The sequence below is a fragment of the Ischnura elegans genome, chromosome 5, assembly GCF_921293095.1.
Source record: "Ischnura elegans chromosome 5, ioIscEleg1.1, whole genome shotgun sequence".
Taxonomy (NCBI): Eukaryota; Metazoa; Arthropoda; class Insecta; order Odonata; family Coenagrionidae; genus Ischnura; species Ischnura elegans.
In genome coordinates, this window is record NC_060250.1 from 117215142 (window position 1) to 117768494 (window position 553353).

A 553353-nucleotide genomic window follows, 5' to 3' on the forward strand; every position below is an offset into this window, starting at 1 on the left:
AACTTAGCCTATTCAAATAATGAACTATCCGTCAAATGAAATCATATTGAAAATAACAAATAATTTTAAAAATAAACAATTAAGTGTCTTACCCTATCAAAAACCGGCAGGCAAATTTTTGAATATTTTTAACACTTATGGACACAATGCTCGACAACACGTGACACAACAATGTTTCCACCCTCCTAATTACCCGCTTGAAGAATTCAAGCACCCAATCGACTCGTTAGCATATATAAAGTGGGAAACTAATTGATTGATTGTGTGATTGACACAAATTAGTAGCCCAAACTGTGATATTTGTGGGTATATGGAATATTGGACGTGAAAGTAAAAAAATATTCATCGGGAGGAAAAATCTGAAAAGTTGAAAAAGTCGATTAGTTTTCGAGATATATCGACTTGAATTAACATGGGAGCCTTATGGGACTACGACTTTATCGCTTTTATTTTGTACTTTTAAACGCCCGAGGAACATGATATTCAATGGACATGGACTAGATTTTTTGGTCGATTTTTTGGTGTGGTTGCCATAGCGACGAATTGATATTTAGTATTTTTTATTACTGTTTGAATGCTCTCAATGCTTTTCTTATGGGAAAACTTTAGGAATTTTTTTGACCAACTTCCAATAATCGTACGACAAATTCCTTTGCCAAAAAGTTAGATAATTCTTTGGTTAATTTTTTGGCTATCTTAAAATTTTCGTACGTCGAAACAATACCGAGGAATAAACGATTTCGATTTTACATTGTCGAGATGGGCGAATTTTCAATCTTGGATTTCGGCGTTGAGACATGTGCCATATGAAAATTTGGAATCTCCAAGAAAAACCGTTAGAGGGTTCTCCGAACCCTCACGTTTGAGCTTACTTTCGCCGTATCCCTCTTGGTTAATTAATAATTAAATTCCGAAAAATGTCCTGCAAGCGAAAAATCATTGTCGCCATTTTTTTGTGGAACATACAATCTTGAATATCATAGCAACCGTTCCAGCTACATGAATGAAATTTTTAGGGTAATACTTTTATCAAAATGGTCAACTTTTGCAATGATGACCATTTCGCTCGATCGATTCATGTGCGAGTTATATCGATACCAATCTCCTTGGTTACGCTTAAATCGCTAATAACTTTTTTCTAAATCAAGGCATGAATGTGAAAGTCATATATAATACTACTGTTAATGTCTTTTCTTCGACAAAAGTTAAATCAAGCGAATCGAGCGATTACAATCGAAGTTATGATCGATAAAAGGTTGCATTCGATTGAGCCATTTTTCAGACCTATTTACATAGTTACGGGGATAAAAATTATAAAAATATGTAAGGGAAGAAATGAATTATGCGTACACATAAATTATTTAGATGAGTATTGTTTCCTAACGAAGATATATCAATATGAATTTATATCTTTTTGTATTAGGTCCCCGTAAGAAATACACGCATCGCCCTATATACGTCACCAATATAAGAACATAGGCGAAATTTTGAAAGCGGGGATAGTAGAGAAGAGAGGGATAAGGGTATGGCCATCGAATGGAGGGGTTATCAATAGGATGCGAATTTTTCAATACAGGTGGCAGTATAGTCGAATGTACGATTCGATTTTTATAGCAAATACGGAAATTGGCATAAAATGATAAGTGTATACGTTGGACCAATGAAATTTAGTGAATTGGTACAACATGGTATTCCTCACAATGCGCAATGGAAACATGTTTTGTATATAGTCTCATGCTCGATATATATCGAATCTACTTTTTCTTAAAATATATCAAATTGCTATAGCATATAGGATTTTACATCTAAGGACATAGTAGACAAGGAAATACATAGTAGATACCCATATCCCAGAAATTAAACCAAAAACATTGCGAATTTCAAAGTACAGATGTCAGTATGATCGAAAAGTCGATTCGATTATTATAGCAAATACGTTAATTGGCATAACTTCAATTGTGTTTCCGTTGGACCAATGAAATTTGGTGAATGGGTACATCTTTGTATTCCTCACAATTCCCAATGGAAATTTGTTTTGTATGTGGTCTCACGCTCGATATATATCGAATATAATTTTTATTAAAATATATCGAATTGCTATAACACATAGGATTTTACATCCAAGGACATAGTTGACCAGGAATTATATAGTAGATACCCATAGACTGTAAGTTAAACCAAAAGCAATGCGGATTTTAAAGTACAGATATCAGTATGATCGAAGAATCGATTCGATTATTCTAGCAAATACGTTATTTGGCATAACTTCAATAGTGTTTCCGTTTGACCAATGAAATTTGGTGAATGGGTACATCTTGGTATTCCTCACATTGCCCAATGAAAATATGTTTTGCATGTAGTCTCACATTCGATACATATCGAATCTGCTTTTTCACAAATTATATCGAATAGCTATGACATTTAGGATTTTACACCCATGGGCATTCTTGACCAGGAATTATATAGTAGATGACCATAGACTGGATATAAAAAAAATGTCATTGCGGATTTTACATTACAGATGTCAGTATAATCGAAAGATCGAATCGATTATTGTAGCAAATACGCAAATTGGCATAACTGGATTAGTATATACGTTGTACCAATGAATATTGGTGAATGGGTACATCTTGGTATTCCTCACATTGCCCAATGGAAATATGTTTTGCATGTAGTCTCACATTCGATACATATCGAATCTGCTTTTTCACAAATTATATCGAATAGCTATAACATTTAGGATCTAACACCCACGGGCATTGTTGACCAGCAATTATATAGAAGATGACCATAGCGTGGAAATAAAATCAATATCGTTGCGGATTTTACAGTGCAGATGTCAGTATAATCGAAAGATCGATTCGATAGTTATAGCAAATGCTAAAATTAGCATATTTTGATTAGTATATACGTTGCACCAATGACATTTTGTGAATGGGTACATCTTGGGATTCCTCACAATGCCCAATTGAAATATTGTTTGCGTTTAGTCTCACGTTCGATATATATCGAATCTACTTTTTCTTAAAATATGTCGAATTGCTATAACATATAGGATTTTACATCCAAGGACATAGTTGACCAGGAAATATAGAGAAGATTTCTATTAACTGGAATTAAAATCTACGGCATTGCGGATATTACAGTGCAGATAGCAGTTTTATCGAAAGATCGATTCGATAATTGTAGCAAATACGCGAATTGGCATAACATGATTAGTATTTACGTTGGACCAATGAAATTTGGTGAATGGGTACATCTTGGTCTTCCTCACAATGCCCAATGGAAATATGCTTTGCGTGTAGTCTCACGATCTATATATATTGAATATGCTTTTTCTTTAAATATATCGAATCGTTATTACATACAGGATTTTCTATCCACGTACATAGTTGACCAGGAATTTTAGGGTTGATGATCGAAGACTGGAACAGGATTGCGAATTTTCAATACACGTGTCAGTGTACTTGATATTTCGATACGATAATGATAGCAAATATGCCAAAGCTATTTTTTTCAAATTGGAATATCTTGAGAATAACTATTTTTTAGTACCAAAGAAATTTGGGGAATCGTTACAATTTAGTATTTTACACACTGCATTATGGACATATGTTTTGCGAGTGGTACATCTTTATATATTTATCTAAGGAATCTGCGTTTCATTTTCAAGTTTCGCTTATCACAACGCTTTTGGACTTTAAGAGTTGAAAAATAACCACAAAATCATCACTGTCTTGAAATTTTAAAAACCTTATTCCAATTATGTCTCAGTGCTAAACTTAGCCTATTCAAATAATGAACTATCCGTCAAATGAAATCATATTGAAAATAACAAATAGTTTTAAAAGTAAACAATTAAGTTCCTTGCCCTTTCAAAAACCGGCAGGGAAATTTATGAATATTTTTAACACTTGTGGACACAATGCTCGACAACACGTGACACAACAATGTTCCCACCCTCCTAATTACCCGCTTGAAGAATTCAAGCACCCAATCGACTCGTTACATATTTAAAGTGGGAAAGTAATTCATTGATTGGGTGATTGACACAAATTAGTAGCCCAAACTGTGATAGGTGTGGGTATATGGAACATTGGACGTAAAAGTAAAAAAAAATTCATCGGGAGGAAAAATCTGAAAAGTTGAAAAAGTCGATTAGTTTTCGAGATATATCGACTTGAATTAACATGGGAGCCTTATGGGACTACAACTTTTTCGCTTTTATTTTGTACTTTTAAACTTCCGAGGAACATGATATTCAATGGACATGGACTAGATTTTTTGGTCGATTTTTTGGTGTGGTTGTCAAAGCGACGAATTGATATTTAGTATTTTTTATTACTGTTTGAATGCTCTCAATGCTTTTCTTATGGGAAAACTTTAGGAATTTTTTTGACCAACTTGCAATAATCGCACGACAAATTCCTTTGCCAAAAAGTTAGATAATTCTTTGGTTAATTTTTTGGCTATCTTAAAATTTTCGTACGTCGAAACAATTCCGAGGAATAAACGATTTCGATTTAACATTGTCGTGATGGGCGAATTTTCAAACTCGGATTTCAGCCTTGAGACATGTGCCATATGAAAATTTGGAATCTCCAAGAAAAACCGTTAGAGGGTTCTCCGAACCCTCACGTTTGAGCTCACTTTCGCCATAACCCTCTTGGTTAATTCATAATTAAATTCCGAAAAATGTCCTGCACGCGAAAAATCATTGTCGCCATTTTTTTGTGGAGCATGCAATCTTGAATATCTTAGCAACCGTTTAAGCTGGAGAAATGAAATTTTCAGAGTATCACTTTTATCACAATGGTCAACTTTTGCAATGATGACCATTTCGCTCAATCGATTCATGTGCGAGTTATATCGATACCAATCTCCTTGGTTACGCTTAAATCGCTAATAACTTTTTTCTAAATCCAGGCATGAATGTGAAAGTCATATATATAACTACTGCTAATGTCTTTTCTTCTACAAAAGTTAAATCAAGCGTATCGAGCGATTACAGTCGAAGTTATGATCGATTAAAGGTTGCATTCGATTGAGCCATTTTTCAGACCTATTTACATAGTTACGGGGATAAAAATTATAAAAATATGTAAGGGAAGAAATGAATTATGCGTACACATAAATTATTTAGATGAGGATTGTTTCCTAACGAAGATATATCAATATGAATTTATATCTTTTTGTATTAGGTCCCCGTAAGAAATACACGCATCGCCCTATATACGTCACCAATATAAGAACATAGGCGAAATTTTGAAAGCGGGGATAGTAGAGAAGAGAGGGATAAGGGTATGGCCATCGCATGGAGGGGTTATCAATAGGATGCGAATTTTTCAATACAGGTGGCAGTATAGTCGAATGTACGATTCGATTTTTATAGCAAATACGGAAATTGGCATAAAATGATAAGTGTATATGTTGGACCAATGAAATTTAGTGAATTGGTACATCATGGTATTCCTCACAATGCGCAATGGAAACATGTTTTGTATATAGTCTCACGCTCGATATATATCGAATGTACTTTTTATTAAAATATATCAAATTGCTATAGCATATAGGATTTTACATCTAAGGACATAGTAGACAAGGAAATACATAGTAGATACCCATATCCCCGAAATTAAACCAAAAACATTGCGAATTTCAAAGTACAGATGTCAGTATGATCGAAAAGTCGATTCGATTATTATAGCAAATACGTTAATTGGCATAACTTCAATTGTGTTTCCGTTGGACCAATGAAATTTGGTGAATGGGTACATCTTTGTATTCCTCACAATGCCCAATGGAAATTTGTTTATTATGTAGTCTCACGCTCGATATATATCGAATATAATTTTTATTAAAATATATCGAATTGCTATAACACATAGGATTTTACATCCAAGGACATATTTGACCAGGAATTATATAGTAGATACCCAAAGACTGTAAGTTAAACCAAAAGCAATGCGGATTTTAAAGTACAGATGTCAGTATGATCGAAGAATCGATTCGATTATTCTAGCAAATACGTTAATTGGCATAACTTCAATAGTGTTTCCGTTTGACCAATGAAATATGGTGAATGGGTACATCTTTTTATTCCTCACAATGTCCAATGAAAATATGTTTTGCATGTAGTCTCACATTCGATATATATCGAATCTGCTTTTTCACAATTTATATCGAATAGCTATAACATATAGGATTTTACACCCATGGGCATTCTTGACCGGGAATTATATAGTAGATGACCATAGACTGGATATTAAAAAAATGTCATTGCGGATTTTACATTACAGATGTCAGTATAATCGAAAGATCGAATCGATTATTGTAGCAAATACGCAAATTGGCATAACTGGATTAGTATATACGTTGGACCAATGAAAATTGGTAAATGGGTACATCTTGGTATTCCTCACATTGCCCTATGAAAATATGTTTTGCATGTAGTCTCACATTCGATATAGATCGAATCTGCTTTTTCACAATTTATATCGAATAGCTATAACATATAGGATTTTACACCCATGGGCATTCTTGACCAGGAATTATATAGTAGATGACCATAGACTGGATATAAAAAAAATGTCATTGCGGATTTTACATTACAGATGTCAGTATAATCGAAAGATCGAATCGATTATTTTAGCAAAAACGCAAATTTGCATAACTGGATTAGTATATACGTTGGACCAATGAAAATTGGTGAATGGGTACATCTTGGTATTCCTCACATTGCCCAATGGAAATATGTTTTGCATGTAGTCTCACATTCGATACATATCGAATCTTCCCTTTCACAAATTATATCGAATAGCTATAACATTTAGGATTTTACACCCACGGGCATTGTTGACCAGCAATTATATAGAAGATGACCATAGCGTGGAAATAAAATCAATATCGTTGCGGATTTTACAGTGCAGATGTCTGTATAATCGAAAGATCGATTCGATAGTTATAGCAAATGCTGAAATTAGCATATTTTGATTAGTATATACGTTGCACCAATGACATTTTGTGAATGGGTACATCTTGGGATTCCTCACAATGCCCAATTGAAATATTGTTTGCGTTTAGTCTCACGTTCGATATATATCGAATCTACTTTTTCTTAAAATATGTCGAATTTCTATAACATATAGGATTTTACATCCAAGGACATAGTTGACCAGGAAATATAGAGAAGATTTCTATTAACTGGAATTAAAATCTACGGCATTGCGGATATTACAGTGCAGATAGCAGTTTTATCGAAAGATCGATTCGATAATTGTAGCAAATACGCGAATTGGCATAACATGATTAGTATTTACGTTGGACCAATGACACTTGGTAAATGGGTACATCTTGGTATTCCTCACAATGCCCAATTGAAATGTTTTTTGTGCATAGTTTCTCATTCGATATATATCGAATCTGCTTTTTCTTAAAATATATGGAATTGTTATTACATACAGGATTTTCTATCCACGTACATAGTTGACCAGGAATTTTAGGTTTGATGATCGAAGACTGGAACAGGATTGCGAATTTTAAATACACGTGTCAGTATACTTGATAATTCGATACGATAAAGATAGCAAATATGCCAAAGCTATTTTTTTCAAATTGGAATATCTTGAGAATAACTATTTTTTAGTACCAAAGAAATTTGGGGAATCGTTACAATTTAGTATTTTACACACTGCATTATGGACATATGTTTTGCGAGCGGTACATCTTTATATATTTATCTAAGGAATCTGCGTTTCATTTTCAAGTTTCGCTTATCACAACGCTTTTGGACTTTAAGAGTTGAAAAATAACCACAAAATCATCACTGTCTTGAAATTTTAAAAACCTTATTCCAATTATGTCTCAGTGCTAAACTTAGCCTATTCAAATAATGAACTATCCGTCAAATGAAATCATATTGAAAATAACAAATAATTTTAAAAGTAAACAATTAAGTTCCTTACCCTTTCAAAAACCGGCAGGGAAATTTTTGAATATTTTTAACACTTATGGACACAATGCTCGACAACACGTGACACAACAATGTTCCCACCCTCCTAATTACCCGCTTGAAGAATTCAAGCACCCAATCGACTCGTTACTACTTACACTTCAACAATACTACTTACTTGCTCGATCTATTTTATCTTCATCATTCTTCGGTAGCACCACATTTCGAATGCTTCCACTTTTAACTTCTCTGTTGCTGTCAACGTCCAAGCCGCGCTTCCATAGAGAAATAAGCTCCATATATATGATCTGACTCACTTTGCTCGCTGGGGGGGCTCTGCCCCCCCTAGGCCCCCCCGAAAAAGGCCTGCGGCCTGTTATGCTCACTGTGGGAGGTCTTACACTTTTTGTTTGCTACTTGTTACTTAAGGATCGTTTACTTTTAAACTGGCTAGCTTAGGTATAAGCAATATTTCCACATTCACGTAAAACGAGCGCATGGTACGTACAATATGAATGTAAATATTTATAAAGAGAAACGTTTTTCTGAGGGGCTAAAAAAGTAAAATAAATTTCTACGAGTTTCTCTAACTTATTCAATTCAAATACAGAAAACGTTGAGAACACGTTCCACTGTAACACCCAATGCATACGTAATATCATAACATAACGACTTTACGAATTACAATGAAAAACACGTTTATTAATTATTTTCCACAAAACTCAGCCAAATTCTTGATATACGAATAAGATGTAACAGCTGTTCCCCTTCGTAAGCGAATTACGTAGGGACTGAATATCAATATCTAGAAACAAATGCGCCTTAGCATGAATTGGGGCTAATATGACGAATTTATTCAAATATTATTTATCATGATCGCAAATGATTTCACTTCAGAAATACCTCTATTTAAAATCTTAATGAATTGAGATACAAATATCTCAGCTTTAATATCCAACGCAATGCGCAATAAATCTGGTGAGTAACGGATCACAGCCTTTTGTGTACAAGACATTGTGAATGTCAAGATTTCGATAGTTTTCACAGTTAGTCACTCAAGGAAACGTGATTTTCGCAAGACCAATAATTGAATAAGAAATACCTTTATTTGCACTTATCTTCCATATTGTATTATTCACTGCCTATTCACTCATGCAGCTCACGGATAACATTGTGCATTAAAAAGGACATTAACGGAAAAAAGAACGTAAACAAAAATAAACAGTTATCACCATCACAAAACACGATAATAAAATCATTTTTACCAACCTATATTATGTAAGACTTGTTTGAAAGTCTTTCTACTACAATCGTGTATCGCCAACAAGATACGAACTATAGTCAACAGCACGAATTCAACGGAATGAATTTGAATTTCTAAATTGGCATTTAGTGCCCTTGTTAACTTTTAAATTAAGAACCACCACACTTTCGATGTAATATACAAAAACAACAACTAATTTCCTACCTTATACTTCTCCGCTTTTCATTTGCATGCGCTTTGGTTTAAACAGATGTTTGTTCTTGCGGAAAGAAGACGCAAAGAAATAGACACTTCAAATACTACTTTCTTAATTTCCTTCCTTATATTTGTCAGTTTTTCTTTTTAATTCCTTTATCTTCTTTCCCAATTTAGCTCCTCTTGTTTGCATAAACAAACATGTTGCTATGATTGTTCGTTTGTATGACTGCCGCGCCGCCATTGGAATTTGGTGGCCATTTTTTGAACTAATCCCCATACTCAATTTTATGTGAATAGACAGATAAATAATTGTATATTTCGTGTTTTCATAATTTTTCCTGGGGTTTCAGACAATTTTAGAGGGGGTCTTCATTAGACTTTTTGCCGTATCTCATCTCGTTCACCCCAAACATTTGTATGAGTGAGTGAATGAATGAATGAATGAATGAGTGGTCGTTAGGGGAGTTTATAGAATAAAGATGAATTGTTTCCTTACTTTTATGCTTGTATTCTCCGTCGTAAGAAGATTCTTCGTTTTTATGAAGGCCCTATTACCTGTGTAATACTACTGAAAATTTCTTTCTTGCTTCGTCCGTCGTTGGTAATTCGGCTTCCTAGGAAGAAAAACTCTTTCACCGCTTCAAGCTTTTGCTCTCCTTGCTTAATGTTTTCCCTTGCCTCCTCTATTTTGTTGTGCACTACATATTTAGATGAAAATACGGTTTATCTTTCGCTAAAATACTATGCTAATTTTGGAGAGCAACATGATTGAGAATAACTCCCAACAAAACATCATGTCAAATATCTACCTAATCCCCAGAATCATAGGCCATAAATTACTCTATGTAAAAAAATATAATAATTACTATGCGATTAAAATTATATATTTCTTTACAATTATCCTGTGCCCATGAACCCATTCAACGCAGCCCTATCATTTTCATTGAGTAAGATAATTTGGAGCTCGAGAGCAGTGTTCTATGCTGCACCAGAATAATTAGTGGGAGTTAATCTACTGAGGTCACATTTATTCCACTTTAAGGTTTAACAAAATTGGGATACATTAGAAATATCGATCAATCGCAAAAATTATGAATAAATACAAAAATAGAGTTACCTCCAACCTTAACTATGTAAACCAATTTCCTTATGGAGACTCAGAATGTGAGCGGTGACAATAACTCTTAGTAATATTGATAGAGCAACGCAGTTGGCAATTTTAGACGATCTTTAAAGGCTTTGAGAAATCACACATATTATTCCACGAATTGGGAACCATTTACAAGGAGTAATGTGCGGTTGTGAACTCGATTTGCTGGAAACCATGGCCGAGTTTCGAAGTATGGTCTGTGATCATGCTTGATCACGCCATTTCTAATGCGCCTCAGAAAACACAATGAGGTTGAACAGCGAAAAGGAAATGAGGCTACACCGGATCAAGGACGCCATTTGCAAAGTTGAGCTGATTGTTTCATCCCATATGTATATGAATCGTTTCAAATTCTCCAATAGGTTTCTCAAACTCAAAATCACTTATTGTTAGTGCTCACAGTATTCTCTCCGAAAGTGGGGAAGTTTTGGAGAAGTAACTTGCAGTTATCTTGAAATCCTTCGCTAAGTTATGACTAATATCGTCTCTCTAAAAAATTGTTTAAATTACTCTCTGATAATTCCTTTAGTCTCATACTCAACCGTTCTCAATGACTCAGTCCGTCTGAGTCGATCAATTCCTAAATTATTTAGACCAACGGTTATTGCACATGCTGCACACAATGCTAACTAATTACCACACATGCCAAAATGTACATTTTTATCACACAAAAAAAAACTAATCCAAAACATTTCCCTCATCATTATGGAAGCAGCTTGCAGGCAATGTATGTGGTGTCCTGAAAGTCACCATTTTGGAAGAAAGTGCAATTGGAGTGAATTGGCGTTTGACAGGCGGGGGCCTTTGCAAAAATAAATACATCAGACTTTAAATGGATGTTTGGAAGAATAATTTTCAACTCAAATCTAGAAGATACTGGAATAACGCCACCCAAGTGTTCCATTTAGCCTCTAAGCTATAGCTTCAATTACTAATCAGATTAATAAGAATATAAAACCGCCATAAAATCATAACACATTTAAATGCTGGTAATTCCTGATTCCTGAAAGTCATACGTATACTCATAGCTGATAGGAAAACGGAATAATTCTTTAGGTAGCAAGGGCAACAACCATAAAAATAATTGCAAAAATAAATACGATTACTTTCGCAGATGTGCTCATGTTTGTAAGACTTGAACCAAGTCTCTCACCCAGAGATTCAAACCTAAGGCTGGTTTGGAAAGGTGAGGATAGAGCTCACCTCGAGCTAAACCACGTGCGTGAGAATTAGACAAATTCAGTGCAGGATTGGGGGGGGGCAGTTGCTTTCCCTGGACCATCTCGCACTTCGTGGATATTTGTTTGTGGGCATCATCCATAATTTGAACAATAAATCTATCGATCAGCATCCTAGGGTTCTACCATAGAGAAAGTATATTACTTACTCTATGGTTCTACCCACTAGACTACCACGCTCCCCAAGCCAAGTCAGCGGACGACATTTTTATTCGAAAGAATCAGTAAATGGAAATTATAATAAAAGAGTTTTCAATGAAATACATGCATATTCTCCATTAATTTGCAAAGAAGGCTTTTCAGTAAAGATAATGAGCCGCGGGCAATTCTTTGTGACCCATATTTGAGCGGCCGAGTCGACCTGAAAGCAATAAATTAATCAGCCTACAATTTCAGATCAGCCAAATTAGGTAAAACTAAATACTGGGCAGGGGATAAAAAATTATAAATTTTAGGAAAAACTTTAACGAATCGGCAGAAAACGCAAGGGATAGCGAATAAACATTACATTCATTGGTATTTTAAAAAAGTACCTATAGTTTCACAATCATTTAGGCAAAGGATACATACTGTATACTAGCAACTTGGAAATAACTCGGAAAAAAGATGGGGATTTGCATCCGCTGTAAAAAAAAATGGCTTATGAGGTGTGAGGAAGTAGAGTTTCTACTAAGAAAGGTGGGTTAAAAAGTTTACAATAAAAGGTATAGGTATTGTATATTCTATGTATGTAATTATGCGTTTATATAAGAAAAATAAGAAAAATAAGAAAAATAGTTATCCTTGTGCAAATATTTGAAATACATTTTTTAATAATGAATGCAATCGGCAATAGAACAAATAACTGAATGCAAAGAAATTTTACTTCTCATGTGTGCTAGCACCAGACCTATGTAAAAAGTTTAAGATGGTAGCCCCATAACTATTCAAAGGGGTACCTACATATTCCATAATTATTTAAGCTTGTTCTAAAATGTAATATTTGATTGTAAATGGAATAAATTATATATTATTAGTATTACTTATTATTTTCTTCTCAAGATACCATCAAAATCCCATCTTCGATTCAAAATAATTTCAACATATCACTATGAAATCATAAAAGTATTTTTTCTGCCTCCACCTTATTCGAGAAGCATCCCGCCTCGATCACTGGTTTTTTACGCGATAAATTTGCGGAAATGACTAGTGCTCGTAAATTTTGCCGGCCTCGGTGGCGGCGGGGTACAGTCCTTACATTCGAAACTGAAGGTCACGGGTTCGAGTCCTGCCTGGGTAGGTTACTCTAACCAGGGCGTGGTTTTTTGTGGTTCTCAATTGTCATATTTTGTCGTCCCCCCATGTAAAGGCCAAATAGTGCTGTAATGGGGATGAGGAATATTATTATTACTTTTCCTCTTCTATTCTTGACCTTGTTAAATAACTTTTTATGATCTTTCTTGGAGTTTAGGTCAATATAAACCAAGTTATAGCCAACGCACAGTATAAGTCGCAGAATGAAGAACATTGTATTGTTTTTGCCGTTGCCAATATTAATGGGTAGTTTCCATGAAATAGGTGAACTTATTAATTAATTACTCGCGATGTATGATGCTTCTGTAATATGTCTTCTCTTTCATAGCCCTGAGGATGATTTTAAATAAATCGAAACGTTGCAACGCATTACGCAAGCGCATACGCTTCTGACTGAGAAATAGTGACTTTTAATCGCGATATCTTATTTTAAGATCGTTCCCCTCTCCTTGACGTTCTCTGCACAACATTGGCCCCTAAAACAAGGTCAATCAAGCATACGCCCTCCTCGATTCCTTCAATTCTTCATCTGTTCAACTTTAGGAACTTGACCTTCACCCATTTACGCTCCAAAACGACATTACGCCGAGCCTAACAAAACACTCACGATCTGATTCATTTACTTGATAATGAGACTGTTGCGTTGAAAACACGAAGTGAATGGTTGAGAACGAAATGCCCACAAGAATGCTGCCACTTGCCAAGCAGAACTTTGGAGTCATTTATACGGAGGTATCTCGATTTACATCCGCTTCGTGAATACTGACGATTACATTTTTTTTAAGTTGAACTCCAGGTTTTATAAATATACTTTAAATGAATTTAAATTTCTTACAAGTCTCTCCCTTTACTTTAAATTTCTGGAAAGTTTCCAGGAAAAAAGAACCTTGTTATCAGGGCCGGTTTAAGCGTTAAGCGAAGTACGCGGCTGCGAAGGGCGCCTAAGGGCTCAGTCCAGTACTAATCAAACAAAAAATTAAAGATTGAGGATTGGTTTACTCCACAAAATTATTGTAGAAGTAAATACATATCGTAAGGTGGATACCCACACCCCCACTAATAGGGCTATTGTCAGGGATACCGACTTACAAAAAATATTGGGAGGGCCTAAATCGGGGATCTTGCCTCGGAAAATTTTGTAAGTAGTGAGTTATAAGTTTTTTTAATCATTTTAGAAGAGTCACATGATCAACATTAGAACCCTGATAATTCGAATCTCGATATTTGGACACTCCGAGGAAAATCGACATGCCTGGCACATTTTTTCCTCACACCCATGACGAATTATTGAGGGGGCTCGGGCCCCCTCAGGCCCCATGGACTCGGCGCCACTGGTTATAGTTATTCCCAAATGGACTCGTCCATTCGTCAGTCGCTACGTCACCCACAGACGTATTCGTAGCAGTAATCTGAATTTTTATACATAAATGGTTTGTAAGCTGATATCACATTCAATATATAAGAGCAAGGTCGTCATAAGGTCACGCTGATATTTAAGTCTCGACTCTTATTGCCTAAATATTTGTATTTATTTTAAAATATATCCAGATAGAATCCATACTTACTCTTAGGTTATTTTTTAAGGGGGAGAGGAATGTCGTTCGCTTAAATCAAGAGTCACAAAACAAGAAAAATGTTTGGAACCGTCCCTGCTTACTATACGTGCAGCGAGGGGGGAGTTTGGGGGATAAACCCCCCCCAAAGCTCAGAGAACTTTTTAACTTCATTTATTTTACTTCATTGGATTAATATTACTTATAGAATAGTGTAATGATTAATAAAATATCCCTCAGAAGGCCGTAAAACTCACCATTTATCTGAAATTTTCTTCTGGCGGAGGGCCATAACAAAGCCCAGAACTCTGGCACCCCGGGTAGGAGTCATTAAAGCTACCACTACCCCATCTGACCCGTCGAAGAACCATGACCTCAAAAATCAATTAGAATTTGTACCAAAGGAATTATCACGAGGAAAGAGGTGGTCAAGACCAAAATGAGCAAAAGAAATCAAAATGTGGCATTGTAAAATCATGAGATCACAAAGCTGCTGAAGGAGTGTTTGCAATCAATGAGCCGGGCATAAACAGAAATCGTAAAGAAAATGGGATGATATCCGAATAAAAACAGCAACTGATACTTCGTATAGTGAAGTTTTAGAGCAATAAGATCTTCCCTACACGCCCATCCTCCCCGAGGTACAATCAAATACATCAAAGAAATTGATATTTTTGGAAAATTCTGAGTCTGTACTCAGCTCATACATAAAAATTAAAGGCATGGATTAAAATATCAACAGCTGTTATGCATTGATATTTTAACATATGCCTTTCTAGCAACGACACGACACTTAGATTAAAACCTAAAGCAAGAAAAAATCTTGAACGATAATTCAAGCAGAAATCATTTCATTATAAAAATACCACACTTTGCTCGCTCTTTCAGCATAGAGAACCTCATTGACTTCGTCTTATATATAAAAATCATTTCGTTCTTTTCCCAGTCAATTGCAATTTTATTCCTTTTATTATAAATTGCACGCCATATTAAACATAGGCTTTTCATTCTACATCTTATACGAATTTTTATTCTTAAAAAAATAGTCTTATCTATATCCTTATCCAAAAAGTCTGGTTTCAGAGCCAACTGCCACCACAAGCCAGACGTAAGCTTTAAATTTGAGATTGGAAGGTAAAGAAAATTAGATATACCAGATACAATAAGCTTCAGGCATGTTATAAGTAAGACAAAGTTACAGGTATGCGTGAAATGAATTATTTGTCGGTATAATAAATTCCCCATTTTTCATTCCAAGGATAAATAATACCGGTGTCTCATGCTTATATAGTATCATTCCATTATTGACGTCATAATTTTGCGGTAGGTCTGACAATGAGGCCTGAACGAGAAAGAGCAATTGACAACAATGGGCTCAATGTTCCCGAGATCTGGGATTTACTAGAAAGGAAAAGGAGAAGGAAGACAGAAATTCCGTCTCAGAATCTATAAAATCGTTGTATTGACGACAGCTTTCCCCGATTGATTCTTATCCTATACCTGACATACCGATGCGTAACCTTGGGCGTAATCAATTATCTGAACCAAACAGAAGCCGACGGATTTGAAATTTTAAAATTAACGATTTCTTTATAATTTTATTTTTTTCTCGTTTTTAAACTCACACAACTGATCGAGTTATTATAGTTTCAAACACCCTAGGAACCTCATCTATATAGAATAAATAAATGAACTATCGTTTCATACTCACCCACAGTCACGAAGCTCTTTTGTGGATACTAATGGATGGAATGGCACTCTAAAACAGTGCAGCATGAATAAAACGTGACTTGATCTTTAATTACGAACATATATGTTAAATCGGGGGCTCCTTCATCCTATTGTTGCGACCATAGACTTTTTAACTCTAACATCGCCCTCGATAGAAGCATCTATTAATGCCGAAAAGCCATTGTAAATGAAGTTAAATTCCTATAACGATTCCTCGAGTAGTTTTTTCAAAACGCTGATAATAATGGCTTTGACATTTAAAGGTAGTAGTGATATTACGGTATGATTCGTAATAATTTGAGCATTTATCCCAGCCATCGTGAAAATACATAGTTATGCTAACACAAACTAAAAGTCGAATATTTATTTATATTCCGAAGGCATGCACCGCTTTATAAAGTGGAGATAGTTGATAGCAATAGATGCATTTAATATGGATAGTATCTTATACGCTATTAAGACAATGCTGCAAAAAAATTTTAAAAAATTAAAGCAGTGTTACAGCGAAGGTCACCGTTGTTATGTAAATTTTGATAGGGTTTGGTCCGCAGTTTTCCTCCCCTCTTACATACGAACTATCAAGAGGAAATCTTGAGAGGGGCCAATTTGGTTTCTAAGTATTTCCAAGTCGCATGACTCTTAGGATGGAGCAGTGTTGGAAGTAGTTCGTGGCGGTGAGACTAAGATCAAACAAATGCTGCTTCAATGTTCTTGTTGGTACGCGAAACCGCAACGCAACGCGTAATTTTCTTATATGCTGATGGCCGGAGCTCCCAGCCAATGGGCTGTCTTCTCCGGGTTTCTGCGGTGGCGGTGGTTTCTATACTATACTTGTAGTTTGCTGTGAAGTTTCAATCCGGGCATTGCAAGGGTTAAGTGGGAAAAGGGATATGGGAAGGGATTAGGGCACATTTAGGGGCTGTGTGAGTAGAGGTATTAGGAATGCGCGAAACTAAATCTTCTCTCGTAAACTGTAGCAGTTGATGTGATGATTTATGAGACGTTCTTATATGTGCGATATAAAGGGTTATTATAAAATAATGATGCGGTTTTGTACACGGTAAATAAAAACGGAATTACATGCAATTATTTTTTTCAATCTTTCGAATTTGTCATCTCGAACACTTCTTTACATAATTGATAAATTTCTCATGTGTGAGCCTTTAGCAGCTCGACAAGAAAGAAACCCGGCATCGAGATTAGCCTACTCCTAACGAAATGCGCCAAGGGGACCGCGGCTTAACGTCCCATTCGACGGACGGCGTGCTGCACTTGGAAGTGCCCTCCTCAATTCACTCAAGCAGGTATCGGGCAGCCTCCGAAAAATCTTTGTCACCCTATCCCAACTATATTCTTATGAATCACTGAAACCGCTCCAATATTTTGTATCACCATCATAAATCAACAATCCTAAAATTGGTTCGACGCAGTTCTCTATTCTGCTCTCCTATCCGCTAACCTTTTCATAGCGACGTATTTCTTCTCTTTTACATCCTTTCTAACCTGTCCTAGGTAACACATTTGGGGCCGTCCATTAACCTTCCCAGCTCCCAACTGTCCATCTACGATTATCTAGCGATTTGATCGTTGGATTATTCTTCCTCATAGAATAATCCTCTAAAATCGCGGGCATAGCAACGGTTTTTCTTGGTTTCGCTAGTGGTAGGACCCGCCCGTCTTTGTGACGGTGCGGGATTCCTCGTCCCATCCCTTCCTTCCCTATCCCGCCCCAGGAGGCGTCGCGTCGTAGGGCTCCTATCGCGGCGGCGCCTCCTTCCTTTCTCCTTCCTTGTCCTCCCCCTTCTGCGGTACAGAGGTGAAAAGCTCGCGCTTATAGACCCTGCCCCAGGAGTGTATCCTTGCGAGCCCGCCCTGGAGTCTCGTTCCATTTGTCCATCTACGATTGACTTCATCAGGCCATAATGTGACCAACCAAGTTGCCCGGTCTTCTCATTAAGGCGTTTAGAAGGCATCTCTTCTCTCCCACTCTTCTTAGCATTTCTTTCATCCTTCTTCGGTAGCACCACATTTCGAATGCTTCCACTTTTACTTCTCTACTGTTGTCAACTTCCAAGCCTGACTCCATTTAAGAAGCACGCTCCATGAGTAGCATCTGATGATATGTTTCCTTACTTCAGAGCTGTAAGAAGATTCTTCTTTTTGTAGAAAGCACTCTTCGGCTGAACTATTCCATTGACTATTACTTTCTCGCTTCGTCACCGCTTTTTAATCGGCTTCCACGGTAAAAAAAAGTTTTTAATTTCTTCTAGATTTTGTTTTCCTTGTTTAATGTTTTATAATTTAATTCTTTCGTGATACTGCTATATTTCAACCCTCCTGCGTAAACGGCGGTGAAATTTATATGAACTGCCATAAGAACATTGCAGTTTTGCTATGCATGCGCTTCGATTCCCTTCGATGGGTTCAACTGCAAAGGCGGTCGAGAAATACAAACCAGCCGCTCCTGAGACGACTGCGGACAGGCAGAGAGCAATTGACATGCCTCCTTTAAGCGCCTCCAATTGCAAGATAATGGTCGGAACTCTAGTCGAGCGAAGGAGTCACAAGAGAGTGAAAACAGCGGCCATGCGTTGATATCTGTCGCTGCTCTGCGCAAGGGAAACAGTCGAGGAATCTTGGCCACCAGTGGCGCAGCCAGGTGATGAGTCCGGGTGTCCGGATCCTCGCCCCCCCCCCCCCCCCCCCCGAAATATAAACACATAATCATTTTTCTTCATAAAAGAAAACAAAATATTGAAAAATCATGACTTTACAAAATATTTCTTTAACAAATGAGGTTTTTCGATTATGAAAAGTGATAAAATTAGCTGCAAGCCCATTACTTAGCACCCTGTTTTTCACAAATTTACCCCCTGTTTTTGGGCCCTCCCCCCGGATAAAGTTCCTGGCTCCGCCACTGTTGGCCACAGAGAGTTCATAAATGTCGGTGATTATGAAATAACAATTAACACATCGACGCAGAATTTACCAGCTCGGTTCAAAGAGCCAAATTTATACGTGACTACTCGGATTCGTGAAAGAATCACGCCACAAATTTGTGCGTTCTATCATCTTCTCAAACATTCAAGGAATAGGAACTCAACTGCGGCGCAGCAACCCGTGCGTCAGTCGGATGGAACGTTTTGGGGTTTTGGCATGCTCCCCTTGGCGCCTTTTGTCAGGAGGTTCGATTCCGTAAATATGTTCGCGGTTACGAACAAAGTCATATTTTATATGTACTTCACTGTTTTAGGGTGCCATTTCATCGATTAATTTTCACATAAAAGCTTCGTGATTGTGGGTATGTGGGTATAGTTCACGAGAACCGTCGCTTATGCAGCATTCGAGATTCACGCGGGACGAAAACGCTGCAGAAGTAAAAATAAATTCCATTTTGAAAAAGCCTCGATCAAGACCTCGAAATTTTTTTTGTCAAAGGACCGAATTCAGTGAGGCACTGAAATTATTGAGCCACAAAAATCAAGTAAGTTTTACGTCATGTACTTAAATATGATATATTCCGACGTTAAGACTCCACTCTCATGGGCATATTGAGGCTGGACCAGGTTAAGTACCTAACAAATTGAGTCCAAGGTCTTTATTCTCAGTTGGAGGTTAAGGAAATACCCCGCTTGAGCCTTGAACCAACTTCCATTCGTAATTCAACACAAAAAATGAACTTGGTAATTATGATAGCCAGCATGTATGCAAAGCTTCAAAATAATCAGCGTTCTGGAAGTAAAATTGAGACCGGAAGATGAATAGATGAATATAGCGCTAATTATTAGCAGGAATTCGGTATCAGGCGACCGAAATTCCAGTTGTTTCCAGGCAGGCCTTTAATCGAAAGATGTCGGGCTCGAGATGACGTCCCTAACTGGAAAATTCCGGACAAGAAACAGTTTTAGACTAATCTCTTCAAAACAGGGATCCTGCAAAGCTTCACCACAAGCGAACCAAAACTCATACTAAAAAGATTTAGACCATATACAAAGATAGATGTGAAACGGCCCTTCTCCATTTAGATGATATGATATCTCCGATAGCTTCCTGTTTATCTAAATCGGCCGAAATAACAATTCCCCTATATGAAACTAGTAAAATTATAAGAAGGTTCATTCTGTCAAAAGTCACTTAGATTAAATCTAAGCTCCTAGATAAGTATTTGCTTGGGCAATGAATGGCCATCAAAGCTTTTCACCTCAAACGTTCACAGCATCTGAATTTTTAAATCTGTGTATGGCCCAAAGAGGTTTTTTACCGATTTTAATCGTCATCTAAATGTAATATTTGATTTGCACTTGCTTTATAGTTGCTGATTGAATTGATGTTCCTTAGGTTTTTGAGAGTAGTGTATTTCGTGGAGATTTTTAAAATTTGTTCTTACTATTTACAAGGTAAATTTCCAAAGGGTGCATTCTTGCTATTTACAAGGTAAGCTTTCAGTGGGATCAGCAGCAGCGTTTATCATTTATATGTAGTTGGAGCAAAAAATCAATGAATTGCATTATCACAGCATTAAATTGGCTTGTATATTTTTTCCCTTCCACTGCATTGTGAAATCTCTCTCGTCGCCTCCAGAAAAATCTACAAACTTTATGCACGCATGAATGGAAGAAGATAATATAAAAATATGATATTTCACGGAAATATCTAAATATTACCTAACTACTTAGGAACAGTAAAAAAATGGAGCCTTAATATCTATTATCACCCTCCCCTCTTAATAAAAGCATTAAATAAAAACGTGAATGGTTATTCAGCAATAAATCTTATCACTTTATTAAGGGTTGAACCCTTTCCAAATGAAAAATCTCATTAAACCTCCATGAAAGTTATGGAAAGCATGAGAGATTTCTCAAGCAATGTTAATCAAAAAAATATAAATATAGATGATAGATAAGCAGTATAGATGGTAGCCTTTCCTATGAGATATTGTTTTCACGAAGGGTATGTTATCCTTCACTCTGGCAGGAAGACAAAAATAAACTTGGAATAAAGCATACAAAGAGTAACAAGCTAAGTACATGGGCGCATAATGGGGGGTATTACTGAATGGGTCCAGGGATGCGTTTTTGTGGGTGTATTACCACGTAAATATAATCACGAGAGTGTTGAGAGAAGGCAATACACTGCAAAAGCAAGGAGAGGAACGAAAAATTGCAATTAACTCAAGCATAGCTTGGAGAGCATTGCCGGAGTCAGCATGAACGTCACGTTCTGATAAAATGTTCGAGAGGCGAGAAAAAAATGAAGCTCTTCAAAAGCATACAACGTGTACCCTCTACAAATGCCCCTCTTTATACAGTATATATGGCCAGTGGTATCTTCTGCACTGACTGCGATGGCGGACCAATAAAAAATTGGCATGCGATCTGGTAATACCTGGAAGAAGTTCTCCCATCATATCATATCACCCAGTCAACTTTGAGTAATCACGCAACGGGAGGGACGAAAAAATTACCTGCCGAGCGCCTTCCCTGCAGTTTTATTTGACCGCCACCATTAGACCATTTTAAGTCGACGGTTACATGAATTAAGGTAGTCTCTCCGTTACTCGATTATCGCCGCTAGCTGGCTGCTTTATTATTCGGCCGGTATAACGGGAGGTGGGCTAATGGAACCCAAATCTGCATATAAAGTGGACAATCAAGAAAGCATCGACTCTCGATCCCGTAGCATCGGAAAGTGCAGTCATCTCAGCCGGAAGAGTCCCACAAAAAGCGAATGAGGATGTTATACAGCTGTTTCCCATTTTATTGGAATAAAATTTCTTACTCATAAAATAACCCACATCTATTTTACTGTATTGCTATCAAAATTTGCATTACGTATTCAATGATGCATGCAAGAATTCACATAAATAGTTTCTTCTTCAACAACCCATATTTGCTCGGAAAGCTGTTTCTTCCTCAACATTGTGACGGACATCTGAGGAAGGATCACTGGTAAATTAACGAAAAATTGTCAAGAAACGAAGTTTAAATATGTATACTCTACATAATATTATTGCTCTCTCAAGAGAATACAGGAGACATCATCAGTGCTAATTTCGATTCCGATAGGTACATTCTAATCCTCTTGTGAAAATTTGACATTACTTTCTTAAAAATTACTAAAATTCTATAATTATAGCCTTCAAACACTTTTTTAATGAATAAAAATTATTTTTCATGTCATAAGCTCCAAAATATTTTTTTCTGTTAGAAGTTCACCTACGCCCGCTTGAAGACACCAGGAAAAGTAGCAGCTGTGAGGCGGTCAAGATTACCGTCATGGTAACAGCGACGTGGTAAAGCACCGAGTTATGTCCATGTTTCAAATAGTAAATTTCTTTCCATTACCAATGGTTAGGTTAAAATATAGGGTATTATAAAACATGATTCCTAATAAGCCCAAACCTATTCGCTACCAGCTGGTACTAGGTTCCTTTAACTAAGCTCGAACATTTTTAGCGCAAGGGCTTAACAGCGCCTTCACCATTGTATTCGAGAAAAATAAAAATTCCATGGCCACGCCGAAAAAGGCGCGTTTTATCTATGCAAATTCAGTTTCAAAAGCCGTAACTCACACAAAATATAGGACGGATAAAGTGTCAGGTATGTTGGTCAATCTCTCCCAGAAAGAAAAAAGGAAAGATAACTTCCTAGGATGGATGAAGTACGTCGCAAGTAGTCACTGCAGCGAGAAAAGCTTCGCCTTTACGGAGAAATAAACCAAATACCTCGGGATTGGAGGACCCAGGAGCAGATGACCACAGTGTAACACTTAACATTGTCTGAGAATGCGAGGAAAATTCATTCCATTCCGTTGAACCGTCAGTAGCCACGCCAATCATTGCCTTAATATGAGGTCGCACGTCAAATAAGATCCAAAAGTAGCGTAGTTGGGGCGAGATACTACGTCGTTGACAGATTCATAAGGGCCACGATTTTAAACATATTAATTAGAAGAACGCAGGGATCAATGTGTGAGGGAGTATTTACGGAAAATTCCGTGAAATATTCTATAGAATATTCTTTCGTATCTGTAGTAACAGCAGAGCATAGTTTCGCTAATGGTAGCCCACGTCGCGACGTCGCCTAAATGAAAGCGTAGGGAATTCTTCCATCCCACATCTTTTCATCCCTTTCTACCCTGGTGGCGTCGGATTATGCGATAAAGCGCACAGAGAACAAAGCGCAAATGTAGAGAAGTGCAGAGAAAGCGCACAAAGGACAATATGACCACTTAACGCTTTAGGGTAGGCGTTATATAACCAGGAAATCAATACTTGGAGCTGCTTGGAGGTGAGCCACTGACAAAGCTACACTTTTGCAGATTTTGAATAAGCGTAATTATAGTGATAAGACTGTAAATATATTTCAAAAGATAACTACGACGAAGCTATGATCATTCTCATTATAAACACACATTCTCTCACAAACAGAAGAGAGGAATGGGAATGAGAAGATGCTTCCATTCAACTCTGAATACTTATCCTAGTCACGAACTGATAGAATATGGAATACTTTTTAAGAACAGAAACATACTCGATGAATTGAATACCAGTGCGCAGAAGCCATGCATTCCCTATGGCGTTAACACTGGCGAAGAAAAGTCCTTGCTAACCCTTGAGCAATATGCTAGACCCTCGGTGGGACACAAAGAACCGAAAAAGCAGACAACTTCACAAACGAATGAAAAGGAATTCCTCGGTGATCGAGGTTCACACGCATTGAACAGCATGGCCATCAGAGTGCATCCTCGGTTGTGAAAAGAGGTTTGAATCTGGAAAAGCTTTTAGAGGCCCAGACTTAAAGGCTCCATGAGAGCTAATGCGTCAGTGTTGCCTGACAAAAGGTAACGGGACACATCTCAAACTGGAGAGCGCCTCGCCACACCCAATTACAGTACGGAAAGCGGTCCGAATTCCCAATCTCCTTCACTAGTGGCCAGGGATTCTGCCGAGGATGCGAATTGATTAACATTTCATTTCCACTAATATAATTATATTTCTAATTAATAAACACTAATATAATTATAATTAATTATCAGTTATTAAGATCAAGCTGATATGCCCAGGAAAAATTACTTACGACTTTTGTAGCTCAAATAATAGCAAAATAATTACTAATGAAACCCTGGCTTAATGCTTTGAAAGTATTCCCTAGGGATAATTTTGTTAAAATACTCTTTACTAACATTGCACAAACGATATGTAATGACATCTCCCACTTGCAGTCGCTATCATGCGCTAACCCTCAGCACTTCAAGGACAATTTAATCGCAAGTGCAAATATTGAAACAGTATGATTTTTACCATAGAATACTCTTGCAAAGGTGTCATCAGCGGCAGCTGTTATTTCTCATGGCGAAAGAGAAGATACTTAAGAAAAGACCGTTCTAGATTTAGATGATAAAGTAGCAGAAAAAGAGGATTTGCAGGTATTTTCTATGATTTTTAAGCTTTTTTAACACCTATGAGCCGCGGGGTATTTGGAGAGCCAACATGCCCTCGTTAATCAACCCGCAAGTGGATATCACCATCGTAAAAACGGCTACGCCTAACGGAACGATGCACCGGAACTCCGAAAGCGGGCGGGAAGGAAACAAAACAATCGCGACACGACCCGCTGCGAGATTGTTGTCGCCATGGCGCGAAATGTTTCCACACGACGACGTGTGTTACGTGTGCGTGCGTGTGTGTGACAAACTTGGAAGCACGCATGCGCAGACGGGCTTAAAGTGCGTGTGAGTCTTCCTTTTGTCTTCGAACCGAACCAGTCCGCTGACGGTGGGGCCAGCTCTTATAAAAGCAAAAAGGATGACAAATTGGAGAGGAGTCTTCTCTTCTCCTGGCCGGCAAAGCGGACGCTTTTAAAAAAGAAAAAAGAGGGCCTCAAGTTTCATTCATCAGTGTTTGGTACTTGGAAGGCGAGCCGTGTGGAACCCTCCTAAGGCACTGGAGGGGAGACAGATTGAGTTCTTCTCGCCGTTGCATTCATCGCCAATCGACGCTGGGCGGAGGAAGGGCATTGCCTTGCCGGGACTTTCCGACAGCTAGCCTGAGAGGCAAAAAGGTACGTGCTGTGCCCCGCCCCAAAAACGGAACTCCTAAGGACAGTGCGAGCATCTAATTTCTTGATTTCAGAAATAACTGAGGAATATCCGGCGGAAAAACCGTCACGGAGTCAAAAAAAATGGACATAGCCTCCTCAGTCCCGGGACATATTGCATATTTCTTGTTAATTAGATGTTAGCAAACCACATTAGCGATTTCTGTGAATCATATTTCTGTATGGTGCCGTCAATAGTCAGGAAGCTATTAACTAGTAGAAATAACGACATTTCACCTTACCAAGCATCCTCTGATCAGCATCTCAGCGCTCTATCAGGCCAACACTACCGTTGACAGATAAAATTAACCGTTGTAATTCAGGCAGTAAATTTATACAGGCATACCCTTTTTGAAAAATTCAAACGTCGATGTATTGATTACATTACGTCAGAACCGACGAGGAAAGTGCGCGAAAAATTCACGGATGAACCTTCATTCACCTTGACCCAGACTCGAACCACGATCTCGTGATAAAGTTCTCGACAGGATCAGGGGACCCTGGATCCATTCCAGGCCAAAGTGAACGATTTTTCTTCCTTAGAAATTTGGCCCTCTATCGGATTTTTTCCAGTATGATAACTGAACGGTATAGCAATAATTACCCGTAAGCCTATAAAAAACTGATTTCTCATTCTGTGTTTCAATTAAAAGAAAGGTTTAATGCGAGATGAGAATCGAGCCCACCCCTAATTAAGTCATTTTAATTCAATAGAGGTAAAAACATTGAGGTAGCATGGCCATTTTCAGTTCCACTGGGGATTTTCTTGTATTTTTCTCCGAAACTGCTAACACTAGGTGCATCTAAGATACGAGTTTTTCTGTCAAGATCCTCAGATCAGCATCTCAGCGCTCTATCTCGTATTAGGCCAACACCACCGTTGACAGATAAAATTAGCCACTGTAACGCAGGCAGTAAATTTATGCAGGCATTCCCTTTTTGTCGGCTCTAAAGTAAATAATTTTGAAACGAACTCAGGCCTAGAACATTGGCTCACCAATCACTCCGAGCTCTGAGGGTAACACCAGACTAAAGGGACGATAATTGAATCAGGGTCATAATGATTTCGCTGACACTCACCCTTCGGTCCCCTTTCTCAGATTTAACTGTTAACTCTTGCTGCAATACCCCGCCCACTGCTGTTCTTGGAGAGTGCAGCGCAGCCTTGTTGCAGCGGGGTAACGTCCTCGCAAGACAACCCTGAGGTCACGCTTTCTTATCCCGCATGATTGGAATTTTCAGCTCCAAGGGCATAGGTTTGTCCATGAGTGTGTTGCAAGACAGGATCGATTTACCCTAAACAGAGTAAGGTAATGTGTTTCAATGAAGACTAAAATACTATTCAGCATAGGCTTGATATAAGTTATTGCAATATTTTCACTTAATTTATTGCCGTGCTACGCGTTTCGCTGCTACACCAACATTTTCAAGTGCATCGTGTTCAGCCAAGTTCGAAGAACAGTAGTCTCATGGGCGGCGTACCCCGCGAGGGGCAGAAGGGGGCAGCCCCTAGAAGCAAAAATCGCAAATGCCTTTAAGGAAAATAACATTTTTTCAAGCAAATAATTTTAAAAACTAATAAAGAGCTGTTAAAGTTTCCTTAAAATACTGATTTCATTCACCTTTCCCATGCTTAAATCTTACCCACAACTTGAATAACCATGGCTTGCCCCCCTAGTTGTCATCCTGGGTACGCCCTTGAGTAGTTTCGTAGTACTATTTTCGTAACATAACAATTCGATGCAAGTAGCTAAGAAAATGTTGTTGTGACAACGAAACTCGTCGTGCAAAAATAAATTCGGTGGGAATTTTGTAATTCTTATCTAACTAATATCAATAGCTTCCACAACACCGTGCCTCGTGTTATACAAGACATATACTCCATGGTGTGAAGCATAACTTTGTGACACTCTACTTCAATGAGCTGAAAATATAAAAACTTAGTGCCGTGTGAAATATTTTAATGATACCATTTCACGTTCAAATTGCAATATAGCCAGTATCTGGTTCTCGATAATTTCTGCTGAGCAGATAAAACCAGCGTTGGTATGATTAAAACCTCTGAAATATCGCAAAGTTTATTATTCTCATTCCATCATTGTTATCCATTTTATTAATTTAAGTATTACATTCTAAGTGATGGCCGGTAGTTTTGCATTAACGAGTAATCAAAGTTCGGTGATTGGGAGTTGGTGAGGACAGGCCTTGGACTCTTTCAAAAGAAGGAAGCGTTTTTACCTTCCCAACGAATACTCCAATCCACGATAACGATGTAGGCTCTGCTCACAAAATGCCTTCTCATAATACTAGATAATGGGGCCAGGAACGAGAAGGAATACTTCTGACGATGTAAGAAAATAATCGAATGATGGTCATAAGCATGAGTAAACCTTCACCCTGTCATAATGGAAATTCCAAAATTACGAATGGTGATAGAAGATGAGCATTGCAATGCAAATTAACATCAATCGAGTTTTAACGAAAATAAAATGTGTTCAGGTCTATTACAAATCGATGTATGGAAAACTTTTACGGCCACACTTTGAAGAAGCGAATTATATAATTAGGTTGATTACACGAGTTTGCTTATTGGCAACGAGAATCAACCATTTAAAAAATGTAACAGCATCAGATAAAATTTGCTACGCACCTATGCTTGGTATAACCTTTGATATGCCTCCTCCATGGCATGCTTAATAATTTTATGTGTTTTTATATTTTGTATCCAAATCCTCACCATTTCAAAAATGGCTAATACCATTCCAATACTATGGCTAGTGGTGATACAAGGAGAGAATTGCAATGCATCTAATCATCAACAAAATTTTTCACGAGCCGTAAATCAAAATTCAAAATCCATTATTCTATACTTCTTGCCACCATCGGCTGAATGCATATTTGTGATCATTTTTAACGTGCCGCAAAATATGAGGCATTTTGAAAGCAAATAATTTGATTCACCAAAACGTTTCGGTGGCAAAAAAAAAAGTTCTCAATTCGTGCTCCATTATTAAGTAAAGTCGATAGTATTCAATACAATGAGAACAATAGGTTTCCACGAGTTAAAATACGATTATCTCTGTATACAATTATTTAGGCTTTTCGCAGTCAATCGATAGCAGATCGGAATCAATACCTCTTGTTGCTTATCAGGAACAAAGTGCGTGTGTTTACAACTTGGATACAACAAAAGAGATTTATTACCTGATTCAACGACAAGTCCACGACCTCATTCAATTTTTAAACCCTTCCGGATTAAGCTGAGGCGGATTAAGATAATTTTAAAAGATCAGATAAATTATACGTTGCTTTTATCACTTCTACTTATAGCCACGAACACTCTTGCTTCATTGAAGCAGAAATAACTGTTACCAAGTGGATCGCGATTTCAACGTGGTACTATACCATGATCACTGGCCAATGTACTATAAATTATTTCATATTACCGGTATTATTTACCTTTTTGAGGTAAATAAAACTTTCTGAATGTGTTATGAGTTCCGAACTATGAAAAATATTTAGTTTTGCCTCTTGGTGGAGACGTTACTACTTAAAGAGAAAGACATATCGCACATAAAAGCATTCGTCTTGGTTTTAAGAACGCAAAGTTACTTTTTCAGTAGAGCATTACGATTTGCTCCTTTGATTGTTTTAGAAATGGAATGAAAAATAAATTTCATTGAACATATCATTTTATTTCATATGCAGTGGCATAGATTTAAGATCGCTTGGCTTATTCGATGGAGAGAACTGTGTTCAAACCCAGGTTAAATCTACGGAAATTCCGCGCGGAAATTCAGTAAAATTCCTCCTCGCGGTACATTCATGCGACTCGCTAAACGTGTGAAATTCTCATTTTTATTTCTTTACTTGAGTGAGTTCAATCCCTGCTGATAATTGTAGCAGCACTAAAAATATCAGCTAAATTGGGAAGTCATTAATATAAGCTAGGGACGTCCATGAGGGTATGAAAGTTGCACAGCATGCTATTTAATGTTCTTTTTGTGACGGGTTTGCAAAACACTATTCGGTGGAATTAAAAAATAATAATATCATAGTGATTTTAAAAAAATATCAGCATAAATGAACGAGAAGCGCAACGAGAAATACGGATGAAATGAGTTTTTGGAGGAGGGTGTGTTTTTCATTTTGATGGTTTAAGTAGCAGAAGTTTACGGATAAGAAAGAGTAAATTCTTGTCTACCTCCATATCTTGCTCTTCTTCCCTTCGTAAGTCATGGATTGATCACAATGATGTTATCTTTATCCCTAATTTCGTGTATACAGCTCATCCATCATCATTACTTAAACTCATAAACTTTGAAATGAAAATCAGTAATCGATTCGATAAAGACCATCACTAAATCCATAGAGCTCAAAATTGATATATCGGTTTGAGTCCGACGATAATAATTTTATCTTTGCCTCTATACTTCCCCTTGCCAAGGTATTCCTATAGCTTTCCATTAGTTTTGAACTACGATTCTTCGGTTCATAATTGCCTCATTGAAGACTTGAATGTCCTATACAATTATTCTCGAGCAAAACTTTCATAAAAAAATCTTTCAGAAAATAGGAGACTTGGTCAGAGTTAGCGTAATTGCACATGTCACGAAACTTCATCTGCTACTAGTAAAGGATATCAGAAATTTTCTCATAGGCTTTCTCTTTTTTTATTAAAGAGATTTTTAGTTTCTCACTTAAGCCCTCTTAAAATCCTTATTTGTGAGCATGTAACAATTTACTTTTCTGACGATAACGATAGTAATTGACGATACCTAAGATTACATTTCCACTCATCTCCACATATTTTCCTTATTTCAATCCGCCGCCTGCTTCTCGAGATCTTTGCGGGAAAATATGACCCTTTCACAGACGTGCTTATGACGTCACGCGTCGCTGCCTATCGGGTCTATATTTCTTAGCGATACTGCGATAGTGACTCCTCATTCATTGCTATTTACTCTCTTGTTAGAGATTCCTACCCTAAACGAGCGGTTATCCCATCAAGTGTCAATGACCCGAAACTCTAATAACCTTCTCAGCTTATAAAAATTGGGCGGTATCTTTTGTGTTTTTTTTTTAATTAAGAGAGAATGGCTGAATAATGAAGATTTTGCTAACGTCGTAGCTTATCCTTGTATCTACCGCAATCTCACCGAAAAATAATTCCCAATAAGTCGATGTAGGCCTCTGCTGATGTGATCCGCCACACAATGGGCTGAAATCGAAAAAAGCTGGAAAAAACCCCAAAATCGATTTTGTTTGTGTGCGAAAATTGAAACTTTGCACAAATGTTGTCAATAAATTAGTGTTTTTTGACGCAAACCGTTTTTCATAGGTAAATATTTTTTAAACAAATTACTTGACCTCAAAGTTGAACAAATTTCGCAAAAATTGCCCTCATTGAATTTTCTTCGAAATTCAGCATGTTAAAACTAATGCCACACCTTCTGTATTAATTCAATAGGAACAAAAATATACAATATTATTATGCGGTTTATTATTGTTAATTACTGGCAACTTTCACGACTCAGTTGCATTATTTGTGGCCGATACGATACAAAATGGCGGACCCTGTTTTTCGTCGAAATTTCGTGCGCGCGCCGTTTCGTTTTGACCACCGATTCCAAAAAATCCACTCTTAGGAAAATAAGCAAAATAATTAACTAGTTAATATTAATATCTTTAAAGATTGAAAAGTTAAACCTCAAATCTTCTAAAAATTAAATATGGCATTAAAAGTAAGTAATGAAATGAATAATGATTTTATAAATAAATATTTTACTTTGATTACAATATATATAAAAAATTTATTAATAATTTTATTAATTATTTATATATTAATAATATATTTTGATTGCTAATTCTTAGTCTCTTTTGGTACTAAATGGCTTTATGTCGATCAGGCACGTCCGTGCTGATATAAGAGTGTACGTTTAAAGGCGGTGAATGAATCATGTGACAGCATACATACTGTTATTTCTTTTTCAAATTTCAGAGACGTACACGTTTCGGCCTAAGATGATTTCCAAATCGGAGAGAAGGCACGTCCTCTTGGCGGCGGCGTTCGTCTTGTTAGCGCTTCCGGCTATCCGCGGAGACGAGCCCCTTCCCGGCATGCTTTATCCGAAAGAGAGCGAGTTCCGCGAGGTCAAGTCACTGGACGGCATGTGGAGGTTCCGAACGGCGCCCGTCGGCGAGCTCACCAGAGGCTACGAGGGTCGCTGGCTAGACGGGAAAAGAGGCTTAGGCGACGTGGTAAGCCCTTATGGAAATGCACGCTGAGAGAGGGGACCTCCAAGGTGTCATGATTACCTGTCTAGAGCGCTGCCTCGTAAGAGGACGGATGATTCCCGCTAGACCGGTTGGATTTCTTTTTTTTTTCTTTTTTTAAATTTATTGGTTTTTATTGTTTTCCCAACAACATAATTACCGGAAAAACACAGAAATTCTTTTTTTTTCATGACGTAAAAAATAGGCTCTTCTTCACTCGGAGAACAATGTGGTGCTGATAAGATTTTTTAAGAATATTCTTACAGCCCAGAGTACAAGAATATAAGTAAGGAAACAATTCATGAGATGCTACAAATGGAGTATATTTCCCTATGGAAGCGAGTCTTGAACGTTGGTAGCAGCAGAGAAGTCAAGAGTAGAAGCATTTGAAATGTGGTGCTACTGAAGAATGATGAAGAAAAAATGGATTGATCGTGTGAGTAACGAGGAAGTGCTAAGAAGAGTGGGAGAAAAGAGAAGCCTCCTAAAAACCTTAAGCAGAAGACGGGAGAACTTAGTTTGACCACATTTTGAGGCACGATGGCCTGAGGAAAACTATCATTGAGGGATTAGTGGAAGGGAAGAAGGTCAAGGGACGGCCCCGAATGAGTTATATAGGACAGGTTATGAAGGATGTAAAAGAGAATAAATATGTCGCTATGAAGAGATTAGCGGATAGGAGAGAGAAATGGAGAGCTGCGTAGGATTATTGACTTATGAAGATGAAGATGATATGTTCAAATAAATACTAGTAATTTTCCATGATTATTAAATTCATTACGACCAAGGTTTCAAAGTCGCGACATCATCTTCAAAGTTCCATCCTGTTGAAATAAATAATTGTAATCTTACACGATTATAACATATAATGCGACCTAAGTTTCAACGTTATTACATAAATTAAATCGAAACTTGGGGCACGTTTAAAAATTTTTATAAATTTTATGATCGCGGAAAATTGCAAGTATATATTTCAATATGGATAAATTCAACTCCATCACGCTTGAAACTTCTAACTTTATTTATTAGAAATGAGTGTGGAGTGTAGACTTTAAGATTAAATAAATACAATTGATGAAAAGCTTATTATTTCATTTTTAGGGCACTTTATACTGTTTTTGAAAAGATGTGTTTTTTATATTTTTAATTCAATTTTTTTCAATACGTAGTATGCTCAGTTTACGATTGGAGTCAGCTTGAAATTTAAACTCGAGTTGATTACATGGGTTCTTATCGATGGGTTTACAATTGCGTGAAACCGTTCACCGCCAACTTCAACCGTAAACTTCAAAGGTAACCCAAGTTGAACGCAGACGTTGTCGGTTGACGATTTCACGCTTTGGACGGGAACATAGGTAAAAGAACGACTTGTATAAGAGATATTGATTGAGCGAATGAATACGAAAAGGAAATACCGTTAATTGAAAAGTAATAAAATACCAAGAAAACGTAAGCTGATCAGAAAATATAGTGGAAATCAGCTTTAAAACGATCTAGTGTTTGATGGGCTAATTTTGGTGACGATGAAGAAGCAATGACTACAAATGTACTATTGATGGAACAATTCTAAACCAAAAATATATTTCAATGATATACGTGACTGGATGAATTCGATTATTTGGGAAGCAAGATAACTAGTGACGGGAGAAGTAAGAAAGAAATTATCAGCAGAATAGCCCAGGCGAAGAGAGCATTCCACCAAAAGAGAGACCTGCTTACAGCGGGAAACTTAAATATGGAAGTAAAGAAACATTTTATAAGAACCTACATTTGGAGTATGCTCCTATACGGAAGTGAGGCATGGGCAATGACCGCAGCGGAGAAAGCAAGGATAGAGGCCTTCGAAATGTGGTGCTACAGAAGAATGATGAAAATCAAATGGATCGACCGAGTTAGTAACGAGGAAGTCTTAAGAAGGGTAGGAGAGAAGAGAAGCCTCATGAAAACCTTAACAAGAAGACGGAACAACCTTATAGGCCACATCTTGAGACATGATGGCCCGATGAAGACAATCGTCGAAGGACAAGTGGAGGGCAAGAACGGAAAAGGAAGACCTCGAACAAAATAGTATAACAAGTGAAGAAGGATGTGAAAGAGAAGAAATACGTAGGTGTGAAAAGATTAGCTGATAGGAGAATCGAGCGGATAGCTACGTCAAACCAATCCTAGGATTGTTGGCGAGTGATGATGATGACCTGACGAAGAGGGAATATCCTTGAAATCACATACCTCGAAGAAAATTCCACGAAAAAGTTTTCCTTTCCATGTGGTAAGAACGAGCTTATGTCATTGAACCTGCGCGTCACTTGTTTTTATCGTTTTTATTTGGAAAGTGATAAGACTCCGGTTACCGGCCGTCGACGGATGTTTAGAGGGAGGAATACCCCATGGGGTTGGGGATGAGCACGGAAACAACGCTTATCCCGGACGAACCTTATAAGTGGAAGCACGAGCAGAATAATAGACCATTATATGCGGAAAACTAAAGTAATCTATGTATGAAAGAGGAGGCAAAGTATTTCCTCTCAGGTACCTTTTTAAGTAGTCATGATGTTACTGATGAGTGGCCTAATGAATAGGTCCAATCCTTTAATTTTTCCTAAATAACAAAAAAAATCGGAATCATTCATTCATAGGATTAAGAAAAAATGGAGACGAAGGTAACCAACTACGGAAATAAAGTTATACAATCAAGTATGACATGTACGGCAATACCGTGGTTTGTATTTTAAGTATCATAAACTCATTGTGTCTTTTTTGAATTCTCTGCACGAAGTGTTGCTCGTTTCCATCGCTGCAACATCACGTTATATGCAGACCTGTGTCTTAAAAATAGGCAGTGAAACAACTTTGATCCCGGTTTTTATTTTTTTTAGAGAATCCATAATAGGTGGGATAGAACAATTTAATAAATTCTCACAGTTTTGGGATAAATGTTACGTATTTTTTCTAGTATGGTGACCTAAATTAAAAAGCATTCTCTAAGATGATTCGCGGTAAGATAAATATTTTCTATAAAACATATATTTACTCAGAGCTGGATTTCGCTCAAATTTAATGCACAAAATGCGCTTATGCTAGTCGAAGCTTAACAGTATGTGAAGTAACGATACCTTTGTGAGTTGTTATTGCTATGCTATCTTTCGTCATTTGCCACCACTTAGAACTGAAATAGATTAGCGAAAGATAGCAGGAAGTATGCATAAGTAAACTAAAAATATCAGAAATGAAGAGTGATGTAAGTACATACTATGTAATTAGACCAATGCAACTACATATTTTTAGCGGTATCTCTGCGATCAATCGGGAGGTATGAAAAATATTGGATATCGATATTTTATCTACACATTTATTACATATTTGAATTTTATTAATTTTGTTTCTGTTAGTAATCCCCGCATTCCAACTAAAAAGACATTCACTTTTAGGAAAGCCGGTTATCAGCTATGACAACATTACTGCCAGATTTACTAACAAGTAAAAATCTCAAAGGAGAAGCATTTACTCCCTCATATTCATAATTTTACTACTTCATAAATAGTTATTTACCCGATAACCTAAACGTGCAACACAAGTTAATAAAAGAATTTTGAAAATACTTTTTTTCCATTCCTGCGAGTTCCTTAATACTAGTTAGGCGACTATGGCTGAATTTTTTACAATTTGTTTAACTCCTTTCAAATTCTAGCGCATGTAAAATTAGCATCTTAGCAATTAATTAGCAGTTAATTGCAGGATATCAATTATCCTCCTATTTATAGGTCTTTTTGCTATAATTCCTGCGGAGATGACTATAAGAACTTAATCAACTCTCATATGAAATACATTCGTACTTATATTTCAGCCTGGAGTGGGTCCAATCATAGACATGCCAGTTCCCTCCAGCTTCAACGACATCACCACCAATGCCACGCTCAGAGACTACAACGGCTGGGCCTGGTACGACTTGGCATGGTTTTACGTCCCCGCATCATGGTCCAGAGACACCAGAGTAGTTCTGCGCTTTGGCAGTGCCCACTACTATGCGAAAGTGGTATGTTTTCAATTACAATATATCTTACTATTGCATATAATATTGGCCAAACAGGCTGTCATGAGAGACTAATAATAAAACGTCCGTGTTGAATATTTATTGAGGTTTCTACAGATTGAACAAATTACCTTTAATCATTTGATTAGTAGCATTTCGCTAATATATATACTCTAAAAACCTAAAATGCCTTCTTGAGCAATTTAAAGTGCTAAGAGAAGTACAGAATTTTGGCATTATTATATTTAAAATTTGAAATCTCAGAAGCCAGATGAAGTTTCTGCACGTATTTTCCAAGAAGATAGCGCATTGTGGCGCCAGAAACTGCACTATACACCAGCTTGATTTCTCAAAACCTGTGACTTAAATACCTCCTAATCTTATCTTCATCATATTTGATGGTATAATTGGCTTTATGTGGAATACGTTCCATGAAAATGGTATTTATACTTACACTTAAAATATTACAGCATCACATGTATTCCTCGTTCTTCCATGTAATTTTTTTCTCATAGTTTGCCCAGAGGACTTGTTTTTCACAGTAACGTCGAGAGAGACAATTTAAAATTGATCCATCTCCTAAGAATTTTCTTCGGTCACTGTGATATGTTACTTACCCTTGGAATCATTTTGCGTTGTCAGTGGGTGAATGGTATCGAAGCAATGAGCCATATCGGAGGACATCTCCCGTTTGAAGCGGACGTGACGTCATTGCTGAACTACGGACCGGGAGGGCGTAACGAACTGACCGTGGCCATCAATAATACTTTGACTCCTCACACGATACCACAAGGAACGGTCACATTTCCCAAAGACCCAGACAGGTAACTTAGCAGTTTAACTGATCGAATATTAAAATTAAGGGGTAAGAAATTTAATTCGTGAGCTCCAGATGATATTCTTACCACAGGGAAAATTATGTATGAAAAAATAATTTTTCCTAATAAATTCCGCGTTTCATGTTTTTTAATACTGGCGCTGTTTCACGTAAGATCAATCACTATTTTTCCTTAAAGTTCTCCGATTTTCGCGGAATTTGGTAGAATGAACGTAGCCAAAAAATGTAAGGATGCATGTCAATGTTCAGGTTTCAACAATTAAAATTGAACGAGATATTCGTATTACAAAATCCATCCTTTTGCAAAAAATGACGAACTCCAGTGCGTACTAATATCTTTAATTATAATTCCAATAAAGTAAAAAAATCAGAGCTAATGCGTAGCTCATACAATGACCTGCCGAACGATGTGCGGATTAGGTATTTACTTTTGAAGGAATAACGCTTCACAATTATTCCCTGTAACTTTTAATCTAAAATATTTCAGAACAACTCATCTCAAGTATTACTTTAAAATATATGTTTTTATGCTGCATTTATCCTTTATTTATCTGCAAAATGCTATCCTGGTCCCGTAATACCTAAGGAGTGCAATATTATTAAGGATGGAATCGATTCAATAATTACTGGTCAACTTAACGTTACGATTAAGGTTATTTTCATGCATCTTACGTGGAATAACTCACTGGTTTTATGCATATTTCACCACTAATTGACGATTATTTTCCACATGCTTCTTTGGTCATCCAGTTAGCTTCAAGTTTCTTCCGTCAAGTCAAATGTAGTAGAAAAGCATAATGACTCCCGAAAAATACAGTCGACATCCGGGCCTTTATGGTAGCTGGGTTGAGATCTCGAGTGGATACTACCTATATTTCTTGGCGAGAGCTAATCACTAATAATACGTGTAAAGATATAACATGTGGTGTAGAGCATGCTGAGTAAAAATAATCACCAAAAACATCAAAACATCATTATCATTAAAAATGATCGATAATACCATTGACCTCTGCGGAGGATCGCAGGGTATCATGTAAATGTGCCAATCTAAAGGTCACGGGGTTGAAACCCGACCGGATTAGTTCTATTATTCCATGAGAGGTGCATATTCGTCTGATGTCTTACCAGATAGTATTACTTTAATCCATTACCTCGCTCATTATGACTAATGAGCGTGGATGTGCGAAGGCATATTTTCTCTTAAAAACTGCTTTTTAATCAGTGAATTCTGCACTATCTCAAATAAAATGAACTACCTAAATGTGGCCAATTATTTCCTACTATTCAAGCAAAAGTATCTGATTTATGTACATTGTACATGCATTTGGCCAAGGGCAACATGAGTAGCGACGGTTTTAAAACTATATTTAAGGAATGTTCTCCCCTAAAGAGATCCAAGTCTAGACCTTGTCAAGCGAGGCCTAGTGGTAATAAAATTTTCTCAGAGATATGAGCTGTGATACTTTTATTGGTAAAGTAAAACTTTTGCATCGTCTAATGGTAAAGGAAATAGCTAATGTTCCATTTTTAATTTGAAGCATATGTCAGATTGCTGTGACTTCTTGATGCCATATAACAGCTAGATATAAGCCATTCATTAAACTGGCATCGAAGAAACCAAATGAGGAAATTAGAAAATGGTAATATCAATATTTTTTGCATCAATATGTTGCAAATTTTTGTAACGTGATTCAAAATTTGCATAGAAAAATTGTCAATCAAGTCACAAAAACGAGCGAAATCGTCTAAAATGGGCGAAAAAAGAGAAGCGGCGGTATTATAACGGCCTCTATAATTAATATAGGTCATTATGAGTTGTAATTTGAATTTTTAGATTCTATGAATGGGAACTTCCTCGCCATATTTATTTTTAGTCTTGCATGGTATTATAAGATAACCTATTGGGACAGACCTACAAGATGGAGGGCCTATTGTAAAATAACATAGCTTATTAAGATTGGAATAATGCATGGTAGTGATTCTGATCTTAGCCATAAAGTTAGAAATGGTAAGGTGGAGGACGATAGTCGTAAAGATATCTCATTAATTACAGGAAGAAGAAGAAAAGAAGAAGAAAGCCGTACCCTTGGACAAGGTAGTTACTGTTGTTGCAGAAGACTGTCTGACATGCCTCTAAGTTCCTAAATCGATTTTGAAAAAACATATAAATTCATTTCGATCCGTCCATGCCCCTATGCCTGTTTACTAGTAATGCAAATCCAAACCCATTTTCTTTTCCTAGCATTTAGCTGTAGGTTAATTCTTTTTTGGCCCACCCTCCACAATATACTTCCAATATATAAAAAGTGGTGAAGATAAACTCGGCATTGAAGCCATAACGTATTTATAATAAATTCAGAACCATAGCTAAACGGAAAAAGGTACATCGTATTTAATCCCACCCTTACTTGATAGTTTTATTGCAGAATGAAAGGGACGAGTGGCTAGTGATACAGGCATTTATTGTTGAAAGAACACATAGGATGTCGTGATTTTTCTAAACATTTTCTAATAATTCGTACTAATTTAGCTATTAAAGGCATATGAGAACCCAAATAGCGCTTACTAGTCAAAAATAAAATTCTATTGCTGTAATGACCACCTACAATTACATAAACAATATTCAGACGTCTAGGCAACCATGAAGTATAGTTTTAGCCTACAAACCTATGACGTTATTAAAGCCTGAATCACACGATCATTTTTTTCGTCGCGAAAGTGATCACTATCGCGATTACTGCGCAAAATGATCGTCGGCGGCAATTGTTTTTCGCGATCGCGATCACGATGAGGATTCCCATCGCTATTTTTCATCACTCGTCCGGTCGCTTTTTCCGTCGCTAAAACCGTCACTAAAACCCCATATCAGCCAATCGGAACGCATTCTCCTATGGAGCGATTGCAGCGCAACGTTTGACAATTGTGGGAATGACATAAATAAACAAACACGCTATATAATTTCGTGATGTGGGTCCTATGACAACGAGCTGTGATATTGGAAATGATGCGAAAAGCGACGGCGGGAGTGACCGTGTGATTCAGAAAAATGATAAGAGCAATTGCTTTTCGCGACGGGAAAAGTGATCTCGATAGTGATTACTTTCGCGACGAAAAAAAATGATCGTGTGATTCAGGCTTAAGCTGATTAGACAGCCGCTACCTTATATGGCAGTGCTTAAAATTCACCCACTTTAAAACACGAATAACTTACCAGGTTGATTCTTTTTATGGAGGAATTTGGCGCAGAATGAAGTAAAAATAAAAATAATGACATATTTTCTAATAAAACATGAATGATGCCTGGCCCATGCTTTTTTATGACATGAATCTGAGCAGCCATTCGTGACATTTTTTGCTATCTACGCTATAAAGTTATAACCCACTTCTAAACTTTTACCTTGCCAAACCTCTTTACAACCGTGGCTTTCATCAATAGTTTTTAATGCCCCTCTTTTTCTCTCTCAAGATATTTTCACGGTCCCACGACCTAATCTTCGGTAGAGAGAAAAAAAATTAATCCTTCCGCGGGGAACGAACTTTGAAGCAGAAAAGATCAGCCGCTGCGCTGTTTAACATGTCAAGGTCAACAGCTTTGGCCGCTATACTCAAGGCTTCTTCGGATAGGCTGCACTTTTTCTCCTCGAGCGGAGAGCTATACGATCTTTACCTGCGATGCACCTTTTACATAATCGCAGGAAGTATAAGAATTTCCAGGAGATTTCAATGAGATGTTTCTCGTAGGAATTTTTTCGCCCAAATTTGTTTAGTTATATAATTAGGTCGATTATGCAAGTGTATTCATAGGTATCGGTCACCCCGCATCTACTCAAGAGACATACAGACATATATTTACAATGGGTTTAGTGTACTATGATAGTTCGTATATTTTTGCTGACAAAAATCGATATAAAAGAACAGCACCATAAAAATTTAGTTACGCACTGATTTGCCACTTGGTTTTACCTTAGATATTCCTCCTCTACAACATCTTAAATATTTGCTGGCGTTTGTACGTCATGTGTTAATTACATTCAATATTCAGTTATGAAAAGATATAATCTGATAGTTGTTTCCTTTCCGCTCTGCATTGGTTTCATACGAATCACTGAAACTAACAACTTGTCGGGTCAGGTCTCGCCATCCACGAGAATAAAATCTACCTTTTTTACTCCTCGATAACAACGCATTACAGTTTTTAAACCAAAAATTTATTCGTAAAAGAAGGTATTCAGCCAACAATATCCGCGTACTATTTAACAGCGTATGTAGTATCATACCTGTAGGCGAATAAGTACATAGTATAAAACATAGGGAAATGAAGAAGTCTAGAATGGATACCGTAAGTCCAGATAGAACTCATACCAGCGTTGGCCTGGGTAATAGTATTGCAATGGGCTATCTGATGGACAGTGTATTACTTAAGGATTTTAACGATAATCCCGTGCCTTTGGTGGTGCTACATCTTGGTCGCTCTAAAATCTGTACTCTGACCACTGCTATCATCCTTTACCTGTATCAATGACTCCTAGGTTCCGCTATAAATTTAGGGTAATTTACGCCTGCAGTCCAAGGGAAATGTTAGGTGATTTGCAATCTAGTTTCCATGTATCTTAAAATGGGATTGGATATGAAGGAAAAGCAATCCTTCTGATATCCTCATTTTTGTAAGTAAAATCTCTACCTAGCATGTGTTCTAAGAAGTAGCTTCCAGAATCAATATCTTTCTCAATGAGTTAAATATTCATTTTAGTCGCTATTAGTATTCTAAATTATAAAATATCTTCTTTTTCAGGTACCCCCCGGGATATGTCTCATACTCGAATACCTTCGATTTCTTCAATTATGCAGGGATTCACAGGCCAGTCATGCTTTACACTACCCCTCTCTCATACATTGAAGATATAAATGTCAATACAATACTTCAAGATGGTACAGGTAAGTAGGGGCAGTTGTTATGCTGAAACATTAAACCAGATACAAAAATTATGTTCGCAGAAATAACACTAACAAAGTCAATAAAATACAACCCAAAAAAGCAAAATGACGCAATAAAGGATAGGGATCGGCTTTTTTCGTTCTTTGCCGTCATCGGGATGCAAAAGTATAAATTTTAGCCAGACGTCCTCGAAGAACTTTTATCTAAGTATTTGATCAGAAATAACGTTATGGTTTTTGAATATATTACTTTAAGTAGGTATAGTATTAACTACTATCTTCAGTAAAAGCTCAACTTTTCTGATGTTGCGGCCATTTTACATGTCCTTAATATTGTTTAGGGACAAAATACAACCGTGAACTTCAATATAACCAGCGCAGTGAATAAAGGCATTGTAACGTAGTGGAAACGGTAAAATTCAAAAAGTTCCATTGGGAAGTACCCATGCATCGCCATCAAGTAATGGCAATCATCTCAGGGTTACGCTTATATCGAAACTTTGGATTCTGACGAGAGTTGGCTATTTCACATGTAAGGTATGGTTTCTCAACCTTAATAAAATGATTAAAAACTTAGACTTGCAAATTCGCTTAAGTACTCTAGATGAAAATGAACCCATTGGCTGTGTTTTATAATGTTTCATTTCGACTTGGCCTCTAATAAGCACATTCTCCGTTTCCTTCTAACACATTCCTTGTGTTATGTCGCACTAGTTGCACAATGATCTAAATAAGGTATTAAAAGTATGCTCTCTCTAATAGAAATTTGCGCGATTGTGCAAAAAACCATTGAAGGAGATAAATTAATCGGTGAGAGTACTTATAGCTCGTGTAATGATATCAATTAGATTGGAAGTGATGGCACTGATGCATACTAATATGTAAGGCAAGAGTCTTCAACCCCGCGGCCCCCGGACCGAATGCAGCCCACCGCCTAATTTCTTGCGGTCCTTAGAGGCTAATTAAAATATTTACAACCACAAAATTAAAACCAAATATCGACACACTCTTCAAAAATGAACAATATCAATAATCGCATTGATTGATTGAACTTTTTAACCAATGGAGATTATTGCATTTTGAAATTACGTGCTCTTCTTTATTTCATTGATGTGGTGTTAAAGTGACGTAGACTATTGTGGCCTTTTCGGATGATGTGGAATCGACTTGTGGCCCTTGCATTAAAAAAGGTTGAAAACCCATAATATAAGGAATGATACCCTGGTATGAGGCTCAGTTACATAGGTGTATTTAGGGAGTGGCACGGGGGCACGTGTCTCCCCCCAGACGCTTAAAGTATAAACAAAATTTTTAATATGGTTATCATTACGTTCGTTTTGTTTTGTCTATTATTGAGCCTCCATAATTTAATTTAATTTTAATAACTATCATTTTAAAATAAAGAGAATATTTCGTAAATGTTGTTTTTTTTAAACTCTAATATGAGATCGTTTGCCTGTCGTGCCCTTATGCCCCCCAGAAAAAATCCTCGATCCGCCCTCGATCAGATTACACCGTTGCACGAGTATAATTAGATCTTTGCTCCATTTATGATCAAGCCATAGGTATGGTATTCCCTTGACGGAATGTTCACGCTCACCCATGTTCCGTTATCTCTTTAAGCGTCGACTGAGAGCGACCCATTACACGATTTGGACGCTATGGTGAAAACTCCACCGAGCCCAATCAAGTGTTTTCATTACATAGAGGTAGCCTAAAATCGAAGTATTGGGAGTTTTATACTGTATTTGTCAGGGAATTCACACTTCAGCAGAAAAAAATTGTTCATTTCCATTCCAACAAATTTTGCCACTTTCTTTCTCCATTTACGTCTATTTTATCCTCCCGGTAACAGCGAGACTGATCAAAACGAGATTTGCTATTCTGGGGCTTAAATTCCCAAATGACAATAGGATGTTTTCCTATTATTTTTTTATTGCCTAAATAGAAAGATTATTACTCCTGGAATACGTATTTCACGCTTTTAGATTTTTTAATGACGATATCTATTTTTCGCGATTAAATGAAAAGTGAACATTTTCAAGCGCGCGAACACGCGACGGCTAAGTATGAATGCTGGGAAAACCCCGTGTGACGGCATTCTGGTTTCCGCTTCCGCAAGTGAGATGACCTTGGGGCGAGGCTTTGAGTGCTGATACGACGCAGAATGCTAGCAGGTAGCTGAGTACCCTGCTAGCAGGTAGCGCTTGGCTTAAATAAGGATTATTAATACCTTATCAAACGAAGGAATCTTTCCGAACTTAGGTATTTTTAATGTGTGATTATTAAGACACGTTTCCCTGAGCTCTGTGCCTCATGCATGCATTGGTAATCTCAGACGATGTAAAACACCCATCTACTCCTGTAGAAACTAGGTCCCTGTGACGTCACGCGGAGTGGCATCGTATGGGCGCCAATCTGGCCTTTTTCAAATGAGGATAAAATTGACCATTGCCATTCGTCTAAACCGGTATTTCTAAAACCAAATAATTTGTATATTATGAATACACTAATGGTGGGTAACGAATCGCAATCAATGCCTTTCATTTTCTTTGATGAAGGAAACTACACTATTGCATGAAAACATTTCCATCATTTTATGTATACCAAGATGGATTAAATTTGCCACGACAAAAGCCGGTTACAACTGCCACATACCTTACGCATACCTGTCTGGCAATCTGGAGATTCGGCTTCGAATCCCTCTGAAGCCCAATTATTCTTTCGAGGATAATTTCATCCTTGGTGTACATAACTTTTTACATTGCGCGCGAGGAAGTTGCTGGTTTTATGCGGTAACTTGAGTTACTCTATGACCTATAAAATACCAAAGTTCCGATTTTTAAGATCCTTGTCGAACCCTGGTCAAGTTAAATGATTTAATTCACAAATAATAATCGTTTCATGGTGGATATTTTTACAGCTTTCGTTGAGTATGACGTGACAGCCAAGCCTGACAGTAACTCGGTATCGCCTGTTCTCGACTGCACTGTGGAGCTCCTCTACGGCAACTATTACGATGGCCGACAACCAGTTGGTGGGAAAGGATGCGCGGGAACACTTGAAGTTCCCGACCCCATCTTATGGTGGCCTCGCACGATGCACCCTCAACCAGGATACCTCTACACTTTCGAGGTAAGGTGACTGGACCACTGAAAGGTACCAGTAGATTATTTTGATTCGATAACGATCTTTTTGACCTCCTCTGGTTATTCAATTCGAAGACTGCTTAACAGCAGCTTCACACTTCACTTGCACTCTGTATACGGCAAAGCTTTAAGCCTTCCTTATCATTTCTTCGCTACTCCTTCAACCAACATCCTTCACGTTGTCAATAAGCTGGAGCAGCGATCTTCCTTCAGACCATTTTAAGTTGAATTATCCCGCTAAATAATAAATATTATCCCTCTATATGCAATTATATACCCTTATAGTTGGGCTTTTCTGGTATCGTATGGTACCTATTTGGAAGAGGCGACTGACATCCGAGGACTTGCATAAGCTCCTTTACTCCTTCACTTAGTTTAGTATTTCTTAATTTGACATTCTATCCGTCCACATCATTTTCGGCATTTGCTTCTGGCGCCTGGCACTACTACACTCAAATCAGCTTAGGTTCTTCTTATCCTCCTCCTCCAGGGTCCACGTTTCACATCCGAAATCCTGCATCTCGCCAATAAATTGAAACCGTGTTTTTCCTTTCCGTTGAATTATCCCTCTAAATCATCTATATTACCCGCATATAGGTAATTAAATACCCCTCTTGCGGGACTATTCTGGTATGGTATTTGAAGGAGGCCCCCGACAGACGCCTGAGATCATATACGCCATGAGAAACGGGTAGGAAGGGAGGGGTAGAGAGAAACCCGGCGTCGGCATTAACCTGCTCTTCACGAAAGGCGCCAAGGGGACCACGAGGTAATTTCCCTTTCAAGGAACGGAGTGATGCACTGTAAGAGTCCTCCATAAGTCAAGCTCACTCACACTCACTCAAGCAGATAATCGGGAAGCTAGAAAATCTCCGAAAATTTAAACGAACACATAGAAAAGGGAAGCCAACACTTGAACTCCTCTTGAACTCTTCCAATAGTGACCGAATGACATAAGCCTATTTACTCCTTCACTTCATTTAGTATTCCTTCATTTGAAATTCTTTCGTTCCACATCATTTTCAGCATTTGCCACGGCCATAATACCTCAAATGAGTTTAATTTCTTCTCCTCCTTCTGTCCAGTGGCGGATAGAGAGAGGAGCTAGGAGGGGCATAGGAGCAGCCGCCATATGGTATCCCATTTTCACTCTTTAAAATGGTATTTTTATTCAGTTATCGAATATAAAAACTTAATGCATTATAGAAACTTAGCATGAGGTGAAATTACTAAAATTGCAAACAAAAGTTTGTTTAAAGAATTAATTATTTGGAAAATGAATAATGAGACAACCAAAAAGTGCTGTCACAAGCATCGAAATTCTCAACATTTTCGCAACCTCCCGGACCCCCACTACTGCTGGGAGGTTACGAAAACCCAAGGTCCTCATCTAGGACCCCCGTTATTCCTATCCTGGATCAGCCATTGCTTCTATTTCGGTGCCAACGTATCACAGCCATACACATAGGCGGATCTAGGGGGGGGGCACGGGGGCACGTGCCTCCCCCCCAGACCCTTAAAAAATCAGCAGGTTTTTAATACAGTCCCATTATCATTGCGTTCGTTTTGTATTACGAGGTATCCTTGTGCCCCCCCGGAACAAAATCCTGAATACGGCCTTGCTTGTGCCCCCCCCCCCCCAAGAAAGAAATCCTGGATCCGTCCGTGGCCATACACTCGCAAAGCCACACACCATAAGAATACTTTCAGAAACCTTCTCCTAGTATAGACGCTATTACTTTTATGTGTTAAATATTAACTCTTTTCTTAGAAGGTCGCTTTTTCTCGAGCTATTCTGATATTGTGACAGAAAACGTGATGGCAATTTTTGATGATGATTCGGACGTTTTCCCTGTCATGGCTGCCATCTCTGAAAAAGATGACGTCCAAGAATCATCATATGAGCTGTCACTACCGCCTTGAACTTGTCCGTGGAAAATGATCCAGTGATTCAGGATTAAGGGCAAAATTTTAAGATATGAGGTGGGCGCTGCCAACACTGGAATTAGTCGTAGTATGCTGAAAAAAGTGGCGGATCCAGGATAGGGACAAGGGAGGGGCTAAGAGGGGGTTAAAAATTAACATTCTATCTAGTATTCATTGGATACCCAAGGGGGGGGGGCTATAGTCTCCTTAGCCCCCCCCCCCCCCCCCCCCCAATAGATCCGCCATTGGCTGAAAATAGATATTTGATCTTCCAGAATATGCTCAGTACTTGAATGCATACTAGATACATTTATTCTTTGCTTTTGAACTCCAACCAACCAAGACTTCGGTCAGGTATTCAAAGCTTGGGCTGTCTTGTGGTGGCAGAGTTTAGAAGCCCCTGTTCCTTGATGGTCACGATTATAGCCTACACATTTTATCTGCGTCATCGATATCTTTATTTATGAAAACAAGTGAAAATTTAAAGCTTCATTCCGAAATATAAATTTGAGTGTTACCCTTGAAAGTCAATAATGAATGAGTTAATATGCACATGCGTACACCAATGAATTGCTGCCTTTTTTCTAGGTTTTACATGACTTGTGATGTAGTGCAATACATATTAACTGTTATAAGTTTTGAGAGCGCAACAACAGAGTAAATGACTGCTTGAGCTATTGAAAAGCATAACGGAAATGATGAGTGGCCTGGTACATGAAAAATAATCGAGTAATTCCGGCTTTACACCAATATTCATGCCCTGAGGTCGGACGAAAATCTAAGGCCGCATTTGCCGGAAATATTAGAGATCTCATTGATTATGACTGATCCATGCCTCGAGACGCCGTGAAATGCCTCGAGCTTCTCCATGATTACGCACCATTCATCGGGCTGGATGTTGGCCTCTTATATAAACGCTAACTCTGACGGAAAATCGTTTCAAATATTTTCCAGCGCGAAAGTCATTGCGCAACAATTAGGCATGATTCTCTGACGACAATGAACCGAAACGCCACCGATAACGAAGGCCTAACATTGGAGTGACCGTGACTTTTTTTTGTTCCGTTTGCGGCGGAAATTGGACTGTGTGCATACCAATTCCTTGAATCGATCCGCTATTTGTAGTATCTTTCTTTTTTTCCCCAGATCGTGAAGCAATTTTGCAACATAATCTCTCATACTCCTCGCAAATCTAATAGAATCGATATCTACATAGTACCCCGCAAGTTGCCGCAATAGGCGGTTAACGGTGGGTGTTAGGACACCAGCAGTCTGCATATAAGAAGGAAATGCTCAAACAAAATTGCGACTAGCATTTATTAAATTCCTTTATGGCTCGGGGAAAAACGAATTCCCATTACTATACTTTCAGAAAAATATCTCTCTTAAATATCACTCCTGTCGGACCTAAAATTATAGTGGGGTTCTAAGATGATAGCATTCGTGTGCTCCCAAAGAAATCAATTCTCAATTGCTCAAGCAATCTTAGCCTAGCGCGCAGCCTCCGAGTCTCTAGCGGCTCCCTGCGTATTTCGCTTAGCATCTGTACAACGCATTCTGCACGCCCGTGGCTGTTTTTGTCAAATCGAGCAGTTTTCATTTATATTAATAATAAGTTTAACTATTAAGTCAAAGATTAAGTTAATAACCAGGATCAGCGAAAGTTAAAGATACCCTAATAACATTTCGAAAATTTGAAGCCGTTCTCCGTCCATTACTTTGCTTTCTGCAGATAAAAATCCGTTCAAGACGGGGCGCAACCCCTGCTCTCATATATGCACATACATTTTATTTCTTTCAATCAACATGCATCTGTGATAAATTCATTTGGCAATCGACGACGTGGGATCATCAATTGGCAATAGATATCCAAACGTCGACACAAACTATTTTTACACATAGGATTTTCAGGAACAATAGTCAATTTTAAGTTATAAATTGAACCATTAGCCAACTAAAAAAACTTCTATGATACAAATGGCTCTTCAGTTTTTTTTTATAATTCGCACATTTTTAATAGGAGTTTACTCTCACACAAATACCTTTAGTTTAAAGGAGGTTAGAGGTGGAAGTTTTTCGCCAAAATACGATCAAAAGCCATTTTTGAGTAGGAATTTAATCAAACAAATATTGAATTTACGGAATGCCATAATAAAAAAGAGTATCAAGAAATGTCGCTGCCAATGATTTTCCTAACTGTCGGTGATTGGAGCTTAAATAATCGAGTTTTTTTATAACATAAATTGATCCAAGTATGCAAAGTTAATACATTAAGACTGATTTCAATTCAACAAAACACGAAATAAAAGGAATCTTAGGATTAGGATTGTTTCATGTATTACTTAATGCATGCATATCTCTTGTTTTCAAACCTCGAATTTGACTATTAACGTAGCTAGAATTCTTATTTTCAATTGTTTTGTTTTGGCCAAAAACGATACGTTCATTAAATTCCAATGTTTATAACTTAGAATTTCCAAAGTATGCCAATTTGGATAAAATAATTAAAAATATGCAGTGACTTTAATACATTTGCGAAGGTTTCATGTCGATAGTTTTATATTCATCAATAAAATTAGGAAAACATTTGACTGTGCAATCACCTTTTGAGTTAAAGGAATCTTAGGTTAAGTGCATCGATCGCTGCAAAAGACTGTGCATACGTTTGAACACTCGAGTTTACTCACAATGCCCTAGGTAGACCAATTATGCGATCGAAGTTCAACCATATAAATCGCCCTCAACCGCATATTTTACTTTTTTCCTCGAGTCTCGCATGTATCTTTAATTGCCTTTGAATGACCCTGATACCGTTTCTTTTTCAAGGGGATTGTAATTAAACTGACAGGAAATGCCAAGGCCATATTTAACAAAGTTCAACTATCTTGCAAAGCTATTCTTAAATACTCCTTTTTTCCTTTGAAATCCAAAACAATATCTAAATTTTGTAAATACCAACAAAATTCCTATACAGCCATTGCTCTCCAGTTTTTCCAATAAGAATTTTATGCCAATCATATCAAGTTAGGATCAACTAGGTATTAATACTGAAATATTAAAGCCCTAGCATTCGAGGACTCTGCTATCAAAAAAGTGAATAAAAAATAGAGTCATAGAATAAAAAGTGATTGCTTCAGGTGTAACATGGGGGAAATATTGGATATTCATGATTGAATAAGTAAATTTTGTAATTCCCATGAGTTCAAGTCTGAAGTAAATCTGTATAAAATACATTATTCACTTATTCAATCATGTAAAAATGTCATATGATACAATGTGTATGGTCTCATAACATTCACATAAATACTAAAAACATTTGGTAAAAAACTGTACCATGTAATAAATATTATTTAACACAGCCTGCCATCGCTCAAAGTATTGAGCATACAGTAATTTGCACTGTAATCTATTTTTAGTCTGTGTCATACCCTAAAGCCCTGGTTACACGACACATTAACACGTACGGGTTAATTTCTAAATGTATGAACGCGAGAATGACCGGCAAAATGCACCGTGTAACCACCCAACCCGTGCGAATGCATGCACCGAAAATAGAACCTGTTCTAATTTGGTTCATGCATTCGTACATGTTCCGTTCCGGTCCACCAAAATCATTCACGTAAACGTACATTAACTTGTATGTAATTAATGTACCGTATAACCAGGCCTTGAGAGTTGAATGAGAAGAACTGAATTAAAAATAGGAAGTACTGTAGCAGCGGATAATAATATGATGAAATATTTGCCACTTTTGCATCACAAGGAAACGCGCCCATTAATGCAGTCACTTAAGACCTACACAAAACTCACAATAGGCCGGCCACTACTTTATTAGAATGTTTAAAATACTTATTTGAGAATTAATAGAGAAAGCTTTACCAGCTAGTTAGGGTTTGATAGGGTTTCAGCTACACCATCCTAGGTCCATGTTCAAGCTCACAAGTGGCAATTTTAATGTAATTTGCATGGTAGACTTAAATGAAATAGGGATATCTATTTTCTTCTTTTTCACAGATGTGAACGTAAAAAATAAAATGCGGATAATAAGTGCCATGAATTGAATAGGCAGAGATTAAAAATGAAAATTATAGAAATTGTCCACAAATACTGATTTTTTTAGCTCCCAAAATTTTTGATAGACAATAAGAATTTGTAGGGTAGACCGTTCACAAAATACAAACACATAAAGAAATTGCGTTGCATCTAATTCAAGATTTGGAACTACTTAACTTCGACCTTAGCTTTGTCGGTGCATATGAATCATCATGTATATGCACATGGATCTTTTGCTTAAATGTAATGCTGTGGCATTTACATTTTTACCGTAAAGAAAGGCCCTCAATATCTACAGGCCGTTTTAACCACCACTCTTAAATGTATATTGTGCAGTGCGCAGATTACCTAAAAATTATAACAGCGGCAATTTTTATGGAACCCATTCACGATTTTCAGTACAAAAGGTATAATTGCTGAAATTTTCACACAGAATGATGCAATTTTCAAAACTCTTCAGCACGTACTCCACCCTATGCGAACTACATACGATAAAATTCCATGGTTAACATTCATTAATAAATATGGGAACCTTCTCCGAGCAGAGCAGTGAAATGATGAAATAACTATTATAACAAAAGGTAAAAGAAAATTAAAAAATCTTCAGATAGCATTTGTGAAAGGTTTCTTTAATCACTAACTATTGATTTGACCTCACGCACGTGTGAACAGAACGACAGCATCACGTTACTATCCAGGAAGTTGTGTTGAATGCAAATTCGTTCCGTGTGATTGCGAAATTCGCGCATAAACGAGAGGCTCGTTTTTCAATTGTAATGCCAAGAACACTATAGAGCAGGAAGAGCTGCCTTTTGTGGCCACGCCCACACCACGATGGAACCAACTCCGAAGTATTTGCCTCGCCTTCTCCTTACACATCAAGTGATAGTGGAAAATGTGACGTGCTTTTGCACACAAAGAGTTAGAATGAATGCTTTTCACATAAATATGTAAAAAAAACGGCGCAACTGGGTTATTTACATCAAGGCTGAGATTCGCGGCGAAACAATCATTCTGCTTTGCTGGAATTCGAACCCGGTTTTGCCTACTGCCCGTAAGGTATGATCTACCGATTCGATCGATGGATTTTTCTTCCTCATAGGAAAAGCCACTAGGATTGGTAGAAAATTAATTGCATATGTATGCTTGGTTTCGCTAATAGTAGGGCCTCCTTCGCTTCTATAGCGTTGGGGTATTTTTCCCTTGTCCCGTCCCTTCCGTACCTATCCCTTCCCGGAGGCGTCGGCGGGCTCCCATCGCGGCGGCGCCTCTATCCTTTTTTCCTTCCTCTCCAGCACCTCCCCGGGTGATCGGGCGTATAAGCCACGGGCTTGGGTCCCGGCCCCGGTGTGTTGCATCCCTAAGAGGGTTCACCTAGAACCCTCATAGTCTCTGCCCGTAAGGTATGCCACCAGTCTCATCTATTTCTTCAACGCGAATTTCAAAGCTGGATTTCCGAACAAAATGTTTGCGTCTCAAATCCACATATGGGCAAAAGAGACGGTGGTCGTTATTACTAGCTACTATCACTGTCGAAGGTAAAAACTTTTCTTTGCCGCTATTGAAAGCCTTATATTGTCCGAAGCACCACCGCATTCAACTCGTAACTTGTTACGTAGTAACGCACAAAAGTATATAGATCTTTTCACCAAGTGTGTTTACATGCTCTTAATTAAGTGCATCCAAGGTAATAAAATATTTCTTATGTACCTACTTATTGAAATTCTGCGCTTCAAAATTTTATTCTTATAGTATAAAAGCAAAATCGATTTTGTTTCGCTGAATAAGTAAGGGAAACGACACGATGCATCTGAGTAGTCTTCTTAGAACCATCGAAAATTGCAAACTAAAAACTTTCTATGAATTTCTCAACTATTACTAGGGCTACGGACCGTGATTTATACGTTAAATTAGAAGCATCAATGTTTTAATTCGTCACTAACTTCCTTCCATTGCTTCCCGAAAGGACCGCAGAGGTCAAAGACTCCAGCTATCTAATTAAAATTTTGATTTTTCATTTGGGCTCCAGAGACGCCAACAAGATTTTCGGCTTTGGGTGTAAAATCGTTTGGGGAGGTCTCAAACTCGCGTCCCCTGGGAAAGAAAGAGTGGCCTTAACCCCATTTCCATCGAGCCCGCATGAATAAGGATACTTATACATGTTTATATAGAACTTATTTGATTCTGAACAAGACAGGAATAGAAATGGTGTTTTAATGGTTGATTTAATGATTTTATTCAGAGGAGTGAATAACTTGTGGAGGCGCTCTTCTAAACATGTACGCAAAACATGACATTAAACTGCTTATCTTGCAGAACAAGATTTCCATTACATAAGGCTCGGGTGGTGAAGGTTGACAGCATACCATTCAAGATAAGTCGATTAGCTATGTATATAAAAGTTAAAACTGGAGTAAATCACCGTCATCTATGACGACTAGTTCCACAACTCCCATTTGAGAAGAAAATTTAATTTGAGAATCATATATGGACTGAGTAGGTATTCTAAGTTCACGGTGCATTGTCTAAGGAAGATAAATAAGTTTTGGAGCTTAGCGTCAGGGATTAAGGTTATCTCGCTAATAACATCTTTTCAGTGGTGACATACGGGAATAACAGCCGTGTTTGCGTGACGGAACAAAATGAGAGATTTCATCATTAGAAGTGTAGCATAAGAGAATTAAAGTAATGATAAATGTATGGAAATACCTATGCAAATATGCGGCTCACATAAGGTGATATAGCCTATGAAATAAATAACATGTTCAGATACTGGTTGTTTTTATTGACGCTTCCGCAAACTCATTTCTATTCCTAAGAAAAAAAAGAACGTTTCAAAGGCACGTGGTATCAAATACGCGAAATATTAGCATACATACTTACAAATTACTGATGCACAAAGCGAAATGTGAATAAATATTTTAGCGCTTTTCTGATTCTTCGTAAAAATGTGAAAAAAAACCATTGAGCTCTGCTTCTTTTCGATAAGTCAAACTTTCCGGGAAAATAATAGTTACCAGTTAAGATAAAGTGCCGATCGCAAAGAACCAATTTAAATAAATTTTTGTACCTCATTGGAAAAATACATGATTGGAGCGATCTACCTGCGAAGCATATCGAATCCTTGCCAAAAAACGTAAATATATTTAAAAATATAAAGAGGAAGGGTGCTGTAACCATTTGATTGTAGAATATAGTTAACGAGGGAAAAAACGTATATCGATGGCTAAGTTCCAACAACACGTGTCTCAAAATTTGGCCGGCTTGACTCAGGTTTCTTAAACAAAGTGCAATAACTTAAAAAAATAAAATTCATGAAAAAAACAACTCTTTGTGGGCAAATGAATGCTTCTTTTTCAGTTTTATGAGTTTTTGGTTCTTAATTTTAGTGTACAATTAGAAACATAAATCGTTTCTTTTGCTCTCCTGAAAAGTTGCTATTTTTTAGATACGTGTTGTTAGAACTTAGCCATCGATATGTTATTTTGAGGCTATGTAGGCAAATTGCCCACTTGGAGCATTTTCAAATAATAATAATATTTTCCGAATAGTTTTTCAGAGCAGTGATTCAAAATGCTAAGACTATCGAGTACGGCCTTCTACTGAAAATATGCGGTGCAAGTGTTATTTAACTGTTAATAACCTCATTTACGAGCTCCAAGGCGTAGTTCATTTTTTTACCAGAACATGAATGCGTATAAGTAACCACCACACCTATCTATACTTCCCTGGTGCTAACCACTTCCTAGGTGTTTTACCAGTGTATGGAGGAGGCGACCGACGGCTAAGGTCATATGAGCCACTATTTACACCAACGCGTCTCGTACATAACGTTGATTTGCAACTTGAACCTTGCCTCCACGACTCGAAAATTCATCAATCATAAGCCGTAACGTACTTCGAGCTTCCTTTATAAACAGCGAATTACGTATTTATCACGAAAAGCTTGTTATCATACCCATTTTTCCTCCATTGACCATATTTCTGTCTTAGGCATGACGTGACGCATACATTATTTTCTCCTTTTTTATATCATGACGGTTGTTTCAACCATTAGTTTTTCTGGAAGTTGTTGCCAGAAAAAAAAAGTCTCTACAACATTCTTTTCAAATGCGTGTTAAAGCTGCTAATTTTTAATGCATCACGCAATACGTGAAATTATTTACCAGCCCAAAATGCAAAAACAGGTTTTATTTTGCATTTGCATCGATCGGCTTGAATATTAAATTGAATCGTCATTGAATATTAAATTTTTAGAGTTTATGCTGTGAGTCAGAAGTAGATCGAATCTGTTGATGCGATTATTTTTACAATTTCGACCTCATGGCTTTACCGCACTTGTTCTAGTAAATCGAAGTCATTTGAAATTGGAATTGGAATTGCCTGCTGAACCATTCAAATTTTGCGTGGACGTAGCGTGTGGTTATGCAAAGAAAAATGAGCTAAGTTGCATGAATTAAAGTAACTACTTGTTCATTTCAGGTACGTCTGTGGATGAATGGAACCTTGGTTGATATTTATCGACAACCAGTCGGACTCAGAATGATCACATGGAACGAAACCTCTTTCCTCATCAACGGTGAGCCTGTCTACTTGAGGGGATTCGGTAGGCACGAGGACTCAGACGTAAGAAAGACTTTTACTCTCTCACGTAGTTTTATGAAAATTTCAGCCGCCTTCTTGAGAAGGAAATGTAAAGATCATGTGGTGCCTCATATTACGAAAATCAGTAGCTCTCTTGCCTATGCTCCCTCGAACCAAGGCGAACTTTTGGAATGATTGTCTTGTTTTTTTTGTGCTATTCAAAATGTGCAAACCAAAGCAATTTGAAGCGCACAGGTAAAAAATTTATAAAATAGAATTTTCCCTTAATGTAAAAATTAAACATTGCGATTGTGACGAGAGGGTAATCAACTCCATTGTAAGCTGCCAATAATAAGTGCACTAAAACCATCACACATAACAGTTGTAATACTGTCTATAACGACAGATAAAATTAATTCCTTTAAACATTATATCTTCTTTCTACCATATAATGTTTCTTCAGCTTTTAATTATACATATTCAATCTTAATTGCAAAATTCATTTCGTATTCGCTAATTCAGTTTTATTACGCTTTGTAAAATTGCATAATTTTCCGCAGAATCTCACTTTTTTGTGGAATGATATAATTCTACCACTCGAGAGAAAAATCAAGAGCGATGTTGATTTAAGCACTTCCACCTTGTATCAAAATTACATTCCATTAAGAAAAATAATATTTGTGCACCTGCAATTCTATTGATAAAAAAATTATCTCGGACCCACATTTCTTCCGAAGAAAAGAGAAAAAAAACAAGATATCAAAATATGAAGTAAGTAATTATCTCCCGACGAATTGTTTGCGTGAAGTCTTCTCATAGAATTCGTCCAGTTTAATTTGTTGTACATCACCAACGTTTCAACATTCTCCTCTCCTGATTGGCCTGAGTAGTCTATGCAATTCGGATAAAAAGGGAGGATTTCTATATAATTTTTATTTTCTTTAAAATGGGATTCCACGTATGGATAAGTTTATATCCCATGTTTCGATTAAAATTGTTTTTACCTATCCTGACCTCAATGGCCTCCTTAGCGAAGAAGTTGTTGGAACGGCAGATTAATTTTGCGCTATCCCATTTTATCTTGTGGCCCTCAAAGATGATATGATGAAATTACATTTCAGCGTGTTTTGTTCAGTCAAACTTATTCATTCACTTTGATGGCGATGGGCGTGTCTTCCATTGAAATATTGATTATCTAAAACGAATTAAACCTGAGTGTATCCTGAAAAGATAGTATAAGATTATAATGTAGCATGCAATCATCAAGAGCAACTGTGGCAGCCTTTTGTCGAAACATTCTCGCCAGGGATAGCAATGGAAATTAAACGTAAGCAAAACCAATAAAATTTCAATAGTTTCCTTCCCGGTAGCGAAATGTAAAATGAAACGAAATCTAGGGAGCTAAACTGAGGGTCGAAACGAAATCGGAGACTAAACTACTTTGGGTTGAAATTAATCTAAAACTCTGGGACGAAACGAAACGCAGATAATATTTCGCATCGGAGGGACCACGTGCTTCACCTTCGAACGGTTTAGTTTCGACCCACACGCCGAGTACGAAGTATGGATGATTGAAGTAGAAGTTCGGCCTACCGCCATTGGATGCCTGAGACACTCGTATTTTTACCACTAACAGGAGAGCGGTGAACGCAAACCTGCCATTCGATTTTTCAGCTCAATTTTTTAACCTCTTTACACGTATGTCAAACGTAATGGGTAGAAATTATTCCCTCTTATCTCCCCCCCACTCAACTTCTGGGATCGAAACTTAACTATGAGTATTAGAGTTTCGATTAATTTAGTTTCGTTCCCGGTAGTAAAGCTTCGTTCCGGGTCGAAACTAAACTCCTTGGTGATTTTAATTTCGTGCAGGAACGAAACTAAACCTAGGCCTTGTATTTTCTCTACCCTCCGGGTCGAAACGAAACATTTTCGTTTCGTTTTCACTTGCCAACCCTGCTTCTCGCGCGAAGTGTTTTTCCTGACCTTGCTCACTCCGTTTAAAGATATCCGTCCTCACACAATGCCTCGCACGAGATGTAAGTACATATTTCTTCTGCATGCTCATGTTCCGCCCCGCCTTTCAGATACGAGGCAAAGGTCTAGACTTGCCCTTGGTCACCCGCGACCACAATCTTCTCAGCTGGGTGGGCGCCAACTCCTATCGCACATCGCACTACCCCTACGCAGAGGAGATCATGGACTTTGCGGACAGATTGGGATTCCTAATAGTCGACGAGTGCCCGGCGGTCAATTTGGAGTGAGATTTATTTTATACTGATACATCAAATTTCAACCACTATTTTAAGTAATCTACAAAGGATTAACACATAACATACCCCCTTCCCACTTTGTACTTTCCTTTTAAATTTATAATGAGTCCTATTCCTTTCATTTTTATCTCATTATGTTCCTCTTTCCTTACCTGCTTGACTAACATTGGGATCATTCAGCCGCACTGAGCGCCTACCGTTGCTCATTAGCAATGAGTAAGTGAGCCCTCTGACGTCATGGAACTGAATTCTCTAACTCATTTTTAAACTTGGTTTCTTTGTTAGTTAACTTTGATTTATACCGCTTATTTTTTACGTAAACCGACCCGGATTTCGATGAGTAATCATCATTACCAGGCGTAAATTATTATGCATATATCTTATTACTGTAACCTTTTTACCAAACAGAAAACAAAATAAAATCATCTCTTCCTCCGTTAGGTAACTACCAAGACATCATCCATGAAACTATATATGAGGTTCTTCTTTCTTGCCAGTCAAAACGTCTATAGTAAAAACTAGTGTTGGTATATATATATATGCTTAGATTGATGTCATAACTGATTTACCTGATTAACGAATGTGCTTAAACTCATAATATGTTATCATCAAAATATTTTGGATGACGTCAGCCCTAGCTAGTTTTCTATCAGCTGGAAATTCCCCTTACGAGACAAAATTTTGAAATTTCTCCTTTAAAGTACAAGCAAATGGCTTTTACTATTCTGAAAATATCAGCATTTCCCTGGTGTCGGTTATATTGGATGCAACTATGAACTTTGGATTTTCGAGCAAACATGTCAGTCGAAGGCTGAAAATATTTCACCAACGATCGCAAACTGAATAACGTAATTCTAAATTTTTCAGCAATTACGACGATGAACTCCTGGAGAGACACAAAGCCGTCATGTCGGAACTGGTAAGAAGAGACAAGAATAGACCGAGCGTAGTCATGTGGTCCATAGCCAACGAGCCGAGATCACAGAAAATAGCTGCTGGACCGTACTTCAGGTATATATTATCCATCGGTAATGACGCGTCATTGAATGGCAGTCTTGAGGTTTGAAGAAAATGTTTAAATCATTTTCAAATATTGACAAAACTAGCTAATTATTAATTGCCATTACAGAGGATTTTTTAAAATTAAATGTTTTCAGGGGCAGCTCCACACATCACACTAGATAAAATAGAGTCAAAATCGAGTACACCTACGCACACATTTGTCATTCATTTCGTTTTCGTGAATTAGCAAAGTCGGCATTGACCCATTTCCGCCCACCGTGATTATATGGCTACCTACATCCTACCATTCTGAGCATATTGAGATAACACGCACTCCATTTTGCTGTCGAATTGTCACAAATACATTGTTGAAGCTTGCAATAACTTAATTCATTTATTATTTTGTAGTTCAAGCTAGTCGATATAATACCCAGACGTTTAGCGAATTAGTCTGGGAGCTGCTAAAGACCCGGAGTCTGGGCGATTGGTTTAGATTGCTTGAACAATTTAAAGTAGATATCTATAAAAGCGACACGTAGAACGTCATATTAGACCTCTACTGTATTTCCAGGTCCGACAGAAGCGATAAATTAAGAGACATATGTTGCCGAAAGTATATATACCTATGCGAAGTCGTTTTTCTCTCGAACCATGAAGGACATTCATAAATGCAAGGCGTAAATTTGTTTGAGTATTTGTTTTAATTATGTTTACTTTTTACAACTGGTGTCCTAACACCTCCTGCCACACGCCTTTATAGGCGGCTTGCTGGGTTGTACGTAGATGTAGATACCACTGACGGAAAAAGACGGGTGCGGAACGGAATTTCAGAGTGGGAACCTGATGTCTGCAAATTGCGTGCAAGTAACATGAAAGAAAGCAGTAAATGGCATTGTGTAGATTATTTTAACTTTTTTCGCCCAAATTTAAGCTTACTCTCATCCTTTCTGTCAAGGCCACCCGCTAAAATTGAACAACATTAGATTCAGACCTCGTTCCGTCTCACAATCAGTGTGGTTATATGGCTACGGGTCATTCTGATGAAATAAGTTAATGTATGTATCACCATAATATTTAACTGGATTACAAATAACAACAATAGGAGAAGCATATTTAAATATATTCACAACGGCAAGCAGGGAGATGTCTGTGCGAAAATGGGTTAATCGAAATGTCATATTTATTTGCCTATTATAACAGCAATTGAGAGGCTATGACTTAAAAAACAATAGCTCTGAATACGCAAATAATCTCCAAGACCTTCACGGCATGGGTGTACCCAGCGCGGGGCAGGAGAAATAGAAATAGAAGTGAAAATAAATTTAGCTGAAGACGAAAGTTTCGAACAAATATTCTTTTAAAGAAAAATTATATAATTGTATAAGAAAGAGGACTAATATAAATATCATTAATTTTTAAGCAAATAAATATAAAAAACAAGTAAATTTCTGTCATAATTTTCTTAAAATTTTGGTTTCATTTACTCTTTCTTTGCTAAAATGTTACAACTTGAAGGACCACAGCTTCCCCCCCCCCTAGTGTTGATCCTGGGTACGCCCTTTCTCCACGGTCCTCCTCAAAACTCCCCTATCCTTCGCAAACTTCGAGAACTGCCGCTGAAAGTAATGGCGCTCAATTTTTTTGCAAGTCCAGCCCTCCTATAACTACTTTATTAAAATGGGAACACCTCAACTTTTCCTTCTTATATGAATTCATGTTGGAATACTTCAAAGTAGATTGATATTTCCGGATTTGGTACACGACAAATTCAACTAGATGGAAACATGCCGCCATAGAGAAATATCCATTTTTAGCGTATTTTTTTCTTGCGAATTCCACGGTTGGCATTTAATACCTGGGGTAAAAATTACAACCCTATTAAAGAGCTTTAAAATGTGGTCAAGGTTGGGGAAAATGAAACATCGTGGTAATCACAAGAGATTCCATCTTAATGCCGCTCAATCTCTTTTCCAACCAACCTACTTAAAAGGGAAGCGTAACTTTTATTTTTCAGCATACCATTACGACATCGACGGCATCCAACGACATTTACAGCATCCAATACGATATGAAAAATCCAATGTATATACAAAACATTCTTGTTCAAATGTGCGTCAACCACACGACAAAGAATGCAACAGTAATAAAACTTGTTGTCTACTTGAATGAGATATATTTGCTGGAGGAGAAATTCACGTTTAAAATTACTCAATGCCGATAAAAATGTTTCAATGTCGTTCGACCAATGATTTGCTGATCAGATGTAGCTATGAATATGGTTCAACGGTGACAGAGCAGGCATTTTTAATTGTTGGCTCACCCAATTACTCCATGGCATAATCATCATTTACTTGAAAGGAATGTGAATTCATTGAAAACCTTAAATTACCAAACCCTTCGCCTTAAATACGAACCAAACGGCTGAGAATACGAATGGAATAATTTATACTCTCAACTTAAACTACTTACTTTTTTATTTCAAATGAAATCTCTACTTCTGTCATTTTTTTAATGTCATGTCATATTCCTACGAATTGCATTTCCTGCAGCAAAATCGTCAACCACACCAGGTCATTGGACGACAGTCGGCCTATCACCATGGCGACGGCGCAGCAGTACTTCAGCGACAAGGCCGTATGTACTCACTACAGCAGCTGCTAACAGACTAACAAGCCCTCCCCTGAGTTACTTCGATTGAAACTCATTTGAAATCACTTTAATCACAAAAAAAAACCTGTAATATGCCCCCAAAGCAATCATATCAGTCATGGCAGGGACACATTCAACTTCGTACCAAGGCCAACAGTGATGGAAACCCCAGTCTTTCTTCCAACAAACGAGAAAATTTGCCATACCTTCGAAAAAAGAAACATTTGAACCCCGTAGTAAATTATTTCCTTCCCGCCTCAAGGTCAAATCGTCAATGATGTCAATCGTCATAAATCGCAATGTCACCGGAGATGCGTGGAATAGTGATGCCTATTATGGGGATAAAATCAGAACAATAGACACGAAGAAACCGGACAGTTGGATAATGGTCGAGTCGATTAACATTTTCGGTCTCCCGTAATGACGCTGTGCGCTTGTTTTCATATGTCCAGCTGCTTATGACGCAAGGTCACAATATAAGAAAAAAATATGCTTGCTCTACCTTTGCTTAAGAATCTCTCCACCTGTTTCCCTGCAGGTCGGTCGTTGAGTACGTCAAGACCCTGGACAACACCCGCCCGCTGACCGCAGCCATCAACCAAGGATACAAAGTCGATAATCTTGTACGTAGCGTACGCGGTATGATCCATAACTACCACCTTTCCGAACATATCCAAATTATATGGATTTATTCCTCAACAAGGGGACTTAATTTACCACCTTCTGAACAGGAAATAGAGAGGACGCTTAAATTTCTTCTCGGCCACACTTTTTTTCACGACGAATTACTTGTATAAACCTTACAAAATATTCGTGAACTTTTTTATCTTACCGTTGTCAGCATTTACTTGCATCTCAAATTTTAAAACTTCACCTCAATATTTTGTTGAGATATTAAATTATTATGCTGTACAGAAAAATGCTGACTAAGGCAGAGGAGATGCAGCGGAAAGAATATATATTGGTTGAAGAAAACAAGATAGCACTTTTTCCATAAGTTTTTCTTCGGTACTACGCGTTTGGTACTAGGAGTTACACCTGACATATCATACCAGACGGGCAATCGGGAGATTCGGATTTGAATCCCGGTTAAGCCAAAAGATTTTTTCATGTCGAGTTTAATCCATCGTGCAGGTGTGTATAACTTAACTGTGCGCGTCAACTCGTACAATGTTACTGCAACTTCATGCAATGCTTTGAGTTACAACATAACCTGTAAAATATATGAGGTCCGATTGGGAGAACTTGGTTCGAACCCCAGTGAAGTCAAATGATTATCATATGTTGACGTCGCCTTTTGATACGAACATAACAATTGAAATAAGTTTCAATAATTCACTAGGAGTCATCACGGAACAGTCCATTGAGCAACTGATATGCTGAGAGAGAAATGTATACATTGTCATTACTATAAAATTTTAATTGTTCTCATTGATTTAAATGCGCCTTAATATATGTTTTACGGAGGTTTTTTAGATGAACAACAATCCGGTTCATATTCAAGACTGAAGCCAAGAGTTTGGCCCGGAAATAGGATACATTTTCAGCTAAAAAAATTTCATTTTGTCTTAAATCTTTTTTATAAAATATTAGGTACAAACATGTGGATCCATTCAGGGATGGCTAGTTTTCTCCTGTATTTCAAAATGAAATGATAACTCCGATGATGCCAGTAATTTTCAAAGAAAAAAGCTGTAACAAATTAATCTCTTTCGTTTTATCACTTGTACATACATTCCAACACCGGCTCATAAATATCCTAGCTAGCATCACATATACCTTTTAAACAAACGTTAAAAGATCATTCTAAAAAAAGACAAAGGATGCACCTTTCATTTATGCAGTCAGTGCATCTACCATCGCGAACGGAAATGTGGTAGTTATGAAGGAATCACCGTGTATTTCTTTTAGTTGGCGTACTCCCAATAATACCAAGAACTGTAAATATTTTACGAATGACTAAGACATCTTGAGTCTATGAATGCTTAAGTAGTAGCATAGAGTAATATACTTACTCTATGGTAGTAGGCTCAACAACTATAAAGGATAAAAAAAAAAACATCACGAAGTTTCCGAAAGCTTTATGTGAAGTGGAATCACAGCCGTGTTATTACATGATAAAATTCACTCATTTCTAAAAACTTAATTTTCACCTATCAGAGCCTCACCATTTTAAGAATTCTTATGCGGCGTTACAGCATCAACAACGCCGTTACATTCTGAAGGCTCTGCTATCCAACGCGAAAATGTATTGCTAAACAAGCGCCTTCACGACAAAAAGAAGGTAAAACCTGAGTCAATTTTGACAAATTTGAATGGAAAGAGATGAAGTTATTTTTAAATATGAAGCTTATCATTTTTTCCGGGGTTGCTAGATACAATTCGCCATTTCGCAAATAATTTGCTGATCACTGGCAGTATTAACAATATTAATTACCATCAATAGTAATTTCAATCTAAATTTATAAAATAAACTGTTATTGGCATAATAAAATATATTCAGTAACAGTGTATCTCACAATTGAATTATTATGATTATCTAAAAAAATAAATTCACTTGAGTACCATTGCGTAATTTAAAATTTCGATATAAATAAAACATAAATCTTCGTTCTTAATTCAATTCCTTCGATCATAAGACGTAATTAAATTCAAATGAAAGACTTTCAAGATGTCTAGTCACGCATTAATCTTTAAATACTCGCAAGAATCAGTGAATGAATGCGTATTGAGTCTAATTCGCTATGCATGCTCGTACTACAAGAATTAATTCTAATCAACAGCATGATAATGTTTCAGTGACGAAATCCGAGGCTTTGGAATCATTCTAAAATTTAACATTGCTGGTGAATGGCATTTAAATTATTTTTTGCAACTGCTGAAAACAACAGTAGCCTTAACCACAATCACACTATACTTTGCCTCAAAACTTCACTGCGTGCTGAATGAGAAGGATCGAAGTCGATACATGGAGTTACTCTTCATTCTATTTTTGCCAAACTTTAATTGCAATGCATTATTTCGACTGCTAGATGACATTAATCATGTATCCGTGTCACTTTTATTTCAAGCCTGAATCCTCAAACTCACCGAGAATCGAAGGATAAAAAAACTTCAATAAGTCTTGTATGCATCTATTTTTTCTATACTGATAGTCCTTATTGTACACTCTCATAGACAGTGGCGTAGCTAGGAATTTCGTTGGGGGGGGGGGGACCAAAATTAGGTGGAATGTTTTTGAAAAACGGAGTACTAATTAAAGGGTTTGAAACTAATTTTAACACTTTGTAACCAATGTTAATAAAAAAAACTTAATTTATCAAAGAAATCTTTTGTAAATTCATGATTTTAAAATATTTTGCTTTCTCTTACGAATCAAAGTAATATTTTTTTTTTTTAGGAGGGGTTGGGATCCCCCGGACCTCCCCCCTAGTTACGCCACTGCTCATAGACAACATAAATTTGGTTATCTTCTTGAAACATCCACTTTTTGTAAATCTCAGACGAAGACCAACCTTACTTAAAATTTTTATTTTACGTAGTTCATCTGGCTATCCATAAAACCATCCACCATAAAAAGTCCACCATCTCCATAAAAATTCCACAATTAAATGCAAGAAGTTTTTCTTTAAAATGGATATATGATGCATCCAAGTTGAATTTCTAGAGACTTTTTCCATTTTTTTCCATTTCTTTTCCTTATTGTTCTTACTAACTCATCTTATTGTTTAGTTGAGCATGGGTTTTGAGCATTAAAATTTGCATAACTTTGTCAGCAGTATATTTAAAAAATCATAGTAAAATGAATAGCCAATTTCTCTTATTAATTTCAAAATCATTGTTTTTTTTCTTGAGCATTTTTACTTTCAAAGCCATTCTTCTTCCGCAATGGCAAAGCTTTCGCTTTAGAATGAGTGCATTTCTGCTTCCGAATGAACATGCTTAATCCAAGTAGCTTAATTATTTCGAATCCACTGATGTTATACATAATGGTCGTCATTTGTTGATTTTTTCCCAACAGGCACAGTATTTGGACATAATAGGCGTCAACCGTTACTACTCATGGTACTCCGACACTGGTCACCTCGAATTGGTGCAGCACCAAGTGGAATCGGAAATCACCAGATGGAACCAAAAATTCAACAAACCGGTGTTCATGACGGAATACGGAGCTGACGCTGTGTCTGGCCTTCATACGGTAAATTTTTAGGCAGAGTCCTATTCGTTGTGACCCGTATTTCCCCTAATGTAAAGCACGTATTATATTCCATGATTTCAATATGTACACCAAGCACTTTGACTTATTGATATGAAAGAGCCGAGTGATCCTGACACTTAGTGTTTCCGCAAAAATTTTATTTCAAATGATTCAGTCTTCTATGCTTCATCAAATCATCTGCACATGCACTTCACATGCCTAGCACGTAAAAATTCCTCTTAAGATCATTATATTCCTCTATGGCAGGAGACTCTTCTTAAATTTTATTAATGGCAAATACAAGTCATCGGACTTTCTTTGTCTTTTACCGCTTCGTGTTCTTTTCCGCACGACGAGGTCGAGTGACCTATTTCATTGTTTCAAACCCCGCATTTCTGTCTCTAAACGTTATTTTCTATTAAGACTTCCTTCTTCCATGAACTCCTATTCGGGGATCGGGTTGGTGTGGTGGCTAGAGTGTTGGCTTCCTTCACAGTAGGCTCGGGTTCAAATCCCGGCGGTGGCAGAGGATTTTCAGAGAGTGCCCGATCCCTGCTTGAATGCTGTGTGGAGGAAATTTCAAGCACATCACTCCGTCCGTCGGATGGGACGTTAAGCCGTGGTCCCCTTAACGCCTTTCGTTAAGAGCAGGCTAATGCCGACGCCGGGTTTCTCTCCACCCTTCTTTCCTTTATGGCGCAAATGACCTCAGCTGTCGGTCGCCTCCTCCAAATACCATACCATACGAACTCCTATTCAAAATGTGTTCCAAATTTTGACCCTTTTTTTCAACCCTCATCCATCTCGCACCATCTCCATCGTAATTTTACCCCTAAAGCTCGCACCACACTACAAAATCTACCAATCTTTGCACTTTATTTGATAATAATGTTGTATATTATTTTTCTCGCTGTAGTTTAAGTTTTTATTACTATTTGTTAATTGTTTTCTTTACTACTGTGAGTCCTCTGTAATTGGCCTTGTGCTGTTTTTGGACTGCATTAAAATAAATCACAACGAAATCGAAGTTGAGGGAAAGGGTCACACATATACGATTTCAATCCGCAATGCTTTCGCATGTCGCATGTTGTATTGTAAATAAAACTGCCTCCGCCTAAGCTAATTTCTCTTTCGCAGCTACCTGAATCAGTCTGGACGGAGGACTATCAAGTGGCGCTGATGAGAGAGTATTTCAAAGCATTCGACAATCTGCGTTCCAAAGGATTCTTCATCGGCGAGATGATTTGGAACTTCGCTGATTTCGCCACTGGCCAGGGTAAGTACAGAAAAATTGCGATGAGGTAACAAAATGCGTAAAATAAATCTATCATAATTTCTGCGCCTTTTTATTGTCCATTTTTCCATAATCCTAGTATATATCTGCATTATCCATGTCAACGGCTAATGCCTGTGTATTGGATATTATAAAACAAATAAAAACTAAAAACTACTTCAAATATGTTGTATTTGTATTCTAACAGATGCAAAGAGACGACACCTTTTTATGCTAATCAAATGCTTATTGAAACGAAAAAAATACAACATGGCATACAATGATCACAAAAACCTCCTTTTGATTTGCGAAAGAAATAAGATACCATACTCAGAAATAATGTACTCACAGACATTTATGACTTCTTCCTTAAATAACCATTAAGAAATATTTAAAGAAATACCTATTTAATAGCTTCCTCAACACATTGGATCCTGCATATCGTCTAAAAAATCAAAAATTGGCCTGGAGAAATCGATCAAAATGTTAAAACACGTGCATGGTAAAGTAAGTGATATAAAAATTAGCTTCCATAAATGAAAGGAGAACATCTATAGCCTAAATTTTTTTCAATAATTAATTATAATGATCGAATACTTTCAGCCGTAAAAAATATTAAACTATACCGGTTGAATACTTTCAGGCATCACTAGAGTTGTGGGTAACAAGAAAGGAGTATTCACCAGATCGAGACAGCCGAAGTCGTCCGCAAGATTTTTGAAGGAACGTTATTGGTGCCTGGCCAATCACAATTCCTCTACTTCCTGCTGTTTATATTGATTAAATAATTGTTACACTTTACCTTTAAGAGTATATTTATTTAAAAATAATAAAATAAAATAAATAAAAGTCTACAACTCCCTGAATTATTGAGGCAGCCTTTTCCCAATAAAGAGGAGAGTATCATAAGAAAAAAACACAGCATACAGTAAAAACCTTTAAAAAATATTCTGTGCTATACTTTTCTCGCTATGCAATGGAACTTAACTGACCTGCCACTTCGGGAATGTCGATCGTTGGAATCTATGGAATGTGGATTGATGGATACAATGTATAATCTCACATTTTAGAGAGAAAATGTTTATTTGATCACATGGGGAGCTAAAAAAATTTGACACATGAGTACGTCTAGCGTACAAACTTTCTCTAGATCATGCCAGACCATTGAGTTTTGGAGATGAATTGCTTATGCCTGAAAAAGTGTTTGAGTCCTAAGCTGAAATAAAACTAGACATACTCCAAGAACAGAACGTAAAAGACAGTGACTTGAAATCGAAAATAAATTACCAAAACCTCGAAAACTTTTTTTTTGAGCTAGGAAGTTGAAAATTCAACTGGAGAGTCCAAAATAATTTTTGCATCATGCGCTATTTTTATTTTTTTCCTGTTCACTCCTAAGTGAGGTCCTTTCCTAAGTGAACACTATATTTGGGGCTAAAGTATAAAATTTTCGTGAAACACGCCCACCTTCAAATTTTACCTTAAAATTACCGACTTAAGCCTAATTCTGCGCATTAATGATCTGTCTTATTCTATCCTGTTTCTTGAAAATAGTGTTATTACTCTTTCACTCGTTTTTTCCGTAGTGGTATGAGGCTAGGTGAGCAAAGGAATGATTTTGAAGAAATCTTACAAGGTCCAGAAAAGGAAAGAACCTACAAGCTCCAGTAAGTGATGAACATTTAGAAATATAAAAAAGTATAAATCAGCATAAATGCCAGTGCGTGAAATAAAAAATACATTGGATCCTATTATATTTTTATGTATCCTGATTTGAAATCGTGCATGTTATTTAATAAAAGGAGAGGTTACGTAACACTTTCAATCACATCAGGCTTCGATGCACTCAAATCGCTTGGACTCGTTTCCTCCCAACTCTGCCATATTTTTTGCTGTTTTCGTTGCACCATGAGATGAAGGGATGCCGCTACATACGAATAAATAAGTACGATACGCGTAATGACGGGGCAATTTTTTTTTCTTGAAATGAGATGCGAAAAGTGAAATTCATCATTGATGCACAGAAATATCGAAAAATCAGCGACTTTCGACTTTGCTCAATGACGGAGCATTGGAGGTGGGGCATTCGTTGCAAAGACACGGAGCGCTCTCTGATAACGAAGGCCAAATGCAACAGAATGACTACTGAGTTTTTCAGGATCAAATAAAATCAAGAAGCTTTTCAGGGCAATTTCTTCAATTCCGTGCGAATGGTGGTATGTCTCATTTTTTCCTCTCTTCCATCGCATTCCCAGCTGTTGCAGATCATTACGTAAACGATTGGTAGCAAATTTTCTCGCAGGTACGAATACAATTCAGATAGATTTTCACGATTGAAATCATTACAATCCGATGTGGAGCAAAAACTACCTGCATACGTAAATACCGACTGGTACGAAACTTGACACCGATTGTCACACCATACAATAGATTCCTCAGCGAAATAATTATTATAAAATCATCGTTACCTCTCTCTTCGTCGATTGTGAAATCGGAGTACTTTTTGCGACTCAATACCATTTACTATGACGGTAAAAACCGTAAGAACCGCCCTTTCAAGGGAAGGCTAATAGATTTCCAATTCTCTTATGCGTCAGCCAAGGATCATTCTAACACCTTCGAAATCTAGATACTATGTTACTACTACGGGATATGTGATACGTTCTTCGATTTATTCCCCGTTACTTGGGCGAGGAACAATAAATAAAAGTAGTTCCGCGTGAAATGGAATGAGTGAGATACTTCGGCATCAGTATCAACATCTAGGTTAATGTCACATTGGCGAATTTTTTGATTGGTGATTACTGCCAATGGCTATCAAAGCCCTTTTGTGTTCTATCAACAGAGAAATGCCTGTAACTTTTAAGCTGACAAAATACGGGATAGATTTTAAGAGATATTGATAGCCCCTGGATTTTTAATGTACATTCTTTAATCTCTCATACAATACGCTAATATTACATCAATGGAGTAAATGATTCGTTGTAAGAGATAAAGTAAGCCATGCACTAATGAAAAGCGTTTTAATGATTAATTAACTAAGCGCTATAAAAAAAACTCTGACGGAAATCATTAGATTAGTTCCTTCCTCTTCTGATGAGTAATATTGTAACGATGGAAATATTCGGCTTCATCGAAAGTATTTTAGTAAAAAAAATCTGTGTTGCTTCATATATTGATATATATATATAATTTTTATTTTTACTATTAATATTAATTAATCGCTGTACAATGCAAAATCTAATGGAATGCAATATATCTCTGGCATGCTCCCCATGCAGAAAATTTACTTCGCAGTGCTACGACTTAACTATATTCATCATAATTACTCAGCCTTAAGGTATTCTACTGGAAATATTCGCATTCATATATAAAAAACGACAAAATATAACTTTTACTTACAATCATATGAAATGATTAATCGAATACTCACGGAATCTATGGCGAACGGAGTCTGCATTCTGAGTTCAATCAGTAGTAAATACGATGAAAATAAAATGTAAGACGAGAGAATATGATATCTTCAGCCTTTCTCATATATCACATGCCGTGATCTCATCCTCGGTCATCAACTCCATTAGAGCCATTCCGCTGGATGATCCAATTACCCGGAATGATCGATCGTGACCCCGTAACAGGCTTCGATTAAAAAAAACTTGAAGAAATGTTAGGGCAAGGAAAAAAGTCTACGAGGACCTCAGAACTCGAGCATTGATAGATAACCCAAACGTCGAAAAGCTACAAGTTAGTCTACAAAATAGCATTCGTCGTTATAATATTTTTATATGGAAATAATGTCAAAAAATTAATCTCATTTATTGTTCCTCGACCAAGTAACCAGGAAGAAATCGAAGAATTGACAGTAGGTACCACTCATACCGTAGTAGTAACCTAGTATATAGATTTCGATAACGAAAACTTGATACACAACCAATGAGAATGCCTGCGCTCGTAATTAAAATAAAAAATAATAAAGCAAGCTTTTTTAATAACAATTTTTTAAGAGGAATGTAAAAATTGTACCTCTAAAAGACAACACGATGAATAGATTTATCAATTAAAATATATTAGCGATATATAATTAATTACATGTAAATAGCAAATAAAATTAATATCCCAAGCTGTTCAACTGTCTAATCGTAGGTGTTCGAGTTGAAAATGATGTTTTACATTTTTATCTTTAAAAAAAATTTCCGAAAAGGGATTCCAAAATAAGGCCATGACCAATTATTCCCATAGCCTGTTTTCCTTGAACGATTTGAGGCTGAAGAAGATGCCATATAACTTCTTGGCGTCATAATTCTGAGAAATGCACGAGCCAAACGATTACCACAACGATGAATTCAGTTACCGCTAAGCGATGAAAGGGGAGCCGAATGATTCTCATTATATTTATGCTAAGACCGAGAACAATTTATTTTCAATCTTACTGCCTTCAGGAGAAGTTATCGTCATATTTACGCGTACACGTATCTTATCACCTTTCCTGCTAGTAGCATTAAAGGAAGTCTTTCACCAACAATTATGCGCCTTGGTGAGGAAGTCGTTCAACTATTCAATTTGGTATTGAGTGAATTAAGCTTTATTTTATTATAAATCTGCCAATTTTATGTTCAGATGTCAAAAGTTTTTAGCGCATGAAGAATATGAAGTGCCATCAGAGTAATATCACGAACGGAAATGGTCCATTTATATCCACTTGACATACATATAATCTGTCACGTTACAAAAATAAATCAAGCATTTTGTAATACCTATTTCTTAAGAGGAACGTTTAATTTTGAATCTCTTAAAGGTCACACGATTAATTAAAATAACTAAGCGATATATGATACATGAGTGATACACAATGAACAAAGAGAAAATAGTAACCTAAGCTGTTCATCTGTCGAAGTGTAGGTGTTCGACTTGAAAATGATTTTTTTTATTTTTTCCTTCAAAAAATATTTCCTTACAAAATTTAAAAATATTCCAAAAGCTGCTCCTTCACACTCTAGATTAAGAAAAGATCTCACCAACCTCAGGCAATTTTTTTTAAAGGCAATAGTTTTATATCAGATCATAATGCTGAAGCTTAAAAGAAGAAAGGCCAACAGATTCAAAGCAATCGAATTTTTCGATATCCTGTGCACAATTGGTTATAATAGGCACGGGAAATATTCTCAATATCTTCATGCTAAATCAATTAAAAGCCGATTGATCTCGATGATATCTTCGTATTACATGTCACTGATTAGTGACTGCATATATTCCTTGATAAGATCCTTTCGTTGTTACACCAGTTTTAATTGTATTTATCGCAAATAAAATTGCAATTAGCATTTTATACGATTCAATTATTATACATTTTTACTGTAATATTCGATAGTTGCCAGGTGGTCACCACGGCGGACAATCTTACAAGATGTAATTGTAACTTTAATTTTACTGATTTCTCTTTAAAGTCGGTAATTTATACTCGTAATTGATTACTTTTTATACTAAGTAACTGTAGTTAAGCCCAGTTAATTTTATCGGTACTTTTATCAACACCGGGAGTAACACAACAGAAGTCATAATTTCTCATAAAATTGAGTTTGTATGTGCATACTAAGGACACTTGAACGCATAAAATTATGGAGAAAGTTTAGAATATAACTATAGCATGCATTGGAGGGATCACTAAAACGTGATAAAGATGAGGTTATATTTCTGACTGTAAATCGCTTGATTTAATTCTGTCTTGTACCGATATCAGATACGTACAGCTCGCAAAGACAGCTGAGCGGTGAAATTGCCAGTCTTATAACCTTATCAAGCAGATGCGACGATGCAACGTAATCAACGCCATGACCTTGCGGGAAAACATCCCTCGAAATGCAGCAGACAGCACTTGCATTGTCCGCCAGCGCTGCTGTGATGGATCGGTCGCGAACGACCGACATACGTGGTTGAGATATTTTGAGTGATCGATTCACGAACGGGATCTCTCCGACGAACGACACAACGGCCGTTCGCGATCGAATTACTTCGTTGGTCACTCTCAACCGATGCGAATATGTCGGTCTGAATGAATATTCTCGGCGTGAATGGTGAACGGTGTTAGATATTACTGAAACGACCAACTAGGTCCATCACTGTTGTTATGTCGCTTAATCATTGCCATCCATCGAGTTATGTCCTCCTAAGACTAGAGAACGCGTTTTTATGTGGCCGAACCGATCCAGCCAATCCAACAAAAAATACTTCCCCGATCAATATTCGAGATGACAGTGGTTACTCTATGCTTACAGCTGCTACTAATCGCTATTTACCAGGATCAAACGCGGATTGTATTCCTATTTCCTTACTGTATTTTAAATGCTAATTTCACCCATATTTTGTGAGTGCACAAATAAAAAAATGCTTTCCCGAAAAGATGTACAATGTTACTAATCACAATAATTTATTTCAAACGGAAGCTTTCCTTCTTATTTATGTACAACGAAGGGGTTTGAATCACTAGTGATTTGTAAGTTTCTCTAAATCACATTGTATTTGCATTCTGGTACTAACTCATATCTGCTAGTAGCAATAAATACTGCGCGAGAGCATACCGCTCCCCAGCCATACCCGACAATAATTAGTAACTAGTTCGAAATCGATATATAAAATTTAAATACTCATCTCAGTCAACTTATACTCATGCTGAGAATTGACGAAATCCGAGCCTAAGCCTTCATGAATTACTTCACAAGAAAGTAAATTTCTGCATCGGGCTGATTAAAAAAAAAGTCGCAGAAGTAATATCCTCATCGGCTGGAAAAAAACAGCCATGGTAGATACTATTGGTTAGAATGATTAAATATAAAACCTGATGAACGATAGAGGGGAATATCTACCTTAGAATGGCATAAATATGACCACTATTCGATTCAAACATAGACACATGCGTGCGCAGAAATTATCAAGTCAAGAAATAATAAAGTAATTATACAAAAAGTTTTGGATTCTAAGCAGAATTCAACCGATTATAATAACCATTGAGCGTTGGGGAATAATAAATAACTCATTAGGAATCGATATGGAAATACTCATATCAATCAACTTAATCACACAGAAAATTAACGAAAGCCAGCCTTATGAATCGTCAATCATTCATTTCAACTAAAGGGAAGTTAGTTGTTCACAAGATATTATTCACCTGTATCATTTCCGCAGCGACATGGTCTTCTATGACACACACCAAGCTGAGCTAAGTTTCCCTTCTACACTGCTACCTAAGGACTTTTGCGTTATTAGGAAGCTTTTGCACACGATATAATAAAGCAAATGATACTCAAGCATCCTGTTTGTACACCAGTTAACGTTTTCACAAAGTATTTCAAAACGATGGATGAAAAAAATGATATTCACGCCCTTCTACTCTCCTTCATTGCTTAGTTGCATTTCATCTCACATATTTCCAGCCCAAATAGCTCTTCAACTCAAAGTTGGTTAATCATCGATTCGGTCGATTAAACTCTACTGTAAGAAATATGTATAGGGAATCAATACGCAACACCCTAATAAAAAGAGAAAATAACTCCTAATTCCCGAAATTGCAAGAGTCCATAGAGAAGCTGAGTGAATGACTAGGGACTGTTTTTATTTATGGGAAACCTTTTGTTATTTTATCGATTAGCTTTCCGAAAAATGAGTACTCTGGCAAAGAATATGCGAACTCCTGAAAACGATGGAAACAGTTTTCGTCCCAATAAAATTTTCAGTTGCTATGGTATCGTAAAAGAGTCACCACTATGTACGAAAAGAATTGTTAATATTTTGATGCCATTCGGATACATCCTTAAACACATGTGGATAGTGGCGGATCCAGGATAGGGACAAGGGGGGGGCTAAGTGGGGGTCGGAAAAAATTACCATTCTATCTAGTGTAAATTGGATATCCAAGTGGGGGGCTATAGCCCCCATTAGCCCCCCCCCATAGATCCGCCACTCTATGTGGATTAATTGCCAATTACCAGAGCACATAAAACAGTAAGGATTCACTAGTCCAGTAACATCGATTTGGTAATATTTTTATTGAAAACTTAGAGAAGAACGCTCAAAAGATTCGATTTCGTTGAATTTGGTTTTCCACAAGATTTAATCATATCCCCCCGTGGAGGTTCAATCAAAAACCCATTAATATAGGTTGTGGTTTTATCAACGACAGCGCAAGGCGCATACAGGATGAGTGAAGGTTGTACCAATTTAACTGAAGGGCTTGCAGTTTTCTCCGGTCAAAAAAACTTGCAAGTAGTCGTCCCGTCAATGAGACTTAACCACGCTCTTTTTTTCCATCCCTAGCTGCTGAGCATTCCTCTTCCGCTATCGTACGCATTACGTAACCTACCATACGAGTCAGTTTCAATTATTCCGCCGCACTAAAGAACCACTCACATCAATAATATTCTGAGTACAGCATACTAACAGCATTCTGACCTCACCTATTCATGTTTGAACCCAGATGATCATAGCATTTATACTGCACAAAAGTACATTCCGATTGCATTTATTGAATATTTTTATTTGCATATTTCATACTTTCTCACGAGGTATGTGATGTGAGGTTATTCAGATGGATTGGTGAGTTAAAGGGCGAAGAATTTGTACGTAAACGATCAACGGTAAAGGGAAAGAATATCAGTTCATTGAAGGGTTGCTGCTGAATCTGAACGTGTGGTACAAACTATGTAGACACCATAATAACCAAGAAGTAAAAAACCTTCTGATTATAACTTAATGGCCTCCTGGGCGAGCCACTTTCCCCTATAAAAGACATGCATGATATCCCAGCGGAGGAAATTTGATTTCTTTTCATATTTACATACTCCAACCGTACACTAACCTTGTATATTTTCCCCTCCCTCTATCATTGCTCTAAATTGGGTAAAAAAATGTTTTTGAGAAATGACACGGTAAATTATGTTGTGGCAATATCGGCGCAAAAGAGATATCAAATATTTCGTGGCATTTTTTACAGAAAACCCCTGACTTTTCCGTCTATCCAATAATAATTTTGGTTTCCCTGTCTCGTAGGTTTTTCAGATCTGTGGCAATATTGTGAAAGGGTGAGGACGGGATGTAATATTCAATACGGGAAATTCCAATCTAATTAAGTACTAATTTCTTTAACTTTACTTGGCGGTGGATGGAATCTCTGGATAGCTTGATGTCTCATCTTATACAGCAGCTAACCATCACTTTCAGCCACCGCAAGGCTAATTTTAAAGCTGTATCATCTTATGGTTAGCGTTAACCAGACATTACAAAACCAGCCCTAAATAGAAAAGTTGCAGGTGTAAATACACACTAGCAAAAGTGTAGGTTAAAGTAGAGCACCAGCGCAGCGTAGTATGCTGTAGCATTTTGGTCAGCTTGATGGAAGATTAAACACGTAAGAGAAGTTCACACACATCACGACTTATAAAATGGAAGATAATAAAGATCGGGATATTGAGCATCACAGTTGTCTCGTAGCACGAAATTACATTATCACAGAAAATTGCCCAACGGTCAGGCAGCACATTGAATAAAGATTAGAACTGAATGAGAGCGGCCAAAGATACCACGTTTCCTAAATATCCACCATGGAAACTAAACATTAAGAGTAATTCACAATTAGAACCTAGCGTGCTGTGATAAGTGAAATGGATTGTCAGAGACACGTAGAGTGATGGTTTTTTCTAGCTTCAACACACTTCTGTGCTCACCAGTAGAAAAGTGACACAATAGTTAAAGGATTAATCTGCTGCTGGAATGAGATTCTTTCACAATCATTTTTACTTCACACCGTAATAAATTATATATCTTTTCCTCTAAGCGATACATTGGGATTACATCTAATAAATAAATTCAATAAAATAATAAAAACATATCGGCATAAAATATTGAAGAACGCTCAAATAAATGCTATCACGACATATATTGGTTTAATATACAGATATATACACAATGATAGCTGACATTCAAATTTGTACAAAATTTTCTACAAAATTTAATGGAAAACGCTAGGCAACATTTAGTAGTCAATGATGTAAAAATGACCGACACATCCGACATGCGACACTTATTTGATCGCATTCTGAGACACCTTGCGATTACACTATGCACACACATTTCACATTGAGGAGAAAATATTTACAATTATGTTACAACTGAAATCTCAGATCCGTGTGCTTCTCGTGCTCCCTCATCCAAGCATCCGCTTTGGCACTCATTTCTGGCGTAAATTCAGCTCTCCATGATCCAGTCTTTCCTGAAATAACATTGCATGGGTCAATCAGGGGTCAACATATAAGGTAAATTAGGGGTCAATTAGGGGTCAACACATAAGATTTTTGATTTTTCACAAGGGCTTGCACAAGCAATGAAATTGGACTTTCATCCGCCCCTCCGATGGGATGATCGTTTTGAATTATGAAGGATCTGGTACTTTCCCGGCGAATCTCGTTGATGAAGTCTTATCGGGAAATCAGCCGGGTCAAGATGGACATTGCTGCCCATCTTGCAGCAATGTCCATCTTGACACGGCTGATATCCCAAGAAGACTTCATCGTCTTGAATGTTCACCAGCCAGCGGACCAACTGGTTTCCCTGGAATGGGACTGATCGCGGGGCTAATATCATTAGTCCATATGACACAGGGGCGTTTACATGCCTATCCCACCCCCTCAAAAAGGGAAGTATTAGGGTGCAAGCTACTCCCGCTTACATAATTCCATGCCATTAAGGCCGCCATACACGGTGAATGATCATGCTGAATGGTCACGTGATCATTCATAGGATCATGCAAGCAAAATAGAACGTTTTCTAGTTTTCACTGAATGATCATGCGAATGAAGGTTCATTCACGAATTGTTCCGTTATACACGGTGAATGATCATGCGCATGATCATGCTGAATGATCATGCGAATGAAATCATTCGCCATGTATAGCGGCCTTTACTTTCTACCTTCAAGTGCTTCGCGCTTCCATAATTTTTTCAACTTCGCATTTGATTTAAATATAAAATAGCATGAGATGTCCTTATTTTAAACTACTAAAATAAAATTAGTTAATTAAAAAACCTTGCAATAACTCTTCCCCCTCACCAAAGATAAAATTTATATATGCTACAGTATGACATCATAATTTTAAGCAATTATTCAATCCAGTCATCTTAGCTTAGACATACCCTGCCTAATTTTACATTCCAGTCGAATTCACCAGGCCAATCCGAATCAAAGCCGAATGATTTAGTCACATAATCTATCAAGATATGTAGCTCAATTGTATGATGCACTCGACGAGAATTGGTGGGAATCTGATTCGAGTCCAACTTTAGGCGAATATTTTTTCCTTTCGATTTCACTTTATTTATTTATTTATTTATTTCATCACCAAAAACGGCACAAAGGCCTTTACATTGGCTGTTCCTAAAGAAATAATATATAAAAGATAACAAACAATAGCACAGTAAATGAAAAGTAACAGTAAACAAAATTTTTAAACGTGAGAAGGGGCACTATTGATTAGACAATGGTGAATTATTGAGATGGTATTTTAAGGTGGCTTTGTAACTAGTAGCAGAGGAAAATAGGTCCAGGGAAGGGATTTTCGAAGCGATGGAGTTAAACAAGGAGGGGATTCGGAAGAACAGAGAGCGTTGAGAGATGGAGAGACGGAATCGCGGAATGTGAAGCAGAGAGTTGTTTCGCAAGGGGCAATAACTGCACAATGAATCATGCAATCTCCCTTATACTTCGGGTTTTACCTCAATTTTTAAGTTGACGTTTATAGAAATAGATCCACACATTTTCTCGGTATTGTTTTTATTATACGTAGCTCTAATTCGATAACTTCTCCGGCGTCGTCACAAGAGCTAAATATTCGTATTAAATATAATAATTAAATATTCTAATTTAAATACTCATAACACGGTCAATGGTGATAGTAATACGATTTAATAGTTTTTGAGGTATGATAGGGTAAAACCTACGGTTAGAGTACCTACCAATCCACGATAAATAAAACTACGATATCAGGTATCTACCAATTGCCTCCATAATTAGATATTCAGAAATTTCTGGAGGCCTTGAGCCTCAAAGCTTCCATCTTAAAGATATCTTCCTCATCTTTACTTCTCAATTCTCAAAATATTCACTCTTGCAATTCCATTGCTGATATATTTTTAGGATTAGTCATAATGAAACCCAAACATTAAAATAATGCAATTGTGGATAGAATAATGGCCAGACAACGCGATTTCTCCAATAAATTTTCTCTCGAAAAAAATTCTTTAATTATATGCTCTTGATTAACAGTGTCATTTCGTCAAAATAAATTCCTTTACATGATAAAATTCATACACGAGAGAGAGGATATCTTATGCCATGACACTTCTTCCTTTCTCTATGATACAATTTATCAGTAATTATTAGAAACAAATCAACGGCACTAGAGAGAAAATCCAAAACCATTACAAAAAAACTACGCAAAGGAAAATGGAAATGCTGAGATCCTACACGTGAATAAACATTATAAAAAAGAAGGCCTTCATATTCACCGATGTCCTCCGTGATATAACGAGAAAAATCGAATTCATTGACTTTGAGGATTACATCCCATACCAATTCGAAAATGTGAGGTCAGATGTTTTTGCATTTTCCCTGCCTAGTACGGGGGACAGTGAGAATCCTTGACGGAGGAAAGCGTTTTTTTTTTTAGGATAGCCCATGCAGCAGAAGGTGCTAGATTACCAACCTTTTTACCACGGTCCAGCGCCTTCAAAAACCATTCGATCGCAACTAGAGACACTCAATCTCTCCTCTTTTTGCCCGTGAATAAAAACAGTTGAATCCCACAAGCGGATAACTCAAGCGATATCGATTTCTCTAACAAAAAAAGGCAGCGCGGCACATTGGCAAATCAGGGACGACAAATAAATATGGGTAGGTCACGATCTTAAGGCCGTTTTACACGGTCCACGGAATTGCGCAATCTGACGTACGTGCGAAGGCGCAATCAAAATTGCGTCGTGTAAAGCGGTGAATTGCTAGAACACATGCGAGAATGCGCGGATGCGAGACGGCAAAATAGCCCCTGTTCTAATTTCGTTCATGCATTCGCGCAATTCCTCGCCATTTTAGAAATTAATACAGCTCTAACCTGCGCAATTCCGTGCCCCGTGTATAACGGCCTTTATGGTTGGTGTATCAAACTTTTTGCCGTAGATTCCTTCGTCTGTCGCATGTATAACCTCAACGCTTGGTTATCACTCAAGTATGTACTTTAACACTTATCGTGCTGACTTTAGTACTATAGATTTGTACTCCAGTGGTGGCCATTCTCAATACTTTTGTGTCATTTCTCAACAACCAACCTATGATGTGATGAATAGCGTTTGGTATCATTTTAAAGTATGAATTTTGCTTTTGCGTTTTAATTAATTTATTTAGAGGTTCGTACCGCTTTTTCCAATATCAGGCTACTATTTTTCAAAAGACGGATGGCGTTATATTATGTTCGAAGCAAAAATCGAAAGATTTCACTTGGCGTAATATTACGCCAACAGCACGCAAAGTATTAATCATAAGGAGAGCCTTAACACCGAGGGAAAAAACGAGGCTGAAGATATTTCAGTATTATATAGAAATACAGGACCGGATATCTCTTAGTACGTTTCTGTGTAGCTCTTCAGCTAGTTCCATGTTTTAATTTCCATGATGGAATTCTTTGAGACACTTATAAAGTATAGGAGGTGCATATTTTTCCATTCCTCTTAGTTTACAGCAAATGTGACATAAAAGTAAGAGATCTCCGAGTTCTTGGTTAAAAACCGATAATGAAAAGTATCCGGTGGCTCCTCAATTTCTTTACTTAATTTTCATGATGAAACTCTTTAAGACACTTAAAAGGAATAGGAGAAGCATATTTTTACTTTACCCTACATTAGTGTAAATATTACACAAAATTAAGGGATCTTCGAGCCCTGGCTAAATCAGAAGAAAAGAATCATTCACCAGAATTCAGTACGGTGCAATGAAATCTTTCGATTTAAGACACAAAATTCAAATCGATCCAGTGGGTTTTCTATCGCAATTTTGAATTTTTATGATTTCGGCCAATTTCTATAGTTTAAAAATAACTTGATGTTAATAAATGCAATGAAAAATGGAAGAAATGGAAATTAAATATGTATTCCAAATTTTCAACAGCAATCTTCAAAGTAACCAAATATACGTAAGATATGGCCACTTAAAATTATAAAGTGTATGTTCCAAGAATCCCATCACCAATAATAACCAAATAAAGCAACAAAATTAAGTTACAATTAAATAATCATAAGAAACAAAAGACAACATACCTTGCCTGACAAATCCTGGTTCACCATCTCTCTCCATTCCCTTGATGACATCGGGGATCTGCTTCATCGCGGGGTTGTTTTTGAAGTTGTTTATGTCCAAGTGTGAGACCAGCTTGGCCACTTGATCATCTGTTAATGTCTTGTTCAAAAATGCCGCGACTTTTCTAATTGCTGCTGGAAGATCCTGAAATACAATGCCACTCATTAGCTGTGACTATAAATAGACATAGGAAGTATTAAAAGATTGACTTAAGTTCAGAATGTTTTCGCCATCGTGGTAGCGCTGACGCTAGACTAATCAGAAATTCTGCGTGAAGTGGAATGAATATAATGCTGTGAGATCAAATACTGCACCATGAATAAATATTTTAGTGATACTTTAAAGCTGGAAAAGAAAGAATATTACTTGCTAGAACAGTTCCGTTGAAAACAAAAATTCAAAATACATGGGTAACATGAAAACGGGAAAATTAGGTGTCATTCAGATTGATGACTACGTACCACAATTACCGAGATGGGGTTGATTTTATCAATCATTCGAGCTATCATTCAAAGAATAATTAAATTTTCACATTGAAAGAATTATTAATGACATAAAAGAGAGAATTGAACACAAAAATGTGAGCTCCATACTAACATTTGGAATAATATCCAACCTTATTATCTTTTAATAGACCTGTAATTTAAAGGGAAAATAATCAGATGCGGATGATTATTTAGCCATCGTGCAGCAGGAAAAACTTATTAAATAACAATTGTATTAATCCGAACAGTGAACGAAACACTTCACGAATATTTCCCAAAATTGCTTAAGCTAAGGCAACTGAATGTACTAGGTTTAGGTTCCAATCTTTCCTAGATAATTCACCACGCATGTCTTCCAATAGTCACAAACACAAGACCTATATTTATTTTATTGATCAGTGATCACAGTGATCAAAATTTAAGAAATAATCATTTCAATTAATGAAAAACACGATGCGGTTGGTGTAGGGTTCAGAGGATGAAAACATCCTGGGTATATCCTTTATAACCTGTCCTATGTAACTCATTCGGGGCCGTCCCTTACCCTTTTTCCCTTCCACTTGTCCTTCAACGATAGTCTTCTTCAGGCTATCGTGCCTCAAAATGTGGCCAACTAAGTTGTCCCGTCTTCTCCTTAAGGTTTTAGGAAGACTCTCTTTTCTCCCATTCTTCTCAGCACTTTCTCTTTACTTACTCGATCAATCCATTTTATCTTCATCATTCTTCATTAGCATCACATTTAAAATGCTTCCACTCTTGACTTCTCTGCAACAATTAACGTCCACGCCTCGCTCCCATTAGAGAAGCATGCTCCAGTAGCATCTGATGCTTAGAAGCATGAGTGTTTCCTCACTTTTATACTTGTATTGTCAGCTTGACTTAGATCTTAGAAAACGATATTTACAAAATACTAAACTTAAATTAGTTAATGATAGAGCTCACCCCGGACTAGGCCCAAGGAGTACCAATTTCAAACATTTAAGGGTAGGGAGACATTCCTTTCCAGCTCACCTCGCACTTCGAGGATTTGTCCAAGAAAAAGTGAAGGATACACTCAAACATGAGTCCGCAGCAGATTTTGATTCCCTGAATTTGAATTAGTAGCCACTTATCCAACCCGTTAGACCATCACTCTTCCTGAACTCCAGCATATTCTTTATTTTTATATGTTTATAGTTGCTATAAAAGAATTCGGTTATGCGGTTTCAGTAATTAATAGGAAGATTTTTCAGAGGCTGCCCTATCCCTACTTGAATGCCTTGAGGAGGGTTACGTCCGTCGGATGGGAAATCATTTTCCCCATTGGCGCCTTTCATTAGGAGTAGGCTTATGTCTATCTTGTCAAGCGACTAAAGGCGTACACATTGAAATTTAATTCAATTATGTAAAAGAAATGCTTGAGCGACAAATTCGAAATATAAAAAAATGAACTGTAAGTAATCCTGTTTTCTTACCACGTTTCTTCCTTCATTCTTTAATGATAACCTTGTATTTTACATGCCGTGTTCTTGGCATGACATACATACATACCACACTGTATTCAGTAATAAAGTCTTACCAAGTTCACAAAAAATACAATAAGAAATGAGTTCTGAAAAGTCTCCCAGAGGCACGAAGTCTCGATTCGAGAACCTTTGGCCTCGACTCGAAAATTCAGGCCCTGAGGATTTTTTTTCCGGCTGGCCTTGCTGCACGAGAGCTCGGAAAAAATCGCGCGCTTGGAGGATGACTTTTTTTGTGGATTTCAGGGCGCCGAGGCTTAAAAAAAAATAAGTTTGCGGGCCAGGGTGAATTCCACTTTCCTTCCGCGTGCATTTTTTGCTTCATGAACAATACGCCACCCCGTGAAGGGTCGACAGCATCACTCGAGTTGATCGCCCTTGACGATTGCTTCGAGATCCAAAAACTCTCGCCATAAATATAAGATTCAGCTAAAGCAATAAGTATCGGTTTTTCAATAGGTACAGCGAATAATTTACGACGTCAATCCAAATACACAACGTATTGTAAAGAATCGGAAAAAGATTTATACTCAATTCTTTTGAAAGTGAAAATGGGTAACACTTAGGCCAATAGGTTTGCGTCATACTACACGCGTAATCCTCAGTAATGAAAATTCCACGACCATGAATCACTATGCTGATCAAATCACGTCTGCTAATGACACATCCGTAACAAAAATCACGATTGAGGTGTTACGCAGCCAAGCGAGCGACAGGAAGATATATTACCCGTTTATTCATGATAGTTATATCCACGACAAATTTATTTTTCCTCAACGAGATTCAGATCCACAACTTGGGTCTCACGACACGTGCTTGGAGCCCGGTGAAATGAACTGATTGTTTCCTCATGAACTTTGCTCTGCATTGGCTAGATAAAACTACATCCTGATTGCGAACTGATGGATAGTTAGACATCAAAAGCACGCTACCAAGCAAGCTGCACAAACTCCCTAGCAAAGGAAGTAAATCTCTGAATAAAGAGAAGGGTGATAATGTTTTTAAATATTCTGAGCAATTAATCACAACTATCCACCTTTTTCATTCAACCACCCAGACGAATTTAAAGGAGTAATGGGAAATGAAATTCGGAAATTATACGGAACAAAGGGGATGATTTGGTCATGGGCATTGCGTTGTAAAAAATTTAAAAAAAAACACAAACGTTTCCCCTACTTGGGAAGCACTCTAACATCAGTAGAAAGTGAGCAATATGGGTTTTCTATTGATTTTTCTCTGTAAACTTAAGAACCAGTGACTCCCTCATTAATCACATTTAGCACCTCAAAGTTGGTAAAATACAGAGAAGGGTTTCCGATCAAGCACGACGTAGATTTCAGTCATTCAAAATGAATTATGTAGGGGAAATAATTATTCAAAATTACGGTAAAGGTGAATCGCGCGAGGATACGACAAAAACTTCTGAAAGAAATTATGCAATTTTCACCAGTACTGAAATCTTCAAACCAAAAGCCTAAAAAGTCGTTTCGAAAAGTCAATTTACAAATCATCAGCAATGAAAGCCATAGCGTATATTGTAAAAGTATTAAAAAAATCATTGCTTCTTTGGGATACAACAGTGGATGGACAATACGTTAGTAAGGGTGACTGAATTAACAGTGAAACCACATAATTTGGTAAATCAATGATTTACAGAATAATAGCTAAACAACTTAAAAAAACGAAATAAGGAACAAAATTTGAAAGCAACGAAGCAGAACGGAGAAAAAATGGAAAACTAGAGAAGAAGAATAGGCATTATGAATTTATAATTACATGTGATTGAACGTTTAATATTCTACAATTTTATTAATATTTTTATTTTTTCAAAAGAGGAGTTTTAATATGATGACAGGTGTACTGGTATCGATTTATTTAAACATGTTTAAACTGTATTTGAAGGATATAACAACAAAAACAATAACTTAATAATTTGAATAATATGTATGCACACTAACACTCGCTAAATGTATATATTTATTGCGAAAATGGGAAAAGTAAAAGGCAGAGAACCTTCAGTTGAGCCACATACGGCTCAGAAGTGCTCAAAATGTAAAGGAAATTATTATCTGCTTCGATAAATTGTTTGCTGCGCTCAATGTAAAAATCTTCGCAATATGGATGAATACAGGTGAAAATATTCTTTTATGATGATTAAAAAAAAATAAAACAGCCACTCTCGTATAGTAAGACTTGGCGAGAAAAGTCACGTGACTAAAGATTGAGAGGAGTGAACAGGGAGAGGAGGTAAACTTGGATGACATTGACAAACATAAGATAAGGGAGGGATTCCTATGTGAATCACGTGCTTATTTCGCTATCTGTTTACGTAAACAAACGTGGTTTATCTTTCCTTCCACTTCAATTGCGTATGACGAAATTCTAGTCAGGACTACTGGGGACACTTGAACGTGCAGAGGCATTTTCTGCATTGTGGGCCAAAATTAGAACTGGCCACTGGCTAGTGGATTTTATCTAATGAAGTTCGTGTTGGTGTGGCCACTGGATTGTTGACTTCCCATCCCGTGGGCCCGGGTTCAAATCCCAGAGGTGGCGGAAAATTTTCACAGATTTTTCGATCTCTACTCGAGGGCTTTGTGGAGAGCACTTCCATCACAACATTCTGTCCGTTAGATGGGACGTTGAGCCATGGCTACCTATACGTAGGACCTTTACCTAGCTTTACCTAGGCGCGTTTCCTTAAGAGCTGGCTACTTCCGACACCGGGTTTCTTTCCATACTTCTATCCCTACCCTTCCCTACGGCGCAAATGACCTCAGTTGTCAGTGTCCTCTTCCAAATATCATGCCATATTATCAAACGTAGATGTAAGTAATGAAAAAGTGCCGAGAAATTACTGAGAAGAGTAGGCAAAAATAGAAATTGTAAAAACCTTTTGGAGAAGACGAGAAAACTTAGTTGACCCTATTATGAGGAATGATGGCCCAATCGGAAGACATGGGAAGACAGGTAAGGGACGTACTCGTATGAGTTACATAGAACAGGTTATAAAGGACGTAAAAGAGAAGAAATACGTTACTATGAAAAGGCTAGTGGTTGGGAGAGAGGAATGGAGAGCGACATCAAACCAATCTTAGGATTGTTGACTTATGATTACTAAATGCGACGGAGAAAAGTTACGACCGATTTTTATGTTGCTTAACGCTTGGTCATATTGACGCATTATTTGAAGCTAAAATAATGATGCTAATTTGTTCATTTGATAAATATGAGTCGCTTAGTCTAAACTTTACGATCACGCTACCAATGCGACTGATTTTCAGGAAAATCAAACGACGACTACCGAAATGACATCAAACTTACTATCCTCTGTCATACTCGTAGTTTACAGGAGTGTAACAGTACTTTGATAATTCGAAACACCTTTCGTCCTAGTTCCATAATGCCTCGTTCACATTACGATAGTCCGAGCCGTCGTCCTAACTATAGTTGACCGAACTAGCCGTGTGAATGCAAGTCCTGACTATAGTTGACGTAGTTCCGAACGTTGCCACATTACTATGGTTAGGCGCTGGGAGACCGGAAACGGAAGCGACAAGAGAAGGACGAAAAGCTCGTGAAGCTCTATTATTTTCATGGATTTGTCCTAGGAAGGAAGAATATGAGCGGAAGAAAAATTATTCGGTAAATACACGTTGAAAACAGTAACATCTTGTCAATGCATTCCTCAACAGCTTTGCTAATCATCAATTTCCCGTTCACTTTAGATGTCAGCACTAGAGAGCAGCACAGGTTTCAACCATCGTCGTGTGAATGCACGATAGTTCCGACGACGGCTCGGACGATCGTAATGTGAACGAGGCATAACTACCTGAGTACCATCGTCATCATCATTAGTCAACAATGCTAAGATTGGTTTGACGCAGCTATCCATTTCTCTCTCCTATCCACTAACATTTTTATAGCGACGCATCTCTTCTCTTTTACATCCTTTATAACCTGCTGCATGTAACTCATTCAGGGACGTCCCTTGACCCATTTCCCTTTCACTTGTCATTCAACAATTGTCTTCATCACGCCATCGTGCCTCAAAATGTGGCCTACTAAGTCCCGTCTTCTGCTTAAGGATTTTAAGAGGCTTCTCTTTTCTCCCACTCTTCTTAGCACTTCCTCGTTACTCACACGGTCAATCCATTTCATCTCCATCATTCTTCCACATTTCGAATGCTTCCACTCTTGACCTATCTGCTGCTGTCAACGTCCAAGCACTCACTTCCATAGAGAAACATACTTCATATGTAGCATCTGATGAATTGTTTTCTTACTTCTATGCTTACATTCTCAGTTTTATTTTTGTAGAAAGCCCTCTTCGCCTGCGCTATTCTACTGACTATTTCTTTCTTGCTTCGTCCATCGTTGGTAATTCTGCGTCCCAGGTAAGAAAACTCTTTCACCTCTTCAAGCTAATTCTTTCCTAGGTTAATCTTTGTCTTAGCCTCCTCTCTTTTGCTGCAAACTAATATCTTGAGTACCACCACTATCAATCATCTTACCCTTGCTCAGAAAAGAATGACCTTTACCTGAATTTAAACATTTTAAGACTGAGGCTACAAATACTGGATTGATTTCTATTTTTTGTGCCGGTGAATCAAGTTCCTGCGGGCGCGTGGCGACAATTAAGTAATTTTCGAGCTCGTTCAGAACGGGAAAAAAACCATATGGGTGACAAACCTTTGACTTATCACGACTGTCATAACATACAAGTCAAAATCACGAAGACAGGAGGAATAACATTACAGACAACGGCAAGTAAGATAAAGTAAGATTTAAAAAAAAACTAAATTTTTCCAATGAAGGTTTCATCGAGGTATGAAATAAAAGTTCAGTTCCACGGAAACTCTTATTGGAATCCCTTCGAATGGCTTCCGTCAAATATTGCTTTTAAAATCGGGATTTCTACGTTACATTTTTCTGAAAAGGCATTCATAAATCCAAAAATCTCTGTATGGAGTTAGTCCTCATCGTCAGGGTCGACCAAATATAGTCAGGCCAGTTCCAACACGGTTGCATTGGCACCTTCTATATCTACATATACATATATACTACCTCACACCCACACCAAAACCTACCAAATATGCATATTTCATCAGAATATAAAGTCCTATAAACGCAAAAAATGCTATCAGGTACACTGTAATAACCAATCCTAGGTAAAAGTAAAATATATTCACAGCACCATACTATTTTCAGAACTATTGGCATATTAATGCTGCAAATGTGTTCAAAATACATCCAACAATATGAAAATGGAGCTATAGTCGACTATAGCAGCTGGAAAGAGCCCTGATTTAAACACACCCTTCGTGTACAAATCCGGTTGCTATGGTTCTTAATTTTGCGTTTTTACATCAAAGGATGTAAACTTTGAAAGCATTATTTTTTAAGTAAACAAAAGATTCAAGCAAAGCTGTGTGTATCGAGTTTTCGCGACGGCAAAACCTTGAGGAATAAATTGAGCTAACCAGACAAGAAATTAACTGCAAGGACGACACAAGAGCAGACACCAAAAGACGTAATTACTTTGGATGATTCAGCAGGAGAGAGACGCTCGACACGTTACGCTGTCTCATACATTTTTTTAGCACTTTGCACGCTCAAATTAACGTCTAAAGCCACCCTACACAAATTTGGGTGTCCAATATTGTTAAATTATTACACAATAATCGTAGAAAGAGAAGTAATTCAGAAGAGTACAATCATATGAAGTCCAGTTTGTAAACGAGGGCACCTCTGACCCCATAGCACACCGTGGTCCTGGTGTTATGTACCCAGTGCTTGAAATAAACAATGAAGATCTTAATAATGCGAGTTCCGCTGGAGAAAACGATAAAAAGAGACTCATACTCCAGTATACAGACAGCCAGAAGCTCCTCCTCATCTTCGAAAAGCTTCATCTCCGAAGATATTCCGTGAGTACTTAGAAGAGGACACTTGGAAACAGTACTCCATGCCCCCGCGAACTTTGAGTCGCTGTCGAAAGCAATGCGGTATTCGCTGCCGCCCATAACAAAGAAAAATATTCGCGCGCATAGCACCACAAGACGGAAATTAACGCCGAACTTTGAACCCTATGGCGTTCGCTTCTGCTGAGCTTTGGAAAATAACCGCGGACAAGCCAGCGGTAAATTTCTACTGAGACGAACCAAGTGGGAACAAATAAGAAAATTCCACAGAGGAAATCCTTCGCTTGAACCCCTAAAGCCAACTATCCTTGATAGCCCAATTATTGAGAAAAGTTTCACAATTCGCTGATGAAATACATGAACAGTTCCTGTCTCATATCCGAAAGGAACCAACCAATTGACTTCCTCTCATTGTCTGACCTAACTTAATACCCGCTCTAAGGTGCCAAGGCAAGCGGGTTGGAATTGGTCTGGCGATATTTGGTTGCCCCTGACGACAAAAAAGACAACTAAATTGGAAACATAACATATCGTAGAGAGTATGAAAATGACTCTTTTCATAGCAAATCCATTGGGAGGTAAGGGATATTCCTTAAATGTAAGAGAAAAATGTTTTTCTCGGACTACTAATTTAACAATTAGAGTGAAATCCAGTGTATCACCTATGCATGCTGTTTGTTTCAAAGAGAATAGACCTACCCTCTATAAGATTGGGAAAAGAGCCACTTCACAAAATGCAAAAATGTGGAACCAGAAGTTCCCACTTAGCACCCAATTCTAGGTAATCCTCTCTTCTTTTCCTTCACCTTCCTCTGCGTTACCCGGAATCGTATCCTCCCAAATGGACGCCTCATTAAGATCCACCTCTTTCTCACACCCGTTCTCCCAAATTGATTTTCTCCATCGCCAATCGGAAATCTTGACCGGGTCATCGGAAAAATTCCTTAAAAGCGTTCCTCTAGCAGAGCCGTTACGAGCGAAATGGCAGGCCCAATTAACAATTAGTGAGAGGAATATAAGGAAGTCTGAACCAAAGGAAGAGGCGTATCTCAAAGCCTCTCCTGGCATCATTAAACGCTCTCGCGTTAAGTTTTACTATTCCCAACAAAATAAGGAACTAACGCATGTACTTTATCCTTTACAGTACAAGATTATGCCCATTCCATTTTTCGCATGCATTACCTTTTTCTTGCTGGAGCAATTTAAAATAGATATCTTTCAGAGCAACACCTAGAAAATTATAAATACATAAGAACGCATGGACTTTATCCTTTACAGTACAAGATTATGCCAATTCCATTTTTTGCATGCATTACCTTTTTCATGCTGGAGCAACTTAAAATGGATATCTTTCAGATCAACAACTAGAAAATTATATTGGAACCTTACTATGTTTCACGTCCGACAGGTATGATAAATTATGAGAGATATTTTGCCGAAAAGAAAGTTTTGGGAATTTTGTTTTCCCACCGAACAATAAAGAGTTTAATTGAACGCTAGGCGGTAGACCATTTCATTTTTATTTTTCAACGGCTGGTGTCCTAACACCCTCCGCCAAACACATGTTGAAATGGCGACATCAAACAGAACATTCAGGGCTACAATTAACAAATAGTAAAGGGAATATTAGGATGCTTGAACGAAAGAAAAAAGCGTGGCTTGACGCCTTAGCCGCTTCCAAGTTTTACGGCTCCTCACATGAGTACTGCAAGTACTCTATCCTTTACAGCATAAGATTATGCCAATTATAATGTTCGCATGTATTACCTTTTTCATGTCTTCATAGAAGAGAAATAGCATGTTGGGGTGGTTTCTCAGTTCCCATCCTTCCTCGACGTGACTCCAGAAAGGTGCCCACAGAACTGCAAGAGCAAAACATTTAAATGGAACCCGATGCTATTTTCCAAACAGATAGGGCCGTTCTGAATGAAGGACAAAATTGAAAAAGCATCCGCTTACCAGAGTCTCGCTGGAAGAGATCCCAAAACTTGGCAAAGTCCGCTTCGAAGCCCATAAATTTTAAGAGCCGATTCTGATAATAATAAGATACGGCCACATCCCTTGGGTTTCTCGCAACGTATATGACCTTCGAAAAAATTAATTTGAATTCAATAATGCATACTCTATACAAAAAATCATTGGATATTAAAATCAATTACATTTAATGGTCGCACGTTGCATTAATTACTTACCTTGCAAGTGTCAACGAGATTCGGCGGTAACAGGCTGAGAGGGTAGTGCGATTTGATGTGCCTTGGAGATTCCATTTTCTTTACAGCTTCGTAGCCTGGCTCACACATTTTTTTAAGTGCTTCAATGCAGTCAGGGTCATTATTATTGTATTCAATTATGTCCTTTCGGAATCCTTCGTGTACAAGGACACTAATTCTGAAAAATAATTACATAAAATTAAATCTACATCTTCCAAAAAAATTCCCATGGAATCATTATGAACTTACTCGAGATATGGAAATCTTTCATTCAGTCTTTCTTTCAAAGCTCTATCATAATCGAGGTTATTATTAAGCAACCACACCAGCTCTTGCGTCCAAGTGGTTCCTATTGGAAAACAAAAATCATTAATTTCAGCCAACAACTTGATTGAGAAGATTTTCACTATATTCTTCAGATAAAATGTATTGCCCAGAGAAAATCGTTTGATTAAAAATATAAAAATATCCAGACGTGATAAGTTGGAAACATGCCAAGTTAATGGATAAAAAATCATATATAGGGCTTCTTCCACAGTCATAACTACTCAAATGGCTTCTAGATAGCATGCTATTCTGTAATGAAATATCCCATAACATCACGAATACAACAAGTAAAGCACAAATATAAAAACGGTATACTGATATCATTAATCTTTCTCTACATTTTGCTTACCAGATCTTGGATATGTGACGACCCATACATCGTCAGGTCTCACTTCCACGTTATAATATTGAGCCGCCTCTTTCGCGTAAGACGAATTCAGGAGATATTTCTTGGGTCCCACGTGGTAATAGCCCTGTCTTTCTCCGGAGAAAACGGATAGTATCTCCTTGTTCAACTCAGGATCAACACTTTTTATTTCATATGGGAAGGACATCTGGAAAAATGTAAAAAACATGTACGTGATCACAAAAATGACTACTTGTAACCTTTATAAAATAATATTTTGTTTTTGGAAGAGGAATTTCAAGAGAGGTGGAATTCTTCTGGGTTTTGGCATGAATTACGATGAATCAATAGATAATTATTTAAAATAAAAATAATCAACTTTAATAAAATCGAATAGATTAAAATTTTGAAGAACATAGCAACTTAGGATAAATAAATATTCTTATAAGAGATATGTTATTCAGCTGAAGAAAATCTAACTCGACACTACATCGAAAATTCGTCAGTTTTTATGAGGAAATTAACTACAGGAAATGACTTGGTGCAGTTTGAAATTTAGCTCCATAAAAGCAATCAAAGTGCACAAAAAGCTACTTAGGATGTTGTAATACAAAGTAGAAAAAGAAAATAATAATACAGTGCTCTTCCCTTCCACAATGTGCGAGTAGATATAATTATTTCTATTTTCGCTCAAAACAAGCAGTCAAACAGGACCTTAAACTCATCGGTAACGTTTTCAATTCAACCACACATTAGGCTGAAGCGGTCTCTGCTCGCTTTGGAGCAAAGCTAAGTAGACCCGCTCTCGCACATTCTCTATACTCTACTCCACAGACTCATTCCCAGACTGTCTTTAATCAATCATTTCCTCCTCTGCCGCTTCTTCCTCCCGCTTAATTTTATTTCCAGACATCATATTCATTGACACATTCTTCTTCCAACGTTTAACTTTGCACTCTCCTTGTCGCACTGACAATAATAAAAGAATTATAGCCGTCACATTTCCTAATGGCGCGGTTGGGGGATAAACCCCCTCCTCCCCCAGAGCTAAGAGAATTAAAAAAATATATTTTTGTGAAAATTTCTGAAATTAATATTAGGGGGACGGGTGACTCACAAAGAAAGCATATGAAACTATTCACACAGCCGTAAAACTCACCATTTTGAAACATTTATCGTTAAAAATTTCCAGGGAGGGCCCCTGCACCTCTTATTTACTTTGGTGGGTTTTCTGTACCCCCCAGACCCGCGAGTATTAGTTACGCCTAAAGCCCCCCCTAGCCTTAATTCCTTGTTGCGCCCCTGACTTTACCAACACTTAATTTTTTTACATTACTTGCCATCGAAACATGGGCCTTTGTCTTTCCAGACAACTGCACAAACCGCCACGCTATCTAGGTCCTTTAATTCCATTAAAATTATGTATATTTCAATGTCAAGTTTGTAATACATCGCTTCTTTAATACTTTATATATTTTCTACGTTCGAATGCAATATTCGTCGCTAAGTTTTTACGTACCGCTGCTTTAAATTGGTAACTAAAATGTTTGTGAACAATTTTATCACTAAAAAATTATAATTGAATATGACGTGAAGTTCTAACGAACCTTATCGATAACTTCTAAACTCTGCAACGTTTTTTTAATCAAATCGCGAATGCACACTAAACGCAAAAATTCCACAGAGGTAAATTCACTCGCCTCGACAGACACTGGAAGCAGGACCCCACACTCAGTGTCAGTGCAATGATCATAAGAAATTAGGCATCCATAGTAACGTCTATCCACTTGGATGTCTGCCTGGTTAATGTATTCGGCGCAAACTTAGGGTCTAATGATAGGAGTCCACGCGAATTACTCTTCTCCCATGGAATTGTTTTCCTCAGTGAGGATTCCCGGGTAGGTCGGTGAGGACGACGATCAGGATTGTATCACACGCATACGGTTCCATTCGTCACTGCATGTATTCCATTCGTTATCGGTGGGGTCCGATATGTGCAAACAGGTGTTTACGGCATATATTCCGTACCTGATGGACATCGTATATCACCTAACATCCCTCCACGACACCAATCGGTTTTATGAGATTTAAAATAGGCGCGGATTCGTGTCCAGGGCAACGTATGCACGGCAGGGTCGACATATGCAAGGTTCACTTTCGCTTGCTGCCTGATGTATAAACATTTCTACCTATTGGTTAAAAACATTTCTGCTTGATTCGTCACTGAACAATGAACAATAGAAAAGTCATTAAAACATTTTCCTGGGACATGATGCGCTTCACTGGGTAACATCTCCAAAAACATTGGCACAAAATAAATATTATGCCATAGTTTACCAGAATATTGTTGTCTTGAAACTGGGAGATAACAATAAAAAAGCGAATAAAATTTCAAATTAAGTTATTTATCCGATCATAGCCAATAAAAACCCGATATTTACAGCTTGCGTGTGAAGAGGTTAGTTCGTTTTCGGCTAACGAAAACGAATCGAAACCATACCGTGTCGAATGGAACCTTATATGTGTGAAACAAGCCTTATTACCGTTTGACCCGTAGTACTTTTGTCTTTTTCCTGACGTAAAACTTATCTAAAGCTTAGACTATAATCTTTAAATGTTCAAGGTATTCAGAATAGACCCTGATCAACATTAATTTGCATTTTAAAATGTTTCCTTGAAGACAATCCTGTGGTAAAATTTTCATATTTGACATTTCCGGGTCTACGCGGAAAGAAATTAGGTATAATCTTTCGCTCAACTCACAATTGCCAGTAATTCAACCGGGAGGTTGGTTTAGATAGGTGAGGGTAGAGCTCACTTCAAACTAAGTCACATGCGTGTGAATTTCACACATTCAGGGAAGGGGATCCAGTTCCAACCTCTGGGCCAACTAGCAACTTCGAGGATTGGGTTAATAGTCGAATGCTTCATCCGGGATTTGAACTTAGGACCCCTCGATCAGCAGCCAAGCGCTCTACCCGCTAGGCTATCACTCTCCCTTCAGGCCCAGACACTTTCAAAAATTATCTCTTAAGTTAAAAACTTAAATACAGAAATTACGTCCGGAAATAAAGGCCAGTCGAGTGGGAATAATGTGTCCGCTATAATTTCACCTTTCCGAGGCTATTTCACAAGCTTGACGTGATTTATTCTTATGCTACACTGGTATCAACACTCACAAGATAGTTCACGAGATAATGAAAATAGTCGCACATCTCTCGAGTAGAAATTAAATTATCCATGTCCTTCCTTCCAAATACCTCACAAAAACAACACAAACTGCTCAATAACTCAATCCCGAAACATTTTTTTCCCCGAAAGAAACATTCCAACACAATGACAAATAAACTTCTCGAGGCTCGTTTCAAAAAAACCCCTTACGTTTGGAATTCTCTTGGGTGCGGATGATGATGTAGGGATCTTGTCCACCAGCTGCAGTTTGGGGCGTCGTCGGATGGAACAATAATCACACAAACTCGCTTACGCCACCTCTTGCGAAGCGTCGCCTTAGGAGTCCGTAAGGGAAGTGGCGGCCGTTTGTTCCCGGCATTTGCTTAAATCGTCAATGGGGACGCGGCCTTGATGAGTATGGTGACGACGGCGGCGGTGGCTTCGGTTTCTTCGGCCGTGCTCTAGGTCGCCCGATGAGGAAGTTCGAAGATAGGGGGATGAGGGCGGACCCGCCCCGTTGTGGGAAGACAAGGAGAAACACTGCTACCGACTGCATTTTCGGCTGGGCCAGTTCCGAAACACGTCACGACGATTATCAAATCCAGTGGGCCAGTTCACCAGTTTATTTTTTTTTTTTTTTTTTTTTTACTTTTCGACTTTTATAGAGAACTAGCAAGCCACCCGGGGTTGCTGGGAAAGGATAGTAGGTGCCAAGGGGACTAAAAAGAGGACACCGAATTCCATCTCATAGAAGACTGATTTCTGTAGCCCCTTCGTCGCATTTTAATCAGCTTTCAAAAATGTCCGCGGCGCGGTGATGAGTGCAATGCGATCCAGTTTTTTTCCATTATTTTTCAGAATGGTCTGTGTAAATGCGATGAATAGCATTGAAGGGTTATGAATTTGATAAATCAAATCATCATAAATGTTAATTTCGGTTGACACCCCCAAATCAGCACAGAATTGAAACGAAAGTATTCAACAAATTTTCTTTAAACCCACGAAAAATTACATGTATTAGTATAAGATATGTAACTAAAATAAAACTATTTTTTAAAGGAAATAATCTCATAAACTAATAAAGCGCTGTTATAATTTTCTTAAAATGCTGGTTTCATTCACCTTTTCCATGCTAAAATGTCACAAATTGGCTTGCCCCCCACCCCTAGACGATGGCTTGCCCCCTGTCCCCCAGTTATGGTCCTGGGTACGCCCTTGGATGACAATGCATTTGGATGAAGACTTGAGGATCCTCTTTAGTATTATTCGTGGATAGTATCCAGAGAAGTGGGAAACGTGGGAATTCATGGTCACATGGTAAGAGTTTTAGGCAAAGGAATAAAGCAAGTATGATCAGGCCCGGAACTAGGGCGGGGCAGAAGGAGAGAGCAGATTTCAGGAGGTGGCAAAATTTGAAAAGTTCATTAAAACTGTTATTTAATTTTTCTAAATAAATTATTAGACAGTAAAAACTTCTCAATAGCAAAAATACTGCGTGTCATGTCAATATCCGCATCTTATAAAAGGCTTACGGATTTGTTATATTTTAGTGGTTGGGGGAGAGGGCGGGAGGGAGCTAGGGGGGAATCAGGGTAGGGGGGTGGTAAACTGATCTTTATCCCCCATGACCAACTCCTAGTCCCGGTCCTGGTTGGGTCATTTCGAAACATGCTACGACGGTCATTGATTTCAATGGCTTTGTTACCATTTTTTTACTTTTCGACTCCTATACAGATTGAAACATTACAATAAATTAAAAATACATTATGTATCTTCTTTCTCGACTTCTTTACTTATTAGTATCCATTAAATATATCGAGTATAGATCGTCAGTTTGGGTGATAATAAATCTTTCTAGGCCAACTTTTCGGTATGTCATGTATTCTATCTTCAGGGCCACTTATGGTATGGTACATAGAATCATATGATGGCAGCAGGGGCGGATCCAAGATTTTTTTTTCGGGGGGGGGGGGGGAGGGAATAAAGAGAATATTTTTTACAATTACTGTAAAAAATATCCTTTTTATTTTAATATGGAAGTTATTAATATGAAATTAAAGGATTGAGGCTCCGTAATACACTAAATAAAACAAACGTAATGATAACCGTATTAAAATCTTGTCTAACTTTTAAGAGACTGGGGGGGGGGGGGCACGTGCGCCCGACCCCCCCTAAATCAGCCTATGGATGGCGGTAGCGGATTCAGAGAGGTGCAGGGGGGGCTATGGTCCTCCCCTCGGGCATCAACTTTATGCTAGATAAAATGGTAATTTTGTTCGGGACACCACTATTACCCCTCACGTAGCCCCTTCCCCCAGCCCACATTCTGGAACCGCCACTACGTGACGGTAAAACTCCTACATCTCATAGCTTAATTAATAAAATTCATAAAATTTTAAGAGGGATAATTACCTTAGAATTTGCTATATGAGTACATCATTATCGCTACTTCGTACGTGGATGAATGCGCCAACACTGAAAGAAAATCCATGAAAATTGTATCAAATACGATATAAGATGTAGGTGCAGTACCCTCATTTGATTCTTTCTAGCAAGCACAGAATATGAAATTCGTTACATTCCGAAAAGTTGGTAAATAATGATTTTTAATCACCTCAGCTAACGACCTATACTTGAAATTTTAAATGGATATGTAAATGGGGGAGAGGGCGGGAGGATTAAATACTTAATTAAAATACCCACGTTTTTATTCGAGCTAAAGAGAAGAAAATAAAGCACACTACCTTAGCCCAAGGTACCACGCTTAAATTTTACACACACAAGGCTACACAAGGCAAGTTCAAAAGCAAAACCGTGACGCGTTATCGCTTTACATTTGGTCCTGGTTCATCGTTATATAATACGAGATTTTATTTTTAATACAGTAATGAATACTTGCAGAAAGTGAATTTTATTTAAGAGGTTCAAACGCACCACGTTTTCGGTTTTGTGATATTATTTTATCAATTTCATTTTATAAAATTGTGAACTGTAAGGATACCACAAACTTCTGCATAAAAAGTGCGAAAGAGCAAATCCTAAAACTATGGAATACGCGCAAATCCAACTAGTAGAATGTATTGAAAAATCATTGGGAAAAAAATCACGATAGTGTCAGAATTCGAAACTGAAATTTTCCGATCCGTAGTCAGGCGCGTTATCCGTTTCGCGGTACCTTATAGACATGCGAAGAATTAAATCCTTAAAACTCACGCAGCAGCTGAACGATCACTTTAAATGCTAACTGTCGAAAATTGTGACTCATAATTCCTCTGAACACATAAGAATAGTGTTAGTAAATAATAATAATTATAATGTAAGTCGATAGCTAACCAAGAAGTGGGTTAAATTTGAGCAACATGATTTTTCCCGGATGGACGAACAAACAATCAAGCAAACAAACAGACATGATATCGACTTCATAGAAACGTGATAAAATGGAGAGACTCATTTTGATCGTTTTACGAAGACCCTGGCGCAGAGAAGTGTGTGACGTCACACCATCCTGCCGATCGAGTCACCCCATTTCGCAACCTCCTTGGTTGGTTGTTGTTCACACGCCTATCAGCGATTCCTTTCCACAATGAGCGGTTCTCTCTAACCGAGCTAATGAAACGAAACTCTCGTGACGTCACCATCTCATGAAAACAAATTCTCTCTTTTTCGCGTCTTTCGGGTACTTTTTCCTGGTAAAATTATAAGATAATAGCTTAACGAGGAAGAATTTATTTCCTTTGAACCAGTGACGTCATGGCAAAATTAGCAGTACCGGAACGCCCTTTTTTTAATTTTGTTAGAAGTGAAATATTTCTCAGTGTGTTTTTTTTAAATTTCTATTTATTATTTACATTTATCACAATTTTTTCGCATTGGTTACGAATGTATGTGTATATATTAGAAACTTTTTGGCAACAAAAACGATAAAATTGTTATTTGACTAATATGTCTTTTGTTAACCAGTACCGGAATGGCGTTCCGACACCATGACACCACTGCTTTGAACTTGTCTTTCCATTCATCTACCAAATTATTTTAATGAAAAGCGACTTCGAGCATGAGTGAACGGGCTAATTCTCCCAACACGTGAGATTTCAACTATCATAGCCAAATGCGATGCGAGGACACTGACGATGATAAACATTGCTGTCACCAGGCAGGGGCGATTCTATAGGTACTCATCATGAGGGATGGCCGTGGCCAGAAAAAAAATCGGGAATGGGAATAATTTTGATGGGATAGGTAAGTATACTTGATGTAGTGTCTCGCGAACATTTCGGGAGTGGTGTTTGGACTCTTTAATCACCTATCGGTATCGGAATGCTACAGCTTTTAATGCGGTGAGCTTGGAGTGAACTAGAGTCGGGATTGGAATGGACCAGAGCCCTCTTCGCCCCCAGGCCCCATCAGGGGCGGATCCAGGATTTCTTTTTAGGGGGGCACAAGCAAGGCCGGATTGAGGATTTTGTTCTGGGGGGAGCGCAAGGATACCCCGTAATACAAAAAGAACGCAATGATAACTGGACCGTATTAAAAATCTTGCATATTTTTTAAGGGCCTGGGGTGGGGGGGGGGGCACGGGCCCCCGTCCGTCTATGGGCCCTATGCAGTCACAGATGCAATTTTGTGTGCCCCGTACTGTTCGTTTATCGGCCGTGTAAAAAGTTAGAAAGTGAGAATGCTTGCGACGATAGGCTTTTAATTTACATTCAGTAAATTATAATCAACTTTCAACCTAGAAAGTTCATTTCTTAGCAGCCCATGGAGACGAGCAAAATTAGAAGAGCGACCCGCGGACGATAATATTGGTAACCTGTCAGGGTTTGAACTCGAGACTGTTTGATCGGCAGGCAAATCGCTCGGCGTTCATAGAAGCGTGGAATGGACGCCATATACGACGGCTGTTTTTTTCATCCTCCGATGGGTTGTGAAAATAATGCGAAATGATTGATTAAAAATAATTTCATTGCTAAATATTGAGCATACTTGTGGTGTCCTTTCGACATAATGGCCTCGGCGATTGAGGAATAGGTCGAGCATGTGGACAAGCTTTACTATACCTTCTTCATAGGATGCTTCCGCCATGATTTCCAATTACTTCTGCCCTTGTCCTGAAGCTCATCGACCGTTTGAAAACGCTTCCCTCCCAGTCACATCTTCATTTCAGCGTAAAGATGGAAGTCACCAGTGGCGCAGCGAGGGGTGGTTTGGGGGATAACCCCCTCCCCACAGTGCTCAGATAAATTTTAAGTTTAATCCATTTTACTTAATTGAATTGACATTACTAATAGAATAGGGTAAGGATAAATAAAATATCCCTCAGAAAGGCGTAAAACTCACCATTTTGAACCATGTATCTTAAAATTCCGCAATTCATTAATTTTACATCTACCGCTTATCCTGGTGGGTATTCCATACCTCCACACACCACGGTATTAGTTGCACCTAAACCCCTAGCCTTAATTCCTAGCTGCGCCCCTGGAAGTCACACAGCATTAGGTTGGCATTGCGCGGCGGGTGATCCGTTGTCCCGTTGAAATTGCTCAAGTAGCTGTTGGGCTGCATCAGTGCTGAGATGACGGGCGTTGTCATGGATCAGAGCACTTCCAGAAGTCAGCATGTGCAAAAAATTCTCTTCTATAGGCATAAAGATCAAGACAAGTCAATTCTGAAGCCACTCGGCGAGTTTTCTGGCTGTCTCTCCGCAGTGCACACTTGGCGGGAGAATCAAATGTGGCAGTGTTGGCAATGAGATTGCTTAACCTTAAACTAACAAATTACGGTCAGATATGACTTGAGCGCGTGGTGCGGAGGACGCGCAATTGTCCTATCCGCGCAGTACCTACCTGTCGCTTGTGTGGTGCTTTTGCTGAGCGATCGGAGGTTGAAAAAAAACGCCCTCGAATCATCATTCTGAAAAACCACAAAAGCAAACTGAAGCACATAAATGTATTGAAATAATGATGAGTTGTTTCTTAGCTGCACCGATTTACAACTCAATTCCATACCATATCCACGCTTTCTATCATTCCAAGGTTTTTCTTACACAATTCAAGGTTAGAATTAACAAAAAAAATGTTGCAAAGCGCAGGAAAAAATTGACGTTTTCTAGCACTTCACCTTGATATTCCAGTTAATTGAAAATCAACTAAACCAACCACGCTTATTTTACCCCGTTCTGCACAAGTTTTATTCCATGAACTCCGCCATTGTCGTACGGGTACGGCCAAGAGCGTATCCAGGATCAGCACTAGAGGGGGGCAAGCCGTAGTCGTTCAAGTTATAATACAGAAAAGGTTAAGAAACCAAAAATTCAAGAAAATTACAACAGCACTTTAAATTACATATGTCATATACTAATGTCACTTTCCTTGAATTTAAAGTAAATTTTTTCAAAAATTTCGTTTAGAGCTAAATTTACTTCTGCTTCTAATTTTCGTGGAGCAGGGGGGGCTGCTGCCCCTCTTACCCAGTGGCGCCGACTCCATTGGGCTTGAGGGGGCCCGAGCCCCCTCAAAAATTGGTTATGGGTGTGGCCAAAAAATGTGTCAGGCTTATCGATTTTCCCCGGAGTGTCCAGATATCGAGATTAGAGTTATCGGGGTTTTAACGTTGATCATGTGACTCTTCTAAAATGCTTAAAAAACTAAAAACTCACTACTTTTAAAATTTCCGTATAAAATCACCGGTTTGCCCCCCCCCCCCAATATTATTTGTAAGTCGGCACCCCTGCTCTTACCCCCAGCTGGGTACGCACATGGCTACGGCACACTACTACCCACCTGGTAAGAGCTAAGTATAGATTGTATTATATGGAGCTAAGTATTGTTGCGATGATGCGATGCTATGAAGCTAATTTTTTAGCAAATTCCAACGTGAAAAATTACCAAGTACCGATTATCTTTCAAGTACGTAAAGTTTCTCAGCAATTTAAGAAATAAGATACGCAAACCACGATTAAAAATTCCTAAAAAAGAAAACAAATCGGTATGATCGTCCATCGAAAACAAATTTCAATAATAGATTTTCAAGCAACTAATTCCCTGGCATTATTTCGCGACCGCACCGCACACGTCACCGGCACTGCTTCCGGTACGGTTTCGTTGGCGTTCCGTCCACTGCATTGCTATTGTTTCCAATAAAATGGTCTTCACGCCCATCTCCGAAGAATACATAACTGGAGCCGAAAAAAAAGGGAAATTTTTCCTTTTTATCCTAAATTTCGAACACTTTGCGAAAAAAATTAATGAATATTTTAATAGGCCTGGAAAAAATATCGCATGCGTAATGCAGACACAGGAGTTGCGATTCTCACCGCGAAAAAAGGGACATAACAGGACAAAGAAAAACTGCTCTCAACTGCTAAAAAAAATGTCTGAGGTACAATGCGCGACTTACTACATTTTCATTCGCGGCAGTAATCGCGAGAGCCAAATATCACTCAATTCGACCGTCTGTTGATGTAGTAGGCTTCTGGGTTGTCCTCCACGTCGATTTGTCTTCGTGACGACAGTTTCGCCAGCTTTGCAGCAGGCGTCTTCAAGTTTGAAGTGTCGGATGCAAGTTTTTTCCCGTCTTATATTAAGGCGGGAAAAATCTTACATCCTACATAACAAACCTGAAGACGCATGCTGCAAAGATGGCGAAACTATCGTCACGAAATCGAATCGACGTCGAGGTCAACCCGGAAGTCTTCGGGGTAATAAATCGTCGGCCCACCGTGAACAAATGACATCCATACAAGAACACCTAAATAGGGGAAGGCAGTGACGTAGCGAGGGGGCATTTAGGGGATAACACCCCACCCCCCTCCAGAGCTCAGAGACATTTTTTTATTTAATCCATTTTCCTCAATTGGATTAATATTACTTTCAAAATGTCTTTCGTGCTATGCATAGCCCCTTTACATGCCATCATAAGTCCCCGGACTGATCCGGCAAGGTGTGATTTAATGTGCTCTTTAGGCTATTATGTATATTTTATTTTATTCTCAAACCACCGAATACAGCTCTAATTGGCCATTTCATACTGGGGTACTCAACAAATGTAACAATTAAATGCACACGAACAACCATGCCCTGGACTGGGGAAAACCTACCCAGGCAGGACTCGAACCCTCGACCTCTTGCTTGGCAGGCGTCGACGTTACCCCACCGCCACTGAGGCCGGCGATATAATGTATTTTAGCATGAGAATTCTATAAGATCAGGATTTTTTTGTTATTTTGCTATCTTATTTATCTAATTATGATTTTGTGATTTTATTGCTATATTGTTCCATTATTTATCTTAATTATGCTGAATAATCCACCACTTATCCATAGGCATGAATGCGATAAGTGAAAGGCTTTGTAGAGTGTGTCAAAAGAAGAAGCTACTATATACACGTAGGCTTCAAGGGTCTATGCTGCCTAATGGCACGGAGAAATGAAAAAATACTCGTGCTGCACCTGTCAGATCCATTGCGCCCGACAACGGTTAACTAGTATATCCATACCTAATTTGTGGAATTGCTGCAGAGTGAAAATAACAGGCAAAAATATTTTGTGATGCTACATAAAAATGTGCAAATTTTATGTGAAATAACAAAGCATCTCTGCTCATCATTTGCATCTGCATAACATATTTTCAAAACTTCCCAACTGAGCTAATCATCAGCTCTTAATGCTTGTGTTTTCTACAGGCAACAACTTGTAGTTGTAGGCAACAGCCCAAAATAACGTAAGAAAAAACGTAACAGCTTAAAATGGATTCTCATTCTCCCGAAGCATGATTCCCTTCTTTAACCCAAGGACCAAACTGACGTAAAATGCTGGATGTCCTCTTTACAGTATCAAACCTTTCCACCAGATTACTCACTTTTTACCATTGTCAAAAACTACAGGATTTTCGAATCAACCTACGAATAAAAGACGTATCTAAATAATCAATGCTGTAGTAGGTACTTCATATGAATTTATTAACTCATTCAGGAATTCCTACAGTAATGTATATCGAGGGATTCTAGGAAAAGTTACCCAAAAATCCCATACATTGATTCCTTGTTTACATACCCCATGCAATTTTCGGCACACTCATTTTTCCTACACTCATTTTTTTTCCTTCTTGGGTTTATTTGTTTTCCAATAAAACTTGTTGTAAATGGCAAATATGTGTTTTTAATTAGTTTTCATTTCACACAATTTTAAAAATTTTTCTTTACTTTGAGCATAGGTACTAACAATTTTTTGTCAATTTCAAGCCACAAAAGTAGCACCACCTGAATATATTATTAGATTTACTACGTGCTACATACATCTATGAGTAAAGATGATAATACAGCCAATTCAATACAACACTGATGACAACAAAGCCATGCCAAAGTATTATCATAAAGTTAACATATAATAAACTTAACATTGTTACCCATTTAAAAAATTTAAAACTTGTAAACATGAGTCAAGATAAATCTTCAAAATGAAGTTTATTATATGCTCAAGGACTCATTATGTCCTGTCTAACATGTAGGAAAATATGTAAATACTTCTGAGAAAGAACATAATGGATTCCCAGACAAATATTCTTCTGATAATCTAATTGAATGGCTAAATTTATCTTCAACACACAAAATGGCAATAAACTATGCACATCTAATTAACTACTTCCAAGAATATAATTTTTTCTAGAGCACAAAAAAATAATCTAGTCTACAGCCTGTCTTTCATCTCAATTTAGGCAGTCTTACATGCAATGGCATCTCATCAAGTAAAGTGTCACTTCACCTTCATTTTGAGAGAATACATAAAGAACATAAATTTGGAATATTCACAAATTTACATTAAGTCATTGACATAGATATTCATATAGATATGTACAAACTGGTTGGGAAATGCTACCGCAGGATGTCGACATTTATGTCAATCACTAATGTTCAAGTTGCCTGGGTAAGTGAAGGGCCTAACATATTCACATTACTTGCAAGAGAGGGGAAGCACTGAATTAGTTTGCTAGGTTGTGAAACACCATCAATTGCAATGAGTATGCCCCGCTAGGTTATGTGCCCATGGTACCACTTCCCTTTTGTAATGAATGCTTCCCTGCAAAATTTCATGACGTAACACCCCCACTAGCATTGCCTGAAGCCATGACCTCATGCTGTCATTTTTAAGTTTATTGATATCTATGTGTTTACTATACAAAATGCCTAAGAAAAGGAGGACCTCATTCAAAGTGATGAATCTACTCCAAACTTAGAATATGAAGGCCAACAATGTTTTTAACAGCGAGTATATGGATTAAGATCTATAGCTTACCTTGATATTTAACTGCACGTATTTTTTCACGATTTCATCTAGGTTAAGTTGGTTCATGAATACTTTTATTGAGAGGGCCAAACTGCTCCTTACCACTATGATGAAATACAGCCTCAAATATAGATCTGTGCTCATTTCTAATGCACTTTTTTACTGCTCAAAGAGATTCTATAGAAAAATTAAGTAAAAGTTTTATTCATGAAATTAACGTAATAAGTACTCCCAAAACAAACGTAAGTTGACAAAGGGGTCACTCACTCAAGAGCTGAAATCACAAACATACCCACTTTTCATGAATTGGTGATGCCATTAGTTTGCGCTCATTTACTCATTTAAAAAAATTGCTAGTTGAGGAAAGTAGTCGCTCTCATGAGTATAAAAAACAACAAGCCGCAAAAGGTCAGTGCATGAGTGCATGAGGCCAAGGTAGCTTAGAGGTGGTGACTAGAGGCACGCAAGGGAATGCAAAACCCAAACTCTCCCAATTCAGGCCCTTTGGCCGTCTGAGTTCATGTCTGGAAGCAATCGGACTGAGAAGGTGGCCATTTTCCCAGTATTTGTTTTTCTGGCTGGCATTCAACTCTCTACCTTGACTGCTAGGAAGTGATGTGGCTGGCCTTCTCAATTCACCCCCACCCGTGAGCATTTGGTCTCTGAGAAAGCTGTCTCTCTCTCCAAGATCTCCATAAATATAATATTAAAATACTGAGGGGAATATTCCTCTATCTCAAGTATACTATCACATAGGAAGCAATTAAAAGTTCATTTTTGCAACTATTCACAGGTCTCTAGTGGTAACCCACTCAGCAAGAGTGACAAGGGGTCATCAAATAATCAGCGAAAGGGTTAAGGCCATCGATTTATCTCCATGAATATCATGAGAAGTAAAAACGGATTAAAAAATCAACAGGTAAATAACAGATTAAAAAAAATTATGGGTCTTAATATTTTTCACCCTTTATCACAATCGATACAAAAAAATTGGTGAGTGAGCAATAGTGAAGTGAGCACAAAATTATTTTAAAATCCTTATAATAGATCATTGTTCAAAATTCCTAATAATGTATACCTTTTGGAAATCGTTTATAAAATCCAAAACTTTCCTTTCTCTTAAGATGATCAATGCCTGACCTCGCATAGAAAAACAGTACATTAAGAGATTACAAACCTCATTTTGACAAAACTGATAAAAGGTGCATGATCACATGAGACATGCAGTGAAAAATGCAAAGTAGGAAACTCACCATAATACTATTAACAAGTAAAAGCTGTACCTGAAGTAAAAATATGCAGGTTCAAAGAGGTGCTTCGGTAGGCTCATAAGGTTAGAAAAGCATTAATTTAAAAATGCATGCATTGAATGAACCACATTTTGTACCGAGCAAGCAATTTTGTTTTGAAAAACATTGAGGAATGTAATCCACAACGGAAAATCTATTTCAACATTATAACCCTGAAATGTTTGTTTTTAATTGCGCAATCATAATAGAGCCTTCTTAATTACTCTATTACAATTATCCTTATAAGAAGCCTAAGCAGCTCATCTGCATAATCTAAGAAGTAGGTGCAGTACTCAGTGACTGTGTGATGATATCTACCACATCAAGGCAAGTAATAACAAACTAAACCTACTTTATCTCATCATTAACTTCTGATTCAGAGGATAAGAAAATACAAGACCAATGGAAAAAATGGACCAAAAAACTCACTCAAAAAAATAGGGGAGACAGCAAAGGGCTAATCTAGATCTGTGGGGTAATTTTGTATGATGAAGTAGAGCTCTGGCTGATGGCTACCATAAGTCTTCTAACATAGCTCACCATCAATCCTTCTTAAATCAGCTTAATAATAAAAAAAAACTAGAACTGGAAGCGTAAATCAGTTAGCTGCTCATGTTCTTCAATCCATTTATCAGCTTTCTCATTCAACTCAGGACTGAACTCAGTTTTCCACGATCCACTTTTACCTGCAAATTATGTAGTAATCCTAATTGTAAGTAACTATTCTTTAAAGAAAAATAATAATTGAAAAATTAATAAAAATGAATAAATCATTGAAAATTATCTATCCACCTTGTCTGATAAATCCAGGCTCCCCTTCTCGGACCATTCCTTGTAAATGATAGGCAGGCTGACTCATGGAAGGATTTTTTCGGAAGCTCTCAATACTTAAATGGTCAACTAACTTGTCAACCTCAGCTTTTGAAAGGCTCTTATTTAAAAATTTAGCAACCTTTTGGATACCCGACTCCAAATCCTGTAATGATCCATAATTTTTAAAAATAAGTATTAATTATTGCAATACATACTCAAGAGAAAAACTAAAAGACAACATCACAAAATAAATACTTAATAATCAAATAAATATAAAAAACAGCATTATTAATCTATAAATAAATCACCTTATTCATGTCTTCATAAAACAAGAAGAGCAAATTGGGATGATCTCTCAGCTGCCATGCTTCTTCCACGTGACTCCAAAAGGGTGCCCACAAAACTAGCAGAAAATAAATCACGGTTCTCAATGATGATGATCAGTCATGTACATATTTCTAAAACGGTAAAGAATGAAAGTTCACTAACATCCTCACCCAAGTCTCTCTGAAACAAATCCCAATAATGATCAAAATCCTCCTCGAAGCCGATATCCTTTAAAAGTCTATTTTGGTAATATAGAGAGACCGCAACATCCTTAGGATTCCTGGCAACATAAACCACCTAATAGATAAACACAAGAGGTTTTTACAAGACACAAAATTAAGCAGGTACTTAGCGAAAAAAAGAATTTCACGATTGAGATGAGAATAATAGGAGCACACCCCTTTCTCGTCACATCAATATTTATAAAGTGGTCGAAAATAACCACCAAGCAATGCATGTATCTCTAGGTTTGAAGTAACTTAAGATATGAATATCATTCTAATTTTGGATGATAAACGAAATCTTTTCCAGTCAAATTTAGTTACTGCAAGCTAAAATCACTTACGTACAATAAACACAAAAGGCCTATTTACACAGTACATTAACCTGTACATGTTAATGTCAGCACATTGGAAAAATAAATCATTAGTGCAAATTAAATGTATTTCTGAGGTCATTTTCAACCATTTGGGATGATGGACAGCATTATTAACTTTGGCTTAAATGGGGAAAAGATCAAAATCTAACTCATAATCAAAATTAATTTTTGTAGCTGCTAAAAAAAATTCACCACATTCTTAAAATATGCTTTTCTATAATGATATACAAATATAATTATGATTTGAAATTGGCACTTATGGAAGACTTCTTTTTAATTATAGTGCCGACAAATTTTGTTCCCAAAATTAATCCAATTATAGACAAAATAATAATTACCACCTGGAAATAATAATGTTCAACTTTAATAATCACCTTGCAAGTTTCCAGAAGGTTTGGCGGCAATAGACTCAGTGGTAAATGAGATTTCAGCATTCTAGGAGATTTCATAGTCTTTGCAGTTTCATAACCAGGAGTAAACCGGCTCCTGAAAGCCTTCTCACCCTCTTTGTCCAAATTATTCTTTCGTATAATTTCCTGCTTGAACTCTTCACAGGTGATTATACTTAAACTGTGAGAATATGAAAACAATCACAGGATCATTTATGATGTAATAAAAATATTATTATGCTCATTAACTAATATAATTTCCAGTGTACAAAGACACCAGTCTGACCCCAGCCTTACATTTCATCAATACAGTACACTCCTGATTATCAGTGCTAATGACAGTGAGAGATGGCTCAAACACATAATCGGATAAAACAGATAATCCAAACTTTATCTGACATTTCTTTTATAGTTCATTATTCATGCAAATCAAACAATGTGTTATTATTTATTCTAATAGTCGTTCATTCTGGATTTCTTCAAGGACTCATCGAGAGCTTCCTTCACTCAAACCTGGAAATACTTTAGCGGTGATAACATCATTGAACTCGTATTTCCCCAGCTCTATTTAAAATATTTCTTCAAATTTTATCGCCAGTAATTTTTTTAACTAAGTATATTATAATTGAAAATTTAGCCTGAATTAAGTTATTTTTTGCCAAGGGTAGCATTCTCCTATACTCACTCAATGAATGGAAACCTCTCCATCAGTTTAATGTTACGAGCAGTTTCATAGTCCAGGTCATTCTTCAAGAGCCAAAGTAACTCTTGTGTCAGAGTGGTTCCTGATTAATTTAATAAGAAAAATACAAATATTATTAAAATTCTACCAGTAGACTTAAATACACAAGAACAGATATCAATAAAATAAATTCTATGTCCAGTAACTTAGTTAATAGGTTAAAACAATGTTGTTACTTTAACACTCATATGAACACACATTGCAAAAATATTATCTTCGAATAAGCTCATTTTAAGTCCCATGGTACAACATCATTTTATAGCGGAAAATGTTAACATTTTTTTCTTAGTTAAACAATTTTCTAATTTATGAAGTGTTTTCAGTACAAATCTGGATAAATCAGCCATATCTGGCGATGAGAATTCATATTGAGCTGAATTGGGGACTGTGGATGGTAGGAAAACTAAAAGGTTGTTTTGATAAGGCAATAAATAGAGACCTAAAACAAACTTTACTTCTGCCAGTGTTTTCCCTTCTAACAAAAATGGGACAAAGGATTCTGCTTCAAATTTCTCAGAGATTTTATGGAAAGATAGGCTACCATATCGTGTCATTATCTGTAAATGGGTATGATTGGACGAGTAAGCGTATTTCTTCACAGAGGATCAAGATGAGCAAGCATTGGCAGAGGTTTGATTTCAAACACAGAGTTCTATGGTTCTACTATCATCATCGCTCTTTATTGCATACACAGAGGAGAGATGGTAAGGGAGGCATAGGATGAGTTAGAGGCAGGAGTCAGTGTGGGGAGATTGATGTTCAATCCTTTCGCTGCTGTTCAATCTCCGAAAACCTTCTCCTCACACGCGGCGAAACGGTTGAAATGCGTTTCGTGGGCCCATCGAGCAGGTACTTCAATAATGGGCGTGGTACACCCTCCAAAGGGTCGCTAATCCGGGACCCTATCCTCGACGAGCTAACCCACGCAGGACCCTCTCATCGACCCTACCAGCAGGGGTCGAAAAGTGTCTGCTCTGACTGCATTTTGAAAATCAATCAATCAATCCGTTCATCAAAAAATGATTGTTTGCATCGCACTCCTGCCAATCAAGCAATCAAATACGTCTTTGAACTGTGTTTCAGCGATGAAAAATAACGATTTTGTTAACTTTGCTAAAAACGTGGCTGAGGACCACCGGAAAATGGCCATTTTTATCAAAGTTAACAAAATCGTTATTTTTCATCGCTGAAACACGGTTCAAAAACATACTTGATTGGCAGGAGTGCGTTGCAAACAATCATTTTTTGATGGTTGGATTGATTGATTGATTTTAAAATTGAAGTCAGAGCCGTCACTTTTCGGAAGGGAGTTGGTAGGGTCGATGAGACGGTCCTGCGTGGGTGAGCTGGTCGAGGATAGGGTCCTGGATTAGGGACCCTTCCAAGTGCTTTTGTGAAGGTGCATGACAGGGAGGAAGAAAAGGTACGTCCACAGTAGTCTGCGTTGCGAACGTACTAGGTACGTTCACAGCAGTGAAAAGGTTAAATCAGCAAGGATAGCATGACCAGGCATTGATTATTTGAGGGTTATTCCATGTCAAATCACCAAGAAAATTTTCACAGTGAAACCCAACGATTCAGATTTTAATGAACTTTTTGTCACTAGCTACTATGTACCACCTATTCAATGACCCATGTGAAGTATTTCCTCTCTCACTTACAAAAGTTTGCAAGATATGAAGGGTTGAAGCTCAAGATGTTTGCTCAGAAGTTGTGGTAGTGGGATTCAAATTCCAGAGTGCAGGGTGCAAGGTAAAAATTCATAGCTTAGAAACCAGGAACCACATAATATTTTTTAATTAAATTTTGACCAATTAATTATCTATCCAAGTGCATAGCTTCCATAGATAGCAATGACTTTTATTCCCTTTGTAGAGCTATGTTAGACAAAATTATGTCAAAAGTTGTTAATTATTGATTTTTTACTCAAAAACATTCCTTCATATTTTGAAAATTATCCCCAAAAGGCAGAGTTGTTAAATCATCCAATTCTCTTGAACATTTACCCCTCATATCTTGCAAACTATGAGATTGAGAGAGGAAATATTTTACATGGGTCATTAAAAAGGCAGTAGAAGTTAGTGACAAAAATTTCATTAAAATCTGAGTCGGTAGGTGCCGTGGCTTGGGTGAACTGACATGAAATGACTCTGGAAGATGGCAAAAGGATTGCAGACACTGGTTGATAGATCTGGTAAATGGTGCGAGTAATAAAGCATGAAGATTTACAAAGCACTAGCAGACCACAGAACATTCTTAAGTGGCCGAAATCTTTCATAAATTTGTAAAAGTATAAATCCTAATGCTACTTTTTCATGCTCCTTTTATACCATGAACTAGTCTTTAGCCATGAGAAGATGCTATGTATTGACAGAGACTATTAAATTCAAACCTAGCATTTTAATTAATTTAATTTAACATGTTATGAAGAATCAAATATGAGTATGTATCAACAAGTAGGAAATGAAAACGTGATAACAAGATATACAAGAAATTTAAAAAAAGTTAGTAGCCAATTCTGAATTCTTGTAACCTAATGTGAATTAAAAATAAGCGACATCTGGATATATGAATACCTAATCTAAATAATGTAAGGATATACAGCAGTAAATTTGTTTTTTTGCATCAATATCATTTTTACATACAAAGGCTGAACTCCATCTTTATAATTTCATTGATTCAATCACATTGTAAATCACATGAAGTATTTTAGACCCGAGTGAACCTAGTGAACAGGTTAAGCTCCAAGTCATGGCTTGTGGTTGGGCACATTGATTCATCATGTGTTGTCCGTATGTACCAACCTCCCATTCCTCCAAAAGAACAACTTTCCATGTAAATGGCAGGCAAGGCCAATTTGCATTAGAGCCTTTAAAAAAAGCTAAACTTCGTTTATCCCTAGAATAGGGTTAGCTACACATCATGTCCCCTTTTTAACATGAATAGAACTACATATCATTTGCATTACTAATGGACATAAAGCTTTTTCTAGAGAGTAGAGGGTTGCCATGATCTCTGAGACCTTCTCCCCCACTGCATCAGCCTCAGCTCCAGTATATCTTTTGATAAAAATGTTGAAATATCATAAAAATATAACTCAATTTACTTTTCGCCACAACTCCCTCTTAAATTTCATTTTCAAATCAATCTGTTATTTGTCTTCCATTGAATGTGAACCCACAAACTGGTAGGGAAACTGACACTGTAAATGACGTAATCTTTTTTTGTTTGCCGCACTATGCAATCTTATTATGAGTAAAATTTAGTTATTCTTGCTCGTCACGTCAATCAATTAATTCATCATCATCATAGACTATAGTCTTGGTTACACTTTCAGCTTGCTTTATAATCTACAACTATAACTTGTGTACCCTACCTGATCGGGGAAAGGTAACTATCCATGTATCGTCAGGTTTTAGCTCCATATTATAAAACCCAGCTGCTTGCCCTTCATATTCAGAGCTTAAAAAATACTTTTTCGGGCCGACATGGAGAAACCCTTTCCTTTCACCGGTGAACAATTTCATCAATTCCGCGTTCAGATCAGTGGGAACACTTTTGATTTCGAATGGAAGGTCCATCTGCAAAAGATTTCATTCGGCCAAATATTAAACGAGCAGCTGATCTGAGAAATGCCTGCTTTAGCGGGATTTTAATGCTTTCCATTTGAAACATCAAAATCACTGAGGAAAGATTGAAGCTGAATAATTACTTCCATTTCACTAAATTCAAACAGAGGCGATTTGATAACGAGAATTAGAGTTTACTCACAATGGTCGCGAAGAAAGATATGCTAATCAGCCAACTGATTCCTCTTTAACGTAGTAATCGTAGTAATGACACAACTCCAATGACAACCACCTGTTAATCTCAATGCCGGCAGATAATGAAACCGAAAGGGAAAATATGAGCAACTTGGGTAAGAAAGATTTTGCTTGTGGTGCCCTTTGAACCTAGTTTGTCACGGCATGGTCCCGATAAAAAAAGTATGACTAAAGTTGGACCATTAATTAGACAGCAATAAAAAGTTAATTGCACGCATTTCTGAGCACTGACAGCAAACCACAACAAACGTTACGGATGGTTACGCAAGCCCAGATCTCCAAGGCGGAGAAAGTAGAGAAGCTCCTATTGGCTGCCAGCGTCCAATCCTGTATACGGGTTCTTTACTCAGTGCGCGCCGTGTACGAACCTTCGAAAGTGGAGGTCCAGAAGAATCGCCGAAAGCGAATGTTGAGTTTCGGGGACGCAAAGGCCTTTAACGTGGAAATTCTGTGGATGATTAACAAAAATTGATATCCAGATAAAAATCATAGTTATTTCAATATTTTATGATCGGATTTGAGATATCGGCTACAATATTACCCCAAAAAACTTAAAACCTCCTCACAAACCTTTTAAAAATACAACAATTCTTAACTATTTTCATGCATATTTTATCAATGGAAAAGAAGTAAAAGTTCATCAACCTGAATTAATTTATTCCAAAAGAGAAATCCGCTTACAGTGGGAAACTTAAACATAGAAGTAAGGAAACAGTTTATCAGAACTGGAGCATTCTGATCTGCGGAGGTGAGGCATGGGCAATAACTGCCTCAGAGGGTAGAGACCTTCGAAATGCGGTGCTACATAATCAGGACGAGATTCAAATTAGTCACCTATTTCGTAAATCGAGTAAGTCCAAAGAAAAGTAGGAGAAGAGAAAAGCCACATGAAAACCTTCCTAAGATGACGTAACAACCTTATAGGCCACATCTTGAAACATAATGGCTTGATGAAGACAATCGTTGAAGGACAAGTGGATGGCAAGGACGGAAAAGGAAGACCTCGAGAAAAATATATAGAACAGATAAAGAAGGATATGAAATAAAATAAATACGTTGATATGAAAAGATTAGCTGATAGCTTACTGGAATTAAGAGGAGAGCTACGTCAAAGCAATCTTGAGATTTTTGACCACTGATGATGATGACATTAAATTCAGTATAGAAAACTTACGACTCGCACTATCATAATTTAAAGTGAGCTAATTCTAGTATTAAACTGAATGCTATAACCATTCCGGTTGCAGTATTAAATCTTCTATTAAATTCATTATGTGGCAGTCGTTTATTCAGTCTTATGTTGTAAATACAGCTATGAAATGAAAAATTTTCATTACGAATCTTATGAAGTTTTAAAATAGATGGAGTTCATAATACCAAAATGGGATATTCCAATGTATTCCTTTACACTTAAACTATACGTAAAATGTTTTACTTCTATTTTCAATCATTATTGGTATTTACCTGAGATTCTTAGGTTATAACATTTTAATACTTTTCGAATGCGTGCATTCTACAATTTGATGGTCTGAAGTTGGGGTATTTAGGGAAATTCACGTCAAATAATAGGAGAAAATCAATAGCAGGTAGGCAATTCATTTCTAAGTGTCGCGTGCACGAACACTTGCGATATTCACGGACGAACAGGAGAGGTAGGATCCGGGGCTTCAATATGGATATAATCATCGCTGACCCTAGTTTTGGAAACCACTCCGGTCACATTTTTTATTCACTTGTTTTACGGGATTCCAAAAATTTGTTAATGAGGTTTCTATGGGTCCTCGAAAAACGAGCTTCGACTTATTGCAGGAGTCCGTTCATCGAAGCCTTTCCAGCGAATCTCGCCTTCGGTGGTTCTGCGTTATTCTCTCATGTTACCATTGCTAAGGTCTTAACGTGGAACGTTAACTATGTAGGGAGGGTTAATTAAGCGTTTACCTATACTACTGCAAGAAAACAGTGAACGCAATTCGCCCAGATACTCTGAGCGACAATGCCGACGTAGATCGTGAAAGACTGTGTTTAGAAGTATCAAGTAGCCAGAGGCGATCTGGGGTGATCGGAGGCCCTCGGCTGGGACTCACGATAAAACCCACCTTACTGGGGGGATTCGGGGGTCCTCTCCCGGAAAACTTCAGGATTTCGACGCTATTCTGGCTCTTAAACTCTATGAAACGTGCAATTAACTCAGGCATTTGTAAGTACCTGATGATGGCGAAAGTGATTCGCTGAAACGCGTAGTACATTAATAAATACTGTGGACACACAAAGTTTTAATTATCTATTATCTTAACTCTGGATAAAAGTTTTAAAAATATATAAATTTTGCAAGAAAAAATACCACGAGAAGTGAGGATTTTCCTGTTTATAAATTTTAATAATTTATTGAGATCCTATAATCTATTATGCTATTTTTTTTCCTTGAACCTGTCCTGAAATTAAAAAAAAAAACTCTCAACTTTTTCAAAAAAAGCAATAGGTTCCCTTTTACCTTCTGACACCTTTTTATGTAATCGTTTTACTCTGAGTATGCTTCAAATAAAGCAACTAATGAAAACGTAGAATTTTATCATCGGAAAAAATTTTGTTTCAATTAATCTGAGACCATTTACAAAAGTACACGTGTCATATACGTACGCTTCGCATGGACACGGGCGCTGTAGGGGATGGGTGGGAGACATTTTGACAAAAAATTTTATGCTAACTACTGGAGTGTATTGTTTATTATGCATCGCGTAAAAGCCATCGATTACCTCACATATTTTCAGTCTTTTTCAGTTTCATTGATTTCGTCTATGTCAGTGCAATCGTCAGTGCCATTGTGAGTTCTGCAAATAATAAAATTTGATAAAATTTTCTAAAAGAATTGAGGATACCTCGTAATAACAAACGATCGCAATTATAATGGGACCGTATTAAAAATCTCGCATATTTTTAAGGGTCCGAGGGTGGGGGAGAGTACGTGCCCACATGCTCCCCCCGTTAGATCCGCGTATGTACAGAACCATGGTCAAACCAACGTTAACGTAGGCTACGCCCGTACGACTTATGGCTGCGAAATCTTATTAGCAGAAAAGACAAACTAATAGAAAGTCACTCATTAGAAAGTTGATGGTTGCAACGCTATGGTTAATACGAAATAAAGATACACGTAAACAGTAGCAAGGGTATAGATAAACAGATCCGCGGTGTCCGTACTCCCCGAATTATAAAACCTATTTCTTTCCTTCATAACAGGAAACAAAATATTGAAAAAATCAACAAACGACAAAAGATTTCTTCGAAAAATGAAGTTTCATCGATTATGAAAGTGTTACAACTAGTTTAAAACCCTATACTTAGTGCTTTAAAAATTTACTTTTATAAAAAAATAACTGATTAAAGTTAAAAAAGGGTGATATCCTATTTTTTTAATTGCCTAAATCGAATGATTTTTACTCCTAGAATACGCATTTCACGCTTTTAGATTTTTAAACGACGATACCTATTTTTCGCGATTAAATGAAAAGTGAAAAATTTCAAGCGCGCGAAAACGCAGCGGCTAAGTATGAATGCTGGGAAAAGCCCGTGTGACGTCATTCTGGTACCGGTTGCCTCTGTGTGAGGCCACCTTGGTGTGAGGATATGAGCGCCGATACGATGCAGGCTGCTAGCAGGTAGCGCTTGGCTCAAATAAGGATTATTGTAGAAAAGCAAAGTAATTTCATTCCAACCAGATTATTAGTACCCTATGAAAGGAAGGAAACTTTCGGACCATAGGTATCTAATTTTAATAGGTGATTATTAAGAGATGTTTCCCTGAGCTCTGTGCTTCATGCATGCATTGGTAATCTCAGACGATGTAAAACTCATATCTACTCGTATAGAAACTAGGTCCCTGTGACGTCACGTAGAGTGGCATCGCTTGGGCGCCAATCTGGCCTTTTTCAAATGAGGTAATAATTGACCATTTATACTAATCTAAACTGGGATATCTAAAACCGAATAAATAATTTGTATATTATGAATACAGTAATGGTGGGTAACGAATCGCAATCAATGCCTTTCGTTTTCTTTGATGAAGGAAACCACCCTATTAAAAAGTATTAGCAATAAAAGACACTTTGTTACTAAGGACGGAGAGAAATGCGTCGTCGGCATTAGCCTGCTCATAACGAATGGCGCCACGGGGACCATGGCTTAACGTCCCATCCGACGGACGCAGTAATGAAGTGTCCTCCACGCAGCATTTAATCAGGAATCGAGTCACCTCAAAAAATTCTTCGCCACCGTCGGGATTTGAAACCAGGCCCACGCGGTGTGAATCCAGCATTCGCTCCACCGAATCGGATTTATATTATCATAATAGAACTTCATTTGTTGTTTCACAAGAAAGGTGGAACATGCTTCATTTGAAATATTAAAAATATATACAAAAATATTAAAATTTATACATAAAAATTACAAGTATAGCTCCACATGAACTTCCGGTGCTCCATCGCACAATGGCGTGTGTAGCTCGTCTTCATAGTTTCATAATTTTAGCACTATTTAGGGGAACAGCAAGGCGTACCCAGGATCATAGCTAAAGGGGGGTGGGCAAGCTATTATCTAGAGGGGGGGGGCAATCCAAGTTGTGACATTATTTTATGAGATTATCTCCTGAAAAATAGTTTTATTTTTGCTACATATCTGATAATGATGTAGTGATCCGGAAATGGAAGATTTCCATTTCCACAATATGCATAAATACGTTGTTGTGTGGCGTCTCAGTATAGCAAGCTATGACAAACTATGCACCTTTTCACTTTCAAGAACGCCTAACCTTCCTCTTCCCCTTCCTCTTTGATGAAAACATCCTGGTTCCACTTCCTTATATATTGGCACGGTGGAGATGCTATTGGGACTCACTCAGTAACTCAAACTCAGTCACGAGCCACTCGTCAGCGGTCAGTCAGCAACGTGGCCGTCGGTTGGAGTCGAAGCGCTTGCCATATGGCACGTGCGTACCAAAGCGCCTCGCAATCCACCCGTGCCATCACCAGCAGCTCCTCTCCTTCCCGAGACATTGGTAATATCCTAAATTTTGGCTATTCTAGACGCACAAATTCATCATTACTTTATGTATATTCATTATTGATTGGGTGACAAGGATTTTAAATGGAAATAAACTTTGGAATAAAAACTTTAAATACTTGTGTGTGATTATTCGCTTCCCAACACAAAGGGCAAGAACCCACACTATATTCAAAGCGTGCGACCCGCAACTTTTTAGGTGGCGGGCCGCACCATTGCAATAATATAAATCATTTTTCGTGGGTTTAAAGAAAATTTGTTGAATACTTTCGTTTCAATTCCGTACTGATAGAATGGAAGAATGCTGAAAGGATTTTGCGATTTTTGCTTCTAGGGTCTACTTGGCTTGCAGCTGCACCCCTACCCCTTGCTGGGCTCGTTTATGTGGAACAGTGTAAATACTTTGAAAGTTTAATAATTTTAAAACATTCATAATGTACACAAAGAAATTATCATCATTAGCTGGTTTTCTGCCTTTCACATGCAGGTCCAAAAGACCAAAGTTCTCTCCACTAGTGATGGCATAAACGACTCTTTATGGAGCTGCCTCACCGCTCACAGCTCACTCTTCAGAGAGCCGTTCGCACAGTGCGACTCAGCAAAGCGCTTCTGGGTGGAGGGAAGGGGGAATGAGGGGAGTGGAAGAAATGGGAAGAGGGGAAGGTGGTGAGGGGGGGAATTTCTGAACGAACATTTAAAATGCAACATTTACTAGATCACGATTTGAAAAATTGATTTCAAATCGATCACGCATTGCATAGTCACAATGTTTAAAAGGTGATATAACTAAGGAACCATCCACATAATACCTTGCGAGCCACCTCTAAGGTGTTTGGCATGGGGTGATCAGTCACCAACATGCAGCATGCAATAGGGTGGTTTCCTATTATTTTTTTATTGCTTTAACCGAAAGATTATTACTACTGGAGTACGTATTTCACGCTTTTAGAATTTTAAATTACGATATCCATTTTTTGCGATTAAGTGAAAAGTGAAACATTTCAAGGGCGCGAAAACGCGACGCGTAAGTATGAATGCCGGGAAATCTCTCCGTGTGACGCATTTCTGGTTCCCGCTGCCGCCCTGTGAGGTGACCTTGAGGCGAGGCTTAGCGCTGATACGACGCAGGCTGCTAGCGGTTGGCTGAGTACCCTGCTGGCTGGTAGCGCTTGGCTTAAATAAGGATTATTAATACCTTATCAAATGAAGAAAACTTTCCGACCTTAGCCAGTTTTAATAAGTGATTATTAAGACATGTTTCCCTGAGCTCTGCGCCTCATGTATGCATTGGTAACCTCAGACAATGTATAACTCCTATCTTCTCGTATAGAAACTACCCTACAAACACAGAAAGGATTAAATCTGTATTAAACACGTATTTTGAAATCCACGAAATCTCAATAATATCTAGATTTAATCTGTTGCAAAGGTGTTGCTATGTCCTCTTTTTCTCATATTATATCTAGATTTAATACATGAAATATCTCGCCCCAAAATACAGATTTTTCAGGGATTAAATACAGATTTCAGTATCTAGATTTTCCAGGGATACATTATAGTACTGCTTTTCATTTGAACTTTTATCAAGGAACCTTTGCGTTACAATTAATGAAATATATTGAGGAAGCTTCCCTGAAAGGATAACCCTCTGACCACTACAATAAGATCTCTACCTATTCACCCCTTAGCTCCAACAAGAATTATATCATCAAGCACCCAATAAGCAAAATCTTTAAAAATTAACTAACCACTATGCAATAATAAACTGACTTGAAGGAAAAAGATTGTTTATTTGGATTGAGAAAACATGACTCATAATAATTGAAATTTTATTAAAAAGGTACAAATATCTATATACAAATTCCAAGCATTTCAAATTACAACGAAATTAATAATTTATTAATTCAACTAGCTTTTAATGTGCCCTTATCAATGTCATAGATTTTTAGGTAGAAAAATACATTAAGTAACCACTTCGCAATAATACACTGGCTTGAGGAAAAAGGTTAATAATATGGATTTAAAAACATGAGATAGAGTAATTGATGCTTTATTAAAAAATCACAAGTATTTTTTATTATCATTATATATGAATTCCAAATTACTATGAATCTAATTGATGTTGAGCATCATTTGCCTCATCCTGCCCCTTGCACTGGCCTGCCGCAGCCAGAAAGGGAGGAAAGATAAACACAATATACTACATAGAAAAGTGGCAGGTGGATAAAGTGAAAGGCTTTGCAGTCAATATAAAATAAATTTTTAAAGCACTAGTTCAGGGAGAAAGCAGATCAATAAAAACAAAGGCATTGAAATCAACAAACATGACGACATTCACGGCAGAGTTAAATGCTTATAATACAAGGTTAAGATAGAAAGCAGATTCATAAAAACAAAGCCATTTAAGTCAATATAAGTGAGCCCATTGAAGTCACAGTTCAACCATGGGCCCAATAACGGTCACTCTAGTGAATTTTTAGGGAGAGAAATGATAAAATTTTTATATTGCAAGGTTCAGTTAGAAAACAGGTTCATAATTACAAAGCCATTGAAGTTGACATACCTGAGGACACTAAAAGCACAGTTCAACCATGGGCTTAGTAAGAAAAAAGTTAATGGAGAAACCAGGTACAAAAGAAGGAATCTGAAGGGAATTATGGAAACGGAGTTCAGAGTTCAATAAGCCCACCGAATAACATTGAGAAACGAAAAATTTCTCCTCGTCGTCGTTTTTGTTGCCAAGACCATCCCTCGTTTCTATTTTCAGAGGCACTTTACAAATTGAAACATTACGATAGTCATAAAATGAAGCTCATAATGAACCAACGTAATACATAAATGTGCACCAACGTAATGGAATATGGTTTAAAAAAAAACTATGCATGTATATTGAATGATAAAGTTCACTACATACGGAAGATCCAGGTTACTGTGAGGTGCAAATACGATACTTATGCAATCGATGGATGTAAAGGAAAAATATAACAGATAATGGAGCAAATAAACCATATGCAGCTCGTGTCGGTCAAATCTAGTCGTTTAGTAACAATAACAAAACACACTTTCACACTTCATCACTAATGTTTCGGCCATTTTGAAAAATTACGTCACCGACGCTAGCGCCGCTAGTGGCGCAGAAACTTCGGAAACAGATTCAATCCGTATTTAAAAAGGATTTGGAAATCTAGATTTGATGTATTATGAAATCTCCCTAAAATACAGATTTGATCCTTTTTGTGTTTGTAGGGTAGGTCCCTGTGACGTCACGTGGAGTGGCATCGCATGGGCGCCAATCTGGCCCTTTTCAAATGAGGATAAAAATGGACCATTGCCATTCGTCTAAACCGGTATTTCTAAAACGAAATAATTTGTATATTATGAATACACTAATGGTGGGTAACGAATCGCAATCAATGCCTTTCGTTTTCTTTGATGAAGGAAACTACCCTATTGGACTCCCACATCGGTCTAAAAAACGTCACTCATACTAACAATTTATGCTACCATATGCTGTTAGAAATTATAAATAAATTCATAAACATGCATTAAGTTTTAGATAGGTTAGTAGGCTACACTACAAGTCACCTAATCTATTTATGAGTTCTAACGCTGCCGTTATAATCTCTTATTGACCGTGGAAAAAAAGACATTCTGAATCTGTCTGTCCCACAGTCTATCTCTCATATTTCATTTATATGAACTGATCTTCCATAGTATGTTAGCGTCCGTAAGATATGGCTAACTTCGTTATAAAAGACACTGCTCTTAAATTTATCTAAAAGGTTTAGTCTAATTTTCAATCTACGGTCCGACAGAGATTCCCAACCGAGTTTATCTAACAGGTCAGTTACACTAACAAGACTATCGTAACGATTTTCACGTACCTGGCAGCTCTTCTTTGCACGCGTTCTAACTCTGTTATTATACCTTTTTCATGAGGGTCCCAAACACTGGCAGCGTATTTTAAATGGGGTCGAACGAGGGAGAAGTAGCTAATTTCTCTCACTTTGTCGTCGCACTTTCCTAATATCGTTTTAGCAAAATCCAATTTACGATTGGCTTGACCTGTTACTTCCCGAATATGTTTATTCCACGATAGATCATTATTGAGTCTAACTCCTAGATATTTCACGCATTCAACTGCCTTTAATTGGCTGCCCCGAATTATATAGCTACGTTGTAGGGAGTTATTCTAATTCCAGAAATTCATTACGACGCATTTTTTCAAATTTAATTCTTACCGCCATGCATCGCACAACGCTTGGAGAGCAGTAAGGTACTCGTAAGTTCATCTCTGTCTTTGCTGGAACGGATTTCTCTGTAAACTGCAGCGTCGTCTGCAAATAATGCTAACTTACTGTGTACTACTTCGCAAATGTCGTTTATATGAAGATGGAATCAGAGTGGGCCTATGACACTACCCTGAGGAACGCCAGAAGTGACTCTAACTTCGTTGGAGACTGCACCGTCTAATACTACTCTTTGGACGCGGTAGCTCAAAAGTTGTCTTATACGGGAAATGACAACTTCATGCAAGCCATTAGATTTCAGTTTTATTATTAATTTTCCGTAGGGTACTTCATCAAATGCTTTTTTGAAATCAAGAAAAATCGCGTCTACTGGAATATCGTCTTCTCCGGAGGCTAAAATATCAGGGGCGAAAAGCGCTAACTGGGTTTCGCATGATCTACTTTTTCTCAATCCATGTTGAGTTCTCATCAACAAGTTTTGCGCTTCTAGGCGTTTTATTACTGATCCGACTACGATGTGTTCAAGGACTTTGCAAGATCACGGGAGATTACAGTGTAAGTTTCAAATTTTTAATATTTAAGGGCTTGCGAGTCTCTATCGTCGGATACTTCGATTTGCTTTTGTCGGATATTTGCTCGACCCAAAAAAGTAAACAAACGTCCACCATTAGGGGTCGGTATCACACCGCCAGGGCAGCAGGCCGTGGTATCACACCGACCCCCAAACAATAGTGTGTCTCTGACCGGTGGCCACTCGTAATCGCTCGCCGGCGGTGAACACGCTTCCGGGCGGTGCGACACCGTATGCGGTGTGCCGTTCTTGAAGTGTTATCATTCGCGATCACGATGTATGATAATGTGATGAAATTCTTCGCACTAAACCCAATTCATGCCAAAAATCTACCTATCACCACCACCACTTACCACGTTTTATTCAACTTAAATCTATGAAAATAGCCTACAAATAAAATATTCTTTCGCGCCCGCAGTAGATATTGTTATTGAGTACTTACATACAGTGGCGTAGCCGCGGGTGCGGGGGTCCGAACCCCCCGAAATGTAAAAACACAGTTTCTTTCCTTCACCGAAGAAAACAAAATATTGATAATTCATGAATTTACGAAATATTTCTTTTAACAAATGAAATTTTTTCGATTATGAAAAGTGCTAAAATTAGTTTAAAACCCTCTCAACCGCCCCCGAACGCAATTCCTAGCTACGCCACTGCCTGAGTGGTACATACTGTGCATCATTACATAGATACTTTTTATGCGCATATTATAGACCACCAGATTCAAGCCTAGATTCAGTTCTAGAGTTAGATAACCAGAGAAGACGTTTAACTTCTCAGAAAAATCGTAATAGTGTCGTAATTGGCGGCGATTTTAATGTTCCATCGATCGATTGGGAAAAATATTGTTTTAAAAATGGAGGGAAAGACAATGACCTGCGCAAAACTTTGCTTAACTCATTCTATTCCAATTCCTTGACTCAGCTAGTACTTACACCAACCAGGGGTAACAGCATACTACACGTCTTAGCAACGAATATTCCTGTGTGCGTTATCAGAACTGAGGCTGTGGCTGGTATAAGTGACCACAAGGCAGTGCATGGAAAGTTTCGTATCGTCTCCGACGGAAAAACCTGTCGAGAAGAAGTGTCTATTTATACCATAAGGGGAATTTTGAAGGGTTAAAGCAGTACTTGTCGAACTCATTCACTGTTTTCAAAGGAACCACTCTCAACCTTGGGGTAAACGAAGCATGGAAAAAGTTCATTAGTATTATGCAAGATGCTGTGGATAAAACGATACCCAGTAAGTTAAAACGTTTGAATACTGAACCGAGATGGTACAATGCTAAAGTCCGTAAAGCTCCAAAGCGACAGAGCGCAATTCACGCTAAAATAAACATGCGGGACTTACCTATGAGAAAATACAAGAAATGCGTGAAGATTATTAAAAAATGAATAAAGAGACGAAGAAAAAACTTAGGGAGGCGTTGAGTGAATTCAAAACAAAAATATTGGGCGAATATTTGGATGACAACTCTAAGGCTTTCTGGTCATATGTGAGGGAGGTACAGGGAAATAGCGCTACAGTCTCGTCACTCATTAATGAACGTGGCGATAGAGTGACGAACAATCGAGATAAAGCTAATCTCTTGAATAAAATTTTCCATAAAGTCTTCTCTAATTTCACCACCAATATTTCAACACCTCTACCAAGAGCAGATGCCGTCTATCCGTATTTCAAGCAGTGGTTTAGAAAAACAACTCAGCTCTATTAATCCAAAGAAATCGACAGGCACTGATCTCATTCCAGCTCGAGTGTATAAGGAATCAGCGTCAGAGATAGCGCCTTACTTGAAGATGGTGTTCGAAAAATCTCTAGCAGAACGCACAGTCCCTTAAGCTTTGAAAACAGCGAACGTCACGCCTATATTTCAAGGTGGGGATAGGGAAAAGCCTAGTAATTACCGTCCACTTTAACTTACAACCATTTCTTGCAAAATATTGGAACATATTATTTTCAGTTTGATAATGGCTCATCTAGATAGCCAAAATCTGTTAGCAAAAGAACAGCACGGATTTAGAAAAGGAAGGTCTTTTAAAACTCAACTTGCTCTCTTCGTTCACCGTATCTTATCCGCGGGTGACAGATATGTTCAAGTCGACGCCATATTTTTAGACTTCAGAAAGGCATTGAAATATGAATAAGCTGTGACTGCAGTTTCCCTTCGTAAGCTTAAGAGGAATAAATGATCTACATCTACATAATACCCTGCGAGCCACCTCTAGGGTGTTTAGCAGGCGGTTACCAATAACCAACGTGCAGCATGCAAGTGGATCGCCACGTTCACACCACACGGTCATAGAAATACTATAATGAGGTTCCGCATTCAAAGCTGATTCAAAAGTTGGAACCATACGGCATTGAGACACACGTAAGGGTTGGATCAAAGATTTCTTAAATGATCGCGAACAGAGAGTTTTTTTTGGATGTAGTTAGCTCGGATACAATTCAAGTTACCTCAGGAGTACCCCAAGGAAGTGTTATCGGCCCTCTTTTTTTTCCTTCTTTACATTAATGATATAACCACCGTGGTCACGAGCAAAATCCGCCTCTTCGCAGATGATGTATATATAAGGAATATAAGTTGGTTATTGGTAACCACCTGCTAAACACCCTAGTGGTGGCTCGCAGGGTATTATGTAGATCATTTATTCCTCTTAAGCTTACGAAGGGAAACTGCAGTCACAGCTTATTCATATTTCAAAACTTGTTTCAGTAATTATAAAAATAATATATTAAGGCGTACCCGAACATTTCTATTACAGCAATCGTTTTGAATCATTAGTCCGGTCTTATGTTCAATAGCTCACGAAGGCATTTTTTCTCCATTTTTTGCATTTCTTTTAAGAGAACATACCTTAAGCACCTAGTTTTAAGATTTTTGATCAGAATAATGTTTTTCTGGGTGGAAAATTTTTCATGTGCACACGCTGCGTCGGTTTTAATTTTCTTTTGATCTTAATTGGTTTCTATCGAACTATTGCGGCCATATTGATATTATTTATCGCTCTGAATATAGGAACATGATTTGGCCATTGTTGATGTTCCATATAAGTCTAAAAGTTCGATAAATTTCATCATATTTTTTAAACTAAACTTTATTCTCAGTGGGGTATATATGTTGGGTATTTTTCGAATATACCTGATGGTAATGCCACTCTCGGATTTTTCCATCGTCCTCATGTATTTTACAACGACACCTTATACATTTTTAGTCCGTCGACTCAAACATCTTTCATTTCTGTCAGTTGGTTAACAGGATATCGCACCGGGAGTAAACGCCTAACGCCCCACACGCGCCCTCTCGCGACAAAGCTCCAATGTACTACTGTCTGTAAAAAAAAAAAAGCAAGACACCCGAGTTTGAGGAGCTCTAGCGTCTAAACGAAGCAATCTATTTCAATGCAACAAAAATCACACAAAATAAAATTTAATTATACGTTAAATCATATTCGTTGAAAAATCTTCGGCTCAATAGTATTTCCTATACTTAATTTTACCTCAAAAAAGTACCCGTTTTTTGCGCGTAAAATTAAGTTTCCCAACTTCGAGCGCTTGGCATTCCCGTTGTTTTCGCTCCTGTAACTTGCAATTTTGATATAAAGACGCCACATCTACAGTCAGCAGTTTGCTGAAAACTAATTGTCTATTGCACTAAAACTGACGGAGTTGTCGTAACAACGCAAACCTCTGCTAACTTCGAGACCAGTATGCTCGTGCCGCGAGTCGCGTTTCGTGTTTTTTTTTAAGGACAATGAAGGACCGAACTAATGGAAAGCCTTCGCAAAAGCTATCACACTCTGTACGGAAAGACGATCAAGTAATGCGCGCTTAGGCTATTAAGTTCATTTTTCTAATGACATTTACAGACATTGTTGATTGCACGTGTGATCACGATAACTATTTGACATTTATTTTTTTCTTTTTTTGCCCCTACATATACCTGTATATAACTTATCAAAAGGAACTCATTTATGAAAAACCTCTTAAAAATTTATGATGCCCAATTCACATATTTTATACTATATTTTAAACCAATTTTTCTAAAGTTATACATTTGTATTCTCCAGCAAGGGCGCAGCTAAGAATTAACGCTAGAGGGTGTTTAGGATGTTTAACTGATACTAAGGGGGTCTGGGAGGTATGGAATGCCCGCTAGGGTAAGCAGAAGGTGTGAGGGCCCTCCCCTGAGAACTTTGTAAGGTAAATAATTCAAAATGGTAATTTTTATGGCTATCTAGAGGAGAGTTTTAATCCTTTCACTATTCTATAAATAAGCACATAGAGGAAGTTCTTACTATATGGTAATATTAATCCAATCAAGTCAAATTTATTATAGTTAAACATGTCTGTGAGCTCTAGGGGGGTTTTTATCCCCATCGCTGCGCCACTCCTGACCAGTATTTTTATTATTTATTGGTTTTACTTCGATTGCATCCAGGCCACTTTTACGATTTTTAACCAGAGTCATATTTTACTTATATTTAATAAATATTCTTAATTCCAAAAATCTATTACATGTACAACGCCCGCGGTTGCCTGGTGATACCGATGCAATTGTTGGTCGGAGGATTGAGTAATTCAATTGGCCGTGCTCATGACTCGAATCCATCAGCTACAAAGTGAACTGAAATTGGCCTGCGTGCTAAATACTGAAGCTGATGTGTGCTAATAACTGATTCAGGTGACTTATACTCTGTAATAGATCCGTTGCACAGGTGAAGAAGGGGCCGGATTAACTCTGGGTTAGGTAAAATGAATCATAAAGTCATGTCAAGTCCAAAAATATTTTGCGACTTTTATGATGGTGGATTAGTTTCAGATCACCTTCACCAAGGTTGTACGAAATAACCTAAGTATTTTTTCGCTTACCTCCAGCCTTCTGTCCATTACTATGTGTACTCCAGACTATAGTACTTACATTTATAGATTACAAGGACAACTCCCTCGTTCAAATTTATTTTACCTGCCATCGTTCACACAAAAATATGCACGAACTCACGAAAAATCATTCACACTTTTTTATAGCGTCTCATTCATTCTAAACAAGAATAATGGCGCTATGTCAATAACATCATTCATACTTAATTATGTATTCTCAGGCACAAAAACAATTAACTCTTGCTTGTTAATTTCCACACACCCTCTACCACACTAAACAACATGCTCACATCAAACTAAATTAAGTGCACTCATTCAATATAATAAATATATAATATCATCTCACCAACTTTTATTCACACTTTAATATAAACTCTCATCCATACTAAACAACAGTCTTACAGCACTAAACTACATGCTCGCATTCACACTAAAAAATATCTGATATCTACTCTGCTATCACTAACAGACCCACACTCATTCACGCTTAATGTAATCTCAATGACACTAATTAATAAGACTTCATTGCACTAAATTACACGCACTAAAAATATTTAATACCATCTAAATCACTTACATTCATTGATTAATAATTATTAACCATAGGATTCTAATAATAACATAGCAACACTAAACATAAATGAAATGCATTAATTCGTACTGACAAATATAATGTAATCTTCCTAACTTTCATACTTTCATATTCACACTACATTATTAATATTCGTTGCATACACTTAAGAAAAATCTTAGATTTGTTTAGGCTAACGTAGAAAATAAAAATTTGGATATTTTATTTCTCACAGAAACGCATAATCTTAGTTAACATTAAAAATAAAATACAGTGACATATACAAGGTCTACAAATTAAACAATGAAAAAACCTTTCCGTAAATTATTAAATATAACATATAATGCACAACTATTATTTCTCACTCTAGCAAATGAAATAGACAGGTTTTGAATCTCATGCATTGAAACATATTATTGTAAATAAAAGCACCCAAACACAGACAGAAAAATAAAAAAGTACGATTTTTTCCGCAGAGCAGATATAAAAAATAGGTAATTTAAAAGTGTTATCTCCCTCGTTAGACATGCAGTAAAACACATTTTGAAATTAGATTTTGGCGCATCATTAAATTATATTGATAAAAACAAGGAAAACATAGACATTGAATAACACCAAGTATAATGGTTTTTTTGGTGAGCATTATCAGTTAAATAAGGCAATTTAAAATTATTTATTACTGAAATAAACACATGAATGAAGTGAATAATTACTGAAGTAAAATATGGCTGTTTGATTATTTTTTCATCGAATACAATATGATGCAAATCAAAATATAAAATACATGTACGCAATCCTTCTGTAAGGCTTACAAAATATAAATAGGCAGTTTTAATTTTTTCCGCAGAGCGAATGAACTAAAGAAACATTTAAAGTGAAATTTTAGTAAAACATGTAATTGTATTGAAAATAAAGAGGTTTACACTTTCAAAAAATTTGAGTGCACATTGCATTGAAATACATTAAATTACGGGATAATTTTACAATGTGAATTAAAAAATATTAATGCAATGGAATACAACTGATGTTTTAAAAAACTGAAACACATACAATAGTGAACAATATAAATGAGTTCGTACACACTCCGATACATAAGTCACCAACTGCATTAGCCAGCGGAAAGCCATGTGTGGAAACTAGTTCGCCGGTTTTACATTTTGAAACCATCAATGTAGTTTGCAAGAAATCAAAGAATTCGGCAAGTTTTGTGAAAGAAATTTTAGCAGGATGAACTGCCGAGCAAGATTCGAAATTTGTTTTGTATCACCATGGCAACCTCGTTGAAACATGGCTGTCCGCCGTTACACCCCCTCTCCACGTTGAGGACGCAGTTGGATTTGAGGGGGACATGCACTACTCTACCATCTACTATCTACGCTACCCAAGATCTAAGATAAAAAAACAAGCACTACTTCAGCCTCCCCATAAAATGGCTTCCTCCAATGAAAACTAAATGGCACTTTCATTCACAGCAAATACATTAAACCTTCATACACACATTACGTAACACAAGGTCATTCGCAATATAAACATCATACCATCATTCACACATATATCGATAATAACCGCTTAATTTTAATAAATAATCCCCTCTCATTCACACTCGATAACGCACTCTCGCTCAAACTAAAATTACGAACTAATAATCGCACTTAAATGCAGATCTCATTCACACTTAAATATCATACCATCATTCACACGAATAAAATGCATCATTCAAACGAAATAGCGTACTTCATTCACACCATATAACATTCCACATTCACACGAAATAACATACCTCATTCACACGAAACAGCAGACCTCATTCACACGAAACAGCATACATCATTCAAACCAAGTAGCATACCTCGAATTCACACCGAAAAACATACCTCATTCAAACGAAATAGCATTCCTCATTCACACGAATAAAATAAATCATTCAAACGAAATAGCGTACTTCATCCACACCATATAACATTCCACATTCACACGAAATAACATACCTCATTCACACGAAATAATTAACTTCACGCCAAGTAACAACGTCATTAACAATTAATAACACACACTCGTTCACTATTAAGCACATTCTCTATCGCACACTGACTCAATTACTCTTATATTTATATACAAAATACCATTCTCACTTTCACACTTGATCGCTTTTCTCACATAAAAACTAAATCTCATTCACTCATTGACACAAATTAAATAAAATTAATTAAAAAATACAAAAGGCACATACAATCGAAATAGACACAAAATACGAAACAAAATATAATCTAAATCTTCAGACTTCGGATCGCCATTCTTCATCTCTTGAGTCTTCAAATGGGTCGTATGTTCGTTCCTATCGTGTCTTCATCTCTTGACTCTTCAGTTCTTCAGTTCTCAATCCACACAATTCGTTTCTTCTTCATAATTGCTGAGTTCCTGAGTCACTTCCATTGGTCAATGTAGAGGCATTCCACGTTTATTTCATTCCTAAACCTGCTTCTTCTAGTTCCATCATTGCAAGCTGCCACTCTCTGTCCCTGTTGAAAAAGAAACAAATTATCTTATGTACTCAACAATGAGATATAAAGGTCACCTTATACGGCAAAAAGGTTATTATTCTTGATATGACCAAGTGGAAAAAATAAGAATATAATTGGATATAAAAAAGGATTCGACTCTCTTGATTAAGTTTTATAAATAGCGGAATTGGATATAAAATATTGAAAAAAACTTATCCAGTGTCGTTGCTGAACATTAGATCCCTGCTAAAAGTGTATATTATCTAAAGAGATTAATTTATCATCTTTGAAAACACAATTAGAACAAAGAAAATCCTAAAGGATAACGAAAACTAATTGAAAATAAACTATAGTTTTTATGTAATGAGGCTTACAGGATATCCGTTAAGAAACGCAAAAAATAAATATCCCAAGGAATAAATGAAAATGCATGGTACCACTACGGGGGGAAATTCGGCGATAATATTCTTAGATTCGCCAAGCCTTTAGGGTCCATGTAGTGAATTAGCAAATGATATTGACGTACGCAAGGATTAACTGACATTTTTAAAGCTTGGAAAAATAAATAATTTGCACTTCTCTAAGTACTAAACCACAATAATTGGAGCGTACCGATTTGAAAAATTAATATTCACTGTTACTCATCGGAAAATGTATAGAAATCAAACATTCTGACGATGAAAGTACAGAAAATCCAAATTAAATGAAAAAAGACGTATAAATCAAAGAAATGTGAGCACTGTTAATTTTAAATTTTACCTGTAGTCTCGTGAATGGCGCAGGGGTAAATTTAATCAAATCAGATTTTTTGCACGAAAAATCGTTTCTTCCTTATAACATAGGGCGTAAATCATCATCTTGGCCCCAAACGGATATGAAAAACATGGCTTTCTTGAATATGAATATTAATTTGTATTGTCCAGCCACAATGTATTATTATTATTAATTAAAAATCTCTGAAAACCATTATCAATGCATGTAAACATTTTGGTTTTGCCAAAAACTAGAAGCTTTGATAGGTGTTATAAAATATTTTCCTGTCCAATGTGTTACGAAATAATATTAATTTTTGAAAGTTATTTACAATTCCATCGTACTTAGTTATCCACCCTTCATATGATTTAAAAAATTTATATAGTCATACTAGTTTTTTATACATTAAATTGAGGTACTATTAAAGAGTTTGAGGCCAAATGAAGCTACAATGAAATTTCTTCTCAACCACAACAAAAAATCAATTAATGAGCATCTTAAATTATCGATTCCGAAAACAACTAGACTTTTCGGCTCAGCACTCCACGAAAATCAATTCTCCAGATCAAATTACAATCACGAATACATTTTTCGTAATTCTACTTTCGCAAATCTGGAAATAATACTCTCATGTTTGCACGGCAATTGAGAATTCTCTATCGACAAATGAAAGGGGAAGGACGGCTAAAAAATCAACGCGTGCGACAGTTGTTTCGTGAAAATTATTATTTTTTGATGTCTTAAACATCGAAGGGAAACATTTAAAAGAATCAGAAAAGCATGATGCGAACTTGATGAGCTATTTGTAAAGGCTGCCGATCTTATGAACAGAAATATGGAATAACACTGAGAAAAATTTAGCATTTTAATGAAAATTCGTAATTTTAATTGTTCAATGCTCATTTTCAGCAGTAATTGATTCAGCTGACAGGGTTAATACCAAACTTATGTTGAACTGAATATCGCATATCCACCCTGGATGAATTAAAAATACTGATATCAACGGTAAGCGTAAGGGATACTACGGAAGAGTTGAAAAGATCGGAAGAATAATTTAAATTCTTTTTCAATTATTGTAATTTCATTAATTAATACTCCTTTCCATGCACTATAAAAACGGCAAAAATTTAGGAAGTTATTAGGTCTCCGAATAAAAAATCCGCCGTTGCTTGGAGCTATTTATGTGTCGTTACTAAGGCCAAATCATAGCAGATCAATTGCAATATACCACAACGAACAAGTATAAGAAAAATAATATTACGGAATTTAACGAAAATAAAAGTACCGTCTCTCACTTTTTTAAAGATATTCACATCACAAACTTTTAAAATAATTGACGGACGCAGAAAAAACGTAATAGAATGATTTTCTTACCTTTTGGCGTGATGTCACCGCACTATCACATTCCGGATCATCTCGATTTTTCCGACAACGTACTGCCACAATCCTCTGCGATGACTTGTAGCTGATGAGAGAGAAACGGGCATTGAATTCTCCTCCGTGGACTCACATAAACTCCATATAAATGCAATGATATTGAATGGGACGCGAGAATTGACTTTCTATTCAGCCATGCGCTAATTGTAACTGTCTATAAAGTGCATGTGTTACCTCTTCACGAAAATTTTAAAAGGCAATTCCTGTGTAGAGAGGAACGTGAATTAATCTAATTTTTAAAAGAATATTGAGGGATTTGTTCCGAGTGGTTAACCAAGTTGTAGAATGAATGGTGATTTCTAACCTGAAGATAACTTACATTCATGTTTCAATCCTTTAAAAAAAGGTCTGTGTAAAATTAATTTTGAGTTATTTCCATTGAATCGATATGTCAGCAACAGAATAAGTGTCATATACGAATAGAGAGGTATTCAAACGAATTCACAAAAAAGGTATATCCCGAAAAATTAAAAATACTTTGGGAAATGTTTTGAGAAAGATTCGAATTCATTGATAAAAATTGGAAATAAATTACGAATACGAAACGATGCTTCCACAGGTTAATACAGTGATTGCTTATTCAAAAAGACTTCAAAAAAATTTAAAAAAAAAAACCTGATTAGATGCAGGGATCTTGACGAATCTCTTAGATCCGAGGCAAAAAGATCTCTAAACAAAAGGAATGAATTTAAAGGCCTTTTTAAGCACAGATAATATAAGATGTCGTATTTCATACACGGAGAAAAGCTAAAAATGACAAAAATATTAAAAAGGCATCATATCTATTAAGATTTAAAAATATATGAACTTAATTGGCTAGAGTAAAAAAAGAAAAAATAAACAAAACCCACTAAATAAGTTTAAACAGTAATTGGTTGTCGAGAATGAAAAATCGAGTATAACAGTACAATATTTTCCAGTGAAAGCGTACTTTTTTAAGTTGGAATAATATTAAAATGGTAATCAATTAAGAAAATAGGGGAAAATCGAAATTAAATTCCTGAACAAAAAGAGGATCTTAACAATTCATGGGAGGTATTACAACATATACTCGTCCAAAAACATAATTACTTAAACCTGACGATGCGATAACATATAAAAACCGAAAAAACATCGAAAAGAGCAATGGTGAAATATATTTTAAATTTTTATTCTCACCGATTTCTATGAGAAAAAATTCCTAGATATTTTTTTCACGTTCCATCTTCAGTAAACTGATGGTCCCAATCTTCAGACATCTTCTTATCTTCGGCCAGGGAAAAATCTTGAGCTAAAGGAGAGAGCGGGTTAGTACATACAAGGAAAATAAATGACCATTCCCCCAAGGAATCGCATACGCCCCACTACAATGCACGGAAGTCACCGTGACACAAGGATGAAATTACCACTTTCCCATTCAAGCGACACAGTTTCCTCACGGGCATTACAGTGGTTTACAGCGCATGCAAAACCTCGGTTCGACACAAAAAAAACTAAAATTAACGCAAGCTAAAAGTCCTAGCCTTACTCGACGCAATGATCACGGCCCTAAAGGCCCAAAAGCTAACCTAGTTTTGAAGCTGGGGTCCTCTTCACGTGAAGTTCTGATGACCTGAGCCTGGGGAGAGGGGGAGAGAATACATACAAGGAAAATAAATGACCCTTCCCCCAAGGAATCGCATACGTCCCACTACGATGCACGGGAAGTCACCGTGACACAAGGATGAAATTACCACTTTTCCATCCAAGTGACACATATTCATCCCTGTGCATTGCAATGGTTTACAGCGCATGCAAAACCTCGGTTCGACACAAAAAAAAAACTAAAATTAACGCAAGCTAAAAGTCCTAGCCTTACTCGACGCAATGATCACGGCCCTAAAGGCCCAAAAGCTAATCTAATTCACTCGCTTCCTTCTTCGTGTTGTCCTTTTCTCTTCTATTCTTCTTTCTTCTCATCCTTAATTTGCTGGACACACGAATCGCACGAATACTTTCGCCGTTCGTTCGATCAAAACGCAATTTTCGCTCAAATACAAAACGCATCGGATGAAACGCAACGTTCACACGCATATCGGATCGCTTGTTTTCTTCGGGATCTCATCGCCGTCTTTTCTCTTCTACATCGTCCTGTAATAAAGCTGATTAGTGCACATGTACATTAAATGCAAGTATGCAAGTCACTCAAAAAATTCATTGCAAAACAAAACAGTCATAATCACCCACTAAAATTAATATACACGGTACCTTTTTTCATGCAACTTAATTTTTGTATTTTTGGCCTTTTTCGTGTACACTTTTCTACCTATAGGTATTTTTGGCACCTATTGTAAATGTGAATTTTTTTCACCATGGTTTCTTGCGAATTTTCTGTTCACAAGAATTCTCGTCATAAGACTCATTTGTTTTATGAGTCCATAACCTTATAATAACCTCATCGGATTCGATTTTACCAAGAGCTGAATTCAACTCATACCCTATTACACCAGTTCGTCCCTCTCATTACAAATACCAAAGAGAGACCTTGTGCAACCATCATACTTTGATATGCAATTCATTCTGTAAAAGAGCTAGTTCGTGCACATGAACATAAAACACACATTCAACGTCACCCAAAAAATACATTACAAAACAATGAAACCTTAATCACACACAAAAATATGCTAAACCTTTATGTTACTCCATGCCTGCCTACTTAGGTTTTGTATTTTAGGTTTAATGTTTGCTAATTTTGATACCTTTTGTATTAATGGCGCCTTTTTAGAATTTTACTCTTTTCACCATGCTGTTTTGTGAACTTTCCGTTCACGAGAATTCTCATAAGAAGACCTATTTACTATTTGGGTCTACGCCCATATAATAACCTCATCGGATCCGATTTTACCTAGAGCTGATCTCAACTCATACCTTATACTACCAAGTCGTCCCTCTTGAATTACAATTATTATAGAGACACCTCACTTTACCATCATACCGTGGTAAATATCACTGCTAATTAGCTTTTCTTCCGATGAACTCTGTTGGGAAATACGCAACATATTAACAGCATAAATCAGGTATCACTGAATTGTAATAAAAACCTCAGCAATAAGCAGCCTTCTGCTCATCACTGAACACCTCTACTTGATAGGAGATCCATCAGCTCCAAACACGCCTTCCGTAGTCATAGAAACATCTTGTATCTTCTTCATTGTGTCAGTTTTCTTAATACTTAAGATAACCTCACGATCTTTATATTCCTGGAAAACGGCTGTCTTTGATCACCCTGAAATAAATAAAAAGTGATGTTGTAATTTTGAAGTTTATTTTTAACCTATCGGTGAACATAAAAATAAATCAATACATTTGAGTTATATGCCAAATGTTTATTGCCATTTCATGCTATTTACCCCCATATTAATTTGTTTTCATTATTTGTTACGTGTTCTCGTAATTTTAGTCAACTCAATAGATTGCTGTAATCCATCAAACGACGGAAAAAGTAAGGACAAGGAAGGATGTGTTCAACGCCCCCTCGCATAAATATATCATTTTGTGTGAAAAATCGCCAGAGAAAAAAATCATTCGCATTTACCGAGATTCGAACCTAAATCCCACATTTTCCCGGCCTAGCGCTTTAGCCAGTTAAGCTAAGGAGATATCATTCTTCCTTATGAAAATTTGTGGACTAATCCGTACAAGGTGTTATGGACTGCCGAGTATATTTGATGCCACGAGCAGTTCAAATCGTTTACACGGCGCCACAGCCGATGATCAAAGCCCGTACTTAAAACACATAGAGGCAGTCACTCTTGACTAATTTAAGTTTACCTACTTGAATATATCATCTGTAGGCGGGTTACCATTCTATTTTCAACAAAACTTATAATGGCGCTTGGTAAGAATATATTAAGAGCACAAATTTTTTACAATAGTTGTAAAATATTTTTGAGATAAAATAAAAATTTATCCTACGATATGTAAAAAAGAGATTTAAATGTGAGTATTTCACAAAATCATACGTGATATTCACATTTCTATTGCGAAAAGTTATTCATCAATCATTGCATTTTTGAAGCATTAATGACACGTGATAATTAAAACAAAAATAGTACACTATTTTGTATGCTATGTACTAATACGCATACATGTTTTTCGCTATATATGTTGAAGATTTCTCAGGGAAAATTAAGGATATTTCTATGCTCTGTAAAGAAATAACATTGCGGTAATTAATTTACCAAATTCTACTTGTTATTCACATTTCCATTGAAAATAATCACGAGAAGAACTTAGAATTCAATGGTATATATAATACACTCAAAGAAAGAAAACCTTTCAGTGTTCCTCTGGCATCGCCCAACGACTGCGTAGTAAGAGTCATTCGTAGCAATATTTATAAATTATATTTTTTGGCGATTCTCTTCTATCACTTTGACAACTATTATGCAGACATATAAATGAGTGTGGCCATATCGCAACCACACGCTACCCGAGTCGCCGTACTCTCCGCAGCCGCCGGCCAAAACCAGGGTCGACCGCACGCAAGAAAAAACGATTTAAAATTCGGGGTTGCGAGTTCTTGCAAAATTTTACTTTCACAATTAGGTTCACAATTAAGAAGCTTCAATGATCGACGTGGTATAAGTAACTTGGCGTAAGTATCTACTTTTCCTCTACGTTTAAGTAAAAAATTGGCTGAAAAAATTCTCCGCCATATTGTTATATATCTTTGGTTAATGATTTAAAAAATCTTTAAAAAAAACCTCCAAATGGAAGGTAAGAAAGTTTTAATGAAGACGGTAAAACTTTTTTGTCTATAACACTATGAATAAAACCACTGCAAGAGGATAATATTAGCTATTTTCAGAAAAAATCGAGTGTGGTCGTTACATTAGAGGTAAACAAATACACCTATCATACTCATTGCCGTTGAGCGATCAAATGCGTCTTTTGATCGAGGTTCTACGATGAGAAATAAGAATTTTGTGAAAAGTGATCGAATATATACCGATTGCCTCCGCTGAATTGGCAACGCCGAAATTTTGTGAGGGGAGAGGGGAACGCGAAAAGCTCCTTTTTCTCCCCCGACTCCAATTTTTAGCTTGTCCACGTGTTACCCCTGGAGTACGCATTTCCAACTTTTAAATTTTTAAATGACGATATCTATTTTTCGCAATTAAATAAAAAGTGAAAATATTCAGGCGTACGAAAACGCGACGGATAAGTAGCTAGGAGAAGTCCGTGTGACGTAATTCTGGTTCCCGCTGTCGCTATATGAGGCCACCTTGGGGCGAGGATATGTGTGCCGCTACGATGCAGGCTGCTAGCAGGTAGCAGAGTACCCTGCTAGCAGGTAGCGCTTGGCTTAAGTAAGGATTATTAATACCCTATCAAACGAAGGAAACTCTCCGACCATTCACAGTTTTAATAGGCGATTATTGAGAGATGTTTCCCTGAGCTCATTGCCTCATGTATGCATTGCTAATCTCAGACAATGCAAAACTAACTCCTATCTACTCGTATAGAAACTAAGGTCCCTGTGACGTCACGTGGAGTGGACGAAAGCATACAACCCCGTGCATATAAAAAACTATTACTTCCATTTCAAATTAATTTAAACTTACCATTGGCAACTTTTTGGCATATAACGTGATGAAAAATTGTGTAATAGTAGAAAAAAATGAAATCTACTTACCATTTCTCCCGTCAGGATCTCTCTCCGACGTAATATAATTCCCAGAAATTCCACTCGTATAATTGCCACAGCACTATTTTCACAAGGAAATAATTTACTGGAAATAATAAGAAAGAGACACCTATTAACATAATGCTATAATAACGCACGAAACAAGAGTACAATATGCACAAAAGCTGAATAATTATCTATTGATCAAGCAACGTTTATTTTTAAATACGAAATGAAATTAGTGAAAACTGATAGTTAATTCACTCAATTATACCATTTTCTTATTAATCTCTACGGTCATGTGATTCAACGGCCAAGAAGATAAAATTAACGAAGAAGACTGAGATGTCTTTTTTGGTTGCATTCAAACGAACTATCCGAATAACTGTGATGAATTCAAGCGATCACAACTGTTTACTGACGACACAAAGTAGAGATATCTACTTCAAATATCAACACGAAATACATCAAGTAAAGAGTCCAGTAGGATCTCCACATAATGCCTCGTGACTGAGAACAGCTGGGTCTAAAGGCCTGGTTACACGGTGCATTAACCCGTACGGGTTAATGTCTAAATGTATGAACGCGAGAATGAACGGAAAAATTCACCGTGTAACCACCCCAAAATGTACAAATGCATGAACGCGTGAACGGAAAATAGAACCTGTTCTAATTTCGTTCATGCATTCGCACAAGTTGATAACAGAGCCACCTGGTGTTAAACGACACATTTAGTTGTCATCTGCAGGGCTATTCCACGGCCGTCTTGGCTATTCAGTAACTCTTTACGCGTATTTGTTCATTTGTACTGTATCGTAAGTGCTTGAATCCTACCACAAACTCACCATTTGCATCTACACTAATATTCGTATAGATTATCCATGTATGTATGCCGGACATACCAAGTTTATGCCTATTGCATCTTTTTGTTTGTATTATGCCGGAACAAAACAATCGATGAGGTTATAACAGAGTTTTCAACACGACATTTGTGAAATACAACGGCTATCATACGCCTAAATGAACACATTTAAACATAATTTATATCATACGAATTAACGACAATTCTACCTTTTATACGTCCGAGGTGGGAATGCACTGGCCCACCACAAAAAGACGACTCACATTAGCAAATTCATAAATCGACAAGATCTCTAAACCAACATCTTTTCCATCAACAGCAAATATCTTCCTAACTTTATAACCGTCCCAGACAAAAGTAGAACAAAGTATTAAAAATATCTACCCTCATACATCATCTACACTCAGTGAAACAGATGACAGAAAAATGTCTAGTAAGCACGGCTTAAAAACAAGATGCGTCTACAACTTTTCAGCCTATAAGTATTAACTTTGATAACGGTTTGAAATAAATAGAGTACTATTGAGATATAGCATTTTAGTGAGCGATAAAGATAAATATTAAATATAAATAAATATTACTGGCACGAAATGAAACAACTTCGGCAACTACAATGCAAACCACTGTTTACACGGTAGCACAAATATATTACCAGTACGTGAAATTTCCTGGTCCTACAGGAAACAACGAAAAGGGAATTATTTTCTGGTAGTTATCGTCTGCTTCCTACCTAATGATACTGTTTTCACATTTAAATTTTGCGCACTGTAAAGGGAATAAACAAAAACTAAACGCCTCGCGTTGCGAGAAAATGTGTGAAAACTTGTGCGAACGCATGTACCGTGTAACCACTCATTCATGCTCCTCGTTCACGCAAACGTCCATGAATTCAGACATGCAAACAGACACGCATTCATACATTAACCCGTACGGGTTAATGCACCGTGTAACCAGGCCTTAACAATCGGCGGTCAAATGGGGCTGTCTAGCAAGTATTCCATCAAGCCCCACAACAAGCCCCATAAAACTCTTGAATATTCTATCCGCAAGAACACGACAATGCTCGATAACAATAGCTTTCACCCAAAGATGGGGGACGAATTCCTTCATGTAAGCTATTCTGAAAACCTCTTAAGATATCACCCGAGGAGTTAGTTCGTATGGCCTTCGGGGAAAATTCTTCGTAAGCAATTCACATATTATCGCAAATCATGTCTAATTAATCAGAATCGCCCTTAGTTAGAAAAAGGTCGTAATATGAACAATGGTTCGCCGCAACGGACAATTTACGAACACCTGATACGCGAGACTTTCTGACAACATTACTGAAACTAGATAACTAGACATCGAACTCAATTGATGAATAATTTACACGTATATCCTTCCGCAATAACAATGGAACTCGTGAAAGCGAATGAGCGGTGAATGTAAGGGACGGATTGGAAATCGAAAAGAAAAAAATATCTCCAAGGTAGTCCTATCTTTGGCAGGAACAATGGAAACACACAAATCACTGGCGAAGATAACACGATTACTCTACCTTCAAACCAAGAGGTTCATTGCGGAGGGTAATAAAAATAATCGAAGGCGGGATAAATCTCAATAAAGCAGAGAAATTCGCGAATTCATCGGCACTAACCTTTTCACTGATATCGTAAACAATTAAAAGATATACCAACTACATATGTATAACACGGGAAAATAAAAACTTAAAAATGGCTAGCTTACTTACGTCTTAACTCCACGGCGGTTAGCAGGAAACTGAGATGGATCGGAGCTCCGCGGGTGCGATTCGTCACGTGAGTGAAGGACGTTCATGACGTCACGAAAATTTCAGTCTCATTTATTTCGAAAAAAAAATAAAAATAGAGTATCAATGTTCAGCTAATAAGTAATATTCAATTTAAATTAATTTTGAAATGTAATATTTTTCAATTAATTCGTTTAATATAATTTTAAAAATATTACGCCACTTTTTGATTAACTCTATCGAACACCAATTGTCTTTTGCTCTGCTGACGTCACGTCTGCTTTCTATGTGTAGCTTAACAAGTTGGGTAGATTCAGTGTCTGGGCCCTTTTGACTCTATTGACGATTTTAAATGCTCTATTCAACTAAGCGTCTCTTCATTCCATTTTCAAATCCTCCCCACCTCCTGACTTCCTTCCCCCACTCACAACTCAACGGTCTTCTTAACCGTCATCACACCATGACTGAATCTCTTTTGTGTCATTTCAAACTGCTTGCACACCGCTAGCGTAACATTGTCTACATCAACTGACAACTGTATTAAATTCATTGACATCTGCATGACGACCTAATGGATACACGGATGTAGCGACGTGACTATTTTTTCGTGCACGCAGAGTTTGCTGGAGAAATTAAAAAACAGTGACATAATATCTGCATGTGAGGTCAGAGTTGGAAGAAAACCTGGTGCAAACAGCGGCTTGCTGGGACGACATTGACGTGATTGGCAGTGTTTGGGTACGTGAGTAAAATATTATTATTAATGTGTATTATTATTATTGCCATCGAATAATATGCATTTAATTGCTTGATGCGCCGTCGTTTGGCAAATTTCTATCAAAATAAATCAATACGATCAACTGTTGGTATCTCATGATTCAATTTGCTGCGCTTTTCGTCTTGACAACTCATCACAAATACCTGGCCGCCCTGCGTTTTATCAGCGGGCAAATTGGTTTCTCTTTCATTGGTATTTCTTTCTTAAGGCATAATTAAGCGGTACATTAACACGAACGAGGTAGTGTGTGAATGCATGAACGAATTCGGTCGATATGAACGGAACATGTACGAATGAATGAACCAAATAAGAACAAGTTCTATTATCTAAAAATGCATTCGTTTAAGTTGGGTGTTTATCCGGTGCATTTTCGTATTCATTCAAGCGTTCAAATATATTCAGACATTTAATCGCAATGGTTTATATTCCGTGTAAACAGGCTGTAAGTGTCGGTCTCTTGTGTGTATTTTTTCAGGTAAATTCTTCATCGCAGTTTTTCTGCGAAATGATCCCAAGTTATCTGCTTTACTGCTCACAGAGAATGGGAGTACGGAATGAGCTGTTGAAGTGGTATATCATCTCCTGTTTACGTCTATCCATAGCAACCATCCGTTTGAGCCAGCGTTTGAGAGATCGATTACAATATAATTATACTTTCGTTAATCCACGCAATTATGGTTCTACGCCCCACCGCAAATGTTCAATGGCGCACTATGTGCTGCCATGTCAATAGGCATCTTTATCGAGTTGAACTGGATGGATTATCGACATTGTTTTTCACCATTCAGTCTCATAATATGTTACAAGTAATTTATTCAATTCATCCCTCCCTGTCTCTCAGCAATTCTTTATGAACGTAAAGAATCTGGTCAATTAATTACGTTTAGCACTACCATTAGTTTGTTTAATCATCCTATCAATATATCCCCTACAAGTGATGTAGATAACGATAATGATATAATATTTATTCAAACTATCGGAGTCATGCAATATCTGTTTCTTATATCAACTTCCAAAAATCCTTTCCAATGCTGTATTTATTATTTGGTGTAATTTTGCAGTGACGCTGTACTAATCGTTTTTCATGGGCATTGATCCTGGTGTTTATCGGAGCTGCTGTCACGGATATGAGAAATAAGCAAGAAGAAGATATGGTGTCGACATTTGGTACGAGTGTTCCATCGGAGCAGAAATTCACGGGAAATACTAGTGAACTCGTGAGTAAAGAAAATGAATTTTCATTTGAATTCCAGTCAAATTGCAATCTACACAGGGGTGCCAACCCCAGCACCCCATGGCTGTACTATGTTTCACCCTCACTGACGAACAAATCATCAAAAAACAGATGCGACTAACCCCGGATGTAGAGGGGGAGGGTAACAGGGGTCATAACCCCCCAAATTTTAACTAAAAATTTTATTTTTATTCGTTTAATAATTACAGCATCCTCATGGAGTTAGACATATTTTACGAACGCCAACATACTACGGTAGATCCGATAATAAAATAAGAGTTATAGACTGTAGGACACATTGATTCAGTATGTCGGTTTTTCCACGATAGATAAGGACCATAAAGACAGCGTTAGGACTTACTTAGAAATATGCTAGTTTACTTCGACTGTCGACTACTAACTTATTGTACTCCTTAATACATGCTTCTGAATATTATTATTATTTCTAACAGCAGTCTTCGCATATTATCAAAATGAAAAGCGTACTTATTGGTACGTAAATGCCCGCGGAGCAGAAATTCGTATATTTCACTTCCATATTAATTTTTTCATTCGCATATTTCACTATTTGCTGAAATTAACAGGAATATTCGTGATCACGTAAGTGAAAGAATTAGATTCCGTGAAGTTCCAAGTGAAACTGCAATCTTTGTACGGGTTCCAACCCCTCCCTGTATACAAAACGACTGATTGCCCTCCCAAACCTCACGACTAATGCCACAACAATAAAACAGATGCGAATAGCCTCCGTAATTTTAAATTCGTGTTTCAATAGGCCCACTATTTGCACATATGTGATATTAGTGCTCGTTGGGGCTGCTGCCAAAATCCAATTAAAGCCTAATTATTACATTTTTAAATGCTTTTTTCTCTCAAACCCGGGCGTATATGGACAAAACCCTTCAACTGTATTCCTATATAAGTGTCTACTTTCAAATAAAATAGGTTTCGTGTTCTTTCTTGACATCACTTACGCAAAGTCTTCTTGTAAGAAAAATACATTATTTTTAAAATCATTCGTTTATCTGTAATCGCTTTCTCTCGTTGTAGAGGGGTTTGGGTCCCCCAGATCCCCTCTCCCCAAAAAAGGCCTCTCGCATTTTCCGGTCACACTGTCAGCCTTGACAATTATTGTTGGACCCAATGACGAAACAACGTACCTTCCTCCATTGTTGAGATAATAATTCACGAAATGGTGAACTTGAACGATTTGGCCAGAATTAAAAGAGCTCCGATCGCACTGAATATCGGATTATCGACACATCACGTGGTCATGTTTCCATTAACCTAAAAAAATTTCGATTAAGTATTCTAAATACACTCAGCATGATTATTAAATCCAGCATAAGCGTTTTATAACAGGAAACTATATAGATAAAGATAATGATTATCTTAAAAACGTGAAAATTGTCCTTACTTTGTTGTCCTTCGGTTTGGAGTCATTTCACTCTCTCCTGGAGAATGAAGCCCAAATCTAAGATCCGATTATCCTGTGATACGTTAATCCTTTTCTGTAACTCTCACAGCAAGCTACACAATACCACAAAATCATCACAAGATTCCTCCACACATTCACCATTGAACACACACTACCTCACGCGCTAACACTGATTTCGAAATTCATATTTTTCATACTCCGCATCGACCAATACACCTGTTCACAGTGCACAACAAACAATTTACGTCTTTTAGATGGATAATTCACTTCTTAAGTTTTATTCGAAATTGTGAATAATCACTTCACAAGACGGAAAAGGCACAACACTCAGAAACAATATTTGGCACTCCCATATATCACCTGGTTATTCAGCAACTGAAACGTACTCGAAGCGGCTCCGCACCGATCCGAAATTTTCTCCACCCTCAACTCTGAATTTCGTCATGCCGAAGGCCTAAAGCTCTTCCTACGATTAGTACATGACCGCAGTTGACAACCTTATTGCGTCCCCCAACAACAGAGCAAATACGACCGGTTGTGCAGAAGTGATGCAGGTGATGCTTCAAGTTAACTGCACGCGTGAATGCTTGCGATTATTCATGATGGTTTCGTACTGAATGTGGAGTCATTCTTTCCTTCGAGGGCATTGCCAAATATGTATAGTATGAAGCAAGGGATAGCAGACCAGTCCTCACCGGGGCCAGTCCTCCTCCTCATACGATAGAATCGACCCAAAATTAAAAGTAAAGACCAGAGGCGCCGACTTATAAAAAATATTGGGGGGGCCCATATCGGAGGTCTTGCTCCGAGAAGAGGTTAAATTCAAAGTGTATCGCAGCACCGAAACACTATCATGATTCATACCACTTGTTTTAAGTTAACCTGCGCACTACCTTATGATTTGTTTTAACACATTGTTGAATTTATTTTAAAGGGTAACTATCGTCAAGCATGGGAAATAAAAAATAACAATATATTTTTGTGATTTCACAAAGCATGATATAACTAAATTATTTTCCTGAATTATTGAGGGGGCTCCGCCCCCCCAAACGAATCTTTGAGGGGGCTCGGGCCCCCTCAGGCCCCATGGAGTCGGCGCACAGTGGTTCAAAATCGAAAAAAGGTGGTCGAAATTATTACCGCTTTTATTCGTAGTCACTGTTGTATTATGAAGAAGCCATTTATAAGAATTTTGTCCGCTGAATACGAATTTGAAGTTATTTCTGTTGTATCTTAGATATTATTGTTTTTAAATGGCCTATTATTTAAACAATTAAATATTAAAAATAGATATTGTATTCAATTATTCATTCAAGGTGTAGATTGATACGCATCGAAAAAATCGAGGTATTTTTTCAGATCTGTGACTGTTATTTGTTAAATTTAATATTATTTATAAATTATATAAACAATTAAAGTAACCGTTTTTAAAGCAACGGTAAATTTTATTCGTGTATAATTTTTATCTTTTCAGCCTAAGTTAAATTTTTTATGCATAATCTGCGATGCTTTCATTTTTTTAATGAATTTGCTTAACAATTCAAAATATAATACAATATGGTCAATGCCCTCAAGGTGTGGATGAAATTCGCATCAGTGACCTTCAAGTTGTTTGGTGAGGTAAGTACAAGGATTGAAAGCAAACATTTAGGCACTCTAACTTTTTCTCTCAATAATTTTTTCCAGTTCAATTATATTACTGAATATTGTGACTAAGGCTATGGGATATCACATAAATAAGGATATTTATGTTCGTCCCTTTTATCCCCTCCATCGATCACGTAGTTCGACTAATTTCCGACTGAACTCAATATTACTCAAAGCGAAAAATTCACGAAGGATATCTCAAAATAACTCGCACACACTCAAATTTTGTCCTCACTCTTGAATCTGTGACTGTAGCAAATGCGTTGTTAACGGCTTAGGCGTGACTTTAAATGCCCGTGGTCCTTCTCTCAGCGAATGCGATGCACTGTCGGAGTCCTCTGAGTCCATGGCTCGAGCGTGCGCGGGCGAGACATATCTGCCTGCTTTCTTTCTGTGCTTCTTAATTGCCTTTGTTTGTATGCTCGTATTTTACGAATATTTTTCCAGCTGCGCTGATGCCAGGATGTCTGAGCAGCGTCTGACGGACGCTCATGGAAGATATTCTTCCACTCACGCCCCGATTTATGTACTTTCTTAGCGATTGTGAGTTCTGTGTGAGTGACGCTGAATACTTTTCTCTGTGTATCATTATCATCTGCTTTTCTGGCTCATCGTTTCCTTTCTCTTTCATCGTGGCAATGATAGAGAAGGCATGGACCGTCCAGGCATTGCCACTCATTGGTTTTCGGAACCTCGAAGGCCTGCCAGGATCTGATATCTTATTTACGACGTTTGACTCTTAGGGTTAGGGTTTTTTTCACGCCTACGTTCCTTTGGTGGTTTTATTTTTTTCGGCCTTGGGTCCCTTCCGTATCTGAATTCCTCCTTAGTTGACCATTCATATTGGTAGATGGTATGCGACGACATTGAGGGTAGTCAGAGATAAAAATATTCCTAGCACACTTTAAACACTTTTGCTTCCACTTTAGCAAGCGTAAAGGACAAAGATGAGATCAGGTAAACCTCGTTGAAGAGCAATAAAACTACGGCCGGGCGCTACCCTTTTTTTTGCCATAATAATCATTTTCGGCGGCTTCCAGTGAATTAGCGTACTATGAAATACATTTGAAGAGTCCGCTTTCCCAACGGGTGACGACGAAAGGGTATTCTGAATATTGTGAAAGTTAAAAATCCATAAATTCTTGAAACATATGTTGCACAGGCCATAAGTTCGATTATATTCGTCACTATTGCTGTTCTAAAGATTATTTCTGATGAATGTCGAGCCTCACTAAATATCATACGCTGGGGCTACTGGAAAGCCCTAAACGCACTAAAGGAATGAAAAATCTATTATAAATAGATCCCGTATTGCAAACCAAGTAGCACTTTAACATGAAAGACACCTTTCCTCGGAAAACTTTTCGTGCTAGCAAAACCGCCACCGGGCGGCGCGCCGCCCGGTCGGCCTGGCGGCTGTCGCCGCAGCGCTTTGCACCGTTCAACATAAAACCATCTTGAGGCCAAAGAAGCAAATAGTAGCAAGATTTTTCTTTTGATATAGAATCTATAGACTATATACTTTTAATTCGCGTCAAAATTTCCGGGGGGCTCAGAGGTGCCCAAAACGATTTTGCTATTTATATTTAAAAATTGAAGTAAAAATAGCATAAAGTTTAAACATTTTTATTTCCAACTATAAAACTATGGAAATAAAAGAAATCACCAGTGGTTGTACATGAAGGTACCAATTTATGCTCTGTATTTTTTTAAAGTTCATAAATTGTCTGAAACCTTCTTTATATGAAGTTGAACTTCTTTAAAAATGAGTGATTTTACGCGTCAGGCGTTTTTATCCCGGATGACTCATGTTTGACCATTTATACAAACTACAATTAGCCCAGTGGCGGCGCGTGCGTATACGCATGTTAGCAAGTGCACACCCAAAGATGAATAAATTATAAAAGAAAACTATTCCTTTGCAACGCGAAGGATAAAAGTACTGTCTGCATATGCAAGAAACATGAGCCTCCGAACGCTACAGCTATCTCCTTTTCGAATTCACCGCTCTACAAGTGTGCGATCCCGGGTGCGGTCCAATGAATGCTACTTCCGCTACCAGACGCTACAGACGGAAGTGCTCCGGAGCACCGGTCCATAGGCGCTACGTTCGCTACGAGAATTTCTTTTCGGACCGGTCAGGAGCGAAGTCAAGATGGCGGAAATGAACGAGGGTGGGCAAACTGGGATTATGAAATCGAAGATGTGGTTTTAATTGCGAATCGAGGTGACTATGATCATTGAATATTAATAAATATGTTTGAATATCATTAAAATGAATTTTATTTTTCAATATCGAGGCTCCACATAGTAAAGGAAGAAACTTTGGACTGTATTTCTCACACCAACCCTCGCCTACCCTTCTCAATGAAACTCATTACCCTAGTAAAGGAAAAAGTAGGTACTCTACCGTTTTCCCAGTTGAAACATATTAACTTATCATGGTTAACGACTATTAAAAAACATTAATCTATTTCATGTATATCCTATTTTTCTTCAGATTTTAATTTATGGCATGAGTAAATTTGTCGATATATGTTCTTACAATCCTTTCTTTATATTACATGCCCCTTTTAATAATTTTTGTTGCCTTTTGTATGTAAAGGCTGCTTCCAAAGACATTTCAGTTCATTTCGGGGGAGATACGAGAATGTTTGTCGATATTTAGTTCTTGCTATATATTTATTTAAATCACAATTAAATTTACATCTATTTACTAAGTGCGTCTACTCCGTTACTTCGTAGTCACTTATATAGGAGAAAGGCGTCCACATTCAGCGTCCATCATCTGCAACGTGAGTAAACTCTCCATTGCCTCAGTGCATTCCCTTCGAATTTCCGCCAAAAATTGACTCGCTCCTCCGCTGACCCAAGTTTTCAGGGGAGCGTCTGGAGCTGGTCCGGAGCGAGGCGGGAAACGGTTGTATGACGTTTGCCGTGACGTCACAGCCTAACCTGTAGCGCTCCGTAGCGAATAACGGACCGCTTGGTGGCGCTCCGAAGCATTGGTAGCGTTCAACGGACCGCACCCCCCGTGGCATCATGCCTGGCGCATTTTCGGTCTGTGCGATCGCTTGTGGGAGCTCTGGCGGGACGAGGTAAGCGGGGGGGTATGTGCTGTTCAAAGGGGCGATGGGAGCAGACTCAAAACCATGCGAATGCGCACGCGCATGTTTTTGGTGACTGACTAGCAGGTAGTGTAGTGGTGTAGCCGCCACCTACACTACCTGCGCCCAGGATCCTAGTCCGTCTACAGAGCCATCTGTATAGCCGATTTCTGCACTACTTCCTCATCGGGTGTAAGGAAAAGAGAATGAATTTCAACTACCGTCACTTGTAAAGGTGTGTTGAGAATAATTATTTTCATACATGCTAATATTATTTCTGTTCATGCAATTTTAAGGGTAGAGTGTACCAGTGATATGTTTTGCTTGCTATGTATTCTATTACGACGAAATATGACGCTCATGGATTAGGATTAACATAATATAATTAAATCATCCTATATCTGCTCTAATGCACACCCTAGATAAATTACCACCAGCCGCCACTGAATTAGCCACAAAATAGTCGTAGTACTAGCCAGTATCATAGATTATATAGTGTAGAATACGAATAGTACCTTCAAAAATTCCTCCAAAAAAGTTGAAAAAATGACTTTCGACCAGCTTTTTCCGATTTTGAACCACTGTGCGGCGCCACTGGTAAAGACGTATAAAATTAGACGATCAGGACTCGTAAATCTATACAATCGAATAAAGATCGCCGTATTTCCCCATCAGCTTACATACCCCATTTCCCCATCAGCATACATCGTCGTCCATTTGACGTACCAAGGGGACTATTCACTGTACGTGGGAAGGACCTCGGCCCATTTATTTTAAACGGGAAAGCTTCGGCACATTCTAATGATAAGAGGAACAAATAGGCATATGCGGATTTAGGGGGTGAGGCACGTGCCCCCGCCAGACAGTGGCGCAGCGAGGAGGGGGAGGGGGGTTTGGGGGATAAATCCCCCCCCCAGAGCTCATTGTCAGAGAAATTTTTAAGTTTAATCCATTTTACTTAATTGGATTGATATTACTGATATAATAGTGTAAGGATTAATAAAATATCCCTCAGAAAGCCGTAAAAACTCACCATTTTGAACCATTTATCATAAAATTCCGCAATTTATTAATCTCACACGTACCGCTTATCCTGGTAGGTATTCCATACCCCCACACACCCCAGTATTAGTTGCCCCTCCATCCTTAATTCCTAGATGCACCCCAGCCACCTAAAAATAGTCAAGATTTTTAATACGGTAATCATTACGTTCGTTTTATTTTGTGTATTACGGAGCCTCAATCATTTAGTTTAACATTAACAATATTCATAACAAATTAATGAGAATATTTACTACAGTAACTCTTGTATTGTGTTTTTAATCTAAAATATGAGAATACCTGTCAAATCCTTGTCCCCCCGCAGAAAGAAATCCTGGATCCACCCCTGATGACGACCATAACAAAGTACATCTAACTCGAGGATTCTCTATTCAGCAACTACTCACCATGCATTTAAACGATTTTACAGAAATGGCAGAGTTATCAGAATTGCACGGGAAACTTGGGTGATATTAAGGCCACAATATGTGGTGAATAATCATAATTTAATGAATGATCATGCAAATGAAATCATTCTTTGTGAATAACAAAAAAAAATTGCGAAAGAACCATCGCGCACATAATCATTAGGGGAAAATTATAACATATTCTATTTTGCTCGCATGATCCTGTGAATGATCACGTGATCATTCAGCATGAGCATATCACACGGCCGCAGCCTCTAGGAATATCAACAGAAATTTATATTCGAGATGATATTGTCTTTCCTTTCCACGTTAATCCCTACAATTGCATGTACTCTATTGCAAATATAACGGCATATAAATTCATCACTCTGCACTCATTGCCGGGAAACATAGCCTATGCGGATTTAGGAGCGGGGGGATGCACCCCCCAGACGCTTAAAAAAGTAGACAAGATTTTAAATACAGTGGTTATAACATTCGTATTATTTTGTGCGTTATGGAGCCTCAACCAATTAACTTCGTATCAATAACTTTCATATTGAAATGAAGAGAATATTTAGTATACTAGAAATTGTTGTATGCTTTTTTTAATCTCAAATATTAGAACATGGGCAGCTGCGCCCCCAGAAGCAAAATTAAATTTAGTTCAAAGAAAGTTTTGAAATTTTTTCTTTAAATCCAAGAAAAGTGATATTAGTCTATTTACATGTAACAAAAATAATACTTTTTAAGAGCAAATAATTATAGAAGACCATTTGCCTGTCAACCCTTGTGCTCCCCAAGAAAAAAATTCTGGATCCGCCTTTGCCGGGAAACAACCGTTTTCAAAACAGAAATGCACCCCAAGAAACAGATGACATACCACGTCAAAATCCAGGTCATACAGTATTAAATTAATGTGGAATTACAAAGTGTTTTAAATATCACCGTGTACAGTACTATTTATCTGACATTGGCATCAGTAGAAATCCCTTATTTACATGTCCCCTTGTTAGTAACACTAATTGTTAGTAGTAATGAAGTATTTCGGAAAGCCGTCTCAGGCTCTGAACCAGTGGTGTCAGGGTGCCGGAATGCCGTTTGGGCACTAGTTAACAAAAGACATAATAGTCAAATAACACTTATACAGTGGAACCCCGATTTATCGTTCCCGCATTAATCGTTTTCCCGTATTCATCGTTCGCCGCTCCTGGTCCCAAATTAAGTTCCATAAAGACAATGTAATTTTTTCCCGCATCTATCTTTCCCCGAAGTATCGTTTTCCCGCATTGATCGTTCGAAGATCGCGGTCCCGTCGTATAATTTTCCCGCATTCATCGTTTGACAAAAATAAGACGAAGTGTTTACAACGTGTTGTTTATGGCTAATAACGACAGACACATAGTTTGAATCTTCCCCAGGAGATTGAAATACGATAGGGAGAAGCTGAGTGCTTTGGGATAGTCACATTATTGCATTTCCCAAGATCCGGTATCCCCCTCCATTCAGCACTCGCCTCTCCCCGTCTGAAGCTTTCCTCTTCTCCGAAATAAAAAAAGGTCCCAGCTCGAGCAGGGATCATATTACGAAGACCTTAGCAAGAGGTGCCAACTGTGTAATATATTTATGGCCTGGCCGATCTAGTACCTACTCCAAGTATAGATGGCGTTAGTTGTCACCGGGAAATTCAAACCGGGCTTCTTCCCAATTCTGTTTAAGTTTTCGATTTAATTTTTTTGCATGGATATTTCAGCCTATAACAATTCAAATTACCAACAATTAAATAAACTGGAGGTAATTTGAATTCTTATAGGCCAAAATATCCATAGCAAAACCACTTCATCGTTATTAAGCAGCTAAAGCAGCTTGTTGAGAATTATTTGTCACTTTACTGAGAACTTGAGAATTTAATGAGCATTCATTCATCAATCATTACAAAAGATGATGATAAATCATATTATCGATAAAAATACCCCTAAAGCAATGGAATAACTCTAAAGGCAATTGTAGGCAAAGTTGAAAATAGCATGCGCTGCTTTAAAAAATTCAAATAATACAATATTGTCAACTCAAAAATTTAATTAACTCAATAATGTGCAGCTACACAGTAACACAATTCATGATAAATAATGAAAAAAGTACAAAAATATGAAAAATATCAATTTTCCTCTAGTCTTGCCAGAAATTATAGCTGTTCTTCACTTTTTCCACAATGATGATCCCTGATTGCTAATTCAACCAAATAACCTGAAAGAAATGAAGGACACGAATGAGACATGGCAATCACCACCATTCTCTCTAAGGTAAAAGTAATATTAAAATCCTAGGAGAAGGGAGAACCAAACTTTTTCTAAAATAACACATTGGTCACCAACTTAGTAATGCCTTTACACTATCATGTTTTTGGTTTAGGAACAATTGGAACAATTTAATTGGGCCTCACTTCATCATTAGGACCTAACATGATGTCTTGGGAGCCCTACTCCCACCTTTTTGGAATGATTTTGTAGGAATACAGAAAAATCAATTTAAGGTTGTCATGAAATTTATAGGTTGTTCCTAATACATTTGTAGTAAAAATTTAAAAAGCAGGTGATTTGTTAAAAATTAAAAAAACATCAGGAGATACTGTAAATATGAATATTTGCTAACACACACTCAGGAGTTAATACAAAGGAGCTGAAGATAACTCATCTGTCACCTTAAAGACTAGGCCGAATGCGACTAACTCTTAGAATGAAAAATTCAATCGCTGTCATTCAAAGGAAAACTGAGTGTATAAATATTTTTTGTTGAGATAAATTATGTCACCATATGCTTAACAGATCCCTGATAAAAATAAACTTCTCCATTGTGGTGAGGTGTACCCTCCAATGAGGGTAAGGGAAGGATAGGTGTACCCTTCGTATACCCTTCAGCAAGGGTAGACGAAGGGTATTTTAGAACATTGGTGGGTAGGCCCTCTCCTTCCTGGAGTGTACGGGAAGGGTTGGACCAGCCTCAATAAAGGGTACAGGAAGGGTAGGACTAATATAAAAACTAAATTAAACGAATGGGGATGAGTTGTAACAGTGATTTCTAAAGTTATAAGACAGAAAAAAAATTAGCCTTTACATGGTCTTGAATCCAGAACCTACATATTGGAGGATAATGAACAAGTGCCTTAACAACCTCAGCTATCGAGGTACTTGTCAGATATTGCTTCTCAACGGAACTTATACTACAAAATCTTAAGATGAGATTCGCACCCAGGCCTATGTGGAAGAAAGCTGTGACTTTTTTCTACCTATTTCGTTTCAGAAAATAAGATCGGCATTCAAGTACCGAACATCACTCTAGCGATGTCCCATTGTCAGCCACACAAATATGTTACATCCTAAAAATGTTAATGAAAGAACTTCTAAATGAGCTTTTTTTCACACAATTATAGAAACTATTGTGTACAGTGGCATAGCCAGGAATTTCGTTTGGGGGGAGGGGGGGTCCAAAACCAGGTGGGGAAAGTTTTGAAAAACAGGATACTAAATAAAGGGTTTTCAACTAATTCAAACACTTTTCATAATCGAAAAACTTCGATAGTTAAAGAAGTACATATTTTTTAAATTCATTATTTTTCAATATTTTGTTTTCTTTTATGAAGGAAAATGATTGTTTTTATATTTCGGGCGGCGGAGGGTCCAAATCCCCCGGGACCCCACCCCTCCCCTATGAAAAAATTGTATAAACCTCTTTCAAATTTTTATACATTCTTATACATTGCCATGGTAATGTATAAAATTGTCAAACAGGTTTATACAATTTTTTCATAGGGGCTGACTATGCCACTGAATATGTATATTATTGTTTTCCTTAAGGGAGTTTTAAAGATTAGTTGTGTAGCCCGTCTATCTTTGCTTTCAAAGACTGCTTACGTTCTTGTGCAGAACTCAATACTCTTTAGCAGGTGAAAGTAGCTGAGGAGACACTTTCAGGATATGTTTTCCTCAGTTATAAATGCTAAGTCCCAAGGAAGGGTAAACAAAGGATTTTTCTACCCTTAATGGTGGCTACCTTACCCTTAATGATGGCTAGAGGAAGGTTACACAGATGGTAAGGGAAGGAGTTCCAAGGAAGGGTAGACGAAGGATTTTTCTATCCCTCCCTTACCCTTAATGGTAGGTAGGGCGTGGGTTGTGCAAGGGTAACTACCCACCATGAAGGCTACTACCCTTCCTTTACCCACCATGGTGGAGTTAATTTTTTTCAGGGATATTAGTCATTAGTGTATCATAACCTAAAAGGCGTTAGTGTAAAGGCATTACTCATTTGGTGTCCACTTAATGAAAATGAAACAGGAAGAACTGAATGATAGAATGGTTCATCAAATTGTTGGCACACTCTTTGAGGAAATATCCTTATGAAATACTTCTGACTTCATGAAATTGTAATACTAAACTGAATCAAAAATTTAAACATATGAAACAGTTTGATCAGAAGATCTGAAGGCAGAGTGTCAGAATTAAAAATAACAGAGGACATAACAGAGGTCATACTAAACTGAATCAAAAATTTAAACATATGAAATAGTTTGATCAGAAGATCTGAAGGCAGAGTGTCAGAATTAAAAATAACAGAGGACCAAATGTAGTTGTGAATTGATTTCTCAGCTGCTTACAACAATGAATATGTTACTGTATTCATGAAGTAACAAGTAATGGCAGAATACTTGTATTCATAGAATAGCTGAAGTCATCAATAAGTTTGGTTTAATGCATCAAACTTGTCAAAAATTTATGAAAATTGCATGCAATATTACAAGAGAATGACAAAGAGTTTGAGAATCCACATTCATATAATAGTTGATAATCATTCTGGACAAAATTTTGTATGAAGTGGAATATACATGCAAAAATACATGGTGACTTCATTTCAGGCCTTGGTCAATATACTTCCAAGACTTGATGCTAAAAATCCATCAATGAATTCTCTAACTAATCGATAGATACTTTTTAAAATGTGAGCCTCAACATTCGATCAGAAAAGTGTGGAAGGAATGGAGGGATTTAGAAAATTATTACATTTCCTCTTGACTTACTTACCTTTAGCAAAACAGTAGATTCCTAGACCATAGATACGGCATGCCATCAGAGGTAACTGGAATACATCAACCGGCTTGCTGCAAGTAATACAATGGATATATTTTAATTGGTGGCAATGATGACAATTGTTTCAGATCTAAAAGTTAATGTACATATATGGTTCAGTCCCTTTGTAGTAACATACCTTTGTTTCAACAGCAACAGATTGATCATCCTCATATCTCTTTCATGCCATCTAGAGGTAGCCAGAATGCATCAAAGAGCTTGCTGAAAATGAAAATGATTGATGGCAATAATGAAAATATTTAAATGCCCAGCTATTGAGTAGTCATTTATGAGCAATATAATTTCAATTCATACCATCATATATCTTCATAAATGATGGTATGAATTGAAATTTATATATTTCATTCATACCATCCTAATGTGTCATAAGAACCAATTAACTGCAACTACATTTGTCAAACAGCAACTACTCATTTGTAAAATTTTCAGTGGAAAACACTCTAATCCTATATCTAAGGATTATTTCACATCTGTTCAGTTATTTCTAAGCTAAAATTCTATTTACACTCCCAAAATTTACTATACGAAGAATGACTGATGGAAAATAAGAATCACTTTATAAATGGACACTAATTAAGTAACAACAGAAACCCTCCTCCTTTTCCCGGGCTTGGGACCGGAAACACAGGCCCTGAGATATGAATACCTCCACTGCAAAAATAGGTCAACAATCACCCAGCGAATCAAATCTTCATATAATACAGGAGGTCCACAAATCACATGAACAAGTTCTTATAGGTACTACAGCGTATATTAATGGAAATACTTCCATGCATCTCCACCGATGGCTCAACAAGTTATCACTCTGCCTCTCCTCCTTTTATAGATAAAATAATTGTGTTCAGTTGCTACATGCAATTAAAACGGTACGTGGAAATTGCTGATGCAATGATCATGTTAACAAGTTACACTCTGAAACATTTCACCAATCTTGCAGAACGAATGTCGGACACATATGAATGACAATTGGTGAAAAATAACGAGGGTATCTTGAAAACGTTGCATCAACAACGTTCACCACCAGCATTTCCAACAACCCCATCAAGTTAATAGACACATTGGAATGATTATTGAATGAAAATCAAAATTCCTTGAAGAAAGAATTACATTATTAGCTAATATGGCTTGAAAACTTAACAGATTATATCAAATAATTATATATATGACTGAATGAAGAAAACACTCACCTGGAAACAGTTCGCGGAAATCGAAAAAACTTGCAATCTTTCGATTGACAACCCCTAACTGCACATTTATCTTGCATTTTGAGGCGTTAAATGTCACTACACTTCCAGAAAATTGTCAATTAACAAACCTTTTCTGCGTTAAAAGCAAAAAAGAACACGGCCCACAACGAATATGACGACAACAACAACACAGCTGATGGACGGAATGGAACGGTGCGCAATGTCCGTTGAAACGATTCAAAACATAAACACATGTTCGAATGAAAATATTACTTTGCGTTATGTAATAATGTCAAAAATATCAATAAAAATAAAAATACGAATATCTGAAAGCACTTCATCATTAAAATTGAAAAAATATATTTGAGTTATAGCGTACTCCAACTATAGGCGGAGTGGCGGTCGGTGGTACCTCTTCCCCCGGGCCTGATAAACGGCCTTGACCTTAGCTTCGAAAGAAAATATCAAGTTACTCGAGAACAAAAGAAACCTTTTTCACGCTTCCCCCTTTCTCGAACGCTGACTCGCTTCAAAGATCCCCACCTTTGGAGGTCAACTGCTGCATGAATCACCGATTAGCCCAAAAGGTGTGTAAAAATTAATTTCGGCAATTGGAATTATACTTTTATTAGATTGAGATATTAGTGATGTGCACGTGATTCAAAAAAGAATGATAACAAACACGACGTATTTCTAACGTTATTTAAGCATTTTAAGCAAGGAAATAGTTGGAATAATAAGATGGTGATTTCTGGCGAATATCGATATCCTCGCAGCTGATAGTGAGCTTCACGGCAGTTGATGCGGATTTTTTTCGAAAACGTCAGGTCTGGCGTCTGGTTACAATTTACGAGTTATGCTACAAGTCTCACCTGTCTGAGGTGCTAACGAAGCGATGCCTTCTCAGGATATTTTGTTTCTCCCTAAGTACTAGCAATCTGAATTCATCTGCTCATCTAGAGCTACGCAACTTATATTTACAATGAGTGGGTAAGCCGCCTTCTCCGTAGAATAAAAAAAATTGCGCAGTCTTATGGTCATGCTTCACCCTCTGCAGTAAGCTCTGCTTACGCCGTACGAGATAGCATTAGTGCCGAACTTCACCTTGTACGAGTGGTTCCGTACTTTCCAGGGTGGGTTGACTTAAAACCGGCGAGTGTTTTTCGTGTGGGTTCAATAGAGTCCGGTTTCATTTTTATTAGTTTTATTCTTATTCGTCTTCGGACCATGGCCCTTCCGAAGACACAAGTGAAAAATTTAACAGATAGACTGAAAATAATTGAAGAAGAGGAAAAGAATCCGGGCTAGAAATGCGTGAATATTACAGCACGCCTCGGTATGTCCGCTAGTACATGACGGCAGGGGTAGGGGTAGAGCGAGATCCCTGGTGAAAACAAGAAGTGGGATGAAGCCGAGGATTAAGTGGGCGTCCCGCTGGCGATTAACGCCACATTGCCTCAATCATATTAAAAATTTAATTGCTAGAAAGGAACATTTCAAATATGTAATAAACTATTTTTGGTCTTTGATCCATCTCATAACCAATCACTGCGACGGCGAAATCAGTTGCTTGAGGCATAACTCGCACATTTACCTCGTAAATACGTGTACTTGAAATGGCATTTGATGGATAAGAATTTTTACAGTGAAATAGCAGTGAAAATTCCGAGTGGAGTGCAAACATTTTTTTAGCAAGGCGGGGGTGTTCCTTTAGGATATTTGAAAGAGATATAATTCGAATCAACAATTAATATGACCTAAGTGTTTCGATAAAGTAATAATATTCCTGTAATCAGCTAAAATCTTGTTAGAATCCATTAATGAATATCATAATTCGCAAAAATCAAGCGTTTCCTGGGACATAGGCAACCCGGACAACCATTCCCACATCGATCGTTTTCCCGCATTCATCGTTTTTTTCATCCATCCCCCTGAAAAACGACAGATCGAGGTTCCACAGTATCAATTTTGTTGCCTCAAAATTTCCAAATATACATATACATTCGTAACAAAAAAATGTAATAATAAAATTTAAATAATGTGTAACAAAAAACAGACTGAGTAATATTTCACTTCTAAAAAATATTAAGGAAAGTGCATCCTGGGCCCTGCCAATTTTTGCCATAACATCAGTGCTCTGAACCACATGGGTGCAATAATGTTTCCCACTCCTTCCGTACAGTAGGTCTTACATACACCTCAGCCCTGGAAATTGGGCTTCTTGGGCATTTATTATCAGCCAGTAAGAATAAAGAAAATATATCTGAAGTTTTAGGAATCTTTAAAACAACATATATGATGATGTCTCCATGCTTCTGGGTTTCACAGCGTGGATTTTCTTTGTGACGACAGAGCCTCCGGTATTCCAACCGGCATCTTCAGGTCACAAAGAAAATCCACGCAGTGAAACCCAGAAGCATGGAGACATCATCTAGACAACGCCACGGAAAACTACGAATCAATGTATAAAAAAAAAAAATCAATCAAAAAGATAACGGACAGAAGGCGAAAACAATGCCCCCCGGTTTGAAAGGCTATATAAGCGCAGGAAGGCAGGCCTGCAGCACATTAATTCTCTGAGGACGATGGAAGAGTGTTCCGTCGAAACGTTAGGCCAAAAAATTCTCACTCAGCTAGAAACCCGATAAATATTTATAAGAAATATTCGCCGAGAAAAAACAAGATCATATATCAATGTATATGATGTTGACCTGCCAGTAAAAAGAAATATTTTCTGTGTTATAAAACTAAAATCTATCCGGAAAATGAGTACATCATGAAGATATGGCTAAATTTGCACTGCAGTAGCCATGAACCCCATTCTGAGTTGCACTCTGCCATTGTGTGGGGAGCATATCGAGGCTTGGCTCTTCCCCAGCCCTCCCCTTATAGTCGTACCCAAGCCTGGCACTTCACCCAAACAAATAATTTTGTACCTCCTGGTCCTAAGGGCCCCCGCGCACTGGCAACTTTTACAAACCCGCACACTGGCAACTTTTACAAAGCAACTATTTAGTTGCTTTCAGGAAGTCCCTATGGAACACACGGCAGTTGCGGCAACTAAAAAGTTGCCCGTGCGCGGGGCCACAGTTAATTTCGTGTGTTTCATTTGAACATCCACAAAGCAACTAAATAGTTGCTTTGTAAAAGTTGCCAGTGTGCGGGGACCCTAAATGGATAACAAAGTAAGGGCTATTCCCTAATTTTTAAAATGAGAAGCTTCGCGCTGTTCCCATCCGAAAACGGATGACTTTACCACTTTCTCGAAAGTCACGCAATAAATGCAAATTTGATCTACTTGGGGCCGGGAGGATTACAGACTGCAGATTCTCTGACAGCAACAAATCCACAAACTTTTTCTGGAGGCATGGGCAGTGGTGTAGCCAAGAATTTCGCTCAGGGGGGAGAGGAGGGTCCAAAACCAGGGGGGAAATTTTTTAAAAAACAGGGTACTAAATAATGGGTTTTAGACTAATTTTAACACTTTCCACAGTCAAAAAACTTCATTTGTCAAAGAAATATTCAGTGAATTCATGATTTTTCATTCTTTTTTTACCTTTTATGAAGGAAAATAACTGTGTTTTTATATTTCCACAGGGGGGGGTTCGGACCCCCCGGATACCCCCTCTGGCTATGCCATTGGGCGGGGGTGAAGTTGAGCCCCTTCTGATGGTTATGGTAGAATAATGCAAATTCTTGCTTTTGAGAACAAACAGCATAAGTCTGGGATGAGCATCGTCAGTCCACTGAATTTCTTTTGCTATCTTGGCATAAACTATGTGTCCATATGTGACTTGGGGCCAGGCTATCACACAACTAAAAATGAAACCTATAAGTTATTAAAAAATACTCATCTACTTAAAATAATACTAATATTAATTTGTTCAACAATAATTTATTTTGCTTTAGAGGCTCAACAGCATGCTACATTACCAGGTACAAAAATCATAAAAAATAGACAGCCATGAAAAAGATTAACAACAACTTGTATATTATACTTCTGAATGGCAGCATACATTTTCAGACACTTCATAAAAATCTCCTTCGACCTATAAAATATAAAAATTGACTAGATGATTTTCCTTCAATTTTCAAACCTATAGACACATTTCATAAAATTACTTCATGAAAATGAGTGGTTGTTAACACTGATGGATGAATATAGTTTTATAAGTGATAGTAATTCAATGACCACCTTCATCTAATGAATATGGGCAATTTCGAATTAACTATGTATGTACTACTCACATGAAGTATTATGATGCATTCATTGTTCAAAACAGATTTATTTGACAGACTATTTATCAATAGGATACTTAAAATTAAAACTAAAAATGGTATACCTTTGACAGTTATCAGGACAACAGCACCACTTCTAAATGAGGAGATGGCACTAATAGTCATGGCCCATTGAAATATGTATTATTCTCATGTGACTCTTGTCTTGGTTGATAAGGCAGTGCTAGGTGGTGTGATCATGGATGGCATGATTTTTAAATAAATATTCCATATTATATACCCACCAGAAACAACTAATGTGACCAAGGATGTGCTTATGCGAATACCGTATTTCTCCTAATATAGTCCCCCTCTGAATATAGTCCCCCCCTTAATTTTGAGGCTTCAGTTTCGGGAAAAATTAAAAAAATGCATTTGAATATAGTCCCCCCTTTACTTTTACCACGGGCATTTTTGGAAAAAAAGGGGGACTATATTCAGACATATATGGTATTAATTCTGTGCCCTTAGTGCTAAGACACTTGGATACAAATTACAAAAAATGTAAGCATATAAATTTGGACAGTTTTAAGCCAGCCAAATTGTACAACTAAAATAAGAAAAAGCTTCAAATTTAATTCCGGCTCAATTACAGCATATAAAACAGTGATGTATTAAAGAGGTGAAGGATCTCAGTTTTTTTACAACTTTGACGACTGATCTGTTTGGCCAATTGGCAAAATTGGCAATTCACAGACTCACACACCTCTGCCTTGTGTTTAAGAGATGATGAATTACCAGGTCACAGTTAATTAAATTACTATATTCTGTGTACTTATTAACCATTTTTGCTATTAATGAATAATAACCAAGACTATATTTGTGATGCCATAAAATGCCATACTGAGAGCTGTATATTTTTAAATCTACAAGTTTAAAAAAATGAAAATGAGCTCAGCAAAAGTAGAAAAATAAGCAGCTAATAAGGAGATAAATATGGCAGTAGGTTAATATACATGAAGTCACACCATACCATACAATGGCCAGGAATGTCTCATTACAAACATAACTCACCTACTTATCCATAATTTGTAAATAAAGAGTACATAGTTTTTCCACCTGGAACATTACTAATATAATTTATTATATGATTGACTCTGTTCATTTTTAATACCTATACATACATATTTATTTTATTTGTAATACTATATACATATACGGGCGAAATCCATATCCATCACATGCAGTGATTTAATAAATATCTATGTAAATACATACATAGGATCCTTCGATTAATTTCCCACAATCACAGATTTAGTCATCCCTCACAAGGCTTACATGTGAAAAAGAACTGCCCAATGAAACACAAGAGGGGAGGAAATTTTAAAATTTACTCTTGGAATACTAGCCCTACAAAGGAGAAATCACTTTTTACAAATAAATGAGACTCCATGACTCGTCATTATCATCTCAGACATTATTATAATGAAATTAAACTTAGTATCTGCACATGAAAAGCACATCATGATTAAGTGCTTAGCAGGGCACCGACTTAAGAATCACCCGGTGTAACTGTTTAAGTGATAGGGAAAGATTATGTAATCAATGCGTACAGCATGAACATTAATGAAATTGGGGGCTAAATGTAAGTGAATCAACTACCTCTGGGTGACTATATATTGGTCCTTAAGAAAAAAATTTCACCACATTAGTTTTTACAGTGAGAAATATAGAATAAATAAAGCAAAAAGAGTACAGTGAGTCCTCGTTCTATGTCACCCCTTTTAACGTCATTTCGCGATAACGTCACGAAAATTTTGAGACCGTCATTCGTTTATCACACCTTCGCTTTGCGACAACGTCAGGGCTTTTAAATTTCGCACGAGAAAAAAACGCGAAGCGGCGGGCGTTGAAGGTTGTTCGTTTTGTGGGCGGTAATACAGTCAGTCTAAACGAAGTGTAAAACAGTGTGCTTATTGTTAATTGCGATTACAGTTTTAGCAAATTTTCTGCTAAATGAATTCTTAGGTAGGTGCGCAAGGTTTTACTTGACATAATGGTTTTCGGAACCTAAAAAGTGATTTCAAGGAATTTTTCCGTGTAGAACTCGGAGTTTGTGTCGTCACTTTTTTCGCCGTGTTCACAATAATTTTGGTTCCTGAAACTGCGGCGATGTTCCAGCGATGATGATGCCCAGGCGACGCTCGCCCGGGCGACCACCATAGCGAAGCCGAAAAGCAAATGCGGGAAGATACAAAAATGGAGAAGTATTTACATCAGTGCTGCTATTGTCGTCAATGAAGACAGGGACTCGTATTTATGCTATGGCTTGGCATTACCATCGTAAAAAATGCCCCAGATATGATACGCTAAAATTTTTTCACGTAGGAATTGTGAGGTCTAGGAGCCGATATTCACTTTTTACATTGTTTCTTATGGGATATTATGTTTCGATTATCGTCATTTCGTTTATCGTCACATTTTTCAAGAACGGTAAGTGACGTTAAACGAGGACTCACTGTACATATAAACATCCAGGCTTTTCTGGCTAGTTTCCATGGAAGACATGATCAAATATTCCTTCCAACTTTACCAACACTCTTCCCATTCACAAAAATTATGGCAGTAAGTACACTTTAAGCATCACTAGTCAGCCCACCTCTGATAACGAGATACAATGAACAAGTTCAAGAAAAAAATGCCAATTTTAGGGATTCAAACTCATCATTAAGAGAATCGATTTCACAATCAATTGTAAATTCTAAACTTCTTGCGATGTAAAATATTTTTATGACCTTCGAACTTGAAAGTAATTAATTGGTTTTTATGTTATTACTTGTCAATAATATACCCTTCACAAGGCACCTATGATTGAAATAAAAAAATCCAATTCAGTCCAGAATACATCTTAGAACTGACAGTAGGTATCATATACCTAAATAACAAAAATACTGTCCCTGATAAATCTTTAAAATCATTTGCAAAATTTTTTTAACCAGCTGAAATAAATAAAGTCAGTGCAATTCACTCACTGAAAAGAAAATTTAGCATCCAGGACCAAAGCACACACCACTTCGTAACCAATGAGGTTGTAGCCAGAGTGGGGCAGATAACCTTCTAGCCCCCAAATAGATGATATACATGTATTTCCTTCAGATTCTGCTAGAAAGGACCAGACACAGGATCTCACATGCTCTCTCGGTGGATCTCAAATCCTAGCTACAACCCTGTTTTCCTTAAATTTTTTTCTCACAACATATTATGAGAAAACATTAGTGAACGAAGGTGTGGAAAATGGAGGTGGTGGCGGTGGCTGAAGAGAGCTATTAATGCCAATTCCATTAACCTGAAATGAAACAACAGAGAAATTTAAAGTGCATATTATTAAAATTTGAGATATGTACTATACAATAAAACTGTAACAATGGGAAATGCTAAAATTATACTTTTATGCACATAAATCCTCTGCAAATCGTCGATATTAGGAGTTAAACAGTGCATATTATTAATTAAAAAGGAACTCTTAAAGGGTTGACTACATTAAAAGAGTAAAAATCTACATTTTCAAAAAGTTATTTCATTTTCTGTAAGCCAGGTCATCGAATATGTAAACCACCACTCCCCAATATCAATCACACTACTGAGATTTGAAGACTCAAATTTGATCAGATACAAAAATATGTCAAGTTCTTAGCTACACTCAAAGGCGAGCAAAATAAATTTCAAATGTACTATAAATACAAATTACTCCTATAAATTGCATTTTGAATACAAAATAAAAAATAACTCAAGAAAGTTTTTTGAAATGAAATACAAAAGTGATTTTAAAATAATTTCTTGATAAAAATTTTACAGTTCACATTTGGATGGTAAAATTCAAAATTTCAATGCCAAAAAATTATAATTCATCAATATTTAACTACATGCATACTTTTATTGAAAATATAATTCATTAATGAGCATCAATATCAGAATCATACATTTATAAAATTCCTATTTCAGTGAAAAGTCGTAAGTTTATAGGAATAAGGACAAGATATAGTGATTTGGTAGCCGGGAGGCTTTACAGAGATCTGAGAGGAGGCATAGCCAAGGTTTCAGTTTAAGCTTATTTCCTGTTCACTCACATGCTCATCAAATGCATACATACATAGTTTAAGTTACGTCCCCAAAGGACACATTTTCATGAAAAGTGGTAAATGAACAATAAATAGTGGAATACTGGAAGGAAACGTGGTTACAATGAAAACTCCCATTCAATACTCCCAAACACTCTAAGCTGAAAATGACCACAGCAGCTTAACCTTAGCACGGCATAGGCCATAAAAATAGGGGCTATGAGAGCATGACATTTTAAATAATTCTCACAGATCTGGACTTAACATTAATGATGACTTGCTCTTGGGCAAAAAATAACAGTTTCTGATGTAAGAGTCATAGTTTTTAGTTTCCTCTCCCTAACAAAGCACAACTAATGTGAGGCAAGTGCATAGCCAAATGATGATCATTAAGTATGAATTGACTATCCATGATCAAGTTGAAAAAATGATGTAATTTTTTACAGTATATCATAGAGTTCAACATAATGGAAAATAATTAGTGAAATTTTACTAAATTTATTGCAGTCCACCAGCTTTGAAATTTTAAATTTAACTATATATCACGACTTGTTAAGAAAATATGATACATAGTACAGTGGAACCTCGTTAAAGCGAGTACGGGCTATAGCGACACCCCCGCTATTACGAGAGAGAGCTGATGCACCGTCAATTGATCCTATAATAAGCGTGTTAAAAAATTCGTTTTTACGAGACCCTTTCGGTGTTGGCTCTCGCCATAGCGAGGGTTTTACCGCCGGAAGACTTTCGTGAAGACTCCTTAACCTCTGTAATTGCTAGCGATCTGTTAGAAATGAAGTTAATGGAGTGCTCAGTCTCAAATTTATGTGGTAAACTGTCGTTTGATAAATATAATGATGACGAAACAATGCTTTGCATAATTTTTATTCCGTGCGGCGCTTATAAATTGTTTGAATAGTTAGTCGTTATTTGAGTAAGGAAATTTAGTGATGCAAAAAAACATCGTCTTTCGTCTGGATTTATGCTTACGTTTATCGGATAGATGTTTATCTGTCGCCGCACCACTCCTGTTCTTGTTTATCTGTTCGCAACAGGTATATTGGCTATTATTTGCTCCACCTCCGGTAAAGCGACAATTCGCTATAGTGAGTGTTTATTAGTGCACCGTGGGGTGTCGTTATATCGAGGTTTCACTGTACATAAGTACAAGCAGAGGGATAGAAGAACACATTATCATAGCTCAATGCAGTGGACAATGCACGGCTTAAATGCTTAACATTTTGCTCATTTCAGGGGTTAGGGGCACAAGCCCCATCTGCTTCCCCATTTATACGCCCTTGAATTCCATCCACAGATGTACCAGTGCAATAGGGTAGTTTCCTTCATCAAAGAAAACAAAAGGCATCGATTGCGATTTGTTACCCACCATTAGTGTATTCATAATATACAAATTAATTAGTTTTAGAAATACCGGTTTAGACGAATGGCAATGGTCAATTTTAACCGCATTTGAAAAAGGCCAGATTGGCGCCCATGTGATGCCACTCCACAGGGACCTAGTTTCTATACGAGTAGATAGGAGTTTTAAATCGTCTGAGATTACCAATGCATGCATGAGGCACAGAGCTCAGGGAAACATGTCTTAATAATCACTTATTAAAACTGGCTAAGGCCGGAAAGTTTCCTTCGTTACACCTTTCCATTTAGGCAGTAAAAAAATAATAGGAAACCACCCTATTTGCAATGGAGCCACAAAGTTAGATGAATTAGTATGAATTGCGAGAAATAAATTGCCAGATTATATGGGTAATCATCGAGAGCTGAGGAAACTTACTTGTGAAGTAGACTGCACCATCAGATTATTGAAACCAACATTTGAATGGAGAACTGCAGATGTAGGATGTGACGGAGGTAAGCGACTGCCTAGGTCAACGGAGGCAGGAAATGGTTGAGGGTTGTGCTGATGAGGTCGGTAGTGATGGTAGCTAGATGACAATGGTGGAGGAGGATGAAGAATTTGAGCAGCAGATGTCACTGGACACAACTTACTGCTCTTAGTGGATGTCTCAAAAGAACTTGTTGATGGTGGTACATGATTATGGTGAGGTTGCTGAAAAACAATCATTCTGTTCAGACCCTAAGTAATACAAAACTACATAATTTGTCAGGATTTCAATTTTTAACAGTAAATTAAAACTTTGAAAATATTCAATTCCCTTTTCTGAATTCAATGGGCATTATTTTTTTTCAAAATGTAGCCTTTATGCATACATTTAATGCCACATCATGGATTTTCCTGCCAGGCATTTTGGTGTTTGTAATATTGACGTTTTTCCAATAAATATGACATTTAATTGTGAAAAAAATGAAATCTTTGCTAAAACAAAAGAAACAGATTCCCAGAAATATTATCTTTAAATATTATGAAAATACATTACGATATAACAACAACAGTCAGCAAAAAGGGCAGGTAAGGAGAGTGGACAATATTTTTGTAGTTTTTATTTTTAGAGTCTTTTAAAGTTTGCATGCAAAAGTTTGCAAATGCACTGGAAAAGCCGGCACATTTTGACTTATGACAATGTTAGTGAGAATTGGTACCACAAGTAGGGATTCATTCTTTAATATAATGCAAAAAGACTTCATAAACTCATAAATTTACTTCATTTTATAAATAATTTTTCATTTTCATAAGTTTTTCATAATTATCAAAAACAACCAGTCTTCATTGAGCGTGTTAATTACATAAGGGAACTACATTATTATCTATTTAGTATTGCTAATAGATTTAATTATTAATAAATTTTATAAACGATAATGATGATTGATTAAAGTTTTTACTGAATTTATTTTTTAAACATGGCATAAGTGGTGACTTTGGCCTCCTGAGCCAAAATACTGCGTGCATTATATTTACCTTTAAAAACACAATTTCCTAAATTGGCTTAAAATTAATAATATGCTATCCCTCCTAAATAAAAAAATCAACATTCTAGTCTCATCAAAATCTATACTATAGAAATTAGAAAATTGACCAATTACTGGCAACTTTTTGCTTTTTAGCAAAAATTAATTTTTTTAGAAATCAAAGTGAAAAAAGCAAAAATATTGGGGAATTCAAAAATATATTCCACTAGAATCTGCAAGTACTGCACTTTAAGCTATGTAATATTTGCTCTAATGGAACTTTTTACGGTAATATAAAAAAATTGTCTAAAGGCCTGATCATGAGGTACATTGACACCTAAGAGTTATTGTCTAAATGGATGAATGGCAAAATGTACCATGTAACAAACCACCTTGTTTGAATGCATGTACAGAAAATTTGCTAATTTGGTTAATGTGTTTGTGCATTTTCTGGTCCACCAAAATCATTCATGCAATCAGACATTAACTCATTTACCTTCATGTATCGTGTAACAACCCCTTCAGTTGACAATTTAATAATTTAAAAAAAATTTTAATTTATAGTACGCATCTCATTAATTTAAAATTTTTTTTACTGATCATTGAAAATAATAAGACATCACTTCAAAGTACAACAAATCAACATTCTACTCCAACTTTATCCAAATTAAAGATATCTGAAAACTGGCTGTTTTCTACATGGCCATTTCAAGTGTTTTTTCTAATTGCTGAAAATTCATGAAAATTTTGAGAAAGATCCACAGAGAAAAAATCATTCGCCTTAAATCATGAAAATTTTTTAGAAAATTAAAAGCAGTCAATTTGCAGATTATTAATATAGGTAAAAAATAATTACAAATTCTTTTTGAAACAAATATCCTAGATGATTACCCAGCACCTAATGCATGAATTTAAATGAAATGGCACAACATAAGATGTAAGACAACAAACATAAAATCATATGTAACTTCATAAAATAGAAACCCATGGTTCCTTTACCTTATCATTGATTTCTGGAAATATGGTACTCAAGTTAAAGTTTGTCAGGGTCCCAGATGATAGGTGACTGCCACTTCCAACTCCAGATGCCACTGATGAACTTTGATGTGATAACTGGTTCACCCCAGAAGACGGAGGAGGAAAACGAGGAAACAGCTTGGATGCTTGATGCCCTGAACCATTTAAGCTAGTAATGGAAGAACTGTCCATTGTGTGACCACTGGGGAAGTGAGTTGATGGGTTGTGATGGCGATGATTATGAGGAGGGTAATGACTTATGTAAGATGATGTGCTGGGGTCCATTGGTAAAAATGGAGCAGCTGAATGAGCATTATGGCTGATTCCAACGTCTTTGCTCAATTGTTTTGAACCTCCTTCCATACTGGCATCAGGTTTTGATGACCCAACTGTCATTACTGATGAGGAATTGCCACTGGTTCTTTCACAATTACCATTGGAAACCCTCAAAGGCATTTTCCCTTCCTGAGAGCGACACGAATGGCTTAGGTTCTGGCTGTTTCCTAAGCTACCATTAGAGGGGGAGCTGTAACTAATTGATGAACACACATTGGACATGACAGAGGTGATAGGGGCGCTATCTTTAGAATAGGAGAGAGGTGCAAAATCCATGCAGTTGGAAGACAAACCCAGAGCAGTAGTACGATTCCCACTCTCACCTGGGTAATCATCATTATTTCCAAAACTTGGAGGAACATGTGAGTGGTGATTATGAGTATGGAAAGTGCTAGAAGTACTATTGGCAGAATAATTAAATTTATCACAAGTGGATTGATGGCCAGAACGAAAGCTATCATTTGTTTCCCTAAGAGCCTGAGTATTCTGCTTCGAATGATTTTGTGGCAAAGAGACACTTTCCAAGTTTGTGCCAATAACACTGCTATCCACAAAATCACTAAATAGTTCACTGCGTCCACCAGGAATGGGGTATTTATGAACATCCATCCCATAAGATGACATATCCACATCTGGTACACGTGAATCTAAGGAGACGGTCGACAAACTAGGTCGAATTAAGGCTTCAGCTGAATAGCTACTGGAGGACTTGTAACTTGTACCACTTCGGGTATTATCAGTCACTTTGGTCATTTCATTCACAGGCCAATGCACACTATTATAGGGGGGGAATGGTATAGGAGGAGCATGCAAATGAGTGGGGTTCGAGGAGACTAATGATGACGGAAGTCCCTGATTTACAAATCCTTGAGAGCCATGAGGAGGTATTTGTGAATGACACATTTGAGACGATTCTTGGTGCTCTTTACTAGTTACCACTGAGTCCCTTTTCAAATTTGACTGCCTCACATTTCTTCGCGACGGAACAGTTTGTTTACTTGTATCATGGCTTCTAGCTTTCTCTCCACTTGAGCGGTCATTTTCCCTATGTTGGTTTTGATGACCAGAGTCTTTCACCTGATCCACTAATTGGCTAACAGATAAAAAAGTGCTTCCACCATATTCATGGTTTGAAGAGCCATTCCTTCCATCCCTATTTTCCTTACTTGAAATAGCATTACCACACCCACTACTAGTAGAGTGCGATACCTGGACTTTAGCAGGTTCTTGCTTTCCTGATTTGGAAGTGCTAGGACTAGTCTCATCATACATCGGAAGAAATCCTTTGATAGAATTACAAGAACCCAGAGCAAGGTCACCAACAAGAGTTGGCAGAGCTGGCAATTCACTAGGAGAACCATGAATATAGCCAGTTGAAGAATTACTCATTTTGCTATAGGTGCATGAGCTCACCCGATTATGTTGAGTATCTGAGGGCTTAGCCTGCAGATGAAGGAGGCTTTCCCCCAATGGTTGGTTTGGTTCTGAAATATTAGTGCACGTCTTGAGTGAGTTATCATTTGCACCAGTTGCAACAGATGAAGCACTACTTCTATCCAAAATGGTATTACCACCAATGGTAGAATTGGAAGATGAAACATACGGCATTTCACTCTGATTTTGGAGAGAATAAAAGCTGGAATTAGCATTGTATGAGCCAGTACCACTAACGAATGCATCTCGGGCATGATCACTGCCCACAACATCATTGTTGTGTGCAAAATCAGATGAATGAATAGGATCAGGAGCAGTCATCCAATTGGTCACCTGCTGACGAGGCTTTGATCCTTGTCCTCTTGATGTACTCTGCTTGGCGACATGTTGTTGCATAGTAAAGCCAGTTAATCCATTCATATCAGCATTAACATTATTATTTCCAACTGGATATTGTGGATACACATTTGAAATGTCACGGGTCTCAGGGAGAATTGATGCCGGAAATGATGAACTATTATTAGATGTTGTTGTAGGCACTGATGGTCCATTTTCTCCAGAAGGCAAACCAAAGGAAGAATGACTGGTTGAGTAAGAATCCCCTTTTCCATTCATGTTGTTAATTGGAGGATCAATGGATGATGAAGGTGCAGCTGACATGGGTGATAGTGTAGTCCAAGAAAGAATGCTAAAATTTGATGAATTATGAGCTACGGAGAATGACCCAGGCATCCTTGAACTTAAATTGCCATTGCTAGTCTCGGATGATACAGCGGAGGATTTCTTTGCTGGCATCTCTGATTCCTGCTTTTGAGGTATGAAACCCGACACATGGGAAGAATAATCATTGAAATTATAGGAATAGTTTTGATTATTCAACTGATCAACAGAAAATATATTATGTGACTTTGCTGACTCAGAAATGGCACTTGAATTTCCATGACTCTGCTCCTTGTGCTCAACCCCAGGGTTTTTCTGAGGAAGGTTACTTTGCTGCTGAGAAGATGAAACTGAACTTCTGTTCTCCTTCTGGCTGCAGTTATACATGGTAGAGGCGGAAGAATTAGAATACGAAGAGGAAGGCACAATACTTGAAACAGTACTACTCCGTTGATTGGAATACGTGTCACTGAGGGAACCATGATTCGATGCACCAGATGCAACCAATGTTTTAGCCAGTTGAGGCACACTCGATGCTGGAGGAGTGCAAGAGACAGATGCTGACATTGCAGGAAACGATGAGTTTGGAAAAGATGTAGAAGAGGAGTATGCTGGAGCAACAGAACCTGAATAGCTTGAAGTGACACATGAAGATGAACCATTACTATACAAGGAATTTGAATTAGGTGGATATGCTGCAGAGGAAGAAGAATATGAAGATGATGTCATCAAAAGTGGAGCAGTGTTGGCAGAGGAAAAGGAAGGAGATGAATTAGTGACAACGCATGATGACAGAAAAGAGTTAGAGTTAGTAGAGGGATAAGATGAAGTAAAAGATGAGATGGAGAAACAACTCGTTGAGGAAGCAGGGGGAAGAATGGAGCCAGGTGGATTTTGTGATGCATAATCATTGGTGAAATTATTTTCAATGTTAAGCATTTGCTTGGACCCATTCAAACTTCTTGCTCCAGATTTGAAGGAATGCTCAAGATGCTGAAAGGACACATTTGATTGGCTTTGGGGCAAATTAGAAGTTGAGATATTATGATTCAATGCTGGCATTTCCTGCCTTAAACTTCCATTTGAATGAGGATTGCCAGTGTTCTGTGAGCCACTGGCACTGGTAGTAACTGCTCCAGATAAATCTGAAGAACTACAGGATATATGAGGTAGCTGATAAGAGCCATATTGCAAATTTGACGAAGAAAACATAACAGCACTAGAGTCATTCTTTTTCTTATGATCAGGTTGACGATCTATTTCAAATGGCAGTCTTTGACATGGTTCACCACAATTTTTATCTGGAGCTGATGTATCTGACTGCCCTTTGCTTTGATCAGAAATGCAAGGAACTTGATTATCTTCATCACCATTCTTCTGAGCTTGAGTTAAATTCCCTAAACAACTTATTTCACTTTTGTTTTGTGAGGTAACATTTCTACTAAGGGTACCATTATATTCATCACTGTTGTTCTTCGAGGAATGGGCATTCACAGACAAAGAATCCATTTTGGTTGCTGATGACACACTTTCTTTCGTGTTACACCTTTCAGTTGCACATCTCTCCACAGCAGACTCTGATGAAGACATTGGTGGCTCATAAAGAGGAGTCTTTGATGGGTCTTTCGACGGTGTGACCTCCCTTTCCACAAGATGAATGTCATTTTCAATGGCTCCATGCCCATAAATATGCTCTTCCGATCGAGGCACAAGTGGAGGAAGAGAACTCGCAGATTTCAAATGAAGAACTGTTGACTGAGAAGATGGGTTAGAAGATGTTAAGGAGCTAAGTATTGACTGGGAAGAGGATGATGGAGAGTTTTCCTCTAAGTTGCCCAATTGAAGGAAAGAACTTCCACATCCACCAGAGCTGAGTTCATTGTCCCCACCACCACTTTCAAGGGATGCCAAAGGCTGTGAATGATGATTATCAGATCCTAGATCAGGTGTTTTACCTGTAAGAGTAGATACCAAAGGAAAAGCTAAAAGGAAAGCTGCAGTGGGAGAAATAGATTCAGAATGTCCCGAGGGAACTTGAAGAGAGGCAAACAAATCACTAGAAAATGCTCCTGGCGGTAATGAACTCTCATCCATTGGATTAGTTTCACAACTAGCTTCTCTTCCTACTTCTTCTTTCCTGAAAGAGACGTCTGAATGGCTAAAGCCTTGAGAGGACCCAAAAGTGGGAAGAAGTGAAGACTGTGACTCATCTTTTCGTTTTTGCTCTCCACTACTCTCAGCAGTGACTTTCGTATTCCTTGCAAGAGAATCTTCTTCACTGTGAGTGATGGCATTCATGTTACAAGATGCAATCATGCTTTGGCCATCCTCACCATTAGACTCAACTTCCTGCACCACACAATGTCCAGATGATGGGAATGCAGCTAAATAATTATCGCGGGTAACCTTAGATGAGGGTTCCATGGTTTGACTTTCATCACCTGATAATTTCTGTCTCTTATAAAGAACCCCAGAGGGATCACTGTTTGAAGCTGATTTCATTGGGTGCTCCACTGAAGTTGGCTCAGAAGTGGCAACATTATCTGAATGGCTATTAACTTCAATGCAAAGGCTATTACTTTCTTTCTGGGAGTTTAAATCACTATTTACCTTCTCATTTCTAGATGGGACAGCATCCTTCACGGAACTGATGCCATTAATCTTTTCATTCATTTTACACAACGCATCAATACTATATGAAGATACTGAACCACTGAGGGGTAAGACAGAACTGCTTATTAACTCTGTATTACCAATGGTGGCACCTACTTTCATAGGACCCAAATTTGCTCCATTTGATACCAAATCTCCCACATCACTAGAAATATTTTCTCCCGTTTTAGATGAGTTATCCAACTTTCTCCTTTTAACTTGTGCTTTTTCATTCGTATCTGCTTCTGGCAGTTCTCGTTTCTTGTTCTCACTAGCACTATCCACAACAAGTGACTTGGAGGGCTTAGATCCAACGTTTTCGCATTTCTTTGGAGACGATTCCTCCTCAGAACATCCCTTTTCAACATCTTTTGGAGTGGTATCAATAGATGTCACTTTTTCTTTAGCTGAACTATCAACCGGAGATTTATTTTTCTTTACTGTACTTTTATTGTTAACCACCTTACTAACTTTTGTAGCTTCGCTACTCACGCCAACAATTTTTTTCTTGCTGGCAGCTTTTCCATTACCCTCAGTGCCCTCTTTACTGCCCAGATTTGGCTTATGCTTGGCTCGAGGAAGAGCGGGTATGGGAACTTTTTTCGATTGAGTAATATCACTTTTAGGTGGTGAACATTTTACTTCCCTCAATGAATGCGTCAAAGATTTCAAGCACTGGACACTGGAAGAACTGGCACCAAATGTAATCTGAGCTAGAGGTTGATTTTGGGCATTAACTGGAGTAGATGAGCTTACCAGAAGTTGCCGAGGTTGAGCCACAAATTGAGACGTGGGTAAAACAGGAAGGAGACTTCCATTAGAGGCAAGTACAAAAGTTGGGCGTGTTTCCAAAGTTGGGGGATGAGATGCTACAATAGCACTTGGCTGACCATTATGGACAGCACCACAGTTTCCACCATCAATCACAAAGCAGGTCGACTGAGGTGGGTGCTGAGTAACAGTTCCCAAAGCACTGGTACCAGTTGCCCGTATGACAATTATCCCAGGCTGTTGATCGGAGCCAATGACCTGAGGGGGTAAGGATGTCAGTATGCGAGCTGGGTCACCGAACAGCTGACTGACAGGAACAGGAGGTCCACTTTCTTGAGGCCTTGGGCCAGCACTTTGCGCAGGAATTGCGGGAGACTCTTTATCAGCCTTTTGGGTGCTAGACTTGACTTTAGTCCCAAGTGATGAAGTTTCAGGAACTGATGGGCTCTTTGAAACAGACGATCCACATTCGGACTTGGCAGTCGATTTGCTAGATGGGCAAACTTTACTGGAAGATATTGTTTCCTTCTTTGAAGTTTTGGCCTTCTTTTGATTAACATCTGTAATCAAAATAAAATGGGTATAATTCCACCAATCGCTCAAAGACGGGAGAAATAAACAAAGCATGAAAAACTATTAGCCAAACTATTGACAAAACAATTACAAATCCCATGTGTTACCATGAGTATAAGAGGTAAAATAACGTTAGACTAATCTGGTAAATGAAAATGTAAGGGACAACTTCCAAAATGTGAACCGTTGTTGGGAGATAACTCGTTGTTTAACTTTTATAAACTATTCAGCACATATCATCTTACTTTTTGAGTTGTTCTCGGCTTCGAGTGCCTTCTCAGCAACTTCCGGGGATATTTTATTGCTCCATAGAAGAATTTTCTCCCCTAGCGGAGAGAGAGAAGGCGGTTCCGGAGGAAGACTTATCCCAGCATCACGTAGCAGTTTGGCTAGCTGTTGTACACGCAGTACCAATGCCTCAACATATCTTTGCAGACGTTTAATCTTCTTTGCTACAAGTTTAATAAATTAGATCGATTAGACAAAAGTTGAATTCGCCCAGGTAAGGCGAACATATACAGTGGTACTTGATTTCAAAAAGATCAGAAAACCTCTATTTAACGTCCATAAAAAAGTCAGCGCCAAATTGAAAATTGTCCACTGTTTACGAAAGCTAAATTCACCATAAAACAAAAGTAATGGCAATATCACTCATACCTTGAAGTTTGCTGCCTTTACTGAGCAAAAGCTCAGAATTTTCCTTTTTTAAATCTCTGATAAAAGCAGCTGATTTTTGAAGTATTTCCACTTTGCTTGTTACCACAGCAGGATCATGATCAGGGAGCAGACTACCCAAATCGTTGAAAGATACGTTCAGACGTTCTCGTCGTTCACGCTCCCATTCTCGGTATTTACTAGAGAAACAATAGACATTTATCAGTAGTATATACTCAAGAGGAGGAATAACATCTTCCACAAATCTTACGCATTTTCAAAAATGAAAACATACCTCGATTCTGAAACTGTTTTCTTGCCCATCGTTCACACTCGACCGACGCAAGTGCTATCTCCTATCTGTACCTCACCAAACACTATCGTCAGGTAACTGACATTATCAAATATAATTTTATGACATGACACCATCTCTCCACCGGTCAAAGCTCTTCAATAAACAACAATAACCCTGATCTTCAAATAGCTATCGCACAACAACATCCATGTTTCAGCATTAACAAATAACGATCTCGGGCCGCTATTAAGTGCGGCAAAATCAAAATAACTGATATAAACCGTGATATCAACTGTGGGATTTACAGGAAAGAAATACTCGCAATGTTATTCAGCTTTATTTTAATAGTCTATGTAAAATTTAAACTGGAATATTATTAAATTAATATCACTTTAATGGCCTGAAATGGGACTCTCCAAAAAAAAAAATGGGCTCCTTAAACAAAAAATGATTACGCACTCAGATTATTTCAATTGAGCTCGAACATTTCAGTTCTCCATCATGACCCTTATATTGGATGGTAAACTATAGGCAAGGCAGTGAATATAGAATAATTCCTCGTTACAAAGGCTTTTTCTATAAAATGTCAATATTTTTAATGCCCTACGATTCCCTTTTCCCGATCTGTTCGCGAAATGTACAAATTCTGAATACGATCTCTCAAAATCAAAGACTATATATTTTCAGGACACTCTAATTAAAGCAATATTTTGTAAGCTGAAATGTAAAATGTCATTCTTTATATAATAGATTCTCGTGTTTAGGTCGAAATTCGGAGTCGCATATAATTATCAGTTGGTTCAGGTTAATTTCGAGTACGGCATTTTCTAACATGAAAAAATAATTGGTTTCACCTCTTCTCAGATATCATGAATATTTTTTAAGAAAATAAAACTGCTCTACGGTTCCAAAATAGCAAACCTCTGAGCCTAGATATTTTTTTTACATTCCCGCGACAAAATATCGAGGCACCAATGTCATGCTAGTTCTTCATTTTAACGCCAGGGGCGTGCCGTTGCAAACTTTAGGAATCCGACGATACGTGAAAGCTCGTAAGTAAACTTAACTCTTTTAACCCTATCAAATGTTATTATTTATGTTTAGCTTGTGTTGTTGTTGTTGTTTAACTATAGTTGTTATTTATTGGCCCAGAAATGCAGAACTCATTTTTGATGTGTGGTGGATGACTGTTTCGTAGTATATATGTTCATTTTCCATGACACTTCGTTCATTGAACTGTCGACGCAGCAAATTGTAATTACAGTACATACCGTAAACGTCAAGTTAATGTTTTGGCCTAGAGAGACAATTGTTATGTAAAAGCGAGGCTGTCGCTTTTGACAGCTACTCCTAATATTGTATAGCAATGGCTGTATCCATTTATTTTTTATGCGCAAAGATTCTTTGCTGCAATTAGGTGCGGGCATCTTACGGAAGAAGTGTATCGTGAATGTATGACTTTTTCCAGCTGGAAAATACTTCAGTGATGCTACCCCGAAGATGCATGAGCTATTCACTCAAGTTCTGAGCAAAAAAGACCTATCCAAGGTGAATCTTATGAACGTCGTGGAATTTGAGAATTATTTGCGCTCGAGAATTTCATAGTACATAATCTTGAACTGTTTACTTCGTGGCTCATTTTCAGGCTGGAGATCTCTTCTCGGTTGCAGACCAGGAAATCGTGAATGACTTGACGGAAGTTATTAATAAAATATCTGAAATTACAAGCCTACCTGATTATTTGAATAATGACAATGACCAGAGTGTAGTGGAAATTTGTATTACCAGAGTTACGTCTGCAATCAGGTACGGTGGAATAAATAACATATTTACAAAATCCAAAAGTAATGCAAATTTAGCGTGTTCTATCTTGTCATGTTCGTCTGAAATGCATGTGAAACTTGCTCATGTACCGTTTAAACCGTCTTGTAACAGCGGTTTTAGCGTTGAAAGTCATTAATCATTTTGAGTCAGTATAAAGGTATGGTGCAGGAGTATAATTATTACTCTTATTTTGTAATTCTAGAGAAACCGGTTCTATTGAGAAACATGCCGCAGCTTTGGTTGGTCTTCTTGAATCATGCCTTATCCATAACCTGAAGCCATCCCCCAAGGATGAGGATCCACCTCATGCCAAAATCTCTTCGGATATCATCTCTTGTCTATTTTTGGTACGATCCCTGAAGTCATGTGTTAGAATTTCATTTTATTGTAGTGAGCATTACTTAAATATGTGATTTTTTTTCAGAATTACAGTAAGAAGGAGGTGATGAAATGTGCCTTACCGGTGGCTGTGAAATTTTTGCAAAAGGGTAACCGTGAGCTTTCGAGGAATATGTCATCATATCTTTCTTTGGCTGCCATTGAAAATGCTGATCTCTTAAGCCAGCACATTCAACCCATAATTGACTCCATCATATCAGGTGGGTTTGTGGTGAAAAAGAGTACTTTACTCTAATAGTGCATTTGCGGCAATTAAAATTCTATTTAGGTCTGGTGATACTACAAATTAACTCACACATGTTAATTTTTGAATGCATGAATTGAAAGCAGAACATATTCCAATTATGTCTATGCATTTTCAGAAGCTCCATTCCATCAAAGCCATTATTACTTGTGTACTTTAAATTTCACTTGTGAATTATCATATGTGAATGGGATGTGAGAATAACTTAATTAGGGCTAAGCTTTCTCCTAGCTAGGAGCATGTGTATGATTAAATATTCTATGCTGCCTTTTTCCTAATTACTGAGAACAAGCTGAACATAATATTTATTATCATTTGATTTTGTTTGATTTAATTCATGGGGATGTGTTATGAAGTGTATTCATTATGTTCCCGTAATTTCTAGGTAACTATGCATTGGCTAGGGTACTGCCACAGATTTATGCTGTAAATAGTGAAGCCCTTCATCAGCACACATTGGAACTTGTGTCACTTCTTCCTATCTGTGAGAATGCTGAACGTCTGGCTCTTCTCAGCCTGTTTGCTCTAATTGCAAAGAACAAACCTGCAGTAAGTAGAATACTATAGTGTTTTTTTTATATTTTTTCATGGTAGTTTTTCACTATTTGATATTTTATTCATAGATTAGTTTTCATAGATTGACAGAAGTTTAGTATATATTAATAAAAATTTATTTCATGAATATATAAATGGTTAAGTAATGAATTTTTGGCTCAATCACCAGTACTACCGAATAATAAGTCTGATAGACAGCTTATGGTTCCTGCATTCACAGAACAGCGTTGAGTGCTGGGAAGAGTTAGCTTGGCTGGGTAGAGTAAGAAAAATTGACATGTCGATTATATTTGAAGGTCAGTCACACGTAGACACTGTCCTCGCATTTATCTGCTCACGTATATTTGAAGCTCAATTGTAGGCCCGTGTACCATGATAACACATTGAGCTTAAGCCTGTACTAAAGCTGGAAGACTGGTGACCAAAGTGTTAATTGACCGTGGTGAAAATTCAGAAACTTCTTAACTTCCCTGGCACCCTGGTCCCTCCATTTTCCCACTCACAGCCTTTAGCCGGAGATGAATTTTGCGAATGATATTTGACGTTAGGAGAGAAAGCACTTTCATAGCTGCATTTGCATTCACGGCATCTGTTGTGCTTGTTAAATTTTTAGTTAACTTGCGGCCGATGATTTTAACGCAATCAATATTCCTGCCTAAAAGAGTTATCTACAAACCGTGTTTGCCTGCAAATCCCCGCTCCCGCGTTTCTCTACAAACCGTGAATTCGACGACATTTAGACCTAAAAAACCGTGAATTTTATAATTCAGTCTGAGTGGGAGCCCTGGATGTGAGATCCCAGGGGAGAATTGGGAGGAAGGCCACGCACCTAAATGGAAAATTCCTCAAAATGGACTTCCCCTTGGCCAAAAGGAGTTTTTGCACACAAGAAATAATTGCCTTTTCAATATTCCAATATTTTTCAATTCATGAGAGGTACTTCAGTCTTACTTTTCTGTGTATTATCTGTTTATTTTTTATGGAGGGAGGTTGTAATAGTTTTCAGTCAATTTTTGAATTGGCAATTTCACAAATCTGGCGAAACTCATGAAGAACCAGGGACTTGTCAAAATTAATTGGGCAGTTTTATAATAGAATACCTGCTTCAGAAGAACAAAAGTGAGGCAAAGGGTAATATTAAATTAGGGGGAATTTTCCTGGTGGTTTTAATGACCTCTGATATTAATTGTATGCATGGAAGTTACTTATTTCATATTTCAAGTGTAAAATTGTGCAGGGAGATAACCTTTCATGTTAGCCTAAGCAGCAAACTTTTGGATGAAAATTTGAGCAGTCGGATAATCAGCAGAAGCAGATTCCTCAACATATTTAATTCCTTGGTATTAGTTAAGTTTTTTCAAACTTCTAAAATCAACCATAATTAGCTGTGTAAGTTGCCATAGGAAACTAGACTTTGTTCAGATCAGGTCCCATTGCCTATTTTTATTACTGCTGAAGTTTATGGTATCTTTTACTTTAAGAATTGAATTCTCTGGCCTAAATAATTTTCACTGCACTCCAATTCACCATTCTGTTGGACCTCTTTATTCTTTTCTTACGGTAAGTTAAAAACTAATGTAATGAACGTAAGGAGTAATGGTCGTGCTTGACTCCAAAATTTATTCCGAGAATTTCTTCTGAAACCAACTGAGAAGTAATCATGCCACGTGAAATTTGACTCGTAATTAATAATTACTGGCATTTTTAATGAAGCACTTTGCAAATACCATTTTGAGGTCACTGACCAGGTGATAGGACTATTAAAAAATTTTGTTTGATTATATAATCCCTTCCTCTCTAGAATATGATGTTTGGTGTATGTATATCTCTCTCTATTCCTTCTATCTGGTATTGTCCATGCATTTTCTAGCCAGTCAAATTACAGAGCGAGTTTTTGTGGAGAAGGTGGATTAGTTCAAGGTTTCTCCCATTATGATTCTCTTTTTTTTCTTCTGATTTTGAGCACATGTGTTTTTTGTAGGGCTGTGTGAGACTCTCGACCACCCGAGAGTCTCGACGGTCGAGACGAGAATTTCATTTCTCGGCATTGTCGGGTAACCATGAACCTTAGTTACCATAAATTAACGTTGCAAAAAGATGTATAAAATTCTATAGGATTTGACTATGATATCTTCTTTTTTATTATATTACTATAATAAGAAACATTGATGTAACCCTTTAACATGCCCATGTATCAAAATTATATGCTCAATTTCATTTTAAGCCCTGATAATGGTTTGTAAATAAACGGAAACGTCGGCAAAATTTACATTTCAATTAAAAGACCTACACTCCAAGATTCATATTTTATATTAAATATTGAGTTCAGGGAGAGGAAATATTTTTTTTCAAAATCTCTCGTTGGGAACTCTACTAGCTTTGTGCCCACTCTTTAAAAATTGGATGCAGTGGGTAAATCATTAAATAAAATAATTTTATAATGTGAATAAATCCATTAAAGTAATAAGGGAATCCTTAGTTTACTCTATCATCGACTGATAGCGGTATTCATCGGAAATTCATCCCTTGCCCGGGAGTCTCGACTGGCGTCGAGAAATCTCGAAGGGGCGAGATTTCTTGACTCTCGACCCAGGGGATACTCTCACCGCACCAAGAGTCTCCTGCCGACAATGCCGAGAAATGAAATTCTCATCTCGACCACCGAGACAAGACTCTCGCCCAGCACTAGTTTTTTGTCCTTGACATTGTCATGTAACCAAGCAGACCCCAAAAATGTCCAAAGCAAGTACTCAACAAAATGTTTTTTCAATGTAAGAATTTTTATGCACAAAGGGCAGTTAAATTGATGGGAAAAGGTTATGGTTATGAATGGTTGTGTTATTCAGAAAATGAAGGGTCGAAGTGTTGTTGGCTATGAAAAAAAAGCTCCCAAGTCTTCAGAAAGAAGATACTTCAGTTAAGCATTTATGAAGAGAAAAGTTACTCATGAATAATTTAGATGATCGCTTGATTAACGTTGTTGTATTTTGCTAATCTAATTCTCCTATGTTATTTCATTGAAGTTCTCACTGTGGCAATTTATAGTGCATTTCATCTCACTATTGCAGCTTCTGGAGCCAAGTGTGCCTCAGTTGTGTGAGCATCTGTGTGCCAGTGCAACTGCTCCTGCTGCCATGCAAGTCTTCCTTGCTCTTGCGTCTTCCCGTCCACATATTCTTGTTGACCATTTAGCTCAAATCAAGGGTGCTGCTGATTCTCATCCCAACACATTATGTCTTGCTGCGCAAGTGGTTTCGTCTGTGGGAAAAATTAGCAAGGTTGGTATGCATACTCTTATGCTCAGCAGCCGTTTTGGGTTTTCATGTGTCTCATAATTGCAAATGGTTCTACCATGCCTCATAAAATGGCTAAATGATTGATTGACTGATTGATCTATTCACCGTAAAAAGACAAGATTACACTTGTATGGGTTTCGTCAAGTTTTACAAAAAAAAAAAAAATAAATAAAAATTACAAATGAATTCACTTAAAAATAGAAAAATTCTACAAGAGAAAATTTTCAAACAAAGTTGTGTGACATAAATATAAGAAAAAGTTATTTGTTTACATCATTATGACTTTTTATCTCACTATGTACTCCTGAATGCTGCATAAGGCATTTTTTTACAAAAAAACTTTTAAAGTATTCTTGAACTTATTTTTATAGGCTGTGCATTGCTTTTACTTCTGTAGGGAGTTTGTTAAATAATATTTTCCCAGAAATTTCTGGGGTTTTTTGAAGCATCGATATCCTGCAATGGTCATTAGAAATATTTGAGTTTGCCTATGGTGTTATGTTGTTGGACATCTGTATTATTGGTTAAAGAAATGTTTTTGTAGCATGCATAGAGAATCGCATTATGCATGTACATGCTAGGGATTGTCATAATTTTATGCAAATAAAAAGATAGTTGAATAATATCAGCTTCTTAATTGAAGAGTGAACATTGGCGAATATGCTACATTATAAATGTGATGTATCATCGTCTTGTAAGGTGCAGAAAACCGCAGTGCAGTGCATTACGGTATTAAAAGCTCTTTAATTACTGCAGCTTGATAATTCATAAAAATGTATTTCTATCAGATTTATTTTATGTTGATATTAGATTCAGAAATTAGTTTTAATATTATACTAAATTGTACTACTTTATAGCCTTAATTTTATGTATTTCAGGATCGTGCTGAGGAAGCTTTAAATTTTGTCCTTGAGCATCTGCCCAAAGCAGATAGGGGCAGCCAAGGGACTCTCTTGAGGGAAGCCACCCTGCTGTGCACTTCATATCCCAGTCTTTTCACAGAACGTATGCTGGCCGAAGTAAGACAGGCTAATAGTAATAATAATAACAATAGCAACAATGGTGGAAGCACAAGTGATGCCTCATCCCTTGCCCAAAGGCAGCACAACCACACTCCTCAACCACAGACAAGGTTTGAAGCTTATTTTTTCCTAACTATGAAAACCAATCTATGTTAAAAAGTATTTTCCCAATTATTTTCTCAGGCCAAGTGCCTAAAAAGTTCACCGATATCAGTACATTTCTTTTGACAGTCACTGTAAATGTTAAAGAAATTTACTTCCATTAACTTGGGTTGATAAACTTTTTTAATGTCACCTAAAGATGTAGTAATAAAAACATGCCCATAGATGATACATAAAGATGTATCTACAGCTAGTCTATTGTTGCCAACCTAACATACACGACAAATTGCATAGTTGCCAGTTCAGAGATGACATCATACCCTTTCATATGTTGTTTCTCAGCATTCAACGATTATCAGGTGAATACTTAAAACCTCCTTGTAATTAATTCAATGGGACGCAGATCTTTTTCTTTTGATTCTCGTTGTTGATATTTCATGTCTTTTAAAAATTTATCCGCTGTTAATATTATCTCTTTGCAGCATTTCCTCGACTATTTTTACCACTTTTAAGGGTCCCTGGGCATAAAATTTTAAGTATGCAGTAACAGGAGAATTGAAGATCTAGTACTTCTTGATTTTTTTACAAATTCCTTGAAGCTGTTGATGATGTCTTTTTGGGTGTAACGTGCGTACTTATTTGGTTTTTGTCTGATGTTTCGTGGCCACTGCTGGTCACTGGTGGTGGCGGAGCATGCAGCCTTGGGACACGCGATTGACTTACAAAATGCTGAAGTAATTGCCAAGGTGACAAACTTCAAACCCTGGTTAATCTGCAAGGCGTTGGAGATAAAGAAATGTGACGAGAATTTCAGCAGGGACTGTGGCTCAAAAATCACCCACACGTTGGATAATGCTCTGAAATTATGCAAAATAAAATGACCACTCCTTTACTTCCTCCCCTTTTCACCTTCCATTTAATTACTCGCCACAGAAAGACTATCCTCATTCCTCAAGGAAAAGTGACCAGAAAGGGCAATGTAACATCGGGTAAAAACTGAATAATTACGTGGGATACCCAAAAGAAACATCACCAACATTGACTGTGTATTATTTAATTTTTCTCTAATTTTTTTTCCTTTTAATCGGATTTCAAGTTAAATCTTTGAATCCCTCTCCCCTTTGAATCCTACTTTGAAATCTTAAATTTTGTATTCTTTCCTCAGTGGCAGCAACTCGCAACTGGTGAACCAGATGCCTGGTGGCGTGACAATCGTGAAGGTGAATGGAGGGGGCGGCAGCAGTGGTGGGGGCAGCAAACAAGATCTGCTGCAGCTCCCCAATCCATCGGCCCCGTCCTCTGTCCTCTTCCACCCTGTGGCTGGGCGTCGGGAAGCAGCCTTCCAGGGTGCCGGCTCTCGTCTCCCACTCCACCTCCATCCCTACCACACCCACCTGCACCAGCACCCTCACCCCCACAACCACCCTCACAATGGCCACCTTCTCCTCCGACCTATAGCACCCTCCGCTCCATCGGCTGGTGCACCCACTCGACCTAGAAGTGCCACAAGGCTGGGATCTGCAGTGCACGTCAACCGGAGTATGACGAGGTTGAACATAGGTAAGCAGACCTATCATCTTACTCATCATCAACAGGCCCAAAAAAATTTTTAAAAAATATTTGTTGTCTCAGGTTTACTTCATGGAATCGACTTAACATAATGAAATGTAAAAAAATGTTGTAGTTCCTCATAAATTTAATAATGTATGACCTAGGAATTGTAAAATGAAATGCTTCGACATCCATAACGTATTCTGCTTGTCTATTTTATGCCAACCGAGGTATTACTGTATTGGTTTGCGTAGATGGACTAAAGACCGCTGGGACCAAAAACAGCCTCTCAACCAGCAAGCCTTGACAATGACTCGCTCTCACACGTACACGCAAAGACACACAGGCTAAAATGCCAGGAGAATGGCTGAAATAGACAATGATCAAGATGTATAATGAGACAAGATAGTTGTGAATAGCACTGTTTCACCCTCCAAGAGGCCCTTTTCAACACGAAGTAGTATCTTCACAACAGCACATGGCTGAAGTGATGGGCAAGCGTGGACATCGCCAGAATAAATTGGGAAATGAATGTGGGGGAGCAACGGGGTAACACAGAATTCTGTGTCTTCAATGCAAATGTATCAGATGATGACGTGCCACAATAAAACATTAATCATACAGTACCAAAGTTATGTGGCAAGCTTTTTGCATTTCATTAATTTTTTTTTAATTGCCAGTGCAGATCAATTTTTTGGTGTAGTTTCATTGATAAGCAAACCACCAGAAAAATTGGCTTGATCACACTACATTTGATCCTGACAAATTGCTTTTTAAAATGTTCAGTGTGATTTATCAGAAACTGCATACTTTGAAGAAGCAAACTACTGGTATTTCATAGTTTATATGGCATACATTGTGGATATCAGTGATAAGAACAATTTTTGGTGATCAATTTCATCTTTTCCGTTAAGAATCTTGATTGAATGGGTTAAAAAAACTGTTTATAGTAACTTTAACCTCTCCCAGAACATAATATTTCTGCAATGAGAAGGCTGCCTGTTGTTTCTGGTCATGGTAGTTGAGAATGGGTTGGTTTTGATTCTGGTTCAGTTTCTAACATCAATTCTTGGTCCTAGTTCTCAGTTATCAATCTAGTGTTTTGTTTTCATCCTTTAACTTTCAAACGTTTTTAATTATATTCCTAGGGTGTTGTGGAAACTGCCTAAAGTACACATCAAGCTAGATATCTTCTAAGGGATTGGATCTAAAACATCCCTTATCTATAGTTTAAGTATGTATTTTTAAAAAATGCCCAAGGAAAGTTTTTGAATTGAGTTGTATGCAAATTACTCAGATACCGATTCTTTTTAACTCCAGCTCCAATTCCGATTCTTAGCTCATGAAGCAGTGGAACAGAGCCTTACTACCCATTTGTAGTGGTACCTGTTGAGGATTGAAATTGTCCCATTTGGAATTAGGGAATAATATCATAGCACATTTAAAAAAATCCATTCATGTTAGCCTATACTCTCTGAAAGTTTGCTGGAAGTGAGTGCATATTTTCTTTAAATTAGGCTTTAATCCTTTTCTCTATTTTAAATAAAAAACTTTGTAAATATCACATGTAATTTTACTAACGACCACTTTCATCGCCATGTGTCATTGTCAGTTACAAATACAGGGAGAGTATGGCCTTGTTTAAATGACTCAATGTATATAAGGCCCTAATTTCCCCGTTTTTGAACCTGACAATGTCGCACGGCGATGAAAGTGGTCGTGAGTAAAATCACATGTGAAATTTACAGAGTTTCTTTATTTAAAATGAAGCAATTTCACCAAGTCACGCCTCAAACCATCAACCTTTTCTCTATGTTTCAGGAGGGCCATCAGTTGGTATAGTCAATGGTGGAGGATCTTCTGGAGGCACATTGAGTGGCGGTGGAGTCGTCATTGGTGGTAGTGGCGCGAATGGGGGCAGTAGGGTCGGGTCATCGGTGGGCCTGCACAAAAGTATGACTCGCCTCAGCTCAAGTCAGCAGATAAACCTCGGGGGTGGCAGCAGTGGTGGAGGCAGTGGTGGCGGACTTGTCTCCATCCATCATCATCAGATCACGGGAGCTGGGGGGAGCAACCGGAACAGTGTGGCAGCCCTTGGCAGTCGGCATAACCTCGTCCTTCAGCCATCTACCATTGTTGGTCTTCCAGTCAACAATCACGTTACCAGTGGTGGTGTCACTGTGACCACATCACCTGGCACGTCCAGTCCTACAAAAAGCATGAGGTGAGTTAAATAAGTATGAAATCAGAGCTGAAATAGGCATAAGTAAATCTTGAAATTCAGGTGAATTTGGTTGGCTACCATTGTTTTAAATGCTCCTCTGTGCTGTCCTAAATTAATCTGGTCTCCTCAGTGATCCTCTCTTTTGTGAAACTGGAGGTCCCTGGCGTACTCAGTTGCAACTTACATGATTCTGTACTTCATGGTCCTTGGGAAAGGAACCTTGTATCTCAAGCACATCTAGCATATTTTTTCAGTAATGGCATATCTGGTCTACAAATATCATAAATGCGCATAATTATCTGGAGTGTAAAAATGTATGACTTATGAGTTTCCCTGCAAATGATGTTTAAATGCTCTCTTTCCAGCTGGGTGTTACTGTAGTGGCCGACAATTGTCATGTTGAGAGAATATTTATAGTCTTTGCCAGATTCGTATATGATTGCATTTTTATTTGGAGGGGGAGGGATGCATCCTTCATTAAGTATCCCTTCTTTTAAGTATCCTCCATTAAGTATCCTCACTTACTTCCAAAAGAATGTGTTGGAAGTTGTGTTTTCTTATAACTTAAATATATAACAATATTTGTACATTTACATTCACAGTACAAGAAGTCAAATACCTATTTATTATTGCATCAACATAACTTGGATACCACGTACATGCTTATTCAACTTCTTTTGTTTTTGCATGTGAGAAATTACGCATCTAACTGGAAGTAATAGTTTAACCAGGATATGTTTGTTGTAAATCACTGTCGTAAGTTTGGTGACTTACAAAAAATTAAATGACTCCGCTATTTTAAGGGCTAATTGTCTGGCTTAAGCCTTTTTCAATTAGGAGGAATAAATTGTGAAATAATAATAGTTTTGATAACTTTACTTGGTGGTTGGACCACAGGAGAAAATTGAATGTTTTTAAGTCATGAGTTGACTACGTTTTTCCTACATTTTCCTTGTTATTTTTTGAGAAATAGTGTTTACCTATAATATTATTTCTCTTTTAAGCGGTGGCGGTAGCCTTAGTGGTGGAGCTGCTTTGCTTAAAGAGGAGAAGGAACTGCTTGTTTCATTTCCACCGCTGCCCCTACATCATACCAACCCAGCATCTAGGGGAGATATGCGTGAGTTTTTGTTATGTCCTATTACATAATATGTGATATCTCTTCATGGGTGTCGCCCTCGTCTTATAAAAGTGTTGTTCACTTATTTCATTGCAAACTTTTGTGATGAAAAATATATTTAATGATTAGTATTATGGTAGATCTTGGTGGGGGATCCAAGGGAAAGGAGAGAATTCGTGCCCCAAGATAGCCTGTCATCCATATCCTCACAAAACTCTCCCCCCCCCACCAAATATATGTTTTGAACTGTCTCTTTTTTATCTTGTCATAGCCTGCAGCTTCAAGTTTACATGAATGTGTTTATAATTTTATTCAATAACCAGAGTTTATTCGCATAGTCATTTTGGAAGTTAGATAAAAAAGTTGGAGAAAGGTGTATAAGGTTCTATCGTCTCAGTTCATGAAAATTGGTGGCATTTGTTCGATAGTCTTGTGCAGGGCCGGAACTAGGAGTTATGTCAGGGGGGCCAAGGTCAGTTTGCCCTCCCTCTCCACATCCCCCCTTGCTCCCTCCGTCGCCCTCCATGTACCATTAAAAAATAATGCATCTGGGAGCCATTTTTTTTATCAGTAGTTGAAATTACACACAATGTGCTTGCTATTAAGAATTTTTATTAATATATTTGTTTAATAATTTATAAATTAATAATAATTGTTAAATAATGTAATTATAAAAATTAAGTAACTTTTTCCAATAAACTTTGCAAATTTTGACACCCAGGCCCTTTCTACCCCACCTAAGGTCTGGGCGTGCTCTTATGTTAGTTACATGTAATATTTATTAATTGTGGTAAAATATCAAGGCCTCAGTTCTAGGATTCAAGAACTCAAAAACCAGTGGAACCGAAAACCAGCCCATCCCCAATAGGCATATAATGTAGCAAGCCTGTATAGTCTGTGAGTGTTTGTTTGTGAAAACAATTTATTTCTCATACTTTTTGTTTCTCTGCAGTGCCGGTACTGATACCTACTGCTCATTCGTCCATTCACCGACTGCATCATTCATCTTCCCCCTCTCCATATCATCCTCTCAGCGGTGGGACCAGCAGCCCCCTGAGTCAGTCTGGGAATGCCATAGCGACGACTCCTTCCCTGCCCCCTCCCTTCTCGCCTTCCATGATCTCCTCCTCCTCCTCTTCATCCCCTCCCCCTGCCATTCCCACGCCCACCCTGTCATCCTCTCAGATGGCCATCGCTCCCCCTCCACCCCCACCCATCGTTCAACACAGGAGGAACAACAACAATCCAAACAACACTAGCGTGACCATTATCTCTGCTGGGAATGGTCAGCAGAACATGCCTGCCTCCCAGGTGAGTCGTTGTTTTCCAGGCTCTCTTGCCTAACCAAGCTGTGCCATTTTTATTTCAATCCGTGTTGTATTTCAGGCTTTCTATTATTCCTCACAAAATGTTTTGCTTTCCTTTCTTGTCCTGATCCTAGCCCTATCCCAAAATACTCCTCTTTAATGCTTTCAAAGTATGTATTGGTGCCAGTATATATGTAGTCCAGATTTATTTGTGACTGGAATGTATATCATAAGGTACATATTACCTCTGACTCAAACTAGCAGTGACTCCCTGATATAGTTGGATGAAAAATAATATCTACAGGAGAACTCTTCACTATCCTAGGACTTTCCCCTTTACTAGGACAGATGTCCTAATAAAGGGGAAAGTGTGAATGGGTGATTAAAATGTATTAATAATCCATTCATGATTGTTTTCTTAGCAATTTTATTTGCATTCATTTTTTTTGCATTCATTTTTCTTGTCATGCTTTCACTGCATAATTTTGCCAATAGCAATGAAAAAATAGTCAATTCAAGGTGGGAAATAGTAAGAAATGGAGTATAGAGGAGTGTTTAGCACTAATGGCTTGTTAATTGATAGGCGGAAAAATCAAAAAAATGTTGATTGAACAACTATAAATTGAAGCTCTTATGTATATAACAAAATTATTTTTTACCGTGAATTAAAATTTTCATGCACTCACTCACCATCATTTTTTAATGAAGCTGATGATTTTTTTGTGTTGCAGAGGATCAGTGTGTTTGAGCCATTTCCAATGAGGGATACTGTTCAGCACTTCTGTGAAAAACATCTTGACAAAATTAAGGCATACATGGATAAAGTGTCGGTGAAGATACCTCCACCTGCCAAATGCACAATTGAGGGTAATTAAAAAAATTTCTTTTCACTCTTTAACTATAATTTTGAAGCTTCTAGCCATTATTTTTTAAATAAGATGTTGAATTTATCATTAAAGATTATTTATGTGTTTCACCAAATCTCTCCCCCAATTTTTGAGCATTCATTTTTTGGCCAAAATTTTAAGCTCATTTATGCAATGCTACATATTATTATATAGCATGTATGAGTCAGGGACTTAAATAATGACTTTGAACTTTTGTATAAGGAAGACTTTGCTCTCCAGGAAATTCCTGTCCACCTTATTGTTACCTTTGCAGTGATTGTTCACTAGTTGATAGCACGGACAGTCGCCATGGAAACCATTGCACACATCTGGAATTCAATTGGAAAATACATATTTATTTCTAATTTATTTTATTTTTTCCCAGGGTAACAATTATCACATTCTTCGTAACGAAAATAATTTCACTAAAGATGTAAATTAGCAGGAAAGCTCTGTTAAAGAATACATGATCGACCGATTTGTCACATTACATCAGTCAGGCACTGGTTCTTTCTCCAGGGTTTGATTAAAAAAATTCACCATTTGTACCCTATTGCCTATTTATTCTTTTTTGGTAGAAATATTGCCGGCAGCACTAAGTAGGCTTTCACTGAAAACAGTAGTGGTTGATGTTTATTTTGAAGGGCCGTACTTATATTTTTGGAGCACAGTTTACATACTGCATAGCATCAGGATCAATACTGAAACTCCCCCAACTCCTGATGACATCATCCATTTATTTTGTAACTTGTGAGTCACTTCAAAAAATATTCTGTATTCTGTGATGTAGCTTAAATTGTTACTTTAATTGACAATTTATTCGCATGCTTCACTGTCACAGTTCTTATAACCTCAAAAATAAACTGCTCAGCACGCCGGTACAGCAACACCGTGGATAAACTGAGTGGCTGTGAGCTAACACAAAAAGTTGTAACGCAGTGTTGCATTCTGCAGGATAACCACACTTTTCGATGCCTTGCATAGGTTTATCATCTTACGAATAGGCTCTCGGAACGCATCTTGATCGTATGTCAAAGAATTACTGTGTATAAACATGATTCGATTCAAGGCCACTTTCAGACGAAACGATTTTCTGCCGGCCGCCGTCTACGGCACGGCACATGGCATTGCTTAGTTGTCCCGTCTGATAGCTGCCTGAATTTCACACGAACGGCGGCTGGTGAAAAGTCGAATCGTCGAAAGCATCCTCAATGTAGCATTGTCTGTATTTCACGCCTTAGAAGGGGCATTGCCGGGGCGGATTGAGATGGGTGCCGTGCCGTCAACGGCACGATTCAACTCATTTGACATAGAGACCTATGGTAGGTCAAAAGAATGGCGCTGTGCTGTGGATGGCGACAGGCTAAAAGTCAGCTCGTTTGAAACTGGCAGCGGCTCCGGAAATGTTACAATGTTGGCGAGAGCGACAAACTGACGAACTATTTAATGCGCGTGTTAGTGAGCAACTCTTAAAAGAAAAAAACGTAAATGCCATGCAATAGAAAAGTAACACATGCGTTTTTTAATATTTGTTTTTACTTTTTGGCCTAGAATAGCTTTCCGAGCCGGTTCCAAAGTACTGACTTTTGGATCGGTTCTTGGTACCGGTTCCACAGGCAAGAACCGGCAGTACTAAGAACTGGGTACCGGAACCGAACCATCTCCAGAAATATCACAACCTGGCTTTTTTAAACTTAGTGGATATTTGGCTGTCAATCTATGCGACAGAAATAAATGTAGTATGCAGCAGGGTCAGGAGTTATTTGGCAAGAAATAAATTTTTTTCCATATCACAAGCTTCATTGTTTTCATTTCCAATCTTAATAAAAATTGGCAATTTATTATGTGACAGTTAAACCTTTAATTGCAAAAAGGCTGCATGTGGCATGCCAAGCAATGGAATAGAGAGGTATACAAAGGCAATCAACTACATGTATTTAAGGCTCATGAAATTGTAATTTGCTTTATATTTTTTGCTTGTTTGTTATAGGCACGTTTGTTCCTTTATGATTTATTTTGTGTTTCTCTATGTCTTTTTGTTTCCACACATGTGTGCATGCTACTCCTCCTACTCTCGAATGAAGAGAGGAAAGCCAAGAAACTTGCAAAGCTGCACTTTGCGTGCCAGGGGCGGGGGGAGCACTGCCTTTACAGTCGCACGTTTTTCACTATGAAGACTAGGAATCCACGTATCTGGATCCACTTGATGTTCTTAGCTCTTCAGGTAAACTTGTTGCTCTTCCTTTCAACCTCCTATGCGCATGTGTTGTTTGTGATTTTGCCCTAAGGAGTTCTTATATGTGTATTCATTCGAATGAAGTATTGAATATCTTATGTTTGCTTGAATGGCTTGGTTTTTTTTCATGGATGTGCCTTATTTTAAGCATTAGTTTTTCACGAGGCTTTTTAAATGGGTATTTCAGACTTATGGAAACAATGGTAAACAAATATTGCGTACCTGCCCCAAAAAAAAAAAGTTACACTGCAGGTCGTACTTTAAAGAGGGTTCTTGCCCTTGGTGTCGGCAAGTGAATAATCACGTACAAATATTTAAATTCTTTACCCATAGTTTATTTTCATGTAAAATCCTAAAAATATCAATTCAATGAACAAATGTCAAGTGATGACTTGGACTGCTACAATAGCCAAAATTTAAGATATTATCCATATCTCAGAAAAGAGAGGAATCTTTGGTGATGGCACAGGTGGATAGCAAGGCACTTCAGTAGTATGGGCCAAATGGTCAGCGCTTCGACTCCCACTGATGGCTACATTGTGACTGACCACTGACAGTGGTCAGTGCTGAGTGATGACTGACATAGCATCTCCAGTGTGCCATTATATAGGAAAGATGATACTAGTATGTTTTCAACAAAGGGGAAGGGGAAAAGGAAGTTTAGTCATTCCTTTAACCGTGATTGAAAAAGTTAAAATCTAGAAGAGTACTGAGGGAACAACTGTCTTTGAAAATATCTGCTCATGAAAGAAAAAGCCACAGAATAGACATTAATGAAGTTTAAAAAGTGAAAGTTATCTTACTTAAAATTTCTCCATTGGCACATCAGATGTGCATTTTCATAGGTCGGAAGAAATTATTTTGAAGTGATTTCTGATAGTCCACTCAAGGAAATGAAGTTCATATTTTGAATTTAGCTGCACTCCTAAAATCAAATATGTATCTCATAAATGTAAACTTCCCTATCTTGATCACTCCTTCCTCAGATATTTTTCTTTGGGTATTATGCTTGTTTCATATGAAGGAGGGATGATTGGAAACTTAGGACGGCTAAAAATCTTCATGAGAATCGCTCACCCACTTTCATTGGTTGGGGTGGTGAACTTGTGACACTTGTGCCCAAAGTGGCAAGATGAGCTGGGAGCGCACTACTATATCTCACTCAATAGATTGGTGCAAGTTGAGCATGTTGAGGTGGCTCTTATTTCATAAACTTTGGCACTCAATTGCCAAAATCTTTGCCTCCCCATGTCCTGCTTCTCCACTCCGTTGATCCAGCTATTTCACACCCGCATGAACTTATCTACCGTGAATTCTTTGCCAAATGAACTATCTCTCAATGGAGAGCTTATATGAATGAACCGATGCCATTAGTCCTGCCAAGTTCCTGTGTACATAAATACATTGGTGAATACCCCCAATAACGAACTCCTACTTGGCGGAAAATTATGGTGAATGAAATAAAAAATTGGGCCCTTTCTCATGAAATTTACCTCTTCATAGAAAATTTTGCCAAAGAATTATACATAAACATTGATTTAATAAAAATGGCCGATCTGATACTCCAGGTGAAAAAGCATATCAGAAAGCTAGTTATTTTTCATGCATTCCCGAACCAAATGACCGATGGTGGCAGCTCCATCACTAAAGAGCATTGATTGGCAGCAACTGGCCGTATAAATTATGTGTTTGCAACTGGTGTTTTTTTCAGATGTTGATGCAAACACTCAGCATCCAGTAGTTGAAGCATTTGAGCTTCTAAAATATAGTGATGCAGGGCCACAGGCTTTGACAAAAGGCATGAAATTGTTTAATAATGACAGTGCAATTAATTTTGTGCAGTATAAAAGGTAGCTCGTCTGCAGGATTATCTGTTGACAGATATGTGCAAAAGAAAGGTAAAACAATAAGTAACCTCATGATGTTAAAGTTTTGATCTTATTTGCAAAGAATACATGCCTCAATACTAGATCAAATTTAGCATTTCGTCGAAGTTGGGTTCGAAAGTTGTAAACATTTTTTTGATATGCTACTGCATCTTAATGTTATCAAAAACACCTTTAGTTGCAATTGCAAGGCATGGCTTATGTCATTATATTCTGTATATTTATGAAGTGAAGACCTGTGAAGGTAATGTTGGAATTTTCCTCCCCTAAGAATAATCAAGCACATTACTCTCACCCACACCTCTTGTCTCCCTGGGGCCCCCCACCCTATCAAAGCAGAAGGGCCTAGCTGGGGCACTGGCCCTCTCCTGAAGCTCTCACTAACAGCCGCCATTCTATGCTTAGGGCTCCTCATTGCCTGAGGCTTAGGCTTCAGCCTTAGACAGCTTATCATAAAAGAGGTCCATTGTAGACAATGCAAAAATATCTACGTTGCACACAATGGATATTTGTATAGAGTGTTTTGCTCAGAGAAGGTATCATGGATCTAATTAGAAATTTTCTGAACATGGGTCCAAAAACATATGCAAAATACCTGTTGGTGAAAGGAATGAAGAGTAAATAGTGAAAGTGTTCAGAGGTACATGCATCTGTGGATACATATTTTCCTTGTGAACAAATTGAGGGGTGGTATGCTGTGTTTTGCAAAGACATGAGGCACAGTTAAATGTGTGCTATTATCACACTCTAGAGGGAGTAGGAGAGAAGGGTTAAGTTGACATTCCAGTAAAGGAAGTGATATTGAATATCTTGTCTTGCTTCAACCAATCATTAGATAGTATTGAAACTTTTAAATAAATTTCTATGGCACCTGGGGATTCACAGCTTAATACATTAGGGAGGAAAAATGTAATAGTACCTACTTGAGTTACATTCAGAAATTAAAAACATTGACTTGCAAGATCAGTGGTTTTTGATGATTCAGTTCAAGAGTAGGTCTTGAATCATTCATGAGGAAGTACTTCTCTGGCTTTGAAAAATAGTTTCTGTGCTTTATTTAATAATTTTTCCATATTGTTATCTGATTTATATCTTGATATTGAAACTTGTACTTAAAAATTAAGTGTCCTTCATGCAATCAGAATCTCTAACTTCAAGCTTCTTCAAATGTGGAAGCCAAAAGTGTTATCAGAGTCTCAAAAATTTCAAACTTTATTCTGATGGACATTTTTGAGTTGTTGTTATAGTATATGCATACTAAAAATAAGTGTCTTTCTGCAGGCAAGGTCACAATCTGCTCTCAGCTCTCGAGATACATCTGTCAGTAGCCTGAAGAACTGCTGGGATATTCTCAAATGTGAAAACAAGACTTTCCTGACACTCGTGACGTCGGCGTTTCCTTGTAGCAAGGTGAAGATCTCAATACGTACTGCTACAAATATAATGATGACATTATTTTTGAATATTTTATTGTTGTTGACCATTTACCCTTTTTTCTGTTAATGCTAGAATGATGAATTGAAATTTGAACCTTCACTCTATTCACCAATTTCTTTTAATGATTTTGGCCTTTCATGACTTACATCCTCTTTAAGTGTCTTAAAGTTAGCGTTTCCATCACATCTTTGTCATCATCACTTTATGAGGTATATATCACTTCTCTGTTGAAATTGGTTACCTTAGCCGATCCTCGAGTCTTATTTCATGATTGGGAATGTTTTCCCCTATTTCTTTGTTTTCTACCATGCTCAGTTGCATTGCCTACGTTAATTAGCAAATTAATATTTTTTGGCAATTGCATCAATGATTGCGCCACCTATTTGGCTTCTCTGAAGCATAAGAACTAAGAGGAACTAGCTCAAGTTGTTCGGGTGCCACGCCTTTGCACTGAATTTTTTTCTTGTGTGTGCCATACTGAAAGGAGAATGCATCTTGTATGCTATCAAATACAATAATTTTAAATGGTAGTGGAAGAGAGAGGAATTGAAAAAAGTAATATTTCTACATGCATTTATGTGCAAAATTGAGTTTCCCAGATAAATGTGAAGATATTTTGTAATATTTGACATTGTCTTCTGCTCAATTTTTGAATGAACATACTCTTGCATGTTCTCTCTTTCTAGGACCAAGAGTCACTTTTGAATGAGCTTCGTAACTCAGGATTTTTTGATGTGTTTGAGTACAATGGAGGAGCTTTAAGGCAGTGGGGCTGTTTTCTGTGTAACCATCCTGACCGGGCGGTAGGATTCTTGACTGAGGGTGGTGCCCCTGTAATTGAGGGCCAACTTCAGGAGAAGAAAAGAGGGCGCTGGAGGCTGTTCAAAAGGTGGAGGACAAGATATTTTACTCTGTCAGGTGGCCACCTTACTGTGAAAGGCACTGTAAGTTAAAATATGCTTTTATCTATGTAGTATTAGCGTTAGGCTTGGGGGATTTTGGTGGTTCTATAAGCCCTACCAGTGTTTAATAAATGCTTCTACATGCCCTCTGATTGAGGAATTAAATGCTTTTGTCTCCTCTATTTGTTCTTCGTATTCATCTTTTGCATCAACTTTTCTTTTTTTTTTTGCAGTTTAATGAGAGACGAATTTTGAGCTTCATATTTCCTATGTTTCAGTGATTTTACTGTAGTAAACTGTGACTGCTGTGTTGGTCTTTTTAATTAAAATACCTAAGTACTTGATGGATAAGATAGATAGATAAAAACAATAACGGTTAGAGAAGGATTAATTAGATTGTAGGAAATGGGTTTCTTCCTTAAGTGAATTAGTAAAACACACAGTTCTGTGGAACATTTTTTCATGTTAATAATGAAATTGGACGTACTAGTTGAATGTTGGAAGGAAAAATAGTCTGAATCGAAATTACTGTTCAATACTACGAAAGGGCAAAATATCCCAGTTTACTTGTTCTTCTTTTGCAAACTAGTGGTTGCCAAACAAGCTTTTAATAGCATAAAATGCAAATAATCCTTATTAGGTTCTTTTTAATTTGGTGGAACCTTGATCTGTTGTTTTTCAGGGGGATGGACGAAAAAAATGATGCACAGAAGAAAACTATCATAGTGGTAATGTTTGAATAGGTTGCCGATGTCCCAGGAAATGCAGGATTTTGGCGAGTAATTATGATATTCATTAAAGGATTGAAACGAGATTTTAGCTATTTACAGGAATACTACATAGTACTCTATCAAGACACTTAGGTCATATTGTTTGTTCGACTAATATCTCTTTCAAATATCCCGAAGGAACATGCCACCTTACTAAAAAATATTTGCACTCCACTCGGCATTTACACGGCTATTATGGATTTCTCTCTGTTGGCAAAATTCTTATCCATCAAATGCCATTTCAAGTACTCGTGTTCATGAGAGCAATGCGCATGTGTGCCTGAAACAACCGCTTTAACCGGTGCAGTGATTGGTTATGAGATGGATCACAAATACCAAAAATAAGTCTGTTATTTGAAAATTTCCTTTCAACAAATATATTTTTTTCATAAAATTGAGGCAATGTATAAAGTGTGAACAATGTTGCATTAATCATCAGCGGCACGCCCGCCTGATCCTCGTCTTCATCCCACTTCTTGTTTTCACCAGGTAGCTATATCTTCCCCCACCCCTACCATCATGTGCTAGAGGACAACCCAGGGCGTTCTACAATATTAACGCACTTCTAGCCTGGATTCTTTTCTTCATCTTCAAACATTTTCAATCTATATTTTAAAGTTCTCACTTGTTTCTTTCGGAAGGGCCATGGTCCGGAGATGAAAAAAAAGTATAACTAATACTAATGAAACCAGACTTTATTAGACCCACACGGGAAACACTCGCTAGTTTTTAAGTCAACCCACCCTGGAAAGTACAGAATCACTCGTACGAAGTGAAGTTCGGAACTGATGCTATCTTGTAAGGCGTACGCAGAACACACTGCAGAGGGTGAAGCATGACCATATGACTGTGCCATGAAATTTTTTGAGATGTATGTATGTATGTAAAACGTATGAGATCATTTAAATCTACGTCAAAAGAGGGGTGGATAGGGAATTTGAAGACATGCTGGCTTGTGGAGAGAGGTATCTCTAGTGTGTCTACTGAGCACTCTGTGAAATGCACGTCTGCATCGAAGGTAATGAGACAGTGGCGAAACTAGGAATATGCTTTGGGGGTTGGAGAGGTCTGGGGGGTGACCCAATCTCCCTGGCAAAAGGAAAATTTTTGAAAACTGACATGCCTAGAAATACATTTTACACCATTTTGGCACTTTTGCATTTCACTAGTAATTCTGCGGTAAATCATCACAGCAGGGAAAAAATTTGTATGTAGGCTATATGAAATTTTCTGAGGCTTTGGGGGGGGGGGGGTTCTATCCCCTCATCCCCCCCATTGTTATGCCACTGCAATGAGATGTCTATGAGCTAGATAAGAATTTATTTCTTTAGTAGTTTTCTCTTTTTGGTCAAACGAGTCGGCTGTTTCTTTTTACTCCTTCTCATCAAGAGAACTTTATATGATGGAAACTCCAATAGTGGTTGTTTTACTGCCTGACTACCTGTATTCCACCGTATATTAATTCTTTTGTCAATTTTATTTGTAATAATTAGTGGGATAAATTATCTATCCAATCCTTAACTGTGGCCGATTTTTTTCTTTTCTAGAATGACAGGGAAGAAGTGGCGACCCCAATAGAGCTGCACCAAATAAGAAGTGTGAAGGTCAGCCGAGGTGGGCGTGGTGTCGGTCTTGGCGCTCTCACCGGCAGTGGGGGAGGTGGAGGAGGAAGTGGAGGGGGGACTGGCGGGCGCAACATACCCAAGGCTTTTGAGATATTTACTGGGGACCGTTCGCTAGTACTCAAGCCAAAAGATGGGCACAATGCGGAGGAGTGGGTGCAGTGGCTGTCAATTGCAGTGGCACACTCTCAAGCCCGGGGTGGTGATGGCAGCTCTAATGTGTCGGGTGTAGCGAGTGGAAAAAGCAACTCTTTGCCTGCCAGGGGGGCAGGGATGAGGACTGCTGTTTAGTGCTCTTGAAAACGGTGAGTCATGTATTAAATTAGGTTTTTATCACAAACTATGTTTCATATAAGGTGCGGCCACATGACTTTCTTTTTTCATAACTTAATAAAACCCATTGTATGAATTAGTTACAGTTTTTGTTTTGCATAATGTATACGCATATGTAAAGTTCTTGTTTTATACAGTTCTGATGATCATATCAGGTAGATGCCGTTCCCATTCTCCATACTCCCCGTAAACTGATTTCTGGCATTTGTCATGACTCTTGCCCGCATAGCAGGGGCTATGTTGACAATTTCCTCCTGGATGGTGGTCTTTAAAGCATGTAAGGTCTTTGTATGGTTCAAATACATACGAGATTTCAAGAAACCCCATGGAAAACAATCTCAAAGGGCCAAATCGAACATATTTTTCCCATACCAACGAAATTCATCAGTCAAAAAAAATCCACTCGAAAAATAGGCCTCATTGGCAAACCTATGCTCGTCAATGTTCAGTTCAGAAAAGTTCCATTTCCTTACACTGCCTCTCGGACGGCAAAAGAGGACAAGCCATGTGTAAAATTAAAGCTGAAGATGGGAGGATGCTAACTGAGCGAGAAGAGGTACAGAGTATATTGAAGGAATACGTGGAGGATCTATGTGACGGAAGAAACAGGCGGTAGAGATTGACTTAAGGGGAGGAAAGTGCAGTGGAAGAGGGCGATCTTGGGCCGGGGATCTTAGATTCGGAAATTGACAAGAGCCCTTCATGATATGAAGGCTAGGAAAGCGGTGGACATGGAAAATATCCCATGTGAGCTGCTGAAGAATCGAGGGAGGGATAGTAAGAAAAGGTTTTTCGAGCTAGTTCGCAGGATCTGTGAGGAGGGGTGTTGGCCGGAAGATTTCATGGGGACTGTTCTAAATCCGTTACCGAAAAAGAAGAAAGCTGTTTAATGAGGAGATTATTGAACTATTAACCTAATATCGCTCGTGGCGAATGTGGTACTGAGGATATTGAATAGACGAACGCGGGCAAACGAGTAGGTATTTGGGCGATGATCAGTTTAGTTTTAGAAAGGGGAAGTCAACTGGTGATGCAATAGTGATAATGAGGTCCCTGGTGGAGAGTAACGTAGAATATTACCAGGACATGTATGCATGCTTTGTGGATTTTGAAAAAGCATTTGATAGAGTGAACTGGGCAAAGTTAATGGATATTCTCAAGAAAATTGGTGTAGATTGGAGGAACAGGCGACTGATTTGTAATCTGTATATGGTCCAGGCTGCGCAAGTGAGGGTAGCAGATGGAAATTCTGGGTGGGCAAGCATGGGCCGAGGATTGAGGCAAGGCTGTCCTCTATCACCACTGCTCTTTAATGTGTATGTTGAGGAGATGGTAAGGGAAGTATGGGATGAGTTTGAAGCTGGAGTAAAAGTGGGATGTTGAAATCGGTAAGGTTCGCGGATGATCAGGTGCTGAATAGCCATTCAGCAAGGGGACTGCAGGCTCTAGTGGATGCGTTAGACGAGCGGTGCAAGGAGTATGGAATGAGGATTAATCATGAGAAGACTAAGGTAATGCGGTTTTGTAAAGTATCGCGAGCGAGGAATGTGAGACTGAAGATAAAAGTAGGTGGGGAAAAACTTGAGCACAGGTAGAGCAATTTAACTATTTAGGCAGCGCATTAGAGGAAAACGGATGCAGTAGCAAGGACATCAGGAAGCGAATTGCACTAGAAAAGGAGGCGTTCATGAACAGGAAGGAGCTTCTGAGAGGATCGTTATGTAAGAGTTTAAAGAAAAGTTTAGTGAAGAGTTTGATCTGGAGTGTAGCTCTCTAAGGTGCGGAAATGTGGACACTGAGGAAAGAAGACGAGAGAAGATTGCAGGCATTCGAAATGTGGGTATGGAGAAGAATGGAGAGGGTGAAATGGACGGAGAGGAAAAGGAACGACGAAGTGCTGGATATGGTTGGCGAGGAGAGGCAGCTTTTAGATGAGATACGGAGGAGACAGAAGGTATGGATGGAGGTAGTACTTAGCGGGGAGGGGAAGTTGAAAATGGTGTTAGAGGGTAGAATGTTAGGTAAACAAGGGAGAGGAATGAAAACAATAGGATTTTTAGATAGAATGAAAGTGAGTAGGTCTTATTGTGAATTGAAGAGGGAAGTGCTAGATGGAAGGGTAGGCTCCCAGAGTTCTTCTTAAATACTCCATGGAAACCTACCTTAATCGGTAGAATACTTCAATAATAATTATTATTCGAGTCGTCATTTTCTATTAAAAATAATGATAAATTTGTATTTTAGCTAATACGTATAATGCTGATAAAATCACTTCAAAAATGAGCAGCCATTTTTTTACATTGTTTTTGCCGTACCGTGATTGATGATAGCACACAGTAGATTGCTCTTGGATAAATCTGTCCTTCTGAAAGTGGCTTGCACGACTCACCCCCTCTTCCACAGCAACTCTCTGCCTCCTCCAGAGCTCACCTGTGGAGATTTTTCCCTTCTGTCACTGACTCGACTCTTTCAAAATGGGTGGAAGATTTTGAACTGATGATATTCCTTCAAGAACTTTTTACATAAAAAGAAGACACAGGATTTGCAATAATTATGTAATCAGAGTTTATTTTAATAACTGAGTGGGGTAGTAGGAGGCTCAAACCTAAGGTAACAGTTTCAGCGGTGAAATTTTTCTGCTGGATTAGTAATACATTGTAAGCAAATATGGTCGTTTGAAGCAGAAGAGGATCACTGTTGGCCACAGTGAAAGCATGGGGTGGGGGAAGGCAGCAAGGGAAATTTGGAAAATGGCTGAGGTATATTTTGAGAGGGGCTCATTCTAGATTCTCCCATAGTGAGTTAATTTAATGTCAGGTAGTTATTGCTGCCATGTACGTAATTGAATCACCTTCATGTCCTATGGCTTGGTCAATGCTTAAAGATCTTGTTAAAAAATTAATCACTGTTGTCTACCTTCTACCTACTTATAGTTATCACAGCAGAATAACTTCGTAACTGTGTATTATTGGAATTTTGCTCCACATAACAGAAATACTGGCCTCTGTGAGTGATTGGGGTGGCTTTTTTAAAAGGATAATCACACACATGCTCGGTGAAAAATGCATGCAACCTGCTGGACGAACTCCCTTTTACTAAGTGAATTTGGAATTTGGGTCCATTCAACTCCATTTAGGTTCTACTGTATTTTGGGTTTTTCATTTATCATTATTTCATTCATCCGTAATAATTTTTCAAGTCTTCTTTTGAATGGCTGTGCAATATTTTCAAACATAACCAGGAATGATTTAAAAAATTAAATAAAAGAAAATTACATGGAATTGAGGCAATCAAAATATGCTTTGCCATTTCAAGTTTTTTTTTGAGAAATCAGTGATGTGGAAGGTGGGGTACTATACTTGGATGAATGCATTTAAAATTAAAAAAGCCTAACTAATTATTGTTTAACATCTATTTTCAGATCCGTGGAAGCGTTTTTTTTTTGTCACTGCCGACTGTCTTTCTAAGTCATTCCAGAGTAAAGTGTGTATGTGTTTGGCGCAGATTTTTTTAATGCGCTTGTCTTGTCCAAGTTTTGATTAGTATTTTTATAAATCTGAAATTGAGCTGCTCACATGTGTATGTATCTTACTGATACTATCTAACTGTAATACCCAAGGAATTAATCATGACTAATGACAATGTTTGAAAGTTAACCATGATGATGTATTTGCTCATATAATTTTATCAGCTATTGACTTCAAGAAATCAATGCAAATATTTATAACATAAGTTATATGTAGGCATCACATAATTTGTATATTTTTTAAATAGTTTATGCCACAGTTTGTACTTAAATAAAATTTATTTATGTTACTTCCACAAGTATGCTTTATTTTAAAAACTTTGCCCATGGAAAACCACTCATTGTAGAAAATTTTAAGTATTTACAACCCTGACTCCTCCTCAACATTCCTCTCTTAAATTAATTTTAGCCTTCTAGGCTAAACATTTGATTAATGTAGCCAATGGGACCAGCCCCTGAAATAAATCACCTCCCCTTCCCCCCAGCTTTCCCAGATGACTTGCTTCTGGACCTGAAAATCTGCTTCCGTGCCATCTTTTCCCTTTTAGCTTTCTTCTCTCCTTCCTCAGCCATTGCCTTCTTGTGACCCACAATCCTTTTATGCATATCCTTCCTTAGTTTCATTTGCTTGTTGTTGTAAGTTACCTTGATCCTCTTCATCAAGGCTGCAACCTGTTGGAGCAAGAGAATTTTCAATGCATCACACAATCACCTCACGTGCTGAAGAACACAATAAAAGAGACAAATGGTTTAGCATGTTTATTGTTTCAATTTCCAACTTCCTCAAACCAAATATTGAAATATTAAAATTATTCCATAAAATAATGCTTCAATATATCACAACTATATTACTACAGTTGAGCACCCAGAATCCGGCAATATTACCAAGATATGCTTTATGGAAATGACTAAACAATTGACGGTGACACCTTTCAGGTAGTATGCAGCTTTACTTAACTTGGAGCATTAATAACTAGTGACAAAGTGACAATAACCTCAGGATGTGCATATGGGATGGGAAATTGAAGCCGGAAATAGGGCATTCTATACCAATTTAAAATTATTTAGGAATAGATTAATAAGCAGATCTCCGAAAATGAAACTTTACATGACATTAGTACGGCCAGTGGCGACATATTGCTCAGAGAGCTGGGCAATGACGGTGTCGGATGAAAGTACTCGGAACCTTCGAAAGACATATCCTTCGTAGAATATATGGCCCAGTATATGATCGGGGGGATTGGAGGATAAGATATTATGAGGAAATAGAACAGCTGATCGAAGAAAAGATCATAGTCAAGTTCATCAAGGCACAGGAGATACGATGGATGGGGCATGTTGTGAGAATGTCAGGAGATGAGATACCAAAACCGATAGTAAAAGGGAGGCTATTTAAAGGAAGAAGACAGGGAAGACCCAAGGGCAGATGGATGGACCAAGTACAGTGTGACCTGGGCAAGATGGGAGCGAGAGGTTGGTGGGAGAAAACTGCCAATAGGACAGAATGGGGAGCAGTAGTGCAGCAGGCAAAGGCCCACAATGGGCTGCAGTGCCACGAAGAAGAAGAAGCTATGTGGAAAACATAACTTTTGCTGAATAATTGCATTTGCCTTAACCTACTGAAACTTTTTCCCACTCTTAACAAAAATAGCTATGTACTCAGTGTTGTATCTGTCGACAATAGGTCACAAAGTTACTCTTTTAACATTTAATTGCCTAATTAGAAACCGCTAAATGCGCTACTGACGTGATACAGAAATGACAGAAACAGAAGGGACAAGGTCCAGCCACTTTGGCTGCGGGATTGACACACCACAGGACAGAAAGAAGATTGACATGAGCAATGCAAGAATTTTTAATTACGCTACCTTCAATGCATATTATAACAAATGATCATAGTATTCTAAGAGTCCTATGAAACAGAGATATCTACTAAATAACGGAAGCTGTAGCAATGCATAACTTATTGCATCAATAACTCACTGCTAAGATGCATGAGTGCAGGGTTCCCACTCAACCGTGAAAACCTTAAAACCGTGAATAAGCCGTGAATTTCTTCTACCGTGAAAAAACCTGGACAAAGCCGTGAATTTCGTCATTTAACCTTAAAAATCTCTCAAACTTGATTTTAGAGCTACGTTTGAAAGAGCAAAAGAAAAATTTAATTGTCGATCATGTTTCAAGGTCAGTCATGTGCAGGCACTGTCCACGCATTTATTAGCATACGTATATTGTAAGCGCAATTGTTGGTCCGTGTGCCATGATGACACATTGACCTTAAGCCTGTGCCAAAGCCGGAAGACTGGGAACAAAAATTTTCATTAACCCTGGCGAAAATTCAGACACTTATTAATTTCCCTGGCTCCCTAGTCCCTCCATTTTCCCGCTCACAAACTTAAGCCGGAGCTGAATTTTGCCAGCGACGTCAGGAGAGAAAGCACTTTCATTGCAGCGTTTGCATTCACGGCATCTGTCGCGTTTGTAAAAATTTTTGTTAACCTGCGGCCGATGATCGTTACGCGATCAATATTTCTGCTTAAAATAGATTATATAGAAACCGTGAATTAGACGACATCTAGACCGTGAAAACCTGGAAAAAACCGTGAATTTTATATTTCAGTGTGGGTGGGAACCATGTGAGTGTGTCACGTCAAGGTGATGGACAGTTAAAGATGGAGCTGTAGAAATGGGGAGAGTTGTGGCCCATGCAAAGAAACCCTTTTTTCACTGGCAATAATCTTCCTCAATCCATGAATGCCCATGTATTGATGTACATTTGCAGAGATAGGAGTATCCACACAGTGGCTAGCATTGACGGAGTTGATACCATAAATGGCAGATAGCTCATTAAACTATATTCAACACATCATACATGGATTGCGAAGGACTATTACCCCTTTAGACTTTTATTTACTTAATTTTTTGACTAATAACATTTATTGTTTAATATCCTGTGATTTATTCAAATATACGCAATGGTATGTGTTCTTTGAACTCGGCCATTTTGGAATGGTTGACTATGACAGTTGTATGACAATTGTAAATTATTGTAATCATAAATTATTAGTAAAATAAACAAAAAATATTAAAATTTCACCTTACTTTTTTTATAACTAAATCAAAATCCCTAGTAAAAAAACATTGCAGACCCCAAATTATACTGGTTACTACCTCAGCACACCCCAGATCAAGCAAAATCCAATGCCCCCAGATTCAGGGTACTCAACTGTATTGCGATTGTGATATTAGCTATAGAAAGATAGCAAGCAGTGTTGCACTGATTGATTGCTGACAGAACAGTTCACTCAGACCCAACATTACAATTACATAATAAAAGAATTTGGAGCATAGTAGGAAAGAACATGTAAGTCACAGCAAAAAAAAACTTCCTTACTCAGCTACTTTCTCATGCTTTAAAAATAAAAAAAACTGCAAAAATTGCTTCATGCTTTTCATGAATTGATAACACTACTGACATTAACAGTTCATTAACTTGTTTTTAGAGAATATTCTCCAATGGAAGAGATTCCTCACAGCTGTGTTAAAATCAACAAACCTAGGGAGGCTAAAGAGTAGCCGAGAAGCAGTTACCCATTCAGCAGCCGTGCTTTTTTTCCTAGCTCAAGAAGTAAGCGAAGTATAAAAAAAAGGAAAAATTACAGGTCTATTTTTTAAATTTCTATTACAAATTGCAATTTAAAAAAAAAGGGTAGTTTCCTTCATCAAAGAAAACTAAAGGCATTGATTGCGATTTGTTTCCCACCATTAGTGTATTCATAATATACAAATTATTTGGTTTTAGAAATACCGGTTTAGACGAATGGCAATGGTCAATTTTAACTGCATTTGAATAAGGCCAGATTGGCGCCCATGCGATGCCACTCCACGCGACATCACAGGGACCTAGTTTCTATACGAGTAGATAGTAGTTAGTTTTGCATTGTCTGAGATTACCAACGCATGCACGAGGCACAGAGCTCAGGGAAACATGTCTTAATAATCACCTATTAAAACTGCCTATGGTCGAAAAGTTTCCTTCGTTTGATAAGGTATTAATACTCCTTATTTAAGCCAAGCACTACCTGCTAGCAGGGTACTCTGCTACCAGCTAGCATCCTGTGTCGTATCAGCACTCAAAGCCTCGCCCCAAGATCACCTCACTTACGGCAGTGGGAAACCGAACGACATCTCACGGGGTTTTCCCAGCATTCATACTTAGCTGTAGTGTTTTTGCGTGCTTGAAAATTTTCACTTTTCCTTTAATCACGAAAAATAGATATCCTCATTTAAAAATATAAAAGGGGGAAATGCGTACTCCAGGAGTAATAATCCTTCGATTAAGGCAATAAAAAAATAATAGGAAACCACCCTATTGGTAAACCAGCCCATTCTCTCAGTTACAAGCATTAGGCTAATGTTTTCTAAAATTGATATGTAACCCATCTTGAAAAACTCCAAAGATGCATTAAAAAATTTTGGCAATTCATAATTCATGCATTCATATTTCATTATTTGGAAGTAATTTTGCCATCATTTTCAAGAATATTTCAAATCTAGCACATGCAAAAGAATATTTAATTTAAGTTAATTATTTTTTATTTATTAATTAATTATTTTTAAGTTAGTTATTTATAATTAATTATAGTTAAAAGTTATTTAAATCAAGCAAATTACATGTTCACACTAAAGCCAATATATGCAGTAGAGAATGTTAGCTAAGTATTGAAGGAAAAAAATTTCTTCACTGCTTAGCTAACAAGACATGACCAGGAAAGTATACAATAGATGTACCCATGGGTACTTCCTTCACATTGTAAACTTCCAATCACTCTTTTTTGGGTTCTTGTGATTTTTGGCAATAGGTCACATTGACAACTAATAAAAACCAATGAATTTTTTTTCGATAATTGGTGATTGTTGATCAGGGAGTGCAGCTTATTTTTCATACTCAGGTAAGCTAAAAGAACCACCACCAAAACATTCCATTTTGCCGGAGAAACAAGAGTGAAATTTATTTTGACATGTGATGTTCTAAATAAGTTCTGTATGAGGTGTTATAAATAAGTTCTGTATGTGGTCTATGAAAACCTGACTGGTAAAATTGGAATTTTGCACAAAATGGGTTTCTCAGAGAGTAAACATGCAATTTTACATTCCTAAGACAAAATTTGATTCGAACGATGGTAATATACTTTGATGTCGTTTTATAGGCATTTTTAATTGTAATGGTCCAGGACAAGGGATATCACTTCAAAATAGAAAGTTTCCTTCAATATAGGTTATACTGAACATATTTCAATGTAACTTATTCATAAGGGTAGAAAACAACCATTCTTACCTTTTGTTCATGTGGATCACGTATAACAGCTATCCTTTTGCTCTCAATGCCAGGCTTCTTATTCTGAACTTTAGGCTTGTACTTGTATGGCAGTTCCTTTTGCAATGCCTTTGGTACCATCAACGGACGGAAGACTTTGGGCTGTCTGACAATGTCCTGCAGATATAATATTTAGAAAACATCAGTCTACCACCAAGATAAGCAGTAATCATAAATGCATAATAAAAATTATGATTAAATATCCAATGAATGTTGATGGATGATACATAAATATGTATATACTTTATTGCAAACAAAATAATTTGAAGACTGTATTGCCACATCTAAATTTACAGCGTAATGGGAGTAGCAGATTACAGTGTAATCAAAGGAGATGGAAGGCATATGTATTGGCATTTCACTTTCAATGAACAGACCTAACACTTTGTTTGGAAAGTACGTACATATATATATGATAATAATGAGGCAATATATATAATTAAATTATTTCGTGAAGCAAAAATTTTCCCAGTCCTCAAATGACCAAGGGAGTGAACTCTAATCCCACGAACAATTGAAAGACTTGGCACAAGATCAATTATTGCATAAAATGGCCTCAAGATTGAACATTTTTTTGAGCATGGACACGCATAATGGCCCTTATTCGTTTAGAAATTATATGCCATTGGAATTCCAAATCCATTAGAAAAGAATATTATATCATTTTATGAGTATTTCAGACTGTAATGATTACTTACAGTGTACAAACTGTCAGCCTCTGGTTGTGCATGAATTCCTTGTTCTCTCTTAATTTGCCCAACAGTTTTCATTCCTCTCCAACTGTTCTTTTCACTTGGCGGCAATAGAAGGGAGGTTACAGGGTTGTAAAATTGAGGAACATCCATCTTGTACCATGTCCTGCAAAATACTATGTCTAAAAGGAAACATTAAAATGTTATTAGATTCAGTTTCCTTCATTCCATTTAAAAGTGTAGGAGTGTTTTAAGTCACTGCTTATTTGAATAACACTTAAATTTATACTTATTTTTTTCCATTTTTCAATATTATAACTTTTCCATTAATTTCAAGGCTTTCATTAAGCCAAATAAATGAGCTCCGATGTACTTTTGAGGGCTGCAGAATGAAAAATAATGCCCACCTCCAATTTACTCTTCTTTCTTGAGTTCCCTCAAAAGTTTAAAAGAGCGGTTTTACTGTATACATGTATGAAATACTTAGAGACATGTATTCTATTTCACCGCTCAAGAAATGAGAGGCTTGCCCATACAACTAAACTTAGAGACAAGTGCCCTATTTTACCATTCAAGAAATGAGAGGCTTGCCCATAAAACTATTCATGAAAATGCATTTACATTGCACACATGTACAACAGAACGAACTTACCACTCAATAAGATTTTGTCCTCAAAGGTAGCCCTGAAAACACCTTCAGGCTTAGAGGCAGCTTTCTTTATCTGCCCACGAATGCCAGAGACAGTTTTTATTTTAGCACCTTCGAATCTAGCAACCTAAATTCCAAAATAGAATTCAGAATTACAAACTTGGAAAACAAAAGACAAAAAATTATTACAATATAACCAATTCTTACCTCAAGAGCACTATTAAACATTCCCTGAATAAAAGCTGTTTTCTTATAAATTTTCATAGGAGTCCCCACCAACTTCAATTTCTTAACGATACAAGTTGATTTGTCCAGCTCAACAACAGATCCTGTGGCAGCAATTCTAAATCCTGGCTGTAATGACATTAATGAAACCATATCTTAAGAAACTGCAAGTAATAGTGGTCAAATATTACAAAACAGACCACTTTGCATACAACAATCTAAAAAATATTGTTGGCTAGCCATAACACAAAGTGTTGTAGAAAAACAGGAGCATTTTAATGCAATCACAATATGTAGCACCAGGAATTGGTTTTTTTAGAACACTCAGTAAAAATCTAGGATTTCATTGTGTCACTATGGATAAACTTAATTTGCTTTCATAAACAATTTTTACTTACTATAATTTTTCAGCATTGAAAAAGTAACACTACCTGTTTAGTGGCAATATCCTGTATTGCTAGGAATCCAGTGCTCTGCGGAGTAATGGGCCCCCAAAAATGTGCCATGCAATGAACATGCTCTGGAGTATATTTTAGAAGCCTAAAACAAAAGAAAAAATGAACTTTTACATACAGGACATATAAGGAAGCTGTAATTAGGTGAAGAAAGAAAAAACGTTTACAATAGAAAAAAATTAATCAAAATAACACATAGGTAAATCTAAATAATTTGTAGTGCAGGCATCTCTTCAATAGGAGAAACAGTTGAGCTTTTATTAATCTTGTTCCATTACCCTTTTATTGGATTATGCATTCTAGTCAGTTTACCTGAAAAATCCCCAAATCTCCTTCTACCATTCGTTCATCCTTTCTTACCATCTCCCACCCCATAACAATTAGTTTTCCAATGGAATGAATGCCAAAGTTGCAAAGAGTACGTGAAGCAGAAACAACAGTAAATATTTACTGAGGAAAAGATCAATCTATGTATTTCTTACCCATTTGGGATTACCCTTTCATGAGGAAAAATAACTGAAACTTAACACTGTGTTATTAAACAGCAGAGAGGAAGAAGAATCTGATAATAGAGCATGATTGATGAAAATTGCTTCCCATTGTTCCCTCTTTCCTTCTCTGATGGGGCTTCCAATCAAGTTTTACATCCACTCAGCCAAATGAGAGTTATGCTTGCAAAACGTTCCATGTCAAAGGCAGTCAAATTATATGATGCATGGTTCTGAGCAGGATTCATTATTCCATTCAGTTTCAATGATTAGTTTACCTATTACGCAAATTGTCCTCTAATTTGGAATACAATGGAAGAGTCTGGAAGCGTCTCCAGCCAAGAGAGATGATCAATGGATCACGGGTCTTCAATATTTTCTTATACCACCGATGCTTCTTTATGCGAACCTGAGAATGAAAACAGTCTCCATGAGAGTCTAGAATAAGCAATCAAAAAATATGTTGCTTTTAAAATGGGCATGAGGAACAACATACCTGAACATAACCAACATTTTCCTCACCAGGTAGAAGCCCTCCAATAATTAAAGGATAGGTCGGATCAAAATTAGTAATTAGTTCGCAAGGTACAGAGTCCATTTCCACTCGAAGATACATTCCAGGTCGATAACCTTCCAGAAGTACACGCTCACTATCATCCAAGTCTTCAAAAGCACTGCGATTTACCTTGAAAAAAAAAATAAACGTTAACAAGTAGGGAGGAGACGATCACACCTGTCCCGATTGAAATTTACGGAAACCGATTGAAGATTCTGTAAAACATAATACCTATACAAACAACTAAATAACATTTACTATGAAAATAAAATCATGCAATAGTTTCAAATTTGAAAAGACACTCACCTTGGATTGCATGTCTGCTTCCTTTTTAAGCTCCTCATAAAAGGATTTGTCACCTCCTCCTCTACCAAATTCATCATATTCAGCATTAAACTTTTCCTTCAGTTTACGTTTCTTTTCAGAAAGACGGTCTCTTTCAGCCTTATCATCTTGCTCGGTAGAAGCAGGATCTTTTTCACCCATAGGCTCACCTTACATCATTCAAAAATAAAAAAAATGACATTATGTATGATAAACTTGAAAGGAAAACCATTTTAAGTTCAGCCTCTACAGTCACATTACTAGCACCAAGACTCTCAGGAAAACACACCACAAGCCAAAACAGGCAAGGTAGCCATTGCACTAGAATTGAACAGCAAAAAAAGGCTCTATGCAATATTATATGTATTATAGCATAGGATGAAAAAGATTGGAATTGGAGAGAGAAACTTAATATTTTAGTCACTTATACAAGGCATTAGAATTGATTCTTCACACCTGCAACTAACGTAAACATAACAATACTCTGACAAAATCTGTAACCTTAATGGCATTATACATATTATTATTATTCACCTAAAGAAAACAAAAAAAATATAAAAATTTTACTCACCATCTTTTGATTTGGGCTTAGCAGAGTGCTTTTCCCCAGTTTCCAGATCTTCAAAGTCACCATATAAACTTTCGTCATCACTAACAAAGTCATCTGCTTCCAATAAATCTTCAGCATTCTCTGATTCTCCCCACTTTCCAGTCACAAAACAATCTTTTATGCTATCTAGAGCCTAAACAAAGAACATGTTCTCCAATTAAAGGCCAGCAGAACAGCCTATTTTACAATTATCATCCTGATTTAATTCTTCAAATTATGTACTAAATATTTATTTCAAAAAAGGCATCCAACAACATCACAATTTGCATTAGATGGAAACGGTTTTTCAATACTCATTTTGCAAGAATTATTATGTTATTGTAGCCATTAACTTGACTCTGAAATCAATTTCTGCATCCAAAGAAAATATAATTTTGAGGAAATTATCAAGCAGCATCGGAAACATTATGTTTATGGATCGTTTCACTTAATTTTCAACTGTCATACTGGAAGGTAGAGAATATATAAATGCACTGTTCATCTGATGCTTGCAGCAGTTAGTGGAAATGAAATGGATGAATTAGATAAGAAAAGGGAAATGTTCAATAATGAACTCAATTTCAGATATTTATATAGCACTCACATACACCAAAATCCCTGACAACAACAGTCGGCATGGGTATGCGAATGATGTAACAATAAAGTGTGATTGTTCTGACATGTGAATTCTACCTTTTTCTACGAGACTTTCCCTATACTGATTCGGATGACGCGGATGAGAGAGCCATGGCGACTTACACCTACAGCAAATTCCATAACAAACCCAAGAGGTGTATTTTAATTATTAAAATTGGCATAAAACATAAATCCACCTAATCTGCAAATTTTAACATCAAGGGTGAACCATAACTTCAATCACCTACATTGCAAAAGCTACATAAGGATAAAATTTTAACTATCTACCATTTCTATCACAACAAACACCAGAAGGAAATTTTATAATAATTCCAGAGGTGAGTTCTTATCTAAAAACAATTGCTTCAGTTGCCACTGAATGAAAAAAGAGAATCAATAAAAGCAAGTACCAGTATAACCAATGCAAAGTTATGGGACTGATTGGATTACTTACATTGCCCTCCAGCCAATTTCTTGGGGTATGATTCAAATCAATAACAGTGTCAATTCCATCCAGAGCAAACTTCTCCTCAGCCTTTTGACGCTGCTTCTCACGGACAACTGTAAAGAGCCCTCCCACTGGTTCGTCCTCATCCTCATCGTGGCCATTACCATTTTCTTCCTTCAATTTCATCAGACCAGCATTTCCTATGAAAACAAAAATTCTGAATGAAAAACTTTATCAAGTTTAGCAAGTGGTTACCCCAATATATATATTGAAATGCCACAATTAGAAAATTTGAGTTAAAAATTTATGATGCAAGCAAAGAAAGATTTCTCATTCCCTCCAATAATCAACTGCTCAGAGCTGACCAGAAAAGACTTTGACCCTTGAAGACAGTTGGAGGCAGATGGTGAAGATCAAATGGGAAGATGTGGTTAGGAATGAGGAGGTGTACTGAAGAATAGGAGAGGAAAGAAAACAGTGGAGCACCTTATGCCAGAAAAGGATCCTGTGGATAAGTCATGAAGGATATAAGAGAGTGATACATCGAAGGAAATTTCTCAAAGGGGAAGAGCTAGAGATTTTTTTTCAAATAAGAAGGGATGTAAGGAAGAGTAACACGAGGGAAATGATGGAAATACTGTATTTTAGATATCATAAACGGTGCACCTTTTTTTACAAAATAATCACCTGCGTTTTATATATGTGAAATTTCAAGTTGCTTGTTATTGCTATTACAGTAGTCTTGTTAATACGAACAACTTTAAGACGAAGTTCTCCTTATTACGAAGCAAATCGCCCGTCCCGACAAAAAGGCCAATCCAATCTAGAGCAAACAAAATGTTATTATGAAAATTTTCGTTATTACAAAATTATAAACCTCAGTCCCAGTAGTTATAAAAAGAACTTTATTACAAATTCTTCGAATATTCAACGGCATTTACGTGGATATATACTATGCTAAACTATAATCATTGCACTACTTTTAAGTTCTCTTCGTTCACCGTGCCTAAGAGCGTCAATTACGGTTATTTCTACAGTAGGAGATACTTCAGTATGCATATAACATCATGTAATAAGCTTCATTCCTGTGGAATCAGGGTGACCCAGTCATTACCGCACGTAAACTGGACGTACAGAAAGTCCTCTTCTTATGATCATTCGATTTACAAACTTTCAGCAATAAAAACATTCAAAAAATTCAAGTGCGCCAAAAATGTCAAATTTGGCACTTTTAGAGCTGGCCGATGCAATGCGGTGTGGCACAGAGGAAGTCGCACTTTAGGCATAATCTGAACAATGCATCATTTAATCTGTAGTTACGTCAGGAACTGTTTTCTCGCCTATTCTTCCTTCCTGCGGACAATGATTTTTTACTCCAGCTGTGTCGAACGAGCAGCTAAATCAGTTTGTCACAATCGTGAGTAAACGCATGATTGTAATGCAGTGTTGCATTCAGCAGGATAACCGCACCTTTTGATGCCTTGCTTAGGTTTAGCAACTTAAGAACAAGGTATCGGAATGCATCTTGTTCTTATATTGGGGACTTACAGTATTTGGAAAGATATCAATCCTCGATTGCATCATGCCACATTCTTCTATTGATACAATCAAACGAATGTGCTAGTTTTCATATATAGTTCGAAATAATTTAATCGCATACATATATTGTAAACATGACTCTGAAGCTATTCCGCAGAGCGAATATAAGAACGGGAGATTGAAGAGACAAGGAACTTACACAAAATGTTTTTTGCAATGATTATTAAAAGAAATATTGATACGACCTTTGTTATTACAAACCTCCAGTTTTTCAGTCCTGTGAACTTCATAATAACAAAGAGTCTACCATATTAAGCTCATTGATATTATGTGATATAATTTAATATATTACAATCGTTTTAATTACTTCTGTGGTATCAAAGGAGTTAGGAGAGAGATATTGAACAAGCTTGATAGTATGTATTCATATGATCTAGCCCATTCGATATCTCACTGCTATTTATACGATCGCATAAGATCTAAAAGGAATTAACTTCAGTTGCTGGGATGAAGCGCCGTTGCGCAGACTTTTTCTCTTGTGCATGCCATACTGAAACGAGGGCATGTCTAATATGGCGGTGTGTCTTACATGCTGTCAAATACGGTAGCTGCAGAAATGGAAAGGCTACAATATGGCAATACAGTAAAACCTCACCTTAACGAACTCCCGCTAAACGAAGAACTCCGTTCAACGAACAAATGCTATTGGTCCGGCCAATTGCCTATGTAAACACATTAGTGAAAAACCCCGATGAACGAACTCCTCTTTTACGAAAACTCCCGATCAACGAAATGAAATTTCGGCGCGATCGAGTGAAATTCACCTCTCAATAACCAATTTTTCCGGTTAAATTTTTATATTCATATGAATAATTTAATATTCGTAGCGTTGGAGGGCAAATCAGAGACTTCCACTGAATAAGCCAATCAGAATCGTCATTATTAACCGTAACCATAGCCTTCCGTCGTGTGTTTCCGCCGAACCCAACTCGCGGCGAATTGCGAAAAATGTTAATGCTGACTTTCGTAAATAACTCAATGTCCAATATTTACACGCTCAAAGATATGATATCTAGAGCTATGTTCTTCGATCGCATTCTTTTGACGGTTGTTTAAGATACTTTACAGAATTACAACGCGTAAATTCCGAGAAGCATTTTTTTTTCACTCGCCGCCATCTTGGATAACTTCTTTAAAATTTAACTAAATTACGGAAGATACAATGTGCGCGCTAGAAGATGAAAGCCAAAATTTGCATCTCTTAATTATCTTCAATATATGACTCAGTAGTTACTCTTGTTTCATTCACATTGTTTATTTCAACATCATCTAAAAAATAGGAGAAACTTTTGCATTTGCCGCAATCTTGGATAAAAAATATTCGCACTTAAGACACGAAAGCCAACATTTCCCATTGATCTAGACGTTACTTGAATTGAGTGCTTTATACTAAAGGTCAGTCTCTGTCTGTCGGCGATTGTAGCGATGTCCTAACGTGATGTGAAGCGGTGTTGATTTTCTCCTGAGAAAAAGGTTTGCGACGGCCGTCAATTGTTGCATGAAGAAGACGACACAGTCTAAACATGCCATGTTTAGACTGGGCCAATGGTGATGCCTCACCCCTGTGGTAGCAGCAAAAATCCATGAATGACAGCGGGATTAATTCAGCGGTGGTTGGCGGGAGTTGATGCACCCATGGGGAGAGTAGATTTCTTCCTCGATCGCTGCACGGGCCCAAACATAGGACTAACAATAAAAAATGTGCGTGTTATTTTCTTCCCCCCAACTGCAATAGCTAAGTTGCGACCTCTCGACCGAGGGGTCATTTCTGCGGCAAAGCGGCATTACCGTAGGATTTTAGTGGAGTTTTTGGTTTGTCGAATGGATGTAAGGGATCGGCGAAATTGAAGAGGACCATTTTGCAGGTAATGCAGCGGCTTTGCAAAGCTCGGAAGCGTGTCGCACCTGTCACCATATTTAGTTATTTTGCAAAAACCGGGTTTGCAGTCAACAGCATCATTATCGTGACTTATTTTACTTCAAGAACTCATACCTGAGGCCTTTCAAGCTGTTTTCTTATCGGGAGTTGTCAATCCGGTTTGCAGTCAACTGCGACCACGCGATGGAGAGTGATGACGAAAGCCGTGAATCCTGGCAGGGTCTCTCAAAAGTCATGAATATTGAAGGGTCGTTTGATGAGTTCACTAGAATAGACTCAAATTTCGTTATCCGCGAAGCCAGCGAACTGAGGGTTGCAGAATATAATTTCTCGAAAACTCATTTTTCAAAATCGTGACGTATTTTACTTCGAGAACTCCTGCATAAGGCCTTTCAAGATGTTTTCTTATCGGCAGTTGTCTATCCGGAATGCGATGGAAATGATGCTAGTACAATGAATTATTTACGAAGCCCACGACCGCAAATATTGCTATGGAGTATTCTGGATTCGACTGCTATAAAGAAATGCTGCCACCCACTGCGCTTTAATGGGTCGACGAAAGTCGCACTCGCGCCGTTATGGTAGAGCGATCTTAATTTCATGATGAAGCTATAATTGGCGCAGTTACTTTAACTTTATATTAGTAATGGTCAAATCTATCGAATTCTTAATTTTTCAGTGTAAACTTCGCGAATACATGTACTCTATTTCAAATATTGAGAATAAAGGGATGGCCTCGCGCTCACCGCTACGTTGCATACATTTTTGAAAACCGATGAAAAAGCACGCGAAGTGATTGAATAATACGAACTGAGGCTTCCTAAATGTGGTCTATTGCCCGCGATTTGCATTGCAGCTGAAGAAATAAGCACTGTTTTGAAGTATGCGAAGGTAGAATGAAGATAACGCATGCAGACTTGCGTCTATTTCCGAGCCCCTAGAATGATGCAACGTGCGCATCACCTCCGGGGAACGAACTCCCGATCAACGAAACGGCAAAATTTCGGTCCCTTGAGTTTCGTTTAAGAGAGGTTTTACTGTAATAGTATTTCAGTACTAAAATATGTAATACAGATTTTCAGGTTCAGTAATTTGTCACTACAGGCTCCATTGTAACCCCACAATTCCTGAAATACACTAACTAAAACCAAATTAAGATGGTCAGGACTAAAAATAACTTGGACATTCTTCACCCAGTAGAAACTTTGCCAACACATGCAAAAAATTACAGAAATTAAAGCACATATGACAAAGATATTGGATAAAATCAACCTCAGACAGCAAGCTCTAGCCTGAGAAAAATAATGAAGGGAAACATTGAAGTACAGTCCCCATAAGAAGGCCAAGAGAAAAGAATATGGGGCAAATAAAGGAGGATACAAGGAAGAAAAAAATTGGGGAGCTGAAGGAAATAGCTAGGGAAAAGGAGAAATGGAAGGGAGCATAATAGTATTCTCAGGATTGAATGACTATACATGAAAGATAAAGTAGGTTCCCAGATTTCAAAGTTAATTACCGTAAACTAGGGATCTCAGCTTGGAAATACTATTTTGGTGGTCATAAAAAGCATTTGATGCTCTTTTTGCGAGGTCTTTCTTCCAACGGGCAGCTGACTCTTCACCCATGTCTTCATCAGGATCGTCACCCTCTCCTTCACTCTCCCCTTCACTATCCTCACTGACACCATTCTCGTCATCACTGCCACCGTCCTCGTCGTCACTGACACCACCTTCACCCTCACTGCCATCAATCTCACTTCCACTTTCTTCATCACTTCCACTTACATCCTCTTCACTCTCCTCACTAGCAGACTCACTTTTCTTCTCCAACAATGCCAGTGTCCCACGCACCCTGTCATGAATATCCTTGTCATGCTTGTTACCCACCACTCGATATTCCTGCACTTTATCAGCCACTGCACACTTTTTACCACCCTTTTTAGACTGTGTCCTATCAGCACCTTCACCTTGAGTACTTAAGTGATGAGCATCTCCACCTCTAGCTTCTTCGTCACTGTTTTCCTCTTCACTCTCACTGTCCAGACCCTCTGATTCACCAACAGTTTTCCCTGCCGAGTCCATGGGCTCATTTTCATCAGAGTCCATCCTCTCCTCCTCATTCATACCAATTTCCTTCAGCAGCTTCAGTTCTATATCTTTCAAGCCGAGCTTTTTACTGGGCGATTTAAGATTTTTTAGATGCTCCGCCTCCCCATCTGAACACTGCATGGGCTCTTCATCCTGCAAAAATGAAAAAGTCTATCATAAATTTTTTTTGGTGTGTTTCCACGATTTGAGTTTTTGTCAGTTGGCTGACAAATAACTTGGATTTTGCCTACATAAATTATTTTCAACTGCAACAGCATGGATGGATGAAAGAATGCTTGTTTATAATTTATTCATTTTAATAAATTACTTGAGATAATTATTACTCAGTAGGCACAATAAAGTAAACCAAATTTCTCCATAAATATTTTTCCAATTATAAAGTCAAGGCTCTGATCTCAACACTTCAGAGTAACATATAAATGTCCTTGATGAAGACACATTTTGAAACCATGGAGGGGAAAAATAAATTGGAATATAAAAAGCAAAGTTTTTATTCCAAATAGACTCATCCCTTCATCGTTGTAGTGAGAGGTGTAGCAGTAACCCAGCCTACAGGTTAATCCATATTTATAAATACCAAACCAACTGGATACTATGTTTGCCAGTATCACTACAGAGAACACCAAAATGAATTTACACCAAAGGCATTTGCGTACATACCTCCTCATCAGAGATTTCTTTTTCCCATGGAGGTACCTCATTGTCTTTGCTTCTTATTGTTTTTGGAGATGACTTAATTCCTTTCTTTTTCTTTTCTTTCTTCTTCTCCTTGGGTACATTCTCCTGTGCTTCAACCATCTCTTCAACTGGTTCTTCTTCTTCCGATGAGCTTGAGCCCTCTGATTCCATTTCTTCATCACCATCATTTTCTTCTTCTTCTTCACTGCTCTCACCACTCTCTCCATCATCATTGTCAACACTAGGGAAGATGACTTTTCTCCGGGACCTTCCAGTGTCATCCTTAATAACTTCTTCCTCATACTCAACAGCTCTTGTAAAAGTAAATAAAATTTACAAGATAAATATTTTTCACAAGATATAACATTCAATTCCCAATTCTAATGAAAAATTTGATAGCAAAACCCTAGACTCCCTCTGCACAGTTCTAGCAGGTGACAATCATAAGTGTCACACTTTTGATCACATTATTAGAGATTGTCGCAGTCGGAATACAGGTGAGTGTCAAACACTGAGTATTCGAGAACAGCACTAGCACATTTTGTCTAAAAATTAACAACTTAAACAAATTAAAAGCTGTAAATGACTTTAGATTGGCATTGGAATTCGAAGATCTGCCTTAAGCCTTGCAACTGAGGCACTTCATGAACAAGTATAGGGACATAATTTGAAACCACAGTCAAGTCAAATGATTTTCTTTGAGAAATTTTAGCAACTTGTGAACACTTGCAGTTGACTCCGCAATGGCATCCCTCATACTAGTCCACAGTTGTTCACATAAAAAGTCATAGAATAGTTACCTTTTTCTATTGAAATCTTCAGCAGTCATTGGTTCAGTATTACTGAACATTTTCATTTGACTTTGGGCCATCTGAATATCCAAAGTTTCTTTGGTGTCTAGCAAAGATGTCACTAGTGAATTTTCAACTTTATTCCGTCCACTTTCTTCAGCCTAAAAATATCATTAAAAAATTAGATAGCACCAATCGAGGTAATGGCAACATGCACAGATATAGAGAAAAAAAAACCTTCGTTTAATAAGTGATTCCAGCTTTAATGCTGATGGTATTCATCACGGATTTGCAGAATTTCCAAGAGAACCAAATGGCATACCTTGTGAGAGTGACTTCCTCCAAGTTCAACATAGACAGCATCTTTATCATAAACAATGCCACCTACTCCTGAGAAAGGTGCATACACATATTGGTCTTTTTCTATCAAACTTCTTCTCTTCCCCACTTTCTCGGGGAGAGGGCATGGGTCAGGCAGCAGGCTTACATCACTAATGGAGAAATCCCCACATCCTATCCAAGCAATGGGAAAGGATTAAATGATAAGTGATGCCGATAATAACAATTCACAACCTGAGAACATTTATGGAAAATTAAAGCAGACGTTTGAAATATATCTTTAAAACAATGCATTAATTGGAAAATCATTGTCACCAACGATGATAGCTTAAAAAAAACATGTCCATTCCACATTTTCTAATCTTAATGCATGGGAAGATTATGGAGCAACACACACACTGGCCTGAGGAAATGTATGAACAAAGAAATGACAGCACAAAATATAGCATGAAATTAGCTACTATTATAAAATTGGAAAAAAAATCATTAAAAACAGATGGCAGTAGTACTTTACAAACCTGGAATGTGAACATTGTTGATTTTATTGAGTGGCACTCCTCGCACATATCCGTAGAGGGAAACTTTCCGATTTGCCTTGGGGTTTTGACGAATTAGATGTGGTGGAGTTAGATCTTCCATCCGGTCAGCTGAAAAAATAAGAGAACAATCTTGATGATACATGTATACAATAAAAATTTCTATTCGCAAAGAGAGGCTAACACAAGCCCGAAAGGCCTGCTGGTACATAAAGCATATGAATTATGATAAAGACGAAGGAAGGGGCATAGGTAAAGCCAAAATTATGCTAATGCTGTAAAAATAATACATGGATAATATTAGGCCATGAAAAGCATTAGATAGTGAATCCAGAATCCCAAACTATGGAAATTATCTTAAAATTTTACGAAATTCACTATTTTATGAACCACACCCTATTTTCAGGAATAAAGGTTGCAAAAGTGTTAACCTCTGATTGCATGGTAATAAATGGTATTCATACATTTGAATGATGCACATGAAAGTAACTGTGTGATAAATTAATAAAAATATCCTAGCGTAAATCATACATAAGCTATGGAAGTCATCACCCTTTTCGAGACAGCAAAAACTCAACTTCCAACCATGATGAATTCCATACAATTTTTTATATGACTGAATTTATTGGGCCTCAATCAGTTGATTAAGAAAGAGAGATACATAATGGTAAGAAGTATTCTACGGACTAGACTTTAGATCAACTATTGTATGCTCAATTAACCAGAATGGTTAGGGTCAGAATAGAATAGAATGGGAAAAAACTCAATACACAGATCTATAAAATGTGGCAAATTTGTGAGAATGTACCAATGAATATAATCACCCTTTAAATCAAATGAGAGACAATTCCCTATTAACAGAATATTCTTAAGTTAGGAAATTATACGCAAAATCATTAACAGTGGAGGGGGCTCTGTGGAGGCAGAGTCCCCTCAAAAATTGTTATGGGGGTGAGGAAAAAATGAGTATGTAAATAAGTAAAAATTTACCCTGGAGTGTCCAGTTATTGAGAGTTAAGTTTCCCGGGTTCTAATGCTGATCATATGACTCTTCTAAAATACTTTTGAAAACTTCTAAACTCACTATTTTTAAAATTTCCCAGGGCAAAGCCCCCCAATATATTTTATAACTCGACACCCCCTCATCATTAATCAATTATTTTCACATGGTGACATATATCCTTTTCCAAAATTTTCACACTTAAAACTAGGGATGAGTAGATACCACTTTTTCCGATTCCTTCAAATCGATTCCCGATTCCATCAATTCTTATTCCTTCTAACAGGTGGGATTTTGATTTATCTGTAGCATTGCTGTCATTAAAATTTAATAATTGAATGGAATAAAATAACTAGGGATGGACAGATCCAGGATTTTTGGTGACAGATCTTTCGAATCGGATATTTTCGAATCCAAAAGCATTTTCAAATTCCTGCCATTAAACAAAGTCATTATTCAAGTTTATTCTGGGTACATACAATCAATGGAATGCTTCTTAGATTTTCATACACATTTTAATATTTTTATAAATTAAAAATTATTTTATGGGCTTTCAAGTTGTTTTTTAAAAACATCTTTACATACTCAGGGCCTAAACTGTTACGCTTGGGTTTGGAAATGAAAATAGGAAAAATCTTAGGATGAACCACTGACCAGTGGCGTAGCAAGAGGACCCCCCCAAAATATAAAAATACAATTACTTTCCTTCATAAAAGGAAACAAAGTATTTAAAAATCATGAATTTACAAAAATGAAAAAAAAATGAATCTTTGAAAAATGAAGTTTTTTCTATTATGAAGGGTTGATTGTTTGAGGCGTAACTTGGTGAAAGCGATTCATAATTAAATTAACAAGAAGAACGTTGTGCTTTCACATTAATATTTATTCACGACCATGGTTTCAACGTTAGACGTCATCATCAGGTGAACTCTACAGAGGTCCATCACATCCTTTTATACCAGGCTAGGAGGGGTAGGGAGGAAGGTAATTAGGTTGAACGGATTGGTCAACAGAGAAGAGGGAGGGGGGGAAACTTGGTCATATGGTATGAAAGAAGTTAGGGGAAGGAGGCTCCCTTAGGGAGGGCATGGCAGGTGGAGGGGGGATGGTTCGGATGAGAGAGAGACCGAAGAGTTCGTCATGTCATTAGCCCAGGAATTTAGGACTGGGAGGCTTAAAAGAGGGGGGTGGTAGTCATACAAAAATTCGTTTACAATGTTGTCATTGGAACGTACGTGCTGCAAAATTTCCATATGTTCCAAAGCGTCTAATCTAGGTCCTTTAGGTTCATAATGAAGCACTTCAAAAACAAAATCACTTTGATGATTGTTATCTAACAAATGTAAAGCAAATTGTGAAGTAGTCTTTTTATTTCTCAGGCAGGCTTGGTGTTCTTTCACCCGTTCTTGAAATTGTCGCCCCGTTTGCCCAACATACACCGCATTCACATTTTAGTCTATACACGCCACTCCTTTCTTCTCTTGGTATGGGATCTTTTGTGAGGGAAAGAATGTTCCTGAGGTCCCGGAGGCCGCCGCGGCTAATGCCAAGCAAGTATCAACTTTCTCAAGGGTTGCATTGATGAAACTGGGCTATACAAACGCGAATTAGTCTAAAATAGTTGCATATATAAAAACACCTGCTCTCAGCGCGTATTCATAAGAAAATTTTTTTCACAGGAAAACCCGCTCTTTGCACGTTTTTATTATCATCAGACTTCAAACATCATTCGAAAATAAAAAAATATACTTCGATCTATTATACTTTAAAATTGGTGGTCCAGATGAATTCTCAGAATGTGAATCATAATCGCAATAATTTGATTTGCCGTGACCAGCGGTTAATAAAAGAACGGAAAACGCAATGCATTGCTTCCCGATGCCGTGGTTTCCAATTTTTTTTTTCTCTGAGAGTTGCTCATGAACACGCGCCATTTCAGGGTTCGTCGGCTTATCGCTCTTGCCAACATTTTCATGTTTCCGAGGCCTCTTAAGCATGTTCGTCGCAGCACCCGCATGCCGGGCGTATCCTACGCACGGGCAAGGCTGACACCGCTTAGGTGTGTGGCAGCCTTTATGCCCCAAACTTATAGTCTATGATCAAAACATTTATCTTCCTGGAATCGACTTTAAGCGATCGCTTCTCGATTCCGTGCCCGAGAATCGCTGGAATTGAGAATCGACATTTGGAATTGACTCATCCCTACTTAAAACTAATAAAAAGAAAAATATTGATTTTGGCATACCTAGAATATATGGATGTGTAGTTCTCCAAGTCAGAGGTCTAAATTTCATCACTGAAATAAATCTTCCAAGGTTTTTTACCTCATTTTTCATGTACTCCCCATGCAACTGCCCTGACAGGTAAAACAGCTTGGCTCCTGGATAAACCTTCACAAAAATCATGAAATTACACCTAAATTAATTTACAATTTAATTTTAATTTTCATAGGCAAAAGAAATCAACCTTGAATGATTAGACGTTTAATCATAAGGTTCATACAAATCAAATTCATTTCATTAAAATTATTAGAATAGCAGTCTTTTAAAAGTAACCAGTATGTTAAGTAAGGTAAAATATAATAAGGCACTTCTAGGCAAAAAACAATTAATAGTAAATATCAAATCCCAACTGAAAGGTAAATATGTAGTACTAATAACAACTTGCAGCTCAGTGACTTTAAGGTATTCAGAGTAATGAGCTTGCAAAAAATTTCCAAAAATAATAAATACATGTATTAGTACTAACAAGAGAAAAACGGCAATAGTAATAATTCGTCTTTATAGGGCAAAATTGGGACTAGGAAGTCCCATCTTCCATCTAACCCTTCATCATAAATTAAAAATTTTCAAACGAATACATGGTCAAGTGACTCTTACATCAATTTCAGTCAAATTATAACAAAAGAGAAAGATTTATGCATTAAAAACAGCAAAAAATAATCCAAAGAGAATAAAGTTACATTTACAAAGTGTAAAAAGACATGAAAAACTTATAATCTGAAAGAAGGGGACAGTTGTGCAAAATTTTAGGTATCCACTGGAATTATGAGGACAAGCAGAGATAATCGAAAGAATGAATTTTGATATGCCATGGCACAGTACATCAAGATTCAAGTGTTTCGGAAAGGTATTTCATTTGATACCTACTATTGAACTACGAATATGGTACGTAAATGAAGACCTTAGAAAAGAAAAAGGTAAGAAATGATAGCAAAATTGTTATTTTCTACCTTAAATAATTCATCACATTAGTGATAACATACCTCAGTCCAAAAGCGGTGTTTCAATTGTCTTTTCTTCTTTCGGAGGGCCTTATTGTCCCGTAGGGCATCTAGATGTGTTAGTACACCCATTATTCTTGGCATGCCATGGACCTTGAATATTATAATAAATCAACATCAAAAAATGAAAATCTTCAATCAAATGAATAATGCTCCAGGGAAAATACATAAACCCTCATAAACCAATAAATATAGAGAGGTAATTTCATGATGCATGAAGGATCAATTCATGGAAACAAGACTAAGGCATCTTTATGTTTTTTGAACGGTGTAGAAGTCTGTTATAATGAGTTGTGAAGTAATCACTTGCTATTGCCACTGGCCATCAATAATCACTTTCCAGTTATTTCAGCACAAAAAGTAGAAAATTTGGCTTGTTGATGCATTCCCATCCATTCAGAAGTAAATAAACCTTTATTTTAAAGTAAATTTGAGAAATAATTACAAAAGAATAATACATGCATCCGATGTACAGCAAGGAGGCCTCATTAGTCACTAATATCCATCAATAAATTGATAACTGATAAGTAAATACATTATTCCCAGTTACTGATCAATTCCTGAGCAAATCCTACTTCATGTACAAGTAATAATTTTTCTTCAAGAACAATCTTCCACCCAATTATTGCTCATTACAAATTTTACAAGTTTTTTCATGTGTATTAAAACAATAACATCAATACACAAAGGAGCAGACTACTAAGAAGCATATCATCTACATTCTTGTCTGAATACTGTTGAGTCAGCACAAAGGTAGAGCAATTAGCAACAAACCATTGGTAACCTAGCATAACTATCTGAACTACCACAAATTAGTGACGAGCGCTAAAGCAGGTCACGATCAAGCAGACTATGACTAAAAATGTTCAAATACTCAAATTGAATATCTACAGAGCGATTCCAGCAAAGGGAAGATTCTATCACTGAATCACTTACTCCCCTTTAATGTATGTACTCATTATTCCCTCGTAAAGCATCAAATACTTCTTCCTTCAACACTCTCGTAACATAATCTCAGACTCCCTGAACTTTAACTGGTCACACAAATTCAGTCATAATCATACTTACTCAAAATACCACGAAAAAAATTACTCATTCTTTGCAGATACTAATGCAATCAATACATTTTACTAATGCAAACAATAATTCCACCAAACCCTGCTACAGAGATAGTAAAAAATATTCACCTCTGAAGATAAAGAAATCTAAAATTTTTTCAATACAATGACTTCATCCCTTAGTCTGAAATGGTAAGTGCTAAATTTGGAATGAGTACCATAGCAAATTTTGAACGAAAATTAACTTCACTCGTTTTTGAAAAATCCCCAAAAGTGAGCATATTTCTGCATTGCTATCTTGTATTTGCTAACAATACTGCATCCTAGTTTGATAAGTTTATGAGGTATTACTGAAAGTTAGTAAACTAAAGAAAAATTTTATGTGATTTATTCAATGAACTCAATGTGATGAATTCAATGTTTATTTTTTTTCCCAGCTTCAAATCTAAGGGAACTTGAACCCTCCTCATTGGGACCAAGCACATATAATAAAAAAATTTGGTGGGCACCACATTGCATAGACCTTGAGTATAACAACAATTTTGGAATACAGAAATCTAGTAGTTCTCTAGCCTATTAAAAGGGGAGGTTTTGAAAGGACAAATGTCCAAAGTTCAGAGCTCATAGGGGCCCTCCCCAAAGAGTGATTGTTGAGAAGCTTTGGATACGCGGAGGATCCACATACCAATGATACTATATTGGCACTCCAATTCTGCCATTCCACAGACATTGACCTAAGACGAACACCAGCTACATCTACCACCAGCCTAAATCCTAGCATGTCCCATATAATGAACTAGTCTCTCCCTCAAAGTTAGAGCTTGAGATTATAAAAAGAAGAAATCCTGCAGCTAATTTGCTCCCTACCAGGAGCATATTATAAACAACAGTTGGAATCCCTTATCCTTTGATTAGGTTGCAAGCCATTTGATGAAGTCACAAAATTGGTAATTTTAATAAGAACAACAACTGAGAAATCCAATGAAGTCCAAAAATCACCACTCTACCAGCCAGCTTTTGAGTATTTTAACAAGAGGTACTTCCACCAACATTTGATTACGGCTATTGTGTGCCAAGCCCAACAATTCATGTACTGCAGTCTCTCAATAGTTCTCAGTAACCAATGGGGCCCAATTTTTTTCTCCTAGTTCTATGTAACAGTGAAAAAAATAAGCCACACTCTTCATTTTTCATTCATGCTATCAAAACCAATCCCACACCAAATTTAGTTTATTCAGTTTTAACTTAAGGAAAGTTTTTAAGGATTCCCTATTCATCAAGCTAAAAAAGTTAGTGGATACATGAAATCTTAATTAACTATGTAGAAAAAGGCAGAGAATTAAGTCACACATAAAATTACTAATAAATGGAAGACACATTCATTATTTTCATGACACCCAATTTACAAATTTTACGGTGCACCTACCTGACAAATATTCAAGAATTCAAAAATCTCCATTTCAAACCCAAATGATGCATCAACCAGTAAAAGGACTAAATCTGCAATCTTGGCTATGTCAATCATACAGTTGATATCGTTGTTGCACTCGATGATCGTAAGCCTTCTCTTCTTGCCTAGAACGTGAATCAATGGAGTTAGGCTATGAAAAAAATTTGACTAAAAGTATAATAAATTAACAGATGTTTACGAATGTGTCACACACCTGAAACGATAGTAACAGGACCCTTAATACTAGTGAGCGGCTGCTTAGCAAAGTTTTTCACTAGGCACTGAATAAGAGTACTTTTCCCCACTTTAGGAGGACCAACAACGGCGATTACAACTGGAGGTGGCTCTACGGGTGTACGATCAACTACTGGTATGTGCTGCTTCTTGGTTTCAATATCCTGCGTCCTGCACATTTAACAAACATTATCAAGATACACTGGAGAATTTCACAATCGATAGCCATTACAGAGGATAATACCGGTCTAATTCTCAATGCTCACCTTCTGAACTGCCTTTCTGCTTTCACAACTGAATTAAAAGTGAAAGCTTTCGGATTCCTCTGCTTCGCAGATAACTCCTGTTCATGCGAATTTTTCATTTTCTTTTTCTCTGACTTCCTCCCTAAAATATCAGAAATATATGAATACATGAATTCACATCACAATGGTACAAACACCATCTCAGATGCGAGAATATTTACGGGTTTTGCTCTTACCTGCACGCCTTTCGCGATGAGTTTTCTTCTTATCCAAATCTGATGCTTCATTTCCCGCCATGGTGCACTTTCTTCACTACAATTACCGTAAGGAAAACGTTTGATCTCTACTTAAAGATAGGTGTGTACTATGTTTTGCCAATCGCCAGGGATCTCACAGAGAATATCCAGCAAAAATCATCATGAATACTGTAATATTTCCCACAGACACCAAAATTTCAATCAATAATAGTTATACAACATATATAAAACGCATCATTACACAGTATCAAATGCTTTGATTCCGGCACTTTCATTCACACACACGTCTCCGTCGACGTCCCATGTGCTTTCACTTTGGACAACGAAACGTAAACATGGACTTGAAGAATAGGAACAGTGGGAACAGTATTTATGATAGGAACCATAGAGTTTACATTACTAAGGAGGCCCCACTAGGTGGCGGTAGCAGTCATAATTTGAACACGGGTCCCGCGCATTAATTCAAGTTCCAACTTTTGCCACTTGTGGCGCGACCGACACTACTATTCCTTTCATTAGGCTTGCTGTCAGTGGCGGCTTATGAGTGAGCGGCTGTTATCGTCCTCTGTGAGCCGAGAATTTCACCGATTTTGGTGTTTTTTTTTGTATTTCTCCACCAGTAAGATATTTACGAAATATCATGGGTAAATCTCGGTGTTTTGTGCCCGGATGCAGCTCAGGCTACGATTGGGAGCTGAGGGAAAATAAGCGGTTGGGGATACAGGACCATAGCAAGAATTTTTATCATACAGACTGTCCCAAGGGTCGTGTGTCATTTTTGACCTGTAATTTTAGTAACTTTGCATGGAGCAATATTCATGAAAATTGTCACACTTATGGGGAAAGGTCCTAAGTTTTGTTAAGTGTAAGCAAAATTTTACAATTTTGACCTTTTGACCTCACAAAGTGGGTCCAAATCAAAAATTTGAATTTGCCTTATGGGGTTTCAATGTTAAAAAAATCGAGATAGACAAAAGTGTGAATTTCATTGACCAATATGTCAATTCTTAGGTTTTCGGACACGAGAAACCCGAAAATAACACTTTTATTTACGAATATTCAACCGTTGACCCAGTAAGGCCACCGTCAAGGTCATAAGGGTGGCAAAAGGAATAGCATACCAACAAAGGTGTCGATCCATGGGTTTTGTAGGGTGCCCAAGTCATTGGTATTGTCCAAATACCCGTATTATTCACTAATTGACCTCCGAGGGTCACCACGGGGGTCAAAGGTCATAGAGTTAAAAGTGGGGCAATCATAAAAACCAAGGGGTCAAATCATAGGTTTTCAAGGGTGCCAAAGTCGGTTAGGCTGTTCGTAGATCCGTATTGTTGATATTTTGACCTCCGAAGGTGACAATTGGGGTCAAAGGTCATAGAGTCAAACGTCGAGCCATCATGACAACCAAGGTGTCAAACCATAGGTTTTGAAGGGTGCCAAAGTCGGTTAGGCTGTTCGTAGATCCGTATTGTTGATTTTTTGACCTCAGAAGGTCACAATTGGGGTCAAAGGTCATAGAGTCAAACGTCGAGCCATCATGACAACCAAGGTGTCAAACCATAGGTTTTGAAGGGTGCCAAAGTCGGTTAGGCTGTTCGTACATCCGTATTGTTGATATTTTGACCTCCGAAGGTCATAATGGGGTCAAGGGTAATAGAGTTAAATCGGCCCACCATGACAGCAAAAGAGTGTAACAATGTGTTTTAAAGGGTGCCCAAGTCAGTTTTGCTGTTTTTAAATCCATATTGTCGACTTTTTATTACCAGCGAGGGTCACAATGGGGTCAGAGGTCATAGAGGTATGTTTTGAAATAATAGGAAAACTAATGTCCCCAACCAAAGGTTGTTTTGTTGTTTGTTTCCTATTATTTCAAAACATGCCTCTATGACCTCTGACCCCATTGTGACCCTCGCTGGTAATAAAAAGTCGACAATATGGATTTGAAAACAGCAAAACTGACTTGGGCACCCTTTAAAACACATTGTTACACTCTTTTGCTGTCATGGTGGGCCGATTTAACTCTATTACCCTTGACCCCCATTATGACCTTCGGAGGTCAAAAAATCAACAATACGGATCTACGAACAGCCTAACCGACTTTGGCACCCTTCAAAACCTATGGTTTGACACCTTGGTTGTCATGATGGCTCGACGTTTGACTCTATGACCTTTGACCCCAATTGTGACCATCGGAGGTCAAAATATCAACAATACGGATCTACGAACAGCCTAACCGACTTTGGCACCCTTGAAAACCTATGATTTGACCCCTTGGTTTTTATGATTGCCCCACTTTTAACTCTATGACCTTTGACCCCCGTGGTGACCCTCGGAGGTCAATTAGTGAATAATACGGGTATTTGGACAATACCAATGACTTGGGCACCCTACAAAACCCATGGATCGACACCTTTGTTGGTATGCTATTCCTTTTGCCACCCTTATGACCTTGACGGTGGCCTTACTGGGTCAACGGTTGAATATTCGTAAATAAAAGTGTTATTTTCGGGTTTCTCGTGTCCGAAAACCTAAGAATTGACATATTGGTCAATGAAATTCACACTTTTGTCTATCTCGATTTTTTTAACATTGAAACCCCATAAGGCAAATTCAAATTTTTGATTTGGACCCACTTTGTGAGGTCAAAAGGTCAAAATTGTAAAATTTTGCTTACACTCAACAAAACTTAGGACCTTTCCCCATAAGTGTGACAATTTTCATGAATATTGCTCCATGCAAAGTTACTAAAATTACAGGTCAAAAATGACACACGACCCTTGGGACAGTCTGTATGATAAAAACTCTTGCTATGGTCCTAATACCGGATCTGACCCTTCCCCAAGTGTGCCTAGGTGGTCTGGTAATGATGTCAACGAGTGCTCTTCTTTATGAGCTGCGCAGGAATCATTCTTAATTCTCTAAAACATAGGTGTCGGAAGTTTAAAGACATGGTTGATATCTATGGGCCCTCAAACTTAATTCAGGCTAGGGAAAGTTAACAGCGTTTCCTTACCCACTTATTCTTCCCTTCTCTCAACGTGAATTAGCGTACCGATTTTGTGATTACGTACATTTTCACCACCAGGAAACTACATAAACTCACGGTGATAGTTATATTTTCGTGGACAGTTGACACGAACTTTATTTCTTAGCAATGAACGATTGAGACATGGATTCAAATTCGCCGCAAAGCGTGCCTCTCGCGGCCATATTAGGGTGCCTTCACAGCTCCGCGTTGCGTCGACGCCACGAGAGCTCCCGCTCCGCCAGCAAATTTTGCCCTTCACAGCTCTGCGTTGCGAAACGTGGATTCAAATTCGCCGCGTAGCGTGCCTCTTGTGGGCGTGACAACCGTGGCTCGCTACATCAGCGCCGCTATTTGATGCGACGGGTGGGAATCACAGAAACTAAGGGAGTGTAGAATCCTGTGTAGAGTATTTATGATAGGAACGTAGCCGTCGGACCGTCCGTACGAGGGAACGGAAGCAAAGGATGTGAGCATTCCCATAATGCCCGTTGACCCCGGTAGTTCAATTGGCGTTTGAAAAATATGTTTTGATATTCTGCGGGTTTTACCGTTTTCACAAAGGTACATTTTGTATTTTAATAATATAAAAATTTTGACATTTTAATCTTTCTGTGAAATATTTCTCTATTGAAATATATTTTCATTCACATGCCCGACATTTCGTATGTGTTGCATGCAATTCTAATTACATTCATTTATGAATAGTTTGGAGAAGGCTAGTTATGCTTCGTGGGAGAAGATAGCTGCTTCCAGTTTAATGATTACGTGCAATTAGCCTCTTGGTATTATTAACCAAGTGTACATAAAAGGCTGGGAGTAAGATGAATGCGAATCTTTGATAAATCAAATATATCATAAATATCTTCACTATCTGGGGCCGTTCTTGGTGAGTTTTCTTAGATTTTTTCTTTTCTTTCATCATTTTATCGAGTTATAAGTATTTGGAGGGCAGTCTATTTCGTACACTAGCTCATATACTCATACGCTTTTCGTTTAGCCAAAAGATCGCTCTGGAATCAATAGCGAAAGTTAGTTGGTGTATAATATGCTAATGTATTAGCGTGTGTGGGTGCATCTGAGATATTTTGTTGTTAGTGGTGTTTAATATTTATAAAAAAAGGCCATGCTTGAGCAAATATCTGTCATGGATTGGTATCATTGATATATTCATTGCGATATGATCATATTATTTGTCAGTTAAAGTAAAGATGTAGCACATCTATGTATAGGTAGACGTTTATAATGAAGATGCTATACAGTACCCTCGTGCTATACGACTGGCCATATGGAGGTAAACACCCCACAAGCTGCCAACTAAGGGCATATACTGCCCTCCGGGACAGACAATTTTCATTCAGTTCACATCAAATGGTGCTAGACCATTCCTCGGAAAAAAAATAAAATGCTATAAACAATCACAGAGTGTGAACCAACAAAGTTCAGCAAAAATAATGTATTACAAAGACTACAGTCTGGCTTGCAATAATTAATGCCAGTTGTGCCAAATTTTTGAAGTCATCCTGACTGAAATGCTGATAAAGTTCTCTGCAGGCCATGGAAATTTTAGATCAGGAAATGAGTTGATTTAAATCCTGATCTGGTTTTACATCATACATATATGATAAGGCCTCATATCATACCTGATCTGGACTTAACCCGTAGATTGCGGGAACGTTTTTATATGTTTTGTATACTGACTGCGGCATTTACCCAAAATGTTTATTGCTACCTGGATGTCTTGCACTTGGGCACTTTCCCTCACTGTAAGGATCGCTAAGGGGCTTCCCTAGTAGAAAAAAGTATGTTCATTCAGTGTTCTTTTTATGTTCATTTAATGTTCAAATTGTGTTCCTTCTATGTTCACCGAATGTTCACTTTATGTTCTTTTTATGTGTTTTGTGACAGAAAGAACATAAAAAGAACACAAAATGAACACTCGTCTGTGAACATAATTTGAACACAAAATGAACACTTTTTTGAACATCAAAAGAACACAAAATGAACATAAAAAGAACATTTTGTTGAACAACAAAGAAAAAGCTTTCACGGAAGTCCCATCATTACCATGAACACTTTCACATCTTTGTGAATCAGATGTCAGTGTTTGGATAAGTTTCAAATCATTTTATTTCCAGCTTTATTTAATAGAAATGAACTTATTTGTAGGAGCCAAATGCTCAGGCCTTATCCCTGTTTAGTATGCAATAAAGTACATATTGAGAGTGTTTTCAGGTGTTCCTTGATTGCATTCTCGGATCGTTCAATGTCCATTTTTTGATGATATGCCTTCATTTTGGGATAATTTTCCCGGAAATTCATTATTTTAAATTTCTAGAAATATTATGGAAAACTGCTAAAAAATACAGTTTTGTGGATTTCAAGATGGCGAAATTCAAACTCATTTTTGGTAGACAAAGTCTCCAAAATCATCTGTATTACTTGTTTTATGTAAAGCTACTTGTCATGACTCATGAACTGCAGTTATCCACAATCACCTCTGTTGAAAATAGTTACTGGGGGGACGATGGTTTTAGATTCAGGAGGAGTGGTAAATGAACACGACCACACGTGTTGAATAACATGGCGAAACTGCGATTTATTAAAAGAACCAACTTCCGGTGAAGAACAAAAAACAAATGAATACAGTAATACGATAGTTGGGAGATTACCAGCCATATTCAAACAAAAACAATCACAACACTCTCCCTTAATCTACCAACTTTACATTGCATTTTTACAATTAACCATACCCATAGGAATAATGCACTTGCGGTGTGCAGTCACATTAAGTGCCTTAGTAAACACATCGGCAATCATTTTTTCAGATTCCATGTAATTGAGGACAACCTTCTTATGCTTAACAAGTTCCCTGATGTGATGAAACTTCACTTCTATATGCTGAGTGCGAGCATGCAATCCATTGTCAGAGGCTAATTTTAGTGCACTCTGGTTATCATTCCATAAAAGAATTGGCCCCTTCCTACCACATAACTCAGAGAGTAACCCCTTCAAGTAAGTGGCCTTCCTACCTGCAGAGTCAATGGCAATATACTCTGCCTCGGTTGAAGACAAGGCAGTTACACTTTGTTTTTTTACTCTCCCAGCAGATTGGTCCACCAGCAGACACAAAAACATACCCAGTCACTGATTTTCTGTTGACGTCATTAGCAAATGACGCATCAACAAAACCACAAATATCCGGATTATTCTCAGTCCTTCGGAATTCTATTCCTGCATCAATTGTTCCTTTTAAATACCTTAACACTCTTTTCACACACTGCCAGTGTTCATTTCCATAGCAGTTGTTGAACTGGCTGAGGTAATTGGTAGCATAGGATATATCAGGCCTGGTACACACTGATAAATACAGTAAACTTCCAATCACTTGTTGGTAAGGTACACTATCACACGTTATCGATTCACCCTTGGTCAGTCGAGTGCCAGGAACCATAGGGGTTGACACAGATTTACATTCTGCCATCCCCACCTTACTCAGCAAGTTCAAAATTACCTGTTTTTGGTTCAACTTTACTTTACCATTAACCATTTCTACCCTCATTCCCAGGCAATCCACGACTGATCCTAAGTCTTTTACCTTAAAACAAGAGTGGAGCTTTTGTTTCAGTTTCTCAGCTTGAACTTCATCATTAAAGAATACAAAAAAGTCATCAACATAAACACATATTATAACCATGGATGCACCATCTCTCCAAAAATAAACACAAGGCTCATGTTGAGATTTCTTAAAACCAACACTTAATACGACTTCATCCATTCTCTCATACCAGGAACGCGAAGCCTGTTTCAGGCCATAAATGGCCTTCTTTAACTTATACACTTTACTTGCATCTGAAACAAAACCTTCCGGTTGGTACATGAAAATGTCTTCACTTAGTGAACCATTCAAAAAGGCTGTGGAAACATCCAAGTGATGTACATGCAAACCATGAGCAACAGCAATTGAAAAACACAATCGTAAGGTATCATGTCTCACCACAGGAGCAAAAGTGTCAAGATAATCAATACCATAACGCTGAGAGAAACCCTTAGCTACCAGGCGAGCCTTATACTTGTCCACTTCTCCCTCCCCATTCCGCTTCAATTTAAAAACCCATTTGCATTGCACTATATTTCCACCCTTAGGTCTGTCTACAAGATCCCACACATCGTTTTCCTGAAAAGAACTGATCTCTCTTTCCATAGCTTCTTTCCAATGAATTTTATCAGTACCATTTAATGCCTCGGTAACTGATGTAGGTTCTACCTTTTCATCACATGCTAAATATAACTCAAAACCAGGAAATTCCTTCCTTTGCCTTTCCCTCATAGGATACCTCCTTTCACCTTCATCGACATTATTTCCAGGATTTATTTGCACCTCATTTGCATCCGCAAAAGACAGATTTTCAATATCATTCTCTGCTCCATGAATGTGATTGACATTGGCATTTGTTTCACTCTGACAATGAACATCATCACTGACATTACACACTGAAGTAAATGGCAAATCATCATCTAAGTTTACAGGCACAGGCATACTGAAAGAACCCTTCTTCCCTTTACCAATAGCCTTAATTGCAGTGAAACTATTTTCAATGAATTTAACATCACGAGCAACAAGAATTTCTCTCGGGTTTTCAGGATTAAGCAAACGATACCCCTTGGAAGCTGAAGAGTAACCCACAAAGACCATTTTCTTGCTCCTAGGATTTAGTTTATCCCCCCTTATTTCCTCAGGGATTAGAGCATATGCATCAGAACCAAACACCCTGAGCTGATCATAGCTGACTTTCTTACCTGACCACAGGACCTCAGGGACATTGTCAGGGACACTCCTGTGGGGGCTTCTGTTTAATAAGTACACAGCAGTGTTAGCTGCTTCTGCCCACATCTCCTTAGGACTTCCTGCGTGAAAGAGCATGCATCGCACTTTCTCCAGAATGGTGCGATTCAGTCTCTCTGCTACACCATTTTGCTGTGGAGTATACCTTACAGTTCTCTGATGTGTGATTCCTCTGCTTTTAAAGAAATTCTGTAACTCATCACTCAAGAACTCAGTTCCATTATCAGACCTGAAAATTTTCAACCTTTTACCAGTTACATTTTCAGCCATATTTACAAAATCAATCACTCTCTGCTTGGTTTCCGACTTGCTCTTTAAGAAATAAACAGTCGTTCTGCGAGAGAAATCATCTATCAAAGTAAGAATGTACCTTGACCCACTCCATGACTTTACATTAGAACCAAAATCACACAGATCAGAGTGAACAAGACCTAGTACCTCATCTGCCCTAGTACCTCCTTCCTTAGGAAAAGGATTTCTGTGCTGTTTTCCAAGAACACAAGCATTACAATCATCAGCAGGTTCATACTTGAAATCAATGCAATCACTTAATTTATCCCGCAACAATATCATATTTTGCATACCCAAATGACCCATTCTTTGATGCCACAATTCATAATCATTAATATTGCACACAAATGCCTGCTTTGATTTAACATCCAAACGGTATAACCCATTACTCGTTCTACTTGCAGTAGCTAGTTCTGTACCATTACAGACAAAGTCATCATCATACATTTTACAACCCTTTTTATCATAAACAACAGTGATCCCTTTGTCGGCAACTTGACTTACAGAAATCAAATTTTCTTTCAATCCAGGAACATGCACAACATGTTTAAGTTCACAAATGTGATCACTTACATTTAGGTTCACAGATCCAACACCTCTGCTTTTAAGCTTACCGTTATTTCCGACAGTAATCTCAATATGACCGTCAACGTCACGACAATAATCATGCATACGGTCTTCATGGGGTGACATATGCACGGATGCTCCGGAATCTACAAACCAATCTGAGTCACACGATGCAGCCGACAGGGCACACAGAAGACTTCTCAGCGGTTTCCTTTTTTCTCCTTTCTTCTCTCCCTTAACCTCGGCTCTGTTCTCGTTCGGATCCCTCTTCTTCTGCGACTGCGGGCATTGTGTTTTAAGATGCCCCTTTTCACCACAGTTCCAGCACTTCCACGCCTTCACAACTGATGAACTCCCAGCCATGGTCGAAGAGTTGTACTTCTTGCCCTTGGAATACAGGGCAGTGGTTTCGGGAGCACTCGCATTTTGACCGGCACTCACGCTCTTCCGGTAGCTTTCGTCTAACAAAATCGTCTTCACACGATCCAAATTTAAGACATTCTCCCCACTCGTGATGGCCATGACAAGATTGTCATACGAATTTGGCAGCCCCTGAAGCAACATTGCTGCAACAAAGTTTTCCGCCATCGGCTCACCGATACCCTCGAGCTTGTGTGCCAACATTATCACCTCGCTGATATAAGTGTCCATGGTTTCGAACTTTTCTAGCCTCATTTGGCACATAGAACGAAGCAGGGATACATACCGCCACTTGCCTTTATCCTCATATGCCTTGGATAAAGCATTCCAGGCATCCTTTGCCGTTTTAGCTGGCCTTACATGGGGATATACCACAGGCTGCACCATAAGGCAAATGTCTGCTAAAGCTTTCTCGTCCCTACGTTCTTTACCTTCGCCATTATCACTTCCCTGGACACAACTCCACAATCCATTACGACGTAAATAGTTCGTCATCGCGAACGACCAGTCATAATAGTTTTCCCGCCCAACGAGTTTTTCGAAACCATACGCCTGCGAAGTGACCTGAGATTCTTGCATCTTTGCTACCACACGGTTTACCACAAAAATAAAGAAATCTGAATTCAGCAGCGCAGTGGAAGCGTGCTGGGCCCATAACCTGTTGAAAATAGTTACTGGGGGGACGATGGTTTTAGATTCAGGAGGAGTGGTAAATGAACACGACCACACGTGTTGAATAACATGGCGAAACTGCGATTTATTAAAAGAACCAACTTCCGGTGAAGAACAAAAAACAAATGAATACAGTAATACGATAGTTGGGAGATTACCAGCCATATTCAAACAAAAACAATCACAACAACCTCCAAGGAATGAGAATTTTTATACTGGTTTATTTTAAAGAACAACAAAGAAAAATGTTCATTTTGTGTTCAACATAGTGAACATAAAATGAACATATAAAAAAATGTTCAATTTGTGTTCACCATGGTGAACATAAAATGAACACAAAGTGAACATAAAATGAACACAAAGTGAACATAAAATGAACACAAAGTGAACATAAAATGAACGCATAAAAAAATGTTCATATTGTGTTCACCATGGTGAACATAAAATGAACTCAAAGGGAACACAAAATGAACATAAAGAAAAATGTTCATTTTGTGTTCACTGAGATGAACATAAAAAGAACATAAATTGAACATCAAAAGAACACACCAAGAAATTGGTGAACATAAAAGAACACCAAAAGAACATCAAAAGAACACTTGAACACTGAATGAACATATAAAGAACACCAAAAGAACACAATTTTTTCTACTAGGGTTAACTCTACCAGACCAGCCCTTGTGGCAGGGGGTGCCTCCTGTACAGGGGGTCTCTTCAGCTCTGGCTGGCAACTTAAATCATGAACTCCCTTAGCCCAAGGGTTAATCATCATCTACATCATGAGCACTTTCAGTAAAAATGACCTAATGGACCGTCAGGGAAATGCAGCTGAATATAGAAGAGAAGAAAGCTCCAATTATGCATTAATTCCCTATGTAGCCGGGACATTGGAAAAAGTCACAAGAATTCTTGCAAAACTCAATTTATGTAGGGGCATGCTTTAACTGTGTCACAAAGACAGCCTTGCTCCTATGTAAGGCCGAGGACCACATGCGCTTGAAGATGTAAAGTGCAATATACAAAGTCAGCTGCTCTAGTGGAGACTCATACATTGGCCAGACATCAAGAGCCATGAAATACAGAATGAAGGAACACCAAAGGGCCACCGAGAATAGACAGTTTTGTTATCCACAGTTGCCAAATGCAAATGGGAAAGGCCAAACACACTGTGGAATTTGAAAATGCTATACTCATTGCATACAATAATTACTATATGAAGGGGGTTATGGGTACTCCGGTAATTAACCGCACTTCAATAAAGTAAACGAAAGTAAATTCGACCACGTTTATTGCGATGGTAAATGATACACTTGCTCAATGTTTCTCACGCGCAATAGTCCTTCTCCGTTGCCCTTTTGTCAGTGTCTCTCTCTCTCTCCCTGGCACTCGGTTCCGCGTACCCTGGTGGCGGCAGCAGGGACCTCAGGGTCCCAGGGCAACGACCTCGGCCAGGTGGCTGGCCTTGGTGACGGCGCTTGAAATTAAGAGCTCCGCCACACTATATTATGGAAGTCTTTTCATATGCTGGCATAGTTTTTCTGGCAAATCATCACTATGCCATTACTTATGTTGCATTTCTCAGCTAAAGTAAGACTTGGTGATTTCCCAGTAGATTATGCATGTGCCGCAAATGTGAGTCTTCAAATTTCCAACGCAAACTAGCAAAATATGTGGCACAGGGTGGAGGAAAGTGACTGCGGTGGACACAATAAACCCAGCCACTTGGTCGTCTTTCAAGACACAGCTTAGTGCGAGCCCAGGCCCTTAACCCTTTCACTGCTGTGAACATACCTGGTAAGTTCGCACAGCAGGCTGCTGTGAACGTACCTTTCCTTCCTCCCTGCCATGCGCTCAGCACTTTCATCGCATGTGAGGGGTAAGTTTTTGGAGATTGAGCAGTAGCAAAAGGGTTAACGGTCCACTCAGATAGACCTTTTCCTATCCCCTCCGTGTGGTCACCCAATGCTAATTGCAATGTTTTTTCCGAAAAAATATTTGTTGCTTATCTTAAGAATATAAAGTTAGAAATGAATTCTTCTCATTTCACTTTTCACATGGAAATTTGAAACGAAGTTCTGGCATTTATATCGACGGAGTTCATTTGAGTTCCAAATCAGTCGATATGGAATTGAAATATACTAAATTCGTTAACATGAACGTTAGAACTGCGTTTGAAATTTCTTCGCTCTCAGAAAAACACAGGGAATTCATATTACATATATTTAAAAATCGATGGTGGCAGCAAATAATTGTTTATATAAAACATGGCTATTTCATTCGGATGACCGTAGAGTAGCACTGTGAAGGAGTAAATCCTTCTAGGATCTAGGGCAGCGCCTAAGGAAAGGGATCAGCATCCCTCTGAGTTGGGACCCAGCCTTAGGACAGGTGCAAACATTTTGCCTTCCATCGACATGAGAGAGCTTCTTAAGGGGGAATACAGAAAACTTTCAAGGGACTCGTAGCGTAGAAGAATTTCCCTCCTGGAGGCTCCGATGCAAAAGGGTTAAAGGATCTATGAAGTTCAAAGTTTTGTCTCTCAACTTAGGCTCAATCATCAGTAAATGATGATAGATAGTCGCTGAATCACTGGCTTACTTTACTATGTACTCCCATCTTAATCTGGTATCTTGAGATTTCTTGTTGAATTTTATCTCTCTTGAATGTTTTCACTTTCTTTTTGAAGATTCTAGAGAAAAAGTTATAAATGAATGAGGATCTGCTTCCTTTTGAGGTAATTATCTGTGGTGGAAGAGGTGGGGAAAAATTGAAGCCTTTCATTAGGCGCTTGGCAATTTGTCAGTCTGACTCGGCCTGTCTCATGTTCCCATATTCTGGGCTCTATAGTCCATCAAGTTTCTCCAGCACATTCCTCCCCACAATCACAAGGAACTCAGGATAACATTCTGGCTAATTGGGTCTTTTGCTGGTTTCTAAGAGCTCCATGAGCTAGAAAGACACTTTTTAGATAGTGTCAATATTATGCATGGCTATAGTTGCCTAGATACTGAGGCAGCCCACTGAAATAGCATAGGCTTTAACCCTGTTAATTTACTTTTGGCTCGCTATTCACTGTTTCAATGTTCGAATCTTTGGAACTAGGAAAATGGCTATTGATATTCAATAATATTATATTGATTTTGACCAAAGGCCCTTTACAATAAGATCACTCAGTCAGTCAGGCCCAAACTTGCAACTCATCTAAGTAATTCAGTGGGCAGAAAGGATTAGTCAGGAGAAAAAAATTCCCCATTGCCTCATAAGTTTAGAATGAGAAATCTTGATAATTTGCATGCAGAGGGTTGATTCAGGCTTACTTTGCTGGAATTTCAACAATATTGCAAATTAAAACTAACTTGCAATTGACCTGGCGATAGCACATAATGTATTGAAACCAGTTTTGTGAATAAAAGTGTTTGTGGAAAATTGCAAGGAAGTTTTAATTTGCATGTGAAAGTTGCCGCCTAACTGTCATAAGTTAGTGATGTTAGAGTTCTGGTTCATGTACTTGTTTGGGGAGACCTTTCATTGAGGGAAGGAATGGCTCGCTGGAATGTAAACAATAACGAGCCATGCGAAGCCCATTTGCAATACTGAGGAGTATCATATAAGCAGTGACTTTGATGGCATGTGGTCATGATGTCAGGGGTAATTCACCCTTTTACTATCTTTTCCACTAACCAGGAAATCATAGCTATATTCTGGAGGCATTTTTTTTTACATAGTGGATGGTGCAAGAACCATTGAGGGTCATCTGTTTTTTGTTGGTATGTACCTGATGCAAGGTACTATCTCTTTTCTTAATTGAATTCTCGCGTAAGGTTGTTCTTATGCTTCAACATGATAAATCAACTGGTTATGTAGATTGATAAATGGTAAAATTTTAGAATTTATTTGTTACAGTAAGTTTTTCCAGTAGTTTTTCAATTCTATGAATCTTTAATACTGTCAATAAAGAGATAACTCAAACTTTTTAAGTCATGATTTTGAGTATTTCAGTTTTTTTGGTAATTTTTCTTCTTCGTCTTGTCTATGTTTACTTCTGCAATTTGCAGTAATTCAACTCTTGGAGGAATGCCCTTGAAAGACCACTGCTGAAAAATGCTACTCTTTTTTGGTATCCGTTATAGTCTTAGGAGGGATTAAATGCCCACACTTGCTGCAGTATGTGTTAGTTGCATTTTCTGAGTTTCCTCCAAACATCATGTAGGGTAGAAAGCATAGTGGCCAGCATCTTTTTGGATTAAATGCAGATAAAATTTATATTAGACATTCCTTGGGTACATTTATTTTAGGAAAATTATTCAGCTTGTACATTTAATTCACACCATTTGCCATAGGGAAAAATTGACTTCAGGAATACAACCTCAGAGCATTCAGTTGTTCCCAAAAGTTTGCAACTTTAAACAAATGTTGCCCTAAAGCACTGCATGATGCAAGTTACAAGTGCTCTTGTTGTATTTACTTTGAAAGGCTTTAATTATTCCATTTTAAAATTTCCTTCAGGTTAAATGAGCTTATAGTTGTCTGGAAACCCTTTGGTCGTTGGTTTGATTCCTTGTATGTACATGAATACAAATATTTTCCCTAGGCAGTTGAGGTAATGTTACAGTAGAAATGCAACAAATGCACATGTTTATAAAAAATTAGAGGTTTTAAAATTTTTCTTAGTATCTATGAGAAAAAATTTAGAAATTTTTCTGCCCAGGTAAAAATATTTGGTCTGTAACCGGTCTGGAACTGGGGTGGAGCTACAGGTCTGTAGCTGGTCTGGAACTGGGAAGAAATTGAAACATTGTTCCAGACCAGTTTGGTCTGGAACTGGTCTGGACAACGGGTGGGTTAACTGGTCTGGACCCAGTCTGTAACTGGTCTGGAAAACGGGTGGGTTAACTGGTCTGGACCCAGTCTGTAACTGGTCTGGACTACGGGTGGGTTAACTGGTCTGGACCCAGACTGTAACTGGTCTGGACAACAGGTGGGGTCACTGGTCTGGACCCAGGTGCAGCCTTGTTACTGGTCCCGATTTGGGAGGGTTCATCTATTCTGTTCTCAGACGATCTATGCGGATTGGAGCTTATCTGTTCTAGTCACTAGCCCATGGGCTAATGCAATAATATATGTAGGGGTGCTGAAATGCCTTTCAAGTAGTGAAATTTGAATAAGTAAAATTACTTAGGGAGGTAAAAAGAACATTGTGAGGTGAAATATCATGACAGAATTTTTATCACCAAAATCACATGGAACATTAATTATTATCATAGGTGGATCTAGGGGTGGGAAGACATGGGGGCACGTGCCCCCCCCCCTCCAGACCCTTAAAAAATTTGCAAGACTTTTAATACGGTCCATTATCATTGCGTTCGTTTTATATTACGAGGAATCCTTGTGGCCCCCCCAGAGCAAAATCCTGGATACGGCCTTGCTTGAGCCCCCCAGAAAGAAATCCTGGATCCGCCCCTGATTATTATCACTTGTTCATTCATAGATGAGTGTAGTAGGCCAGCGCGTATTTTTCAAAAATGATCTGATTTAAGAATGCATGGTCTCAAAATGTGCGAATTGGTGTGAAAAAAGCTATTAAAAAATTCAAGGCTCCTGCGACGTTGGATAGCAGTGCCTGCATGTAATTATTTTTAAAGTTGAGTTTTTCGACCCGGATAAAATGTTTCCTTGGGTAAACATGACATTTTAGAGTTCTATGGGCAAATATTTCAACCATTTTGACATATCTTGATTTCTTCATGCCAAAACACTGCCTCAAAGACACGACTGGTGGCAGGGAGGTGTGTGGCATGTGGCATCTCACGATGCTATCTGACGTCGCACGAACCTGGAAATTTATTTAAAATTTTTCTCACCAATTTGCACATTTTGAGACCACGAATTCTTAAATCGGATCATTTTGAAAAAAATAAGCACTGGCCTAGTGTGGCTGTATCATAGGGGTGTGGATTTGAGCTAATAAAAATGTATCAGCGTTAAATGAAATAACTAAAAGCCAGGTTATTTTTTCCCTTGACAATTAATGTAATATCCATGATTGTAGTTCACTAAGCAGGATTGATATGTATTGCATCTGCTGATCGGCTAATCAATAAATCAGTTTCAAATTATATTTTAGCTGTTATAGTGATTTCACTAGCAAACATAAAACTTAGGTATATGCCATTACTAATTATTTTGAAAAAAGAAATTAAAGCAGCTGTTTTGGAGATATGGCTATCAATTGGCACCTCTTGATTTCATTTGATACTTCGGGATCTATCTGTGCATGCATATAAAAAAGAGGCTCCAATCATCAATTCTTCTGAAGACGTTTGGCAAAAAAGCTCCTACTGGTGTAAATATTTTAAGATGTACCACTCCTTAATTATAAGTTTTAATTTGAGGATTGTGCAATCTGTAAGTGGTAGCATACCTACCCAAGGAAACACACAGCAGCTGCACTGGATTCAGAGAGAGACTTTTTGCTGACTTTTTGGACTGGTTTTTGGAATTGACCACAGTTTTGACAAATCACAGAGCCTTGGGAACATTGCCACACCTCAACTATATAAAATGTTGAAAGAAAAACATTAAAGTTAATTTTATGATTTTATTTCTACTTCGTATTTTTGCTTTTGCTGGAAATGTATCTTCCTCTGGTAATTCTGTGTAAAAAGGGGATGATAATTTTTGTTAGTCTCAGATTTCAATTTGCAGTGGCATTTGTGATCCAAGGTTACTGGTTTCATTCCTGTATTGACAATTGTTTTTAACTTTGCAATAGAATGGTGTAGTTGTTTGCAGATGTCACAATGTATCTCAATCTTAAAAAATATATATTTTTATTAGAAAATAGATGTAGGCTCCAGTTCATATTGAGCACTATTTACATTTGGATGAAACAAATTTGCTTACCATCAATTATTTTTTGCCTGATACCTGTCTTCACTTTCACCTAAAATGTGATCATTTGTCAGTGTCTTGTGCACCCTCAATTTAGTTTATTTATTTTGTATCGGTCTATGAAAAGTGTATGGAAATACTCTAATACACTATAAAAGATTCAATATGAAAAAAGCTGAATTTTTATGAATCTTCACAGTTTAGCAATTTTAAATGATTGCCTATTTCATACATCAAATCACAATGCATCAATGAAGTACAATGGATCAAAAAAGTTTCCCTATGTATGGAGCAGTGCCACAATACATATCTATTATTGACAATGCAGCATATCGATGGCTAAGTTCTAACAACACGTTGTGGTGTTACGTCTTTAAATCTTCCAGATTGTGAACGTAAGCCCCAGACACAGGGAACTCTGATCATCTGTCACTAGCTGGTTGAGGGAAAGACTCCACAAACAAGAATAATCAGCACTCAAAGAAACAACTGTCCCAAAATTACGAGTCATTTTCAATCAATATCTATTAGAAGTAGAAATATTCAAAATCAGAATTATTACAGAAAACAACGATGATAACTAATGATCTCATAGGAAACATTACCAAAAACTAAGTACATACAAGCTGTATGATTTTGCAGAAATTACCCATCTCAGCCGAGCAATCTATCCACAGCCAGCGCCGAAGCCAAAGAGAGCCGGTGACCTCCGAATCTTGTCAGGGTGGAGGGGAGGGAATTTGCAAAGGAGTTCGAAGAGGCGATGTTCAAGTTAGCTGCATTGATGTAAATCTGCCGGTAGGCACCCCTGTTGACTGGCACCACTGCAAAACATCCGTCATCCAAGCCGGGGATGGGGGAGAACCGCGTACCGCCGGGTTTTTTCTTCTCTATCTCCTGGGTTGGAGACATAGCCAAGTGGTGTGATAGCTGGTAGAGGCAAATCATTGGACTTCAAGGAGGGGAAAGACATAGTGGGATGAGGTGTTGGAGGGAGAGAGAAGTGGAGTACTTCTCACTCCAAACTGCATTCTTATGCCTCAGCCCCAACTTCCCCTGGATTGCCAAGGAGTAGGTATTCCTCCGCCGTACTACCTATATAAGTCTTGATCTCCAGGTATGGCTGGTTTGGTAGGCTGATTCGGTTGGCTGATTTCGGAGGGCAGCGTTCGCAGACAAGAGTTCCGAGACTTAGAGTCTCCGAGCCTTTGAGTCGAAGGGCCTTTGCGTGAAAAAACTTAGCGTGAAAAGTCCTTAGCGGGAGAAGTTCTGCGGATAAGTTCGGAGGAATTTCTGGGGGGGTACACTAAAAAATGCCATAACGTATCTCAAAAATAGAAACTTTCCAGGGGAGCAAAAAACCCATTTGCCAAAGAGTTGTTTTTTGCTTGAATTTAATTTTTTAATGTTATTACACTTTGTTTAAGATACCTGTGTCAGACCGGCCAAATTTTGAGATACGTGTTGTTAGAACTTAGCCATTGATATCTCTCTTGGTACATATTTCCTAGGTCTCATTGTGATTGTGGAAATTTAACACATCAATAGGCATGAATGCTTATCATCAGGCTAATGTAATCTATTTAATCAACTCAATAAAACTCAGTACAAGATCAAGCATCTTGTTGGCTCTTGAATACTCTCTCCACCTCACTTATGATTACTACTGTACAGAAAGTCCTTGACATAGGAACAAGATGTGTTCCAAGACCTCATTCGTAAGTTAAAAATGTATGACTAGACATTGTAGTGTAGTTATCCTGCAGAACGCAATACTGCATTACAGGCTCACGATGGTGACGAACTGATCTTGCTCTGTGTGTGATGCAGCCAAAAGCAAAAAAATTTTCATTGTCCTCAGAAAGGAAGAATGGGCAAAATGCTGAACAGAGTGCACCTATTCATATTTAATTTATATGTATTTGATTTTTACTTGTTTTTTCTCAAGCAGTGGATGACAAGGACTTCTGTTAAGAGCGCATGATGTCGTAATATTTACATTTCAATATTCATGGTTGTAGCCTTGGCATAATGTTCAGCACTAGATGGAATTGAAAGTAGTTCTTGAGTATATGTAGCACCATTCCATTTGTTTGGAAACCTTTTTGACCCATAACAAACAAAAAGCACTGTATAAGTAGCCTCTCTGCAATGAAATACATATTATTTTTAAAAAAATTCTAAGTAACTGGAAGGATCATGGTTGTGGAACATTCCCATACAAAATAGATACCATTAAAACTTTGTGGTAATGAACTCTTCTTAGTTAGAAGTCCAAACATTGGTCCAAAAATATGGATATGACATGTTTCTAATACATAATAAGTTTTCTTTTGAGAATTTTAATCTGTATTGATAGGATATTCAATGACACTTACTCAATCGGTATTTTAAGAAAAAAAGATTTGGATAGGAGAGAGTTGAGCTCAACCCATACCAAGCTTCTGGCTTATTCATTATGCATTGGGGTTGGAGCCAGTACCTCTCAATGTGTCACCTCCCTTTTGGAGAATTTTTGATTTTGTTATGTCCAAGGGCTTTACCTGGTATTTAAACCAAGGACCCTTCCAGTCCTCTACCCAGTAGGCTACCTTGCTCCATTTGATCAAAATACTAGGGACCTATGGTAAATTATGCTAGCCTTGCCTGTTGTCTCATATAGCTTTTTATACTTCTTCTGACTTGCGCCATCCTTTTGGTGATCACCAGATGCTAAGTCATCAGCATTCGGTTGCCCCGTTTGGCTACAGGTGTCTTTGTCCTCATTTTTCATGGTTTTAAGTTTGTTTTGTTCTTCACTTTCTTCACCTAGGTATCTCCATAAGACAGGAGACAAAGTGATATTTTTAAAAAGATTTTTTCTACTTAAAATTGTAATTATTTTTTTGTCAATAGGAATAACTCTTTATAGATGCAACACTACATTTTTGGGGGTTACTAGAATTTATTTTGTAGAAGTTTTGAGGTTGTTGCTAATTTTCATTTACTTCAGTAAGTCTGATGACATGTTTTGCAGCCAAATATTTTCCAGTTAAAAATTCCATTTGCTTTATATATAATTTAAAAAGTAAAAATAAATATACAGTTTGTTACAAATTGAGAGAAAAATTTAATATGAGTAGCAAAATGTGTGTGGGTATAGTTTTATAACGTTTTTATTTTATATTTTACTAATGTTTGTGAGGAAATACATAGCTCAATAAATGATACATGCGCAGATAAAAGAAAAATCAGTGTTCTTCTAAATTTTAGTCAATGGAGTAGGGGTGATATTGCTATTACTTTCTTCTATTCCATGGAGGAAGATGTGTAGCACAACATAAAATTTACTTATTATTTTGGTATCATACATATGTATACATATGATACCAACTCATTGGAGTAATATGTGCATAAAACCCATACGGCCGTACTCATAGTTTCCCTAGTAAGCTACTAATGCCCAAGTAGCGTTCTAAGTAGTAGCATACTAAATATTCAAGTGAAAATGGATGAATGTCCCCATAAGCCTCTGATTATTTGCATATTATACCAAATTTATGAGCAGAGCCAGATGAATATAGGGTGCATTTTCCTTATTTCTTTCTGAGTGCAAAATAGCATCAAGTTAACCCTTTTGAGACGGTGGAGTTCTCTCCTTAGCACGACTGCTGTACTGAGCCCAAAGAGACTCCTCCGTCCCCTCTGTATGGAGCATTTTTGCAGGACATTCGTTGAGAAGGGTCTCGCGGATAATCACGCACTCTCAGCACCAACCTTTTTCAACCCTTCTTAGCGGGGATTCCGCATCATCTCAGACTCCGAGGGTGGTTGGGCTCTCTCCTTTCTGGGTTATAACCATACCAGCGGCATCGGTTCGGGGTCAATCATGCTTAGGGGCATGCAAAAGGTGAGGTTATTTTATAGCCAAAACTGGTGATATATATTTTTACAAAAGTGATGTTATTTTGCTCTGAAGTTGGTTTTATTTTAGCAGCAAAATATTTTATGCTGATTGCGATCCATGCTTTCAGTGGCCCACACATTGCCCTAAAGTTAGGATATTATTGACCGGGGATACCTAATTTAAGCAATGATATACATGGAGTATTGACTAAATTCACCTATTTTATATATTTTATCCTTCGCATATCCATATATCCAGCTTACATAGAGAGAGAAATTAGGCCATGAATAGAGAAGCCATGAATTTTTTGTCTTTAAGTCAGGGTTCACGTCTGTAGTGGGAACTTCTTGGGGATCAAAAATTGAGATCTTTTCATGTACCTATTTTTCTGCTTAGGTCTTCTACCATAAGAGAACTAAGTTTGGTTGATGCCCTCTCAGCCATCTGCATTAGTATTGACTTTACGGTAACCGCTTTAGAGGTTGTCATGTTTTGCAAATGTAATAAGTGGTTTAATATAATTTTTGGTTTTCTCCCGGCGAACAATTGCAGTGAAGTTTTCTCAGGTTTTGCACCGGGTCAGATCTTCCATTTCTCCTTCCAACGTTTCGATGGACAACTCGCCCATCGTCTTCAGGGATTTAGGAATCCAATGCCAAATGCTCAAAGCCTTGGAGTATATATAGAATACATACAGCCAATCAGGAGACACTGAACCACCCTCACCCACAGAATTCTGTGTATATACCCCGAGGCTTTGAGGATTTGGTATTGGATTCCTGAATCCCTGAAGACGATGGGCGAGTTGTCCATCGAAACGTTGGAAGGAGAAATGGAAGACCTGACCCGGTGCGAAACCTGAGAATACTTTACTGTAATAAGTGGTTTTATCGGAAAAAGTACTCTAATGAATATTCTCGAGGCTCATTTTTAACTTCCTTAACTCTTTCAAGACGATGGAGTTCTCTCCTTAGCATGAATGCAGGACTGAGCCCCAAGAGGCTCTTTGGTCCCCTCTGTTTGGAGCATTTTTGCTGGCCATTTGTTAAGAAGGGTCTTGTGGATAATCACACACTCTCAACACCAACATTTTTCGATACTTCGTAGTGGGGACTCCGCATTATCTCGGACTCTGAGGGTAGTTGGGCTCCTTCCTTTTGCAGTTTATAACCCTACCAGCGGCATTGGTTCGCTGTCAACTCATGCTTTGTTTATATGAATTAGCTATATGGATAAGCATGAAAATTACAGACTTTGAATTGAATTCCTCATTTGATTCTGTGAATTGTCAAATTTTGATGCTCTGCTGTCATTATTAATGCATTTAATGCAGCAACAATTTCCATGTTGATGTTTGTACTGAAATCAAGATATTAGTTAATATTTATTGTAGAATTTCATTAAAAGATTGTAAACGCTGCTCAAAAGACAAAGAATTCAATTCTTAGTTTATATTTTTTGCGAAAGGAACAAATATTAATTTCGAAAACTGATGAACAATTGAATGACCGCAGTCCCTTACCACACAGAGGGGTAATATAAGACGACAGACCTGCTCCTGGATTTTGAGGGTACGGCCTAAGTCCCGCTTTGTTGGGTCCGGAAACTAAGACTTTGCTAACTCATGACCATCGTAATAGAGGGAGAGTAAGGAAACGTATATATTCAGCATTCATTCTCCTGAGTAGAAAAATCTCTGACGAAAATTTGTGGCTTTTGTCTCCTGGGTCAAGAAATCTCCTGCCGCATATTTTGGTCATTAGTAACGAAAGGGTTAATTGCATGTGAGCAGTATTCAGATACGTTCAATGGGCTATCATGCAGATATTATTTTCTGCATATCATGGCCTAATATGTGCATATAGCTTGAATGCAAAACATTTACATAAGATGTACATGCATATTGAATGGAATATTAGGTACGATTTACACCAACCTGGTTAATCATACTTAATGCGGAATGAATTCTACAAATGAAAGTGTGCTGTTTGGGATATTTTAGGAAATAGATGCATGACAAAATTGATAAATTTTAAAATAAAGTTAAGTTAGTGACTTTGAAGAAAAAAATGTATACATATATTTTGTCAAAACCTAACGAAAGTGACCATGGACATGCCCACCTGGCTTTAGCTCAGGGAAGCGAGCAACTTGCACGTTGGGATGGTTTTTGCGAAGGTGGTCCACCAAAGGGGAAGTATTTTCACTGGAACAAGAGAGAATTTCTCCACAAAGGGTGCACTTAACTGTATGTTCTATTTTTGATTGGGAATCAGTGGATTTTCCTCTACACACTGCAAATTTTCCCATTTTTGCTTGAAGATAATTGTAACCTGTAAGGATAAAAAATATGTATGTTATTGTTGTGATATAGGCTTCAATGGATGTAACATTGTGCATTTGGACACTTAAAATTCTTTTTAGGAAGTTGTTTTATAAAACTGTGCCACTTTGCTTTACATGTTATGAAGGCTTATCAAAGATTATCCTTCAATGGATTTAATTATATGGAGAAGAAAAGCTGTCAAAAGAAAGCTATGGATCATGGATGAAGTCTTAAACCTCATTGAAGAAAGAAGAATGTACAAGTTCAAATTTGAAGAAGGGCAACGTAATGACTCGAGAGTCAGGAATGAAATATGTATATCTCAAATCTAGGAAAGCCAGCAAAATGTGGATGAAGAATATCTGTGAAGATGAAGGGAATAAATTTTCACATGAAAAAGTGAATGCTATGATTACAGGATAGAGAGGAATTTCTTTGAGGAACAAATGATGAGTTGATGCAATGAGTTTGCAAGAAAAAAATGAGATGTTCTAACTGAATATGAAGACAAATTGATGCAAGGGAAGTATTACATGCAGAATGCACATAGAAGAGTTGTATAATGGAAAAGATATCGCATCAACAGTAATTGCTAATGTAAGTTGTGCATAATAAATTTCAATATTATTTGCTTGGAAGCGTAATACCAAAAAAAATGGTAATGAAACTGCGCCAACTAAAATTATTTTTTAAATACTTAGGTACACATACTAATGTGCCCTGTAGTATATTATATAGGTCTTCATGAAAAATAATAATTCTTTTTAAGGAATTCTAAACTATCATTTTCTGATTAAATCTATTTCGGTGTTGTAATGATTTATTTAGATGATAATGAGTTATATTTGGGTGAAATTAGCATTTTTAAGTCTCAAGAGATATTCCAGTGCATAGAAAATCATTGAAGTAGAATGTGATAAATATTGTAAGCAATTAAAATTTTAAAATAATTTTATTTCCTATTCCTACTCAATCAGGCATCTTTGAATTCTCTGGTGTTGATGCAATGAATTTTTTTCTCCTAACACTAGTTGTTAGCAATATTAACCCTTTCACGCCGAATGCCTCACCTGTGCGGCAAGGATTTTCTTCCCTAAACAACGAATGCCACACCAGTGCGTCCTGAATGTTCTTACCCTAACCAACGAATGCCTGTGCGGCACAGGTCGAAAAAGTGACCGTTGCGGACACAATAGACCCACGGAAGCGGTCGCCCCTCACGATCCGCTTTAGCGCGAGCCCAGTCCCATCTTCGGCCGCTCAGGTCGACCCTTTCTTATCCTCTCCACGCGGTCAACTACTGTTATTTGCGGTGTGTTTTCCAAAAAAATATTTGTTGCTTACTTTTGAAATTAAATGCTAGAAATGAATTCATCTTTTTTTGCTGACCACATGGAAATTTCAAACAAAATTCTAACGTTAATCTCAATGGAGTTATAGAACAACTAGTAAATACATTAAACCAGCCTAAATCAACATTAGAACTTTGTTTAAAATTTCTGCACGCTCAGAAAAAAAAACACAAAATTCATTTTGAATGTAAAAAAATCGGTGGGAGCAACAAATATTTTCATATATTTTGCATTAACATTTTAGCCAGTTGACCGCGAACTTGTGCTAGGAAGGGGCTTTTAATCCTTCTATAGGGTCTGGGACTGAGGCCAAGGAAAGGGATCGGCGGCCTCTGAGTTGGGTCCAGAAATGGTTAGGGAGGGAACCACCGCCTTCAGTTGACGCGAAAACACTTCGTACAAGGGAGTAAAGAAAACTTTCAAGATACTCGTATTGAGGAAGAATATCCCTGAACCAAGGTCCGGCGCGAAAGGGTTAAGCTGATCAAGCATTTTATGAACACAGTACCATTCTGAATGGTCTCCATTACTTGTTAAGTGGGGTCTGCTATCACTGGTAATATTTTTAGCAGATACTAGTTGCTAGTAGACACTATTCCCCTCACATGAGTTACACCTTGTCATGGTGGGAGGGCTTGCTAGTCTTGGCAATCCTGAGAGCTACTCCAGCGGAAGTTTTCTCCCAGCAGGACCTCCATGCCGTTATTGCTTAAGTTGAAAGGCATGAACCAATTAAGGGTAGATGGGACTCTCATGCTGTAGTGAAATCAAATCATCAAGAAGAATTTCCTGCAATAGGGTGGTTTCCTATTATTGGTTCATTGTCTTAATCGAAAGATTATTATTCCTGGGGTACGTATTTCACGCTTTTAGATTTTTTAATGACGATATCTATTTTTCGCGATTAAATGAAAGGTGAAAATTTTCAAGCGCGCGAAAACGCGATGGGTAAGTATGAATGCTGGGAAAACTCCTGTGTGATGTCATTCTGGTTCCCGCTGCCGCAAGTGAGGTGACCTTGGGGCGAGGCTATTGAGTGCTGATATGACGCAGGATGCTAGCAGGTAGCAGAGTACCATGCTAGCTGGTAGCGCTTGGCTTAAATAAGGATTATTAACACCTTATCAAATGAGGAAAACTTTCCGACCTTAGCCAGTTTTAATAGGTGATTATTAAGACATGTTTCCCTGAGCTCTGTGCCTCATGCATGCATTGGTAACCTCAGACGATGTAAAACTCCTATCTACTCGTATAGAAACTAGGTCCCTGTGACGTCACGTGGGGTGGCATTGCATTGGCGCCAATCTGGCCTTTTTCAAATGCGGTTAAAATTGACCATTGCCATTCCTGTAAACTGGGATTTCTAAAACCAAATAATTTGTATATAATGAATACACTAATGGTGGGTAACGAATCACAATCAATGCCTTTCGTTTTTTTTGATGAAGGAAACTATCCTATTCGGGGTTGACCATGAGGCTTATGACCTCATCTCAGAAAATGTGACTGTTGCAAATTCTAACCAATGCCTTTTTGCGGTAAAGTTATGCTAGGATATGAGTGATGGGGAAAGTGAAACTGGGGTAGAATACATGGAGGGAAAGGCAAACCTACCATAATGGACCAAAAAATTCCTGCTACAGGGTGAGTCATTGAAGAGAAAAGAATTTGGTGGGGTTATGCCATTGAATGTGAAAGCAGTGAGGGTGGCACCGAGTTGAGGTCGCATGAAGATTGAGGTCGCATGAAGGACACTAGAGAGCAAAGGAAGACATCCACTAAACCCCTGATGGAGCTGTAGCCTATATTTATTTATGTGGAAAATAGATATTTATGTTGACTCTTGTAATAAACAATTCTACCTCTTCAAACAATACATTTTTAGGTCTGAAATGTTTCCCTTTGATAACTTTAGCAATGTTGGCTCTATTATCTTATGTGCATCAAAAAAATGTATGTACCTTCTAATGGTCTATTTATGGCTTAATATTGCTTGTATGTCCTTGTTGGACTGTACTCAATGGTGTCCTGGCAAGGGATAGCATCCAATTAGGCATTTACAGGAAGGACAATAGTGTTCAGCCATATGGAAATGGTGATTAAATATTGGAATGCAGCAGAGACTGAAATAGAGATTATAAAGCTTTGAGATATTCAACATAATATTGGTCATTCAAAATTGGTAGGCGTGACTTCATGAAATTGCTTCATGTTAAATAAAAAACTTCATGTTAAAAATGATATCATATGCGACAATTACAGTTTTTTTATTTAACTTGTTGATTCATTTAAAGTTATCAAATGTATTTGGGGAAGTCCCTTCTTTATATCCACATTCATTGGATAATTCTCTGCATTGATTATTAAAACATTTTTCTATTATCTCTATCATGAGAATCTTGCTTACCAAATTAAACTCATACAAGCTGTAGCTTTCTGTGTTTCACTTGTCTTCTTATAAACCACTTCTGTTAAAACTCCTGTTTGGCAATTTGGACATGTTATACGAAGTGGTCTTCGTGTTAAAGTTTCAAAATCTTGTTCATCTAGAAATAATTGTTTAAATTTGATAGTCATTACTCAACATTCTTAAAATTACTTTATTCTGTGTGCAATTCTAAATGTTGACAATGGAGAGTGATGGGTGAAAATTGCATGCTGTCTGATCTTTTCTTAGAGTGGAACAAATAGCTTCCGCTTAATCCTACTTCCTCATATTAATGGTTTCTCTTAATCGCCTCCTCACCAGGTCTTTTGTTCTAGGGGCAATAAAATGGAAACTGTAAAATCTAAAAAAATTTACTTTGCACACACAACTCATTTCTAAATGCACATATTCCTATTTTTAATCATATTCAACATTGATTTCCCTTTTCTTTAGTTTCCTCTATGTTTTTTCTGTTTTTCACTGAATCTGATAAAATTAAATGTTGCCTCTTCCAGGAAGGGGATGGATAATACTCCTGCTCTCTTGCTCCTGCTTGTTCTCAAAGGCAACTGAATTGGTAAATCAGTAAAAGAAAACCTCAAAACAAACAGGACAAAGGTTGACTCCCAACAGTCTGAGGGTCAACTGTGTGTGTGTGTGTGTGTGACCTAACTATGAGGTTTGAGATCCAACAGGGTGTGTGCAGTGCATGAAGTAAGGGGAAGAATGATATCCTGGTAGGTGAGTTCTTGGCAAATACTTGGTGTGGTTAGAAGTTCAATACTCATTTTTGGCCCTGGATGATCTGTGAATGAGTGGTGAAAACCTAACCGATCCTCCTCAGCTCTCTAGGGCCAGTCATGTGGTGATGCATGTCGGAGGTTAGTTCCAGGAAGAGGTAGATCTGCATAGAGAGGCCAGAGGTACATAGTGAGGTGGACCTGTGTATCAAAGACTCGAACCGAAAGAATCAATCTCGTCAAGGGAGATATATCTCCTCAAGTTGCCCTGGTGACCACACTGGTTTGTGTTGCAGCATCCCTTTCATGCCTCCGATCCCATATAAGGCTGCATGTTGGGTGGTAAATCAGAGAGATGAATCTTCTAGGGAATATGCCAAATGGCATCCTTCCACCACCCCTGTAATCAATTCTAACTGGACAGGGAAGATAATTAGGGTGGGCAAAAAAATAGGTACTTATTTTTGGGATCAAAATTTCTCTACAGTAAAGTGTTTTAGACTGCTATAAAGGTCTCATATCCCAATTTTTTTTCCCAAATTGGATAATAATTACCATTGCCAGGGGTGCAGTTAGGAATTAATACTGGGGGGGGGGGGGGGTTTAGGTGCAGCTAATACCCACAGTATAAGCAGTAGGTGTGAGATTAATAAATTGTGGAATTTTAAGATGAATGGTTCAAAATGGCGAGTTTTAAGACTTTCTGAGGGATATTTTATTATTCCTTACACTATTCTATTAATAATATCAATCTAATTAAGTAAAATGGATTAACCTTAAAAATTTCTCTGAGCTTCCGGGGGGGGGGGGGGTTCATCCCCCAAAGCCCTTGCTGGACCACTGCTGCCTTAAAGTTAAAAATTATGCAAAAATTCAGGGAAGAATTAAGAAACAAGCCCCTAAGAAGAAGAATCATCTTGAATAACTTTGTGAATGTGAGAACCTTTTGTAATTCCCACTTTAACTTCATTTTTGTAGGGCCATGGTTTTGATGTCTGAGCATCATCATTCAGCTGGTGTATTGATGATACCCAGATGTCAAAACCATGGTCATAGAGAAATATATTTTATGTGGAAAACACAAAGTTTAACGTTATTCAAGATGAGTTTTAAGTTCCACAAAGTGATGCCAACTATCAATCTTGTTAAGAAGTAAAAGTTAATGTAAATAAGTAGTTCAGTCTTATATTTGTGTAATTTAAAGTTTATTAAAAGAAATCTGTCGTTTTTTGATACATGAGAATGAACAACAACGTTAGGGGGTTCAGGCAACCCGCACACCACCGAACATGTCTGCTTGTGTGTGGTGTCCCTTCACATTGTCTTTTGGGAGCCAAATTCACAGTAATCAAAACATTTTTGCATATGGGCATCTCGTTATTTTTCAATGGCCATTTGGACAAAGAGTATAGTTACATATCGTATGGCATTCAAGTGGTATAATTACTGATATCGTGATGGATGGGACCCTAGCTAACTGCTGGTTCTGGACCAATTTCATCAAAGGCATCATAGGTGGATCTAGGGGGGAGGGCACGGGGGCACAGACCCTTAAAAAATATTCAAGATTTTTAATACGGTCCCGTTATCATTGCGTTCATTTTGTATTAAGGGCTATCCTTGTGCCCCCCCCCACCCCTAAAAAGACCCTGGATCCACCCCTGAAAGGCAGCAAATCTATTTTTGTGTTCATGAAGCAGAATACCATGTGATCTCTTCCCCCCAGAGATATGCAAGGCTCTGGACTATGATTTCGCTAAGATATCCTACAATTCTAGCTTTTTCAATGGCTTTCTTGTAAAGAAGCAGGATCTGATACCACAGCTCTGTAATTATTGTGAGAGGTAGGTATGCAATACAGTAAGTCATATTCCTATACAGTTCTAATACTCTCTAGTTCTATATCAGTCTCTGCTAGTGCCCATAACTCGTCCCAGGATCTGGTGGAATCCAAATACCTTTCCTTGGAATATCCTGGAGGGATTTTCAATGTTTATACTCGATGGACAGGGGCTCCCGCACCTGCAAGCATTTGTTTTAAAATTATAAAGGACCTCAACTGAATTTTCCATTGACTTTCTCTGAATTTTACCCAGTTAGAAAGTATAGACAGGCCTTAATGTAGAATATAGCCAAGCTTCAGCAGTGCCATTGGATAAAAAGCTTTGTTCTGTGTGTTTCTATGTGCCCATGTACCCAAACACCCTTGTGCAGTGATGGGTCAAAATAGAAAGCACCATATCTTTCTACTATGGAGTTCTGAAAGTGAGGCTCAACCTGCAGTCCTCAGTTTTACTCATAGCTGTCAGGGCAGGATTTACTGTAAGGCAAAATAGACACGTGCCTAGGGGCGTCGTACTCCAAGGGGCACCTTCTGTCACCTCATGTGAGTAGCTATGCCTTATTATAATATTCGGGGAAGGGGGGGCTCAAGTTAGGAGGGGCACTCTATGGAGAGGTACCTATAGCATAACTTTGGGTAAATCTGGCCCTGCTAGCTGTTCACTATAAAAATGGTCTTGAGAGGTATGAAAGGAATAAGGAATAACAGATGGCCAAGGAATGGAATAAGAATTAATGGATGAAGAGGCAAAGTGAAATGATATTTTGTTGAAGAAATCTTGAAATAAACATTACCACTATTATCACTGTAAAATATGGTGTATCAAAATTTATGTTCATTGTTTTGTCCTGAGATAAAAGTCACAACTTTTAACTCATAACCAAATCGTTATAATGGTATTTTGTTGTTGAAATTTACTTATTTAACTTTTTTATTCCACAATTAGATAATAACTGTCAAGATTTTCCTTGCATTTTTCCAAATATCCTTCTGTGACTAACATATCTTTGGATTTATATGATATGAGAAAGTCTTCTAGCACTGGTCTGCACTCAAAATCAATAAAAAATTTATTATATGCCTTATGCTGAAAACAGCTGTTTTTTTAAATCACTGCTTACATTTCATTTTATATGGAAAAGGTGTGTCATATCCAGAGCAAGTAGTTGACATATAGCTAGGTTTAGGCATGCATTTAGAATTATGTATCAGGATTTAGTCATGTGGCACAAATAAGATACTCTGATGAAAGTCAATGTTTCTTGGCCATATTTGTTTCTAGAGATCTCACAGAATAACTTTTAGACTGCTAATGATAGCCAGGCCAGACAGTAATGGAGTACATATTAAAGAAAAACCAAATACATACATAAAATGTTCTACATGCTGGCACTAATTCTTCAATTATATATTATGCTTATATGTGCTATCACATGTGTCTCAGTCATTTTTGATTAGTGGGTAGTAAAATTGCCGCGGTTAAAAATAATGTGTCAAAGTAGGTCATGTAATGGAAATGATTTTGGAATTGAATTTTTTTGTGCAAACAACTTTTTACACATGAAGGAGAATGGTGTTTATATGGTGCTGAATTCAAGATCTAATGTAATTTTAAAATGTATCGATGATTCAAATTTTTTTAAAGCTAGAAAGTGTGGAAAATTTCTTACCTGAAGATTTTTTGCGACCACACATAGACAAGCAGCATTTTGAAAGTTAAAGCTAATGAATTGCAGAATATATCTCCCTGGTTACCATGTTTACCATCATGCTAGGGTAAATATTTTGAAGAGTAAATCAGAGAAATTGCACTATACTACCTGAAATTAGAATTAATTTTTAGTGGGTATAAATAATTATTTCTTATACATATTTATTTTGATACAGCTTAATATCATTAGTGTACATTCTCATAACAAATACCGTCACACCTTGATTATTCTGAGTATTTTCAATTTTAGCAAGATAAGCAAATTCTCTTGAAATTTCTAAGAAAAACAGAGAAGAAGGGACTGATAATTTTTAAGTTTGTGGTTTTTCCAGAGTCAAATTGGGTATGCTGAGAGTTGTTAACTTCTTTTGATGGCTTTGTCTGTATTCTTTCTCACAAAGGTTTCAATCACTGGCAGCATAAAAATTGAGTATAGCTATTGATTTTTATGCAGTTTTTGAAGCTTATTTTATTCTTAGCAATGTCATCATGTAGTCATCAAAGTTCAATAATGTTAACCATTGCTTCATTGTATCAAAATTTTCACTCATTCTGATTTCAATTTTTTTAATACTACTTGTTCGCTGTTTAATATCCTTTGGCTCCTAATTTTTTTACCAGTTTATAATCATCTCAATGGTGCATATTTGCAGTTCCCTGAAAATTTTTTATTTTACATCCCCTTGTGGGTTGCATGCTAAGGAAATTTTACTTAAGAGTGGAATATGATGCTGACAAAGTTTCAAAATAGAGGGTAAATGACAATGTGAATGCAATCCCAACTACCGTGCCTCACTAAAACATTTTAATGCTTAACTGCATGCATGAAAACGAAGTATTTTTCAAACTGTGAAGTTGTTACTATGTATTTATATTTATCCTAATGATGAGGAACAGGATTTGGGGTACAAAAATTTCTGCTATTATTGACTGACACACTCAGTTGAAAACTCAAATTCAGTCATTTCTCCCAGAAAAATTTTGAGAAAATTCATCAGAGCCAATATTATTTCTCTGATTCCATCCATTGGGTCTAGTCCATATAAAATCATGCTGAGGGTCACCCAGCACAAAGCTGTGCATATTTATCAATCTCGTACATACATAACTTATTAACCAATTCTTTAGCACTAGAATGGCAGGAAATTGGCATACCCCAAGAATGCTGGGAGGGTGACATTTTGACACCCCATGTTCTTATAGCCGTGTTATGTTGCAAATTATTTTTTTTCATAGTTGCTAGTGTTTAAGCGTCATCTTCATTATAATATTTGTTTTTGGTTCCTTGATATTAAAAAAATAATCTTTCATAAGAGATTTCCACTGAAGTAAAAAAAAGTTTATTAGAAAGAATCTGTTCTCTTGGACTGCGGCACCTTTTTTTTGCATCTGGTTTTCCTCTTCAAATGGGGAAATTTGCTTTAAAAGATGAAAATTTGAAAACAAAATCAATTACGACTATTTAACTACAAAATTGTACAAAAGAAAATACAAAAAATTTCTAAAAACACTTCGAATACTTTTTTGGATAGAATTCCGAAAAGCTTTATCTAAATTGCAGATTCTTTACACTTAGGCAATGTTTTGGTCGTACTTACTGACTTTTTACACAGCTTACAAAAACTAATAGTTCTGTTTTTATTGCATTTTATCTTACCTGACAGTTTCTAGTCCGTTCTGGTTCAGTTTCGGGCGATTCTTAGAGTTTTCACAAATGAAAACATGAGGGCAAAGAGATCTTCGACGAAGAACACATTTTGTTGGTTTGCCCAGATGAATGGTAAGTGTTAAGCAACCATTTTTGTACAATTTATTTGAATACAACTCTTCCCGAGAAGCTTTTATTCCAGCAGAGATATCCTTATTTCTCTTATTTATGGTGCCCAAAAGGCTTGTACCCTTTTTTTTGAGCAAAAGCAAGCAAAGTGATGTAAAATTGGCCAGTAGTGATAGTTCTGCCCTTGGTTAAGTAGGGTCGCATAAGTTTCAATACATCTAGTATATGTATGATCTGTAAAGTGATTGCCAGCTTGATGATAGTCATCCTTGCCAAGGTAACGAAATCCGTTTATCAAATAATTACTATCCTTATCCACTACATGCCAGTATTTTTGCCCATATTTATTAGGCTTAGATGCCATGAACCACGAGGATGGGCATCTAACTTTGTTTGGACACAGCTGTTCATCAAGGGTTATGTGTGGCCCAGGCTATGGTCCCACAGTATGGCCATCTCCTTCTCAGGTAGGATCTTGAACGAGAAGGCATGGTCACTTTGAAGCCTGGCCAGCACCCCTTCCATGTCGGCGCACAACCTCACGATTATGCATAATTTCTTCTGCCCGATAGCCAGTGATGATCCAGGTTTGTCTACAAACACAATGAGGAACACATCGCTAATACCGTATGCAATAGCTCATACACTAACTCAATCGTGTGTGCATGCTAAGATGTTTCTCTTTCGTAACTGAAGTACTTCAATGCCATAACCATAGCCTTGGCCACACATTACCATTGATGAACAGCTGTTTCCAAACAAAGGTAGATGCCCATTCACGCAGTTCATGGCATCAAAGACAGGAGTATCATTTAGTATTGCAATAATTTGCTCTGGCGTAACACGTCTATGCAGTGCCATTATCAAGACCAAACTGCCGATGCAAGTTGAGAAGTATGTCTCGACTGGTTGCGGCATGTCAGCGAGCCAGTCTGCCAAACTCCGCGCCAGGCAGCCGAACACAGAGGCTCGGCAGAAGCCAACTGCATTGTTGCACCCGTCACTACACTTGTGTTTCACGGCAAATAAGTTTCGTTGCGGTAAAATTTGGCTGGTTTCAAGGCAAATCATTCGCAAATAGAGCGGAATATACTTACCTCACGAGCTAATAAATTTTCGAAAAAATGATAAACAGCTGATATTTATTGAAATGATGTAAAACATAAACAATCATGAAGGTGATGTACTATTCTAAAATACTAATTTGGCTAGTAATAATCAAACCGCATCCCACAAAATTCCTAAAGCAAATGAAGAAATGATAAAATATACTGGGTGTCAAAATGACACCCTCCGGCATTGAAGGTAAATTTGAATGTTTAAGATGGAAAAAAGAGAGGGGGTATCCCTAACACTGTCGTCTTATTAAGCCCTAAAAATGATTAAAAGTCACGAAATATTTTATTTTACAACGCTCTTTAAAGTCCAGCTTTGAAAAAAATGTTTGCGTAGGGTGTCAAAATGACACACTTCAGCATTCAAGTGTTAGTCACATATTGTCATATATGTGACAATAGCCATTGTACCTCCATGCTATCCATCCTCTCAATCTACCTTGCTTCTTATCCACACATACGCCTTTTCCCATGATTTGGACTTTGATCAATGTTTCAGCATAGGTCTTCCTGTCTTGGAAGACTTAATGAAAGGAGACTTGGAACTGTCAAAAAATAAGTTAGCAGTTTTTATGGATCAAATGCAACAAATCTGACAAATATCATACTTATTCTTCACTAAGTTCATGTCTGGACATTAATGGGTTAATAGGGGCTCAGGAAAATATTGTTGAAAGTAAATAGCAAAAAATGTCTTCCACTTCGGGAACTCGTGTCCAAGTAAACTGAGACCTGGTGAGTTGAGAGCCCCTTGTTGACCTCTGAGCAAAGGATGCTGTAGCTGTAAATAAGACAGCACTGAAGTAATGACCGATGGAGACCAATGTTGCTTTTGCACGGGGAGGTAATTTCACAAATGCCTAGGTGCTGCTGCTCACTGACGTTGGCTGCTGCCTGCTTTTAATGAGTTATTTGTAGCTCCCAATGTTATTTGCCTTCCCCTCCCTTCACAACACTACCTCTCTCACATGCCCTTGGCATAAAAAGTATTCTCTGTTTTCAATAAAATACTTAGGCCTATCAAGGATTATGATTCTTTCTCTCTCCTTACCACAGTGCAAAAAGAATGCTTATGAGTGTAGATAAATTGATGCTTTATGAAAAAATGATTGAAAATTGTTCTGGATCCTCCTGTCTCCAGTATTTTTTATACAGTATAATACAGTCACTCTACTTATGAACTTTCAACTTACGAACTTTCAGAAATATGAACATTTATTGTCTGAAATTTCTAATTTGGCACCTTGTGAGTTGGCTGATGCAAATGGCGGTGTGGCACAGACGAACTCTCACCATGGAGCTTTGGGCCTAACGTGTGTGTGACGAATTATTTGCCTCGGCGAATGTTAACTATATTATCATCATTATATACCTAGATTTTATAAATAATATCCACAATCACATTTCATATTTTATTCAGCATGATCATGTTACATGTAATGACCCATCACAAGATTTAGGTATTCTCAATTGTAATACAGGTTTGGACTGGGCCATTATGGCTTCTCTCCTCTTAGTTCATAAAAAACATTATTATCTGTATGTTTAGTACCAAAAATATAAAAGTTTTCATTTACTGAGCATCAGCAAAAGTATTTTACTGTAAATCTAATTTGATTGATATTTAAAGAAGATTTAAGGTACTGGTTTGCAAAAATTGTTTTTTTTTATTGGCCCCCAATTGTGGTTACATTGGTTATTGAAAGTTGGTAATGTTCTTAGGATATATTTCTAACCATTTTGAATTAATGGTTACTGAAATAATCAAGTACATACATACAAACAGTTTCTGAAAATGTAAATTAAAAAATCACTGAAATTAATTTTATGAAATGATACTTATTACGGATATCAGGAACATCAGTCACTATCATGTCAATTATAAGTAGGCACTTGATCAATTTTATCTATATCCTGTAACAAGACAGAAAGAGATGATGTTTTCAGACACAACTTAGTATTCTCTCAGAAAAGTGGTTTCTTCAGCTTACAGCAACAGAAACCTAGAGTATCTGTATCGTAAAGTATGACACTCATTATTTTTAGCTTTGAAATAATTTTGACTGGAGCATAAGGCTCAATTCATGATTACCAAATTCTCTCTTGGCTGCTAGGGCTATATCAATGGCTATACTGTGAAATTTGCTGATGGATCCTCCTTACTTATGGACAACTTTGATATACTGGCAGTACTCTTTTCCCCAGCATATGTTGTGATAGTAGGTAAGTGCTCCATGGGTACCTCTAACTTCTAGGCACATTTTCTTGTCCATAAGAGAAGAGGTTTCACTACATAAACATATTTCGAGTAAAAAATGTTTTCAATGCACCAATGAGAAAATCTCGAGAATTTTTGCTGGAAAAAGTAATTCTTAAAATATTATTGTGATGCGGTTATGAAGTGTATGTTAATTGGGAATTTGATTTTTTAATTGGGATAGAGATAAGTTGTTAAGAAATAATCAATGAGAGCAGTAGTCTAGCTGATGCTTATAGCAAATTCAAGTATGCACCATCACATTACTTCCTTTTCATGACAACATGATTTCTCATTGTATCAGCACAGATATTTGTCTCATTAGCCTATCTGATGATCAGGGGCTTCAACTTACCTGCTGAGACCTAATAAACTATGTAGTAAACTGAATGGATATGTGCTTGAATAAGTGAATTTTCTCCTAACGTAAGTACCTGCTATGAAGAAAATTTTTTAAGAAAAATTTCAGAGAGGACAAGGAGGAGAGAATGTGCCTGCTTTCCTAGAATATCTTTGCGAAATATGCAAGGTGATTCATAGGTCTTGATATGATTTTGGGAAATCAGAACTTTTTAATTTTCAAAATCGATACATGAAGCAAAGATGAAAATGTTGCTAATTACCTATACATGTATAGTTTTATGTATTTGCTTTCACTAAAAATGTCCAATGTGGCCTCCTTTTGAAGCATGGCACCTAGCTGGAATAAGTAAGAATTCGTTCCAGATGTTATGTAGCATCTTCCCAATAACGGCCCTACACAAGAATGAGACATTTGTGGTTTGAAAGGGGGTTTATACGTTTTTTAAGAGTCCACTAGAGTTCTACAGGGTCCAGGGATACGGAAAATCCTCATTGCACCATTCAATATGAATGATCTTCACCAATAGTCAATGTTTAATGGGCAGTGAATGGGCCATTTTTATTTGGTGGAAACATGGTGAATGGCAATGCCTAACCTTCAAGTGCTACAGAGTTGGTTCTTCCCAAATTACAAGCTTACAGTGAAGATTTTATCTTTTTATTAGATGGAGTACCACTGCCATAATATTTGTCAGTCTGTTGGCTCCTCCAGGATGAATTCTGTAATTATGCATATACGTGCCATATTTCTACTGGAGGAATTAACAATAACAATTGAACATTTGTAGGAATAGCAAACGATACTTTATGAATTAATTAACATTCTCATCTTTGTTTTGTTTATCTATGTTGAAAATTAAAAGAAGTATTATTCCATAATCATAACTAGACTTATGAATCATTGTGTACATTGTTAAACAAAGTATTTACAATTATCAGGTTTGGCTGCATTGCACCACATTTTTACTCTGTGAACACAACTAATAATAACTTTGGTTCTACTTTAGGACCATTTTCTAAATGAAGGAACTTCAAAATAAAGCTATTACTTTCACGGAACAATTTCAGACACTGCTCTGTCTGCTTTGCCTAGGATAGTGTGCTTCATCCATAATTGATGCTGGACTCAGGTAGTATGATGAGCTTTTAGATTTTTCATCTCTATCCAGCTGTGAAATAGTTTTTGTGCTAGATGATCTAATATTTTGAGAACTTTGCTCTATCACTGCCAGGCGCTGTTTCACTTTGGCTTGACTGCTGCAGAACTCTGCCATTAGACGAGCAAATCTCAGTTGCAAGTTCTCCAGGAGTTCTTCTGCAAGAAAAAATAAAAAGACGCGACAAAGTGTCAAGCAATAACTCTACAATTCAAGCAGCTAGCGAATGAATCTTGAAATTAGTGAGGAAAATCACACTATACGTTCTTAAAATGAGGTCAGCCATATACCGTATTTGTCTGAATATAGTCCCCCCTTTTTTCCAAAAATGCCAATGGTAAAAGTCAAGAGGGGACTATATTTAGACACATTTTTATGATTTTTCCCGAAACTGAAGCCTCGAAACTAGGGGGGGGGGGGGAGCAAACTATATTCGGAGAAATACGGGTACTTGGCAAAAAAAACAAATAGGTAGCTCAAAACCAATGTGGAAGAAGTTCATGGAAATAGATAATTTTATTGAATATTTCTTTACATATCTGTAGCAGTATGCAATAGGAATGTGCAAGTAGCACTTTTTAATGAAAAGGAGACTTTGTTGATTTCCACTGATTTATTTCGTCCGTACGACATGTTTCGAACCATAGAGGTCATTATCAAGTACAAAAAACCGGAATGGTATGCAAACATATATACTCTTTGAAGGGGATGGGGAAGAGAGTGGAAGTAACTTCCACATAGTTGAGCGTAATACAATTGAATGGATTAAGCACTTTTTGATCTCAAGTTGAGTTGAGTTGTAACCACTCACAAGTAACTAGTGAAGTCGTTAGAACTATGGTAATTTCTGGACCTGGCAATATGATAATGCATGCACCAACATATTATCCTATTTCCAATCTAAGTGTTCATTTTCTCTTCTGAAAACTTGGCCCTATGTTAAAGAGGAAAGATGATGCGAGACATTGATGGTAATAATGTCAGAATTGGGAGATGAATGAAAATTATTGTCTCTTGTTCAGTTCCAATTGGACTGTTGAAATTGATTGATCTCTTGAAATTTGACGACAGTGCAGTTTAATCATGTGTCCAAGCTCCTCGGAGGAGCCCAGAGTAAAGGCATTGGCAAAATTATTATAAAGATGAATGAATGATGTAAGATTTGAAACTTTCAATGGCCTCATTGCTCTTTTCTCATTAGCTTCTTTTTCTATTTACTGCCAATAGTTAAACATATGCTTGATTTGCAAATGATCGTGCAAACTTGTTTTAGCTGCCAGTTGAGAGTTTAAATGCATCTGAATGAAAATTACACTGGGCAGTTGTTTTGTTGGTGCAAGAGGTAAATAAGCCCAAAGTCAAAGAGGCATCTTTGACTAATGGCTTTTTTACTTCTTCATCAAGAGAGGTATCTTTGGAGTGCCTATAGAAGGCTCTAGGCTTACACTTACCTCAGCATTCAACGTACTTAGGCTTACATTAAATCACGGCTCAGAAGGCTGGGCCTATTGTTAGGTCCAGAAGCACACTGTTTATCCTTAGAAATACTAGAATCATGAGAGGCCTAATATCACCCTCGCCTTCCAAATCGTTGTCCACATTTTCCGCCATTTGTTGTTTACTTGGTTGCAACTCCCTCTAAAACTGACAATTACTTTATGAAAATTTAATTATGGCCTCGAAAGAAATGCGATTATTTGTGAGCAAAAGGAAACCAATCACTGTCCAAACACTTGAGGAAAGCAAGCCCGGCCATCCCTGCTAACTACTGGGTCTTCTTCTATATAAACTCTGTTTCGAACGCCAACATTGCGAAATCAATGCAATTGCGATCATTGCACTCAAATGGGTTTCAGATATGATCGGGTGAGGAGGCAAAGCTTAGACAAAGGGAGGGAAGGTGCCCTACGGTCGAGACTGGATCTCCTGATACTGAAGGTGGGTTTTACTAGTGGGGAGGAGTTGTATCGAGAGTGAGAGGCAGAGCGAACTTGACATTGCCAAATGTAGGTACCCAGCTCCACCAGTGGCAGATTCAGAAAAAACTCAAGGGGGCAAAAGATTTCATGAGCGACCTTCGCTTTTTACATAATAAAAATATAATCAAGTCACGTGTAAAGATTTAAAAAGTATAAATTAAACTGATTGTACTCAAAGAAATGACAATGCCATCTTATGATTTAAAAAGTTACAATCGTGGTTCATTCGGCAATGCGGGCGGCCCCGCAAAGGGGGGCATGTACCCCATATGTATCTACCACTGAGCTCCTTGAAGCTCAGTGCAGTTTCTTTTTTCACTTTTTTGAAGCTGGACGTCAAATAGCAATTGTGTTGCACCATAGGCTGCTGTGATTACTCGATTGCATGGTGAATATGTCTGGTTAGTGGAGGAATTTTGTAACATTCCGGGGAAAAAATTGGGAAAAGGTCTCGATTTGTTCCTGGATGCTCAGCAGGTTAATCCGCTGCAAGAAACAGGACAACTGGTATGGAGTAAATAGTAAAGAAAAGGGAAGTATGATTCTGTCGGGAGGTACGTACTGGATATCTTTGTTGAGGATTTCCACGTGACACTTCTTCAATGTCTCACGCTATGCACTTTGATGTCAAATGACGACCGAATGGCTTTGATTGTTTTCATCGTCTTGCTCTTGAGAGCTTCGGAGCCATACTACTCTACTAACTACTGCACACAATTTTTACATATTTTCACGGCGGTTGAAAAAAGAAGATATGGGAGGGTATTTAAGTATCGCATAAGAAAGTATGAGAGATATAGCAGTCCACTCCGAGTACTCCCAAAATGCCACCGGGTTGGAAGAGGTTTGGCTGACGAAAACATATTTGGTGCTCACTTCGATTGTTATTTTAGTTTAGTGCTACCTATAATGATAGCTGAAACTCCGAGGCCAAGGCAATTAAATGATCTATTGACCTTACGAAGGATTCGTACACGAGTTTGACGATGGCGCTTCCCTTCAGCAGATTTCTGAACCTACTGTCCTCGACAGACCGTAACTACTCGACCAGACATTTGTAATAGCACTCGGAGTACTCAAGTCAAGTACCAATGACTCGACTCGAACTCTTGAGTACTCACACATCCCTGGTATGTAACAGAATTAGAATTAAAATATAATATTTTTTGATTTCTTGCTCTGATATAAGAAGCTCAGGAAAAATATAGATGAAAAGCTAATATGAATAAAAGAAAACAACTTAACATAATTTTATAGAGATAGGGAATAATTGATTTTATTCTTACCAATATGTTGTACACGATCTTCCAAGTTTTTCTCTCTCGTACGATAATTTTGTCCTTCGTCATCATCATCCGACTGAAATGCACTCTGTCTTTGGCTTGAATCAGCAATCTCATCTGAACTGTCTTTTTCTTCCGGAGTACCATAAGACCGACCAGATTCTTGGGCAGAACAATTAATCTTGGATTTCTCATCTAAATCTGACTCAGTTTCAATAGCTTCTACATCTTTAAGTGCTGCATTTCCCAGAGAAGATGACGATGGAGCCTCAGCCACTTCTACCTTAAGCACTACTTCTTGGCCTGTGGACTCCTGGCCACTTGGACCAACCTTGGCTTTACCAATTCTTACATGCTTAATTACTGGTTGTTCAACTGCCTCTTTTTTTAAACCTGGCGGAACAGGAGCATCATTGGAGCTTGTTGCTAGTAAATTGGTTTCTTTTGCCTCTAAATTAGTCTGAGACACTCCTGAGTTTTGGGCATTATCAGGTTTATTTGCAGCATTATCTTTTTTCTCTTCGCTTTCACTTTTTTTGTCCGTAAGAAGACCATCTTTGGCAAGGATTCTCCTACTCCTCTCACTCAAACGCCTCCTTGCTGCAGGATATTCCTCCAAAGCTGCCCATAAATCAGCTTTAGACAGGCAAAACAGATCAGAATAGCCGACTGATCTGACACTTGCTGTGCGTCTGTTACCAGTCTTTGTGCCAGGGATTTCAAGCAGTGCTACCTCTCCGAATACACTGCCTGCCCCCAGAGTAGCCTGCACCGTTTCCTCTTCTTCATTCTCACTAGATTCATCACTTGAGCTCAGTGCTTTGTCGCAGGCATCATCCTTCACTTCAGGTGTCCCAGGGGTGGGATTGTTCACACCCGCTCCCTGCCCACTATCACTTATTGTCCTGCACTTGTCCCGATGATCACATAACCCACAGCACCCTAAGGCATGTTTAAGGCCGGAAAGGATTCCCCCACGTTCCCTTCCATCGTTTCCCCTTTGACCGCCGCCCCTCGCCAAAATTCCCAAGCTCTTGTCTCTGGAGCGACCGCAGCAGCAACCTCCAGGGCAGCAACCGTACCACCACCAGCCCCACCACCTCCTCCTCCAATGCTCGCTGCCTCCTTTCTCGCACGTGACTTTGTTCCCTGCAGCGCGCCTCTCAGCGTCACGCTTCCTCTCCCTCCGAGCGATTTTCTCGGCTTCCGTTCTGGGCCGTTTCTTTTTCTTTTTGGTTCCAGGTGAAGCCACCACGTGAAGTCTTCCTTTCTTAACAATGTACAGTTCCCTCCCCACGTCACCCTTTCTGCATACATAATCTCCAGGGCTGAACACCTGTCAAAATGATACATATTCATGATTAAAATGATTCAGATAAGATTTTTTCGTGTTGAATTGGCTTGATTTGACGCACATATCCTTGTGCACAACTACGTACATTAGCTATAATGTGTTCAAGCCGTAGAGGTTTCTGGAGAGGGTACAGATGCATAAAAGTGAAGCCAGCAGAAGCTTGCTTACCAATGTTACCACTATAGTTATCTACCACTTATGTTGTGGTGTGGTGTGAGTGTGTTAAATATATCTTTATTTATTTTATATGCAAGTAAATTCATAGAAAGCGATAGGAGCACATTAGAAAAAGAACGGCAAAAATGTAAAAGAAGATGTCTGTTCGCTATGCGTTTCCATGTGGCTGCACGGATTGCGGCATAAGTGTGTAAATAGATGTATCTCATGCTCCCAAACCCCGGAGTGCTGCTTTTGGTCGCGCCCGACGCGGCCTTTGCGTCGATTTCTCATTACCGTCACTTACGTCACGTCATACAACTACGGTTGTATGTGGTTGAACATCCTACCAGGTAGGCAATCCTCTTTACACTCTTGAAAAGAAAACATAACTCAAAGGATACTGTAGGTGCAAACCTATTTGCGGTTGTATGCATTCACACGAACGAATGAACATCTACGCACGTACAGACACAAATAAAGGTGAACGTTTGAGTGGGATACGAGCTGATCCCGTGCGCAGCATTCTGAAATAGTTTTTTCCATGGCTAGCTGCTCAGAGTCTTTCGCTCACCCTCTTATTTCAATTTTGAGTCAACCGTTTGTTTATTGGTGAGGAGGGGGTCGAGATTATCATCAAAATGTCCTTCCCGAGCAACGCTGGTTCGCATGCTAGTCATTAAGAAACCGTCAATTTTGTTGAAATCCAAGGCTGTCGAGGAAATAAAAAGGTTCGCTACTGGTATATGTTTCATAACAAAATGGATAATTACGACCTTAAACCATCAATTAATCGTATGCACATTTTTAGGGTAAGCATCCCATTTTTTCTTTGCAATATGTGTCGTACAAGAATTTCCATACTGCCGAAAGAAAAGACTGAATCTTAAGTCCTCAAATTTATGAAGAACAAAATAAGGATTAAATAATCGATTCTCATCCTTTATTGAAAGAATTATCGATATTATTTTGAGTATACAAACCGTCGTGCCTTTAACCATTTGTTGGTTTTGACGGAGCCCTGATTTAGGACTACGTTCCTCCCCAAGTCCCGTCCTATAAACATACCCTGCCCCCAATCGTTGTCATTCTCCGCACCATTCTATGATGCATATGGCAACTGACTTGGGTCTGCCCTAGTTATCGCGAAATTTCAAAACTTCTCTACGACTTTACGTGAAAATTTCGTTGGAACTACAGGAAAATGTTCATAATAGCAAAATTTTGTTTTATTAGAGTTCGTCGCAGCTCTACTGTAGAGTCAATAATAATGTTCTTATCAAGCCTCAGCTACGATACTTAACTTCATTAGTTATTTTCATGGATTTAATTTAACAGCTAGTTTAACGAATAAGATAAGCATTACATTCTAGTTCTAGCTAATCATTAAAATGATAATAACCGAAGAAAATTCGATTGTAAGGAGGAATATCAAAATAAGAAAAGGTAATCAAGAGAGGGGTGTGTCAGTCTCCAATTCCTATCTACTTGATCCTTGATTATAGCCTGGGACACAATTCATTAAGAGGAAGGTTAAAATAGCTCTCCCTAGAAATATGGAGGGATCAAAGGTTTTGCAGATGAATAATCAATCAAAATAAGTACATTGCGAGTGAAAAATGTCTATCTTTACCTGTAGTCTTAATTTGAGCACCAGTTCAGCCAGAAGACCTGGTTCTGCATCTTGAAAAATCCGCACTTGCCGCAGTGTATCAAGATGCACATGCAAGGCAATCTCAGAGCGCAAATGCGGTGGAAGGGCCGACAAAACTCTGCCTTCTTCTTCGTCCATCAATGCTTGCCTGGGAAGTGTACACAAAAAAGAAATGATAAAAATTCTACATCCAGTGGAAATTAAATTTATGAGTGATAGTACTAGAATATCTTATTGTGCTAGAATCTGTCTCATAATAGGTATGAAATTTATAAGTTTTTCATCTACTCTGCATGGTAGATCTTCATTTAGTTCAAATTGAACTCATAATTCTAGGGGTATAATATCTTCGCCCTACTATTGAGTAGAAGTACATATTTTCAAGGTATTCTTGAAAGTCCATATGAGGTGTATACTTTACTAAGACAAGTAAGTTTAAGTAAGTTTCTTTTGTAAGAGTTTACTTAGAATGCATTTTAAAATTTTCATTGAAAGATCCGACATTTTAGTTTTTTAAATTCAAACATAGAGGGTGTCAGCTGAGCAAAGCCATAAATCCATGCTTGCCTAAAATGTGCTGAGTTGATGGAGGGCAACAAATGGGTACTCATCTAGACTTTAACAGGTTCGACCTATGGACGGATGCAGTTACTCACCTACTGGCCCAAACATAATCAAACCACCTGATGACTCGATCTTCAAGGTCTTTGGAAACTTTCCGGAGAGTTAAGTAGCGCTTGACGGAATCACACTTGGCCCGGAAGGCCATCCTAGCTGCACCAGCACCACTCACCATGGTGCCCACATTGCCAACAATGGTAGCAAATATCAACACTCCAGCAAGGAAGTCCAAAGCCACAAAAACGTGCTCCAGTTCTGTCTCCGGTGGTGGTGTTTCCCCAATTGTGGTCAGCGTAAGGGTTGACCAGTAGAAGCTGTAGATGTACTGATGAGAGAGAGTCGTTGTCAGCCGAACAGCTTGCGCTCGGGACATAGGCACTGCTGTGGCTTGTGTGGTTGGGGTCATAGTGGCATTGTCCATGGTTGTCACACTGTTCGTTGCCGTTGAAGTAGACCTTCCGGTACTCTCATCATAAGACACTGGTGTGGGCGCGGTAGTGGTCGTTGTGGTGGCCAATGAATTCATCTGCAAGCTGGCTGCCCTCTGATGAGCCGGCACTCCACCATAAACCCAGCCGTCGGAGCCAAACCCCAAGAAGCAACTGAGCGCGAAGTAGGCACAAGCATTCCAGTGTATGAGGAGAAGCGTTGTCCCCAGCACCTTGGCAATACGAAAGGCGTTGGGGTGAGGCGTTCTCGTTTCTGTCTTTGAGAAGAAATCATTAGCTCGAGGGAGTCGAGCCAAACGGTTAAGGCGGGCTATGACGGGCCTTGGGACAGGCGGTGGCCAAGGCGGCGAGTCGGAGGAGGCCGGGGTGGCCGAGGCAATGCAAAGAGACACTATTTCGGTGGGCAGAATGCTGACGAGGTCCAACTTAAAGTGAGGGGAGTGGAAGTAGTTTCGACGGAGCTTTCGGGGATCCTTCACCATCAAACCTTCTTCGAGGTATCCTGAAAGATAAAAAATGATTACTTAAATTTCTACGCGGAAAAACAAGATTTGCAAATAGCTATCGAACACGTATGATATGGAGCAAGTTTTTTTGCTTAATATCCTTATATTTTAATGCAAATAATTAAGCTCTTAATTTATTTTAGCAAGTTTTCACGCTTAATCCTATCAAACGTTTCGACATTTCATAATTTGGGCAATTGTAAGAAAGAGTTCGTTAAAAACAATTGCACCAATTCCATACGCTTCAGAGTTTGGTAACTTTCATCGAAGTGATGATTAATTTTACCATGGAGTACACATTATATGTAGAGTAATATATTAATCATGAATTTTACGAATGTGCTTGCATGTTTAGTTACAAAAATCGAACACACTATCGTTCGATTTGATCGCATACACTAATCGCTTTGCGAAATCTATCGAATAGACGGTAGTTCCTGATTTGTTGCCAATACACTATTGCAGTTGAAAGTTTCCTAAACAAACCAAGGTAGGTAAAATTGATTAGTATTTCATTTTTTATGAAGGCGAGAATGTTTTAATTTTGGTTGAGTTCATTTTTCTGTTTATATGCAATGTTATCCGTAAGCCGGTGCATCAAAGACAGAGAATTCTAGAACACACATAAGTGCAATTATAGGTATTTCATATTCAATTATTTGTATTATGAAAATCACACCTCATTGAGTGACTAAGTTATTTAGCAGTTAACATCATCAAAATCATAACTTTTTTAATGTGTTGTTCGTCAAAGTTGTCATTGCTACTCACGAGATGTTTTTATTAGTTATTATCACGTTTATTAAAGCTGTAAGGAGATGTTTATATTCTTTGACTCATTAAAAATTTAATAGGAGGCATTCCTGAAGTGTTATCATTCGCGATCATTATGAATAATCATGTGACAATATTCGTCATACTAGATCCAATTCATGCCAAGGATCTCACTTAGTATGTTATAGACATCTTACATTAATGTAAAAAGTCTGCAAGAAAAGGGTTCTTGCACATCTTTACTAGTCATAAATATTAAGTACCTACGTAGTGTTATTGTGTGTATCATCCTCTCTTAAGCTCACGAAGGGAAACTGCAGTAGCACCTCATATTTCAAGAATTTGGATGAGTAATTAGAATAATGATTAATAAAAGTGTATTTAGCATTTTGTATCATGGCTGCCGATTAGCTTCGATGGTAACGTTCGTAACTCTCGCGAGGGGGGCCCGCGTTCGATTCCTTCCGCAGGAAAAGGTTTTCTCTTAGTTTTTGTCTTTCTTTTGCGGAAACTTACATAGGACTACTAATTTTATGATTTTCAATCAGAACGTTTTTCTGGGAGGAAAATCTTTCACATTCACACGAGGTTGGAGAGAGGTTGAAAATATTTCATATTCACACGCTGCGTCGGGTTTATTATTCATTTGATCCAAGTTTAGTTTTTTTCCAACTGATGTACGTATGCCATATTGATAGCATTTATCGAACTGCATTTCTCAAACTTGTTCGGTAATAGTTACCGAAATATTGAATTTTCCATATAAACCCCAAAGTTCTATTAATTTCATCAGAAACTAGTTTCTCTCTCTGTTATTTTTTCAGTTAGCTGCTTTAAATCAGTGATACGGCGTAAGGTGGCGTACCTGTATATATTCATTCCTACGGAGAGATCATTGAAAATAAGCCTGTTGTAAATAAGTGCGTGAGCACAAATAACCGGATAGCCGAAATAACCGAGTAAACGAAATACAAAGATAAATTTGCCTCTCTCAGCGCCGCTTGCGCATCCATCGGCTTTATTAGCTTATAAACTTACCACTTAGGGAAGCATTTACTATTTTCACTTTATTTTAGTGAAACCATAAATATTGTGTACTATAGTAATATAAACTCTCATACGAACTTGGAATCGCAGTAATCAAGTGCTTATTTTTGTCGTGGATAGTTAACACATACCTCAAAATTTACAAAACGTTAATTTCTGCCATTTCTCAAGAGGTTGATTGTTCATGAATGATTCACATCTTCGGCATTTCGCTTGGAAGAATTGCTTGATATATCATAAAAATTCATCTCCCCATAATTTTATCCCATAAGCCATGACATGATTCGAAAGATCTGCGTACTGGGTAAACCATAGGGATTAGAGAGAGGTTGAACCAAAGCCATGGTTGTTTTTTAAAACATGCGGTTGTTTATATATTTGTCGTGATTTAAGCTGTAAACATTTAGGATTTGTTTTTGCCCTTAGTTGTAGGTTTTGAATATGTTCTTAGGGAAGGAGGGACATTTCTTCATTTAGCTATTATTTAGACGGGCAAATCCGTTTGTTAGTTCGTGCTGGTGTAGTAAGATGGTCGATTAAAAATCTTATGAACAGTTTGAAACTCAAGAGGGTTCAATGTAGGACCTATCGAAATCACTTATCAAACTTCTTTAACCTGCATAAGGAATATTTACCTAATCTAATACATTGTCTGGCTATGTATTTAGATTTTTGGCTGGAATTCAATCAAAATATGGTTCAGCGCCTTTATTCAGTTATAAAATACCGTTAAGGTTATTTAATTTCAAGGAAATTAAAATACTAAGCCTACTTTACCTTCGTAGGCACAATGTATTTGAAACTTATCTTAATGAGTCTATTCTCTCTACCGGCATACCGTCGCCGTAGAAATGTCTCTTATTTATTAATTTTATTTTTACTATGGAATATTTGTATTTTGGAAAAGAGAATGTGAAGGAAATACTTTTATGGAAGTAACTGGCTTTAAGGTATAGCATTTTTACAAAAAAAAACCTTTTTGGCGAGATAAATTAGGTCCAATATTTCATTATATGACTCTTAAAACCCCTGTGTAACGGATTTATCTCGAGAGACAGATTGCCAAATATTTATTTCAGCGCTAATTTTAAGTGCGAATATGATTTATTGAAATGAATTATAGGCTCTAACACAGCTTCATATTGAGAAAATAATTTTTTCTTGCCGCTATATTTAAATTGGGCATCGAAGATCAAGAATTTGATTACGTTAAAATTATGTTGATAGTCGACTTTATGAAGTATTTTCTCATTAGGGCCCAGTTAGCGTCTGTTTAACTCCAAAGAAAGAAGTGTGAATGCAGCTCTATGCCATTCAAAGAAAAGCTTTTCATCGTCATTCCACTGCAAAAAGATGTGGATTAGTTTCAAGAAGGGGCGTATACGATATTCATTTGGACAGCGACGAATTATCTGGAAGTGCAGGTAAGTATGCAGATCAATGATCATTAGGGTGGTCCTAGGGAAAGACATGATCATTGACCATTCCTTTCCGGCACCACCAGATGAGAAAAAAACCATCTAACTCTTGCGTTTATTTGAATTGAAATGTTCCCCATAAATATTTTTGCTTTCTCGCCAATTTTACTCATGTGAGAGGATTTGGCAATCTCCATTGTATTATCATCATCGTGAACGTCATCATTATCTGCTATAATTTGGATAATATGATGAGAAAACTTTCCTTCGATTCTCCGTTATTTAGCTCATTACTCTAAATTCCTGGTGAATATCGACTAATCGCAGTTTATTCATCGTTGGCTCTGCAGTAACTCAATGCTACGAGATTATGTGCACTCATTTAGCATGAAGGTACCAGGGATATTTCAGGGTCTGAGTAGATATCAATATAGAGGTGGTCGCTCCTGTCGAAACGCTTTCGGAATATTCGTAAAATTCACTGAGGTAATCCCGGCCCTCTGGTTGTGAATGTATCTATTTTGGGCGCACTTGAGCGAGTAGTGTAATTTTAATAATGAAATACACATTGTTACTTCCACAAAATTCACACAGTTTCTATTTTATTACCGGTTTCGGCTATTACACCATTTTCAAATACATACAATATATGGTGGGGGCAGGTATATATGTAGTGGTTGTTAATGTGGGGGTGGGGGAAAAGGTTTGGATTCAAGCTGGGATTGGTAATTCGTGGAAAAGAATAGGGGGGGGACACAGTTTGTCAGGTGGGTTGTTGGGGTGGGGGATTTGGGACGGTGATGAGTAATAAGGGGGATGGGTTGGGAAAGGTTGTGTCGTTAACAAGGTTTCCATTTGTGACTATTTCTCGAATTTCCAAGGCGTCTATCCTTCTTCCTTTCCTGGTAAAATGGAGTATTTCGGGGTCGAAATTACTTCCGTGTCCCATTTCCAGGAGGTGCCGGGCGAAAGCTGACGTATCGTCCTTGTTTTTCCAACATGCCCTGTGTTCCTTTACCTTTGTGTTGAAGTCTCGCCCCGTTTGGCCGATGTAGCATGAATCACAATCATTGCATTTTAATTTATAAATGCCAGATTTTAATTTTGGTTCAATAACATCTTTAGCATTAAGTGTCTGAGTGGTGTAACTTAAGATGATGGATCGATAAAAATGGGGGGCAAGATCAGTTTACAGATAGGTTAACCCATTTTAAGTGAGGACGCTACGTGATATTTTATAGTTAGATATGCACGAAAAGTAATGTATCCGACCTAGTGCAACTGCATGCTGTGGCTATGCCCTCTCGCTTAATTCACGACATCATTTCAAACTACGGTACGCAATTTTTATACTCATTCCTCATTTCGGGAGGACCGGGCTCCATTGTCCCCTCATAAATAATCCCATGGTTCATTTATAATTCTGTTTCAGGCATGGGCGTACCCAGCGAGGGTCAGGGAGGCAGCTGCCCCCCCTAGAAGAAAAAATCGGAAAAGCCCCTCAGCAAAATCAGTACTGAATTTAAACGAAAGGACGCAACAATTTTTCTTTAAATCCACGAAAAATGATATATATTACTATAGGATATGTAGCTAAAATAAAACTATTTTTTCAAGAAAATAATCTTATAAACTAATGTCACAACTTGGTTCCCCCCCCCTGGACCATGGCTTGCCCCTCCCTAGAACATGGCTTGCCCCCCTAGTTTAGATCCTGGGTACGCCCATGGTTTCAGGTATTAAGAGGAACCTTGCACGTTTCTCCTTGAATCGGTCCTCGCTGGAATAGTACCGAATAATGTTCGTCCTAGCAACCTAGTCAGTCCAAGCCTGTTCCCAATCGTCTATCGACTGATTTTTGTTCTTGAAATCGGCTTCGTCATGGGCGCATCGTTATGATTTTGAACCTAACACTAGACGATGGCGTTGAGAAAGTATGTATTTTTAAGGGTACTGAATATGGCAGAAATCTTATCGGAGTGCGCTTTGAATACCCAGCGAAGTATGATGTTAATGATTCCAGTATTTTTTACTGGCTAACTATTCCAGAAAAGGTTCCGAGAAAAATAAAATAATTGATTTTCTCTATCATCTCAGGATCAACTTTGTGGAAGTTGTTCTTGAAGTTCATAAAATGAAAAACTTTTTTGTATTCCACCAATTTATTTTAATGTATGACTAGTTTCGACGCAGCGGCGTCATCATCTAATAGTATAAGAAATATGAATGATATTATTTGCATGTTGCTAGTTACTTTAGGTATAAAAATATGATAAATTGCTCGACACAATGTCCTCGAGGCCGTGGGATGATTCGTAGAGTTTATTTTTTCAGTCAGAACAAATTTTCCTGAGTATGAATGAAATTCGGGCGTTTTTATTTCGTAATTGTTACTCATAATTTTACGGCACGCCTGTCCAGGAAAAAACTCATGACGCCATGTTGAATAAAAACTTTTGGGCTATGTCGCCGCGTCAATTTTTGGATAGCCCCAACGTTTCCCGACCGATGCTGGTCGCTTTCTGAAGGGAATCTTTTCCCTTGAGAAAGCGACCAGCATCGGTCGAGAAACGCTGGGGTCACCCAAAAATTGACGCGGCGACATAACCCAAAAGTTTTCATTCAACATGATGAGAACCCGTGAAAGTTTTAACGAAGAACTCATAACGCGTCATGCCTTTGGCGCTGGTGTATTTACGATGAAAAATATCCGTGCGGCTTTAAGAGGGCTAGTGAATCGCAGGCACAAACATGCGTATAATTTCTTGAAATCAGAAACCTTCTCCAATTATCTTTTTTTACAATTTCAATGAAAACTGTTCGCTAATGGGGAATATCGCTAATTCTCAGTCAGTTTTCCTATGATTACGTCTAACTATTGATTGTGGCGAAGATTTGAACTTTTATCGAACTCCTCTACCCACGCTTCCTCTTAAATGCAACAATTTAGCTGGTGAACCCCTCTTTGACGTCATGATCAACCTTGTCATATTGTAGCCCTCGGTCCCTTTCCCCACTATTTCACCATGAGGAGTAGTAAATCGCCAACCCGACCTAGCCGTCATCCCATGTGTCTGTTTTTTTTTTTGCCTCCCCCCCCCCCCCTAACTCTTCACCATACTCCCTCATCAACGTGATAGGACTCAACATGTGGACGAGCAACCCAAGTAGCATTTTTAATGGTGAAATCTGAAGACTCAATCTTGGTAGATACTAGTAATGCTGTACATTGAAGCCTGAATAATAAAATTGGGGATTCGTGCTCTAAAATATGTGATTTTTTTGGTAAAAAGGTGTTTAAGCAGCTCAAAATGAGTTTTTCAGGGATGATTTACTTGTCTACACTGTTACCGAATGCGCCTGCTAATTGTCGACGGTATTGTAAAATTGAAGGTTAATAAATTTATTATTATTATTATTATTAAGAATTCATTCATCCGATCGCATTCATTTTTATCATATATCGGCTATCTCAAGCTATCGCTGAATCGCTGTCTATCAAAGGGCCCATGATAATTGACCGCATATCTCTCTCTCGTCTCGTCACTCTTTACCTATTAAATACCTCGGTTCACATTTACAATTGGACCCGCGCTAAAAAAAAAAACTAATGGGGACTCAGGGGAGGGAGGTACAGCCTTTGCGGTTGCATTTGGAGTAAATTAACTTAATAATGGTGTATAGAAAAATGGAGTTGCAATTATCTCTAAGGGCACTGAGAACCACTGAACTTTCTGTACCCGTCGTTGCTGGTACCAAATGATGTTTCCTTCCCGACGAAATTCTCTTTTGCCAGGCTTTATTAGTAATTTATGTTATTAATTATTATTAATTCATATGAAGGATATTATGAATTAATTATTTATTCGTAAATATGAGGGTATTATTAATTCATATGAAATTTCGGGGCTGAATATCGTGGATAAATTACAACTAGGTTATATCTGCTGAGCTTTGTTCAGAATTTGTCTGTTCAGCACCTATATTTCTCTATAGATTATGTGGCTGAATGTGACTCGAGTGATGTCTAAAGGGACTGAGCAAAAAAGATTGAGGGGAAATAAAGATGGATCTAAAAAGTAGGTCGGCACAAACTAGAACAGGTGGGAAAAATTAAATACTTGTCTTGAGAGGAGGGAGAAATGAGAATCGTTGAACGGTGATGAACAGAAAAAACATTGAGCCCATGGGCAATAGGAGAGGCATCTGGTGGGGAATTGTCTCGGGTGTATTTTTCAAGAAATGATTGGTGAGGAGCTTGATGTTGAACGTGGTATTGTTCGATGCAGGCGTATGCCTTTAGGAAGAATTATGAAAATAGCGTCCCCCCTTGCGTTTAAGATATGTGCATGTTGGAGGTGAGATCTATGGAAAGGATGAGCAGGAAAGTGATCTGCGCTGTGAATGAGTAGTGACATCTTTGGATGAGATAAAAGGAGATCAAAGGGTGTCGCTTAAGTATGGATTGGGTGAGGGGATGCCGAGGCTCGTGATGCAGAGAAGGGCTGGGCTCGGTTCAAGGGATGAAGGCGGATGGATTTACCCAGGATGAAGAAGATATGTAGGAAGGAAAGATCACGTTCGCGTGTATCATAGATGTAATGGAAGTATTGCTGTTCCTGGATACTCCTAAATCTTTTTCAGCTCGGATCAATCCATTTCCGCCCAGAAAAATTTTTGCTTGCGGTTTTGAAGACGTTTAGTTATTTCGCTCATGCGGTCGTTTTAAGTAATTCATGTAACTATTTTGGTGATGCATTCATCAAAGAGTTTTCTCAGAATGACCAGGGGCTACATCGCTACCCTGGGCGGTAACGGTGACAAAATCTAACGTGATATCATTTTAGCGTTCAAAATGACTTGTTCAACAATCCTTGTTCAAGACATCTCGAATAGTGTGAAGGCCTAAGGGATTACATTTTCCGGCGTATCCTCAGGAGATCTTCTGAATGATGACCAGGTCGTTCTTCGAAACGTCAAGAGACATGCAGCCAGTTATCCGGTGGAAAACCCAAGAATTCTTATAAATATTTCTCGGGTTTCTAGCCGAGTGAGAATAGAAACACTCACTCGGCTAGAAACCCGAGAAATATTTATAAGAAATATTCGCCGAGAAAAAACAAGATCATATATCCCAAGAATTCTGTTTGCATCTTACGTGATCTATTTTCTACCAGCACAAAAAAGGATCAAATCTTCAGAGGAAGCAGTTTTGGATGAAGGGAAGTTAAAATAATCAATTCAATGTCCTTCTATTTTTACTTCTCAACCCTCCGTTGGTCGCGTGGCGTCTACCAGGCGCCATGCAATTTTCTTTACTTTGCCCACATCGTATTTTTATAGTTAGGAAACACATATTACTTTAATCTTATTATTTTACGATTCTTAAATAGTCACCAATATGAATAGATTTTGTCGCATGTTTGTTTGTCAAAATGTTTTGTCGCATTTATGGAATTAATTTTGGTATTTTGTTTTTGTTTTTGGAGTCTGGTAGACGCCACGCGACAACTTGAGTTACAATACGTTACATGCTAATAGCTTTTTGATATCCATTGCAAAGTGTATACGTTTATGATTTAAACTAACAGCTATTTAAAGCATTAAATTTTGGATATGCGCCTTAACGCTACGAATTTTTTAATGTAATCAATTTAACACTCGAATAAAACTATTGTTGCGAAGAGTTTTCTATGGTTCTCACATAATTTGTGTGAACTTTGGCGTATAGTACTCCGTTTTCCCCTATGCTACATACGATTATGGTGGTTTATTACATTGATGTAGATACATAACATTAACCGTAAAAATACACATAACAATTTTGTGGTAGCATCGCGTAATAAATTTCCAATCTGATAGGAGATATTTTGGTTCAAGTTACACTGAACGCGCTATCAATATAAAATGTCTCCAAAATCAACGATTCTACCTGCAGTCGAAATTATTTGTTAGGTTTTTAGCAAAATCCATACTGAGAAACTGAAAAATATGTTTTCGTTTTCTGTCCAAATTAAACATGTTGATATAATTTCGTTGAAAGAAATACTGTAAGAAACATCAAAATAAGTAGCATAAGTCACGGTCTCCGGCGTTACTTTGTGGAACTGAATGCTACCTGATGATAGCATCATATGCAGAAACCCGGGTCGTACTATTTAAAATAAAGTGTGAGTAATTATTTATTATTTAAAGAAATTAAATAATTAATAAAAATATATCCATCATTAATATGCATAAATGTGTTGTCCTATCATGAAATTGAGTTTTCAATGAATGATTTATTGTAGTTAACACAGTTATTTCTACTTTCATGCCTTTTGTTTAACCATTCCAAAATGGTGTCTGTGGGACGCCGCGCAACAAATAGTGTTCCAAAATGTGACGCGGCTGACGGAGTATTAAGTAACTACTTGAATATTATTAACTGTCATTATGAGTCCACATTGAAATTCCGATTCATACTCGTCTCTTTCAGCAAGTGAGATCACTTCTACCAACTTCAAAAATCAATCAATAAATGGATTAGGTTGATAAAACCTTAAGCAGCATACCTATTTGAGAAAATTTGAAAACAAAATAGCTCGCGGTTTTTCATCAAGAGCCTCGTTTGTCCACCACGATAGGGTGTAGCTACATGGCTACAGTGGGCGGAAATGGGATTGTTCAACCACAAAGGGTGAAAGATAAAATAATCATTTCCACCAATTTTACAGAAAATTCTGCAGTCATATAAGTATAAAGGAAATAAAAGCTCTTAGAAGCGTTCGATGTGTGATTTGCAAGATCGAAAGCACTCATAAATTCAATTTTCGGATGTACGAAATAAATATAAAAAGTGAGCGTTAGGTTAAAGATCTCTACTAATTTGACAAGTGTTTTTGCTTGCTTATTTTCAGGCTACTAAGTTTGCCCGGATGCAAACATACTCTAACCGTTCGCTTACAGGCGCTTCTACATTTTAAGCAATTTATATGAGAACATCCCCTGGACAAATCCAATAGAAATAATAAATGCGGAATAAAACTGCGTGTGATTACACAATTCGTACTTATTCGGTTTATTGCCCGACGTTTCGTGGCCGTTGCTTGTCACTTTTTCATAGGGAATTCTTCTCTACCCACCCGAAAAAAAACATCTCCAATAACTGCAATGATCCGCGAGAGCTTCAAATAAGAAATACATAATTCGTCTCTCACAAAAATTTTGTCGTCCTTGGAGAAGGCACCCTCATCCGGAGGAGTCGCTTGCCTGCCGCGGGTGCTAATGCATTCGGAGAAAATTATTTCGGGAGACCATTCCCATTGGCAACCTAACCAGATATTATCGTCCCCACCGCGCGTCTCGATATAAAATTTTCCTCCGGCTGAATATTCACGGCAGAGAGGGTGGGATGGGACGGGGGTGCGTTTCGCTGTCGGTCACTTCCGATCTCCGCCAAGGATCCTCGTTTCATTTGCAATTCAAGGCAAACAGTTATCCGCTCCACCGTTTTCCCTCTCGCATGGACGGACCCCACCCACCATCCTGATGTCCACCAACGCCTTCTCCCCCTCCGACCACACCACACGCCTATCACCACCAAACTGGACTCCCTCGCGTCGGGTCGCCCACACCCTCACCGCACTCTGACCACATCATCCCATCCTTCCCCTCTCTCCCCCTCAACGTCCCTCACGTCTCTCCAGGCCTCTTCCACCCCCCAACCCCTTCCTGGCTTTTGTTTGACTAACAAGGACATTTCTCCATGACCAACGCCCCTTTTTTCCCCCATTCTCTCCTCCCAACCTTATCGCTTACACTACAGCTGACGACCACCCCCTTTCCCGTGAATAACTTCCTCCCCTCTCCTCTAGGCTCCCCCCTTCCTCCATCCGCCCTTGCGCCTAACGCTTGCACGGCTAAAGGGTGGCGCGGTGGCGCATTGTAGGCGGAAAGGCTTTGTGGCGTCTAGGAGAAAAGAGACCGCAGCGTTGTTGGTGCATACAAAGGGGATGGTGGCTGCGTCGTGGAAAAAGTGACGGTCTAAGCATGCGTTTCGGAGTATTTCGGAGGCCAGACCATTGGAATCTCAAGGATTCCGTCCCAGAATGAAATTTCTGTCGATATTTCGTGGGAGTGAGATTGTCTCATTTGTCTTCAAAGTACTTTTATGGTAAACTATGCGAACTTTATGATAAAATGCCATCGAAATCATATGATTTAGGAAAGCAAAGAGTATTGCCTAAGTCAGTATTGATTAATGGGGTGAGGGGATGCTAGGGAAACCGACTCGGTTTTTTACGAAACGTCGGCAGCCATTTCAACAATTACCCGATGGGAAACCATTCATCTGTCTTCGTCCTTAAATTTAAAGCATTGATTGAATTAAGGCGCACTTTGCTCAGTGATCAGTTGATTATGAGTCATCATGGCATCATGTTCACTCGATGCAAGCCTGCCGAATGAATTGCCGAATGCAACGATACGTAACATGATGCTCACTTATTATCATTCCTTGAAGGTGGTGATCTGTTGTAAACGAATGTTTCGTCCGCTCATTAAACTGGTGACTGATCAGAGCCGCGATTTCACGTCTTCGCTCAGTTCCATAACATCTCACCGATCACTTTGCACCCATGAGCGAGTAAACATTTCGGAGAAAGGTTATAATATATAAGGGCAGGAAGCACTGAATTATCCCTCGAGAACGATGATTCCTTTCATTTATGCACTCATATTTTCTACTCCACAGTAATCTCTTTCAATACATAGTTCATTTTTGCTCCATATTTTGTAATGAATGAGAATAGTCAACTACCCGTTCGTACGTACGTCATGAGATTCTAACCCTATTGAAAGAAATCTCAATATAGTTTTGCGGAGATATCTTGCAGGCTTGATCTAGCTTACCAAACTGAACTAGAAATAATAATCGCTCTATGATGTTTTTGGAAATATACCAAAATGCGGGGAAGAAATCAAATGATCTTGGTTTCGAACATCTTGCCATTTCACGTTTATCATAATTAATATCTGCTTTTTCCAGCAATTTTCTTACAGAAACATTTTTTTAGGCTTTTATGTGACCGATCACCCATATCCATTGACATTAAATTCTGTTTTTTTTGCCGAGTTTAACATTAGTTTCTATAGGAATGTGTAATGGGTTCGAGGGCACAAGGAATAATATCGGATGTAATAGCATCTTTTTATTTCAAGGTTATTGCAGAGGAATGAACACTGGTAAATTGATGGCAATTTGAAAAATTAGAGTGAAAATAACTATCATACACTGAATTTTTCTCTTATTTTCGTGTATCTTTCCAAGACGCGAACTTTTAATTTTACATCTAATTTTTTTGGGACTTTCTCCATGGTGCGAGAGTGATCATTTTTGTATCCCGTGTTTTAAGAATGATTATCAGTACTTCATTAAGTTATACCTCTCTAGGGTTATACTCTTAATAAAAAACGAAGTCGCTATAGATAAAACTACTGTTTAGTATCTGCTGACTATCTTCATCAAACTGTTCTGAAGTTTTAAGCTTGAAAATGTTGGAGCGCGAACGTAAGTTGGTCAGTTGCTTTGAGGACAAGATCAAGTATGCACCTATCATATCGTCGTTCTAGTACCTTTTACGGTTACAAAGTTAATTGTTTATAATAAAATCTACTCCTCAAATTTGCCGATGAAATCCCCCGGTCGTCCTCTTGCGTTGATAGTTAATAGGAGACGATTTTTTTATTTTAAAAAACAAATGACTATATACCTGCATAAAATACGTAGCCTGTAGTGTCGAAGTAGATCAAGCTGAATCTGGGAAGTTAATAAATCAAGAATTTTACTTCAAAGCGGACCTGAACTCTAGAATATCAATGAGTCATGGAATAAGAACGAAGTAATTAAATAGCTTCATTTCCTGCAGGAAATAGCAACCGTAATAAATCGAACCACCTGGAGGCAAACGAGGCGGGAGTGGGAGAAATCTTATTTAAAAGTCAATACTCAGTTAAATTAGGTGGCTATCTTATTATTTTATGGGTGTGGCTGTTTCACATCTCAAAAACCGATACGCCTGGCGCAGTCAGAAAACGATACTAGGGCTGAACTATTTGAGAGATTAATTTAATTACTAGTTGTAATGATCCTAGGTGACTTACATATAAAAACTGTATGTAGCATTTGATGGAAATAAATAATAATATTGAATAAATATCTGTAAATATTATCTCACTTGTATTTATCCTAAATTGGGCCGGTGACCTAGTATTTTTCACCAGTGACTGCATTCTCCTATTTTACTCTCCTGGTCATTCGTAACAATTCGTTCATCAGATTAGATTTTTCCTGTCCTATCTTTACTATACAGTATATTTTCTATTTTTTAGCCTCTTCTTATGTTCCTGTAATTCTTAGGGCGTTGCGAGTCCTCAACGGAAATTCTACCAAGTATTTACGTGGCTATTGTTTGCATTTGACGTTTTGTTTGAAGTAATGTTTTCATAAAGAGCATCTTTCAGGCACCCTGACCTTCTGTTTTCTTTATTGGTTAATGCTTTTACTTTATTTTCAAACCGTCAATGGTTGAGCTCAGTAAGACTCCCCAAAATTTTGTAATTCAGTCCTTATAAATATTATAACTAAATTAATTTTTAATATAACCTTGATTTTCCAACGACCCAACCACGATCGGATACCCATTTGGGTCTGGGGAATTTCGATTCCCAAAATCCCGCATGGATGCGCCACTGATGATGGGCGACCTAGAGTTAGTGACGGGGCCGGAGGTCCGTTGAGGCCCACGACATCCACCGGAAGAAGGGCTGCCCGAATGTCCCATCTGATCTCAGTTGCATCTCCTTTGGGAACGGAAATGCATTCGCTGGCCTCCTGGTGGGCCAAGAATGTTCCCTCCGACAACTCGGCATGGTACCACTAATGCGAACTCGGTCGTTCCCGTGACCAAAATGAGAGCCAGAGCCGTTTTGTACAGGATGTTACTGGAGAGCTATTCGTGCAAAAGGTAAACAAGAATGTAAATAAAATAACCTCTAACAGCCGCGGGGCGATATATCGGCTCTTATTTCATGGTCGAAAAGCTCCACGAGCCGAAATAACAGTTTTGAGGTAGTTAATTGTTCAAATTAATAATGATGCATTAACTAAACTCTTGAATAAAAAATCTGTTGTACAGTTGAAAATTAATATTATTTATTTATTTTATTTATTTATTGAATCATTCAAAAGCATCCAAAACGACTTTAAATTGAATAGGCAACTTAAAATCTGCAGGTTTAACAAATATAAACTATAAAAAAGATATTAAAAATATTCAAAATATGGCTTTTCGTAGTTGCCTCTTGAATGATCTGATGGGCATTGAAAGATCCAGGGAAGGGTGAGTAGTCGAAATGGTATTGAAAGAGGTAGGGAGTCTGTAAAAAAGTGATAGCTTAGGGAAATAATAAATCGAGTTGTAAGCGTTAGTGATTAGTGTATATATGCACGTAGGCTTGCTAGTAAGTAGTAATTTAAGTCCTCAAATCACACCGTGAAAAAGATAGCAAATAAGCATCTCGACGATTCCGATATTAGCGTTAAACGTATTATTCTCCAATATAATTTACTTTAGGCAGCAATTTCCCGATCTTTGGCAGTAGAGGCAATATAGGCTGTTTAGAGAAAATTTTATTTCTACATTGTTCCTTTTCTCGTTTCGAGTCGAGGCTGCCGATGCATTAACAAATAAGAATATCATTACTTTCTTCGCACATATCTTACAGTTTTCTTCAAATTAGCCTCTATTAGAAATTATGGCTAAATAGTTCTAAAAATAACTGAAATGTCTTCGTCAGTTCCATCGGTGGTTTAGGTTGATCCGAGGGAAATATAAATCAAAGCTCTTTTTTCTTGTGAAAGTAAAAAAACCATAATCAAAATTCCTTGGCTACCCAGCAGTTAATATGCACGTTGTTGATAATAATTGTCAATACACTCCAATGGCGTCATCGACCTACCTAGTAACTCCTACTCTTAGTACATTTGTATCATCATTTACATCTGTATTATCGAAAATTGGATTCTTGTGTCAAAGTCGCTTCAACTGCCGTTATTCTCGATTTTTTATTGATGCTGATTTCCAACGTAAGTAATGAGAAACTATGCGATTTGAATTGCGACTTCTTCAGTACCTTGCCGCGTAATCCCGATACGAAGCCAGCGAGTCACGTGGTAGCAATTGTAAACAAGGCGAGCTCAATATTGTTGATGCGCGCACCCAAAACGTCTCCATGGTGGTCGCAATGCGTGACTCCTTTGTTCGTAATTGGGATTATCCCGAAGGAATTCAAACAACCTCCGCCCCCATAAGTTCCCGTCCATCCAGAAGGGATTCAACTCTCATATCCGTGATGCTGTCATTCGCGGATGATTCCATTGACACGGTTCCGCTCGCGCGCGAGGGAAAAAGGGAGGGAGGGAGGCAAGAGAAATGAGATGGGACGGAAATTGGGACCGCGAGCTCGCGCGCGCTCACAGGTGGGCGAAGGGTAAATATTTGCGTCGCGAGACCCCACGGCGACGGCGCATTAGTTTCCCCATCTCACCCCCATCCCCCTCCGGCGCCCTCAGTCCTGAATTATTTCCCGTTCTCTCCGTTTCATAGAATTACAACCGCAGGCAGTAGAAGTAGGAAGTGATCGTGGAAGTAGGTAAGGGATCGGTCGTTGATGCTCATTGTTCGTACTCTTCAAGACTAATCTGAGAATTATTTCATATTATCTTGTCGTTCCGGATTTTCTTTAATTGGTACAAAAACGCTCCGGAATCACGATTTAATTTTATGCAGATGTTTGGCTGGAATATCATTTGAACTCACCATTTTGGCTATCTTATTCGCTCATTATGAGTAGCTTTTATCCAGTTCCGCTAAAAAGGCTTGGTTTTAGCGTAGATTCTAGAATAGGCCTAGATTGCTAGTTGAAGCTTGATATATTTTAATTAATTTTTTTCTCTATTTAAATTTTTTGGTATTATTGTATTCATAAGCAAGTATTTTTCACTTGTTTAATTTGTTTTAGGTCCATAATTGGTGCATTTTAGACAGAGTTAGCCATATGCTTTATCAAATCATTAATTTTAAATGAGTTTAATCTTCTCAGTCCCGGTAAAGTCAACAAATGCTTTTGAAAGAAATGAATCGGATTTAGCATGCTACCTGGAATTCAATTTTTAGATATTTTTAGTTACCTGGATTAGTTCGTCTATGTAGTAATTAGGTCCATGTTTTAAAGGATTAATAGCACCTGATAATTTTTTTCTTGGCAAAAACTTTGTATATTAATAATCATTTTCTTTGTAGATTTTTTCTCTAAATAATAATATTACGTCATCATTATTCCACAAATAAGGTTTTAAAAAGTAGTTGTCTAAATTTTCACTGGTTTCTAAATAATATTATTACGTCATTTTTATTCCACAAATAAGGTTTCAAAAAGTAGTTGTCCAAATTTTCACTGGGATTTGAAGCTGGGACCTCTAGTTTTTCGCTAAGTGTCATACCTCTAGGCCATCCAAATGAGATGCGAATTGGAATTCCAATGAACATAAGTTTCACTTACTGTATTCGAACCCGAGCCATTTTTTATTCACCCGGAGTACTTTCATGCAAATGCATGTACTTAAATGCAATCCATTGTCAGTCAGAGAAGGCGATGTATCCTAAAGCTTCGTTGATATATGAATGTGGGAGCGCGTAATCTAAGCGTAATCCACTATTCCAGCATAAATAATATCGAGTGAAATTCCATTGAAATAAGGTGCTAGTATTATAATTTGAGCATAAGGCATTGCGAAGATTAACTCAGAATTCTGCCTTGAAGAAACGGTTTGATCATACTGATTGGGAAGTATTGTTTTGAGTCTTCACTAGGATGTAAAAATAAGACCCTCTAGCTTATAGCTAAGCCCTGAAAAATAGATTAAAGTACACTTGTTAATTTTACTCACTTGAATTTGTTTTCACTACGATAAGTTTGACGTTTTTCTCGTCATTCTTACGAGGCTACCATCCATGGTAACGTTAATATCTCTGACGTAAGTGGGTAATGGGACATGAGTTATTTTCCTTATATGACAACGCCTTGCCAAAATAATTTGTTGATAAAAAGGTCAAATATCCGAGGAGAATATGTGCTTAGCCGTTATTTGTATGTGAATGAAATATTTTAACATGTATTAAACGAGGTCAAGATAAGAAGAAAAAAATAATAATGAAGTTATAGCGTTAGTGATAGGAAAAACCTCTAAGCAAGTAGAGGTAAACTAAATTCAGGCGTGTAATTTAAAAAAATGTTTCCAATCGCTGCAAATTAATTCCAGTAAGTACTCTGCGTCTTTAGCAGAGTTGGGATTGTCAACATAAAAGTTAAGTAATTAATCTCGGTAAAAAGTATTTAGATAACGCAATAAGTTACTTTTTGAAAAATTAACAGATTAAAGTTTAAGTTAAAAAAGTCACTTTAACGTCAAAAGCTAAATTTTAATTGATTAAAAAAATAATCACGAAATAAATTTTAGAATCACTCAGCCGCGCTTTAGCTTGGGTGTATTCATCTGAGCCTGTTTATTGTATTCTTACACAGGTAACCTTGATATTGCATTCTTAGATACCGATTTATTTTTCCTTTGTGCGTTGGACAAGCTTCGAGCCTTAATTCTGTGAGATCGAGCTTCACCAAAATTTAAACGAATTAAATTATCTGAAGTTAGTTTTAATAATCTACTGACTTAAAATTTTAACGAATGAAAGAGGAAAGTTAACTTTTGTTAAAATTAACGATTAAATAAAATTTCTAACTGCAATTCTAACGATTATTTTTTTAACGAGTAACCATACCAAAATTAATCAAGTATATAACTGATGAAACACCAAACATAGCCCCAAACTCGGAATTAAAATGAAAAAGTAAGAAGCTCATGCCAGAAAATCAACGATAACCTAATGAAATTGATATAGATTTTAAAACTCGAGTACCTTATATATGTTATTGTTGGGCGTAATATTAATGCATTTTCATCCACTTAACTATATCTGTTCGAGCAAGCACCTCCTGACGAGCCATGTGACTAAGGAGGACTTATGTTTTTAACATTTATTTTACAATTTTTAATCTCTATGTAATCGAATTGCACAATTTACCTTATTTGTTACGTGGTAAAATTTACGTAAAATTTTGTGTAAATTTTAATCACTTAAATTTTTAGAACGTTAATACCAACAATAGCCTTATGCGATATACTCTTTAAGCCGCCCTAGAAAATAATCGGAGAAGGATGTCACTGAAGAAAAGTGCTACTCCCGGAATTTGACCCCGTGGGGGCAATGTAAGTGATAATACAGATAACTTGAATTTGAAAACAAAAATCGATTAGTCACCCCGATAGCACTCTCCTCTCGTCCGCTTTCCACCCCGTCCCCATCCTCTCATATGCCTGGGCACTTAGCGACCCCCTTACCTCCCTTCCCCCCTTTGCCCCCATCATCGGAACCCCAGTGATTGATAAGCTTGCCTTCGCGTCGTAATCCGACGACCTCTCGCGTCGAGCGCTCGCTCGACTCATGAGCGGATCAGCACGTGACCTCGTATCCTCTCCACTCGCCACCGTGCACTTCTTTTGTTTTTTTTTTGGATTCCTTTTTTTTCACGCGATCTTCTCCGTAGGCTAATTCATAGTCGACTGGCGTCCAGGGTACACGCCCCTTCTCATGTTCATGCGTTTGGTGACCGAATTTTGCGTTCAGTATCCATCCCACTCGTGTATGACTGCGTGATTGCGTGCAAGACTCGCTGGAGCTGAGTTAAATTTGGATGATAGGAAGTCGAGGCAGAAATAATATCCCGTAATATTAAGTTTAAAATCACATTCCAAATGATACATTAGCAATATATCATTTTGGTTGTGACTGCAAAGGCCGCTTTACACGGTGAATCATCATGCTGAATGATCACGTGATCATTCACAGGATCATGCGATCAAAATAGAACATGTTCTAATTTTCACTGAATGATCATGGGCATGACGGTTCATTCGCGAATTTTTTCCGTTATACACGGCGAATAATTTCATTCGCATGATCATTCGCCTTAGGAACTGCGGTATTATCACGGTATAAAAACTTTTAAGGTCCATAAATTTTCGGAGATTCTGCACGGAAATGAAAAGGTATTTTAACTCTTGCAAGTTTTTCATTCCTCTGTTTGTGTGTTATGAGAAAACCAATGCCATGCATATTCTTTTCTGGTTGCTATTAACGACCGAATTTAAATAAAAAAGGCTCACGACTGTTGCGTGTACCATTGTGTGTATATCCCTGGTGATGACGTGCTACGTCGACACCTCGGTGGGTTTGATGAATTCTAAGGGAATTGCGAAGTCCTGGCTTTTCAATTTCAATATCAAAGGAACAAGATGACACATTTCCGCAATTTTTTTAAATCCGAACTAAGCGTTTCAGCCGTTAGGCCATATTCAAGCACTCTGCGATACAATAATTTTTAGGAGCTCCTCATTCATATATTAGAGGGGTGCATATGTATTCCTTGCATTCGAAGTGTGGAATGGTGGAATGTAAAAGAATGGGGTGGGAAGGCTAATTGGTCATTGGTAATCACGCTTGGGAAATGGGAATGCAAGCAGTGAAGAGTGACTCATGAATGTTTTCTCGTTCATTGGAGAGCTGACTCTTTCTTGCGCTATTTCTAATTCACAATGTACTGTCTCCAGCTTTTCCCCTCCACGCAAAGCCTGTGTCTAGCGATGGAATTATGTCGGTCAGAATCGATTTTTCGAGCAATCTCTTTTCAATCTAAATGAAAACCTCGACTCTCAAATAAAAATGGAAATTGGATCCGAAAGATCGATTGATTGAAAAAATCTTTCCTTTAAAAAATAATGTTTCTTACGAAAGCATTTTTATTATTCATTCGATAAACAATTAAAAAAAATTGAATAGTTGAAAAGTATCCAAAAAAATCTAAGATTGAATACATGATTGAATAACTGTTTGTAGTAAATATTTACAAATGCACACATATTAATTTTTTGGGACCACTTCTTGGAACCATTCGGCTCCACTCAAATTTTGGAGAAAGATCAAGAGATTTAGATGCTTTCTTGACGATCGAGGGCGTTCCTTTTCAATTTCACCGGCCTTAGAGAAAAGAGTTTCATCCGGGGCGGGTGATATTATTTATCATAGGCCGGTAGTGACGGTGCTGAGATCACACGATATGGTCGAAATCGAAGTTGAAAAATCGAGTCTGGATCGATATTCGAAGATCATGGCTCGATGTTAATTTCCTGGACCTTTCACGGTTAAAACTCGATTTTCGATTTTAATGGAAATCGAATTTTCCATCGCTATCTGTATCACGCCTGCCATAGTTACTGTCATGATTTTATAATCGCGGACAACGAAATTGTGACTTAATAATTTTGTAGATATTTTGTTTTCTAGTGATATGACCAAATGAATCACACTTTTGTGTAGAGCAAGCTGCAAAAATTTCGCAGTATTGATGAATAAATTAAATAATTCGATATCTATCCTCTGGAATGACTATGCTGTCTCTGTGTTTGATTTTGACGCAGCATTTTGACGGTGGGACGAGATTGATATTGCTGCGGGCAATGGTGATTGTGGCTCAGCGAGGCAAAATATAACGAACAACTGCGGGAGAGGTCAAATTATTCGATTTCATTATCAGAGTCACTGATTACGACTTTGCTGGAGGAGATTGAAACGGTTTCGTTCGAATTTTATTCCTGACTTATTTGTTTGCTGTCCACTTCATGATTGCGTGGCTTCCCATGTCGCCACTGAATACCTACCATTTTACTGCTGAAGGTACTACAAAGTCTCTCGCGGTTTCAAATTTCAAGCCTCCGTATCTAGCGTGAATGTACCTTTTCCAAGATTTTTTGAGTTTTCTTTTTATAGCTAAGGAGTTTCATCAAGCAAAGTTTTCTTGTTATAAATTCAGGCGATTGCCGCAGTAACTTGAACTTCATCGGGCCCAAACGGGGTATGTGGGCATTGCTCCGTGGTTTATGGCGAGAAACTAAGTTATTAGTAATTGTCAAAATGAGGAGAGAAATCCGCACCAGAACTTGCCTATTCTTAGCAAGGGACACAAAGGCGACCGCAGGTCTTCATTGAAGTAGGTTCCTTACCTACTGTTTTTTTATTTATTTAATTTTTGAATGCAAACATGGGGATCAACGGAAAACCATTTCCCAAAAACTGCTATGCATCCCGGGGAAAATAGGTGTCGAAAATTAGTTATCCATGATTTGCATGGCATACGGCTTAACCGACCTCATGGAATGTTGACATGGTTTATGAGAAACTCATTATTTAACCGCGAAACAAATTTTTTAGAAAAATTTCATTCAATTTATTGCGTGGATAATGCAGACTATGCTCTTAACCAGTTTCATTTTGTCTTGTTCATCTTCCACGGAATCTTATCTTGGGAGATCCTTATTAATGGAACGATGAAATAGCGTTTATTCGATTATTCCTAACACCCATTAATATTCAACCAGTCCTTTCTTGAAGAAGTCAAGAGTGGCAGTCTGCCTTTTAATTCAGAGGAGTTCTGTTCCAGACTTAAGATTCACAACTGTGAACTCGAGATGAGACACATAAACTCCCGCTGTCATTGTATGACTCCAAGGTACTATACATCATATTTCCTACGGAACCCCCTACAATCCTGCCCCTATTTTTTTACAGAATTCATTAAGTTCATAGCGTTGAAAAATAATCATTTGATGCAGTAAAAAAATTATTTGGGAACTATGGATAACCTTAGAGGAGTCATTTTAAGTTTTCTGCCGCACCGTAGCCGTGATAGGTATTCGACGAGGGTGTTAAGACTAAAGGTATGGGGGATCGGGTTGGTGTGGTGGCTACAGTGTTGGCTTCCCACCCGGCGGGCTCGGGTTCAAATCCCGGCAGTGGCAGAGAATTTTCAGAGACTGCCCGATCCCTGCTTGAGTGTTGTGTGGAGGACATTTCAAGCGTAACACTCCGTCCGTCGGATGGGACGTTAAGCCGTGGTCCCCTTGGGGCCTTTCGTTAAGAGCAGGCTAATGCTGACGCCTGGTTTCTCTCCACCCTTCCTTCCATACCCTACCCTCATGGTGCAAATGACCTCACCCTCCGGTCGCCTCCTCCAAATACCATACCATACTAAAGGTATGAGAGAAATCATTCAAGATGTCTACCAATATAGAGCTAACGCTATGTATTTCATAGTGTTTTTAAACTTCATTACCATGGATAATTTCATAATTAATGACGAACAATTTCAATTCCATTACTTTTCCATTTCATATCAATATCATGGGACAAATAAAATTCCAGTGCCTTATTATCCAGGTAAGTAATTAAAATCTATTGAAACTGATGCAGTTGAGCAATACATTCTTCATTGACACTAGGAATTGTTTCTCCAGTTGAATAGCAACCTTTTGCACTCTTGAGTGTTTTTTTTCTTGAAGGAATACCTAATACTCATGGTGCAAATGACCTCACCCTCCGGTCGCCTCCTCCAAATACCATACCATACTAAAGGTATGAGAGAAATCATTCAAGATGTCTACCAATATAGAGCTAACGCTATGTATTTCATAGTGTTTTTAAACTTCATTACCATGGATAATTTCATAATTAATGATGAACAATTTCAATTCCATTACTTTTCTATTTCATATCAATATCATGGGACAAATAAAATTCCAGTGCCTTATTATCCAGGTAAGTAATTAAAATCTATTGAAACTGATGCAGTTGAGCAATACATTCTTCATTGACACTAGGAATTGTTTCTCCAGTTGAATAGCAACCTTTTGCACTCTTGAGTGTTTTTTTTCTTGAAGGAATACCTAATACTCATGGTGCAAATGACCTCACCCTCCGGTCGCCTCCTCCAAATACCATACCATACTAAAGGTATGAGAGAAATCATTCAAGATGTCTACCAATATAGAGCTAACGCTATGTATTTCATAGTGTTTTTAAACTTCATTACCATGGATAATTTCATAATTAATGACGAACAATTTCAATTCCATTACTTTTCCATTTCATATCAATATCATGGGACAAATAAAATTCCAGTGCCTTATTATCCAGGTAAGTAATTAAAATCTATTGAAACTGATGCAGTTGAGCAATACATTCTTCATTGACACTAGGAATTGTTTCTCCAGTTGAATAGCAACCTTTTGCACTCTTGAGTGTTTTTTTTCTTGAAGGAATACCTAACACTTAATTTATGCTCTACAGAAGTATTATTCCTTTTTTCTTCCAGTTTGACGACTCCGCATCTTTGAACTATGGACCAGAAAATTTTCATCCTCAATAAATCGAAATGCCAACAAAGAGGTGGTAACTTTTTATTAAAAACTCAATTTTAGTACGAAAGAAGAGAAATGCAAAATGACACTCAAAAGGTGAGAATTCTAGTTAAAAACTCGATTTTAGAGCTTTTCTAGTCGTGAAAAGAATTAAAAAGCAATGTTTCATTTAAACAATATTTTTGATCTGCATTTATGTAGCTGTTTTGTAGCACTTGTGATATTTTACTGATTTTGGCTTAACCGAGAATATATAATGAGTTCACTTTTTAGGACGAACGCATGTAAAGGAATAATTTTTTTTGAATAATAAAGTATCTGCGAGAATGATGTAGGAGTGTAGAAACTGTTCTGGTAGTTAATGCAAGCCGAGTGTTCTTTTGATTTTATGTTTGATACAAGTGAGTCGGACAGTTTTTGGATGCAGTTATTCTGGCGAAGTTGTGTAGTATACTTATAATCCTTTATTGGTTGTGGAGTACCATAATCATTATAGTTCCCACTTGCTTTTTAGGAGGCTAGTGGGCAGAAACTCATTAACTTTTATCGTAGCGTTGTGTACTTAGTGTATAATTATAAAATAATTTTAGGATGTATATATATGTTATTCAAAATTTCGATAATAATGTATTATCTGGTATAATATGATTGTAGTATGATTTAAATATGATTTGAATTTTAAGAAAAAAACATTTTCATTTCATGAAATTCTCACGTATTATTTTTTAGGTCATATTTGGCTAGCACTAAATTTTCAAGGCTGCTGGCTGAAGCTACAGAAGTATCGGAAGTAAAAGAGGGGCAACTAATTCATTTTTAGAAAGATATATCCTCTAATTGCTAATCGCCCATTCACAAACAGGTAAGTAATACTTAATGAAGAAATATCAAATTTCTACTAAGGCTGGTTTGCGAGATAATAGTTATATTTGGGCGTTATCGACTAACCTATGTTGTGTGGAATTTATTTATTGGGAACGTTAATTATTTGCATTAATATTAAATGAATTTAAAACGATCATAGCGCCAGCGATGCGCGAAATTAAAATTTTGTATACATTCAGGGTTGATTAGATAAATTTTCGCAGTATTGATTATCAATTTGAATATAAAAAGTTCAGTGCTGCCCAGAGCATACAGACTTGCGACGTGTAACATGTTGCTCATAAAAATTGTGTAAAATAAAATGCTTTCAATATTTTAAAAAGTCCGAGCTAAGAATCAAAATTGAATCATGGATAGCCTTAGGTGACATGAATGTTGGAATGAATGAACGGGGACATTTTTCAGGTGATCAAACAAAAAATTGATTAAAGAAACTATGTATTTTCATGGTGGGTATAAAAATAAACAACTTACCTTCATGTGCGTGCACGAGCATATCTGTGAGATATATGAAATCAGAGAGGGCGTCTAGTAACGTCCACAGTTTGGGCCACTTTTCGTCAAGTTCCCAGAAGAAGGCACGTCCAACAACGAAGACAACATTGTACAAGGCAGCAATCGTTACTAGCGTCAACCACTGCAATAAAGGAAGGAAAAATTATTTGAAGCCGTCGATAAGCGTACAATTTGAAAGGCACTATTTCATGGGAGTCTCGCTCCATATAGAAAAAGGGGAGAAGGGGATTTCTGATTTCCTCTGGATTACTCCACTTTCGTGGAACCCTTCGACGTGGAGGGAGTATTTATATCGACAGATATGCCTATAGCACATGCGCGCGGCAATCCCCTTGTCAGTCAACGTTCGCCCAAGCTCTTAAACTATTGCATTGGTCTTAAATTCTGTCTTAATGTATTTTAGTCGCAGTGGAAATTAAAAGAGAGTAGATATGCTGGTATTGTGATCGTTTTGTTTCTAGAAAGCATATAAATGTAAGAAGAGTCAATATTTATTCTTGGAGGCTCAGCTTGCTCAAAACTTTCTTATATCAATCTCAGAAAGTGAATCTCTTAGAGGCTATTATCTGGGAATGCGAGTGGTTTCCTCGAATAAGCTTGCAGATCGAAGGCTGTATCATTAGTCTTCCTAGTAACGATAACTTTCCGATATCTGGAGTGATCTTCTGTCGAAAGGTTTTTGGGCTGTTTCAATTAATTATGTTTTGGCTCGCGATAAGGCTTTTCCACCTTAATAGTACAGTCTTTGTGTGTTGTTGCCGTAGACGGTCCCCGTCAAAGTTGGTGCGGAGAAACGTTTTCGGTGACCTACTTTCGCAGCCTAGACGAAATAAATACATCCTGTGGTTCCGGGTACGTGAGGAATTGTGGCAAAGGTGCCAAACTTTAGCCGCGCTGGTGCTTTTCCTCCCTTCATCGTCCCCAAATCCAATCGTGCGATATGCCGCTCTTTTCTGAAGGTGAGTTAGGGTTCGGAGTGGCCCACCATTTTTTTTGGGGCTGTCACAACTTGAGTCTTCTCCAATTTTAGCGAGACTTTTCCGGTGTAGTTATATTTTTGGTGAGGAAAGCCCTTTCAAAAGCGATGCTTTTCACTTTGTGCCGCTCTGTATGGTGTGGCAAGTCTGGCTCAAAAAGATTTATCTAGCCATGTCGGGTGTTATTCTGCTGTCCACTCTCTAAAAGTTTTCCTTTAAAATAAATCGACTTATTCGATTCTTTTTGATGAGGGTTCATAGTCCACATTTTCCTTTTCTCTCCGGGGCAAACTGGGAAATATGGGTGTTTGTATTCCTCTATGTAAGGATCGTAGCCGATAGGGGTAGTAATCTTGCAGGTTTCGGGAGTGATTCATCCTGGTGCGGCTAACTAGAGAAATGAGAAAAGCTTCTAATGGAATTATTTCTATTTTTCATATTTTGCTGCCTGAAATAATAGTGTAAGATAAATAAAAGCAGGAAGTAGCTTTAGATAATCAATTCTTGCAATTAAAATAAATTAATTGCATCCTGTTCCTCTAAAAAATGACGTGAAGGCTTTTCGATTTCGAGTAAGCATTTAATACAATGATTCAATAGGCTCGAGGTTAGGTTTGTCGACGTTTCCAGGTCGGAATTATTATTATTTACCGTCAATCTTGAAAATAGGGAACGGTTTGAATGAAAAAAGTGGCTTAATTGGAACCGTTCCAGTAGTTGACGGCTCAGGTAGTTAACAAGCAACGGTCTACGTTTTGAATTATTTATAATTACCCTCGTAATTGCGTGAAATGCAGGTATCAATGGCATTGGACATCCATTATCGAATGTATAAACGGAGTTATATTATGTACGGTGTTTGGTTTAAGTTAACTGCTTAAAACGAGCATGTGATGCTTTCCTACTGTGTGTAGTAGGTATCCTTAATTTCTCGTGAATTGTTAGTGATTTCCTGGTGTAAAGTTTTTTGCGTCTCTAAATTATCATCTGAATGGAAAAGTGTTATTTCAACAGCACCAGCAGCGAGTAGAGCAATTTGGAAACAAGAATCATCATGAAATTCAAAGAATTCTGAGATGAATACAACTGCCGTCATGATCTATTGCGGATTCACTTCGTGTATTCTGAAGTGTTAAATCAACTATCAAATTTGCATTTTAATGATATTTTCTTGGAGTGCTGCAGGGTTTAATTTTCTTTCAGTTTGTCGAAATGTTTGAGTTTTTCCTAGATTTCAACTAATTTACACGATAGGGTGAGTAAATGACTAACCTTACATCTACGAGAGGTACCGTAAAAAAAGCGGTGGGCAAATAAGACCAATTTGTGTGTACATGGCAAATATTGATTGAGACTTTTTCGATAGCCCCGACCCGAAGTGATTTCACAATTAAGAATTATTCCCCCTTATAAAATTCAGCATTTATGCAAGAGATGCCCCATGGGAGCACCCAAATGGCATCGCTGCTTCATATCACTTAATTTTATTCAAGTGGTGGCTATGAATGTATATTTATTTCATTTACTGCTCGTTACGTTTCCTTGGAGAACCACCCCTTCCTTTATTACAGTGCAATGATTTACTTAAGTTTTTTATCATAATGATTTATGCATATAATTATTATGCGAAATGTGGAAAAATCGTTATGAGTATCATCATTATCTATTATTAATAGATACCACATTACATTGAGTAAAGTTTGGGAGGACGAGTTTATTCTTAAGCAGTGTAATTAAATGAAATTTTTTCCGTCACGTCACTCTTCTGGAAGGAATATACTTCTCTGAAACGTATGCGACAAATATTTAACCATGGTGTAATTTGATGGCCAATACAGCGTATTTGTCGAAAATTTTCAGATCCCAAGATCTCATCTAGTATTACACCCATAAGTGGGTTGCGTCAATGACTAACCTTATGTCTATTAGAGGTAGCCTGAAATAAGCGGCGGGCAAACCAGACCACATGCCACCCTTCGACCGTTGCATAGTATTTATTGATCGAGGCTTTTATAGCATGCATTTATTGAGATGCGATGTTTTCTCGCAATGAAGACTTATTTCCCCCTATAAAATTCAATTGGATTCGAAATATTACCTTATAGTGCAACTCTGAGGGACGTAATATTTAATCATGGCTTAATGTTAATGGCCAACGCTGCGAATTCGCACGTTGGAATCGAGAATTTGCCCCGTAGTGCAAATATGAGTAAAATAATATTTGATGATGGCTTAATTTTAATGGCCAACACAGCGTATTCGCTCGTTGGATTCTTACCCTGTTTGAGATCTTACCCTGTAGTGCAAAGGGTGGCTGTTGTCTATGTGGAATTCTTGCGGCGGCGTCAAAGACAATTTTCTGGAAGTGAGGTCGCTCCAGCAGTCTCCGAAGAGGTTTCCGAATCGGCTGCACCCGCAATGACCTCCCTGCGAGCTGTCCTCCCCTCCACCGCCGCTTTTCCTCATCCCCATGGAGATCCTGGAGTCTCCGTTTCGATCCTTTTAGTTTGACATCACCAGCGCCGAGAAGGAGAGAAAACAATAGCATTAACATTCACCTTCTAGTTCTAGAGTTTTTGTTTATCCTAAGATTTTTTACCTTTATTTATGAATTATCAAGGACGAAGAAAATTTCGAATTCGTGGAAAAACAAAAGGAACTCGATGAACATAAGTCCCATATTCTAAAGATTTAATCATTGAAAATGCAAGGTTGGGTGGATGGAAAATAACCTTTTAAGTTATTACTCATCCAAGAAATCAATTGCTCAATAGGAAATTACTTACCATATGGCCAATATGATTGCATCACCAAGTTATCAGTGGCTATTCCAAAAGAGTTATCGAACGCAACATAATCAGATGCACACTCAGTACGTTGCAATTCGATAAAAGCATTCAATGGCATAAAAGAGGTGGAAATATAATAATCAGCACACGTGTAACCACCTTTTGCGTGGGTACATCGGTCGGCTTTGGTCCTGATTGTAATGATTGCACGGGTAGAGCCCTTGGATTCATAATAATAGTTGGCGATAGGAAGGTTAGGTAATGAATGAATGTGAATATTTATGCTCTGAAAGTTTCATCTCACATTTATAAATGCATTCACCAAAAAATTCGCATTTACGACCAGCGTACATATTTTGTGTGTCGAATTTTTTTACATTTGTAAAGGTATACATTCAGCGTGAGTAACATCTCATATGATTTATTCTAATAAAAGAAGACAGTCCGTTATGAAGTCTTCTTCGTGCTCGTGTCGAAACGAAATCCATGAATAGGCATGAAAGTCAATACCAAAAGCTGACAAGGGGATATTAGAAGCGGCATCAAAAGGAATGCCGGGGTGAAGTGGGGACCAAAAAGGTTGGCTGGGAGTGGGAGCTTCAAAGAGGATTCAAAGACGCACAATCGGCTGAAAGGTTCGCTTATTTGTGTATCTCTCTTGCTGGTAATTTGAGAGGCCTCCGCTACCTTACTTGCGGTAAAACAAGATTTTCCTTTTAGCTTGCTGTCCTTTGATTTTTTGTGTTTCTTCTGCCAATGCGAGGCACAGACAGGCAAATGTAGAGAAATTATATGTGTGTATTTGAAATTACTCATAAATTTAATTATTGATGCGAAACTCTACGGCCTATGCCAAAGTTATAACTTATTGTTAGCCAGTTTACTCCGGAAATAACTAAAATGTGAAGAATGAAAGAGCTTTATGAAGTCCACTGACAAACTTAACACGTGGCCCGGGTATTCAATACGTGTTATCGTTACCAAATGAATGATGATATCAAGATATTATTGTATTTTGAAACTCAGGTTTTACTCGTAGGGCTTTTCTTTTGATTTACATGCAATCAGATGAATTTCACCACGTAAAAATACCCTGTGCATTACAATTTATCTACCCTTAATGCCGTAGTTGAGTGATTTAAAAAAATCTGCTGAACCCCATGAAATTAAAGGATGAAGGATCAACGGATAATTAGTGAAAGCGTCTATTATTCTATCGAGGGTATTGAACTAGAAACAAAAGAGAGAGAAAATTAATATTTAAGCTTAGTAAACTCACATGTTCACTGCGGATTTGGTGCATCAATGTAGAGCTAATATATTTAAAGTACCCAAACGCACCTCTCCTTGATTCAGCGAGAATAAAGCCTTCACTTCGTATTTTCTGGCTTCCTTTAATATTCGTATGTCATATTTTTCCTCGCCTTGGCTGTTTTACATAGGTAAGGCTCTCCACTCTCAGCGACTCCTTGATTACTGAGTAACTCTCATTTCTGAGTAACCAAGGGTTATCAATAATTCTTTGACGCTTCACTTTGGAAAATGCTTCGCGATCTTTAATTAATGTAATTGGCTCTCATCATCTGCCATTACGTGTAGATACTCCTCTGTTGGAAATATGGCGTGCCTGAGAGCGTTGTGAAATGAGCGGTTGAAGGCTGTTGACCTCAGCGTTTTTCAATGGTGCTTGACTCATCAATCGTAGCTTAGGGATCGGGTAGTAAGATACAAACGGATGCTGTAATTTCACGCACAAATATATTCGCTCTATAGAAAATGAACCAGTGCGTAAAATGACTAGGGCTGTTTGTATCTTATTACAATGAATTTCCACAAAGGAACTCGTCAAAAGTCGATTTGAGAGGAATCGGGCGATTTCCTCGGTTTGCTGCATAGTATACAATGTTACGACGTTACAAACTTTTGAATTGCGAAAACATCCAATAAAAAAATTGAAAAAAAATAAATAAATAAAAAATAAACGTAAAAATGACATTTTTTTACAAATGTTGTCGAAGTTTAGGGTCCATGCGCGACCGGAAGATGTCAACCGACTTTGATATTATTTTACTTTGTCTATACAATTTGCAAATTTTCCACGTAATTACGACTTCGAAATGAAATAATGAGTTTTTTCGGCCCACCCTAGCAACTGCAACCCGCATGCCACCCAAAATGCCTGGGGTGGCGCGCGCTCACTCTAGGCACGATATCTCGGGAACCAATTGACAGAAATGAAAGATATTTTAGGTGATACACCACAAGTGTCTAACGAGTCATTGTGAAAACAGAAAAGTGATACAATAATCCGAGAGTGACATCATCTTAAGTTATGTCCGAAAAACACCCAAAAATACCAAAATTTCAAAACTTTAAGTGCGATGTGGTACATTTTCCCAGGATCTGATTGCAAAAATAATTTACACGGTTTATTTTCTCACCAAATGGAACAAAACTGTGGGGCGTCCCAAAAGAAATTCGAAAACTTTAAAAATAGGAATACCCATTATACATATATTTGTTTTACATAGACTAATTTTTGCCCTAATTAACTTACGAGTGGAATAGGAGTCTCAACGATGTCACTGGTGGAACCTGAATTCCGAATAGTGGTTTTACTTAATCTTTATTTATTTAAAAAAAATTTTTTCTTCTTATCTTGACCTCATTGATTAATGGTAAAATAAATCTTGGAGTGTACGTCAAATGTAATGTAATGTCATTTGACCTATACTCCAATAATTATTTTACCATCTTATTTAGGTTTATTGGTTTTTGTGACCATCGATATTTACAGGCGATTGAACTGTTTTCGAATAAAATTTCAGAAATAGTTCCATTTACTTCTTTAGAGAAGCTTATCCCCATTTCTGAAGTTTCTGAGAAATAAACGCGTCCTCAAAAGTCAGTTTGAATGAAAACTTCGGCTGAAAACCTTTGGAACCAAACACAGTTTCAGTTGATAAACAGTCATGTAGAAAACCGAAATGACCAGTTAAGGGGGATGCACCATATCAGTTGAATGGAAAAAACTGTATAGTTGTATATCGTATATCAGTTTTGCAGAGAGTTCGAAAGAATGAGGTTCATTTAAAAAAGAAACAATTCAGTCGAAGAAAAGTGTAAGTAAGCCCGTTTCAGCATAAAAGCCGATTCAACCTACTGAACCGATGCACCGAAGTCGCAAACAATTTCTTTTCAGATCCATGAACCGGTTCAGAAATTCCTGAACCGCGTATACTTCGACAAGGATATTGATAATAATTGGTATTTAGTTATCAATATTTAATTTACTACTGGTTTTTGACTATCTGTTTATTTTTTAGGTAATTTAAATCATTCATGTTTCAAGGCCATTAGACAATTTGATATAATACCTGGTGGATATCGGGGATTGTACAAAACGAATATTCAGTTGACTTTTCTTTAAATAAAAGAGTTCATCATAGAAAATGAAAAATTCATGTGCGTCCAGCAATTTGTTTTCCTTTAATTAAAATTCATGCTCCAGTGAATTGTTGAAATATGGAGTTTAGGATCATGCAATAATGCTCGTTAATTATAGAGATTAGCTAAGGCCAAGCATCGTCCTTCAGAGTAAATTTTGAATGAAAAAAGGACAAGCCGATGAACATGACCGTGGCACGGAATGCAACATTTACATGAGACCTTTATTATACATTACTTTAGCCACACACACATGTGAATTATGTTCTTGACGATGCATATGATATATGTTTGACACCAAAATATGTTGCAAAGTTAACTTCATCTCCTTCTATTTTTACATCGTAAACTCTAAACATGGTCTTCATTTGATAAAACTAATTAAATTATCGCAGGCCTACCAGGAGTATAATTATTTTAAAAGTTTTTTTGTTGGATTGAATCAAAGATTTTTCAGATACTAGCCTTTTTCATACTTACTGGGTGGTAAAAGCTGTTACATGCCTTTTAAGATTAGTTATGAAGTTTTGATTGATTCTATGAGGAGAATTTGCATGAGCAAATTCACTACAAGCGTGTTAGAACTCCTATGCTTGTGGCGTATAGGAACTCTGTCCCAGTCAAATGTTAAGCCGCTGTTGATACCTGACACTCTTATGCTCTCAGGGTACGTACTAACTCTCTTCGGTCCTCTAACAAAGCCTATTTTCTTCCTCCCTGTTGACAAAATACCATTCCATCACCGTTTTCAAGTAGTTCAGGGCCAAATATTTCGCCTTTAGACCCATATTTAGACATATCTAGCCTTTAGACTCCTGCTCTTTTCCAAAACTTTCCTACTTATTGGCCTAAAATAGTGACAAAATTTGCTTTTAAAATATTTAATTGCCTTATTTAGCATTACTACAGATAGTCCCTATATAGCAACTTGTCTATAGTTGTAGGAGGCATATTTTCCTAGCGTCAGATTAGGATTGTTAAGGTTCGAAATTTTGAATCGCGCGGCAGAGAGGATGAAGATGGATTAGAAGGTAAGTCGTAGAAAAGGAAGTAATGAAGAAACCGGTTTCAGGAAACCCCGAAAAAAAAGTTGGAGAATTTGGTGCACTGGTCCGGTAGATTGAATCGTTTTTAATGCCTAAACCGTTTTCTTACTGAAGCACCGTTTTCAACTGAATCGTTTTTTAGAAAAATGTTCATTGCTGAACCTGTATTCTTTCCAGAAGTAATGTTTATACACCTGAACCGTTGTTTTCTTCTGAGCCGATACGGCGTTTTCTTTTTAGCTGGTGTTTTCAGTGAACCTATTTTCTTCTTGATTGTATTATTTATTGAACTGCACTTGATTTAAAGTTATTCTGCAAAATTTTCATTTAAGCTGATTTTTGAGAAAGTGATATTTTCTCAAAAGGACTTTCTTAAAATTCTTCTTTGAATTCTTCATTGAAACGCGGGAAAGCTTTCCCAAACAAGTAAATTGAAATGAGATAAAAACCACAAGAGACATTTTTCGTTACGAAAATATTTCCTTAATTACTCACTTCCACTTGTACTACTGATTTTGATTTATGGCTGACCTTGGAGTTAGATATGTTTGTGCGAAAAAAATCAAAGATTATTGGTTCTAGAAAAATTGGGTGTTTGAATCAATTTAATTTAGGAATTCTAGTTAACTATATTTTTTAAAATGAATGAAAACATCAAATTAAAGGATTAGTGGAACCCTACATCTTCCGGGTTTTCACCGCGTTGTTTGACAACCTATGAAGAACGAACCCACAAATCAAGTGCGCCCCTGAAGACTACGAAACAACATCTAATTAAAGGATGTTGGTGGCAGACAGCGATGAAGAAGAAAGGTATGGAAGTAGTAAAAGCTTAAAGTATTTGGCTGAATAGAACAGGGATATTAGGAAAAATTAAAAGGAAATTGACTGGGGAATCAATATACTCGGTATTGTTGTGCGAGACTAGATGAAGAGGAAACTCTGACAACTGGAACGACTATAATTTGGTGAAGTACAACCGACCAGAATGAAAGGGTAAACGAATCTTTGGTAGATTGGTAGAGGTCGGTGAGGTCACCACTGCGGAGGTACCGCTAATTGGAGCGCAGTGATACACCGAAGAATTTTCTCGAGGTAAGGAAGCAGAGGAGTATGAGAATATAAAATCTTGGAAGGTCACCTTAGTCTCAAATATTAAAGAGAAAGTCACCGGCGATGTTGGAAAATCTAGGGTACTGTGGATGTAACATGCAGGTGAAGAAGATCAAAGAAAAGTGGATGGTCCACTTCACCTGGCGTAGCCAAGAAAGATCTTAACCTGGAGATGATTCTTGAGGCACAATATTTATGTTTTGTCATGGTCTTTATTTTCTTAAACGTCAGTATCAGGCGCAAGGCTCTGGATTTCATATTTTTAAGATAAAAATATTGTAGTTAGCATAGCCCATACGGTTCATGTCTTTTCGCAAACGATGCGTGAGTGGGAGTGAGAGCTGGCTTTGTTCTTGGGCGTCTGAGAATCCTGCTTCTTGTAGAATAGTTAAAATCCTTCATATGGTGATCTAATGATGCCGGCACTTGTGATGCAATTCAATTTAGTGCTAGAAAGGAGAAATATTTTTTGATGATGTAGGAAAAAAAACACTTTTTATGTTAGGATTCCTATCGACCTGCTATCACAAGTCTTAAATAATAAAATTACGATCACATTATTGTACAATAAATTTATTTTTGCCAGTGTAGCTCATTGCTTGTTCATAGTCGGCATAAAACTTTAGCATATTTCCAGTTTTCTATCGCATGAGAGCCGGGGAAGAGCAAGACATTAGCATTAAGGCATTCAAGGCGTTCATATGTGCTCCTTTATTGAAATATGTTAACAAATATGACTACCATGGAAAATTATAATATGCTTCATCACTAAATATGCATATATCCTTTTCTAAGTTTAAAAATAATATGATAAAATGTAAAAAATGTGTCACTCTGCGTATGTATTTCCACATGTAATTGCACAAAATTTATGTTGAATTAGAAAGTGTTTTAAATTTCATAATGTTAAATCGATTTCATGAATTCACGCCCGAGACAATGAATTAAATTAAAAAATAATGGTGATTGTCATTCTTCCGAGGATGTACCGGAGGCTTTACGTAATGCTTTTAGTAGTTTTTATTACGTTTATTATGTTTCGATTGACGTGATTTTGTGCGGTATTAGACTATTATATTCCAAAACATTAAGAGTATCGCTAAGCCTTACTTCAATGATAGCCACAAATTATTCTTACACGCTTTTTCTTAACTTACTTTGTCTGTTTGCCTGTTTCATCGATGTAATCTTGTGCAATTCTTCACACGCATGTTTCAGTCACGATTCCCTATATTTTCCAACCTTTCCAGTGACTTTCTCTATAATATTTGAGACCAAGGTGACCTTTCCAAAACTTACATTCTTGTACTTTTTTCGTACTTACTTTTCTCCTCTGTTACCTCAAGATAAGTCCTCAGCGAACCACAGTCTTCCTATTAGCGGTACCTAAGCGGCGGTAACTTCAATGACCTCCAACAATCCACCAAGGGCTAGTTTATCTTTTAAAGATTCTATCTTAGCTTGCTTCATCTGAGTAACAGTGTCCGGCAATACTTGGTGGAAATGTTTGATCTCCATAAGAATAAAGAACGAATGGTAAACTTCTACACCATTTTTTTATTTAAATGGACACCGACCCGGTGTCGACACGTTGTGTCATTATCAATGTACAATTTGGCCTTTCTCAGTTCAATATATACCGTCAAGCAAGAGAAGGGTGGGGTAGGGATAGAAAGGAAGTGGGGATGCCAGTTTGACTAAAAAGGTGGATAATGAGAAATCATAGCAACAAAGAAAGGGAATACATAAATGTTTTTTTTTTGACCTTCATCAACACCTGCTCCTTTCTTTGTTGCTATGTGGTGACGAGAGTCATTAGAAATAATGGTGTTGGTAAAAATCTTTTTCCTAAAAATGCCAAAATTATAACGTTCGTTAACAGTACAATGTTCAATCTGAAAAGTCAATATTATTGCCCCCATATTCCATCTTAAAATCGATATTGCCGTGTAATGAATTTAAAAGCTTTAAATAAATGTCTAGCTGTCTTACAGTGCCCGTGCATAAGCATAAAATGTCGTATAAGTATCTAAACCATGCATTCCAATCCTTGCTCACCTATCCGGCTCTTCTACACTCATTTCTAATAAACCTAATCAGAACTCTAGTATTATTCCCCAATTGAAGAAAAAAAACTTATTTTTTTTCTTTTTGGTGCAATTCATACTGTATCTTTTGTAAAAAGAATTTAAATTTTATTTCCTTGAATGCAGTATCTCGATGAGCAAGATCCTCGTCAGATTCCCACCGTGCGTTGCGCATTATCCTCGCCCTCTGGGTTCCATCTCTCGGGAACTTCTTTTTTTCCCCTCTCATTCAGGGCATCCTCATTTCCGCGATGGCTAATTGCGCAATCCGTTTCGTTCGGCGGTCGATGACGGCGAGAATTTGTGATCCACTCTTCGAATCACGGCTCGCTCCATTACCCGCATCTTTGGAACACGTTTCCCGGGTGAAGGAGGTTAATGGAGCGTGGTGCGGGTGTGATTCCGCCCTCGCTTTGATTCCAGCGGAGCGGCTTACAAGGGCTACCCCCCCGGGATTGCCCTAGGCGATGGGCGGCTCCTTTCTCTCGAGTTCATAAAAATTGTGACAGCCTCTACAGGGAGTGGGCAACTGGAACCTAAAGATTCTTGGTATCTTCATCGCTTTTATATATACATGCCTGATTTGTTTCTTCATCATTTATCAAATAAACTGAGGCAGGAGAGTAAAGGACATATTTTTAGTATAAGTAACATCACTCAAATTTCTATCTAATTAATTTCAAACCATTCTTATTTTAGTAAGAACTGCAACGCTCTTATATTCATGTCTGATTTGTTTCATCGTCATTTATCAAATAAGCAGAGACTGGAAAGTAAGGGAAATATTTTGGTATGAATAGCATGGCTCAAATTTCAATCTATTTAATTTCAAAACATTCTTATTTTAGTAAGAACTGCATCGCTCTAATAATCATGCCTGTTTTTTCTACGTCATTTATCAAATAAACTGAGGCTGGACAGTAAGGGACATATTTTTAGTATAAGTAGTATGACTCAAATTTCTATCTAACTCATTTTAAACCATTCTTATTTTACGAAGCCCTGGAGGAATCAAGGGCATTGTGTGTAGTCGCGCGCGCGGATGCAATGTTATGTAGTTCAAGGATTAAATTCACCACGAAATGATTATTTGGCATAATTGGGAAGCCAAATAATTTTTTCATGGCGAATTTCATCCTCGGTGTATTTAATATTCTAATTTTGTTGGAAAACCACGTAAAGCCTTGTTGACCTTAATTTGTAATTTGCGGTGAGTGATTATTTATATTCAGGTTATGTGAACGAATTATTGGTGTGAGATTGTTCTCAAGCATTTGGTTTCCTATAGCGTTTGTATAGAATTTAAAATGAAATATAACCGCTGTTGAAATATTATTATCTGATTAAGTGACTAAGGAAATCAAAAGCCAAAATTTGATAAAATTAAAAAAATCCGCATTAAATTTTTTGTATAGCTATTGACTATATTTGCTCTCACGCTCCTACGCGGGGTAGTATAATTGTAAGTTCTACTTTTGTGTTTAATCGCCTCATTTTTCTTTGTAATTACTTTTTTACCCGCCTATTTTATTTAGCGCCCGCATTTTTACAGATCACCTATCAAGTAACTACAAATTATCATTTCATTCTTTCTCCACATTAAAATCAGGCATTATTTTATCACATATAACCAAGTAGGTGTCTTCAGGTCCCTTTGGGTGGATATGCTTTCATTATCCGTCGTTTTTGCATTGAAAATAGCCTACTTATTCGAAGAAAACTTATTGACCTTGTCTAAAAGCTGGGCATGTTAGGCGACGACTCGAGCCTGCTGCAACATCCGTCCTTCCAATGTGGTTTTGAAATCAAGATCTTGCCATACCTACCTACTTCAATATCGTTCTGGTGTGAAGAATGTGAATCATCATCATAATCCAGTGGCATCCTTGTCATATTCCGTCGGTCAATTATTTCCGACCCCGAATCTCCATCAGCCACCCTAACTCGTGTTGGAAAAGCCGCTGACGAGATGCGGATTAGTTTGCTATTGCTCCAACACAAGGTGTCTCCATAAGTTTTAACTCGTTAAGTTCACTAGAGTGGAGGTTGTTGCGGTTCCCATTCTTAGATTACCTTTTAGATACGTACTGTTCTCCACTATGGAGACCGTCCTATTTCAGCTATCAGTTAGCCCGGTGTTAACAGGAACAGCGTTTTTTGTGTAGTGCCTGAAACTGGGGTGAATTTATTAGGAAGGTACGGATGCCAACCTCCCCTTCCGGGATGAGGAAAATAAAAGGAAAATGAATAACCATAGTCTGAATAAGTTTACTAGGTCATGATTTATTGAACTAATAATGTCGCATAGTGATAATTCTGTCTGTATAATATTATATTAGTAAATTTAAATATGGAATATGAAGGGGTGAGTGTTAAAGAGAAGCCCTCTCGAGTCGCAGGAAAAAGCCGAAATGAGGATCTGAATACGCCAAGTTGAGTAAATACTAAGTTGAGAGTGAAATATGTGCTCAAAATGTGAAATACGTTTATTTTAGCATATTGAAAATCGTTTATCATGGCTTATATCCTGCAATTCACTAAGAAATTTTGTTCACAGAGTTTGGTTTGAAATATTATGCTCGTATTTGCTATAACGTTTTTTTGGAGAGTACATTTTTTTGGCTTCAGTCAAATGAAAGCAGGCAGATCGATTAAATTATTCGGAATTGTAAAATTTCTTATAATTGATTTAATTTTGACGATGAAACGCTGCGAAATCGACTACGTTTTTTGAAATACTTTGCATTTTTGTTTAAGAAAGCCTTTTTGTAGACTGTTGACTCTCGTCTTGATCTCCTTGCTTATTGTTTTATTCCCCTCACGTTCTTTTAAAATGTGAAACTAAGCAAGTTACTTTTGTCGGAAACAATTTGAAAAGTTTTCCCTTCTTTGAGTGTACCTGAATGATGGCAGGAAAAAATTCTACTGTACATTTCATTTTATTATAGGATTCTCCAGCAAAATTTATTTAGCGCGACGTTTAAGTCGAATAACTGAATGTCATCTCTTGGTAATAAGATTTTATGCATACCTTTTCTACTTCATTTTACTTGCTTATTGCGCCGTAATGGAACCGTGATATTTTGAAACTATCGCCTGGGTTTTTTGGTTTTATTATTGAGGGCAGAATATTCGTAGTATTTGATTGAAATGTTGAACCCCGGGTTGAAATAACACCCATCCTTGGATTAATTAAGCTAAATTTCGCTTTTCATCCATTGGTGGAGAGCGTTGAACATTTTTCTTTAACTTGACCGCGATTATTCACCTTTAAAAAAAAAGCATATTTAACAACAATGTTTCATTTGCGTGAGATAAATCTTCTTCAGTTGCTGCCTAGAGTGTTCAAAGCCTCTTCTGTCTTCGCTTAGCGTTTTCCATCAATGAGGCTCCCTTGGTTCTCACTTTCGTTGACGATCCTACTAGACGCAGAATTTTTTATGCGCTGGTGCTGAACATGTGAGGTAGAAAATGACAAGAGCGCTGGCCTCCATCCAGAGATCTCTTATGTAATTTTTTCCGCGCTAGTTCAAGTATTTTGTCCAGAAAAGGTTGACCCACATTTTTTTAAATTGCGCATTTACATAAAACTCGGGTTAATATGTCTTGGGATTATAAATAATTATTTAAAATATCACTAAAGTGTATGATTCTCTGATAAAAATGATATTTTTTCTCAGGATTGTTGATGATTTGATGATTTTGATGTTGAAGTGCCGCTTTAATTTACTTTTTCCTTTTATTCATCGAATTTCCATGCGAAAAAATACATAATCTGCTCAAATTTCATGCTGTAAAATAGCCAAAGTGTTTGCTTTGGCTCACTCAAGGTTATTGAATTTTTTGCCTCCCCAAAGCAGCGAAAAGTGATAAATTAAATGAATTTAACGTCAACCATATTAAATACAAAGTTAACTTTGAATCTAACTCTCGGTGAATTGGAATCATCAGTAGCCATACAAATGCGAATTAAACAATGCTGGGGGTAATTTTATTTCATCCAGGAAAGGGGAACATTTTTTAGCACAATCGGAATATCGCACAGTCAATTTATTAGAAAATTTTTATATTAAATAATTATACTCTGGTGGCGTTCCTTTGACTTCAATATAAGTTATTTATAGCTATTTGCTTGCGTTAAATCATTGGGACGGTTGTTTTCATTCATTATATTTAATAATTACATTCATCATTTTCTTATCCTGAATATTTGGCTGCCATGTTCCATATTGAACATCGGTGGAACGTCGTTGTATTTTCATTCCAAATGGATGTGGGTAACAGTTATAGTTAACATTTGACTGATTAGTAGTTTTAAGTGATATCGTGATGATAAAGTTAATCAGCAAAACGTGAACAAAAATAGTGGAGTGCGCAGTGCCCTGTTTTTTTATTTTACGAGGGTCGTGCAATAAGTCCTTAGAATATCTTATAGATTGCACTCTTAATATCAGAAAATTATTTTTCCGAGTAAGCAACACTCTTGAGTAGTCAGTTGTTAGTGTTTCATCGGTAAACATGCCATAGGTTCATTGTTGTTGCCGATTGTAGTGAGCAACTTTCATTTGTTTATAAAAATCGATAAAAGTGAGTTTCGTGCGATGGTGAAATACTTGTTTTTGAAAGGGTTAACGGCATAAGAAATCAAATCTGAGCTGTATGAAGTTCATACCACATCTGCTATTGTGTTTTCCTTTATTTACAATTGTGTCAGTTAATTAAAACGTGGCCATACATCCAAAAAATGAACATGGTTCCGGACGCCCTGTGGAAGTGTCTACCTCAGAAATTATTGACAAAATCCAGGATAAGTTGATTTTAAGTGATAGACGAATCAACGCTCTCGATATAGTTGAGTCCACATGCATATCGCTATGCACAATAGCTTCAAGTTTGCACGAAAAATTGGGTGTGAAAAATATCTCGGCAATATGGCTGCCGCGTTTGCTCGCCGAGGAGAATAAACGAAATTGTGTGGTCAACTCCGGGGCTGCTTTGGCGCTTTTACGCCGCAATCCTGAGGATTGTCCCCATTAATATATATATTTTTATGAAACATGGATTCATCACTAAACTACAGAGACAAAAACGGTCGAAATAATGAAATTCTGAAGGTGAACAGGCTCCAAAGTAGGCGAAGATGGTCATGGCTACGACTTTTTAGTATGCATGCGAAATAATATGCATCAATTCCTTAGAAAAGAGAAAAGCGATGGCAGAAAAGTATTATACATCGTTGTTGGACCGGTTGATGGTAGAAATCAAGAAAAGCGCCCTCATATGAAAGAGAAAAAAGTTCCTCCTTCAACAAAACAATGCACGGCTGCACACATATGCCAAAATTACGAAATTAAAGTTCAAATTGTTACAAAATTCACCGTATTTACAAGATTTGACCCCCAGAAACTTTTACTGGTTTTCCAACTCGAAGAAATAGCTTTGTCAACAAAGTTTCTCGTCTAAGGAGTAGGTCATCACCAAAAAATGCCTATTTTGATGAGATCCCGAAATTCTACTCGTCGGGCGTCTTAACACGCTTGGAAAAATACTATCAAAAATTTACAGAGCTGTAAGGAGACAAAGTTGAAAAATATAAAAATATTTACCGAAAACAATTTGCTTTTCTTCCTTCTACCAAAGACTTATTGGCGATCCTCGTGCGTTTTCATTGGTACTAAACTAAGTTATCTTATAGTTTTCCTTAGTTACCAGTTTAATTCATCTTCGTATGCCAAAACTGTCCGCTTTGCATAAGTTCCCTAAACTTAGGTTTACGTCATTTGTGGGTATAATTTGATTATCCTTTTGTTTAAAGTAGGTGAACTCCAAGGTCTCAGATTCAGAACATAATAGGAGGATCGTTGACCTTATTATTATTAAAATAGGAAAATCATGAAGGAGTTCATTATTTATATCTTTCGCTAATTTAAATATTATTTACATTCAAAAGCATTATTAGTCGTAGAATTTTGCTTTCCTTCTCTTGCGAAGTTATTCATGACGGTTAGAAAGCCGCTTGAGTATACTAGACAATTTTGCATGATCAGGAATACCAAACGGAAACATGCTTTTCTCGCACTGCTTTTGTTCAAACGGCCTCGCGAAAAATCTATTTTTCCATATCAGACGCTGGGCGATTATCATGGAAGTATCAGGTCGAAAATAGCCTTTCTAGTTTAACAAAAATTCAATATTAATTTATCAAAAAAAAACAAATTAAAATCAATACAAAATAAAAACATAAATTAATTAATGGGCAAAAATATTTTAGTAACAGTAAATTTTTTTTTAAAGCGTCGAAGTTTTATTTTTTATCCCCCCCAAAAAACAGCAAAAATAATGAGTGCGAATTTAAGCCTTGGAATTTAATTTAGGATCCGTTTCTGTCTCCAGTGTGAACATATTAAGCACTTGTGCTTCCGCCAAAAAGGCTAATTTGCATCGACTCCACTTTTGCGAGCGGAGCCGATGCTCCCCGCGCTCGTCTTTTGTCTTTTTTTTCATTATTTGCTATGCGCGCCCATGCCTCTCTCTCGCGAGTAAGGTCTTCTAACAGGGCTTACCTTCCTCTTGGGGATGCAAAGGCACGTGTCTCCTCCTCCCGTCCTGTCGCCCAACCTCCCTCCTCCTCGCTCCGCATCCTCCTCGATCCGTATCACGGCCACCTCCCCATCTCCGCTTCGGGATGACATCTGCCGAGATAATGGAGAACAAGATGAGAGTCAATCTTCCGTCCGCCGGCGAAAAAAAACGTGTGTTCCCTCCCTCCATTTCTCTCCGATTAAACTGACGCTTCAAGAAGCTAGTTTCCATCGCTTGGAATCAAAAGAGAAAACAGACTCCAACAAAAAGTTAAGGATACATTTTTAAAAGCGATTTTCCGCGTATTTTTTCACCCTTGTTGATAATTATTGCCCATGGATTGCACGCATTGTTTTGAAATCTTTTTTGCTGGCAATTGGCTTTTGTACCGCCGTATAAAGTCATATGACTGGATTTTTTCTCAAGAGAAGATTTAAAATTCTTTTTGATGCTATTTAATTGTAACAATACTTATGTAATAATGACTGCTTTTATTTTTATGGCATGCATTTTTTTATTGGCTGATGGCTCAATTCTGGTTTTAATGAACATGAAGATCACCTAAAGCTCCCACTCCTTTGTTATAACCAGTTTTGCAATCACAATTTTGGGAGTAAATGAAATATTATTATTATACTGGTTTGATATTTGAATCGAAATTAAATCGAAACTTGATGCACGTACGTGGTGGAAGGGCTCCATATTAATAATGAAATACACTTTGTTTTTATAGTATATAATACATAAAAATTTATATTTTATGACCAGTTTCGGCTTTTACACCATTATCGAATACATCAAAGTCTTTCACTATTAATATAGATATTTGATGAAAAGCTTTCTCCATTTGTAGATTTTAGAATGTAGTTGTAATAAATATGCCTTCAGTTCCCAAGAAAGTATTTTGAGGATACGTAAGGGGTGGAAATATGACCTATAGAAGCGAAGCATATCCAGTTTTACTTTTGTAATGCTTGGTTTCGAAGAATGTGTAGGTGATAATGAACCAAGGATAATGATAATCTAGATGAGAGTCAATATTTTTGGGGCGAAAAATTAATTCCCCTTACCTTCTCCTTCTGATTCAAGAAGGTATCTTTTATTGGTCAAAATTTGAGAATAAATCCCCCTTTGTGAAGAGGTGTGACGACTAGATTTCTGCAAATGGTCTTTCGCATATCCTTAATTCTCTAAGCAGTGCCAATATTCTAAAATAATGTAGCATTTTTAAATGGCGCTATTTAGGGGCGTGTGTGGGATATATATTGGGGAAATCGATTAAAACTTTTCAGTAAATGAGAATTATTCTCATAAAAAACTGTCCGAATAATTTATTTTTCAATTTTAAGCTGGATGAGCTTCGACAGGATTTTGCATTATGGCTCAATACGTGGAATAATGGATACATATTCATCGAATAAGTGAACAAGTGAACGCGAGGAAAAAATCCTTATGCAGTAGGAATTAAGCGTGGAGGAGAGGGTGGCACCTTGGCACCTGGTCGAAGAGTCTCGGGTTCAAATCTCGAGTGTAGTCTTCGAAAATCCCCTTAACCCTTTCTAACCCTTAGCTGCTTCTGTGAGAAATTAAATTTCAAGACTTCTGATTTTAAAAATGTGAAATTGTTGTACTCAATCATAATTATTGTGGCAGATACGTATTTCACCATTAAACTTTACAGCACAAAAGAACACGTCGTTTAAATATTTCCTGAATAGATCTGAAAATGTATAAATTTTTATTAATTGGGTGATAATGGTTTAGTAAGTCCTCCGAGTGTGAAGAGGCCGAGGAAAAAAAACTGGCCCACCTACTCTGAATGGGTGTAATTCACAGGCCCGTAGATTAATCGGGAGTGAGCTCTACCTTCACCTATCTGAGCCAACCTTCGGATTGAATCATCCATCGTTAGTTCGCTACATAACCCATTTCCTCCCACCCTAGCCATATGGCTACATCCTACCATTCTGAGCTTGTGGGGCTCTTGAGGGACACCCGCTCTCTTTCTTGTTGCCGAATCGTCACAAATATATTGTTGAACCTTTCAATGAAATTGTTAGTTTATTTTAAAGATAGTCTAAATAAGCCCACTAGCGGAAAGAGACGACGGTGAAACAAAAATTCAATATGGACGTATATTGTCTGTAAATTACATAAAAGTATATTAAAAGTAAGCAGGAAATGGCGTTTTTTTAGCTCATTTTACATTAACTTCATCCAAAAATGTGCTCTCCGTGAATATTCATCCTTTATATGAATCACTCGTAGAATTAGAGCAACATTAGGTTCTGACCTCTTTATCACCAAGGTTAGCTATATGGCTACGCGTCATTCTGAAAAAGCAAGTAGATGTATCACCAAAATATTTCACTGGATTACTGAAGATGACCATAAAGAAAACTCATCTAAATATCTTCACAATCGCAAGCAGAATTTTTTCTGGAAGGAAATAGGTTAAAGGCCTGTGATGTTTCATTTGGTGATCCCTCGGATAGCAACATACCAGTGGCGGCTTTCCCATAAGGACTCTCGGGCACCGACCCTCCCAAATATTTGAAAAAGGAAAAAAATTAAATACCCATTCAATTGTAATTATACATTTAATTAATCAGTCTTTTTTCAATTGCATGCATTGAAAATGTAGGAAAAAACACACAAAAATACCGCGAGAAGTTCGCATTTGTAGCCACGGGGCGATGGCCAGAACGTCCCAATCCACCGCCACGCAGTTATATGAAGAGTGGTAGTGGTGGGGGCTGCTGGTGCTATGACGCGTCTAAGCCTTATGGAAGTCATGGGACGCCGCCCGTGCATGAGCGGAGCGGCGTATCTAGTGAGTTGACATCGCCGGCCGTCTGTCGGCGGCCGTATAATCTTGGTATTGCAGTGTTTTAGAATGCCTTGTTTTGGTGACCAGTTGACTTATTATGTGTAAATTGTTTTAATTTAAATAGGCCTAGTTGTAGATGAGTTGATAGAGTTAGTGATTGTCATTGTTTTAGTGCTAGTGATTGCTTTGCGTATTAGTGAATCATAATGGTCTCTAGATTGCCTTAAAAACTCAACAAAATATCAACAAATTTTGACCCCCCTGTGGAGCGTGCCCCTCCCAGTATTTGACTCACGAGCCGTCACTGCAACATACCCTACGTAATCCCTTCTATCATTCGTCTATTGTTCCAGACCTCCTTCTGCGAACACCGAGAACTCTCATTACTTTCTGCCAATCGTGTTATCAGTTTGCACGTATGCTGTGAGCTCCTCCGGATGGGTAATCGGATCGTAGGTGGGCGGGCACCCTTGCAGTCGCCGCCCGCGACCAAATCATGTCACGCAGTGAATATCCTCTTTGCGTAATATCGTTACTCGCTACTTCTAACTCACCCCGTCACCTGACGGACGTCAGAGCCGCCTTTTAGCCGTCGCATCGACTCGGAAATGTCAGTTCAGCTCGAGAGAAAGTGTCACACACTCCTAACGAGAGAACGAGAGGTTATCGATTCCGGGGCTCACCTGCACGCGTGAATGCCCATCGACTTTTTTTTTCTCCTTAATTTCTTTCGGATTGACTTTTTTTCAGCCTTTTTTTCGCAACGGAATGTTTGTGTAAGGCGTCTTTGCTTCTTTTTGAATAGCATTGGGTGCGAGTTGAAAAGGTGATCATTAGTGAAAAAATGCTAGTTTTGGTTTAGGCTCTTGTGTCATTATTTTAATCTTACATAGGGCTTAGTTTGCGTATGATGGCCCATTTTATTACTCCACGATGTACTTCTTGAGAATAAAATTTCAGTTATTGTCCTTGAGGTTAATATTAGTAAGATCTGTTATTATTATCGTGCTTCTTGGAATTTTTGAATTAATTTGAATAAATATATCAATATTTCGTTATTGGAGGGAGTCATCAAGGGTGTGCTACCAACGGATTTTTCGACTGATGATCTTGCAGGTATTTAAGGCAGAGGTTGATCCTGTTTGTCCGCTTTTCAAACAAGGTTGCAATGAGTGAGGCAAAATGAGTTGCATGAAATGTTGGTGAGGAATTTGGAGAGGCAATTATTTCATGGAAATTGGTGATGGATGGCGGGTAGCACCTCAGGGTGACAGTGCCAACTTAAGCCACATTGCATATGTCCGCATGAATGCTTCAGTTGAGTGCATGACAAGTGTTAATTGGGTGTACAGCACTTGATTCTCGATAGGGAACTTATTATATCGTGTCATTAAGGTGCGAATCGATAGATAAGCAAGAGAAATGGTAATTGTTTGATTTGAGATCTCAGTTGGCCTGGAAAGCTTAGCCATCAGAACAAAAACCGCATAATATGCAATTACGAAGTTGCTGGATATACCCTTATTCTGGCATATAGGGAGTCATGTGGTATAATAAATTCCCCTACTCCGCAGTTAATTCACACAATCATGGGCGTACCCAGCGAGGCGCAGGAGCCCCCCCCCTAGACGCAAAATCGCAAATGTCTTTAAGGAAAATAATATTTTATCAAGCAAATAATTTAAAAAAATAATAAAGAGCTGTAAAAATGTCCTTAAAATGTTGATTTTATTCACCTTTTCCATGCTTAAATCGTACCAACAACTTGAGCAACCATGGCTTTCCCCCCCCCCCCCCTAGTTTCGATCCAGGGCACGCCCTCACACACAATATGGGAAAAATTCTATGTTAGATGCAACGCGTTATGTTTGTTGCTGTACTTAACTGAATGACGGAAACATTTTGAGAAATTTTGAATATAGACCACTGAAAATAAGATGCTTATATTTGCTACATTGCTACAATTTTTTTGCAACCGTTTTTCACCTCTGTAACTTCGGAAGAGTGAGCTCTAGTTTTGACCTAAATTCCAAAATGGAGACAAATTGTATGCCAAATGAGATTATTTTGACCCGATTGCATTAAGCTGCTAGTTAGCCGGTAATTAGGAATATTGGACTTCTGAACAATGTACATCTCGCAGCCTTTTTTATTACGGGTTTGCAGCGCTTCAGTGTATAAGTTTTTTATCTTACGAATTGGAGGAAAAGCCCTTCTCCTGACAAAATCAAGAAAACTGAATTTTTTAAGTCAGTTATGAGATTATAGAACGAAAAAATTAAAAAAAAAAGAAAATGACTATTTTTTTTAAATTTTGGCAGTAACACAATGCGAGAGTTTTCTGAACTCATAAAGGAAATTTACTTTAGAAGTTATACTAATTTAGCTGTTTCAAATTATTGAATGGGAATTACCTGTTACATTATGACGGGCTTGCTTCAAACTTTTCATATAAATTGTATGTATTTCTCTAGGTGCCAGGGCCGAAATTAGGGATTTTGTCAGCGGGGACAAAGATCAGTTCTTGATCCCCCTCGCTCCCTCCCTCCCCATCCACTGAAGTATAAAAAGTTTTTTTTTGAGATGCGGTGGTTGATATTACACATCACATGTTCGCCATTAGGAAGTTTTATTAATATTATTGCTTAATAATTTATAAATAAATTATTTCTATCAAATTAGGTAATTAGAAAAATTAAATATTTCTTGAAATAAACTCAGTTTAAGAGTTTTGTCAGCAGGGGCAAAGATCAGTTTGCCGCTTTGATCCCCCCTAGCTTCCTCCCTCCCCATCCGCTAAGTATAATAAATGAAATAAAGTAACAATGTTTTATTCCACTCTTTATTTTAAATCGTACGACCCGGTTTCAACATATAGTGTTATCATCAGGGTACCTGCACCTTCACAAAAGCAATTCCACAAAATAACGGCTGAGACCTTGCCTTATATTAAAAGTATAATAAATCTATAAGTTATTTTTTGAGATGCGGTGGTTGAAATTACGCATCATATGCTTGATATTAGGAAGTTATATTAATAATATTGATTAATAGTTTAAAAATACATTATTTATATCAAATTAGGTAATTAGAAAAATTAAATATTTCTAAAAATAAACTTTTCAAAAATCTGCCACCCGGGGCAAGTGGCCCTTCTGCCCCGCCCCAGTTCCGGGCCAGCTTGGTGGAATAATCTCCTTAAGCGCATCGTGTTCGTCTGCCGGACGCTTTCCCTGTCGGCTATAATGAAGAGGAGCCATCCTCGATCGAATCCGCTGACGCCCCCCTCACTCATAAAAATACACCCCGGCGCCTCTGTCTCTTCTCCTCGAGTGGCCCGCATGCAAATGATTATCCGACGCGCTTTAATCATCAACCAACACCACCACTTCGCACGACCTCTGAGAGAGTGCGCTTGTGCTTGAAAATCTACTGGGGAGAGAGAGAGAGAGAGAGAGAGAGAGTGTGAACAACAGCTCGTAGTGAGCTCGTGATGCGGGCCTTTTGTTTCGTACCGGTCGACCTTTTTCTTTTTTCCCTTCCTCTGAGAAAATAAAGTTGGAAGTGCTTTTGTTGGATTGCCAACGAATCCTTTTGCCCGTTGAAGCTTCGGCTGTGTATATTTTTTTCCGTGCCACTGTACCTGCACGCCTGCATATCGGGAATCCTCTCTCCAATGAATCTGCTTATTTGCATCCTCGGGGATGATTATTTTCATCGCTCACTTAACGAGTGGAGGATCGAGACAAGTGATTCTCATGGGAATTTGTTAGCAATTTCAGTATGGCTCGGTTCAAATCGATATGAAGCGTTTTATCGAGGCGTTAGTTGGAATGAGATTTTATATTCTTTTATGCCTAAATTATGCAAAAAAATAAATATTGACCCCGAACCTATCCATTGTTTGTTATTTTTGGAGATCGCTTTTTTATGCAGATAAGTAGTTTTACTATTTGATTTAATTCACCATTCCATGCCACGTGTGATACCTCCTTATAGGGATGCCTAAAACTACACTGAAATTGGGAGGTGATTAAAACAAGCCAGGTTGTTGCTCCTTTCAATAAATCATTTACTGAATTCAGTCCACGAGGAAGAAAACAATAGCTGTCAACGGTAATGGCTTGCATTTTAAAACTTTAAGTTTAATAAAATGTCTTCTCGCCTGAAATCTTCAGTATTTACTAGAAAGCTGAAAATAATCGAAGACTTAGCTTTTGACAGAAATGGATAGTCTACTACCGCTATTATTTAGAGATTACTTATTAGAAGGCCGTGACGTCATGGCAAAATTAGCAGTGTCGGAACGCACTTTCCTTAACTTTTTTTTAGAAATGAAATATTACTCTGTGTGATCTTTTTATCACAATTTATTATTTTAATTTTATTGCAAATGTTTTTGTTTTAGGTTACGAATGTGCATATTAGAAATTTCTTGGTGCCTAAATTGATATAAGTGTAATTTAGCTATTATGTCTTTTGTTAACTAGTGCTGGAACGGCGTTACGTCGCATTCCGATGCTACCACTGTTAGAAGATGGAAAAAATTTGCATTCGTATTTGTTCACCATTTATAAATTGGTCATAAAAATGCTTATTTCTATGTCGTGGATACTGGGAATAACGGTAATAGAGGATTGGTACTGGGTAACCTAATTTTTTCGTGCCAAGCAGTTGGTCGAAAATATGTCACCCACGTTTGTGGTATTGATTATTGCATTATATACTATGAGTGAAATATTATATGAATGGCTCTCTTGATGACCATATATTTATTAGCTCCTCCTAAATAAAGAATCATAATTTTTTCCGAATGGGGTATAAACGGTTATTGGTTGTAATAAAATTAATTTTCAATGAAGGCCTGTGTTTAATTTTGATTTAGTATAATTATTATGATTCGGTTGTGGCTGCAGATGGAATTTTCAATTTTTTTATTTACTGTCTTTTCATCTTTATTGCGAAGCTAAAATATCGCTGTACATTTGTTAAGTTACCAGATCCTATAGGTATCGAATTTAACTTTAGGCTCATGAGGGTTCATTTTTCATTGATAGACGATTTTTGGGATTTTTTTTCAGTATTACGTAGATTACTTAAGCTTTCGTTTTTTTGTAGTTAGTTTTGCCTATGTTGAATTATGGAAATCGAAAAATTCCTTTTGAAAAAACTTTTGCAGCCGTCGCACCTCGAGTCAGTTTTATTTATTAATTAGTACTCACTTAATTTGCTTCAAACTTGTTCCTGTCATTAGTAAAATTCGTATTATAGAGAATCACGATGCGTGAAAAGTGATCCAAATACCTGTAGATAATACGATCGTGTTACTCAGGCCATTCACAATAGACTTGCGTTCCGTGCGATTCATTTTTTTCTGATATTGAAATTTTCCGCCTTATGAAACCGTGAGTGACAGCTCCTATCATCTCATGCTCCAAGGGCATAATTCTTGACGCTTTCGCGCCACCTGGGTTCTATCAATTATTTGCCTTGGCGTTGATAAGGAAATATGAAGGCTTGTAAAGGGCAAAGTGTCTTTACAAGAGCGATTTGAACAGTAGGCAATACTATATGTATATATGCTTATGTTCTCTTACTTCTGATATACTGATACAGCTGAAAACTAATAATGTCCACGTGTGAGCAATTTATTGCGTTGCTTCGCGACATCCCACTGTCATCCCATAATGTGTAGTTTGCAACTAGTGAAATGAAAGAGAATAGACCAACTTTCCCCGTAGCTGGTAAAATGTTTTATGTGCCTTATGTGACTGTCTGCTTTATTTTAAATTAGTGTATATTAACTTATTTTTTAGTGTGTGGCTTACTTATTAATATCCGGTGTTGATTGTTTTTGGGAATGATTTTTACAGCCGTGATAAGATTAAATGAAGGGATCTGAAATACTTTGGCAGGAATGCGTCGTAGTAAAAATCAAGGAACTGAAATATACATTCTCATTAGAAACGATCATAGGCGAGATTAGTCATTTTATGCCTGTTTTTATATATTAAAATCCGCACGAAAGATAAATGGCTTGTTAAATATTCGAATTAATAACGATTTAATACTTATATTTGAGTAATCATTGGACTTGGGGCAATAAAAATCAGTGATAATGATATCAGTGGTGATTTAATTGTGTTGGTTCAACGTGGGGGAGAATAGCAAGCACTTAAATAGAGGGAGACGAGAAGGAACATGGAAATTTTCCCTAGTTATAAGAAACACAGTTGCTATGGTTACCATGCATCCTTCTCGAACGCACGGTGTATTTTTAGCGCTAAAAGAGTCGCCAAAGCGAGTCACGTTGAAAAGTATCTCATAGATGTAGGCGCTAGGGACTTGGCTGGCTCTGATGGCCTCTAGTAGTTGAGTTATCGATTATGGCTTCGTTACACGCTTTCGAGAAGTTTTCGTCTGCGCCCACCATTCCTGTGCTCTATTATGTAGTACCTGCCTAAAAGTTTTCAGTGAAGTCACCGACACACATGGGACCTATTTCAGTTGCCTATTGATTCTGTGGATTCAAAAACAGCTCAGGGTCTTTCAGAGAGATAGTGAGACATACCAATTTTTCTGTACACCGTCAAAGATACCAAAAGCCATCTTTTTGAATTTTCCCCTTGAAGTGTAAATGTTTAAAGTAATATTCATTATTTAAATAAATAAAAGATCGTAGCACTTTTCCACAATTTTTTTACTGCGTACAACGCGTTTCGGCTCACTGAGCCATTATCTGGTACAAGACGTCGTCTTTTATTTATTTAAAAATGTCTAACTTCCACCAATTGAAGCCTGACTCTATTGAACTTAATATTCATTAATTGAAAAAAAATCGAATGGATAGCTCTAGTGGACCCAGAAGTACACATGTTTCTATTAAAACCTCTGCCAAGTAGACTAGTGTCGTTTTGGAATGCTCGGTGTCGGTTTTCTCTATAACCTACACGGAAAATTCGTCTGACATGAAACTTTTTTCTTATACATTTTTAGTATTCTATATCGCAGTAAAACTTTTGTAATCACGTTAAATAAAAAGCTCGTGACACTAGTTTCGACAAATGGCTTAAGGGCTAAAGGGGAGCCCTTCAGGGGTACAACACACAGGGGCCGAGAAACAAGTCAGAGACTTATACGCCCGATCACCCGGGTAGGGGCTGGAGAGGAAGGAAAAAAGAAAGAGGCGCCGCCGCGATAGGAGCCCGACGACGCCCCTGGGAAAGGATAGGAGCGGAAGGGATGGGACAGGGAAAAACAACTCAACGCTATAGAAGCGAAGGGGCCTAACTAAATAACGAAACCAGGCAAAGCCATTACTATTCTAGCGATTTTGGAGGATTATTCTCTGAGGAAGAAAAATCCATCGATCAAATCGCTAGATCCTAGTTTCGAAACTTCAGCTGGGTCATCATCACCGTAAGCCCGAAAATTCTTGTGTGATTTCAAAGAAAAAAATAAAAGTTTTTAGTGGAATACAGCAGCTGCTGTGGTTAATAATATTGGAAGTTTTTGTAAATGTATATTGTCTGAAGAAATATATGGCATGATACTTCGAGGAGGCGACCGTCAGCTGAGCTAATTTGTTCCATGAGGGAAAAGTGGAGAGAAACCCGGGGTCGGCATCAGCCTGCTCTTAACTACATGCGCCAAGGCGACCACGGCTCAACGTCCCATCCGACGGACGGAGTGTCGCACTTGAAGTGTCCTACAAGGCAGTCAGGCAGTGATCGGGCAGCCTCCAAAAATCTTTGCCATCGCCGGGATTTGAACCCGGATCGACTGGATGGGAAGCCACACTAACCCGATCCCCCGACTATATAAATGAGCGAAGTAGTTGCTTTAAATATGTTCGCCATTGACTCAATGCGTTCAAGCATGCTGGAATTTACGAGTGCCGGTTTACCTCTTTGGATACCGAGTTTTTCCTCAACATTGAATTGCCATTTACAGAAGGTAGACCAATTTAGTTAAGCACAGTTGTGATTAATTAGCTCTGTACGACGTGTTGTTTTCATTTTTATCCTTTCTAAAGATATTGAATCACCGAAGAGGATAAACAACTATTATGACCATTAGTACTGCACCGATAAAATTATGAGGTTTTCAGGCGTAGTGTTGTGGTTCTGCCGCTAAGTAGCTTTCGTAATAACTCTCCAAAAAAACATGAGATATGCTAACTGCAACTGAATTTAAATCACTCTGAAACTATCCACTGTTCTTGAAGGGCCACAAGAAAAGCTGTGACCTATGATAGGTTTTGCACTCATTTTGCACTCACTCGAGGTTTGATATCTATGGACTTCGCTGTTTCATTGTAAGTTATCTTAAAGGTGGATGTCTTGCATGAAGTTATCTAATATGAGGCAACGCTGGGAGATCAAGGTTTTAAAAACCTCTGGTGGAAAACGGTGGCTAAAATTGAATTATCCATCACAATCATTTTCCTCCGTCGCTGGAAACTCACTGTTTACTCCTCCGTAATGTAGATATTGGTAATTAGTGTGTGAATTCATGCATTAGTGTTTTGTTTTAATTAGTTCACTCCTCAATATTCTCGTGGAGAGGTATATCGATGAGTTTTTGATAAAAAATTACCTGAGTTGTTAATTCATACCGTCGTGTGAAATGAGTCAATAAAAACTGGAAAATACGATGAACGAAAATTCTCGAAGGAATCAGTGAAGCAAATGATTTTTGTAAGGCCAAGTTTTTTTCGAAGCTGTATCTACATTCATTTCTCAAAATTTTCCAACGATTCGCAACGATTTGAATAGGTAGCCTGAATGTCTGAGAAATAAAATTTCCTGCGATTTTGCGTTGAAGAATGCATTGACTCACCCGAATTGACGGTTATCAAACGTATTAGGAACATAATCAGGAATAAAATTCAATGCCGAAAATTAATCCGTCCTCAGGGAATGAATACGAAAGAAAGAGATAAATTGCTTGATAAAGCATTAAAGTTTTTTTAGGCTGACCTGAAAATGCATTATATAATTTCATAATCAATAATATTATCTCCTTTATGTTTTTGTTTCGGGGCTCATACATCTGACAATCACATAACATGCCCGTTTGTCTTATAGCATTTTTAAAATCCATTTTTGGGTCGTTGAGTAGGCTTAATTGGCATTAAATAGAAGGCATCATTTAAATTTTCCTTTGAAATTCGTCATGCAAACATAAGTATGGAAACCCAGTTCTTTTTATTAGAAAAAAGTTCCATTGTACACCGCGGTCATTAAACGTGAGTGTTTGACTCGTTCGCCGTTCATTCATTTATTGAAGCCCTGTGATAATCATCATATTTTGTACAACGCGGAGGGTAATTGGACGAAAAAAGAAAGCAAAAGTATTTTTTAATCCTACGCAGTTTATACTTTTCTCTGAATATATGGGAAAACTATATGGAGGTAAACTATACGAAGAGGTATAATAGAACACCATTATGTGAAAATCGAAAAATAAAATCGCATCGATAAATTAGGAAAGATATGTACTGCTGAAGAATGAGTTGGGCTGCGGATAAGTGTTCTGTGGGTGGAGGAGAGGTGACTGCTGACTGAAAGGAGCCCTGGGGAAAATCATGTTTGAAGTGATGAGGCCACGGGGCGGGCGGATATTGATAAAAGATAGGAACTGCAAAAAGAGGGGAACGAAATCGATCTAGATGGATTTGATTCATCAATATCACCTGTGATCGTCTGATATTGATTGATCTGGGATTGAGATTTTAGGTAAGGCTAATAAATTAGAGTTCTCTCTTTGAATTCTAATTAAGAATTTATTAAGAGTAAAAGAGTATTTTTATCAAAAGAGACTTGATTGAACGATTATGCTGTTATTACTTGCTTCCTTATTTATTTGTTTATGCAATATCGAGCCAAATTTCTGTTATCAATCACGGTTCATTTAGATGCGCAAAAAATTAAAGTTGAGCAATAACAGGTGAATTCATTTGTCGTTTTGGTCGGGGACGGCAGATTCCCTGGAGTCACATATCAAATGATAAACGGCTCGTAGTACTCGTAGTTTTTAGGAACCACTTTAATATCAGCTTTAAGATTTGTAGTACATTTTTCAATTTAAATACCAGATCCGTGAGTAATTCATAAGCGTTTGAGATTCCTTCCCGGAGTAAAATTGCCTCGTCGCAAATCTTAACTTTTTCCGAATAAAAATGTCATTTTGTCGAAGGACTTCAGGCAGGGCATGAATGGACATTTATGGCACCATCTACATTCTCATTTACTCCCCGTAATCGATGCTCTATACGACGTCGTGAAAAATAACTTCTGAGGTCTTTCGCTGCTGTCCAATCATTCATTCGTTGGCCTTAAATTTGCCCATCAGCATCCGAACCCTCCCTTCGGCCATAAATATTTGAGAGCGCATATTTCATGCGTTGAGCTATCCCGGTCGTAATTCCTTTGCCGTCGCGGGAATGCATAAATGCATCTCCGTCTCACTCTCCCTTATATTTGGTGCCCGCTGTACTCCATAAACGACTTGTGCCATAACCGTGGGTTTAGCTTGGATAAAAGCATTTTGTGCCGTCGCACAGTAATGTCACATTTCAAGGCAACTTACATTTTGATTCTCTACTGCCGAGTTGAATAGATCAAGTTGATTCAATATTCTATTTATGCAGAATGGGCTGGTAATTTTCCGGCTTCAGCCGTTGAATGTTTTCAAGTGGCGCTATTTGTTTCCGGGAGCATCTTCATTGGATGAAAGAGTGTGGGTCAGCGAGAATTGTGATTTATTCAGTCAATATTGAGAGAACGTTAGTATTGAATGAATGAGAGGCGGCTTTGGTAATTCGAGCTCAACGCAAATTTATTGAGGTTTATTACGGAATATTCCATCTCGTTCAGCTGGTGGTAACTGAATTTTCCCGAAGGAAACCGCCAAGCATTGGCGTAACATTTATTTTATTTATTTGTCTGCCATTGAAAGTTGTGGTTTTTAGAAAATATTGGAGGTTTTGCTTTTTGGAATGATTTCAACGTGTACTGCATTTGTCGCAAGCCTTTGAGGAGAGGACACAATCGGCTAGGTTTTCAGAAAAAAAATCTCAATGGAATGCATTTGAATTGGCAGAATGTGAGAATTGTGTTTCAAGCGAATGATCTGAATGATATATTAGAATTTTTTTGGTATTTCAGTATAGGCTCAGTATTTTTTTATGGCTGAATTACCATCTTTTCGTATTTGAAGGTGACTGAGAATGTTATGTCGAAAAATGGGTTCAAGTGTTTAGTAGAGCCTAGTAGTCACTGTGTACTCCTATATTACATTCATAGCGAGACTCAAGCTATTATTGGGGACTATTGGGAAATCATTGTAATGACAGAGACCCCTAGCGGCTGCTGAAGTTTATAGGTATAGGTTTATAGGCAGGTTTTATTATTACGTTGCGTCCCGTACCTAAGTTATTAGGGTACATAAATAATAGTAACCTTCACTTGAATTCGCATGCCAGCTCCTCCAAATGGTCAGCCATGGCGAAACAAACTTGTTCAATTGATCTACTAAGTATACGTAAATAGATTGGCGAAATTGAGAATTTGAGTTTTTCTCCAAAATCTTTTTTAGTATCACTTTTCAAAACTCAAGGCGATATTTCACCTATTATTTTCGCCAATGATAAATGTAGGAATCTTAGGTTTAAAGAAATAGTTTCTTCGGAAAATGGGTCACATTATCCTCTTATATTGTGAGATTTAAGCCATAAATATATAACGTGGTTGTGTAAGTGAATGTACAATTAATTTCAGGGCTAACATGAGTGGGACAGCGATTTTTATTTGAATTTTTTTGATACTCGACTATAATATGCCAATATAGTCACTAAGAACTTTAATGATGTCGTAACGGAGAGCATGCGAATAATTGAAGTATGATTTGATAATTTCCCCGCGAATTCTGTGGGTAAACTGTTATCGGGATTCCCACCGGGTTAATTGTTTAAAAACGGCCAACGTTTCAAGCGCCGAGACGGAGCTTGAACCGTTGGTCGTTATGAGAGAAATAACCCGGTTGGAATCCCGAGAAGTTAACCCACATGCAATGAATCATTTCCTCTAACAAAATATTTTCACAATATTACATAGGTAGCGTTTTGCAAATGAGATTCCCTCGGGGAAATTTCATTTTTTTCTCCCTTTATTATCGTAAAATTCCATTTCGTTATTCTTTGGAGAGGATTTTCGCATCTGAACTGGAATGTTTCGCGGGAAATAGGTGTGCTAAGTTGGGAAATCGAGAAAACAGCATGAAAGTCTGTCAGAAAATTTGAGGGTTCCCATGTGCTGCATTGGGTCCTCACTGAGACCTATAAATACTATCTTTACGAGGAATATATGCGAATAAATATTTGAACCAATTTGGACGTCAAAACATCATCACATTAGTGCATAGGTAGCGTTATTTAAGCAGATTACATCAGGGAAATTTCACATTTTTCTCCCTTTATTATCGTCAACTTCCATTTTGTTCCATACGACTCGTAATTCTTCGATGAGGCTTTTCGAATCTGCGCTGGAATATTCCTTGGAAAATAGGAGTCTTAAGTCGGGAAATTGAGAAAACGAGAAGAAATTCTGTCAGAAAAATGAGGGTTTGAACAAAAAGGACCAGGTATTGCCGTCATCTGTGGAGCTCTCATCCCACACATTCCTCGTATCGACATCCGCTTCCCTCTCACCTTGCCCTTCTTAAGTTCTTTTTTCATCTGTTTCTCCTTCCAATCCAATCCCTCCTCTCTCTTAAGAACGCTGACGCTCTTTTTCCTTCTCCTTGGCAACGGATTGACAACTTATTACTCCAGTGCCCAATTTTCCATTAAAACCTTCATCCCGTTCCCTCACGCATTTCTCTCCTTTTCCCACTCTGTGCTTCTCTCTCTTTTCTCCGCTGCTTTACATCTAAACTCGCCGCGCGCCTCCTCAAGCAAGGAAGGATATTGATCGACCGTCTTAATGATTTTAAGGAGAGAATACGTATATTTTCGTCCTGAGTCCTCCGTTAGCTGGCGTCTTTTATCCACAATTACCTACCTACCTTGGTGATTTTAATTTAATGATAGGGCGAAGTTCAAATAATATTTTTTGCATCAGGATATGCTTCCTTAAGTTTGTATTGTTTTAGATAATATCTCCGCTCCATGTTCACTCGAAAACAGCTCGTTATTTATTCATATTACAATATATTTATCGAACACTTATTTACGAAAATGTAACATTCTTTCTAGAGTGAAATATGATTTTATGCTTTCCCGGCGAATAATGTGGGTAAACTTTTCTCGGGATTCCCACCGGGTTAATGTTTTTATAACGGCCAACGTTTCAAGTACCGTCTCGGCACTCATCATCAGCCCTGGAGTGTTGGTCTTTCTGGAGTGTTGGTCAGACTAAAATTCCAGAGAGGACGTGACATCTTTACTTACAAATACCATTTGTTATCTATTTTCAATGAATTTAATGCAATGCTGCTACTAAATTAAATTCAAGTTAATGAAATTTTTATCTTTAGAATGCTATTCTTGCCATTTGATTTTTTGTTTTCTGCTGCACGAATTTGTGACTTTAGTATTTCCTTGGTGAATAATTGGCATGGTATGAAATGGAATAAAATTTTTCTTTAAAAAAAATTTATTTGCAAATGTCCTTGACATGCTTTGCAATTTCGAATTTCGTAATTACATATCTTTTGACCCCTTTTTCACGGAGGCAAACAAGAAAATGATTAGCTCTCGGAAAAATGCCCTCGCCAAATGGCGAGAGACTTATCCTTCATTCGCGAATACGACCAATCCTTAATCTCACCTCCATTCTTTCGTTTCGTCCTTCGCAATCGTCTCCCTGGATATCCGTTTCCCGCCCATAACCTGCGCCCGACCTGCGAGAGTCCTTCACCTCTCTGGGCGAGCCCCGATCCCACCTGTGTCCCTCCCGGGGAATGATTATGAGGGAGATCCTTATATAACCCTACGCACCACCACCCCATCCTCCTCTCCCTCCCCTCCATCTTCCTCCGTCGTCTCTTTCCACTCCCCCTTCCTCTCTCTTCATTCATGGTTTTTCCCTTCTTGCCTCCTGGCGGCGCCTTAACCCCTAGGAACTGGCGCCGGTTAGCGTTTTCCAGGGATTTTCAAAGGCAGATCTCGCAACCCCGCAGGGGGAGTGTGGAGGGAGAGTGTTTGGGGGTGTAGGGGAGAGAGGGGGACGAGCGGCCGTATTTTTGTCCTCTCTTTGAGGAGCGGCATCCTGGTGGAAGGGAATCCAACTGGCTGGGGGCTTTAAGTGCGATCGTTATATGAATAAAATACACGATCCCCTGGAAATAAGGAGGTTTTCCTAAGTTTCTCACCCTGGGAACGGAAAGCCGAGAAAGGCGCTCGCTGTATTTACCACCATAGGTTTTAGTTTTCCTTAACGGAGTGCGAATAATCGGGGATGATAGCTTAGTTTGGGCCAGGATGTTTTTTGTAAACAAAGGTATGTTACTCAGGTGACCTAAAAGATATTAGTATCCTATTGAAATAAATACTTGCAATTTTCCGCGATTATTGTCTCGTGGGAGTTGTATTTAAATTAATTAATATCAATTGAAAAATACATTTGTAACCTATTGTAACCGTGAAAAATGGGAATTATTTATTTTAGTATTGAACAATTCCACTTCATCGCGCTTGAACCTTCGGATTTTGTATTAGTATCCTTTCTACAAACTTTTTCTCGTGATGTCATCATCGGAATGGGAAATGCTTTTATTTTCCTCGACGTGAACTAAATTTTTATCGAGTGAGGTTCATTAGTTATTTGCTTGATGGGAATTCTTTTCCGGTTAATTGCATGCTGCTAGCCCTCCTTATAGAGTATAAAGGAAACGTAAGGCCGAATCGATATCACCAGCGGACGCATTTCGGGTATCACTCATAATGATTATCATCTGTTTTATCATTATTATATGAACCTTATTTTGAAACCAGGCAGCGTTAAAAATTCTGTCTCGAATGTAAATCTCCGTTCCAATTCCAGCGCTGTAGCCCTAGGCAGGTGTATTGTGTACGGGGTCATTCGACGCTACTCTAAATCATACAACAAACGGCATTATTGGACGGTGTTTAACACTGCCTTCAATCGATATTGTCTTTTTAATATTAACCTTTGATGAAAAGTGGGAGAAGGTGCTCTATTTATCTTTCCGCCATGCTAATTGCTAGAATTGATTATGATTAATAAGAGGAGATTTGTAGCCTTCATCTTTTTTATCACCTCAGAAGTTAGCTGAATAAGGCTCGTTTGGCTCCTGGTGTTAATGCTAACTATATCTTTCATTGCAATACCTAATATTTTCTATGTCCTCCGTGCCAAAAAAAATTAAAACACAACCAACACATTTAGTATCACCCTATGACTCAATGAATTAATTTAAAAATGACGTTCTAACTTTTTGGCGTTGAGCACTGAATTTTCCTACAGAATTGGTTTTTATTTATTGCTTTTTTGTTTTTGCTTTTACTTGTAGCCTTAAATCAACTAATCGGATCAATTTGATTTATTTGGGGATAATGACCTCGGGTTTTGGGAAATCGTACTTGTGAACAGTTAATTTTTCGAAAAACCGAGATAGGTATCGTTCCTGTTGCTTGGGTTTCAATTTCCATCCGGATCACTTCCCGTTCACGGGTATCTACATTTTAAGGCTTCGCCCTAAAGTATTTGGGAATGTACCGGTTCCGAAGCCACGTATCTGATGCAAAACTATTCTGAGTAAAACATCTAACCATATTAAATGTTGATTTCCATTAAAAATGCTACGAAAAGTTGAAAACATGCAGAAGAGATGGGGGGAAGTTTTAGATGATGTTGACATCGAGGCCAATCAGTGTGAGCCGGAGCGTTCTTGTTGTGAAACAGAGCAGTTGAGTGAGGTATATCGCATTTTCCTCGTTGAGCACGTCTCGACAAAATGTAATTGAACTATTCTTCTCCGAAATCGTGAGATATGTAAGGAAAAGGGCGTTGCGCAGATGTTTCCGCTTTTTGTCATGTACTTTCTACTGTTTACTTTTTCTTTGCCACAAGTGGACTGTTTTTCATGCAGTTTAGATTTTTTACCTTACCAACTGTAGGTTAAATGACACCAATTTACGATCCTGTTTTATTCTAAGTGTTTAACCACCCATTATGCTTTATTGACTTTTCAGTTTACTCAAATTTAAATCTGGTTCCCTGGCTTTTTTATGCAATAAATTAATATGAAAGCCAATTGAATTGTTTTTTTTCTTGATGAAACACATTAAGAAATATAGTAGTATGTTACTTACTTGACGTATACTGCGGAGTAACTCCGTATAAATCCCCTTGACGAATATACATTTCCAATGCTTATTACTTATGCATATTTAATGAATCGTCGGATGAATAAATCACTAGAAAACATTGGAAAATTCATTCGTTTTGAATTTCAGTTCCCAAAATTTTTTAAAGTTACACTTTACGCCACTCCTTTTGCCGGCATTTATTTGAAAATCGCAGTGCTATAACTAGTCTCTTCTTGCAAACCTTTTCTAGAGCCAGTAATCATCATTGAAACAATCAATGGCAATGTAAAGGGTTACTATATTGCATTTTACACTCTTCGTAAAAGTTTTACCAAGCCGTCTATGACGAGTAATAAGCGATTCGCATGAACTCTTTATTGAACTTTTTCTCTGTTTTGCCCTATTTATATATCAGTTCAATATTTAATGAGTCACAATAAAAATATTTCATATGTTATTTTCTGAGGGAAGAACGCTCAGCATTTAAGATAGTTTATTAGTGTGAACCCATACTATCCATAAGACAAGATAAAATTAAAGTCCTATTTTTATGCACTGAATAGAATTGCGGAAAATATTTATTTTTGGGATGATAAATCCTTATTTAAAACCTTTTTAGGCGTTGATTTTGGGATCCTTACCGTTTTTAAAAACTGTGAAGATTGCTTTTGGAATCATTGGGCTCCTATCGGAGGTGTTTTTAGGAAATAAGGAAAATTTAATAAACTTTCGCCCCTGATCTAATGTCGAACTGAAGTAACAGACCGGAACGAAATGTAATTGATGCGTGAAAATTGATTTGATTTACTGACTCTGTCGAATACATTATTCAGAGGACGCTACCTACGCATTGAATAATGCATTCACTGTATTAGACGGGTAGACGTCATGTCAAAGGAAAAAAGAAAGGCAATGGTATAGGAGCATGAATTTAAGGAATGAGATTTTACCAGAAAATACTTGAGAAATGAGAATGGATTTTAAGCCTTATTTTTTATAATCATTGATAGAAGACAATGTCGCAACAAAGGATGATTTTTTTCAGCAAAAATATTCGTTTTTTATTGCACGTGTTCATAGAGACTTTAACTTATAGTAAATGACACTCGTTTTTTGCTGTTGAATACTTAGTTGGGAAATAGTTTTGATTTAATGTCATAGTTTACGAATCCATTATATTGAAATACTTCATGCTTGAAAATATCTTGTGCAACGATTCATCTTGCATAATAATTTCATATTATGGCCTAGATAAGCCATTAAAATGGAAAAATATTGTTATTGTATGATATTTTTGCATACTGATTTGTGCTAATGATTTTCACTGTCATTGGTTATGTTTTAACTCTCAGTTTTGCTGAGCAACTATAATGAAAATGATCTTTACTCTCTGGATGAAAGAAAGGAAAAAAGAATATGTGCCTTCTCCCGCCGTCGCCTAGACTAAACTAGATGTAGATGTATATTGTATACCATACGGTTAATAGTCTAACCATAACATTCTGCTTAGTTATAGACATCTGCTTTCGTGAGCACAATATATTTTCCCAGGTTTGCATGGAAGACATAGATGAATGGCGTGTGGAGTTTTACGGCTTCAAATGAACGACCTGTGCTTTCAAGTGCATCACCTACACTATCCCACTAGCGCTACAATTGGCCTCCCAAGAAATTGGAGTTCGATCTTGACCTCTATACAACCGGTGTTGCAGGCTTAAAAGTTGTACAAAAGTTTACGATTTATTTTAAAACTTCACTAGAATGGCGAATAAATCGTATTTTCTTTAGACTGCCAAACTAGTGAAGCGTAGTAGTATCGTAATTTTTCCTGTTATCTCCCTGTGAAAGAGGAGTTATTGCTTTTTAAAATTATTTTATGATTATTGGGATAGAATATCTTTTTTGTGAGACGTATGGTAGGTGAGAGTTTTGTGCTATTAAATGCCAGTACACGAGAGAAAGGCTTATAATAGACTTCTTTGTTGCATCACCTTACCTTTTGCCTGCCTTGTGAAATCAAGATAATTCCTCAACTGTATTTGTGTTCTATTGCAATTTATCTTTGTATGGTATAATAATGTAACTCACATCCGTACCTTGAGGTAACATTACTTTATCAGAGTGCTTTGATTTGCCTCCTCTCATCTCTGGAAGCGACCGGAGAATGGGATGGTGGATAAGTTGAAATTGATGCATGAATATACATTTTATGAAATCGAGAAGCATTTGATTTGCGTACGATGCAGATAATTTTCTCTGAAAGTGCTGACCTTCCACCGTACCCTCTTATCTCCATTTTTCCATGCGTCGCTTTTCCTCTCTCCTTTCTTCCTCTGCCCTGGATGGCTGCCTTGAATAAAAAAAATGCGGCCTCTTGGAATGAAAAGGACGAGCGATACACGGCGAAGTTTGATGCTCTGAGGATATTAGGGAAAAAGGGCGGGCATTAAGGTTCGTTGCATGATTTATTGCATCCTTCTTCTCCTCCATCCTTGTTTCGAGGAAGATTTCTGAGAAGACAACCCAGCATTAAACACAACCTACGTTATGACTAATTTAAGGAACGTCGTGGAATTATGCTTTGACAATATCTCTTACTCATTTTTTCTTCTTGGAGGAAAGGAAGAGGATTTCACTATTTTCTGCTTTCATCCAAGAATTCCGAAGAAGAGCGTGCTATAAGTGCTGTTTATGGACTTATTTCGATACGGTTAGCAGAAATAATACTTGTTAACCAAGTCATAGTCGGTTGATGGGAAGTGGGCTATGATATCATAAGTGCATAGTAAATGCAAGTAGAAATTATTTTCAGCTATCACAGTTGGAAGTATGCTTGAGAAGAAAGATAATTTTTTTAGAAATATAGGCGAAGACTGAGGCTAAATGTATGATTTTTATTTTTTAAGTAGTCTTTGGGATTTATTGAAGTCCAATTGCGATTAATATCCTTAATAAAGGTTATTTATCCCTTAAAGTTATCTTTGTAAAGTCATCCATATCCCGAATTTTATCTTATCCGCAAGTCATGCAGCTCAAAAGTCAATACGCACGAAAGAAAAAATCTGCAAACTGTGCGTGGCTTTTGCTACATGCACTTATACTTGAACTCCGATAAGAACTTTTTTGAAAGTAATTCTTTAAGATATTAAAATAGCTAGAGGCTCATTGAAACAATTTCGATTGACTCATATGCGTTAATCATGAGGAGAAGTACTTTTAAGCTGTTTTCAAAAAATGATACATAAATTCAGTGGCCACATGGTCAATGTCATAGGATACTAGTCCATTGGAAGGCAAGTTCAAGTTCACCCAGCGGAACTTGGGTGTTGCAAATGTGATTCTATTTGAGCGTGGGAGTAGAAACTTGAGGCGTGTGTGACGGAAAGGAGATATAAATAGTGTGAAACGAGGATAAGATTCACTAGCCTAATCCAGGATATTAAATTGGTAACCTTGGAGTGGCGGTTTTCCAAAGAGGGGAATCAGAAAAATAAGCCACTCTTTCACTCTTCGGAATTGCATCAGAAATTTCTGGGACTTTTACTATTTTAACTGGTACCTCTTTGATGTTCTGGCCTTAGTATGAGTCCCGGTGTCATTAAAGAGACTTGTTATTTGCTGTGTAGGAAGACCTTAATACATATATAGAGCTGGTACATAAGTAAAATATTGTATAACATGTGTATTTTTATTCGATGAAATTAGTCCAAGAGCAGTAGTATGTGATCTATGTGTAACTATTTTTGAAGTCGTTTATATTCTAATGGAACAAATAATGGGAAATCCTTCTAACATATGATGCAAAACTTCTTTGGAAATTTTCTAATAACTTCCATACTTCGGCTTCGTGGGAATGTGATTATTCACCTAGCGGAGATGGTTTCCATTTCTGAAATTGATCACTTAAGCGCCATATGCATATGCATATATAAAAAATAATGCTGTTTTCCATTACGGCAAAGAAATTGATACACCATGCATTATAGAGGAAGAATTGTGTCCTTCAGAAATAATCGGCACGCTGTGTGGTGTATCATACATGGTAAAAAATGCAGTGAAGGGTTAAGGTGATTTCAGATTTCTCCTGCTCTCTTTTCATAGTGATCTCATGATTTCACTAATATAATCTACGTTTTTTCCGTTTCTGACTTGTATATTGAAAGGTAATTTTTATTTATTTTGCTTGTGAAGCATTTGATACTCCCCTCCTTTGGTAAATATTAAGCCCCATACCTTATTGAAATGTTACATTTACTCAGCTTTTATCCTTAGCCGCCGCCAAATGATTACATTTCCTTCAGGAATAGCTAAAGAACTATAATGGAAGATCTACTTTTTGATTGACAGAATTGAATAGCTGTTACTGTTGGCAAAGAGGATGAATAACTTATTTTAGTATAGTATTCCTTGGCATAGTTCCTTATTTTCTCAAATTTACGAGCACTTTCCTTTTCAGACACGTTCTTTACTTAGGTGTTTTGTATTGTGAGTTATATCTGGGGGGTATTTTAAAACTATTCTTTCAGTGGAAACGAGTCCATGGTGTATTTATACTCAGAAAATATTTTTTATACCATGATAAGTCGCATAGAACATTTATATCGTCACCTGTATCGGGTTATATCCTGCTGTATATGAGTACCAGCAAAACAATTATGAATATAGGTGGCATATCTCGTAGGCGATTTGGGCCAACAACGTACAAATCATGACATTACTCGCAGTTCGTGAAAACAGACTCTGCATACATGACGTATGGTCTGTCCAGACGGATTACTTAATCGGAGATGAAGCAGTCCTAATCCTTGTAGTTCGTTAGAACTGGCTATACAAGAGGTATAGTCTGTCTTAACAGATTACTTGATCGGAGATGAAGTAGTTCCAATGCTTTCGATAATTCTTGTAGCGTCCAAATGGAGAGATTCAAGTGTGTCATGTTAAATGGATTTTAAGAGAAGAAATTTTTAAAAATATCCATACGTTAACTTTGTAGACATCTCAAATGTCGCCATACATTATTGGTATTTAATAATATTTGCTTATTAAGTATTGATTTAGATCGTAGATGTTTTAAATATTACGTTGTGGCTCTGAGAATAGATTAATTTGGTAAAATATGAACTATGACTGATGTTAATCGAGCCATTGACGTTTTTCCAGTATGCTTTCACAGCAAGATAAAAGTTAATAATAAGAAATCGTTTGTGCATCGTAGAGAACGTATGAAATTAATTATGAATTGATGCTTCCCCGGCGAATAATGTGGATAAACTCTTCTCGGGAATCCCATCGCGTTAATTTATCCATAACGGCCAACGTTTCAAGCTCCGACTCGGGGCTCATTCTCAGGGCTGAATGTTGTTTTATTTGTTTGTGGTTGCTGAGTGTCATTGTTACAATAAATTTAGTTAATTAAAATATATTAAAAAACAGTGACACCTAGGAACCACAAACAAATAAAACAACATTCTGCCCTGAGGATGAGCCCCGAGTCGGAGCTTAAAACGTTGGCCGTAATGGATCAATTAACCCGGTGGGAGTCCCGAGAAGAGTTTACCCACAACGCATGAAATGTTTTAGTCGGAAGTACTAAAGGAAGTTTTGAGCAAAGTAAATTCATGATTTAGGAAGAAGAAGTTTCATTACTTCCCTGGGTGAGATGTATCGCATTGATAAAAGCAGGCTGCATTTTCCTTTAGAGACGCGCTGAGTGGTGGAAATCCTGGATTTCACACCTTGCCCAGCATAGGAAATCCATTATTTATGTTTAGCGTATATTTCTTTGCGGCGCGAGTCGATACGATCGCTAAGGAAAGGATTGGGCTGTGTCACCTGTTGAAAATCATTAATAAGCAATAATTTGTAGACCGTTGGGAATGCATGAAAAATTTTCAGTCGGAATTATTAAAGGAAGTACTGAGCAAAGTAAATACATGATCCAATTATTTTCTTGAATCCATCTCCTCAATTGTCTCAGAACTGGCTTCAACAACGCGTTATCATGTCAGGTCTCGTGGCCTCCGCTGTCTTTCCATGATAATGAAAATTGCTTCGAAAATTCACTCCCACCTGCGTTTTATCAAGCCCATCAACTCTTTCAATTTAATGCCTGGTTGAGGATTAATCCGCCTTGACAGGGTTAGCGGACGTGAAAACGTGTCACCTCTTTTCTTTTTGCTTTAACTACTTTGATGCGGAATCGATATTCAAGCTGCGACTCTTTTGAAGGAAAATAAAACCTCTCCCTTCAAAATGGGTAATTATGGGTTAATCGAAAATTTATCGAATTTTTTTTTGGCGGTTTATGTAACGTTTTCTTACTAAAGGGAGGTCAATGTGAAATTGTGGACCAATATTGTGATAGTAAGTGGTGGAGCGTTCAAGTAACTTTTCTGTGGTTTTTTAGGCTTTGGTCCAACTTGAAAGGAAACAGAAAACGGAGTTGGAATATTATAACGATATGACGTATATGATAAGAATCATGTACCAGGGCTAGCTATGATCATGAAGTCTTTTCATGATTTTTACTTGATAGGCATTTTTAGCACGTATAGTAAGGAATAGCGTCCAGAATAGATAATTTGTATTTTAAAAGTCAAAATAGAGCAAACTCTGTCAACAGTTTCTGAACAATTGTCATTAAAAAGCTTTGTTATATGTGTAAAAAAGGTATTAATAGTGTGTGACTAATATTTGCACTGGAAATTTTTAATTTGAATAAGAGCTAGAGAGCCACACTGCCACAGAGAGACATACAGATGTATGCCACGTGATGTATCGGAATTGCTCCGATGTATCGTGACCGACTGCTGGCCACTTCTTCAAGAGAGTTTTCCAAGGTCACGAAACGTCGGGGTAGTTCCGAAACATCACGCGGCACCCGTATGTCTCTCTTTAATCACCATGAGCCGCGAAAGCTTTAATCAAGAAACACATTACCACACTCAAAAATGCTCATAATAACATGGATGCTAAAACATCTTATTTGAGAAAAAGTTTCAGAGGATACTTTGTGGAAATTGCTTATGTCCATAATAAAACAGAATTGTAATCAATGCACGTATTGTGGTGCTAATAATTGGTTAATATTCCAAATATTAAATTTTTCTGCAACTCATAAATAGATTTAAAAAATTAGTTAAAATTAAAATGGGCCTAGAACGCACGTAATGTATTCCACAATACGGTCATGGAGTTTATAAGTTGAGGTAGATTTAGACCCATACAGAAAATTTCTTGAAATCTGAGGCCCTAAGGGATAAATGTTTGTAGATTTGAGGTGGGATAACCAATTGGAGGAATTTTTTGATAATAAAATGTCCCCGTTAGGAAGATAAGAATGGAAAAGCGTTTAAATCCTATCTCTTTCGGAAATAAGGTGAGCAGAGATTTCTTTCGGGATATCTACGTGAAGGAGGGCGAATGGAAATGGAGGAGGTGAAAGAGGAGGATAGGGATGTGCTTGACGGGCCGAGGGAAGAACGAATTTCTCGGCGAAAAATTCAAAGCACCGGGAAAATAGCGGATATTACGGGATGATCGAAAATCAGCAGCAGAAGGTGGGCAAGATGCAGAATGTGAGGCAATCATCGATAGAGAGAGGTTATAATCATTTTTCTTGAATTGATCGGAAAAACGATGAATATGGCAATCACCATTATGGAGGAATAATCTTTTTATATGATGGCTGAGAGCTTGAGGCCAAGGCTAAGTGGTTTTTAAAATCTTTTGGGCAAATTTGCTTATTTGATTTTATTCAGAAAAATTGAAACCTTTAGCTTTTCAAAACTCAGGTATGACAGCTATGTTGGTAGTTACTGAGAGACAGAAGGAAATCTTCACAAAAGATAATTGGGGCTCTTGAGATGATAGGTTGGTGACTTAAGTGAATGATTTTTTATATTTGTTGGAATTGGTTAGAGCAGCTCTTCTAATACTACTAATATCCTACTCATATCGTAAATATATGAAGTACTAAATTATATCATAAATATCTGTTTCTGTTGAGTCTGATCTTATTTATGCATTTAAAATGTTTTTCTTACGAGAACTCGTTCCAAAGTTTGTAATTAAGAAACTAATTCTGTACTGACGTAATAATGAGCGAGCTCGCGGTTACATCTGAGTTTTCACGAGTATGAGAGCGTGTGGTGCAATTTTAATGATGTGATGATCGGCCACTGTTTAATTGCGGAGGATAGCTAAAATAGAAAACGTAAAAATAAATACTCATTAGTGGACATTGAGTGAGGTACCTATACTGCTAGAATGTTCATAAAATATCTCACTTATTATTTCGAATCAAAATCAATATTTCATCAGATTACTTTTCTCAGGACTTTTATCGTCACTTGAATTTAAGTAGATGCTCTGTCTGATTCTTCCTTTTTCGGTAAAAATTTGTAGGAGCTGTAGTGTTCCGTAAACTATAATACCATTTCGAATTATAATGAGATAGTAATCTAAATCCCATTGATTTTCTGTCGTGAAGGAATATAACTGGTGAATAACTTAAATTTCGCTGCAAAAACACGGTAAGATTAATTCGGATTACATTTTTTTTGAGTATTTTACCTCTAAAACCGAGGATTCTTTACGGTTTAAAAGCATTCAAAAATTTTTAGTTCGTGAGGCAATTTAAATGGTAAAAGTCCCCATCCAGGCATCCAAATTTGAGGCTATTAAGTTATTGTGCCGTTGTTGAAGTACAAGAAAATGTGCGTTATTTTGTCGTTAAAAAATGAAACAATCGAGGAAATATTATCTATACCTAACCATGATAAACTATAGAATAAGAATATATTTTCATGTCATCTAGCCGTGGCGACTACTTTCGAATATCTTAAGTGAAAGTAATCTGGAAGAGTAAGTAAATAGATGTGTTCAGCGATCCACGATCATCTCCTTTGACCTGCAGGGGCAAGTTTGTGGTCGGTACGGTAGAGGATGAAAGCAGCCCGCAGCAAGGGTGCGCAACCGGGCGTCTTCCTTTTCTCCCGGCTTTTCGCCCCCGCGTTCCTTCCCCGCGTCAACAGCTCAACTTTATACTCTAACTGCTTTCCCTCCATCCCTTTAATACCCCTCAGCTTTGGCGCGCTATCGCTTCGTCCATTACCTCACTCCTCTCTGGCCCTCTTTCGGTCTCCAGGGAACCTAAACATTTCGGTCCACCAAAGCACGGACTCACTTGATCAAACCTTGAATTTGATGCGCTTGCGAAGCTTTGTTTTTTTTTTAGTGCGGTATACTCATATTCGTTTCCCTTCTAGCTCATCCAGGTCTCGCTCAGCTCGTGCATGGCTGGCGTTATCTCATGCACCAAAGGCATCTTGTGAATTTAAAAAAAATTATCGTTATTTACCACTGCGTTTAGTGAACTATTTCGGGATACCGTAGTTAACAAAATTTTCCTCTTACAATGTGGAGTATTTAAAAAATATATATTTTAACCTTTCGACAGGCGCAATATTGAAATTGCTGAGTTCATCCGCCATGTGCCTAACTGGCAGAGATGTAAAGCTGGCCTCGGTGGAGGCGGGGTAACGTGATCGCCAGCCAAACAAGAGGTCGCGGGTTCGAGTCCCGCCTGGGTAGATCCAGGACAGGTTGTTCGTGAACGTTTTCATATTTGTATAACATTGTTGAAAAACCCCCATGTAAAGGCCAAAATGAGCTGTTTTCGGTGGTATGAAAATAAATAAATAACGTAATTAGCACTTAGCACGGCTCATTGGTACACCTTTAAACCTTAAAGTACCATTATTAGTGTAGTATAACTCATAAATGATTTCCTATTTGCTATGTATACCCCTATAAACACCATTATCCTGCCCCGGACCGTTCCAGCAAGGTGCGATTTAATCTGCTCTTTAGGCTATTAAGTATTGATATATGTAATGTATTTTAGCATGTGAATTCTATGTGATTAGGGTTTTTTATTTTGCTACATTATATATCCAATAATGCTTTTATTTCGCTTTATTTTATCTTTGCTTTGCTTAATTATACTAAATAATCCACCACAGATCTGTCAGCATAAAAGCGTAAGGCTGCAAAGGCGTGCCAAAACAAACAGCTTACTATGAATGTAAAGGGTCTATGCCACCTATTGGCACGGAGAAGTGAAAAAATACTTGCGCTGAGCCTATCAGATCCATTGCGCCCGACGGAAGGTTAAATAGATTGAAAACAAGTTTGGTTCTAAACGTATCAAAGTCAAAACTTTCAGCACTGCATTTCATTAAGCGTTCTTTACATTTGCGGTTCTGAATAATTGCCCCCTAAGGAATGGCTGTTCAGCTGACAATCGTGATAAATCATTCGTGATAAGCCTTTGATATGTTTCTCTCGCAGCTCAGAGGGATCCCTTGCATTGAAGAATCTGCTGAGAAGCCTGCTCTCAGTTAGGTCAGCATCTTGGCTCATCGGCTGGGGGGAATTTTCTCCAAAATGCACAATTTTTTGCTGGCTTTTTTTACAGCAAATTTTAAATAACTACGTATTATCGTAATATCTGCGTCAAGCAACATAGCGAAAAAACGCTCGTAGAAAATCGATTCACATTAGTTACATGCTAATTTTGGCACCTAAAAAGAAAACGTGCTCACTAAATGCTCTTACAAATTGCATATACCGACAATACAAAGAGAGTACGAGATATTTATTGTTCTTGCTACAAATCTCTGAACGCGCAAAGTATGGTTAAACTCGTGATTTATCTGTTTTATGTTATATTCGATTTCAATGTGATGCAAAGGTTGAAGCACGCGATCATTTTTCAAATGTAAGGACTGGAACAAGCGGTATTTTCAGCTCAAATGTGTGATCTCAGACAGCATCGCTATTGGATATAGAGGCATTGGCATCACTGTCCTTTTTTCGTAATGAAACCTTCGCTTTTTTATTCTTCGTCCCGTACGTGTTACTTTTGTTTCAAATAGCATAGCATGGACGTAAGTACGCATTGCGGAGGTGCCTGTTGGGACAAATAGTAAACCCCTTTGGTGGAAGTCCGGAAGTGATGAACTCAATTACGATGAAAATTGCCTTGTGATGCAGTGAATGGTGGTAATTGCGATTATCTGTATAGATCATAGGTTAGCGCAGCTGAAATGGCTCCTGGAACAGCGCGTGAAAAATGATTGTATTATATAGGCTGAAGAGATCGCATCACTTCCGCTCAACTGGTCTGATTTCCCGGTGCATTGCCTACTTACGCTGTTATTCTCAGAGCACATAGGATATATCTCAGTATATATTTCAGTTTCATTTCTCCAGCATGAAATATAATATACCTAGGATTTCCTCAAGTGTAAAATGTTCATATTTGAGATAAAGAAAAATGTATACTTGGGTATAACTTTCAGAGTGAAACGCAGAATATTACCTTAGAACCGTACTATATTTACAGGTCTGACACGTAGATAAAAATGAGAGAGACATTTTGCCAAAAGTATACGAATATTAATTCACTTTTCTCCGAAAGATATAGGACTTAATTAGAAGCTGAAGCAAACTCTCAATCGAAAAAATCCAATCAAATCTCTCGCACGCGCTTAATTTTTTTAAGTATTCTTATATAAGTTAAGGCCTGACATAGTAATACCTTTCATAACACGCATATTGAAGCGGCTTGTGGTAGGTAGGTGGACACTTTTCACTTTTAATGCCTTGAAAATTTTAAGGTGATGACATATGTGTTTATTTATATCAGGATAGAAATATCTTCAGTATTTCCGGATAATGAGTACGCTTCAGCGTTTGTCTTTATTAATTTAAGTATACCGGAACTAGCCACGATGATAATTTTACAGAGTCGCCCGCAATGCACAAAATGTTTTAAAATTCCTCGGAGAATAAATCGATCGACATGAACAGGATTAGAGTTCCGGTCGAGTGCTTTAGCCAGTTAACCCCTTCCACTCAAATATTTTCATAGCATCGTGCTCCTACCCTCTATTTATTTTTATGTGAATCTTTTTAAATGGAATGGCAGATGTTGATCTGATATTTTGTAGTTTGTAATCAACATAGAACGGTGAAATAAAGAAATTATCTTAATTTCATATTGTTCACGAGCAAACTCTCTTCCCAAAGAAACATCGAGAACTCTACTATTGCTACTCGTATGAAATCACTTTAATCCTTTCGAAACATCATTATCATGAAATATGAGTTTTTATATACATTTTCTTTATTAAAGTATTCTACCGATTAAGATAGGTGTCCATGGAGTCCTTAAGAAGAACTCTGGGATCCTCCCTCCACTCCCTCCATCATCCACTTCCCTCTTCAATTCACAATAAGACCTAATCCCTTTCATTCAATCTAAAAGTCCTATTCTTTTCCCTCCTCTCCCCCGTTTACCTAAAATTCTATCCTCTAACACTGTTTTCAATATCCCCTCCCCACTAAGTTTTTAAATACATTATGGATGTTAAAATTTTAGAATATTTATATTGTTCCCCTAAATAGTGCTGAAATTATGAGAACCCTCTGATGGGCTGCTCTCGTCAATGCGCGATGCGTCGTTGAAAGTTCATGGTGAGCTAGACTATGCTAGTCATTTAAGCGCTAGGGAAATTCGGGAATTTACAGAATACACGGGATAAGTTGGCCTGGATTGATGGGCATATTATGCGAATAGCAGTCCAAGTCTTCGCTCTGCACCACAGGCTCAAAATTGTAAATTTAGTCACAGCATTTTATATTTTGCAAATTTTTATGCCTCATGGTCAACGCGCTGTAATCTGAAAATATTCAGACGATCGCTTGAGTTTAAAACATGTTAAACGTCAAGAAAAAAGAATCAGTATGCACGTCAGTCGACCGGTAGTGACTCGTCTTCCTTTGGGTTCAGGATTGATGCGAAGCGAAGCCACCGTATTCCTTCCCCTTTATTGGCTCATCAAGCACCTATCGGGTGCCACCTTCGCACCCTCCTCCCGTCTCTTCGCACGTGCCCATTCCTCCTCTTTCTCCCCTCGATACTTGCTCGCCTTTTTTTCTTTCCCAGCCTCAGTGGCGGCGGTCTACCCGACACCGCTCCCCCCACTCCCTCTATATATCCCTGCACACGGCTTAATTACCCGCTCCCTGCCTCCCCTCCCCTCTCACCCTGCACCACTGGTCTTCCCGATTGCCTTGTTTGGTTACCATGTCTCCCTTAATGCTACACTCGCACCGACGGGGTTGAACAATGGCTTTATACGGCTGTATCGACTGGCATACATCTCCAATGGCCCGTGCTTACCGCTTCGACGCTAGCTCAATAGGCCTTGACGGCTTGAAAAAAAAGAAAACAATGATTTGCGACAATGCTAAAAAAATGGCTTTTGGAAATATATTGCAGTTGATTTGTTTTTAATTAATGTATTTTTATCTTTTATTATTTTTTATTTATTTATTCCCATACCACCCAAAAAAACCGGAAACCACGACCTCTTGTCTGGAAGACTTTACCCCGCCGCCACCGAGGCCGGCATCCATCCGTCAGATTTGTCTTTCCTGGCCGCCCACCAGAAATCATCGCAGATACGAATTGAACTCTGAAACGTTTTCAATTTTTGCTACTATAAATTAATATTAATTCTTGAAACAAGACGTGATGGCTGATGATTAAAATGGCCTGGTTAAACAAAAAATAAAGGCATGCGAGGATGAACGTAAAATAATAAAAGTGTATATAAGTAGATAATGAAGACAGGAAAGATGTATTGATTATATTTAGGATACTACGGTTTTCTCTAGAGCACCTGCACTAGATCAACATAAAAAAATTAAGAATAGGCTGCATTGAAGACCGTGAACCGTTCACCTTTGGCGTAATGAAATGAATTTTGGGAATATATAACACGGTGTTGCAAAAGTAGCTACAAATTTATTCGGAAAACAAGAAGAAAGTGGAAAATATTAACATCATCACCCTAATTGTGCCAATTAATTCATGATTTTTTTAAATACTTGATTTTGCAATGAATATCCATTATTCCTATGAAAAGATTATTATGGGCCATTTCGATTAAGCATACAGTCAACCCTCTTCCCTTTCCTAGCTGTTACTAGCAACTTTTAAAAATGTATCGAAGTTCTGCTGATAATTTCTCACCGAGAGAATTGTTCGTGAGGATCCAGTACGATTTTATGTTAGTATATTACGTTTTATTTATTTAGACCAAGATTGAAGTGAAATAATGTATCTTTGATATAAAAATTACCGCTGTATGGTACTATTTCAGATGCATTGTAAAATATCTTAATTTAGTGAAATTACAAAAGCTCCAATCCCATGTTTGCTTAAAAATAAAATAGGTACTATCGCCGTTGCGCAAGCTCGTTAAGCCTTACTTTTATCTACCCTACTGTTTGACGCTGTCTGCTACCTTAAAAAAAACTTTCGCCGCTCAATCACCGGCTTTAAGTTTAAAGCACCCCGACCTGAAAAGTTCGATGGGAGATCAGCTATTCATTTCGACCCAAGAGAGCTGCGGTTCCCTTAGATGGTGTTTGACAGGAGAGAAAAATCGAAATGGTTTTAACCGTCGGAACATGCCTAACCGAAATCGAAAAAAAAGCGTTTAACACGTAGGTATGGCGAGAACGGGGAATTGCTCAATATATTACGAACCTTCATTATCCCACCCTTGAGGGTCCTAACTGCCCAATTCCCTGCCTCGCCCGTTCCGTCAATCGACTTTAGTGGATCCTGATCGTCCCGTAAACGTAGGAGTGCCCGTGTCACCCTCTGGGTCGTCCCTTCCGACGTTTCACTGCGTGTATCTTTGGTATCGTGGAGGGAGAGAGCCCTTCAATTTCACCTGCGACTAACTTCCTTGTAATGCTTTCCCTCTGTCTATCTCTCCGGTCGGCCGGTTTTTATTTCTCTCGCCTTGGGAAATGTGTCGGCGTCCAGTTCAGCAGCCGTCGTGGAATATATTTTCTCCTCGTTTATCTTTCTCATCCCCGTTTATCAACTTCGACCCTCGCAATTAAATTCGCGTAGGTGTTGAGATACCCTCAGACATATTTACATAGACCTCCAGGATCTCGAGCCGTGTGAGATGAAAATCACTGGGCTTAAATTTTCTGCAGAACTAATGTATTGGAATTTTGTAATGTTTCTAGTTTTCCGTGCACATGAATGAAATATTATTTTGTAAGATTCATCGTAAACGTGAAATGTAAATATTTTGCAAGTTTATAGCCTATACTTCTTATTTTTTTCCATTTTACAATTAGAACTCTGATTTTTTTGCCATGTTCAAGTTGAAAGTGTCAAGTTATAGTCAGATAGGCACTAAATTAGTGAAAATATGTTTGCTACTAGCTTTTAAGGTAGAGTTAACGAACTGGAGATAGATTCTAATAAAAATATTAAATATTTAGTTCTTTTGCTCACATTTTGTTTTGTTTCAAGCACTGAAGGTCACTCCATCCGCATTCGTTTCGAGTTGGCTGCTACTCTTAATTAGGCCTCTTTTTCAGTATCCTTGCATTAATTTATCTTCTATTTTATGTAAAGTATATGTAACTCGATTTTATTGCTTAATTACTAAAATTCCTCATATGCTGGACGTTGAAGTTATTAGAAATGTGTATTGAAAGTTTCCAAATTTTCACTACGAGGGCAAAATACTGATACTCTGATGATGGGTGTATCCACGGCTGCGAGAGCCAACAAACCGCCTCGCCTATAATGTTATTCATAGTTTTTGCGGGATACATACTTAATGTTTAAGGGAAACAAGTTTCTTTTTTTTACAGTGCTTTTGCAATTTTGGCGCTTATCATGGCTGGAATAAAAATAACTTTTTTATTGCTCTGCTATGTGCCTGAGCAGTGAAATGGGCCAGTTATAATTGCAGACGGATTTTTCCCCATCATTAAAAAAGTAGAAATAACGAGGAAAACATTATGAAATTTTTATCAAATATATTCATATTTAGCTATCTTCTCAAATAAAATTTGAAGAATCATGAAGTTGAAAGTTGTAGGTCACGGGAAAATGTAACACTCCATGCCTTAATTTTGGCTTTTTTTTGTTAAAATATTTCTCGAAGTGCTTCAGCCGCTTTAACCGACTCCCTGACTATGTTTCTGGTTGGGGCTTGTATATTTGGCCCTCTTATGGTCTCTTTCGTCAACCTTCCCTCCCACAAGTACCATTCTTCGTCATCTAATCCACCCATCCTCATTTGCGAAATTATCTCAACTGTAGACCGCTTCTCCCAAGTAACCATCCTACGGCCAATCCATCAAGGGCCTGAGTAATGCACTCAAAAGTACACTCCAAATGTAATCCAAGGGAGGATCGGTGTTCCTCAGGGCAGTCCCTTATCACAGCACAGAATTCCAACTCCGATCCCAAGATGTGGGACTTTTAAGCCCCGGCACGAACCAGGTCTTCCTCCCCTTGCGTCTGCTGTCACCTCCCTGGTAAAGCGTGTAGCAAGGTACCTGGAGTGTAATGAGTTTATCCGTTCATTCCCTTCCCCAATATCTCTTTCCTCTCCCATCTCATGTTTCCGCTTCGTCCGGACCTTTTCCTCCTCCCCCCTCTCCCTGGTGTGAATCTCCCTGCCTCAAGAATCTTTACCGTCACCTTTCTTCAGGCGCTTTCCACCGCTGCCATCAGTGGGAATATGTGGCGTCGGTGTTGTAGTATTGATGAAAATGGTTATGATGAACCCATGCCTTTTTCTTAGTGGTAGCGTGGATGAGTTCTCGACTGACAAACTGGCGGTCCCGGGTTCGAGTCCCGCCAAGATATTCAGGGGATGGGTGGTTTTTATTTAGTTATTTCAAAACCCCGCACTCAGCAATATTGCCGATTTATAGTGGCCCTTCAACAAGAAAATGTATCGCAAGAAAACAAAGTACTTATAATATAACGGGAATCATATACGTAAAATATTCCGAGAATCAAATCCTTGAAATTAAAGAGTACAAGTACATAAAACTAAAAGGAATCGGAGCAGTGGTAAGAAATGGGAATTGCTATTGATGTTCAGAGAGGTAATACAGAGTCAAATTAGAAAAGACGTTCTGGGATAGGGAAAAGGGATTAAATGTGTTTAGACTACATGTCTGTAGATGTCTTATTTTGAATAATATATTCGATTGAAGGTTGTAATAATTTGTCAATGCTTTGACTCTGCTCCAAAAAATACCGTTATGACGACAGTTGATCATGCATTTTGCCTTTCGTGAGGGGGTATAGTTTTAAACATGAAAAAACTCCTTTCAATGTAGTGTAGTAAACCAGTTTTAATTCTGAGTAGGTATCGGGCTAGGACGGATGATTAAATGAATAAATTAGACTTTATTCGTGCTCTGGGGAAACCCATGGAGCTTAAAACTATGTCTACAAATTGTTTTTTATTTATTTATACAGCTCTTATTGGCCATTTTACACCGGGGTGTTCAGCAAATGTAACAAATAAATGTACACAAACGACCATGCCCTGGACCGGGGAAACCTACCCAGGCGGGACTCGAACCCGCGACCTCTTGTTTGGCAGGCGAGGACGTTACCCCGCTGCCACCGAGGCCGGCAAACCGGCAGGTTTATATTTGTTCTGCTCAACAAATATAGTAAACACACGCGAAGGATAAATCAATTTAAGTAATAGTTGGTAATAAAGAAGTACATGATGAAACATGAAATGAAGTTGCATAAATTTATTTCTGTGATTTTAAGTGGCAAAATAATTTACCTTTAAACGATTGAAGTGAAACATAAAGTGAAGTTACAAACATTTATGGCTGTGATTGTAATTGTAAACACATTTACTTTAAACCGTTGATGGTATGAAAAGGTTTTATCATGGGATGGCAGCGAATTCTAAAACGTGGAAGCTGCGGTTAGGAAAGAATTGAGGTAGATGGAAGTGGTGTAGTAGCGTCGGTTTAGGGCTGTGACTGGCATCGCCATTTGGAGGGATGGGCGCCCCTGTTTCCTCCCTCGGGCGAGAGGTCCTCCCTTTCTCCTTATCTCCTTTCCAAACCCCATTTCTATCGCCCATTTCCTTCTGCTCTATGTCGTCCCCAATTTTTTCTCACCCTTTCGCATTTTTGCACCCACCTCGCATATCCCTATCTCTCCCACTTTTCCTTACCCATGTCGTCATCTCTCCCTTCCGGGCCACTAATCCTCCACCAAAGAGAATAAAAAAAAGTTGAAGAGGAGCTTCAAACTGTGTAGATGACTACCTTGAGGTTGGTCATGCGTTTTACCTCAACGCAAGCCCGTTGGTATTTTTTTGCTTCGCCGAGCCCTCGAAAGGGGCCCCTCTCCCCTTAAAGAACAAATGTCTGCAACTACAACAGATTTTGTAGAATTTTTTTCTAATCTAAGAGACCTGGTTTGGAATATGAAATGAGACTCACCTTTAGCTCAAATAATTTTTTTCAGTGGTAGAAAATATCACATTGGATTTTTCTCATAGGTAAAAGCTGAATAAGATTAGACCTGCCTATGATTAGACCAAGCCTAGATATATTCTTTCTTTAACGCTCTACCATGGGTTAATAGTTAGATGTATCAGGTATCAGTTAGGTATAATTTTATGATTGTGTACGAAATCTTAAAAGAATACCTTAAAGGTGTACATCGGAAGCCTAATTTTGTATAGCCTGAGTAAAGCAATGGTATTAAAGCTTGACGCTTGCATGCATGCACTTTCAGTTCTATTTCACTTAAGTAGTTCGTGGAATAATGATAAAAAGATCTAAATTTAGCCAGTGTATGGATGTTACGCCAGTGAAATGATGTCGATTTGTTTTACTGGAAAGCACTATTCGTAATCTCGTGTAGGAACTAATTATCAGCAAAAAGATAAAGTAGTTAATTGAAAAATTTGGTTTACCTCACACTTAAATATACTGTGCATTTAATCAACCAAACCCAATTTCTTAAGATCAATCAAATGAAGTGGTCAGTATTACATCTAGCTCATGTGAGTGGGGCTTCTCAAGAAAATCCTCTTTTGAATGCTTGTATTGAACGTAATATCGATAGTAAATGTTAATTATAAAATAAATTAATTAGTACTATTTGATTATGGACGCATTTCTTGAGTGTGAGAATGTTCAAATTCGATGATAAGTATGGAAAGAATGTATGCTTGTTTAAATTACAACCAACTTATGTTTGTAGATGAATCATGTGTGCAGCAAAGGCGCTGAATATGAAGTAATATCTCATGCCTATCTCTGGTTCATTTTACGTAGTATACGTAAAGTTATAGAGTGCACGGAGAGGAGACGGGCCGCTGAATATTGTTGTCGAGGGGGAAATGTTGGGTAATCAGGGACGGGGGAGGAAGAAAGTAAGATTCATGGAGAGAATGGATGGAAATAGACTTCACACCGAACTGAAGAAAGAAACACTAAGTGAAAATGGGCGCAAGATAATGGCGAATCTGTTGGGTTATGTCCCATGGAAAACCTATCTTTACGGGTGGTTTACTCTTAATAATTCTGATGATATAAATATTGTAGTTTTGGAAATTCTGGAAGTATCAGATAATATATATCAGATGGTCGATAATTATGATGGCCTGTCGAACAAACTCATTTTTTTAATTTCGTAGTTGTAAAAAGGCGGAAAAGTTACGAATTATATAGAAAAAGCAAAAGAATAAAATCATCAAATCGCGTATAGGCCCTCAAGTTCGACAAAGTAAAAAAACATTTTTGCCATTATTAAAAAAATTGAATTAGATGTTTTCTTTAAATAAATAATAGTTTGTAATCTCTTCGAACATAGACATGGACTAAAAAACATTGTGTTTTATTTTGGTATAGGTCAGTTGTTATTTCAAAATGATTCATCGTGTCACGGTGCGGTGAAACGTATTGAGCAAGGTCAATTAATTTGTGGGAGCCACAAATTTGATGTGTTCACCGTGGATTGGCCATTAACAAAAGGTAGTTTCTATAATAAGGAGGAGTGGCTGGTATTTAGAAGTCGAGGATTAATTCTCAGGTTTCCAACCGTTTGTGGTTCTGGATAATTTCGACGTTTCGACGGCTGAGTCTGCATTTTGTTAATTTATTTGTATCCTTGGTTGCCCTGATTGTTGTTTTCGTTTTGAGCATTTAATTATGGTATTCCCGATATTGCTTGGATGGAAGTCTTTGTGTCTATTTATGCTCTTCTCTTCTGGGTTAATTTCAGTCGCCTCTTTCAATCAATCGAGGGGTCGAGGATGATTTTTTGAAATCCCGAATGACCGTTCGTCGTCGCTTACCTTCCCACCCCCTCTCCTCCTCTCCCCCTACCCCCGCCTCTCCCCTTGCTCAAATCCCTCCGCCCCAGCGACCTCCCATCCCCCTCCCCCGCACCCTAAGTCCCCCGCCCCCCCCCCCCCGAGCCGCTGGCTCTCTCTCTCTCTTTCGCAGGGGCTGCCCGGAATCCTCCTCACCTTCTTCCCCGGGAGTCGTGGGGCGACTTCTCCCCTCTCTCCAGCCCCCCCTTGCCCTCTGAAAATCCCCCTGCTTCTCTCACTCACCACCGCCGTGATAAGCGCCCAGCTGCGGAGGGAATAAGACCTTTAAAAGGGGGGACAACCTTTAAAATAGTGTTTTCATTCGGAATTTAATATATTTTCTCTCTCTCTCACTCTTTATCGCTCTCGAGGCTCTCGATTACATTTGAGAGGACGAGACAGGCCTCCCCTTCTCTGCACATCATCGCGGATTTCCTGCTCCATTCCTCATCCCCCGTAAAAAAAAACCTTCGCCCTCATCTCTATGGGGGTGGGGGGTCCACAGAGAAGGAAGTCCGTGCCCCAGTTATCCACGCGTTTGGTACCTTCCCCCGGTTCTCATTCTCGCTGGCTCTCTTTCTTCTAATCCTCTCCGCCACATTCGCACAAATGGGCTCCCCTGTAGTAACGCCCTTGAATGTTTGCATGTGGGGAGGGGAAATCACGGCGCGCCGTGGGTATAATGAAGGGATCTTCATAGTTTGATGTCACAATGGCTCCATCACGATTGATGCCAGCGGTCACTTTAATCCCGAATTCACTTCCATGCTTCACGTGAGGGTTCTCGTTGCAGATTTTACCACGATTCTGTGATTATGAGTGTGCTCACCCGTTAGTGGGCGGTGTTGAATCAGGAAATGATTGAGACTTGAGTGGATAGCAAATCAGTTTTTGTGGCTTTTTACTGGATAATTAATCATTCAAACAATTTATTTCTATGATAGTTTATGCTTGATAATCTCGAAGGTACCTTTTTAAATCTTGTATTAATAGCTCTAGGTTTCTGGCATTTTATTAACATATTTTTTAACTTTTAAAGGACGGCTTTAAAGCCCAGATGTGTCACTGCATGGCCGGGAATTCAAATGCCCTAGGTTTAAAATATAAGCAGCTCTCCAGTTGACCACAAGGCCATAAACGAAAACATTAGGTGGCCCCTTTTGGGACCACACGGACGACATAGGTTAATTAATAATCATTTTGGCGTACTCTTCTCCATTCACTTTAAAGTTCTGAAGTGCAACTGATAACATCTTTCGATTTAGAAAAGATTGGCACCCTGAGATTTACAAAATACTAGCACCTTAATATTTAAGAATAGGCCAAAATAAACACTAAGTTTTCTGTATAAGTATTGCATGATAAATAAGTCATCTGGATTTGAGAGAGTAAAGCACTTTGTATCACACATGCACATGGACACACCTTGAAGCACAGTAAATTTCAAGAAAATATGAAGTAGCGAGTTATCAAAGGAATAGTTCCACAAGCGAGACCGGGAGGCAATTACTTTAGCTGAGTTAAGTGAAACCTGAGAGAAAAGACTGTAGGAAAGTTGAGGACTTCGAATGTGGAGATGAGACGAAATGAAGGACTGCAGGAGGTAGGCCATTTGCTCGCACGAATCAGCATTACCAAAGATTTCATTTGTTCATATATCTCAAAATACACTCGAGCTACTTTATTCGAACTAATGAGCTTCAAAAACCTCACTTAATGTCATACACACATAATGAGAAAATCACCCTCTAACCATTTGTTTGGGAACACTTAAGGCACATCAGTCTGCCAATAAGTAGCGGAGTTGACACAGTTCCATCTGCTCAGCGTGAAAGACTTATAGTAACCAGCAGAATTCTGTGAAATAGAAAATACTCTAGTTTCCTTGTTTTCCACCATTCCTTCGTCGGGATGAAAAATTTCGATTATTTTTCTTCCCTTCCGCCCGACCTTAATCGACGCAAAACTTGCTCTCTTTCCGTGCAGTTTTCCCTTCCGCTTGGGAAACGCGTTCTTTGGGACCCTGGAAGGTGTAATGAACTTAGGCAGGGGAAGATGGATGAGACGATGACTACGACCCTGGCCGCTCAAAGCCTTCGCGAGATTACACCGAAAAAAAAAATTCTCTTGGAGAGGGGTCATGAATTTCTTTTTTTTTCGGGCGAGTGTAGTAGCTAAGGGAACCACTGCCTGCCGACCCTTATATCTTGATAGAGTGTATTTTTTCCGCCTTCATCGAGGTTGAGGAAGAAGAAGTTTCATTACTTCCCTTGAGTGAGATCTGTCGCTCGGATTAAAGAAGGCTGCATTTGCCTTAAGGGACGCGATGAGAGGTCGATCCCTGGATTTCACACCCCGCCCAGCGTAGAAAATCCATTATTTATGTTTAACTCATATTTCTTTTCGGCGCGAGTCGATACGATCTCTACGGGAAGGATTGGTCTATGTCACCTGCTAGGCGGTCATCATGCCTCTCAGCTCCTTGAATTCTTCAGCAGTTGTCAACCGACGTTCTGGGGTAGCTGGGAAGTGTTACTCGTTCTCTCATTCTTTTTTATACGCCTTATGTCTCGTTTATTATTTTTTCTCTCTTCCAGGAGATGAAATTATAGGGATGGAGAGGTCCTTCGTCCTTAAAGTTTCGTTTCCGGTTGCAATCATTGTGAACAAAAAATGCATTAAGTACACCAAAGGATGAAGTTCGCCATGAAAAAATATTTGACTTACCCGGGATTCGAACCCGGATCTCCCGATTGCCGGTCAGGCTGTTCCACCACCAAGCCCTGGTGGCTAACGAGTTAACCACCTTTAAAAAATGCATTATTTTGTCCCATTAATAACGAGAATGGATATGTATGCAGGGTTAAAGTTTCTAAGAGGATTTGCGGCAGTAAAGCCGAATTAGGTAATAATAAACCTGTGGAAAAAAGAAATTAACCTCCTTGAAGAGAGCGTCCTCTTTGAGCGTGGGCTCATTTCTCATATAATTACGATGCTATCAGGTATAGCGGTTAGAAAAACAACGTGACTGCAATTTTTTATATCACCATATCTATCATAAGAAGTGTAACTGAAATATCTCTTGTAATAGTTTTTATTCATGTAAGGTATATTAGGAGTATAATTTTGAAGTCTCTAAATGATACCGTGATCTCCCAAAAACTTTTTTCTCAACATATTGCATAATATGTAAGTCAGATTAAGTAGGTAAGGAATAGTAATAAATGTAATAAAATGACACTTATAAGTAAGACATTGTGTCGGATATATAGTCAAATCATCTTAATAGTAAATGTCACTTGTTTGGAAAGGAACGGAAAACACTCTAAGGGGATAGTTTATTCTGATCGTTTTGGTAGAATTCTTACCTATAATTACTTATTTTTTAGATTTTTTATAAAATTCCCTGGAAATCACAGGATCACAGATACGTATAATCTATTTCTTTTCTAGGTGATTTTTAAAACAAAATATGAAACTCTCTGCTCTAGCAATATTATATTTTAAAATAAAATATGGTAAGCTGACTGTGCCAGAGATATTGTTGCGCTTGTTTGAAGAATACTGATTCAGAGTAAAGTAACTTAAGTTGATCTAATTTTTAAAATGATAAGTCCCTCGTCATGCGTATTCATTCCAGGAGATGCTAATATCATGGCCAGAGTATATGCGCCAATAATTCCTACGGTAAGATACATTATTAATTCTTATTTAAGTAAGACTTGAAAAGACCAAGATTCAACTGTAATAATTAGCTGGATCAAGAGAGGCGGGATGTTTTCCATGATAAATAATGTGTAGTAACATACTTAAGGTATGCGATAGGCAGTGGGATAGTTCTGATTTTACCTGAACATCTGTAAACAATAAACCACTACTTTTATAAGTTTAATGCCATAGCTTTGTCTTCACTACACATTGAATTTCAAAGGGTTCCCATCTGCTAGTTGTGAATATCATTTAGGGAGTTAATGTTTATGAAGCGCAACTGCCGTATTTAACGACTCCTAATTTGTCTGTTTCTGAAAATGATCTCCGATGAATTTAACTGTAAAATGGGTGTTCAAAGCGGCGATTTTCGATCGGGAATGCTTTCTCAGTTCATTAATTTCCCTGTTTACACTCCCCTTATTTCATCCCCAATTCCTTTATTTATATTTCGTCCTCTCGTATTCTCGTCATCCCAGTGGGCAGTTAATTTTTTTTCCTCTTTTGAATTGGCGAATCGGCATGAAAGCCAAATCCTATCTTCGTTCTCTTCATTAGCGTAATTTACTCGTAAGTAATTTCGCGGGTGGAAGTTCGACTGCTATTTTTCTGTTTTATTTTTTTTCCTTCCGCTGTGTGCGGTCCGGTGAACACGAAAGTCTGGCAGCATTCTCTTTTTTTCGCACGAATTATTTTTATGCTTGGAACGTGTGTGTTTAATGGCCGTCGGAGGAGTTTGGATGCATGTACATTTTGGTCACGCGAGCGGTTGGACATTGGCTTCGCCGTTGACCCCGGTCGGCTACATTAGAGATTCTGCTAGGTTGAAAAAAAAATGGGAGATAAAGTATAAATTAACCACAAGGATTCGGTGACAGTAATTCAATGGAATGAATTTCTCAGTTTTTGTGAAAACCTTTTGGTGACCTAAATCCTTTTTACATGTCTTAGAATAATTTCATTGCTCATTTATAATGTATTCCTTTTGTGGAAACATTTCATTGCAAATTTAAGGTAACATCCATTATTCTACTTCATAATCCTATGCGCTGAAAATTCACTGCCTCCAATTTTAAATTAGAGTCAAAAATTGATTTTTTTTGTAAATCATTGAGGTTGGTTATTTCTGATTCTTAATATAAATCTATGCTCTTGAGAAACTTAAACGCTACCTATATTTTGCTTGGAATTGCTGAGGATATGCTCAGTAATTAAATGGTTTGTTGTTCCGCTTTTGGTCGAGGTGAAATTGTTTTTTCACATTTTTCCCAGTAAACTTGCTTTTTATTCAATTATGAACGAAACGTATATTATTGGGAAAGTTTTATTTTTTAAACTGGAATAGCTACCCGAATAAACATGCGAACATATTGACTTGCTCTTGCAGAATTCAGCGCGACAAATCTGAGCAGGTTTTTCGCGCAACTTCGCGTTCGATTTGCCTCTGGTGGAATTCTCCAATCGCATTGAAAATTTTCAAAAGCATTCCTAGAAGACAGCGAGACGAAATTAGGGGGACGAGGGTGAAATCCCAGTATGTTTTAATGTCGGATAATAAGGGACATCCTAATATAAATTTTTAAATATGATTATGTATTATTCCAGTCTACCTTAATTATTGATAATCAAGTAAGACTGGGATATTTTTTGACTCTGGAGAAAATTATTATTTTTAAGCTTAAAATAGCGAGACCTTCCTCATTACAATTTGTATTCAGCCAAATGTTATCTATGATTTCAATGCTCTACGGCGAAAATACGATGATATCCAGGATATCTTTCATAACCGAAATAACTGTTTAATTTTTGAATTTTGCTATCTTATGCTGACATTATTACAGTACAAATCATATATTACCTTGTGTGCGTCGAAGGCGTCATGTTGGATTTTTAAGGACTCATAAAATCTCATCATTATCGTTTCGACTTATTAGAGCCACTCAGGGCTTGTGGTCGCCCTTTATGAGGCTATGGCTAAGATTTAAAGACCTTGAGTAGAGCTATGTTTAAGGATAATATGATCTACGATGCTATATTTATCATAATATCTATGATTTACTGCTGCTTCCTAATATCCCGTAAAATTCATCAAGTGCCGTTTTCTATAGATGTTCATTCATTATTGGTGTTATCGGAGTCATTTTCATTCAACTATTCAGTGCTTTGGGTGTTCCTCAGGGAATGAGGGTGGGAATTTTAAATTAATAGAACATGATTCAATTTCTGTTTCTTAATAAATGCTCAATTTAGTTGTAATGGAGGATATTTTTGAGTGCTGCTATGTAATTTTTTTTTTTACTTATATCTCTTTATGTCTTCCTAAAACGTTCTCGCTCGTCGACCGGCTGGAATTTTTAGCCAAAACCTCTTTTGTTATTTCGATAGATTTCAGCTTTAAATATTTTTCCTGTACCCATTCTTTATGCAATCTTTCTAATTGTTCCATCTGAAGTAATCAGCAATGTCTTTCTTTGTCACAAACATAATTTGCACCATTAACCTTCCCATTTTATCTCTAGGGTGTGAACTCGCTCCTGAATTACCCATTGGTCATATTTTGCGCTTACCTACTTCTGCTATGCTAATCGGGTGGCACCTTTTATAATGTTCCCATTATCGTAGCAATAACTATTGCCCCTCAAATGTTGCTGCTATCTGTCATCAATTCCTGTCACATTGAATGATATGTTCATGAAATCAACTCAAGGTTTCCTTTCCTGAAATCCTGTATGGACACCATAGTTATAAGAAATATGACTGGTGATTTGGAAATAATTTAGGATATAAAAGTGAAATGCATGGCTTAGATTCTACTGAGATGAGATTGAAATAAAAAATTGAAGTAGTCAATTTGTTGAACTAATAGTGCAAGTCAAAGAATTGACTAATAACTGCCAGGGATCTTCGAAAATTTGTTATCAGAGGCAATAGCTACTAAAAGAAGCAGTTTCAAACTGTTTTAGATTTTGCGTAAAATTTTACAGCGGTAATCAATTAAGTTAGGAAAAGTATAATAATTACTTATTCATGCTGTAAAAATTGGAATATTTGAAGAAAATTTCGAAGTGAGTTGAAAGAGCGTCTGGACTGGGATTTCCCCAGGTGGGCATTACCTTGCTATCTAAATGTTAAGATGAGTAATAAAAATATATACTGACCACTTAGCCTATGTAGTTATTGGCGCAGAAAATGTGAGTGAGTTTGACACCCTGTTTGTAAGATATAATTTTCATTCGCTGTTTTTGAGGCTTATGTTTATGTTTTCCCACTTGAAAGAAATACGTCAACCCTCATGATAATATGATCCACGTGATTCCAGTTGATTCCTTTAGTAACATTCAGCGATTATCTTTTATTTTAATGTGTTTGGTAATTCCATACCAACGCACGTCTCATTGGGTATGCATGGTATTGCAACAAGTGCAATGTAAAAAAAACCTATAGCGTATCGATTAGGCAAGAATGAGTGAACTGATAATGACTATAATGTGTTATCGACTAAAGTGCTCCTTTAAATGAATTTAAGTGACTCAATTAACTCTGGATGCAATAAAAATCTTTCGTTTGCTATCTCTATGCTAGTGATATTTTTTAAAACCGTACTTTTATCTTGTCGTTTACTATTCACGCTGGCTTTTCCGTTAATACAATTATGTCATTCATTGGGAATCTATTATTTCACACTTTATAATTTGAGGGAAAAAATAGAATCTGGAGCGTGTCTTTTTAGGACAAATCTTGTATTCAAGTGTTCATTTCGTGGGCAGGGTTGGCGTTCTGTATTTCAATTAGACACTCTTTCCACTCGCCTTGTTTGCTCGCCGTAACCAACTCGTGATTAGCTGTTTCTTTCAGTTGAAGCAATTGCGCCCGGGTGACCCCAACCAGTCGAGAGCGCTTGGCTTGGCGTTCCCCTTTTACTCCGAGAGCTCAGCCATGAATCGGGACACATTGCAGTGCCTTGTGGCACTCAAGTTTTGCACATTTCCCCTTCCGCATGACCCGTCGCGCGCCACCACCGCCCGCCGGCGAAAATGCGATACTGAAGCCGACCCCTCCACTTGCCTACCTTATACGTGGCACAGACATGCATGCCTACCTGTTCCCCCCTCGGTCCCATGAAGATGTCGGTCGCGTAGAAGAGGGGGCTTGCCGCGAGGGAATGAAAGGAGTGTTTCCCCGGCGGGAGCTGGAGTTCCCCAGGTGTGCATTACCTTGCCATCTAAAATGCTAAAGTAAACAGTATAAAATTATGCTGACTTCTTAGCCTACTCACAGAGGACTTACCGTGGCGTAGTGACCCGAATTTTTAAGGACATCTCTTTGTTTTGAACTTAGTTTTTCAGCCCTGCGAGTACTTTCAAAACAAGTTTAAGGACAAAGTTCGTGGTGTCACTTCTGTTTCTCAAGGTAATTTACTATCCCTTTAAAGTCCTTTTGTTGACCTTTGTTAAGCAATGAATATATTTCCTTCGTGCGTGAATAAAGATGGACTCAAGGGGAGAATTAATTTCTAAATACTTAGTAAAATTGTGATTCTGTTTCGATTTATGTTAGACTCTTCTCGTGTATTTACTGCCCCTATTTTCGCTGTATCGCCGTATGTTTCGCTATGTGCTTATATTTTACGAATTATAAGACTTAATTACAACATACTGTGGTGGCCTAGTGGAGAATATGTTCTGCTAGGTAAGAGAAGATGATGGAACCTGGTCCTCGTCGCAGGATACTAGTAGGGAGACCGGGGCACGTTGGCCCGATTTTTTTACATGTTTAAATATTTTTTATTTAGGCATAGTTAACTTTATGAAATTATTGCTAAATTATAGAACAGTCTTTCTAAATCTGGATGGTAATAAATAAACTTGAATATATGAGTTATAAATTTAAAAAATAAATAAATACTGGGCGTATGACAGGTGGGCCAATCTGCCCCTACATCGGGGCAAGTTGGCCCAGCGGCTGGGGCACGTTGGACCATGTATTTTTTGATAAGCTGAACAAGTATGATTTTAGGAAATCAAAATAAAACTAGTAGTAATCAAGAAATATATTTCAGTTTATGTAACCATTTTACTAAAACAACGGGAAAGCTTTAAATTATTAGGATTTCTGGCTTGCTAATGCAAACCAGTTGACTTTTGTGACTGTCCAGATGCAAAGGATTAGCACAATTATTGCTCTTGTGAAATAGTACGCGGATTTCATTGTTCACACATGTCTAATGAGCACAACGCTTGCAATTCGTGCACTAAATACATTGTGCTCCAGGCTGACCGTCGAAAAAGGCACACTTTAGGCACAGTGAATCTTCATCTTCCTATATCGGACGCGCGTATTTTATTTTTTTTAGCTCCAGTTGGCATGCATTACATTGTGATACTATGTTACGTTCAAATAGATGTCTGTCTTCACCACTGCACTTATATTTTAGTAGCCTCTTTGAATTTAATTGAGTATTTGTGTCTAATCAGTTCAGACGCAACCCACCGCTCCCAAAGACGACTAATCGCAGACCCAGCGGAACCTCTGGAGTTGACTATTGATGCAAGCTAACCCTAAAATGTAGCAGAAAATAATCCATGTAAGTGAGGAAAAAGTAATCCAGCTTTCGTGCTCAATTTAAATTGTAATCCAATTCTTCCTACTGAAGAGGTAATCAAATGCGTAAGTCCACTCGCCTTTTTTTCATTTTTCTCGGATAAACTGCTTAAGCACATTTGCTTAAACAGTGACATATATATGCTAACCAGAAAAATGTAAATCTAGCTTTGGGGAAGGAGGAACGTATGGCATGATAAAGTCAGGTAATATGACATGTAATGATAATGTCATGCTACGATAAATTCCCTAATAAACGTATGTGTTGGTCCAAAAAGGTAACAAAACTTAACAAAAGGTACTTCCCCACACTCTTATTGGCAAGGATGCATTGTAACCGATTTGTAACAATATTAAGTCATTTACACCTGAATGACAGCTCAATTGATGATGCAAATGACCGTCTATTCAAAATTCGGCAATTTTTGACGAAGAAATGCATAGGACGGGGCATGTTGGCCAACGTGCCCCGTCGTCGCTGGGCCAACCTGCCCCATCGCCATGTTTAAAATAAATTCTATTCGTTACAAAACTCACTGAAACAATTTAGATTGTATGCCGCACAGAAGTTATCCTTAAACTATGAGATTTAATTATAGTACTCAACTATTAGGCCCAAATTGATCAAAACTTAAATAACACACATTTAACCTGGGAGTAGAATTTTACTGAACCACGCGCAAATACAATTAATCGCTATAACTTGTCAAAAACTGCTCCGCCAGTCATAATGGTGCTGTGGAGAAAGGGGAAGTGTGCTACCAACCTTCTGATAGATTCCTAGCACGATTCAGTGTCTATTGTATGAATTAACTCGACTGGGCCACCCTGCCCCTATGGCCAACGTGCCCCGGTCTCCCCTACTTCTCTCATAAATTACTTTCAGCTCGTTCACTCGTTTTGTGTCTGTTTACACGTTTCGAACTTCGTAAATTCACTGCAATTGCTGTTTATGCTTTTTTAATGTTAATGTGTCAAAATTTGGATACTAGGCAAGGTTTGACCTATGCTTTATGAATACATGCATAGTAATACAATTCAAAGACTGTAATACTGCAAGCCCCCATTTCTCCCAATCTCAAGCTGGTTTTTTTTTACCTGCCTGAGACTCATCTTCCCCGTATCCTTCTTAACTTGTCTTATGTACTTGTCCCTTGGTCTTCCTCTGAGAACGTTCCCATTAAAATCCCTCCGTTATGCTTCCAACGTAACTGACGAGTCTCTTAACGTTGCCAATCCACCATATTCTTCTTAAGCGCACTATGATCCAAAGTGTACTTTTTTCTCCTACTTTTCTATATAATTCGTTGTTAAGTATCCCGTCTGCCCATTATGCATCATAATCCTCCTCCAACACTATGTCTTGAAAGCTTCCATTATTTTCTCATTACCTTTTCCAATGCTCCACGCTTCTGAACTGCAAAGTTCCAATGCCTACACGAATGTCTGCTGGCATCCATTCCCGTACTCACCGACATAGGAGCGGCCTATTTGTTCTTAAAAAAATAAAAATTAAGAGTAACACTTTTTATCCTCCGTCGCTATTAAGTTTTCTTTTGCAATAGAAATGTTTGGCGGCATGAATGTGGCTTTGTAAAAGAAGTCGTCGGACGAATCAATGAATAAGTGGAGGACGGGAACAATATGGTGGGTAATTGGGCAAGATCTTTCTGAAGAATTCAACCCAAAGATGAGTTGAAGGTAAAAAATCATATTGGGAGCATGAGGAAGGAATTTGGCTGGAGGCTCTGATCATCATTGAAAAAGAAAAGGTGACCTCAAAGGTAATTTAAGGGGATAAGTTAGAATTCATCTGAAACTAGCAGTTTACAGAGAGAACGCAGACTGCTCAAAAATTTTATTTTTTCTGATTACTGAAGATTTTAGATTTTACTGAAGTTCACATGAATATCTTTCTTCTTTCTGGTAATTTAAGTACGTCCTTTTCTCGTGATACATGTAAGAATCCAAGAAAGAAGTCTGAGATGTCTTTACAGTGTCTCCAACGCTAAGTTCTTTGGGATAAAGTTCTCTTTTTTTCTCGATTATAGATTTTTTTCGTGATTTAAATTTTCTTTTGTCCTAAACTTTGATCGAGGTCATCTCATTTTTCAGTTTTTCTTCCTCTGATTGAGGATCTTGCTGATATTCTCAACCTTTAATAGAATTGTATGCCATCACATACTCAGTTTCAACGCTGGATTTCTCTCCCCATTCGCTGGTCCATGTGGATTTTGCTGGATCCATTCACTTCGTCGTTTATCCACCTTATGGTTGACTATAGCAGTGATTTAATCATATTTGATCTTCAATTATTGATGTCTTATTATGATCATAAACGTTACTCGTCGGTAATAGTGCGATTTTGTCAAAGGGTAATTAATTGGCTTCTTGAGTCAGTGGCTTGTGAGCTGAATTGGGAAGAGGCGACGAACAGCTTAGGTCATTTGCACCATGAGGGAAGGGTAAGAAAGGAAGAGTAAGGAGAGAAACCTGACGTCGTAATCAGCCTGCTATTAACAAAAGGCGCCAAGGGGACCGCAGATTAACGTCCCATCCGACGGACGGAGTGCTGTACCTGAAGTGCTCTCCACATAGCACCCAAGCACGGATTAGGCAGTCTCTGAAAAATCTCTGTCACTGCCGGGATTTGAACCCAAACCAACTGGGTGAGAAGCCAGAACTCTAGCCACCACACCAACTCGAAACCCATTAGTCTCTATTCTAAACAAATAATTTATTTCACGTGACTTTTGAAACACTCGAAGTTCATGGATTTCACCCTGTTTTCAATTGTCGTAGCGTGAAATAAGCAAATGCTTTCTCAATTTCGTTCTCAGCGGTACAGAGAAAACAGGTCACTCCGAAACGCGCACCATTGTGCACCGTGAAGTGAGCAGTTCCCTTGTAATGCTTTGGATATTGGTATTTGAGCAATAAGACCCTGAATTCGTCGGATAAGTACTAATATGAACAACAGTGCCTTCGATAAGGGTGGAATGCGGGGGTGAAATTGGCTACGGCCCAAGGGAGCAGTAGAGCAACGACTGGCGACCTGATTAGTCCGGCGGGGTTGCGCCGCGTAAATCGAAGGTTGCGGTTTAGAAAATAGCCGCAGGCGCGGGTGGAGGGGCAGCCGTGTCCTGGAATGGATTTTCATGAGCTGCATCCATGATGAGACGCACCTTTTCTTCAAGGACCTTGAAAAAAAGATATCCTTGGTGACAAATAAACGTCGCACTTACTCAAAATGATGCTGTTCTTAAGATAAACCTCTTACTATCTCAATCTAATGGCTAATCCAAATTTGATCTTTCCGTAAAAAGTATTACGCCCGGTGCATGCACGAAGAAGACAAAATTACCCCGGGAACTGTAAGACTCTTAAAAATATATGTACATAATTTATACGTAGAAGCGTTTATCTCCGCTAAGTTATCCATAAATGACTTAGACTAATTAATAGTGTCTCTGAAAGTGCTTTAAACCTTATAAACTTAAGGTGCCTATGCATTGACTCTCGTTTTCGTATATGGTGTGATCTAATTCTGGTGTCCTACGTGGTATAAGTTATTTTGTACCTGAGTTAGGATTCGTCACTTAGTTCCATGAGAAAGTTCCTAATGATCTTATCGGAAAGATTTGCGCATACAGATTTATTATTGTCTGCTCAAATTTATGATCAGAAGTGGCTTTATTTTGTCGGTGTATCACGAATTCTAATCCTAAGTTAAGTCTAAGACACTCCGATTTCTTTATTTTTTGATAATTTCAATTTTATGACATCCTAAATTTTTGAGAAAAAGCAATAGCGTGGGGGAAAGAGCATGGTTGCACTTCCGTAAAGGTATACTATTAAATAACCAGTTGCGTGCGAGGTGCACTACATCCTAAAGTCAATTTTTTTGCCCAATCACATATTTTTTATTTTTTTTTTGCGGTAAATAAATCACAAATTGATATACTATATCAAAATGGCATTTCGTCTCACTGTATTTCAAAAAGTAAAAAAAATCTCAGTTTTTAGATACAATGAATTTTAGTTTTTAACTTATTTCTTTAGGATTTAGGCCTTAAATAAAAAAATATCTTAAAGAAAAAATCACTTTTATCCCACAAATAATCCATTTATTAGATTTTATTTTGGAATTGAAATATAACGTTTCGATTTGATGGAATGCTAATGTTTGGAAAAGTAGTCAATTACTTTAACGAAACGATTTGCGATTGTATGTCAAATTGTTGTAAATGGTTGATTTTTATTATGAAATGAAATCGATCATTTGAAAAATAAGCCGAGAGATACTCAGGTCATTACCAGAAATATCAAATCAATAAATGTGCAAGAAATAAAAAGTGGCAGAGCGTGCAATAGCTTTTGATTGGTACGTGTAGCAATTGTGAACTAATCTCAAATTCAGGCGAAATGTTATCTGCTGCGTTGTACGTAAGCCTTCTTAATCTTTGTGCCGCCGAGGGGTATCACTCAGCATTAAATTCAATAAAGTCTTTTCTCAGTCTCCAGTAGTCGACCTAGTTATCCTTCCATCCTTTCGAGCACGCGAAGAGGTCGGGACTATGCTAAAAGGCGACCAGGAGTCTTCGTTAAGGAAAAATAAAACTTGACAAGTTTAGATGCTTCGCATTGGAGCACACTCCTTGAGCCTTTAAGAGCTTGAATGTATCAGGCCAGTAAATTTTGAAATTGAGTTGTCAATATTTGATTCCAGCGCCTTTTGAATGACTTGAGTCCATTAGCATGAAAAGCGGCTTGAGCCAAACTTTACCTACATTCTCCCCTGTAGACGGATCCCCATAGCGCTCCTGTCTTCTAGAAAAGCGCTCCCTCGTAATAGGACATTAAAATTTCCCTTGGATATTTTCTCAATTCCCTTACGATTCGTCAAGATTATTAAATTGTCATTGAAGGAAATCGCGATCAAATATTTCTCGTTTTATCAAATTTATTTTTTTATTAGATCCCCCTCATCCCCTCCATCAAGGCAATGAGACAAAGAAATTTTCCTGGCCTTTGACTTCGCCTTTCGTCTGCCTTTTAATTCTCGCCGCATAATGGGAGCAATGGACTCTGGGACTCCTTGAAGAAGAAGAGATTACCTAATGGAATATTTTACGATCTGATGGATCGAGTTGAATTAATTTTTCCCTGCACTTAATCGTGCCTCATTCTAACCATTTTTTCCTATTCTCATCCAGGTCGTATTTGAGGTACTCTTTCATCTGTTTGACTTGATCGGTGGCCATGAAATTAAAAACAAAACTTAACAAAAAGCTCAAGATGTTAGTGAATTTTTGGTTCCACATTCCCTCTTTGCATGCGGTTAGTTTGTGCATATCTCCATATGGTGTAGGTTTAAGGTGGTATTCTACTACAGAATAACTTGTCCGCCGTGTGGGTACTATTTACCTAAAATGTGTGATCAATATCGGCGTAGAGAATATTATGCAACGTAAATATAGGTTATGCGATATTTTGAGTATCATTTTAGAGTTCAGGACACAGAAAAAACACTAGCAATATGTATTTATTAAATTTTTTTTCATATTTGCATAGTGTTATTCACTGTAGATCTGCAATTAGTGGTGATCTCATTTGCGTCATCTACTGCTCAATACAAAATTAATATCCAGAGAATACGAATAGATAATTTCTGTAAGAAAGATTTATTCTTTATTTTTGTGATGAATTGCCCACCATGCAGTTGGTGACCACCGCATACTCTGATGAAAGTTAGCTTATTCTAGAAGGGTTCTATTAAAAGTTCTTTTGGCTGTTAAACGCATTTCATTGAGTGAATGACCAGACATCCAAATGACGGTTGGAACTTACCGGTTGGCTAATTCACACAGAAATATTGTGCGCTCTTGGGTTAATCTCATCTCACGCATGATGAATTTAATTGATAATACGGTGTCGCATTGTGGCGGTGTTCCTCCTTACTCCAATTTTCGGCAAAACTCAGGAGTTACCGTTTTACTCATAGACTTTTTCTACCTGAATTTACCCGCAACATATGAAATTTTTTTAAACAGAATAACTCAATACCTTATGAAAAATTAGGTGCGTTAGGCTTAATGAATAAATTATTGGGTCGCTATCCATCGAAATAAAATAAATTATCCAAAGATTTTGTCGGTATTGCCAGTAATAAGAACAAATCCCATACTATCTTTCTATAACAAAGTATTCTAGCAACGAAATGAAACTTTGAATGCTGAAATTTACATCGATGAAATGTATTCAATGAGAAGCTATAAGGGATAGGTTTATGGGATGTCTTGTAATTAAAGTAGATTATTAAATGTCACAAGATGAGATTATCTCCAGTATAAATAGCGATTTATTAGCACTGAGTCATAAGAATAAAATATGTAATTATTCTCAAGTTACCATTACCTTAGGGTTTTAAATGGCCGCTGTTTCTAAGTTGAATTACGGGGAGTAAGCGATCAAATCCTCATGTAGATAATTATTTTATTTAAAGAAAATTTTCAATTTTTTATAATTAATCTACTCAGTCCCGGAGCATATCTACATATTTCTGGTTGATTAGATATTTACAAACAACATTAGCGACTCCTGTGAATCATGCTTCTGTATGATGCTGTCATTTGTCACAATATTACTAATGCGACGCACTGAACTGGTCGCAATAACGGCATTTCACTTAGCCAGGTGGTGAAATAATTCAAATGCCGATATATTTATTGTGCACAACACACAAGGACCGAGGAGGTCAAAGCGAAATATCAACCGTTTGAGAAAATAATTCTTAATATGTTCATTGCTTTCCAATTTTGATGGCGGAATTGCCTAGGAAATCCCAAATTGATGAAAGAAAACTCCACACAATCCTCGTATTTCCTAAGAAATACTGAAAAAGTACATTGCATGGGAAAAGTATACCTCTATTTAATATGAAGTCTTTGGAAAGAACCATATATTTTTTAAATACAGTCCCCTGTAGGTTACTGGTTCAGAAGATGATTCCAGAATCTACCCGTGACTGCCAGGCAAACGGAGAGACGCACCGAATTTCCGCACCGTGGGGGTTGCTGGTGGTCCCTTGGAAAAGGGAGAATTGGACTCGCTGTGGAATTAGTATCCATCAGCTTTAGTTTGGGCGAGGAGGGTGGTATTAAAACGAACCAGAGTCTGGATAGTGTTAACGGGCCGTATCAACTCGGCATCTGTCACCGCCTCCCTGCGACTGCTCCATATCTACCCCCCTACCACCCTCCCTCCCAGACTCCCTTATTCAGCCCCTTCCAACCTATTCTCCTCTTCATCCGTGCCTTTTCTTCCTCTCTGGCGGCCGCTAATCAACGCATCTTCTTCGCTGCTTCCATCTCTCTTCCATTGTCTTTCTCCCGTCTTAATCTGAAAAAAACATTCATTTATCAATTGTTTTCGGTCCCTCCTCAAATTTTCGTTTCGTTCTCCCTTCAAGTCTAATTACTTCTCGTGGAATACTTCTCGATTTTCTGGTAAATCGGCGACTGAAGTTATTGTTTTAGCTGAATGTTTCAATTGCTCATGAGATATTCCCGGAGTCAACGCTTTGCTTTTCTTCATTGCCAAGGGCAATGTCTAATCATTTCCGTGAATTATTATCAAAGTTTTACACTTAATATACCAAAATTTCCAATATCTAATCATTTCCGAGAATTATTATTCAAATTTTACACTTAATTTACCACAATTTTCAATATAGCTAATACATTGAACCTGATGGAGCACTGCGTGTGGTAATCTGTAAAAATGAATATTATCGTCTCCCGTGGATTCTTTAATATTTCAGTTCAGACGGGCTTATGATATTATTTCAGCTGAATTCCAACTGCTAATGATTTCTCCCGGGAATAAAAATTTTTCTCGCCAGCATTGCCTGCTAAAATTTTTAATTAGGGAATCTTAACTACTTTTTTTGGAAAGTTGTTGATTCTTATAAGATGACGTGTATCCATCAAAGTGACTGCATTTGACCCCGTATTTTACAATACTCATTTCATGATGATAAACTCCCTAAAGCAGCAAAAATTATATTTTATAATAGACTTTCAGTCCTAGTGAAGAGTTCTTGGGATCGCCACCGGGTCAGGAACTGCATAACTGTCGACGTTTCGTTGGCCGAGTCGGGCATCGAAACGTCGGCAGTTAAAGCAGTTCCTGACCCGGTGGCGATCCCGAGAACTCTTCACTAACAAGGGGAGACCACGAAAGTTGCTCCGCCTTTTTCGATGCCGTATTTTTTATGGCCTTCGGAATGGTGAACACATCCCTGAACTAGTAGTGGTTCCGTTGAATGGGCCTTAGTTTGGCTGTAATTAATTAATTTTCATGCGGTACTTTTCACAAGCCGCGTATAGTTTTATGATATCGCACCTTACCCTAGGAGGGTCAGGTGGGGTAGTGGTTAGCGTTTACGGCTACCACCCGGGGGACCAGGGTTCATGGCTCCGTGATGGCCTTTTATTTTCTTGTCTCCATTGTGATCACACTGCGTCAACTTTTTCATTAATTTTAATTGCGACAAGCATAGACATGAGACTATTTTTTTATCACCATAATGACGTTTAGGTATTTAAGCAGTGTCATTTCAAACACGGAGATACGACGACTACACTAGCAAGGGTTGGTGTGCGCCATATTGTTAATTTCTTCATTGCTTATACTGATCAACTTCCACATTAAAAATGGAAACCACTCTTGCAAGAGCACATGGCATCATAGGCTCGCGGCGACCAACAACATGCGTAGACATAATTAATAAGAACACAAAACGAATATAAAATGCCATATCTCTCGAACACTTGTAATTCACTTTACTCCAAAGGGAGTTTACTTACACAGTACCTATGTGCTAAAAGAACCATTCCGAAATATAATTTCCATTAATAAAAATAGGATGAAATAAAAGTTTATGACCCTGGACCGGACGTGGTGGCGTATAAAATACGTCAATCTTCGAAAGCCAAGGATTTCAACATCGTACGTAGCCGTAAACGCTAACCACTACCCCACCTGACCCTCCTAGCGAAGTGCGCGATATCATGAAACTATACGCGGCTTGTAAAAAGTACCGCATGGAAATTAATTAATTACAGCCAAACTAAGGCCCATTCAACGGAACCACTACTAGTTCAGGGATGTGTTCACCATTCCGAAGGCCATAAAAAATACGGCATCGAAAAAGGCGGAGCAACTTTCGTGGTCTCCCCTTGTAAGTCTATTCGCCGGGAAAGCGCAAAATCTTTCTTGAAATTCAATCCTTTCTTCTTATATTATAATGCACACACACTCACAACCTTTCATGGCCGTTTCTTGGAGAATCATGAATTGAAATCGTGCATCCCTGAAGTACTTTGAAGCCAACAGTAACAAGGTATGTGCCATAGTGTCTGTTGGGGCGTAAAATGTCCCTTCTCTTGTCAAAGTTCTGCCTAATCGTTATCGTCGCACTGAACACATCTGGGCTTTGAAGTTGCTTGAGCGAGGTAAGCCTCACTTAAACCTAAGATTTGAACTGATGTGGTTGCGCTGAATTGCTTCCTAAGTATCATTATGATGCATAGTTATTTCTGTCCTTTGTCCCTTCATTGCATTAGCTGTGAGAGGGAATGGATGGATACTTTAACACTAGAGGGACGGGATGGGTCATTATTCTCCGTGCGTCATGTTCAAAATCAAATGTAACTGCCCATTTTCTATCTTATTCCTCTGCAATTTCCTAAATTTCTGAATAGTCATGGAGATAAACAAAGAAAATTTCTTAATTTTCTAATTATGTATTCCTTAATCTCTCATTGAGGTAAGGTTTCCTCTCTATTTTCTTGTCCTCCATACCTGGAGTATTTACTATCAAATCAAAAAACATGTCGGAGCACATGCAGACCAATATTTGAAACCTTTTATTACCATTTCAATGTCATTCTTCGATTCGTGGGGTTACCATGAATTGCTGGTTGCCTAAATAGCACTAATTCGTAGGTTCATCTTAAAATTTCATTTGCCCCAGAATTTTTCCTCTATGTCCTAAAACACTCTTTATGCCGACCATTTGCCATAGCTTTGGACATCTTGACTGCAGTAATGAGCATGAAGCTAGAAAACTTAATGGGCCAAAATGACCCATGACCATCCTTTGCATCTAACTCGCCTTTTCCGTTCATGTATTTTCTTTGCATCGATTCCCATGTTTGTGGGTAATGTGGAAAGAATGATTTTTTAAATGGCCTCGGAAGAATACAGAATTTAATCATTACTAATATTTATCGGACTCATTTGTTTTAGGAACAACAACGTGATCCAAATGAAGTGTCGGATTCGAGTGCTGGCCGGGAATTGCTTGATTCGAATGCTCGCGGAAGAATCATATTGCGGATAATCTTCACCTCAAGCTCGCTTTTTCAATCTATCTATTTTCTCTGAACCGATTTCCATGATCGTGGGTAATGTGGAAAGAATGATTTTCTTAATGGCCAAGGGAGCGAATAAAAACAAATCAGATGGAAGGTTCACGAATTAGGCTCTATCAGTTCGTTGGCTCGGGATCCCTCGGGCGTCGGCGTGGTTTTTTTCCGCCCCTGTGACCAGGGGTCGCGCAACCTGTGGACGTGACAACCGTCGCGGATCCTCCTCGGTTTCCTCATCTCAAGCCCATCCTCCCTCTCTCTCTTTCGTCTCGCTGTCATTCGAATATCCACCCTCATCCTCTCTCTCCGTGCACTTCAGCTCGCCGAAACGTGAGTGCGATGTGCACGTGGCACAGACGGATCGATAATTCCAAGACAAAGGCTGCATCACTTCACTTTCATATATCTACATCTACATACTACGCTGCTACCTGCCGCAATAGGCGCGTGGCGGGAAATGTTAAGACAACCAACTGTTTTAAATAAATAAAAGATCTTAGCACTTTTTCATAAAAGTGCTACGATATTATATTTATTTAAAACTTAGCACTTTTCCACAAAAGTGCTACGATATTTTATTTATTTAAATATGCCTAACTTCCACCAATTGAAGCCTGAATCTGTTGAACTTACACCAGCTGTTATTGACAAATAAAAATGAAATACTCTAAAGAAATTTCGCCTACCTAATTACAACAAGGATGAAGTTCGCCGCGAAAAATATTTGACTTGGACGGGATTCGAACCCGGATCTCCTAATTTCTGGTCGGAGGTGGTAGCCAGTTACATCGTCAAGCCATTTTAGCAGAGTATATTTCGAAATTCTAAGAAGCCTGAGGGTTTCCAGTTTCTTTAATACCCGAGGATGATTGTATAACAATCGAAACGCGTGTAGTACTCGGTTCATAAATTGTGGAGAGTGCGATATCTTCGTTTATCATTCTCTTAGGAAATGGCTTGGTGGTGTAACTGGCTAAAATGCCTGACCGGCAATTGGGAGATCAGGATTCGAATATTGGCTAGACCTAATATTTTTTCATGCAAACTTCATCCTTGGTGTATTAATTTTTGCACCCGTGTGCGTGACAACGTACAAAGTCACTTGTTTCATGCAGTGTCCCGCCTAGCGTTTATTAAAGCCCATTTTTCAACTACATAATACCTAACCCTCAAGCTTCCTCAATAGGCGTATGGCGGGGGGTGTTTAGGGCACCAGCTGTTAACAAATGAAAAGCAAATTCTAATTTCCACCTAGCATACATTAAAGTCATTTAATGTTCGGGGGTAAAACGAATTCCCATACCTATTCGTTTGGCAAAATATCTATCTTAATTTATCGCTTCTGTCGTACATGGAGATATAGTGGGGACATAGTATGATTTTCTCTGTGTCGCTGTAAAAGATATCTATTTTCGATCGCTCAATCAATCTAAGGCTAGCGCGCTGTCTCCGAGTCTCTATCTTCCCCTAAGCCCAATTCTTTTAACTTCTTTGTAATGTTTTCTGTACGCCCGTATCAGTTTTTGACGAATCACGCTGCTTTATTTTGTATTTCATTAAGCTCACGGATTATGTCCTAGATTTAGGATTATTGGAAAGGATGGGTGTTTTAACAAGCACTTCATTCCAGTCCAAAAGAATGTGAATCTGAGTTACCGGCGAAAATATTTGTTTTCAAGGTGAACCGCTCTGCTGTGTTGTCGCTGTGGGAGATTTTTGTGCAGGGAAAATCATTCGCCTTGACGTGTACTCGAATGAGGATCACCCGAAGTAGCTATGGGTACCTTACCTCCTCTTGCCGAAACAGATGCTACTGCACTGGGGAAAAGTCGCGGCTCATCTTGGAAGGATCTTGATCCGAGATTAAGTCTAAGCGAATCATATTTCCATCATGCAATTTCGCATCCTTTACGTGTACTTATTCCGGTTACTCCGAAAAAAATCTCCGCTTAGCTGAATGTAAAATCACAACGTCTTCGTTTATGTCGCTGGGCCATAAAATGCTGGGTAATGACTTTTTATTGCCGACATATCTGCACTACGTTGGGTATTTTACAGTTAAATGACCCAAATTATTGCAAAAGAGGGGCCAAAAAAGTTCTTAGATCGTCTTCATTTCCCAATGCTTGTGTATTCAAAGTCATTTCGCAAGCGAAACAATGACCTCGTGCCTCATCTATTTCCTGCTATTGTTTATTTACATTTACTTCACTTCACTTGGGAAATGTAAGCTTTAGCAGCCAAAAGAGTCCCTATCAGTGTCGCAAGCACCATGAAACCATGCGAGAGAGCTGTAAATCAAATAAAGTAGATCCCTACGCTGATTTTAGCGAAGAAGTCATATCTTGACTCAAAACTTTGATATTCAAACTTCTTTTTGTAATCGGATTGCGATATATACTGGTCGTAGATTTGCATTAAATACAGTTAATAGGCTGTTTAAAATATCCACCAACAGTTTATCATGACGCTTACTTAAGGCATATTGGCAAAATATTTTAAACGATTACTTTAACAGGTGTAAAAAGTGATTGTTTGCATGAAGTTCAATAGCGTGGTGGAAATAATGAAAAATATTAAAAATGCAACTTATATTTTTCATATTTTCCTCGGTAAAATTTACCATCGAAGATTATAGTATTATAGTGATTAAATTTGCTAGATTCGCGAACGCTGAGGATGGGGGCATATGCGTATAAGTATAATATCTCTCATTGCGGCTCAAGTGTTAGTGTTCTTGCGATTCATGCCTCCTTAAGGCTTATCTGAGGGTGTGCTGCGTGTTGCTTTGTCTTTAGGATGGGGCATTAAACTGTGCGAACCTGACGCGCCTTTCTCTTGGGCGAGTTTAATGGTTAAAGTCGCTTGTATCTTTGCTCCACTCTTCTCGAAGTTGACTTCATTTCTCAGTTAGTTCCTCCTTATGCAGAACCTTTTTGCTTTGTCCATGCTTCTCTATCGTTGGATATGAACCTTAATTTAATATTTAAGGTCTGCCTAAGGCAATGCTCTGTTCGAGTGAAAGGAGCTGAGTCGGCCACTCGGAGTGTACAGCTTTGAAAACATGATCCTTATTTGCTACGAAAGAATTCGCACTGCTAGAGTCAAAGCCACTGTTTAACTCATTTCGAATGTAAATCAGCGCTTTAAATTTGACAAGTAGTAGTCACGATCAATCGAGAGAACTTTGGGATGGATTCATTTTTTCCCATTGTACACTATGCTTTGTATGTCTTTTCATAAAGCCAATGCAACATCTGATTATGAACACGGGAAATATACATTATTCGTACACAATGAGCAGTTACGCAGCGAGGGGGGTTTATGGGATAAACCCCCCCAGAGCTCAGGTAAATTTTAAGTTTAATCCATTTTACTTAATTGGATTAATATTACTAATAGAATAGGATAAGGATTAATAAAATGTCCCTCAGAAAGCCGTAAAACTCACCATTTTGAACCATTTATCATAAAATTCCGCAATTTATCAATCTCTCACCTACCGCTTATCCTGGTGGGTATTCCATACCCCCACATACCTCGGTATTAGTTGTACCTAAACCCCCCCCCCCAGCCTTAACTCCTAGCTGCGCCCATGCCAATGAGTGTTACATCAAAGATGTCTAATGCCATTTGGAGTGGGGAAATTTTGTAATATCTTCTTCTAACTTTGTTTTAAATTCATTGAAACATTGTACGTAATTAGTCATTTACCTCCAAAGATGGTATTATACATAAAAATTCCATAGAATAGCGGTTTGACGTATTGTTAGTTGCAAAATATTCCGTGATATATTTATGCTCAATTAAAGTGTTTTTGGTAAAATTTGAATGAAGAGGCAAAATTTTAAGCTTTTTTTAAAGCTTTTATTTGTTAATCAGAATATTGATTTGATGAATACGTATCTGTTGATTATTTTTGATTTCGCTCGTATTTCTTTCCCTGCGTTAGCGTAGTGCGCCTTGAAATTTTTATGCCTTACTTCGATGAATACCACTAAGTAAGGGGAATGCTATATTAATGGCGCTACAGCAAGTAGCCAGATAATGTTGCCCGTCCCTTGGAGTGTATTGATTTTTGCGAGGCCGCCCGTGAAAGGAAATGAGCATCAAGGCAGCTCGAGAATGTATTTCCTGGTATTAGATCTGCAAATTAATGATCGCAATCTCTAATGAACGTCGTCGTTGATGTGAATGCATCGTGCCGCCTTCATCAACCACCCGCCGATGATTACATTCAAGGTTGCTCAGAAATTGAATTGAGTCATGCGAGTAACAATGCTCTCAAAAGGCAATGAGAATCCCACAGAGCCCTCAAAGACCCGCGGAAGAGCTTGTTGCTTCTCTTAGAAATTACATTTACCTGTATTAGTTTCTGGCTGAAGTAGTACGTTATTATTACCCAGTGGTCACTTTGTATGCATCATTTCCATCATTTTGTGCAAGATTTCTCTTCATCTCTGATCAAATGAAAGCAAAATGTTCGAATATTTGCCGCTTATTCGCGTTCTTACATCTTGGTAAAAGAGTTGAAGTGTGAGAACTATGGATAATTGTTCGAAAGGATGTTAAAGTTTCATAAGGTAAACAGGCTGACTATTAGTGATAACTAGGCAAATATTGGTGTATTTTTCAAATTTCTGGTTAATGCGTGTAATTCATCAATGTTAGGGGAGATATATTTTCTAAGTGCATGATATATTTAATCTCCATAAGCCTGAAGTAGTGAACTCTACTCTTCAAAGTTGTTCAAAGGAAGTAGTAGCAGACACGGAGGATGAAGAGCTATCTGATGAGAGGGGATTTGTTGATGCGGTTGAATTTTGCCTGCGATGTAGATCGACTTGGGGGTGAAAGTAAGTGCAAGAATTTACTTATCTCTTCTTAACCCTTAACTGCATAAATTTATGAATACGTGCGAAAAACATTTTTTTCTTGGTATAAGAGGCGGCCGCTTCCTGTTCCTTCCTTCGCACCCCTACTCCCTATCCGACGCCCTATGCAAACCTAAACCTCCCCAAACGCATCATTTCCTGCCGGCCGCATTGAGTGCTCGCATTTCCAAGTAAGGAGAAAAGTACTTTGGACACGAGCATGCGAGGGCATGCAAGCCAATGGGGAGAGATATCTCTTCCGGACTGTGGGTGAGAGAAGGGGGACGACCCTACTAGAGCGTCAGTGTATCTTTGTCCTAGTGACGAGTGCCATGTATATTTGACTATGTATATACCATTTATGTATATACCATGTATATTTACATATGACTAAGTCTGTATATTGATAATAGTGTAACGTAATTATTGGTGTTATGATGTAACGTTTCCTTCCCCTCTCCGAGGGGCCCAACACCCGCTACGAGGTCTTACATTTATAAAGTATACCCAGAAACCCTTCAAAGTCTACATTTTATTAACTTTGCCTGCTATTTTTTTAATTTTTGAGGTAAATTTTAGTATGAAACACATATAATACGTTATGGTTATGGATAAATTTAACATAAAATGAATATATATCACCGATTTGGCAATTTTCCACAAAAGTTTTTCATTTCGCATATTCATTGAAAACTTCTCATTGGCACATGTACTTTTACTAATTACATATATATATATAGATAGCACTCGGGTAAATTCTCTTACTCGTTTCTGAAGCGGGGCGCTGACTTCTATCAACATAATTAGAAGCTGATCACCAATGACTGCTTCGAGAACAGTATAGTATAACGACGGGGTGTATCGTATCTGATACACAATGCGTTAGAGAGGAAGAATTGTGCCCATCACAAATAAACGGCAATGAATGTAGTGTATCATATATGTTATAAAATGCAGTGAAGGGTTGACAGGTAAAAGTTACTTTTAATGATTCTAGCTTAAGATGCGGAAATAAAAAATTGAAGCGTGTTATAGTTTTAGCGCTAACACTTATGTTTATGTTCCTAAGTTCCCGAGGAAGAATATGGGATGCTAAAATAGCGAGGTTTTGAAGAAGAATGAGTATCAAAATGAAGTTTTTTTGGTGTTTATTGGTGACTTTGAAACACATCTCTTTGATAATAAATATTAATTGACTATATTATACTCCATAAAATCAGTGCGGTGAAGTAGAGTACAATCATTCACATTATTTACGTAAACTTATTCGTCTAATAATAAAGTTGTGAATAATGTAACATTTCCAAGACCAGAATCCGGAAACTCAGAATCTCAAAATATTCTGAAATGATGGATTCCGGCTCACAATAATTGCTGTCGAAATTGGGAACGAAAAATCCTTGCCATAGTTAGTCCAACATTAAAAATTTCCAACTCTTTGTCAGCTATTGGGTGCAACGCATTCTTCATTTTTGTAGTACTTGAGTATTGCCTATTCGAATCAATCAGCTCTACGAATTAGTTTCTTTGAGGGTAAGTTTTCTTTTCGAACGAGGGCAAAATTTTCGTGTGCTAGACGTTTCTTTACCTTCATAGAGCATTTTTGTCTAAATTCCTACGAACGTTGTTGACTAGTTGATTTTAGGGAAGAATCTTTTAGAGTGCCTTATCATTTATGATATCATTTATAAAATTCAAAATTTGATTCTAGCATTCAAAAGGAAATCATTCAATTTCAAAAGATATTTCGACGATTTTATTCTCATTGTCGAAACGGTTGATAACGCAGCCATCAGCATAGTTAACAATGAATTAAGCGAGGCTTTTTGCCTGTCCCTCACCTTTTAACACGACCAAAAGTTATTTTTTTTGCTTTTTCAATCGCTTGTGGACGCATGTGACAAAAATATCTCTCTTTGACAGTCGAATACCCGCTTGAAGAATTCAATCGCTAAAATACTCATGTTCATAAACGTATTAAATGCATGCAAGGACACTTATTTCAATCTACGAAGCAACTCTGAGCCTGAATACAAATTGGTAATGCATTGAGGATAAATATTTCCCTTTTTCCTTATCTCCCAGCTTACTCACGGCCCTTTTTGTGCAAGGAAAGTTGAAAAAAAATTAGGCATGCAAGGCAGAACCGCGTATCGCTGGGCGTTTTTCCAAAGAGGAAAAAAATGCCATTATTCCCGAAAGTTATGCTTCCTTATATTCATCCCAGGGCGATCGTTTTTCAGAGGAAAAGGTCCGCCAAGATTATGGGTGGTGGAAATTTGGCAGTTACCCAGGAATGGTCATGGAGAGGTCGCCAGAAGGACGGCCATTCAAATAACGTCCAGCCGAACCTCAAAAAATCACTTTAGCAGTCCCCCACACGCCTGACAATTGATTTAAATCCGATGACCGAAAATGAATCTATAGATTTTTACGACTTCAATGTCAGGCCTTCGCAGAAAAGGTTTTCACTCGCTACTTTTGGCCAACTTTTTTCATGCTTCTGGTGCGGGATGTTATTTTTTTACACTGCAGCCAATGTCGCCGTCAAAGTAATTTGGAATAAAAGTGCAAATTTTACTTGAGGATAAATTTATTCAATTCTGGAAAATAGTTAGTTTAAACTACGACTAACCATGGACAGTTAATATAAATAGAATAATCAATTAATTATTTCTGAAAAAATCTCAAGCTAATAAATTAGTTAGTTTATATTGCTAGTTAAAAAATTAGCTAGAACTTCCGTTTTGAATCAGATGAATATTAAAAAAATGATATTGCATGAAATATTTTTCCGCATTTTATGTGATAGCTTTGATATTTTATTCGTGCATTGTGATATATGATTAAGCTAAATCGGTAGTTTCTTTCTCCTTGTTTCTTACCCAATGTTTGTATATGCACTGCCATATTTATGCCACTAACAACATCTGATGTAAACTAGGTGTACGTTTGGACTTCATTTAAGTATGAGAAAATAAGACTTATTAACGGTAATGAATGGCTTTTATCGAGGACTTAGAGGTGATGCCTTTTTTACTGGTTCTGTAAAAATCAGGCATGATCGCTCTAAACGGCTGCACGACCAGTAAGCTCATTTAAACCTCAAAAAGTTTTCATACAATAGTCCAGTAAATACAGAGGCAGCCTCTGGACGTATTATCTCCTCTAGACAGCCAGTATAATCTTTGTTGCAGTTTACTCGGAGAGACTAATCGGACCTGGTGGTAGTTTTTTATGACTTAAAGTTTCGTAAAGAAGATTGTACGTAGGTTCATGTTTTTCTATGTGCTATGGCGTGATAAAGACGGGTGATTAACACTTCTTTCTAAACTCCGTAAATATTGCCGGAGGAATCATGATTCCCGTATATTTTTATGGCCCCTTTTTGGAACTTGAGTGCTCTAAAGTTACTGTTGCTTTTTTTCCTTTCCCAGATGATACAGAAAGGAAATTTACCGGGGAGGAGATGAAGACAATTGAACTTCATTGATAAATAGTGTTCACAAATTCCAGTGGCCTGCTCAGGTATAGATATGTATTTCCGTTTAAGATTGTAACTTTTTTAAATCTTCGCTGCTTTATAAACAAATAATTCCAATACACTTCGAAACAAACTCTATATTTTGAAACTTAGAGCATAAAACCAACATCAAAAGCCACCATGATATCACAATTCCATTTATATCTACCACCACCACTCTTCTGAACCACCGCCATGAACTGCATCAGCGTGGATCCTGAGTTCCGCTATAGTCCTCTCCTCCCTCTCTCTTCTCCTCTCGTAGGCGCCTCCCCTTCTCTGCTTTGTCTTCCTTTCTCTGCTACACCGCCACCTTTCTTAGTCCTTATCCCGATCCTTCCTTTAAACACGTCTGCCTCCTTCAACTCTCTATACACAACTCCCCTTTTCCTTCACAACAATCCCTCACTACCATTGTAAGTTTTAAATTATATAAAAACAATATGGTGGCTTGTTTATGTTATGTTACAACAGTCCCTCACTACCATTGTCAGTTTTAAATTATATAAAAACAATATGGTGGCTTGTTTATGTTATGTTACAAGATGTATTGAGGAAAATTCTAAAGGACTATCCAAGGAATTTGTATTCTCACGTGGCCACATTGAAATTTCCATCAATTTAGTTTTTCACGTTTAATTAATTTAATTAGTTTAAGTAATTTGCATTTAAAATTTATTTATGTAAACGATTTGTAATTTCAGTGAAAAGAATGATAAAATCATAAATATAATTCGCGGTTTCAGTTTTCGAGGAAACGATGGGGTCGATAACTTTAGCAGGGACTATATAATCAAATGAAGACGGACAGAATCTTCCTTAATTAATTTAGCAAGAGTGAAAACTCGATCTACGCATCAGAACCGAACCTCACCGTGCAATTTTTTTCGTCGTGTCATTCTGTAGAGGAGACTTTACACTTTCCAAGGCACCCTGAAAATAATTCTGGTTATAATAACTAGGATCCTGGTTATATTTCACTACGCAGTTAAGTAAAATATTAACCAACGAAATTCATGGTTCAAATTACTTCTCAGTGTAGTAGCATGTTCTTTCATAGACTTACTACTCTTTTCGGTAATTGATTTTTTCGTGAATAAATTTGCAGAAATATTGACCGTGGGGCTATAGTTTCACGTAATACTAAAATGGCCTAAAAGCCGTTGTATGGTAAAATTGACCAGGCAGCCGCTTCTGAGCTTCTGACTCAAAATACGGTAATAGTCTCGATCACTCAATACAAGGTAGGAGTTTGGTAATTTTAACCATAATTCTCGATGGATATCTAGCCAAGAGGGTTTCAATCAGGATGAGATTGATAGTTTTAACTATACTATTTTCACTGTGCTTGGAAAACGGCTCTACTGATCGGCCATAAACCGTTGTTGCGGACGCAGTTAGCAATGTGGTGTTCGTCGTTCGGTAAACACTGTAGGAGCTATTATTGGGCTAAATATCTGGGCGAAAAGCCCTCTGTTCCGTAGCTGCTTCAAGTTTACCTCTCCCTCTAATTTAACTGTGTTGGAAGTAATCTCTTCCCTGTATTTACCGCAGTTCATGCGGGATGGTGGTTATTAGTCTGCTGATAGCGTCTTCTCCATACAAACCATGAATTCTCTTTGCTTTGATGCTATGCATGAGTGGGCCTCCGCGACAGCGGTATTAAAACCTCACACTTGTGGTTCCCGGGGTCTAGGGTTCTTATGGGCCTTCGTGTTGTTCGAGGGTCTAGTAGGATGGATGATTTTTACGGCAAAAATATGCTTGTAATAAAATAATATTCTATAACTTACGTAAAAGGAATTAAAGCTAGGCAGAAGCACCAGAACCAGGGCTCCGAGTTATTATAATGGTAATAATTTTCTACGCTCGAGCTAATGTTAAGTCAGTTGAAAAGTTGGAGAAAATAAGAATACATTTACAGTCTCAAGTGCTTAATTATCATTTAAGCTCTAATGATATATTTTTCATATACTATTGGATTCATGAGTACTCATGAATGATCCTGTAGAAGCATAAGAGTAGTATTGAAACCGCTTTCAGGGTCAGAAAATCCAACAAAACTGGAAAATTACTACCTAAATATCAAGTGAAGGCTGCCTTCTACAGTAGAAATACACTGGTCAAACTGTTGGGCAGTGCCAAGGACAAAATTAGTGCCGGTGAACACAGCGGAGTATATAAACTCCGTTGCAATGACTGCAATTCCTGTTACATAGGAAAAACTGGACGGAATTTCAACATCCGGGCCAAGGAACATCGTTCATGTTTTATTAACAACAAAGAAACCTCACACTTTGCCAAACACCTCTTGGATTCCGACCACACAAGCGATTTCGAACCGATTATCCTACATAAAGAAAACAACGGCCCAAGGCTTGACGCACTCGAGCAGTTGGAAATTTTAGTGGGCCAAACCTCACCCAACATAGCATTAGTTAACGAGCAGTTGTATTCTCACCATTCACCACTTTTCAATGTTTTTTCTGAGAAACCATTACGGATGACACTCACCACTCCATAACACCCCTCCCCGTATTTCGTCATCATACACCAACCCTCGGCTACCCCGTGCAGTGACCCATCAGCGACGTACTTCCCAAACCTACCTTCCCTTCCCTTACCCCCCTCCACCAAATAATACACCGCAATTCACGACACCACTTCTCTCACAAACTATCAGCAATACATTGTATGCTTCACAGATTATGATTGATTCCATTGTCGAATTACAACAGGATGAAGGAGCTAAACACAATCAAACTAATTGCATCCAATAATGGGTACTCCGAATGTCCCCCCTTTCTCCACCTCCACTCTACCACCCCTCTAACGCCTTCAAGGGTATAAATTCTATGTACTGATACTTGTAATTGCCAGATGATGATACGCTGTATCGAAACCGGTCGCAATATATTTTATTTTGTGAAACAGCTAAGTCTTTTATTAACCTTTGTGCATAATGGAAACACGTTCAGTTGCTCTACAATAAAATTTTTAATTTATTTTTATTTATGATAAGTCATGCTGACTTTATTGTAAAAACTAACTGGAGACGCTAAACACTCGTAAGTAAGGATTTAGTGCATTGATATTTTTTTTATACATTATTAATTAGTTATTATTTATTGATTGGCCGCTGAGTTTATTGCGTGAACGGACGTCGAAGTCCAAATTACGCTCATAACTAACTGGTATTTTGTTGAAATATAGTTTACAAGCCTTATTCATCGTGGTGCAAATGACCTTGGTTGTCGGTCACCAACCTCGAGTAATCAACCTTTCCATCGTGTTACCAGAAGCCACTCTCTTTGGTTTTCCGTTTCCCATCCCTTTGGAACATTGAGCAATAAAAGGGCTCCGATGTTATTAATATTGCCACACTCTCTCGATCACGAAGCCTAGTCCTCATGCACGAAATATCCCAAGGAATTGATCGCCCATTCCTCAGCGTCCCTCTCTCGCAAATATCCTCCCCCCCCTGATCCTCCCTGATCTTCTTGTAGCGACCCTTTAACCACCCTCCCTCACTTCCAACCTCGCTTCCACTCCTCCTGGCGGGCGATTTGAGAGATTGTCTGTTGAGCTGGATATCTAACCCTGCCCTTACGCACTCATCCTTGCTTTTCCACCAATCTCGATCTCCGCTCTTGACAAACCGTTACCCTCGTCCCTATATCTCTCTCCCGATCCCTTTATGCCTTTTCGCTTGTCCAAACCTCATTTCTCCTCCTCTTCCCGCTCCTACCCGGTCCCCTTAGTCATCCCGCCCTGCCCCAAGCCGAAGTCTGGGCCAAGAAGGGTACGCCCCACTCCTTTTCCTCGTGTCCATGGCCGGAGGAAGTGGAAAAAACATTTCTTCCCCCTTCTACTCCTTTGCATTTTATCCTGTCTCCAACTCAGCCATCTCAATGCTCTTTTCCTTACCACCCCTGTCCCTGCGTTGGCCATCCCTTCCCCTCTTAGCCTCCCTCTCCCCAACCCTGATTTCCCTCGGGATGGTTGGCTCACTACACGACCACCAAGGACTCGACTCTTCAACGCCACTTACCTCCCACTCCTCCTGCTTTTAACCCTCTCCCTAAACCCACCCTTTTTCTCTCTCAACCCCACTATGGAGAGCAAGGCGGCGACGCCTATATCTCAAACCGTTCGCCTTCCCTTGGCGAACACGAACGACTTGAGTCGACCTTGCAACACGCGTCCCAAACAATTAGCCCAGAGTGCTGGGAGGTCGTATCTTCCTCCTACTTCCCTCCCTATCTCTCTACCTCTATCCTTGTCTTTTCCCTACCTACTCCTCCTCTGTCTTTATCCTCTCCCTCCCTTGTTCATTTTGTAGAAGACGGCCTAAGTGGACGAGGAGGCGGCATGGTTGATGTGGGCCCATGGAGGTCTTTTTCAGCGTCGTCACCGCATCGTCCCGTCTTCTGTGAAGCCGGCCGTTCTCTTTCATGAAGCCGTCCCATGCCTACGCTCTCTCCCGTCATGCAAAGGGTTTCAAAGAATTTGCATTTCAGAGGCTGAATTGTGATGCGGAAAATTCAATCAACGGTCATATATCTCCGAGTCGCTTTGGAATTCTCTCTTTGCTGTAGTCACATGACCAAATGCAATAGAACCCTATTTATGCATGTAAATAGGGGCTGAGCCCTTCAGGATGATTGTATAGCTAACAAAAACGTAATAACTGAGAAAACAATGTTGCTTGCTGTTTTCCTGAAGAATAAAGTACACCAACGTAACTTCATGCTTGAAATAAATCAAGTTTTTTATCTTGTGGTCTATAAACTTCAAAGAGAGTTGACTCATAGAGCTTTAATTCAATTAAAATTTAAAGAATTACTATCAAACGTTTTTTAAACGGTAACAATTATGATTTGGGATCATAGTCGTAACTTCATGAAAACCCTCGCGGGCTCTTGAGGGAGTGGAGGAGACACTCAATGCACACGACTGCGCCACTACTGTTAGCTCATTCTATTGCAATAATAGCATAGAAACAAAGTTCTATTATTTTGGGTCGCGCTCAGACAACTACACCATATATGTTAGTGCTATGTCAAGATTTGCTGTGAGAGAAAAAAACATGTTCGCTATGGATCGATCAATAATAATATAGATGTTTTTTTTTTCTTGCAACCAACAATTGTTGAGTGAAATCATTTTCTTAAAACTTACCACAGGTATGCATTTGTTATAACCCTTCTGCTGTGAAAGTAATGAGCCTTTTTATTTGGCAATATTTATTGATATAATTAAAGCTCTGTGGTTTATATTGCAAAAAAAATATATAGAAAATTAAATGATCTACTTTCCCTCTTCCATCAAGACCATTGATAGACACTTAAAGGTGGATTCGAAATGGATTCATGAGCGGTGAAAACATTGAATTCAGATGGCTACTACTTTGTTCAACTTGAGTTCAGCGTGCGGATGAGGTCGGGTATTTTAGAACTTGAATCTTATTTCCATTAAATTCATTCTGTGCCTCTCTTTCTTAAATAATCCCCTTTTCTGCCAACTCGTAAGCATATCTTAAAAAGAAATATTTTTATACACCTACGTATATCGAATGAAAGAAGATATTTCCATCGGGCGCATTAACTGTTATAAATAGCTTAAGTTTTATGCCTACGTATTCGAAGATTTCATGGAGATGGAGTAACACGATTAATTTTCCAGTTTACTTGTTATTTTTACGCTCATTGCTCTTTTTAGATTTTTATTTCGGCTCTCAGCTGATGAAAGCATTTTAATTATATTGTGGAACTCTTGTTTTTTGCGTCGAAATAATTAAGACCAAATTCTTGCAGTTACTTAAGCTCCATCTTCTTTTGGATAAGGAATTTCTTAAGAGTCAGTGCTCCTCTCCCAGGGCGATTCGTGCCGTCTCCAAGTGAAGTGTCAGAGTAAAGCAAAACGGGTGAAGTGGAGCGGCGAGCCACCGGGAATCTGTTGCTCAATCGCTGTGTCAACACAAATGGCTTATTTTTTAAAGATACACGAGCAACCATCTCATTTTATTTCCCCGCTTTCGAAACGAGGGGAGAAAGTCGCTCGAAGCACGCAAACCCTGGCTCGCATTCCTCGACAACCTTCGCTCGCGTCCTTCACATGATGAAAGGGAATCCAAATTTTTCGTGGGTATTCCCTCTTTGTGAATATTCAAAATGAGCTCCTCATAAGATTTTTTTCATCGATAGTTTTACATTTTTAAATTATGTCATAATCTGGGTTATTGGATGAAAAAGGCTTAAGGAGAAACAAAAAAGATAGTATTCCTGGAGAGGATGCAGTTTTTTGGGAAAAATGATAAGCATTTCACTAGGGTAAACTACCTTTGTTTGATATCCGCGTTGGTTGCTCTGCTTCACAAAATGTTAAGCCTCTTGTACGAAGACTTTTCATAGTGTATTATGAAAAGAAGAAATGGACGCTTCTGAAAGGAGGTTAATAAGGAAGATGGTTTGGATGTAGAAAATATGTAATTAGGAAATTAAATCATTAAATTTTAGCCAAGGAAAATCATTAAGATGGTAGAAAAAATGTAATAATGTGTGGGGGTTTCCCTTGGAAATTAGAATTAGATTTTTAATAAAGCCCAATAAATGAGGCATTCTTGCACTTACTTTTATAATATTGCCATGCATATTTAAGGATATAGTACATTATTTATTAAAGTGCATATAAATTATTTTGCCTATTGAAATCTGGGAAAAAATAAACTACCCTTCTATCCAAAATGTTCCTTATTAACTTAGTAGCTGTGAGCAATCTTTGTGAGTCTGCATGTTATCCTGAGGGTTGGGAGTAATTAATAATTTTTTCTATAGTGCCAAAGCATCTTTGTATAAATTTCTCAAAACTACGTAACAACTCATTCATTTTATATATTTATTTAAATAGGTAGAATGGATGAATATCTTCACTCCCCACCAAAGCTATGCGTAAAATTTGGCCTTTTAATTTTGTCTCTCCTGCTTGCATAATTAATATTTTCCACTCATCCCTAAATAATTCTCAATTCTTATCTCGAGTTATCACAATTATATTGACTAAAAACTAATAAACTTTAGCAGAGAGTTATGAGGAGTTATTTCCTGAAATAATTGCCCTATTGTCCGTTTTCTCAGGCGTGACTGGGTAAAATTTTCTTATCATTGTGATAGAAAAGGCTCTCGCCACTTAAACAAATGTATTGGATGGACCAAAGGGTCAACGCTGTGTCTCATCATCTGTTTCAAACACATGGGAAAAACTTCAGGTGTGTTTATCTGACGTCGAAACACGACTCATTCTAATTAATTTATACAGATTTACCAGTTTATTGATTTTCAACACAAACTATTAGTCCTATCATCGTCTTATTTAGACATCGATAACTTCCAGTCAGACGATCAGATCAGATCAATTTTTCCAAGGGTAAGCATATTTATTTTATTAGAACTTCGCGACAACCTATTTATTTTAGCATTTTTTAAATACCTATACTAGATGAATATCTTCAATTCCCACCGAACCAGAAGCACACGATCGGCCGCTTCTTGTTATTATTTTTCTCAGAACTTCGCAAAAACCTAATTATTTTACCTATTTTTTAAAAATAGGTGGACTAGATGAATATCTTCGATTCCCACCGAACCAGAAATACACGATCAGCCGCTTCTTTAATGTGTTCCTTGACGCGTATCAAAAGAATCAAATAGCCGGCTCCGCTCTCTCGGTATTTTTCGGGGAGTCACATTGAAGATACGCCTTTCGAAGGGTCGACCCAACCTAAGATAATCTGCTGGATGTGGTGATTCCTCCTTCTCCTTCGCAGTGTCGTGCCACGGGCCCATCTTCCCTTCTGTGTGACGTTGTTCGATGGCTTCGGTTGAGCACTCCTTGCTTGATCTCCAGGCGGGGATTAAAGGCGATGGGCAAAGGAATGGGAAGAGAAAAAAAGAGTGACTGACTGCCACCCCACCCATCGTCCTTTGGGAGTCCTCTCCATTTGGCGACCTTCTAATCTAAATGGATGGGCGCTTATTGTATGCGATGCCCCCACCTCCTCCGCCCTCACTCAAGTCCATTTCATTCTATCATTCTATTACTACTCTCCTTTTTGCTCCATATGTCCTCTCTCTCTTTCGTTATTTCTCTCTTTATTCTCGGATTCTCTATCACAGCCGTTCGATAATTGCAGTATTATACTACCGACCTCGTGCCAAATTTTTATAATCCAAATATACATATAGATTCACCGGTGATGAATGACCCTCAAATCACTTTTATACGGTGCTGTAGTAAGGAAAAACATTCTCACTCGGTACTCACCAAAATTTGCAAACAGCTGAACATGTATTATAGATACGGCCGCGATGTAAATGTCAAACTGCAACCCTTACATTAGTTCCAAGTTGCGTCACGAGATAACTGAACAAGTTGATAATAATTTCCGATTTTTCTTTCTGAAATCCATTGGACAATTCATGTTAGAGATTTTTTTTACAGATTTAAAAAGATAGTTTAACCGATACGCTTATAACGAGTTTGGATTTTAGGGGGTACGCTGAACTACAGTATTGCTTTTATACATGTTTTTATGTACGTTATCTTCTTTGTTTTATATTCTGGAGTTCATTTCTTGTTACTTTTAGCTGCTTCCTTTGTTCTTTCGTGTTTTGGTTGAGTTGGTCCTTTGGAGACAGGTATAAAAACAAAGGATTGTTGTGTGGGAAGCCATATTGGGAAAGAAGGAATAAAGAAAACTCAGTATCAAGTGCTACTGAATTTATTATAATGACTTTGATACGTTAATATGACGCCGCAAGCGGAAACGAGAGGGAAGTGGATACCGATGACATGGGAGCCCCAATTTTAAGATCGGAATTTGATGCGGCTGTAAGAGACCTCAGGATAAATAAAGCGTCTGGCATTGATGACATTCCTGCAGAACTAATCAAAAATTCAGGAGAGAAGACGTTGAACCAGCTATACAAAATCATTAGTGAAATGTATACGACAGGTAAGATACCAAAGGATTTCGAGAGGAACATTATAATCCCTATTCCTAAGAAGAAAAGAGCGGAGAAGTGCGAAGATTTTAGGACCATAAGCCTTACTACACATGCATCAAAGATACTGACAAGGATCATCTATAGAAGAATAGAACGAAAAGCAGAAGAGTACTTGGATGAGGACCAATTTGGATTCAGAAAAAAACAGAGGCACAAGGGAAGCAATATTGGCCCTAAGACTGCTCATAGAGAAGAGAATGGAAAAGAACAAGCCAACATTCGTTGCGTTTGTGGACTTAGAGAAAGCATTTGACTACGTGGATTGGAGCACAATGCTTGGAATCCTAAAGGAAATTGGGGTTCTTTATAATGACAGAAGAATCATCCACAGTTTATACAAAAACCAAGTAGCCGTGATAAAATCAGGGCCCAGCTGTGAAGAAGCAAGAATTAGGAAAGGAGTGCGACAAGGCTGTACATTGTCACCCGTAATTTTCAACGTTTACATTGAAAAAGCCATTAATGAAATCAAAGAAAAGGAATTGGGAGTGAATATCCATGGAGAAAAAATTAGCATGCTAAGATTTACCGATGACATAGCCGTTATAGCAGAAACAGAGAAGGATTTGAAAAATATTCTGGTTAATATGGATAGGGTAATGAGTATATATCAACTGAAAATAAGCACGAAGAAAACCAAGATCTTAGTATGCAGCAGAAGAGAAGAAGTCAAGACCAACATTAAAATAGGAAGGCAAAAACTGATAGAGGTGGATGAATTCTGTTATTTGGGAAGCAAGATAACCAGTGACGGGAGAAGCAAGAAAGAAATTATCAGCAGAATAGCCCAGGCGAAGAGAGCATTCCACCAAAAGAGAGACCTGCTTACAGCGGGAAACTTAAATATCGAAGTAAAGAAACAATTTATAAGAACCTACATCTGGTGTATGCTCCTATACGGAAGTGAGGCATGGACAATGACCGCAGCGAAGAAAGCAAGGATAGATGCCTTTGAAATGTGGTGCTACAGAAGAATGATGAAAATCAAATGGATCGACCGAGTTAGTAACGAGGAAGTCCTAAGAAGGGTAGGAGAGAAGAGAAGCCTCATGAAAACCTTAATAAGAAGACGGAACAACCTTATAGGCCACATCTTGAGACATGATGGCCTGATGAAGACAATCGTCGAAGGACAAGTGGAAGGTAAGAATGGAAAAGGAAGACCTCGAACAAAATATATGGAACAAGTGAAGAGAGATGTGAAAGAGAAGAAATACGTAGGTGTGAAAAGATTAGCTGCTAGGAGAACTGAGTGGAGAGCTGCGTCAAACCAATCCTAGGATTGTTGACCGGTGATGATAAAGCAGCCTGAATAAGAGTGTGGCGGGGAGTGTTAGGACATCAGTCGTAAACGCATAAAAAGGAAATGCCCTTACGAAATTACATCGAGCATTTATTAAAGACTTTTATCGTGCGGAGGAAAAAATAATTCCCATACCTATCCGTTCGGCAAAATATCTCTCTTGATTTTTCGACTCTGTCGGACCTGGAAATGTAGTGGGGTTCTAATATGATGTTTTCCAATGCCGCTCTTAAAGATATCCACGCTCAATTGCTCAAACCATCTAAGCCTAGTGCGCAGCCTCCGAATCTGTAGTAGCTCCTAACATAAATCGCTCAGCATTTGTGTACCGATTTCTGTACACCCGTATTAGTTTTAGAGGAGGCAACGTAATTGCTTTAAAATGGCAATTTTTATGAATCACTGTGTTCCAGCCTGACATTCAGGGTGTGTCTACCTTTTTACAAGTTGAAAACATCAGAATGACAATGAAATTGTGTATGGTGGAACCAATTTATTACATAGTTTTTAAAATTCTATTTATCAAAATTACACCTGAACCAGTTTATATGGTTTATTAAAACTTTATTATATTGCCATAACAAATAATTCGGTGGAAGTAGCTGTTTTTTCTTTAGTTACATAAATGTACAATTTCCACAAAGTAAATTTACTGAGACTTAATAGAAATGCAATTGTAGTTTGTAAGCTACTTTTTCGAATGAAAGAAATCAATATGAGAACCCTCAAATACTTTAAAAACTATATATGATTTCCTTTGGTATTATGCGGCCCTCTAGAATGTATTTTTGAATCCCCCCGCCCCGAATACAACTCTTGTGCTTCATGTACCTGTGAATGCCACTAGCTAAAGTGGCTGAAAATAGAGTGCTACTTGTCAATTTTTGCTCCCCCTTGTTAAGCAGCGTGCTGTTTTCATCATCGTATTTCAGGTATCATAATGTTTGCATGATTCTAAATATCTTAATTTTTTCAAGCTAACTAGATTCGTGTACTCCTACTCGTTTCTGTTGTCTTTCGCGGAATTCTGTATTGCACCTAAATGGTAAGGAGCAGCAAAAACATAACAGCGCTCCAATTTTCTGTAACGATATTTATTTTCATATAATAAATTATAATAACATGTTTCGTTTATTGCCCATTTTTTATTCGGATAATGTATTGTTCCTTAAATTTCATATTTTACTAACCGTTTAATTTATTGCCAGCTCTACTAGTTCTTGCCGCTTCAATCAAAATTTGTTTAAGATTTTTGATGTGAGGAATATATGCAATATCATGCTTCGCATCACGATAACGGGAATACAAATCGGAAAGTAGGCTGATAAGGGATTTATTTATTAACTTTCGAAGTCAATCAAAGTTTAGGATGAGTTTTTACAAAGTATTTACGGTCTCCAGCGTTGTGCAAAATGTTTTCCTATCCCCCATTAAACCTACACCCTCGCCCGCACCTTAGAGTATCGTTCAATCTTACAAGTAATTTTGGCCGAAGACAGACTTAACGCTTTAACCACTCACTTTCATTCAGACTTAACGGTGATAGATGACTCGTTCATCGAAGAATCGTCCATTGACCTTACGAGGAGCCTTCGCTAAACCTTATGTGCAACCATCAAAGCTTTCTTTAAATATCGCAGTGCGATCTTATGGAATTGTTTACTTATGAAAGTCACAATCGAATTTGGAGACTTCAGTGTAATCGTGCTAAAGTTTAGTGCCTCAATTGATGGGTTTAAACGAGTGCTTGAAACCACGAAAAGAAAACTCGTAATTAGATCATCCCAGTCAAATGTATCTACTGGTAAGTAAACTGATGTCGAACCATGTTTTCTTGTGTGCTCTTAAATAGAGAAATTTTCGTCGACTTGTGAAAGGGTGAGTATTGAGTAAATAGTTTGATCACTACGCACTCTTTACATTTTCCATGCGCAGCCCGATTCTTAATTTCTATAGCAGTGACAGCATGCACTCCCCACCTCCATCGGTTGGTTCTTCAATTGGAAATTGTGTTATTTACCATTGAAACCTATTTACATGAATAATTTGTGGAAAAAGTGCCATTCCTCTTTTTCATTGAATCAGAATCTCATTCCATTACGTCCCCCCTGGCCTCAGTTACTTTCATATGAATAATGTCACATTATACATAGTGAAAAAGGGTGTCTATTGCTTAAATATTATATACACTCTTATAATTATTAATTTGTTTTATGTCTGTTCTATTATATTTTTCATATTCTATTGGTCTTGTCTGCTTGAGCTAGAATTCGATAAGTTTATGCTATTAGGTTAATTATTTGGGTGATCAGGGGAAATTTAATTTTAAAATATAATTTTTACTCGTTTCTTACCATTTTTTTTAACAAGAGGTAAAATTTAATGCATAATTTAAGCAAGAATCAATTTTTCTCTCTCAAACCATATAGTTTTTTGACTACTCGTTGAAGCCTCAATTTGAAATCATAACCTCTTCCGTTTTGTTTTTTGTCCTTCATTTGTCGTCACTGTCTCTCAAAATACGTTGCTGTATGAAAACGCGGTTTTCTGTCACTCGCATGTTTAGTTTTTTCCGTTGACTTTTCATTCCCTGCCTGATCGAAGTGAGTATTCCGCCAAATATTCATTACTCTGCGATATCGGTTCAATCTCAGTTTTTTACTCCACACAATTTCTAAGCGAGCCAGGGGAATTGAAACCCATTATTAGTTCCTCCGAAAATGATAACAGGATTACTGATAAGTATTAAAATTTAAATTACCATAGTATCAATTTCCTTTGCTCCGTGCTTGCCGGAGGTATTTCTTCGAAATCTTGCCAGAAAATAAAATGAACGTGATACAAAATCGTTTGCTAAGAGAATATGGTGGTTTCTTTAAATTTTGGATGTCCTGTGTTTCAGGTAGCTTTCGCATAATTAAAAGAGAGTGAATCTTTTTTCACAGTAACTAATATTTTATATTTTGAAAGCTGATTTACTTAAGTATATCACGATCTTATAATAGGCCTGTGACGTATGTGATGCAAAGCTTTTATCCGCTAATTCCCCTATATAAGTCCCTATATATCCTTCGCAATATAAGTAAACACAGCTTCAAGGGTATGTGTAGAGGTGTGAAATTGACGCGGCATTGAGATTCTAAAATGAAAATAAGACTTCGTTGACTTCCACTGATTTATTTTCTTGATACCACATGTTTCGATCCATAGAGGTCATTTTCTAGTACTTTGTAAAGTACTTTTTCAAGTACATTTCAAGTCAAGGACATTGAGATATTGCGATTCGTTACCTAATAAGTTCGCGGTGTATTATGGATGTGAAAAGACGACAGATAAAAGTTTTTGCAATGATAGAGCTTAGAAAGAGTCATAATATCTTAGGATAGAGCTCAAAGTATAGAACTTAGATAATTTTGTAATGTTAGAGCTTAGAGATAGAGTTATTTTCTTCGATGGCTCATTAACAAACAGGTTCTTTTAATATGTTAGACCTCCGTGGCTAAGGTTATGTGGTTTTTTTTTTCGGGAACTCTAAGAGTTCACCAGTAGTTTTGGATGAAAAAAAATAAATTAATAGTTTTAAATTAATTGGAACGTAATATTCAAGAGTTGAAGGATTTAGCTAGACTTACTGTGGAATATTTTTTGATAGAAGAGGAACATCAACTTCGGGGGCTTTTTGAAGTATCTTGTAAATAGATCAAATACTCGGCAGTGCACCTGGATCTACAGTTTACGGAAGTTTAGTGAGAGTATTGAGGGGGGTTTGCCCTAAAGCTTTTGTACAAACCTGAACTCGTTCATGGAAAATGAAGCGCGTTAAGTATAACTTTGTTGCTAGCTTTAGAGATCATCTGGTGATTTTCACTTGAGACTGCATGTTCTAAATATATCTCCCCTTGATAGTTACTACCATGGTAACAGTAAGTTTCTGAGCACTTAAGAATGGTCAATTAGTTTGCTATCACGAGTATCTTTCCCTAAAAGCACCAGTTCCGTTGCATCTCATGGGATGCAATCCCAGCAGGATGTAGTGAACTTTCGTCGAAAACCTGAGTAGTGCAACGGATGTGCTCGTAGGTACCTACGCATCCCTCCTATCTTTGGCGTTATTTCCGTAAACAAACTTTTCCTGAAAGTCCTACAGTGGCCAGGTCTTTACATTGCATGCTTGCAAGAATCCACATTTTTCCGCTTGGATTGTCATATATATATTTTATCTGTGTGCATGTTTGTCATTTTATTTTAGTAACGAGCATCATGATTACTTTTTTGCACTGTTTTGAGCTTCTGATCCTCAACTAAAAATAAGAAAATTATATCAGAGATGAAACTTACTTTTATCATAATATTTCGTGCACTGATTTTTTACAATTTCAAATATACGATATCTATAATCATTAAAAATAAATGATGTAACCTTAAGTACCTACGAATGAATGAATTACGATAGAGCCGATGAGAAGTACTTATGGGGTGCGCATATAATTGCGTTAGGACGATTTTCCCCCGAGTGAGTGAAACGATTTCATTCAATAGTTACGTCGTCTATCTATTAAAAGCTATTCTTATTGGTGATGGCTGAGCTTGCGAAGATATCACATGTTGGTTATTGCGTATGATGAAAACTCAACTTTTCAATATGTGAAATGAATTGAAGTTATGAGAGCAATGTTTGAGATGAACCGCTCATGCCATTAAATAATTATCAAATCCGTGATCCACGCAGGGAATTGAATGATACATTTGGTAAGTTTCCTTTTTGATATCAGTATCATTTCATTCAATTTTAACATCTCCGCCGTAAACTTGTATTTGAGATAATGCTAGAAATTATAAGTGTAAAATTTTTTATTTAGCTTCATTGACGGGGGAAAAAACGTCTCTAGTTGGCATTTGTATATTTTTTTATTTACGGAGTCCTTCATCGTTTGAACAGAGCATATGTTGATTCTTCTACGCGTTGAAATGCCCATTAACATGAAATTTCCCTTCCGATACACTGAAAAACAGACCGCTTTCCTGGTGGGAAGCGTGTTTCCCTGAAATAATCGTGTCCCTTCAAGTGTTTGCGTCCCTCTGTCTCCAGTCAGTCGACCGTGCGTATTGTTGTTGGCGTCTGCGGTCAAGCAGAGGGCGTTCTCCGGCGCTAACCCTCCACTACCCTATTCTCATCCCTCACTCTCCGAACTAGGAAACTTACTGACGCGAGAAAATAGAGACGTAATAAGGCTGGAAGGCGTAACATGCAGGACATGATCGTTAGAAATAGAACTTGGAAGCAAGCCTTACGTTAAGTATTGTTGCGGTAGATGGCCATTTTGAGCGTGATGTTCCGTGTAAGGGTACGCGAAATGATGCTCTTGCCTATTGCTTTACATCCGCAATGAGATAAACCTTGAGATCGGTCGTCCAAAACTGCTCAAGCATTTGAACTAGCACTAAGCATCTTAACGCACCATAATTTACTCAAATGAAGACGATGACATTTTCTAGCGAGATTGCTTGAGTAACCAGTCGTCAATACTATAAAACTATATACAAAATAACACATAACCAACGTTTTGTGATTTAATGGTGTCATAATTGACCACTGGAAATTTATACTGTACTTGTAATCAGTGGAACTTTATGATTTTTTGCCAGTGACTATATTTGTAATGCTTTGTTAATTTTATTTAATGCTAATCGGGCACAAGACGATTTTACCAGATGAAATATCATACTTTCCCGGCAAAACGTTAATTTGTTGGTGCATAAATGCAGCAGTCTCAGGTAAAAATATATTTATGAATAAATCATTATTTATATCCTCATCAGGTCATCATTATCATTATTTATATCCTCATCGGGTCATTATTTAGCAGCAAATGGTTTAAAACTTGTTTGCTGAGCTGTAATACTTAAAATTCTAACGCATCTTCACGAATTGACATAATTTTCTCGGATTTGCTAGATGGTTTCCTGATCTAGCCTGATTTTTCCATTAACCATGAGAAAGCATTGATAGGTTGATGATTTTACGTACATACCATATACAATTTTAGTATCATTGTGTTTTTTTAAGTAGATAATCTAATTTTGCAATATTTCCTCCGATTCTTTCATAATTTAGTGAGTTCCGGACTTTTCCCCGGCATATTTCATACTTAAAACCTATTCCATATTAGTTATTCCACCTAGGGTCCTGTTATTATTTTTCGGCGGTAGTTTTCGGCATTCAATTGTGATGTATTTTTTTTTGTTTAACCGTGGTATTATATGTTGAAGCAGTACCCTGTGTGAACTGCGATCTGCGATTGGCTTGCTCAATTGGCTTAAATAAGAGTCGTCTTAGTTGCACTAAGCGTGTATGAAATATTTGGTAATTAATTAATTAATTCTCAAACTCAATGACTACTGAAATAATTAGAGCACTTTTTTTTAAAAACTAATGTTGTTCTAAAAATCCTGTTAAAGCCTTTGTAGTAGCCAGGAAAATCTGTTGCTCTGCAGCAACTTAATAAAATAAATCCCAGATTCCCAAAAATCAAACTATCAAGTAATTAAAGCAATGCCTCATAGGGTAAATCAATATCCCCTTCGAAGTAAAATCAATAGGCCTGGGCTTGAATCCCAATCTAGGAGGGTCGTTTTTTTTTAAAGTTGAAATTTATCACTTTCGGGGGCAAACGATCCTTGCCTGCTTTCAGCTCAATTTAAATACTTTATCCATTGATCACTTGACCTAGATTTCGTATCGGTGCTGAACATAAATCTCAGATGAACTGCATTACGTCGTTTTGCTGTGCGGGCCCAAAATTCGTTACCGCTCGACGTCGACTCAACATGCCTCGGGGCCAAGTGGTATAGCGTGCCGCTGCTCTCGTTTATCCCGGGACGGAGTGCAATCGTGCGTGTGTCTGCATTCCGAATGAAAATTTCCATCCTGGTGCGTCCGTCGATTCTCGATCACACGCGGAAAATCGGACGTCCCATAGCAGGTGCGACGCTGTGCAGCCGACGACAAGCGGAGTGTGCATATACGTACATTTCCCACACCGCTCCCCGCGACCAGTTTTCCATCCTTTTTACCGACATTATCTCATGCTGTGCATGTTTCTGTCTGAACCCCGCACTTTGTTGTCCCACTAGGAAAAAATGTGGGCCAATGGCAGGGATGGCAATAGAAACTAAACGAAAGTAGAAACAAGTAAAATTTCAATAGTTTTCTTCCCGGTAGCGAAATGTAGAAATGAAACGAAATGGATTTAAACCTAGGGAGCTAAACTCAGGGCCGAAATGAAATCGGAGTGAAAACTACTTCGGGTTGAAACAAAACTAAAACTCTGGGACGAAATAAAACGTAGATAATGTTTCGCACCGGTGGGACCACGTACTTCACCTTCCAACAGTTTAAGTTTCGACCCACACACCAGGTACGAAGTATGGTTCGGCCTACCGTTAATTCATGCATGGGACGTCACTTTGATGGTGCATGTATGTAGTAGCCTCAGGTAAAAATATATTTATGAATAAATCATTATTTATATCCATATTTTCACCACGAACAGGTGAACAGTGAACAGAAACTGGCCATTCGATTTTTAAGCTCGATTTTTTAACCTCTCTACACTTATATCAAGCGTAATGAATCGAAACTATTCCCTCTTATCCCCATCCACTCAACTTCTGGGATCTAAACTTAATTATGGGCGGCGGAGATTCGATTAATTTACTTTCGTTCTTGGGAGTAATGTTTCGTCCCGGGTCGAAACTAAACTCCTTGGTGATTTTAATGTCGTTCTGGAACGAAACTAAACATAGGTCTCTTATTTTATTTTCCCTCCCAGTCGAAACGAAGCATTTTCGTTTCGTTTTACTTGCCATCCCTGGCCAATGGTAAATAGATTCTGGTGGTACGGGCGTTCCTGTTCAGGCACATCTCAGGGCACGCAGCAAAGGGACTAAATGGAGGAGGCCTCAGTTAATGATGGGAAAATGTTCTTTCAAATCGATTTTTAACCGAAATGAAAAGCTAGACTTTTCAACAAAAATCGAAATTTGGGCCAAAAGATCGATCGGTTGAAAAAATTGTCCGTTATTTTATGAGAAAAAATGAAGTTGGTACAAAAAATGTTTATTACTCATTCGACTAGCACTTAAAATACACGGTGGAGTGGTAGAAAATAATCTCAAAAATGTACTCAGGCTACATGATTGAATAACTATTTGTGGTAAAATTTTACAAATGCGCGCAAATTAAAGTTTTGGGAAGATGCTTTCTTGATGATAGAGTGCGTGCCTATCCAATTTTTCCGGTCTTACATATAAAAGTCTTTCATTAGGGACGGATGTCGTTATCTTAGGCCGGTTGTGACGGTGCTGACGCAAAACGAAATGGTAAAGATCGAATTGGTAAAATCGAGTGTGGACGTAAACTCGAAAATTATGTCTCGATCTCGAATACCTCAATCCTTAAATATTCTCAATTTTTGATTTTATTCGAACTCGATTTTTCCATCACTACGGGCCCTTAGTGCGTCTTGTAGAAGCTGCATTTACGTTACTACTTTGGGCGGATTTTAATCGTTTCTCAATATTGTCCACCGCGCGGCGAAGGGAGCAGAGTATACATCTCATCCCCAATGTTTAAAATATAATATTAACAATCGTTAGGAATAGCGATGAAAAAAGTTATTAATTTGATAGATCACACCGCGAGGAACAAAAATTTTCATTATTCGCCCTAATTATAGCTTATTTCCGCGTGAAATTCGTATCGGTCTGCCTGTCAGCGAAGTGAGTGGCGGCTTCGATAAAGCATTTTAAATGAGCGGTTGGTGACAACACATTCAGTGGTCGACTGGAGAGTTATCTATAGTAATAAGAGAAGTGAGCCCAGGAGTTGCGAATAGCTGACAGTTCCTGCCAAATTCCATTCCCAATGCTACTCGAACTACAGGTATTGCAGTAGGCCCGCAGCAACTGTGAATTTCCAAATACCACATTTACTCATATGTATCGCAAATACTCTATTTTGGCCCGGGTGGAAAAGCTATATTATTTTATCGGGCATTAATTTTGTGCTATTGAGTTGTGCAAATTTATACCGTGAACGAACATTAATTTCTTTATTATAAATCGGGGAAAAACGTTTCCGAATGGATAGTAAAACCTCTTATTTAGGTACACAACACCACAGGTGGAGGTACCACATTTGGAGGAGGCGACCGACAGCTAAGGTCATTTGTGCCATCAGGTAAGGGTGGAGAGAAACCCAGCGTCGGCGTTAGCCTACTTGTTAACGAAATGTGCCCAGGGTACCACTGCTTAGCGTCCCATCCGACGGACTGAGTGTTGCGCTTGAAATGCCCACCGCTCAGGATTCAAGCAGGGATCTGACAATCTCTGAAATTTCTCTTCCGGGATTTGAACTCGAGCCCACCGAATGGAAAGCTAGCACTCCAGCCACCATACCAACTACATCACCAGGCACACTATGAAGCGGTTAGTCACATGCATGCATAGTCTTGCATAGGTTTTATGCTAACCGCGTCACCTTTTTCTATCTATGCTTAAGGAAATAAATTTGTAATTTACATAGCTATATACGTTATTATCCATATCCCTATCCCTATGCCAACGAATTTGAAATTAAAACCAAACCTTGGAAAATTTCATGTGTCCCTTCCCCCTGGATAAATTGGTGTATTACATGATTGTATACATACCATCATCAAACATAATAGAAAATCAGAAATATGTAAAATGATTTCACTAAAGAATGCATTTTCAAAATTAGAAATTCACAATAGTGACGTGTATGTTTACATCGGTGTTAATGTTAATCAATTACAGGTTAAATTAATACTAACAAATACTAAAGTTTGGCAATTCTTCACAGTAAGTTCTCCGTAATAGCACCAAGACTAAGTGAAATATTTTTTCTGATTCGTAAGAGGAAATAAAGTGTCAGCGTGTTAAACAGGAGTACATCGTGTACTCTGTAGCTTAAGCTAATATTTCTGCCTCCCGAAGAGCTCGATTTCGTCGTCAGCCTTGAAAAGAATAAATTCCTTAACTCGTGGCTAATTGGCAGCATAGTTGTAGAAATCAGAGTGGTGAAGTTTTTATTATTCTGCGACGAGCGCGGATGAAAATCAAGATAATTGGAAAATAATAATTAATTAATAATTAATTTTAGCACAAAAAAATAATTAGTTAACTAATATAAACTAAGTTACTTAAATGAAGAAATTTTACGCGAATGATTAAAAGGAAAAATTTATAGGGTTATGCTTTTTAAAAAAATTAAAACATTTGTCTGAGGAGAAGAAAATAGGAAGCAAATAATGAAGGATATGGGAGATAAGAAGAAGGGTGTGTCACGTAGCTGATAAAAGGATAGATCGGTTTAATGCCTCTTGTAATAATGGGCGATTCATAATCCTTTAAAATCACCTATGGCGACCTTCAATGGGTCCAAAAATTTAGAACTTTTTGTAATTGCCAAAAATATCGAAATAATATGAAAATGTGGGAACTGTAGGAGAATGATTTGATCTTCCGTATCACTTTTTGAAGAATACTAATTTTAAGAAACAGATGGCGCATTATATAAGGTTATTGAAGCAATTAAACACATATTTTTATTATATTTAATGTAGTATATCTTGAAATATTTCTTGTTTAGCTTTATTACCAAAGAACCTATTCAAATGAGACCCTTTCATTTCTGCTAAAGGTTTTGTGGGAGGCAAGTGGTAATAGGCTTTGCTTAAAGACTTGAGGCTAAATATGATTAGTAGTATTATATTGCGCAAATAGAACAAGAGTGTGGAGAAGCGTGTCATTATACGGAAACAATTCTATCAATGGAACAAAAATAATAGGTATGAACTTCCTTTGGCAGCAGATGAATGTCACCTAAAGACTTTTCCTCATGACAACCAGGTGAAGTATGCCAAAATAAATAATCTTTCAACGCCGGGATTAAAATCTCATATTCTAGATTTTGTTGCCAGTTTTGTTGCAGCCAACCCAGCCCAATCCCTCATCCTAGCACTGATGAATGGAAATGGAAAATGCAGGAAAGTATACGGCTGGAACAAAAAAGTTACAGGGCAACTAGTGTGTGGTGTATGCTTACCTTGTATGCATAGCGTAATGTACGTCAAACTTCGAAGGCCGCGGCGGCATAGTGTGCTGAATTCAATCCTCAAAATTCAAATGGCCATTTTTTTGTAGGTGAAACGCCGAGTTTGGCATGATAATTGGGATCCTTGATTACCCTATTTAATATTGAGTTACTCTGGAGAACGCGACGCTACGTCATCAACGGCCGTTATAGCTATTATTTCAGCAGTTCCACTTAATAGGAGCTCAATGGCTTGCAGCTGTCTCGACCGATTTCGGTGAATTATTTCTTTACTTAAACGGCTGTGTTCGGTTCCCATGCATATTGCCCAATTTCGGCGAATTATTCTGCTTCCAGGGTCTATAATTTGTATTTATGCTGGAAGCAGCAGTGACGTAGAGCATTTTGCTTCCCCTTTAAATAATTGAAGGTCATAGTGGTCACTAAAACGGAGAAATGATCGGATACCGTATTTTTTTCAAGGTATATGTCGTTTAAGATTTTACTGAATTCGTAAACTTTTCTGGAAAAGATAAAACATTTTCTTGTTATGCAATAGAATCACCATAATTTTTTAAATCAACATAGAACTACTGCTTTCATTTTTGCGGAATGACAGTTAAGTTAAAGTCAGAATAAATTGCTTGTACATACATAATCAGTAGTTTTTAGATGATACCTTTGGTCAAAGTGTAGGTTAATAAGCAAGTACACGTATTGATTCATCCTCCTGCTGAGTATGGAGAATGACATTATTGTCAAAACTAGCGTATTAATATTTCCATTCACTCAACTCTTGGCCTCAAGGTCAAATATTATAGTTAGTTTTAATAATAATAGTACTTGAAAGCATTTTTCCCTCTCATAAAAGGAACATGGTGGTGTCGTGAAAAATGATATCGAAAGAGTCAGGAATGTCGAGTTGTTCGGATGTTCATAATTCTGTTTTTCAAGCACTGACAGTTTTATTTTTTTTTTACCAGTGCAGATATTAAAATTGTCTCTACTCTCTTGCAGTATTTAAAAGATAAGGTTTGCTCTTCATCGGATATACCGCGTAACTTTTGAGTAGCTACTACTAGCATATTTAAAACCGTAGAGAAAACTTGAGCTGGTTATGGCAGGGCGGATTTCACCGATAAATATGCTCGGGAGAAAAGGAAAATTGACCACGAATTTTGCGTTGCTATAAGCCTAGAATGCCTTTATGGGACTGAATTTAAATTGTTTAGCCTGCGAGCTAACTATTATGGAGCAATCCGCATCATTTAACAAATCACATCTCCACTTGAAAAGTCCATCACTTCAGTAAGTAGAAAAAGGCAAAATTAGAATAGTAATTTTGATGATTATTCGTTAAATGAGACATTGAAATATTTGCACTGGATTTATTTTACACGACACTTTTGTAACAAACAACATTATCAAGTGCATTTTTATTGTTGCTTGTAGCAACGAAACGCGTTATGCTAAAATAAATCCAGTGGAAATATTGCAATGTCTCATGTAACTAATATTAACAACTTCCACAGCATCGTGTTGCATATCATACAAGGTAAATGAACATTATTGAGACAAAATGTGCATGCATTCCGTATAGCGAATTCCGTAAAAGCTCGGAATCAGGTATAGTGCAAGAACAAACAATATGAAAATAACTTCAGTGATATTCAACTATTGAAAATTTTCTGATAGATTTTTATTAACATTTAAAAAACTTGAATAGTGCTTGAAAGTCTATCTAAAACTCGAAATTGAAGTTGAATGAATGGCGTTGGAAATTTTGTAATGAACAGCTACGTTAGAGTTGTATTTGCTTTAATTGTGGGGATTTTGTAGTTTTTTAATCTAGTTTTGTAATTGTATAAGCAAGAATAAACATGAATTAGATTAAAGCAGTATCTAAGCCGCTATACGCGGTGAATGATCACACGAATGAAATAATTCGCCGAGTATAACGGAAAAATTCGCGAATGAACCGTCATGCGCATGATTATTCAATTAAAATTGAAACATGTTCTATTTTTGGCCCCGTGAACGATGGCAATGCGCATGATCATTCCCCGCGTACAGCGGCCTTAGCAGTTTCCCCTCAATATCGGCAGCTAAACTTTACAGAGGTGGGGCAGTTTCACACAAACCTAGATGCAGTTCATTTTTTTTGTTCAGAAATCGCGCCTCTACCTTAAGCCCTCCACCTTAAAAGCGAGTACATAATAGAGATTCGTGGAAATGCGACCGTTTGAGGATTGCTTCATCCCAAAGGAAAATCCGACCTCATTCTTTCCCCTTATCCTTGCCCTCAATCGACCCATCGCATCGCTCGTTTGAACTCCGCGTGCCGACCACCGAACATACGTGTATTGAGTTATGCATATGTGCCCACGTAAGCATGTGCTGCATGTATCTTTCCATGTATATTATGTGAGTATATACGTATAAATGGATATAAACATCTGCGTGCGCACAGAATGAGGTTGAGAGAGGTATCCTCTCCTGGGGCAATTCCTACTCCCTGGCTACCCTTCGGTCTCTTTCATATCTTTTGACCCATGGCCCTGCCTGACGCTTTTTTTCATTTCCCCCGTCTCCTATCTTACCCTAAGGGTAACGGACAAGTCGCACAATAATGGCTTACTTATATCCTTCCCTCGCGGGTCAAATCACAGGCATTTATATTTCTTTTTTAACCCCGTATATTATCTTACTGTATTGCGTTCGTTGAACCTTTATTGCATCATTTGAATCTACCTTGCCGGCCATTATTATTATTTTTGCTGTCATACACGTGAGCTTTAGGGAAATTGGAACAAAACATTTCGAGGACTTCTTTTAATCGTAATATATCTCTGTGACTGCGTTCAAATTTCGTTTTCAAATGCCGGAAATTATTGTACTTATTCGGTGGAATCTGTTCCTCCTTTTTATTTGTATTCATTCATTGAATAGGTTGCATAAGCTAAGATATTGCCGGCCAGTGGCAACGGGATAAAGCCCTTGCCTGCTATAAAAGAGGTCGCGGGTTCGAGTCCAGCCAGGGGAGGTTGCCCCTATTCAGGGCATGGATGTTCATGTACTTCTAATTGTAAAGTTAAAAATTCCTGTTGTAAAAGGCCAATGGTGCTATTTTACGTTGATATAGAAATGAATGAATAAATACACTATTAGTGCCAAGCTTCTTGTTCCACAGACAGTTTGATGTCTCCCGTTTTGTGGGCAGGCTGTTATTGGTCTGTTTATGTACTTTTTTGTCCGATACTTAACGCAATGTCGACTACAGCATTGGGACCAAGTATAAAATTTGCGTCGAACGAAAAATATAGATTCTACATCGAACGCACCAAATCCCATCCATGTAGCACTTAGTATGACTAAGATATACCCTAAAGTGTGACCGCTCAAAATGCAGACGGACTGACTCGCTGCAAGCTTATTATATAAAGGCATTACAGCCAGCTCTATGGGTGGAAATATTAGAATAGAGGGTATGATTACTGGTGACAGAAAATACTTTTAGGAAGAAATATGATAGAACTCAATGAGACTATGGACTGCGCAATCGCTGTACCATATCGATGGCTAAGTTCTAACAACACGTAACTCAAAAATAGCAACTTTTCAGGAGAGCAGAAAAACGATTATTTTTTTACTTGTGCCCTGAAATTAAAAACCAAAAGTTCATAAAACTGAAAATGAAGCATTCATTTGCATTCAGTTGTTTTTTTCATGTATTTCATTTCTTTATTTTTTTAAAAATGCTATTACACTTCGTATAAGATACCTATCTCAAAACGGCCGAATTTGAGATACGTGTTGTTAGAACTTAGCCATCGATACAGATAATTATTATATATAAGTACATAATATCGCCTTACACGTATCCAATATTTTTCGCTCTACTCCATACTCACTGAATATAGGTTATTCTTGAGGAATAATGACCCTTGAATATTATTGAGTGGGTGCGTGGAAATATTTTAAGGCCTTTGAAGGTTTATTTTTATTCATTAACCTAAGCCCCTGTAACTGATGGAAGAGGCCTTATTTCTAGTAAACTATCATTATTTACTCACAATCAGTAATGGATTGCGGAGCTGGTATTTGTGACTTCATATTATTCAAAACGGACGTACTGACAGGAAAGTAGCTTTTTTTCAAAACTATTTTCTTGGTTTAGCCATTACCATAGGTGCACTGTATACTAAAATCGGCTGTGTAACCTCATCATAATTATATGTATTGGCTGATTATGTTAATGATAACTTATTACTAAATATTTAGGTATTTTACGATAAAGTGTTCGCCTTAACTAGCATGACGGAACTTCTCTCTCGAGTGAGGGAGAATTTAGAATGGGTGGGTGAAGTAGATGAATGGTGTGAATTTTCGTCAAATTATTTGAGCTAAATATAATGGAAAGGTCTCTTTTATGTTTCATCTTTCACAAAAAATAAATATAGAAAAATTAAAAAGTGAATTTTAGAACCATGGTGTAAAAAATATGTTCTGAGGTAGTCAAGCTTAGTAAAAAAAAGACGACATCATTGATTTCTGGCCCCTAAAGTGATGTGAGTGAAAATAGTGAGTTATAAGGTCAAATTAATTCCACCCCAAAGGTTTTTCATTAAAAAATCCGTCCCCCATCAAGTTCAATCAAGTCCGTGCAGAGCTGAGAAGCTCCAGCCGGGTAAATACGAACCTCGCTCGCTCAGCTGCCGCTAATGAGCCGGAAAAAAATCAAAGCAAGCAAAGACTAAAAGCTCTGCGGGTACTTGACCGTATCTTCTTTATCTTCACTCCCAATTCTTTCTTATTTGAGGATGTATCTTGATTATTCAAAATCAATAGTGAGTCAGATGAGAAAACATTTTTCCTGTTCAAAAGAATCACACACATTTAGATGGCCGTGTTGTGACATTCCCGACTTGTTTTATGCAAAAAATCGTGTACTACAATTTCTCATGTTTTAAAGGCATTTTCGTCCATGCCTCGCCAAAATGTTTGGGCAAGTAAATCTGATAAGGCATGCTGCATTATGACTATCGCTTAACTGTGTTTATATTTTTTTCCGGTTGAATCTGATTTATTTTGGCATAAATGCTTTTCAATGGAATTTTTAGACGCATGCATTCCTGGAACCTCTTTTAACGCCCTAGAACCCGTTTTTCCCCTTGAAAATAATGGCGAATGGTGCTGGAATGGAAAAAGCGGTATAGAAATTATGAAATTTACTTTTGCCCTTCATAATCTGGTGAGAACTTAACATTTTGATACCAATAATGTTTAATACGGGAAAACCTATGTGTATATGAAATGTTCTGCTTTTTTAAAATATCGGAATACGGCTGGTGAATTTGAATTATGTCATTATAAAGATATCAACTTTTGAGGATGTTTATTTGTGTAAAGGAGTAAAACATCGTCTCTTATAATGTAGATTTAAAATCCCTAATTACCCCTTACTATTTGTGGAATCTTGAATTATTCCGATCGTACATGTAGGACTGTCTAAATGAGTTACAGTAAGCAATGAGCAGTTGCCCTTGCATGTAATGAACGTATCTGGGTTGAGAAATAATTCTGTAATTACTGGGAGAGTTTGAGCTATTTCAATAAAGGTAGCTGAAAGTGTTACTTAATGAGCAATTATTACAGTTCAAATAATTTACTTTTTGCGAAGAATGGGAGGATAAATGAGAAAATCAACTTGATCACAATGATCTATCAGGCAATCGACTCAAAACTTCTGCTCCTCCATGGGAACTTTTAAATGAGAAGCGAATGAAGCCGTTGGAGGGTAAAAGTTCCAAATCAGCTTGAAACTTGGAGCTCGGATATTTCCAAGAAGAAGATTTAGAAAAAATATGTCAATGTAAAATTTTCCTGTTCTGAATGTATTCCGAGCTCCTGCTTATGATATGCAGCCCAATTATATCTCTTTTTCCTGAATACCAGGTTGATTCAATCGAAGACATTGCGAATGAGAACATTAAAGTTAGCCTTGCTTCACATTTTATGTAGCAGTCACTTGTATTTGGAGATTTTTTGATGCCTTGAAGCGAAGCAATTATATATTCCCTGTCGACGTTTTTTCTGTTTGGAATATCTCTGCAGGTGCAAATGTTTTCTTGTCACATATTATTGGGAAAATAAATTTTCTTGTACCTTGTCGAGTTTTTATGGCTCATTCATGGGTGTGTATAAAGCAGCACGCAGATTATTGGTTATAAAACATAGCCCGGCGTTTCTTCAGTGAATGCTGGAATATGCAGATGAATCTCTATGAGAGAAAATTTTGCCTAATGAAGTTAGATAACTTTTGTAACTTGAACTGTATACTATAAAGCCGCTACCTATGAATCGCTATTCTCAGTTATCCCATCCAACTTGTATCGATACTAAAATTTCATTGGTTGTGAATTAATTTTTCATCCTCCTTCTCTCCGAGGAAAATGTAGGGAACATACGGAGTCACCTCTATGGTATGCCACACGCATTCAGAGTTGTATTACCACAAGTCAGAACCAATTCGTCAAGATTATTCAAAAATTTCCTATAGCTCTTATTGGAGCAGTTTGCAGTGGATTAATGTGTAGAGTATCGTGTACCGAATCGTATACGAATTAAATATTTCCTGCCGTAACGGAGCCGCCCCTATATTATGCCACAAGCAATCAGAGTCGTCTTACCACAAGTCAGAACCAAATAAAAAAAGACGAAGGTACCATTCATGCACGATTCAACTTACCAGAGTATTTATAGAGGGATGATATTACTATTTTTGCAGTCTTTAGAAAATAACACATCTATAGTGTGTCCTAAAGGGGTAGAAAATGTTTACTTTCCGAAGTAGTTTTGGTCGACAATTCAAAATTATGAATTGAAAAATTTATAATTTAGGATTTTATAAAAAGCTGGCCAGGTGGACAGGCTTCCATTAGGGCCCTTTGATTCTTTCTGGGGATGGTGATGACAATAATGTTGATTTCTAATGCGCCGAGAGAATATCGTTGCATCAAATCAAAGCGAAATTTCGGTTTAACATTGAGCGTGTACGAATTTCCCGAATAACGTAAACGCTCGCGCAATGAAATAATGTCTCCCCCTTTCTCTGACGACCAGGTAAGGCTCGCACGTGAACAAATTGTCTCTTGTGAAAAATAAAGTCGCATTTTACCCTAGTTTTTATTTATCCTCTCGCGCCGTTATCGTTGAATTATTACTGGATGATGGCCACCAGCGATCGCTCCCCTGCATTGGGCAACATTTTCTTTCTCTGTTCTTATTTTCTTATCCATAGATTTCCTCTTTTTCCATTGAGATAGTGGGGACGGTTGTAAATATTGTGTGTCACCGATTTCGTGGAAAAGGATGTTGGAGAGGAGAAGCGTCACGTAGGCCGCTTGCACGTTGTTTTCGCGTTTTCCCATGCCTTTCCGTCATTCCGTCTCCCTCCTCTGCTTCTCTTTCTTCTTCTTTCCCTCTCTTACCCTCGATAGCATACCTATCTCTCTCTCTTCTTCTTTCAGCGGGTCGTAATACAGTCCACGCTCGTGTGCACATACATACATACCTGAGACCGTTAAATACATACCGCCGACCATTACCTCGACCAAAAGGAAAAACTTGGCCGGGTGGGACCTCCCCCTCTTTCTACCCTTCCTCCCATGTATGTGTGCTCGACTCCAGGGATCGTAAAGGGGGTGTATCGATCACCCATATATCAGCGTCCCCCGCCGATGCTTAAAAACTTGCGCCTCCCTTTCCGCGAGGTGGAAGGGAGATGGCTTTTTTATTGGCTCGGAATTTTATTCCCACCACCTCGTCCGTGTTTTTTGGCGCTCTTACTAAAACCTTGTTTCCCTTAAACCCGGGAGCCTGGAGGTTGAGATCGAGGCTAAATTCATTCATGAATTGGTAAAAATGAAGCATAAGCCCTCTTTAAAAATTCTTTGTTGAGAACGAGCTGAAATTTTTCCTAAACTACCGAAGGAATATGGGGTCGTGGTCTGGGGACTGGATGTCAAGAAACCGGAATACCATCTAAAAAATTCAATCGTACCATATAAGTAAAAAACAAAAACATTCGCTAGAATTTTATCATTTTACTGAATTCAATATCCAAACGGTTTACAAAATGAATAGTTTTTATGCTAAACTCATCCTTCCCCCGTACGTCGTCAATAAATCCATCAATGCAGTATGTCGCTAATTGGAGTTGAGGCCTACACCATCATCATTTTAAGATCCTTTTTTCAACCTAGACACCCTTATACCCAAGTTTAATTATTGTATGTATCCAAACACAGTATGTATTCAGGAGTGTGCACGATTATTAAGCTGTACAAATAGTTTTTCATTTAATACAAAATCCAATGCGTTTTCTTTTTCTTGGACTGATTTTATTCCCGACGTAACTGATTATTATTCGCAAATAGGACCATGTAATAACATTTTGAGTAGCGGTCAGATGCCCTCTTGCACTACGGTTGAACATATTATGATGGCTATATATGCTGCTTTTTATGAATTTGTTCGTCCTTGAAAATCCAATAAATTCTCCATTTTAAATATAAATAGTGGATCCTTAATTATTTTCATCCGTTAATATGTCCGCTCTGTGTAATTTTCGAAATGACCTCCGAACGTTAGGAGACAACGAAGTTTTGAGACCTTTAAGAAGTTAAAGAAAAGATGGAAAATAAAAGTTACTACTGAAGACGATGACCTAACGCTGAAAGTGGTCGTGCAGCGGTTCTTTCCTTTGCGCCTTTGAATGATTTTCATTTTTATCACATCACTCTTCTGGTCATTTGTCTGGATCACGTACACTACAAAAGAGGATCCTCAACTCAGCCTCTAAATGCGTTTGTCAACCACCGCGCATTTAAATGGGTTCACAAAAGTCCCTGTTAAATGATCCTGTTTCACGGCGAAATGAGGTAGAATTAGCTGTTTGACAGAAATTTTTCCACATGACGATGCGATCTACCAAATTTCATAACTTGTTATTCAGATGTTGGGATTTGATCTAATTTAATTGGGATTTAATAAAAATTAATTTAGTTATCAGGATATTTTTAACTTATGTAGATGCGGTAGTTGAAATGACACACCGTATGTTGGCAATTGAGAAGTTTTATTAATGTAACTGCTTAATAATTTAAAATTAATAATTATTGTCTAATAATTTATTTAGAAATATTAAATAGCATTTCTAAGGAACTTTTCAAATTTTGCCACCCCCTGAAATCTGCCACCGGGGTCCATCTGCCCCTTCTGCCCCACCCTAGTTTCGGGCCTCATGACACTTGCTTTATTCCCTTGCCTAAAACTCCTGCCATATGACCATGAATCCCAAGTTCCAGGTTTCCCACTCCTCTGGATACTATCCACGAATAATACAAAAGAGGATCCTCAAGTATTCGTCTAAATGCGTTGTCACCCACTGCTTATTTAAATGAGTTTACAGAAGTTGCCACTCGCGTCGCTGCCGGATTAATTTATTCGAGTTCCACGGGGAGATAAGGTGTAATTAGGGGATTTCAATCGAAATTAACATTCATGATGATCAAATTCATAACTCATCAATGTTTTTCCTCACAATTGCAAACATTATAGTGCAAAATATTGGAATAAAGTGAATCGCATTGCGCTTATAACTGCGCCATGCACTTTTTTGAAAACAGATTAAAATACGACCCAAGTGGCAGCAGAAATTAGCCTTCAATGAGATGGGATCGGGCCTCTTCTATGTTGTCCCCTGCGTCAGGAATTAGTTTCGCTGCTTGATATGCACCCGTTCTCTTCACGAGTCAATAAAACAGCGCTGTTTTTTTCACCATCTCTCATTTCACCGTCCATCGTTTGTATCTTCTTGTTTAGCATTATAATGTCTTCTTAATTTATCTGGTAATTTTTTTAAGTGCTTGACCTCTAATGGACAGATAAAGACATATGCCATCAAATTAACGCTACCAGCCCAAACGAGTTATAAATGTGAGTATCAAAAAGAGGAAATGGCCCATTTCTTTCTTCCTTTGTTTTCAGATTATCCGCCTTTTGCGGTGTTACAGATCTCTTTACGACATTAAGGACACACTTGTATGATCCTCTCTTTAAAATTTTCAACCATCTACGGATTTTTCAATACCATTGGATATTTTTTCTAGATGTATGTAATTGCTTTCCAATGGACATTTTGTGATGTTTCCCAGCTCGGATGGAATCAATGACTATAATTTTTCTCTTTTCGTATAATGCGACATACAACTAAAAATTAAACTGCATTTTGATTATAATAATTTTTTCTTATCTCTTGTGGTTAATTGGGTCAGGAGGTACTCGTTAGTGAATACTAATTGAACAATAATCGCCGACTGTATTTTCTTGGGTATGAGGTTTATTTTTTGATGGCAATATGTGTAGCTGTATCACATGGAAGATGTAGTTTAGCTTAAATTGTCAGAGCAGAAATCGAGAAAAAACGTATGAATGACACATGCACAAAAATGGATTATCTCTTTGACGTTAGGAAATCCAAATCACCGTGAGAACAAGCTGAGTGGAACGAATTTTAGAAAATAAATCTGTAGCGGAATAGAAAAGTCCGGATATTCGTAGGATCAGACCAAGCTGGAAGCAGTGAGGCGAAGGCAGTTAACCTTCACAGGAGCTGAACTAGATGTCCACCCGAAGGGCGGACATGTAGGCCAGTCGCAAGTAAAGTTTTTATTGACATTTTTATATCAGCTGAGTGAACAAAATACCCCATCAATTCTCCCATCGCAGTCGTTCGTCGGTTGTGTGCTGGCTTCCATGCTAATGATTTGATCCCTATCTCTTTCTCTCTTTGTTGTTTCTCCTTCTGTCCCCTTCAATGCCATCTGCCCTCCCCTTCTTGCCCACTCCACGCCCCATTGGAGACACCCCTCTCGCGTCCTTCCCCTTGATCTTTAATTTTCCCGGAACCTCTTCGTCGTAATCTCCCGAGCACGAAACCGCCGTCGATCGAGAAACTACCTTTATCTCGCGAACGCATAACGCACGCCAATTTCGAGCCTCGGCAATCGAGAGAAGGGGAGGAGTTGCCACAGTCGCGAGGCGTCGCCAATCGGTGGAATTTTCCCGCTGCTCCGTCAAGGTCGGAATCCAATATCATTCATCCCCGTCTGGTTCTGAGCCCATTGAAATGAAAGCGAAGTTTAGCTGTCCTAATTTTGGGCTAATTTAAGAGATAGATGTGTATTTATTTGAATAATTAACGCTAAAATAACAGCGTGTTTCTGTTTTGCCAATTAGCATAGATAAATGGCTTTCTTCTGATATTTCCGTGGAATATGGAGAAAAGAGTTTTTATTTTCAATGACGCATCTATTTGCGACCGATAGAAGAAATCACGCAAATTATTTTTCCCACTCTTGGGTCAGATTATGGATACGATTCAAGGAAACCAATATTTTATGCGTCGTTTACGCATTGTTACTGTAATTTATAGCAGAATTAGGTATTTGCAGGTAATGAATTTCTATAGTTCAGTTTCAACAAATTACATCTTTTTCTCAAATGAAATACCACTTTCACCTGTATATTGTGGTAAAAGTTTGAATTTGACTATTTGACTGCCCTATCAACCTTGGCCAACGGTATAAGGCATTGGCGTAATTGAAGCTTTGAGCCCAGGAACGTCAAGAATGCTGTTATAATGGTGGCCCGGCTCAGAAAGTGAGATAAAAATGTTGTACTTTTCTGCTGCCAGTAATTAATATCCGTTTCGTGAAGTACAATTTCCTTTGCTTGTTTTCCTTACAGTATGAATATCATGAGAATACATTGATCTTTAAAGTAGCACGTTATCTTGGATTGGTTCTTAATATCCCTACTAAACGAATACCTGTGGGGAGGTTGTTCATTCATTTGGCATCATGGCTTCACATATCCGCAATTTGCCATTTTATTTCTGTGGCATTACATTTAGGATACTTTAAATGGTTACATTAGCCATTCATCCAATTATGCTGTTTGTATTAGAAGTATTTTGACCTTTCAGAAGTCATTTATTATCATTCATCCATCGTCATAGAGGTACGGGCCATCTATTTACGCTTTTCGCAATATCCGTTGAAGACTCCGCTACATTTGTTAGCCATGAAATTATAATATTTTGAACGTAAGTTCATACGAAATTCTAAGTATGGACTTTTTTTTAGCCGAACCTCATTCTGTAATTCGGTTGCTATTTCACATTTTATTAGTATTTTTGTGAAATATCTTTCCATGTTATTCACGTGGTATAAGTTCTCCTTCCAAGCGCATTTTTTAAAGGTGAAACCTTCCCTGGACTCTAAGCTGAAACTGGAACAAGGGATTAAACCGAGGCGAAAACTCCTGACTAGTTTATTTTGAATAAGGCGTTCTGTTACGACCATAGCCTCTTGTGGTCATATTATTGGAACCTAAGGTTGTTGCAGCGTGTGCTGTAAAATAAATATTATGAATATCGAATGAAAAATATACTATGTCGTTCCACAAAAAAAGAATACATTTTTTAATATTTAATTTTCATTCAATATGAAAAAATCCATAAAGTATCGCCTAAAACCATCAAATATGCATATTATCTAGCTATTAAAAAATGTAATTAAAAAAGTGGGAATAATATGCCATCGCTGCCAGTGATTTATATTCGCTACGTGACGGTAATGTTCCTGCGACCTTTAAAAACACGTGATAAATATTTAACGATAACAAAATATAAAACTAAACGATACACATTAGATTGCGAGATCATGACCGAAATATTTTAGACTGCCCTTAGGCTTGCATTTATAGTACCTATCTTTTGCTGACCTTAGGATGCACTTTAAACGATGACATATAATAATCGTAAACAACGCAGGGTATGTTAGTTTAAATAACGCGTTGAAAATTTTACTCTTAATCATGCATTGGTAAATTGGTATTTCCCTCACTGCGGTAGATTTTGCGGCGACGGCGGGAAGAGTGGAAGTGTTTTGAGGCCTCAAAGCCATAATGCTGCGTTGGGGCCGCGGGGACTTCGCGTCAGTAGGTTGGCTGCATTCGGAGGCCTCGATAACTTACGCGCTTACGCGAGCCTCTCCGACTGTGGCGTTTTGTTTTTCACTTATCTGTCTGACCACCTCCTGTTGTCCCTCCTTCCCACGCGGATGACCGCCCTCGTTCCCATGGAGACGACCTTTCGCTTCCCCACACCCCACTGACCCTCCTCACTGAAAAACTCACGTGGTCTTATCTCATCCCTGCCCTCGATGTCTACCTCTTCCTGCGACGAATGATCGTAGAAACTTCACCGGAGGTATCACTCATACGTGGACTCCGGTACGCGATAGCTGAAACGCCAGTTGATTTTTTTTTACGGTATGCCTATCCAGTGGCTGTTATTTATTGTTGAATGAATTAGAATTAGCTGATTGTCAGTCAACACGCAAAATCTGCTGCTTATATCTATTTGTTTGAGGTTGTCTACCGTTGTCGGTAGCGCTCCCAGAAAATCCTTCAATCCCTGCAAATGTACCCTTTGTATTCTATGCGACATCATTGCAATGGCTTGAGCCGCCGTTCATGCTCAAATGCATTGTTGAACTTGAATGCGCATAGCTGACTTTCAAGGAAAATTGATGATTTTGGCGCTAAAATTCATTCATCAAAGGAAAATCTTTAGTAAATGAAAATCGCCTGATACAATCATGCACTACATTTCTTCATCCATTTAACTGTGAAAATTGCAATCAGACACATCAACTATAGTTTAATTGAAAGAGAAAGTCTAAAAACATTTGCATCGAATCGTTTGATAATAATAAATAGCAGAATATAAGTGAATCTTCTGTGTTTATCAACAAAGGGATCATTTTATGATGTATTCATCTGTCTTTCAATCATTCAAACGAATGATTCTTCTGTCTTCATTAACAAAGGGATGCTTTGTTGATGTACACGGATATATTTATTCTTTATTCTCTTTCTCTACCAATTGAAAGCCGCGAATGGCATTCCTACTCTAGCTATATGGATGGGAATATATTGAAAATAATAAAGAAACTTATGATTTATATGAGAAACTTAATTCAGTGTTCCATATTAAAAATTTATTTCCAATAACGAATTACTTGTGATACATCTATCGTCATATCATTTCCCCAGTGCGTGAAATTTAGTCATAAATATAATTCATGTGTATTCTTCTAATTTTAAGTAAAAATAATCGATTTAGGATACTTCTGCAACTGGTTATTCTGTCGCATACGCCTGAAATTCTCGTCATTCAGAGAGCATTGCATCGATCGACCCGAGCTGAATTTGACCTTTTGGCTCTTTGAAACACCTAATCCTTTGATATTTGGGAGCTTCCAAATTTACCTGGGAAATCTGGAGCTTAAACTCGGCGGTAAACAGGAATTATCTCGAATAGTTTTACGGAAACGACCTTCTTATCTCCTTTGTTTCTTGCACGATCGATTGAATGCCTCGGTTTCTCGGTTTCTGTGTCTTCATCACCTAGATTCGCGAGCATATTTGAAGATCATAGTATATTTAAGTTTTTTCGTTCCCCTAGAGCTGGAAAAATCGGCGTCAAATGTCTTCTTTCATCTCTTTGGGAAATTTTAATTCTAAAACAAGCACCCTTACGCCATTTGAAGGTACGCATGGCTTAAGTTGGGGGGCTCGTAAAAATTCACCTAAGAAATTTCACTCTCGGAAAAATACTCCACCCAAATTTCAGCCTGTTTTCTATTTTCAATGCAGGAGTTTGGTTCCCATTAACAGGTGTGTAGACCTACCCCCCGCGCAGGAAATAACGGAATTCCCCTGACCTACGTGATCCTATTTTTTAAATATAATCCATATGATATCAATAATTTAACAACATTTCGAATGCCAGAGTTATAGAGCCATCTCCAATATGTTTTGCTCTTTGGAGTTTTGTTTTCGCGTAATTTTATATGACGGCATATCATTTATTATATGCGCAAGACAATGTGACCATGTTAGTTTGGCAGTTAACTTGGATAGCAGGTTATGTGGCTGCCTATTGAAGGAATAAGGCTTGATAAGGTTAATGTTTGTATCGTGGGGTTAAATTCGTAGTCGAGAAAACATGGGACCCAAGTGAAGCGAATTCTTTAAGGATCGGATATCACTTAAAATTCCGATACTAAGAACTGTGCAAGTTTAACCCAATTTTGCTGACAAAATGGGCTCGTATAATCCTAAAAAGATATATGAGAGCGCGTATAAGAAGTCGCTGAATTTCTTGGACCTTAGTCAAATTACCAAAACGAACTCTACTCTGAAAAGGAAACTGCCGGTAATGTAGGAAAGTAATAAAACGTCTTGAAAATAACCTAGTTACTCCCGCACTGATTGAAAGGCCGAAAAAAACTTTTACTTAATTTTTTAAGGCCCTTCTAAGGCCTAGTAAATCATTATTAGGTGAATATTAAGATTTCAGCTCACATTTAGGTGGTGAGTACAGTCCAAATCTTGTCGCGGGGTGCAAGTATTTTTGACTTGGCTGTGTTTTTTCAGGATTTTACCTTTTTTGGCCCTAGGATGGCCTATGTTACGCATATACTTTATTTTGTAAAAAATTTGGAAAATTTCTGTAGCGGTCACTTTTCTTATGGTAGCTAGAATCAATAGAGTACCTAATTTCCTTCATCAAAGAAAACGAAAGGCATTGATTGCGATTCGTTACCCAACATAAGTGTATACATAACATACAAATTATTTAGTTTTTGAAATCCCAGTTTTGAGGAATGTTTATGGTCAATTTTAACCTCATTTGAAAAAGATCAGATTGGCGCCCATGCGATGCCACTCCACGTGACGTCACAGGGACCTAGATTCTATACGAGTAGATAGGAGTTTTACATCGTCTGAGATTACCAATGCATGCATGAGGCACAGATATTAGGGAAACATCTCTTAATAATCACCTATTAAAACTGCCAATGGTCGGAAAGTTTCCTTCGTTTGATAAGGTATTAATTATCCTTATTTAAGCCAAACGCTACCTGCTAGCAGGGTACTCTACTACCTACTAGCAGCCTGCATCGTATCGGCGCACATATCCTCGCCCCAAGATCACCTCACACGGCGACAGCTGGAACCAGAATAACGTCACACGGGCTTTTCCCAGCGTTCATACTTAGCCGTCGCGTTTTCGCGCGCTTGAAATTTTTCACCATTCATTTAATAGCGAAAAATAGATATCGTCATTTAAAAATCTAACAGCGTGAAATGCGCACTCCAGCAGCTCGATTCTGTAAATGTGATATCTGTGCTTCGCGTGGTTCGAACCACAGTGGAGTTCTCACGCCTCTCACCGTGAAAGACGTTCAAGCGATCCTGCAAGCCTGTGTCGTGAGATGTTTGACGGATTGCGAACGATCACTTCAGTTTCTTATGTTGGTAGCTGTGCGGATGCGAGGAACGAATCAGAATCTCCGACACAAACTACTTCAGCGGCCAACTGCAACTTCAGTTACCATGGAGAAACATATACAATGCCGTGGAATATTCACTCCCAAAGTAAATAATTCTTCTTTACTCAATTTTGAGTGAGGTCTTTTCTTTTAAAAGTCCCTATTAATGATAAGTTACGGTTGCTTAATTAGATTATAGCTAAAAACTGTATATTACCTCTTTAATTTGTTGTCAAGTGATGCGTATCAAAGTCAGTTATCACGTAGCGGGCTCGTAATTGCACAATTAGTCTAATTTCCTCATAATATGGAGCTAATGCTTACGCGGAATGAGAACAAGTGTTATTTTATTATTTAATAATGGTTCATTCTCGTATGCGTTTGAGCTGTTCTCATCATTTCAGTACATAATTTTAAATGCGCTGAGGTGCGTATACATATATGTCTGATTGTGCAAGCACATACCACTATTCACGATTTATACTGATGAAAATGTTTCTGGCGCGAATACGAGTAGATTATTAACAGTTTCTGCTAGAGGACGAGATGTTTACATGTCTTAGTATTTCTATTATGTCAACAGAAAAACGAATCATGTTGGTCATGTTACTGAACGGTAGCAATAATGCATGGAAGAGATGGAATAGATGATCAATGTTTATCTTAACGTACTAAAGTATGCCCCGGCAAGCCATCTAAACGTCTACGAATTAATCGTGGTGTGAACTCAGTGATCCATCGCCAATCTCGCGTCTCGAAGGGATTGTTGATATCGCGTATCTGCCGCCGAAGTATGTGCATCTATTGCCTCTGTCGACATTGGTGCTCATGCAACAGTAGCGGAGGTATGTAAAGAGCCTCCATTCTCGTTAATAAAAACAAATCGAAGGCTTGAACTTACGAAACAAATATTAAATAAATCTGTTAACATTCAATACCGCACAATACTTTTACCGTTGGTTCTACTCAAAATTATTATGAACATTAAGTTGTGAGTATTTTACGTTTACATTCTAGAAGATGCACAAATATAAGATAATTGTCAAACTCTCATTTGCTTTTAAAACATAATACTTATGGGAAGTGACAATATGAAATAGCCACCATCGTAATTAATGAATAATGTGCTATTAATTATCAATCACAGCGTAAATTCATAATGAAAAATTAGAGCGCATTGCCGCGACGAAGCTACCACGGGCCCTCTTGGGCTACTTTCACGGACGCGGCTGTGAGAGTGACGTCACTAAAAAGTTTCAGAATCGCTCCAGCGTCAAAGCCGTGAATACATTGACGAAATCCGCTTGTGACGGCCATATCACATTTACAGAATCGAGCTGCAGGAGTCATAATCTTTCGATTTAGGCAGTAAAAAAATAATAGAAAACCACCCTATTCGATTTGTCGATCATTCTTAGATAGTACTGTATTTTCAAGCATAATTCGGATAGAAGGTGGAATTCGATTCCCTTATGATAAATCTGCTACATTGGTTCGTTTCCATTCACATTTGGAATATTTCCGTTAGAGAGCAGCCGTAATTGATGTGGCATTTGCGGTTATTGCCGCAAGTGTACTCAAGAGATAAGGAGGAAATGATGGATGGTGCTGTAGCTGTTGACTGAGGCAATATCATCAAGGTTTCAGGTCTCGCTAATAACTGCCATATCAAACCCTCCAATGAACTCAAATTTCCTTATTACTTCCTATGAATGCTCGACTCCTGTTTCCCCAAATAGGCTGAAGAGAAATAGGCAATTATTCATATAATTAGCATCGCACAATTTTAATATGCATCCTCTTCTCCTTCCTCTTGATTCTTGTATGTCTGTTAGCATGAAGTAGGTGGAATAACTTAAGATACCTTCCAAATTTAATGTTATCTATCTACTCAATTTTACAGCCGAAACTATTACTATTACTATTTAGAAACGTCGATTAATTTTAGCCAATAAATGAAACTTCAAGCAACAAAAAATTGAGATGAACGTGCAGTGGTAATACGGCGGTTTAGACGATTTCTCAAATTTAAATAAAAACGTGAATAAACTTTCACTGCATTGAAATGTATATACGATACTGAATTAATATTATTTGTGCCAGAAGCGCTGAGGTGGCAGAAATCCACTACTTTTTTTAACGGAACGGGATAGCATGAGGAACATTTGACATCCAGAAAACATCATTCAGGAAGTTGAAGTAAATGCGTACCGGTCTCGGAATTCATTCCAGAAATAAGGCCTACTTAATGGGCGCCGGATTGACTTATATCTCCAATATACGGCCGTCATGAAATACCTACGCAATAATTCTCGAGGAATACGTCGTTAGGCCGTATTTCACTATCTATGCGTCCTACCTATGTCTCATTATTTCCAGGGAGCTCTCACCAATCGACATCAGACGCATATTTACTAAGTTAGACGCACTCTGCACCTGAATTCATAGGGACGCGATGGCAAGCAATTAGTGTCTCCGTATGCTCTGGTTAATTGAACTAGCTGCAAGGATATCAGCTTATTCGAGGAAGCAGAAAAGATACAACCTAGACTGAACCTAGAAACGATGCATAGTCAAAAGAGAACTTGGAGGTTACTCGCTTAGTTTTTTTTTCCATCCCAGTAAGTATTTTTTCCTAGGCACTGAAAAATCAGTTTTTATGCAGTGGCAATCATAGTGTAGCTTTACTATGTTACTCTCAATCGGGAATGCTCACGCTGAAGTGGACTCCGTAATAAAAAATTTCATGCAATATGTAAGCGCCTATGTAAAAATTCGGACTCCGAGTAGGCGATTTTGTTACGGATCTGATAAGAAATAGTTCACAACCTGGCCTCGAAACTAGAACAGCGATGTGTTATGTTGAATGAGGTCGTTTGAATAAAGGTTGAGAAGGTATGACTTGTGAAATAGGAGCAGTAATCCAAGTTTGGGAATAACTAAAGTGGTATATACGCATCTAACATGTTTATAACCCCAATATTTTGTTCGCAGCACTCATAAATTTAAGATGTCTTGATTAAATTGGTTGATATTTGGCATTAGCACCAGTGGGGTAATCAATGGATGGCATTCAATTAAATAAGAACATTACAAAATGTAGCATTTGATACAAGATTTGAAATTTGAGATTATCACAATGAAAGGAATTCAGTGTCATGGTAAATGAAACGTCCCAAAAGCGTAAATGTTGATTAATATTCGTCACTTTAACTCAGTTGTGTTTCTGAGAAGCGTATTCCTTCACTGTTCCACATGTCCCAACTCATTGCGAGTCGACAAAAATACTGGCTTGAGAATGAAAGATTCATATTTCCCTTGCAACGAATTTGGACATGCTCCGCAACGATTGAAATCCATTTCCCCAATCTCCCAGCTCTTCCAATCCACGATTCCTTTTCCATTTAATTGGTAACAAGACACTTGTATTTTTTCCACCACCCGCTGGGCGGCATTACGTTGCGTATCCAAAGAACAAGAGGAAGGAACTCTCCGTTTCCTGAGAAATCATTAGTCATTTGGATACGAAAAATTGGTAAATAAAAAAAAAGTAAAAGAAATGAAATAAAAGATTCGGCAGGGGGGAGGAAGATTGTTTCTCGGGTGACTCGGCATTTAATGCGAGCGCAACACGTTTCTTTGACGCATTCGATCGCCGGTTTCTCCTTCCATGATCAATTCCGTTACACAATTTCCCTGAATGACCCTCGACACGTGCACGCATACATTTCACTACTCTATCGACTACCGCAGCTACGACCCGAAGCTATTCCGAGACCAGCGTCAGGTCGGACGGATAGTGGGGTTTTATCGCTATTGATCCTTTTTAGGGTACCGATTGCAATGATGAGTGATGTCTAGAAAAAAAAAGAGAAGGCATGCTAAAGATCTCATGTATTTATTTGACATTATAAATATTGGTGAATGCCAGTTTTGTTTGGCGAGTTTAAATTTTTATGCTTCAAATGTTAATTTGAGGCCCAAATCTTTGTTTTACTTAAATTATGCGAAACATGATTATGGAAAAAAATTCACCATTACGTAGAATGTGTAAGGCATATAATAAATATTGTAATGAAATTAATTTGTTTCAACAAAGAAATGAGTATTGTAAGGCTCTAAAATTGTTAATGAACTATGACGACTAAATTTTATGTCTTATATTCTTTAAAAAACTGGGATTGTATTTTTGTATTATGTTTATATAATTTCTATCAATTGTATTTTTCCTGTAATTATGTTGTTGGGAAAACAATAAAAGCCAATAAATAAAAAAAAATTATTTTCTTTATTCATACATACTGTATAGTTAAATCCTATGTCTAATTTGCTTTATTATTTCCCATCTTTAGAATGTATTAACATGCAAATTATTTTACATCAATTTTTACAATTTACATCAATGTTAGCTATGTTTGTATCAATTGAAGGCTGCCTCAACTCAGGGATACTTCGAGGCAACCTAGCTCGCAAGTATGACATGTACATCTTGTTTCAATTTGTAATAGTTGTGTGCAATGTAACTATCTATCTATATAAATTCCTCTGTACATAGACAAAGTATTTGAATACGGGTTTTCTTACTCCCGGAGAAACTCCTGTCTGACCTCGTTATTCTGAGTTCATTATTGAGTCGCATTGTTGAAATATTTAGTTCCGTTATGCTGAATGTGAGTCTCAGTATACCTAGGGGAAATGATTTTATGTATCTTTAATTTAAAATTGCATCAGTATCGGCAAAATATGTATATGTCAGGCTTTGACTTTTGAATGTGTCCAGATTTGGAAAGAATTACGGCAATAGAGCTTGTTTGAGTTATTAAGTCCAGAACTATTTTTTTCTCTTAGTGGGAAACGCTGGAATTAAACTCCACGTATATGTTCAGCCTGAATATCACGATCACTTATGCCGTCCTTCCGAGGGAAAGTTCCAGCGATCGCTTTAGTCATGGCGGAAAAATGACCGTTTCACGCAATCTTAGTCCAAGATGTCTCCAGGGATGGGGATACCTTCACTTTATCAATCACTTAGCACGTCCATTTTCCCGTCACTGCTGGACATGGTGGGTGGGGAGAGGCAGTTTTTAGATGAGATATAGCGGAAACAGAAGGTATGGATGGGAGGAGTACTTAGCGGGGAGGGGATGTTGAAAACGGTGTTGGAGGGAAGGGTGTTAGGTAAACGAGGGAGGGGTAGGAAGAAAATAGGATTTTTAGATAGATTGAAAGGGAGTAGGCCTTACAGTGAATTGAAGAAGGCAGTGCTGGAAGGAAAGGGAGGCTTCCAGGTCACTTCTTTTGTGCTCCATGGAAACCTGCCTTAATCGGTGGAATGCTATAGCGTAGGCAACCATCGTTGGCACCGTATTTTAGCCAATCGGGACGCACAGCCGCGCGCAGTGATAGTAATGCAAGGTTTAGCTTACATTGGAATGACAATTGTGAATACGGAAAGCGACGGAAGAAGCGATGGGAAAAAGGGACGACGGAATGATAGCGTGACACCAAAGCGAGGGGAAACATTTTTTGGTCCCTGAAAAGCTATCGCTGGAGCAATCACGCTTAGAGGTGGAAGAAATGAGTGTGATTCAGGCTCTAGCATGATTCTGCTAAGTAGTCAATAGTCCATGGTTTAACTCCCTGTTCGACGGCTATTATTGAGACGCTTTTTTCATTTAAGCTCCCGTCTCCATTTAATGACTTTTTAGCGTAGGATAATTGTTTATATTCGCAAATTGAATAGCAATAAATATTACATGGGGAAGCGTTCAAAAGACAACATGGACGGGATATACCTCTGATGATTGGGTGAGCGAATTTCGAGTGATTGATATTTTAGCATGACGGCATTCAATTTTCCTCTTTGTTTCGTATTCATTTCTCATTTTCGTCCTTTTCATGCAGCGTTTTCATTGCAGCCTACTATCTTCATGAGCGACTATGATGGTCACGCAATTGGGATTTTCCTTGAACAAAATTTATAACACCATGCGTCACCTCCACCACCACCACACCACCTCTTAAATGCTATGATCTGAGGAGCTTGAGGAGTGGAGGTAATTTTCATGATGTGATAATTCATAGGAACGGAAATTTATGTAATAGTTTAAAAAAAAAGGCTAGTGAAAAGTCTTATCTGGAGTGTAGCGGTTTACGATGAAGAAGTATGGAAACGCAGGAAAGAGGAAGAGAGAAGACTTGAGGCATTCGTGATAAGGGTGTGGAGAAAAATGGAGAAGGTTAAGTGGACGGAGAGGAAGAGGAACGACGATGTGCTGGATATGGTGGGTGAAGAGAGGCAAATTCTAGACGAGACAAGGTTTTGGATGAAGCGAGGACTTAGCGGGGAGGGGATGTTGAAAACTGTGTTACAGGATAGAATGTTGGGTAAACGACGGAGAGGAAGGAAGAAAATAGGATTTTTAGACAGAATGATAGGGAGTAGGCCTTATTGGTAATTCAAGAGGCAATCAACTTCTCTTCAAGAGGCAACCAAGAAGTACTCCATGGCAACCAGCCTTAATCAGCAGAATACTTAAATAATAATAATAATAATAATAATAAAGATAGAAAGATCAATACGTACAACATTCACAAAATTTAATTTACACCACCCAAAGGCTGCAATAGAAAGGCTAACGCTACCCCGCTATATGGGAGGTAGAGGGTTAATAGATTTACAACAGCTCCTCAAAAACCAAATTCATGGACTAAAACATTTCTTCTACGATAAATCAAACAGTTCGAAGCTTCACAAATCAATAGTATATGCCGACAACAAATTAACACCATTAAATCTAAAAAATGGCACGACCGATGAAGCAACCAACACAGGAGCTGTTCTATTAAATAGAAAGGTAGAAGTATGGGCCCAGAAGGAATTACATGGACGACACATCAATGACCTCAATCAACCATATGTTGATAAAATCTCATCAAACAAATGGTTGTCATTGGGTGAACTTTATGGAGAAACCGAAGGGTTCATGCTTGCAATACAAGACCAGGTCATCCGCACTAAAAATTATGCAAAGTACATCCTTGGTGATAAAAGCATAACAGATGACAAATGTAGAAGGTATTTTCAAGTACCTGAAACAATCCAGCACATTATATCTGGCTGTAAGATGCTAGCTAATACAGAATATTTAAATAGACATAATCAAGTTGCAAAAATTATCCACCAAAAACTGGCCTACCAACAAAAGTTAATAGATACTAAGACCCCATATTATGTGTACCACCCTGAAACAGTGCTTGAAAACGGCGAATTTAAAATCTATTACGATCTGCCTATTCAAACAGATAAAACTATAGTTAATAATAGACCAGATATAGTGTCGATTGACAAGAAATATCGAACTTGCTACATAGTTGATATTGCCGTGCCACTGTCGCATAACATCGAAAAGACAATTACAGGAAAAATTAACAAGTACCAAGATCTGGCAATAGAAATAAAAAGAATATGGAATATGGAACAGGTTTATATAGCTCCAATTGTCATCTCAGCTACCGGTATCATCCCAAAACACATACAAAATAGTTTCAAAATACTCAACCTCCATCCAAATACTTACATCAAACTGCAAAAGGCTGTAATAATTTCAACCTGTCATATCACGAGAAAATTTCTCAACGCAATTCAATAGTGAAGAGTTACCTTGGTGAAAACCCGTGCTCTTAACACTTAAGCTACTCAGTGAAAACTGAAGAAAATTTAAGAAAAAACATAATAATAATAATAATAACCGAAATCCAGGCGCGTCTGATCCCATATTGGGCGGCGTCCTGGTCAGTGTTTGTCCCCATGTTAGGGGCGGCTGTCTCTGTACCTGGCCGTAGGTATAAAAGGCAATACCCATTCTTAATGATGGAGACTAAATCGGAAGCCTCGGATGGCCTGCCGCTGCCTGGGGATTGCCAGGGTGCCTCTGGAGCCGTCGCTGGAGGTAACAGTATGCGAACCGACGGTGGTCATGCACTGAGGAGGCGGGTGCTGACCGGGAGACCCGAAGAAAATACAGCCCGCCACATAAGCAGCACCCCAACACCTACACAGGCTGCGACAGCTGAAAGTGCTTCCCAGAATCCACTTTTTCCTGAGACCACTGAAGCTGGCCGTAAACGTATGCGCATGAAATGGAACCATGAAATAAACTGCTCTATCATGCGTATGTATTTTTTCGTAACAAATAATGAAACTGACATGATGGCATATCGAGGAAAGCTGCATGAAAAATTCAAAGAAATGTACCCCAACTGTAATGTAACACCTCAAAGATTATCCGACCAAATTAGAACAATATTCAGAAATAACCTCATCTCAAAGCCCATGCTAAGTAAAATAAAACAAGAAGTCTACGACTCCCTAGCTACGGATAATAGTTCACATGACATAAGCGCAGGAATGGGAAATCACCTTGAATGCGAGACAACAGGCGCGGCCGTCGGGGAGACCAACATCAGCGGCGAACAACAGGATAATATCGACACGGTTGTCACAGAACACCAAGCTTCAATTTGTGAAGAGGCACTGTACAAACGTGTGGAAGATGAGTTCAATACGTGCCTTATCAAGTATAGAGGACTAGACCCCACAGGCAAACCAGGAATACCCAAACAACAATCGTCTGTCAAGCTTGCAAAAATTATTAGTATAATAAATGAAAAACTATTACCGGTATATTTAAGTGATGAAAAAACATTTCAAGACCTACACGATTTTATATACTGCGGAGCAGCCACAGCTGTTTTGTGCAATGGTGGCAGGATTGTCCCGAATAGCAGTAATGGCAACAATGGGGAGGAGCCAAGACCGCCGATGGTCAAGGGAGGACGCATTTGGCGCAAACCAAAATGGAAAGTCCGATTAGAACGGAAAGTGGATGCCTTAAGACAAGACCTTGCACGTTTAATCCAGTTTTCGACTGGTAATCCAAGTACATCATTAAAAAAAAAGTTGAGAAGGCATTCATAAAATACCGTTCCCACACTCAATACGACAAGCCCAATGAAAATATAAAAGAAATTATTGACACCCTCAAGCAAAAACTTGCAGCCACAAAAATGAGACTCAACAGATATAATAAATGCACAAGAAGAAAACAACAGAATTCCCAATTTGAAAATAATCAACGAAATTTTTACAGAACATTGGGCAATAACAAACAGAAGAAATCTATTTCTTGTGAAAATAAAAACCTAAGTAATTCTAACTCTCAGGAAGTGGAGAAATTTTGGTCAAATATTTGGTCGAATGATACATCCCATAATGGAAATGCGACCTGGATGAGAAATGAAAGAACAGCAGCGGAAAACATAGAAACTATGCTTCCCCCCTCTATTACAATGGAAATTCTGGAAAAAATTCTTAGCCGAACCCATAACTGGAAAAGTCCAGGAAGTGATAATATACACAACTTTTGGTACAAAAAATTCACCAGCTGCCATAAGCATCTACTGAAATATATAAACCAATTTTTGAAGTTTCCAGAAAATATTCCAGTTTTTTTAATGGAAGGTAAAACATATTTATTGCCAAAAGAAGTCGCATGTAACGATCCATCAAAATATAGACCGATAACTTGTCTACAAACATTTTATAAAATTTTCACCTCTTGCATAACAGAAGTCATCAACAACCATATAGATGAGAACCACATTTTTACGGAAGAGCAAAAGGGGTGTCACAGAGGAAGCAAAGGTTGCAAGGAACAGTTGATAATTGATTCAATTATTCTTAAACAAATACAGGAAAAGAATAGGAACCTACACAGTTGCTACATAGATTACAAAAAAGCTTTTGACTCTGTTCCCCATTCCTGGCTTATTGAAGTACTAAACATCTATAAAATTCACCCAGAAGTTATTAAATGTCTCCATACTGTGATGAAAAAATGGAGCACCATCTTGCACATAAAAACTGACGAGGGTCTTTTGCAGACGAATAATATCAAAATCAAACAGGGAATATTTCAATGTGACTCTTTGAGTGCGTTATGGTTCTGCCTTGCGCTAAACCCTCTATCAAACCTCTTGAATAATACTCAATATGGAGTCAAAATAAAAGGAAAAGAACCAAGATGCCACACTCTATCGCATCTCTTCTATATGGACGATCTCAAGCTATATGCAGGATCTAATAATAATCTAAATCAATTAGTCCGTTTAACTGAAATATTTTCTAAGGATATAAACATGGAATTTGGAATAGATAAATGTAGAACTATCACAATATTCCGAGGTAAAGTACAAAGGAATGATATTCCACTACTGGATGGGCAAATAATAGAGGCCATGGATGAGGGAGATACCTATAAATACCTAGGATTCCAACAAGCAAGACGACTAGACCACTCTACGATAAAGCAAAAACTTTCGACTGAATTCCAAAATAGAATCAAGAAACTTGTTCGCACGGAATTGAACAGCAGAAACCTCACTAATTCAATTAATACCTTTGCCATCCCTCTCCTGACATACTCCTTTGGTATAATCAAATGGTCACAAACAGATCTAGACGACCTACAAAGAAACATTCGATCCCAAATGACAGAGAAAAATATGCTCCATAAAAGCTCTAATATAGAGAGGAGCACGTTGCCCAGAAAATTTGGTGGAAGGGGTATCGTAGACATCAAGAATCAGCACAACTCACAACTTTCTCAGTTACGGAAATATTTTTTCAGCAAGAAATCTACCTCGGATCTCCTGAGAACTATCTGTGACGCAGACAATAAATACACACCGTTAAACCTATCTGACGAAAGTATGCAAGTTAGTGAAACCACTGTTACTATAGACAGTAAAATGTCAATATGGAAAGCTAAATCCCTTCACGGAAGACACCCTCATGCCCTGGAGGCCCCTGAAATCGATAAAGATGCATCGCACGCATGGCTCAGGCATGGGCAACTCTTCCCAGAAACAGAAGGATTTATGATCGCAATACAAGACCAGGTGGTGAAAACAAAAAATTATGAAAAATATATAATTAAAAACCCAAATTTATTGGATGACAGATGCAGAAAATGTGATAATGCCTCTGAGACGATACAGCACATCACAAGTGGATGCACTAACTTATCTCAAAAAGACTACCTGCACCGTCACAATCAAATATGCAACATCATACACCAGAAATTAGCTCTGAAGTATAAACTCATAGAAAATGGAGTTCCTTATTATAAGTACACACCTAAAACCATCCTTGAAAACGACCACTGTAAGATTTATTATGACCGTTCAATTATTACCGATAAAACAGTCCATAGCAATAGACCTGATCTAGTAGTACAAGATAAAACTCACAATGAAACGTACTTGATAGACATTACCGTACCTAATTCGCATAATATCACTACAGCCTACATCAGCAAAATGGAAAAGTATGAAGAACTTAAAAATGAAATCAAGAGATTGTGGAAATCAGATAAAGTACACATAATACCCATCATTATCTCCGCCACAGGAGTAGTGCCTCATTCACTCCATCAAGGTCTTCAAACTATTGGACTGCCGAAAAACTTGTTTATTACCATACAAAAAGCAGCAATTTTAAATACTTGCCGGATTGTCAGAAAATTTTTCAAAACAGAGTAAAGAGACGAGAGTACTTGGTGATACCCGTACCTCGCCTAAAACCAGCAAAAATGCTGTGAAAACATAAAAAAATATAAAATAATAATAATAATAACAGCAGCGTTTTCATTTCATTCAGTCGGTGATTCATAAAGATTACAACCACTCCATGGAAATGAGAAATCTTACTCATTACTATGTACCGAAATATAATAACAACTATGGTAAAGGTGTAATGAATACTAAAATCCCAATGGCAATAAACGAGTTACCAGATAAATTGAAGAGAATAAAATCTATTAGGGAATTAAAAAGTAAACTAAAAAAGCACCTACTGGAGAGATCGTAAAACTGATGTCTTATAATTTTCTTAGATATGTTTTTGAGTGTCATAATGTAATACTACCATGTGGCTAGGGAATTTAGGAATACTTTAGTGCTCATATGTATGATGGGGTATATGTATATTGTCTGTGTGTAAAAACTTAATAAATCTTTTGTAAGAGTAAAGATAATAATGGAACCTGCTGATAAGCTTAATGCTTAGCAGGACCATTAAAATGCAAAAATAATGTAGTCTTCATTCAAATGTAAATATTTAGAGAACTTAAATGTTTTATTGGAAGATATACTTAACTGAATTGAATTATATAATGACAATATCATATTTTTCAGATAATATTTTATATTTTGTAACATTTTTAAAAAATTTTGTAATATGCTATGCAATGTGACTACTTATTTGAATGGATGTTAATGAATGGTTAATATTTTACAGGTATGGAACTATTGTTTGAAAAAATTTTTAACTATCAAATGTATTATTTAAACATTTTTTTTTAAATTTTTATCATTGTAATTAATAAATTATTATTATTATTAAAAAATAATAGTAATAATAATTCTTTGATATTTTTACTTTCTTTATCCTTCCAATCTCTGATCGCTCGTTCACCTTTTTCTTGATCTCACTCCACATCGCTCGTATGCGTGCGCACTATGGCTTTAGCACCCTCTTCAGCTGATTTCCTCCCCCATCACTCGAAGCTTCCCCCGTCACCAGAACGTTGGATGGGATCGGAGCATGTTGCTCCGCCTCGTCGTAACCAATCAGCCTCCGCTGCATTACGCGATGAGCCTGAAGGTGGCGCGAGGGAGGAGATTGGGATGGAGTGCAAATGGGTTTGGTGTAGAGCACTCTGATTGCAGCAAACGTGGGAGGTGGCAGCCTTGCGGGTGTGCACTAGTTTAGGCGGATACGGGCGGATCTGGAAGCGTTGATTCCTCGATAATCAACCCCGTTCCCGCTAACCTCTAAGCATGGGAACCTTCGTCAATAAACCCATATAATGAGATGATTCACTCTCTTTTGTACTTTAATTTTAATTTCCTTTTCAAACGATGACTCAGCCCAAGTATAATGTATGGTCGAGTGCAAGGATGCCTGGTGCACGAATGTGCTTTGCAGTGGCGAAGCGAGTGGGGGGTTTTGGGGGATAAACCCCCCCCCGGAGCTCAGAGAAATTTTTAAGTTTAATCCATTTTACTTAATTGGATCAGTATTCCTTATAGCATAGTGTTAGGATTAATTAAATATCCCTCAGAAAGCCGTAAAACTCGCCATTTTGAACCATTATTCTTAAAATTTTGCTGAAGGAGAGCCCCCGCAACTCCTGCTTACCCTGGCGGGTATGCAATACCAGGGGCGCAGCTAAGAATTAAGGCTAGGGGGGGTTATAGGCTCAGGTAACACTTAGGAGTGTGAGGATATTGCATACCCGTCAGGGTAAGGAGTTGCGGGGACCCTCCTCCAGCAAAATTTTAAGAATAATGGTTCAAAATGGCGAGTTTTACGGCTTTCTGAGGGGTATTTAATTAACCCTAACACTATGCTCTAAGTAATACTGATCCAATTAAGTAAAATGGATTAAACTTTAAAATTTCTCATAGCTCTGAGAGGGGGGGTTTATCCCCTACAACCCCCCCTCGCTGCGCCACTGTGCAATACCCCCATACTCCTAGGTATTACTTGCGCCTAAACCCCCCTTAGCCTTAATTCTTAGCTGCGCCCCTGATGCTTTGTGTCCCCATATTTTGCCCGTTGTTTGTTGTGATTATTTTTCTGCATCACCTTTTGACCGTTGACTGGAACCTCAGGGTGCTTAGCTGGTCATCATCACCATCACTGGTCAACAATCCTAAAGGCCGTTTTACACGGTACACGGAATTGCGCAGGTTAGAGCTGCATTAATTTATAAAATGGCGTGGAATTGCGCGAATGCATGAACGAAATTATAACAGGGGCTATTTACCCGTCTCGCATCCACGCATTCTCGCAGGTGTTCTAGCAATTCACCGCTTTACACGACGCAATTTTGATTGCGCCTTCACACGTACGTCAGACTGCGCAATTCCGTGTACCGTGTAAAACGGCCTTAAGTCTGGTTTGACGCAGCTCTCCACTCAATTCTCCTATCAGTTCATCTTTTCACTTCTACTTATATCTTGTCTGTCACACCTTTCTTTACCTGTTCCATATATTTTATTCGAGGTCTTCCTTTTCCGTTCTTGCCTTCTGCTTGTCTCTTGGGGATTGCCTTCATCTGGCCTTCATGTCTCAAAATATGGCCTCAAAGATTGTTCCGTCTTCTTATCAAGGTTTCATCAGACTTCTCTCCTACTTTTCTAAGAATTTCCTCATTACTTACTTAGCTGGTTCCAAATTTAATACATGCGCGTTGAGGGATTGAGAAATTTGTACGACTTACCTACAATCGATCGATCGGGAAATCGATTATCGTCATTAATCAGAAATAGTAAGATAGGTTTTACGCAGCTCTCTATTCCACTCAACTATGTGCTAACCTTTCCATTGTGACGTACTTCTTTTTACACCATTAATAACTTGCCCTATGTAATTCATTCGGGGCAATCCCTCCCCCTTCTTCCCGTCGTTCTATCCTTCGACGGTTGCCTTAATGCCGCATGATTTTACGTGAAAACTATGGTAAAGCAATTTTGATCACGCATCTCAAACGCTGAGCCCAAGGTTCTCAGTCGGCTATCCAAAGTGGGCCATTGGTTTTATATTGCAGGTAAGCGTATTTGTTTTGATACGTGAGGCAGGGCATATTGAAGGTGTGTTGCAACCTCTCCCGTCTTAAGACATTCCTATGTATTGACAGTTGTCTGGTTTTCTGAGAACGCGCCTATATTTTAGCACAAATACCTCGAAAATCTATAACCTGTTCACGCTTATACCTCCGCGAGTCTATTATATCCTGAGCCTACTCCTCAAAAGAGACAAGCTGAAGAGAACCTTCATTGAGGAACGGTGGATAATAATTTGCTTTGCTCCGTGAAGTTGAGCTCATGTCTACGTTATAGTATCAGTGAGTGTTAATACCATGTTTGTCAATTGTGAGTGAAAAGTATTTCTCACAAAATTATATTTTATGCTCTCTAATCAATTGAGATTAGTTGGAAATATGCCTCAGCGTAATCAGACGACCGCAAGTTGGATTTCAATGTGTGGAGTAAAGATTTAGAAAGTTATAGTGTGCGGTAATAAACTTGAAGAAATTTGTCGCGCTAATAGGGTTAGTAACACGTAATCAGTAGCATTTAAGGGTCGGTAAGCAATCATAGTTTTGAATGGAATAATCCTAGTGAACTAAAGAGGAGTCTTCCTGGCTCCACGACTTTTTGGTAAGAATATTTAGTTGAATAAAACGTAGCAAGTGAAAGTAATATAAATGAGGTGCGTTTTCAATCCATATTGGTTTCTCGTGATTGCTTCCTCGTTTCTTTATTTTATTTACAAATAAAGTTGAAAGGTGATCTTCACGCTAGAATGTTTAGGTAGTGATCGTAGCCTAGGAATCCTTTCGAGAGGCAAATGTAACGCAAGGCAAGTTGACGCCATAATGTACCATCTGTTACCATCATTCCGATAATTCCAGGTGAAGGTCTTAACTGAGAGTGCCCTAAGCCTACAGAATGTGAATGGGAACCCAGAAATCACAAGCTTCTCGCTCCGAGCTTCCGTGTCTCAGTCTCGCCTGTATTATACAATCGAGCTGGTATCCCGGCCGAATCCAGATCGTGACAATGTTACCCCGTGGGGAGCAATTCAACCGAAGTTCTCCTCGCGCCGAATGGGACATGCAGTAACCGTTGTTCCCCCGGCGCGGGCCTCTTTCGATGAGAAAACGGCCTAATGCCACTTCCGAGTCTCTCCACCCTGCCCCTTTATTCCACCAATTATCCTTTTATTGCCACCCTGTTCTCAGTGGTAGAAATTCCCTTAGCCTGCGGATTGTGTCACAAAGTAATTTTATTCATGATAAACCAGCGAGTAGTTCCGTGCAATGAATATTTTTTTATTCTGATTGGGACCGAATTATAGCTTTATCATAATGGCTTTCCGAATCAAATAAAACTATGCAAAATTTTTGATGTGGATCAAAAAGAAATAGGTAGACGTCTGAGGGACTCATTGAAGCTTGCATGGACCGCTGGATTATGTGAATTACTTTTTTGGACAGTTCCCGCGTCTTTTTAATCCCAAATGGCTCTAATGAAGCTGCTAGTTAGACAGGAGAAATGTTAATAAGCATTCAAAGGGTGTTGAAAGTACCCAAATAGTTACCAATAGTGACTGAATAAATCTAATGAATTTTTCGTAAATATTCTCAGCTCATACTATATATCCTGTAGGAAATTCTTTCACGGGGATTTATTAATATCACCTTATTTATAGGCCTTAAGATTGATCTTTGCAACAAACTTTTTGCTATGACCCTATTTTATGATTATTTCCTCGTTACTATTCCAATTTAATAAATAATACTATTCAATATCATGTTTTTATTGCATATTCTAGTTTTTTCGTTTTCATTGTTCAATTGTAAGCTTGTAATGTAGAATTTTGAGTATAGTATAGAGTACTATAGTCTGAGAGAAAAGTTGTCGAGAATGGTTTCAAAATCGGGCCTACACTTTTACATAGTAGCCTTTTGTGTCTCGATATAGCCTTCGAGCCGAACTGGATTTTCTGCTAGTAAGCGTTTTGTGAACAGATCGTTAAAGGCAAGGATCAAAATGTATCTCATGAGCGTAAGAGGGCTCAGCCAAATGATATCCCGCAAACGCGATTTCTGCATTCAGGTGGACCCTTACATTCTTCCAGAATACGGCGAAAAGTACATTTTATATTCATGCCTTTTGCTCTTTAAATTTATTCGCTATTACAGTTTGGTGATATAAATGTGAATTTCCAAACTGCTTGTTTTTCTCAAGCGTCTTTTTTTCTAAATAATGAAGGGAATAAATCAACTTTTAATGTTCCACAAAACCTAATTATTTCCACCTTGGGTTTCAACTATAGTTCATCGATATAGTCATTACCTTGTCATTGTCTTGCTGATAACGTAGTCGTTACCTTGATAATGGCTGTATAACTGTTGAAACCCAGGGTCGGAATAATTAAGTTTTGTGGAAAATTACAAAGTGATTTATTTTGCACGAAAGATATGTGGTTCCACCAAGTGAAACCCAAATACTTGATTTATAACTAAGGGGATTGTCTTTATTTGAGTTTAGTAAAGGATCTTAAATTATTCACGGCATTAAATACCAAAAGTTTTATTCTGCATTTGGTTTTAATGAATTAAAGTCACTTGGAGCTCCAGTGAATATCTACACGGTGAAGTATTTTTTTCGATGTGGTGAAAATTTTCTGTCATGGTTAATGGAATGCAATTTGTCACTTTAAAAAAAATCGTATTTGACACATAAGTTTTGATATTGTATGTCACTTTCAGTACTTTGTAGCTACATAGTGAATCGAAATAATTCGTCTCCAATTAGCTAGTGGAAAAGTTAAAAATAGCAAATTTCATTCAAAAGAGGTGATAACTTTATGAAATGTGCCTAAAGTATACTAATTAAGTTCACTCCTAGCACTCTGTGACTAGTTCAATAGAGTTTAAAGCATTTTCTAATGCTTACAGTAGCAAATGCTATTTATAGGGATCTATACCTTAAAGGCAAGAAACTGAATTCAAATCAATTCTAATTAACTGTGATGTCATGAAACAATAGTACATGGTCCAGTGGAGGATAGTGCCGGTAACAAGGTTTCTGCGTGTTGAATTGGCTAAAGAGACCTCAAATTGGGATTGAGAGAAGAGCAATTTCATTTATAGCCAATATTTAAAGTAAAGTACGAATTTTACTACCAAGCTCACAGCAAAATCGATGTATCTAATAATTAATAGCAAATAATATAAATTAAATAGAGAGAATAGCAATGAACTTTGAACGTATTTTAACGTCTCAGTTTTCAGATCAGCTCCATGAGGATATATTGATATTTTATCTCAATACCAGATTTAATCCCCATCCAGGGTTGAAGATGCTTCCTTTCGGATGATGAGAAGCGTTCAAGATAAAATTACCATTCATCAGTCAATTTAGCCGGTGATGGGGAGTTTTGAATTGCAAATAAGGTACTCGTTGATGCATTAAATTTTCTTGGGTTTCTCATGTCACGTTAAAGCAACGTCAATTCTTTTGTGCAGTGTTATTTGAAATTACGATATTTTCGTTCCAATGATTGGTCTAAAAACGTAATCCTTCTAATGCTTCTTGAAATGTGATGAAAATACAATAAAATAGCGCATTTCCAGGAATGTTGAATTTGTTACTCTGGATTCTAAGGTTAAAACGAAAGCTTTAACTAGAATTTTGAGGTATATGCATGGAAGAGTGGAAGCCTAACTGTCACTTTAATATCCTTTACCATAAAATAAAATGAGTCTTTAATTTATAAAGTATGATTTACTTCGATGCAAAGGATATGAGTTTTCTCTGGGAAAATAAATATATTAAAAACGTCTAAAAATTGGGAATTTTTGTGTTTGGCGTTAACTGGACGATTTCTTCCCTAGGTAATAAGATGGATTATTTGGGAATCAGAGCTGATTAACTTTAGAGGCGTTGTCCTTGTAAAGGTTAGGGTTCGTGTTACTGCAAGAGTTGGAACTGACCTCCAGTGTTGAGAGTCTCCTCCGACAGTTGCGTGAATTCAAGAGCGAATGCTGATCCCTACTCGAGTGCGTGAAGGGCACTTCAGGCGTGGCATTCAGTTTGTCGGCCGAAGCATAGAACTGGGGATCACCTGTCACCAATCGCGGGAAATGGAATTACACAATACAATAGCAGTAGCGTACTCTCAGTCATCCATTAATCCCAAATTCATGCGATAGTCCTCATTCTTATTACTCTATGGTATGTGGTCCTTAGCAGATTAATATATTACTGTTAATTCAATGATTTAGTTCACATTTTTCTTTTTTTTTAATCCTCTAACTTCAATGTAAGTAGCTAATATTCTCTCTGAAAAGACGTACGTTTGTTAAAAAAGACAGGGAATTACGTCGAATATAGGAGAGGATCGTTTACCCATCTAGGATGTGCTTAACCCATCATAACCCAATGCTGCTTCTAAGTAACGTCATAAATTCATAAATTTTCAGCTCTAATTCGTAAATATATAAGCTACGTATTGTTTTGTGGTGTGAATTTCAATGACGAAATATTTATCTGCCACAATAATTATGATTGAATGCAAAATTTTCAAGTGTACAAAATGAGAAATCATCAAATTTGATTTCCCACAGTAGCACCTCTGGGTTAGAAAGGATTAATCATCATTGACTATGTTTTTACCTATGTATACCTATACCTATGTGTTCTTAATATGTACTTACATGCCTCATTGCATCAGCAGTGGCTTGGGAGGTGAGGGAGTTTTTGGCGCGCTTAAAATTCGTTGTATTAATCGTTGAATATCTCGCGAAGGAAAACTCAGATTTACCTGTGGTTGTATTTTTTGAATTCAGATAATAATTTTCTGCCCGCCTGTGAAATTAAAAAAAATTGATGTTTCCCATTTGTCTCAGATAACTAGTGGAAAAGAGAAAAATGTATGTACATATTAAGTATCTACCTTTTATTTATGGTTAGCTATTCTAAGGTTAAAAAAGGAGCGTTTGACTCTCGTATCTGTCTTTATTTTTGCTAATAAGTACGTAAATTGACCTTCAGTGTGACCTTTTAAGGCTCTGTAAAGAGCTGGATAGCGAGACCAAGAGCCTGTTGTGTCATGCTCTTGTATACCCTTCTGTGTGCTACGGTGTGTTTGCTTTTTCAAAGTTTGGAAGGACTTTCAATTACGCTAATCTGTTTCCTTTGGAACAATATCAAATTTTTTCATAACCTTTCTTATAATATGTTGAGTATGAATCTAAACCTTCATGATGATTATGTATCACAGTAAAATCATGCCATTAATATTCTCTAGCCATCCATTACTTCCTATCTTAAAGCTGTTCCACCTTGAACGTAAAACAAATGATTTGGCTGAGAATTTATAGTTCATTATCACTATGAATCGCAGTATATTATTAGTGAAATAAATCTATGTATTAGCGGTGAATTCTGTAATTTCTTTTCACTTGCTTAGAATTAAGCTTAAAAAATATATTTGCGCATTTTGAATATTAATAACAATTAGAGCAAATCCTTAATAGTTAATTACTTGATTGAATCTATTGATGGATTTTAAATTGCGCCTGTGTGGTTTTGTTTACTCATTGTCAGCCCTTTAAATCAAAGGCTAAAATCATGCTGTGCTATTTGTATATGGCAAATATCATTTCCTTAGGTATTCTCACCATTCTTCGTATTCTACAAAATAACCAAGCATGGTACCTTACTTTATGCGGAGTTGTGTATGTTCTGTCTAATTTCAATACTATTCATTCAGAGATCGGCAAAGTACAGCTCAGGGTGCTGCTTGGGGAGACATATCTTTCTCCTCACCTAACCCCACCACTTTTAATCTTTTTTGTTTTTAGCAGAAAGAAGTTTTTTTAAAGACAGTATTAGGGCAAAAATGATTTATTGCGGATAATTTTCTCTTTATAATCGAGATAGTATCATGAATAAAAGTGCTCTTCACCTGGAAGCCATTGCCATTATTTGGAAGTAACTTTCTCTGTCAGAGACGTATATTTTTGCTATGTAATTGTAAAATTTGACGAGGCATGTATTCAAGTCGTTTGCTTAATAGTATAGGGTCAGAAACTGTGCTAACTACGCTATAGAGAACATTCTTAGCGCTATGTAATAGCTCAATGTACTGGTATGAACGAATTTATTGCTGCCCGGCTGAAAAAAATCAGAAAGTTTATTTTCACGCTGTATTTTTGAAATACTAAATTTCAAAGAATGGCCAAACTGAATACGTTCACAAAGAGCACTGAAGCGACGGAGACCATAACGTTGTTGTCTCTTGCGGTCGAGTTCATTGAAATGACAATTGCCCAGCCTCTCTCTCCAAAGACGTTCGCAAGTCACGGCTGCGGAATCCGTGAGTTATTCCGGGCTCCTTTAACGCTTGAGATGGAAATTCTGTAGCCTCGTTATTCGAGGCATGCACCTCATTTGCTCGCAAAGTGCGCCTCGGACCGAGGATATTCGTAAACTATATGAGGAGAGTAAGAAAGGGGCCCAAAAAAATGAAAACCCTGGGTCACGGGGTCGAAAAAAGGAGGTTAATGATGCCCCATGAAGGTTTTCTTTTGGGGCGCATAATAATGGCGTGAAGACTTATGTTACTATGGCTACTTCATTTGGTTGGTACTCATTCATAAAATACCCTCTAGGTGCATTGAAAAAGGGGGACTTCACAGTTCATGTCAAATTGTAAGCTGCTTGGGAAAATGAAAAAAAAAACGAAAATTATTCTCTTTTATAAAAATCAATCGCAATTATGGGAATCCATATGAAATAAGTATGATAAGGTGAGATAAGGATAGCTTTAGTAACAATCCTTCAACATTTAAAGACGAAATTATGACAAAATGATTTTTAGCGGGTTATTTTGTCTTGTTTTTCGAGTTAGGACACGAAACGAAAGTGCTCTTCACCTGGAAGCCATTGCCATGGTTTGGAAGCAACTTTCTCTGCCAGAGACGTATAATATTTTTATGAAACCGTAAAGTTGGTGAGGCATGTGTTCTAGTCGTTGGCTTAGCATTATATGCTCAGAAAATAATCTAACTACTCCATAGAGTACATTTTTAGCATTATGTAACAGCCCAATGTACTGGTATGAACTAATTTATTGGTGCGCGCCTGAAAAAAATCAGTATCCTGGCCTTGGAGAGCTTGCAGCTTCTGCAACTTAACTCTCACCAGCAAGGGATGTGTTAATCTAAGATTATGGAAGTCTATCTTTAGGGAGATGAGCGTTTTGATTCTGTAACAGTCGAAAAAGGAATGTTCTTTTGGTTCCGACCATTGACTCCTGAAGATGTCACAATGTGATGAAACCCGGGTCTTGCAGCATTGTAAACCTGAAAAAGTGTGTTCTTTATTTTCCGCCGAGCAAAACCATTGACCTCCCGTGACGTCGACCCGGGCGGCCTTCAACCCAGAGCATTCTTACCCTTAAAACTTGTCTCGTGCGACATGTCGTCCTCTTCCTCCTTTCTCCCTTGTCCAATTCACCCTCCTTTTCACCCCAAGAATTGGACCGAGGGTTTTTTTTTGACGGCGGGAGATGGTTGAGAGGGATGGGGTCTTCTGTTCTCCCCGCGCTCCTGTAGCCCCAATTCCTCCTTTCTGCCGGACCTCTCTTTCCTCATAGTCATCTCACTTTCCTCCCACTTCAAAACTGCCTCTCTCTTCCGTCTCAATCTCCGCCACATCCTTCCCGTTATCTCGGAGCCATTCACTCTTTCTCTCTCTGTATTTCTTCATTTTCCCTGAACACTGATGGAACGGAAAAGCGATACATGAAGAATAAACAAAATAAAATAATGGTTTGAAATTGGATGCATGAAAATGTTGGAACAGAGAGAAGGTTTATTAGAGAAAGGAATACCAGTAGAGTTAAATTATTATTATTAAAGTATACAACTGATTAAGGTTGGTTTCCATGGAGTACTTTTTGCTTTTCCATGGAGTTGGTTTGCATGGAGTAAGAAGCATTTTGAGAGCCTACTTTCCCTTCAAGCACTTCCCTCTTCAATTCAAGGCCTACTCCCTTTCATTCCATCTAAATATCCTATTCTCTTACTTCCCTTCCCTCTCCTGTTAAAAACTGGTTACCGCCATATCATCAGTAAAACAGGGAACAAATTGGAAATCGTCGAGAATTTTTTTTCGTAACTTTAAAGTTGGCAAAAATTGTAACAGATTACGTTTTCATTTAGGTTGCTTAAAAGTAAGTTGGAAGTATTACAATTGAGAAACCTGTCCCACTAAAATAAGATCAAATACAATCGACATGTTAATATGTAGCCTGTCTTTTAGACTTCGGTGAAATGGATAATAATTGTTTAGCTGGTATATTGATTTTCGTCTGAAGACTTTCACAGCTTCTTTTATCTATGTTGTTGGTGGTTTTCGGGTATTGCTGTGTAGAAAACATTTTAACTCGACGTTTCATTCCTCCTACTGGGAGCGTTATCAAGAGAATGGAAGGAATTTATTCTCGTCCCGAACTTATATATGTTTTTTCGGCTGTTGCTGAACATTTTGCCTCCAGCCCTGGGCATAGAATAATGTTTGACGCTACACGGGTATTAGCGAAGACGGAAGAATACCATCCGCGTCTTATACGTGAATCCATCGAGATAGCGAAAAGACCTAATAACTTTAATAGGGAGGATGGGTATAACCTCAGCCGTATATGGAGAGGGTTCCTAGTACAATATAATGGCCAACGGCTATCGGCTAAAATTCAAATCCGGCACAATGGGTAGCGAAAAAACATTTATAAGTTCGGGACGAAAATAAATTCCTTCCATTCTCTTGATAACGCTCCCAGTGGGAGGAGTGAAACGTCGAGTTAAAATGTTTTCTACACAGCAATACCCGAAAACCACCAACAACATGGTATATTGATTGTTTTAATTTTGGCGAATTTTGTCCCTCTAGCCTCTACCGACATATTTTGATTTTATTTTTCAAGTCACTTCATTCTTCAAATTTTCAGTTTGACCATATCTTGATTTTTCACTTTTTCTTTTTTATTGTACTACTCTGATAATAAATCCCATTGATCGTAATTTGAAAAATATATTTCAAGTTGGTGTGGTATTGCTCAAATCTCCAAATTTGACTTCTGGATAATGAAAATTTTAGAACGTCACTCAAATTTTTTCTTTATTCCACTCTTGGTGGAGAAATTCAATTTAGGGAGATGTACTTTTAGGTAGAAAATTAACTTTTATGCTGTATTTTTACATTTATCTTTGATAAGAGTCAGTATTATTAGTAATGTATTCTACCGATTAAGATAGGTTTCCATGGAGTACTTAAGAAGAACTCTGGAAGCCTCCCCTTCCTTCAAGCACTTCCCCTTCAATTAACAATAAGGCCTACTCCCTTTCATTCTATCTAAACATCCCATTCTTTTCCTTCCCTCCCTTGTTTACATAACATTCTACCCTCCACCAATGTTTTCAACATTCCCTCTCCTTTAAGTACTCACTCCATCTATGCCTCCTGATTACTCCTTTCCTTATCTAACCCTTTCTAAACCAGAGGTCCTACTGGGAGAAATTAAATTTCTAGAATTTTCATTTTATAAATGTGAATTTTTTCTACTCAATCACAGTTATTGTGACAGACACCTATTTAACTACACAATAGAACGCGTTGTTCAAATATTTCCTGAATAAAGCTGAAAAAGTATACATTTTTGATGTTACTAAGAAGCAACATTGGGTTACAATGGGTTAAAAGCTGCGTCTTCTCACCCACCATATCCAGCACTTCGTCGTTTCTCCTCCTCTCCGTCCACTTCACCTTCCCTATTCTTCTCTATACCCACATCTCGAATGCCTCCAGTCTTCTCTCGTCAGTTAGTATGTTAGATAGGTGCATAAGAGTCAATATATTAGATTAATTTCCAGGTAAGTACTGCTTTACGTTTGAAATTTTTTAAAAAATTTCTGACAGTGGAATACTACCAAGTGAAAGTGGCATAAGTGAAAAGAGCATCGTCCGAGTTTCCATCTCAATTGTAACGATAAGAACCTAAATTCGGTGGTTTGGGGGATCGGTCGTGAGGCACATTTATCTCTCGGATGGAAATGTAACGGACATTATTTATGCTGGACAGCACAATGTTGGGAAAGCAAATTAAGTGCCGTGGAAAATTAGGGAGGTTGGGAGGGAGGAAAGAGCGTGGTTGCAGATGAACTGTGCTGTCTGTCTGTCTCTCTCTCCTCGTGGTTCCTGTTTACGGATCTTTTAACTCGCCATTAGGGAAGACTCCGAAAAATGCTCCCTCCCATCATCTCCCCGTGCAAACGACCGGGAAATGATATGGCAAGGGTGGAACGGGACTTATGTGGGGTGAGGTGGGAATATTCCCATGCTTCCAAAGCGTATTTTCACGCGTCCACCACAATATACACACTGCAACACACACACACACACATATATACTCACCTCCGCGTGTCCTCACTCCCGCTTTTCTAGTCTCTCTAATCTTTCCCCTCTTCCAAGCACTATGCCATGTCTCCTCCCTTTGTATTTTCTGTAAGTACATTTTTTTCCCTCCTTTTTTTCATTATTTCCCTGCGCGTATGAGCTTCATTTGTTTCTTTCTCCGGTCTCCATGGAAACGGATTCGAGGTCAAGCTAGCGTTGACTCGTGTAACACGATGGGGGGCGGGGGAAGGATGAAGGAGGACGGGAGTCAGAGAGGGAGGGTGAGATGGGGGTTGAATATGTACACAGAAACTCTCGCGGTGGGGGGGTTGGTCGTATTATGATGCGGGTGAAGGGAGGGCAGACAAGGGTAGTTGGTAATGGGAGAATGGGAGTGGTGAGAGACCTCTTGCTTCTTTTTTATTTCGCTTCGCCCTTCCAGGTGCTCACCTGGTCACCTGAATTGCGGAAGAAAGGGAAGAGGGGCACTCGACTGAGGAAGCTCGTTTTTCAAGGAAGTGGGGGAATCCGATGGAGGGGGAACGACACTTATTCCCTGTTTGCATCGTAACATTACGTACCTGCGCTACCGATCCATGTACTTTGTTTACTATGCGTGTAGTTACCATCTGTAGAGTAAATTGAATTACCCAATATGCAGTAATTCAAATCACGAAAAGCTTATTCTAACTATAAGTGATAACTTCAGGCTTTACTCTGAAACCTCTCCATATTGGAAATAAAGAAATAAAAACTTTGTAAGGTTCACTGTTGTAAAATTATGGGCACGACCCGGGTTCCGTAACTTGGTTACATCGTCACGATGACGATGTAACCAAGCTACGAAACCCGGGTCGTGCCCATAATTGAACAACAGTGAGCCTTATAAAGTTTTAATTTATTTATTTCCAATTATTCTAACTAGTGGTAATTAATGAAGTAACTTCTCCAAACATTTAGACCTACTTTTATTGAATACCGGAGCCAGACTGTTGTAATTTTATAGTTTAATTTTTTAAAGAAATAGTATTTTAACTAGCCACATTAGGGCAATTAGTCACGTAAAAATTTAGCTGGAGGATTACATTTATCCAGTTTAATTTGTGCAATCCTGAGGAAATTTGAACTTCTCGAGAGTAAAAATTCTCTAAAATTAAAGAAAGGTGGTGAAAGGTATTTTTCTCCATTTAAAATGAGGGTAGAAGCCTTTTCCCAATGTGCTATTCACGCCTAAGGAGTGCAAGCAAGGACGTAAATCTGACGCCACTAAGGCTAGGATATGATTCATGATGAGTATTGGTGTAATGTGTCAATTACTTTTATGGCATAAGCCCACTTTAACGTTCCCACCATTGCAAAGCCTTAGTATAAAATCATTCAAAATCCTACTTTTATGATAGAGGTTGTAAGTACTCGCTAAGTAATCAAAACCATTATTTTTAATTAATGGAAATCTCCTCCAACACGACTTTTTATGATGATGAAATCATTTCTTGTTGTTCACGCAATCTGTACCCTCCAAAGGCTTTGAGTCCTATGGTCAATTACTATTTGGTTCAGAGAGGATAACATATTTCATTTTTCTGCAGATTAAAAGATCGGAGTCTGAATTAAGTCACGATATAGAGTACGATTATTTTTATTCGTGTCACTGAGAAAAAGTTCCCGAAAGTGCGAAGAGAGATGGGGATAATCTTGGTCGTGTTCGAGTGATTCTGAAAAGGCGTGATCCGTTCAAATTGGACTCTTTGAGTCCCCCTCATAATTTGTAGAAACGAGGTGAAGGTCGAACTCATAATTTCGTGCGAAATTAGTTGTTGGGGATGCCTAGGCTTGTTACCAATTTGGGAACAGAGGTAGTGTCAAGTGATAATCCACTTGAATGAAGTGGCAGTTGTGTTGATGGGTGATAATAACCCAATCGCCAACTGCTGGGTATATTAATACTTTGGTGGCAGTAATTCTTCATGTACTTGTGCTACAATTTCACCAAGCTTGTTTCCAGAATTCTGAAAATACAATTAAAGAGCGAGATTGGGGAGAGAATGTCTTTGTCTTCATTTTGAATTTGGGAAAATATATATCCAACTATTATTTTCTGCTTTTAAGAATTTTTTTCGGAGTGCACAGAAAAAAAACCCAGAATTTCAAGTATTGAAGTGACATATTTTCATTTAATTTTCCTCATTAAATAGCTGCCATCCATTGTTCTTTTGTGTTACTGCTGTTTATTTGAAGGTCACGACTCTACCGTAGGATTTGTGAGAAGAAATCATGTAAACATATATTCACATGCTTTTCTTCGTCATTGAGTGTGGATTAATATTTCATCTTTTTTTCAGGGAGTTGTGCTAAATCAATTACACGCTACTAATAATAAGAAATTGGTTGCCAAATCTATGCATTTAAATATTTAATGTATGAGTTTAGCTATCAATTTATTCTTCATATCCCAGTACCACACTCACAGTTGACTATCCTGTGCACAATCTATTGGATAAGCATATTTTTTTAAATTCTATTACAATACGCCAGTTGATGGCAACCGACATTTCTAACTGTGAGGTTTTAAATATAGAGATTGTAGGCCTTCGCTGACTTCGAATGTATACATGATGATCGTCCAGTTCCTCGACCTGAGTTCAATCCTGCTTAATACTCATGGCGACCTCCACGGTTTATTAAATCCAGTTCAGTGAGGAGTAAATGCGATTCATACGCATGAAAAAATGTATAAAATATTGATTTGATAACCAGAGTATAATAAGCGAATATGGCTAAGAGATACTAGGATAATAGACCGATTTGAATAATTGTGAGCAACTGATTCATTCCCTAGAGAAATAATAAATCGCAACTGGTATCCATGCATTTAACTCGTGGAGCAACTGTAGTGTGAAGGAAAACATGCAGGCATCGAATCGGGATGTTAATCGAGAGATTTGCTTAATGTTTCATTGAGTTTTACACAAAGCTTAATGTTTCCACAAAGGATCTGTTTCCCTCTTTGCGGAAATGTAATTGGATTTGAGGCAACTCCCTCGTCGGAGAAATCATTTGTTCCAGTGCGGCATTGTAGCCGTGCCAAGTTGCTGAGAAAATCTTTAATTTTCTTTATTTTTAAGGTATTGACAACATTTTGAGGCTCTCAAAATGCACTCAATTTAATTAACACCTATTCAAAGATTTACGACCGGGCTCTGTTCGAAACACTGACTTTCAAAAGGCTGTTTTCAAGCCCCTGGTTTATTCATATTTATTTGGTGGAATGTTTCCCTTCCTGAGTGAAAGTTCTTAGTGACTCCACCGGCTGAAATATAGCGCTGGTTAATGAAAATGTGAAATTTTGGTCAAACGGAGGACTGGGATTTATTTCGTTCAACAAACTCATTTTTAAAGCTTATGTTTCAAATCTAGTTTCACCTAAATTACGACATTGGTTCGAATACATCGGTGAATTAGTATATATGTAGGGTGAAAGGTCGTTTCAGGTAAATGCTCTTGTTGCAGTGTCATTTTTTTCAAGTCGATGATTTTCAAATGGATTCGATTTAGGTTGAACAATTTGAGTTTGTTTCATTATTTATATTAATAAAGTTTGAATTACAGTGCATAATTCTGTCTTATTGGCAATTAAAAGAGCATAGCTATATTCAGTTCTGTTTAACTTGGCTTTCTTTGATCTAGTGGAAATAATCTCTGTTTCAAAGAAAAAGCCCAAAGTAGTTAGTAAAGAGCTACTACTGAAGTTCATAGTGCAAACCGTGGATTGCCTATTTTGTCGCATTGATTTTGTCAATTTAATGCTAAATGGGATCAAACACATTTTATTAGCGGACTCACGTCAATGCAGATCTTTCCGGTATTGGGAGAAAAATATCGATGCTGATTTCATTTCGTCTGGAACTTCCAGACAAGTACCTATCAGTAGTGGAAACGTCATTAATTTTTATCAATTTTGTGTAGAAGTGGTGATATTGATGCTGCGTTTAAGGTGTTAGTAATGCCTGCGTCTGATTTATGGCGTTTGTTAAATTTTATATTTTATGCTTTACTTCTGAACTACTACGACTATTGCGGCCTACTCTCCTAAATTTTAAGCTGGAAAAATTCTTACCATCTGAATAATACCACGTGATAGTAATCGAATTTTTCATTACAATGCTTTTCAATAAAATAATTCAAACTTTTATCTCTCAGACAGTGGCGTAGCCAGGTGGTACGGACCCCCACCCCCCTCCGTAATATAAAAACAAAATTATTTTCCTTGATAAAAGGATACATATTATTGAAAAATCGTGAATTTACAAAATATTCCTTTAGCAAATGAAGTTTTTTCGATTATAAAAAGTGTTAAAATTAGTTTAAAACCCTCTCCGTAGTACCCTGTTTATCAAAAAATTTCCCCCTGGTTTTGAACTCTCCCCGAACGAAATTTCTGGCTGCTCTCAGAGAGAAAGAATAGCATTTTAGAACATAGGATTTTGGAAACTCAACTAATCCAAATTTTTTAATCGCAACGATCAAAGTGCACCACCAGTTAATGCGTTTTGAGGTCAGAGTGATCGCATTATTATGACTAATTAGGTTCCTCTACCCAGTGGCGCAGCGAGGGGGGTTTTGGGGGATAAAACTCCCCCCAGAGCTCGGACGATGTTTTAAGTTTGATATACATATTTTATTTATTTAGATTAATATTACATATAGAATAGTGTAAGGATTAATAAAATATCCCTCAGAAGGCCGTAAAACTCACCATTTTCAACCATTTATCTTAAATTTTTTCCAGCGGAGGGCCCTCGCACCTCCCGCTTACCCTGGCAGGTATGCCATACCCCCAGACACCCCAGTATTAGTTGCGCCTGAAACCTCCCTAGCCTTGATTCCTAGCTGCGCCTCTGCCTCTACCTACTTATTTTGAAGGTACCTTTGGCTGAGTCTACGCGTATGATATAAGATGAACGCATTAAGTTGGAGACGAGCGTGCTGCGCCCGCTCCCAGCGGGCTTCCCCCGCTCTTTTCAATGCAGGTCCACAGAGGGATAGGCGCGTTTCTAATTTTAAAATGTAGAAAAGAAAGGTAGGGTCATATGTACAAATTTGATTGGAATGTTCATGTACAAATTGAGGTCAAAGGATCTCTTTAAACACAACATTGGAAGTAATTACACTATCCTCTGTTAAACACACATGATGACTCATACTTAAGTATCAACAGGAGACTTGAATGTGGAATCAGCCGCATTTTAATAAAAGTTATTTAAAGAATGTTAGATAGTGGTGCAAATGAACAAATGTATCCGTTTACGCCGTTAACGCCAGGGATATTTACCGTTTTTTTTGTTTTTTGTTTTTTTTTTAATTATTTAAAAACCAATGTTAGGAAACAATAGCAATATTTAGGAAATAAGGTATGCCGTCGCATGTTCTCTGATAAATTTTGTGCATTTTGGTAGCTCATTTGTAGAGTTTGGTTGGGTATAAATTAAGAAAAAGGTAACTATACAGTAGAAATAATATAGAAGATTGTGAACGAAAAAAAAAGTTTTATTTTTTGATATAATTTTTAGAGTATCTGTATAATGTCTATACCTCTCGTCTACCTGCTCGCTTTATGGCGTGCGGGAATGGTGGGGGGAGAGGTTTTTGATGTTGTTCGCATCGCCATTAGCGGAGACGCAATTTTCCGCCGAGTATTAAGAGAGGAGACACACCCTATATCTGGAGAGAGGAGGCATGTTATCAGCGAAGAGGACAGCCACGAAGGGATACGGTTGAACAGAGGGGTGACAGGTTGTGTGGTCGGGAGGTTTTCTGAAAGGTAGGGAGGGCGTAGGAGTACACACATGCGTTGGGGACGACGCTTTAACGTTGGATGATGAGTGGCGGCAAGTATCAGAGCCTATTGGTAGGAGTAGGAAAATTATACTGTGAAATTAGAGGTAGGAAATGAGAGGTGGAGTAAAGTCAACTTTTTGCGGAGACATATCGTGGAACAACATATCGAATGATAAACAAAGATATCGTATCGATCACATATTTTATTATAATAGCTTACTATACATGTTTCGATTATTAAAAAATCATCATAAGATGCCGTACCTGATCATGATTGTTACTGATGAGTAGCTGATGATGATAACAGTCGATACACATGTAGTAAGCTGTTATAATAAATTTTATGGGCAATACGATATCTTCATTTCTCATTGGATCAGTGGTGGCTGATATAATTTTGGAAATCGATTGTGGGATATGAAGCCCTTGAAACGTTATAAAATTTTATCAATTTTTTGCGGCAGTGGTGATATTTATGTGGCGATTGAGGTATTCGCCATGCCTGCGTTTGTTTTATGGCGTTTATTTTTTGAATTTATCGTTAATGCTTTACTTCTGAACAACTTTGTCTGCAGCTACTATTCTACATTTTAAGACAGACATAATTATAAGTATCTGAATAATATCTCGTGATAGGCGTTGAATTTTTCATTACTCTGTTTTTCAGTAAAATGATTCCAACTTTTAGTTCTCGGAGAGAGAGAAGATATGAATTTGGAAACATTGAAATTTTCCACATAAGAATTTATTTAAAAAGGAGTCAACATATTTCACTTCACTGAAGTATCATCAGGACCAACATAGAAGTTAATCATGCCTGAATAAATATTTACGTAATGAAGGTTTGACTGGAGGGAGAACATGGTCCTATTCTAAATATTGGCCCCTTCTAAAAAAGCAATAGGACCATATATTCCTTCCACCCCGTCCTCTTTGCGTGGCTATTTATTCCGGTGAGGTTAACTTCTGCGTTAGACCTGATGATGCTGCAGTGCAGTGAAACATGTTGACCCCTTTTTAAGTAAAAACATTATGTGAAAAAGTACAATTATACTATTTCATATTCTTATAGTTAAGAGACGGGAAGCGAGTACAATTAGAATGAATATCATAGTTGTAAATGTGGTAGAGTTATTCGTTTGTACTGTTTTGGCCATTAATTTGTGCATTTCCGTGATTTTCAATAATTGATTCCACCATTTTCGGCTGCACTCTGTGAAATTTAGGTGTGATGAGAGAAATATGAACGTGATAATTGTGTGGAATATTACCAAGTACTTCCATCACGTAAGCATGGGTGGATCCAGGATTTTTTTCTGGTCTTACATGCAAAGGATCTTCTCATACTTGAGACGAGAAAAAGATACAGCAATTACTGTAAGAAATATTCTCTTTATTTCAACATGAAAGTTATTGATATAAAATGAAATGATGGAGGCTCCGTAATACACAAGAAAAAACAAATGTGATGATAACAGTATAAAAAGTTTTGTGCATTTTTTCAACGTGCCCCCTGCCCCCCCCCTCAAATCCGCCGACGCACGAAAGCAAACTAAATAGTTGATATTATTCCAGTAGTTCTTTTGGTAATGGCGATCGTGTCTGGAAATTTCCCGGGTTAGAATAAAAAAAATACTAAACAATATTACATGTTTGGCTTTTGGAGCATTTTGGAGCAAGTGGATTACCGAGGAAAGTCAAAACATGACAATGAATTACATATTTGTACACTTCATTGTATAATGCTCCACAGCTAAATAAATAATTGACTCTGGCAAATACTAAAACACACCATGGCTGGAGTTGATCATTTGGCTGGCTTGGTTTATGAAGGATGGAATTTTGCTTTTCGATGGTCTTCCAAGTTTCTCACTGAAAACCTGGGTAATATATACTTTTTTTCCAACCATATCTCTTCAGAACCTTTTTCATCATGAATAATTAAATACATCTTGTAGTTGTGTACATAGTTCCGCCAGCTTAATATTCTCTCTTTTGTCGATAGGAATATAATTTGGTGTCGCTGTAATACTGAGGGAGCATGTTGAAGCATGGCTAATTTATAATAGGTCTTAGTTAGTCTGTATGCACCCCGAACGAAACTCAGCGTTAACTATAAGCTCGTGCGCAATAATTGGAGTAATGTACAAACTACTGATCAGCATAAAACTCGAGAGAAAACCTGAATCCTGACTTGAGATGTAAACTTGGGGGGCGTCCTCACTTTTGAGTGGCATATGCTTGTTTACTTTTTCGCGAAAAGTCTCTGTTGACGAGAACGGCACTTCATTCTGTGACAGTGTGGAGGGTTCCCGTCATCAACCAACCAACCCTCGGAAAACTGGGGCAGGGAGAGAGGGATGTACTCCCAGGTAAAGGGTGCCAAGTGCCGCAGCGTCGCGCATTTACTGCTGCCCGCTTGCCGCGCTCATTTTCCGTTTGGTATAAAGATGAGAACTTGAACACATAACGTGACACATTGTATTTGTGAGATGAGTTAATTAGTGAGTGAGAGTGAACTTTCCGGGGCTGAAAGCAGAATATGGTGGGTGGGATGTTTTTCAATACAACTGTGTTTCATTTCTTAAGATAACATGTATATATTCGTAACACTCATATTTTCCGGCCAGATACTTGTGATGTTCTTATTGAAAGCCGGGAGTTGACAGCCATTTCATAGTTAACGCTAGCATGCCCGACCAATCCTAACACCCTTTTATGCCGTAGTGGGTCAATTTGATCCAATATGACCAAGTTTGCATATTTTTCTCAAAATACTTAATTCCTTCCCTGTTTATTTATTAATGTTGTTTATAAAGCATTTGGGAGGGTATTAGAAAATTTAATTAGACGAAAAATATTAAAATTGTAGTTGTTCAACAATTTCTATGGAGTTATGGGAAACTAGCTTCCATAAATTTGTGAATAGTTGTCACTTTTCCTCTGATGGGTTTGGGAGGTACAATGAATTTCAATGGAATCAGGTTAAAAAAAAATACAGTGACATTCGACAAAAAATCAGTATAAAACACACCGTTAGGTACATTGAATACAAAGGAGCAGTAGAAAAGGCATCCATTGAATTTGATAGTTAGGATCAAAACGACCCATCCGGGCGTGGCAAGTATAAGTGATGAGAAAAAATAGAAAAAAATAATAAGATCAGTCTTAACTTTTGCACAATGGTAAACCAAACAAAATAATTAAAAGTCATGAAAAATATGAGTCTAAAATTTTTTTTCGTTTCAAAATATTCAACACAAATATACTCTTTTGGGTCAAAATGTCCCAGTCGGGCGTTTTAGTGTTAAAGCAGGGCGCGATAGAGCAAGGGAGCAAGCACATTCTTCCAGTTTTACAAGTTTCCTTGAAAGGGTGTGCAAGTTTTCTGCACACTTAAAGCTCACTTGGGATTGCGTATATTATTTCATCGATGAAAATCTGAAGCCTCTTACGTGAATTTTCACTGCCTTTATTGGAACGCAGGAACCAGCCTGCTGGAGGGCACTTGAATTTGCTGCCATTACCCGTTAGCATTGCACAAATAATTATCTGGAAAATTTTCCCATCGAATTTATATTTTTCCTTTGAGATAAACATATAATCCTATACCGACAGATATCATGTACTTTTAAATGCAAATCAGCTACAATCTACCTGGAATTGTTTTTTTCTTTCTACATACTCAATCGATTCCCTTAATCCATTGTGCGACTTTACATTTGAAGGTTATACATTGGTGGTGATGAAGAAGAGACTATGTGATGCTAAATATAAAAATGTGCCATATGAGTATTGGTATTAGTTGGGTGCCCTTTGTATGATTTATTATACATTGTCTGGAGATTTGGCAAATTAGATATGAGAAGGTTTAATTGAAGTCATTCTCTCGGGAGAATTTCAGTAAAAGGTGTTGAAGGCTAGCATATAATATTAATATTGAGAAATAAATAGAATATTTACGGAATGTATTGTGTATGCTTAATACCTGTAATTATACCTGTATTATGGTATGCTTAATACCTGTAATTTACTTTATATTGCATCTAATATGAAAGCTCCCCCTTGTGGTATCATGACCGTTTCAAATATCCGTCTAGGGTAAGTTGCGGCTAAAAATTGTGGTATGTATGTCTACCATACATATCACCTAGTATTTCTTTTAATGATAGATATTTCAAGTTTCAACGTCCAAGAGTAACAATCATATTCATAGGTGTGAATGTATGAGGTATATTTTCCAAACGTCACTAATACATGCATAAAGGGGCACAGTGAAAAGATTTCATACATTAGCTAAAGCTTTGTTTTTGATGCTTGGACTGCGCCTAAATAAATGGGTACATCTCGCTTCATATGTAAGTTTTGTGCTCGAAATAATGTGCTGAACTTTTTCGTAGATTGGTCATCCTTAAAGCAGCTGGTAGAATTAAATGCCTGAAGGTATCATTAAAGATTATCTTCGTTCAGCGGGATCGGCGCTTAACAATATAAATTATTAATAATAAAACGTTATTGTACTTTTCCACACGATTTAATTAATAAGACCGGTTTCGTCGCAGAGGCGACATCATCAGGTACAGAAACGGTTTACTGCGACGAAACTGGTCGTATTAATTAAATCGTGTGGAAAAGTACAAAACGTTTTATTATTAAGAATGGATTTTCACAAAGTAAAGCCAGAAACAATCAACTTTAATATAAATTATGCTAATTCATGCAAAAAAGTGTATGTATTCTTGTAAGTGAACCGTAGATACTCATCTGAGAAATATTTCTTAGTAATTTCATGTGATTAAATGTAGTGTCGTAGTTGTGAAAATTCGTAATCGAGATGACTTTATTCGGGCTTTGCGGAATTAAAAGCATACTGAGCAGGGCCACACTGAATGATCGAAATGGAAGGGTGTCTGTTGCCCATCCTTTTTCGTGTTTTTTTTCCGTGAACAAATGAATTGGCGAGTGCGCACTGCTCTGTCTGTATCTAATGTATCTTCGAACAATTTTACCTCTGAAAGGTTTTTTTTGTTTCCCATCTCTCCAGAAAATAAGGTCGATGGATGGTAAAGAATTGAGGTATGGGGTGGTAATATCCCATCTGTTGAAATCAGGTGAATTTGGAACGATATCAAGGACGTCTCGCCCTTAAAATTTTTCTGCCCTTATTTGGGTCACGAGGTGGGGGGAAGGTAGTTGTAAAAAGGGGAGGCTTTCGGAAAATGAGAGGGCTGTGGAACAATGGTGGGTGGAATACGACGCCTCTGTTAATGAAGGTGAACCTCGTTGGCCGAAATAAATTTTCAGTCAGAAATTTTGGGACGAACTTTTTTGCAGTTAATGTTGGGAATGATCGAAATCAGTTGGAATGGGATCGTGAATCCAATAAGTAGAATATTTATCGTGGTTCTCTCCACCCTTTGATAAATTTAGTAATGGAAGGAAAAAGCAAATCACATAGTTTTGAGAGGATGAGGAGTTTTTTAAATATTTATTATCTGCGGCATTATCAGCGTATTGAAAGTATTACCAGCGGTAGACATTAGTAGAGTATGCTCACAAATTCAATGAAAAAATGAAAAAGAGTAATTCCACCATACCATTCATAAATGTAAGCATGGTTCCTAGAAATAATGTCAAAGGAGGTTTCTGTGCAGTGAAATGTTTTCTATAAAATGCTTTTTACCAACTCCATTTCAAACACCCCTGAGTAGGCCAAGACTCTTTTAAAGGTCCAAGTGGAATCACTTTGAAACAACTTCTCATACTGGGTGATGTTTTAATGATGCACAGTATTTTTAGTAATTTATAGAAGGAAAGCGCATTCATAGGCCTGTCCTTGATGTAATCTAATGGTGGAGGTAATCTGCAAAATAATCGAAAATACGTTTCAAATTTTAACTATTTTTTATATAATCTATTTTATTTTGAGACCAAGTATGTAACTTACTCTCCACCAAGTCAGTGCTTCAACCCATAAGGGTCGGTTAGGTGAGGGTAGAGCTCACCCTAAACTAAGCAGCAAGAATTTGAGTTTCATAAATCCCGTGTGGTGGGTAGTCCCTTTCCCCATTTAATTTCTCACTGCAAGAAATTTTATTTGACACTATTTTAAGGCTTGAACCCGTTTTTGAAATAAGGGCACACGGCCTTTGAACCGGCGGCTATCGACCCTTTTCTTAATCAATTTCCATTAATTTGATCCATTGCTCAAATTGTTGGTTTAGTTTTTAATGAAATCGTTTCCATTTAATCATCATGCTGCTCGTAGGATGAGTTGAGTGGGATACTACTAATATATTGCTCCAGTGACTACAGCTATTTCTCGAATAAAATTGAAATATTCAATGCTATATACTAAGATCCTCCACGCAGCTAGTGCCATATATCTTTCATTAAGTTAGAGCTTCTCCGTGAGGTTGTAAAAATGAAATATAGCGATGCATCCCTCAGCTTATTTATGGATTTATATCAGATGCGCACTGAAATATTTCCTTTGCAACATTATACCTGCTTCCATTTAATTACTTGTTGATGGAAGAGAATAAATTGTGTTGTGTGTAAATAAAAACAAATGTGCAGCTGCTATTCGTTCATCCACTGTAACTGGTTCCTGAGAATCGACCATAAAAAACTAGCGGCGTATTAAGGAGAGGGATCAGTGATTATGAGGTTCTTCCCTGGAAATTCCTGTGAAAATCGAGAATTAATAATTATCAGCGAGATTTTAAAACTTTTTTTTCATTTCCTCAGTCCACTATACAAAACCTGAGTGATGATGAGAACCCCAAGAAAATTTAAAAATGTGATTTGGCCCTAGTAAGCTCCTCTACCCTTGATGCATAACACTCATACGTCTGCGAATTAAGGAGGGATTACCTTCACCCTAACCTATCAATCATTGGGTTGAAGCAATGATAGTAGATAGTAGTTGAATTTCATATCCGCGCTTGCATTTCTCGATAAAAGAAACTATTTTTCAATGCCTGAGGCGCATTTCACTTATAACGCCGCTATTTGGAATCAACCACTGAAAAGAAAGGGATATATACTAGATTTCAACTGATAAAACTTTGTGCTGGTTGATTAGAGGCTGAAACGCAATGTAACGGTTCAATGACGTATACCGTTTAATGAGGAAAGGAAATGATTGAATGGAAAGGAAGGAAAAAAAGGACTGTCGTGAAATGGAGAACATGTAATTGTAGTCAGATATGGAGATTGTAGAGCTAGAAAAAAGAGTGAGTCATGAGAAATTCCCTTACTTGCGTGAAAAATGCTCATTCCCGTACAATGATAGCCCAGTTTCCCTTAAAGCTATCGCTCTCTCTCTCTTTCATATTCTCTAAGCTGTTGGGGTTCGTCCGTCTCTCCTTCTTGCGAAACAGGGATTTGGGATCAATTCGGACGGATTTAAGGAGTATAGGATTAGTGATGGCGTTAGGAGGAAAAGAAATAAGAGGGGCGAGAAGATTAGAAGGAGTTCTTAAGGGGTCGATGAGGCTTTTGCCTCGAAAAGGAAAAAGAAAGAGGCCGATATGTTGAAACAAATGCAAGTTAATTTCGTGGCTCTGGACGTTGCGTCATCAACGAGAAATTGACGTTAATGCAGCAATGAGTTCATAACTGACAATTTCTCAAAATTTATGCTGGCGGAGAAATATAAAAAAATATTACCTTTTCCTGCACTCATCAAATGATCCTCTCCACTTCCTCCTGTTCGAGGCCGCCTCTTTTATTTCCTTATACCCTACTTATAACCTCACTGCTTATGTCATCTTCAGCCTTGTTATTCCTCTACTCTTTTCTGCTTCCCCTGTTTCCACGACTGCTGTACTTAAAATCCCTTTCCCTCTTAAAATATGCCCGATCCAATTCCCCTATCTCTTTAGTATTGTTCTCAACACGATCTTTCCTTCCCAACTGTTTACAGCACCTCCTCATTCCTCACTTTATCCACCCACTTCAGCCTTCTCCATACCAACATCTTAAATGCCTTGAATCCCTATTTCTTCTGTCCAAAGTCCATGTTTCGCATCCATACAATGCAACACTCCACGTATAGCGCCAGCGTTTCACCAGGCTCCCTCAGCTCTTGGCTCGTGCTGCTGACTAGCACCTTTCCCGCAGCACCCGTTTACATTTTTAGTATAATACTTTGCGTGATGCTTCTTGCTAAATATGTACATCTGTTGCCTTCGCTACTTCCCTTTTTCAGTCACCATGACCTCCGTGACGGTAGGAATCGTTTGTTGGAGACCTGAGGTGGTCTACAACGGCACTTTACTTCCCTGGTCTTCTTGTGCTCTTTCGCGCCATCATGTTTAGGGAATGGAGTGCTTCTCAATATGGAGCTCATCCGAAATTCTCTTTCCATCTCTTGATAGTGAGGTAAAAAAAATTAAATTTAGGCTAAATTAAGGGACTAGAATGCGGAAAATTCTTCGATCACCACTGCGTATTTCATTGAAGATAATGGCGGAAATATGGATGCATTTGTTTAATGGTATAATTTCTGCCTTAGCGCACATGCTTTGCCTTTTATTGCGCTACTACTGTCTCTCTCAAATATATTCATTATTTTGTCACTGCCTCGCGACTATATCATGAGTCTTGGTTACACAATGAATTAACCCGTACGTCTAAATGCGTGAACGATTTTGGTGCACTAGAACTATACATGTAAAAATGCATGAACGAAACCAGCAGAGGTTCTATTTTCTGCCCATGCATTCGCACAATTTGGGTGGTTACAGGGTGCATTTTGGCGTTCATTCTGCGTTTACGCTATTAGACATTAACTAGTACGTGTTGACAGTGGCGGATCCAGGATAGGGACAAGGGGGGGGGGGCTAAGTAGGGGGTAATCTCCCAGCAGTATTGCGGTTCCGAACAGAATTACCATTTTATCTAGTGTAAATTGGATATTCAAGGGGGGGCTATAGACCCCATAGGCCCCCCCATAGATCCAAAACTGCATGTTGATGTATCGTGTAGCCAGGCTTTTACGATCCGCCACTCATCTCTCCTGGTATTGATACTTTCCCATCTCTTTTCTCTTGATTCAGGAATTAAAACTTCTTCCTTAGACCTCTCTACCAAAACTCTGCCTTTCACGGTGGAATTTATAACTCTGTTGAATTTTGACAACTTGCCTTTTCCTTTAGGTCTTACGTTGCCTTTTTTCCGTTCAATATTTCCCTTACTCGCTCCTTTATTGGTCTTCTTAAGCAGCGAGTATTACAGTTGCTGACGTTTTATTCAGCATTCGTAAACTTTAGGAAATGGGCTTACAAATCTCTCATGAGATTTTCATTGTGACGCTGTTGCCATCTTACCTTGACGTCAGTGATTCATTCTTAAATATAACTCCTGCCATTCTTTTACTATATTCGTTCTATTCTTTACTACTTCATATTAGAGGCTAATAGTGACCGAAGAGTATTCCATGCTGAAATTGCTGTCTATGAAATTTACTACTCTATATACCCCAAGTTTAATTGCATCTGAAATCGTCTGAGTCTCAATCACTATCACCAATTCGCTAAATTTGGTATCGCCTGATCCAGATCCATTATTTCTCATGTTTTCAGGTTTAGGATTTTAGTTGATTTTATATGCTTCGAATCCTTTCAGGTTCGCAAGCTGTAGAGGTGTTCCGCTTAATATTTATGAAATTTCGCTCTATTTTAATGAAAATTATTTTATTTGTTCGTGCATCAAAATAATTTTCTCATTCTTTATTTAAGCGGTAAAACAATTTTCATTTATTTTCCCGTGTAGAATTTATTTAAAGCGTTTACCCTGTAGGCTTAATATCAATATAACTTTTATTTATCTCCAAATAAATGTTCCAAATTTTACTTTGGTAGTCGGTTTTAAATATTCAATCGTTTAATTTCATTTTAGGTGAAAAAATAATTGATCACAGCCAAACAAGAGCATATGCCAATTTTTGGATAGTGGTCTTTCGCATGCCTAAAGCAACTAAATCAATTTTCCGCGGTCCCTTAGTAATCTGGGGGCGAACTTTCTACGTTGACTCAGTCGTTATTATGTGTATCCGCGTGGAATAGTTAGTTACAGGAGGAGGGGAATGGACCGGTGAGTGAAGACGTCCTGAGGGAGATGAAGTTCCTCATCCGTATTTCTTACGTCCCTTACTCCCTCTCCTTCCTCCAGCCAACTCCTCCTCTGGTGATCGAAAAATATCGGTCAAAATCGATTTTTCGATCAATCGATTTTAAATCGAAATGAAAAGCTCGACTCTTCAACAAATATCGAAAATTTACCTCGTTCAGATTACGATTGTTCCAGCGATCGCAGCAACTATCGCTCATTCTCACAATGACGGTGAAACCTGTGCTGCCCTCCAGTGCTTAAATCTAAAGTGAACGAGAAACTGACGGTTAACAAAGCTGCTAAGGTATCTAGGTTTAGATATCACTATATTCGACATGTGTTTAACATATACTTCTTCTTCCGCCCATATTCTTCCTTGATATATAAGGAATATTTGCGACATAGCCCTGAAGAAATTAGGATTTGTCAAACGTATTATGGGAAGATTTTCGAGTGGGAAAGTAAAATAAAGTTGCTATATTGCACTCGTCCGACCGCACCTTGAATATGCAGCGAGAGCATGGGATCCGGTGCAGAAAGACTTAATCCGCGGACTGAATAAAATACAAAGGAAGGCTGCGCGGTTCGTCAAAAACCCCACGGGTGTACAGACAGCGTTACCCAGATGTTAAGAAGTTAGCCTGAGAGCCGCTGGAGACTCGGAGGCTGCGCGCTAGGTTTAGATTGTTTGAACAATTGAGAATGGATACTTTTAAGAGCGATACGAAGAGCATAGTATTAGAGCGCCATTATATTTCCAGGTCCAACAGAAACGATAAATCAAGAGGGATGTTTTGCCGAACGGGAAATATGAATTGGGAATTCGTTTTCCCCCCGAGCCATAAAGAAATTTAATAAATGCTAGTCGTAATTTCGTTTGAGCATTTTCTTTTATGTGTAAATGGCTGGTGTCCTAACACCCCCTGCCACACGCCTTTTAGGCGGCTTGCGGAGTAGTATGTAGATGTAGGTGAATTTACAAATGCACCCTAATTCAAGTTTTGGGATAACCGCTTCGAACAATTTGGCTTTAATTAAAAAAATTTAAGAAATATCCACTGACTGCGGTTTTTTCTTGAAGATCATGGGAGGGCTTTCCAATTTTACCAACCCAGGAGTATAGTCTCTCACTGGGGACGGATAATTTTATCATAGGCTGGTAGTGCCACTTATGATACCAAACGAAATGGTCGATATAGAAGCTGAAAAATCGAGTTTTGATCGAAACTCGAAGACGAATGATCGATATCGATTTGCTCTATCTTTGGCATTTAAAACTCGATTTTCAATTTCAATCGACATCGATTTTCTATTGATATCCTCCTCCTCATCTCTGCCGAAGTGGTCTACCTCCTTTCATGGCCTATAAACTAGGTACACTGATTGATTTCTCGGCTAATTTAGTCTCGGCTCCCGGGCCTCGTGTGATTTTGCAACCTTAACCTCATGGATAGTGGTCATGTTCACCTGCCGAAGGAATTAAGTGTGAGTGTTGAGAGAGGACAATGATCGGGTATTTGACTGCAATCCCACACTTTCCGCAGTAATCCATGCTGGCCTTCAGGTAGTGGTGAGTACGCTGCTTCACATAATGGAGCTGAACCAGTTTTGTAAACATGAATTCCAATGATGCTGTTATCATTTTTTTGGCCTTATGAGACGTGATTTCGTGGAAGTATCACATGTAATAATAAAGTATTTATTGTTCCTTAAAGCATTTAAATATCATGGATACAAAACTAATTTTGGAGCTTTAGGTGATCCCAGAAGCTATCGCCTGTTGGAGGGATCATCTTCAAAAATACAATCGTAATAATGTGCATATTGCTGTATAATAAAAATATCTTCCAGATGAACTTTTGATAAATAAGCAATATAAAGTAAAGAAAAAATATAAGAACATAGAGCACAAGTTCTCCTGAAAAAAATCGGAAATTCTGGGATTTTTTTTTCGTTGCTACGCAGTGGACACCCAGGATATTCTTTCATACTTTTTGACTAAAGTTACTGCTGTTACTGTCTATTAGAGGAAGGTATTGTGGAGGCCAGGCAGGACAAATTGAGCGATCCAAACATAATTTTCGCATTGAATTAAGAATTCATCATCTAAGGAGCTCTTGGAATACAGCTATCAGAAAGACAATTAAGACAAAATGAATCCCTTGGAAATGGAAACCCTTAACTCTGAATTTCTCCAGCGTATTACATTTCCCGTACTTATTTTAATGGCATGAATGGAATGCCGAAGTTGAAATGGAAAGTATAACAGCAAAAAATTATTATGTATTTCTGGAAACTGAGCTGCGTTGGCAAAGTATTATGAACCAATTTCAATAGCAACTATTACTACCAAAAGTGAATCGAATAAGTCTTGTCTGCTATAGCTGAATATAATTAGGAAGTAAATTTAACCTACCTCAATTCTAACAAAAGTTAATGCTATAGTGATTAATTCTTCTATCACAATACAACAGGATTTCCGAGCAAAATTTTCGGAATCAGCATTGAAGCGCTTCCTTATTATCATTCGCAAACCAATACAGTCTCTACATTCATGAAAACTGGTCTCATATGAGACAGGTATTGAGTGGTGTTAATTCAAAGGAGGTTATAAGAGAGGTAATTTTTTCACAACTGAAATAATATTAGGAAAAAAATATTAAAGGCATTTCTCACGCCTTCCATGATGTTGTTTCAGATACAATTACTTCCCAGGCAGGCGGGATTCAGGCTTATCGCTCGATGACTTGAGGAGAATTCTTTTAACTTGAAAAAAAAGTTGAGATTAGAAATTTGCTGGCCGGATGAGCGTCATCAAAACGCCGCCCTAGTAAGGGCCGGGATGGAAGGTTGTTTTTTTTTCGCGACGTGCGCAGCGGGAATATTTTTCAATTACCTTCGAGGTTGCCTCATCTCAAAGATAATCGCCGTGAATTAAAAGTCGCGGTGGCGGGAAGGGAAGCCGCTTCTGGGTGGAGATGAAAAAAGAAAGGCGCGCCTCTCCTTTTATTTTTTGAGAGCACTGCGATGAAAAGTGATCCCGGGAGAGTAGGGCCCGGGGAAGCTGCGCGATATATCAATAGCTCGACTGAATTATTCCCTTGAATTGCCTCGAAACCTAAATCTACTTGCAGTTGCAAAAATTACGCCCCGCGGCTCGGGGAACCGGTATCTGCGCGCTATTTATTCACCAGCTGTTTTAAGATTGCCAGCAGAGGGACATATGGTGTCCAACCTCAATGAAAAAGGCAGTAGTGATTTCGACCGTCGTAATTTAAAGGGCATTCTTTTCTGATATAATACAAAACATACCGACTAATAATTGGCGTATCCGTCAAGGGTCATAGAAGCGATTTCACTTTAGTTTTTGGTTCGGAAATAATCTTTTTTACAATGTCAACTGGACTAAAGAATATTTGCAAGAATACTCTCAAATGCTGAAATGCACGTTTTTTAACTACCGAAATGAGAAAGTATTTTTAATTTTATTCTTAATGATTACATATTTAATTCGAGGCCAGTATGCTATATGCAACGATTTTCTGAGTATCATGTACGAATTACCTACCTAATAGAAAACAGCAGTCCGAGTAATACGTAAGTACTCCTCGGGAGGAGGAGCTAATAAACATGAACATTTATGGGATAAGGCCACGGTCTTAGAATATGAGAAGGTCTGGACACTCTCCGTTCAGGCATGGTCATTTAATGAAGCCGTTTCCCGTTGAGGCCGGTAGGGGCGCCACCTATCCTGAAGGGCAAGTTTCCTACGTATCTGTATACGATACTTCAGTAATTATGAACTAATTTATGACAAAAATGAATATAAACACATCGACAGTGGTTACTAGTTAACAAGTTCATATGCACTTAACATCTTATAGCGAAAAATACCTAAAAATCGTTCTCATACGTGAGTATTAATCAAATGGAAGGCGTTGGATTTCAGCTTCGTCTGCTTCCATACCTTTGTAAAATCAGTTACAGCCATAACGAAAGATTGTCAGCAGTTAAAACCTTATGTAGTGAGGAAAGGTATTTTTAAGGAAATAATTATTTATAGCTCTCTTGTGGTAAACGTTAATATAAGTTGTCATAGAAGCTACGTACGCACCATTGCCTCTGAGCCCATCGGCATGTTTCCACGGCCTTATAAGAATATAGATGTTATTCCTTGCTTTCAAACACTATTAACAAATATAATATCAGAAACGCAAACGGCTTCTTACCAAGGTCGAAGTGAAATACTTCTTATGAAGTGACGTATGTTAATGTTTTTAATCTCCTGAGTCTCGATCAAGTGATAATAATAATGGCAGGGCACAGCAAACCCAAAAAAATGATTCTATCCTAAGGACGTTTTGCGGGTATAGCATAGGCGGATCCAGGGGGGGGGGGGCACGGAGGCACGTGACCCAGACCCTTAAAAATATGTTATTTTTAATACGGTCCCATTATCATTTCGTTCGTTTTGTGTAACAAGGTATCCTTGTGCCCCCCCCCCCCCCCGAACAAAATCCTGGATACGGCCTTGCTTGTGCCCCTCCCAGAAAGAAATCCTGGATCCGCCCTTGGGGTATAGAATAGGCATATTTAATCGTTGAACAGGGTGAATAATTTCCGGAAGTACCATTATTACCGTTAAAGGCTATTTTATAACGATGCTTGCCTACTCACCAAAGGAATAATTTGAGATTTAAGGAAGTAAAATACCATATGAAAGATAAGAACGAAAGAGATTTTGCAAACAATTTCCGAATAAACTTCCACGAAAACAGTGCAATGGATATAATCCGAGGGATTAGCGGATGTCTGATCACTTTCAGGTGCTGGCAAATCTGAAATATTATCCCTCGCCCAAAAATAAGATGAGTATAGTACGACAGAAACCACAGGCTACTACTGCTAATACGCGGTAAATGTACTTTTCATGAGAGTTGCACGCACCATCGATAACAGCTGCATTAAAAGAAATCATCGAAAGAGGTATAAAGATTAAAACGATTCACATTTTTCCAAATTATATAATGTACACACACATCAAATCTACATTTCCAGAATGATTACACAATGCTATTGAAACTGAGATTATTTATACAATCAATGCAAGGTAATGCCATGAAAAATAAATTTTAAGTACTCACAATTTAACATTTCTATCAATTCTTTCTATTACTAATTTCTTTTCTAATTACTAATCATTAAGAGATTCAATTTAGTAGGAGAGAATGATGAATAGTTGATGAAAGCCGTCGCACATCTTGCATTTTCTCAGTGTTACTTCATTCCTCCACTGTGAATGACATTGACCACTGGAACAGCAGAACCTGTAATTTAAAATATGTATAAATTTTGGAGCTTTAGCACACCAAAAAAAAAGGAATCGTACAGCTATTTCATCGCTTCTCAGGGTCCTTGGGGACTCTAAAAAGCGAAATCCCCGAAGTCTTGTGGCCATAACCAGTGGTGCAACGCGGTATCACACACGCCCACGGCATTTTCCTTTTTTCAGTAAATCCGCGATATATATCCACGAAATATTAATGTAGAACAATAAGGAAGTAATGCAGAAGACTAGCATTCGAAAATAAATGAAAACTAAATCTTAATTAATTACAAAAATGACTATTTCCACTCACCTGTAGTATGCGCTCAACAATACGGAAATTAACTTACCCGCTAATTCTTGCCCTCCAGAATACGTGGCGCCGCCCCGGCAAGCGTGCGGCAGGTTGAGGAAACGACTTCAATAAAAGACCATGGGTTCCCAATGGAGTGGGATAGGAAGTGTCATGGGGCTGGATAAGGCTAACACTTAATTTGCTTGCATTGAAGGGAGGGGGCAAAAATGGCCACAAATGTACTTAAGTACGTAATATTTGGCCGCTATTCATTGTCAACCAATTAATATTTAGATAATCATAAATATTTGCCTGAAAATTGTAAAAGTATTCCGTGACCATTTTTTTACATTATCTTTAATAGAATGTAATTCGACCAACTGTGGACCAACTTTAATAATTCAATCACGCATGCATATATGCAATCCTCATGGTCATTTGCTGAAATATCAGCAATGACATTTCTGAGGTGTATTTTGAAGTGGCATATTAAATTATTGATGGTTTTAAATAGATAGCTTTGTGGATCTACGTATTAACTCGATATTGTATTCGTTCAGGTGTGCGGTGACTACGGAGAGCTTATAAAATATTTGCTCTTTGGCAGTCTGATGTGCATAAACTTAAAGAGGACACAGTTTGTTAATTCACATGAAACTAAGGAAAAATGGGACTTCATAGCAGTAATTCAGGAAAGATTTCTGTGCCTGCCAAGCGAATCGAAAAGCACCCTCTTCCTATCTCCTCTCTCAGGATATTTTATACTTATTTTTTCTATGGAATCTTTATCTCTGGTGGCTCATACAGTATCAGTCAATAGCGATTGACAAGGGCGTTACTGGTGCCTTAGCATCGTGAACCACATCGGCTATCGCTCGTCCGCGCAATCCGAAAATCTATACAAATACAACGAGAGGAAATCCTTGATGGTATTCGCGGAATTACGAAAAAAAGGAATGTTGGAAATGCCTTGTCGCCGAGTCGGCCATAGGTCGAAATAAGCGAATGATAATAAAAGTAACGGAGAGGGTGTAGTGTTGGAAATGACAAAAAAAGAATGAAGGGGCTGTATCCAGTGTGGCGGCGAAATCAAATATTACATTCTACTCCCTCGGCGGCCACCGGAGCAGAATCAAAAGAGAGATACAGGGGAGGCATAACCAAAGGCGTGTAAAGAAAGAAAGAAGGAAAGAGAGGAAGAGGGGCGAAGAGATAGGCTGGGAAGTTTCGAGAGAAGTATTCGCCAAGTTTTATTGAATCCGGAATGCGTGAGCGATGGTTTCCCGGGGCGCGCACCTTCTTGCCCATACTTCGGAAAGAATCGGAGTGAAATCATAATGTGACACCGTGGAAAGGATTCGAGGCGAGGGAAGCGACGAAAACTTCGCCTCGCAAAGAATGTGTTCAATGGAATAAGTCTCATCTGCATCTACTCTGTACCGTGCAAGGCACCTCCATAGTGTTTCACAGGAGATCACTTTTCCCGCTTGCCGCTTTACACTTTACACTAACCCCTGCTTCGTCACTGTACCATTGCATTAATACATATTTTATTCCCTAAGGCCATCTTGCCGTTTGTTTTCATATGATATTCTCTTACTTACCTTTTCATTCATGCTGTGGGATAGAAGAGGGTTATCTAAGAAGACCCATCACTCCCCCCTCAACCTATCGTATTTATCTTTTTCGTGACGTTATCCTTGTTTGAATCTTATGCTATCGTGTTAAAAATTTCAGGACTTGTAGAATAGGTGGTTTCCAACACGTACCTCAACATTAAAGTCATAACTGTAAGGAAATAATAATAGTAAATGTTCATATTTGAGAAACTGGTGAATGTTGGTTGTGTACTATACGTACCCTCAAATTTTCAGTGTGATAGCGCAAGTTTTAATAATGTATTCGGCATTTAACGAGGCATGACCAGTCTTGGAAATGGAAAAAATTACGAAAGCTCGATTTTATGATGTAGTGAGCACCAAAGGCTTTTACTGATATTCGTTAATCATCAATTCGGCAAAGAAAAATAATGTGCTGAGTTCGCAATGAAGTAGATGATTCCTTTTAAGATTAATCTATGGATCACATCCTGCGGGCTATGCCAAGTTTCTTTTAATATATTTACAGTAAGGAGAGAGTTCAAGAATTTATTTGATGCACTTACTACACCACTCCCCGCCACAATAGGCGCGTGGCAGGAAGTGTCATGACATCAGACGTAGACAGTAACAGGAAATGCACGCACCAAGTTCCCCATAACATGTATCGAAGTCCTTAATTTTTTGGGGATAAACGCATTCTTACACCTATCCTTGCGGTCAAATATCTTACTTAATTTACCGTTCTTTTTGGACCTGGAAATATGTTTATTCAGCCATTTTCCGATGACCAAGAAAGCAGCAAGACCTAGCGACAAGCGTCTTGTCTTGAGGTTAGCTGAAGTATCTAATTTATTTTCAGTCAATCTTCACGTGGGTGATGATTCAATAGGCACACTGCTTATCAGTTCTAACTTAAAAATATAATTCTTTCTTTTCCAATATTTTTAATTTATCAGAGGAAAACTAACCGGGTTGCCTGCGGGCACTCTTTTTTTCTCACTGTTGTTATCCACATCTCCAAATATCTTCGACCATCCGAAATTTAATTATTATTTCATACATTTTCTGTTGATAGCATTTAATTACAATGTATTTAATGATTCTACGCGAGGACGATTAAAATTTATTCATCCCTATTTCATTTTTCATAGCAGTGGCTACTTTGTGACCACCGATGGTGAAATTTACTCTACTCTTGCATGGAATGGTGCAGTAAACATCACGATCACAACTTAGGTGAAGTCTTCCGCTTGAATGCTTAGAGATACAACGACCAAATAATCACCCCGCACAGTGGAGATTGATGGTATGTACTTTTACTTGTATTTTTATTTCTTTCTGGGAAATTTCCATTACGCATAGTTTTCAATCATGCTAATCTTGTATCGCTAGATTACGTCCACAGAATTTTCTTCACCAGTCATCAATCTCAACTGTGCCTTCAGAATTTCTTTCACGCATTCACTAATGTTGTATATGATCCCTATAGTCAATTGATTCCCTTTCCCAAGCATGTTCGTAGCAAAGAAAATATGTGATTCATCCATCAGCTTAAGAATCCAATCATTCAGGATAGATAGAGCTGAGTTATAAATCATCCGTGTATCTTGATATAATTCATAAAATATTAATTCCCATCTGCAGGTGCTTAATGTACAAATATATATTCTTGAGTCCCTCTCCTTGTGATACGCTCCTATTTTTGTCTTGAACAGAGGTCCTTAATCCCTACCAGTAGGTTAAGTTTTGAAAACGACTTCGTTGAAGATTTTTATACTCCATTCACTCAATTTTTAGGCTTGTGATTCACACAAGTCCCATTGAAAAAAGATTGTCTTCGTCGTAAATTCTATAAAAGGGGAAAAAGGTTGATTTTTGCTTAATATTTCATTACCAGGGCCTCTAAAAGTCAGGAAACTTCGGTTGATCGGTAAAATGTCGGAAATTGATAAGCGCTGGGGAAATACCTTGTAAAAGTTTGGAATTAGCGGAAAAAGTGGTCCAACTTTAGAGGAAAGATTGTTGGTGGTTATTTCGAAAATATTCTGAAAAAAAATCGGAACTACACATATATCTTTAGACAAGGATTTCTCTCCTGAGTGCAATGTGATTTATTTGATAGTAAAAGCTAGTTGACGGCTTGTATTCGGTATTTTGGGCATTTTGTGTGTTAGACATGGGTGCCAGATAAGAACTGAAAGATTAGAATCTATCGGTGAGAAGCAGTGTCCGTCAGATGATTTACAGAAAAAATTATGAATTAATAAAATACACGGATAAAATTATGTCTAAATTGGCGCGCTAAAAATAGGATGATTCAGTAAATTTTATTTGAGTGACGCAATTGCATTATTGGAAATTCATTTCATTCCGCCACCCCCTCTGACTAACTCGACTGAAGCTAGTATCGCGGTCAGTCATTCAGCGCTCACGATCGCAAAGCTAAAGGTATCTATGGGCATGTAAGTGTATTTTTGCTGAAACTGGTGAAAGCCACACTATTGTATCTGGTTGCGAATAAAGAGATTTTAATTCAAACTCTTTGCATCAAATACTCCGCTGAAATATGTTAATACGTAATTTAGAAGCCAAATAATGCAATTAACAACCTAGTGTGCTATTAAAATAATCAATTAACCCAGTCGTAATTGGACATTAATTGTGGGGCCGCGTGTGAAGCACAAAATTGATACTTAATGACGTGGACTGCCTAAATTTTTTAAGGTTTTGAATAATTAGAATAATGCATGCTAATAATAATATTTGTTACTAGAGGTTATTATCAACTCTTTCATTTCAAGCTAATCGCGAAGAGTTAATTTTTTGGTTGAAAAATTTTAAGCACTCCAAGCACGGTCTGGTTAATAGGTATTCAAGTTTTAATGAAACTAATTTTTAATTTAAAGGAAAAAGTGAAAGTTATTTGTTTTGTAATACCCAATTTTCATTGCACTAAAAACTACACTTTTTTCTGCTGCGCGTATAGTGTTGACATTAGACCTGTTTGACGCAATTTAATTAGGGAATTCAAATAATAGTGACATCAGGGCGGGTGATAGCGATAACAACGCTACCATTTTTTACGGAAAAGTCTGCCATCTCCTTTAGGCTCTTGTCCTTAAGACGGCAACAAACTTGGCGTGCATTTGCATTTGTTGTACGCGTTGCATGGACCCAGCTCTAAATGAATTTCCACTCTAATTTCAATACGAATGCCGTAATATAAGGAGGAGAATAACGATTTAAGCTTCGGACGTGTAGTTAATCGAGTGTACTCGTACTTGTATAGGTACTTCAATCCTCGAAAATTTTCTACTTAAGACGGAGGGGGCTTGTTTACCATTTACACACTGTTGCTTGAAACAGCCTACTTTAAGATTAAATATTATAATCAATAAGAATGCAAGTAAAAATATAGAAAAAAGTTGGATTGTAATGAAGTAGCATTTATCCCTCAAAATACCTACACCAGCTTTTTGAATACTAAGTTTGACTATTAAAAAAAAGGGATTCCTTCTCCGTTATCACCCCTTGGTCGATAATTTTCTCCTCCTCCACAAACCACTCCTCTAAGAATCTTTGGTCCCTAAGACCCGCGTGAGAAAAGCATTTCCTCGAGATAAAAAAGAAAATTCTTTTCAATTAATCCTTTCGCCACCTTTTCAAACTTCCTCAAAATTTCCATTTCCGGAACCTTGAATTCCTTAACTATTGAAAAATCTTTCTCTTTCACCATCCCTATGTGAGCGAGATTTTATTCTTCATATTCCTTTCAACAATTTAATGCCGCCACTGATCGTTAAAGTTATCCTTCACTTCCTTCACTTCCTGTCCTTCCTTCACTTCCTTTTCTTCCATCACATTCAAAGGATCGGCATATACACATTTTGTTTGAAGTGAGTACTGATGCATTGTGTAGACAGATTTATTAACATGCATATGCATTTTAAGTATTTTAAAACTTGGGGTACGCATGTGTGGGAACGCGTGTAAGAAATATTGACGGTAGAGCCGTTAAGAAACTAGGATTACTCAGAGGTACAGCATGAAGGTCATGGGACAAAAATGTGTCAGATAAATCGGCGCTACTTCGTCCCAGTGAAACAGCACCTGGAATGTGTGGCTATCATATAGGATCCCGGGAATGAAATATTTAATCCACGAACAAAATAAAATGCAAAACAAAACGGTACTATCCTTTGAAAACTATACTAAAGGAGGCCACGGATTGTGGCATATACTCTACAGGGACTGACTGGGAACCACTGCAGAGTGTGATGCTAAGTTGTGGGCTTAGATTACGTGGCAGAGGAGAGCAGGTAATGTTCAATGTGACACAGAGAATATATTTTTGTAATCGCGTTTAATTTCCGAGTCTGATTGACGCGTTTTATATTTAAAGTGATCCATCATCCGTAAATATAAGTAGGTATGTTCTTTGATGTTTAACAGTCTTTCCAACTATAATTCATTTCAATTCGTACAAAGGGATTAGAAGTAACTTTATTATACAGTCAGTTAAATAGAAGCAAACGCTCACATTCTTTTCTTTATTTATTCCATAAAGATTGCTATTTTGTAAAGTTACATGAAATAAAATGTGCACACCGAATACATCAACCTAAAATCAGCATGTCGTTAAACGCTACAGTGCATTTAATTTTCTCTGTGTGAATAATGGACCGTAATAGCAATCACGCGATACTGATTCCAAACCCCCATCTAGGATAAAGATACCATCAATTTTATTTATACTTTATTGCACTTTGTGCCCTAACAACCCGTGTCATGCGTTCTGCGAAGCTGTTTATGGGGTAGTTGCCCTGGTTGAACAGCATCCATTGCTAACAAGCGTGCGTCTATCCATCCATATAAAAGTGGCTAAATAAATTAGTGCTTTCCAAAAAACATTTCAAACACTTTTGTTGTCCCCAAACTGGAAACTTTATAACCACACTACTTTTGCCACAAGGAAAGTAGGCTTTCTTGATTATTACTCAATTGCTGAAGAAAACCTAGAAATCGTTGAAAATAAGTCATTCAGTAATAAAGCATGCAGTAGGTAGCCTCTTTTACGTATTTTTATACTTTCTGGCATGACTTCTCCGCCATTGACTGAAAAATAATAGAAAAAGAAGTCGAACTCTTTCGAGTTGCGTCCTGCTTTCAAGGGGGATTTCCTGGGGCACCGTATTAACTAAGTCATCCAATCGATAAAAATCGCTTCTGTAAAACTTGCACGGGTTGGCAAATTTTTCCTGATATTACAATACACTCTGACGAAAATTGGCATAACGAGGTACCCTATTTTACTCCTGAAGTTTAGCACATGGAGAAGACGCTGACGTTTCGAGACTGGTTATTCCAATTTAAATAGAAGAGTTTAATCTTTTTAAGCAGGTTCACAGTTGCTGTTGATTTTGATAGTTGCTCGGCGAGCTCCAATTTGCGAGGCTCTGGGCTATTGTAGGTCGGCTCAGAAATACAACTGAACTGAAGTTTGCTTCTTATGAAAAAAAAAATGTTCAAAGTTCTCTCGTTGAAATAATTACCACTGCACCTCTTTTGTGCAGTCTTTACGCCCGCTTACCCTTATTAACCCATTATAACCCAATGTTGTCTGTAGGTAACATCAAAAATGTGTAAATTCTCAGCTCCATTCAGGATTGAAACTACATGTTCTTTTGTGCTGTAAATTTTTATGGTGAAATATGCAGCTGCCACAATAATTATGATTGGGCAAAAAATTTTCACTTTAAAAAAAAATGAGAAATCTTGAAATTTAATTTCTCCCAGAAGTAGTTCTGGGTTAGAAGGGGTCAACGCGACCATTAGCGGTGTTCGACCAGAATTATAGACATGGCTTTCCCTTGAACTACTCCCTTGCACTTTCCTTGGCTTTTCTCACCCATATTCCTTTACTTCATTCTTCCTCGCTTCCTCTCCATATCCACTCCAGCTATTTTGCCGACCGCTGCTGCCGCCGCGAGTGCTCTAATTAGAATGGACGGCGTGAAAATGAAAAAAAAAGTCCAACTTTCCGAATGGGAGAGAGGGAGAGTATTTACAGCATTCAGGGACGTGCATTAATTTTTAAATCCTTCATTCTCTCTCTCTCTCTCTCTCTCTCTCTCTCTCCCTCGCACTCACGACTGGGCGCCGTGTGCACGACTGAGGAGCGAACGAGCGGCGAAGGCTAAGGGGCGACGACAGCTGGGACGAGGTCCTCTACGAGAAAATCGCATCATGCAATTTCTGTCTCCCTCGTGAATATTTTTCCCTTCGCCGCACTTCCTTTTAGGTTTCTTGTCTGACTACGTGGTGGTCAAGTCATTAGGATTTCGCCTCACATCAGCCCTAATCACCTCCTTCGGGATCTGATTCTTCGACTGCGTTTCTTTTATTTGTAGTAAAGAATAACGAAGGGTGTGTTTTACTCTTGAAGCTCTTTCGCATTGATAGAGCTGGGTTAAATCAGTGGATGTTTTTAGTACAAGCAGTTGAATATCCATGCTCCTGGAAAAGGTTGGTCTTCACTAATCGAAATCGGGCTTTATAAACCCCTGGAAACATACCTGTGACTTAGGTACTGCTTTTATCGACATCATGAGACTTGCTAATCATTGATAAAAGCAAATGAAGCGGGGCTTCATCAGCGTTATTTCAATACTAAAGCGCACCAAAAATGTTATGCCTACATATCTAGCGGATAAGAAGACAATATGCCTATGTAACTATTTCTTATTGGGATATAAGATTTTAAACACGACTCGTTTTAATTTGAAAAGGAGAATAAATTGCGGACCATTTAAAATCAATGCATCCAATTGCATTGAATAAATTTTGATTGGAGTGAAAACATTTCACGAGACATCATGCGCCATATATTCATTAGCACACGAGGTATTAGAGGGAGAATCGGGTGGTGATTATAGCCAAAAGTTTGCTTTATCAGATGAGGAAGTGATATTCACTAAGTATCTCCTTTCACCTATTTTTTGCATTCGTTCTCCTGTTTTCTCTTTGAGTCGCATGTTATTGCCATTTTTTGTCAGCTGAAAAGCCAAGGTGAAATTTTTGATGAAGGAAAGCTTTAAGACCATGGATATGAAGGTTAACAATATCAGTTCCCATTTCATCGTCAAATTTTTCTAACCACCCAAAGTCAAAGCTCAAGGGAAATTAGGGAGCAACCGTGAAAGGATGATGATTTTAGTAAGATTTTCCAATGATCCTGTATCCAAGCGTTCGTATATACACTTATAAATTGGTGGCAGTTACGAGCGAAATGCGAGAGAATATTCCAGATGAGAAGAGATTTATGAGATATCATTGGAACAAATTTTTGTGCATCAGAAGATAACTGCCTGTATTAGGAGTAGATAGCATACTGAATGGAGCGGGTATAAACTTATGTATAGTGCGAAATGAATCACTTTGTGATGTTCCACAAAAAACTTTTTTATTGCTCCTATCCTGGGTTTCAACTACATATAGTCATTATCAAGGACCTCCATAATGACTATGTGCAGTTGAACCCCAGAGTTGGAGCAATAAAAAAGTTTTGTAGAACATAACCAGGTAATTTATTTCGCACTTTATATATGTGGTTCCACCAAGTGAAGCTTGAAAACTTGATATAATATATAAAATTATGTTATTTGAGTGAAATTCTTAAGCTCGCTTCTGTTAAAAAATAACAATTGCTCAAAATAAAAGATTAAAGTATGAGCCTGAAAACTACCCATTCACAGTACTGCATGATAAATATGAGGAATTTCTTGCGTCAACTTTCACCCAATAATTCAAACAGAGTTTTGGATGCAAATGTAGTTTCGAGAAAAACAGTACGTATTATGCTCATTCGGTAATTTCATGACCCGATAATGAGATAATGTAGGTAATCGATAAAGGTAGTTAATATTTTATGTAAATTCAATAAATTGAAGTGTTAATTATTTCGCGCGTCATTTGTTGCTTTTCCGGAATCGCCCTCTCTATTTTTTTTTAATTTCCCAGTTTTGTTATTACATTGAATTGGCTATCCGCCGTTACATAAATTATGTATCGAATTTTTCTCGGCCATTTTCAAGTTTGTATTGACTTTTTTCTCCCGTGTGGACTGTGAAACTTCAATGTTGTATAGAAGGAAATCATGACTGAACGAATACATGATGTCCTTGTCAGCTGTTCGTAGGATATGGAGCATTTTTCATAATTGCCCTTTAACATAGTTTTTCTTGTAGTTTCTTTTCGCTCCTTTGTGCCTAATTACATCTGAAAATGCTCATATATGCGTGCGTTTTCTATTAGTTGTTTCCTTCAAATAATATTTTTCAATTTTGCTGTTAAAATCGACCAGAGGAGGAACTGAAGGCTTAGTAAATGGATACTTGAAGCATTGGCATTGAAATAGGCGATTTTCTCGATGCAATCGTACGTAGTGACAAAGTATTTGACAGTTATAAGTAATAATAATTATTAATAATTGCATAATTGCTTGTAAGTTTTCTCGCTTTATTTCGTATTTTTCATGGAGTAGTATTTTTTAACAAATTGTATGTGCGGTGTAAAGAGAAATAGCAATTTCTGCTTGATTGAAATTCAAGATAGTGAGCAAAAGTTTGCAAATTTTTTGCGGTAAAAGATTGAATACCGGCCAAAATTCCCATTTGAAAAATCATTTAACAAATAATTGTCACAAAAATTTCTTCAAGATTTCACATCGTCCGACTGGTTTAGATCGTTAGATGTCATAGTCAGGTGAATGACATTTTTCGAAACACCCTGATTCTTAAAAGCACAAAGGATTTGGGAAGAGATACGGAAAAGGCGTATGAGACGTGAACGGCACATTTTTACACGTGTAGCTACTTGCTCTTGACTGCTGCCTCTGGGATAGGGGCATTGCAGTACTGTGAAAATTTTAAATGCTCAAATTAAAAGATTAAATCATAATCCTTAACACTTCGCACTTACTGTGCACTAAATATGAGGAATTACATGCGTTAACCGTCACCCAAGTAATTTGATGGGAAATAACTATGAAGTTTCGAAATTATAAGTATATAGAAATCTTTCACCATCAGAAAATTAAAAATTCTTCTTCACTATTAAAGTACTGACACTGAACCGATATAATAAACTATGACTTTACTTTAACTAAGTCATAACTAAGTTGAAAATAAAATGACGTGTAAGTTAATCCGTATCATAAGTTCTAATAACTGTTTTAACACTCGTACAATATATTTTTCTTCGGAATTTATCTTGAAACGGAAATTTAAATAAGTAATATATTGCAACTAAGCTTTCACCTGTGATGTTATAATCATGTAATTTTAATTTTATTTTAATAAGCTAAATTTAATTTTAGTTTTTAATGTAGGACCATAAATTACTCCTGATAGTGATCCAAAGTGGATCTATTTAGCTAGTTTCGGCTTCAAATGATATTATCTCATGAAAAATTATCTCCTTGAATCAGAAAATCTACCCAGAAGGTATCTTTTTGGGGAGGTTTTTTTAAATTTATTTATATCATTAGGAAATATAAATACAAAATGAGATTGAGAAGCAAAATGCTAAAACGATAGCAATAGATGAATAAAAATTCTAGGGAGGGATTTTTTTGTTTTCTATAACCCCGAATTTGTTTACGATAAAAACTACAAATGATAATTCACATTTTTAAATATAAGCTATTACATTACCAACCATGGTTTCAACCTTCTATGTCATTTTCAAAGTGGACTACGTAACCTTGAAAATGACAAAGAATGCCGTTACCATGGTCGGTAGTGTACTAGTTCAGGGTGTGAAAATTTCCATTTGTAGATTTTATCGTGAATATATAGCATTCACACCATGTAAAGCCTGAAACGATTTTATACGTACCTAATTTGTTACTTCGTAATACGTATTTTTAAATTCTGAAAAATGAAAACCAATACTGACCGTTTTTGAGTTTGAAATATCATCGGAACTGTCAAAATACTAAACGTCTGCATCACTCGTCTTTACTGTCAGAGGAAAGGCCGAAGAGGTAAACAGCTGTGATAAAATTGCATCGTGGCTTCTTAGACCTTTATTTTCCTCCGCACTTTAAAAGCTGTATTTACGGACATCCGAGGGAACTTTACGGTTGGTGAATCACTCTAGGGTAGCACATCAGCGGCTCATTTTCCGACTCAATACCTTCGGGATCGCATGAGACTCCGTTAACTTCTCTGGACTAGTAAAAATCCTCAGGATGTGGCGCAGTATCTTGTCTCGACCCTCCATTCACTCCATCAACACAAAGCTGTGGTTTTTGGTTTAGGATAATGGACATTATTCCCAATGAACTGCACCTAAATGTCGCCGACTATCTGGACGTAGTCCGTGTTCGGCGCGAAAACCGCTCACTGGTGTTGGAATACCGAAAAATAGCCAGGATAAACGGCTTTACTGTGGATAACGATATCTTGCTCGCCGTTAGCAATTCCACCCGTGCTTACGAACGGCCATTACTCACCAGGACATGCGAAGCCATTCTAGAAACTTCTACCACACATCCCTGTACTCATAAATTGATGAATGCTGTTTGTGGTAGCAGTAACTGGCTAAAGAATCCTTGAGGTATGTGAAAGAGGCAAGTGGTGTAGCGTGAAATTCAGATTATTCATGCGATAAGTTTAGGCCGGGTACTATTCACGAGCGGTGGCATTGATCTCGTAAACACCATTTTATATTTTTGTAGTATTAACATATGGAAATCGCGATCATTTTATCATAAAATGTTTATTGCTTCGCCGCACTTAGTCATTGAAAAAAAAACATTACGAGAGCTAGTGGATAAATAGTGATTAATAAAAGACGGCAGATAAGGGTAGACGAAAAAATTGCTTATTTACTTAATACGGCCCATAAGAGAAATCGGTTGCAGTAAGAATTGGGATGATTTGAGGCGTCAAAAGCAATATGGAAATTATATACTACCATTATTACGTTGCTTTCCCAAGTGTCCCACTGGGAGCAAAAAAAGGCTAATAAGAGGGTATCACTCAAAAATAGTAATAAAGAAAAAAAATAGTGGATTAACTGCATTCATTAATTCAGCTGAGCCATTTAATGTGCAATTAGTTTCTCAATGTACCCGTTTATATAACTGTTTCGTGAAGCTTGTATTAACGATATTGTCTGACCCCTCCTTTGCGACTGCACTCTGTCTCTGCTCTTTATAGCGACAACACACCATTACTGTACCAATAAATATTATGTCGTATGTTTTTCGAATTGGTATATTGGTTTGAATAAATGCTATCTCAAAAAGTGTTGAGTGGTGGTCCAAACCTGTTTTTCAGTAAAACAAACAAGCAAGTTTGAAGATATTTTACCCCTCATCTGGCCTAGGTGACGTGTGTCATTTTGCATCGAATCGCATATATCTTAAACTTGAACAATACTGAGGGAACCGCCTAAGCGATTGAATGGAATAAGAATGGATCAACGAATTGAAGTGAAAAATCTTCCCGCCGTGGAATTTTTCCTCCGCTGTCATTTCCATTGACTTTTCCTCTTGTAGATATTCGAAACAAAGAAAGATTAGAGAGGAAGTCAGCGACTGATTTCCCGGGGTTTCCCGTCATCCCTCGACTCTGGGTGAATTAGTTTGAAGGGTAAGAAGGCGAGGCGAGGGAACCTTTTCCAGTAATTTAAGGACGAGCTGGAATCTTTCCACATTTGACACTTTAACGAATTTCCCGTTTCCCCAGGGGCCGACAAATTTGTCTCCCCTTTTTTTCCGCTTCTCTTGCCCTACTTCCAAACCCCTCATTCCCCCGTCACCTACCCCATCCTTTCAACATTCCCAACTCTTCTTTTTTGTTTCGGGCGGGAAAACACTAAACGGATGGAGACAAAGGGACCTCCAGCACAGTTGGAATGAGAAGCAAAGGGATTGAAAGAAATGCTTTTCTGGTGTTCGGTTATTTGGGAAGACTACCAGCGATTAAAGAAGATTAAAGTAAGGTGCATGTTTATACCTGACAGTTGCTATAAATGAACTCCAATGTGGTCAAGCACATTGCTAGCTCCCCCATCTTTGAGCATCATCTCCAAATTTTTAGAATAAGCGGCACCGGGCCGAGCAACGTTGCTTCATGATTGTGCTATGGCATCATGAGTGTTACCGACTGCGTATTAAGGTCATTTTACACGGGGAACGGAATTGCGCAGGTTAGAACTGCATTAATTTCTAAAATGCCCTGGAATTGAGCGAATGCATGAACAAAATTAGAACAGGGTCTATTTTGCCATCTCACGTCCATGCATTCTCGCATGTGTTCTAGCAGTTCATCCCTTTACAAGACGCAATTTTGACTGCGCCTTCGTACACACATGAGATTGTGCAAGTACGCGCCCCGTGTAAAACGGCTATTAACCGTTCCAATGATAATAAGATAATCCATCATTGAAACTTTAGCAACGATGTAGGACTTTCCCCGATGCCTCGCCCAATACCAATTCACAAAAAGATTGTATGATTTAGGATTGAGGGAAAGCCTTGTAGATTCCCTATCTCGAAGCTAGCCAGCTGTTAATTTTGAGAGGTGCATGGGAAATCATTGTTGACGTCATCTATTTATTGCATCCAGAACGCAACTGGTCTCAAGTTTGCAAACCGACACCGGAATTCGAGAACAGTCTGGATATGAAAGGCAAGTTTCCTGGTGACGTGACGCAATCTATTTATCTCAAGGTAGGTATTTACTGGTAGTTTACCATTAAATAATTGACCAACTACAAAGTTTTTTTCGCCATCGATGGAAAGGCAGATAATTGGTGTTGTCGGAGAGTCAGCTTCAGGGTAAGCTAAATTTTAACTTGCAATACTGAATAAATAAAAAATTCACACAGCATGATTTAATGAAAAAGAGTGATGGCAAGTTTTCTACAAATTAATTTAATAAGATACGACGCGTTTCAACCGTCAGGTTATTCTCAAGTACAGTGGGATTTAAATAAATTTGTGGAAAATTGCCATCTCTCTTTTTCATTAAATCAGGATTTCCTTTTATCACCTCTCTTGCTTCCGGCTCAGTTACCTCTATTCGCCTTTCATATTGAAGGCGCATGCAAGTATTCTCCTTTCAACATTCAAGCTGGAATTCCTCCGTAAAAAACCTCATCCGCCACCAGATTTGAATCTACACCTTCGTGTTAGGGAAGACAATTTTTTCTTTCTGCATGAACAGCACTGAACACAATATTCCTTGGGTGCTTCATTTTTTGGTTGATTATCTGGAGGAGATGCCCGATAGAACAGTACTTCTTGGCGAATAACATAAGGGCGTGATTAACCGTAGATTAACGTCCTATCCGTCGGATAAGGTAGACACCACGTTTTTTGCATCTTTCAAGTAGAATCCGAGTTGTAATTCGATTGAAAAATTCAACCATCGCTGGTATTTGAATCTCGACCCTCAGGATTTGTTAATTCAGTTCTCTTCAGGATAATTTTTCTCGGTTATCTAACCGGGTGAATGGTTGAATTGTAGCCGACGTTTCGATCTCTGATTCTTTCTTCGTGATCAAGGAATAAATGGACATTCATTAATAGCACATTAAGGTGTCAGACGTGGGGGGCACAATTTCGGAAAGATACAAAAATCCGTCATGGACCATGATATTTTTTTAGCCGTTCCGATGAGCAACACCTTTTCTAATTTATTGTCATCATTTTAACTTCATTTTTGTGCAAAAACCATTCTTAGGCGTGTTTTGATGGCATTTCATCGCCTTAGGAAATGGTCACAATTCTTATGATAATTTTCTTCGAATTTTTCACAAACCTTTTCCTGTCACAATTTTCAACGCTGGGAGTGAACAACAGAAAAGGGGCAGAGGGGCGAAATCAACCCCTTATAGGTCCTTGATCACCGCCACTAATTTCATGACGAGGAACTTGTCGCGCCTCGAAACTTCGGCTACGATGAACTACCTCATCCGGCCGGAAACCAATGCAAAATTTATCCACATTATTCTCCGTTCAATCACCGCATCTATCCTCGGTCCTATACAGCCACAACGTCAACAATGACAACAACAACAACAACAGTATTCCTTTGGGTCTTCTTTTCTGGACGATTCTCACTTACCTCACTCGGTGGTCGACTTGGCAGCGGAGCAGGGAGAAGGGAAGGATGGCACACACCGCACCGCGCCGCGCTGCTTCAAGCACTTATCTCCTCTGGATTATATTTATATATATAAAAAAATCAAACCCGAATCGTGGGGGAGAGAGGGGGAGTTTTCGGATGGGCCCGATGTATTAAGCCAGCCGCGCGCGCGCCCGGGTCCACACTGATCCGTGGCCAATGACACTCTGCTTGAGTCGGGGCCGAGCGGGGATAGCGAGCGAGAGAGGAGATCGGCCGAAGGGACCCTCTCTCTCTCCCGCCAGCGCCCATCGCATCTCCCCTGGCTGCCTCTCCGCGCGCATGTCCGCTGGGGGCCGCCGCGCTCTTCAACGCTCACGCACACATGCTCACCTGTACTCTATACACGTTTCCCTCCCCCTTCTAAACCCACTCTTTCGGTCACCGTTTTCGTGTCCTCCTTGTGAGAGAGGGATTAGAGTTTACTGGCCTCGCAAGTGCTAGGGATCATTTGCGCTTTTACTATTCAGGGTTATCATAATAAAAGTGGTGAGGTTTCAGTAATTCATAGGAAGATAGTTGATGTGGGGTGGCAGAGATTTTTCAGAGTTCTTCCTATCCATGATTGAATGCCTCGAGGAGGGCACTTACAATTAAACTATTTAATAGGCAGATTGTAGGGATAGGTTTGCGGAGATTTTTCAGAGGCCGGCCGATCCATGATTGAGTGCAGCACTCCGTCCATTGGATGAGACGTTAAGCCGTGGTCCCCTTGGCGTCTTCCGTTAGTAGCAGTGGCGGGTCCAGAGAAGCAGGGGCACAGTTAGAAATTAAGGCTAGGGGGGGTTTTGGACGCAACTAGACCTTGGGTGTGTGGTATACCCGCCAGGATAAGCGGGAGGTGCGGGGGGCACTCCACAAGAGAAATTTTAAGATAAATGGTTCAAAATGGTGAGTTTTATGGCTTTCTGAGGGATGTTTTATCAATCCCTACACTCTTCTATGAGTATATTAATCAAATTAAGTAAAATGGATTAAACTTCAAATTTTCTAACAGCTCTGGGGGGGTTTTATCCCCCAAAACCCCCTCGCTGCACCACTGCAGAGAAGGGCTAGGCGCCTAAGGCTAGGAGGACGGCTAGTAGCCCCCCTAAGGTATCCAATTTTCACAAGATAAAATGGCAATTTTTTCAGTTGTCGAATATATACCTGGGAAGAGAGCCCCCAGCCCCCCCTTGTCCCTATCCTGTATCTGCCACTGGTTAGGAGAAGGCTGATGTCGACGCGGGGTTTCTCTCTTGCCGAGCGATTAAGGGTGCACAGATTGAAATTTATTAATTATTCGAAAAAAAAACTTTAAGACGGAAGTTCGAAAAATAAAAAAACATAAACTGTAAGCAATTTTGTTTTCATTTCTCCATGTTAAAAACCGCACTATTCTTTTATGATAAACCTGTATCTCATAGTCTACGATTGTTGTCATTCGATGCCGCCACTGCGAAAACGCCCTACTATAAGGGCTACTAGATGAGCGGATTTGATTCGGTGGGCGATTGTTGAGCGTTTATGCAGTGGAGATATCGCATTGTTATTTAGCTTCCCAGTTTTTTAACATTATTTAACTGTGTGGAATATTTCTGGAGCGCGGTAACCTAGTGGTTAGAGGCTTGGCTGCTGATCGAGAGTCCCGGGTTTAAATCCCGGATGAAGTCTTCGAACACCCCAAATTGAAAATACTGGAGGTGTGAGGTGGTCCAGAGAAAGAAACGGGCCCCCATACCCGGAACGTTTGAATCTCACACGCTTGTGCCTAGTAGCGGATCCAGGATAGGGACAAGGGGGGCTAAGTATGCGGTAAACTCCCAGAAGTATTGTGGGTCTGAACAAAAATTGCCATTCTATCTAATGTAAATTGGACGTCCAAAGGAGGAGGGGGGGGGGCATAGCCCCCTTAGACCCCACTACTGCCTGTGCCCTAATACGGGTTGAGCTACACCCTCACCTATCCAAACCAACTTTCTGGATGAAACACGGAGGAAGAGGCATATTTCAATCCTGTTACGTGAACGGCGGAAATTCACTTTCATCTGCGAAGCAAATCCTTTCGAGTTCTAGTCAAAGGTCCGTGGTTCTGGCCCAGTTCAATGGTGTCAGGCTCAACTTTGTGGAAGTTGAAGTTCACAAATGAAAAAACGACTTCGTTTTCTTCCACTAATTTATTTTGACGGTACGACATGTTTCGACCTTGTCGTAAATGACCGCTCAATGTCGAAACATGTCGTACCGTCAAAATAAATTAGTGGAAGAAAACGAAGTCGTTTTTTCATTTGTGTTCTGGCCCAGGATAGTTTTCCACATCTTCTTTAATGTGAATTACTTAGTCAACAAATAATCATAAATGATTGGTTTTTATTTTATCGTTTCTTATCACTTAATCGTCATTAAGGATCATCGAATTATTACTTGTAACATAAAATCAAGCTCTTTTTTTCTACCGAATAATCCACTCTATATATCCTAACACATTTTCCCGAACCAACGCTCCTTGGTTTACAACCTACCCTCCTCCCTCTTTCTCTATTGGCCATCGTTTTCGTGTTTTCTCCCTTCGCAGGCAAAAAAGATAGGGGGTTACGGCTGTCGTATGAATTTATGACATGCATGTAGTTATCTCTTTTTCTAAAATTTGAAAATATTATTTAGCTTCACATTTTCTTGTCAATTTTTATTCTGTCACTTTTGAAAAAGAATTTTATTGAATAATCTATTACTGGTTATTTTATCATAATTCCTGTTTGCACACTCAACACATATATTCGTACTGTATAAATATTTTCTTGTCCATCTTTCCCTTAATTCTAAATAAGTTTCCCCTCATCTTCCACTCGAGAGAGAAAGTAGAAGCAGAAGTGAAACTACGGTACTCGCACGGTCTTTCGCATAGGCGGATTTAGCCCCCCCCCCCCCCAGGCGCTTAAAAAATAGAAAAGATTTTTAATACGGCTATCATTACGCTCTTTTTTTTTTGTCCATTACTGAGCCTCAATCATTTAATATAATATTAATAACTTTCATATCAAAATAGAGAGAATGTATTCTACAATAATTGTTGAATTTTGTTTTTAATATCAAATATGAGAAGACCTGAAAGACCCTTGTGCCCCCCAGAAATATCCTGGATCCGCCCCAGGCCTCTCGTAGCGTCAACTATGTATTTTGTTGCTGATTGCTTTTTATGATTGGCTTGCTGATAATTATCGCTAATGAAGGTAAATTGATTAGGTAACTGGCATCAATCGTTGATTACGCACCAATGTATCGTGGTAGCTCACATGTACACTCATTATACTAATTTATGCACGTCACCCACGATTATTTTATTTCTCATGCTGATAGATAATTATGTAAAACGTTGTTAATATTTTTCTGGTAACTTGTAATGGAATTCTTTTCATCTCTTCATGCCTCTAATATAGCACAAATCCGTGTACTCAATAAACATTCCCCTACCCCTCTACCTGATTATTTACTATCGACTGCCGTCATATTTTCCTCCGAGAAACCGGAGTTCACGGCCCTCGCAGAGGCTTGTGGCATTTTTTCATTTGGCTGTACTTTGCTGTTTCGCTGTCATATTTTCCCAGTTTATTAACTGTAATCTATGATGACAGAAGGACACACGAGCTTTGCTAACTTTGCACACTTTTAATCATATGTCCTAGTAAGTTTGATTAAAGTTTGAATAATGGAAGAAGCCTGTGTGCTCTCATATCATTATGATTGAAAAATTCCACCAATTTAAATCTGAGTCTATTTTTTTAAAAGTATATTTGTTAACAGCTGTTCCTTAATGATAACTTTTATAATTTCGTTATTACTTAATTGTCGTTAATGATTTTGAATTAATTGCCCTTACTTCCAAATTGCTTATAAAACTAATCATAAAGTTATTACCAAATATTCCAGGAATTAGTCACACAAAAATAATACAAAAGTTTTTTGGTCTAATTATTTTAAATTAATTGCTTCTTTACTCAGAATTAAGGACTGGTTACCGCATAAATATTTCCGGGATTACTCACGTACAAATAATAACAGTAAATTTAATCGGTCTTAGTTATTCATGCAACACCGAGACGTCGTCACAATCCTCCAAAACTGTTTTCTTGGCCCTAGCAGTCCCTATAACTCTCTTTCGGTCACCAGTTTGCTTTCGTTATCTTCCTCGGCAATGGATAGAAACAACAGTCCACGGTCTTCGCAAGAGTTAGTGGCGCGTGTATATTTTATCATTGCTCGCCGTTTCGCTCGTGAAGGTTGATTTGGACGGGTGGGGGACGATTTAACCAGGGGCTCAGCCGCTAGCGCATGAATTTTATACGTTCATAGCAAGGGAACCAGATTCTTTCCGTGGGCCACCTCGCTCAGTGTTTTTTTTCTTTGTTGAGGGGTGTCCAAAAGCTTCACCCAGGCTTAAAATCCGGGACCTTGCGATCAGTTCCAAAGCCCTTTATGCCACCACCTATTAGTTGACTCGCAGCAGTTGCTCCTCGTTGCACAAATATACACTCCGCACCATCCCGATTCCCATGGTTTTCGTTGCCTTCTACCCCTTAGGAGAGAGAAACAGGAGTTGACGGTCCTACAAGAGCTAGTGGCGTGTTTGTAGTTGGTTTTAGTTATCGCTAGTTATCAATAAATCAGTAGTAATTAAATAATGCTAGAGTCATAAGAGGTTATGCGTTGCAATGCGTTTAAACATAGAAACTCACAATGTAAATTTTCTTATACAATAGATCAAAGTACAGTTTATTATTTTTCCTAGGGTTCCAAAAAGTAACAGCCATCACCTAATATTTGATACATCATTTGGTAGACGGATAGTTACGTATAATTGATAAGTTTTTATTAATTATAAAATTATTATTTGATAACATTAATTAATTGTTTGCTACTTAGAATCAATCAATGCTCATAAACCTTTTCTTTATAGTTAACAAACTCCAATCCAACATTTACAATTTCCCTCTAGCAGATATTGAATATTGCTAATTATTTACTCGTAACTAATCTCCATTTTCCTAGCAATTGATTCTAGCTACGCACTTTGGCACACACACTTCTTCCTAAACTATACTCATCCCTTCAACCCCTGTCTTCCGTCACTCTATTTTTTTTCAGTCTTATTTAGTTTTAATTTTAGTCTTATTTAGTTATTTTGCATCTCTATGGATGCATTATTTAGTTCGCATCTGGTGGAAATCTTGATTTTTAATTAATACGGATCCGTATCCCTGATAGTAAATTCTCAAGTTCAACATGCGTATAAAGGTTTTGTCATAAGACCTATGTAAAATATGAATATTCAAATGCAATTCCCCGTAAATATAGCGCAGAAATCTTATTGTTGTTAATGTCAGCCGATTAATTTCAATTTGAAGAGCATTTATTGAAATTTTTACAGAAATAACATGTATGCATCTATTTTCTCAGGCTTGAAAAAACTCCCTTTAAGCCACAAAACTTTGCCATATTTATTCCATGTGATTCCAGGGTGCTTCTCTGGAATTGGGTTAAGGCTCTCTCAAAAGCTACTGGCAGACATGTTCGCGGGACCTGTAAAGGGGAGGGCCAGTCAAAACTTTCATTACGGCATTATTTGCGAAAAGCGTTTTGCGCTAACTTTTCAGCTGCCTTTCGCGATGGCGCGCTCTGTGCATACAATTCATCGCGAGAGCAATGTTTGGGGTTCAGGGCTACACAGTTAGTGGAGGATTCGGGGTAGCCTCCATTCCACGCCCACACATCCCCGGCCCCGTCCGTATCACTCCCTTTATCCGGGGGTGTCCCTACCCCCTTACCTTGGCTCCCCATACCCCTTGAAACTCTGCAACCCCCGCTCTTCCCCTCCACCCCTCGCATGTGCGCGCCCATTGAGGGTACAACCCCACACTCCCTGACTTCCCAGCTCCGGCTCCTCTCGATTCTCCCCTGCACCCTAGCCAGAGCTCCCGCTCTTACCCTTTCCTCCTCTCCAACCCTTCCCCTTCCTCGACGCCGCCGCGACCCTGATTCTCCGACACCACCCCCCTCGAAGAGCTCCCCTCATATCATCATCATCCCTTTAATTTAAACCAGCGCACAGAGAGCGGCCAAAACAAATTGTAGCGCGTGCAACTCTCTCGGATGGTTCCGTTGCAGTGGATTCGCTGGGGGGGTAGAGCCACGAATATTTCGTGAGTTCGGACGGATTAAGTTTAATTGGAATTTTCATCAAAGGAATTCTTCCGGTCAAAATTTCATGCCGAAATTATGTTGACGTATCGAAGCGACTGTTCCTGTCATTATCTTCAATTTAAGTCAAGGTATTTGATAATAATATTTAGTTACGTAATGCTAACTGTTGAGAGGAGGGGATGTTGAAAACAGTGTTAGGGCGTAGAAGGCTGAGTAAACGTGGGAGAGGAATGAAGAGATTAGGATTTTTAGATAGAATGAAATTGAGTAAGCATAAAATTGTGAAGTGAAGAGGGAAGTATAGCGGAGGCTGCCAGATTACTTCTTTTGTACTACATGGGAACCTGCCTGAATCGGTAGAATAAGTTCATAATAATAATGCTAACTGGATGAATATTCAGTCAGTTTATTTAAGAGAGATATGTATATATGTTTTGGGGGATTTTACATAACATTTTCCTAATTTATTTCTTTTCGTGACTTTTTCTTTGTCAGGACGAATATTAATTTCATCGCAAGGTGTTAACAAGGAAGTCTGGCTCTTTTTACAGCGATGGCTTCGCCCACTTGAAGGAATTTTTAAATTTGGAAACCGTGGGGAAACTCATCTTTTCCTCCTTCTTTATAGAATGGTTCTCATAATAAAGGTTCTCTAGAAACATAAATTCATTTATTTCTTATCAAATTAGTCCTCAAATTAGTAATTTCACCTCCTTTTCATTAGAGCAATGGAAGTAAATGTTATTTGGAGTATTGTTAGGAAATTATGCCTTAATATTTTATCAATTCCAAAGAAAAATTCAACGAAAAATGAATGCCTTTTTACATATGAAAACTACCCAAAGAATATTACTGTTTAGGGATCGGAACACTTAAAAATTTCAGAGTCAATGGTGTACGAATTTATCCTTCAGAATTCATGAAATTCATCGCCGAAATTATTATGCACATTTCAGCTCCGCCATTGAGGTATTTCCTCACCGATTTGCATTGCCTTTATCTCCTTTTGAAGGTGATTGTTCCTCAATATTAGTCGAAGAAAGAGACTCTTTTCAATCCAGTCCGCTAATCCAGGGTTATTTCTTTGGATAGAACCTTATATTAACCTTTTACGAGCTCCCAGGCATGTTATAAGTTCCAGAAATTAGTGTCGAGACTAGCAGTTCCAACCTGCCTGTTGCACGGTCAGGTTGACTCTGCAGCGCTAACGGTCGTTGCCTTTTCGCCTATTGTTGTGGCACTGTTGCCTCTCATAGTGGTGCACCTGTTACTGGAGTTTTGCAGAGGAGAACACAGCAGTAGGGAGACAGGAATTAATTGTGGCTCGTCACTACTTGTCTTCCGTTTTGTTGGCAAGCTGTTTTTGGTCAGGTTTTGCACGTTTTCATCCCTTAACTTTACGCAATGTTGAGCTACAGCAATGGGAATAAGTATAAAATGTGCGTGCAGGGATTATGCGTCGTACGCATAAAAATCCATTCCTAAAGCACTTGATACGATTTTTTCTAAACGTTCCAAAATTTGATGATCCAATCCACAGGACGCTTCCATTCGCCGTGAATACGAGCGTTAAGTGGAATAAGCATTCGACTAGGGGAGGGAGGTTTACGGAGCCATGGACTATTCACAGAGGTTGGCGATCTCGGATGAATTACATTTTGTCGGTGTCGCGTGGGAGGAGAGCGAGTTTGATTTTGTTCAGGGTCAAGTCTAAAAAAGCTCAAACGGTGATGCTTGTGGGTGAGCCGTTTGCTTTAAGTCATGTGATTGAGTGGAAAAATTAGACTCATAAATAAAAGGGAATAGGATCGAACTTTGATGCCACGGATAGCTGTGGGATGGCGGTCATGTATGTACAAGGAGCGGATATTTGAGGCCATTTAATTTGTATCGTTTCATGTTACCCGTCTTTCAACATCGTGTACGTCGGGAGTATTCTGTTAAATGAAGCCTGTTATTTTTAGAAACGATCTCTAGCTGGAAATATTTTGCGTATTTAAAAATGCAAAAAAATACATCTTTATATTCACATTTATGAACGATTCTAAGCAACCGAGGCTTGCTCCTCTTTATTTTATTTTGACGGAGGAGTCTGTTCAGGAGAAAAAGGTTTTGATCACTTTTTTTATCTGCTCCAGGATGGCTCTTACACTGCTTCACCTGGTTCTTGAATCTGGCTTGTAAGTGGTCTATCAGATATTTGTAAAGCAGTAAATCTTGTGAGACTGCGGCAAGCTTATTTTATTTACTGCTGATTTTACTCATCTTTCCGCCGTGGCTGTTTATTCCTTCTCGTCTTGGATCATCTATTTATTGTACGAGAGAACTTGGGTTACTAGTATTTGAAGGAATGAAAAGCGGGAAGGGGATGTTAATCTGGCAACTTTTGTGAGGGAGTACATGTTTCAGAAATGAATATACAATAGCAGGCTTAGTAGCAGTGTTATCTGAAATTGGTTATGAATTCTTCCTCATGGGGAATGGATGAGGCGCAACTCAGTCTTTCCAAGTCTCATTAAGACACTCTCCATGGTATTCAGACGTTTTTTCCATGGGTGATGAGTATCGAGCAAGGTTAACTTGTCAGCAAGGTTTACCAGATAAGTTTATTGCATGTAATACTTTCCTATAAATAGTCCTTAATGAATTTTTCAAGGATCTTACCCAAATTGCTTTTGAAGGTTGGTTTTAAATATGACTTAATTTGCCAGAAATTTTCGCAAGCGCCCAAAGTTATCTTGATGTGAAGTACCTACTTGAAAGTTGGAAATTCACAAGATAGGGTGTGCAATTTACACCCTTAGAATGCATTAAGTATTTTGACAATTTACATCTGTTGCCTACATGAGTGTTCATTATTATTATGTCGCATGCAATAGTACCCTCAAAATAGATGAAAATTTAACTGAAATATATTGAAATTTATTTTTCTTTTATGATAACGTAAACTTCTGAGCAAATTTATCGATTTTCGTCTGGAGAGTAAGCATTCATCAATAGATGGTAATCGATGTTTAATGGCCTGACGTTCGTGTAGCTCACTCGTGGAAGTTACCTTTAGCCCATAAGCCTCTCGGGAGGCAAAATTTCGGCGCCTAAACTCAGGACTTAAATGGGGAAGTAGGGACGATATGCATATTGCCTACGCTTTTGCACTCCCATGTAAATTGATAGGCTTAAGTTTTGCTTATGACTGGAATTATATTTGCACGACCAGTATTTCGTAAGACCCTTTAACCATGATTACAAACAAATGAAGGAAAGTGAGCAAAAACATTAATGTGATTGAAATGCTAATTCATTTTTCATACTAATAAGTAATTACTCTGATCAAAATATATCTCAAAACTGTTATTTAAAGAGAATTTTACCTGCTGTGTAAAATTTTCCGTGAGTTAATTATTTCTTGCATCTATCTGCATTTTAATTTATTATTATATCAAATTCTGTGATTTTCTTAAGCTTTTACAGTAAAATCTAGAGAGAATACTTGAGGTTTTGTATTTTAAAAGCATGAATTGCCCACTTAGCGTTGATCTATTGTGATATCATTGCGCAAGAGAGGGGCGTACACAATTTACAGTATAAATAATTCAGTGTTACAATCATCGGGTGGAGTTAGAATGTTGACACTATAGCTTATATGCCACAGGCGAATATATTCCATGTAATTTAGTTTAAGGAGATAATACTTTTTCAAGGACCACATCGTCTTGCTAAGACTTTAGTGTGCTACGCTTGTACAATTCATCTGGTATAACCTGTGACCTTCGATCAGTAGCCAATGCTCTATCTGCTGTGTAACTATGCTCTCATATCCCCGTACCATTATAAGTGTTATAGGGGTTGAATATAATTTTAGATACTTCACAAATTAGTAATGTGAGTAACCCGAAAATCTCTGAAATGCTGAATAATATATTTTCCTTGACCTTAACCCAAATTGAGACCCTCCAATATGGCGAAAGTGTAGATTTAGAGACTTCAGAGTAAGTAATAAGTGCATAGTTCATTTCATAAGTCCTAATTGGTATTTATTGGTTATATGTCACTTCATAATGTATAATGTTGTCTATGTAGAATGTAGTTTTCATAAAATATGCTCACCTTGAAAAATTCACGCACATTAGGTTCTCTGTACATCTTAAATGCCGAGGAAAATATCTATTTTATTTTTTGAATATGCTTAGAGTTTTATGTGCCACGAATGGTGAAATTTGGAAACAAAATGATAAACTATTACAACTGTGACGCCGCTCGTCAAATAACGGTGACGAATTGATGCCCCCATCCATTTAACTCGATGAATAGTTCAAAACCCTTTATGAACTTTGTGGGTTGATATCAACTCTAAAGGTTGGTTGTTTGTGAAAGATTTTTCTCTCCAGTCGCGGATAAAAATCAAAATGAGGGTAACTATTTATGATTTTATAGTATTTTTTCTAAACCCAAGTTGGATATTAATTCCATCATCACGATAAATTGGCAGTAGATCTTCAAAAAGAGTTGTTTATACTTACTGAAATAAATACGCAAATTATGAAATATCTGTGCCCTAATCACTCTACTCACTCTCACATCCCACATTGCTCGTTTGCTACCAATCCTGAACATTTCTAGAATTGACCCTTTTTGTGCTATAGATATCAACTAAGTCACAAATTCTTGGGTTACCTTAAATTTTTGGTACTTGCGCGGGTGAATATTTTTTTACTAATTACCCTTATAAATGAATATTAGGGTGATTTAAATAAGTCTATAAATAGTGCGGTATCTGTCAAATATATCTTATTTCAAATTAATAGTGGATGGCGATGTTTGGTGGAACTATGTAACAGGAAACATAGTCACAGATAAACTAATGCACTGCATGTTCCACAAATTTGTTATTGGCCTGGCCCAGATTTCGACACTGCACAGTATTTATTTTCAGAGGTAAAACATTTCATGAGTCATAATCAGTATAAGCCTGTGGAAACCCGGGTCAGACGATTGAAAAATTTTAGGAACATACAATATTAGTGTATCTGCGATTATGTTTTTTATTTCATTTATTCCATAAGAGTTGGTATTAATGGTGAAGCCTCCCAAGTGGAAGTGGGAAGTGTATGCAGAATTAATGATAAGGTAAACGATTTGCTATTGGACATGACCTCATTGAAAATGAGCGCTCAGAGGCTGGTCGGTATTTTGATTACCCTTGGGAAAACCTTAGCTTTGCGTTCATTATGCATGGCCATTTCAATGATAGCGGTTGATTTCGAGTGGGAAGTCTTTACGGGATAAGTATGGGCTCGGCCAAAATGGATCTCTCACGTAAAGACTTTCCCAGTATTAGATGACGCCGTTCACTTCTGCAGTTCACTTCTCTAAATTAACCTCACGTCACGGTCCGGATTCTTAAGAAACACGGAATATCTATAAAAAGAGTCTCCTCATGGAGTGACGGTGGTTTGGTATCGACATCGGCTGACTGGGACTTTTTCATCGTATTGACTTAAGGTGGTTGGGAAGCTTAGTAGCATATAAAGTAGAGCGTTGGGCTACTGAGACAAAGGTCTTGGCTTCATTACGTTATACGTTATCCCCCAAAAATCCACGATATGAATAATGGGCCAGAGAAAAAAAAATTGCTCTATTACCCTGAACGAGTGCTATTCAAACCCCTATAGATTACTGTGTGTATACTTTATACCTCATTGATTATGTTTTATTTTACAAATAACACGACTTTAGCTTTCACTCAGTAGGTTTTCGCAGGTTTTTCACGCCCCCTTCTTGTGTGGGCATTTTCCTGCAGTGGGTTTTTCGCTGAAGGATACTACACCCTTATCCTTATGTTTTTTCCCACAAACAAGAATCTTTTTTTCCACAAAATTTTCACGTACAGTTGCTCATGTTTATGACATTTCACAAATATTGTATATTGTACAACATTTGTATTGTAAACGTTTGTCTATTATTTTTTAATACGTTTGCATTTACGCTATGGAGGGGTTAGGTGGAAGAGGGGACTTCCTAGTCTCAACCTCGCCCGAATAAAGACATTTTATTATTATTATTATTATTATGGATTAGTCTGGGGTGAGCTTTACTCTCACCTTCGAAAGCAGTCTTCCATGTCGAAACCCCATAGTAGTGTCTGAGTTAAAATCATTTCTTCAGAATTTTAATTGCATATTGGCTACATTCCTACATTTATGAACGCGTCAATATACATACATATATTATTAGGCTATATACATTATATGAATGAATATAGCCTATATAATATAAATATGAATATGATGCTCAATATAAAGGTGGGTGGGGAAAAACTTTAGCAGGTAGAGAAATTCTATTATTTGGACAGCACGTTATAGAATAACGGATACGACATTAAGGATATTAGGGTGAGCAATGGGTTAGCATAGGAGGCATTCATGAACAGGAAGGAGCTAATGAGAGGATCGTTACGTAAGAGTTTGAAGAAAAGGCTAGTGATGAGTCTGATCTGGAGTGTTGAGCTTAAAGGCGCGGAAACATGTATACATAGGAAAGAGGACGAGAGAAGACTGGAGGCCTTTGAGCTGTGGGTTTGGAGAAAATGCAGAAGTTGAATTTGGCATAGAGGAGGAGTGAAGACGAAGGGCTAGTCATGGTGGGTGAGGAGAGTCACCTTCCAGATGAGTTACGGAGGAAACAGAAGGTAAGGATGGAAAGAGTGCTTAGCGGGGAGGGGATGTTGAAAACATTGTTAGAGGGTAGAATGTTAGGTAAACGAGGTAGAAGAAGGAAGAGAGTTGTATTTTAAGGCGGAATGAAATGGATAGAAGTAGGACGTATGGTGAATTGAAGAGGGAAGTCCATGGAAGGAGGATATTCTGCCAAAATACTTCGTAAATACTCCATGAAAGCCTTCATAAATTGATTGAATACTATAACGATAATAATAATGAACTAATATATAGCCTGCATGGCGCACTATGGCTTTGGGATTGACCTCTATGCACTTGCATGTTAATGCTAACTTACCCAATGTTAGTCCTGCAAATATAACATATTGTGAATCTATGGCTGTGTTTTTCAGTAGCAGGTTACAGCAAAGATATTCAAAGAAGAAAATGAAGAATGGATAGAAGTCCGACGTAGGCGTTAGACTGCTCTTTACGAAAGGCACCAAGTAGACTACGGTATTAACCCCATTCCGACGGACTACACAGTACCAAATAGTGATATGGCTTCGTCTGGGATATCATTGCTACCGCCGAGATTCGATCGCGGGTCCTCGTGATTCGACAATCGTACTCAAGCCATCACACCAACCCGATTTCTCTATCTCTATTACTCGTTCCTGATTAAGTAGACAGTGTTTTATTCGTGGAAGCAATTTTACTTATTGCCATAGCATGAAGTTGCGTGCAGCTGTGAATTAGGAATTATGGTTTTCTACGGAAAATTGATGCCTCTCTAGGCTCTCTTTCACGGTGGAAGCTACAATTAGATTGCATTCAGCCAATGCGAAGCAGAATGCAGGACAGATAACGCTAATAATGGCATTGGAGCCTAAAGGCGAGAGAATCCAAAAGAGTGTCTTTTCAGGGTTAATTGATACTTAATCATATTAGTATTCTCCTGAGGAAATATTTATTTTTCTCTCTTCATAGATGCTTCGGTACATTAACGTCATCGTGCGGGTGTCGTCAACCCTTTTACGGAGGATGTTGAAACGTAGATCGTGGAAGAAAGATAAATGTTCGCGTGATGTCATTAAGTGTAGTGCGCCCCATCACGATGAATCAACTTCGAAAGGAAACGCCGACGTCATGGAATTGCTCGCAAGAGTAAATTATTCCGCAATCGAATCTTAGAAAATGCTGTGCTTTTATTTGTGATATTTATGGAAGGAAACTTTTTTACCCTAATCTCGAAGTGAGCGGAGTGAATGACTTTAAATATTTGTGTATTCAACGTATATGCTATAGCTTTGTAATTGGCACTCCAACGCTGAACTTTTCAATTAACAATTGCCCTTTTGTAATGGCAGAAAATAATTTTGTCAGTACCTACTTAATATTTTTTAGAGCTTTGTATAATAATCCCTAGTCTGTAATATTTCGTAGAAAATCCATAAAAATCAGTGTCCTGCCTTAGCTATTACGATCAATAATTCTGAAATCTTATCATTCAGGTGTACTTATGGTCATATTACATGATGGAGCAGTTGAAAGAAAAATTTTCATTCAGTCAGAATTTCAATTTCATCATGAGGCAAGGATGTTCAAATATGGAAATTCCATCATTTTCTCGTGGACGGTAATAGATAGAGAAGTACTTATCGCATTATGGGGGGAAAACATTAAAGTTTTTGAAAGACTTGTTTGAATTTCAATGACCCGATTGAAGTAACCACATTGCTCATTGGCGTTTGAAGTTTTTCTTTGTTAATTTTGCCTACGGGTCATGGTACTATGAGCAGCAAGAAAGTCGTGAGGAATGAAAGAGGTAAAAGTTGTTTCCAAGTATGTTTAGGAATGGAGAAACAGGAAGTTGCGTTTCCTTTCAGTCTCTGTCGAAATTCTTTTCGTTCCTCTCGGAAGCCTGGAAAATTTCGTGCACCGTTCCTATGCCAGAGAACTCGATAGTGGGAGTGTACGCTCCAGCATTCTATGCCTCTCTCTGATTCTTCAATCTTTAATAATTTTCCCTGCCGAACTCAGTGGCCTGATTCTTCTCGAGGAAATTTTAACTTGCACTGCTGCAAGACCTCTGTGGAGAGGGGCATCTAGATTCCAAAGGCCGGTCTTGGTGACGGCCGGATAAAGTCCTCGCTTGCCAAACCGAAGTTCGCAGGTTCGAGTCCCACGTGAGTAGGTTGCCCCTGATCAGAGCTTGGATCTACACTGGCAGAGAATGTTAACGCAAAGCTCATTGGCGTCTGAAAGCGGCCGGTTCAGGTACTACTTGTCTTCCATAATTTTGCCCTTGTAATGCTATCATACAACCTGGAATTTTAAAAGCTACTTGCCCCTCATATCAGGGAAATTATCAAATCCTTTGCATTATGACAACGCGCAAAAGATCCACCCAATGAGCTTCGCGTTAATTTTTTCCGCCACTTTTACGTTTATTTGTTTAACGATATGAAAGCCCCGATCAAAAGGCCAAATAAACCTTTTTCGATGGCGTTGCTATAAATACAAAGTAGAATGTGTTGGACTAGATTTTAAATAGAATGTGCTGAATAAAAGGACTTGTAAATAAAATGTTTTGGACTTTTGGGAGCCCCTAAGGCTATTTGTTTAATGTGTACTGGTTGTTGCGAAGCTAAATCGGCTTCATCAAGGTTTTACCGTTCTAGGCATTTAAATCGTTTGTAAAACGCCCGCCGTTGTATTTTGCCTCAATTATTAATCGTTCTAATTAACTCTTATCAAAGTTTGAAAATTGAGGTCAAGAGAAATTTAAAAAAACTCGAATAATTAATTTTACATTCTCTGCCGTCCTTTCCGGTTAACCCGGGTTCCGAATGCTTTGGGTCCGTTTAAGCGGGGTTTTAATGTTCCTGAAAATTTTTCTCTCTTCATGCTTCAACGCAGCATGCCATCTTTTCACGTGTACCCCTGTGCCACTTTTTAACTGGTAAAAATACCATCTTTCATCTGTGATTTCTTTTATGAATGGAAGACTATTTCGTAATATTTTTTCTAACCATTTATATAGTTAAATAATACTCTTTTTCTTCTGCTTGAACTCGCACATTTTTTTTGTGAAAAACGGTTATGAGATGGGGCAGGGTCGGAACAGTGAGTTTTGTTAGGGGGGACAATGATCACTTTGCCGCCCCCCTCCTTTGATCACCCCTCCCACCCTTTCCCCCACCACTAAAATATAATACACCCGAAAGCTATTTTTTGATATGCGGTCGTTGACAGTGCACGATGTATGTTTGCTATTAAGAAGTTTTGTTTATGTTTTAGTTTAATAATTTATCAAATTGTCAATTATTGATAATAATTAAATGAAATAACTTTTTATATAAACTTTTAAAAATTTGCCGCCCCTTGAAATCTGCTGCCAGGGGCGCATGTCCCTCTGCTGGTCGCTAGTTCCGTCCCAGTGAATTTAGATTTCATGAAATACCGAGAGTTTATGAGAGTGCATTACGCGTAATAAAGCACTTTAACTTATAATGCAACCCGTGAGTTGCCCAATTTATGAAGGTCCATATTTTTTTGAGACCAAAGAAGGCAGGTTCAATGACAAAAAAAAACTTATGCTTTGAAAAAATGTTTTTTTTTTCCAAAGTGAGACCGCAACAAATTTTGGATGCGCGGAATCCACGAGAAGTGGTGATGATAGTGGTGTTCATTCCTCCCTTACCAGCCGTAATCTAGTCGTTGAATAGTGATCGAGGAGATGTCATGGACCACACGACAAGCGGTGCACGCCGACACCGTCGTCGAACGTTCCCCGAGCAGCAAGGGGAGTGAGTGAGGGAGTGCTTGTCGAGGCATGACTTCGAATTCATTGTCGGATTCACGCTCAGGGCGAAATGTTGAGGTTGTCTCCGCCGTGGCCAGGATCGTCAGCTCTATAACTCCATTTCCCGACCGAGATCCAATGTCAGGAGCTGCTGCCGTCAGGGGCGCAGTTAGGAATTAAGGCTGGGGGGTGGGGTTGAGGTGCAACTAATACCGGGGTGTGTGGGGGTATGGAATACCCACCAGGATAAGCGGTAGGTGCGAGATTGATAAATTGCGGAGTTTTGAGATAAATGGTTCAAAATGGTGAGTTTTACGGCTTCCTGAGAGATATTTTATTAATCCTTACACTATTCTATTCGTTTAATCAATCCAATTAAGTAAAATGGATTAAACTTAAAATTTATCGGAGCTCTGGGGGGGGGGGTTTCCCCCAAACCTCCCCCCCCTCGCTGCGCCACTGGCTGTAGTATGTACTCATCCTATTGGCTAACCCCACTAATCTAGATAGACTCCAGCATTTATTTACTCACTATATTTTGTAAGATTCTCTCTGAAGTGCATCAGGGATATATTCATTTATTGTCAACCGGACCTACCATTTATAAAACTACATACTAATGTAAGAAACATAACAAAAATGAAGAATGATCGCAGGCTTTCCCGGCGTATAGAATTGTGGAAGGTTACTCGGGATTTCCACCGGGTCCAACTCCATATCGGCCGACGTTTCGATGAACGAGTTGTCTATCGTCATCAGGGCATTCATGCATGCATTCATTCAATAACAAAAATGGAAAATGTATCCATCAGCTATAGGAAGAACACAGAAAAATAAAAAAGCTAAGCGAAAGAAGCAATAAATAGTTAATATAAGTAACAATTATGCATAACATTACTAAAATAATTATGTGGTTCAAATACACATGCACCCAATCAATATCAAGCCAAGAATACAAATTTCACCCCTGAACTTGATTGCGTTAAATACAAAAAGTTAAATTCTGATGCTGCTTCTCCACCAATATGGAAGAGTCTTGACAAGCCACAGTTATATCCATGTAGAGGTATTCATAAAACAGGTAGATTTTTTCTGGTGAAGATTGTCCTGGAACGTGTTCCTGCAGGTATTTTGATGTCAACCTTTCCATGGAGATCAGGGCAGTCTATAATGCCATTCACGGTTTTAAATAATAACTTGAGATCAGAGATATCAGGCCTGATCTTCTATGGCTTCAGCCCAAATTCAACCTCAAACATTGCCACAGCAGTTTGAGAGTGGCCAAAACCTAGTTTACGTGATATGAGTCTTAAGAGCCTAATCTTTACACTAAGCATACATGGTATTGCATAATGGCTGGCCCTTAAAAATATATCCAAAGAGCTATAGCTATGATAAAAACATTGATAAACGAAAAAAAACTCATGATTAGTTTACTCGTTTTAATTTTAATTATTTCTTAGATCCAACTATTTTTATTTCTATTAATTATTATTTCTATTCTACTAAACAGCTTCTTCTGGGCTGAGTTTCTTAAATCTTGCTCTACATTATTAGCCAAAATTAAGCCAAGATATAAAATTACATGTAAATTATTTATTCCAATAAATCTCTGGCGTTGCCGTGTGTGCATATTATGGACACAAACGGTATCGGACTGTTTGTTTATACTCCGCATTAAGATGGTGGGGATGAATGCGCAATATGTCATCGGAGTTAGAAGGTAGAAAATGGAAATTTTGTAGGGTGTAGAGGTATTGCAGAAATTGGAGAAGTTGATGGGCAAGCCGTTGTGTTGGAAAACTTAAAACAGTTACTTCAGGAAAGTTTACTCGTGGATGTCGTCTGCTGAAGACGTTTTTATCTGACCAAAAACTGCGAGAAACTCGAAAAAAATGCCGAATAATCGAAGACTTTAATTGGAAAAGGGACGCGGAGAGACAAGCTCGAATATTGCTAGGTTGGCGGCGTTGTCATCTTTCCGCCTACGCCTCTACCTTCCGCCTCCCCCTATGGAAGACTTCCATTTTCCACGCGCTCATTCCAGGGCACTTAAAAAAACGGTGATGGACACTTTGAAGACGTGACTATCCGGGAGACTGCGATATTGATGAAATAAACACTTTCTTGATAGCCATCGAGGCGGGTGAGGGGAGGAATGGAGAAGTATACATATATAGAGAGGAAACGGGGAGGAGGAGGAGGAAAAAAAGGGGGCGTGGTCGGACGATGGGACACTCAGCGAAACGAAGAGCATTTTGTTGTGCCTGTATTCATATCACTTCAGGGAAATCTCTTCGGGGAAAAGAACAAAAAAAGGCTCTTTTTTCAAGGGGAGTGCGAGAAAGCTGCTTTTTCCCGTTCTATTGTAGTCATTCTTCGAGAGAGAGTAAAGAAATCAAATGTTTCTTTTTCGCCATGCGATCTTTTGACTCGTAGTTTTCGCGTTGATGGGAGCTGTTCGTATGCTCTACAAGTGCCTTATTTCTACTGCCTGAATGAAAACGGAAGACAACTAACTTGCTGAGATTCGAATCTGGTGTCGGAACATGGCTCCTCATAACGCTCAACGTATTTAGTGCTATCGTTTTGCTTTCATAGTTAACGAAAACATAGGCCCATAGAAATTAAGTTTTTAAACTAGTGCAGATTTATTTATCTTTGCCGATTGCCTACCATTCAAGTTTTTGTTCGATTACTTTGTATAATGAGAGCCGAGAACAGCTTGGAAGAGCAATTCATAGCAGCCGTAGTAAACGTTTTGAATATAGAATGCGACAATGGAAGGACCTTATTACTGATCCTGGATTCATGTGAACAATTCTTGTGATTAACATCACCAGAAATAAAATGTACAAGTATCTGAATTTGAATCGCAGTTGGATCAAGAGATTTATCACATTGCATTGCATCTTTGTCCAATTACTTATATGCGAACGAAACTCTACTTAGAGACAAAGGAGAAGCAAGGCCTCCATGGGAGGGCCATGGGGTGCGAACCCCATGAAATGTAGGTATCCTCTTTCCATAAACCCTCCTCTACGAATTTTTTTCTGGTTACGACCTTGCAGATAACCTTCACGAAGTCACCCGCTAATTCATCTAAGCGTGAATATTTGGTTTATGTAATCCTAGTTAACTCGGGAGTTCCCCATTTCAATCAAGATTGGGTTGGGATAATGATTGTTTTGAGTTTAGAATATCGGTTGTTTATTTTTTCTCATTGATAATTATATTAACAGCGTTTGTTGCTTCAACTGCGGATTGAATAATTTTATTATTTTCCTACACTTTTCGTGCCTTATAAAGGAGTTATTAGTGGAAGGATGGATGCTAGAATGACGTAGAATGTAGCGGCCTAAATGATAATTTTTTTCGTAAAAGAATCTCTCTGATCTACAGTTTTGCAATCTTGATTCTATGTTAAATAGTCACATTTGTTTGTGTCAACATTTTTATATGATGCAGAGCCAATTATGATGGAGTTTAAAAAAAATGAAAACTTGTCCGTTCTTATATCCGTTAAATGCGCATTTTTATGTGCATTGGTTGCTCAGGAATGTCAACGCAGCGGGAAAAATCGTTTGCAAATGTGATATTCTTGGCTATTAATGGCTTAAGTTTGAATTCATTCATTTAAATTTAAAGTCTTTTGGAGGTCGCAATGCATGAAGAATTTAACTATATTCTTTTTCGCGAATAAATCATTTTAAAACTTCCCACGAATAGTCGCGCGAAGTTAATTTCTGGTGTTAAACTGTGAATGAAGAATTATCCTACTGATTTTTACTTTTCGCAACATTCCTTGTGTAGTTTCTTGATTAAAGCTTTCGCCACTCATGGTGATAAAAGAGAGACATGCGGATGTATGCCGCGTAATGTATCGGATTGCCCCGACGTTTCGTGACCGACTGCTGGCCACTTCTTCAAGGGAATGGTGCTGGAGTTTTGTTCTGCTTATACTTGCGATAAGAAATACATCAGGTAACGGAACAAACAGTCAAAACTCGACTAGAAGAGCATAAGAGGGCCATTCGACTGGGTTACTCTACTAAGTCAGCCGTGGAGGAGCACGAAGCCATGGGACACGCGATCGATTTAAAAAAGAGTAGAATCATCGCGAGGGTGAAACATTTCCAAACCCGACTCAACTGCGAAGCCATAGAGATAAAGAAAACCAAAAATGATTACAACAGAGATACCGGATTGAGAATTAGTAATACGTGGAACCCAGTCATCCACAAAATTTCTTCATCTTCCACCTCCAGTCCTCACTCCTCACCCTCTCCGCCCACCTGAAATAAAATGGCAGCAGAATAAAAATCTGGCACCATTCCCTTGAAGAAGTGGCCAGCAGTCGGTCACGAAACGTCGGGGCAATTCCGATGCATCCCGCGGCATACATATCGATGGCTAAAATCTAACAACACGTATCTCAAATTCGGCCGGTTTGAGACTAATATCTTACACAAAGTGTAATAACGTTTTAAAAATAAAATACAAGAAAAAAACAACTCTATTTTGCGAATGAATGCTTCTTTTTCAATTTCATTAACTTTTGGTTTTTAATTTCAGTGTGTAAGTAACAGATATTAATCGTTTTTTGCTCTCCTGAAAATCTGCTATTTTTGAGATATGTGTTGTTAGAACTTAGCCATCGATATGTCTCTCTTTAATTATCCCTCTTGTAGGCCACTTTTCATTTCCTGTTCGATGAAATCGCGCTTGCGCATGCGTCTGGCCACATGAAAAATTGTCTTGCGAGCAAAACACAAACAGGAAGTCACCATGTGATTCTTAGTTTGACGATTTTAAAAATATACTTGGGATAATAAAAATATACCTGAGAGATGTCGACACTGGATTGATTCAGTTACTGTAGGCTTTCATCCTCGCCTTAGAAACCGATGTTCACGGGTTTTGCGGCTTTTGATCTCATAACATGCTTGTTGCAAGAGCGTAGCGAACATTTATTATGTCACTGAAGACGTTTGTTTTTTGTTTTAACTCGCAAAGGCAATCAATTTTTCTCTAATCTGAGATTTTCACGTATACTGTACTCACCTCACTTATAAATTCCATGCTGCGGCATCTACATTATTAATTAATCAAAGCCTTGACTACGGCAAAAAAATTATTGCTGTGTATTACCTGTTTGGGAAACACTGTTACCCCTCTCTACACTTCAAGCCTGCCTTTATCGCTTTATAATTTTCTGTGAGCCTCAAGTTCTCGGCTTCTCTCAGGCGGATTGGTTCATTAACAGCGTGAATTTCTCAAATAAGACTCCTAATAGTGATTGCGACTGAGTTCTTCTTCTATCGTGGGGAGGATGCTGTGAAATACAGAGCTTACATCCTCGCCGAGCTCCGCTAAATTCGTTACAACTCTCTTGTTCACTCGCGTCTTCGCGTTTATAGTACACAGTGGGAACATCTATAGCTCTGTGGCGTACTAGAGGTTTCTGTAGCTTTCAATTAGCCTCACTTTATCTAAAGTTTCTGTAATCAATAGCGGTAATTCGTTCTTACGTTAAAAAAACTGCAAATCATGAGAATATTGAAAAGTGTGTGTTAGAGGAAAGTTTTATTACTGGAATGAACTGGCCTTTTTCCTGCAAAATCATTAAAATTTCCCCAGAAGGTTGCATAGCCGTTAAAAAATACGAGTGAAGTCGAGAAAAGAGGAATAGAAGAGGATTTTATTCGTCTCATTTGTGTGCGTATTTTTTCTTGTGAAAAAAATTCAACGGTAGAAAAGATTCTCAGCTTTTTAAAATGATCTTTCTGGTGGTGCTCAGAAGATTATTTATCTACTTAAGAAACGTATTTATGAATTAAAACATTTGTGAAATGGAGCGGCAATTTTTTTCTTAAGCTTCTAGGAAGAATATTACCGTAGGGATAAAAGGGAGTTCTCGGTATTGTGGCTATTTCTCATTCTTCCTATCCGCTCAAGACGCTGGATGCGGATGTCTGGAAATGTCCCCTAGCCGGGCGATCTTAAAATCTTAAATTCGAGCACTCACAAGTGAGGCAATTCATAACTTAATTATATAGATTATATGGATTGATACCAGTGAATTAGACGCATTTTCCAGTTTTATTTTCTTAGACCACGCATGGAGTTGAATTGCACATACTCTTCAGTCTATGCAGTTGTGAATAGAATGTGTGTTATAGAATGTGCTTAATTTTAGTACGAACATAAACATATGGCTGGACGTCGATTTTGGACTCTATTGTCATACACGCCGTAGCTGGTAGTTATTTTTACCGAAATTAGTGTTTTTCGTGGTGGAGAGTGATAAATGAAAAATTAAAAATGGTTACTCTTATTTTTAATATCAATGTTTTTTCTTTAGGAATACGCGTTAAAATGTTACAGGGATAGAATAGCAGATGCCTCAGAAAAATCCGCTTGTACTTCTTCAACGTAATTTTTGGCCGAGGTATCCGGGAGCCGGTAGCTGGATAATAATCATGCACTGCCCGGAAAACTAATCATTCATAAATAAGTACTATTTTTGACTCGCCCCCAATCCCTTCTTATCCACTGAAGGCTGGCACAAACCTAAGGAGTAAGGCAAAATCTTGTACTAGTTGTGGCAAATTAGCCTCCCTTACTAATCGGAAGCCGAAAATTAAAGATATACGATGTTTATACATACAAAAATTTTGCGTTCACACAAAAAAACAATAAATGAATGTATCAATTTTACAGTGATAAATTGGAAGAATTGATGCTGTGTTTACGCTGTATAAAACGTAGCCGATGATGCTAAGTATTTTTGGATGGTATGAAAATGTTTAGGGTGCTAAGTGAAAACCGTAATCGGATATTGGGAAATCAACAGTTTCAAAAGAAGATGATATGATTCGTTTATCAAATAAAAAGAGATAGACCGTATAATGAGCTAGAGAAGAATTTCTATGTGGAAGGAGGCTGAATGGTTTGGCGTGTAATATTTACGCGCTTTATTCTGTGAAATATACACCAAATTGGTGGACTAACTCTTGCCCTTTGCTTTCTTAGATTGTAATGCTGAAGGCGGAGCAGTTGGGCTAATGAATCTACCAGGGATTTAATATTATTTTTTTAAGTAGTACCATTCCGAAGACATTTTTATTTGTTGGTAATATATTTCCTCATTGCGATGAATAAATAATATTATTTCCATTTCAATTAATTACTGAAAAAGAAACCGTAAGTGCATCAGTTGTGTTGTTTTTAGCAAGTTAACTTAATTTTTCTATTTCGGGGAAGGCTGAAAATATAAGGTAATTAAGGGATAGTAAGGGATAATATACATGGAAAAAATCGTAATGGCACTTTTTATATTAAACCGGAGCAAATGTTTTGAAAATGTGAAGTTCTAGGAATCGAATCCATGCTTCAGCAATATTCATAATTGAATTCGTTTCTTCGAATTGTACCTATAAAAAAGACCCTACACATGTTGCTAATGGTAGCAGTCGTTTTTTTTTCATTTTTTTCCCACGTACGTATAGAAGCTTTCTGCTTCAATTCGTTCCGATTACAAGAATGTCATTTCGGTTGCAAAGACTAGATTGCAAATGCCTTTTTCTAAGCTGTCTCTTATGTTTTTTGTAAGTAAAGCAATAAAGAGGCCAAATGAATAATGGAAAACTAATGTTACCGTGTCTCTTTCTTAAAGCACTCCTCTCACGACCGAAGACATCTTTCTTTTGACTCTTATACACTGCTTAAGTTTCGTTTAACATAAATCTAGGCTTCATCAGACCTGAATAAAGATATTACAAACTAAGTAGTTCCTACCACTCGTTTTTGTGAAACCGACTCATTGTCAATATCTTGTCTTTATTTCCACACACGGCATTCTTGCTCTCTTACAAAGTTTTCAAAATCCTTCCGTATGATCGAAGCATACAATGCTTTTTCCATAATTATTGAACAAAGTTAGAACAAAGGAAATTTTCCCATTAAAAAAAATCCATTCTAATATTTATTTGGATGAAATATTTAGCATTACAAAGAGATTCTCTACTTTAAATTAGTCTTGAAGTTAGCCGCTCGTTTCTTTAATATGAGGATTGCTTTAATTGTAGTTTCCCAATTTAACTTCGCTGTGAACGGAAGCGCCTCATTATTTGCAGTGAATGTAAATAAGAGGTTAAGCTTTCTCAGTTCAGTGCTCTTACAGCGTAATTAAAATCAGAATTTCAATGCCTTAAATACCGATACAGAAGGAAAAAATCTAGGGCTGTAAAAAAAACTTCAGCGATGACTTTTCATTAGCTGAGTAACATAGAAAAGTTTTCATCGCGGGATTACTCTGCCTTGCATAGGTAGTTTTTAAAGATACGGGGAGACAGATATAATAGCTTGAATAAAGATGATGATGATTGGGTATTCAGATTAGTTGGGTATTCAGGTCACGTATGTAATAGGTATTCCATCTTCCACTTAATGCTCTGTTTTATATCTGTTAATAATGACATATATGTGCGTGTTGCAATTCATTCTATTGAAGTTCTGACTGGGTAGAACTAGCAATTCTACCATATCCTTTACGTTTTAGTTCTGTATGTAGCATATAATGCATGGATGAAACGGGGTAGGGGAAATTCTCCTGTTCGTTTAATTGTTTTTCTGTATGATGAGAGCAATTATTTTTCCTGCGAGGGTTTTTTTTTAAAGTTGCTGATATATATTAAAAGTTATGAAACCTTTTTCAGTTCGGAGTATCTTTGTAATAACAAATGTGTCAAAGAATGCAAATTCCCTTAAATTGCGATATTTCATTTTGATTGGCAACAAAAACTAAATATATTTTGTTCTCGGCGCATGAATGTCGGTTTCAAACGAATTTGTTTAATATTCTACCCTCCCTCAGTAAGGAACAAGATTTGCAGTCTGGATATGCGTGTGAAAATTAAGATATAAGTTGAGAAAAAATTTTCCCCCGTCGCTAAGATGAAGTTTTTGGTACCACAGCCCTGCGAGGTGCTAATGAGATGATCTTGATATTTTTTCTTAAACTGACGCCGCGGCGTTCGACAAGTATTCATCTTCTGCCTGCCTATCAATCCATTTAAATTGATGGAAGCTCAGCTGGACGCATAAATTACTCAACTAATCAACAGAAGCAGACGGAAGCGGTATTTCCCATCGCCGCTCTCGAAAAAAACTTCTTTGTCACGCGGTCAATATTCCCAAGGGCAGCTGTAGTCAAGCCCTAATAATGCGCCGAAAATTTCATCAATTAAGAGAGGGATGTTGTAACAATTATAAAATCCATAGGGGTATTTAACTATTGTGTGAAGGGCTAAACGACAGAGAATGAACATGAGGAACGAGATCCTTTAAGTTGCTCAAGAAGATATCATTATATTACGCTAGCCTAGGCTAAAATAGAATGCCTAAGCCTAGAATGCCTAAGAAAAAACCTAATAAAAGAGAATGAGCATACTCTTTTATTTAATGAATGTGTCCTGATGCAATTATATCGCTCACTTCTGTATCCTAAAATGGCATAGAGGGTTTTTATAGCATAACTAAAATCGTTTTGGACTGTTATTCAAATCAGTGAAGGGTAAAAAGACAAAATAGGAAAAAATCGCGCAAAAAGTGCGCAAATTAATATATAATTTAATAAGCCTTATCCTCTTTTATGTAATGAGCATGTATTTACCTGAAATGATTTTTTTTAATTACTATCCATGCCCAATTTTAACAGTTTAACACTAGAACTACCGATGGAGTCATTTTGACTCCTCGCCATTTTTATTTCTCTGCCCTGTCTAAAATTTTCCGAACTCCGGCCTGAAATTCCGTGACTTTTATTCATTTTCGACACAAAATAAGGCTGTGCGATTAAAATAATTCTAGAAAATAAAATAGTGCACGTTTTTCAAAATTTACCTTTAACTACCAAAGGGAGTCATTTTGACTCCCTACTGTATTTTGCTTGTCTTTTCACCAAATAGTATTATTTATACAAGTTTTTATCTCTTCTTATGTCAATAATAATTAATATAAATCAATCAAAGGCTTAAATACACAATTATTTTCCTTTTGGCCCATATTTGCGAGACTTTGAAAGCATTTCTTATTTTACGGGTCTGTGTTTGGATCTACAAACTATGTGAATGTCCTGATATTATTTTACCTTGCGATAAAGTGGTGAATATGCAATTCATAGCATTTTCAAATCCATGTGTTTAGAATCCGTTGTGTCTGTCCCTCCTCCGTTACCCCTTCCTTCTCGCCGCCCACCTTTGCCGCCGCCCGCTAATACTGTGCATTGCGCTGCAGCACTTTTATTTCAGCCTTGACTGCGTAGAAGTTGATTTTCATATATGAAAAAGTACCTCTGATATACCGATTTCCCAGAAAAATTGATATACTGATGAACCAGGAAAATAAATCAGTAGAATGAAATAAAAATACTGTCCTAGCACGTTCGGCTCTTACAGCGCTGGCTGCCGGGTGCCGCACAGGAAAACCGTGCGCTGTCCTTTGCATTAGTGAATCCAGTGAACTCTCAAGTGGACTGCAAAACTCCTATGAAGCAAGGATTTCATTTTTCCTGACTGGGAGTATGGCTAGAAGAAGTAGGCGTGAAGAAGTCCTATCTATGTTGCATTCTATACCGGAAGGTGAATCGGAACGCGAAACAAAAGATCATTTCGGCTGTGACGAAGTCGAGGATTTTATTCCTCAAAACGTTTCTAGTGAGTCTGAAGATTCAGACAAAACGCGTGCGAAATATAAGCAGTAATTTACATTTACTTTCCCTTTCATGGGTTGTTACAAAAAAAGGTATTATCTACGATTATTTATCGATTCGTTTATACTGACTCACATAAAGCAATGTACAATTGTGGAACCACGCAGGCAAAATTACGAAGATTTTACACTTTCCGATGTGGAGCTAGTTGCATGTATAGCCATATTTTATGCCCGAGGAATACCAGGTACAAATGATTACTCTATTGAGAGTATTTGGTCAAACGACTGGGGAATACCATTTTCTACAACGAACGACTAGGTTTGTTAACATTTTGCAATGTCTAAGAGTTGATGAGAAATCTAATTGATTCCAGCGGCTCAAAACTGTCAAGTTTGCCCTCTTTTCAATAGTGTACGATAGATTCATAGAGAATTACATTGCTTGTTACAAACCTGGTCCGTACATTATAGTTGATGAACAACTTTTTCCCAGTGTAATTAGGTATATTTCACTCTGTACATTCCTTCTAATCCGGACAAATACGGCCATGAATATTGGCTACCTGTTGACAAGGAGAGCAAATATCTTGCAAATGCCTTCCCTTATGTTGGAAAAGGTAATTCACTTCATGCAGATTGCCGTTTAGCAGTACTGAAACTAATGCAACCATTTCTGAAAAAGGGCGAAATCTTACTGTATATAATTACTTTACCTCAGTCAAACTCGCTGAACAGCAAAAAATCCAGGGTACTAGCATTGTGGGAAAGGTAAATAAAAGAGAATAGAAGAACCAAAAGAGATGAAATCACAAATATACCATAAGAACGTCCACTCAGTGATAGCCTATCTACTCGTTGGAAAATACTCCCGACTTAGCAGGTATTCATGGATAGTGTACAATGAGACTACCTAAAACATTTCGCGCAAGACTTTTTAGAAAAAGCTCGTTACAGAGTTGGCTGATCCTCATGTTAGATGTAGATAAAAGCGTTGCGTGTCCAATGCCGCAAATTCTTCTGACGGGTTTCTGCAAAAAAATTATTTCCAGGCAAAACCAAAGTGCAAAAATAATCTATCAGTTGGGAATTGTATGACCTGCCAAAAGTCTTTGTGTGGGCAATGAAAATGAACGACAATGCTTGAACTCTAAAGCACCTTAGACAAATGCGTGGCGTATCAACTGCATTTTTTTGCTTTAGTTAATTATCTTCCCAACTACCATGTAGCCTAAGTAATATTTTTGATCATTCAAACAATATGATAAAATGTGTTGAAAAGTCTACGTTTGCTGTTTTATCCAATTCCTCCATTATAATTCTATTAAAACAACATAACATGTAAGAAAAAAGAATTTCAAAGCAGCACTGTCGAATTTCGCTTTTAAAAAAAATATATTTTTTTGTTAAAACGACGTCTGAAATATTGCTATTATTAACAAAAATGATAAACTAATGCAATCTATCAATAAAAACAGACATAAACAGCAAAAATAAACAATTATAAGGTAGGAGTCAAAATGACTCCATTCGGTAGTTCTAGGGGGGGTGTCAAGTCCGGTATTCCTAGTGTTAATGAAGCCCAATTTCTAAATATTTATTCTACCCCATTATTTGTTTTCTGCACAAAAATAAGCATTCAAATATCTTTTCTCTGAAATCACTGCATGTTATAAAAATTCTTTTTGAATTTTTATAACATGCAGTGGCGCCGACTCCATGGGGCCTGAGGGGGCCCGAGCCCCCTCAAAGATTCGTTTGGGGGGGCGGAGCCCCCTCAATAATTCAAGAAAATATTTAAGTAACATTATTCTTTGTGAAATCACTGCATGTTATAAAAATTCTTTTTGAATTTTTATAACATGCAGTGGCGCCGACTCCATGGGGCCTGAGGGGGCCCGAGCCCCCTCAAAGATTCGTTTGGGGGGGCGGAGCCCCCTCAATAATTCAAGAAAATAATTAAGTAACATTATTCTTTGTGAAATCACAAAAATATATTGGTAATTTTTATTTCCCATGTTTGACAATAGTTACCTTTTAAAATAAATTCAACGATGTGCGTTGAAATAAATAATTATAGGTTAAGCAAACCCATTATAACCCAATGTTGCTTCATAGCAACGTCAAAAATGTATAAATTTTCAGTTCTATTTAGGAAATATCTAAACTGCGTATTATTTTGGGGTGTAAATTTTGATGACGAAATATTTATCTGCCTCGACAATTATGATCGAGTGCAAAATTTTCATCTATTCAGAATAAAAAATCTTGAAATTTGATTTCTACCTTAAGCAGCTCTGGGTTCTAAAGGGTTAACTGAATCAAGTGGTGTGAATCATGGTAGTGTTTCGGTGCTGCGACACACTTTGAATTTACCCTCTTCCCGGGGCAAGACCTCCGATATGGGCCCCCCCAATATTTTTTATAAGTCGGCGCCCCTGATAACATGTAATACAGCTCCAAGATTTTCGGAGTTATATTGCACAACAAATGAATCTTCACATCTTTTGGAGAGTAAAAGCAACTTTTGACTGGCACGTCGATTACTTAATGTTTGTAAATCACCCTGAAAGGAAAACCACTGTTAGGTGTGAGTCCGAGATAAATTCTCAGAAGTCAAATCATGAGTGTGAACGGCATGCATTACAGCAAGTGAAGGAAAATAATTTTTTCCCCATTGGCATTTTAAAGGTAAATTTAATGGAAGGGTTCTGATCAGTAAAATAACGCTATACTACAAAGGCGAACGGAAACGATCCAAAATAATTAAATTTCTGGTAAGGCTAAATGAATTTTCGAAGATATTCCTCAACTTTAGTTCAGAAACCTATCGCTCACAAGTATACATCATTTTCATTTCTGTTACAGAGGATTTTATTCTGATAATTATGTATTTATTTAATTTGCTAGTTCAATATTGATGGCAACATTTCTGGCCATTATTCCCAACAGTCATCAGTATGTCCCATAATAATTATTGGTCTATCCTTTGTTTTGTCGATTTTCGAATGTATGCTAAGAAATGATGCCCACTGAACTCTTATTTCAAGCCGAAATTCACGCCAAAAGTTCCTGTATGGTGTCATGAAACCTATCAGAGTCCTCTGAACGGCAGTTCTCTACACTACTCCCTCAATTATGTAGTGTATCATCGGCAATGCAGAGGACTCTGAAACATTTTTTGCTTTTGAGTGGCATCTAACGGCGGCGTCTGAAGCTCTTTGGATGAGCTTTTTCCGCTCTTCTGGTGGCGCTACATTTGAAATTGGTCTTACCAAAGATAGGCGCTGGGGATTTAGCGTTGAAAGGCGATTAAACCCCAAACGTTTCTCGTCAGTAGGTTTAAATAGGACATGAATTGAGCTTAAGCCTCTGATCACTTAATATGGGAGGTCTGTGGAAATGAAAGCACATTTTTACGACTACATATATTGAAAACCTATGCCCTTTGGAAAAGAGAGTATTCCAGACACGGCAATAAACTTCCGTACAAGTTACGAAGAATAGAAAATAATTGGAGTATTCCGATTTGTACCAGCAAAGTTATCAGTGACATATTAGTAGGAAACCTCTCCCATTGGATATGATGGAATTTTAGTTATCGTTAACTTTCAACAATTAACTGAGATTTATTTCACTATCGATAAGGAAAAGGGCTTTAGCCACTTCTGATCCTTTACTTTGTTTTGTCCATACCAATGCAGTTATTTTGTTAGTGGCTCAAAATAAGAAATACTTACATATTATATTTATATGTACAGAAACTAAAAAGCTATAATATAAGTTAAATCTACCTTAGGGTTGCAAAATTGAGAGTAGGCATGGCATAAATTTGACTGTAGGCACGGTCTTTTAATAATATCATTATCTAATTATCACTATTCTGCAAAAAAAATAGTTCAAAAAATGCCTGGCTACAATTTAGGGTGTCTCTGGCTAATTTTGGGTCGCTGAATTCGAAAATGACCTCCGTTTTTTTTCTATCACCCTCCATTTTTACGCAACTCCTAAATTGGGGAAAACAACCCCTTATCTGAACTTATTTCTTTTCAAGGGACTTTTACTAATGTTATCTGCTTCTGATTGAAAAAAAACTGACGTTTTAAGGCTATCAGGGTCAAGAGAGAGACAAAATTCACTGGGGATGAAAAGATTTAGGGGGTAAAAATTGAAAAAAAAAAACTTTAAAAAACATTAAAATAACAATTTTTCTTCGTTTTTTATGACGTATGATATGGTAGCTAATGGAAAAGTTTTTAAGGGATGAATACACTGCTCACCCCCTCTATTTTGTAAAGAATTAATATAACATAAAATATAAGAGGGGAAGGGGGGTATACGAGTAGTATAGGAGGGGGTTTAGGGAGGTGGTATAAGGAGCTGCCACAAAAATCTGAAATATGGGTTTCCTTTAAAACAGTGATATACCTATCTAATAGGAACCGAAGGTAAATCGTGGCCCCTGTTCAGTAAAATAACCATTAAACTTGTCTTCGACGAGTCGATGAACAGCCTCCATTGGTCTGGATCATTCTTAATCGCTAATTTCCTCATCGGTCCTTCAATATCAGTGCAGAAAATCAGACCATCATTTTCATCATCCGTTGAAAAAAATTGGGTGAGGGTTAACTGTCTGCCTCTTTAGTTAGAAACATTCACACTATCGGCCAAAAGATTACACCACTGCAAATGTGAGCCAAGAAGTTGTGCTTTACCCTTTGGTAAGTCTAAATCTTTTATTAGATCACTTAGGTCCTCGTGTTATGGAATGAGGTGCCCTTTTTAACTAGTCTGGGGTTCTTCTACATCAGGGCTGTATCTCAATATCTAGGACCTGCTTCCACTTCCGGTGTAGCTTCGTTCACTAAGACATAAGAATCATCGAGGGTGCTAGTAGCTTGAGCTTTAGGGATAGGAATAGCATCAGTATGCTTCACCGTGCGAATTGCTGACGGTAAATTCAGATAAATCATTTCAGAATTGTTTTTTTTAACCCATAGTGTGGGTGTCGCAAAAATAGCGATTCGTTAAATGACAAGTGGGTTCAACTCAAACCATTGGCACTCCAAAATTTAGGGAATGATTTCCCCAGTTTCGCCATTTACAAAGGCTTCTATGACAACCACTGCAACAGAATTTAGGGGCCCACAATTTGTCTTGGTCATAAAGTTCATATGATTTCCGCACAATTTCAGTCATCGCATTCCTTTGGTCTTTGAACGCTAAATCTTCACAGGTGTTACAAAATGAATTGGGATGATATTTGCAGGATCGCTGAATGATTGTGAGAAAACACTTTATCGCTCGCAAAATAACATGCTAAATCGAACGCACACTAGAAAAATAAAGAAAAAACTTGGAAGATTATAACCCGGCATGCAGGAAAATGTGTTAAGTACTGAATAGACCACTGGTTTATTTCATAGATGAACATCAGCAAGTGCCACTGCCAAGACACATGAAGACACGTTAAAACATGTCCAAGAATGTCAAAACATGTGGTGAGTAACTTTTACAGTGTATTTCCAAATTTTTACCAATGTATTTCCCAACGCTTCCCAATGTATTTAATGGAAAGGTCTCAGCTCTTCCTTTATACCACTTTCTAGAGAGGAAGGGGGGTATACGAGTGGTAGCACTTGTATACCCCCTTCCCCTCTTATATCTTATTATCTTATGTTATATTAATCCTTTACAAAATAGAGGGGGTGAGCAGTGTATTCATCCCTTAAAAACGTTTCCATTAGCTACCATATCATACGTCATAAAAAACGAAGAAAAATTGTTATTTTAATGTTTTTTAAAGTTTTTTTTTTCAATTTTCACCCCCTAAATCTTTTCAACCCCAGTGAATTTTGTCTCTCTCTTGACCCAGATAGCCTTAAAACATCAGTTTTTTTTTCAATCAGAAGCAGATAACATTAGTAAAAGTCCCTTGAAAAGCGATAAGTTTAGTTAAGGGGTTGTTTTCCCCAATTTAAGGATTGCGTAAAAATGGAGGGTGATAGAAAAAAATGGAGGTCATTTTCGAATTCAACGACCCAAAATTAGCCAGAGACACCCTAAATTGTAGCCAGGCATTTTTTGAACAATTTTTTTGCAGAACAGTGTTATGTATCTATGAGTAGTCCTCAGCTCAAAGCAGCGGCTATAAAAAATGACTTTGTACATCTAATAGAATTTTACCTCAAAGTAAATTTGCAGAAAATAGAATGCTAAGTAACGCATCCATTCTTCCTGTTAACTTTTATGCAACGAGGGGTTCATCATCATGTAGCACAAAGAATTCATTTGTTTTTGGATTGGGCCAATGAATAGAGTTGCTATGGCTGTATGTTTTGGGGTGCGATCAATTAAGGGTAAATGATAGCTATGAACGCAGCACAAGCATGCCAAGTGGTGTAGTTGGAAACATGAATTGCCCGTGCAGCTCGAAGTGTATATAGGCCTCCAACCAAAATGGGCTTCAGGCCGCACACATCATAAATCCGGCCCTGGTCATAATACATATCTCCTCATGCTGTGTGCTTTTCATTTAGCCCTCTACTCAATTTTCTTGACCATTTCAACTATCACCTATTTCAACTATGACTGCATGACCACTTTTTGTTTTCATGCACCTTATGGGCTTCTCATTTGTATTAGGTAACTATTGCAATTTCTTCAATATCCTACATTCTTCTTATAAGTTAGTCAAACGGAGGGAGCAGGCCTCCTTGATGAGGAACCCTCTAAAAATGAAGACAAAAAATGAAAAATGATGGATATTGAAGAGTCTAAACTGTCTTCTACCTGAACTAGTGTAATATGTACTTCCAATATATCTACTAGTACTATCACTTTTGCTCATTTTTTTCATTTTTTTTTAAATTTAGTTTAAATTCAAAATATAAAGGGATGTCCATATTTAAGATACTATATGTGACATTACATTTATTTTGCCTCCATATGGATACCCCCAAACACGAAGGTGTAATCCTTTGTGGTCTCTTCCAGTTCCAGTGGCATGTAAAAGCAACAGAAGCACAGATTCAGTGAGTGTGATTTATTTTTATAGTGATTTATGTGATTTAAAAATGTTGAATGAAATGCAACAATATGTGTGGGTGTAGGTAACTAATACCCATGAATGGTCTTTTTGCACTTCAGTTTACAGAATTTTTCCTTGTCCTCAAGTTTTTGTTTCCATATAGGTACAGTCTGATTCGAAAGTATTGCAACAAATGGAGCAGCGCCACTTTCGCTGCGTTTTGAAATCGAGTTTCGGTATTTTATATTGCACCAGTGGGAGGGAAATTTGAACAACATTCCCACTTCCCACAATATTTTTATAACAACATCATTAAAGGGAAATGGATGCGGGATATGTGCAGTATTTAATACCACATAAATTGTGCAGCTCATGCTAGATAATAAATCTACGTCCAGAACATCACTTTACTTCCTCTCGTAAGTTGGCGATCCATCGAAGTACATTGTCTTACAATTAACGCTGAAGCTTTTCGATCAGCGATAGCAAACAAAACACACATGAAATATCCACCGCAATATCACAGCAAATAATGCCACTGAGTGTTAAAAATTCAGTCTGATTTAGTGACACTAGAAGACTGGTTCATTCCCTTTCCTGACAAAGCTCGTAATGATTCCCCTTTGGAGTCAACGAGTGAGGTGGACTAGTGGTTAAGGAGAAGACTTACTTCGGTATTAATCCGATGTCGGTGTTTCGAACCTCTCTGCAATAATTTGTTTCAGTTACATGGTATGGTAGTAACAATTTTAAAAATCCACTTTAATGCATATTAACTTAATTAAACACTGCTGTCGTTATAAAATTTTTCATGGAGAAAATTCTCTATCTCTAACAGTGTTATATATTAAAAAAAACACAATGCAAATTAGCTATGCAAATGAGGCTCTAATTTTCATGGTTGAACTGACCTGGCTGATCGCTGTTGAGTTCGCAGTCAGCCACATAGCCAGAAAGGTATGAAGAGTTTGGGTGTTATGTGGCTTGCCTGCACTGATAATCCTTTGTCGTTGCTTTTGAGGTATCAGACAATGATACACTCGTTGCAAACTTTTCATTTACTTAAAGATGAAATAATCTTTCAGCATTATAACAATTCATTGATTACTGGAAGCCGTAATGAAATGTAACGACATAATTTGAAAATTTGAGTGCTGGAGGGCTTGTGGTCTTCACAGCAGATGCGTTGCAGGTAGTCACCTCCAGGGGAAAAATAAGGGGGATGTTTATGCCCCCAAAACACATCTATGGTTATAAAAATTAAAATGTGCATTATTAAAAACAATTTATACTGATCAAGCATTACCAGTACTATTACACTTATTCACAAAATCACCTTCATCCATTGTTATCCAATCCATTGTTAAAGCCCTACCTAACTAAATACCTCAACATGCATGCCTAAATTAATCTTACACCACAATATGGACTCATTGTTACGATGTCCGAAGGCCTGCCTAGTCTGAATTATTTATAATCGATAGCATTATATAATTAAAATATAATCCATATTCACCTGTTCCAAATACAAACTGTAGCAGGAAAAAATACATGTTCCAAATCTTTTTGTGTAACAATGTCATATTATTATTGCCAAAAATGGATTAACAATGCTAACAAATTGCCTATTTGCCTAAATGCTAACAAATACCCAATGTAATTGCACCTTGATGGATGCTTTCTGAATACGTCCACTTTATTTAGGTAAATTGTCAACTGACGAACGTAAAATTTTGTCAATACCTTAACATTCCATTTTACTGGATTTGTACCAGCACTTTAATTTTCACAAAAATTACATGTAAAATGTTTTATTTTATGTCATCAATGACAAAGATATTAAAATATTTTATTTTTACAACATCTCTGTAGTAACATAGTCAAAGGTATATAGAAAATAGATTTATTTCCTTAACATGTACAAAGTAGTAGGGAGAAATTACATGCACACCATTTAATAGCATTTAAAATTAATAACTTCAAATGCTATTTAAATAATATCATAAAAAATTGAGATGCAATATCAACAACAATAATACAAATCGACGTTAGCAATGGGTACAATTTATCCTGCACAGGGTGTTACTTAAGTATATTTTCATGGTCACAATATACGAAGACCTGGCTATTCTGAGTCATTTCTTATCAACTGTAAGATGCAACATTAAATCCCTACTCTCCTGTTCCAAGTCTAAACTATAGCTGGAAAAATGTACATGCATTAGTTACAAAAATAAAAAAGAATCTGTACAATATTATCGAAAATCATCACAAAAACAGTAATGCAAATAGTACTAAGCAATGGAATAAAGATCACAGCAACATATCATATATTATATTCAATGGTTTCACATATTTAAATACAAATCACAAATGCACCAACTGTTTTAGCCAGGGATAAGTCATATTTGCATGTTATCAAATAACCTTTAAAATTTGCTACTCATGGGGAAAAACCATTATATTCCATCACATTCCCAATAAGGGTGCAATTTTTTAAGCATTTGGTGCAAATTAATGACTTATCCCTGTTACACCCCCTCCCCACGATGAGGGAACAGTTTGGATTTGAGGGGGGCATGCACTACACTACGACCAAAATTAATAAGAATAAAAAAAAACTACACAAAATAATTAGCAATTCATAACAATCAAGCACTACTACTACTAATATCATTCATTCATTAACCACATTCCATTCACTCATTCATAAAAATCACATTCCATTCGCTCATTCATCAAATCACATTCCACTCTCTCATTCATAAAATCACATTCCATTCGTCCATTCATAAAATCACATTCATCCATTCATACAGCCCTGCCTACGTAAATACTGCTTTATACGCCTGAATTAACTAAACGCCTAAATACGGAATCGTGGCCACGATATACGAAGACCTGCCTAATCTGAGTTATTTCTACTCGACGGTAGGACGCAATATAAAATCCCTACTCTCCTGCTGCAAATCCTAACTATAGCTGGAAAAAATACATGCATTAATAAGATATATACAATCACCCTGTACAATAAAATCAACAAAAAATGCAAAAAAAAACAACTATCTTCAGGCTTGGTGTCTTCTTTCTTCCTATCTTCATGATTAAATCCTCCAGTCTCTAGTTGTTCGCGCAGTAACCTTCAGGTGTCCATTTCATGGACCTCCACAGTTGTCTTCATAAGCAATCGCTGTCGTTGTCCACAAGCTTGACCTGTGCTAATATAAGAAAATCTTCTCATAATCCAACAAAGGGGAGACCTAAAAATTTAACTTTCAGCTCAGAAATATCATTTTGAGGAAGACGTTAAGAAAATTTTAAATTTTTAAGCATCTAGAAATTTTTAAAATTAAAAAAAGGCAAGAGTGAATAATTCCAAATTATTTGACGCTTATCTAATCGGTGATATTTCAATGTGTTTTCATTATTCTTTAAACATTTTAAAGATATGATTGGGCAATATTAAAAAATTTCCCGGAAATCATTACAGGGAGCTGAGGGTGCCATTTATGTAACTTTTTTAAAGACTTACTTGGACTTCATGGGTATTTCTAAAAATTGATAGCAAATATTCAAAGAATTCTGCATTTTATATGTATACTATTATATGATTTGGAAAACAATAATGAAATTAAAAATCAATTCGATTAAATTATTCAAAAAGACGAAAACAGAAGTTACAAATAAGCATACATATTAAGGACACCACACCTATCCAGGAGGATGTATTTTAAAAATTTCTTGTAGGATGTAATTTCATAATTAGGTCTTCTAATATGAAAGAAATAATATAAGTTAATTCTCAAGATCATGCAAAGAGCCAGAGGTCAAAGTATCACTTCAGAAACAAAACAGCTGAAAAAAACCAAAAATATATACTGATTTTTCCGATACCATTGGCTTTATAAATATTTAATAGCAAGGAAAAACGAGTCACCGAAAATTAAGTACCCAAAATTAAACAAAAAAGATTATCAATCATTGTAACATTATTGTTGCGACTTTTTTTTAAATATGTCACTAATACTCATTAAATTCACCGAATAATTCAGAAAGGTAAAAAGTATGACCGGAATCTCATGTTTCCCTCCGAGGAAGTAATTACTTGAGCGTGCATGACGGTTGCTGAGTTACCAAAAGCAAGGACAACATGGAAACCTTGACCTCCACATTGCAATGAGAAAGTTAAACAGAAAAGTTATGATAGATTCACAAAAATCCCCATAACTGTCCTTCATTCGAATTATTAAATTTAATGGAAATGAAGTTTCAAACCGAAATATATGAAAGCAAACGCTATCGTCGTCGTCAACCGATCAATGCCTTGAGATTCAGCGCAGGATTTAAGTATTGTGAGCGTTGCAAAAAAAGCGCGAGATCTTAATTTTGAGTGCGGTTTATTTAAATATTTTCGCCTTGGAAAAGTGAAAATATTTATTTATTTTCTCAAGCTATCATCATTAATTTTATCATCCAGGTTTCTGAATGTAAAAATTATACCTACTGTATCTATGGGATCACTAAATAATGGTACTGAACTGAACTCAAAACTTGGAAGAGGAATGAATGAAATCTTACCGTCTGCCTGCGGCAACAAGCATTCTTTCGACCTCTTTGCACGTGCTTTCGTCGAGGCCTCGAGTAGTCAACTCACACAATACGATCCAACGAACTCTGCAATTAACAAAAAAATGAACACTCATAAGGAGACAAATCAATGTCCTAGAAAATCGGCTTCATGGCCGAATCAATCAATAAATTTTCTTATGGTGCATGGACGTTAGAGTGAATAGGCTCACCTTTTGATTAGATTTAATAAAACTTCGAGTGAAAATAAAATTTCCCGTATTGAAGAGGAAATTAAAATAATATTCAATAAATTTATAATACTTATTATAATAAAATAATTCCAATTAAATGGAACTATATCTGGGTTCAAATAGGAAAAATTAAGGATTGATTTTGAAGTGGGTAACCTTTAACAGGATAAAAAATAGTTAAATAATTCTGATTCAGAATGAAAAATCATGATGGAAAATAAAATTTTTAATGAATAAACTGATAATTAGAAACTAATTACAAATAAAAGTTATTCTGACTGCTTTATAATGTGAAAATATTTTGTGGAGACTGTTAAGGGAGGTGATATTTTGACTTGAAAACATTTGTAAAGAAAATACATTGATGTGCGATTATGAGTCATCCAGAAAAATATTGCCACAAAAAAATATTTTGCCCATTGCAATATATTTTCATTACTTTTCAATTCAATTCAAAGTTAATTGGTCAATGAAATATCACTTCCAGTTACTAAGTACCAAGAACAATTTTCAATCTAAGGATTCAATATCTAAATTGAGGAGGATATTAAGTTTATTTGTTAATTTTGATGGCATTATGGGCAAATTAGAAGTTAAGTATAAGAATGAGCACAATTGAGTTCCGTTAATGAATGCAAAATTGAACATTCTCAACAAACTCGTTAATTAAAAAAATTGTATGGGAAAAATGAACCAAATTTGAATGAATATTATGAGATCATACCGCTCCTTATCTGCTGCAACTCATGTAGAGCCGCAAGAAGCTGGCTCTGTAATGTGCACCATCCAATCTTCTTCCAAGTGTCTTCTTTCTCCTTATCATCATGTCCAGCGATGAATCGCGCCTAAGGAGAGAGCGGGTTAGTGCATACACAAATAAATAACCCTTCCGAGGGTTTCCACTACTCCAAAGCAGCACACAAGAACGTGACAATGGAATCAATAGGAAACCACACATTTCCTACCTATCCACAGCCCCATTCCTGCATGACGCAATGGAATATGTAATGCAAAACCACGGCACAAAAAAACTACAACTAACGCGCGAAAAAAAACGCCTAGCCTTACGCAAATTTGTGTTCATTGGCCAGAGGGGCCCAAAGCTAAGATGTCGTCTTCTTCTGGTCCCGCGATGCCATCCTCTTCTGTCTTCTCTTCTTTCAATGAATCTTCAATCTTCTCTCCACATCCAGCGATGGCTTGCGGACCTAGGGAAAGAGCGGGTTAGTGCACACACAAATAAATAACCCTTCCGAGGATTTGCACTACTCCAAAGCAGCACACAAGAACGTGACAATGGAATCAATAGGAAACCACACATTTCCTACCTATCCACAGCCCCATTCCTGCATGACGCAATGGAATATGTAATGCAAAACCACGGCACAAAAAACTAAATCTAACGCACGGAAAAAACGCCTAGCCTTACGCAAATTTATGTTCATTGGCCAGAGGGGCCCAAAGCTAAGATGTCGTCTTCTTCTGGTCCCGCGATGCCATCCTCTTCTGTCTTCTCTTCTTCCAATGAATCTTCAATCTTCTCTCCACATCCAGCGATGGCTTGCGGACCTAGGGAGAGAGCGGGTTAGTGCACACACAAATAAATAACCCTTCCGAGGATTTGCACCATTCCAAAGCAGCACACAAGAACGTGACAATGGCATCAATAGGAAATCATAAATTTCCTACCTAGCCACAGCCCCATTCCTGAATGACGCAATGGAATATGTAATGCAAAACCACGGCACAAAAAAACTAAAACTAACGCACGGAAAGAACGCCTAGCCTTACGCAAATTTTTATTCATTGGCCAGAAGGGCCCAAAACTAAGCCGCAAATATCGCACACGTCTTCTTACGATGCTCCTCTTCTTCGTGCAGTCTTCACTCTTCCTTCCTTGAAGTCCAGCGATGGCTTGAATCTGTGAAGAGGTAATATTAGTACATGCACAAACAAATAAATAAATAACACTAACATGCAAGCCCTAACGCGACGCAACGGAAAAATACTCGCAGCACACGCAAATATAAATAATCACACGCAGAAAAATATCACACGAAATCACACGATAGATAAAAAAACACACGCAATCGGATTCTTGCCGTTCTTCGAGCTCAATTTGATGTCTTCAATCTTCATGGCTGGAAGGGAAAGAGTTACAGACATGTTACAATTAAGTACAAAAAAATAACACTTGGTTCAGGCGAGGGATTATCACTGTCCACTCATTCCCAATACACACATTATCTTCACTCTTCATTCTTCGAGGCCCCCTGCGATGTCTTCAATCTTCGGGGCCTCAGCTACGTCTTCTTTCTTCATTCTTCACTCCTGCAATAAATGGTGTTAGTACAAAACCCACCCAAATACCTTAAAAAAACTACACACACAAATATACCCACATGGATTTCCTGCCTAAGAATGCATTCTTTGTCACCTAGGACCGGTCTCATTCGTAGTAAATAACTTTAAAGTGCACTTTCTGGTACCTTTGTTTCAGCGCTGTTTCGAAACCATTTTCAACTTGCTCCTTCGAGCCGTTACCTTTCGTGTACAGTTGTTACCTAGAGTTCGTGCTTTGATAATCGAGGGTGAATTCATTTTCCACCAGGAGTCTATCATAACTCCAATTTTCTTGTTTAGGTGGGCCCTAATTTACCATTTCAAGTTCAAGATAACCTGATGTAAACCTGATGAAAACCTGATACGGCAATGCACAGCGTCCGAGGAAAACTGCACTCTTCCGAGCTTTCAACGTAAGTCGATGAATGGTGTTCTAATTCTTCAATATTCATTCTGAAATTGAAAAAGCAAAAATATGGATTAAAATTCGAGTCAAATCTCTCCGAATAACATAAAAGGAATGAGCATTGGATGTCCCGCGAGGCCATCGTCTTCTTCTCTTTTTCATTCTTCTTGCTCCACCCTTCATTCTTCCCCTCACGTCCGGGGATGGCTTGCACCTAAGGAGAAACCAAAAAATTAAATTAAATTCGGGGGTAAGATTATTAAATATGGGTCACTCCACCTTAATTCAACAAGCGTTTGTCACCGAGACTCAGATTTTGATATCTGTATGGATCTACACCAACCTCAAACTAAATACCCTGAGATATTTTTATTAAATGTGGTTTTAATAGGTATTTGAATTTTTTTCCAAAAAAATTGCCTTAAATCATATAAATCCCACAATTTAACTATCAAATTGTCGTTGAGCCATTATTTATTGCTTATTTTACAGCAAAGTCCTTTCGGAAGTCACTCTGAGTAAAATATTTATAAAGTGCACTTCCCTATTATTGTTATATTTAAATGTTTAAAACATTGTTATTAAACTTTTCTCAAATTATTCATCTCAGAATTGGCCCAAGCATTTATTATTTAGAATGTAGGCTCATTCATTACCTTAGAATTACAAAAATTAAATTTAAATCACCTCCTGAATGATATTTTTTTTTAAATATTTAAACGTTTCCTTTTCCTCCCGTGCGGCTTTCCGATTACTTTTAATGCCATTCTATGGACGTGTACTCATAGGCTGGTAATCTATATCATAGAAGTATGACCTACAGCTTCAACTATAAACTATCAACCATGAATTCATCAAAATCTGAGACCCTACGGGACAAGCTTTTTTGGAATTGAGGTGGAATGGCTCAAACTATTATACCCGTCTGTCTTTAAACATCGAGGAAATGGATGCTAAAACAAAGGCTGTTTATTTAAAAGAAGGACACCCAAAAAATTCTATAGACATTCACATATTTGTTCAATGACTTTTAAACAACAGGCTATTTATTAGGGAGCTTGATAAAGTGACATTGAATAGGGTAGGTATATTAAAATCTCTCTTAAATAGATTAAATTATTGTAATTTAATGTGGAATTCTTTATATCCGCTTGATTTTAGCAGTGAAATATTTGTATAAATATGTAAAATGACTTAGAAATATATGACTATAGTTATTATAATAGCAACACTAAAGAATTCGTAGAATAAGCAGTACCAAAGAAATACATAGCAAACAAACATTTTGGGAAATATTACATCGTATCAACTATTTTGCTTAAAAAAATAGGCAGACAGCAAATTTTAAATATATAACTCAAAGTTATTGACCACAAGATGTTAGTATATTACAAGTTGAGCAAGATTTTTTAACTACATTGGATTTGTACAAATTGGAATTCAATGTTGCTTTGTTCCACCGATTTGTTTCACCGAGATCACGATTTAACTTTATCTAGTTTATTTTGGATAAATTAGTACGGAAGCTCATTTTTAATCAATATTCAGAGTCAATATTTAGATAAAAATTTCCTTCTCTCTTCACATAAATCGTTGAAATTAATACTGGAAACAAAGGAGGCAGTCAAGTGAACCTTATTTATATATTTCACGGGTTTTCTTAGTGGTAAAATGAAAAATCAATAACTTAAAACCATGACTCATTTCCATGCGTTATTATCGCGACAGAATTGAATGCGTATTTTCAGTGTAAATACGTTAATATAACCTTCATTCGTTAGATTCATTAAAAAACAATGTTTCATCATTTTTTATGAAAAAAATTACGTGACACTTGCCAGGACCCCCTGGACCCCCACGTGAGATTGGGTGAGAATCGGCTTGACCCCCTCGCCCCTCCTAAACGCCACATCTAATTAACCCTTTCGCTACTAACAAAGTAAATATTCGCCCGCACAATTTTGAAACGGAATACGAAAGCAGCAAATTTTCGTATCATATTTACCTACGCAGGCGGACGAATGCCGCAAATATCCGTTTAGTTGCCCTTTTATGCCGGTCGCAGCTACGCGAAATCTAACGGTACCGAAAAAAGCGGGGACTTAGGCCGTACCCACGAAATTCGGGAGCAAGTACCCGGATACCTCGTCTTCTATTATCCCTTTTTGTGGTAAGGGATAGCGATCATTCAATCAGTTTTTGAAATAAGCATTTGATCCTTTCTCAAAAAAAATATAAACTAATAATTGAATTCTTTGTCTTTTAAGTAGCGTTTACAATTTTTAAATGAAGTATTTCCATAAATATTAACTTATATCTTGATTTCAATATAAACATCAACATAGAAATTGTTGATGCATTAAATCCGTTGATTAGGACGGTATAGCTCCGTTCAAAAGTTGCCAATGCACAGAAAAAACCGAGGAATTGAATTCGAAGTCTGCAACATACGGGCAAACAACAATTATCCATGTAGCTAATTCACAAAAATAATCAATAGTTGACCCGGAACCAATTCCATTGCTAGGGCTATCACCCCGGAAAGGAGGAAGATGAACTATACTTCTGAGTCCGAGATAATGCGGAGTCCCCGCTAGGTAAAGTCGAAAAAGGTTGGCGCTGAGAGAGTGTGATTATCCGTGAGACCCTTCTTAACCAACATCCTGCAAAAATGGTCCGTACAGAGGGGACGAAAGAGACCCTTGGGGCTCAGTCATGCTAAGGCAACAACACCACTGTGTCGAAAGGGTTAATGGATACCCCCAGAGATGTAATATTCGTAAGAATTGCCTCTTATGATACAGAGTAAATATATAGTTGACCGACGAAAGTGGTATATTTGGCTTGAATATTGAAAAAATAAGGAAATAAAATCCTTTCAGGAAATAAGGAAGGTGGAGTAGTAAACCAACGAAGCATTATTTTACATTATCGTCCGTAATATGGCTGTCGTGCCTACAAGTCAAGGGGAAAGTGTAGGGTCTCAATTTATAATGAGAGGAACTTTGAGAATAATATGATAATAATATTCGGTTCTCTTATTTTTCACCTGTATTAAGGCTTTAGTACTGAGTATGGACACGTGAAAGATAAGCGTGAAAACTCCATCTACGAAAAAATTATGAAATTGAAAGTATGAAATGCTAAAGACTGAATAAATATATTATAATTTTTCAAACGCTTCAACTTCAGTGGCGAAGCATACGAATAAAAAATAATAAAAGCACGGTCTTATCCTGTAACTCATGTCATAAATGATTAGCCTCAATCACTGAATCGAATCACGTACTAGCCTTCTGTACGCGAGAGACTATTTCTACACTTAATCAGCTTTTTTGCTTATTTATGCTTCATGTGACATTTTTTCCGATGCCCTTTAAAGGTTTAGTTAAATTAGCGCCAACGAGAGTGAGACATGTATCCCGATGTCAAATGCTAACTCAGCATAATATCCGGCCAGCATTGTGCGAAAAATCCACGGAGAAAAAAAATCATTCGCCAGGATTCGAGCCCGGATCCCCCCGAATGATTTTTTTCTCTGTGGATTTTAGTACAATTTGTGCATTATGGGTGACTCTCGTAAAGTTACCACCGTGGCTAGTCCCGGTACACTTATAAAAAAACAATTATCCAGCCATAAAACTGAAAAGGTGTTTGGCAGGGTTGGCTTATCACAAGCATGTAAGCTACCTTCCATAAATTTTTACGAAATATAATAGTAATGGAAGAGGAATTCGGTCCATGATTTCAAATGAAACTATCGTAGAGCATGTAATTCACTGCGTTCCTTGGGTCCTAACTTCCTTTCTTCGCAAGATTTATCGCTTACGGACACTATTAAATTAATCTGAATTTATTCATTGGCGGTATACAAAGAACTCGAATCAATTTTGTCATGTGGCAATGTTTCAACAAATATTGCAGTAATTTTCCTGGGCAATGATTAGTACTTCCCGATTCCCAAAGAAATTATTCGAATGATAGAGATTTATATTTTTGTATCAACTTTAAACTTAGGAGCCCCTTTTCATTTTTTCCATAAAAACCAGCACAAACTAATATTTCAGTCTTCTAAGGGCAAATAATGATTGAAAAGCTAATTTTAATCAAACAGATTCAATACTACTATGTAGTTTTCCTATCATTGTTCTCAGTGCATAACATATGACGTTATTTAACTCAACTTTCTTCTCTTCGGCAACCATTATTATCCTCTGTATTGTGAAATTATTTAGAACTAATATCATCTACTTCGGGCACCGCAAAGTAAAAGTTTCAATATTTCTGACTCTGGACAAGAGAGCAGGTGAAAACATGTAACGGAATGAAAAAGTAAGATTACATGCGTTTTTGTCAGCGTAAAGAAAAGTATTAACTCGAAAGCACACAATATATTTATGAGCGCATTTGTAAAAATGTATACACTAACGCATTTTATCATTAATTAATCGTTACTCGTCATTCGGGCGTTATTTAGGCGGTGCGTTACCCATTTACAGAACTAATCCACAACATAATTTAAATAATTAAAAAATTGTTTTGATCACCTAAATCTACATCTGCATCTGCATACTAACCAGCAAGCCGCCTCAATAGGCGTGTGGCAGAGGGTGTTAGGTCACCTGCCGTTGACAAATAAAAATGATATACTCTAACGAAATTACGCCCAGCTTTTAGTAAAGTCCCTTATTGTCGACGGGGGAAAAACTAATTCCTATACCTATCCGTTCGGCAAAATCTCTCTCTCAATTTATCGTTTCTGTCAGACCTGGAAATGTGGTGGGTCTCTGATATTATGTTCTCCGTTTTCGCTTCGAAAGATAACCATTGTCAATTGCTCAAGCATTACAAGTCTAACGCGCAGCCTCCGAATCTACAGCGGTTCCCAACCTAATTCGTTTAACATCTGTGTAACACTTTCTGTACGCCCGAAGCGGGTTTATTACGAATCGTGCAGCTTACCTTTGTGTTTGATTAATTTCACGAATTAAGTCTTTCTGCACCGGATCCCATACGCTCGCTTCATATTCAAGGTGCGGCCTGGCGAGTGCGAAATAGCACTTTATTACTTTCTCATCCGAAAATCCACCCACTAAACGCTTGACGAATCCCAGCTTCCTCAGGGCTCTGACAAAAATATTTCTTAAGGCCTGTTTACACGGTACATTAACACGTATGGGTCTAAATGTATGAACGCGAGAATAAACGCCAAAATGCACCGTGTAACCACCCAACTTGTGCGAATGGATGCACAGAAAATAGAATCTGTTCTAATTTGGTTCATGCATTCATGCGTGTTTCGTTCCGATCCACAAAAATCATTCATGGAAACAGACATTAACTCGTACGTGTTAATGTATCGTGTAAACAGGCCATTATATGCGTTCCCCAAGATAGGGTCGAGGTTATGGTAACTCCCAGATACCTTACTTCATCTGTCGCCATAATGTTGAAAACATCCACAGAAAATACATGGAGATAGTAGGGCGACCTGAGCAAAAAATTCACCGTCGTGCATTGGATCAGATTAAGTTCGAGTCCCCACTATCGGCTCCACACATGGACTTTGTTTAAATTCGTTGAAGGACTTTAAAAGCCAGAGTGATCCCTAATATGGCGGGATGGATGGCAACGTCGCGACGTTGACATCTTCACTTCCTCTGTAGCCTTTATGTTACTACCATCCACAGCATTAGCATGGTTATAGTTGGACGAACTCTGCAAAAAATGCACCGGCATGAATATGATCAAATTAAGTTCGAGTCCCCACTCTTGGCTTCACAAATGAACGTTGTTTAAATTCGATTATAGAATTTCAATATCAGAGTGATCACTAATTTCGCGATAGATGACGGCGTCGTCAGCAAATAAGCGTATTTTTCTGCTAATGCTAGGGCATAGGTCATTTATGTATACGCCTAATGAACAAAACGAGGCCCATTACGCTTCCTTGTGGGGCACCTTATGTCACTTCAACTACATCAGAGCTAATTCCGAATTGAACTACTTGTTACTTACGATTACTCAGAAATTCGCGAATCCAGTTTACCACTGTTTCATTAAATCCGCATGACTGTAAATAGTATATGAGTTAATTGTGAAGTCCGTGTCAAATGCTTTCTTAAAATCTAAGAATAAAGTGTAATCATGTCTTTTTGATTCGACAGATTGAAGGACATCGTGAAGAAAGAGCGCGAGCTGTGTTTCCGGAAGCCGTGTACTTATATATAAAAACATTTTCTCAGTAATAAGGTGAAATGATAGATTAAATCGAAATCCCTCCGTGAAGGGATTTAGGGCAAATTTTTGGCAGGTGACTCCTCAAGTTTATTGAAGCCTCCTGAATCATCTTATTATGACAATTATAATATTCACACAAACATTTTATTTTCGCTTCATATGTTTTCTTATGACGTATACCCCTACCTGTCCTTCCCGTATTTCATTTATAGTTGAAGGGTTCCTTGAGCTCGTGCATATTACGATAGTATTACTTACATTAAACTAAGTCATTAATAATGTATTCACAACAGCGTATCAACATCCCTCGCCTAATTGAACACCATATATAAACTGTAACAACTGTCAGATAAAGCCTAATTAAGGTTTAAAATAGGACTACTGATATCCGTATAAATAATCGGTTATAAACTAGGACTCAACAACAGCTATCAGCTCCGAGTTCTCAACGCGACTCAAGTTAACAGAAGAATAACCAGACCGAAAACCTTTTGCATTACAACATTTCGGAGCCTCTCATGAGCTCAGTTATACTCCCAGAACTTTTCCGTAACAACCTCGCACAGTATAGACGTGCTCGGCGACGGAACCACGTAGTAGTAAGAGACAAACGGTGAGCCCAAATGTGAATCTAAAGATAGGGAAAACCTCGCCACGGAGCCCGAAAGAAAATACTGCGACTGCCCAACGTGAGTGTGGACGTGGGTTACCTCAGTACATTCCATCCGCTAATCTTAATTCTGATTGGGCTTATGCTAATGGAGTTTGACTCCAGATTCGGTGGCTAGTTCGCGTCCGCCTCCGTCCTCGTCGGCTCTTGGTTGCTTACGAGTGAGGGATGCAGGTCGCTTGGTTTTCACCGACCCTCATCCCTCAGGGTCAGTGAAAACCTCATGGCAGAGGTTTTCACCGACCCTGCCCCATCAGTTAAGTAGGACTACTGGGTGTCTACATGCTTTGGAAAACGATAGTACTCACATTCTACGAATGAGGAAAGAATGGAAAACTTTCCGAGAAGTAATCGCGCGATAACCAAATGAATCTCAATATAAACCACCTCTAACATTTTCTGTGCAATGTATAAGGCCATCTTACGATTATTCGCGAGTGTATTGGAAATTTAGTGGCTTGGCTACGTATATGACGGCGTTGATAGAAATTCCTGTTGTCAATAAAAATCGTTAATTACTTTCACTGTAGCGTTCATTTTATTAAAAATATATTAATATGTGATGTTAGTTGTGATATCTATTTTTCGAAATTGAATTCAAAATGGTGTAGCTCATCTGCACACATGACGATTTTGATGTAAATACCTATTCTATTTATCAATCGCTGATTGATAATAGTCGTGAAATATTTAAAATTCGTGTCGTTATGGCGTGTTGTGAGACTTGGACGTTGACAGCAGCAGAGAAGTCAAGAGTGGAAGCATTCGAAATGTGGTGCTACCGGAGAATGATAAAGATAAAGTTGATGAAGCGAATAGGTGCTATACGCGAATAATAAATCTGAAATTGATCGACTGAGTAAGTATAATGAGGTGCCAAGAAAAGTGGGAGAAAAGAGAAATATTCTAAAATACTTAGGATAAGACGGGAAAATTGAGTTGGCAATAATATGAGCCATGATAATCTGATTAAAACAATCGTAGGAGGACACGTGGAAGGAAAGAAGAGCAAGGCAAGTCCCCGAATGCGACATTTCGGATAACGGAATAATGTTTTTGCATAAAGAATTATTTCATTTGAAATAGAGAAAATTAAAATATCTTTATAGTTAAAAAAAATCATTTTTTTATAGTCTCTCATGGAGCTTTGTTAAAAAAGGTGGATTTATGAAAAATATCTGCATTTCTATAGATTGCATTTAATATTCTGTAAATATTTGTGGGCCCTTACGGATGAAGGCACAAGCATTCTTCTACTTGACAATTCGCAGTGTGAATGCCTCGTCATCCGAAAAATCATCATCAGCCCGTTGCGTGCGAGAGGTGAGTATGTCGTGTACGAATCTCCACGTCCGCCTTCAAAAATAATTCAGCGTTCTACCCCTGGCTTTAAGCTAATCTATTTAATGTTAACAGAGTTCTTTGTTGTGTTTCACCGCTAGAATTTTGTGTATTGGAGTGATTGGAACGGCACAGCAAAACGTGTCTCATCTCATTTTATGCCTCATCTATGCAGTGAATAACCCAGTATGGAATAATTACTTAAGTGTACCTCATCGGAATTTTTGGTTGGTAATCGAGTAAAACTCATTGGATTTCTTGAAACGATTACTTTTGCAGTAATTTGTATTTGTAACAACTACTTTTAACGAAATGCAAGTTTTATTTGTAATTTACTACTTACGTTGGAAGAGGAATCGGTACTATCGATGTAATCGTTAATTGCTCCTAATCGACGCTAACATTACAGATTTCACTGATTTGCCTAGGCCTACGTTTAACTTCTAATCTTTGAGTGCCATAATTTCCTTGCTTAGACTCAGCCATATTGTAGCCACCAACATAGGCGCCGACTCCATGGGGCCTGAGTAGGCTCGAGCCCCCTAAATAATTCGTTTGGGGGGGCGGAGCCCCCCCAATAATTCAAGAAATTAATTAAGTTATATTATGCTTTGTAAAATCACAAAAATATGTTGGTATTTTTTAATTTCCTTGTTTGACGATATTTACCGTTTAAAATACATTCAGTGATGATATAAAACAAATAATTATTACGGTATTAAACAGGTGAACTGAAAAAAGTGGTGTGAATCGTGACAGTGTTTCGGGGCTGCGACACACTTTGAATTTTTCCCGGTGCGTGAACCTTCGAGTACAAACTGGAGGGCCAAGAGGGATGTTAGCTGCCTCCCGGTTGATTTAAATGAAAGAATGACTTATTTTTGCTCCAATAATGATCACAAATTGACCAAATACGACATAAACCCTACTGAAACCGGCCAGATAATAATGAGAGGTTTGTGGCGTTTTGGATCCTTTTTGTTACCGTAGTTACTCACACATAAGATGGCTTTGAAAAAAGAACAATAGGTACTTATAGGATTTTAGAGAAAAAAAAATAGGACATCCTTGCTCCTACTAAGTATTATGGATGACGTTGTGAGGGAGAGTGGGGGTTAGGATTGTCTTACATGGTCTTACGTAGCGAGGGACTGAAACCATATTACGTAAGATATTGTCCGTATTGTAACATTGTATTGTTCTTCAATAAAACTTAGTTGTGGAGGTTAAGCATTCGCTCGCTACTTTCGTACATTTTTTAATCTCACCCCTACCATAATGTTACTCATCTGTCGCCTGACTGCCTGGCTACATTACCTTCATGGTCAACCAAAACAGGATGTATGCAGGAGACATTGGTTGATGGATTGGTCAATCCACCTCACTACATTGTTGTGGAAGGTGCAACAAAGATGCTAGCCAGAAATGGTCGATTTGCGCCTGGGTATCAGATGACATTGCCGCCACACCGGGATCATTTACACGTTCGCTTCCGAAGCATACGCAGCTTGGAGTCGTCTGCCGCGAATCCTTCTCTCGCGCTCATACAACAACCCCGATTTAGGCGAGTAAAAGCGACAAGAATCCTCATCCTACTTGTAAGTAAATACGGTATAGAATTGAATTTTAGAGACTTTTTAGAATTATAATGACTTTTAATGATCAAGGTCAGCAGAAATAATGGCCAATAATGGTAATAATGACCAATTTGCAGCCCTGCGGGCCAGCGCTGCGGCCGCGGCGACTGCACAAGGACTGAATCAGGAAGCAGAAGCACCTGAAACCCTGCGCGCCTCCGCATCGCGGCGCCTTGACACTTCAAGACATTACGACGCCGCGGCAAACTGGAGTTCACACTGGTGGCGCAGTCATTCAGTGTGGATATTTCCTTTCAGTGCAGAAGTGTTTAGCATTTCGACTTTAGTATTTAGGAGACTCTTTTATGTGGCTATATGTTATTTGTTTACTTTAGTCTCTTAGTGTATCGTGAATTAAGTTTGCAATGGATAAATTTGTTACCAAAAAGGCGCGCTTGGAAGTTGATGGTACTGCAAGTACACCTCCGACAATTATTGTGTCGTCAATTGCTTCATCGTATTCAGGCGAGAAGTGTTCACAGCCGAAACCTGGACAATCCGGCAAGGGAAGATCATTTCAGAAGTCTTGGTTGACCAAATATGCATGGTTAGAATATGAAGCATCTACCAAAGAAGTTTATTGCAAAACCTGCAAAGAGGCAGAGCTAAAAATCTATTACAATTTTCTTCAAAAAAAGAAGATGCATTTCTTTCCCTAGGCTTTTCTAACTGGAAAAAGGCTTTGGAAAAATTCCGTCTTCATGAAAATACGCTTACGCATAAAGAAGGTGTTCTGAGACTAAATTCTATCCCTAATCGAAGTGTGGTCTCCCAACAGAACGAACAGTTAGATAGTGATATGACGAAAGGCCGTTTAGCTCTTGAGACAATTTTTACTACCGTGCAATTTCTATGCCGACAAGGACTAGCAATTAGAGAGCACGAAGATGTAAAGTCAAATTTTTTTCAATTGTTGAAACTCCGAAATAATGACGTACCTGAGTTAAAAGATTAGTTAGGGCGTTCGGGGTACAAATGGACATCCCACGATATTCAAAACGAGATCATTGATCTGCTAGGAAAGACTGTGTTGAGAAAGGTATTGGCTTCAATCAAGAAGACTGAACAATGTTCAGTGAACATTATTCTATTATAGTTGACGAAACAAGTGATTCTTCGATTCACGAACAAGTGTCATTTTGTATTCGTACTGTCGATGATTCCTTAATCATGAACGAAGACTTTATTGGCTTATACGAGATCCATAACACTGAATCACAGAGTCTATTTATTATAATAAAATACGCTTTGGTTCGTCTTGATTTGTCAATGGATAACTTGAGAGGGCAGTGCTATGATGGTGCCTCGAATATGAGAGGTAGGTTCAAAAGACTACAAAAGTTAGTTTTGGATGTACAACCAAAAGCACGTTATGTGCACTGCATTGCTCACAGTTTAAACTTGGCAGTTGTAGACAGTCTCCGCGCTCTTACGTGTATGAGGGATATTATGGCTTTTGCCAAGGACTTAATAAACACCGTAAGGGAATCCACCAAAAGGATGGGACTTTTCAGAAGCATACCCTGTGAGAGCGCCAACGATCAACCTGGTCTACGACCTCTTTGCCAGACTCGATGGACAATGCGAGCTTCCAGTATTTTGAGAATAGTGAAAAACTTTGAAGAACTTCTAGAGTTTTTTAAAACATTTAGTGCAGAGGATAAAACAGTGGCTGGTTACAAATGTGTAGGCTACCTTGAGTCAATGTTACAATTTAAGACTCATTTATTTTTACGTCTTTATTGCCATGTAATGAACCCAGTAGAGGATGTCAATGAAAAAATTCAATGCCCTCATCTAAGTGTTGCTGATCTCGGAAAAATATATTAGGGCTTGATTTGTTTATTGAATGGAAGGCGTGATAGTTTTGAACACTTTTGGGAATTGTGTTTAAAAGAGAAACCTTCGCAAGTTAATGATCCTTCGCTTCCTCGGAATCGACTTATGAAAAAAAATATGAAAACGACAAAGCCAGCTCACCACACACTTTGAAAATACTACAAAGCTATCTACATTGAAGTTTGTGAAACGGTGCAATCTGGAATTAATGGGCGGTTTTCATCCACTTGACTCACGCAGGTTATTGCAGTTGAACAAGAGTGTTTCCTTTTAAGTGAACAGAGGGGAAACAAATTCTGTTAACTCAACTGAGTTTTTCAAAAATGACCTCGACATTGAGAGATTGCGCTTACACTTGCATATGTTAGCCGATATCGCTAATAAAAAACAGCTGGTCTTAAAAAAAACATGCGTGATGTAAGAAAGTACATTACAAAAGAGCCTGCAGTTGGAGAAATGTTATGCGAAATAGTGAAGTGCATTAAGTTTCTCCAAGTAGCTCCAATAACGACAGCGACAGCAAAACGGTCATTTAGCGCCCTTAGACGTCTGATCATATCTTCGATCAACAATGGGACAAAAGCGATTGAACAACCTGGCTGTTCTCCATGCCCACCGTGATGTTTTGGATGAATTGGATATCCGACCAGTCATCAACGACTTCATATACAGTAATCCGGTCAGACGGTCGACATTTGCACCTTTCTAAATACACTCTTGCACTAATAATGGTATTTATAGAAATATTAAAAATATAGATATAGATATATACATACAGAATGTTACATTTTCAGTTTCAAAATGTTAGTGATAGGTCAGTTCTGTATTTATATATTATGATTATATCTATGTTTCGTACTATAGCACTGTATTATTTATTTTCAAGTACTTCAGTATTTTTAGAGTGTAAGACCCAATTAAAACCCGCTATTTACATACTTGTTGACTGAAAGTATTAGGCGCACTTTATAAACGTTGCTAACTGTATTAAATTAATAACGTTGAGATATTGTTTTAATTAAATGAACCGCGGAGTCTTCTTCAAATTAAACTTAAATTACCTACATCACTTATTAATCAAAGTGCTATTGCTGAGCAACAGCAATATTTTATGTTTTATTCTTTTTATGATAGTTTAGGATTTATTTAAATATAATTTTAGTTTGTTCAGAGCTATATATTCACTGCTCTGTAATAGTCTATGAGCGTAATTATAACTGCAATTGAAATTATCTTTTTACCAAAATACCGTGCTGTTGATGTTTTGTTTCTTTTTTCAAAGCCAAAAAATGTGTCAGGCTTGTAGAGTTTCCCGAAGTGTCAAGTTATAGAGAGTCGAGTTTTCGGGGTTCTAATGTTGATCATATGACCCCTCTAAAAGGCTTTTAAAAAACTTTAAAACTCACTATTTTTAATCTAAAATTTAGAAAATTTCCCGAGGCAAGACCCGCGGTATGGGCCCCCCCAATATTTTTTATAAGTCGGCGCCCCTGGCCACCAACACAAATGGGTACAAAATACGACACCACTAGTGTCGTATTTTGTACCCATTTGTGGTATTCCAATAGTTATTTTATGTATCACGAGTTAAAGTGCAACTTTAGCTATTTCTGACTCTAGTATTCCATATTTTTACTCCAATGTTCTGACATTAATTGCCACTTTAGAGTGAACAATTTTACAAGAAGTAAATATAATTTTACTGATTACTTTTAAAATCAGTAATTTATACCCGTAAATGATTGCCTTTTAAAAAGTAACAGCAATTGAGCCCGGTTTTTTTTCTCAGGACTTTTACTAACACTGCTCATTGGATAAATATACGATAACGGGCAAGTCGTGGAGGGTTAATTTCACTGGCATCCGAGGAGGTGATTGATTACCAAGGAGCAATATGAAATATTTGACATCTGGTGAGACCTGCGTTCATTTTCCATTACGCTGATTGTCATTTTGGTACCACTAGATTTGTGCAGCCGAGCTTCTCAACCAGGTGAGATACTACAGCCTCGAATCAATATTGATATGACTCCATTCTGGGTAACGGAATTAATTACTTTCGACTTTTTTAGTTACTTCGGTAATCAAAGGTTCATTTCCGTGTCTGAAAACTCCGCGGTGCCCTTCGCCTGATTAAACTGTGGTATTAACATTGTGTGGTATTAATCAACGGACGAAGTGAAGCACCTGGGAGTTATGATAACTTAATCAATCGTGGGGAACACGTATAAAGAATATTTCTTGCAGAGCCCTGAAGAAGATAAGATTCGTGAAGCGTATTGTGGGAAGATTTTCGGATAAAAAACTGAAAGAGAGGTGATATTTTACGCTCTTCCTGTCCACACCTTGAATATGCAGCAAGCATATGGGATGCGGTGCAGAAAGACATAATCCGTGATCTGAACAAACTTCAAATAAAAGCTGCGCGATTCGTAATAGAACTGCTACGGGCGTACAGATAGCGTTACCCAGCGAATTAGCCACCGGAGACTCGGTGGCTGCGCGCTAGGCTAAGATTGTTTGAACAATTGAGAATAGATATCTTTAAGAGTGACATTGAGAACATAATGTTAGAGCCCCTCTGTATTTCCAGGTCCGACAGAAGCAATAAATTAAGAGAGATATTTTGCCGAACGGATAGATGTGTGAATTCGTTTTTCCCCCGAACCATAAAGGACTAAAAAAAATGCTAGTCGTTATTTCGTTAGAGCATTTTCTTTCATATGCAAACGGGTGGTGTTCTAACAACCCCTGCCATACGCCTTCTTAGGCGGCTTGCGGGGTAGTGTGTAGATGTAAACTAAAGGGCTGTGAGTGCAACGAGGTTCGGTGCTAAGATAGGCTACATTCAGTTCGAGTTCCGCTCCCGTCGGGTATGGATGTGTTCCTTGTGGTGGACTCCGTGTGGTTGACTCAACGCTATGCATCGCCGGTTGCGAGCCATTTAGTTTCCGGCTAAATATGTGAAAATAGTTGCCTTCATTGAGTGGAAGCTTTATTTGTGTAAAGAAAAGTGTGCTAAAACGAGCTTACAGGAGTTATATCCGCGAGGCCTACAACATCTTTCTGGCATTAGTTCGTGTGCAAAGTGTAACACTTCTACACGGATTACAACTTCCATCAATGGCGATACCTGCCGTAAAACCTTCCATGGATTTTCTCTACTGGGGTCGCGGATATCGAAGGGATTGATTCAAGAGGACAATCCTGGAAATGTGTGGACTGCCAAAATTTACGAAAGACCTCCCGGATGGACAGAAGTAAATCGGAAGGTAAATCCCTTCAGGAAATATTTTATTTGTTTGTAGAGGTTATAAAATAACTAAAGATAACAGATCAAAAAAGTAGGGAACACTATTAATAAGCCATACGATAAATTGGAAGACAAGTTAAAGTTAATTGAATCGCAGGGTAAAATATTAGAAAAATGTTTAGATCAATGTCCAAATATATTGCTATAGCAAAGTGAAAATGTGGTGCTTAAGACGCAACCTTCTGACGCAATAAACCGTTGTGATGGCCTTGAGAAACGCATGTTAGGTATCAACGCGGAAATTCATGGGATCCCCAGCCAATGTGATGAAAGTATGGAAGTGGTAGTGAATAAAGTTTGCCGCATTAGATGTAGAAATAAATAATAGCCAAATTGTCTACTACTACCCGGTTAAGACGAAATCTAGTTGGGAAACAGGAGGAATTCAACTCCGACTTCTGAATCAGCACGTAAATGATAACCTGTTAGCTAAGTGCCAGGTAAAAATAATTTTTTTTCTATTCGACTCTTGACCTTGTAATCCGTACCACCTAGAGATGTACAATCGTTTTCAATGATATGTAGATATCCACGTGTCCCACTTCAGTGAGTTAAAATAATTTCCATACCCTAGGGCTATAAAATGATTTCAACTGCGAATATATCTCGTTAGTTATTGAGTATTGTCGATACTATAAGTTGGGATTTTACTCAACGGATATTTTACAGTAATTAGCCGCAAGGAAATTAAGATACAACCACTGCCACTTCCCTTACTTATTTCACCTCCGTGATTCAATCCTTTTAGAAAGAAATGTGTTAAGGTAGATAGATCCATTATTTTTTATAAATGTAGTATTGACTCTTTTATATTCTATTATTTTATAAAATGAAAAAGAAAATAACTAATTCGAATTTAAACCCTCCCACATTTCACCGCAACAACCGCACATTAAATGAACCTAGTAAGCTATGGAGCCACAACTTCGTAAGTCAGAAACGGTGAGTCACGTATGAATATGAAAAGAGGATATATCATGCCGCAAAGTCAACCTTTTTCCGGGGAGATATCGCGGAAAAAAATATCGAATTGATGCAAAGATATCGTACTGGCCACTTATTTCATTCCACTCATCACAGCACGTGTTTCGATCCCTATACAGTCATAACCGGGTACAAGCAAATTACTATTTCGGACAGAAATGTATATCTTCAAAAGTAGCAGTGGCGAATACATATGGCCACCCCCCTTGCGGGGCCGCCCGCATCACCTAATATTTCAGTACCTAAATTGTAACTTTTTTTTATATCATAAGATAGCATTGTCTTGTAATTGCGTAAAATGAATAAAACTATCTTAAACTTTGCATGTGACTTGATTATTCTTCATTACGATTAAAGTATAGGTAGCTCCAAATATATTTTGCGCTCCCCCTTGAGTTTTTTCTATATTCGATACTGAAAAGTAGTGAGGGGGAAGGATCAGAAGGAAGTAGGTGGAGGGGTTGTAGGAGGAGGCACAGACGGTAAGTTAAGAAGAGTTCATCACACATACAAGCTAAATTCCGAACTTGCGTCATGTCACGAGGTAAAAAAGGTTTTGGGGAAGGAAGTGGGGTTAGGTAGCAGTCAGGTCAGTACATATAAGATGAGGGAGTGACTAAAAAACTCATTTCGGTCCAGTAAGTCAAATTTCTTCCTTTTCTTTTTCACTATTTCCCATTTTTCGGCCGCATATATATTATAAGCCCTTTTTCTTGGAGACGAATAATTTTAATATCGAAAATTTGATGTATGTTTTTGTGCCATTGGGTGCTTTGAAAAGTTGGGTCACGGTTCTCCAAGCACCTTTTGCGTTCGGAGACACGAGTTAAGAAGTTCCTTCCAATGTGGCCGATGTACACCCCCTCAAGTGAGTCACATCATAGTTTGTACTTGCCGCTGAGCCCGAAAGAAAAAAACTCCGACGGCCCAACGTGTGCGTGAGTTTCCTCAGTGCATTGCATCCACTGGGGTTTTTGCCCCGGGAGTTCGACTCCCAATTCGCTAGCCAGACTGCATCCGCGTCCGACCTCGTCGGCGACGTAAAGGCAAAGGAAGCAGCTTGTATTGAGTGCCAACCCTGTAAGTGGTCACCGAGACGGCCCCATCAATAAAATGGGAGTGGTGGGTGTGTGCATATTATTGAAAACGATAATACTTGTTTACATTAATGAGACCCTTTGTGCTGGTAGAAAGGTGGGGTGGCGCAGAATGATAAGCACTGTAAGCATATTTGGATTCGTGGAGGTAAAATTTATTTGAGAAAAGTAGAAAAGGAGCCAGCAATTTTAGTTAGCATCATGGATGATGTAAAACGTCTTTGATCATTGCTTTTGTGATTCGTACTTATATTGCTGGTATAGAAAGTATACCTACTCTATCTGCCAATTTTACGGATATAAAATACTGTAGATACTGTAAATGCGTTTAATGGAATGAATTCCCTATTGATCGTCCATCAAAATATCCGAAGTGCTAGACGCAATTTTAATTTACTACTTTCACTTTTAAGTAGCATGCCACAATTACCCGATATTATAGCTTTGAATGAAATATAAATACAATCAGTTTGAATTAATGTACATACAGTGGGGGGTAGGTACTATTCTTATGGAAATTGTAATACTTCTGAAAGAGCAAGAGGTGTGCTGGCGTTTATAGGACATGAAATAACAACCGTACTGAGGCCTTGTCGTATAAGCCCTTCTGATTGCTTGTTGATCTATATTTCATGCAAGTTTTGTATATTTGATCTCTTTTTCGTCTACAGGGACAAAACATTTCTATTGATCAATTTGTTTTAGATTTTGAACCCTAATCAAGGGGCATATCTCAAAAATTAGTAATGGTCGGTGATATGAATGTTCACTTACTAATTCCCAGCTGCGATTCCAAGCAGTTTACAAACCTCATGAGTTTCAGTGGCTTGACTACCTTAATCAATGAAGCAACCAGAATTACTAGACAATGAGCTGCCTGTTCAAATCATGTAATCACTCGGTTCTTCAACACATTTAATGTAGACCTCTAAGCCAAGGTTATACAGCTAGGTATAACGCATCACTCTCTAGTCGAACCCAATCTCCAATCTTTCTGCTCGCTAAGAAAACGAAAGTACACCATCTAATGTCAGTTTGCTATAGTATTGCTGCCGTAAATCATTAAATGAAAATGTTTGACTGTATTCTTCGGAAGTATTGTATGAAGAACATGAAATTTCCTAAACATTTACTACATTTTCAAACATGCTGTTAACATGTGTAAATGAGTCTTAAGTATGGTTGGGAATGAACGTGCCGTAATATTAAAGCCCTGGATCACTGGCTCCTCGATTATCAAAGGTGCGCGTAAAAAAATCTTTTTCAAAAACTACGTCATCACCCGCACAATAACGGCTTGAGAAAAGAGTAGGTAAAGATAAAAAATAAACGTCCGTAATAAATATGCGTCCGTAATGTGGCTAACTACTATTACATGGAACAATGGGACCAAGTGAATCGAAATAAAAAGAAACGGTGGAGTATCTTCAAGGAATTAACGGGAGCGAAACTAACTTCGGATGCATGAACTAATACAAGGAAATTGGACCTTAAATGACCCAGTTATTATTGATATTGACTTCAAGAAGTAGTTCATAAGCACATTTGCGTCTCCTAAATTGTATCCATTTGTAAAAAATAATTCAACTATCGAAAATTCATCAAATATTAAAGATCATCTAAGCCTTAACTCCTTTTTGGAACCAGTCACCACGCCTGATGTATTAAAAATTGCCAATAGCCAATCTTTAAAAAAGCTGCCCGGCCAGATCAATTAAATTCTGGTATTATCAAATGATCATATAAGACATTGAAGATATACTCTGCCATTTCTTCAATCAAAGCTTGCCAAATGTAAGGTTCCCTGCATCCTTAAAACAAGAAATTGTTCCCGTTCACAAAAAAGGCAAACTACGTGGTATTCACTATTACCGTCCGATTTCTTTGTTCTAAATTTATTCTAACGTAACTGAAAAACTTCTAAAAAGAATACTGGCTAATTTTCCGGAAAAGGAAGTAGTTTTGTGACACTCAATATAGTACGAGGGTCGTTCAATAAGTCTTTAGAAAAAGGTATAAAAACAAATTGTTTTGGACCAATTATTATATTTGTTTGATTTTAGTCTCCTTTCAGCTCTATATTCTTTTGTAAGCAAAGGTTGTTCTCTACAATCGGTTACAACAAAGAAACTATGGCTCAAATATACAGCTCAAACTTCAACTGCTGACGAGTCGCAAGTGCTAATTTCTGAATAACATTAATTTTGGAAACTAAGAGAGCAATTTTTCTGAAATTCTAAGGACTTACACAACGAACCTTGTATTAACATAGGTAAAAGCACACAGGACGCTTGAAAAACGTTATCACCCCGATTTTCCAGTCCATTAAATGTAATAAATAAACCGCTGCTGTATTCGTAGTTATAAAAAAGCCTTTGATACAATAAAATACAAGATGTTTTTGGATAAACCACATCTGGCAGAAATTCGTAGCATTTCTATAAAGTCATTTCGAAAGTTTCCTGACTGCGCGCTTTAAGTTTTTAAGGTACTACAATAGAAGTTCCGAAAATATTTGTTCTGGAGTGGCTCAAGGATCAGCGTTAGGTCCAATATGATTTTTATTGTAAATCAATCATCTGTGTAATCTAAATTTCAGTGGTAAACTAACCGCCTTTGCGGATAACCTAGTCCTGTCTTACAAAAGTGTGAACTGGATTGATGTGCAGCAATGCATAAAATGTGATATAAACGATATCAACCAATGATTTATATCGAACAAACTTAAATTAAGCGAGAAAACACAAATTATGTTTAAATTTATACAACAGCTTCCCCATTGACTAATGTTGTGTACCGTTCTTCCAAGCGTACTAAAATGACATGCTGACAGTTTCACACTGGTTCGAGTTGAGGAATACAAATACCATGGTTTAGCAATTGATGAGCATCTAAAATGGAAGCATTATACAAATAATATTGCAAATAGTTTGAAAAATTGTCGAATAAAACAGTACTTGATTCGTAATAAGTGTTCTTTAACTGTAATTTACAATATTTATTATGCTTTCGTATATTCTAGGGTAAATTATAGTATGTTGAGCTGGGCTAGTGCATAAAAAAAGTAAAAATTCAAAATTCGCTCAAACGTACACATACAGCTCTAATAGCAATCACACTTCCTCCTGCAGCCGGAGCAGATGGCCTTTCACTCTCTTTTCCTATAATTGTTAAACTGCAGGTACCTACTACCCCTGAGACATTGATAAATCTATTAGGTGCTAAGGTTTTCTACCTTCGTGGTGGTGGAGGTAGTCTAAAAGTCTTGGATAAGCCCCAATAATACTATCTACGAACAAATACTACATATGTATTGCCCAAACCAAATGTTATTTTTTTAAAGGCAACTTTCTTTTCTTGGGACCAAAAATTTGCACTAGTTTGCGAAAAACAATCAAAGAGAGTAAAAACATGTATACGACTACGAGAGTAACAACATATATACCATCCTTAAGCAAGTGAACCTGGCTGTATATACTAAAAAAATATTATAGGGGATATCTAATAGAAGTATTTTCAAACCATATTCCTTTTTATTGTCAATTCCATTTTTTAGTTTACATTAATAGTGTTTATAATGTATCAAAAGTTAATCTGGAAGGCATTTCACGTTTTCCAGCAATATGCGCAAAATTACGATTGTATTTCTGAAGGTGATCCCTCGAACAGAATATAGACTGAGGTCAACAATAGCTTCAAAATTATTGTATGCATGATATTTAACTTTTTAAATTGTTGAAGGAGAAATACATGTAACAATTAAGGAAGAGTGATGATAAAAATAAAAGGTAGGCATTTCACCATTGCAAGTCAAAGCCAATGGTTAAAATCAACGAGAAACTTAAAACGATAAACACGTTTTATTAAATTTGGGATTCATACGCTTGCATTAATATGTTGACAAGTATGAATAAAACCGTAGGAGAAAAAGATGACTGAATAATCGACTCACTTTTGTACAATGGGCTTCAAAAGTAAATGTCTAGTTGCGACTGGCCACAGATAGTAGGCATAATTCGCTTGACATTTTTCCGCTTTGGAAAACAGGCACGACAAGAAGTGGAAGACACGGAGAAAATGACATTAGAACAACACTATATTTCCAGGTCCCTCAGTAACGATAATAAGAGATTTTTTTCGAAAGAATGAATAATTGAATTTGTTTTCCTCCCGCACGATAAAAGAATTTAATAAATTCTGGGTAGAACTCCGTTACAGCCTTTCCTTTTTATTCGCTAACGGCTGATGTCCTAATACCCCTGCCACACGCTTATTGACGCGGCTTGCTGCGTAGTAGACAGATGTAGAAGATTAAGTACTGAGAAGAAGTAAAAGTGGGAAGCTGCGCCTAATATATTGTGCATAAAAGTCTGCTCGTAGTCTAGACCCTATGTGGGAGGTCAACGGAAAAAAAATCGCAAAGTAACCGATCTACCACCACCAATGTTTTCACAGGAAAACTTCTGATTGGTTTCACAGGATCAAATCCAGACCTCTAAGGTCTCCTCTGTCATGACACCACTGACCCTCAGCTCACATTCCATATAACATCCCTTAAGTCTTGGAACTTCACCTACAAGATTTTTAAACGACATTCATTTGATATATCTTTCAAAACTAAAGTTATGCGAGCAATTATTGAAAGAACGAAATTTGAGTTGCGGCTGGTTAGGCATAGTTATAATTTCAGACATTCGAGAGAAAAGAAATCAAAAATTAAACAAAATCATATTTTTTAAGAAATGAAAATGACGAGTCATTATCATTAGTCAATGTTGATCTGTAAGTGATTGAAACATGCTAATAATGAGTGGAAACTATTGTGCATCCTTGCATAAATGTGGAAGAAGTGTACTTGGTATTTTGTGACGTGTCCTAAATCAATGAATTTATATCAGTATCAAGAATTTCTTTTTCTTACAGATATACTTATAGATTGCCTCCTATCCCCTTAGGCAGTAGAGATAAGAGGACTTAAGCATTTTCACGCCTAATTTGGGGGAAAGGAACCCTACTCATGTGTATGAAAACAAGGAAGTAAGTTTTAGCCATGATGAGAAATACGTACGAGAACAGGCCGGGTCGTAGTGCGCAAGTCAGTCGAAGTAAGCTAAAATCATGCATTAGGCAAGTAAAAATAAACGGCGCTTAAGACAATTATTTGACTTTAATGCCTACGGACTGAGAAATTGAAAGATTAATCACGAAGTGAAAGGAGAGCCTCGATTGCCCAACAGTGAACCAAGCACTAGAGATTCACGCCGCTAAGTATTTCGCTGCAGCCCTTAGAAGGCAAAATTTCACAATAGGGTCGATTACTCAAACAAGAAACCGCAATTCATTATGAGAAATCGGTTGATGAAGTGGGAAGATTAGTTACGAGGAAAAATGATCTTCTTCATTCAGCCATTCTCTGTTTAAAATGAAAAGATACGAGAAGGTACCGCCCACATATCATGAGTTGGTGATGCCATTACATCTCTGATAAATCAGAACCGACCAGAGAGGGAAAGCATTTCTAACTAGAGAACCGTCTAGGTGCTCTCTTATAATAATAGCCTAACCTTCCTAGACTAATACTTGTTGTATTTATTTTGTAAGCAGTTGTTTTTTAATTGTACGCACAGTGGTGAATTTATGGGGGGAGGGGCTATAGCCCCTCCCCCCATAAATTCACCACCTCCCCCCCTTTTGGTTTCCAATTCACACTAAATAGAATAGTAATTTTTCCGGACCCCTACTACTGCTGGTCAGCTAACCCCCACTTAGCCTCCTCCATTTTCCCTGTTCTGGATCCGCCACTGCTGATCCGCATCTTACAATATTTCTACTGTTTTCATTTTAGTAATAAAAGTGTTATCGCCGGAACAAATAAATAAAATAAGCGGCAATGAACTTCGCTTGTTACGCGAGAGATGCTTGGGAGTATCTATGAACTGGTCTATTGTGTCAAAAACAAGTATGAGCTCAAATAAAGGCATATCACTCGAGCTGAGAAATAGATCGAAGTAAGAATGGTGCATAGGAGGCAAAGGGAACAAGTAAGCTGGGTAAATCGCAGTACGCAAGTCATTCAAATTAAGCTATATATTTCATGGATTAGATATATATAAGATATTTCATGAAAATATAAGATATTTCATAGTTATAGGTAAACCTATTTATCTGAATGAAGCTGAACAAAACTTTAAATCCTCGCAGTGGATTAACATGACGACTATTAACTTATCACTGTGAAGCTGAAACATGCGCTTCATTCGTTGATGATTGAAACATAATTCTAAAAAGGTTTCTTGAATGTTCTCATGATACATGACCCTACCTAATGCCACCTCATTGCATAAAATTTTTTGAGTATAGTTTGGATTATTTTTTCCTTGGAGTCTCCCTCACGGAGGAACAAAGCAGACAGAGAAATCTACGTCGAGAAAAAGTTTACAATACCCGTGAATCGCCAAATGAATGGTCACTACGTCATTAAATTGTTCTACTTTGCGAGTGCTTTGAAACAATGAGGAGTAAAAGCAGAATATAAATGAAGCAAAGGCTAAAGGAAGCGAAGGAACCACCAAGGATATATAAAGTTAAAATGAACGAAAATTTGACTGACTTACCATATCTTAATCAGCACACCTCTCCCATGTGACCTTGTAAGGATTTCCCGCAAAATCTGATTTCACTTCACGCAATCGACAGCGACAACGTATTTGCATTACTGTAAAGAAAGAAAAATTACAAATTAAATTTCGCCTCGACTAAGTGCTCGATTAAAACGATTATTATCCTTTGTAAACCTATAGTCACACTATAAATATTATCACTAGAAAGAGGATTAAAATATGCGAGAATATCTGAGTGAGCCATATTGTTAAATTTTTCAAATAGAAATAAACGAATTAAAGAAATTTATTAGAATTCTATCCCTACTGACTGAGAATTTTTAAAAATTTCGTGCCTAATAGTGAACCAAACGCTACTAGTAGTCTAGTCGCCAGTAGTCACCCACGCTACCATGTATTTCGCTGCAGTGTTTAGGAGGCAAAATGCCACAGTAGGGTAGATTTTTCAGACCCGAAACCGCAAGTCATTACACGTATTCGGTAGATGGAAGTGGGGACATTGTATTAGTTACAAGAGTCCGAAGATTATTAAGTTACGAGGAAAATAATCTTCATAACTCAGCCATTCTCAGTTTCAAATGAAAAACACGCGAAGGTAACGCCCACATT

At 37.8% G+C, this 553353-nt stretch overlaps 8 protein-coding genes and 1 long non-coding RNA gene across 16 annotated transcripts; 2 read left to right on the forward strand and 7 right to left on the reverse strand.

The window, feature by feature from the left end:
• Window positions 1-25172: 25172 nt before the first annotated feature.
• LOC124159451 (beta-glucuronidase-like) lies at window positions 25173-67463 on the forward strand. 3 transcript variants are annotated; one of them, XM_046535269.1, is made up of 14 exons: window positions 25173-25440; window positions 31478-31737; window positions 35597-35785; window positions 36425-36606; window positions 38674-38715; window positions 41413-41555; window positions 44479-44690; window positions 55166-55309; window positions 57355-57527; window positions 58408-58551; window positions 61730-61814; window positions 65213-65389; window positions 66527-66665; window positions 67306-67463. In XM_046535269.1, the coding sequence occupies exons 2-14, from the start codon at window positions 31501-31503 to the stop codon at window positions 67440-67442; spliced, it is 2004 nt and encodes a 667-aa protein (XP_046391225.1). In that variant the 5' UTR covers window positions 25173-25440; window positions 31478-31500; the 3' UTR covers window positions 67443-67463. The 3 variants fall into 3 exon arrangements, with proteins under 3 accessions (XP_046391225.1, XP_046391224.1, XP_046391226.1); XM_046535268.1 differs by lacking the exon at window positions 61730-61814 and adding an exon at window positions 61092-61176 and having other exon boundaries at window positions 25174-25440; XM_046535270.1 differs by lacking the exons at window positions 38674-38715; window positions 61730-61814 and adding an exon at window positions 61092-61176 and having other exon boundaries at window positions 25176-25440.
• Window positions 67464-76568: 9105 nt separating this feature from the next.
• On the reverse strand, window positions 76569-95387 carry LOC124159452 (luciferin sulfotransferase-like). The gene is made up of 8 exons (XM_046535271.1): window positions 95226-95387; window positions 91848-92052; window positions 91421-91520; window positions 91154-91349; window positions 90921-91047; window positions 90729-90823; window positions 81011-81194; window positions 76569-76920 (listed from the first exon to the last, which is right to left on the reverse strand). The coding sequence occupies exons 2-8, from the start codon at window positions 92050-92052 to the stop codon at window positions 76814-76816; spliced, it is 1014 nt and encodes a 337-aa protein (XP_046391227.1). The 5' UTR covers window positions 95226-95387; the 3' UTR covers window positions 76569-76813.
• An 8562-nt stretch (window positions 95388-103949) lies between these two features.
• On the reverse strand, window positions 103950-113525 carry LOC124159453 (sulfotransferase 1C4-like). The gene is made up of 8 exons (XM_046535272.1): window positions 113224-113525; window positions 112829-113033; window positions 109396-109495; window positions 108696-108891; window positions 107894-108020; window positions 107705-107799; window positions 107376-107559; window positions 103950-107269 (listed from the first exon to the last, which is right to left on the reverse strand). Exons 2-8 carry the CDS (start codon window positions 113031-113033, stop codon window positions 107163-107165), a joined length of 1014 nt encoding a protein of 337 aa, XP_046391228.1. The 5' UTR covers window positions 113224-113525; the 3' UTR covers window positions 103950-107162.
• A 39857-nt stretch (window positions 113526-153382) lies between these two features.
• Window positions 153383-157749, reverse strand: LOC124159873. The gene is made up of 4 exons (XR_006865039.1): window positions 157541-157749; window positions 156472-156554; window positions 156288-156364; window positions 153383-153456 (listed from the first exon to the last, which is right to left on the reverse strand). It is a non-coding gene; the product is annotated as an uncharacterized LOC124159873 (long non-coding RNA).
• Window positions 157750-161415: 3666 nt separating this feature from the next.
• LOC124159455 lies at window positions 161416-177331 on the reverse strand. 2 transcript variants are annotated; one of them, XR_006864965.1, is made up of 7 exons: window positions 177137-177331; window positions 176845-177041; window positions 176433-176639; window positions 169744-176174; window positions 167672-167947; window positions 164791-165104; window positions 161416-161589 (listed from the first exon to the last, which is right to left on the reverse strand). XR_006864965.1 is itself a non-coding variant. In XM_046535273.1 (6 exons), the coding sequence occupies exons 1-6, from the start codon at window positions 177163-177165 to the stop codon at window positions 165018-165020; spliced, it is 7227 nt and encodes a 2408-aa protein (XP_046391229.1). In that variant the 5' UTR covers window positions 177166-177331; the 3' UTR covers window positions 164211-165017. The 2 variants fall into 2 exon arrangements, 1 of the variants encoding a protein (XP_046391229.1); XM_046535273.1 differs by lacking the exon at window positions 161416-161589 and having other exon boundaries at window positions 164211-165104.
• A 774-nt stretch (window positions 177332-178105) lies between these two features.
• Window positions 178106-204675, forward strand: LOC124159457 (protein melted). 4 transcript variants are annotated; one of them, XM_046535278.1, is made up of 18 exons: window positions 178106-178188; window positions 178554-178684; window positions 178782-178942; window positions 179163-179307; window positions 179385-179559; window positions 179989-180152; window positions 183227-183436; window positions 184333-184586; window positions 185744-186138; window positions 187951-188353; window positions 189358-189473; window positions 190426-190784; window positions 191512-191647; window positions 193752-193891; window positions 197071-197199; window positions 197913-198170; window positions 200446-200825; window positions 204275-204675. In XM_046535278.1, the coding sequence occupies exons 2-17, from the start codon at window positions 178637-178639 to the stop codon at window positions 200809-200811; spliced, it is 3459 nt and encodes a 1152-aa protein (XP_046391234.1). In that variant the 5' UTR covers window positions 178106-178188; window positions 178554-178636; the 3' UTR covers window positions 200812-200825; window positions 204275-204675. The 4 variants fall into 4 exon arrangements, with proteins under 4 accessions (XP_046391234.1, XP_046391235.1, XP_046391233.1 ...); XM_046535279.1 differs by having other exon boundaries at window positions 178126-178188; window positions 178605-178684; XM_046535277.1 differs by having other exon boundaries at window positions 178130-178188; window positions 178536-178684.
• Window positions 204306-230621, reverse strand: LOC124159456 (ribosome biogenesis protein BMS1 homolog). The gene is made up of 22 exons (XM_046535274.1): window positions 230255-230621; window positions 230040-230160; window positions 229754-229944; window positions 229516-229664; window positions 227014-227124; window positions 225994-226138; window positions 222731-222859; window positions 222196-222386; window positions 221883-222034; window positions 221065-221395; window positions 219813-220536; window positions 214825-215018; window positions 213717-213888; window positions 213128-213315; window positions 212762-212950; window positions 212544-212674; window positions 211754-211862; window positions 211305-211451; window positions 211101-211224; window positions 210455-210630; window positions 209718-209873; window positions 204306-205051 (listed from the first exon to the last, which is right to left on the reverse strand). Exons 1-22 carry the CDS (start codon window positions 230313-230315, stop codon window positions 204845-204847), a joined length of 4098 nt encoding a protein of 1365 aa, XP_046391230.1. The 5' UTR covers window positions 230316-230621; the 3' UTR covers window positions 204306-204844.
• A 13346-nt stretch (window positions 230622-243967) lies between these two features.
• LOC124159458 lies at window positions 243968-261337 on the reverse strand. Of its 2 annotated transcripts, XM_046535281.1 has the most exons (6): window positions 261233-261337; window positions 256959-257097; window positions 252997-253206; window positions 249634-249795; window positions 246522-246648; window positions 243968-244330 (listed from the first exon to the last, which is right to left on the reverse strand). In XM_046535281.1, exons 3-6 carry the CDS (start codon window positions 253181-253183, stop codon window positions 244201-244203), a joined length of 606 nt encoding a protein of 201 aa, XP_046391237.1. In that variant the 5' UTR covers window positions 253184-253206; window positions 256959-257097; window positions 261233-261337; the 3' UTR covers window positions 243968-244200. The 2 variants fall into 2 exon arrangements, with proteins under 2 accessions (XP_046391237.1, XP_046391236.1); XM_046535280.1 differs by lacking the exon at window positions 256959-257097 and having other exon boundaries at window positions 261233-261333.
• Window positions 261338-265563: 4226 nt separating this feature from the next.
• On the reverse strand, window positions 265564-487199 carry LOC124159459. Its single transcript, XM_046535282.1, has 8 exons — window positions 486991-487199; window positions 319017-319145; window positions 304267-304470; window positions 300953-301115; window positions 275025-275940; window positions 274348-274516; window positions 271208-272540; window positions 265564-268100 (listed from the first exon to the last, which is right to left on the reverse strand). Exons 2-8 carry the CDS (start codon window positions 319143-319145, stop codon window positions 267850-267852), a joined length of 3165 nt encoding a protein of 1054 aa, XP_046391238.1. The 5' UTR covers window positions 486991-487199; the 3' UTR covers window positions 265564-267849.
• Between the last annotated feature and the right edge of the window lie 66154 nt (window positions 487200-553353).

Bases quoted from the DNA above. Each gene is read 5' to 3' on its own strand.
- LOC124159458 (XM_046535280.1), bottom strand. From the start codon at position 261,257: ATGTGTGGTCGCAAAAAATCTTCAG. The intron at 246,649-249,633 runs GCAAGGCTAGCA...CATTTTATATAG, and splicing joins AAAGCTATATGAGACAACAG to TTGAGGTGTGGCAATGTTCC. The intron at 244,331-246,521 runs GTAGGTATGCTA...TAATCCAAAAAG, and splicing joins GCTGCTGTGTGTTTCCTTGG to ATGCTGGCCACTATGCTTTC.
- LOC124159452 (XM_046535271.1), bottom strand. From the start codon at position 92,052: ATGTCCTTCCCATATGAAATAAAAAGTGTTGATCCTGAGTTGAACAAG. The intron at 91,521-91,847 runs GTAAGCAAAATG...GTTTTCCAATAG, and splicing joins CGTCACATATCCAAGATCTG to GAACCACTTGGACGCAAGAG. The intron at 76,921-81,010 runs GTATGTTGTCTT...ATGTTATTTCAG, and splicing joins ACCAGGATTTGTCAGGCAAG to GAAAGACTGGATCATGGAGA.
- LOC124159453 (XM_046535272.1), bottom strand. From the start codon at position 113,033: ATGGACCTTCCATTCGAAATCAAAAGTGTTCCCACTGATCTGAACGCG. The intron at 109,496-112,828 runs GTAGGGTACACA...TAAATTAATCAG, and splicing joins AGTTACCTTTCCCCGATCAG to GAACCACTCTGACACAAGAG. The intron at 107,800-107,893 runs GTGAGGATGTTA...ATTTTCTGCTAG, and splicing joins TTTGTTTCAGAGAGACTTGG to TTTTGTGGGCACCCTTTTGG.
- LOC124159455 (XM_046535273.1), bottom strand. From the start codon at position 177,165: ATGGGCAAGAAAACAGTTTCAGAATCGAG. The intron at 176,640-176,844 runs GTATGAGTGATA...TTAAACTTGTAG, and splicing joins TAAAGGCAGCAAACTTCAAG to CAAAGAAGATTAAACGTCTG. The intron at 167,948-169,743 runs GTAAAGGAACCA...ATTGTTTTTCAG, and splicing joins TTCCAGAAATCAATGATAAG to CAACCTCACCATAATCATGT.
- LOC124159451 (XM_046535269.1), top strand. From the start codon at position 31,501: ATGATTTCCAAATCGGAGAGAAGGCACGTCCTCTTGGCGGCGGCGTTC. The intron at 31,738-35,596 runs GTAAGCCCTTAT...CTTATATTTCAG, and splicing joins AAAGAGGCTTAGGCGACGTG to CCTGGAGTGGGTCCAATCAT. The intron at 44,691-55,165 runs GTAAGGTGACTG...TGTTCATTTCAG, and splicing joins GATACCTCTACACTTTCGAG to GTACGTCTGTGGATGAATGG.
- LOC124159457 (XM_046535278.1), top strand. From the start codon at position 178,637: ATGCATGAGCTATTCACTCAAGTTCTGAGCAAAAAAGACCTATCCAAG. The intron at 178,685-178,781 runs GTGAATCTTATG...GCTCATTTTCAG, and splicing joins GCAAAAAAGACCTATCCAAG to GCTGGAGATCTCTTCTCGGT. The intron at 178,943-179,162 runs GTACGGTGGAAT...TTGTAATTCTAG, and splicing joins AGAGTTACGTCTGCAATCAG to AGAAACCGGTTCTATTGAGA.
- LOC124159459 (XM_046535282.1), bottom strand. From the start codon at position 319,145: ATGTCATCCCGAAGCGGAGATGGGGAGGTGGCCGTGATACGGATCGAG. The intron at 301,116-304,266 runs GTAAGATCTCAA...CCTTTATTGCAG, and splicing joins GCCACCCTTTGCACTACAGG to TGGTTGACGCTAGTAACGAT. The intron at 272,541-274,347 runs GTAAAGATAGAC...TCATTTTGACAG, and splicing joins TGCTCAAATTAAGACTACAG to GTGTTCAGCCCTGGAGATTA.
- LOC124159456 (XM_046535274.1), bottom strand. From the start codon at position 230,315: ATGGCGGGAAATGAAGCATCAGATTTGGATAAGAAGAAAACTCATCGC. The intron at 227,125-229,515 runs GTAGGTGCACCG...ATAATATTCAAG, and splicing joins AATTCTTGAATATTTGTCAG to GTCCATGGCATGCCAAGAAT. The intron at 212,675-212,761 runs GTATGTTGTTCC...TTTCATTCTCAG, and splicing joins AAAATGTTGGTTATGTTCAG to GTTCGCATAAAGAAGCATCG.